Raw genomic sequence first — 576,716 nt, 5'->3', positions numbered from 1 at the left:
AAAACCCCTCTACTTGAAGGTGTGCCTCCCCACTCTTGAGTTGGGTTTTGGGTTGTTGTTGGTTTGGTAGGCTTCTACAATGAACTTCTGGTTTGTAGTTCTTGGCCCATTGGATCTTGTTTTATTTTGGGTTAATACATTTGTTTTGTTTCTTTTCTTTTGCCACCTATGAGCTATTGTACACCCTTGTTTTGCTGCTTTCCTTAATAAAAAACATGGTGCATGCCATTTACCACCGGGCTCCTACTCCATTAAAGTGCAATTAAAACTTCACTTCAATTTCAATTGTTTTTGCCTCTTTTTAGGTGCTGTGATGGAGAGAAGATAGTTCCTAAGGGTTGTTGCATTGACTTTTACGTAATACTAATTTATTGATTGAATAATATTTTACATTATGTATTTTAAATTCAATTATTATTATTATTATTATTTGTTTATATTATTTTAGTAATTAAAATCTAAATACTTATTTTTTCATAATTAAAAAATAATTTTATTAAAGAATGAACTCTTTAACCTTTGACCTACCTAATGATAACAATTATAAAGTTATTGAAAAATAACAATTACACAATTAATCACAACTGGACACAAACAAAACTTGACCTTTAGCCATCGATTTTGATTAAGCTACTTATAGAGAAAATAAATGATTAAAAAACATTACGCTAGATCAACACTTTAATAAAAACTATATCTTGTGTGTGTGTTTGTGTAAATAACTAATTCTTAATGGTATGTTATGATTACTAACAATATCAATCTACAACTCTCTCTTTGATGATGAACTCCCTTCTCTTATGAGAGGGGGGGAATTCTTCTTACATCCATCTTATCATCACAAAGTAGTTAGTTAGTCAGTCAAAATCAAATCATAATCTGATTAATAATAAATTATCAACATTAGTGATCAAACACAAATCATTTTCAATTCTCATGTTATTGAAAGAAACATCTATACTAACTTTGGGTTGTTTGTATTTGAGGGTCAACACCATTGTTTTGCTACTTAATATATTAAAAAAAAACATCTATACTAACTTGTAATTGAACATAATTTTACATTTGAATGATCAAAGCAACACAACTATATTATAGTCTAGATATTCACATTTTGAATCTATATAATGTAGACATAAAAAATAAATACCAAAAAAATCATGTAATTAAATTTTTTTTAAAAATGACGCTTGACGTCTCCCTCCTTAAAAAAGGTCATAATCCTTGATGAATTAATTCAAACATAATAAAAAAATAAGTTTTTAGTTCTACATAATCAAACAACTACGATTCGTAATGTGGAATTTTTTTTAGGGTTTCCACCCAAGAGAGAGAAAACCCCTAATTTTTCACTTAGGGACATTACATTCAAAAGAGGGAAGGGAATCCACTAGATTCAGTCACAAATCAGATAAGGACTAAAAATTGAATAGATTGAAATTAATTTTGATTTCCTCTTTTGTAAGTTGAAATGCTGAAATTAGGTAAAATGCTGAAAAGTGAAGGTAAAACTGAGAAAATAGTGAGCTACAGACACACGATTTTTGCATGCACCTAGATTTGAGTAGTATATGCAGATTTGGATTTGATCCTTGAAAAATCTCTAAAAATTTCACAACCATGGTGGTGGGCGCCCTGGTCCTCCTATGTTTTCACACGCTGAAAAGGGTTGATTCGTCTTTGCAAATAATGCTTATTTTGAATATTGCAGCTCTATACCTATTTCCTGCACATAGAAAGAGGGGAAAAAGGTTGGGAATAGGGGCTTGCCTTAGGTCAAACCTCGGTTTTGGAATTAACCATGAAATTGAAATAATTTTAATCGAAATGACTGTAATGAAAGATTTTCCTTTTGAGGGAGATGTTGAATTATGATTAAAAATTGAATGATGATACCTCCTTGTGATGTTTTGCTTGCCTCCACATGGATATAGGGTTTATGAAGTCTTCAACAAAGTAGGATGAATAATGCCCTCCTCAATGCTTGAATGTTGACTTTATTGTTGCTCCAAGGCTTGATGGAAGACTGAAAAATGCTCAATTGCTTAATGCTTGATCTCATGTGATTTCCCAATGCTTGATAGATGTCTTAGATTATTGATATATGTCAAAGGAGAGGGGAAATCCTCTTTATATAATTTCTCATTGGGAAAAAGGACTAATTTTCTGACATGAGTCGACATGAAGAGGGGAATCATGCTCATTTTTGAATTGCAAAAAAGGGTTTAAAGAGGGCCAAATTTAGGGAGGACCATGGTGTGGCGTTATGGTCCCAGTGAGGACTAGGGTGCCACACCCTGGTCCTACCCTATTTGGCCCTCTCACAAAGGGATTCTTAAGCAAGAATTAGAAAATTAATGGGTAATCACCCACTCTCCATTTTTGGAGACAAAAGAATTTTGAAAAGAAAAAGATAGATTTGGGATATAGAATTTGGCTAAGTGTAGAAAGAAAAGACTTGTGGAATTGGACTGCTCATCCTCAACAAAACTAGCATACCTTTGGGCAGTTTAAGTTTGGTTCTACCTTTCTTGTAACGTTTTCTTATTGCATGTTGTTTTGGAAGAAATGCTTGTGTAAAAGACTAGTTTTCTTGCATGTATTTCTTGGAAATTTATTTGGTGTTTGGTGCTTATGCAATGTATGTGTTTTGGGAGTAATCAAGACCTCTTGCTCTTGGGAGAGAGGATGGTCTTGTGGGTGGTAGAAGTGACAACCCTCAAGTGAGAGGCTCTCGTTAGGAGAGTGATCACGAGGGATTTTATGTGACCCTTGCTGCATGGCTTGTTTATGCAATGGGGGTCATAAGGAGGGAAATAAGGCATGAATGCCTTGGGGGGCATAAAGAATATGGGGTTGTTATACTTGATGTATTTGGTTTGCCATGAGGTGGCTATATGTTTTGGTTTTCCATAGGTGGCTATATGTTTTACCATACTTGCAGTCTCCTCAGGGTACTTGGTCCACTACCACTCTTGAAAAGACATCACAAATGTGTGGTGCAGTGTAGCCTGGGTTGGGATTGTGTTTGAGCTTGTGTTTTCCCTTGGCTTTTGTGTTTGCATGTGTGCAATCCTCTCTAGGGCTTGGTTCTCTAAGCTCGGGGGTGGCTACCAGTTAGCCTAGGCTGGGAGGTGAGCACTCCATGGTCACAACCTTTGATTTATTTGCAGGTTGTTAGAAGAAAATTATCAGGACATGAAGATATGGCTGGAATTATTTGTTGCAGAAAGATGTTGTAAATGTAATTAATATTCTTTGAAAGTCCTCATTTATTTGAAAGGAGAGACCTATTTGTAAAATGACAATAAAGACTTGGGGATATGTTTTAAAGATATGTAATATTTATTTATGTTATATTGCAGAAAGAAATGATTATTTCTGGTTTCTAGTTCCTAAAGTATTGAAATAAATAATTGTTGTGTATAGGATGCTTTGAAAAGAAAGAAATGTATTCATTCCTTTTATGCATTTTAAGCAAAACATTAGAAAAGAAATGGAATGGAATTGCATGCATGTAGTAGGCTGGTAATAAAACACCTTAGAACTATTCATGGGAATGCAAAACTTAGTTATCTAAATCTGTTATTTTAATTATTAGCAGAAAAAAAAAAAAAAAAATATTAGTGTCATCTCTAAGTTTTATTTAATAAAAATATAGGTTTAATTAGTTACTGTTAGATTTGTCAAATTCTGTCATTAGGTTTGCTTGCAGAAATAGAATCTTTTGTTAATCAGATTGATTGAAATAAATATTTTCTAAGGCTACCGTGTTAAGTATATTTAATTCTGATAATCAATTTAAACTTGCAGAAAGTAGATCCATAATTAAATAATCCATCTATTTTATTTTTGCAACTAGGAGTTTGATTAAAAGGAAATAAATACAATGATCCAAAACTGAAGTATTTATCTAATTTGTTAAAAGGTTTCAATGTAAATATATATCAGCATTTATTTTCTAAGAAAATGTCCTAGATCTGTTACTTAATAAAAAAAAAGGGGGATATATATATATATATATATATATATATATATATATATATGGGCAAATATATATACATATAGATATATTTATTTAAATATAAATATGTTTAAAAGAGTCTCCTTCAAACAAAACCTACTGTCTTAAATATATAAATGAATATATACAAATATATATATAAATAAATTTTTTTAAAAAATATAATAAATAATAAAAAACAAAAAAAAAACTAGGTTTTCGGTAAGCAAGGGCCGAACCCACTGTGTGTTTCCACAGTGGGCCGGCGGCGGCTCGACCACCACTGTGGCTCCACATAGCGGTCGGCATGGAGGTCGCCACTGTGGGAAGCCACAGTGGAGGTTGGGGCCTCCCACTGCGGGTAACCGCAGTGGAAAGGGTCCGACCCGCCACTGTGTATTCCAATAGTGGGTGACGCTCGACCACCATTGTGGGGATACACAGTGGCGCCCGGGCATGAGTCTCGCCGACGCCCCTCCTAACCGCCTCTACCCCGTCTGATGCCATGGCCGCCGCCCATCCCTGTTTGGCCCTGTGCAGGGGAAAGAAATAATAAAGAAACAAAAAAAGAAGAAATGAATTAGAACCCTAGCCCAGTTAGGGCTAGGGTAAAACGAGGTCAATAAAACTTAAATAAAATAAGATGAGGCTTATTGTAAAATATAAAGAAGGGTTAGGGTTTACATGGGTAAACCTTTATATATATATATATATATATATATTAAACAAGGTTATGAACATGAAGTTGGTAAAATATATATGTAATTATATTATATACATATATATGAATTTATATATATGTATAAATATATAGATAGATATTTACATAGGTTGAGACGTTTCAAATTTAATATTAATGAAGTTAATATTTAATTTTAAATTTAAAGAGTTTGAGATGTTTTGAATTAAATGTTTGTGAAGTAATTTTTAATTTTAATTTAATAAATTGAGATGTTTTAAATAAAACATTGAAGAAATTTAATTCTGATGTAAATTTTAGGACTATAGAGTTTAATTTTTAGCTCTCCTAGACGTAAGTGCATGAGATTAAACTTTATAGAAAAATATTCATTTACGAATATAATCGACCCTTAAGTTGTTATAGTTTAGTTTGCCATTTAATTATTGGTAAGTAAAATAAAGACACTTATAAAAATCTATGTGCTAGGACTAGTTTAATTAGATCCTAAGAACTATGAATGGATATGGGGAATTAATCTATTTCTACGTTAATTAAATTGATATAATTATTGATTCAGAGCGATGCGACAATAAAAGTATTCAATTAGAATTCAACATATCATCTTAATTAGTTTAATTACTTGAGCTAGTAGATAAAAAAAAAATTAACTCTAAACTTAGTTAAGACAACACATGTTATAGCATTTTATATTTGTCGATTTAATGTTTTAAAAGTTATGTTATATATATATATATATATATATATATATATCCCATTCTTGCCCTAAATTTTGGGCATGACATTTTGGTATCAGAGCCCTAGGTTCATACACTGGTGAACATGGGCTACATTCATAACTTAGTTGAAACCGAACTATGGCTTGAAGTATAACACCTAGGTGAAAATTTGCGAAATAACAAAGTGAAACATAAGAGAAAATTCTTGTAAATCAATAGATCAACATATATTAGTTCAAGGGGTTTCAAGGGTCACTAAAAGCCTTGAAATTTGAACTTATTAGTCATAAGGCTTATAGCATAATAAAATCCCAAGGGTTGTGAAATGTTCAATTATTTATTTATATAAAGTATTTCGGTGTTTAAAAACGAAAAGATAGTACTTTTGTGCTTATGAGGTTACCATTCAATTGGAACCTAAAATGAAATAATTGCCCTAATCAAACCAAGTAGGAGGAGATGAATCTTTCAATAAAATATCTCTGATGGTAACTAAAGGAGTGCCATCCATTGAGATATGTTCTTGACATGGCAAGTCAAGCAAGATAGTTAGACCTTAGATGAAGTCACCATAAACAAGATAAATAAGAATCGAGACAGATCTAATTAAAATTTTAAGCTATATGAAATTATGATGGTTAAAAAGATCAAGGCCGCTATAGAAGACATAAATGAAGAAGAGTTAAAAGGAACTCTTGCAAATCTCAGATAAAAGCATTAACCTATCCTAATGACTAGGTACCTTAAGAATGTGGTCATGATAAATTTCTTATTAAGAGCGTTTCTCAGACAATGTTTGTAGCAATATAGTGGAGCTAGAATTGGATAACCCTGCAGATAAGAACTCAAATGATGAATGGAAATTCCCTTGATCAGAAAACCTTAGTAATACTATAGGTGAGTTAAATAAGGAGAAGGGAGGCATGAACTTCTTGGGTAAAAAACCCGTATTTACAAAAAACCCTAAGTTCATCCATGGTTATATAATTGGGGAAACAAGCAAGTAAAACCTCAACTAGTTCCTTTATGGGAAGATAATCTTGGAGAAAGTAAATAATGGAGGAGAGAGTAGAGTTGATTTAGGAATCATACAAAAATCCCCATTGAAGTGCAAGGAGTGTAAAAGTATTAGGATCCTATAATCTAGAAATGTGTAACTAGATTTCATTCAGAAAATAAGAAGAAAAGTGCAACCCAATCATGGTTAGCTGCTAGGTACAAGACAATATGTAACACCATTTATCTACTAGGCACAATTGAAGAAGCTTTGCAAATTTTGGCACTCAAGTGTGAAAGTATGTGAAAAACATTAAGTAGAGATGAAGCAACATGTGGATGGGAATGGCATATGGAAAGATTGTATAACAATAATACTAAAGTTTTAATGAGAATTAGTTGGCAGTATAATATGATTTATGAGAACTTTGATAAGGAGCCGAATTATGTGGTTAGCTAATAATTTGGAGATTATGGGATCCTTAAGACATTGGTAATTGTTGGACATCCTTAGGTTATACCATAATTGGGTAACTGGATATTAGGACGATAAGATGGGTTGCTTAGATCAAAGAGATCGAAGGATGTGGTAGACCAGAAATGGGCTAGTAAGTAAATATAAATAAGAAATAAGGAACGAGATAACTTCCCTTTTACTAAATTTTAATTAAAAAGAGGGGTGTTGGTCATTTTTCGAGTGCACACCCCCTTGATTTCATAGTTGCATAAGTAAAGTAGGAGAGGATAAGTCCACTCTCCGAGTAGTCCGAAATATGTCATGAAATGTGTGGGTAGAAATTGTTGTCAACCGTTATCGATCTTACTTGACAATAATTCCACCCCAAATGGCTCTTATCCATAAGTATTAGTAATTTTGGTAACAAGTTCCTACCTAATGAAGGCAAGTGAATGTTAGAGGGAAAAATATAAAGGAGCTAACAGAAGGTGCTAATAAAACAAATGATGTCCCTAGTAAAATTATATGATTACATTATACAAACCCTAAGTGGTTCTAAGTAAACAAGTGTCAATTTTGTACCGAACTATTAACCATGTGTGTAAGACATGAAAATGTCGATACTTGAGCTACCACGTAACATTGAATCAAGGTTTAGCATATCAAGATAATTAATAGAAGCCATAATAAATTAAGTTATTAAGGAAGGATGTATTAACATGATGGAGGAAACTGGATATTTATAAATAATTGATATTGAACCAAGTAACTATATAAATGTCTATTTAGTAGAAGATGACCTAATTAAGTACTATTAAATGCAACTGTAATGAAAGAGACTTTTGAGTGAAATTATTATTGCCTTTATTAAATTTATTCGATCCACTTGATAATAGGAGTTATCGTATTTGATATGTTAGTAATTTTCTTAATCGTATCGCCTAGGAGTTTTATCGAGACCTAAGGTTTCGTTGGGTCAACTTGTTAAGCTTTAACCTCTAATTAAGCATAGATTGTGTATAATTAAGTGTTCAAAAAGATTAGTCGAAGAGGAATGGACGGAGAATGGTAGAGCTAGTGCAAGCACTTGTTAGAATATAATTAAGGATGTTAATAACCTTGAATAGATAGTGGATTATATCGGAAAGTGTTGCTTGAAATAGTAAGAATGTGAAGGTTAAAATGGAACATGATTTATAAAAATGAATGCGATTTCTTGTATATAAGAATTTATTTCATAAATCAATAAAGGATTATAAAGAATCTAAAATCTCAAGAGTCTATTAATCACTTCCTAACACACTCAGGACATGTGATCTTGGGTGATGTGTTGCGGTTACTCCCTATAGCATGGCTAGAATGGTCATCTTGTTTCGAGTTTGATTCAACATTAATTTGGATTTTCTTTGAAAAGTATATTGTGACACTGGGGCTAGAACTTTCCTTTTAGTTATTTTTTTTTTTATGAAGAGAGGACCACTAGATTTATGTTTCTTTTTATATGAACTATGGCACTTGCCATGTTTCTAGCTTTAATATTTTTCAATTGCCGGCATTTTTCTTCTTTTTATTGGACTTGGCAGAAGTAACTTGTATTTTGATCTTGTAAAGTGTCAAGTGGTCATTTTGATGGTTGATATAACTAGCCCTAGTGATGTGATTTGTGTAAATGTCTATCATGTTCGTTGAACGATTGATAGTGTGTCAGGGGAGAATACCGCAAGGAGTGAAATTAGGCACAAGAATTAACAAAGAATGTGTTTTATCAAATTAAGATAAAGGAAGGAATATCCTCCTAAGTAAAATTAATTGCGAGTAATCTGAAATGGAAAAATTTATAACAATAGTGTGACCTAGACCTAATGAATTGCGAAAGAAATGATTGTCGACTAGTAAATTTGGCATGTGTATGGAGATGATTGTGTGGATGATATCTAAAATAAGTATTAATAATTTCCATCACTCCCTTAGAATGGGATTGTTGTGTACCTTAATGTTTGGAAATGGCGAATAATGTTCCCTATAAAACTTAAACCTTGGAGCCTAGGAATATAAAAACATTTTAATCCCTGGTGGTAGAAAAGTACCCTATATAAGGGCGGAATTGAAGAACCTAAATTGAATTTTGCCTTGTCACCTAAGAAAGTTGGAAGAAAATTATGCACCTAGGACGGTTTAGCAAATAATGTATTAACACCGTAATGAGGTGCCTCGAATGTAGAATAAGTAGATTCGTTGTGGTTAAGTGTGATGTCAATTTTCTTAAGTAACATGCATGGACGAGAATACAGTAGGATAAACATATTTTTAAACAAATCCTAAACAAAGTAGAACTCCTAGAAAATTCAATATGTGTAACCTTGATTATGATTTAGAGGGTGCAATAATGTAAGTTGTTAAAAAATAGAACTTTGCAAACACCTACCTGAGATTTAAGGGAAATGTAATAAAAATACTAAGAATTTAACCTTGTGTAGATAGTAAGTTAATTACAAAAATAAGTTGATTTTGGTATTTCAACCTTCTAGTAGGCAAGATAAGATTTTGAGTGACTCTTTGAAATTGTGGGAAATGTTATGTCCCTACCTCATAATTATACTCATGCGACTTCCAGGAGTAAGTCGAACTCTAGGGGAGGAGGATGTAAGGCCTTCCCCAAACCAAGCTTTGATTAACTTAGTTGACCATGTTTGACCCTATTAATAAATGCTATATAATACAATAGAATGGACTGTGTTAGACCGATAGATTTGTGAGAAAAGAAGTTGAACCAAGTTATAGAGTTAATTCACCCGGTGGTGTATATTTTGAAGTGTTATGAATTTGAAATCCTAAAAGATCCATTGATTGGATAATCTTGATTTAACGTATGTCAGCTATGTCTGGATTTAGAATTTATATGATTCCATGATTTGGATAACATTGATGAATGTTGATGCTTCATTTATATTCTTTATGATATAGAACTCAGTATGATTCTAGAATAGGATAAATTTGAGATGATATATGGTACTATTGGACTTGCAGGACTTTACTATGATGATAGAAATAGGATGTATGTGTATGTATGGATCAAAATTATGAGATTGTGATAATTGGTTATGTGGATTTATTTGGATATAAGATATATTGATTTGTTCAAATGTAAATGGTATGTAGAGTGTTTGATGTGTATTCTAATTCATGTGTTTTAATATTATATGAGGTTATTTGAAATTACTAATGTGTAATTGAGTTGCGCAGGAAAGATTATCTATGTGACCATGGAAATATTATGGAGAGCCAAACCTAGACCTATGTATGTTCGTAAAACTAGGGTTTGTCTATTTGGAGAGACAACACCCCGTTTGTGTCGTATTTTATTCGTAATAGTAAATGATGTATGTGTGTTAAATGTTATTTAATTGATTTATTTAAATCCAACAAGAGACACGATTTTATGTATAATTTAGTAAAAGTATTTTCTTTGTGTCACTTGACATATGTGTGGATTTATGTTTGAGTTTTTAAATTTGTCTCTTGGAAGGAATTGTTTAACTATAGCTTTTTCAATTAATGTAATGTGATTCCATAAATGCCTTGGGTAAAGAATCTTTGGGATGGTCAACATAGGTTTGACCCGAAAATAAACTTTAGAGGGGTTAAAAAAGGGTTAAATGGACACCTAGGGGTAGTTTAATAGGGTTTCCCAAAGCCCATAAGGTATACCTAAGGGTTAGGGGTAATTTTAGGCAAGTTTCTACTTCCATGTGACCTTTTAGACACCCTAAAAAGTGACTTTTCTAAGTTGTGCGAAAATTGAAATTTGAAAACTTGAACTAAGTTGTGAACCTTCCTTTTCGAATGAGAGTTCCCTTTCCCATTTTACCTTACCTTCCTTTTTAGTTTTTAGAAACTTGTGAGAACTCTCACAAAGGGCTTCTTAAGCAAGAATTAGAAAATTAGTGGGTAATCACCCACTCTCCATTTTTGGAGACAAAAGAATTTTGAAAAGAAAAAGATAGATTTGGGATATAGAATTTGGCCAAGTGTAGAAAGAAAAGACTTGTGGAATTGGGCTGCTCATCCTCAACAAAACTAGCATACCTTTGGGCAGTTTAAGGTTGGTTCGACCTTGCTTGAAACATTTTCTTATTGCATGTTGTTTTGGAAGAAATGCTTGTGTAAAAGACTAGTTTTCTTGCATGTATTTCTTGGAAATTTATTTGGTGTTTGGTGTTTATGCAATGCATGTGTTTTGGGAGTAATCAAGACCTCCTGCTCTTGGGGGAGAGGATGGTCTTGTGGGTGGTAGAAGTGACAGCCCTCGAGTGAGAGTCTCTTGTTATGAGAGTGATCACGAGGGATTTTATGTGACCCTTGCTGCATGACTTGTTTATGCATTGGGGGTCATAAAAAGGGAAATAAGACATGAATGCCCTGGGGGGCATAAGGAATATGGAGTTGTTATACTTGATGTATTTGGTTTGCCATGAGGTGGCTATAAGTTTTGGTTTGCCATGAGGTGGCTATATGTTTTACCATACTTGCAGTCTCCTCAAGGTACTTGGTCCACTACCACCCTTGAAAAGACATCACAAATGTGTGGTGCAGTGTAGCCTGGGTTGGGATTGTGTTTGAGCTTGTGTTTTCCCTTGTCTTTTGTGTTTTCATGTGTGTAATCCTGTCTAGGGCTTGGTTCTCCGAGCTCGGGGGTGGCTACCAGTTAGCCTAGGCTGGGAGTTGAGCACTCCATGGTCACAGCCTTTGATTTATTTGCAGGTTGTTAGAAGAAAATTATCAGGACATGAAGATATGGCTGGAATTATTTGTTGCAGAAAGATGTTGTAAATGTAATTATATTTTCTTTGAAAGTCCTCATTTATTTGAAAGGAGAGACCTATTTGTAAAATGACAATAAAGACTTGGGGATATGTTTTAAAGATATGTAATATTTATTTATGTTATATTGCAGAAAGAAATGATTATTTCTGGTTTCTAGTTCCTAAAGTATTGAAATAAATAATTGTTGTGTATAGGATGCTTTGAAAAGAAAGAAATGTATTCATTCCTTTTATGCATTTTAAGCAAAACATTAGAAAAGAAATGGAATGGAATTGCATGCATGTAGTAGGCTGGTAATAAAACACCTTAGAACTATTCATGGGAATGCAAAACTTAGTTATCTAAATCTGTTATTTTAATTATTAGCAGAAAAAAAAAAAATAAAAATATTAGTGTCATCTCTAAGTTTTATTTAATAAAAATATAGGTTTAATTAGTTACCGTTAGATTTGTCAAATTCTTTCATTAGGTTTGCTTGCAGAAATAGAATCTTTTGTTAATCAAATTGATTGAAATAAATATTTTCTAAGGCTGCTGTGTTAAGTATATTTAATTCTGATAATCAATTTAAAGTTGCAGAAAGTAGATCCATAATTAAATAACCCATCTATTTTATTTTTGCAACTAGGAGTTTGATTAAAAGGAAATAAATACAATGATCCAAAACTGAAGTATTTATCTGATTTGTTAAAAGGTTTCAATGTAAATATATATCCGCATTTATTTTTTAAGAAAATGCCCTAGATTTGTTACTTAATAAAAAAAAAGGGGGGATATATATATATATATATATAAGTTTTATTTAATAAAAATATAGGTTTAATTAGTTACTGTTAGATTTGTCAAATTCTTTCATTAGGTTTGCTTGCAGAAATAGAATCTTTTGTTAATCAAATTGATTGAAATAAATATTTTCTAAGGCTGCTGTGTTAAGTATATTTAATTCTGATAATCAATTTAAAGTTGCAGAAAGTAGATCCATAATTAAATAATCCATCTATTTTATTTTTGCAACTAGGAGTTTGATTAAAAGGAAATAAATACAATGATCCAAAACTGAAGTATTTATCTGATTTGTTAAAAGGTTTCAATGTAAATATATATGAGCATTTATTTTTTAAGAAAATGCCCTAGATTTGTTACTTAATAAAAAAAAAGGGGATATATATATATATATATTTATTTAAATATAAATATGTTTAAAAGAGTCTCCTTCAAACAAAACCTACTATCTTAAATATATAAATGAACATATACAAATATCTATATATATATTTAAAAAAATATATATAATAAATTAAAAAAACAAAAAAAAAAACTAGGTTTTCGGTAAGCAAGGGCCGAACCCACTGTGTGTTTTCACAGTGGGCCGGTGGCAGCTCGACCGCCACTGTGGCTCCACACAGTGGTCGGCACGGAGGCCGCCACTGTGGGAAGCCAGAGTGGAGGTTGGGGCCTCCCACTGCGAGTAACCGCAGTGGAAAGGGCTCGACCTGCCATTGTGTATTCCCACATTGGGTGGCACTCGGCCACCACTGTGGGGATACATAGTGGCGCCTGGGGATGAGTCTCGCTGACGCCCCTCCTAACCGCCTTCGCCCCGTCTGATGCCATGGCCGCCGCCCATCCCTATTCAGCCCTATGCAGGGGAAAGAAAGAATAAAGAAACAAAAAAAAAAGAAATGAATTAGAACCCTAGCCTGGTTAGGGCTAGGGTAAAATGGGGTCAATAAAACTAAAATAAAATGAGAAGAGACTTATTGTAAAATATAAAGAAGGGTTAGGGTTTGCATGGGTAAACCCTTTTAGATTTTTTTATATTATTATATATATGATTGCATATATATATATATATATATATATATATATATATAATTTAAACAAGGTTATGAACATGAAGTTGGTAAAATATATATGTAATTATATTATATACATATATATGAATTTATATATATGTATAAATATATAGATATATATTTACATAGGTTGAGACATTTTAAATTTAATATTAATGAAGTTAATATTTAATTTTAAATTTAAAGATTTTGAGATGTTTTGAATTAAATGTTTGTGAAGTAATTTTTAATTTTAATTTAATAAATTGAGATGTTTTAAATTAAACATTTAGGAAATTTAATTCTGATGTAAATTTTAGGACTATAGAGTTTAATTTTTAGCTCTCCTAGATGTAAGTGCATGAGATTAAACTCTATAGAAAAATATTCATTTATGAATATAATCGACCCTTTAGTTGTTATAGTTTAGTCTGCTATTTAATTATTGGTAAGTAAAATAAAGACACTTATAAAAAAAAAGTGCTAGGACTAGTTTAATTAGATCCTAAGAACTATGAATGGATATGGGGAATTAATCTATTTCTACGTTAATTAAATTGATATAATTATTGATTAAGAGCGATGCGACAATAAAACTATTTGATTAGAATTCAACATATTATCTTAATTAGTTTGATTACTTGAGCTAGTAGATAAAAAAAAAAAATTAACTCTAAACTTAGTTAAGACAAAACATGTTATAGCATTTTATATTTGTCGATTTAATGTTTTAAAAGTTATGTTTAAAATATATATATATATATATATATATATATATATACATATATGTATATATATATATATATATATATGTATATATATATATATATATATATGTATATATATATATATATATATATGTATATATATATATATATACATATATGTATATATATATATATATATATATATATATATATCCCGTTCTTGCCGTAAATTTTGGGCATGACAATATGCAAGAGAGAGAATCATTGAGTGGAGTGTATCCCACCACATTAAAGCGATTGTGTATGCCTTATCAAGAGAAATTGGTTTAAGGTAGGATACACCCAAAAAGACAAGCACGTTATCACAATAATAAGCCCCGAGAGAGGACAAATCAAAGGGTAATGATCACAAAACACAAAACATGGGGTAGTTTCACCTAAATCTGGAGTCAGTATGCTTTTTATGATAACCAATGTATATCATGTGTATATATATGCATAGAATTGTCCTCATCCCCCAAAGAAAGGAAACCACTATGGAAGTGATAGTCCTAAAAGTGACTATGCCAAAATTTGATGTCTCTGACAATGATGTTACTTATTTTGACTCTCTGTTGCTCTATGTTTTTGCCCTCAGGGCTTAGGATTTTCAGGTTTATATGTTCCCGAATGAAATTTTGTTATAAACCACAGGCTTGTTATGTTTTCACATTACCTTTTTAATTTTAAAGCTTGAGGGTCTTTACCATTGTCAAAAGGGGACTTCTTTCTTTCCTTAGGTGTTATTTCCTACCAACCTTTTAAGAAAATTATGTCTTTTCCATTATGGTCCCCCCCCCTTTTTTATATTTTTGTGGGTTCTCAATTCCCTAAGTTTGACTTTGATATTTCGGGTTTTATTTCCTTGATTAAATGCCGAGTAACTAACAATCCCATGAATTTGAACGAGTTTTGAAAAGGACAGAGATGTTTTCACTTAAGCAAAAAAGATGCTTGTGAGATAACGGTGAATATTGAATGGACTCTGTAAGCGACACATAATGAGCAAGCAGATCAGACAGTTCTCGCAAAACCACGATGAAAGATGCAGGGAAGTTAAGGACTGCAACATCGCCAGATGATGCCACGTGTCCTAGGCGGGTCGAACAAGTCCAATAGAAGGGTAGCTGACAAAGAAGAGTTTCCAGGGTGATTTGGCAATGCTTTGTCAAGTTTTAAAGGGCCCACTTGTTACGTAGGATGGTCAATATCAATATTGATCGATGGTGCTCATGCGATTTGTGGTGTTGAACAAATCAATGGCGGAAACAAAAGAGGTTTTCAAAAGGAGTGATTTAGATTGTCTCAATGTTGTTCACGTGGGAAAGAAAAGGCAAAAGGAAGTAGGTATGCTGACATGGAAAATAGAGACAAATCAAGACAAGTGGATGCTGATTGATCTTCAAAACGCTGTTTTAATGGGTGTTTTGTTAAGTCGAGTTGTATTTGCAGGACAAAGCTGACAACACTTGAGGTGGCAATTTTTGTATGTTTTCATTACATCCAGGGAGAGAAAATCAAGTTTTCTTAGAGAGATGAAAGGGATAAGGATGATTTTTTGAGATGGAAGTGAGATGATCAAGGACCTGTCAACAAAATCATAAGATGCGTATTGTTAGAGATTCTCATAGTTAGACATAAAATAAAGAAACTATTGTTGAGAAACTTTCAAAAGATAAAAAATCAATATCCAAGAAGAGATTTTGGAGCAGAGGACCTGTAGTGAAGAAATCAGAAACAAGATTGTTCACATAAGGTGAACTTGGTCAGAAAAGCAATGAATTGGCTGTTTAAGTCTGACGATTTCTTGATTTGATGGATATAGTTTCTTGGGTCCATTTGCTGGTAGGATGAATAGAAAATTATTGAAAATATGATTTTTCCATGCATAAACACTACTAAGGGAAGTATTTTCATTATAAATATGGCCTTATGGTGTCTTCAATTGGTAGAAAGAACAAAGAGTTCATTATTTTATCTCAAGATTTTAAGATGATAAAGACAATTTTGAGCCATATCGTGCCAGGAGTTACACTGAGCTTTGTGATACTGGATGGATTTACTTTGGGAATAAGTATGTTTATAGTCGATGGAGTCTTGGAAGTGGGGAGGATAGTCGATGGAGGTTTGGAATCTATTTCTTTCCAGAACTAGCCCTGCATGGCACATCCTCTTCCTCCTCTCTATCATTCGTTGGAAGAGATCTAAAGAAGAAGCTTCATGAAGGAATGGGAGCAGAATATGGTTGGGATAGAGTTGACAACCAATCATTTCTGCAATGACATGCAAGTTGCAACCCCTTCTCCTTCTTCTATGTTCCCCCACAAGCTTCTCTTTCCACTTTCTCTGATTCTGGGCATAAAGGCTTGAACTCCTCTTTTTGTGGAGGGTCGATTTTACTTCTTGCCAGGATCTAAACCCTCTTTGAGAAAGGGAAAGTACTCTATGAAACATCAAGGAGCATCTCATGGTCCATTAGGGGTGATAGTGGCATGACTCAAAGATTTTGTTTATACCAAAATGCAGTTGGGAAATTTTGGTTCTATTTCATCATAACCACCAACAAGGAAAGTCTTTTGGGAGACTGTGAGGAATGTTTTGTAACAAATAACAAGCGATCTTATAAGGTTGTGATAGGTGTCTCCTCTTGCCTGAAGCCTGTTGCTCCCTTGTTTCTATAAAAGGGAAATTAGGGCCATGACACAAAGGTCAAGAAATGTGGTCCATAAATCTTGGATTCAAATCCTTGGTCGTGTATAGTAGGTTTAGGTGAAATGAGTAGGCTGTAACAGGAATTTGCAGAGCAAATAAAATGGGTTTTGTGTTGTAGTTTGTTGCAGGTTCTTGAAGGAGTTATGTGTAATTTAATTTGTAACATAAAATAGCTTATGAAATGAATGGAAATATTATCTAAATTCATTTTATCCAATGTATGACTCTATTATGTTTCTAAATGAGTAAGATCAAGGCTTTTCTCATTTGGTGCATTGTTGTGATGCATGTTTCTTCTATCTAATGCTTTGACCTAAGGGGTCGGTTAAATTGCTTAGATAGGATTTGCAGACTAATAGGGCTTATAAAGAGATTCTAATAAGTATTGTGGGTTGGGATAAAAAAATGAGACACATTGTAAGGTAGTGTTGTCTCAAGATCTTTGGCTATTAGATTAAGGTTTATGTTGCATATTTATCTTTGCGTTCTACAATTTTAACTACCCAATGGATAAGACACTGATCGTTGCTTCCAACCATTTTTCTATGACATTTCTTTACTCATCACTCATCGAAAACTTGCTATAACTATGATAAATATTAGAATATGTTTTTATTTTCTATGCATGATTTTATTTGTCAAAAAGTTTTCTCACACTCCAAAGCAAGTCGAGGATCACTGAGAGCTAGCCACTCTGTAGCATTGTCCCTCTTTGTCTGAGTCCTCTTTTAGGAGTGAGACCATCTAATTTGTTTTAATGCTGCCTATAAGTGTGGTGCAGAGATTGCATAAGCATTAAGGGAACAACCTCCCAGGTTTTGCAGAGCCTAAAGTGTAAAATGTTGGCCTTTTGGAAGAATTGATTATGTGTTGCATTGATGTTTTGTCATTGATGTCAACACTAGCTATTTTGGCTGCTTTACTAGTATCCTTCTGGTCCCGGTAGGTTTTTTGGTTTCTAGTTGGATTAGATCATGATGATCCGGTATGATTTGGTATATTTGGGTTATGGAATTGGCTTATTCATGCTACTCAAATTCATGTTCAGTCAGTTGGTTTTGATTTGGTGATCAGATACTATCCTATATGCTGGCAAGCTTGGTTTGTTGTTTTAGTGAGGGTTTAACCGATAGAGCTTTGTTGAAGATCTTTGATGTTACGCATAAGTGGTGTTGGTGCAACTTCTAGTGGAGATTCAGGATGCTAATGGTGATCGTGTTTGAGACTTGGTTGATTGGGATCATTGCTTTAGTTTGTGTGGACCTAAATTGAATCCCGATTTATCTAGGTTATGGACCGACTTAATGTAACGTGTTGATTGGACTTATCGATGTGTTTTTGGGATGTCTTATGGGTTGGATATTATTTATTTGGTCTCAGGCTGACATGTTTTATAATTATGCAATTTCTTTATTGTCTGGTAGCCGACCTTATTGTTTTTGGTCGAGGGTTTATATATATATGATATAAGATCTCATTGTAGATCATATAGGAAAAGGATATGGATATGTAAGGAGCGAATAATGTAATAATGATTTAGGGCAGAGGATTTGGTTGATCATTGGTGATCGAGTTGGGTTTATGTAAGAGGATTTAGTCCTCTAGTATTGAGCTTAACCAGAACTGTACTCAGGCATAGGAGATGCTATCTTTGCAGTTCTTCTTCTAGATTGTAGTCTGGAAATTTATGTAGTCAGTGAGACTCCTTTTGTGATGAGCAATGTGCTCTAGGCTATTGGCCCTCCTCCAAGTGTAGGCCCCTCAATTGTAATCACATACTTACTGCAGAAGTATTATCTGACTGTCGGTAGGCTTCCCACCATGGTTTTTCCCTTTACCGTGTTTTCCATGTACAAATCTTGGTTTCATGTAGATGGTATTTATTCTCTAATTGTTGTATATGCTTAATTGGTTTATCTTCTATTTCGGTATTTGGTTTATGCATTATGGTATTGATCTTTTGGGTTCCGGTATTAAAGTTTTAATTTCTTAAGGTTCTAGTAATCTGGTGACAACTGATTCACCCCCCTCTCAGTTGTCTTCTGGTTATTTGAACTGTCTAACATAGAAGGATAATCAGAAAATCCTTGTTATATTGTTGGTCCAAGTCCCCGAGTATCATAAACAGTCTAGAGGCTGGCCCCTCCATGTATGATTCGAGGGCTTGACTTAGTTTCTGTCCCTAGGGGCAGTGCAAAAACCTCGCTAAGTGCATTTTGGGGAACCAACAAAAAATGATGACTCTATTGGGGAAAAATAGTCATCTAGAATCTTTGGTTGAAATACATTGAGTCATTATAATGGTGGAGACTACTCTGTTCAAACCACTAGTATCCCTTATCTGCTAGAGAAAATATGCACAAAAGTCATGAGCATGTAGCAGTCTAGATATTTGTCGGTTGAGTCAATTCTCATAAATGTTGCTTGGGTTTCTGTTGCAATTCACTTTTCAATGTAAGTTCTATTGAGATTTGTCTATATTACAATAAAATATCTCATAAATTGTGGGTGGCGACTTTGAGATCTTTGTATCAGTGTGCGATTTTTGAAGCAAAACTAAGAAGAACTAAGGAGCCTCCAGTAGAAATGAAGTAGAGTTGAGATTTTATGGTGAAGTACCCCAACAAGTGGAGGAAATAATTCACATGACAAAGAAGAAGGAATAGCAGTACTGGGTCAGATTTGACTTGAAAACCCAGAAGCATAAAAATGCAACGAACCAGCAAACTTGAGTCCCGACTGCTACACTACTTTGAGGTATTTTGGATTTTCATGAGTTAGATGTATTTTCATGAAAGTCAGTTGTATGAAATACTTCCCTATCAGCTGAGATAAGCACTAAGGAGGGAAATAAACATAATTTTGTTACATACTTCTGGATTTTATTTGGAAAGCCTATAATAAGGTGAGCGAAGTATGTTTTTGAGTCATACCTTATAATATTGTAAGACCATTAAATAGATGCACTGTTGCTTATATACCCCAATTTGTTTTTAAGTATAAACATGCAACTTATGCACTCATTGTCAAGCCATAACAAAATATTTTCTGTTAAAAGATATAGACTGTTAAACTTTAATGGTATTGAGGGTTTCCCAAACCTTGTTCCTACTTTTGTTAGGGAACATTTGTCAGTTTTTAACGGGAGAAGATTAGAATCAACACATCAACACCTGCAAAGGCTTTTTGATTTAATAGGAGATTTTGAGATTAGTCAGGAAGATGTTTGCATGAAGCTGTTTGTCCAATCTTTAAAAGAAAATGCTAGGGACTGGTTTTCATATTTACCAGCAAGTTCTATTTCTTCATGGGAGGAGTTGAATGCATCTTTTACGAAACAATTTGGTGAGAGGGTCAATCCAAGTTTGGCTATAAAAGGATTCATGGCTATTAAAAGAACAGAGGATGAATTGCTCCCTATTTTAAATCTCATATTTTTGAGAATATTGGATAATATTCCCGAAAGTTACAAGCCAAATGATGCAATATGTTTGGTTGTTTACTTAGCAGCATTTGACGAAGAAATGAGCTACTTAATAAGGTATAAATATCCTCAAACCCTATACCAGGCTTATAGGATAGTAATGGATATTAAGAACAATTTGAAATATGGAATCCCTAGGGGTTATTTCACTACAGGAGCTTGTTATCCAAAACTACCAGATATTGAAGAAAGGTGTGAGTCAAGAGTTTAAGATCAATGCCAAATCATTTACACTTTTGTTGATCATAGAAGACATGTTAAAACCTATGATTCAAATTAGAATATGAGTGAAGAGAACTTTTCTCAAACAATGGTAATTCCTCATATTAGTGAAGAAAAGGTTAATAAAATCTTGTATGATATAAATGGTACAGAGATGGAAGTAACTTCAGTGGCTATATCAGCTGATAGAATTATTGCTCCTTTCAGTAAAGATGCCACACAAAGGGTTTGTCTTAAATCTAATGGTTCAGGTGGATCTGATAGCCTATATCAAGAAGAATTAGAAGGGTGTACACCTAATAGTGATAATGATAGGGTACATGGTTTTGCTGAGGTAGATTTATCTTCTCAAAAATTGACTGTGTGTAATGGAAAAACCTCAAATATTATTGCACCATTCTTTACTAATAGGCCAGATAATTACATGGTGTGCTCCAATAAAGAAGACATGCTTCAACCTATCCCATGTCAATGTATTCATGGTAATGAGCGTGAAGATATGGTCTGGGTAGATATGATTGAAAAAAGTATTATGAATAATGACATACTACCCATCTTATTTCAAGAGAAGCCTTATGCAGCAAACCAAATTATTCCTGAATTCTCAAATCATGAAAGCACATATGAACCAACAGGCGTGGTTGAAAAGGATAAAGAAAAAGGCTAGGGTAGTCATGATGATTTTTTTGAAGCCTATGAGAGTTACAACAATGAATATTACGATGCTAAAAGTTGTTATAGCTCAGATTATGATTACCTTATGCCTAATAAGGGTGAGTGTGAATTTGAGATGGGCAGTAGTTTCAGTAAAGTTTATAATGTACTATTTGATGAGGATCCAGATATAGATCAACTTGTGCTCCGCCTAAATATTTATGAGAAAGGTTTTCATATGATTTAAAATCCTTTGTATGAGGAGGAGGTTGAAAACCTAGAAATGGTGAAGATTGACTCCAATGTGAATGCTGACTTAATTTCCTGAGATGAAGGTCAATTTCTTTCCATGACTGGTTATGATGACAATGTTGAAGACATATTTGATGCCTATGGGTATGATACTTATAATAAGGAAAGGGCCATCCAAGTTGATCAAGGAGTTTTATTTGTCCCTGACGATAGAAATGTGCAAGAATACAAGTCAAAATTCCTGATTACTTGTGTTCCCTCAATCAGAAGGGACTTGGATGACATCAAGCGCAGGATGGTTTTGCAATTTGCAAATGTTTTTGAAGCTGGTCAACATATATATGATAATATTTTCAGCTCATTGATTACACGTGTGGATGAAAATAAAATTTTTGATAAAGGAAAACTCTGGTGCTTCATTTTTTATGGCCTTGTGCCATCAATCAGAGTTTGATTTTCTCAAAATATAGTATAGGGTGCAGGGGAGGGAGGTTAACTCTGCAATCCAATGGACATGTACAAGTGTTTTCATACTTGTGCTAGTAACATGAAAACTAAATACAATTGATGGTTGAATCTTTGACGAGTTAGAATGGAGCTAGAAAAGAAGCTAATACCAAAATGATGAATTAAAGATGAAAGTCATGAAACTTGTACAAGGAGCAACTGTATTCAATTTCCGGATAAAGGATTTGATCAAGATGTGGAGTGATAGGAAGGAAGAAAAAGGAAGGCATGGTAAATTAATGCCATCTGCTCAGGCCCATACCTGATTCAAAGCAAGAGGGGAGAGGGTTTTCATTTCATATCTTCTCAAAGAAATGACAAATGTAGTCCTTGAATTGCATGTTCATGGACAATTCTTGGAATTTTACTTCTCTTGAAGTATTTCTTTTTCATGAGCAGTAGATTAGATCTTGTACATATTAGAATATGTTTCTTTTCTATTTTGGGATACCCTGTTCAGGTAGTTCCCTTTTTGGTCTACTCTATAGCTGGTCTGCTCCACCTGAGATTCTGCATCTTCGTACCATCCTGAAGTGATGGCCGTTCCTAACTAGAGCCCGATACTCCTAAAAGTGACTATGCAAAAATTTGGTGTCTCTGACAATGATGTTAGCTATTTTGACTGTGTTTTGCTCTCTATTTTTGCCTCACGGTTTAGGGTTTTCAGGTTTATATGTTCCTGAAATGAAATTTTGTTATAAACCACAAGCCGGTTATATTTTTGCATTACCTTTTTTATTTTAAATCTTGAGGGTGTTTACCATTGTCAAAAGGGGACTACTTTCTTTCCTTAGGTGTTATTTCCTACCGACCTTTTAATAAAATTATGTCTTTTGTGTTGTGGTCGCCCCCCCTCCTCTTTTATATTTTTGCGGGTTCTCAATTCTCTAAGTCTGACTTTGATATTTCAGGTTTTATTTCCTTTATTAAATGCTAAGAAACTAATGATCCCATGAATTTGCATGAGTTTCAAAAGGATGAAGATATTTTGACTTAAGCAAAAAGTATGCTTGTGAGATAAAGGTGAATATTGAGCAGACTATGTAAGCGACGCATAATGAGCGAGAAGATCGGACGGTTCTCACAAAACCGCAATGAAAGATGTAGGGAATTTAAGGATCGCAACATTGCAAGATGATGCCACATGTCCCAGGTGGGTCGAACAAGTCCGATAGCAGGGTAGCTGACGGAGCGAAGTTTCTAGGGTGATTTGGCAATGCTTCGTCAAGTTTTAAAGGGCCCACTTGTTATGTAGGAAGGTCAATATCAGTATTGACTGATGGTGATCATGCAATTTGTTGTGCTGGACAAATCAACAATGAAAACAAAAGAGGTTTTCAAAAGGAGCGATTCAGACTGACTTAGTATTGTTCATGCAAGAAAGCAAAGGTAGAAGGAAGTAGGTATGGCGACATGGAAAACAAAGACAAATCGAGACAAGTGGATGTCATCTGATCTTCAAAGCATCGTTTTAAAGGGTGTTTTGTTAAGTTGAGTTATATTTGTAGGACAAAGATGACAACACTTGAGGTGGCAATTTCTGCATGTTTTCATTGCTGCCACAGAGAGAAAATCAAGTTTTTTTAGAGAGATGAAAGGGATAAGGATGAGTTTTTGAGCTGGAAGTGAGATGATCAAGGACCTGTCCATAAAATCATAGGATGCATACTATCAGGGATTCTCATGGTTAGACTGAAAATCAAGAAACTATTGTTGAGAAATTTTCAAAAGATAAAAACTCAGTATCTGAGAAGAGGATTCTGGAGCAGAGAATCTGCAGTCAAGAAATCAGAAACAAGATCATTCACATAAGGTGAACTTGGTCAAAAAGTAGTGAATTGGCAGTTTAAGTATGGAGATTTCTTGATTTGATGGATATAGTTTCTTGAGTCCATTTGCTGGCAGGATGAGTAGAAAAGCATTGAAAAGATGATTTTTCCATGCATAAACACTGCTAAGGGAAGTATTTTCATTATAAATACGGCCTTGTGGTGTATTCAACTGGTAGAAAGAATAGAGAGTTCATTATTTTCTCTCAAGATTTTAAGATGATGAAGACAATTTTTGAGCCATATCATGCCAGGAGTTACATTGAGCTTTGTGAAACAAGATGGATTTCCTATGGGAATGAGTATGTTTATAGTTGATAGAGTCTTGGAAGTGGGGAGGATAGCCGATGGAGGTTTGGAATTTATTTCATTTCAGAACCAGCCTTGCATGGCACATCCTTTGCCTCCTCTTTGTCACTCTGTTGGTCCCCAAAAATGGATGGTGGGTTTACACTGCTACTATGCAGAGACCAAGCTGATTTCCTCCAAATATCTATGGAGAGCCACCTCCAACTATCAATATTTGTTAGGTTTGAACCAACAATAACAAGGACAGAAAGTCCTTCTGCACTTTAAGCTTTGCAAAACCAGGGAGGGTGATCCCTTCAGTAAGATCTCCTGCTCTCTGCAATGATACTAAGGAACTTACTAAAACAAAGCAGATTATGTCATGAAAAGATTCAAAAGAAAGGAAGAATGCTCAAGGATGGAAAATCCTTCAGTGATCCTCAACCTTAAGCTGGAGTATAAGAGAGGGTGGGACAACTTTCAGAAAATACATAAAACTTAACAAATGATATTCTGATATTTATAAGATTCGTTCTGAGAAATCGTAAAGAAGATAATCCGGAAGCTGAAAACCTAATGACATTTGCTAGCAAATACCAGTGCCTTATTCATTTGGGTTACAAAGTCTCTGAAAAGCGTTACTAAAATCTAATAAAATTCTAATAGCTGGTTTAGCCTAAAACAATACTGCCTTACAATATTGTTCTGCTTACAATCCTTCACCTGAACTACTTATCAAATCCTATGGCAAGACTTATTTCTCTGTAATCTCATTCAAGCATTTAATTAACTCCCTGGACTAAAGCATTGAATGGAAGAATACATACATCATAAAAATGCAACAAACAAATAAAACCCTTGATCCCATTTTCTTAAAAGAAGATAAAATCGCACATAGGAGAGTAAAGATTAGGAAAAAATATATTTGCATTAACATCATAAGCTATCTTTTATCAGATGATAGCCAAAAAATTCAAGTATATAATAACCCACTTGAAAAGGGAACTTGCAACTGTTCTATTACTTTTATGCTTTTCTAAATAATATTACAATCCTTATTATTTACCAGGACTCTCTAGAACTACCTGGAACCTAACCCTATAGAAAAGATCTATTTTATAGAGATCCTTCTCAGAAAATTTGGAACCCTAACTAATGGCCTTGAATTAGCTTTTATAGAAAGTAAGGGAGCAACAAGCTTCAGCCCAAAAGACACTTGTCATTAGAACCAAGCCTTAGAGGCTATACACAATTCTGTTACAAAATATTCTTGTCCACATGCTGATTCCTGTGATGAGGTGGAACCAAAATCCTCAACCGATTTTTGGTAGAAACAAAAACACTTGAGTTGCGCTGATATCACCCTGACACTTCCGGATCGACCCTTAGATGCTCAGTCTCCTCCATATAATTTCTCTTCCTGAAAAGGAAAACAAATCCCGATATGAAATAAAATTCTCCCACAAAAATTGAGAAAAATCTCCAGCCTTTATGCCTCGGATCAGAGAAAATGGAAAGAGGAACTCAAGGGTAAACATGATTTGTTGAGAAGGCATTGAAGCTTCCATGTTGTTGTAGAGATGACTAGCTACCAATCCTCCCTCAAACAAATCCTTCTTTTAGTCCCTCGTGAGCTCCCTCTTGGAACACTTTGCCAATGAAATATAGAGTAAGAGTGGGGAATATGCCCAAGGTGACTTTTCTTGAAAATAAAAGGATTTCCCACCCCCTCTGGCAATCCATTGATCTTTCACAACCCCTCTGGCAATGAACAACATCATACCAGAGATAGATCATCCATCCAGTGTCACAAAATATGCAATGACTCCATTCATAATTCTATTTGAACAACATCCTCTCATTGATGAAGAATTGCTCTTAGAAAATGAAAAAGCTTGTATTTGTTTCTACCCATTTTATCATCCAGCTAGTGAATTTATAATCATAATTCCTTTCAATATGGTGGTGCTAATCCATGTGAAGAATCATCATCCTGATATCTTCTACTCATCTTGTCAGCTATGGATTTCAGTAATCATGCCTACAACTCAATACACTGCCATCTTCTAGGCCATCACTCCATTGCCACCTGCATGTGTTCACCTTACGTGAATGATTTTATTCTGATCTTATTCCTTTCTCAGTGTACAGTCTCCTGCTTCAGAACCTCTTCCAATAGACAAATCTTTGAATTCATTAGAGAACTCATGATCCATCACACTTGAACTAGAAGCTTATCCAAATCCTTTCACATCTTTGGGCTATCATGTTTGACTGTCTAATCAATCCTAAATCGACAAGTCTGAATCCCATACATTCTACCTCTCCCGCACAAGCTACGACCGATGCCTTTAGAATCCCTCCTAATTTCTCATTTAAACATCAACTACAGATCTCATTCAGCTTGGCAAATCTAACTATCATTATTTGCCAACTTAGCACCTTAACTTTCCATATGTATCCGTGGACCCACAAAATCCTGACTAAACAATGCCAAGCTATTCTTTGATCAAACTTCATCACTGGTCCCACCATAGGTCTTCTTGATCAGCCTGGGACATGTGTTATCATCTCATGATGTCACGGTCCGTAATCTCCTTGCAACTTCCATCACAGAAACACGAGAGTTGTCTGATTTGTTCATACTTTACCGCTTTGCACAATGCTCATTAATTCCTCTAGAATTAAAGATCGAGCAACTTTTACCTCAAGACAAAAAATCCCCATTCATCCTGAGCACGTGCAAATTGATGGGACTGTTAGTAAATTGACCTTTACCACCTAAGAACTGGTAACACAATGCTTTGACTGGTTACACTGCTAACCCTGCCGGTTTCCACCGATAACACGCGACACAATCTCATGGAGCCGCGGTCTTTAAAACCATTGCATATTTGATCATGGGGAAGCGTGGAACATTTGATCCATCCTATCTTTAGAAAACCGTTGGAGTATTTAGGACTCTTTGAACTTAGGAAATAGAAGCGTGGATACAAATATTTAAAAGGAGACCGGTCATAAGGAAATTTTTTGGGACTTAGAAAAAATCATTTTCATAAACCGGTTGATCATTACTTAACATTTAGGAAATAGGATGGCCCCATGAATGAAAGTGGAACCCTCAACCTTAAGTGGGAAAAAGTAACAATAAAATATATCATTGCTATGGTTTTCTTCATAAAATGTAAGGAAACTTGATAAACCTTAAACCCTAGACCTTGGATCATTTGTAGAGGATAAAAAATAAAACCAGGAAAATCAATATTTGAGCTCAAAAAATAAAAATTTCATGCAATCAATTTTCAAAGCTATCACACTCATTGGCAGAGATCTAAAGAAGAAGGTTCATGAAGGAATGGGATCAGAATATGATTGGGAAGGAGTTGGCAGCTAGTCATTTCTGCAACGACATGCAAGTTGCAACCCCTTCTCCTCCTTCTATATTCCCCCACAAGCATCTCTTTCCCCTTTGTCTGATCCTGGGCATAAAGGCCTGAACTCCTCTTTTTGTGGAGGGGCAGTTTTACTTCTTTCCGAGATCTAAACCCTCTTTGAGAAAGAGAAAATAATCTATGAAACATCAAGGAGCATCTCACGATCCATTAAGGGTGATAGTGGCACGGCTCAAAGATTTTGTTACTACCAAAATACAGTTGGGAAATTTTGGTTCTACTTCATCATGACTGCCAGCAAGGACAGTTTTTTGGGAGACTGTGAGGAATGTTTTGTAACAAATAACAAGTAATCTTATAAGCTTGTGATAGGTGTCTCCTCTATCCTGAAGCTTGTTGCTCCCTTGTTTCTATAAAAGGGAAATCAGGGCCATGAGACAAAGGTCAAGCAATTTGGTCCATAAATCTTGGATTCAAATCCTTGGTCATGTATAGTAGGTTTAGGTGAAATGAGTAGGCTGTAACGAGAATTTCTAGAGTAAATAAAATGGGTTTTGTGTCTTAGTTTGTTGCAGGTTCTTAAAGGAGTTATGTGTAATGTAATTTATAACAGAAAATAGCTTATGAAATGACTGAAAATATTATCCTAATTCATTTTCTCCAATGTGTGACTCTATTATGTTTCTGAATGAGAAAGATCAAGGGTTTTCTTGTTTGTTGCATTGTTGTGATGCATGTTACTTCTATCTCACGCTCTGACCTAAGGGGTTGGTTAAACTCTTAGATAGGATTTATAGACTAACAGGGCTTATGATAATTATTGTGGATTGGGATAAACATATGAGACACATTGTAAGGCAGTGTTGTCTTGAGATCTTTGGCTATTAGATTAAGGTTTATGTTGCATATTTATCTTTTCATTCTGCAATTTTAGCTGCCCAATGGATAAGACATTGATCGTTGTTTCTAGCCATTTTTCTATGACATTTATTTACTCATCACTCATCGACAACTTTCTATAGCTATGATAAATATTAGAATATCTTTTCATTTTTTATGCATGATGGTGTTTGTCAAAAATTTATCTCACACTCCAAAGAAGGTTGAGGATCACTGAGAGCTAGCCACTCTGTAGCGTTCTCCCTCTTTGTTTGAGTCCCCTTTTAGGAGTGAGACCGTCTACTTTGTTTTAATGTTGCCTATAAGTGTGGCGCGAAGATTGCAAAAGCATTAAGGGAACACCCTCGTGGGTTTTGCAGAGCCCAGAGTGTAGAAGGATAATTAGAAAAACCTTGTTATATTGTTGTTCTAAGTCCCTAAGTATCCTAAACGGTCTGGAGGATAGCCCCTCAATGCATGATTCAAGGGCTCGAATTGGTTTTTGTCCCTAGGGGTAGGACAAAAAACCTGCCAAGTGTATTTTGGGAACCAACAGGAAGAAGGGCACATTTGTCTTTTGAGTCAACATAGGAGAGACCCAAAAGAGATCTGTACACTTTGCATTGTCCTCAAGTAGACAACACTAGGAACAACAAATAGAAAAATTGAGAGAGAAATAGAAGGTCACAAACAAGAATGAGAGGAGAGAGAAATAATCTACGATGCTAATGAAGCTAATCAAGCACATCGCCTGCCCCCCAATATTTCTGATCATTATTTTGGGAAGGTAGAAAACACACAAAAGGAGCATCATCGAGCATAATAGATGGAGCTATCATGAGTTCTAAACAAGGACCATGCTCTAATGATGAGTCACTTTGTTTCTTACTTGGAGATAGGATCAATGCTTTTGAAAATTTCCCAGATAAATCATTGTCAACATCAACATATTCATACTCATCATAAAAAATATTAGGATCTATATTTTCATCATTAACAACACTCTCACCTATTTCTTCATCTAGATTAATAAAAATAGGAGCTCTAATACGAATAGAACTTGGACCATTATTTGTCTTAATCATTTTATGTCTTGGTGAATTTGTTTGAACATCTTGGTTAGGAGAAGGTTTAGAAAACAATATTATATCAAGAGTTGGTGTTTTGGGGGAAGAAATGGTTTGAGAAGCAATTTCACAATCTCTAGCATGACGTCTCCATTGGTGTTCTCTTGCACAATAGTTTCATTTAGTTTTAGCTGAAGGTTGTGAAGGTTTAGGTTCATTAGGTACATATTTCTTTTCTTGTTTGAAGGAAGGATGCACAGGGGAAGGTATTTTAGGTTGAACAATAGGAGAGGCTGATCGCTTCCCTTTGTAAGATGTAGTAGGTGGTACTGTACCATTCAAGGGAGGAATGGGAGGTTTAGGAAGGAGACTAGGTCCATCATGAGGAGGAGTAATAGGTATGATATTAGGAGGAATAATATGTTTAGCCTTAGGAGAAGGAATAAATTTAACCTTAGGAGGAAGAGATTTTCTATCCTTGGGAGGAAAAATAGACTCATCCTTAGGAGAAGGAATAGGTTCTTCCTTAGGAGAAAGAATATCGCTTTCCTTAGGAGGAAGGATAGACTTATCCTTAAGAAGAGGCACATGATCATCAGTTAGAGGAAGATTAAGTGTTGGATTTATAGGCTTACTCAAGGACAAAATCATCTCATTTTTCCATTTTTGATACAATGTAAAGAGAGCATCACTTCTAGGTTGAAGAGGTTGGAATTGTTTGGACAAAAAATAATCAAGACAAACATCTCCATGCCTCACCATAGGTTGATATGTGCTATGATTAATAGTTATGATTTTATCATCATGAGGAAATTTCAAACACTTATGAACAATAGAAGTGATTGCTTTCATGGAAGATAGCCAAGGATGTCCCAAATTCACACGAAATTGATTGGATGTAGGAATGATAACAAAGACAACATCTAAGCATTTAGTATGAACATCAATAGGAAGTGTGATAAAACCAATAGTAGGAAAAGAGAAGCTATCAAAAACTCTAACTATCACATTATTTTCATCATATGTCACTTGATGAAATTGCAAAGTATAAAGAAATTCTTTAGTTTTCACATTAACCATGCAAGCTGGATCAATGAGAACCCCTCAAGAGGGTATACCTTTAATTTTAACAATTATGTAAAGTGGGCCATCAGGTGCTTCAATAGTCTCACTAGGATCAAATGTAATGCACAAGTTCTTAGGAGCTTTGTTTTTATCAATATGGTTTACCACATTATTAGACTCAAGGCCAACATAATTAGGAGCGAAGGCAAAACAATCAGTCTCAATCACATTAGTGGAATGGGAAGGTAAAAAATTAATGAAAATTTGAAGGTTTTGATTGGGAGGAGCTACTGATTTGTTTCCTTTATCATTCACACTAGCCACAGATATGGTATTGTTATCAATCAAGTCTTGAATCTTACTCCTTAAAGAATAACACTTTTCAGTATCATGATCAGGTTGACAATGATATTGGCAAAAGACTTTGGCATCATAAGAAGGTGGCAAAGGCTTAGTTGTATGAATTGGTTTAATTGGGGGAAGTTTCAACATATTCCTTTGTAACAATTATGACATAATACTATGCAAAGATTCATCAAGAGGAGTGAATACTTTTCTAAAATATTTGGACAAAGGAGGCACACCTGCTATTGCGACTGCTACTTGAGTGTTGTTGTTGTCATTGAGTTTGATGAATCCCTTATTCAGTTTGAACTCCACAAAATTTTGTTGAGAACTTTAAATTTTATCATTCAGAGCCACTCAAGAGGATTGTTCCAATTGACTCAAGGTAAGCTGATAATTGTGAAGTACTATGCACAACTGCGTAAAGGAAGTAAACTTAGAAAAGAGAAGTTTATCCCTGATATCTTTTTGCAAATTAGAAATGAAAATTCTTTGAATATCTTGATTAGGCATAGGAAAAGAAATTTGAGAATACAAATGCTTATATCTACCAATAAAATTAGTCACTTTTTCTTTAACACCTTGCTTACAATGCATCAAATCAGTCAAAGTAATTTTAGGATCAATATTATTGTGAAATTGTTGAATGAAAGCATTAGCCAATTGTTGAAATGAAGTAATAGAATAAGGAGGCAAATAACAATACCATCACAAAGCTTTATCCCTTAATGTTCTGGTAAACAATTTAGCCAACAATCTTTGGTCATGAGAAAAGTCACTACACAAAGTTTAAAATATTTTCACATGAGTTAAGGGATCACCTTTTCCATTATAAAGTTCCAATTGAGGGACTTCCACATGTTTAGGAGGGACAACTTAGACAATGTCATTGGATATGGGCTCACTACATCAAATGTGGGCACATTATACTTAGATAGATTCATGGAAGCTATTTGTTCATTGTAAAGAAGACACTGTTTGGGATAGACTATTCATGGTAGCTTTGGTAGAAGGATTGAAATTGGACATGTTGGATTGAGAAGGAGTAACATTGTTGAATGAAGGAGGAGTAACATTATTGAAGGAAGGAGAAGTAACATTGTTTAAGGATGGAGGAGGTTGAGAATAAGGAGGGATATTGTTATAAGGAGGTGACACACTATGATAGGTAGGTATGGGGGATTATTGGGTAACAAGTGGAAGACTCACAATAGGAAGAATGATAGAAATATGATAAGAGGAGTTTCCCCCTTGACTAACACTTGTAGGTATGACATTTTGTCTAGAGGTAGCCATGATGTTTGATGTAAGGTGGGAACACTAGCCATAGGGGTAGTCAAAGGAATTTAATGATTAACTTGGCTAGGAGGTTGTGTATAACCAAGGAATTCAACACAACTCTTCATAGGCATGATATTAGTATCAACAATATGAGAAATACCACACAAGACATCAACACCAAGTCTATCACTTTGAACCATTCTTTTCAGTCCTTCAATCAATGGGAGAGCTTCACTTTCCAGGTATTCTTGATTCATCCATTGTTGAAGATTCAAATTGATTGTCAATCTTGTCCAATTGGTCAATGGAAACCCTAGTTAGAGATTCATCCACATCATGAGAATCATGAAAATAATGAGGATAAATGGGGACATTTGTAGGATTGGAAGAACCTCCAACATCCTCATGAAATAAGTTATCCAAATTAGGCTCCATTTCCTTGATAATTAAACCTTGGGAAGCCTTAATTCTACAACTTCTTCTCAAAGGGATATTATAGGTTGGACTAATAGTAGTAAAACTCATGCACTAAGGGAGACAAATTTGAAATTTGAAATTTGCAAAGTTTTTGAATAATGCAAAATTTTAGAAAAATGATTACTCAATTAAATAAGCACATTGACTGAAAAGATAAAGAATAATTGTGAAAAATTATGCAATCCCCTATGAAATTAAAATTTAAAATTAGGGCTTTGCTAGAATAACCTCTTAATTTAAATTCAAGATTAATCACTAGGAGATATAAATTTAAAATTAGGGCTAAAAATAACCTCTTAATTGTAAAATTTAAAATGATCTAAAGGAAACTTAAATTTTAAATTAGGGTCTTGTAAAAAGAACCTCTTAATTTTGAATTTAAAAATAAATCCAATTTTGAAATTGAAATGATGAATCCAAAATTGGGAAATGCACAAGGTTAATTTAAATTTAAAAATTCGGATTCTTTTAACCACTTAATTTTAAAATTTGACCCAAGATTGCAATGAGAAAATAAAAATTTAACAACCCACAAGCTCAAATTTTTTTAAAAAAATTCTAGGCTTTTTGCAATTAACCACTTAGTTTTAGAATTTAAATGTGAAATTCGACTTGCAAGTGAAAATCTAAATTTTACAATTGAAAAACACTCGACATTGAAACAATTAATTCAAATTATGCAATTCACAAGCTCAATTTTGAAATTATAAATTAGGGTTTTAGTGAAATTAACCTCTATTTTTAAAAAAATTGCAAGGAAACCAAACTTGTAATTGAAAAATTGAATTTTAAATTGCATAAACAATTAGATCTAAGAACATAAATCAGAAATAAGGGTGTAAGGAGTCGGGTTCACTAAAATGTTATGTGGAATTTTTTTTAGGGTTTCTTCCCAAGAGAGAGAAAACCCTAATTTTTCACTTAGGGACATTACATTCAAGAGAGGGAAGGGAATCCACTATATTTAGTCACAAATTATATAAGGACTAAATACTGAATAGATTGAAATTAATTTTGATTTCCTCTTTTGTAAGTTGAAATGCTGAAATTAGGTAAAATGTTGAAAAGTGCAGGTAAAACTGAGAAACCAGTGAGCTATAGACGGAAGACTTTCTCATGCACCTAGATTTGTGTAGTATATTAAGATTTGGATCCGATCCTCAAAAAATCTCCAAAAATGTCGGGACCATGGTGGGGGGTGCCCTGGTCCTCCTACTTTTTTGCAAGCCAAAAAGGGTTGAATTGTCTATGCAAATAATGCTGATTTTGAAGACCACAACTCTGTACTTGTTTCCTGCACACAGAAAGAGGGGAAAAAGGTTGGGAATAGGGGCTTTCCTTAGGTCAAACCCTGGTTTTGGAATTAACCATGAAATTAAAATAAATGTAATAGAAATGATTGTAATGAAAGATTCTCCTTTTGAGGGAGATGCTGAATTATGACTAAAAATTGAATGATGATACCCCCTTCTGAAGTTTTGCTTGCCTCCACATGAAAATAGGGTTTATGAAGTCTTCAAAAAACTTGTATGAATAATGTCCTCCTTAATGCTTGAATCTTGACTTTATTGCTGCTCCAAGGCTTGAAGGAATATTTAAAATGCTCAATTGCTTGAATGTTTGATCTCATGTGATTACCAAATGCTGGATAGATGTCTTAAATTATTGAAAAATGTCAAATGAGATGGGAAATCATATATATATATTTTCCCATTGAGAAAATTGACTAATTTTTTGACATGAGATGACATGGAGGGGAATCCCATTCATTTTTGAATTGCAAAATTGGGTTTGAAGAGGGCCCAATTTAGGGAGGACCATCGCGTGGTGCTATGGTCCTAGTGATGACCAAGGTGCCACACCCTGTTCCTGCCATAATTTGGGTTAGGATCAAGGTGCCCAAGGGGGAGGGATTCAAGGTTTGTGACATTTATGATGGGTGCGAGCATAATTAGGTCTTCAAATAGGCCAAGGGGCGCAAACACTAAGGTTAAGACCCAAATGCAATCAAAATTACAAAGGGGTGTAATTTTAGGATGCTACACAATTAAACTTTGTGAAAGTCTTCATAGTCTTTCTAGATGGTATTGTTATCCAAATATTGGTCCCACTAGACCTTGTGCTGAGTAACTCTCTATTACACATTTAGTTTACAAACCTCGAGCACTCTAAGAGGATCAATTGCAACCTATTCCTAGAAATAGTTTGTTAAGAGTATTCTAATCAAGCACATGACCAAAACTAGGCACCTCCTTATATAAATAAGTGTAATGTATAAAATATAATTTTGTCAAAAGGAAAACTATGCTCATTTGAGAGTCAATTTCACTCCATACACTAGTATAAATTCAACTAGTTAAAATAATTAAATGAAAGTAAACTAGTAAACATATCTACTATAGAAGAATAAATAAGATGTAATATATACAAAAAAAAAAGATAAAGATGACAAAGAGACTTTGATTCAAATTTGAGCATCTTAGCCAAAGACAATAGTGTGATGCATGGACATTCACACATAACATTGTTGTCTTGTACAAAAAGAGAACAATCTTTCCAACAATAAGGAAGACTCGACTCTATGCTAACCTACGAAATCCAAATTTACAAACAATAACCTATATAATAAATATATAAAAATAATAAATTAGAAGTAAATGTTGGCAATTGACACTCATTCGGTGATTTCTGATGCTTGATTCATGATTTAGGATTGTCATTGATGGCAAATATTATTGGAGATTCAATCCGGTGGTCATGATTCCTCTTATCCAGAAGCAAGAGTTAACTGGTAGCCAGTTAATCTGTAAATCGGGATTATTCCAGTGCAGTTTTGGTCCGGAAAGATTTTTGGTGATTTTGGTGACTAAGTTTGAGGTGTAATTGATGAGGCCAACATTGGTGAAGCATTTTGGAATTTTTTTTTGGTCCGGTGCTATGTCTTGTTAGAGATTGAAGCCGACTTGAAGCTACATGTTACACCTTTGATAACTGACTTGGAGGAGATTATTTTTGATATGATCGGATATATAAGATTGAATTGGTGATTGTTTTTTGATGTATTACTATTTTGGAGATCCGTTTTGGTGCAATTGAGTGGAGTTTCACGTGCGCATTTGATTCCCAGGTGATCTAGTAGCTGACTAAGATAGAAACAAAGCATATTACAGAGCGAGTACAGTCAAAGATCTTGTGCTTAACTAGAAATCACTCTTGCATTGTTAGATGCTATTTAAGAGTTCTTTAACTATATTTCCTCATTGTAATTAAATTGTAAGTCAGTGAGACTTCCCTAAAGGTTGTATCCTTCCAGGTCATTGTAATTGAGCAATGAGCTTGAATGCAAGTGCATTCCCCATCTATATAATATTTATGTACTTTTGGCCATACTATATGAATATTGTGGGTACCAGCCCCACCGTGGATTTTCCCCTTTCAGGTTTGCACGTAAATTTTTTGGTTTTGTGGATCCGTGGATTATTTATTTCTTGCTTATGTTATTTATTGTTATACATTGCTAACCGATGTATAAAGAATAAGTTTGTGAATTTGATTACCGATAGATCACTGATTCAGCCCCCCTCTCAGTGATCCCCGATTCTAACAATTGGTATTAGAGCATAGTTCCTTTGAGGAAGCTTAACCACTTGCGGGAGATTGATTCAATAGATTCCAATTTTCAGAGACAATTCAATGTGGTACTTGAGAATCTTGATGTAGCTAGAAATGAGATTTGTACCTTGAAGAAGAACTTGAATGCTACTGATAATTTCATTAATGACTTGAAGGATCAAGCTAACATCTCTAGAGAGAAGAGGAAGGAATTGATGGACAAGCTAAAAGAGAAAGAAGATCTAATCATGGAGTACCGGGATAAAGATGATGAAGTTAACAAGCTTGAGAGAGAGAATGCTACTTTGAAGACTGAGATGCAATCCATTGTGATGAGATTGAATAAGGAGATTGAGGACCGAAAAAAGAATGAAGAGAATCTAGCACAATCATTGAAGGAAAGAGTTGATAAATGCTTCAGGCTTACCTAAGAATGATCAGTTGAAGCTTGAGTTGACATAGTCAAGCAATAATGGTCAAGAACTTGAGAGACAGATTGCTACCTTAAGGGATGAACTTGCTACTACCAATGAATACAAAGACAAATTAAAAGCTAGCTCAACAAGGCTTAATGAGATGCTGGATAGTCAGTGACATGGAAAGGACATGCGAGGTCTAGGATTTGAGAAAGGTGAATCCTCCGGATTTGGACAAGGCAATGCAAAAATTGATCAAAAGAAGAGAAGAATCCTCTAGTAAGACAACCTAATACTCACAAATTAAATGGTAGATGCTTCACTTGCAATAAATTTGGTCATATTGGAAATCAATGTAGTAGGATGAATAATGGAATGAACAACATGAATAATGTTCCTACCTTTACCGGTCAGTGTTTCATATGCAATAATTTTGGACACAAGTCAATTATGTGTAGAGCAATAATGAATAAATTCCAAAATAAAAGATGCTATGCTTGTGGAATGGTCAGACATATCTCCGATCAGTGAAAGACAAGACCAAATCAGATGAACTTCAGACCTATGCAAAATAATTATGTTTGCCATGCATGTAACAAAATCGGTCACATTGCAAAGTATTCCAGAAGCAAGAACAATACTTTGGTAGACAAGAAAAAATCAGATGAGAAGGGAAAAGCGAAAGTAGAAGAGATCAGAGACAAGCATGAGAAGATGTGGGTGAGAAAAGATGAATCTAAGGCAGATGGTGGATCTTTAGTTGAATTTAGTGCAGAACCCTCATCCGGTAACTAGGGCTTTTGGCCTTAGGGTGAGGCAAATTAATGCAAATATTGTAGTACCCCTTGATGAGATCTATAGTCAATGGATTATAGAAGGTAAGAATTGAATTTTAGTTGATATCTAGAATTTCGATGGCTGATTTCGGCATCTGGTAGCTAAACAGGGCATCCAGTTGCATATTTGATGTACATATATTTCAAAATGAAATTAGGGTTTACAAAGTTAAAAGGGAAAATACAAGAATCATTTTTTACTTTGAGATTAGTGTTTTCGAGCTACAGAACAAGGCGATCAAGATTTTCAGGTGATTAGAGAGCTAGAAGTGTTTCTGCAAGAAGGTTAGGGCATTCGATAGAAAGTTAAGGTATTTTTTGAGTGCATATTTGAGCTTAAACTTCTGAAAATTTGAAATGGCATTGTCTTCTTCTATTTCTAGGCCATTGGTTGTTGAAGTTAAGGATAGAACTACTCCCATATTTAAAAAAGCATCCATACAAATCCATGGAGGATGATCCCACTGGTGCATTTTATTCCATTCCATATGGATTTCTACATGTTGATGATGTATGAGCATACATTCATTGTGAAATCAAGGAAACTGACTCAAAAGACATCTTGGATTTATATATCAACAACATTATGGATGAAATCGGTAACCTGAAGTCAGAATTGATGCAATTGTAGAGAAAGGGTTTCACCCAATTCATGAATTTTGCATCATTTGATGAAAAGGAATGGGTGAGATATGTACTGAGAAAAATTCATCATGAGTTTATTTGGTTGGATCAACCATACAATATCACACCTGTGGGAATTAGGGCAGTGACATGCTTCATTCAAACCGGTGAGAAGCTAGGATTGTGGAAGGTTACAAACCCTACAGTTACCAAGTTAACCGGTGCATAATTTGATGGGAGATTGATGAAGATTAACACAATTAAATATGATGATGTGAAGTTTTCTGCAATGATCATTGGGTATAAGGTGTATCAATCTATTCGACTAAATCTAGTGTCAGGGACAAACATTTGTGCAACCTATAAAATGGTTAAGGAAGATGCACACTATGATCTATGCAGTGTTCTTTTTGAGGAGCTCATGATTAATCTGAAGAAAATCAAGCAAGACAATAAGCATGTATTCAAATTTGGTTCGTTGGTTAGATGTTTAGCACTTTTCAATTTGAACTAGATTCCCAGAACCAGTAGAGTGCAATGGGCATTTGATAGACCGGTGACCCAACAGATCAAACAAGGTCTTGACAGGTTTGGAAACAAGGATAATCAAAATGCTTCTCTATGGGCATTTTTCAAAACATTCCAGGAGAAGATAAAGTAGAGGTAAGAATCCCTAATGAGATTGTCAACAAATATGAAGGGACAATCTATTTTATGGTAAACAAGGATGAATGCCTTATGGAGGCACTTGAACCTTGGACGTTGTGAATTTTGTCGATGGGTTATGAGGTTGATGCAAGAACACTTGATGCATATGCACAACACCTGCTAAATGGTCTAGTAGACACAAATGAAGAAAGGTTCAACACATGCAAAGAAAAATCTATGGGACTTCATTCCAAATTCACCGAATCAGAGAAAAAAAGGAAAGTTGCTAAGATGGTGGAGGAGATCCTCATGGAGGAAGGTCACTTGAGAGAGAGGATCAAGGCTGCAAGGGTTGCGAGAGATGTTGTAGAAAAAGACAAGAAACCTAAGACTGCTCTAGCTCCAGCCAAACCTAGAGTGATAGGGTCTTCTCCCGCTCTGACTCAGACACGTCTGACTCAGACTGAACCCTCTAGCTCATCAGCTAAGGGCAAGGGTGTTTTGAGGAAGAAGTAGAAACCACAAAGAGAGTATGTAGTAGTATCTTTGGTGGCATCCGAGACAAATTCATATGCAGAGATCCAAAAGGACCCCAAGAAAGAAGAATTTGGAAGGGTAATTTGAAAGCCTCAATCCAGTGAAGAGAAGAAAGGGTGGAAAGAGAAGAAAGTAAAATCTGAACATGTTCCATCCAGCCGGCCAAAGAGAGGATGAAGAGTCAAATCTGACTTGGATGAATAATCTAGTAAGATAGAAACTACTCGGATTCCTTCTTTATCTGCTCAAGAATTAATTGATGAAATTATCAAGGATAGGAAATTGAAGAATATTTTGTATATTATGAGAATTTAGATGATAATGATAAAATATAGATTGAGGAAGCTATAGTATTACATTTGGATGTATTTAGAAAAACTTTAATTGAGTTAGACTGCTACCTTCCAAAAGATATTGTATAGTATTATTGATGCTAGAAGAAAATCTGCAAGTCAAATAGATAAGAAAATAAAGGAAAGTGAACCAGTCAATCAGTGCACTAGTATTACTATTGAAGAAATTGATAGGTTGATTTTGCTAGCAAACAAAAAGGAATTTAGAATCAAACACAGAGTAAACAACCTTATGGTTGGAAGAGTGGAGGAGATCAGAAAAGAAACTATTGAGATATGGAAGAAATTTTTCACTGAGAACTGGATACAAATGACTTCCCCTCTAGAAGTAGACTCACAAGCCACTCAGCCAGAGATCCCTCTGGTGACAGATGAAGAAAAGATGGAGGACACACAAGATGCTGCAGAGCAACAAGTTTTGGATTCAACAGAGTTTGATCCTAATAAGGCAAATGATAAATCTGTTGGGACAGAGGTTGGTGCACCAAGTGGTGACACCGATGCACATAAGGCACCCATAGAGGATAAAGACAAAACCAGACAAGATGAGGCAAAGAAAAAGGAAGAGGAGAAGCAAGATATTCAGTAAAAGGGGAAAATAAAAGTGACTAAAACTCCAATCCTTATGGTAATTGACACTTCCAAAATTTGAAGCCAAGGGACTTTTCCTCAATTTAACATCAATTTTGACAAACCATTTAATCAAATGTCTCCGACTGAGAGAATAATTGATGTTGCTTCTCTTCTAGCTCAAGCTAGTCAGGAGTTAGCACAATCTGAGTCCGAAGAGAAGAAGCTTATTGATAAAACAATTGGAGTTTTAGAACAGGTGGTACTAGAATTGCAACTTGATACTGATACTAGCTCATCCGATAAGCTTCAGTACTTGGTAGATCATACATCTACTTAGTTCGATTCTTTGACCAAGGCATCAACTTGACAGGCAATGGATAAATTCAAAGTTGCCAAAATACAAACACTTTTGCAAATGATTGGAAATAGTAAGGCCGAACTTGACAAAGAACTAAAATTAATTGATAAGGCCTTAATGGAAGGCGGTAAGATTTATAAGTCTTGTCTAATTTTGATAAATTTTAGTATTGAAATAGACAAGTAGATAGATAATTGCAGAGGTTAGTTAGCCCAAATTTCTCATGCATATGATCCCATAGTAAACTTGGCTAGAAATGTTGAAGGTCAAATTTTGACTCTTATGGGACATATCAGTAATCTGGAGAAGGAGAAGGATAAGATGCAGAGAAGGGAAGGTGAAATCCAAAACCTAATTGGTCCCCGATTAGACACCTTGGTGTGCCATAAGATGGGCTGTATTAAGAATATGACTCAAGAGACACCAACTAAGTTGCATGCAATAGAATTCCATGCTTATGATTTGAACGGTTTTGTCTCAATTTTGGAGAAAGTGCGGGCAAGTTGTAATACCTATTTTGGATTTCTTAAGTCTACATATGCAAATTTACTTAAGTATGTATAGATCTAATAATCTAGTGTGTATATATATTTTGCTTCACACCCTATCCTTGGCATTGCTGTCAAAGGGGGAGAGATAAGGTTAAAAATGTACAGGCTAATTATGTATGGAGTGTATAGTTTTGGTTGTTGATCCAAGGGGGAGCCTTAGAATTATTTGATTCTTGATCTGGTGTATAGGTTTCACAAGTTTCAACACTTAGCCATTTTTCACAGGTGTTTCCATCAATGCCAAAGGGGAGATTGTTGGCAATTGACACTCATCCAGTGATTTTTGATGCTTGATTCATGATGCCAAAGGGGGAGATTGTTGGCAATTGACACTCATCCAGTGATTTTTGATGCTTGATTCATGATTTAGGGTTGTCATTGATGGAAAATATTCTTGGAGATTCAATCTGGTGGTCGTGATTCCTCTTATCCGAAAGTAGGAGTTAATCGATAGCCAGTTAACTGGTAAATCAGGATTATTCCAGTGTAGTTTTGGTTCGGAAAGATTTTCGGTGATTGCAGTGATTTTGGTGACTAAGTTCAAGGTGTAATTGATGAGGCCAACATTGGTGAAGCATTGTAGAAAATGGTTTTGTTCTGGTGCTATGTCTTGTTAGAGATTGAAGTTGACTTGAAGCTATACGTTACACCTTTGATAGCCGACTTGGAGGAGATTATTTTTGATATGATCGGATATATAAGATTGAATTGGTGATTGGTTTTCAGTGTATTACTATTGTGGAGATCCATTTTGGTGCAATTGAGCACAGTTTCACATGTGCATTTGATTCCCAGGTAATCTGGTAGCTGACTGAGACAGAAACAAAGCATATTGCAGAGAAAGTACAATCAAAGATCTGGTGCTTAACCGGAACTCACTCTTGCATTGTTAGATGCTATTTCAGAGTTCTTAATTGTATTTCCTCATTGTAATTAAATTATAAGTCAGTGAGACTTCCCTGAAGGTTGTAGCTTTCTAGGTCATTGTATTTGAGTAGTGAGCTCTAGGTAGTGAGCCTGAATGCAAGTGCATTCCCCATCTATGTAATATTTATGTACTCCTAGCCATAGTATGTGAATATTGTGGGTACCAACCCCACCGTGGTTTTTCCATTTTTGGGTTTCCACGTAAAAATTTCAATGTTGTGGATCTGTGGTTTATTTATTGCTTGCTTATGTTCTTTACTATTATACATTGCTAACTGGTGGATAAAGAATAAGTTTGTAAATTTGATTACCCACAGATCACTGATTCACCCCCCCTCTTAGTGATCCCTAATTCTAATAGTAAACTATGAGTGATTTATAAGAAAAAAAAGAATAATGAACAAATCATTACAAACCTTCATTTTTATATTAGAGATGAAGGCAACCACTACAATATAAAAAAATTGATATAACTTGTAAATATGAAATATAAACTTGTAAAAAATAATGGAGAAATTATTAAAATGCAGGGAAATCACACTACTCAAAAGCCATACATATAAAACATAGATATTTAGAGCCAAACGAAGATGGATGGAGGTTTGTGGGACAAAATGCATTCACACGTTCCTTGTAGTTCACTACTTCTAACTCTTAGCAGTTTCACTTAAAAAAAGGTCTTGGGAATCAAAGGAGTCGATTGGGAAAGTTTGAAAAGGTTAACTCTCAAAAAATTTCATCTAGAAATGTATTTTGTTCTTTTCGAAATAACATCTTGATTTTCCCTATTGAGTTCTTAGGGAGGCTGATTAATGCTCCTCTAGCAAAGAAGGCCTTGAATCAAGAGCATGTGTACTGTGTTATCCAGAAATAATATTCTAAAGTCCCAAAGTTGTCCTGGAAAGAGGTACCCTTCATACCCTATAAAGACCTTTTCATATTCTAACATGCGAATGTTGAACAGGAATTACCAACCCTCTTATTTTATTCCAACTTTCCCAAATAACATCCCTCTTTCCTAGTTGAGATTCAATGGTGACCCTCTATTCGGGGGGTATTCAAGTTTGTAAGAGACTTCCCAATTATGAAAGAAATTCCGAGGAGGAAATAAGATCAGGAACTCCGGTAGCAACCAAAATCAGTTGTATTATTATCATCAGAAGCTAGAAGAATAGTAAAATAGGAAATAAAAAATATTCACTCCTATCAAAAAAGGGAAAGCTAAAGAGTATCAGATTGATTAGGAGTTGTGCTCAAATCTAGCTAAGGAGAGGAGTCTAAAATCAACAGTTCAAGAAGAAGGAGAGATAAAAAATGAAGAAATAGGAATAAGTATGGAAGGAAAAGATTGGGAAGGTTCTTATTTTGAAACTCAAATAGAAAGTGAGGACAAGGATAAAGATCTAGAACTAAGGCAGCAGAGAAAAGACAGCCCTTGCAGTGAATGTCACCTTCTTAGAGATTTCACTTTCTCCCCAGATTGTAGAATTTCGCCAAAAGGCAATAATTTGTCATTTTTTGTAAGGACCCGCTAGTCCTAACCTTAAATAAACCATCACAATTGAATCATAATTGAATCTAAACATTCATTTAGTAATGTATTGATGAATACAAATTACTATTAATACAAGTGCATAAGAAAAATATGAAGTAAAGATAAACTGGTTGTTATGTGCATATAGAAACTAAGAAATAATCATGATAATTGGAAGATTATTGCAAACCCACAGTTAGTGTGGATTTGATTAAAGAAAAATTAAATAAGCATCAACATAATCAATCACCCTAAGAATTGATGAAATGAAATGAAAAGATAGAAAACTAAATGACAAAAACACATAGGCAATGATTCATGCACATGTTAGTAGGTTAGTGGGTTAGTGTTTCCTTACTTTTTCTGTTAGTACATTTACATGGAAAATTCTTTTCACATTTATGATAGTAGACCTCGTAGGTCAGTTACATAGCTTACTTAGCCTATAATCATGAGACCATATTGGTCCATTACAATGAAACAATAATACAATATACATTAGTCCATAGGAATTTAAAATGCAATATGTCTGAATCTCTATCTTCAGATGTAATGTCTCCATTTTCATTGGACTCACCTCCATCTACAAACTGGAAAAACAACATATGAACCAAGCATTTTATCTGCCAAACCAAATGAAGCTGTTGCTTCTTGATGCTCATGATAAGATCCTGTCCCTCACGATGGAGTTTCCTAGCAAGTCGGAATCAACTGTCGGAATGGAACCTGTGCGTGCATGTAGTATCTAACAACCAGACTATTGAGCTTATCTATATGTGTTATGATAGGGAGAAATTTATTATGTTATTGGCCATTTTAACCCTTTTAGGGTAGGTGTAAAGAAAATCAACCTTCCCTGGTTTATCTTATAACCAAGCACATCTTTCCAATATACATCCTTCATAGACAGAAAAATAAAACCACCCTGCCTGATTAGATACATTTGTTTATTATTTATTAGTTCTTGATCACTTCCATTTTATATAATTTCATTATCATTAAGTTCCATTATAAATAGAGAAAGATTCATTCGGTAAATGCATGCATGAGAATTTAATTATATTTTGAGAATCGTAAGATTTCAAGAAATTATGTCAATCTAGACTGGATCTGGACATCGATGACAAAGGATATTAATCAAAATTGACAAATCATCAACAATGGACAGGTCATTTTAGTGGTTAGTATAGATAGTCTAAATCATGAAATTAATTAAGGAAACCTATAGGTGAAAAGTACCTCATGGTGTCAACTAGTCTAATTGATTCCAAAATGAAGTTAATTACCCGATTCTACAATTTGAAAGGGGCAGTAATGGTCACTGCTGGAGTTTAATAAGGGATTATCTGCATGCGATATATATGCTTCTTGGAATCGACTGAGCTTAAATCTACATAAAAACATATCAAAAGCCAACCATATCGATTTGGTGAAAGGAGATATAGAGGGTTATTTTAGCAAGATGGTATCGATCCTGCCAACAAAACTGTAAACACACCAAAATCAATCCACAAGAAGGTCATTTGGTAGGTTCAGTGTTTAGTATAGGAGGTCAAATTCATGGAAGAAGTTAAGGGAAATCTATAGGGGGCAATTTTGCTACATAAAATTGACAAGGAACATTTAAAAACTTCAACAAGTAGGGTAATCCAAAATTGATGCCAAACACAAAAGCGACGCTTCAAAAAGTCTGCAGGAAAATGTAGTGAAAGTAAATAATACTAGAATAAGATTTTCAAATTCGATTGGTGAGGAGAGGATAGGATATTTGTGGTAGCCCTCCTACTAGAAACTTGATCTCCTTTAGTCACTATGCAGATCTGTTCAAATCATGCAGGAAGAAAATAGAGAGGGGCTACGATGAGAGAGAGAGAGAGAGAGAGATCCAAATTTGACTTCCAAAACTATTGTCTACTCAAGTTCGATATCTCTCGTGTTTTAAACCCTTTTTGGCTGAGAGTTCTATCCAAAATGTATGGATATAGATTGGAAAATTTCAGGAGTGAATGGGGAGTTGGAGTGGAGAAAATTGAATTGGATTAGCTAGTTATGAATTGCAAATTGAGAGTTGGACTGGATTCAGGGAGTTCATCTCTAGTTTTTAATTCATGTGTTAAATTTAAAAACATGTTTAAATTCAAATTTTAATAGTTTTAACTTTTGAATATTATAATTTTATTTATTATGAATTTCTAATTTATTTTTAATATTTAATGTAATTAATCTTAATGTTACATTCCATGAGTTGATGTTGACGAGCTAGGAGACCCCTCCTCGGTCATATGTCCACCTTCGACGGTCGACCTTGCATCCACCTCACACTTAACAAAAATGTCAGGTCATCATATAAAAAATTATTAACATCATCAAATAATTAACATTATATTAAAAATGTCATCAATAATATCAAATATCATGATAATTAACATCACATTAAAATAACGTCGCTAATGGCATTAAATAACATAATGTTAAGCACATTTATTAGCATCATAACATCAAGAATCATCAATAATATTAGTGTCTAGTAAAATAAATAAATCTAAAACTTATTTTCCTAATACCAGTTCGTGACATCCTTCCCCACTAGGAAGAGACATCGTCCCGATGTCTTATTACATAAACATGCATAAATGAAAATAATAATTGATTCCATGAAAATAGATGCAGGAAAGAACACTCAATATCCTCAGTGTTTTCCCATGTAGCACTGGTCTTTGAATATTACTCCCACTGGATCTTATACTTCAAGATCTCTCTCTTGCACAACTAAATAGTGCACCTATCAATAATTCGAGTCGGCTCACCAACACCACCCCGAGGTCCTGTACATGTAGTGCACACCAATCAAGAATATGAGAAATATTTGGATGATAGGGCTTAAGCAATAAAATATGAAAACATTATGGATATAGGCAAGAGCAGGTGGTAGGGCAAGTTAGTAAGCAACTTGATTAACCACTTCTAGGATGTCAGAAGGTGCAACTGATAGTTCTGATACTTAATGTTAAGTAAAGATGCCAAATTAATAAGATGAGAGGGGGGGGGTGAATCATGCAAACTTAATCTTCCATAAAACATCAGATTCAACCTCGGTAACCTATACTTTAGTAATATAACCAAAACTGCTAAACATGCAAACTCAAAAGCATATAAACATCATAACACTCATAACACTAGATTTAACGTGGAAACCCAAATAGGGAAAAACCACTGTGGGATTTCGGACCCACTAAGAAATATACTCTTCTAGAGTATGCTCGGTTAAAAGCAAATCCTATTAAAGATTACAAACACATTGCTAGATGTGACCCGGTTAAGGGATTTCCCTCAGATTTGTTAGGATCTTCACCTTGTTAGAAGTGACCTTGTTAAAGGATTTCAAACACTCACTCAGAATGTCACCTTGCTAGAGGGTTTTACAAATAAGACTGTTAAGTCCACTCGGTTAAGAGATTTTCTATCACTTTACAAAATAACAGTAACAAAAATCTATCTGCAACTTCACATCTAAAAATGCTAAAGCATATTCTTATTTTCTCAATACAATATAGACATAGAACTAATCTTGTCCATCTGTTGGGCTCTATACTCTGTTATTCAAACAGGTCTTCAAGCTTCTGTGCTCAGTAATCACTATGTAGCACCCCTGTGCATACACTTGCCCACATACATTGTTTATCAATCAGTTCCTTATTTATAAACAATTCGCCAACCGCTTAATCTCCTCGATCACATTTCCCATGATCAATCATAGCCATCAGATCTTCAAACTTTGACCAGGTTCAATGTATCCTTTGATCTGAAAACATTTTACCCCACCTTGGAACTTGCATACATTTATTGGAACTTGTGTTAGGGTATTGAGGTTCAATCTGAGCTGTAGATCTTCCTGCCGATTTTCCTTTGCCATAGATTTTTTAACAAACTTCATTCATGGCATACCAATCATTTAATCATAGCCATCTCATCAGCTTCCTTCATTAAATAATTCTTTTATTCATTCAATGCATTCTGTTATTGCTCGGTTGCAACTCAGTAAATACTAAACTTCACTCGGTAGACATACCACCTTCATTAACCGATAGCGATAACCTTAGGCTTTACCGACTAGGTTCCTTAGGGTTTACCGACTAGGTTCTTTGGTCGGTAACATAGTATAGTATTAACCTTACAATCAATAACCTACGTATGATATCAAAACAATCTAAACATCATGATCTCATCATTGTCTAACTCGGTAATAGTTGCCCATTGAATAACTTATTTCTCCCCTTATTCATCATATTCTTTATGTGTCTTTTACCGACATCTTTATACTCATTAAATCATACTTCTCAAGAAATGGCAACATCATACTGAATTAGAAAATCAATTTCTTGACATCAATGACAAAATAATAATATTAAGACAATAAAACATCCTTAATCAGTTATATCCATAATCATCAACAACCTTCTTAATATCCTTATTGAAATGCCAACAATATATCCAGGTGCCAATTTTGAGGACTTCCCAAAGGAAATGGAGCTCTTCTGAGGTCTCACCCTCAGAAAGAACTTATCCCCTTCTGAAAACTGTTGAAATGTCTTGTTCTTATCTGCATAGCTCTTCTATCTATCATTTGCCTCCTTTTAAGACTAGCCTTTATTAACACCATCTATTCTTCTATTTCCTTAAGTAGTTCAAGACCAACTAAAACTCTGTCTTCTACTCTGTCCCAACTGATAGGTGTTTTGCACTTACACCATAAAGAGCCTCAAATGGTGCCATGCCTATAGAGGAGTGATAGGAGTTGTTGTATGCAAACTCAACCAAGGCAAGAAAATCCTCCCACTTGTATTGTTGATCAATACAATACATCCTTAATAAATCTTCTACTACTTGATTTACCCTCTCGGTTTGTTCGTCTGTTTGTGGATGGTAGGTTGTGCTAAAGTTCAACCTTGTTCCTAAAGTTGAATTCAAAGTGGTCCAAAACCATGAAGTCATTCTCACATCCCTATCTGAAATTATTGTCTTAGGTACCCCATGTAATCAGAAGACTTCCTTAATAAATTACCGAGTATAAAATGAGCTACCTTAATATTTTTTTCTACTACAACCAATATCATGTCATGCTTGTGCTTGGACATAGGTAATCATCCCTAAATAAAGTCCATACTGATCACTTTCCATTTATAATTTGGCACATTGTACGATAATAATAACCCTGTTGGGTGCATATACTCAGCCTTGACTCACTCACATTTAAAACATTGCCTCACATAGGCTATCACATCCTTCTTAAGTCCCGACCAAAATATAAGGGTTTCATATCCGCAACCATCTTATTCACACCAGGGTGTCCAGAATAAGGAACATTATCCATTTCCTCTATGATTAAGTCCCTTAACCCTCCTTTGTTAGGAACATACATCCTCCTCATATATCTAAGAAGTCCATTTGGATCAAAAGTGTATCCATCAAAATGGTGGTCAAAATGATTTTTCTCTAAGGAGCTCTTGACTTAGTCATAATGTTCGTCCCCTTGGAGATTATCCAATACCTGTTGTCTCAAGGTAGTTCTTATGGTTGCTATCACTACTAGGTGCTTTCTTCTGCTTAAAGCATCAACCACTTTTCTTTCCTTTCCCTTGAGATAGTCTATCCCAAAATCATACTCACACAAGAACCATCTTCTTTGCCTTGCATTCAGATTATTTTGTTTAAAGATGTACTTCAACCCATGATGATTAGTTTTTAACTCAAATGGAATACCCAAGAGATAGTATCTCCACATTTGGAGAGCATGAACAATGACAACCAATTCTAAGTCATTTGGTGCATAGTTAAATTCATGTTGCTTCAATTTCCTAGATTCATAGGCTACCACCTATTCATTCTACATTAACACTCCTATTCCTTCTCCCGACGCATCAATGATAACTATGAATGGTTCATTTGGATCAGGTATGGTAAGTATAGGTGTTGAGGTCAACTTCCATTTTAGTACGTTGAAAGCTTGCTCACATTCCTTGGTCCAGTCAAACTTGTTTCCCTTCATTTGGAGTGAAGTTATAAGAGCTGCAATCTTAGAGAACCCCTCTACAAATTTCTTATAATATCCAGCTAACCCCATAAAACTACAGACCTCAAAAATATTTCACGAAGCTGGCCATTTTGTGACTGCCTTGATCTTTTCTGGATCAACAAAAACTCCATCTTTGGAAATAATATGCCCTAGGTAATGGATTTTTCTTTGGAAGAAGGTACATTTGGACAATTTACCATACAACTTATGTTCCCTTAATTGCTGCAAGACTAGCCTCAAGTGCTTTTCATGCTCCTCTATGGATTTTGAGTAGATAAGGATATTATCTATGAAAATCAGGATGAAGTCATGTATACAATCCTTGAAAACACTGTTTATAAGATTCATAAAATCTACTGGAGCATTAGTCGATCCAAAAGGTAACACCACAAACTCATAATGTCCATAGCGAGTTCAAAAGGCTATTTTGTGTATATATTCATCCTTTATTCTAAGTTGGTGGTATCTGGACCTGAGATCAATCTTTGGGAACACTGTTGCACCCTTCACCCGGTCAAACAACTCATCGATTCTAGGGAGTGGGTACCTATTCTTGATGGTGACTTTGTTTAACATCTTGTAATCAATGCATAAGTGGAGTGTGCTATCCTTATTCTTGACAAAGATCACTAATGCTCCCCATGGTGATACACTTGGTTTGTTTAGGTCCTTATCCATTAACTCTTGCAGTTGTACCTTTAGCTCATACAATTCTGTGGTTTCATTCTATAGGGTGCCTTCGATTGAGGTTTAGTTCCTGGATGCAGATCAATAGTAAAGTCAAATTCCCTCTTAGGAGGAAATCCTAGAAATTCCTTGAGAAAGACATCTTGGTACTCTCGAAGGATAGGGTGTGCATCAAGTCCAGTTTTATTATCTTCTAAGTCTTTGATGTGGACTGCATAGATTTCACAACCCTTCCTTTGGGCCCTCTTTAATTTGATTGCTGAAATTTGTCTAAGTTGTAAAGGCTTCTTAGCTCCTTGTATCTCCACTTGATTGCCTAGATCATCAAGGCACGTTACAAGTTTGTCTTCACAATTCACTATAGCCTTATGCTCAATTAACCAATTAATCCCTAGAATGACATCATAACTTCCTAGTGAAGCCACATAAAAATTCACTTATGTTAGGAAGCTGGTGTTGTACACCTTGCATAATAATGTTTCATTGTTGTATTATTTTATTATTGTGTGAGGTGGACATGAAAATATATTGTAATATCATATTTCATTGTTGCACCTAGGAGCACCTATATGGATGTGCAACATGTCGAGATTCCCTTGGAATATTCTTGTAACCACTTGATGAGTTGTAGTGACACATTGGTATTATTATATTATATTTATTTAATATTAGGGAACGTAATTGTGATGAAGTACCCAATATTAAATGTGGGTCAAGGGTAGGTAGGAAAAATATTATATTTTATTGGCATATGGTTTTGGGCACATGGTTTTGATGTAATACCACTTGGTGGTTTTGTGGTTGCTGGTCTCTTTAAAAGAACCACAAGGGTATTTTTTTGGGTTCGTCATTTAGCCAATTTAGCATTTGTGAAGGAGGAAGCATGGCATGGGATGTGTGGATTCATGCTCAGTGACATGGAGTGCTTGGTTATGGCTGGGTTTTTGAAGGCTTTCCATAGTTGTATTGTAATGGACACATTGCTGATAATACATGGTGTATGATGCTTTTGGAGGTTAGGTTTTTCTCTCATGAGGGTTTTCCTAGGGCATATCTTATGTCACATTTTCATGGGTATGTTGTCTATTCTTTGTATGTGGATTCTATGTGTTGATTTGATTAAAACATAAATTGGGTTATGTGGAAATTGTCATAAATTTGGCTACAAGTTTCCTTACAGTTGGGAAGTTGTAATTCACTACATGCCAAAATTTTGTCTACCCTCTTCTCTACCTGGCTCCCATATTGAATATTCAAAGGTTTTGACATATAACCAGGCTTAATATTCAATCTAGATACAATTCTAGGACCCACGAAACATTCAGTAGCACCTATGTCTATAAGAATAAAAACTGCATGAGCAAAAAGTTTACCATTAAGTTGGTTTTGTGAAGCTTGAATACTGATTGACGGTTGTCAATTACAGCATGAATATGATGTTGCGGCTGCCTCTTCCCTTATTTCTTAGTTGTGCATTGATCACACTGATTAGCATAGTGGTTTCCTCCACATATGAAACATACATATCGAGTGCCTTTCTTATATTCTGACTTATCCTTCTCATTATTGTTCTTGTTGTATTATTTGTTATTGCCATAGTTATTGGTGTTCCCTCTATTGTTATTCCTATTGAAATTCTACCCCTTGTTGTCCCCAATGTTTCTCTTTTTCATGTTCCTAATATGCAAAGTTCCACCCTTCTGATTGTTGTTTTAGAATTTCCTCTTCTTGAATTCTGAGTTTTTATTCCTAGCTTCATATATCTATTTCAATTTATGTTCTTGCTTAGTGGCCTTCTCAAATGCTTATGCCATGGTTTTAGGACTATGCATATCAAATTGTGCTCCTATTTGGGGTTTCAATCCTAATATGAACTTACAAACCCTGAAGTTCTCATCCATTTGATATTGTGGTACATACTTTAGTAGGTGAGAAATTTTTTCCCAATATTGAGTTATTGTCATGTCTCCTTGAGTCAAATTTTGAAATTAATTTATCTTACTATCAAAGAAGTTATATGGGAGCCACCTTCTCTGGAAAAGTTGGAGGAAATTGTCCCAAGTGAGTTCCCCAAGTTGAAAGTTGTTATGTGCTTTTTCATTGTCTCACCATGTAGTTGCTTCTCCTGATATTTGGTAGGCAACCCAAACAATTCTAGTCTCATTAGATAGATTCCTAAGTTCAAAATACTTTTCCATTTCAATAATCCATGCTTTTTCTCTGTCACCTATGGTCTTTCCATCAAATTTTGGTGGAGTAACTTTCTTGAAGTCCTTTCCTAGTTCTTCTGAAATCTTCCCTTTGTTGGATTCCTCAAAGTTGTTCTATGCTTTTTCATTGTCCCACCATGTAGCTGCTTCTCCTAAAATTTGGTAGGCAACCCAAACAACTCTAGTCTCATTAGATAGATTCCTAAGTTCAAAATACTTTTCCATTTCAATAATCCACGCTTTTGCTCTGTCACCTATGGTCTTTCCATCAAATTTTGGTGGAGTAACTTTCTTGAAGTCCTTTCCTAATTCTTCTGAAATCTTCCCTTTGTTGGATTCCTCAAAGTTGTTCTATGCTTTTCCATTGTCCCACCATGTAGCTGCTTCTCCTGAAATTTGGTAGGCAACCCAAACAACTCTAGTCTCATTAGATAGATTCCTAAGTTCAAAATACTTTTTCATTTCAATAATCCATTCTTCTACTCTGTCACCTATGGTCTTTCCATCAAATTTTGGTGGATTAACTTTCTTGAAGTCCTTTCCTAATTCTTCTGAAATCTTCCCTTTGTTGGATTCCTCAAATTTGTTATGTACTTTTTCATTGTCCCACCATGTAGTTACTTCTCCTGAAATTTGGTAGGCAACCCAAACAACTCTAGTCTCATTAGATAGATTCCTAAGTTCAAAATACTTTTCCATTTCAATAATCCATTCTTCTGCTCTGTCACCTATGGTCTTTCCATCAAATTTTGGTGGGATAAAATTCTTGAAGTCCTTTCCTAATTCTTCTGAAATCTTCCCTTTTTTGGATTCCTCTTCCACCCTAGGTTGCCTTATTTCTTCTGTCCTAGCTCCCTCATTAGTAGGTTGGTCATGGGCAACTGGTTCATTCCTAGGATCCCCACTAAGAACCATTTGCATTTCATGTTCCATGTTGTTCATTCGAGTCTCTTGACAGTTGAGGAGCTCACATATCTTATCCAATCTTTCACTAGGGTTATTTCTAGTTCCAACTTTGTTCCTTGTTTACACCATGGTGTCTTATTTAAGTATCCTAAAAATTTAAGAAACTAAGTCTTAGCGTAGAAGACACAAGGTCCTAGAGTTAAAACCTATGGCTCTGATACCAAAATGTGAGGACCCACTAGTCCTAACCTTAAATAAACTATCACAATTGAATCCTAATTAAATCTAAACATTCATTTAGTAAGGTATTGATGAATATAAATTACTAATAATACAAGTGCATAAGATAATTAACATGCATAATAAAAATATGAAGCAAAGATAAACTAGTTGTCATGTGCATATAGAAACTAAGAAATAATTGTTGGAATCAAGGAACACTGAGAGGGGGGGTGAATCAGTGTTCTACCGGTAAATAAATTTTCAAACTTATTATCAGACCACCAGAAGCAAATGCAAGAAATTAAAATGCAGGAACACAAGATAATCAACCACAAAATCATAACACAAAGATTTTTACGTGGAAACACAGAAAGGGAAAAACATGCTTCGGTAGATACCTTTTTCTTCTATCAGATGCACAAGAACTTCTTGTCAGATCACCTCAATCCTTCTGAATGCATTGAAACTTGGTTCACCTCACTCTACAACTTCAACTCTTCGCTCACAATGTGAGAAATGATTCATACTTGCCCTTTTTAACTTTGAAAACCCTAACTTTAAGTTGAAATAAATGCAATTGTAAAGTTCAACTAGATGTCTTGTTCAACACGATCCAATCCACCAGATTCCAAGATCTGTATGATGAATTCCGGATAATCATCTCCAAGCATCTGCAATCAACCTTGATCAATCACAAATCTCTTTAAGGGGGTTCTACAATATTTTGCATGAAAATTCCAGACCCTAAGGCCAAATGCCTTAAATACTGGATGAGATCCTGCACCGTATTCAGGTGTAAATCCACTGGCTGCCTTGGATTCATCTTTCCTGATCCACATCTTCTCATGCTTATTGCTGATCTTTTCTACCTTTTCCTTACCTTTTTCACCAACTTTGTTTTTGTTTACTGGAGCATTTTTATTCATATTATTGCTTCTATAGTACTTTGCAATGTGACTGGTTTTGTTGCAAGCATGACAAACAACATTTATCTGCATAGGTTTGAAATTCATCTGATTTGGTCTCATCCTACATTGGTTAGAGATATGTCCAAACATCCCACAAGCATAGCATCTCTTGTTCTGAAAATTATTCATTATTGCCCTGCACATGTTTGACTTGTGAGCAAAATTATTGCATATGAAACACTGACTGGTAAAGGTAGGACCATTGTTCACATTATTAATTCCATTATTCACCCTACTTCTGTATTGATTTTCCATATGACCAAATTTAATGCAAGCAAAACATCTACCATTGGATTTGTAGGCATTAGGATGTCTTACTAGAGTATTCTTGTTTTTCTGATGATTAGGCTTTGCATTGTTTTGTCCAGAGCCGGAGGATTCTCCTTTCTCATATCCAAGTCCTCTCATGTCTTTTCCATGTCTCTGACTATCTAGCATCTCATCAAGGCTTGCTAAGATAGCATTAAATTTGTCTTTGTATTCATTTGCAGTAGAAAGTTCATCTCTTAGGGCAACAATCTATCTTTCAAATTCTTGACCATCATTCCTTGATTTGTCAACTCAAGCTTCAATTGATCATTTTCATAGGTAAGCCTAAAGCATTCATTCGATCCATCTTTCAATGATTGAGTCAAACTTTCTTCATTATTCTTCTGGTCTTCAATCTCTTTGGTCAACTTCATCACAATGGATTGCGTCTCATTCTTCAATGCAACATTCTCTGTAGCAAGCTTTTCACATTCCTTTGTTTTTCTTTGATCTTCAATGATTTGCTCATGTTTCTACTTCAGTTTGTCCATCATCTCTTTTCTCTTGTCTCTTGAAGTGTTGAATTTATCTTTCAAATAATTAATGAAGTCTTAAGCTGCACTCAAGTTTCTCTTTAAGGAATTTATTTCATTTCTTGCTGCATCAAGATCCTCAAGTGCCACTCAAAACTGTCTCTACAAACCAAAGTCCATTGATTCAATCTTTCGGACCTTCCTGAAGAGATTAGGCTTCCTTGGAGGAACTAGGGTTTGATACCAATTGTTGGAATCAAGTAACACTGAGAGGGGGGGGGGGGGGTGAATCAGTGTCCTACCAATAAATAAATTTTTAAACTTATTCTCAGACCACCGGAAGAAAATGCAGGAATACAAGATAATCAACCACAAAATCATAACACCAAAATATTTACGTGGAAACATGGAAAGGGAAAAACCAAGGTGGGATTGGAACCCACAATATTTATATACTATGATTAGGAGTACATAAATATTACATAAGGGGAATGCACTTGCATTTAGGCACACTGCCTTGAACCAAAGGTTCAATTACAATATGGAAGTCTTACTGACTTATAGATCATTTACAATGATTACTACAATTATTGAACTCCAACATAGCATCAAACAATTCCTGGATGAGTTCCGATTAAGTGCAAAGAGTTTGACTGTAACACCTTTGCTCTTTTCTTCTTCTCAGTCAGCTACTGGATCAAGAGTGTGCACATGAAACTGCACCAAATAGGTTTCTTGATCACCACTTGCTCATATCACACCTCAAAAAGATCTCTACATCAGTCATATATATCTGCAATCATGAAATGAAACATTCATCAAGTCGGCCACCCATAATATACAATGTAATGTGTAACCGGGTGTTGGCTTAGACCGTATCTCTAAAACATATGTGGATCAACCAAATGATGTCAAAATAATTTCTACATGTCTTCCTTATCATCCCATGCACGAATCTGACCACCACAATGACCACAAAGTTTTCAGACCAAAAGTGCTTTGCTTATCCTGAAATACCGGTGACAAATTACTGGACCACTCGCTCTACCAATTACCAAAATCTATAACTATCGGATATGATTTCCATGAATATTTGCCATCAATGGCAACCCTAATCCAATATCCATGCATTAGTATCCACCAGATGAGTGTCAATTGCCAACAATAATCATGATAATTGGAAGATTATTGCAAACCCATAGTTAGTGTGCATGTGATTAAAGAAAACTTAGAAAACTTAAATAAGCATCAACATAACCAATCATTCTAAGCAGTCATGAAATGAAATGAAAAGATAGAAAACTAAATGGAAAAAACACATAGGCACTGAGTCATGCACATGTTAGTAGGTTAGTGTTTCCTTACTTTTTCTATTAGTACATTTACATGGTGACTTCCTATCACATTTATGACAATAGACCTTGTAGGTCATTTACATAGCTTACTTAGCCTAAAATCATGAGACCTCATTGGCCCATTACAATGAAACAATAAAACAATATACATTAGTCCATAGGACTTTACAATAGAATATGTTTGAATCTCTGTCTCCGGATGTAATGTCTCCATTACCATCGAACTCACCTCCATCTGCAAAATGGAAAATGGAAATATGACCCACACATTTTATCCGCCCAACCAAATGAAGATTTCACTTCCTGATGCTCATGATAAGCTCTTGTCCCTCACGATGAGTTTCCTAGCAAATCGGAATCAACTGTCAAGAATGGAACTTGTGCATGCATGTAGTATCTAACAACCAAACTGTTGAACTTAGCTACATGTTTTATGGTAGGGAGATTTTTTTATGTTATTTACCAATTTTAATGCTTTTGAGGTGGGTGAAAAGAAAATCACCCTTCCCTGGTTTATCCCATAATCAAGCACATCTTTCCAATATACATACTTCATAGACAAAAAAATAAAACCACCCTACCCAGTTAGATACTTTTGTTTATTATTTCTTAGTTCTTGATCACTTCCATTCTATAAAATTTCATTATCATTAAGTTCCATTATAAATGGAGCAAGATTCATTTGGTCAAAGCATGCAAGATAATTGTAAGATTTCAAGAAACTGTCAACTTAGACTGAATTTGGACAATGATGACAAAGGATATTAATTAAAATAGACAAATCATCAACAATGGATATGCAGTTTCAGAGGTTAGTATAGATAGTCTAAATCATGAAACGAATTAAGGAAACCTGCAGGTGAGAAATGCCTCATGGAGTCGACTGGTCTAATTTGAAAGGGGCAATAATGGTCATTGCTGGAGTGTAATAAGGGATTATTCATAGGAGATATGCTTCTTCGAATCGATTGAGCTTAAATCTGCACAAAAACATATCAAAAGCCAACCACATTGATTTGGGGAAAGGAAATATAGAGGGCGATTTTAGCTAGATGGTATCGATCCTGCCAACAGAATTGTAAACACACCAAAGTCAATCCACAAGAAGGTCATTTGGTAGCTTCAATGCTTAGTATAGGAGGTCAAAGTCATGAAAGGAGTTAAGGGAAATCTGTAGGGGGTGATTTTGCTACATAAAATTGACAAAAAACATTTAAAAACTTCAGTAAGTAAGGTAATCCAAATTTGATGCCAAACACACAAGCTACGCTTCAAAAAGTTTGTAGGAAAATGCAATAGAAAGTAAATAGTACTAGAATAAGATCTGCAAAGTTGATTGGTAAGGATAGGAGAGTAGATTTGTGGCGGCCCTCCTACTAGTAACCCGATCTCCCTTAGCCACTATGCAGACCAGTTCAAATCGCCCAGGAAGAAAATAAAGAAGGGGTACGATTAAAAAGAAAGCCCCAAGTTTTAATTTTAAATCTCTTTCCTCCCCCAAGTCGTTGGTTGCAAGTCGATGAGAATGTGGAGAGAGAGAGATGAAGAGGGGGGGTGCAATATGAAGAAAAACCTCCAAATTTGATTTCCAAAACTAGTGCCTGCTCAAGTTCGATATCTCTCTTGTTTTAAACCTTTTTTGGCTAAGAGTTATATCCAAAATGTCTGGATCTAGATTGGAAAAATTTAAAAGTGAATTGGGAGTTGGAGTGGAGAAAACTAAATTGGATTAGCTAGTTATGAATTGCAAATTGAGAGTTGGATTGGAGTCAGGGAGTTCATCTCCAGTTTTTAACTCATGTTAACAAGTTTAATTTCAATTTTAATAATTTTAACTTTTTAATATTATAATTTTATTTATTATGACTTTCTAATTTGATTTTAATATTTAATGTAATTAATCTTAATTATTATTAATTTATGTGTGTGCACATGTTACATTCTGTGAGTTACTGTCGACGAGCTAAGAGACCCCTCCTCGATCATATATCCGCCTTTAACGGTTGACCCTGCATCCACCTCATACTCGACAAAAACGTTAGATCATCATATAAAAATTCATTAACATCATGACATAATTAACATTATATTAAAAATGTCATCAATAATATTAAATATCATGATAATTAACATCACATTAAAATAATATCACTAATGGCATTAAATAACATAATGCCAAGCACATTTATTAGCATCATAACATCAAGCATCATCAATAATACCAGTGTCTAGCAAAATAAATAAATCTAAAACTTATTTTCCTAATACTGGTTCGTGATAGTTTTGTAACAGATCTATTGAGAAAAAACATTTATTTTAATGGGTTTCTAAAAATTGGGTGGGAGTAAATGAGGTTTTTTTGATAGACAATGGAAATGGATTTTGTAGTGTCATAAAATTGCGATCCCTGCAATTTTGATCATGTTTTAGGCCCTCACTTATGTGTGTGCATCTCTCTCTCAACTGAGACCCCTCTCTGCACCTTCATCCTAAGTCTCCTCTTTTTTCAACCCTTATGCTGCCTCATGACCCTGTCTGGGCCCCAAAATAGGGCAAGATAGGGGCGTGGCGCCCCTGTCCCCCCTCTTAAGGTGGCCCTAAGATGGGTCCATCCGACCCCTTTTGCTTAATCTTATCTTTGGGGATTTAAAGCTCTCTTTTTCGGCCTTCTATGGATGAAAACTAATTCTATTGGATATGTATAAATGAAGATTCAATTCCCTCATTCGACATGGACAAAAAAGAGGAAATATGAAAGATAAGGATAATAAGGGAAATTCAAGTGAAAGGTCTTCATCAAGCATTCAAGTTTTCTTCTTCATGTGTCTTATTCATTAATCCATTGGAGAAAAATTACAACATTCATTTGCAAGCATGTGTGTGTGTTAGGGTTTTGTCATGTTACATGCCATTTCATACAACATTTGTGATTACATTCAAGAAGCAAAGCAATCATCATCATCAATTACAAATCTACAAGGTATATATTTCCATTATTTACATTTAAGCATTTGCAATTACTTTCTTTCAAGGTTGATTCCTCAACCGGGGTTTGACTGAGAAAAACCCCTATCCACAACCCTTCTTCCCTTCTTTTATGTGTGTAGGTTGTAGGTGCATATTTTTAATTGTGGCATTGGACTCCATTTACAGAGACAAAAAAACCTTTTTCGGTGCACGGATTTTTCGGAGGATCGTGTGCACTTTCAACATGGTCCTGACGACTTTTCTTCAAATTTGCAGGGTAGATTCATATCAGTCTGAATATCTCATATCTGAATTTATAACATGATCCCGAACTGGTAGCTCCTTATTTCATCCATTTTGTCTCCCTTTTCTACATAGTCAACAAGTCAACATATCTATTTACAAAAGAGGGCAAATCACTTTCCAACCCTTGCAATCCACTTGGTATTCACATCCTTATTCCCCTTGGATTTGGATCTAATGGATTCAACCCCTCTTTTGAATGTAAAGTATCTCCCAAGTGAAAATCATCCTAGTGACTTCCTTTCTCTCTCCTAGGTGGGGAGTCACTAGGGTTCAATTTTCCCCTTTACAGATTCTTTATTACTTTATTTGATTCTAAGGAGCATAAAGATAAAGTTTTCAAGATCAGATCGTGGTGTTATAAATCCTCTGGTCTTTATATGAAAATTTGGTCTCCTAATTTTAATCCCCAGTTTGCTCTTATTAAGTTTGTTCCTTTCTAGATTCATCTTCAACATATTCCTCTAGAATACAAAGAACTAGAGATTATAGAGATTTTAGGAAACTTGCTAGGAATCTTTCTGAAGGTATATTTAAACTTCTTTGAAAATCCTAATCTTCATGTCAGGATGTGTTTTCTCACGTACACAACTAAGAGCCTTCTTTCCTTCCTTAACATCATCTCTAAAAATGGTTGCTAGACCCAAAAGGTTTTTTTTGAAAAACTTGATTTGGTCTGTGAGAATTGTCACCTTTCAGACCATTGTTCTTTAGAGTGTCTAGACTCAGGTCCTTTACCCTCTTCTATATCCTCTCTTTTCATTTTTAAGGATAGTTGCTTTTCCCTTCCAGACCCCTTTTTAGATCATAGAGCTTTGTGTTCATACCTCTTCCTAGAGATCCCTTGTTTTGGTTAGCCTCACTCGGATAATATGGATATTGTGGAAAGCTACAACTCTTCTAATTGGCAAGATCCTCCTCAGGAGCTAGAAGGTTTGCTTCGTGACTGGATTGAAAAGATTCAAGAAAATGTCATTGAGGAAATAACAGATCATGTCCTAGGCGAGGCTCTAGAGATTAATATGATTGGTAGCAAGGAGGCTCAAAGACCTTTGTCTCAGTTGGAGATGAAGGAATTATTTATAAATCATAATGGGTCTCTTATTCAAATGCAGTGGAAGGGCAAGTCCTCTTACTTCCCTTGTCTATCAATTAACCTTTCTCTTCTAGAATCCTTTATTCCCCTCTCTTTATCAGCTTCAGAGATGTGGTGTCTAAAAATGGTAAAGAAGATGATTGGTTTCTTCAAGGATCTAAGTATAAATCAGAAAAGGGATTCAATTCAAAAATACTTTCTTCACAAACAAAGAATATTGGAAGCCCTAGATTCTAAGTATACTGATAAGAAAAAGGAAAACAATTTTTCAGCATTGCAAGTGATACCTCAAAATTTAAGCTTACAACTGCCTTAGAATGGAGGAGATCCCTCAAACAATTTCTATAAGGATGAGGTTGGTAGGCAAATCTTCTTCTTTTTTTCTAGCACCTTTTGTCACTGTATAAGTTCTTCCCTTTGCTAAGGATAGAACCAAAAAAAATTAGTCCTAAGGATCTAGCATTCCCCCCTTTCATTTCCCAAGAACTTGAGATTGATGCTCTTTACAGGGACTTTGAGCTCCTCACTCCTCCTAAACCACAAAGGGGTAAACCTATGGGTATCTCCAAGCGGTTAAGAGAAAAATATAAAAAGGGAGCATATTCAATCTTACTCACATATCTCAAGATTAAAAATGGAGAAAAGAAGGTCCTAGAGACTTATGGGGAAACAAAATTTGAAAGGCTCCCAATCTATGCCTATAAATAAATGTTAATATATGCTCTCTATTCCTTTTAAGGATCTTGTATGTTTGCTTACTTCCTTTCCTGATTTTTTAGAAATCCAAGTAGATCAATCCCACTTGCAGTGCTCCCTTCCTGTCATTAATTTTGATTATGAGGATTGTGCATCTCCTTCTCCTCTAATTGGAGAATTAACAATAATCTATGATTTCCTAGATATCTCTTCACCTCAGATTGGGGAATCAGATGATTCTTGGTTGCAAAAACAAGAATTAATTAAGAAACTATTGAATATGGATAATTTCGTAGAGGCAGAGGATGGCTCAAATGAATTTGATTCTGAATTAGGGGAGCCAGATACAGTTCTCAAGGACAAAGAATCACTTGGAATCTTGGAGAAACAATATATTAAACAAAAAATAGACTGCAGATAATCTCCAGAGGGCAGAAAAAGGCATAAAATCATCTGCAATATTAAGATCCTTAGAGGGGGAAGACATGAATCAGCTAAAAATAATACATCTTTGGAGAAAAGGCAAGGAGAAATCCCCTTCTTTTGAGTTATGAAAATTATTTCATTGAATTTTAGGGGAATGAATTCCCCTACAAAGCAATGTCTGGTTAGGCGTTGCACACAAATCTTTGATTTAGAGGTAGTCATGCTCCAAGAAACTAAATTGAATAAGGATAAGATTTTCTCTTTCACAAAAAAATTGGGCTATTGGAAAGTAGAATTGGCAGATGCAGTAGGAGCTGCAGGTGGGTTGGATCTTTTGTGGAACCCAAGTAAAATATCTTATTTGCATCTTTCCTTAGATAAATATTTGATTAGAGAAATACTCTCTAACTTTCAGGAAGATATTAAGAATTTAATCTTCAACATTTATGGACCAATTCAAAACAACATGAAATTGGCATTATGAAAATATTTAGAAAGGTTAATGCAAAATATTCCCCCTAAAAATGTGGTGTTAGGTGGGTATTTTAATGTGGTTCTTCATCTTTCAGAGAAGTACGGAGGATTTTAGAAGGAGTTTCAGTCTAAATTGACTTTGGAGACTAGGTAGTCAAGAACAACCTAATAGATATAGTCACTAAAAATGGGGTTTTTAAATGGAACAATAGAAGAATAGGCTTTAGTTATGTCATCACTGTTTAAAATTCAGGGTGATTTCTCTTTTCAATCGTTTGAATTTTGGGCTTTCATGGCTTCGTTCTGCCTCTGAGGGTTATTTGTCTAAGGGTTTAAGGTTTTTGCAAATTCACCCTTTTTCTAGCTTGTAAGTCCTGTGTTCTATTTTCTTGTTACCTTTTTCCACTTAAGTGGAAGGGTTTGTCCCTCGTGTGAAGAGGGGCCCTTTTTAGGTTTTATCCTAGGCGGGTAATGATTTTTCTTAATTTTCCGCCTTTTCCTAACTCTTTTATGTTCCTTGTCGGGTCTCTTAATCACCGTGCAAGTTCCTGTTGATCCTGTGGATATCACTGACCCACTGGGTGAAGGTGTGCAAAGTTTAAAGCCCGCGACCCAGCGACTGACGGTGGGACCTACCTTTTGGGGATGTTTCTATAGGTGTTAAAGTGACCGCAAGTTCGAAGGAGATCTATGGAGGTCATTGACTTGCTGGTTGAAGCTATGAAATGTTTAAAGCCTATGACCTAGTGACTGATGATGTGGCGGTCCAACAGGCAGATATTGATGAGGTGGTAAACACGTGGCATAACAGGTGGAAATGCTTACAAGGCAGTTCTGCCAAAAAGGAAAGTGATCTAGTTACCTAAAATACACATGGTTGTCAGAAGGTTGAAACTGGTGTACTTGTGAGCAAATCAATGGATGATAGGTGGATACACTTGGCAAGAGCACGTGGGCTAAATGATCGAAAGTAAAGGGCCCACTTTGATAGTAAAAGGAATTAAAGGCTGGACAAGTTCAGAAGGGATCTGCGGTTGTTGCTGACCCGCTGGTTGAAATTGTGCGATGTTTAACGTCCGCGACCCAATGACAAACCATTTGCAATCATGATGAGATAAAAGTTCAAGGGTAGGCAGTTACAACAAATGATAAAGATCGAGCGGTTAAGAGAAGATCCAATGGTATTCGCTGACCTGCTAGGTGAAGTTGTGCAAAGTTTATAGCCTGTGACCCAGCGACTAATGGTGGGACCTACCTCTTGAGGATGTTTCTATGGGTGTTAAAGTGACCGCAAGTTTGGAGGAGATCTATGGTGGTCGCTGACCTGCTGGTTGAAGTTGTGCAATGTTTAAAGCCCATGATCCAGCGACAAACCGCCAGCAGCTGACCCATTAAATATTTAGCAGACGACGGTTAGTGCTTAGTGGTTAAGGTAAAGTTGCCCAGGGCAGGTAAAGGTCAGACAATTTCAGAAGAGATCTATGGTTGTTGCTGAGTCGCAGGGTGAAGTGGTATGAAGTTTAACGTCTGCGAGCCAGCGACAAAGGCAAAACAATTTTTTAAAAGCAACTGATTATCCATTGGTGCCAAAATTTGAATTTATGAAGTTGATTGCTGAAGCGCGCCTCTTAATTAGCCCCAGTCAAGCCCTCAGTTACTACAATAAATCTCTTGTAAGGCCAAGTTTTTCCTATTTGCATTCAAAATTCTCAAACAGGAACCATAGTGCAAGGCGAATTTTCTCAAACCACGGGTAAGTTTCTTCAAAATCCTGCTTTGAAATTGTCAATTGCTTGGCGTGATAGGTTTTTTGAGTTTCCAAAGGGGGTAAAGGGTTGATTAATTAAAGAAAGTAATATTCATTGAAATGGCTCCAAAGAGAGAATTTAGAGGGAAGGGTGATTACCAGGAAAGAGCAATTTGCGATGACTTCCTGGAGCAATTGACTCAGTCAACCAATAGTGCAACTAAGAGCAAATAACTTGCTCCCCAATCTCCCCACCTAAAGGTTAGTGATGGTTTGTATGACAAAGAAAATTGGTTAAGGGATGCACAGATAGGAATCACAGGGTTAGGACTCTTCAAGGTTGCTTTTGGTCAAAGGCATTCTCTCGCACCAAACAACAGTTTGTGGGAGCTAGATGTAGGAAAATTGATAGTGCTTGGGGTTATTATGGATGTGGATCTTTTGATCCAGATTGCAGCTAATTATGACTTTGTGGCCAAAGTAATTAGGAATATGAATGGAGGGGTTGTGATTGAAATAAATGATGATGAGTTTAGAAAGGTTTTCAGACTCAGTGAAGTCTCTAATTAGCTAGAGCCTATAAATTTTGAGACATTGGCTAAGGTTTATGAGACTCAGAGGGATCATCTCCGAAGTGGTCCATTGAAGGAGTTCTTTGTAAAGATAGGAGGTTCAACAATGGTAGGACCAAGCACCATGGAGCTCTTCTCCCTAAACCTTTTCACCTTGAGGGCTAAGGGAATGTACTGGTCTCTTTGCCATATTTTTGGAGAAGATGTAGAAACAACCATGGCCACACATTACATGCTTATGTTGGCACAAATCCTTAACCCATCCTTGGCCATAACATTTGACTTTTCCCCTTACCTCACTGATTCTATTCATGAGGGTTTGATAGGAATTAAAAAATGCCAAAGTAGTCAGGCCTTTTGGATGGTATTCCCTCCTTATGCACATGTTCTTCTTCAAGGGTACATACTTCTTTGCTAAGGAGATGGATTTATTAAAAGAGAAGGATGGAGAAGAGACACCAATTCAATTAAGGAGCACTATCCTATCTTGGGACAGAGAGGATGCTAGCTACCTGAAATTTGACAGATGTTTTGCATCCAGGATTAGGATTCTGATATGTTCTGAAAAACCTTAGGATTCCCAAAGCCCTTCTTGAGTTCCTCAGGCCAAAAGAATTTGCTGAGGACATCAAAATTGTGCATAACTCGGGTGATATTTACTTATACCCAGTTTCTACTATTTTTAGAGTTTATGGGTTTAGAGGAGCTCCATATATGGTCCCTTACCAGGTCTCCTTGAAGATTGGAATTGCATAGGTGTTAAGATAATTAGGAAGTCTGCAGGAAGCAGAGTTGACAAACAAGGGCAGGGGATCCATTTTCCCAACTGTAACCCTGGCTAACCAATTTGTGATTACTAAGGGAGGGTGGGTGCATTTTGCCAAGTTCTTTCAACCATTTAGGTTGTCTACTATGGTAGTAATATTTGCTAACCCAGAAGGGTTTTTCAATGATATGTTCAAAAAAAGAGTCAGATGTGGAGGGAGGGCTCACCAATTCCACTTTCCTGAAGATTTGATCAGGAATGAATTCAACTTAGATGAACAGGAACTGAGAAAAAAAAAATGGTTTGCATTCAAGAAGGCCATTGACTTCATCCACCAATTTGACAGTAGTTATGATCCTTTGGCCAGTTTTACCCCTTTTGAGGAGAAGGTGAAATTTTTAATAATCCATTTTGAGGACCTAATGTAGGTTTTAAAGGAAAAGAGGGAAATTATTTTGAAAAATGACCCTAAGAAGGTTAAACTTGTTTTAGCTAAGCCTGCATTTGCAAAGGCAGTGCCTCTAGGAGAGTATGTAATACACAAGAGATCAACATACAATGTGTTGATGCCAGCAAGAGATGAGCCCTCCTCATCCAAAGGAAAAAGGCTTGTAATTGATGTGGTAGAAATCCAAGATTTTCCCAAGAGGCAAAGACTACGAAAGGAGATACAAATAGGTGAAGTGTTATATTCTCCATCCCAATCCCCAATTCATGTTGGAGATGAACATTTAGCAGCAAAGCAACTGTTGCAATTAGGAAGTTTTGGGGAAATTGCCCTCACTTCTAAGGAGTGGCAAGAAGGAATGTCTGAGGAGCTGACAAGTGCCCAAATGGACTTAACTATAGGGGAGTTTACAGGCAAAGAACTGGACCCTACCATCAAGCAGACTAGTGAGGAGTTTTTGGTTGATAATAGTTTTATCAAAACAAGATCTTTCATGCAGTTTGTTTGGAGAACGAACATGGAAAACTTCAAGAAAATATGTGAGAAGAGGAAAATGGAGTATCTAGATAAGGATACATCTGTAGTTGAAGAAGAATTTAAGAAATAAATGATGACTATATTTGAAGCCTTTACCCCTGAGCAAAGGAGATAAATGATAGCAAAGGTTGGAGTGTTAATTCTCCCTGAGTGGGATATAGCTAACGCATTAATCCTTGATGCTGTCAGAAAGGAGACAAAGCCCTTAGAAGGGGTGACCTTCAACAAGGATCATGCTGCATTGGTCACGTGGTCGTTAAAAAGGGAAGAAAATAGGAAAAGAGAAGGCCCCTCAGAGTCCAGCTACTTAGGGGGAATGATTGTAAAAAGAGTGAAGGACACAGGGCTAGTGGAAGCAACCAGTACAACTTTGGAGTCTGCAAAGTTCAATGTGGCAGTAGCTGAGAGAGAAGACAAAGAGAAGGTGACATCCTTGTGAAGATGGAAGTGATCTTAAAAGCATACAATGAGGCTAAGGAGGAATTAGCCTACAAGGATAAAATAATTGCAAAGTTAAAAGGTCAGATTGAAGGGCCACGACAAAAAGGTAAGTCATCTACTTTGATGATTGCTTCCACTCCAGCAACATCTCCACCCACTATCCCAATCATTGAGTTTCCCCCTTCTCCCAGGACATCAAGTTTTCAATCATCTGAGACTCTTCGGGATGAAATAGGAAAATTGAAGCAAGCTCAAGCTGTCTTTGCAAGAAAATATGAAGAGAAGGTTAGAGGTACAATTTTGAAGTTTGATGACACAATAGGGGCTTCTATTGTATATATATATATATATGAAAAGATTTTTAATCATGTTAAATGGATGGCAAGGGAAGAAAATTTTGAACTTATGTGCTCATCCAATGAAGAGGAAGAGGTTGATGCCAATATTAAATCCACATGTGACTTGGTTAAAGGTATCTCTAGGTTAGCAGAAGGAAGAGATGGTTTAGAGAGAAAGGCCAACGTGTATAGAAAAGAATATGCTAACCAGAAGTTTGAGATATTTCCTGGAGGTTTTGTTAGTTCAAGTTAGTTGAAAGATGAAAAAGTATGGCTTGATGAGCTAGGACATAAATTGTCTCAATGGATAAATGAAGTCATCAATTCAGATGACACATCTTTATTTATTCGAACAATTGAAGAAATTGAAAAGATGAAGTCACACTATGGTTTTTTTGAGGCTAAAGTCAAGCACCTGGAAAAGATTAAATAAATTGAAGAAGAAAATTACTAGCTACTCTTGGCCCAATGATGACGTGTTTCAGGGATGGAAAGATAAATATATGGTGCAAGAAGCAGAGGATCAAGAATAATCATCTGATGTTGCAGTGTTGTAACAACCTTCAAGAAGTTAGGGATGAAGGTTATTTGTAACCTGTTTCAAGAGGGAATTATGGTTATAATAAACTATTCCTAGGAAAGTCTGAAGCTTGTTTGCATCCATATCATTATAAATGGTTACTAGGACTATTGAAAAAATTATCACAAGAATTTGTAAAGAAACTCTGCCGAAATATATCTAAGGTTTTCTGGTTCTTTCAAAAATCACCTTGAGTTATGTAATATTTTCAAAAAATGAATAGTAATATACAGATCAAAGCATTCTGAGCCTAGATCTCTGTTGTCTTCTTGTGTGCATTCATTGATTTACTGGTTTCTTTTAAATAATCTAGGGTTATTTGATTGAATAGGGTTTGCAAGGCAATCTTACATACATGTTTTAGGTTTTTCTCTCAAGGAGGGGAATTAAATATACGTGAAACCTTTCTGTTACTAAATCAATTGTTTTCTGCTTGAATTTGATGACTGGGTTTAGCATAAAGAAAAGACTTATATATATGTCAGGCATATATTAGGTTGATAAATCCGAAGTGATGAAATGTATGTGAATAATTAAGAGAGTATTTCTGGATTCGATTGTGTGAAAGATTTTTGCATCAACGTTTCGGATCACACTCCGTGATCCATCATCAGGATGGGAGGGAATTGAACTTTATTATATGATGGATTGTGGAAATCTCTTAGAACTGATGTATGTGCATGTTCAAATTTGGAATTCTTGTTTAGTTTGGGTGACTCTGTAGCTTGGAATAGGCATTGTTATCATTTATGGAGTTATTCTATCTTCCTTGCGGTCAAGACTGAAAATGAATACATGTTTTCTCTTTAGTTTCAGTATTGTTGAGGTGATGAGGTTCACAGGTTTCTAACAATAGTTTACTGTGGATCTTATATTATAGTTGTGAAAGTATTCACAGGAGGTATACCCACCTAAGCCTAGGATAGGTTTAAAGTGTAGAAGGTTTCGTATAAACCTTGTTATATGTTATTCTAGATTTTGATTTTCTTATCATTCTCTCCACATGCAACAGAGGCTTTAAATTTTCTTATAGAGGGGATAGGGGAATCAGAATTTGAGAACAACAAAAGTGGCAACTCTGCTGGGGAGAGTTATAGTGTGAATCTATGCTATAGATTGGTGCTTATATTAACTAAAAATCATTTCGAGATTGTGTGTATTTGGTCCTTGTAACTGGCCTTCTTATTTCTAATCTTTGTTATTTTCTCTTTGTAGACTTTCTTGTTCTACTATTTTCTGTCAGTGATTTGCCAAGCTTAATTCCTTATTTTCCCATAGTTTTGGGTGGCGACTCTAACATATACTAACCAGTGCTCTTGAATAAGAATAATTCATCTTAAGGAAAACAAGTATAATGCAGAGAGGAAAGAACACTAGATCATACATGAGGAGAAATCCCCAAGAGACATTGCAAGGGGGATTGCTTGATCCGACCCAAAAAGGCCAGAAAAGATCAGTTGCACATGAGCCATCTAATGTTGTCTGGATATAAAAAAGAAGTCATACGGGAAAGTCATTTGAAAGACCCATATAATTCAAATTCTTCTTCCCATGAATTTGAGCAAGACATTTTGGGTTTTCATTCTGGTTTGTTTGGTAATAATGAAGATGTCCAAGTTTTGAATTAGAGGATTTCTCATGTTGGTTTGTCTGGGAAGGATAGAAATAGTTCTAATGTTAAGATGGATTCTGTACCAAAAAACTGTAGATGGGAATATTAGTCTGATTTATATTGATCAAGTCAATATGTCAGATTCTGAAGAGATTTTCCCTGATGAAGATGAAGTATCCCAAGAAATTGAGGCTCTTAATAGAAGAGTTCATTAATTGATCTCTCTAAGGACACAAAAAGAAACAAATAAGGAGAAGGAAGTTAAGGCTAAATTGATTGAGAGAGACAGGCTTTTAAGGCAGATTGCTGATCTTGAATTGTTCACCCAAGAGAAATCCAGGAGTGAGGAGGAAGGTCCAGTTATCAGAGAAAATCTAACTGTCAAGATCAACCCTGCACACAAATTTGTTGTGCAACCTAGTAGGGAGGTTCTTAGTGATCCACCACCTACTAGAGCTAATATTGGCAAAGGAAAACAAAAGTGCATGGAAAATGGGTTTGGATCCAAGAATACAGAAGAAATCTCTCATCGATTGTTGACACATGAGATAGAGATAGAAAGGATGAGGAAAGAAAAGGAAGATCTGCAAAAGGAATTAGAGAGAGCTAAGTTAGAAGCAACCAATCAAGAGGTTAAAAGAAAAATTAATTATCTAAAGGCTCCTCCCATAATCTTTCCTTCAACTGACCCAAATAAGCTTTTACCTCAGCATGCCTCACACCCTCCAGTCAAAATTCAGTCAACCCTACCTGTGAGTATTGGTCCAGTTAGCCAAGTCCCTGCCACCAATCAAAGTAACCAACTCCCTCTAACTCATGGTCTTAATATGAGAATGAACATGAGTAGTAATCCTACTAGCAACCAGTTCCAGAGAAGACCCATTAATTTGGAGTTGTACAGACAAATTTTCTTTGAGGGAGTCCCAGGATACCCAAACCATGTTCCTATTGAATTGAGGGATAGGCTTCACAAATTTGCTAGCAATAATGCTATAAGTGTAGAAGAGCACTTAAAATCTTTTGGTGATTTGGTAAATGATTATGAGATTGTAGATGAAGATGTCATCATGAAATTATTTGTACAATCTTTGGTGGATGATGCAAGGGATTGGTACAAAGGTCTGCCCATAAATAGCATTGGTTCTTGGGAGGAGTTTAAGAATTTCTTCCAAGAGCAATATGGTGATAAAACCAATGTGAGATTTATGCTCAACGAGTTCAACAATATCAGGAAGTCTGATAATGAGATTGTCATAGACTTCAATGTGAGGTTTCAGAAAGCAATGCATAGGCTCTACCAAGTGATGAGATTAGATGATAATATGTGTCTGAACACTTACTATAATGCTTTTGATTCTAAAATGGCTTACATCCTGAGGGATAAAAACCCACATAGCCTAAGAGATGCTTTCAGAATTGCCATAAATGTAGAAAGTAATAGGAAAGAATCTGGAAAGGTGGGAAGGAGGACCGATGGTAGGCTATGGAAAGAATCAAAATAACAGCCTAATAAAGTTGCCAAGGAAGAAGACAAAATAGAAAAATTAATGACTGTTGTGAAAGATCTTACTACTAAGGTAAGTAAGAATGACAAACCATATTACAATTGGCAAGATAGACCTCCTAGACTACATGATATGCCATACAACACCACTTGGAAGGATGGTAAACCTGTCCAAGATAAGCCCAAGAACACACATAACCAAGATACACCTGATCCCTTGAAAGGAGGAAATGTACACAACATGGAAAATACTCCTTGGTGCATGGCATGTGATGGGCCTCATTCTCCCCATTAGTGTGTTGTGGCTCAAGCTCTGGATGAATCCATGAGAAACGAGAGTGAGCCTCATATTAACATCTTTGACACTATTGTTGAAAGTGATAATGAGTCTTCACAAAGTGAATCCAGTGGGTATGATGCACTAAGTTATAATGAATGTTACCAAGGGCAGCTTTAAATTGATTGGCATCCTACTTTGAATGTGGTAACCATCGAAGATGAAGAAGTTCATCTCAGAAGACCTAGTGATGAAGAGGTAAAAAATCTTACTAAGGCTGCCATAGCCAGAGCCAAGCACAATTACAATCTGAGAAGTAGTAAAAGGGATGGAGATCAGGGTGAACTTGGCTCCATGTTCATGAAAGAAGTATCTCATGAAAGGACATCAAGCAATAGTACTCTGCCTCAAGATGGTCATGCAAAAGATGATCAATCTAAAGATTTGACAAGGAGTGTAGATAAAAAAACTATTGGCAATTTACAAGGGACCACTACAGCTAAAAGGGTAAGCCAACCAAAAATAGAAAAGGCTAAAATTAATATTGAGTCAAGTATTAGTTCCACTTTTGATATGACTTAGGCTTTGACCCAAATGAAGGTTACCGTCCCATTGGTAGAACTGTTGAAAATAAAGGAACATAGAGAAGTTGCTCTCTCTTTATTTTCTAATATATCAGATAATAGTGCAGCTTTACCTATAGACACCATGTAGGATGAAAAGGATCATGAACTTCAGACTCTAGAAATATATGTCAGAACAACAATTACTCAAGAACCTTCCCAGGTGGATCCATTTTACGTGACCTTATTAGTCAATAATAAGATAATCAAGAATTGTATGATAGACTCTGGTGCTGCTGCAAATGTGATGCCATATGGTGTCATGAAAGAATTGGGACTATCATTAAGTACTGTGTATGGGAAATGTTATGCTATGGAAAATAGAGAAGTACCTGTGATAGGTACAATGAAGGATGTGGAGGTAAAGATAGCAGCATTTCTTGAAGCAACCTATAAAATGGATGTCATAGTAACTGACAAAAAACCCCATTATGGCATGCTATTATCCATACATTGGGCTGCAGTAGTTGGAGGAAATGTGCAATTAGATATTTCATATGCAAAAATCCCAGTAAATGGAAGCCAAGTTAAGTTATATAGAGAACCACATGCTCCTGAGGTAATTGAGAAGATAGACCCTGATATGTTGAATTGTATGATTGATGTGGAACTTGACAATTTCAGAGTGCAACCAATTCAACCTCAATTGAGAAATACTGATCCCATTGTCAATGAATTGGAATATCAACAAGAAGGCTTGTGGCATATGTACTTTGACGGAGCTTGCTCGAAGGAAGGGTCTGGATAAGGAGTTCCTTTTTTGTCTCCATCAGGTATAACTTTCAATTACTCTTTCCTATTGGCTTTCAAATGTACAAACAACACAGCTGAATATGAGGCCTTGTTATTGGGACTGGAGATTGCTAAGAAACATGGCATTCAATTGTTGAAAGTATTTGGGGATTCAGAGTTGGTGGTCTCTCAGATAAGGTCAAAATATGCATCCAAAAATGATCATTTGAAAAGATATAAACATGTTGTTTGGGATGTAATTGAGCATTTTTCTGTGTTTTCTATTTACTGGATAGAAAGATCAAAGAACATCATGGCTGATTTATTAGCTAATGTTGCATTAAAGAATGATGATGTAACATTAACCGGTGTGTCTACAATTGAGGTAAAAGATAGGCCTGCCATTCCTGATAATGTATATAATTGGCAAGTGTTTGCAGATGATGAAGATATTCTTAGATTCATATAGTGCATTGATGATTATGATGGATAGAAAATCGATTGCAATGCATTAGTAGAAGTAGTGGAAGATAGAGAAACGGTGTTTGGAAATGACATGGTCTAGTTAGAAACCAATGAAATACCTAAAGGATTGGTAGAATTGGAAGTTATGTTCAGTCACAGTGATAGTCATTTGCATCAACAATCAACCACCAAATTAGAAGAATTGGAGGAAGTGAACTTAGGGACAGAATCATCCCCTAAGTTGGTGTATATTGGGAAGAACTTGGATCCTCACATTAAGGAGAACCTCATTAAATTATTGAGAAAGTATAAACATGTTTTTGCTTGGTCTTATGAGGACCTGAAGGTGTACAGACAAGATCTATTTCAACATGAAGTCCCTTTGCATCTAGATGCTAAGCTTTTTTGACAGAAACAAAGACCTATCAACCCCCTTTTGGAGACCAAACTGCAACAAGAGTTAACCAAGTTGAGGGAAGGGGGAATCATTAAGCCTATAAGACATTCATCATGGGTGTCTAATTTAGTCCCAGTTAGAAAGAAGAATGGGGACATAAGGCTTTGTGTTGATTTTAGAAATTTGAATGTTGCTTCTTTGAAAGATAACTTCTCTTCCCCCAATATGGAGGCAATGTTGCAAAGAGTAACTGGGTGTGATCTATTGTCCATGATGGATGGGTTCTCAGGATATAATCAAGTATTAGTGAAAGAGTCCGAACAGTTCAAGATTGCTTTTACTACCCCTTGGGGGACATATGTATATGTGAGAATGCCATTTGGTCTAAAAAATGTCGGAGCTACTTTTCAGAGAGCAATGGATGTAGCTTTCAAGGAATTGATCAACATCATTATGGTTATGTACCAGGATGATTTAACATGTTTCTCTAAAAGGGCAGATGACCACTATGGGCACTTGGAAAATTATTTTAACAAAGCTCCGAAGTTTGATGTTTCCTTAAATCCAAACAAGTGTCATTTTGCAGTCACTGAAGGGAATTTTCTTGGGCATATTGTCTCCAAGGAAGGGGTTAGAATAGACCCTGAAAGGATCAAAGCCATAAAAAATATACCTGAGCCAAAGAATGTCAAAGGTATTCAATCTTTCTTGGGCAAGGTAAATTTTGTTAGATGATTCATTGCTAACTTTGCTGAAATAGTCAAATCTATTGTTAAGTTACTTAAGAAAGATGCAAAGTTTTCTTGGGATAAAGAAGTTGCAAGGGATTTTGGTAAAATTAAAAAGGCTATTCAGGAGGCACCAATGTTGAAGTCCCCTGATTATAGTAAGCCCTTTTCATTGTTCTCTTTTGCTTCCTATCATACAGTGGCAACAATCCTTCTTCAAAAGGATGCTGAGGGATATGAACACCTTATTGCTTTCTATAGCAAATCTCTACAAGCTACAAAGCTGAAATATGAAATCATGGAGAAGCAAGCATATGCCTTAGTTAAAGCTGTAAAAGAATTTAGGCCATATCTTGTAAATTCACAAGTAGTTTCTTATGTCCCACATGTGGCTATTAAGGACATCTTATCTTAGTCCGAGGTCATTGGCAAAAGGTGCAGATGGATAACTCGGATTCAAGAGTTTGATCTAGAAATCAAGATTACCAAATTGGTAAGAGGGTTAGGTCTTGCCAAGTTGATGGTTGAATCAAATTTCCTTGATGTTGAAGTTAACAATGTTGAAATTGAGAATATCCTGGTCACAAGTATTTAGACACAGCCCTGGTACTCAGAAGTAGTACATTTTTTGAGGGATGCAACATACTTGGAGGTAATGACTCCTAATCAGAGAAGGACATTGAAACTAAAGTCTGAGAAGTATGTCCTTATTCAGGGTGATCTATATTGGTGAAATAGAGATGGGGCATTGCTGATGTGCCTAGATAAATCCTAAGCTAGAAGGATGCTAACCAAAATGCATAATGGAGTATGTGGAGGCCATTACTCACCCAAGACCACAACTGGCAAAATAGTCTGGGCTGGTTACTATTGGCCTACTTTGTTCAAAGATGCCCATGAGCATGTTCGGAGGTGTGACCCATGCCAAAAATTATCTTCTAAGTTAAAGTATGAAGGAGCTTTTCCCCTTAACCCAGTTACAATGGAAGTCCTTTTTGTTCAACGGGGCATTGATTTTATTGGGGAAATAGCTAAGAAATTAGGAAGAGGTCACAAATGGATTATAGTGGCTACTGATTACTTTACTAAGTGGATTGAGGCCACACCTACTAAAAGAGCTACTAGTAAAGTTGTCATTGAATTTCTGATGGATAATGTCATAACACAATTTGGTGTTCCTGTGAAACTGATAATGGATAATGCCATGAGTTTTAGATAAGAGGAATTCACTGAATTTTGTACTAGTCATGGAATAATCATGTCTTACTCTTCACCATACCATCCACAAGGCAATGACCAAGCAGAATCCAGCAATAAAAGCCTTTTGAATATTATCAAAAAAATTCTTGAGGAGAACAAAACGTCTTGGGATCAGAAACTAAAATTGGCCATGGGCAAACATGATTACTGTTAAGAAAGAAATCGGTGTATCACCATTTGAATTGGTTTATAACACACAAACTAGGGTGCCTGTCAATAACCTTCTCCTTGTATATAAGTTCCTACAAGCTGAGGAGTTGGAGTTGTCAGAACCCATGGAAGACAGAATGGTTCAGATGGTGGAAGTGGAAGAAATCAAGACTCTGGCTCATAAAAGAAATTTGAAGATTCAGTTGCAGTCCAAGTATCTTTTTGACAAAAGAACCACATCAAGGAAGTTTCAAATTGGTGACATGGTTCTTCAATGGAATGCAAGAGGACAAGATAAGGGCAAGCATAAAAAATTTGAGTCACTATGGAGAGGCCCTTCTATTGTCTATGATTTTAATGGAAAAGAATCATATTTCTTGTAGAAAATGAATGGTGAAGTACAGGAATTCCCAGTGCATGGACAATTCTTGAAGTATTACTTCTCTTAAGTTTTAAAAGTCCATGCATAGTAGGTTGTAGTTTGTACATAATTAGGATTGCTTCTGTTGGCTTTTTTGGGCTTGTTTTTGGTCTGTTCTCCAAAGTTTTCTGTGTTCTTTTGTTGGTCTCGCATCCAACCATCCCCAATTAGAGCCGTTGTTATCATTATTTAAAATTCAGGGTAATTTCTCTTTTCAATCCATTGAATTTTGGGCTTTCATGGCTTCGCTCTGCCTCTGAGGGTTATTTGTCTAAGGGTTTAGGGTTTTTGCAAATTCACCCTTTTTCCAGCTTGTAAGTCCTGCATTCTATTTTCTTGTTACCTTTTTCCACTTAAGTGGAAGGGTTTGTCCATCATGCAAAGAGGGGCCCTTTTTAGGTTTTATCCTAGGCAGGTAATGATTTTTCTTAATTTTACGCCTTTTCCTAGGTATTTTATGTTCCTTGTCAGGTCTCTTAATCACCGTGCAAGTTCTTGTTGATCCTGTGGATATCGCTGACCCCTTGGGTGAAGGTGTACGAAGTTTAAAGCCCACGACCTAGTGACTGACGGTGGGATCTACCTTTTGGGGATGTTTCTATGGGTGTTAAAGTGACCGCAAGTTCAGAGGAGATCTACGGAGGTCGCTGACCTTCTGGTTGAAGTTGTGCAATGTTTAAAGCCCGTGACCCAGTGACTGATGATATGGTGTTCCAGCAGGCGGATATTGATGAGGTGGTAAACACGTGGCATAACAGGTGGAAATGCTTACAAGGCAGTTCTGCCAAAAAGGAAAGTGATCCAGTTACCCAAAATACATGCGACTATCAGAAAGTTGAAACTAGTGTACTTGTGAGCAAATCAATGGATGACAGGTGGATACACATGGCAGGAGCTCATGGGATAAATGATCGAAAGTAAAGGGCCCACTTTGATAGTAAAAGGAATTAAAGGCCGAACAAGTTTGGAAGGGATCTGCGGTTGTCATTGACCTGTTGGGTGAAATTGTGCGACGTTTAACATCCGCGACCCAGAGACAAACCAATTGTAGTCACAGTGAGATAAAAGTTCAAGGGCAAGCGGTTACAACAAATGATAAAGATCGAGCAGTTAAGAGAAGATCCAATGGTTGTCGCTGACCCACTAGGTGAAGTTGTGCGAAGTTTAAAGCCCGCGACCCAATGACTTACGGTGGGACCTACCTTTTGAGGGTGTTTCTACGGGTGTTAAAGTGACCGCAAGTTTGGAGGAGATCTACGGTGATCGCTAACCCGCTAGTTGAAGTTGTGCAATGTTTAAAGCCTACAACCTAGCGACAAACTGTCAGCGGCCGACCTGAAAAATAGTTAGCGGACGGTGGTTAGTGCTTAGCGATTAAGGTAAAGTTGTTGGGGGAAGGTAAAGGTCAGACAAGTTCATAAGAGATCTATGGTTGTTGCTGAGTCACAAGGTGAAGTTGTATGAAGTTTAACATCCACGACCCAGTGACAAAGGAAAAACAATTTTTTAAAAGCAATTGATTATCCGTTGGTGCCAAAATTTGAATTTATGAAGTTGATTGCTGAAGCGTGCCTCTTAATGAGCCCCAGTCAAGTCCTCAGTTACTGCAATAAATCTCTCGTAAGGCCAAGTTTTTCCTATTTGCATTCAAAATTCTCGAACAAGAACCAGAGCGCAAGGCAAATTTTCTCAAACTTCGGGTAAGTTTCTTAAAAATCCTGCTCTAAAATTGTCAATTGCTTGGCGTGATAGGTTTTCTGAGTTTCCAAAGGGGGTAAAGGGTTGATTAATTAAAGAAAGTAATATTCATTAAAATGGCTCCAAAGAGAGAATTTAAAGGGAAGGTCCATTACCAGGAAAGAGCCATCTGCGATGACTTCCTAGAGCAATTGACTCAGTCAACCAATAGTGCAGCTAAGATCAAAGAAATTGTTCCCCAATCTCCCCGCCTAAGGGTTAGTGATGGTCTACACAACAAAGGAAATTGGTTAAGGGATGCACAGATAGGAATCACAGGGTTAGAACTCTTCAAGGTCACTTTTGGTCAAAGGCATTCTCTCGCACCAAACAATAGTTTGTGGGAGCTAGATGTAGGAAAATTGATAGTGCCTGGGGTTTTTATGGTTGTGGATCTTTTCACCCAGATTGCAGCTAATTATGACCCTGTGGCCAAAGTAATTAGGAATGTGAATGGAGGGGTTCTGATTGAAATAAATGATGACAAGTTTAGAAAGGTTTTCACACTCAGTGAAGTCTCCAATAATCTAGAGCCTATAAATTTTGAGACACTGGCTAAGGTTTATGAGACTCAGAGGGATTATATCCGAAGTGGTCTGTTGAAGGAGTTCTTTGTAAATATAGGAGGTTTAACAGTGGTAGGCCCAAGCACCATGGAGCCCTTCTCCCTAAACCTTTTCACCTTGAGGGCTAAGGGAATGTACTGGTCTCTTTGCTAGATTTTTGCTGGATAATAAGAAAGATTGGACGGCTATGTATGGTGGACGTAACCCATTCTCGGTGAACCACGTTAAATCTTTGTGTTATCTGTGTCTTGTTTTATTTCTTTATCTTTTGTATTTAAATTTGCATATAATTGTTAGTTCATATTTGCTTCGGATATGCTTGAAACCCTAACAATTGGTATCAGAGCGAGGTTTTCTTCAAATTGGTAGGACTTTCAAATTTGAGTGGGAGCAATGGAGGATTCCAAATTCAAGGTCGAAAATCTTAACGGCCAGAATTATCAGTTATGGAAAATGCAGATGGAGGATTACCTGTATCAAAAGGATTTGTGGCGGCCATTGGAAGGAAAGGCAAAGAAACCGACCACAATATCAGATGAAGAATGAGACATTTTAGATAGAAAGGCACTGGGATCCATTCGATTGTGCCTTGCATCATCTATAGCATTCAATATAATAGAAGCTAAAATGATTGTAGATTTGATGGCAACATTGGCTAAGTTGTATGAGAAACCCTCGGCTTCGAATAAGGTATTTCTTATGAAGCATTTGTTTAATTTGAAAATGAGTGAGGGAGGATCTGTAGCAGAGCACTTAAATGAATTTAATACAATTACCAGTCAATTATCTTCGGTAAAAATTACCTTTGCAAAAGAGGTTAGGGCTCTCTTGATTTTATGTTCTTTGCTAGAAAGCTGGAATAGCTTGGTTATGGCTGTAAGTAACTTTGTCTCTGGTAAAAATACTTTGGTATTTGATGATATTGTTGCTGTTATCCTAAGCGAGGAAATGCGAAGGAAAAACACAGGTGAGACTTCAACATCATTGGGTAGTGTTTTGAATGTGGAGAACAGAGGAAGATCAAAGGAAAGAGGAAAAGGCCCTAGGAATGAGAAGTCACGAGGGAAGTCAAAGAAAGGACGCTCTCAATCTAGAGGAAAGAAAGATTGCTGGTACTGTGGAAAGCCTGGTCATCTAAAGAAAGACTGTTGGTCTCAGAAAAACAAAGAAGGAGACAAAAATGAAAATGACAGTAAGGAAGCTAATATTGCAAGTAATACTTTACAAGATGTTTTAATCTTATGTTTGAATAATGTTAATGAGTCTTGGGTAATAGATTTTGGGGCTTCATTTCATGCTACACCCCATAGAAAATATTTTCTAGATTATGTTCAAGGTGATTTTGGATAGGTATATTTGGGTGATGATGAGCCCTGTCAAATTGTTGGAAAAGGAAAGATAAAGATCAAGTTGCAGAATGGTAATGACTGGTTTCTGCAGGAGGTAAGACATGTTCCTAATTTAAGAAGAAATTTAATTTCTGTAGGGCAACTAGGTAGTGAAGGTTGCATAGTTACCTTCTCAGACAGTATGTGGAAGGTCACTAAAGGATCATTAGTAGTAGCTAAAGGTGCGAAGGTAGGCACATTATATCTGTGTACTGGTAACACTTACTCTACCTTAGCTGCTACAGATAAAGTTACTGCAGGGATAACAACAATAAATGTTGCAAGAACAGATTCGATAATGTGGCACCATAGGCTCATGAGTGAGAAAGGGATGAAAATCCTTCACTCCAAAAATCTATTGCTAGGACTAAAGAAGATTGATTTAGAGTTATGTGAAAACTATGTTTATGGTAAACAGAAAAGAGTCAGATTTCTCAAGGTTGGGAAAGAGAAGAAGAGTGAGAAGTTAGAGCTTGTACATTCAGATGTATGGGGACCGGCTCAGGTATCATCTCTTGGTGGCTCTTGTTATTATGTTATTTTTATTGATGACTCAACCATAAAAATATGGGTATATTTCCTAAAACAAAAATCAGATGTTTTTGAAACTTTTAAGAAATGGAAAGCTTTGGTTGAGAATGAGATAGGAAAAAAGTTGAAGTGTCTCAGATCAGATAATGGAGGTGAGTATTGCAGCAAAGCATTTGAAGATTACTGTTCCTTAAATGGGATTCGAAAGCAGAAGACAGTTCCAAGAACTCCATAGGAAAATGGTGTGTCAGAGAGAATGAATAGGACTATTATGGAACGTGCGAGGAGCATGAGATTGCATGTTGGATTGCCCTTACATTTTTGGGCAGATGTTGTACATACTGCTATTTATTTGATAAATAGAGGACCTTCAACCCCTTTGGATGGTGGTATTCCAGAGGAGGCATAGACTGGTAAAAAGGTAAATTATTCTTTTCTAAAAACTTTTGGTTGCGAAGCTTTTGTCCATGTTGATAAAGAAAACAGAACCAAGCTTGATGCTAAATCTCAGAAATGTACCTTCATTGGATATGGGATAGATGAATATGGCTATCGGTTATGGGATTTTGAAAATAAGAAAATAATTAGAAGTAGAGATGTTATGTTCAATGAAAAGGTTATATATAAAGAACAGATGCAGGAAAAGAAGCATGAACAGGACAAACAAGAATATGTGGTGTTGGATGAGATTCCTGAAAATGAAATGCCATAGGTACTTGATGCTCAGCAACAATAGATTGTCCCACAAACTCCTGCAAGTGTTAGACGTTCTACGAGGACAAGTAGACCCCCTGAAAGATTTTCTCCTTCTTTGTATTCTATTTTTTTAACGGATTCTGGTGAACTAGAAGAATATGAAGAAGCAATGCAGGTACATGCCAAACAATAGTGGGAGCTAGGCATGAAAGAGGAGATGGACTCCTTGATGAAAAATAAGACTTGGGACTTAGTCCCTTTACCTGTAGAAAAAAGAGCCTTGCCTAACAAATGGGTTTATCGGTTGAAGGAGGAGGAAGGAGGTCAGAAAAGATACAAGGCCAGACTTGTGGTAAAAGGTTTTGCACATAAAAGGGTATAGATTATGATGAAATATTTTCTCCAGTTGTAAAAATGACTTCAATTAGAACTGTACTTAGTCTTGTGGCTATAGATGATTTACATCTTGAACAATTAGATGTCAAAACAACTTTTCTCCATGGAGATTTGGAGGAGGAAATTTACATGTTGCAACCACAAGGATATGAGGTCAAAGGTAAGGAGAACTTGGTGTGCAGGTTGAAGAAAAGTCTGTATGGCCTAAAGCAAGCACCTCGACAATGGTATTTAAAATTTGATAGTTTCATGGCTGAACACGGTTATCATAGATGTCATTCTGATCATTGTGTATATTTTAAGAGATTTGATAATGGCAGTTATATTATCCTGTTGCTTTATGTTGATGACATGCTTGTTGCTAGGTCTAACATGCAACATATAAATGATCTTAAACAAAAATTAGCTAGGTCATTTGCTATGAAGGATTTGGGTGCAGCTAAGCAAATTCTCAGTATGAGGATTACACAGGATAGGAAAAATAGAACCTTGAATTTGTCCCAAAGTGAGTATATAAAGAAGGTGTTGAAAAGATTTAACATGCAGGATGCAAAAGCAGTTAGTACACCTTTGGCTAGTCATTTCAAATTGACTAAGGAGATTAGCCCGAAGGCATAGGAAGAGGTTAATAAAATGTCTAACATCCCGTATTCATCAGCTATTGGCAGTCTGATGTATGCAATGGTATGCACAAGGCCAGATATTGCACATGCAGTGGGAGTTGTGAGCAGGTTTATGAGTAATCCGGGTATGGAACATTGGAATGCTGTGAAATGGATTCTTCGGTATTTGAAAGGAACTACTACAAAGACATTATGTTTCAAAGGATCTAATGCTACTCTAAGTGGATTTGTTGACTTTGATCTAGCAGGTGATATTGATTCACGGAGGAGTACTACAGGGTATGTTTTTACTATAGGGGGAACTGCAGTCAGTTGGGTTTCTAGGCTGCAAAAGGTTGTTGCACTTTCAACCACTGAAGCTGAGTATGTTGCTGCTACAGAAGCCAGTAAAGAGATGATTTGGTTACAATGTTTTCTGGAGGAATTGGGTCAGACACAGGAGGATCGTCCATTGTATAATGATAGCCAGAGTGCCATTCATCTTGTGAAGAACTCTGCTTTTCATTCAAGGACAAAGCACATTCAACTCAGGTACCACTTCATCCGGATTGTTTTGGAGGAGGGTCAGTTATGGCTTGAGAAGATTCACACAAGTGAGAATCCTACCGATATGTTCACGAAGGCAGTTCCACAGGAGAAGCTGATTTCTTCATCAGTTTATGTTGGTCTTCTTGATTGATAATTGTGGAATTTATACCAGTCAAGTCCTAGTGTTTTATCCAGCGGATGTTGCATGTACAGTGGTGTCATGTAGTATCAGTCTCCAACTGGGAGATTGTTCGGTGTGGAGCCTGATCAGTCTCTAAGTGGGAGATTGTTGAAATGTGGTGACTGATCAACAAAGTACTGTACACTTAGCACGTATCTTCACCAGGGTCTGGGGCCGGGCTGGGCCCCGGGCAGGGGTTTGGGGGCGGCAGCCCCTGAGAAAAGCAGGGGTTTGGGGGCGGCAGCCCTTGAGAAATTTTTTTTTACCATTTTTCATTGATGAAAACCGACATTGTTATAAAACCCTAAAAAAACTGACTTTTTTTGTTGCCCTAAAAATGCATGTTATAAGCAGCTGGGATGCTTAAGGCATTGTAAGGTTGATGTACGGTTTTTGCTGGATAATAAGAAAGATTGGACGGCTGTGTATGGTGGACGTAACCCATTCTGGGTGAACCACATCAAATCTTTGTGTTATCTGTGTCCTGTTTTATTTCTTTATCTTTTGTATTTAAATCTGCATATAATTGTTAGTTCATATTTGCTTCGGATCTACTTGAAACCCTAACAATTCCCTCCTTATGCACATGTTCTTATTCAAGGGTGCAGACTTCTTTGCTAAGGAGATGGATTTATTAAAAGAGAAGGATGGAGAAGAGATGCCAGTTCAATTATGGAGCACTATCCTATCTTAGGATAGAGAGGATCCTAGCTACTTGAAATTTGATAGATGTTTTGCATCCAGGATTAGGATCTTGATATGTTTTGAAAACCCTAGGATTCCCAAAGCCCTTCTCGAGTTCCTCAGGCCAAAAAATTTGCTGAGGACATCAAAATTGTGCATAACTAGGGTGATATTTACTTATACCCAATTTCTACTATTTTCAAAGTTTATGGGTTCAGAGGAGCTCCATATCTGCTTGCTTACTAGGTCCCCTTGAAGATTGGAATTGTAGAGGTGTTAAGACAATTAGGAAGTCTGCAAGAAGTAGAGTTGACAAACAAAGGTAGGGGATCCATTTTCCCAACTGTAACCCTGGCTCACCAATTTGTGATTACTAAGGGAGGGTGGGTGCATTTTGACAATTTCTTTCAACCATTTAGGTTGTCTCTTGCGGTAGTAAGATTTGCTGACCCAGAAGGGTTTTTCAATGATATGTTCATAAAAATAGTGAGATGTGGAGGGAGGGCTCACCAATTCCACTTTCCTGAAGATTTGATCAGGAATGAATTCAACTTAGATGAACAAGAACCGAGAAAAGAAAAATGGGCTGCATTCAAGAAGGCCATTGACTTCATCCACCAATTTGACAGTAGTTATGATCCTTTGGCCAGTTTTACCCCTTTTGAGGAGAAGGTGAAATTTTTAATAATCCATTTTGAGGACCTAATGCAGGTTTTAAAGGAAAAGAGAGAAATTATTTTGAAAAATGACCCTGAGAAGGTTAAACTTGTTTTAGCTAAGCCTGCATTTGCAAAGACAGTGCCTCTAAGAGAGTATGTAATACACAAGAGATCAACATACAATGTATTGATGTCGGCAAGAGATGAGCCCTCCTCATCCAAAGAAAAAAGGCCTGTAATTGATGTGGTAGAAATACAAGATTCACCCAAGAGGCAAAGAGTAGGAAAGGAAATACAAACATGTAAAGCTTAATATTCTCCATCCCAATCCCTAATTCATGTGGGAGATGAACATGTAGTAGTAGAGCAACTGTTGCAATTAGGAAGTCTTGGGGAAATTGCCCTCACTTATGAGGAGTTTCAAGAAGCAATGCCTTAGGATCTGACAAGTGCCCAAATGGACTTAACTGCAGGGGAGTTTACAGGCAAAGAACTGGACCCTGCCATCAAGCAGGCCAGTGAGGATTTTTTGGCCGATAATAGTTTTATCAAAACATGATCTTTCATACAGTTTGTTTGGAGAACAAACATGGAAAACTTCAAGAAAATATGTGAGAGGAGGAAAATGGAGTATCTAGATAAGGATACATCTGTAGTTGAAGAAGAAGTTAAGAAAGAAATGATGACTGAATTTGTATCCATTACCTCTGAGTAGGGGAGAGAAATGATAGCAAAGGTTGGAGTGTTAATTCTCCCTGAGTGGGATATAGCTGACGCATTAATCCTTGATGTTGTCAGAAAGGAGACAAAGCCCTTAGAAGGGGTGAACTTCAGCAAGGATCATGCTGCATTGGTCATGTGGTCGTTAAAAAGGGAAGAAAACAAGAAAAGAAAAGGTCCCTTAGAGTCCAGCTACTAAGGGGGAATGATTGTAAAAAGAGTGAAGGATACAGGGCTAGTGGAAGTAGCCACTACAACTTTGGAGTCTGCAAAGTTCAATGTGGCAGTAGCTGAGAGAGAAGAAAAAGAGAAGGCTGAAATCCTTGTGAAGATGGAAGTGATCTTAAAAGCATACAATGAGGCTAAGGAGGAATTAGCCTATAAGGATAAAATAATTGCAAAGTTAAAAGGTCAGATTGAATGGCCGCGACAGAAAGGTGAGTCATCCACTTTGATGATTGCAGCCACTCCAACAACATCTCCACCCACTATCCCAATCATTGAGTTTCCCCCTTCTCTCAGGACATCTTTTTTTCAATCATCTGACAATCTACAGTATGAAATAGGAAAATTGAAGCAAGCTCAAGCTGTCTTTGCAAGCAAATACAAAGAGAAGGTTAGAGGTACAATTTTGAAGTTTGCTGACACAATAGGGGCTTCTATTGTATATGTATATATATATGAAAAGAGTTTTAAGCATGTTAACTAATTTGAAGGAGGACATGGCTACTCTGGAGCCAATTTTAAATAAATGGATGGGAAGGGAAGCAAATTTGGAACTTATGTGCTCATCCAATGAAGAGGAAGAGGCTAATGCCGGTATTAAATCCACGTGTGAGTTGGTTAAAGGTATGTCTAGGTTAGAAAAAGGAAGAGCTGGTTTAGAGAGAAAGGCCAACCTGTATAGAAAATAATATGCTAACCAGAAGTTTGAGATATTTCCTGGAGGTTTTGTTAGTTCAAGTCAGTTGAAAGATGAAAAAGTATGGCTTGATGAGCTAGGACATAACCTGTCTCAATATATAAATGAAGTCATCAATTCAGATGACACATCTTTATTTATTCGAACAATTAAAGAATTGAAAAGATGAAGTCACACTATGGTTTTTTGGAGGCTGAAGTCAAGCAGTTAAGAAGCACTTGGAAAAGATTAAATAAATTGAAGAGGAAAATTATTAGCTACTCTTGGCCCAATGATGATGTGTTTCAGGGATGGAAAGATAAATATATGGTGCAAGAAGCAGAGGATCAAGAATAATCAACTGATGTTGCAACGTTGTAACAACCTTCATGAAGTTAGGGATGAAGGTTATTTGTAACCTCTTTCAAGAGGGAATTATGGTTGTAACAAACTATTCCTAGGAAAGTCCGAAGCTTGTTTGCATCCATATCATTATAAATGGATACCAGGACTATTGAAAAAATCATCACAAGAATTTGTAAAGAAACTCTGTCGAAATATATCTAAGGTTTTCTGGTTCTTTCAGAAATCACCTTGAGTTATGTAATATTTTCAAAAAATGAATATTAATATACTGATCAAAGCATTCTGAGCCTAGATCTCTGTTGTCTTCTCATGTGCATTCATTGATATACTAGTTTCTTTTAAATAATCTAGGGTTATTTGATTGAATAGGGTTTGCAAGGCAATCTTACAGACATGTTTTAGGTTTTTCTCTCAAGGAGGTGAATTAAATATATGTGAAACCTTTCTGTTAGTAAATCAATTGTTTTCTGCTTGAATTTCATGACTGGGTTTAGCATAAAGAAAAGACTTATATATATGTTAGGCATATATTAGGTTGATAAAGGTTAAGTAATGAAATGTATGTGAATTTTCAGATTTGGAATTCTTGTTTAGTTTGGGTGATTCTGTAGCCCAGAATAGGCACTAATATCATTTGTGGAGTTTTTTTTATCTTCCTTGGGGTCAAGACTGAATATGAATACATGTTTTCTCTTTAGTTTCAGTATTGTTGAGGTGATGAGGTTCATAGGTTTCTAACACTGGTTTACTGTGGATCTTATATTATAGTTGTGAAAGTATTCACAAGAGGATCTTTCCAAAGTATCTTTTACCCTCAAATCAGCAATAATGTCCGTCTCTGGTTCAGATCACTATCCAATTCAGTTATATATTTCTTGAGATAAAAGCCCAGAAATTAGCCTTTTAAATTTGAAAAAATATGGATGAGGGATCAAGACTTTATTACTCTAATAGAAAAATGGTGGAATAGAGAGATTTTTGAAGGTTCCAAGATTTTTTGTTTCGCGGCAAAATTGGAAAATATCAAACAAAAACTTCTAATTTGGAATAGAGAAAAAATTCTAAATATCTATTATCAAAAGCTCAAAGTTGAAAAAGAAATATAGAAATTAAATTTAGAAGTTTTGGATCTTGGAATGGACCAAAATAGGTTTTTAAAGGAGAAGGAATTGCTCCAACTTCATGAAGAAATCCTAGCTAAAGAGGAAATATTTTGGAGGCAAAGATGAAGAGATGTATGGCTCTCAGAAGGTGACACAAATTCCATATTCTTTCATAATAGTACTAAACAAAGAAGAGATTTTAATAAATTGAGGATCTTGAGGAAATTTAAAAAAAATCATTGTCTTTTTTTTAAGATATCCTAAATAATTGGGAGGGACCGAAATTGGATACACAAAAGGATTGTCTAAGTAATATTCCAAAAATATTATTAGAAGAAGATAAATCAAAGCTAAATAAAAAAAATTCCTTTCAAGAAGTAGAAAAAGCTCTTAAACAACTCCACCCAGATAAATCCCTTGGGCCAGATGGTTTTCCAATTTTTTTTTTGCCAAAAATGCTGGTCTATTCTAGGTAAAGAGTTAACAGAAGCCTTAGAGGCAACAAGAAATTTAGGTAGGTTTTAGAAGGAGATCAATAACACTTTCATTGTGCTACTCCCAAAGAGGGATAAATCCTTAAAGTTTTGGGGATTTTAGACCTATCTCCTTTTGCAATACTTTATATAAGACTTATTCAAAAGTTCTAGCAAATAGATTGAAAATTGTCCTACCCCTTATTATCTCAGAAGAACAAACATGATTTGTCCTAGGGTGATCCATCTTAGATGGAGTTATCATTTCCCAAGAAGAAATTCACTTCCTAAAAATCAACAAGCATCTAAGTATGCTGATCAAACTAGACATCAATAAGACATATGATAAAGTAGATTGGAGGTTCTTATGTAAATGTCTAGAGGCCTTTGGATTTTCCAAAAATTGGATCAGCTTAATTTTTTATTGCATCTCTTCCCCACGCTTCTTAGTCCTAGTGAATGTATCTCCTCAAGGCTTCTTTGAATCTTCTAGAGGGATTCAATAGGGTGATTTTATCTATCCATTCCTTTTTATCATATTAGCTGAATCTTTGGGCAGAGGCTTTCACAAATATCAACAAGATTAAATGATTATAGGCATCAAGATCACAAATACAGTAGAGGTAGTTACTCATCAGCAATTTGTAGATGATACAATGTTATTTGGTAGAGATGAAAGAAGAGAAGCTATCATTTTCAAGAAACTTCTGGGGATGTATGCTTCAACATCAAATCAATTGGTAAATAAAGAGAAATCAAAGTTTTTCTTCTTTAATGTAAAAAAGAACACTGAGTCCTAGATTCTTTCTCTTCTTGATTTTAAATAAGGGAAACTTCCTTTTATTTACCTAGGCTTACCCTTAGACAAAGGTATTAGAACCTCTAAGGTCTGGGATCTGATGGAGAAAGGATGGACAAGAAAATAGAGTCTTGGAAATCAAAATGGCTCTCATGGGCATGAAGAATCATCATGTTAAAGACAATCCTTTTAGCTATACCTATATATATTATGTCTTGTTTCTCTCTTTCAATTGGAGCTAATACTAAAATAGTTAAGAAAATGAGATCCTTTTTTTTGGCAAGAAATGGCATAAAAAAGAAAAATGGCTTTGATAGCACGGGAAAAAGTTTGTAAACCCAAATGTTTTTTTTGGCGGGGGGGGGGTAGGTTTTAGGAATCAATTATGACAAAATAAAGATTTAGGAGAAAGCTAACTTGGAAAATTAGTAGTGATCCTAATTGGAAATGGGTAAGAATTCTCAAAGGAAAATACTTGGATAACATGATCTTATAAGGAATTTTCAGAACTCATAACTCGCCAAAAGGATCAAGGGTATGGAACTTTATTTTGAGTTACAGAAATCTGATTTTAGACAATATCTCATGGAATGTGAAAGATGGGAGAAAGTATAGGTTTTGATCAGATTCATTGGGTGGCTACTCAGCATTAGATTCAAAGTTGGGATAGATCAACCTTAAGGTTGTTGTAGAAAATGGACGGGGTTTCTTTGTCAAATACTATATTGAAAAGGATGAGGAGAACCAATCACTAGGCCATAAACAAATATTTTTTGAAGAATTACTAGTAGATAGGGAAAAAATTAAAGGACTTAAGGATATCCTACATCATAGGTCTCTAGTAATTAAAGATGACCCAGATTCAATCATTTGGCTAGGGGAAAATTTAGGTAGCTACAAATCAAAGGATGGATATAAGGTTATAGTCCAAAATCAGAATTTTAAAAAAATTGAGATTCATGTTTCCTTATGTTGGGATAAAAGATGTCTTCTCAAAGTTGGGTATTTTGCATGGGCTGCACTATAGGAAAGAATCCTAAAATCAAAATGGTTTAGAAATATTGGGTTTTCAAGGCCTTCAAAATGTATTCTATGTGAGTTGGAGGAAGAATCAATTAACTATATTCTCCTCTCTTTTCCTTTTGCCTCTAAGTGTTGGCAATGGCTTTGTGCCAAATTAGGATGGTTTACTGTCCTGCCTAATGACATATTGAATTTTTCAAAAGTTGGCCCAATCTTTACTCATGTTTATTTTCATTATGGATTTCTCCCCCTCAATAACTATTTGGGAAATTTGGAAGGATAGTAACAAATAAAACTTTAGAGGGGAAAAATTACCATGGGTAAGCTTAATTAACAAATTGGAAGTAGCTATAGTGGATGTAGTAAACAATGGAATCTCAGTTCAAGTACAAAAAGAAACTCAATTTTCCGGTTGGGATAGTAAGATGTGAGAAAATTAGTATTTCCTAAAGATTCCTCCCTTTGTTGGAAAGGGGAGTGAGGAGACAATAAATCAAAGAAAGAAGGCAAAATGGTCTCCACCAAAAGCTGGTTGGTATAAATTGAATTTTGATGGGGCCTCAAGAGGAAACCCAAGGGTCTCAAGGGTAGGATGCATCATTCACTCTTTACATGGTTAGACCCAAGCCAAGGTAGCCAAACCTTTAGCAAATGACTCCAATAATGTGGCAGAATTCAAGCTACAATAGAAGGTCTATTAATTTGTAGGGAACTTGGTTTTAAGAAGATTCAAATTGAAGGGGATTCAACAATTATTATCAATGCTCTCAGATTAGGCCACACTCCAAGTTGGAGACTTAACTCTTTCCTAAGTAGAGAAACTAATTTACTTAAAGACTTTGAAGCCTTTACTATTAATCACACTTATAGAGAAGCCAATGGGATGACAGATTCTTTAGCAAATAGAGGTGTTTCTGGAAATTTTAAGAAATTTATCAAATCATAAAGTTCCCAAAAGTATTTAAGCTCTCTAAAAGAGTTACCCTTCCTCCTCTTCTCATTTTTTTTTGAATTTTGCTTCACTAGGAAGGAATTTCAATAATTGACATTTTGTGATGTTTGTGATCACAATGGATGTTTTAGTAGGACAGGAGTTCATTTTAAAATTTAAAATCTAAATAGATTCTAATTCTAGAGCCAATAGACATATTGAAAAGATCTTATAGCTTTTACTCAAGGAAGAAATAAAAGGACCATTCTCTAGGCAACATGACAACATTTTTATATTAGATTGAGGAGGGTGGATATTTTAATTACTTTCATGCCTCCATTGGCTAGCGAAAACAGGGCATGAAAAGACTTCAACTATTATCCTCTCCAGTTTCTCATCCATAGTAGTTGAAAGTATTTAATTCTCAGAGGAATGATTTTCTAAAACTCATGGTTATTGTCAAATCATGATGTCTTTTCTTTTCTCCGTTAGTAGTTGATCCTTTTTTATTGATTCTTTTTTAGTAGAGGTGTTTGATTTTAGTAGTATTCCATTTTTAGTTATCCACTTAGATTGTGAGCCATTGTGTCAAAGGAATTGCTTAAAAAGAGGGTGAAAATCTTTCTACTTTCTTAAGCATTATTAGACAAGACATGATTCAAACATTCTGGCTTCTTCCTTGATCATAGTGCCTTTAGTCTCTGCCAAGATATCAGAGTGATTTTACCTTCCCCATCCTTTTTTCCATCCCATATAGCTTCTTCTCCCAAGGGTTTTCTTGTCTTTATAGATGGTTTCTTGGTAAGAATGAACAACAAATACAAGGTTAATATAGAGATTCCAACAATATTCCTCACCACCCTCCTCCACTTTGTGCTGGCAAAAATAATGGGGAAAACTGAGAGGGGGGTTTGAATCAGTTTTCACCAGATCTACAAACGTAACCACAAGTTCAGATCTGATAAATTGCAACAACAACAAAGATAATCAAATTGATAACATAACACACAACACCAAGATTTTGAAGTGGAAACCCTAGTTAAGGGAAAAACCATGGTGGGAATCTACCCACGATAAGATGATACTCTGGAGTAGTATGTGAAAATATTACAATGGGGAATGCACATGCATTCAGGCACACTTCCTATATCTCACTGCTCAAAAGATAATGACCCGGAAGGCTACAACCCTCAAGGATGTCTCACTGACTTACACCAAGATTTAGACTACAATCTAGAAGAAATGAACTGATAGAATAGCATCTCCAAATGCCTGATTACAGTTTCAGTTAAGTACATTAATCTGCTTTGGAACACTAATCTCTTCTCAATACACCACACTAAAAGATGAATCCTTATTCACACATACACTACTCTCTAATAATGAAGGCACAACCTAGACACCTAAATTACATGACAATATCACCTATTTATACAATTCATCAACCTTGACAACAAGGTCGACTAAACCATCAATTCACAGCTATAGAATTACATCACATGATACAAAGATCAACCATCAGACCAATATAATGATATAGATGACATAAAATGGACCTAAATCAAATTTTGAAATGCACATCACCACTAGGAATCATGCCAAGATCAATCGCAACACGCTCCACCACCAAGAAAACTGCATAACACGAAGAACATCACCGGTTCAGAAAAATCACCAACAACTCACACAATGATCAATGCGGATAATCAGGACAAATATGACACAATTAGGAAACACCAACAAGTACATTAGAATCATTAGTAACAGCTACACCAACGCCACTTATCAAATCTTCATCGATCAAAATCTAAACCTCAAGAAAACTCAGCCAATCAACAACTGTCATGATGAAATATAACTTGCGGAGAACCAAATCATGAACCATCAAAAATGAAGATACACAATACCATCCCAAACAATATTCCAAAAACCTGGATCAAGATCTAATCGCACCAGAATATACCAGAGGAAATACTAAACTCTGCAAAGCACTGAGATCCACCAGATTGATGCAACTCAATGCATCTAGTTCTCATTAGGAGGGGTGGATACCCCTAAATTGTCTCTCAAATAAACAAATGTATCTACAGGAAAAGGCTTAGTGAAAATATCAAGAATCTATTCCTTTGTAGATACATACTCCAACTTCACTTCCTCTTCGTTGACTTTTTCTCTCAAGTAATGATATTTGATTGACACATGTTTAGTTTTTGAATGTTGCACCAAATTCTTTGACATGTTAATAGCACTGAAAATATCATAGTATATGATAGTAGGCTTACCATAAATAATTCTGATATCTTTCAACATTTGCTTCATCCAAACCATCTGAGTGTAGCTACCAGCAACAACAATGTACTTAGCTTCAACAGTAGATAAGGACACTGAATCTTGTTTCTTACTAGCCCATGAAACCAATTTCTTACCTAGAAAGAAATCACCACCAGAGGTACTCTTTCGGTCATCGACATCACCAGCCCAATTAGCATCAATGTAAGCACATAAGATCATCATTCCTTGGATACCACAAACCATAATCCACTGTCCCCTTCAAGTATCTGAATGTTCTCTCTACAACACTGACATGACTCTCTTTCAGATTATCTTGATATCTAGCAACCATGCACACAACATGCATAATGTCCAGCCTAGTCCGAGTAAGATATAGCCATCCACCAACCATAGATTCGTACAAATTCTGATTAGCTTTCAAAGATTCATCATTTTTAGACAATTTGCAGCCAGTCGCCATAGGAGTTCCAACTGGTTTGGACTCATCTAACCGAAACTTCTTCAACAATTTCTTCACATATTTAGCTTGACATATAAAAATACCTTTTCCAGTCTGTGAAATCTGCAAACCTAAGAAAAATTTCATCTCACCTATCATAGACATCTTAAATTATTTATGCATATCACCAACAAACTTCATGCTCAAGTCATCATCACCTCCAAAGATAATATCATCAACAAAAAATTCAACAATCAAAATGTTTTTATTTTCAATCTTAAAATACAAATTACTATCAACAATCCCTTTATTAAATCCCAATTTCGATAAATACTTATCCAATCTAGCATACCAGGTTCTAGGGGCTTGTTTAAATCCATAAAGAGATTTCTTCAGTTTACATACCATGTCTCCATCATCTAATAATGAAAATCCATCAGGTTGCTCAATGTAGACTTCTTCCTCAAGATCACCATTCAAAAAGGTAGTTTTGACATCCATATGATATACCTTGAAATATTTATAGGCAACATATGGAAAGCATGGTGACTAGAGGTATCTTTAAAGGTCTTCAACCCTCTTCTACTGATCACACTTGCTCCCACCAACAATTTGTGGATGACACCATCATTATGGGGGATTCAAGTATTTCGGAAGACAGAATCCTAAAGGACACCCTGTGCAAGTTTGCATCTACTTCTGGCCGGCTTATCAATTGGGTTAAAAGTGAAGTATTTTTCATCAACACTCCTGATAGAAGACATCATAGAATTAGCACAATTTTGGAATGTCGAATTGCTGATCTCCCTACTACCTACCTTGGCCTCCCCCTGGGCATCTCTCCCCCTTATTCCTTTTGGAGTTCTTTGGTGGATAAATTTCAAAGAAAGCTTGCTAGTTGGAAAGGTGCTCTCTTAAGTCAGGCTGGAAAGTTACAACTTCTTAAAGCATCCATTCAAAGCATTCCTATTTATTCTCTTAGTCTCTTCATAATCCAAGTTAAGTTTGCTGATGCTATTGAAAAAATCCAAAAAAAATTCTTTTGTCTGGGGTTGAGGAAAAGAAGAGAATGGCTTTAGTGGCTTGGGACAAGGTTTGTAGATCAAAAAGCAAGGGTGGTCTGGGTATGAGGAGAATCAAGACTCTCAATGAAACTCTTTTGTCTAAACAGATATGGAGATTGTTCCACTCTGATAGTGAGTGGTGTGAAATTTGGAGAAGTAAGTATCCTCTCTTGTCTTCATCTCTTTTCTCTTTCATCGGTTTTGATTTCAGTATCAATGGATCTCACATTTGGAACCATGCTTCTAAGTGTAAAGACAACATTGCCAAAGGGGTTAAATGGAGAGTTGGTAATGGTAGGAAAGTCAGATTTTGGGAAGATCCCTGGTTGCTTGATAAGCATTTTCTAGAAATCCCTGATTGGGCCCCTTTTGCTGCCCCTTGTAAAACATTTTTTGGTTCCTTGGTTTAGGGGTACTGGATAGGTGACAAATGTAAAAATATTGAAGGTATACATCCTGGCCTCATCAATCTCAAGAAACACTTGTTTTTTGCTTGGCTGAATAATGAAGAAGATATTCTTATTTGGAAATTTGAGCCCAAAGGCAACCTTACTGTTTCTTCCATGTATGGAGTGCTGACTCTAGCCCCCTCAGAGAACCCCTTATGGTCTAAAGCTTGGATTAAGGGTCTTATTCTGAAGATCAATATCTTCTACTGGACTATTCTCCAAAACAAAATTTTGACACTAGACAACTTGGAGATTAGAGGTTTTAATCTCCCCAATAGGTGTGTTTTGTGTCATGAGGAGGAAGAGTCTGTGGACCACTTGGCTATTCACTGTTCTTTCATTGTCTCTATTTGGGAAATCTTTCTTAAGAAATTTTTGTATGGAATGGGTGTTTCCTAACTCTATTCAAGATTTGTTCCATTCTTGGAGTTACCATTGGTCTAATCCCTCTTTGAGAACTTCGTGGCAGCTCTCTCTTCCTCACATCTTGTGGGGGATTTGGAAATAAAGGAATAACCGCATCTTTAGGGATACTTCTCTCCCATAGGTTGTTGTTTTTTAGAAAATTAAAAGGGAAATAGTGGAGAACATCAAGATCATTGAAGAGCCTTGCAATCCCGTCAATTGCCTGGAAGCTCACATCCTCAACTCCTGGAACTTGAAGAGTGTTGTTAGGATTGATTCTAAACAAAGTAAGAGACTTGAAGCTAAATGGTACTCTCCCCCTCATGGATGGTTCAAAATCAACTTTGACGGTGCTGCTAAAGGCAATCCTGGACGAGTGGGATGTGGTGCAATTCTCAGAGATGAAAATAGCATTTGTAAGGAAATTGTTGTTGTTCCTATAGGTTGCTAAACTAACCACATGGTGGAAGCTATGGCTACTCTCCAAGGCATCCTTCTGGCTAAAAGGGGAACTTTCCTTACCTTTGGATCAAGGGGGACTCTAATAATATCATTAACTGCCTTAAAGGAATTACTAAGCCCTCATGGACTATCAACAATATCATTAAGGCTGCTAGGGATCTTATTAAAACCTTTGATAAATGTTTTATCTCTCACATTTATTGTGAAGCAAATGGCCCTGCTGACTGGGGAGCTAACGTGTCGGTCACTCATGACAACATGATTACCTAGAAGGGTGAAGAGGATCTCCTTAATGATGCCAGATCGATCATTTTCATGGATCGATATAAATGCACCTCAAAGATTTTAAATGGATTATATAATGATTAATAACATGACTTGGAGGGCTAATATTAATTATTATTGTGTTAGTACCAATAAGGATAAGACGAATGCCACCTTCTCCCACGCTTTTTGGAGTTCTGGGGTCACTTCTAGAGATTTCTTTCCTATAGCTATCTGCAACTAAATTTTCTGGTTTGAGCTATGGAATCATGGGAGGTAACAGGCGTCACTATGAGCCTAGTAATTGTAAGGAATGGAAACAAAAGGAGGAAATCTGGAGTATCTTGCACAAGGGCGGGCTAACGAAGTATATGGAAAGACTCCATGGGGGGGATGCTAAAATCACTAAGTTTTTCAGCAAAAATTAGAGGAAGGGCACCCTGAAGATGGGAGATTAAACTATCTCCATTGACGAAGACCTCATTGCTTAGGTGATGGGTCTCCGGAGGGAGGGAAGTAATTTCTACAGGGACAGAAAGCTTAGCAAGGAGGCCATTGAGCAATACCCTAAAACTACTAAGGAGAAGAAGCACCTGGTTAATCTTAGCAAGACCTACTACCCTCCTAGGGATTTTTCTAAGCCTTGGAGGGAGGTTCTATTTGCAATAATGCACTACATCACTCTGGATGGTAGATTTACCAAAGTTTATGGCTACCATTTCATGCTGCTCAACCATTTTAGGTATGAAGACAAAGTTAACATACCCTATTTCCTGATTTGCTTGATGAATGCCACTATCAAAGCCCATAGAGAGAACCCTAAGGGAGACACTGCCATGCACCAAGGTCTTATGGTTCTTATCTATGATCATATTAAAGCTAATCAAATCACCCACCCCCAAATTTCTATCTCTAATTTTGAGGAGGAAGGGTTGGACTCTAATTTTTCTATGGGTGAGGATTCTGATGGTGATTTGAAAAGTGAGACTGAGGAGAGTCTAGAGGACTCTAAGGTTGAATTTGTTTAGAAAAGAAAATAGGTGAGAATTAAGTCGTCCTCTTCTAAGGGCAAGAAAAAAAGCATAGAGAAGGTCTTCCAGATTCACTCTTCCTCCTCCTCAGAGGTCTCTGAGGACTTTGAAAAGGATGTCTCTCTGTCCCCTCGGAAGAAGAAACATAACTCTTCCTTTCAAAAAAGGAAAAAATAGAAAAGGTAGGGCAATTCTGAGCTAGAGTCGGAGGACAAAAAGCAGAGCAAGGATTCTAATGCAGACCAAAAAGTTGAGGAGGAGATTACGGGGGATGGTTTCAACCAGAGTGTTAGTGGTGATGCCGAATAGATTACTGGTGGAGAAGTCCCCAAAATTTGATCAGGCCAAGGCTAGTGAAAAAAGTCCCCCTTCAAACCCTTCTATTGAGGGTTTGAAGGGGTTTGTGGATACCCTCGACTGGATCATAAACAGTCGCACGAAAGTTGTGGAGGAAAACAAGAAACTAAGTCATAGGATTCAAATTCTGGAGACAATAAGCATCGATGAAGGTAAATCCATGGCTGAGTATGTTGATGATTTGGGAAAGACTATTGCTAGAGCTGAAGAGATTAGGGATGCCTTCAACCCAAGGTTTGAGAAAGTGGAGAAAGCCCTGGAGGAAATAAAAAACAATGACACTGCTAGGGACCAGAGAATGGTGGATGCTGAAAATAGACTCAACAAAATCGATACCTGTCTCAAAAGCATTGCTGAACAAAGTTATAACATTCTGAAGGCCTTGACTGACAACATCAAAATCTTGATCAGTAAGTTGGAGAATGGGAAGGGATCCCTCGAGTAGGAACCTGGCATGGAAGGCATGGGAGATGTGCAAGGACCAAGAACGAGGACCAGAGGCAAGAAGAGGGAGAAAAAGCCAAACAAGGAAATTGAAGAGCTCAATTTCGCTTTGGAAAATTATGACTTGTTGGTCATCAAGGCTGTTGTTCTTCTTAAGTCTTTGTAGGTGTTGTTAGCTGACTAGGTCTTTTTTCTGGTTTTGTATGCTTTGTTGTTCCTAGTCTTTTGCTATTCGTTCGGATTACTAGCCTTCTTGCCAGTCTTTTGTATGTTGTGATTATGTTGGTCTAGTTGTTCTTTGTTGAACTATCTTTTGTTATTTTTGTTAAAGGTTTCAGGTCCTTAAAACATATTTTTCTAATTAAGCAGAACATAAACAAGCAATAGTCTAACAACTTCAAGTCTGTCTACCGGAGCAAAAGTCTCCTCATAATCAATCCCTTCTTTCTGTGAATATCCTTTGCATACCAATCTTGCTTTATTTCTGACAACTTCACCAACTTCATTCAATTTATTCCTGAATACCCATTTAGTACCAATAACATTCTTATCTTTAGGTCTAGGCACAAGCTACTATGTGTTATTCTTTTCAATTTGATCTAATTCTTCTTTCATAGCTCTCATCCAACTTTCATCTTTGCAAGCTTCAACAACATCTTTAGGTTCAACTTTAGGAATCAAACATACCTCTTCAACAACTAGCCTTCTTCTAGTCATCACACCTTCATTTTTATCACCATTAATCTGATTTTCTAAATGATTCAATCATACATACCTTAGAGTCTTCTGATTGTTCTGGTTTTCAGGTTCTTGCACCTCTCCACTGGTAGCAGCAACATCTGAATTAATTGTCTCTACCGGATCAGTCTACTTCAATTCCTCATTTTAGATAGGATTTAGAACAACATGATGACCATCATCATATCCACAAGCTCTAATCTTTTTTCTATAATCCTCATTAACCTTCACATTTGCACTTTCCACTATCTTTCTCAGTCTCTTATTGTAGCACTGGCATAATTTTCTCTTTGTTGAATATCCCAAGAAAATTCCTTCATCACTTCTTGCATCAAACTTTCCTATGTCATCATCTCTCTTGATATAACATTTGCTACCAATTTTTTTGAAATAACTCACTATAGGAACATGACCAAACCATATCTCATAAGGAGTCTTACCTGTATCACCTTTAATATTAACTGGGTTGAATGTGTAAACAATAGTGCTAACAACTTCTATCCAATATATCTTCAGAATGTTCCCTTCAATCAACATAGTCCTTGCAACATCCAAGACAATCTTGTTCTTTCCTTCAACAACTCCATTCTGCTGTGGGGTTCTAGGAGCAGATGATTGTCTTCTAATCCCATGCTTCTCATAGAATGAATCAAACTCATCGGAACAAAATTATCCACCTCTTTCAGATCTTAGACATTTCACCTTCAATCCTGACTCAGTTTCAACCTTTGCTTTGAATATCTAGAACTTGTCCAATGCTTCAGATTTCTCCTTCAAAAAGACAACCCACATCATCTTGGAATAATCATCAATTATCAACATAAAATATCTATCTCACTACACACTTCTAACATTTATAATTCCACATAGGTCAGTATGCATAAGATCTAGCAATCCATCAGATGTATACTGCTTGCTCTTGAAAGAAATTCTTGTTTTCTTACCCAATTGATATTCCTTAAATATCAGATTAGTAGGCTTAACAATCTTAGGCAGATCTCTAATAGCTTGACTATAACTAATCTTAATCATTGAATCAAAATCAACATGACACATTCTCCTATGCCACAACCAACTTTCATCAATTTGAGAAATCAAACAACTTTTCTCACCAACATTTAAATTAAAAATGTTACCTTCAGCCTTAGTTCTAGATGTAATCTCTATACCGAATGCATTTAGGATCTTGCATTTACCATTCTTGAATTGAAAATCATAACCTTTATCAACCATCTGTCCAACACTCAAAATATTATGCTTCAAACCTTCAACATACAAGACATCATCAGTGTTATGCTTACCATCAAAGGAAATAGAACCTCTACCATGGATCACACAGGCTTTGTCATCTCCAAATCTCACTATTCTACCATCATACCTTTCCATACTCACAAATTTTCTTTTATCACTAGTCATACGATTTGAACAACTGTTGTCAATCACCCATTCATCTTTTTCTTCAACTTTAGCAACTAAAGCTTTCTCCTCAATAGTGCAGCTTGTGGAATCAATAGGTACCGGTCTATCTTCTTTAATGGAAATAAATTTAACTTCATCTCCTAATTATTCATCTATAACACCTTCATCAGCAACATAATAAAATTTCTTCTGATTCTTATACTTCCGGTTAGACTTGTAAGGCCTATCATACTTCTCATGCTCCTCATATCTATCATTCCTATCATGCTTATCAAATTTATCATGTCTATCATATTTAGCCATTCTCTCTAGGCATCTAGAAGAAAAATGTCCTATCTTATTGCAAGAGAAACATTTCAAAGGAAATTTTCCATCATACTTACCATCTCCTTTAGGCAATCTTCAGGAAATCAATGCTTCAAGCTCATCTATAGTTCTCTTTCTTTCTCTTCCATCTCTCTCCTTTCTCTTTCATATCTAGATATTCAACATTCATCAGGGTCATACTTCTTCTTTCTGGATACAAATGCTCTAAATGTTGTCTCATATTTTCCATGTGATTCACCAAATTTTCTCAATTCAAAAGCAGTAATCTTTCCAACCAACATATCTCTTATCACTGTATTCACACTTTGGATATCATCAATAGAAGCTACCTTACGTTTATAAGCAGGAGGCAAAGATCTCAGCACCCTGGAAAAAATTTCATCTTCTTCAAGGGTTCCACCGACACATCTGATACCTAGGACAAGGTCATTCACCTTAGCCATAAAGGTATTTATGTTCTCATCTTCTCCCATCTTCATCATCTCATACTTTCCTTTCAAACTCTGTAGCTTAGCAACTTTGACTTGTTTACCTCCTTCATACATGGTCTCAAGCTTCTCCCAGATGTGCGGTCCGAAGTCCCATTACATTTGTCATCTTTGAATTAGTGAGGGCACTCAACAATACTTCCTTCGCTCTAATATTATTTTCAACTTCCTTGATCTCATCAACAATAATTGGTCCATTTGGAGGAGCAGAATAGGCACTCTTTGTAATCTTCTAGTAATCTTCTCCAGGAAATCTCAAGTGCACTTCCATCCGGTTCTTCTATATATCATAGTTACTCCCATCAAATCTTGGACTCTCCTTCTTAAAGATAACACCTCCAATTCTAGTTGCCATCCCGGATCTCCTCAAGCAGTTAGGGTTCTTCCAGAGGATCTAGCTCTGATACCAATTGTTGGCAACAATGGGGAAAACTGAGAGGGGGGGTGAATCAATTTTCATTGGATCTACAAACTTAACCACAAGTTCAGATCTGATAAAACTTTAGCAACAACAAAGATACAAAAATTGATAACACAACATACAACACCAAGATTTTTGACGTGGAAAACCCAGTTAAGGGAAAAACCACGGTGGAAACCTACCCACAATAAGATGATACTCTATAGTAATATGTGAAAATATTATAATGGGGAATGCACATGCATTCAGGCACATTGCCTAGATCACACTGCTCAAAAGATAATGACCCAGAAGGCTACAACCCTCAAGGAAGTCTCACTGACTTACAACAAGATTCAGACTACAATCTAGAAGAAATAAACTGATAGAATAACATCTCCAAATGCCTGATTATAGTTTCAATTAAACAAATTTGTTTGATATGCAATACCAATATCTGCTTAATACACCACACTGAAATATGAATCCTTATCTACACATACACCACTCTCTAATAATGTAGACACAACCTTGACACCTAAATTGCATGACAATATCACCCATTTATACAATTCATCAACCTTGACAACAAGGTCAGCTAAACCCTCAACTCACAATTATAGAATTAGATCACACGATACAAAGATCATCCACTGGACCAATATAATGATATACATGATGTAACATGGACATAAATCAAATTCCAAACACACATCACCACCAAAAAATCACACCAAGATCAACCACAACACGCTACATCACTAGGAAAACTGCATAACACGAAGAACATCAACGTTTTAGCAAAATCACCAACAACTCGCACAACAATTAATGCAGATCATCAGAAAAAATAGGACACAATTAGGAAACACTATAAATCATGTTAGAATCATCAGTAATAGCTACACCAACACCACTTATCAAATCTCATCGATCAACATCTGAACCTCAAGAACACTCAGCCAATCAACAATTGTCATGAAGAAAGATAACTTGTGGAGCACAAAATAATGAACCATCAGAAATAAAGATACACAAGACCATCCCAAATAATATCCCAAAAAATCGGATCAAGATTTGATCACATCTAAATATACTAGAGGAAATACTAAACTCTGCAAAGCATTGATCAGAAAAATAAACTGCAAAACCGGATCATATGATATGATCATTTAATCTTCTCAGATCACCAACAGTAGTACATAAGAATATAGTGATACTATAAATATTCCATACACCAAACCATAATCCCAATAAGCCAGTCTGCAATCACCAGAGCTGGAATATGTTGGCATCAATGACAACAACATATCCTAGCAGTAGCAATGTCCAACACTTTGGTCTATCAAAGGAGAAAACATAAATTATTTACAAGAAAGTGTTTTAGGCTTATTTTCTAGGGGTTTTGTATCATGTCCACAAGAATATAGACAAAAACTTGACCATCCCTCTACCAATTGACTTCAATGTGACAATTAGGAACGCGAAATAGCCTCCAAGGTTCCCTACTCTATATTTCAAAAATGAGAAAAGCTTTAAAGTCGAAATCTTTACCATTGAACAGAATGCCAACTTTCTCTGGGCACTATTTAGGCAGACAAAGATTCAAAATGAAGATTGGATCAAAAAATTCCTAGACTTTCATGGATATTCAAAATTTGCCTCAGAAGATCGTCTATTGATCTGGTAGGAAGAATTAAAGGAAATTATGGTTTGTGGTGGACAAGAACCTAAGGAAGTGATCGATTAATTTCTTGAGCTAAAGGAAATTAATTGGGGGAAGCGTGTTCCTATCATTATTGAGTGGGTTGATCCTCCTCTCCTACCAAGCTCTTCCTCCTCTATTGGGTGACTTCCTCTTCTGTCAAAATTCTCATTTTTTTTTACCAGGTCAAGAGGGCTTATTTTCATCGTTATTTCTGGTCTAGCTTACATATTTCTTACCTGCTCCAACTCTAAACTCTGGTTTCACCCTCTATAATCTTAGGGCAATTTTGTAATCTTAATTAGTCCAGGGTTTATCTTTTCAGACTGGTTATCCTTTTTTCAGACTGCTTTACTCTTTATGTATCTTATGCTTATATTAATATCAAATATATTCATCTTGGCCCTTTACTGATAAAAAAAATCACATAGATTTACATGGAGAAAACCCTTTCAAGTAAAAAAATCTACAAAAAAGAGAGAATATAAATGTAGTCACATAAATCTGTCCATTTAATTAAATGAATATTTACTATTTATTTGATTAATAAACCCACTAGCCAATAGTTAATTAAATTAACATTTAATTAATTCATCTTCAATCATTCTCCTATTAATTAAATAAATTATTGAATTTATTTCAATTAATTCATTAAACCAAATTCACAATCAATTAAATGAATAAATCCTATTTATTTAATTAAATCTTCTTTTAAATAAATAAATAAAACATTTATTTAAATCATTAAACCCCCCCCACTTGCATTCTCCTACAAATGCAAGTTGCAACCACAAGTTGAAATAAATTAAATTTATTTTAATATAAATCCTATTTTACCTCACCCACCAAATCCACTTGCAAATCCTAAATCCCCTTCTAGACCCTTCTAACCACTTTCTAATCTTTCCTAATTAGCCTAATCCATCCCCTAAATATTGTCACATTCCTAAGCAACTTGAAGTCACTTCTCAAAGACTCCAAAGTCTTTGAAAAACATTTAATGCTTTATGTGTTCAACAAGCTAACCCCTAAAGTCTTCCAAAACACTAATGGCTCTTACATGACCATTAATGGCTCTTGCATAACCATTTATGGTTAAATCCACTTGTTCCCATGGTTAGATACTTTACCTCTAACTGAACCCTCATTTAACCCATGTGTCTCTTCAAGCATTTATTGCTTTGACCATGGTTATCCTCACTAACTCTTGCACAAGAGTTTATCCATTGGATAAAGACATTATTTATTGTATAATGGCTTTATTCATTCAACTCAAGCATTTAATGCTTATTCCCTCTCCTCTCAACCCATGTCTTGTTGACATTTGTCATTCTGGGATTGGATTGAAAGTCCTCACATGGATCTTAAACCCATGAATCCTGACCCTTGTTGAGATTACTCAATCTCAACCATCCATTGCTCCATTTTACCTATAAATAGAGCTCACATTCCTCATTTTGAAATCCTCAAGCATTCTCAAGCACATCTATAATCCTGAAAAACTTGTATGCATCTAACTTATAGTGAATTTTAGAGAGCATTTAGCATAATCATTTACATTTACTCTTTTGGATTAAAATCAACACTAGATTAGATAATATCTCATTTTTAGCTTGTTCATGTTTGCATTTTCATGAGCTTTTATTTTATAATCTTGAATCTCCATAAGACATCCAAAAATACTGCAAAAATCTAGTGAGAGCTACACTCATTTGGGAACTTGGAGAGGAGAGGAACAAGGGAGGAGAAGCTACAAACATGGTGGAAGACATTTGGAGATGTCTTGTTACATTTCTTAGATTCATTAAGCTTTCTATCTTATGTGTTGTGTCTCTCTTGATATGCTTGATTAGGCTATTGTTTAAATTGTGATTTCTAACACTAACAATTGGTTTCTCGCTTGTTGATTGTGTTTGTCATCCTAACAATCTCCTTTTTGCAGAGCATCAATGTATATTATTCTTTAAAGAGATTAAAAGACATAAAATTTTCTCAATCTTGCATTGAATCCAACAACATTTGTGTGCTTGTAAACATCCCATAATGTATCAACATCAATCCCTTAATATATAAAATCATAGGGGCTCAAATTACCACCATAAAACATTACCACAAGTCAAAACGAAGTTCCAAAATATCATGTTACAAATCCATACATCTTTTACATGCCAAACACAATCTCTTTCATGACATTACACCCTCTTATAGGTTTTCATAAGAATCTTAAAAATGGGAGATACTATTATATGTGTCATAGACAATCAATAAATTAAAAAAGGATTCTCTTATGTGTGTCATAATTGATTTTAATACTCTACAATATTTTTAGCCCTTATGGTGTTATATAGTTTGTCATAACATCCTTAAAAATAGGCTTTCCATGTTAGACCACTAAATGGGCATCTTTTGACAACTAGTGACATTTTTCAAGGCATCACAATGCGACAAAAGTGCTAGCTGAAAGTCCCATTCCCCTTTTGATGGAGCACAAAAATCTAATAGGATAAATACCAAATAACCATGGAAAAGTATAAAATATTAATAAATAACTCTGCAATTGCTAAGGTTGAGATACCTTAATTCTCAACATTCTCCCACTTGTTGAATACCTTGCAAGAGATAGGGGAATCACACTATCATGGAATCAGCTAGGTACAAGAAAAAGGGCATGCAACCTTTGTGCGCCAAATAAACTTTTTTGTGCTCACAAGTTTGGTAAGATAATTTGCAACATTCACTTGAGTGTCGATTTTATTCAACTCAATATATCCATTAGAAATTATTTCATTAAAAAAATAATATTGAACACCAACTTGCTTAGTCTAAGCATGATACATAGGATTCTTAACTAAATGGATTGCAATATAGCTATCACAAACAATTTGAACCATCTAATTTAAATCAAAATCAATACCTACACACAATTTAGTTAATCAATAATAGCCATATACTCTAGTTTAATAGTGGATAAAGAAGCCATTGGTCGCCTCTTACTCATCTAGCTTACAAATCCTCCAAACAAAGTAAACACATACCCTCTTGTAGAAGTTTGACTATCCAAGTCACTTGCTCAATGTGCATCAACAAAACCTTGTATTTCTAATGTATTATCGACATTGTTAGTACCACAATAAACCAAACAATATTCAAAACCCCATCTTTGCACAATTCTAATGCTCTCTACTGAGGTTAGACATAAACTGGCTCAAAACTCCCATTACTAGGGCAATATTGTCAAATCCTGTCAGCTGCCTCCATAATGAATGTGGTAAAATATTAAATAAAGTAATAAAAAAAAAATGATGTGGAGGAAGTAAAAAAAAACATTAATAGAGGTGATTTCCTCCTTTTCATGCAAGAGACAACCTGTAGTAAATGAGGAGAGGGCGTTGGGAGAAAAGAGGGTGGTGCCATTACTAGAGCATGGCATTCATGTTTTTGGGATAGTCAAAGTTACAGGTTAAGAGTCATTTTGGGGTACAGTGAGCCCAATCTTTCTCCCATGACTTCATTAGAGAGGTGTTTGTTGTAGAAAATAGAGAAGAGGACATGAAGGATGAAGGAAAACCTACAACATAAGGATGAACAATTCTTCTCATGCTATTAATGTGTATTGCATTCAAGTTGCATAGGTTTTTCAAATGACACTGTGTTGGTAATCTTTAAAAGCTATGACCCCCTTATTTTGGGGATTCAAGATTTTTCCTTGGGGGTTTAAGAAAAAGAGAAAAAGAAAAAGAAAAAGATGGGAAAATTATACAAGAGTAGATTGGAAGAAAAGGCAACTCACAGGTAAAAGCACATACTCCACAACCTGTCTGAGCATCCTCCCTATTACTGCCAAAATGAGAGCCTTGAATAGGCTACATAGGTCCATCAAAGCATTAAGAGTAAGGTATTTTGTTGAATGCTGAAGAGGCAACTACTCTAATAGACATCTATGCAAAATGTGAAAGCATAGACAAAGCACATGAATTGTTGGACAAAATACTTGAAAGAAATATGGTCTCATGGAATGCAATAATCATAGGATATGCAAAATTGTATTTGTTGAAAAGGCTTTAGAGACTTTCAAATGAACACAATTAACATTGTAAAGCCAAATTTCATAGCCATTGAAAACATCCTCCAAATCTGCGATGAAATGGTAGCTAGCTCTACATGTGCTCTTGATAAGTATAAGTATATACTCAATAGAGAGAAAGGTAGGGACATTTATTATAATAGAATGTAGAGGGATTTTAATGACACATAAGAGCATATTTTAAGTAGAACTTACAAGGACATGGGAAAGAGGAAATCTTGGAAGTATGAAGTGGCATTAGAGGAAGAAACATAGCGATAGAGGCACAAGAATAAAGGACTATAGATTTCAACATTTGAATCGAGAATAACTTCAACTCTGCCCCTAAAGCTAAGTATAAATATTTTTCAAATATTAGTTGGTTTGGGATATCTACTCTTCCTGCTATCATGTAAGGAATTTTTAGGGAATAACATGGTACAAAAAATATATCATAACTAAGTTAATTTTTAAGCCATCTTGCCATGTTACCCAAGACTTGTCAATTGCTAAGATTTATTTGGTATTTTATTTTATTAGTAATTATTGGAAGTTATATTTAAGTTCTCATATGAAATGTAGGATGTTGAATAATAAAACTATTTTCTATGGTCTCCTCTTAGTTGTAAAATATGTAGATTGCTAAGTGTTTGAGATTCTCTTTCTTATGAGTATTCTTTACTAATGTTACTTATTAGACAATGAAAAACCAACTTGAATGCAACACTATTGAGCATATTAATTGACAAGAGAAGTGTACTTTGTGACTTTCCCTCACTTAAGCAATTATGAAATGCAATCACTTGCATATGAACTAATGAGTATACACTAATATTACTTGATTCCATTTAGGATAAATGGAAACCAATAATAGGACTTTAATCTCCTATATGTTTCCCTTAAAGTTTAAATACTTATAGTTTGTAATAATTACTTTCAAGTTCTTGGACTTGATGAATATGCATCCACAACCATACTCATGCATGGCATTAATTCTTTGTTGATAGCCATCTTTCATAATATGGGGTACTAAGCATATTGGGTCATAGTCAACTCAAAATATTATAGCCAATAGTGGCTTAAGATATTTTTGTAAAATAATTATGTTAATACTCTATGGCTAAGAAGTGTCTTAGACCTTAACCTCTATCATTAAATTAGACCATCATGTGGCGAAGAGGTTCTAGTGGGCTTTGCCTTAACTGAAATGTTATTTAGGATTATGATACCCTTATCTTATAAATAATATTGACCTAAAAATCTATTATTCATCTTTCCTAAATTTGATATCAATGTGTCCTTAATTTGGTAAATCTATGATACATGGAAAATTGAACATAGTGTTTATTATTAGTAACTTTACAACTATTGTTCATTAAACCTTATCTAGTAGAACCTAATCATGAGATATGGTGATTATTGATCTCCACTATTAGTAATTATTTAATCAATAAGTATAGAGTTTTTATTATCATGGGTATATCTTTATATGAAGACTTAACAAATATAGTTTCTTCACATATCTTGAGCATGGCATTGACAATAATTAAACAATTTATAAAAGTTTATCATTCTTGGTGTATGCTTCTATATAGTTGGATGACACACTATAATATACATGACATACTAATCTTGAAGACACTAGTTACAAATACTATTCAATGGTATATGATCTAAAGTTTTTTTTAATAAATCAAATCATAAGATTAGAGGTTGAGCTTTAAACCTTATCCCTCTATAGTAGGCAAATATATCAAAAAAATATATTATGATATGGTGGGTATCCTACCATGTTGGTATCCACAATTACTATAATTTATTTATAAATGCCAAGTGCAAAATTATCTAGTCCTGGAACCAAGCTATTATAGAATCAATGGGTTACACAATCAAGAAAATAAAACTAGAACGTTAATAATATTATTACCACTAATTTTAGAAAGTGAATATCTTATATGATATTACATGAAGCATAGTGTTATAATTACCTCGAGTGTAACTTAAACACTAATCATGCTTGATGAAAGTTTGTAAACATTGGACACATCTTTAGGAATCAAGAAGAAATTTGTGTGGCTTTAATAGGATGATGTCCTATATTTTTATGTTCCTTGATATCATTGAACCATATTGAAGTGAAATACCACTCAAAGTCTTATTGAGGCTTTTATGACATTCTTGTACCATATTGATATTATGACTACACGATGAATATTGATCTCTTAAGTACAATAGATTAGTAGAGGACTATCTTGGAAACCAAGAGTAATATAGTTGTGTTGGAAGATTATATTTTTGTGTAGAAATCATGGCTTAGGAATAGATACACCTATGTTGTAAGTCCCATGAGGCTTCAAATACTTGTGATATTGAAAATATTAGATATAGAGTTATATTGGGAGTATAAGATATATACAGTGACCCCTTGGGTAGAAGAACCTCAATGCTAAACCTATTAGGTGAATCTTGAATGGAAGTTCTTTCCTACGTGTTTATGTAAACCAATGCAATTTTATGTTAAGTAATTAGCGAAGCATGTGTGTTGTTAAGACAAAACCTTGGTCACAGGAAACTATATGTAGGTGTCCTTGAGAGGCATTGTAAGGAGAACTATGTATTTTTGATCCATTTGGAAGTGGGAACATAGGTGATCCTTTGGTGAAGGATTCCCTTGTGACCTCAAGTCTGTAGGGGGAGGGTCTAGGGGAGATAAATCCTAAGTTGTCAAGTTGTTCTTGATTGGTCCGACCTTCTCTCTTCACTAGGCTTCAAATGAGGCCCAAATGGGCTTTAGATGGTTATGGATGTGGCAAACAAACTTGATAACTTATATATAGACATAATAAGTTTTTGAAATAGTGATTTGAATGAAATGAATGGTTTGACAACCTTCTAGTTAGTTTGCTTATCTATTGTGTAGAGGTCATCTTATGTTGGATTCAAAAGATTTTATGTCTTGGCATGATTTAATCCCAAACCTATAGGACTTTGTGTATATGCTCCTAGATAAGTCAATTATGATCTAGTTGTTCTGAATTAGGAACCTTTCTTCTAGTTATTGTGCTAAGCTAAGTACAAGGGCTAACTTTTATGGCAATGAATGAAATCAAGACCCTACAAGGGCATAGGTAGAGGATTGTATTTCTCTAGCACATAGAGTAGTCCTCTCTATCTAAGGTGATCACCGAAGAATCAATCCTATGACTCACATAAGATAAAATTATTCGCTCGATATTGATAGTAGTCAATTAGCGTACTATGCGGATATGCTATCAGTCATACCGCCTAGTCAGCAGATGGGTACCGCTAGTTGCATGAAGAGATACCCTACATTGTTCTAGGGTATTAGATTAATTTTGCTAGGAGCATGTAGGCTTGGGGGCCACTTGCATGCCAATGATGGATGTCCTTGTTGCTTAGCCATCCAATGGAATATAGGGAAGATAATTTCTAATGAAGAATAGGTAGGTAATAACTAGACTAAACCTTGTATAATTTGGGCATATATTTAGGTGGAAGTCTTATACTTGACTTTGTTAGGATGAGGATGTGCACTTGGTATAGTATGGGATACATCGAATCCTAATCTCACTTCCTTGTTGGTGTAGAAGAGAGGAAAAATAATGTGTCCCATTGTGCAGTGCACAGTGAACAAATATTTATTTTATCTAGTATGCACAATTGGTAGGTGGTAGTTAGCTATTAGTGATATGTTAGTCCCTCATGTGTAAATGATAGTCACTATGTATATGTGACATAAGATAGAGATAGTCTTTGTATGTGTGATATGTACGAGCTCGTCATTGAGTCAATCTCTATGGAATTGGGAATATTGCAAGGATATGAACCCTATGTGATTGTGTATTTTTGTACACTACCTAATGGCCAATGGTTATATTCTATTGAAGTGGACCAAGTTAATTGATTTCATGAAATTAATTGTTAGGGTTTAAAGAGATATCAAGGATCTCATACAAGAGGAGAGAATGATCTCCCTCTAACCCTCTAGGTGAACTACAAAGCCTTTGAATTATCTCAAAGGAATATATAGGAAAGTTCATTAGGAATAAACCCTCAAGGCATACATCTAGGTCTAAGGACGACATTGTCCTTGAGAGATTACCGCCTTTGAGTGCAAGCATAAGTGGTGGCATAGAGTTGTCACCACTATGGTGATTGAATAAATTACGAGAAGTCAACACTTCTAAGATAGATCAAGAACATTTCTCAATTAAGTTGGTAGTTGTGAAATTAAAAAAAACTTGTAGTAACTATGGGCTGTTGTTACAAATATCTAGTTTAGTGCACACATTTGCATACATCAATTTTTTCATAAAACTAGTATATAAATCATTATACATATCCTCAAAATTATTTTTATATTTAGGATACATATCTAAAGTAATCTTAGGGATGATTCCTAAAGAAATTATAACCATTTTGTAATCCTACATATGAAATATGTGCAAAATAGTGTTCACATAGTCACTTTTTGATAACCAAATCTTTATATTACCTTCATCTCTTTTAATTTCCATACCAAGAATATACCTTGTAGCTCCTAGATCTTTCATGTCAAATTTTCTTGAAAGTTTAGATTTTGGCTCACTAATCATTTCCTTAGTGTTAATAAAAAATAACATATCATCCACATAGAATACAACAATTAGAGTATGATCATCAACACATCTAATGTACACATAGTGATCTTCACTTCTAACAACACCCAATTTAAAAATAAATGAGTCAAATTCATGATTCCTCATCTAGGGTTATTGTTTCAAACCATGAAGAGATTTTATCAACATATAAACCAAGTTTCCTTTTCTTTTTACCTCAAATCCTTTAGGTTGTTTCTTTTCTTCTAGATCTCCATTCAATAACATATTTAACATCCATTTTCTCAATTTTAAAATTATAAACAACAAATATAGATAAAATAAATCTAATAGAAGATAATTTAGTAACAAGAGAGAAAATTTCATCAAAATCAACTCCCTCTCTCTGTTAGAAAATAAGAGGTGGACAACAATATAAGGATCTTCAAATCTATTGTAAATAAACACCTAACAATGTTTACCAAATGGAAATAAAGTTAACTATAGCAAATAAAACAGAATGCCATAGATAACCAAACATATCGCACCATGATTATTTGAAGAAATTGTTGGCAATTTGGAGGAATTGATTATGTGTTTCATTGATGTTTGCCATTTATGTCAACACTAATTGTTTTGTTGTCTACCGGATTCTGGTAGAGTGGTTGGATTATAATGTTGATCTGGAGATTTGTCTCTAGGTTTGGTCCGGCTGTTGGAAGTGGTTTGGATTGGTTATTCCTGTGTTCATGATGTGTATCACATTCAGTTGGTTTGGGATTTGATGATCTGGATGCTATCATATGTTCTAGTAAGCCTTTTGGTTACCAATAAAGGTTCTATCGACAACGCTTTGATGAAGATCTTTTCGTGAATCCGATAAGTGGTGTTGGTGCGGCTTCTAGAAGATTATCGGGATGTTGATGGTTATCATGTTCATGTTCCAGTTGTTCGTGGTGTTTTGTTTAGATTATGGAGACCTATTTTGGGTCCGGTGTTATTTTGTTAGGATATGGACTGGTTTATGTAACGTGCTGGTTGATGCTCCCGATGCGTCACCGGTTGGATTTATTGTTTGGTTTATGTTGTATAGGTCTTAGGCCGACTTGGTTTATCATTGGTTTGTGGGATTATGTGACAGATCTATTGTATTATCTTTTAGGTGGCTGACCTAATTGTTTAGGTCCCAGGTTGGTATAAATATGATGTAAGATCTCTTTGTAGATCATGGTGTGTGGGATTAAGGTTATGAGATTATCTGCATGCGAATAAAGTTGTAATCATATGCAAAGGTTTTGGTCGATCATAGCTGATCAAATTGGGTTTGTGAAAGAGGTTTAAGACCTCTGGTATTGAGCTTAATTGGAACTATACTCAGGCATAGGAGATGCTACTCTTGCAGTTCATTTATCTTTCCAGATTGTAGTCTAGATTTCTTTGTAGTCAGTGAGGCTCCTTTTGTGATGAGAAGTGCGCTCTAGGCTGTTGGCCTTCCTACATGTATGGGACCCTCTTATTGTAATCACATACTTGCTGTAGAAGTATTATCTGACTGTGGGTAGGCTTCCCACCATGGTTTTTCCCTTTATCAGGTTTTCCACGTACAAATCATGGTGTTATGTGTTATGGATGGTTGGTAATTGTTCTGTGATTTATGTTTATGTTTAATTGTTATATCTGCTATTCCGGTATTTGGTTTATGCATTCCGATAAAAGGTTTTGTGTGCTTAAACTTTTATGATCTGTTGACAACTAATTCACCCTCCCTCTTAGTTGTCCACTGGTTATCCTAACAATTGGTATCAAAGCTTCATCCTCTCTACAAAAGCTTAACCGCTTGAAGAAGATCCTATGGTAACTAATAATTCAACTGCATTTGTTTTCCAAAGAGAAACCCCTAAGCTTGATTCGATAAATTATAGAGTATGGAAGATTCAGAAGGAAAATTTTTTGAGATGTATTGGGAAAGAGATTTGGGAGGTCACAGAGAAAGGCTATACTCCTCATAATCTGACATCTGGAAATCCTCCTCCAACAACCTTGAATAAGGACATTGAGAATGATTGTAGAGCTATGGAAGCACTCTTAAGTGCACTTTCTGATCAATAAATTATTGGATTAACTGACCAATCATCTGTGAAAGTTATATGGGATAAGTTGGAGGCTCTTAAAATTGCTAAACTTGATGGTTACTGGGTAAGGTATGAGAATTTGAAGATGGAAGAAGATGAAAGGATTATTGCTTTTATGGAAAGAGTTAATAAAATTGTTATGAGAATTCAATGTTGTGGTGGATCTCTGAGCGAAGATGAGATTGTTTCTAAAGTATTGAGAGATTTGCCACCATCTTACAAGATGAAGGATACTACAATTAATGAGTTGAGAAAAATGGCCAACACTTTTGTTAACATGATACTTTGGTTGGAAAATTATTTGCTTTTGAGCTTGAAGAATTTGGTCCTCAAGGAGCTACAAAGACTGAATCTTCTTTTCACACATCTGCATCATCAACCGACAAGAGTGATTGGAAACCTTTATATGAAAAGGAATTGGAGGAAATGAAGAAAGAAGATGATGAGTTTGAGGAACTTGAAGCCCTATTTGCTAGAAGAGTACCTAAAGGTCTGACAGGAAGTAAGTATGAAGGAAAATTACCTTTTAAATGTTTTGCATGTAATAAGATAAATCATTTTGTGTCTATATGTCCTGAAAGGAATTCAAGATTTGAAGAGAAATCTAGAAGATATTTTAGGCCTAACCATGATTATCAGAGCAAGCAAAAGTATAGGAGAAATAAAGACAAATCATGTTACTATCTAGATGAGGAAGGTGTGACTAATTCTGATGATGAACCAACACAAGATTCAACTAGTGGATCCGACAGTGGAAAGGAATGGGTATTTTTGGCTATCAAAGAAGATGCTCCGACACCTATTGTTTAAAATGAGGGAAAAGGCCCTTGCTGGTAAAATTGAAGACAAGGATGAATGGGTGATAGACAGTGGATGTTCACTTCATATGATTGGAGATAAAAAGGAAGTTTTTATCTTTGCAAGAATTTGATGGTGGACTGGTTAGATTTGGAAATGACAAAGCATGCATGATTAGAGGAAGAGAAACTATATCATTGGATGGTAAGCATAACACTGATAATTTTTATTATGTTGAAGGTTTAAGGCATAATATTTTGAGTGTAGGACATTTGGTGGATAAGAGATTTTAATTACAGTTCAAGGATGGAAAATGCAAAATTATTAACAGATCTGGTTTGGAGATTGCAACCGGTACACGGACTAAAGGTAACATATTTCATTTGAACTTTGATGAGAAGACCTATTTGATTGCACAAGTTGATGAGATTTGGTTATGACATAAGAGGTTGTGTCATGTGAATTTTGATTTCATTGTAAAGATCAATTCAACTAAGACTATTAGAGATATACCTAAGATTGCGAAGCCCTATAATCTGGTATGTAAGGAATGTCAAATGGGAAAGCAAGTTGGAACTTCTTTTAAGAGTATACAAGACAAATCTAATGATGTTCTTGATCTTATTCATACTTATTTGTGTGGTCCTGCTAGAATAAAGAGTTTTTAGGGTGATAGATATTTCATGCTAATCATTGATGACTATTGTAGAATGATGTGGGTTACTTTTCTAAGGGAGAAATTTGAAGCTTTTGAAAAGTTTAAGATCTTTAAAGCTAAAGTTGAGATAGAGACAAGGTTGCAGATTAAATGATTAAGATTCGATCAGGGTGGTGAATTCACATCCGGTGAATTTAATAGTTATTGTGAGAAGCATGGGATAAGGAGATAGTTGTCGGCTCCTTAGACACCTCAGGAAAGCGGTGTTGTGGAAAGAAAGAACATAACTATCTTGGATGCGGCAAGAACTACGATGATGGAAGCTAATTTGCCTCATATATATTGGAGAGAAGCTATGAGCATGGCGGTATATAGATTTAACATAATTCATATCAAAGGAGACACCAGTAAGACACCTTATGAGTTATGCTTTGGTCATACACCTACAGTTAAGTATTTCAGAATCTTTGGTAGTAAATGCTATATTAAAAGAGATGATTCCATTGGAAAGTTTGATCCTAGATGTAATGAAGGGATATTTCTTGGTTATTCTAATGAAAGCAAAGAATATAGATGTTATAACAAAATATTGCAGAGTGTAATGGACACCCTAGAATGCCCAAAAACTAAACCAACTGCTGATAGGAATTTAGTCAAACTATTTGCATCCAACTCCTTATTTCTACGTTTAATGTTTAAACCCCCTTATGGCTTCAGAAATGAAATGTTTGTTTGTTTTCAAGTCTTTGCATCGATTTGAATCACATAACATGAACTAGAAGGAAATTACAATAACATGCAGCATGAAGATTGAACTACTGCTGATATGATATTATTTCCAAAATTAATAAAATCAAATACATAGCAGATTTTTCAACTCACTAAATACTCCAACATTTTTGACATAATGTTCCAACAATGACTTCCCATCTTGCTGCTACAGTAACATGAATAGTGTCATGCTACAGTAACGTGAATAGTGTCGTGCTACAGTGGTGTGAATAGTTTCGTGCTACAGTAATGTGAATAGTGATGCACTACAGTGCTGCTACAGTATTAATTAGTCTTCAATCAGTTCAATATCTTCATAAAATCATCCCTTTAGAATGGCATAAGCATTGGACAAGAAGTGAAGAAGGTATGAGCAAAAACACCAAATCTGCCTGCTAATGAAGCTGATAGAAATGGATTCCAAAGGCCAAACCCCAAAGGAATGACGTCTAGAATGTCACAAGAGAGGATAGATGTCCCCTAATGCCAAGAACGAATCTGCAACTCACACATCAATTTCTTCTCATATTCAACCCCCGAATGAAGTCACAAAAGCTTCCTTTTATTCTTTCTCCAAGGGTCGACCCAACTCACTTGAGAAATGTGGGATAAAAGATGTGCAATATAAAACATATTAAAATATTCACTTATGTCTCCCTTGGGTGCCCCTTTGATTTGCACACATCTCCATAAAATAAATATTAAAGTAACACTTTAATATTTTACAATTAAATTAAATGTTACTTTAATAACACTTCAGGTATTAAAATATATTAGCAATCAAACTCTGAATAGCATGAGTGATAGCTCATCAGAAAGCTCTCACCGAGGAGTATCAAATCCAATCACCAAAGCTAGCCTCCGTTGTGTCCTGCTGACTTACTAAAAATAGTAAGTATGCCGGAAACTAAGTAAATCAACTCCGTTTTAGCCCAAACTGGAAATGACTAGGCCAAAACACTCCGGGATCCCCTTACACCCTTCGTTAGCCCTCAGGACCATGTAGAGCTAGGGTAACACACATACACTTGGTCAACTGCTAAAGTGGAGACATTACACAGAGAATTGTGGGAAGTACTAATGTCAAGGTGGATGAGTTGTACAAAGGTCAAATCAAAACTTATGAGAGAGAACCGGAAGTGGAGATGATCATAACTGAACCAGTAGCACTTGTACCAGAATATAATGTTGAACCAGTTACCCCGATAGTATCAGAAAATTAAATAGTAACTGAAGATCAGAGCAGAGGAATAGAAAGTCAGAAGACTCCTAGATATGTAAGGTTAAATCATTTAGAAGATCAGATCATTGGAGACAAGAACAAATGAGTAATGACAAGAAGAAGGTTAGCAACTGATGAGGTATTTTTAATTTCTCAAGTTGAACTGACATTAGTTATTGAAGCTTGTCAAGATGAATGTTGGATGAAAACTATGGAAGAGGAATTAGATCAGATTGAGAAGAACAACACATGGACTTTAGCTCCCTGACCTAAAAATAATAATTTTATTGGAGCTAAATGGGTTTTTAGGAATAAAATGAATGAGGATGGACAAGTTGTGAGGAATAAGGCTAGATTGGTATGTAAAGGATATTATCAGAAGGAAGGAATTAATTATGATGAGACTTTTACTTCGGTAGCTAGATTGAAGCTGTGAGATTATTTATTGCTTATGCTGCCCATAAGAAAGACAAGGTTTATCGTATGGATGTTAAGTGTGCATTTTTGAATGGAGATATTGAAGAGGAAGTTTACATTGAGAAACCTGATGGATTTTCACTTTTAGATGACAAAAACATGGTTTGCAGGTTAAGGAAAGCTTTATATGGATTGAAACAAGCCCCTAGAGCTTGGTATGCTAGATTGGACAAATATCTTTTGAAGCTTGGTTTCATTAAAGGTTATGCTTGCAGTAACTTATATTCTAAGATTACTGATGATGACATATTGATTATTAAAGTCTTTGTTGATGATATCATATTTGGAGATGAGGATCAGTTATGTATGGAATTCTCTAAAAATATGAAGAATGAATTTGAGATGTCTATGATTGGTCTGATGAAAATTTTCTTATGTTTGCAAATTACTAAGAATGATAAAGGTAATTTCATCTGTCAAACTAAGTATGCTAGAGAGTTGTTGAATAAATTTGGTATGGAAAATTTGAAACCAGTTGGTACACCTATGGTTACAAGTGATAAATTGACAAAGAATGATGCATCAGCTCTGATAAATCCCACAAGATATAAATATATGATTGGAGGTCTGTTATATCTGACTCAGACTAGACCGGATATAATGAATGCAGTTTGTATTGGATCAAGATATCAGAGTGATCCTAGAGAGAATCATGAGAGTATGGTGAAAAGGATTTTTAGGCTTTTGCAAGGAACAACTAAGTATGGTTTGTGGTATCCTAAAAAATGATGACTTTAAACTATGTGCATATACAGATTCTGACTGGGCTAGAGATGTTGATGACTAGAAGAGCACATCTGGTGGAGCTTTCTTTCTTGGAAAAAACTTGTTTCATGGATCATTAAGAAACAATCATGTACTTCTTTATCTATTGTTGAAGCTAAGTATGTTGTTGGTACTACTAATTGTACACAAGTTCTATGGATGAAGAAAATGTTGAAGGATATAAGGGTGGATTGTAATGAACTGGTAGTTATTCACTATGATAACTCTGCTACTATTGAAATATCAAAGAATCCAGTATTTCATTCTAAGACTAAGCACATTTCTATCAAGTATAATTTTTTGAAGGAGAAGGTGGAAGCAAATGAAGCCAGACTTGTTTATGTGAACACTAAAGAATAGATTGCATATATTTTCACTAAACCTTTGCCTAAGGAATCATTTGAGTACTTTAGAGACAGATTGGGAGTTTCTTTCCCTCCGATAGAGACTTGAGTGATGTTGACTAGCATCAGTTCGGCATGCATTATCAAAACTATCATTCATTCCAGATTGATGTGGTGGTGCTACTACTAAGGGGGAGTAGTCAATTGTGTGGTTAAGAGGTTTTATAACTTTTCTTTGATGTTTATTTTAGATTTCTAGCATTGATGTCAAAGGGGGAGAGATATTTATGTGAAAAACAAAGCTTAACAGGGATATCATTCACAAAGGGAGTTTGGTCTATTGGTTTTGAACAAGTCATTGCCATATCATTTTGGGGAGATTGTCTTCCATTGGGGGAGACTTTTTTGGCACTTCTTGACACTTGGATGTTATTCACATCTAGTGTTGCCATCAATGCCAAAGGGGAAGATTGTTGGAAATTTGGAGGAATTGATTATGTGTTGCATTCATGTTTGTCATTGATGTCAACACTAGTTGTTTTGTTGTCTATCGACTTCTGGTAGAGTGATTGGATTATAATGTTGATTTGGAGATTTGTCTCCGGGTTTGGTCCGACTGTTGGAAGTGGTTTGGATTGGTTATTCATGTGTTCTTGATGTGTATCACATTCATTTGGTTCAAGATTTGATGATATGGGTGCTATCATATGTTCTAGTAAGCCTTTTGGTTACCGGTAAGGGTTCCATCAACAGTGCTTTGATGAAGATATTTTGGTGAATCTGATAAGTGGTGTTGGTACAGCTTCTAGAAGGTTATCGGGATGCTGATGGTTATCATGTTCATGTTCTAGTTATTCATGGTGTTTCATTTGGTTTATGGCGACCTATTTTGGGTCTAGTGTTATTCTGTTAGGTTATTGACCAGTTTATGTAACATGTTGGTTGATTCTCTTGATGCGTCATCGGTTGAAGTTATTGTTTGGTTTATGTTGTTTTGGTCTTAGGATGCCTTGGTTTATCATTGGTTTGCATGACTATGTAACAGATCTATTGTATTATCTTTTAGGTGGCCGACCTAATTGTTTAGGTCCCGGGTTGGTATAAATATGATGTAAGATCTCTTTGTAGATAATGGTGTGTGGGATTAAGGTTATGGGATTATCTTTGTGCAAATAAAGTTGTAATCATATGCAAAGGTATTGGTTGATCATAGGTGATCCAATTGGGTTTGTGAAAGAGATTTAAGACCTCTGGTATTGAGCTTAACTGCAACTGTACTCAGACATAGGAGATGCTACTCTTGTAGTTCATTTATCTTTCTGGATTGTAGTCTGGATTTCTTTGTAGTCAGTGAGGCTCCTTTTGTGATGAGAAGTGTGCTCTAGGTTGTTGGCCTTCCTACATGTGCAATCCCCTATTATTGTAATCACATACTTGTTGTAGAAGTATTATTAGACTATGGGTAGGATTCCCACTATGGTTTTTCTCTTTACCGGGTATTCCACGTACAAATCATGGTGTTATGTGTTATGGATGGTTGGTAATTGTTTTGTGATTTATGTTTATGCTTAATTGTTATATTTTCTATTCTGGTATTTGGTTTATGCATTCTGATAAAAGGTTTTATGTGCTTAAAGTTTTATAATCTATTGAGAATTGATTCACCCCCCCCCCCTCTCAGTTGTCCACCAGTTATCCTAACAGAAACACTTTTGGGAAAAAAATCCACCAAAAAGAGATGAATGAATTGTATTACAATAATAAAAGAGAACTCCTCTCAAGTCTTCAATTTGGCAGCATAACCCCTACAAAGTAAAACTTCAACAAACTCAATAACACTTCCAACACAAGTCCCTAATTTATAGCAACTCTTGGGAGTGTAAAACCACTATGGTATTGTGGAGGGGGAAAAGCGAGACCGGGTGACTAGGACCTAATCCCACTTTTGCCAACACATTGGGAATATGAAAGAGCCTACAGAGATAGCTCACTTTGGCTACTTCTTGTGAGAAAGAGAGAGCCAAGGATTATCTCTTAGGGTTTCTATTCCTCTTGTTGTAAATGAAGATAAGATGTGAAATATTGATCAGCTAGACCAGAAGATAAACAATGAAGCATATATGACTTAAAATTGCAAAAAATCACAGATATGAAATTGAGATACTAAAAGTAGAGAAGGGGGAGGAATGTATATGTATACCCGGTGTTAAAAAATGAGCCAAACTATCCAGGACTAGGGCACCACACCCTTGTCCCTGATGATTTGACAGAGAGCTGCAACTGAAAGGTTGCAAACCTGAGACCCTGAGCCTTCACCTTATCAAAAATCACTGAAATTGAGGGGGATCAGGGTTCCATGACCCTATCTTGGGTAGGACCAGGGCACCACACCCCTGTCCATGATAGATTTGGGGCAGTCTGAAGCCATGGGACTATCCTTGTGCCTTTTGCTGATTCGGGAAGCCTTCCGGGTACCTGTTTATGCACCTGCAACTAAAAAAGAAGGGGGTTTGGGTGGCTATAGGGATTTTCCTTGGTCAAAACCTTGTGTTGGTGATTTCCACCTCCACAAATATCTGATTTGTATAGTAAAATAGTGTGTGTAGGAATCTTGTGTGTGTGCAAGACCCTAGGATGAATGCAAAATAATCTAGAGCAACCCTAAAGAGTAAACCCTAAATGCTTGTAATTGATAAAGTAAATTCTCTAAATCAATGATGCAAAGTGATCTAAATCATGAATGTAAATATGTAAATTGATGTAATGAGGCTCACATAAAGACATGAAAACAACATGAAAGCATACCCAACCCCTAAGGGAGGGGTACAAGCCAATCGTCAGTCAGTGATCTCCTATTATTCTTGAATGCCTTCAAGGCTCCTAATTGATGATGAATACTTGATGAATGTTGTTGAAGACTCCACATAGGCTTCTCTTTCACTACATAGAAGGCCCCTTGTGCTCGCTTCGCCAAAACTTCCTTGTTCTTAGATCTTCATTCTTAGATTTCATTCCTTCAAATGAAGAAAGAGAGCTCTTATGTATGAAACCCTAGATCTTAATTCCATCTTTAGGTTGGTCTAGGATTTGAATTTCCCGCTAATTTCTTGGGGTTAAGCATTATAATATCATAGAATTGTGCTCCCAAAATTTCGGGAAAAATGTCAAGGACCGTGTTGCACTTGCACATGGTCCGACCAACTTTTTACCAAATTTTTGGGGCCATTAGATATGATGGTATTAGAGAAAATCCCAAAGTTACAACTGATTTCAAGATGTTTTGATATGCAAAATCGGGCCTTAAAGGTCAAAATAAGACATAGTTAGGGTTTATGATTTAATGACTTATTGGAGGAATAAAATAAAAAGGGGCACACTTAGGGTAAAGGGCCCAATTTTATGATATATGAAGTGATGAAATATGACTTTAGATTTAATTAAATTAATTAATTAAATGCATAAAGGGAAATTACAATGAAAGATGCAAACACACTAAGGTGGGTGCTAAGCCAAGCGTGGAATTGTACTACCCTAGAAAGGGTGTACAATTTACAATGCTATAGGTATCACAAAACAATAGACAATAAAACTAATTGATAAATCTCACACCAAATTCCTTAGAATAATCAATTCCACCCAAAATAGCCACTTACACATGCTCTTACAGTTGTCATAAGGCATCTCTCTAGCATGAGTGCCTAAGGAAGAAATGTATTATATATGTTGTCATAGTATCTTATGAAAATTGTCATAAACACAACTTATGATAGATGCCGTAAACCCAAAAAATAGCCAATTCTCAAGGTTTGTGCCTAAAGTTATTAACTTCACCATTTTACTATTAGTGTGATGCCTATCCAATAAAAATTAACTCAATAACTCCCTACTAGTAAATAGATAATTATCGAGGTCAGTAAAAAATGTATTTATTGTACTAGTAAAATATTAATTACCAATGTTAGGGAAACCATCCTTTCATTATGGGTGAATTACAAACAATACTAGGAACAATTAATTACATGGATTTACAAGGTTGATGGAACTGAAAATACCCAACACTCTCTAAGATTAACCCTCGTTACCAATATATCTTTGTATATCTCCAATGAATTGTCTTGTCCAAATATCTTTATAGAGACCCACTTACAACTGAAGGCTTTCCTTTCTTTGGGAAAAAGAATAATATCTCAAATATCGCAAGATTCTAAGGCCATCATCTCCTCATGCATGTCTAGTTACCAAGTCTCAATGTCATTTACAAGAATAGATTTCCTGTAGGATATAATATCATCATCAATACTTAATAAAGAAGAAACAATGAAAATCTAGTGAGCTATACCTATCAATTGTATTTTGTTTCCTTGTGGATCTTCCCAGAGTTGGAGTAAGAGATTCTTCTTGATGTTCTTTAGTATGCTCAACTTCTTCTATTATAATAGAGTATCCCTTTTTCAAACATTCACTTGAACTCTCTTCTTCTTTCTCATCCTTTAATCCATAATAATGTTCTTCGTAATGTACATCTTCTTATTGTAATTCAAAATGCACTATCTTTATCCTTTCTTTCTCTTCTAGTTATAAATGCTCAAAAATAGATCCAATTTCTCTAAAAATAACTTTTCTAGAATAATCAATTATCCAGGTTAGATGATTCCATAGCTTATAATATTTGACATTCTAACCATATCTAATGAAGATGTATTTATCTACTTTTAGATCCAACTTAGAACACTTTTCTTTGGGCACATGAACAAAAGCCTCACAACCAAAAACCCTTAAATATGAAATAGAAGGTTTCTTACCTATCCGCACTTCATAGGGTGTTGAATCAAGTCATGCAAGAAGATTTGTTAATAAACTAACAAGTACTATACATAGATTCTTCCCAAAAGCATTTATCTAGTTGTGCATCACTCAACATACTTATAGACCTTTAAATAATAGTTTGATTCATCCCTTCTACAACACCATTTTTTTGTGGTGTATAAGGAGTTGTATTTTGTCTTATGATACCTAAATGGTGACAAAAAACTTCAATTCTATAGAACATTATTCCCCTCCATTATATGATCTTAATAATTTTATTTTTAGTCTTGATTGGTCTCATAGTAAGACTTTAAATTTCTTAAACTTAGTGAAAAGTTTAGATTTTCTCTTAATAAAGTAAATCTATATATATCTAGATATACATCATAAATGAAGATAGAAAAATAATGAGATTTTGCAATAGAATAATTATCCATAGGACCAAACACATATGCATGAATAATTTCTAATTTGTATTTTGCTTTGTTACTTACTAAAGTTAAAGATTCTTTGTTCTATTTTTCAACCACAAAATTCTTATAGAAATCAAAGTTCCTATCAGAATAAGATAAACCATCTAACAAATATTTAATTATAATAGTTTTTTTTTTTACTTATGTGGCCCAATCTATAGTGGCACATCGAGCATGCATTTTAATAATTTTCAGCCACATCAGCGGACTTCCAGAGAGTAGTGGCATTAAGATTAAACATAGTTCCCATATGATTTTCCCTTAGTACCACCAAGGTTCTCATCAATCTACATGTTGGCAACAATGCAAAAAACTGAGAGGGGGGGTGTGAATTAGTTTGTACAAAAACTTACTACAACTTAAACCACAAAACAAATCTGATAATTAACAGTTAAAGCATTAAACAACACCACATCAATAACACACATAACACCAAGATTTTTGATGTGGAAAACCCGATTAAGGGAAAAACCACAGTGGGAACCTGCCCACAATGAGATAATAGCATGTTAGAAGTAAATGATGTTGAAATCAATGAACAATGAGAGGTGGGCGGGGGCGAGGGGGGGGTGTGTGAATTAGTATTTTATAATTTGCAAACTTATCAAACTGATTCTTAAGCCACTAGATGCATGAGAAAGTAATCAAAGTGCAAAAACATAAACTAAACAACTGCACAACCATAACACCAATATTTTTATGTGGAAACCCGGAAAAGGGAAATACCACGACACTGGGATTGAGTACCCACAATATTACTATAATATGGCTAGTAGTAGAACAATATTAAAAAAAGTGGAGTGCACTTGCATTCAGGCACACTGCCTAGAGTTCACTGCTCAGTTACAAAAGGACTACAACCCTAAAGGAAGGCTCACTGCCTTACAGGATATTGCTAAATGATTACAATGTGTAGTGTCATAAAATTGTGACCCTAGCAATTTTTGACTGCATTAGGGTCCTCATGCATGTGAGTTTGAATCCTCTATCCTGATCAGAGACCAGAGATTTCTTAGCTTGTGGAAACAACTTCTTCCTTGGTGTTTGCATCACCCCGTCCACACACTGCCCTAGAGAAAGGGGTAGGATAGGGGCATGGCACTACTATCCCCCTTTGGACAGGGGCATGGCACACTTTTCCTCCCAAAATAGGGGTGTGGCACCCTTATCCCTACCCCATTTTGGGGCAGGACCCTTCCTAGGGTTGCTTTGTTGGTTGTACCTCGGGTGGGAAACTCGCCCAATGTCGGCCCGTGATGAAAATCAAATCCACTAACATGTATTTAAGGGGCATTCATCCTCTCAACTACATAAGTGGAATTTTGATAAGGTCATGTTGCATAAGAGATCAAGCATTCAATAGCATTCAAGCTATTCAAGCATTCTTTTCCAGCATTGAACATTCTCAAGTCTCCCTTGAAGGCTAGGTGTTGCATTCAAATCAAGGATTCAACCATTGAAGAGAAGATTGATTTCAATATTCGATTCCACACAAGCATTTCTATCAACATTGCTACTACAACCTCCCTTAAGGTGATTTACAATTCAGTCTTTCATTTACAGCTACTTGCAAATACTTTCTTTCATTACTTGGTTAATTCCAAAACTAGGGTTTGACCTAAAGGTAAACCCCCAATCCCAACCCATTTTCCTCTATTTTCTATGTGTAGGTTGTAGGTGCGTGGCTATACTTTCGGATTCAGGCTTCATTTGCAAAGGCGGAAAAACCCTTTTCATTTCATGGATTTTTTCTGAGGACCGTGTACATTCCCGCCATGGTCTGGGCAACTTTTCCTTAAATTTGCAGGGTAACTTTGTCTTAACATTTTACTGCCAGATTCAGGTGCATAGCTTCATCCCATATTCTGATCTCAAGTTATAATCAGTTCTTTGTCACTTTTGCACTACACAATTCAATCAATTCCTTTCCATTTCAAACAAGGAAGAGGGGATCAAATTAACATTCCCAATTCATTTAGAATTCAATCTACCATCTTCATGTGGAGAGATTGAATCTAGTGAATTATCCTCTCCTCTTCCTACTGTAACATGGTGAAATTTTTTGAAGGATAATCAATAGTGAAACCCTCATCTCTCTTTGAGGGAAAGGGTAGTTTTCCCCTTGATCTATCATTCACCATTTTTTCACCATTACATTTTGGTGAACTCGACGTGAAGCATGCTTTCCTCTAAACAACATTGCATATTTTTTCATTTACAAGTTTCAAATTTCTGCAAACTTGGTGGTTAATTCATTCTAAACCCTAGTTTAAAAATTTAAAATTGAACTTGTGATTTGTAAAAATTGCATGCAGTTATCTTAGATCTGAAAAATTGTTTTTATTGTCAAATTCAATTTCCTCATTGTCTTGATCAATTTGCAATTAAAACTTACAAAATTAAGAGGTTACTTTTTAAAACCCTAATTTTCAAAAATCATCTTGAACTTGTGCAAGAATTGGATTTCCATTTAATTTTCAGATTTCTGATTGTTCTTAGATTTGTCTTCATTCCTACAATTCAAATTTTCAATTTCCCCCCTTTTCCCCAAAATTCAAATTTCAAAATTAAGTGGTTAGGTCATCAAACCCTAATTTTTAAAATTAATTGGATTTTGTGTGAATTTCACATCAATTTCATTTACATTCAGATTTCTAAATATTTTCCAAGGTGTCCCTATCCATTAGGTTTGACCCTTTTCAAAATTGCAATTCAATTCCTCTTTTTTTTCAAAACCCTAATAGGGTCCCATTTTCACATTTGCGCCTTCATTTCGCCCATCTAGAGATCGTAAAATTCTCCAATTTTTGGGGGTTAGCTTTAAAATAATCGTAATATCCATCCCTGAAATTTTTTGAGAAAAGTTGGTTGGACCATGTGCGTTCCCGCCACGGTCCTCGACTTTTTTTCCAAAATTTCAAGAGACTATTATGACTGTATTTAATAGCCTAAATCCGAAAGATTGGTTGATTTTATCGATTTTTGATCCCTCTAGAATCAGAAATACCTTCAAAATTCAACATTTCAAATTTCAAGAAATTTTTTAAAATTAAGTGGTTAATTATAGTCTGCCCTGATTTTAAAAAAATTGATTTTAAAATTAAGTGGTATTCCCTTGGCCCTAATTTTAAAATTTCAATTGTGTCATCCTCCTCCTGCAACAAAGTTCAAATTTTGTAATCATTATTTTCTTAAATTTTACATTAACCAATTTTGTAAGCTTTGTTCACAATTTAAAATTCAAATTTTCCCTCTAGTGCATGAGTTTTACCACTATTAGTCCTACCTATCCTATCCCTGTTAGACGAAGCATTAGAATTAAGGCATCCCAAGGTTTAATTACCAAGGAGATGGAGCCTAATTTGGGTGACTTCTTTAATGAGGATCATGCTAATTCTTCCCATCCTAATCATGTGCCTATTCACCCCATTGATGGATCCCATGATGAAGAAGAAGCTTTAACTAGGGTTTCTTTAGATCAACTTTCTACATTGGACAATAAATTTGGTAGATTTCAACAATGGATGTCCCAAGAATACCCTAATAGTGAAGCTCTTCCATTAATTGAAGGTCTTAAGTGCATGCTTCAAAGTGATAAGAATGGAATTGATATATTGTGTAGCATTGCACATATTGTTGATTCTAATGTCATGCCTATCAAGAGTTGTGCTGAAACCCCTCACAACCTTCAACACAAGTCAATTCCTCTATTCCTTTGACTAATCCTATGACTAGTATTCCTACTTTCACATCTAACATCATGGCTACTTCAACTCAAAATGTCATCCCTACAACCATAGGTCATGGGGGAAATCCTTCTTCTTCATTTAATCCTCCATCTTTACCTATGTCTTCCATGAGTGTTCCTATTATTCCTCAACCAATCAGTATGACACAAGGGGGCAATTCCTTCAACAACTCTTTTCCTTCTTTAAGTGTCCCTTTTCCTACCCAATCATCACCAATGCCTACTTATCATAATGTCCCACCACCTTATTCTCAGTCCATTCCTTCTTTCCACAACATCACACCACCTTCTCAATCACCTATGTCTAACATCAATTCTTCCACCGAAATGACAATCAACAATCTTGCTCAAACCGTGTCTTCCTTGCAACAACAAATTGCTTCTATGAGTCAATCCAAGTTTAGTGTGCCCACCTTTGATGTTGCGAGCCCACTTTCTCTTGATATTGTTAAAGTTGTGCCACCTAAACATGTGAAGATCCCTCAATTGGAGCTCTATAATAGAAAAGGTGATCCTCTTACGCATGTCAAAACATTTCAAACCTTGTGTACTAATTTTGCTTATGATCAACGATTGCTTGCAAAACTGTTTACAAGAAAACTAAGAGATACGGCTTTACAATGGTATTGCTCTTTGACTTCTTATTCTATCACTTCTTTTCAACAACTAGCAAATGCTTTCATCCAACAATTTCAAAGCAACATTGGTCCTAAAATCACTTTGACTGATTTAATGCATTGTAAACAAGGTGTTAAAGAAAAAGTGTATGATTTCATTGGTAGATATAAGCATTTGTGTGCTCAAATTTATTTTCATGTACCTGATAATTATATTCAAAGAATTTTCATTTCTAATTTACAAAAAGATATCATGGGAAAACTTCTTTTGTCTAAGTTTACTTCCTTTCCGCAGTTGTATGCAACACTCCATAATTATCAACTAGTTGTGAGTCAAATGGAACAATCCACTCCTATGGCTCCAACTGATAAGGGGGAGAGTGTTCAACAACCGTTTGTGAAGTTAAAACCAACAAAAAGCTTCATCAAGTTCAATGATCCAATCAACAAAAACCATGTGAATGCTACAACAGGTGTGCCTTCTATTTGAAAATTCTTCCAAAGAGAAAGACAGTTTACTCCTTTGAATGAATCTTTACATAGTATTATGTCTCAGTTGTTGCACAAAAATGTTATCAAACATCCTCCTATAAAACAAATTGATCCTTCCAAACTTGCATCCCCTTATTTTGATAACAATTCCTTTTGCCAATTTCATCGTCAACCTGGCCATGATATTGAGAAATGTTTTGCATTGAAAAATAAGGTTCAATACTTGATTGATAATAATACTATATCTGTGGTAGGTGTGAATGATAAAGGGAATAAATCAGTAGCTCCTCCTCATCAAAATCTTAAGATTTTCACTGATCCCTTTCCATCTTATACCTCTAACGTTATTGAGATTGTGCCTGATTCTCTCACTTCTGAAGAATTCACCTCTTTGGCTCTAAACTTGGTTAATATGGTAGAAACACAAGGTTTGCCTAAGGATCCTTGTATTACATTTGACCCTAGCGATACCATTAGAGCACCTGATGGCCCTTTATACATAGTTGTGAAGGTCAAGGATATCCCTTGCCGTGGTGCCCTGATTGATCCCTCTTGCATGGTTAATGTCATAACGAAAGAGCATCTTTTCACTTTATGATTGCATAAACCAATATATGATGGTTCTAATGTGGTTGTGAAATTATTTGATGGCTTCTCTTGTCCTACCATTGGATCTATTACCCTTCATGTTGAAGTTCATACTAAATCAATGGATGTTGACTTTGTTATCATACCTTCTTTTGAGAAATTCCGTGTGAAGTTGGGCTATCCTTAGCTATCTTCCATGAAGGCTATTGCTTCTCCAATCCATAAGTGTCTTAAATTTCCTCACACTAGAGAATACATTACTGTGAACCATATCTTATTTCATGCATCTGAAAGAAGCCTCGGTGTTCATTTTGATCTCTTTTGGCCTAAACAATTTCAATCTCTTCTATCAAGGAGCGATGCTCTTTTTCAATCTTATAAAAAATGGAAGAACGATATGATCTTATCTTTAAGTCAACCTAGATCGCCAACACTTGACATTCCTATTATTCTTCAAGATGAGGTTCCTCCCCTCTCGGATAGAACTAATCTCCCTCCTAAGGAAAATTGTCCACCTACTTATATGGATGTGACTTTATATTCTCTTAAGGAGAACAAAAATATTCCTCTTAAGGTTAGATCTATACCTTCTCCTCATGATGGACCTGGTCTCCTTCCTACACCTAATATTCCTCCTTTCTATGGCGCAGTTCCACCTCCTTCCTCTTATCAAGAAAAGAGGCCTACTTATCCTATTATTCAACCAAAAATACCTCAACCTAAAGCTTCCACTATCAAGGAGAGAAAAATTCCTACTTTTCCAAGTGTTCCTCCTTTTTCTCATCCTTCCACTAAGACAATGAAATCGTTGTGTGAGAGAACACTGATGAAGACACCATGTTTGAGCTCATGAAGTTATCCCTCAAAATACTCAATCTTCTCAGATTCCAACAATTGACATGATTCCCTTTTCTCCTAAGCAAGATGTTCAACCAACATCTCCAAATCATAAGTTGCATAAAACATGTGATGGTTTTACTCCTATTCGTGGTCTTTCTCCTCTTTCTCTAAACTTTGATGAAGAAATGGGTGAAAATGTTATTCATAATGGCAATACAACTCCTAATGCTTCTGATAGTGAGTATGAATATGTTGATGTGGACAAACATTTATCAAATGAGTTTTCACAAACCCTAATCCTAGCTCCTCGAATCGAACAAAGTGACTTACAACATGAGTGTAGTCCTTTTTTGGATCTTGTGATATCTCCATCTAATGTGCTCAATGTCTCTCCTCTGGCATGTTTCTCGGCTTCCCAAAATAGTGATAAGCAAGATTGGGAGGTGGATGTCGTGCTAGATTACCAATATTAGCACTGTAGATCTCTCTCTCTCTCTCTCTCTCTCTCTCTCTCTCTCTCTCTCTCTCTCTCCTTTCTTTCTCTTTGTGAACATTCTTCTATGTGTATCCATGTTCTTCTGTTGTTCCCTTAATGTCTACTTGGGGATGATGCAAAGCATTGAGATATTTTCTTGGTCTCTTTCATGTTGACTCAAAAGACATCCTCTCTTCCCTTTCTTCTAAGGTAGTTTCCTTCTTTGGGGAATGAAGATTATTATATGCATATACATACATGATATACATGAGTTATCATACAACATACTAACCCTGAGGAAAGTGACACTACCTCATGTTTTGTATTCATTATCCTTGGGTTTATACCATGATTGGGGGCTAAATCCTTGCAATAACATGCTCCCTTTCTTCTCTCTCTCTTGGGTGTATCCTACCTTAAAGCAAGCACTCCTGATAAGGAAAACTCGATTGCTTTAATGTGGGGGCATACACTCCACTCATATTTTCCTTCTTTGATACTTATAATTACTTAGTGAACCTTGTTTTTCTTTGTAATCTTAGGTATCCTTGCTTTCATGACTCATAGTGAAGGGAAATTTGCTACTTGCAGTCTTGGTTCTCTCCTCCTTGATCTTCCCTTTTACTTTGTCAATCAAAGTCATAAGATCCTAAGTCCACTGGGGGCTTGGCGCATCTTGCCTCCTTGACATGGTAAAAGTATTTCAATCTTGTTTCCTTGTACGTCACTGAAAGTATTGGTGTATGCTTATACTCCTGCTAAAGTGGGGTCTAAATGTAGTATCATAAAATTGTGACCCTAGCAATTTTTGACTGCATTAGGGTCCTCATGCATGTGAGTTCGAATCCTCTAGCCTAATTGGAGACTAGAGATTTCTCAGCTTGTGGAAACAACTTCTTCCTTGGTCTCTACATCACCTTGTCCACACTCTACCCTGGAGAAAGGGGTAGGAAATGGGAATGGTGCCACTGTTGTTGGCATTTTGATTATTATGTTGTGATTGTCATTGATGGACACATACTTGCTATGAGATCACTTTGTGAATGTATGAATTATGCTCAACTAGTAATTGTTCCAAACCGGTATCATGTTGTAGTCTTTAGACTATTGATGTTATGCAGAAATTGTTTACCAATCTCAAGTGGTATAAAGACCCAAGCGGTATAGAGAGATCAAGCGCTCCAAGGATCTCAAGTGGAGTGGAGCAAAGGAGCTAGAAGTGGCAGTTATCTTTTTCCCAGTCTTCAATTTTTGTCAACTAGAAATCTGTTTGAACCGGTATTACTCTGAGTTACCAATTGGTAACCGGAAAAGTTGTATAAACCGGTAATACTCTATGATGAGTTACCAACCGGTATATTTTTGTTATGAATTACCATCCACTGACACTTTGACGGTGATTTTGTGTCGTGTTACCAAATGTGTCTAGATACCTAGGAACTTGCAATGTAATCCTATTGGACCGATATGAAATTAGATTCCTTTTAAGGACATCAAGTCTAGGGTTTTGTATGTGGATGTATGAGTGTAGCTGTTAGGTTTTGGTGGTCGTTGAAGCTCTTGTATGTGCGATCTTAACTAAGAAGATCAAGTCTATGTACTGCAACAGAGTGTGGATTTACTGAAGACTGAAGTAATGCTGAAGAGCATTAGCTATGAGCTACAATGGATCTAATCAAGCAGACTGTGCCATTTGCTAGATCATTCACTTGTTGATTACTCACATCTTTGACAAGTCAGAAACCCTTAACCGGGTAGGCCCAGAAAAGCCTTTGTAAATCCTCTTACAAGGTGGTTCACATCTGTGGATCTAAAATCCTCTCACAAGGTAGTCTTTAATCGGACTTATCTCCTAACAGAGATTGAGATTCCTAACAGGATTTGTTCTGGTAAAGAACATTGTATGACCTTAACCGGTCTAACCTTAACCAGTCTGGTTACTATTTTGGAGATAGTTACTTGTGAGTTTTATCTCACTGTGGTTTTTCCCATTTGGGTTTCCACATCAAAATCTCTTGTGTTATGGTGATTGTGCTTCTATGGGTGAATGCCTTATTTGCTATTTGGTTTGCATGTGTGTTAACCGGTTTGTTTGTTAAACTGTTTTACTGGTTTACTGCTAGACTATTAAAGTGTTTAAGTACAATATTTTCTGGTATACTAATTCACCCCCCCTCTTAGTATTCATCAATTGGTATCAGAGCTAACCTTTCTATAAGTCTAACCACTTGGAAAGAGATATGGTGGAATACAATGTGAGGGAACTTACTCATTGGCTCACTCAGACTGAGCAAGCCTATGATGAACTTAAGGTCAAATATAAGGCCTCTCAGGCAAAAAGAAGAGAGCATGCTGAAAAACTGATGGAGCTAACTGAAAACAGTTCTTTTGATGAAGTGGACATGGAAGCCCTAATTCAAGAAGTAGAAAAGTTGAATGAGTCCAATGCCAACCTAAGAAGGGAACTTGAAGGACTAACTATCAGAATGTGTCAAGAGCTTGAGAACTGGAGGAAAGATGAAGATCTGGTAAAAGACAAAGATAATGAGATCTCCAAGCTGAAGCAAGAGATCAGTGCACTTACCACTCATCTTCTTGAAAATAAAATGGAAAAGGAAGGAATCCAAAGTGAACTACACATGGTTGTTTATGAGAATGCAACCTTGGAGGAATCCAATGCTGCTATTACCGAAGAAATTACTGAGTCAAAGGAAATACTTGCCAAATTCAATAAGAGCATTGTCAAGCTAGAGCAGAAGCTTGAGTCAGCTAAACCGGGAAAAAATACCAATGGACTTGGTTTCTCTAAATATGAGGAAGGTGAGACCTCTGAAACAAAAGATGAAGCATCAAAGAAACAACTGACATCAAAGGATAAAGGTAAGCAAAAGTTCAAACCTATTTGCTTTAATTGTCTCAAGGAAGGACACACTGCTAATGTATGTAGAAGTAAGGCTTACAATAATTTTCCTCATTTTCTAAACGATAAGCCTAGACCCAATAGATTCAATGGTAATTGTTATTTATGCAACAAGTTTGGGCATAGAACATTTGAATGCAAGTCTATCATGCACAATACCGGAAGGTATCCTCAAAGGAGTCAAGGAGTTTTTCCTGAATCCTCTGAGAACCGGAACCCAAACCGGTTTAATACCTATAGTCATCAGCTAGGTAGCGGTAGCTATCAAGCGACAACCAGATGGAGAGCAATCTGTGTGATTTGTCATGGTCATGGTCACACTACTACAACATGCAGAAGGAAGAATGAAAACATGAATAATGGACCTTGGAAAGCACCTAGAATGGTTTTCTATCATTGCAACAAATCAGGTCATATAGAAAGATTCTGCAAAACAAGAAAGAGTATATTAGATGATATACTAGTCACTCTGGAAGGAAAGATTGATGTTGAAATTGTTCAAGCAGATATGAAGAAAACTTGGAAGAAGAAGCTAGAAGAAGTGATTCAAGTAGAACCGGTTTCTGCACCTAGTGTGGAAGCCGTTGAACGGGCAAGCTAAGCATCAGAAAAAGCTTAGGGGGAGAAAATGGTGAAATATCTCAAACCATCAGTTTACATCGGTAAAATACCTCAACCGGTATGTGATACCTATTAGTTGGCAGGATATCAGAAATGGTAAAAGGCAAATTAGGGTTTACGCCCTAATAGTGGAGCATTTATTATGGTAGGTGAAGAACTTGTTTAAAAGAATTTTTCAAAGTCATTTTTCACTTATCAGTTCATGAGTGAAGAAGTTTTCAAGCACAGAGTGAAGAAAAGCGATTTGGATTGCGATTCAAAGAATTTATCAAAATCCTGAAGAAGAATCAGAAGCAAACATCTGTTGGTGAAGTATAGAACACAAAGCGGTATTTTAGCAACCAAAGGAGTGTGTAGCGAAGTTTAAATTGTGAGCCCTAAATTTTGACTTACAAAGGTATTTTTCAAAATTCTCTGTTTATCATGGCTTCAACATCACATGCTAGTTCTAGTGCACTTGATGATTCTGTAGACTTCATTCAACGAAAGGCAAAATACAATGCCCTATCTTAAATACCCGCTGGTGTTATAGTGGAGGAAGGCATTTCTGATTACATTGACTATAAGATTGAAGATCTAGGATCTCTGATGATCCACTGTCAGTTGAGTTTTTTCTGTGGGAAGGACAAAAAGATTAAACCAGAATTCAGCATTCTGGAAAAGAAGAAACTTCACAATGCTGTCTATTTCCTTAAAGAATTTTTAGATGATCACATCCGTATTATTCTAAGAAGAGTATACAATGATAAAATGTACTTAGAGTGGATGCATGATATTACACTGGAAGCAATTCATGCCTTCACCAGTTTCTGCAACGTTGGTGAAGTGTCAGCCCTAAGAAAGATTAGCAAGACAGAAATGACTAAGCTCACCTGTTCAGTGAGTGATTCACGGGGAATGACTATCAATTCCATCAAAGATGATCTGGTCAAATATGCGTGTATGGTGATAGGATACTGATGTTCCATGCCAGCAGAATCAACTCTGTCTCTGCTGCAGCGGTAAATGCTGCCTACAGGATGATCAAGGAAGATGCATCATTTGATCTGTGCACTTGTATGCAAAGACAACTTTTGTTGAACCTCAAGTTGATCAAACAGGACAATTCCTTGAGATTTAAGTTTGGACAACTATTGGTTAGGTTGTTCTTCTACTTCCAAGGCTATTTTCTAAGAGTAGGTGATATTCAGTGGTCTGTTGACCAACCTATGACAAAGAAAATCAAGGAAAGCCTACAAGCGGTAGGAACCGGTTATCCGGAAGTGCTGAACAAATACTTTGATGAGTTCAAATGCAAAAAGAACCAAAGGGTAAGAATATATGGTGATATTGTCAAGAAGTATGAGGAGGACATCTGCTTCACCATCGGAGTTGATAAGTGCATAATGGAGGTGGTTGAGCCTAGACAGGAAGAAGTCGAACCGATGGGATATGAGGTAATGTATGACATGCTAGATGGGTATGCCTCTACCCTAATCACCTCACCCCTTGATCCAAAGGCAAAGAGAACCGGCACCTATTTCGAAAGGGTTACTCCGGTTGAAGAACCCTCAATAAAGAAGGGAAAGGCAGTGCCTTCATCATTGGCACCGGTTACCACATCAAGTCCCAAAGTGACCAAGCAGTCACCAACAAAGAAGAAACCGGAAGCGGCACCCACCAAAGTCTTTGAGAGGAAGCACAAGACAAAAAGTAATACACCAGACTCAGAGGACACTATCTCTGAAGAACAGCCTAAGAAGACTAGGCAAATGAGGAAAAAGACAAAGAGTGAACCAACAACATCTACACCGGTAAATATTGATATTTCCTCTTACAAACCTTTGACACATTGTCAAAGAACAATTAAGAATATTAGAAGAAAAGTGCTTGGTGATTTGAAAGAGTGCTTTGATGATTTTAATGATGGTGAAAAGGAAGAAGTTGAATAGGAAGTCATTAATTATTTATGTATTAATGACCAGTGGCCTTCAGAAATTAAGTCTGAGACACCTGATTCTTTATATAATTCTTTAGATAACAAATGGCACATTGCCATAGAGAAAGAATAGGAAATAAGAGAGGAAGTATTCGCACAATACTTCACTGATGTGCCTAAAATAGAACTGTATGAAGCGGTGGAGCGATATAAGGGCCTCTTCTTCATGAGAAGAAGAAGACTCCTGTTGTTGGAAGGAAAAGTTTTGGAAGTGGTGAAAGATACCCACTCCCTTGCTCAATCAGCTTTAAGATTGCATCAAGTGGCTGGAGACAACAAAAAGGCTGAGCAAGAACCGAAAATCACTCAACCAGATGAAGTATATGACAGTGAAGGAGAACCGGTCACTACTCAATTGGACCCGATTGATGTTGATGCCTTGAACAGTGAAAATGTTACTCTTGATGCACCAACAGAAATAGAAGGTTAGGAGAAATAGGAGGAAGACAAGAGAAAATAGGCAGAAATGGAAAAGAAGCAAAAGGAAGAAGAGAAGAAAAAAGTGGAAGAGGAGAGAAAAGAGGAAGAAAAGAGAAAAGAAGAGGAGAATAAGAAATGCGAAGAAGAGAAGAAGAAGAAGGAAGTGGAATAGGAAAAAGAGAAGAAAAAGGAAGAGGAGAAGAAAAAGGGAGAGGAGAATAGAAAGGAAGAGGAGAAGAAAAAGGAAGAGGAGAAGAGAAAGGAGAAAGAGAAAAAGAAGCAAGAAGAGGAGAAGAAGAAGAAGGATGAAGAAGAAGAGAAGTGGAAAGAAGAGGAGAAAAAGAAGGCAGAAGAGGACAAGAAAAGAGCTAAAGAGAAAGAGGGAGTGACACAGAGCACTCAGATGGAGACCCCAAAGACAACCGGTAGTCAAGCCAAACCGGCTGACATTACCAGTCCCATTGACCTTTAGTCTACAAATGAATCAGAGTTGTTGCAGAGCATTAAGGTTGCCCAAGAACGCCTGGAAGTTATAAGGAGGAAGAAAGAGCAAGATGTGATCCAAGCTGCGGTGGACACTCTTGCCAGTTTGATACCAAGTACCAACCTCGCTAGTACCGATTCCTCTCTTGCACAGTTAAAGCTCCTATGCACAGTTGTAGAAGACCAAGTGCAAAGCTTGGAAGAGGTTGCAGAAGCAAATGCCAAGAAGGAGCATCAAAAGGCTCTGGACACTTCCTTGGTGAAAAAGTTAACAGAGCTCTGGTCTAATCTACAGAAGGCATAGAAGGACATTAGAGATGCAATGGATGAGGGAAAATTATTGCTAAGTAAGATATGTCAACCTCATTTATTCTATGATGATGTGCTTGCTTAGAAAGCCAAACTGCAATCTGATATGCAGTCATTTATAAACACCTTCAAGATACCATATGATTCCTTCTCCATATATGGACAAACCGCTCATTGGTTTCAACTCTAGTCTGCAAAGATAGAGGCAGAGATAAGGAACCAGACACATAATTTGCAGGAACTTCAACTAGTCCTACTGCCAAGACTGCAAATTCTTCAGAAATGCTATCTAAATTTGGATGCCCTAACAGTCACTCAAGAGATGATTACCTTGGATGCCATGGAAGAGCAGGTCTATTAGATGCAAATAGAGGATGAGGTTGCTACCTCATTGCTTGAATCATGGTCTTTATCCATGAAGACATTTATGCAGGACTTTAAATCAGTTTTTGACTAGTTTCACTCTTTATTGTTATAAACTCTTTAAATCAGTTTTTAATGGTAATGGAACAGGGGTTTTTCAGTTGTACTTTGTCATTGTTGGCAAAGGGGGAGTAGTATTCTATTTTTAAAATTTTGATGGGGAGTAGTATTCTATATTTTGATGCATGTTATGTATAGTTATGCATACTTTCATGTTTATCTCTGTAAGGAAGTAGTATACATTGCATTTTCTGCAAAAGGGATAGTGTATATGCTTAGGGGGAGTAATTTTGATTATGACATAATTTTGTTGTAAAACACTTAGATGTCAATTTTTTTTTTCCTAAGTGTTGCCATCAATGCCAAAGGGGGAGATTGTTGGAATTTTGATGGTTATGTTGTGATTGTCATTGATGGACACACACTTGCTATGAGATCACTTTGTGAATGTATGAATTATGCTCAACCAGTAATTGTTCCAAATTGGTATCATGTTGTAGTCTTTAGACTATTGATGTTATGCAGAAAGTGTTTACCGATCTCAAGCGGTATAAAGACCCAAGCGACATAGAGAGATCAAGCGGTTCAAGGATCTCAAGCGGAGTAGAGAAAAGGAGCCAGAAGCAGCAGTTATCTTTTTCCCAGTCTTCAATTTTTGTCAACCGGAAATCTGTTTGAACCGGTATTACTCTGAGTTACCAGCCGGTAACTGGAAAAGTTGTATTAACCGGTAATACTCTGTGATGAGTTACCAACTGGTATATTTTTGTGATGAGTTACCATCCATCGACACTTTGACGGTGATTTTGTGTTGTGTTACCAAATGTGTCTAGATACAATGAACCTAGGAACTTGCAATGTAATCCTATTGGACCAACATGAAATCAGATTCCTTTTAAGGACATCATGTCTAGGGTTTTGTATGTAGATGTATGAGTGTAGCAGTTAGGTTTTGGTGGTCGTTGAAGCTCTTGTATGTGCAATCTTAACTAAGAAGATCAAGTCTATGTACTACAACAGAGTGTGGATTTATAGAAGACTGAAGTAATGCTGAAGAGCATTAGCTATGAGCTACAATGGATCTAATCAAGCAGACTGTGCCATTTGCTAGATCATTCACTTGTTGATTACTCACATCTTTGACAAGTCAGAAACCCTTAACTAGATAGGCCCAGAAAAGCCTTTGTAAATCCTCTAACAAGGTCTTTCACATCTATGGATCTGAAATCCTCTCACAAGGTAGTCTTTAATCGAACTTATCTCCTAACAGAGATTGAGATTCCTAATAGGATCTGTTTTGGTAAAGAACCAGTTTGACCTTAACCGGTCTGGTTACTATTCTGCAGATAGTTACTTGTGAGTTTCATCTCATCATGGTTTTTCCCATTTGGGTTTCCATGTCAAAATCTCTTGTGTTATGGTGATTGTGCTTCTATGGGTGAATGCCTTATTTTCTATTTGGTTTGCATGTGTTTTAACCGGTTTGTTTGTTAAACTGTTTTACCGATTTACTGCTAGACTGTTAAAGTGTTTAAGTACAACATTTTTTGGTATAACAATTCACCCCCCCCCCCCTCTTAGTATTCATCAACTATCCCCCTTGGATAGGGGCATGGTGCCCCTATCCCTACCCTATTTTGGGGCAAGACCCTTCGTAGGTTTGTATTGTTGTTTGTACCTTGGGCGAGAAACTCCCCTAATGTCAGCCTGTGACGAAAATCAAATCCACTAACATCTATTTAAGGGGAATTCATCCTCTCATTTGCATAAGTGGAATTTCGATAAGGTCATGTTGCATAAGAGATCAAGAATTGTTCTCCAGCATTGAGCATTCTCAAGTCTCCCTTCAAGGCTTGGTGTTGCATTTAAGTCAAGGATTCAACCATTGAAGAGGAGATTGATTTCAACATTCAATTCCACACAAGCATTTCTATCAACATTTCTACTACAACCTCCCTTGAGGTGATTTACAATTTAGTCTTTCATTTACAACTACTTGCAAATACTTTCTTTCACTACTTAGTTATTTCCAAAAATGGGGTTTGACCTAAAGGCAAATCCCCAATCCCAACCCATTTTCCTCTCTTTTCTGTGTGTAGGTTGCAGGTGCACGACTATACTTTTGGATTCGGGATTCATTTTTAGAGGTGGAAAAACCCTTTTCATTTCATGGATTTTTCGAAGGACCGTGTACATTCCTGCGACGGTCTCGGCAACTTTTCCTCAAATTCAAAGGGTGACTTTATCTCGACATCTTACTACTAGATCTAGGTGCATAGCTTCATCCTATTGGAATTATGGATGAATTTATTATGTGTTGCATTGATGTTGTGTCATTGATATCAACACTAGCTATTATGGTTGGTTACCGACAGACAGGTTTTGGTTACCGCTAGAAGATCTAGTGTTACCGACATAAGAGACTATATGTTGGACACTTCCGACATGTTTCGATCTATGGAATGTGATTGGTTACATGTGGTACATGATTCTGGAGCATGTCTTGTTCATATGATATTGACTTGGTAATCGGATGTTATCATACACTCTGGTAATCCCTTACTAGCACTAGTTTAAGGCTTTACTGACAAAGCTTTCACTGAGGAATCTTGACAGGATGCATAATTGGTGTTGGTACAACTTCTAGATGGATTTTAGGATGTTGAAGATGTTCTTTGATCATGCTTTAACTACTTGAAGACATTGCTTGGGCGTGGTGGACCAAGAATAGGTCTAGGACCTATCTAGGTTATGGACTAGTACCATGATAACGTGTTCTCTACACATTACCGGGATGTTTCAAGATGATTTATGGATTTTTTATTGTTGTGTTGGTCTTAAGCCAACATGGCATATCATTGTAATATGGATTTATGTAATGATCTTATTGTAATATCTTTTAGGTGGCCGACCTAATTGGTTTAGGCCTTAGGGTTTATATAAAATGATGTAAGATCTCATTGTAATAAGTGTTCATGGTCATGGAATGTAATATCATATGTGAAGGAGATTTGGTCGATCATAGGTGATCGAATAGGGATTAAGGAAGAGGTGAAAGGGCTCTGGTATTAAGCTTAACCAGGACTATAATCAGGCATGGTAAATGCTATCTTTGGAAGTTCACTCTATTGGATTGTTGTCCATTTATCTTGAGATGGTTTTTGCCTCTTTGTAGTCAGTGAGACTCTTTTTTAATGAGCAATATGCTCTAGGCAGTGTGCATTCCTGCATGTGCAGGCCCCTCATTATATCACATACTTTCTTTAGAAGTAGCATCTGACCGTGTGTAGACTTCCCACCATGGTTTTTCCCTTTCTAGCTTTTCCATGTACAAATCATGGTGTTATGTGGTATGGTTGCTTTGCATTGATTATCTGTTTAAATGTTGAGTTGCATTGTTTACCGATATCTGTTTCTTCTTTACCGATACTTAATCTGGTTAAAGGTTATTAAGTGGATTAAATGTTATAATCTGTTAATAATTGATTCACCCCCCCCTCTTAGTTGTTCACCGGTTATCCTAACAATTGGTATCAAAGCTTTGGTCCTCTTTTGTAGAAGCTTAACCTCTTGAGGTAGATCCTATGGCAGCTAACACTTCAAATCCAACGATAACTATTTTTAGAAGAGAAATCCCTAAGCTTGATGGAAAAAATTATGGGATATGGAAAATTTAAATGGAGACTCATATTAGATGTCTTGGCAAGGATATTTGGGAGATCACTGAGAAATGATATACACCTTATGATTCGACATCTAGCAATCCTTCTCTTGCAGACTTGGATAAGAATATTGAAAATGATTGCAGAGCTAGAGAAGCCCTCTTGTGTGCACTTATTGATCAATAGATCATGGGATTGACTGATAAATCATCGACAAAGGTTATGTGGGATAAATTACAAACTCTGAATGAAGGTGATCCTACTATCAAAATTGCTAAACCTGATGGTTACCGGGTAAGATATGAAAACTTGAAGATGGAAGATAATGAAAGAATTGTTGTGTTTATGGAAAGAGTAAATGAGATTGTTATGGGAATTCAATGTTGTGGAGGATTTGTGAGTGAAGATGAAATAGTTTCCAAAGTCTTGAGATCCCTTCAACCGACTTATAAGATTAAGGCAACTGCAATTAATGAGTTGAGAACAATGGCAAAATCTTTAGTTAACATAGACATTCTGATTGGGAAATTATCTTCTTTTGAGCTTGAAGAATTTGGATCCTTTGGAGCTGTAAAGTCTAAACCAACTTTTCATGCATCATCATCATCATCTACCGACAAAAGTGATTGGAAAGTATTATATGAAAAAGAAATGGAAGACATGAGGAAAGAAGATGAAGAATTTGAGCAACTTGAAGCCTTATTTGCTAGAAGAGTACCTAAAGATCTGACAGGAAGTAAGTATGAAGGAAAATCACCTTTTAAATGTTTTGCATGTAATAAGATTGGTCATTTTGCATCTAGATGTCTTGAAAGTATTGCAAAATTTGAGGAAAGAGTTAACAAATCATTTAAGCCTAACCAAAACAAATATAGATTCAAGAAAAGTAAACAATTCTACATAGCTGATGAGGAAGGAGTAACTGGTGACTCTGGAGATGAACCGATAGAACACTTTGCTAGTGGATCCGGTAATGGAAAGGAATGGGTGTTCTATGTTGTAAAGGAAGATGAACCAGAACCGGCTATCAAAAATGAAGAAAAGGCCTTGGTAGCAAAAGTTGAAGATAAGGATGAGTGGGTAATTGATAGTGGATGCTCACATCATATGACTAGAGATAAAGGAAAAAAAATTTCCCTACAAGAATACAATGGCGGTCAAGTCAGATTTGGAGATGGCAAAGCATGTATGAGAAAAGGTAGAGTTATTATTTCTCTAGATGACAAGAATAACACTAATAATGTCTATTATGTAGAAGGTTTAAAGAATAATCTTTTGAGTGTTGGTCAATTGGTGGACAAGGGTTTCCAACTTTAGTTTAAAGATAGAAAATGCAAAATCATTAACAAGACTGGTTTGGAGATTGCAATTGGCATTCAGATTGGAGGTAATATCTTTCACTTGAACACTAGTAATAAGACATGTTTGATTGCTCATATTGATAAGAGTTGGTTATGGCATAAGAGGTTGTGTCATGTTAATTTTGATTGTATTGTTAAGATCAGTTAAACTAAGGCAGTTAGAGATATACCTAAGATTATGAAGCCTCATAATCTGGTGTGTAAGGAATGTCAACTCGGAAAGCAAGTTAGAAGTTATTTTAAGAGCATACATGATAAATCTAATGATGTACTTGATTTGATTCACACTGACTTATGTGGTCCAACAAGGACTAGAAGCTTTCAAGGTGATAGGTATTTCATGTTGATTATTGATGACTATTCTAGGATGATGTGGGTGAATTTTATTAAGGAGAAGTCTGAAGCCTTTGACAAATTCAAGATCTTTCAAGCAAAGGTTGAAACAAAAACTGGATTGAAAATCAAATGTCTAAGATCAGATCTTGGTGGTGAGTTCACTTCTCATGAATTTATCAGTTACTGTGAGACAAATGGTATTAGGAGACAATTATCTGCACCTCAAACTCCTCAACAGAATGGAGTGGTGGAAAGAAAGAATAAAACCATTTTGGATGTAGCAAGATCTATGATGATGGAAGCCTAATTTCCTCATATCTACTGGAGAGAAGCAGTGAGTACAATAGTCTACACATTCAATAGAGTTTACATCAAAGGTGAAACTGGTAAGACTCCTTATGAATAATGGTTTGGACATACACCTACTGTTAAATATTCTAGAATTTTTGGAAGTAAATGATATATCAAAAGAGATGATTCAATTGGAAAGTTTAATCCTAGATGTGATGAAGGGATATTTTTTGGTTATTCAATTCAAAGAAAAGCATATAGATGTTATAACAAAAGATTGCAGAAAATTGTGGAGAGTGCTAATGTGAAAGTGGATGAGAAATACAGAAATCAATCTATATCATATGATAGGGAACCAACAATGGAAATGATCATAATTGAACCGACAATGCCTCAACTGGTACAGGAAACTGAGACAGTTACATTGGCATAATTAGAAAATTCAATTGTGACTGATGATCAGAGTAGTGAACCTAAAGTTTAGAAGACACCAAGGTATGTAGGATTAAATAATTTTGAAGATCAAATCATTGGAGATAGGAACAAGGGAGTTATGACAAGAAGAAGACTGGCAAAGGAAGAGGTATGTCTTATTTCTCAAGTTGAACCGACAACTGTTATTGAAGCTTGTAAGGATAAACATTGGTTAAAAGCTATGGAAGATGAATTAGATCAGATAGAGAAGAATGAAACTTGGACTTTAGTTCCCCATCCTAAAAATAAGAATGTTATTGGAACTAAATGGGTTTTTAGGAATAAACTAAATGAGGATGGTCAAGTTGTAAGAAACAAGGCTAGATTGGTTTGTAAAGGATATTCTCAAATGGAAGGAATTGATTATGGTGAGACATTTGCACCCGTAGCTAGAATTGAAGCTGTTAGACTATTTATTGCCTATGTAGCTTATAAGAACTAAAAGGTTTATCAAATGGATGTTAAATGTGCATTTTTGAATGGTGAACTTGAAGAAGAAGTATACATTGAGCAACCTGATGGATTTTCACCAATAGATGATAAAGATATGGTTTTCAGGTTGAAGAAAGCTTTATATGGATTGAAACAAGCTCCTAGAGCTTGGTATGCAAGGTTGGATAAATATCTTTTGAAGCTTGGTTTTGCTAAAGGCAGTGTTGATAGTAATTTATATTATAAGATCACTGATAATGATATTCTGATTATTGAAGTATTTTTTGATGATATCATTTTTGGAGGAGAAGATAAATTGTGCATGTAATTTTCTAACAATATGAAGAATGAATTTGAAATGTCCATGATTGGTGAGATGAAATTTTTCTTAGGTTTGCAGATTGCTCAAACTGACAAAGGCATTTTTATCTCTCAAACTAAGTATCTGAGGGAATTGTTGAAGAAGTTTGGTGTGGATAATTCCAAACTGGTAACTACTCCTATGGTGACAAGTGAGAAATTATCTATCAAAGATACTTCTACACTGGTAAATCCGACAAGGTATAAGTCTATGATTGGTGGTTTGTTATATTTGACTCAGACTAGATCGGATATTATGAATGTAGTAAGTATTGTTTCAAGATATGAAAGTAATCCTAAAGAAAATCATGAATGTGCAGTAAATAGGATATTTTGGTATTTGCAAGGAACAATAGAATATGGTTTATGGTATTCTAAAAATGATGATTTCACTTTATGTGCATATAATGACTCAGATTGGGCAGGAGACACTGATGACAGGAAGAGCACTTCTAGTGGAGCTTTCTTTCTTGGATCAACAAAAAATAGTCATGCATTTCTTTATCTTCTGCAAAAGCTAAATATGTTGTAGCACCAACTAATTGCACTCCAGTCTTGTGGATGAAGCAAATGTTGAAGGATATCAGGGTAAATTGTAGTGAATTGGTAGTAATCTACTGTGATAACTCTGCAGCTATTGACATGTCTAAAAATTTGGTATTTCACTCTAAGACTAAGAATATATCAATAAAGTATAACTTTTTGAAGGACAAGGTAGTAGCAAAGGAAGTCAAATTGGTTTATGTGAACACTAAAGAACAGACTGCAGACATATTCACTAAACCGCTGTCTAAGGAATCATTTGAGTATTTGAGAGATAGGTTAGGGGTTTCTACCCCTCCAGTAGAGACTTGATTGATGCATTTTGTCATCAGTGAGACATGCATTATCAGAGATATTATTCATTCTGACACTGATGAGTGGTGCTACTACTTAGGGGGAGTAGTCAGCTTTGAAATTCAGAGGTTTATATTATTGCTTTGATATTTTTGTCATATTTTTGGCATTGATGTCAAAGGAGGAGTGATAGTGACGTGAAAAAAAAATTCAGAGATATCATTCAAAGGGGGATAGTTATTGATATTTAGGAGATTTTTGGTTGTCTTCCACAAGGGGAGACTATTTTGGCATTTCTTGGTACTTAGATGTTTTTCACATCTAGTGTTGCCATCAATGCCAAATGGGGACATTTTTGGCATTATGGATGAATTGATTATGTGTTGTATTGATGTTTTGTCATTGATATCAACACTATCTATTATGGTTGGTTACCGACAGACAGGTTTTGGTTACCGATAGAAGATCTAGTGTTACCGATAGAAGAGACTATCCGTTGGACACTTCCGACATGTTTGGATCTATGGAATGTGATTGGTTACATGTGGTATGTGCTTCTAGAGAATGTCTTGGTCAGATGATATTGGCTTGGTAATCAAATTCTATCATATACTCTGGTAAACCCTTACTAACACTAGTTTAAGACTTTACCGACAGAGCTTTCACTAAGGAATCTTGACAGGATGCATAATTGGTGTTAGTAGAGCTTCTAAATGGATTTCAAGATGCTGAAGATGTTCTTTGAACATGCTTCAACTACTTGAAGACATTGATTTGGCGTGGTGGACCCATAATGGGTCTAGGAACTATCTAGGTTATGGACTAGTATCATGATAACGTGTTCTCCACACATTACCAGGATGTTTCGGGATGATTTATGGATTTGTTATTGTTGTTTTGGTCTTAAGCCAACATGGAATATCATTGTAATATGGATTTATATAATGATCTTATTGTAATATCTTTTAGGTGGCCGACCTAATTGGTTTAGGCCTTAGGGTTGATATAAAATTATGTAAGATCTCATTGTAATAAGTGTTCGTGGTCGTGGAATGTAATATAATATGCGAAGGAGATTTGTTCAATCATAGGTGATCGAATTGGGATTAAGGAAGAGGTCAAAGGCCTCTGGTATTGAGCTTATCCAGGACTTTAATCAAGCATGGTAGATGTTATCTCTAGCATTTCACTCTATTGGATTGTTGTCCATTTATCTTGAGATGGTTGTTGCCTCTCTGTACTCGGTGAGACTCTTTTGTAATGAGCAGTATGCTCTAGGTAGTGTGCCTTCTTGCATGTGCAGGCCCCTCATTATATCACATACTTTCTACAGAAGTATCATCTGACTGTGGGTAGGCTTCCCACCATGTTTTTTCCCTTTTTGGGTTTTCCATGTACAAATTATGGTGTTATGTGGTATGGTTGTTTTGCATTGATTTTGCATTGTTTACCGATATCTATTTTTGCTTTACCGGTACTTAATCTGGTTAAAGGTTATTAAGTGGATTAAATGTTATAATCTGTTAACTGATTCACCCCCCCCTCTCAGTTGTTCACCGATTATCCAAACACATCCCATATTCTGATCTTGAGTTATAATCAGTTCTGTGTCACTTTTGCACTACATAATTCAATCAATTTCTTTCCATTTCAAACAAGGAAGAGGGGATCAACTTAACTCTCCCAATTCATTCAAAATTCAATCTACCATCTTCATGTAGAGAGATTGAATCTAGTGAATTATCCTCTCCTCTTCCTAATGTAACATGGTGAAAAGTGTTTGAAGGATAATCAATAGTGAAACTCTCATCTCTCTTTGAGGGAAAGGGTAGTTTTCCCCTTGATCTATCATTCACCATTTTTCCACCATTACACAATGATAAATGAACTAAAGTGTAGCATCTAAATATGCCAAAATACAGTAGTGGTTAGGCTCTGATTGACTCCAACAATTGATTAGATACTCTGGTCTATTATTCTTCTTTGTCACACACCGGAGCAACAAAATCTTCACTAAACTTGCAGATTCACTCACATAGACTTCCTTCACATATATCATACATCAAAATGATCAATGAAATCAATCTTATATATCTGCACCATCAAAAAGAATCATTTACTAAGTTAGCTTCCAAAAACTGCATAACATGCAACATGAAACGTGTATCACCAAGTCAGCTCAATCCAATCACAAATCTAAATTGGGACCAAAACAAGATGATAAAATGCTTCCCATAAGTCGGCCTAATCACCTAAAACATAAAACTGATCACCGAAATCATCCCAAAAAATCCGCAACACACGTTACACTAAAATATCTCAACCCAAACTGAATTACCGGAGCTCTAAACTTGCACACAATTCAACACCAGATATTAGGATCATGAAGTAGTCTATCTCAAACCTCAAACCAACTTCCTTGATCATCACAAACAAAAATACATCACCGAAATCAAGATGTGCACCATGGTCTCATGCTCTACTGCTTACTGTGTTTCACCTTTTAAACTTATGCCTTGTGAACAAAATGACTTCCAGTAAACCAATTCTATGTACACCGAATGTGATCTACAAATTGAGTTTCCATCAATGACAACCCCTAAACATCTTTCATGCACCAATATTCACCAAAATCACATGAATAGTGTCTCTTTCCAATAAATAAAATATTACAATGGGGAATGCACATGCATTCAAGCACACTGCCTAGAGGTCATTGCTCAAATAAGAAACCCAGAAAGGCTACAACCTTAAGGGAAGACTCACTACCTTACAAGAATTCTCACTGACTTAAAAAAAAATTCGAAGAATAATCCAGATTATATGGACTATGAAAATAACATCTCCATATGCCTGAGTATAGTTCTAGTTAAGCACATAGTTTTCTCTACACCACTACTTCTCCTTCACACTTCTGAAAGATCAAATCACTTGTTCGCACATCTAACTTGATCACACACTCACAGATACAACATAGACACTCACAGACATACTTCTTACATGATTATTACATTTATTTATACAAACCCTTAAACTCAATTTCAAGGTCGGCTAAACCCTCAATACAAGTTACAAAAATAATATCCTCACATGCTATAACAATACATGCAGCCCAAAACAATGTTGACTAAGACATAGTTTGGACCCAAATCAATACCATAAACACACAACACCTCCAACAATTATGCCTCGATCATCCGCAACACGCTACAACCACCAAGAATGTCGCATAACATGAAGAACATCACCGGATCAGGAAAATCTTCAATAATATGCACAACAATCAATGGAGACCACCAATACACATAGCACAGATCTAGAAACATCCATACACCCCATGAATCACAACCACAACAACTGCAATAATTTGCATTACTATAATCATCATCATCTCTACCGAAGCTCAAGAACACCAACATAACAGACTGTCAAACTAAAAGATTAGCTTATGGATATCCAAATAGAAAACCACTCAAATTGAGCACACATATCAACTTCCATAACACATCCCACACATCCACAACCAAGGGTGAACCCACAATAGTGGGTTACACTTTTTTGCCAACTTTGACACTTCAATTTTCATTTAAAAAAAAACCTCACATTTGGACACTTATTACTCCTAAACCATAAGGAATTTGCAGATGATGTGAACTAGTGACTAGTGACATTTTGTGTGTAGATTCTAGATAAAAAATTTTGAATCAATTTATTTTCATTTTTCTCTCCCTCAAAAACTAGTTTTTTACAAACAACTACATTTTTAAAGAGTGATACTCATTTGGTATGGCATAATTTTTTTTTCTAAAATAGATATGAATGTGATTCTTTCGAATTTAGTTTTGTGACATCCATATCTAATGTTTCCAATTGGTTTCATGACATTATCTTCAATATTTCATATTTTATTAAGTTTTGAAGTCGAGTTTACTGTAATTTTGACATATGTTCATTTGGTTGATCATAACTTGTTGTGTATGTATCCAAATTAAATTTATGTTTTTGTTGGAAAGAGGACTTCAATACCTAGTGCACAAATATTTTTCAGAATTTTTTTTTCACTTGTTTACTATTTTTCCATAACTGTTGAACTCGAAAGTTGATGTTCGGTATGAAACCTATGTTTAGTTAATCTAAAAAAAAATCATAATAAACTCTTTCTATATTAAAATAATAGTCATTAGAAAGCTTGCTTCGAGTACTACTATCATGCATTTGGGTTTGTCAAAATTTGTCCATTTGAACCCCCAATTTGAGCTTTGAAGGCAAAAAATATGCAGAAACCATGAGAGGTTTGGGGGGAGTCCAAAATCAAGCACGTTCGATAGAATATATGTTCTATCGAAGGGGGTTTGATCAAACCCCCCTTCTATGGAACCCCCTAATGCAAATTTTGTGTTTTATGCCTTTTTGGGTTCAATCGGAAGTGAGTTTTGATCGAATGTGTTTTTAACATTCGATCGAAAGGGGGTTTCGATAGAACATGGCTAAAATAAATTTTTGGACAAAAGAGTCAATTTTTTTTGTTTGAAAAAGTGTAACCCACTATTTTGGGTTCACCCCCAAAGATATTACGATTTCAGAGCACACCATACAAATTCACCAAAACTGCCAATACTAAACAACTGAATAACCAACCACAATACCGGATCTCCTAACTCAATCAAATCATCATGCAGACCACTGAAAATGAGAACGAACCATCTATAGACTACATACCAGAAACAATACCAGCCACAATACCAGATCTCCTAACTACATCATCTCATTTGTAACATATAGGCTAAACCAACTCAACCATTCTGACTACAATATAGAAACACATTTTGACTTCACATATGTTGACATCAATGACAAGATATCAACCAATATCCAACAATCTCCCAAAAATCTCCTCCTTTAGCATTGATGGCAACATATGAATATGAAAAAAAAACAATGCAAGGATCAACTCCCGCTAAGATAAATAACTAAAATCAAAGACATTTTATACACTGCTTCTCTCCCCTAAAATTGCTACAAGGTTTTTCACATGCTTTACTCCCCCTTTTACATCAATGACAGAGGCTTAGGAATCACAATTTTCTCCCTCTGAATTATCTTTCGACTACTCCCCCTGAGTAGCAGTTGCACTCATCAATCTGGAGCATAAAATATCTCTGTGAAGTTCACTGGACTGATGCAAATCCATGCATCTTAGTTCTCATCAAGAGGGGAGATCGGCCCTAACTTTTCTTTGAGATACTCAAAAGTATCTTTAGGAAAAGGCTTCATAAAGATATATGCTATATGTTCTTTTATAGAAACATACTACAATCTGAATCCTTTCCCATTCACCTTCTCTCTCAAGAAATGAAACTTGATTGATATATACTTTGTTTTGGAATGCAACACCAGATTCTTTGAAATATTGATAGAACTTGAATTATCATAGTTTATAGAAATAGGATCATCATAAATAACTCCTATATCCTTCAACATTTGCTTCATCCAAATTACCTGAGTACAATTTCTAGTAGCAACAATGCATTCAACCTCTATAGTAGATAAGGAAATAGCATTCTACTTCTTAATTGCCAAAGAGACCAAATTATTTCCCAAAAAGAGTGCACCACCTGTAGTACTCTTCTAGTCATCAACATCACCTGCCCAATCAACATTTATAAAAGTACTTAAAGTAAAGTCATCATTCTTAGAATACCACAAACCAAAATCAACTGTCCCTTTCAAATATCTTAATATCCTTTTTATAGCAGTAACATGCGATTCCTTAGGATCAACTTGAAATCTAGAAAAATGACACACAACATTCACTATATCAAGTCTGGTCTAAGTCAAATACAACAAACCACTAATCATAGATCTATATCTGCCCTAATTAGCTTTCAGAGAATCATCATCTTTTGTTAGCTTACATCCGGTCACCATAGGTGTACCAACAAGTTTAGAGTCTTCAAGACCAAATTTCTTCAAGAATTCCTTCACATACTTAGACTAAGATATGAAAATACCTTTGTCTAATTGAGTAATTTGCAATCCCAGAAAGAATATCATTTCACCAATCATAGACATCTCAAATTCATTATGCATCTCTTCAGCAAATTTCTTACGTATGCAATCATTTCCTCCAAAGATAATGTCATCAACAATAACTTCAACAATCAAGATATTATTCTGATCAATTTTGAAATAAAAATTATTGTCAATAGTACCTTTATTGAATCCAAGCTTCATCAAATACTTATCCAATCTATCATACCAAGCTCTAGGGACTTGCTTCAACCCATACAATACTTTCTTCAATCAGAAAACCATGTCTTTTTCATCCATTAGCTGAAATCCATCTAGTTGCTCAATGTAAACTTCTTCTTCCAATTCACCATTAAGAAAGGTTGATTTGACATCCATCTGATAAACATTGAAATCTTTGTGAGCAGCATAGACAAGAAATAATCTAACAACTTCAACTCTAGCCACCAGAGCAAAAGTCTCCTCATAGTTATTTCCTTCCATCTGTGATTAACCTTTACATGCAAGTCTAGCTTTATTTCAGAAAACTTCACCTTGTTCATTCAACTTATTTTGGAATATCCATTTAGTTCCAATTACATTTTCATCCTTAGGTATAGGAACAAGAATCCATGCATTATTTTTCTCAGTCTGATTCAATACTTCTTGCATAGCTTTAATCCCATTTTCATCTTTGCATGCTTCATCAACATTCTTAGGTTCAATCTTAGAAATCAAACAAATTTCTTCTGCAAGTCTTCTTCTAGTCATCACACCTTTATTCTTATCACCAATAATATGATTTTGTGAATGTTTCAACCTCACATACCTAGGGGTTTTAGGAATTTCTTGAATTTCAGGTTCTTGAATTCTTCCTTCTGCACTGGCATTTGCACCTTCATTCTCAAATTTTTTGGAGCAATCCGTACTTGACTTTGGGTCTATACTGGATTTTCTTTAACTGAATCGACATCCTGATCATCAGAATCATATCCGCAAGATCTAATCTATCTCACATTACCTTCATCAACCTCCACATTAGCACTTTCAACCATCTTTCTCAATCTTTTATTATAACACCGACAAGCCTTAATTTTAGCAGAATAACCAAGAAAGATTCCTTCATCACATCTATCATCAAAATTTTCAAGATCTTCATCTCTTTTGATATAGAATTTACTACCAAAAATTCTAAAGTATCTAATAGTAGGAGCATGAACAAACCATAACTCACAAGGAGTCTTACTAGTATCACCTTTGACATTTACCTGATTAAGAGTGTATACAATAGTATTCATAGCTTCTTTTCAAAATACATGCAGAACATTTTCTTCAATCATCATCATTCTGGAATATTCTTAAACTGATCTATTCTTCCTTTCCACAACACCATTCTATTGTGGTGTCTTAGGAGAAGATAACTGTCTCTTAACTCTATGCTCTTCACAATATGCATTAAACTCATTGGAAGTGAATTCTCCACCTCTATCAGATCTCAGACACTTCAACTTCAATCCAGTCTCAGTTTCAACTCTATCTTTGAAAATCTTGAACTTCTCCAATGCTTCAAATTTCTTCCTTAAGAAGGTAACCCACATTATTCTTGAATAATCATCAATCAACAACATGAAATACCTGTCACCCTGCAAGCTTCTCACTCTAAAAGGACCATCCAGATTAGTATGCACAAGATCCAACAATCCATTAAAATTATAATTTTTTCTCTTGTAAGTAACTCTCGTCTACTTCCCTAATTGACATTCCTTACATACTGGATTAGAAGGCTTTATTAACTTTGGTAGATCTCTCACTGCCTGAGTAGATCTTATCTTAACCAAGCAATCAAAATTTACATGACACATCCTTTTCTACCATAACCAAGTTTCATCAATCTGAGCAATTAGACAACTTTTACCACTAGCATTCAAGTGAAAGATATTACCTTTAGTCTTTGTACCTGATGCAATCTCTATTCCGGAGCTACTCAAGATCTTACATTTTCCATTCTTGTATTGAAAGTTATATCCCTTATGAACCATTTGATAAACACTCAAAATATTATGCTTTAAACCTTCAACATATAACACATCATCAATATTATGCTTACCATCAAGAGAAATAGAACCTCTACCACATATTATACAAGCTTTGTTATCACCAAATCTTTCTATACCACCATCATACCTTACAAAGTTTACAAATTCACTCTTGTCACCTATCATATGATGAGAGAAACCACTGTCAATTACCCATTCATCTTTATCCTCAACTTTAGTAGCTAAAGCTTTCTCCTCATTAATGTAGCTTGTAGACTTTGTAGTTACAGGATCATCTTCATTGAAAGCATTTAACACAAATTCATCTTCTGAATTAACCTTATTCGACTCATCATTTTGATGAATAATGATGAATAATAAATACCTAATAAATACTGAGAGGGGGGGATGAATCAGTATAGACAAAAACTTCTTTAACAACTTAAACTGCAAAGACTGCACTAACTAGTAAACAACATCACCGATCTAAATCAAGGCAATACCAGTAAAACACAGTGACTGTAAAAGTCATAAACTGGTAACACTTATATCTTCACAAAACCTAATATCTCATTTCCACTTCACCCATATGCTTAAACAAGTAATACATCAAAAATATAATGACCACTGGATCAGCTTGCATTACTGCTTAACAGGAAACAATAAAACATCACATGAAAAAGCATCACACATGACACACTTATTTTTCATGTGGAAAACCAATTGGGAAAAACCATGGTGGGGATGAATACCCACAAGTTGTTCTTGAACTCTTCTGAAGTTCACTCTGTTAGGAGCCTAGTCTAGTTAAAGACTTTACAACAGGTTCTGCTAGGAACCGATCCTGCTAGGGATCACCCGGTTAAGGGATGGCTAGATACCTGGTTAGAGGTTAAAACCCTGTTAAAGGTTACCTTGTCAGAGGATTTGAAGAACTTAATGATTTTGAGTCACCCTGTTAAAGGATTTACAAAAAGCCTATTAAAGCTACCCGGTAAAGGGATTTTCCAACTGCTGAAATGGTTAGAAGTCAACATATAGTACACTGATCTGATAACAACACTTAATGCCAAGGTAGATCCACTTTAGTTCCTTTACATCTACAATTACACTCTGTAGGTATCTACTCTCTTCTTTGGTCTAGCAAGAATCAACTCACATACAATCATTTGCCAACAACCTCAAATGAGAATCATCATCGACCTTATAGACAATGATTAGGTCGGTAGCCAAAACCTAAAACCCTAAGCATCTAGGTTAACAATACAATCAATCCAACCTTGGCCATTTAAACACATTACATAGGGTAGAACAATCTTGAACAAATCTCAAGACGTTCGCCATCATCCATTCTTCACCGCTTCTAGAAGCTAATAACCCATCACGCGCTCTCCACCGTTTACTAGGATTTTTCTCATTCCTGAGGTAGATAGAATCAATCTTCTTCATGCAAGATCCTCAAGGAGATTCTTCATGCACACAAGGCTAACATGGGAATGCGATCTAATCTTCATTTCAATGCTAACTCATCACAGGATGTCGTTGGTCGAATCACACAGACTTGGAATGCATCAACCAGAAACCCTGAAGCTGAGACTACCAACCGGTAATCATATCAAATGAAACCCTGATACAAACTTTCCATATACCAGTTCACACTCCAACATACTGGTTCACTTTTTGCATATACCGGTTCATACCATCATATCGGTTCACTTCATACCATCATACCGATTCACTTGCCAGTTTGCTTACTTCAATATACCGGTTCATACTTTAGCATATTGACATCAATGACAACATACACCATCATGTCATCACACTCTGCACATATGCTAACACATTTGTCACACCTTCATCAGCAGGATAATAACACTTCTTCTGATATTTAGGCTTATATGGCTTAAATGGCTTCTTAGAATTTCTATCTCTTTCTGGACACCATGATGCAAAACATTTAGAGGTAACTTTCCTTCATACTTATTGGAACCTTTAGGGAATATCCTAGTAATAAGTGCTTCAAGCTCCTCAAGCTCTCTTTCTTCATCTTCCATCTCTTTCATCTCTTTTTCATACCTAGATACTCTTGTAGAACTTTCTCTTGGATCATATCTTTGCTTCCTAAAAATAGTAGCTTTGAATGCAGATTCAATCTTAGGAAGAGAGTCTCCAAACTCACTTAGCTCAAAAGCATCAAGCTTTCCAATCAACATGTCTCTTGTCACAGTCTGGATCTCATCAATAGTAGCAACTTTATGTTTGTAAGCAGGAAGCAAGGATCTCAACACTTTAGCAACAATATCAGATTCTTCCAAAACTCCATAGGCACATCTTATTCCACTCACAAGCTCATTCACTTTCTACATAAAATAAGTAATGTTCTCATCTTCACTCATCTTCAGGTCCTCATCTTCACAATCGGTTACCAACGCAAGGAGCACCAACCCCTTCACCAAGCTCCAACTTGGTGATTACAAAATCATATATCATATACTAAAGTAATCTCCTCATTACAAAAGAACTTTGTAACTCTCATGCAAGTCTCTCCACTGGTTCACCTAATTCTCTATCGGTTCTTTGCTTACCTCTCTACTGCAACCTTATCTCCTACTACAACTCACTCTTTGCTGCAACCATACCAGTTCAACTTCTGCTTCCTCTTTGCCCGTCCTTTTCTCTTTGTCAATTCTCTTCTATCACACTGTTGCTAACCACCACCGGTCTTCTTCACTCTACCAGTCCTTTTCTATCTGATCATTGCTACTTCTTAGCTTACCGGTTCTTCAAAATTTTTGACTGTACTCTTCTCTTCTTTGCAATCTTCTCTGCCGGTTCAATCACTACCAGTGCACTTCACTATCTGACTCAATGATAGTTTACCAATTACCTTACCCTCATCGGTTGAACTCTTCTAACCAGTTCTCTCTCACACATAGTCTCTTCTATGATTGTCATTGAGAACTTGACTGGTTAACTCTCTAGTTTTTACTCACTTTACTGGCTTTTCTTTCTCATGCAACAACAACATTTACATCTTTGGTTCATACTCTTATAGCCAAACTTTCCCACCTAGATGTGAGTTTGAACTTTGGCGCACTAGGGTTTCCACCATGAACTGAATCTGCATCAAATCTCTTCTCTGATCATCATGACATATCATATCCAATCAGATATCATATCCTTGATTGATGATCAATACCCCATCAATGAGCATCACCATTTTGTTTACCTTGCGATTCACGTCTTCTATATTTAGTCTACTGTGACATGATTTTTGGCTTTGTGTTTTGTTAATCATGTGCATGATGTAGTTTCATTCATCCACTTTGTTCTGCTAGATCAGTCTATCCTAGATCCCTTATGTTTCCTTGTTCTCAAGCCGCAAACCTCTGCCTCCATTCCTTGATCTTTACAGTTGCCATTAAATGTTGGACCATTCATAAACAACCTCACCGACACACAACACTGATCTGTGCATGCATGCCATTTCAACTCCATGTGGCACCTTTGTCGACATCCACCTTGGCTCACTATGTTGGTTTGACTTGGTCACCGACCAATAGCACACATCCAATGTATGCTTCATACAACCGATTCATCTTTGTCTACCAACACATTAACCCTACCAGTATACCTTGCATTACCGGTTAGACCTAACTGGTCTGCCTTCAAACTTGCACTTTGCTACTCTTCTGGTGGAGCACTTAAACTAGCTAGCACACTTGCCAACCTATCTCATGCACATCTTCAACAGATGGGAGCCTTTCACTTCTGCACCTTGTTAGCTTTACCAGTGGACATACTTACCGGTAACCACCTTGATGACACCATGTCATCAACCTTCAACAAACTCCATGTTCAATCCAATTGCACTCTCTGTCTGCAACTTCTTAACCTTGCCTTCTTCATCATTTGGCCGGCTCTCCTATCAACTAGTTTGTCAAAGTGACAAACATATCCTTCCTTCTTTGTATTGGCAACACATCATGTCTACCTAGCTGATCCAATGCATATCTCTGATCTCATGCACCTAAGGAAACTTAGTGTTTCACCAGTTGAGCTGGTGTGAGCCTTCAATCACCTATCTTTAACTCTTTTGTCTTATCTCAGAGGACTATGATGGATTCCATGCATAATAGGAGATAAGCAACACTTACCGGTGGGAGTGGATCCTTGACATCTACATTTTGCAATGCACCAATATGGCTTCCCTGTTTGAGAAAGAACATCTTCAAGAAGCCACATATAATCCTGTTGGGCACACTCTCTATCAGTCTTCTCTTCTTCTTGTGATATCTTCTTCATCCAGTGACTGCAACTTTAGCCAGTGTGAGTCTTGTTGTTTCTCATCCACACATCCAACAACATATCGGTTGTCACATCTACAATAGCTTATCTTGCTTTCTCATAGGACAGTTGGCAACAATGCACTCCCAACATATCGCTTACCAGTTGTTATACCATACTGGTCTCTTGTCCATGTCTTCAACACAAGTCAACACTAACTTGTGTACCGGTGACTCCAATGATCATTATGCTGGATGACACTCTCTTCCTTACTGGTGACTTGCCATGCTAGTTGATATCAATGACACCATTTGTGGTATGTATCAATGACAACATTGCTCATCAATCTCCCATATCGGTTGCCATCCTTTCCTGTCAAGTCCTCATTGCCTATCACATTCTAAACCGGAGCTCCAATCTGCACCATATACCGGTTGAGTTGTGCATATGTGATCAACTGATGATTTTTCAGCTCCATTATATCCATTACAGTTCATGACATGATCCTAGATGTACACAATACCATAGAACATCACATATCAAACCGGTTATCCCACAAAGGATGCATGCATACAAGATCAACTAATGGGCCAACATATGTCATTCAGGATGTTTTCAGTACCACCTAAGACATAAACACCTCAATCCATGCTACTGGAGTTAATGCGATGATCTTGGACCTTATTGTATTACATAACCTAGAAATACCGGTTAGTATACATACTGGTAACATACTTCACATATCGGTTTCCTTCCTTTTCTACACACACACTTGTCATCTCATTTTATTCCTTTATGTCAGCAGCAACATGTTCTTCCATTTGTCCTTTTCACTAAGGGAGTGAATAATATTGTCAATGTGTTACTCCCCCTGAGGTCCTGCATCTCCTTTAAGCCTTAGAAGATATCACCTGTGCATTGAATGCATAATACCGATCCATGGTCCTACTCTCTTCCTTCTTCTTCCATACTTGTTTGGTCTCATTCTTCTTCCCATTTTCAGTCTTGGGAGAAGGTCTTACTTTCTTTTGCTGATTGGTCGTTGCTCTACCAGATTCTACATTACTACTAGAAGCATTGCTAAAGAAGAAAATAGTGTTCATGCCATACACATGAATGGAGGACCTTCTGTCATACTGGTTTGACCATCTCCTTCTGGTCATGCTTTTGTAACTGACTACCAAAATCGATGGACTACTTGATCTTGCAGGGGCATTTCTCCTTTTGTTCCATGCTGGTATTTGTCCTCCATATGCTCTATATCCTTTTCTATGTTGAGCATAGCTGCTATATCAGCTATCATATGATTGCAATCCCATCTTTCTGCAATCAAGGCTTCTATGACCAAAACTATTATATCTTTGGTAGATAACATTATTATTTATAAGAAGAACATTATGTCTATTCCTAGACCTCTTTTTGCATTCAACTACCCTATGGCCATAATCCTTGCATGAGAAGTAGTAACCAGTAAAGGATGGCATATGATGCACAGGATGGAGGATTTAGTTGCAATCTTGCAAACTAAAGTATAATATGGACCCAAACCCCAACACTCCTATGGTGTTTCAAATGCTCAAAGTGCCTCAATAGGCTCAAAAATTGTCTTCACCTTAATCAGGTGTTTCCTCCACATCCACATACATAAAATAACTTCAACTAACATGTCTCTAAGGTTTTCAAACCCTCAATTCATCAACTGATACAAAAACCCAAATCTAGCCCTTCACTAGGCCTAGTCTCCTAGTAGCCTGCTGGACTGTTTTTGGCTCTTTTCACACACATTTCCCAAAACATGGACCAATGTTATGAATTATTTAGATACCCAATATCAACCTCTATCAACACCCAAAATATTGCCTATGGTTGTTTTAGAACAAATCATTCAAAAAACTGCTGTCCCTAGTCACCGTGAGGGCTAATTAGGTCACTTTTGTGAAGGAAGTACCCTCCAAACTCACTTCCAAACTTAACCCTTTTGTAAAGTATATTATTATGGTCTCAATACAAGGATATTTTAGGTTTTAAGTTCTGGTTTCACTCCTAGATACCCAAACTCCAAAAACCTCACTAAATCCACCTTACAACTAGGGCTTTCTCAAAATCCCACCTCCAGTCACTTCTAAGGCTCAAAAAAAGTTCAAACACCTTCAAAATGGTGTGTCTAGATAATTCAATTCATAAAATACCCCCCTTGTTCAATTAGATTCTCTGCTGCTACACTCTAGCCTTCATTTTCACTCATTTTCAGTCAACTTTCATGTATTTTCAATCACTTTCCATGGTGTACACCTGCAACCTCCATTCATTCCTGTCAAACATGGGTTAGGAAACTATTTTACATGTTATTAGGCATCCATCCTATGAGAATCAGACCTGTACATTCATAGGATGGATCCACACATGCTTGGAGTCTCACAAATTAGTGAGAAATCCTTGGTTTTCCTGGGACAGTCAGCAATAAATGTAAATATGCAACTTTCAAGAATTCAAAATGCACTCAAAAACATGAAAGGAATAATATATAAACCCCCTATGTACAGCAATGGTGACCCCTTAACCGATCAATGCAAAGAAAGCATGAATAACACAATATTTGATAGGAAATAAAGAGATTTTTATTGCTTTTCTGGAATAGTCCGTACAAATCCATACCAGCATCATCCAACCACACAAAAATGATGTTAGGGACTTTATAAAACCTTCCCCAACCAACTCCAACTGATCTCCAATTGATTAGAGTGATTAAAATGTTTAAACAACTCCAAAACTTAATTCCCACCAAAACTGGAACTAGCTGTTGGAAGTCCAATTTTTGAATTTAAACTTCATTTTTAATGTTTTCCATCAACTAAACCTATCAAATCAATGGGTTTTAATCATGATATAATCATTTAAAACATATTAGACCCTTATTCAACCTATCTAGACTCCTAGGCATCATTAACCCAATTACATAGCATTTTGGTCCTCAAGCCTTTATCAAGACCTTTAGGACTTTTACATAATTTATTAAATTCATCATTACCATAGGCCATTATAAGCTTCAATACATTCCAATTGACTTGATTTTCTTCATGAAACCTTCCTTGTATCTTCATTGTCTTCTCAGTTTTGTAGGCTTGCCAGGGTGCTCCTGCACCAGCATATGTCTTACAAATTTATTCTGCCATACATGAGGAGATCTTACTGGTTTAGTATCTCCATTTCTGCTTCTTCAGGGATGGATCTTGGATTATCTACGCTTTGCAGCTCTTCCATCCAATCTCTTCTTTTCTCACGCTTGCTTTGTTTTGTGGGTGGCCAAATTTCTTTGCCTTCTAAGTTGTCTGCTTCTATTCTTGCTTCTAGTGAAGCTACCTTCTCCCATCTTCCCTTTTCCTTTGGGATCTACATTTTTCCTCCTTCTTGCAATACTGGTCTTCGTTCTTAGTTTCATGTTTTCACCGGTTGTGGTTATATCAATCTTCTTCCTGGGAGTATTTCAGACTATGAAGATTTGTCCCTTGTTATCTCCATTAGAGGAGATAAACTGAATGTCATTATGGGGGACATTCTTGCTGGTGGAGCATTCAACGGAACCACTTCCTAATCCTTTGGTGTCCTTGGAGTGATTTTGCTTCTTCAACGTTTTGTCCAAGACATCATTGCTGCCATCAAACTAGATTCTCACCTTGAGCTCATCCTGACATTTCTCAAGGTCATTTAAGAGATTCTCCATTTCTCCTTCTAGTTGCTGATACTTTTTATCATTGGCCTCTAGCTCGGACTCTAGATATTTACACCGGCACTCATTGGTGTCTTCTTGTTGAGTCTTTAACTCTGAGATACATTTCTCAGATTCTTCAAGGCATCTGATCAACCGGTTTTGTTCCACAACTGCAACATTCTTGAACAACTTGTATTCATTCCTCACTCTACTGAGTTCTTCGAGTGCACTTACAAGTTCTCTTTCAATATCTACTTCTCTATCACTACCAAACACATCTTGCCAGTAGGAATGATCTGCATGATCATTCTCAGATGTATGCCTCTCATCTTTTGATTCTTGATCCATGAAGAGGTGAGTTTCCTCTTCATCATTTCTGTTGCTGCATAATGATCTACCTTCATCTGTAGACTCATGTGTTACATTTTCCTTCTTGCTTCCACAAACCGGTTCTGCAATGCTAGGCTCATTTCCATAGATCTTCTTTAATCTGTCCCACAAGCTCTTTGCTGATTTTGATTTGTCTACCTATGAGGAAACATCATCTGATAAGCCACAAAGTATAGCCTTTATTGCTACATAATTACACTTGTATCTTATTTTTGCTTCTAAAACAGTGGGAGGATTGACTTGACTAGGGCAGCCATTAACAATCATCATCCACACATCAAACCCTAAAGAGGATAGGTAGACTTCCATCCTATAACTCCAAATAGAATAATTTGACCCATCAAAAACTAGAGTACGGGTTGACACTAAAATAACCATTGTGTTCAAATACAAGAATCTACCCAACCTAGAGAAAGCTTATCAACCAAGAACCTAGTCTCTCATACCAATTGTTGAATACAAGATGCCACTGAGAGGGGGGGTGAATCAATGATTTCCAAACTTAACCCTTTTCTATCCTATGTGTGTATACTGGTAAACAGATCTAACATAAAGAAGAGATATTGTTTAGATGGGAGGATGATACAATTGTAACTACACATAAAAGGAATATTACATAATATCAAATGTATGAGGAAAACCCAAGATGGTAAAAACCTCGGTGATAAATGCTACTAGAGACTACTGCTCCAATCTAGCCTCACAATGAAACACTCGGTTACAACATTTAGGGCACCAACCCAAGGAGTACCACTCCTTTAGGGAACCAACCCAAGGAGAACCAACCCCTAATTTTAGGGCACCAACCCAAGGAGCACCAACTCTTGCATCAAGCTCCAACTCGGTGATCACAAAATCATATATGAAATACAAAAGTAATCTCCTTGTTACAAAAGAACTTTGTAACTCTCATGCAAGTCTCTCCAACAGTTTACCTCTATCCAATTCTCTATCAGTTCTCTGCTTACATCTCTACTACAACCTTATCTCTTGCTGCAACTCACTCTCTATTGCAACCATACCGGTTCAACTTCTGCTTCTTCTTTGCCCGTCCTTTTCTCTTTGCCAATTTTCTTCACTCTGCCAATCCTTTGCTATCTGATCACTGTTGCTTCTTATCTTACCAGTTCTTCACAAATTCTGACTCTACTCTTCTCTTCTCTGCAATCTTCTCTGTCGGTTGAATCACTACCGGTGTACTTCACTGTCTGACTCAATGACAGTTTATTGGTTACCTCACCCTCATCGGTTGAACTCTTCTAACCAGTTCTCTCTCACACACTCAGTTTCTTCTGTGATTTTCATTGAGCACTTGATTGGTTAACTCTCTATTTTTTACTCTCTTCACTAGCTTTTCTTTCTCATGTAGCAACAACATTTACATCTTTGGTTCGCACTCTTATAGCCATATTTTCCCACCTAGATGTGAGTTTGAACTTTGGTAGGCTAGGGTTTCCGCCATGCACTGAATCTACATCAAATATCTTCTTTGAACATCATGACATATCATATCCAATTAGATATCATGTCCTTGATTGATGATCAACACCCCATCAATGAGCATCGCCATTCTATTTACCTTGTGATTCACATCTTCTATATTTAGCCTTCTGTAGCATGATTTTTGACTTTGTGTTTTTTCAATCACGTGCATGATGTAGTTTACTTCATCCACTTCATTCTGCTAGATCAATCTGTCCTAGATCCCTGTTGTTTCCTTTTTCTCAAGTTGCAAACCTTTGCCTCCACTCCTCGAGCTTTGTAGTCGCTATTAAATGTTGGACCAGTCACCAACAACCTCATCGACACACAACACTGACATGTGCATGCATGCCACTTTAACTCCACATGGTACCTTTGTTGGCATCCACCTTGGCTCACTATGTTGGTCTGACTTGGTCACCGACCAATAGCACACATCTGATGTATGCTTCATACAACCGGTTCATCTTTGTCTACCGACACATTAACCCTACCAGTATACCTTTCCTTACTAGTTAGACCTAACCGGTTTGCCTTCAAACTTGCACTTTTTTTCTCTTCTGGTGGAACACTTAAACCGGCCAGCACACTTGCCAACCTACCTCATGCACATGTTCAACAGATGGGAGCCTTTCACTTCTGCACCTTGTCATCTTTACCGGTCGACATACTTGTCGATAACTACCTTGATGACACCATGTCATCAACCTTCAACAAACTCCATCTTCAATCCGATTGCACTCTCTGTCTGCAACTGCTCAACATTTCCTTCTTCATCATTTGGACGGTTCTCCTATCAAGTGATTTGTCAAAGTGACAAACATATCCTTCCTTCTCTGTACCGACAACACATCATGTCTACCCAAATGATCTAGTGCATATCTCTGATCTCATGCACCTAAGGTAACTTAGTGTTTCACTGGTTGATACAGTGTGAGCCTTCAATCACCTATCTTTAACTCTTTTGTCTTATCTCAGAGGACTATGATGAATTCCATGCATAATAGGAGATAAGTACCACTTACCCATGGGAGTGGATCCTTGACATTTGTATTTTGCAATCCACCAATATGGCTTCCCTATTTGAGTAGGCACATCTTCAAGAAGTCACATATAATCCTGTTGGGCACACTCTTTGTCAGTCTTCTCTTTTTCCTGTGATATCTTCTTCATCCAGTGTCTGCAACTTTATCGGGTGGGAGTCCTGTTGTTTCTCATCCACACATCAAACAACATATCAGTTGGCACATCTGCAATAGCTTACCTTGCTTGCTCATAGGACAGTTGGCAACAATGCACTACCAACATATTGCTTATTGGTTGTTATACCATACAGGTCTCCTGTCCATGTCTTCAACGCAAGTCAACACTAAATTGTGTACCGGTGACTCCAATGATCATTATGCTGGATGACACTCTCTTCCTTACTGGTGACCTGCCATGCTAGTTGACATCAATGACAACATTTCTCATCAATCTCCCATACCGGTTGGCATCCTATACCAATTGACATCAATGACAACACAATGCCAACACTTATATGATTATTACATTTATTTTTACAAACCCTCAACCTCAATTTCAAGGTCGGCTAAACCCTCAATACAAGTTACAAAATATTATCCTCACATGCTATAATAATACATGTAGACCAAAACAATGTTGGCTAAGACATAGTATGGACCCAAATCAATACCACAAACATGCAACACCTCCAACAATTATGCCTCAATCATTCGCAATAGGCTACAACCACCAACAATTTCACATAACACAAAGAACATCACGGGATCAAGAAAATATTCAATAATACACATAACAATCAATGTGGACCAGCAATACGCATAGCATATGACCTAGAAACATCCATACACCACATGAATCACAACCACAACAACTACAATAACTCGCATTACTAGAATCATGATCATCTCTTTATTGGAGCTCAAGAACACCAACATAACAGACTGTCCAAATGAAAGATTAGCTTATGGATCTCCGAATCATGAACCACTTGAATTGAGCATACATATCAATGTCCAGAACACATCCCACACATCCGCAACCAAACATATTATGATTCTGGAGCACAACATACAAATTCACCAAAAGTGTCAATACTAAACAACTAAATAACTAGCCACAATACTAGATCTCCTAACTTGATCAAATCGTCATGCAAGCCTCTACAAATGGGAATGAACCATCTACAAATAACATACCAAAAACCCTTTAAACCACATCATCTCATCTGTAACATACAGCCTAAACCAACTCTACCAATCTGACTGCAATACATAAACACATATTGACTTCACATATGTTGACATCAATGACAACATATCAACCAATATCCAACAATTTCATCAAATAAGACAAACAATCTAATAAATATATATTTATAATATATATTTTTTAACTTATGTGGCCCAATCTATAGTGGCACATCAAGCATGCATTTTTAGAATTTTCAGCCACATCAATGGACTTCCAAAGAGTAGTGACATTAAGCTTAAACATAGTTCCCATATGAGTTCCCCTTAGTACCACCAAGATTCTCACCAATCTACAATCATGCTTGTTAAAAATTCCATGCATTTCTAAATCATTCAACTTCAAAACTAAAATCATATCGTACTAATCCATGACTATGTAAAACACAAAGGAGAGTTTTAATGCTTCCATCGCTAAACACAACAATACCCTATCCAACAATTGAATATGTAGTATTTTTCCCAAGATAGAAATTACCTCTATCATATTTCTTATATGTGGAAAACTACTTCTTATGAGGATTTATGTGATATGAGCATCCTGAGTCAACCAAACAATATTTATTAGCATTGACATTACAAGTAGAAAGTAAAACAACATCACTTTCATTGGAGTATTTTTTTATGGAGGAATCATATTGTTTCTTTTATTTTTGCACACCTTCACATGTCCTCTTTTCTCATGATTCCCACACACAAATATGTTTTTTTTTATAGGATCCTTAGAAAGACCTTTAGACTTATCCTTAGGGCATTGCTCTCATTTTGGCCCTCTTTCTTTAGACCTACCCTTAACATTGAGAGCATCATCTGAGATACCAATAACTTTTCTCATAATTTTGTGTTCCAACTCAAAATCTCACACCCCTTTTGATGGAACCCAAATATATAATATCATACATATGAAATAACCATGGGAAAATATAAAGTAATAATAAATAAATAAATCTATAATCACTAAGGTTGAGACACCTTAATTGCCAACATTCTCTCACTTGTTGAATACCTTGAGAGAGCCAAGAGAATTACACTATCATGGAATCAATTAAGCATAATAAACAAGTCTTGTGGCCTCTCTACACCAAATAATTTTTTTGTGCACACGGGTTTGGTGAGTTAATCTAAAACATTCACCTGAGTGTCAATTTTCTTCAACTCAATTTGTCTAATAGAAATCATTTCATATTGAAAATCCACATGCTTAGTCCAAGCATGATACATAAGATTCTTGACTAAATGAATTACACTCTAGCAATTACAACCAATCTAAACTATCTTGAAATCAAAAGCAATACCCACACACAATCTCTATAACCATAGCGCTTCCTTAGAATCATGGGTAGTAGTTATATACTCTGCTTTAGTAGTGGATAATTCAATTGTGGTCTACCTCTTACTCATCCAAGTTACATATCCTTCTATAAATATAGTGGATCTATATATGATAATAGCTTGGTGACTTTAGGGTTGTTGAATATGGTACACAATGTGCTTCCTTCAATACTAGAGTTCACAAATCTCCTTGATTTCAAATGTCAATCAAATTGAAAGTTAACATATCTAGAGTGTTGAGGTTTTTTAGTAACCGCGTCCTTTGACTATACTATTTGTTTTCTTTTGAGCATTTAAGGATCTATTCTTGAAAATTTATTTTGATAGTCATCATGGCTGCAAGATGTTACAAATGACTAAGGGCATCCAACACCTTTATTTTTTTCTTACCTTCATATAGTTAATATTGAAATCAAATCAGATAAGAGTTCTAATAAACATCTCTAACATGCATTTATGTTGGGTTGGGTGAATATATACTTGAGTCCTTGATTATTAGTCCTTAACTCAAATATTTTTTCCAAGTAAATAGTTCCACTAAATTAAAAGATCATACAATATCATTGATAATCATAAGTCACATGGGGCATGATTTACCTCATACAAATAGACCTTTCTAAAATTGGAGGCTACTACTTGACCTTCTTGTATAAATACTCTTCCTAATCCTTGTCTTGATGCATTTCTTATGACAAAAAATAATGATCTTTAGCTTGAAATTTGTAGAACTAGAGATAAGATCAATATTTATTCTATAAGTTTGAATAATTATTTATACTTTTAGTTCACTTAAATATTTTCCCTTTCCTTTGGAGTGATGTAATGGGGTTAGAAATTTTTTAAAAGTTGAATACAAACTTCCTATAAAGTAACTTGTTAGTCCCTTAAAAATTCTTACATCGTGGATATTCTTTAGAGTCAGATAATATAAAATAGATTTTATTTTAGTAGGGGATAAATGAAATTTATTTTTCTAAGGTAATATGACATACATTGTACTTCCCTCTAAAAAAAGTACACTTAGATAGTTTACCAAAAACTTTATGCTTTCTTAGTCAGTGTAGTACAAAAGTCAATGATGTGTATGTTCCTCTTCATTCTTGGAATATATTAGGATGTCATCTAGAAAGATAAGAAAACATTTTGATAAAGATAGGGCAAACAACTAAGAGGGGGGGGGGGGGGCGATGAATAAGTTGTCACCAAATTTTACAACAACTTACAAAATATCAAATCTGATAATTAACAGTGAAAGCATAAATCAACAACTCAACATGAACACACATAACACCAAGATTTTTGACGTGGCAGACCCAGTCAAGGGAAAAACCATGGTGGGAACCTACCCAAAATATGATGATACCCTATTAGAAGTATATGAAATATTACAATGGGGAATGCACATGCATTCAGGAACAGTGCCTAGAGCTCAGTACTCAAAAACAAAGAAGTGCTACAACCCTGGGAAGGCTCACTACCTTACAAACAGATTCAAATCACTTGCAAAAAATCATAAACTGAGAAATAGCATCCTCAATGCCTAGTTAAAGTTCCGGTTAAGCACATAACTGTAAGGAAGTCAAGTAGCGGAACAACTTCCTACACTAACCTTGAGAGGAGGGTAATGCAAATTTTTTTACAGATCATTAAAATAGTTACATAAACTTAACATAAATAGACATAATAACATTCAAACCATAACACAATGATTTACGTGGGGAAAACCCTTTTGGGAGAAAAACCCCACACTCGAAAAGCCGCTCAATATATTATTCAACAATAAAAAAAGATTACAATATACTTGTAGAGAAAGATCTTCATAAGAGTACCACTAATCAAAGATTCAGAGGTAACTCAATAGCCATAAGACCTTACACACAACCTCTATCTTACTCACCTCATATAAAGGAGATACAATACAAGAAACCGTCAAACAGTATTACAAAACCATGGGCTTAAACCACCCAATAAGGTGTAGCTAACCTTATCTCCCTTCTAGATTCCCTATGACGTGTTAAAACATGCATAAACATGTGTCGCTCCCTTTTACAACTTATTTATTTATCTGATACAAATTATTTTCAGGAGTACAAACTTTCGGAGGCCATAACTTGTGAGTTGTGTGTCTGATTGATGAACCGTTTGAAGCGTCAGAAAGCTCACAAAGTTCTCTATTGCCTTGTAAATTGATACACCATTTATGCCCACTTTTTAGGGATTTTGGGGGCCTATAAAGTCCTTAAAATCAAATTTAAACCTTTCATTGGACCTCTCCAAAATGAAAAATTTAATATCTTCAAAACTAGTTGTGATCTCGCGACTTAACTTTACCGGAATGCTTATCTAGCCAACCAAAAGCTTTGGGGATAATTTAACACCATTTCATGCTCAAATGAAAAATTAATATAAATAGTAACCTTATGTAAATGCAAGGTTGAGACACCATTTTCCCAACAAATCTCCCACTTGTCAAACACTTTGCAAGAGCAAAGGGAGTATCAACATAATAAATCAATTGCTAGAGGCCATCAAGCCCGTAGACTCCGAACACCATCTGAACTTCTCTGTGCTCACAACCTTAGTTAAAGCATCTGCAACATTCATCAAATTTTCTACCTTAACCAGCTTCACCCTACCATCTTTGACCATATCTCTGACAAAATGATACTTAACATCAATGTTCTTGGTCCGGGCATGAAATGTCAGGTTCTTAGCTAGGTAGATCACACTCTAACTATCACAATAAACTATCATGACTCCTTGTTTTATTCCAATGTCTGAATACAGTCTCTTAAGCCAAATGGATTCTTTACAAGCATGAGTATCTTCCATATACTCTGCTTCAATAGTGGACAATGCAACCACAGCCTGTCGCTTACTCAACCAACTAATTGCACCACCAAATAAAGTAAACACATAAGCACTGGTGGACCTTCTGCTATCAATATCACCCTCCCATTTTGAATCCACATAACCATGAATATCAAGGGAAATCACGTTTCCAACTAAATTACCATGATAACACAAAGAATACTCTGAGGTACCCTTCAAATATCTGAAGACTCTTTTGACTGCATCCCAATGAATTCCACTAGGATTAGACATATATCTAGACAAAACTCCCACTGCTTGGGCAATGTCTGGTGTAGTACATACCATAGCATACATCAAACTTCTAATTTCACTTTGGTAAGGCACTCTTCTCATGTCTTTCATCTCCAATGGGGATGTAGGACAATCTGCAACAGATAATTTTGTTCCAACTATAAAAAGAACACTCAATGGTCTACAATTCTGCATGTTGAACCTCTGTAACACTGAATTCACATACATACTCTAGCCTAACCATAGCTTTATGTTCACTCTATCTCTTCTAATTTCCATCCCAATAATGTGTTTTCTGCACCAAGATCTTTCATTTCAAATTTAGCAGCGAGCTAAGATATTAGTTCTGAAATCATACCTTTCCCTTTACCAATGAATAACATATCATCAACATACAATGCAATGTATAGGAAATGATCACCATTAGATTTATAATAAACACAATGATCTAATTTAGACTACTAAAATCACAAACTCAACACATATGTATCAAATTTATGGTACCACATCCTAGGATTGTGTTTGAGGCCATACATGGATTTCTTTAATTTACTTACCAAATTACTTTTACCTTTCACCCCATTGTGCTTCGACTGTGTCATATAAATATTCTTCTCCAAATCACCATGAAGGAAAGCATTTTTCACATCCATTTCTCAACCTCTAAATCATAAGCAGTAGAAATAGAAAGAAAAATCTAATGGATGTCATTTTGGCAACAGGGGAAAATATCTCACCTTAATCAACACCCTCAACCTGAGAGTGGCCTTTTCCAATGAACCTTGTGTTAGGATTCCCAAAGATACTGAGAGGGGGGGATGAATCAGTATCTAACTGGTATATAAATTTATTTGACTTAAAACATGAAAAGCATATTAAAATTGTGTACCGGTAAACTAGAAATAATGCAGTAACTAAGAACAATAACAAAAACATGAGAAGCACACCATAACACAGTGTTTTAACAAGGAAACATGGTGTGGGAAAAACCTCGGTGGGATTTGTGACCCACAATATTTGCTTACTAGCCAATAAGGGAATATTACTCTTACAATAGGGGCCTGCACATGCAGGAAGGCCAAGTGCCTAAAGCTCACTACTCAATTACAAAAGAAGTCACACTAACTTACAATAATGGATTATACTAATCTAATGTCTTGTACTGCTTCAGATCAGAATCTGCTATGCTAGATTCAGTACCAGTTTAAGCTCTGCTACAACATAACCCCTTAAACAATATTTTGCATATTAGGTTTGCTTATTTCGCATCCTATTTTACACATTTCCTATTACAAACTGATCTCATACATATATGAGTCATATTACAACTCGCCATGTCGGCTTACAATGATTTTACAAAATACATTTTAAACAAAATTGAAGTCGGCCAAGGTGTCAGTATCCTTCCTTTCACTGTCGGTGTTCTGTATACTCGTGCTGGTGCCAGTATCTTTGTCTTGTCAGGGTCATATGATTGCAAGGTTTCCATCAATGACAAAACCTTCAATCACCTACAATTTCTCATTGGAGTGTGCATTTGCCAACAATCTCCCCCTTTAGTATTGATGGCAACACTCATGAGAAAAATCAAAAGTGTCCAAAATGATATCCAAAGATAGTCTGCCAAAATTGTCTTACCAAAACTGTGTGCCAAAAAATGTATGCTCCCCCTGAGTAGATGATGTCTTTCTTCTAACCATTTTTCTCATCCCACTACTCCCCCTTTGACATCAATGCCAAAGGTTGTCATTAGGTGTCAGTGGAGTCCTGCCTGGATTCTTCTAATCGGTGGGTTACAATCTAAAAGATATCTGTCAAAATTAAATTTATACCATTACTGAATGTTTTGTTGTCATTTATTGCCTCTTGAGTTCTCTGTACTGTACCGGTGAGTATGTGCATTTGTTCTTCCAGTGTCTTCAGTCCGAGAACCAGAGCCTCAGATATTTCTTTTCTCAAAGAAATAAGGTATTCAAGTCTTGGACTAAGTCTGCATTTCAAGTCCTTTGCTTTATCCTTTATTCCATGTTTGTCATTTTCTAACTTCTTGATTTTCTCTTCTTTCTCTACAATCTTTTTCTCTAAATACAAAAATGAATCCGATGCACCTATCAGATTGTCAACAATATTGTTTATCATATCTTGTGCTTTGTTGATCTCCTTGTCAAGATCCTATGTCAAAATATTTGTTTTACAGGTGTCCCTATATAGTTTCTTGGAGTCAAGAATTATTTCTCCAAGTTCTGGTAATAGAGTATCCATTTTCTCCTTGTTCTTATTTACAATATCCTCAAAGAATTTCTCTTTTTCCTTTATCATCCTTTCCTTAAATGCATCCTCATTTATTTGATCAATAGTCAATAAGTTACCTGTGATGAACTTAGGCAATGTGTCTAGTTGTCCTAAAGAATCCTTAGTATCAACTGTGCACTTTGGTGCAATCAATTTAAGAATTGGAATCGTATCATCAATTTGCATAAAAAATTTCTTGTATATATCTAAGTGTAGAATTACACTGTTCTCTATGCTTTCCTTATCATCAGCTGATAGTGTATTATATATTTTGTTTATGTTCTTCAACTTACCATCCTCTATAATTTCGCTAAGAAGTTTGTCTATTGGAGCAATATCTTGTTTTACCTTCTTATTCTTAGTAGTCATTTTCTTAGCTGGAGGCCTTACTCCCTGTTGTTTTTGTCTGATTCTTTTTGGTGTAGGAGAGGGTACCGGTAAGGGTTTTCTTTTCCTTTCAACCCTTTTAAATACTGTCGGTATATCACTCTCAAAAGAAGTTCCAACCTATGAAAGATGATTTTTCAGTTGAGGTGCTTCCAACTCACTTTCACTTATACCAATTTGTCTCAAAACATCTTCCTTGATTGCCTTTGCCTGTCGGGTTCCTTTTCTTACAGTTGCTTCAACTTTCTTAATCCTTTTCCTAGATTGAATAGTACTTTCTATTGTTTTAGCACTACCAAACACTTTCTCTTCCAGTTTCTTTGGAGCTTCAAGGAGGGCTTTTGCATAAGTTTCTATGATGTTGTCATCTATTTAATAGCCCATTTCAGTTACCCAAATAGTTCTAGGGATAACTGCCTCCATCCAGATTTCATCTTTCTTGATCACAAAACAAATTTCTTTCTGATACTTATCCACAATAGCTTGTGACAATCTTACTCTAGTTTTCATTCGAGCCTTCAATGCTTGAAAATACTCATTTAGATTTTTCTCCCTATTCTCTCCCATATTGCTTAGTAAATCTAACAGTTGTTTTCCTACCGGTATGTCAAAGCCAAACTCTTTAGCACCAATATCGGGTACTTGTTTGGTTATGTACAACATAAAACAAACAAGAAAGTTTCCAAATCTGAATGTTCCTTTCTTATCTCCTTTAATCTTTCCCAAATTGTCTATCAGCTCATCTTTAAGCCATTCACATATATCTATTCTTGCATTATCATTGACCATATCATAGGCACTTTTGATACATAGGCTAGAAACTAAATTTAACCTATTTGCATGTGTAGCCTTATAACCTAAGATCATACTGATAAATCTGATATTAATGTCTTTTACATCGCTTACCCTTAAAGATCTTTTATCAAATGTTGCACCAGTTAGGTTTGTCACTATTTCATTTAAGACCTTCTTTGTTTTGTCAGGTTTTTTACCGGTGGAAGGTAACCCTGTTACAACTTTTATGGCTTCTTTTTTGATTTTATGAATTGATTCCAACCAAAAAAATTCACCATGTACTCTTCTTAACACAATCCTTATGATATCCTTGGGAAAATCTGGGATACTAAGAATTTCAGTAAAACCTAGGGTTTCCACTATTTTGTGTTCCGGCTTGACATTTCCAGATTCATCACAAATCATAGACTTATACATATTCTTAATCTCATCATCACCTAATTCCTCAATATGATAATGTATATACATCCTAGGGTCTTTAGCATATACTAATCCTTTAGGAATTTGAGAAAATGCACCTATGCTATCATCTTTCTTTGCAATTTTGGGAACCAGTTTGAAAATGGGTCTAGGGTGATTAATAACCTCAACAACAGTAGGGTTTGCAATAAATTCAGGAGTGGATGAAGATGCCATAGCTATAAATACCTCAATCTACCTTAGGGGTGAATTCTTTGATGGATTGCTTCACTTCTTTTCTTAGAATTCCTTCACTTGGGAATTTTCGCGCTCTCAAAGATTTGAATGCTCGGTGAATGGAAAAGGAGCCAAAATATTTGCTTTATAATGTTATTTTATCCAACTACCATATTTAATGCTCGTTGGTTAAGTCACAACTTAACCCATCTACCAGTATAGAAGTAGTTTCAACTTCTCACCATCAACCAAGGGAATAATAGCAAGTTTTTCATTTCATTTCTAAACCCCCAAAGGATTTTTCTTCAGTTAGATGAAGAGTCTCCTATCCATGGAGTGTTACTCTGTTCTACCGATGGAGGAGTATTCCCATCAACATTCAGATTTGACTTTTTGATCCATTGTTTTGACAATTCTTGCTTTACCTCTTCAATCTTTTCTTTACCTTTCAAACTAGGACCTTTGTTATTTTCCGGTGATGCCTTACTTCTACAAAATTTTGCAATATGTCCAATTTTGTCACAGGCATAACAAGCCACATTGTTCTTTTGAATAGCTTTCCCATAGCCTATGCCGGTATGTGTTCTGCATTGATTAGATAAGTGTCCAAATCTTCTACAAATATAACATCTTTCATTCATTCTGCAATTCTCTAAATTATGACCAACTTTGTTGCATTTAGAACATTGATCGGTGGGTGTATTAGTATTCTGATAATTTCTAGATCTACACTAATTTTCTCTATGACCATACTTGTTATAGTTAAAGCATTTGCCATTAAATTTGTAAGCAGTAGGTTGTCTTACCGGTTCGATATGATCATGATTGTTTGTAGTACCGAAGCTTTCACCAACTTCAAAGCCAAGGCCATTTGTATCACCATTAAGTTTCTGATTCATCAACATGTCACCAAGTTCTTTTGAACTTTTCTTGAATTTCTCCTTGTGTTGATTTGCAGCAGTCAGTTCATTCTCCAGGATTCCTTTCTGTCTCATGAGTTTAGTTCTGTCATTTTGTGTGTGCATAAGATCTGTCTTCAACATATTATTTTCATGACTGAGTCTTGTGTTTTCATTTCCAACATCATTTAGTCTTCTAACCAAGTCTTCTTCATTCTTCTTGTTGTCTTCAATTTATTTACAGAATCTCATAGTCATATCTTGCATCTCATTCTTTATTGTACTGATTTCTTGTCTTAGCTTGTTTACCAAATCATTAAGAGTTTCCTTTTCATTTTCCTCATTCTGCATATTTTCACAAAGTTCTCTCCTCTTGTTCCTTGCAATAGTAAAATTCTCTTGAAGTGCTTGAATAATATCCTAAGCAGCTTTCAGATCATCCTCAAGTTTGATATTCTTCACTTTTTCTACATCATAGTCTGTAAGAGCTGTTTCCAATTGCTTTCTCAAGTTTTCCATCTCTATCGGTGACAAGATCTTCCTCAAGCTGTTAGGCTTTTGAAAGTTGCTCAGGATATTATTTAAGCACTTCAAGAGAATTTTACTATTGCAAGGAACAAGACGAGAGAACTTTGTGAAAAGATGTAGAATGAGGAAAATGAAAAGAAAACTCTTAATGATTTGGTAAACAAGCTAAGACAAGAAATCGGTACAACAAAGAATGAGATGCAAGATATGAATATGAGATTCTGTAAAGAAATTGAAGATAGAAAGAAGAATGAAGAAGACTTGGTTAGAAGACTAAATGATGCTGGAAATGAAAACACAAGACTCAGTCATCATCCTTTCCTTAAATGTATCCTCATTTATTTTATCAATAGTCAATAAGTTACTGGTGATGAACTTAGACAATGTGTGTAGTTGTCCTAAAGAATCCTTATTATCAACTGTGCACTTTGGTGCAATCAATTTAAGAATTGGAATTGTATCATCAATTTGCATCAAAAATTTCTTGTATATATCTAAGTGTAGAATTACATTGTTCTCTATGCTTTCCTTATCATCAGCTGATAATGTATTATATATTTTGTTTATGCTTCTGAAAATAGAGGACCAAGTTCTGATACCAATTGTTAGGATTCCCAAAGATACTTAGAGGGGGAGTGAATCAGTATCTAACCGATATATAAATTTACTTGACTTAAAAAATGAAAAGCATATTAAAACTGTGTACTGGTAAACCAGAAATAATGTAGTAACTAAGAACAATAACAAAAACATGAGAAGCACACCATAACACAGTGTTTTAACGAGGAAACCTAGTGTGGGAAAAACCTCAGTGGGATTTGTGACCCCCAATATTCGCTTACTGGCCAATAAGGGAATATTACTCTTACAATAGGGGCCTGCACATGCCGGAAGGCCAAGTGCCTAGAGCTCACTACTCAATTACAAAAGAAGTCACACTGACTTACAAAAATGGATTATACTAATCCAACGTCTTGTACTACTTCAGATCAACATCTGCTATGCCAGATTCAGTACTGGTTTAAGCTCTGCTATAACATAAACCCTTAACCAATATTTCGCATATTAGGTCTTCTTATTTCGCATCCTATTTTACACATTTCCTATTACAAAATGATCTCATACATATATGAGTCATATTACAACTCGCCATGTCATCTTACAATGATTTTATAAAATACATTTTAAACAAAATTGAAGTCGGTCAAGGTGTCAGTATCCTTCCTTTCACTGTCAGTGTTCTGTATGTCAGTGTCGGTGCCAGTATCTTTGTCTTGCTAGGGTCATATGATTGCAAGGTTGAAATCAATGACAAAACCTTCAATCACCTACAATTTCTCATTGGAGTGTACATTTGCCAACACCTTGCTTTATACTTCTCAATGCTTCCATCTGAACCAATCTTTTTCTTGAAGACCTATTTACAACCAACAGGTTTCCATCCTTCCATCAATGGTACAAGATCCTAGGTGTCATTCTTTTTTAAAGCTACCATTTCTTCTTCCATAGCAATCTTCAAAGATTCTGCATCATTCATACCTAATACCTCTTCTACAGATTTGGGTTCATCCATATTAGTATTCAAAGAAAAAATACATCTCAAATCATCAGGTGAATACCTTTGAGGTGGTTGTCTATGTTTTGTAGACCTCCAAACAAGCTAAGTTGGAGGTTCTTCCTCCTCTTTTGAAGATTCAGAGATAGATGAGCTCTCCTCAACTTCCTGCCTATCTAGGGGTCTCGATTCAACTCTTTCAAGTGTAGAAGGGAATTGAATCACATTTTCCTTTTTAGTCTATTCTAGCTGCAATGTAACAAAAGGAGACTTAATTTATATAAAAATAGCACTTCTACTATGAATTACCTTTTGTGCAATAGGGTCCCAAAGCTTGTATCCTTGCACACCATACCTGACGAAGATACTTTTCATAGCCTTGTTCTCCAACTTTGTTTGCTTCTCCTTTGGCATATGTGCATATGCCTCATAACCAAAAAATCTAAGATGTCTCAATGAAGGCTTGTGACCCGACCATGCTTCCATAGGCGTTTTATCAACAAGGGCTGATGTAGGAGACCTGTTAATCAGGTAGCAAGTAGTGGCAACAACTTCATCCCAAAAATTTTGTTCTAGACTAGGACCACTCAACATACTCCTAGCCTTCTCCATCAGTGTCTTGTTCATTCTTTCTACAACTCCATTTAGTTGTGGAGAATACAGAGTTGTGTTCTATTTGTTAATGCCACAGTCTTTACAGAATCTGTCAAAATCATTAGAACAAAATTCATGCTACCATTATCATTCCTCAAACATTTAATTTTATTTCTAGTCTACAACTCAATTATTGCTTTAAATTCTTTAAATCGACTAAAAAATTCAGATTTACTCTTTAGAAAATATACCCATGTCCTACTAAAATCATCAATAAATGAAACATAATATGTGAATTTTCCAATTGAAGGAACATCTACAAGACAAAACACATCAAAATGAGTACTATCCAAAACACCACAAGTTTTATGAGAACTCGAGTAAAATTGAACGCGGTTTTGTTTTCCATAAACACAATGCTTAGAGAAATCAACGTCAAGATTACAATCATTCAAACCTTCAACAAGGTTTTTATTTTTCAAGGTCCTTAGACCCTTTTCTCCAATGTGGCCAAGCCTCTGGTGCCATAACATAGTCTTCTTTGCAAGTAAATTTGCTTCAGAAGATAGAGCACCCTTAGGTACCCAAAAGTCATTTCCATTTACTGAAGGTGAAACCCTCAAACCTTCCACAGATTTAATTTTTACATAAGTGCTATTACACTCAAGAGTGTATGCATCTAGCTTATACAAAGTACCAAACCTGACACCTCTAGCAATTGCCATAGCACCCTTAATCATCTTACATCCTACTTCAAAAAAGACTACCTGCACACCCGCATCTATCTATTTTCTCATAGATAATAGATTTTGTTTTAATCCAAGCATATACAACACACCATGAATACTTTTTATTCTACCATCAAAAAACCTAATTCTAACTTTACCTCGACCAACAATGTCTAAATGTGAATCATCACCCAAGTACACCTTACCTCCATTAAATTCTTCATATTTAGAAAACCATTCTCTATTGGAAGTCATATGAAAAGATGCACTTGAGTCAATTAACCAGGCATCATTACCCGCATGAGTCACCAAAGATGTAATAAATGCATCACCATATTCCTTCTCAGACTCAAAATTAGAATCAATCTTCTTCTTTTTCTTCTTCTTTTCTTCTTTACAGTCCTTACGGATATGACCTAATTTACCGTAATTATAGCAAATGACTTTGGACTTTCTAGGAGATTTCGACCTCCCTCTCGATTTGGACTTACTGCGCTTCTCATTCTTCTTTCCTTTCTCCTTAGGTCTTCCATGGATAGTTAGGGCTTCCTTCGAACTGAGGGATACCTTCCTCCACATCTCTTCACCAAGTAGGGCACCCACCACATCTTCAAACTTCAAAACAATAGATGTACTACCAATAGCCATAAAAAAAAGAATCCCATGAATCAGTCAAAGAACAAAGCAAGATCTGACATTTTTCCTCTTCATTCATCTTAACACCAACATATACCAATTGATCCACCAACATATAGAATTCTTACAAGTGGTCTCCAATTCATCCACCCTCTTCCATCTTCAAGGAATACAATTTCTTCCTCAAGAAAATTTGATTTAATAAAGATTTCGCTTGATAAATTTCACCAAGCTTAGTTCATAGGTTCTTTGTAGAGTTTTCTTCATGGACATTGATCAGACAGAGTTTACTAGGCACGGTCTAATAAGACCCTTGGTTTTTCATTCCATAATATCATACAGAGCTGCCATAGTAGGATATGAGGGCCTTTGAACATTCACATCAATAGCATCCCACAGATCTCGATCTATTAGCAGATCTTCCATCTTCAGCTTCCACATCTCAAAATTTGTTCCCTTAAATTTCTCCACCTCTATTTTCCCTGACGAACTTGCCATCTGAAAATTCCTGCAACAAGATCAAAAAGTGTCTTCTTCACAAGCTCCCACTCAAATCTAGATTAGTTCAAAAAACCCAACAACCCACAACTGAAACCATAGGTGATCAAGCTCTAATACCACTTGTAAGGAAATCAAGTAGCAGAACAACTTCCTACACTAACCCTAAGAGGAGGGTAATGTAAAAACTTTTACTAATTGTTACAACAGTTACATAAACTTAACATAAATAGACATACTAACATTCAAACCATAACACCATGATTTACATGGGGAAAACCCTTCCAGGAGAAAAACTCCACACTCCAAAAGCCGCCCAATATATTATTCAGCAATAAAAAAAGATTAAAATATACTTACAAAGAAAGCTCTTCACATAAGTACTAGTAATCAGAGATTCAGAGGTAACTCAATAGCCATAAGAATCTTACAAACAACCTCTATCTCACTCACCTCATATAAAAGAGATACAATACAAGAAACCATCAAACGGTATTACAAAACCATGGGCTAAAACCACCCAATAAGGTGTAGTTGACCTTATCTCCCTTCTAGATGCCCTAAGATGTGTTAAAACATACATCAACATGTGTCCCTCCCTTTTACATCTCATTTATGTGTCCAATACAAATTATATTTCCTATTTCAGGAGTATAAACTTCCAGAGGCCATAACTTGTGAACCGTGTTTGATTGATGAACCGTTTGAAGTGTTGAGAAGCTCGCAAAGTGCTATATTGCATCCTAAACTGATATGCCATTTATTCCTACTTTTTAGGGCATTTAGGGGCATCTTAAGTCCTCAAAATCAAATTTAAACCTTTCATTAGACCCCTCCAAAATGGAAAATTTAATATCTTCAAAACTAGTTCTGATGTTGCGATGTAACTTTATTGAAATGCTTATCTAGCCAACCAAAAGCTTCAGGGAGACTTTCACACCATTTTGTGCCCAAATGAAAACTTACTATAAATAGTAACCTTATGTAAATGCAAGGTTGACAAACCATTTTCCCAACAATAACATCTCTCACACTTCTTCACACTTATGCTCTGCTACCGAATGATTAATACATTATTTGCACACTTAATTACAAAGATATTACATTTATTTATACATGACATCAACCTTGGACCAATATCATCAAGGTCGGTTGAACACATATCACCTAATTACAAAATATAACCATACACGCTACAATATCTCATGTGGACCAAAACAATGTCAGCTAAGACATAGCATGGACCTAAATCACAATCTCAAATATGAAATACCTCCAAGAAATATGCCCAAAACCTTTCGCAACATGATACAAGCATCATGTCGGCCAAGAACATTAAGAATACCACCAGATCAAGGAAAATCATCAATAATGTGCTCACCAACCAATACAGATCACAAATACGAATAACACATGTTCTAGAAACATCCACAAGCATCATGAATTATCACAACAACATCCGCACCAACTCAAATTACTAGAATCATCATTATCACCATATCGAACTTCAAGGACACTAACTGAATTGACTGTCAACCTAGAAAAATCACTTGCGAAGACCCAAACCATGAACCATTTGAATTGAGGACACACATCAACATCCCAAACATAATCCCAAATCCACAAACCAAGATATTACAATGTGGAGCAATGCAGATTAAAATACTGAACACTGGCAACAATGAACAATTGAAGAACTGGCCACAACATCGATACTCACAACTCACTCAAATCTTCATGTGGACCATTGACACTCACACTGAATCAACTAGAGATATCACTCTACAAATCCTTTAATCCACAAACACTGATCATCAACATAAAACATAAACCAACTAATTGAACTTCACTGCAACAATACACTAGATAGAGAAAATATGTTGACAACAATTACAATACATCTCTTAGATACCATTAAGGCAATCACCCAAAAATAAAACAATATCACAACACATTTATCTAGAAGTTCCTTGAATACACTAGTCATTAGATTCATGAAAATAGTTAGAAATTTATTGAATCAGAAGGCAACATTATAAATTCATAGCGATCATACCTTATTCAAAAGTCTAGGTTTGTAATATCCTCTTTTTTTATTATTATTTGATGATGTTTTGTTGGAAACAACAATGAAGGAAAACTGAGAGGGGGGAAACCCAATCTCAAATCTAATCAACTGCAACAAGAACAAATATAAACCCAATAAAAACAACACACATAACACCAAGATTTTGACGTGGAAAACCTAGTTAAGGCAAAAACCACGATGGGAACCTACCCACAATAAGATGATACTCTGTAGTAGTATGTGTAAATATTACAATGGGGAATGCACATGCATTCAGGCATGCTTCCTAGAGCTCACTACTCAAAATATGATAACCCAGAAGGCTACAACCCTCAAGGAAGGTTCACTACCTTACAATAATATTTAGACTACAATCCGGTTAAGATGAACTAAAATAATATCATCTCCTAATGCCTGAGGACAATTCTGATTAAGATCATTTTTCTTCCTTGCAACACTCTTTGCTCAATACACCTCACCAAAAGATGAATTCTCTTATGCGCACATACACCACTCTCTGATAAAGAAGACATAATGGCCATCTCCCAATTACATTAATATAACACCTATTTATACAAATCATCAACCTTGACTACAAGGTCGGCTCAACCCTTAACACCTAATTACAAAATTACATCACACAATACATAAATCAACCACCAGACCAATACAATGTTATAGATAACATATCATGGACCTAAATCAACTCCTCAAACATGCAACACCACCAAGAATCCCACCAAGCTCAACCGCAACATGTTACACCACCGAAAATACTGCATAACATGAAGAATATCACCAGACCCATAAGATCTTCAATAAAACGTACAATGATTAATGAAGACCACCAAAACAAAGAGGACACAATTAGTAAACACCAACAAGAATGCTATAACCATCTGCAATAGCTACACCAACACCACTTAATCAAATCTTCATTGATCAACATGCTAACACTCAAGAATACTCAACAACAACAACTAGAACAAGAAAGATAACTTGTGAAGCACCAAATTAGGAACCATCTGAATTGAAGATATACATGAACATTCAAAACACTTTCCCAAATCTGCAACTCAAGATCAGATCACACCAAAGCACAATGGATCAAATACCAGACTTTGCCAACCATTGGACAGAAAATCCAAACCTCAATCTGGACCAAATGATATGATAAAGTACACTTTTGGATCACTTAAACAATTAAAGAATGAAGTATCTCTAGTTGATTCAACATCCCAAATAGATAAAGCAACATGATCAACTCTTTGTAATCATCGAAGCACCAAAACACAAGAATATATTGACATCAATGACAACAACATATCCTAGCAGCAACAATATCCAACATATTTTACTCTCAAATCAATCTTTAAAATATTGTTGCTTCACACATTTTACCAAAAATATCATTTATGTCAGGTAAGGGATACTTATTCATAATATTGGGCTTATTTAACATTCTATAATCAATGTAGAGATGTAATGTACCATCATTCTAAACATAGATCATAGGTTCTCCCTAAGGTGATTTTATTGGCTTGATTAACCCTTTAGAGAGGAGATCCTATAATTGAGCTTTTGATCCATCAATTCTATTGTAGGAATTAAATATGGAGCTTTAAACTAAATTTTTGATCTTAAAATTATATTTGTGGAGAATTCTAATTCCTTCCTCGATGATAATCCTTGTAGATCCTTCAAAATTACATCCTTGAACTCATGTAAAAAAGGGTAATTTTAAAAATTAGTTTTTTCTTAATCACCTAATTCATCTACCCTAATTACATATAACTCATTTTTAATCTTTTCTTCCTTAACTTGCATGATAAAAATTTATCTTATTTAATTATCACATTTTACTCCTGAAATGTAGGCTTTATTCCCCATGTCATCTAAACATATAACTGACATTGAGAAGAAATCTAAGTTTTTTCTATGTTTCCATAACAAACTCATTCCAATTATTAGTGGTTTGGATACATGTTCAATTAGTGCGGTAATAGAGGATTGATTTAATGATCATGTAGATGTGTGGATGTTGATTATGGATGATTCATATGGTAGATCGAGTTGTATTATGTCTTTTCTATAGCTTTAGAGATGAAATTAGATATTATTAGTTGGTATTGCTAAGTCTATCAGAGTGAGAGTTTGTAAGAATGCATTGCATTCCTCTACCTTTAGTAGTTTTGGTGGTGTGGTTTGATGATTTGGCTATGTTAGTGTCTGATGACTCTATGTGGTGCATCCACAAGTGTTTTTGGTGGTTCACATCATGTGCTAATTCTAGTCAATGGGCATTAATAGTTTTATCTCTCAGAACTGACCTATGATGTTTTGGTCCGTGCGATAGCATGTGAAACTACATGCATTGATTTGGGATGGATAGGAAGATGTGACAACATGGTGTTATGTTTCACATGCCTCATTTTTCCTTCCATATTGCCTTGAAGAGTGTGTTTGGGCCATCTAACTATATCTACATGTTTTTGATCAAGTGAAAAGCAGGTTTTGAAGGGGCCCCGAAACCCTTTTACAGAGATAATCAAAAGATAAAACATTAAAGTCCAACTAGATAGAGAAAAACACAAAAAAGAGATAGCTAGCTAAGACACAAAGGCAACAAGAAGCCGAAAGAAGAAAAGGGACATCACATAAATAGCTAAGGGATAGCCACAAGCAACAAACCTAAGAAAGGTTTATGATAAGCTTCGCTGCTTCTTGCTCCAGCTAGACCATAGAGGCAACAACACTCTTCAGTTCCTCCATCTCCTCAGCTTGCTGGGTCATCTTCCTAGTACCTTCTCGAGTTCTTTTACCATGACCAGTAGTCCCCCCTTCAAGAGTCGGAACCTTATCCTTGGTGGTATCAATTATGTTTTTTTCCTGATGGATCTGTTCCAGTTTGCTGATCATCACACTGAAGCTATCGATAGAGGCTTTCAAAATTTTTTAGCTTTGTTCTCCAATTTTCTTCAAGATATTCTCATGATTGAGTACCCACTTCTCTAGATCATTTAATCTAGCCTCCACAGTCTTAAATTGAGAGCCATACGCACCAGTGATAGCCTCCACATCGGTGATGGCTTTTGTCAATTCATTCAGGTAGTTAGGTAGGGTACTGAGCTTGCCTGTTCCAACAACTTCTAAGGTATCTACTTTCCTAGATGAATCCTCCCGCTTGTTCTTCAAACTATCCATCTCTGAATAGACCCAATCAATAACCTTGTAGAACTCCATCATCCCACTCTTCATGGTATTCAACATGGTGATAGGAGAGTTTCTACTATCTATGTTGAACTCGGGAGCAGTATTATTGAGGTTCTCCATGTTAGCACAAGCAGTTTTATCATTGGGAGGCAGAGTATCACCTTCCTTCACCATCTTCCCATCTTCTTCAACATCATCAGTCCTTTTATTATGGTCCAAAGGATTGGGTTGGACATTTAGAGAATCATTCCCTTTCTTTGGGATGATATTAGTGATGACAGGGCTCCACTTATTTTTCTTCTTAGGCAGTGGGGTAACATAATCACTATCAGTCTCCATCCCCTCATCATCCTCTTCATCTTCTTCAAGCCAACTGTCCTCCTCCTAAACCTTACTCCTTTTTCCTTTAACCCCTTTTCTAGCTTTCTTTTTTCCGGACCCAAAAGACATATCTTTGTCCTTCCCCTTGCTAGAACCTTTAGCAGAGGTAATCTTGTCACTGTCATCTTCCCACTCAATATCAAACCCCTCATCTTCACTATCCTCTAAGTTCTCAGACTCATCATCTGAATTTGAAAGCTCAGTGATAGAATGCTACACAAAGGAGGCCTTGACATGGTTTTATAAAAGCAACATTAACCCTTCATGCATGGGAGGGTTACTATCCGGATTTGCCCTAAAATCCTTAATGCTAGTGTTAAGGGAGCTAAATAGATAGAAGGGTATAGACACCAAATCTTTATGGTGAAAATGATTCAGAAGCACAAAGTGATAACCATAGACATGAGAGTATCTACCATCAAGAGTAGCATATTGCATGACAATAAATAGAACCCATCTCTATACCTTCTTAATCACCTTCGACAAGTAGTAGGTCTTGTTGGATTTCATCAACTTGGTTTTCTTAGACTCCTCTTTTGAGAATCACTTGATAGCAGCCTCTGTGAGCTTTCTATCTCTGTAAAACTTTCTACCTCCCATAGGCATGCTAGTGACTTCTGTGATCATCCCTTCATCAATTTCAACCTTTATTCCTCCTATGGTAATTTTTCCTTCTTTCCAATTCTTCTTGAAAAATTCTAGTAACGGTAGGGTTTTTCCCAATGATTCTCTCCATATACCTTGTCATCTTGGTTGTTTCTAGAATAGCCCATTTCTTTGGCTTATCTTTCCATTCATCATAGGAGAGGAACTCAATTCTTTTCCTGTTACCTCCCATGGTGTCAGCTGCCAGATTTTTCCTTTCCTTCACAATGTAGAATAGAGCAAAAACAAGAGATCAAAGTGCAAAGGGAAGGTCTTCAAAATAGAAATGGGCACCCACAAAGCGTGTAGAATCTTGTCCACATTAAACACCAAATCAATCTTTGAGCACCACTCTTTTCAATTCATATGGACATTTTCATTGATAAGTACATTGTCATTATTCCTTATCACTCCCTCATATACATGCACTCTATCATAAATGAGGAAGGCATGAGCCTCATGAGGAATATCTAGCTCACCTCTCCAGCTCATCATGTGATCAGTACGGACAACCATGTTGGCAGCCCAATCAGACATAGTGTTGGTTTCTCTATAATTATGAGGTATAACACACTACTCAAAAGACTTAATTATCTCCTTGGCTTGAGATATGATATTTTTAATGGTCCATGATGGGGAGGATAGACCCTTTAGGCAGTTAACAATGTTATTAGAATCTCCCTTGAGCCAAAATTAACTAAATCAAAATGATTTAACAAGAGTAAGGGTTTGGTAAGAAGTCATGGCCTCGACTAAGTGGTTAGTCTATGATCCCATGGGGAGTGCCACCACCACAATATAATAGCCAGCCTCATTTCTTATCACTCCCCCACACCTAGCCGACCCCGGGTTTCCCTTGGCCACCCCATCAAAATTAGCTTTGATCCAACTAGTCAGAGGAAAAGACCACTTACTACTTTATCTCTTATTTTTCTTGTCATCTCTATCTATGGAAGTAGAAACATTCCAGTTTTTGAAAAGGTCTGAATTATCCTTGCTCCTGAAAAGAAGAGGCTTTGCATCAGCTTTCAAATTTTCCACAATGGCCCACTTAATTTTAGTAAACACTACTTCAAGATAGGAGAAGGAGTCTCTAAAAATCTTGTTTTTCCTTTCTTTCTAGATTTCCCAAATCACATGAGGTAGGGTGAGGTCCCATAGATATTTGATGGAGTTTTTCAAGGAAAGGCATCTCCAACTAGTGAAACATTCTTGACTAGAAGCAGGAAAGACCCAATTCAGGTTTCAAAGCTACAAAATTTGTGACCAAATAGCATGAGAGAAGGGACATTGGATAGCTATATGTTTAAAATTCTCTTCCTCATCATGGAAAAGGTAGCACCTATTGGGCAGATGGAAGCCTCTTTTGCAAATATTATCAATGGTGAGGATTTTATTCTGCAGAAGGATCCAAAAAAATATATTGATCTTGGGAGTAAGACCATGAATCCAGGCTTTAGACCAGCAAGGGGGAGGTTCAAGAGAGTGTGACAACAATAGAACAACATAGGTAACCAAATAACTACCAAAGGAAGTTCCCGCCCAAATGATTTTATCTTCAAGCAAAGGGTCCATCAAAACAAAATTAAGAAGAACCATAACAGGATTGAGGGCAAGGTCTATGGAACTCAAATTCACCCAGTGGTTATCCCTCTAGTAATCAACCACCTTAGTACCAAATCTAGCCTTGCACCCAGAGATAAACGGAGAAAAACAAACCTTATTGGAGAGGGGGGTCTCCAATAACCAAGAATCCTCCCAAAAATTGACTTTTCTGCCATTACCAATAGTCCATCTTTTACCTAGTCCAGCGACCATTTTAGATTGGACAACATTGTTCCAAATTGCAAATCCAAAAGGGGATTCATAGAAATTAAAAAAATCTATAAGAGATGTCCGAGGTTGCATATATTTGGCTTGCCAGATTGAATTCCATTCACTAGTTTTTCCAAACAATCTCCAGATTTTTTTGGTGAGAAGGGCTTTAGCAATGGTTTTAATGTTTCTCAAACCAAGGCCACCCAATTTTTTAGGTCTACAAATATTTTCCTAGGATATCAGAGAAATCCTTTTCCTCTCCTCAACCCTTGACCAGAGGAAGGAATTTTGAATCTTTTCAATAGAATCAACAAACTTGCTCAAAATTCTAAACAGACTTAAAGCATACACAGGAAGACTCTAGAGGGAGGATTTTAATAATTGGATTTTCCCCGCTTGGCTGAGAAGGGCCCCTTTCTAGCCAGCTAATTTTTTGTGGAATCTATCCACCAAGATAATCCAAAACATCTCAGGGGGCTTTTTGCACAGAGCGAGACTTGAGTAGATAGAGGGGAGCAAGCTAATCTGACAATCCAAAATTCTAGCAATTCTTCCTTTCTTGTCTTCAGGAGTGTTGAGGAAGAAGAGGGAGATTTTCATCTAGTTAATCAACTAACCCGTGGCTTGGAAATAGTTGACCGTAGCTAATTTTAGGGTTATGGCTTCCTTGATAGTAGATGCACCCATCAACACTGTGTCATCAACAGACTGTTGATTGGAGCAGATCCTGTCAACCGACGATGGTCTGGCACCTTTTAGTTTACCTTTAGAAACAAGTTTGTTGATATATTTGCCCAAACTTTCAGCCAAGATAACAAATAAAATAGGAGATATAGGATCCCCTTGTCTGAGAGCCCTTGAAGACCTGAAGAAGGGAGTAGGAGAGCCATTTGCAATAACCGAAAGTGAGGGAGTAGAGATCAGTTGGGAGATCAGCTAAATCACTCTCTCACCAAATCCAAAAGATTTAAGGATTTTGAGAAGGAAGTACCAATCCACCCGATCCTAAGCCTTCGACAGGTCAAGTTTCATCAGGAAAACTTGGTTTTTGGAGACTTCCAAGGAGTGAATAACCTCATGGACCAATATGATGGAATCCATAATCTGCCTTCCAGGAATGAATCTGGTCTGTTGTGGAGAAATGTATTCAAAAGAATAGAAATCAATATAAGGATGAGAACCTTAGATATAATCTTGTAAAAGGAATTGCACAGACTAATCGGTCTGAAAAGCTCCATAGAGTTAGCACCTGAGGTCTTAGGGATAAGGACCAAAAATGTGGCATTGATTTCTTTCAAAATCAGCTTAGATCCAAAGAATTATTTGACACCCTTAACAATGTCTTGGCTAATAATGTGCCAAAGTGACTGAAGGAAGAACATCGGGAAGCCATCTGGGCCAGGGGCTTTATTACCTTCAAAGGAAAAGACATCTTACTTGATCTCAGCATCAGAAGGGATAGCAGAGAGAAATTTATTTTGGTATCTCCCAATCATCTTTGGGATAACAACAAGGAATACGTCTTCGACAATTTTATCCAGATTGCAATCTACCAAAAAGAAAGATGAGAAGTAGGATCTAGATTCCTTTTTTATTTCATCTTCGTCAAAGGACAGAGTCCCCCCTATGGACATTTTTGATATTCTATTGGTCGCCTTGTGTTTCATGGTAGTCATATAAAAGAATCTTGTATTCTTATCACCTTCCTTAAGCCATAAAGAATGTGAGCGTTGCTTCCATAATATCTCTTCTTTTTTAATGATATCACGATACTTAGATAATATCTCATTCTCAAAAGTGATAGAAACCTCACTATATCCATTAGATTGGATTTTGGCCTGAAAATCCTTAAGATCAACCTGGATCACAGATTTAGAGGAAAAAATGACACCAAAAACTTCCTTATTCCATCTCTTAACCTTTTCCTTCACATGCCTTAACTTTTTGGCCACCCAGAACATGGGAGATCCCTCCACCAAAATGTTCCACCAATATTTAATAGCTTCCTCAAGCTTGGGGTGGCTCATCCACATCTTTTCAAATCTAAAGGGGAAATTTATCCTCCCAGAGATGGGGTTCGCCACAAAAGAAATTGGATAATGATAAGAGACAATACGAGGAAGTGCATTTAAATAGAAAATGTAATTATTGAACCAATCATTAGAGATAAGGGCCGTATCAAGTCTCACCTAGATAAGATTGGAGCTATTTCTTCTATTAGTCCAAGTATACTTAGCACCCTGCAGATCCACATCATGGAGTGCCTGATTATCAATGAAGTTCATCAAATCGCCCAAAATTTCTCATTCTCCTGGAGGGGAGTGTTAAAGTCTCCCATCACCATCCAACCTTCAGAATTGAATTGAGCTTTGATAGATTCTAACTTATTCCAAAATCTACTTCTTCCAAGTTTAGAATTCGGAGCATAGATATTAGATAAAAGCCAAGTAGTCCCATATTTAATGTGATGAAATCTAACAAACATCATATTATTGTCAAGCCAAACAAGCTTCCCCTAGACATGCGGAAGGTTCCAAAAGAGAGAAATACCTCTAGAGGCACCATTCGAGCTACCCCCAAAAACCCCACAATTCTTAAACACTTTGATTTTTTCCACTTTATCCTTAGGCATTTTAGTTTCTTGAATCAAAACAATATTAGGTTTGTGATCCCTAACTAAGTTCTTGAGAATCTCCTATTTATGCAAACCATTAAGTCCACGGATGTTCCATGAAATAATCTTCAAATTCATTTAAAAGAGAATACCTCATGGACGGTCAATTGGGTACCATCTGCTATATTCTTGTTGGCTTCTAGCTCCATCATTTGAGTAGCTAATCTCCTTCCTGGCATTACTGAATTTGAACCCACATCAGCTTTGGTCCTCCCCCTGGTTTTCATAGGAGTAGTCTGGGGTGTAGATTTGGGACCCTTTTTTCCTACCCACTTTTTCTCGATAACATCATTGATTTGGATTTCATCATCCATAGGGTTCTGGGCAGGTGCTTTTTGCAAAGCATCAGATTTTCCTTCTTCATCTGCCCATTTAGAGATACTACATGTAGGGTTTTATTTAGTAACTTAATTATGCACACATTATGCAAGGTACATGCCAACACAAGACCTTTCTAATATATGCATGATATACCAAATGCTAATGACCAATTTCACTTCTTTCCTTAATCTTTTAAACAATGTAGTTGACCACATAGATTTTCTCATAAATCTTAAGGAACAATGTAGTTTGGGGACATAATTCAATAACCCAAATGATCTATCAATACAATTTATACTTCTTTAATACATTGAAATTACCATTTCACACAAGCAACAATGAAATCACATAGAAACCAATGTGTAATGCATTTTAAGCAAGCATAGCAACATCAATATATTTTCAACATATTGAGAACATTAACTATTTTAACTCATTTCATTTAAATTCATTACTCACATAATGCACACCAAAATTATCAAACAAGAAATAACTCATTGAAATTCAAATCAAAAGATTTCTCAATCACACCACCCAAGGAAACACACTAGAGAAAGCAAGACTACTCAAGGGTTACTAAGAACTCAAATTAAGAAATAATTGAACATCAAGGAGAAAATCATACCAAAAATAACCCCTCAAAATACTTGAGGGTCTAGATAAACCCTTTACCAACAATAATTTCTTAAATATTTCATACTAAGGCAAACTAGGCAACAATGCTTGCTACCAATGACATACACACAACCCAAATGTATGAAGGCTCAACATGAGCTCATACACAAAGATTAATTCACCAAATAATGATTGTTATCCACCTAAATATTCTCTTAAATAGGGGTATCTATCCCTCCCTAATAGGTTTGATAGGGTTTAGGAGGCCCTCTTTGTCCATGACACACTACTTGGGTTGGCTCACATTGAACTCACTAAAATACCATATAAGGACCCAAGCAACAACTATAACAATTGACTCATAACACAGGCACTTGTGTACCCATGCACTAAGTAATAAAAAACACATGGGAAAAAATGAACTAGAGATCTGAATACTGTAACATGAGATCTGATACTAGATGTAACCCCTCATCTAAAGGACCAAGGTAAAACCTAATGGAACAATATTTTTGAAACAATAACAAAAACATGGTTATGACAACAAGAAGTTGCACTTGGACTACAATGTACATACAAGTGTCATATGGAACATTATGACACAAAAAGAAATGACAAATAGAATAACCTAACCATTGCATATGTAAGGCGATACCAACTGAAGATTGAACAACCATAGGACAAAACCACCATGATGAACCTATAAAAGATAAATAACACCATCTGAAAGATGAAGAGGTGAAAAATCACAGTTGCATTCTCTCATGACACCACACAATGATAGGATTGGGATATTATCAATATCCAATCCATTTCAATGACACTTAAAAAAACACTAATGACATACTCAAAAAATAACACCAACAATCATTGTCTAGGAGCCAACATAGCTTAGCTAGATGAAGACACTATCAATTTATGAGATAAGGAGTAGGAAAAGGGCATTGACACCTCTAGTACACTCAACTAGATCAAGATGATATTCAACAAAAAGGTCAACCTCCGCAATAGGTTGCTAACCAGAAGGCCTTACTCTGTTTAGACCCTTTTTAGGATTTTAAGGTTGGGGGTTCAATGTTCACCTTATCTCATGCATGAAAAAGAGAAAATTGACAAAAGAAGAAGGTTTGAGGCCTAAGGAACAATCCTCTAGAATGATAAAAGAAGACTTTAGGGTCAATTATCAATTTCATCACTTACCCGCTACTCATGATGATATACGTAGAATGATGAAAGTTTGAAGTATGGAGACCAATCAACTAGATCAGGCTTTGGGGTTCAAGGTTTTGATTTACCTCTTTCACAAATAAAAATAAATTTAAAGAGAGTAATCTAAAATATTAATTCCCAATGAATTAGGAATTTCAAAGTCCGAGGAAGGACTAATCAATCAGGGATTGAGTGTTGAGGTTTCAACTTATGTCATTGACAAATTTGACTAAGTTTGTAAGGTGAAAACCTAATGTCTAAGGCCTGATAAAATCAATTATAAAAGGCCTTTAAGGTACACTTTGGGGATTGGGATCAAGGTTACAACTTACTCATTTCACTAGTTTGATTGAATATGAAAGAGTGTAAGCCCAATGTTCGATGCTTGACAACATTAGAGAAATTAGAAGATAAGAAGAGGTTTTCGGTGATCGGGGTTCAAGGTTAGTTTTTTTTTCACAAACTTAATGAAGACCAAAAAGTGAAATCCCAATAAAAGTAGCCCAAAACACTTATAATTTTTCTACAACTTTGACTATGTTTACAAGGTTAAGGAAATATTTACTATGACATCAAAGAGGCCAATTAAACTCAAAATACAAGTTCCTATATTCATTTTATACCCACATTAAAATGTACCTACATTCATTTTACCAATTTTGCCACAAAGCATAAAAGCAACTTGATCATTTAGCATTATACAATCATACTTATTTTCCAACACCAAGTCACATAACCCAATTCACATGCACTAACATAATCTACCAAATTACATCCATATTGAGAGAGAGGTCCGATGAATGAATATTAAAGACTACATTGCATGATGTATTAATGTCCCTCGATATACAACTTGCATTAAATAATAAAATGAAACATACAAACATTATTACCACTTGAAGTAACATATTTAGTATTCATCCATGATCCTCCATCCCCAAGAATTATTTCCACATCACCCAACTTCATGGAATCAAAAGATCCCCTCCCACCATGCTAGGATATGGTCACATTGGCCACAAGTATTCTCACACCAAACACATATGGAGAGGGCTTACACATAATATACACAAAGTATACACACTCATACACATTATGCAAAGAAAGTACCAATAATAGAAAGGGTAAAGTACAATTCCTCATTGGGCATGAGAAAAAATAGCCCAAAATCAAACACTCAGATTGGGCACATTCACCAATGAAGAAAAGCAATACATCATTATTGAGAAGCATCACCAATGGCACAAAACCAAAAAATCATGCATTAAAAATACAAGGTGGGAAGGAATAAGAACATCCAAGAATGAAGAATAAATGTAATTCAAGAATGCAAGAATGAAGTCAACAAAATTAGGAAATGAACAATATATCATTTGGGTTCTACTCAAATTATACTAGGACTAGATGATAGAGAGCTAGTTAGGGAGTGTCATCATAGAGTACAAAGTATAGCTACCACATGGAACTAGATACCCTCTCATATGGATGAGGATGATTGATTAGACAAGTACCATTCTACTAAAGTGGGATTGTCTTTCCAAGTCATTGTTAGCCTTTAAAAACAGTCAAGGAATGCAAAAAGAAACCATTACCTTGGATAATTAGTTATCCATGTTTCATTAGTTTTCACTTGAAAACAATTAAAACAATGAAAATGCGAATAATTTTCTTTTTATAAAAGAAATATAACCATATAGATGCAAGGATTAATATGATGATACAATGTAATGATAAGATGAACATACAATATCTAATAAGAGTCCTCAACGCCTCACAATGATGTTACTCAAGGATAACAATAACCATACGACTAACACAAATGGAACTTCTAAAACAAGATAAAATTGTCTGATACATGGATCATGATACATAATCCATTGCCATGAGAATATGCATAAGATCATTAGTTACATTATAAGGTATGCATAAGGATATAATCTCCAAGAGTACAAACAATGGAGTGAATACATAAATATGGTACATAATGAAGGTCTTCAATCTCCTCACGAGCCATCATGATCAGGATGCAAGACAAACCAAAACCCAATGGGTGTGAATATCACTCCACCCAACCATGTGGTACCATAAGGTCCACCCCCTGTGCTAGGAGCTATCAGTCAGACCCACAAGACGAAGACAAGCAAACAAGAGTACCATCATGACTCACAAAAGAACCAACAAGAATGCACTCATAAGATGATCACAAGACTACTGACACATGAGAGAATCATAAACAAATTCAGCACATTCTAGAGGCCCAAGAAACCCACAAGAGGATAAAATACAAAATTTACAACTAGGTATTCAATAGGGAAGAGTGTCATCACTAGGTTGTCACGAGTTACCTTGGTAGGTCTTCACTAGGTCCCAGCCCCCATCCTGGGTTACCTTGGTGACCTCTCCTGACCCCCTCCCACCATACAAACACTATTGGACCACACCAGCATTTTGAAGGGACAAGATTGGTGGATGCCATTTTGGGCCTTCTCTACTTACCCCAAACCTAAACAAGCATTTGTGGGTAAAAGAGACAATAATTAATCTTAATTAATGTGAACTAACTACCCACCCAAGATTCATTAATTAGGTTTTCACTTGATTACAAAACTCTCATTGAGTTACCCTAGTGACCACTTTGGGTCCCGACCCCCAATGAAAGTAACTCCCCCTTGAATTGCACCTAGAAATCCAAAATACATCACAAGGTACGAGACACCCAAAAAAGCACCAAGAGTCTAGAACCCTCTACCATAGAAAGTTTGGCTAGTTTGCTAGAACAAGATAACATACATGAAGTATCCAAAGTAGGCTAGGGAAAACACCATCCAACATCATAAACATACAAGACTTGAACAATTATCATCAAAAGAGAAGCATGAATATACAATAAAGAATCTATAAAATCCCTTCCTAAGCCTTTGGAAATCAAATACATAAAACTACACATCTAAGTATCCCCACAATGTGGTGTAGTCATCGGTTAGGAGGGACCTCAAAGAGATTCATTCGAAACAATAAACAAGAGTAAACACAATGGAAACACAAGGATATGATGGAGGCAGTGTAGAACTGAATGAATTATATAATGAAAATTGATTACAATCAACCGGTAACATCCGGGTTACAGAAACCGATGCACTAGCCTACTAAAATATGCTCAATTACAGAACAGGCCAAAACTAGGACCTCAAATATTAATATCTGGCTTCTCTATTCTATATTTTCTTTGATCTACATTCTAATGCTCAATTACAATTATTTATATGATCCAATGGGATCTGGTTGGCCCAAAAGGATCAACTGTCGAAGAACAAGACCAAACGTGTAAAACCAACAAGGTTGGCCTCAGCCAAAGAGATTCCTCCAAAAAATCCAAAGGATGAAGTGCAGATCAAAGGGAAGGTCAGCCACACACCAAGGAACATCGAAATCAACACTCAGGGCTTTGTAAGCTACAAAAGAGATCTGATAGATTCACCAAAGAAAATAGGTCCAATCGGTTCCGGTGCCATAAAACTGTCTCAAAAATCAAAATTGATAACTTGCCAGAAAATGATCCAAATGCTCCATGGTTTAGGAATAAGGAAGATGATTGAGTCCGCAACCAAAATCCAACTCCTTAAGATCTGGTGAGCCAATGCCAGAAAATGCAGAATGAAATATTGAAACTGCTAAATAGAAAGCAAAATAGAAAGGAAATATTTTTGGTTGATGCAAGATTGCCAAGAATTGGGAATGCTCCTGCATCAGACATCCGGGGTTGTTGAAAAAATTGAGTCTCTCACTTTGTTGGGGTTAGAGGAAAAAAAGGCGGTCTACCTCTGCTTGAGAAATCCAAGATGAGTCTTCAACTAGTTTGTCATTCCACTTTACTAGATACTCCTTATACTGACTGCTTTGGGTACTATGCCCAATCCTACTATCCAAAATGTCTTCAATTTGATCTGGTTCCTTCTGGGGCAAATATTTTTCCAAGTCTGCAATAATGTCTTCACTGAATTTTGGTTCATGATACTGATGTAGATCTGCAGTGTTAAATATAGGTGAAATACTCAGGCTCTCCGGTAACTCCACTTCGTATGCATTTCTGGAACTGAACTTTCTCAAAATCTTGCAAGGTCCAAACTTCCTCATTTGTAACTTGTTATAAGTTCCAACTGGGAATCTTTCTTTTCTTAGATACACCATCACTTCATTGCCAACTTCAAATTCCTTATGTCTTCTCTTCTCACCTTCTTTCTCCTTATACTTGTTGTTCATGTCCTCCAAATGTTGCTTAACTTGAATATGCAAGGCTGTCATGTGGTCTACAAAGTCTTCTGCTTCTGCACTTCTCTTATCTTCACTGCTGATATCTCTTAATTCTAATATACCTCTAGGGTGTGCTCCTATAAAAATCTCAAAAGGCATCCTTCTGATACTACTGTTTACTGAATTATTGTAGGAAAACTCTTCTTGTGCAAGAATCAAATCCCAGCTTCCAGTTTTGTCTCCAACTAAGCATCTTAACAAATTTCCCAAGCTCCAGTTAACTACTTTTATCTATCCATCAGTCTATGGGTGAAAATTAGAACTAAACTTTAAATTTGTCTTCATCTTCTTTGAAAGTGTTCTCCAAAAATAACAAATAAACCTGGCATCTCTATCTAAAACTATGCTCTTAGACAATCCATGCAATCTCACCACTTCCTTGAAAAATAGGTTAGCTATATGCATTGCATCTGATGTTTTTTTACAAGGTATGAAATGAGCCATCTTTGAGAATCTATCCACAGCCACAAATATAGAATTATTCCCTCTCTGTGTTTTAGGAAATCCAAGTATGAAATACATGTTTATATCCTCCCAAGGTCTCTCTGGCACTATCAAAGGCTTATACAATCCCACATTCTGACTACTACCTTTTGCAACTTGAAAAACTCTACAACTTTGCACATATTTCCTAACATCCTTATGAATCTAAGGCCAAAAGTAACACTCACTCACCAATGCTACTGTTTTGTCAACACCAAAGTGTCCGGCTAATCCTCCACTATGCTTCTCCTTTATTGGATTCTCCCTCATATAACTCTTAGGTATGCACAACTGAATTCCTCTGAATAACATCTCATCTTGAATGAAGTAATCTAACCACTTTCTTTTATCTACCATAACTGATTCTCTACATGATCTCCAAGGTTCTGCAAAATCTGGGTCATCATCATACAAGGTCTTCAACTCCTCAAATCCTAATATTGTCATTCTCATCTTTGTCAGCAAATTCCTCCTACTCAATGCATCAACAACTTTGTTAGATTTCCCACTTCTATGCTTCAACACAAAGGTGTAACTCTACAAAAATTCTATCCATCTCATATGTCTCTGATTCAACTTCCTCTAACTATTCAAATACTGCAAGGATTGATGATCAGTATACAACACAAACTCCTTAGACAATAGGTAATGTCTCCACTTCTTCAAGGCTTGAACTATGGCATAAAATTCTTGATCATGCACTGCATATCTCCTCCGGGCATCATTCAAATTATCACTGAAATAAGCTACTGATCTCCCTTCCTGACTCAATACGGATCCAATTGTAGTTCCACTTGCATCACAATCTACTTGAAATACTTTATTGAAATTCGATAAAGATAGCATAGGCTTCTCAATCACTTTCTGCTTTAGCAATTCAAAACTTTTGTTTGCTCCGGTGGTCCACTTGAATTCCTTCCTATCTCCCCTCATTGTCTCAATCATAGGGTTACAAACTAAACTAAATTTTTTGATGAACTTCCGGTAGAAACTAGCCAATCCATGAAATGATCTTACCTCTCCAATGCTTTCCGGTGTAGGCCATTCAACAATTGCTTTTACTTTCTCAGGGTTCATCTTCAAACCATCCTCAGATATCACAAATCCCAAATAGACTAACTCTTCCTTCATGAAAGTACACTTCTTAAGATTTATCATCAACTTTTCTTCTCTTAACCTCTGCAAAACTTGTCTCAAATGCAACAAATGCTCCTATTTTTTCTTACTGAAAATCAGAATGTCATCCAAATATACAATAATGAACTTACCCAGGAATTTCTTCAATACCTCATTTATCAACCTCATGAAAGTACTTGGTGCATTAGTTAACCTAAAAGGAATCACCAACCATTCATATAGTCCTTCATTTGTCTTGAACATTGTCTTCCACTCGTCTCCTTCTCTAATTCTGATATGATGATATCCACTCTTCAATTCTATCTTTGTGAAGTATTTGGCTCCACTCAAACAGTCCATTATGTCATCCATCACAAGCAAAGGAAACCGATATTTCACGATGATCTTGTTTATTGCTCTGCAATCAGTACACATCCTCCATTCTCTGTTCTTCTTAGGTGCTAATACCACTAGTACTGCATAAGGACTCAGAATTTTTCTCTGATCAAACCTTTCTTCAACAATTCCTGACTTGTCTATTCAGCTCTTCATTCTCTGTTGGTGTCATCCAGTGTGCAGCTTTGTTAAGCAAACTAGCTCTGGGAACCAGGTCTATGTAATGATCGATACTTCTCACAGGTGGTAATCCATTAGGCACATTATCTAAAATGATGTCTTCATACTCTAGTAGTGACTTCATTATCTCTTTTGGTTCTTCTTCTTCATGCCTTGGATTCTCAGTCTTCTTAGGAACTAAGGAAAAACACACATTCTAATAGTTCTGATACTTAATATAAGTATAGATCCAATAGCCAACAAGATGAGAGGGGGGGGGGTGAATCATACAAACTTAATCATCCATAAAAACATCAGATTCAACCTTGGTAACATATATATCAGTCTTATAACCAAAAACTGTCAAACATGCAAACTCAAAAGCATATAAACAATATAAACCTCATAACACCAGATTTAACGTGGAAACCCAAATAGGGAAAAACCACTGTGGGATTTCGGACCCACTAAGAAATATACTCTTCTAGAGTATGCTTGGTTAAAAGCAAATCCTGTTAAAGATTACAAACACATTGCTAGATGTGACCCAGTTAAGGGATTTCCCTCAGATCTGTTAGGATCTTCAATTTGTTAGAAGTGACCTTGTCAAAGGATTTCAAACACTCAATCAGAATGTCACCTTGTTAGAAGATTTACATACAAGACTGTTAAGTCCACTCAGTTAAGAGATTTCCTGTCACTTTCACAAAATAACAGTAATACAATCTATCTGCAACTTCACATCTAAAATTCTAAAGCAGATTCCTATTTGTTCAATACAATCTAGACATAGAACTAATCTTGTCTATTTGCTGGGCATCAATACTCTGTTATTCTAACAGGTCTTCAAGCTTCTATGCTCGGTAATCACTATGTAGCATCCCTGTGCATACACTTGCCCGCATGCATTGTTTATCAACAGTTTCCTATTTATAAACAATCTTCTAGCCGCTTAATCTCCTTGATCACATTTCCCATGATCAATCATAGCCATTAGATCTTCAATCTTGTCTAGGTTCATTGTATCTTTCGATCTGAAAACATTTTACCCCACCTTGGAACTTGCACATTCACCTTGTAACTTGTGTTAGGGTAATGCGGTTCAATCTAAGCTGTAGATCTTCTTACCAACTTTCCATTGCCTTAGATTCATTAACAAACTTCTTCTATGGCTTACCAATCATTGATCCGCTCCAGCTCATTAGCATCTTTCATTAAATATCACATGTAAACATTTAATGCATTCTGTTATAGCTCGGTTACAACTCAGTGAATACTAAACTTCACTCGGTAGACATTCTATCTTCATTAACCGACTGCGATAACCTTAGGGTTTACCGACTAGGTTCTTTGCTTGATAACATAGTATAGTATTAACCTTTACATTTTACACCATATGTATGATGTTTAAAAAAATCTAAAACATCAAGATCTCATCATTGTTTGACTTGGTAGAGTTGCCCATTGAATAACTTATCCCCTTATTCATCATATTCTTTCATGTGTCTTTACCGACTTCTTTATAATCTTCATATCATATTTCTCAAGATATGGCAACATCATACTGAATTAGAAAATCAATTTCTTGACATCAATGAAAAAATAATAATATCAAGATAGTAAAACATCTTTAATTAGTTATGTCCATAATCATCAACAACCTTCTCAATATCTTTATAATGTAATATTGCCAACAATCTCCCCCTTTGGCATTGATGGCAAAACCAATTGATTTGACCTTTAAAAGATTCGGATTGCTGTGATTCTGAAATGCTCTCCCCCATACATTAGACTTCTCTTCTGTTTTCAGTCTTTGTTTCAATTTGTAGTCTTCTCTCAGTCTTCTCAGGTCTTCTCCCCTTTTGGTAGATCTTCTCCTTCTCAGGTCTTCTCCCTCTGGGTAGGTCTTTTCCTTCTTGGTAGGTCTTCTCCCCCTTTGACAACAATGCCAAAAATAATACAACTAAAACATAATTTCTTTCTGTAAGAAGTTATTTCCTGTTGTTGTGTATCGACTAAGTCTCAGTCAGAGCATTTGTTTACAATTCCTGTTCCTTGTATCATTCTCTATATTATTCTAGTATAATTCTAGTAGTAATTCTAGTACACTTTCAAAAAAGCATTCTAAAGTGTATCAATCCAGCATCAACTCCCAAAAAGATATTCAATAGAGTCATCGAAGTGATGCTTTCACTGAACTCAGTCAGTGAATAAAAGATAGGGGTAGGACCCCTAACTTACTTCTAAGATATTCAAAAGTGTCCTTTGGTAGTGGCTTGGTGAAGATATTAGCTATCTACTCCTTTGTGTTAACATATTCCAACACCACTTTCTTCTCTTGAGCTTCTTCTCTAAGATAATGATATTTGACAGAGATGTGCTTTGTCTTAGAGTGCATAACAGGGTTCTTTGAAATATTAATGGCACTAGTATTGTCACAGAATACAGTTACTGGCTCAGTAACTTTCCCATTTATACCTTCCAACCATTGTTTGATCCATGCAATGTTGGTACAATTCAGTGCTACTGCAACATATTCAGCTTCGACTGTTGACTGAGAAACACATCCTTGTTTCTTGCTAAGCCAACTCACTAGTCTTTCTCCTAAGAAGAAAGCTCCTCCACTTGTGCTTTTTCTGTCATCATTATTGTCTGCCCAATCAGCATCAGTATAAACTTTTAAATCAAAATCATTTCCTTTCTGATATACTAAGCCATAATCTTCAGTGCCTTATCTAAAAATTCTTTTGATTGTTGTCATGTGTATTTCCTTAGGATCTGCAGAGAATCTTGCAACAATACCTACTGCATGTGCTATATCTGGCCTACTATGAACAACATATTGTAATTTTCCAATCATGGATCGGTAGAGTGTCTCATCAACAGATGCAAGTTCATCATTCTTTGATAGTTTATAGTTGGTAGTCATAGGAGTACTTACTGGTTTTGAATCCTCCATTCCAAATTTCTTCAAGATTTCCTTTATGTACTTGGATTGAGTAATGAAAATCTCATTTTTCATTTGCAGTATCTGTAGGCCTATAAAATACTTTATCTCGCTGATTAATGACATCTCAAATTCTTTGCTCATTTCATTTCCAAAGTTCTTGCATAAAGAGGCATTTCCACAAAGTATAATATCATCAACAAATATGGCTGAGATTAGTATTCCATTTTCATCATTCTTCATGTACATGTTGCTGTTCTCACTTGTCCTTATAAAACCAATCTTAATCAAATAAGAGTGCAATCTTTCATACCATGCTCTAGGTGCTTGTTTCAGACCATATAAAGCTTTGTTTAATTTACATACCTGATCTTTATTATTGTCTTCAACAAATCCTTCAGGTTGTTCAATGAAAACTTCTTCTTCTAATATTCCATTCAGAAATGTAGATTTGACGTCCATTTGATATACCTTGAAGTTCTTGAAAGTAGCATATGCCAACAATGTTCTAACTCCTTCAAGTCTAGCAACAGGTGCAAAAGTCTCACCATAATCAATTCCTTCTTCTTGGGCATAACCTTTGCAGACTAATCTTGCTTTGTTCCGAATGATCTCACCTTTTTCATTTAGCTTGTTTCTGAAGATCCACTTTGTACTGATTACATTTTTGTCCTTCGGTCTTGGGACCAGTGTCCATGTGTCATTCTTCTTGATTTGATCAATCTCTTCAGTCATAGCATTTATCCATTCTTCACTATTAAATGCCTCTTTCACTATTCTTGGTTCAAATTCAGATATCAAACATGTGTTCTGTCTCAGTTTGTTCCTTGTCATCACTAGATCATCCTTATCTCCGATAATCTGACTTGGTGCATGGTGTCTTCTAACATACTTGGCTAATACAGGCTTGATAGGCTCTGTATGATCTTGTTCATCACTCGGTAACTAGATATTTTCTTCATTTCCTTCAACGGTTATCTCGGTAGGACTTCTCGGTTGTACATAGACAAATTCATCATAGTCTTCTGGTTCTTTGGAATTCCTTTCATCAGTTCTTTCTACAAATTCATCAATTTTCACATTTGCACTTTCTACTATTTTGTTAGATGATTTGATCAGACATTTAAATGCTTTGCTTCTAGAAGAATATCCTAGAAATGTTCCTTCTTCACTTTTCTGATCAAACTTGCCATTTCTATCATCTTTATGAACATAGCATTTACTTCCAAAGATCTTAAAATAACTTACGTTAGGTTTCTTGCCATACCATAATTCATAAGGTGTCTTCAAAGTACCTTTCTTCAATTGAACTCGGTTCAAGGTGTAAATAGTTGTTCTTATTCCTTCTCTCCAAAATGTTTGTGGAACCTTCTTCTCAATCATCAGTGTTCTAGCACAATCCACAATAGATCTATTTCTTCTTTCAGCTATTCCATTTTGCTGTGGAGTTCTCGATGCAGAGACTTGTCTTTTAATACCCTGATCATTGCAAAATAGATTGAACTCATCAGATGTGAACTCTCCTCCTCTATCTGATCTAAGACATTTCAGTTGTCTTCTTGTTTCATTTTCAACTCTAGCCTTGTACCACTTAAACATTTGAAAAGCTTCTGATTTTTCTTTTAAAAACATTATTGACATCATCCTTGAATAGTCATCCACAAATAATATGAAATACTTATCACCAAAATAACTTTGAACTTTCATAGGACCACAAAGATCAGTGTGCACAAGATCTAAAATTCCCTTATAAGTGTAGGACTTACTTGTAAAGCTTGATCTTGTCATTTTACCCATCTGGCATCCTCGACACATAGCATTCTCAGGTTTTTCAAGACTTGGTAGACCTCTTACTCTGTGCTTCTTACTTATCTTGATCAGATTATCAAAATTAACATGATAAAACCTTTTATGCCATAACCAGGTATTATCAATCTTTGCATGCAAACACTTATTGTGAGTTGAGTCAAGGTGAAATGTATTACCTTTTGTTTGTGTCGCGGTAGCAGCTAACTTTCCATTTTTGTCATGAACTTTGACAATTTCTTTCTGAAATTCTATTTGGTAACCTGTGTTGTTTAGCTGTGCTACACTCAACAAATTATATTTCAAACCTGCAACCCAATAAACATCATTGCATCTTGCTTTATCAAGAAGTGTTATGGATCCTTTACCTCTCACCGGACATGGTGCATCATTACCAAATCTAACATGGCCTCCATCATAATCTTCTAACATAACAAACTTGTGTTTATCTCCTGTCATATGATGTGAGCATCCACTATCTATAATCCAAGAATCATTAGTGTTTATGTGAGATATTAGGGCTTTTTCTTCATACCTTTCTTCATCTGATCCTTCAAAGGTAGTTTTCCTTTATACTTACCTTTGCCTCTCGGTAACCTTTTGGCCAATAGTGCTTCAAACTCTTCTTGCTTTCTGATTTCTTCATATAGTTTGTGTACCTCCTCCATGTTCTTTTGAAATCTTTCACTAGCTCCACTGTGATCTCCTTCAGAGTACTTATACTTTCTTTCATTGTAATCATTAGATTCATTCAGATGAAAAGAACTAAATGGAGATTTAACTTTATTTACTGATGACCCACTGTTATCAAAATTACTTAACTCAAATGCATGTAGCTTACCAATAGTAGCATCCAAGGAAACTGGCATATTAGGTACAAACCTCAATTCATTGATTGCAGATACTCAGATTGCATAGGTAGGTAGAAGGGTTCTTAGCAACTTACTTTTCACATCCTTTTCTTCAATAGTTCCTCCTGCTCCTTTGATTTGATTTACAATCTCCTTTAGTCTTGTACTGTACTGGGTTATGTTCTCACCTTCATTCATCCTCATAGATTCAAGTTGTCCTCTTAGACTATCAACTTTTTCTCTTTGAACATGTTCATCTCCTCCATATACAGATATGAGCTTAGTCCACATTGCCTTTGCATCACTGTAGCCTTCTAGATCATTAAACTCAGAATCGGTCAATGCCAATGTTATTTCAATCATTGCTTGAATATGTTCTTGCTTCACCTTTATCTCTTCCATAGTCAATGGATAGGTGCTCGGTGCAACAAAATCATTCTCCAGATAGTATAGAGCATATTCTCCAACTCCTGATAGATGTAGCTTCATACTTTTCTACCATGTAGAGAAACTTGACTTATTCAGCTTAGGTGCATCCCTCTTATACATCTTTGGATCTTTAACTCAAGTGCCTTTAAACTTTCCTTTCGGAGTCCAAAGCTCTGATACCAATTGATAGTTCTGATACTTAATATAAGTATAGATCCAATAGCCAACAAGATGAGAGGGGGGGGGGTGAATCATACAAACTTAATCATCCATAAAAACATCAGATTCAACCTCGGTAACATATATATCAGTCATATAACCAAAAACTGTCAAACATGCAAATTCAAAAGCATATAAACAATATAAACCTCATAACACCAAATTTAATGTGGAAACCCAAATAGGGAAAAACCACTATGGGATTTCGGACCCACTAAGAAATATACTCTTCTAGAGTATGCTCGGTTAAAAGAAAATCCTGTTAAAGATTACAAACACATTGCTAGATGTGACCCGGTTAAGGGATTTCCCTCAGATCTGTTAGGATCTTCACTTTGTTAGAAGTGACCTTGTCAAAGGATTTCAAACACTCAATCAGAATGTCACCTTGTTAGAGGATTTACATACAAGACTGTTAAGTCCACTCGGTTAAGAGATTTCCTGTCACTTTCACAAAATAACAGTAATACAATCTATCTGCAACTTCACATCTAAAATTCTAAAGCAGATTCCTATTTGTTCAATACAATCTATACATAGAACTAATCTTGTCTATCTGCTGGGCATCAATACTCTGTTATTCTAACAGGTCTTCAAGCTTTTGTGCTTGGTAATCACTATGTAGCATCCCTGTGCATACACTTGCCCGTATGCATTGTTTATCAACAGTTTCCTATTTATAAACAATCTTCTAACCGCTTAATCTCCTTGATCACATTTCCCATGATCAATCATAGCCATCAGATCTTCAATCTTGTCCAAGTTCATTGTATCTTTCGATCTGAAAATGTTTTACCCCACCTTGAAACTTGTACATTCACCTTGGAACTTGTGTTAGGGTAATGCGGTTCAATCTGAGCTATAGATCTTCTTGCCAACTTTCCATTGCCTTAGATTCATTAACAAACTTCTTCTACAGCTTACCAATCATTGATCCGCTCCAGCTCATCAGCATCTTTAATTAAATATCACATGTAAACATTTAATGCATTCTGTTATAGCTCGGTTACAACTCGGTGAATACTAAACTTCACTCTATAGACATTCTGTCTTCATTAACCAACTGCGATAACCTTAGGGTTTATCGACTAGGTTCTTTGCTTGATAACATAGTATAGTATTAACCTTTACATTTTACACCATATGTATGATGTTTAAAAAAATCTAAAACATCAAGATCTCATCATTGTTTGACTCGGTAGAGTTGCCCATTGAATAACTTATCCCCTTATTCATCATATTCTTTTCTATGTCTTTACTGAATTCTTTATAATCTTCATATCATATTTCTCAAGATATGGCAACATCATACTGAATTAGAAAATCAATTTCTTGACATCAATGACAAAATAATAATATCAAGATAGTAAAACATCTTTAATTAGTTATGTCCATAATCATCAACAACCTTCTCAATATCCTTATAATGTAATATTGCCAACACATTCTCATGTCTCATTCCATCCAAGAATTTCCTTCCATCCACCAAACAAATTCTAGAATTCGTGCAAACTTCACTCTTAAAAGGCTCCTCCAAGGGCAACAAGGTTTTCTTCATCCCATTGGCCACAATAGTGTATATATTCTTTCTCGCATCATGTATTGCATATCTATCAAACTGCCAAGGTCTACCCAAGAAAAGGTGACAAATATCCATAGGCATGATATCACACAAGACTTCATCATGATAATTCCCAATTTTCAATTTCACCAAACATTGCTCACTTACTAACAACTTATAATCATCGTGAATCCATTCTATCTGATAATGCTTAGGGTGTTTCAATCTTTCCAAATTCAACTTATTCACCACTTCTTCTGAAACAAGATTATCCAAACTACCACTATCAATAACAACTTTACAACACTTACCGGATACCTTATATCTGGTCTTGAACAAATTCCTCTGCAAGGGCTCCTCATCTTCTCCAGTATGACACAAATCTCTCCTCATCATCAACTGTTCTACATCTTCTGGTTTGTTAGCTGATCCAATGGGGCCTTCTTCCACCAATGTTTCTCTCTCAGTGTTCTTTGTCTTCTTACATTCTAAAGAATGATGTCCTTCTCCTCCACACTTATAGCAAGTTCCTCTAAACACTCTCTTATCTTGTCTTTTATAATCTTTTCCAAAATTTTCACTCTAGTAGCCAACTGGTTCTCTCCTTCAATAGAAATTTCTATCATCCTTCTAGTATGAATTACCTTCTTTGCTTACTTCCTTGTCCTTGTTCTGATCCGTATAGGTTCCTCTTCCTTCGGTATATCCTCTTCTTCCTTGAAATCTTCCTCCAAAAAACCTTCCACCTCTACCTCTCTGTCTCTTCTCATGTCTTTTGTTTAGCTTCTCTTCTACTTTCAAGGCACACTGGTAAGCTTCTTCAACACTTTTCAATTTGATCAAACTAAGTTCATATTGTATAGACATCCATGATCCATTCAAATATCTTGCAACTTGTTCAACCTCATCATCAACATTTATGGATCTAATATTCAACTTGTAGAATGTTTCAGTATACTCCTTTACACTAGATTCCTCCTGCTTTAGATTTTGCAACTTCTGGAACAAATCCACTTGATAATCAACTAGCATAAATTTTGGTTTTAAGTTAGCAACCATTAAATCCTATGTATTGATCTTCTCTTTACCTCTTCTATGTCTATCAACCTACAAATGCTCCCACCAAAGAGATGCATGACCTTTCAACCTGGTACAAGCATACTTCACCTTTCTTTCTTCTGCGGTGTTCTCAAAATCAAAATATTTTTCCATCTTCAAGATCCAATCCATCAATTCATTTGAATCCAACTTTACATCATATTTTGGTGGGGTAAAATGTGGTTTAGTATTCACCCTACTCAAAACCCTTAAGAACCTTTCTTCATCCAGATCAATCGCTGGTGGGTTTACTTGTTATGTTGGGGCTTCTCCTCCTTCATCTTCACTCACATCTTCAATATGTCAGCCCCTTATCTAGGTTGTCTCAATGACTTCCAACCAGGCTGCAATTCCTTGCAATATTTCCATCACAACAGGGTCTTCATTCCCACACACTCCACCATTCCTATTTCCTCTGTGTGCCATCTTCACACTAGTCCTTTGTAGCTGCAGGTTGAATCCACAGTCTACCACCCTACAACAAATTTCTCAAGACAACGCAATCTCTAGAATGAAAGATCGCTCTGATACCACTTGGTGCAGTCACCGGTTAGGAGGGACCTCAAAGAGATCAGTCTGGACCAGCCAACAAGAGTAAACACGATGGAAACATAATGATATGATGTAGGCAGTGCAGAACTAAATAAATTAAATCATGAAAACTAATTACAATCAACCAGTAACATCCAAGTTACAGAAACCAATTCACTGGCCTACTAAAACATGCTCAATTACAAAACAGGCCACAACCGGAACCTCAAATCTTAAGATCTAGCTTCTATGTTCTATATTTTCTTTGATCTATATTCTAATTCTTAATTAAAATGATTTATACGATCCAAGGGGATCTGGTCGGCCCAAAAGGATCAAATGCCGAAGAACAAGACCAAACGTGTAAAACCAACAAGGTCAACCTCCCCCAAAGAGATTCCTTTGGAAAATCCAAAGGATGAAGTGAGAATCAATGCTCAAGGCTCTGTAGGCTATGGAAGGGATTTGATAGATTCACCAAAGCAAATAGGTCCAACCGGCTCCGATGCTAGAAAACTGTCTCGGAAACCGGAATCAATAACTTGCCGAAAAATGATCCAAATGCTCCATGGTTTAGTAATAAGGATGATGATCAAGTCCTCAAGAAAAATCCAACTCCTCAAGATCTGGTGAGCCAATGCCAAAAAATGTAGAATGAAATGTTGAAACTGCTAAACAAAAAGCAAAATAGAAAGGAAATATTTTTGGTTGATGCAAGATTGCCAAGAACCAAGGATGCTCCTGCATCACAATGAAAGACAAGATCCAAAAGCAAAAGAAAGGTCTTGTTATGCCAAATACAAAAGAGTTCATTCAAATCTACCAAAGATACCATAGTGACACTTATACATCAAATAGTTCCAAATCAACCTTGATTCCATTAATCCATTAGCTCAATTTACTAACATTATATTATTTAATAAACATTGTAATCCATTCCTACAAATTTGCTTTCATCATATTTGTTCAATGGAAAACTAAAAGAAGATTACCCAAGTTCATAAGAAAACATATACATATAACTAATCCTGAACAAATCCTAACCGTATGATTAATTGACTATAGGAAATAACATTTATATAAATTTAAATACATCCAGACTTTTCTCAAAAATATAACTAATTTCCCAATTTAACCATACTTAACAAAAGAACATATACAAATATAACTCTATACTATCTTTATCAATGCTTAACTATATTTATCCAAAATATAACTATAGTAACCAATTATACTATCTTGCCAAAATAACTACATCTTCCAAATTATGATTATGTATATATTTATCCAATCATTGACCAACATCAATGAATATAAATATTTACATTTATTAAATACTGAAGTGATTTGAAAATACATACATACACATATATATAACATATATATAGATATATATATGTAGGTGTATGTATATGTATATGTATATGTATATGTATGTATATGTGTGTGTGTGTGTGCACATACATACATACATACATACATACATATAATACATACATACATACATACATACATACATACATACATACATACATACATACATATATATATATATATATATATAAAATCAAACATGAAATATTTATACTAACCAAATTTTTAAATAATAAACAAATTGTTTAATTTTTGCAGTCTGAAGACATTGTCGTGAGGGCGGGAAGGATGTTGCCACCGTGGACCTCCACAGTGGTGGTGGAGATCCCATCATTGTGGGTGGGCTCCCCACCACCATGGGTAAGCCACAACACCCTACAAAGCACAAAAAAATAACAACGCAGAAAATAATAATACGCAGAACAAGGATTAACGATAATTAATATTATAATAAAATATTTATATATATGTGTATATATATAAATATTAACAAAAATAGACATGATTACATAAAAAGTTACTTAGGAAGAAATAACAGTAAGCCCATGGTGGGTGGGGAAAGTCCCCACCATCGTGGGTAAGCCACGACACCCTACAAAGAACAAAAATAAAACAACACAAAAAATAATAATACGCAGAACAAGGATTAACAGTAATTAATATTATAATAAAATATTTATATATATATTAACACAAACAAACATGATTACATAGAAAGATTACTTCAGGAAGAAATAACATAAACTATTCAACCCATAAATTCAAATGCCGAGATTCACCAAAATATGATCTAACCCTCAAATTTGAATTTTCCTTTTAAAACAAAGATCAACCATGAATTTGCAAAACAAGATCATAGATATAAAACTTTTCCCCAATAACAATTTTAAACCCGAAAATAGTAATCAAAATCAATAAACCCAAATAATTTTAGAATAAAATTCCATATCATTATAATTATATTTTCCAGAGACAAAGCATACAATGTCTATTGAAAAATAAATTTTGATCAAAGCCAAAATCTAGATTTCTTTCGAAACTATCAATGAAATTCTCAATGAAAGAGAGATCAAATTTTCCTACCTCCAAACGCTATTCGGAACCCATGCAGAGATGGAATAAAATCAAAATAAATTCCATGGCTTTGCCAAATCTAGCCAACAAAGATCCAGAAAACTCCCAAAAAATTTACCAAACTCTTACCCCTATATTCTATTATGAATCTTTTTCCCAATTTCTTCTTTTCAAAGCCATATATCCCAAATTCCTTTCAAAAAACCCCATTTCTAGAACATCCATGCACAAAGATATTTCATTCCCAGCAAGAGCCTCTCCATAATCTCCCCCAAAAAATAGAATATAATAATTTCCCCAAAATGTAACTCCCTGATGCATGCGAGAACTTTTAATTAATTTTGCTCATTAATTACTTTTGTAACTCACCTTCATGCAAGTATAATTTGAAAGTAATCAAACAGAATTACTTTTTAATAGATTATTTTATGAGCACAAATAAAATACCAAATAAATATTTAACTCCCTTAAAATAATCATTTTCGAAATTGTTAAATAATTTAAACCTTTTAGTTCCACAAACAAAATTAATATATCGATGCAACAATTTTCAATTTTATTAATTAATTAATCTTTAATATTTAATCACCTTTAAAATATTAATATTAATACTTCCTTGCTAAAAAAATATTTCACTAACACAAGGGTAAGGGACTAAGACTAACAACTCAAAATACCAACAGGGCCAACGCTAACATGACCAACAACAATGAATAAGGGTACCTAACAAGGATCTTGTTCCTGTAGGAATGATGGGACAACAAGGGTCTGACTAATAAGTCCAATTTCTACTTTACCATAGGGTTGTAGAGCACACTCAGACCTGAAGATTCAGGTGGACCCGATGCTTAGTACCTGCAGCTGCATCACTGAGAAAACACACATATATTTCTCCAACATATACAGAAACACCGGTGGAGGAGAGTCATGACATTTTGTGTCCCATGCAGTGGGTGACAGAAGATCATCCCCTCACACCCCATACAAACTCAAACCCATACAAGAAAACAAACATGAGATATATACATAAAGTCGATATATACATTTAAACATCCATAGAGATAAAATGCATAGCCAACATCATATCCTAGAATCATGATAAAAGTCATTACATTAAAGAGTATCACCCAGACACATAAACAACGGGAGAAATCAACCAGAGTCAACTAGGTTAAGAAGAGTCTAATCGAGGGAGGGGCATTACATTGTCTTCCCAAGTCATTGTTAGCCTTTAAAAACCATCAAAGAATGCAAAGGGAAACTATTGCCATGGATAATTAATTACCCAATTTGATTTTTTTCACTTGATTAATCGACTCCCACATGTGATTCATTTCCCATTGCCTTTATTCTATATCCATGCACATGTTATAGATCTTGATATTTCCCTATGCTATGTTATTCACGATGCTTCCATCCTTGATACTATTATATTATTTTATCTTATGGATGAAGTCGTTTCTTATATGGATATTTTATTTCATCAAGCATGTGTCTTTCAACATTTATAGCATTGATTTTTTTTAATCCTTCTATACTATGTGTACTCTTATTCCTTGTCCATTTTTTCTATGGCTAATGATGTGATTGTGCCTAAGCATTACGTCATATTAATTTTGAACACCTCTAATTCCTATGTTGATCATTCTTTCAACTTGACTTTTCATGATGCATCTGGTGAAATCCCTTCATGCAATACTAACACAAGTAGTAATCTTATTCCTTCACCTATTTTGTCCCCGACTTATGCCTCTCATGTGTAATGCCCTACTTATTTGCAACTTTGAGATGTGTGATCACTAGTTCAAATTCATCATTTTCTTTGTGAGTTTGGGTTGTAGCCTCTATTCTTATTGAGTGTTGTGTTTAGACCACCTGCATGGTCAATATGTCATTGTTGACATGTTAGCTGTTGGTTTTGTGTATTTTTATATGCATGGTTTATTTCATAGATGTACAAAATTTTATTCATATTTGATTAAAAGCTATGTTATTCTAAGCCATTTAGATTTACTGATTTATATATTGTATATGATTTTTAACCCCATTGGCTGATTTTATGTGCTTCAATTATATATGTATTGAGTAGGTACAATTGGCAAGTATGTTGAGTGGTTATAGCTATAGGGTCATTTCTCCACCTAGCTACATAGATATGAGTAATTCCCAAATTGTAGTTATTTCACAGATGTCACATTGGGCTTCCTCTTTAGATACCCCAATCATACTCAAAGTGAGTATGGTATGTGTCATGTTTAACCCCAAGTTAACCTAGATCCAAATTAGAGGCGATTTTAGAGTCTATCTATGTTGTGATTTACCCATAATGTGTAATTTACATTAATGGTTTAGTTTCCTCATTTTCCATAAAAGAACTCTTAAGAATGAAATAAGTGCAAACATTATCCTAGTAGTATATTTTCATATTTCAAAAAAAAAAAGAAAAATGAAAATAAAGTTAAATAATTTTTTCAAATTTCATAAAATTCCTTTGGTTGGTTCATGTGTATATATTTGATTTAGTAATTCATTCAAAATATTAAAAGATTATTAGATGTTAATTGTTTTATTTTCTTAAATGTCAAAATGAGAAAAAATAAAGAAAAGAAAATACGAAATCAAAAAAATAGGAAAAAAATGTAGTTCCCCTCCCTGATTCATCCTTATGAGAGGATGTGATAAACACTTTTAGCTTAGTTCATGTTTATTTCCTATGATGATTTATCTTAGATGTTTCATATTGATAGATGATGCATCCTAGATTATTATGATGGATGGACTTATATTTGGTGATTTATAAATCACTTACTATACACGTGTGTTTTACATTGCTTATGATGATGATGGTATCTTGTTAGTACTAACACCACTTCATGATTATTTTGGATGAGGATGATGTGATTGTCGTGATTATCTTACTACTGTATTCGTGATAGAGAGGATGTTATATCAAACATTGCTTGCATGGTATGATGTTGTGATTCCCTTCACTTGTCTGATTATTTATGATATATGCAATGTATATGTTGTCTCGTGGATATTGGTGGATACAAGTTTGCAAGTACTAGACATCGACTCCACCTGGTCTCACAGGTTTGAGCGTGTCTTTATCCCAATGGCAAGTTGATTGGAGGTGACATGAGTTCCTTCTACACACTCTAGTCTTAAGTTGATACCTTGTTAGTTTAGTGTCTTGGCTTGAGTCGTCTTGCAGGCGTCGTATGGGATGTTGCTCAACCCTATGACAGGTTGCCATGAGGAAGTTGTGATTATTTATTAATTAATAATTAATTGATTCATATAGTTTATTAAATATTAAATTAAATTAATGGATGACATTAATATTTTATATTTATGCGTGATTATTATTATTTGAGAATTATTATTCATTAATGTTTATTTTATGGATTTATACTTTATTGGTGCCTTTTATTATTATTCGATGGTTTAATGTTTATTTGAATATTTATTATTTGAACCTTTGACTTATTGGATTTATTATTTATTACTTATTTATTTATTGTTGGGTTTTTTATTGCTTATTTAATTATTTATAGTTTTGATTATTTATTTATTGATAGTTTATTTATTTGATTTTTTTTTATCGGTAATGTAAGTATTTTATTAATATTTAATCAAAAAGATTACATTGCTTGAGCACATACTATTGTCAGACTCTGTAAGAAAAATAATAGATTCAATTCTAAGAAATCAAAGCCTAACCACCATACTTGCAACCAAAAAATTGCTACAAACCGATTCCAACCAGGGCAATTTCCAACACTAACTACCACCATACCATCCAACATCTTCATACCGTATTGACAACAAAAATGAGATTTTCACATGAGGGACATCCATAGACACATTGACAAACTTTCCACTTATGAGGACAACTGAAATTACACCATTAACCCTAACCACCATTAACAATGTACAAACCCAACCCGACTATAATATCATTGAGAAATACACAAAATTTTGTACCCCTACACATATAATGCAAATTTTCCAATCGTAAACAATGAGAAACCATTAACCAAAGCATTATACAAAAAAAAATTTGTCACATTTATAGGGAGCCAATAACTAGAACCACCATCCATGCATCATACCAATTTAGAAACCCCAAGCTCGCCTGCCATGATGCCTACCCCTTCGTCTATTCGCATTCCCACCACCTGCATTGGCCACCAAAACCACCACTTTTCCACCCACAACCATCCTCTGTCGCAAGAGGTTTTTCAATGAGTCCCATGCAATAACCGCCTTCGCACGCCACTCATCTCGATTATACCTGGTTGGCCATCTCATAAAGGGAACAAGTTCATGCAGGTCTGCCATCCTCTGGTCTGCAAAGAACTCACTCACATCAAAACTCATGAATAGAATAGCCCATTCCCGATTCGAGTCCAGACCCACCAACCACTCATCATCCAAAATTGATCTCCCCACCCATAAGACATTCTCTATTGAGTCCCCTAATTCAAGACCCCAAGCCACCACCATGGTCACCACATCCACATTCAACCGAAAGTTGTGCCTCGTGTATAGGAAAAACTTGCCAAACAGAAACTCCATTAGATGGATGAATTCATCATCCTTCACCTTGAAAAGTAGCTTCATTCTCAATGGGATAATGAGCCCTAAAAAGGTAGCTTGCGGTCTATCAGTGTATAGAGGGAAATTCACCTCCATAACCACCTATGACCTTAGATTGTTGCAAGAAGAAATGAAATTGATAGTGAAATGATAATTGTTGACCGCCAATTTTGTTGGCATTTGGCATAAATGATATAGATAAAGGTGATGCAGTTGAAGTTGGATGACTGCACCAATAAAGGATAGAAGTCTATTTGTGATGAAGAGATTGAGATTCTATGAATAGATGACATGATTAGTTATTTATTCCTGATGTTTTGTTTTGTCATCTTAGTGATTTGGTTTACTGGAAGATAGGGTTTACCGATAGTGAACTAAAGTCTGTGAATTAGGACTTTAACTGGTAAATAAGAGTTATTTTGATTGGATCGGTCGATCAGCGATGATTGGTGATTTGCGGTATGGATGCTGAGCTTGTATCTGGAAAGGTGTATATGACAGGAACCAAAACTTGTGAAGATTATCGGAAGGCGTGTTTCAAATTTCTCATGAAGTTTGGCTAAGGTTTTAGTAGGGTTTAAGACCGGTGAATAAATCATCAAACCGGTAATGATTTTTGTTATGATGGTGATCGACGATGAGTCTACATGAAGTTGGTAACATGGCACAACCCGCGTAAAAGACTTAATTGTTTTTTTGGCACGATTCAAGGAAGAATTTCTTGGGAATCAGTGAAACGCTTAGTAGAGTATTTTGAGGGTTTGACTTTGGTACAGATCGGATTTTCATGATGAGTTACGATCAACCAACGATTGATATTGCATTGCAATTTGTTGTAATGATCTGTATAACGATATGTGATGATCTCTTATGATTTGAATTGTAAATTCAAGATGTAATTAGGGTTTTGTGGTCGACCTAGTTAAGATGGCTATTTAGGATGACATAGTTGATGTTTATTGTGTCGGTGGTCTTAGAGAATGTGTTAAGTCATCCAAGTGAAGTGTGAGATATGCCTGAGAGTTGCAGAGTGTTATGTATAACTGGATCTGATCAAGCAAGAAGAGAAGTGCAAGTAAACAGATCATTTTCTTACTGTTGTTCCCTAACAGTTGCAGCAGGTTAAATCCCTTAAACGGGTAGGTCCTAACAAGCCTTAAACATTTAAGTCCCCTAATAGGGAAGCTCTCAAAAGAGTGTTAAATCCTCTCACGAGGTTGATCCTAACAGATCATCAAGCTCCTAACTAGACGTATTGTAAGCTCCTAACAGGGCATACTTCAAAAGAGTACAAATATTTGTGGGTGCCAACTCCTACTGTGGTTTTTCCCTATTTGGGTTTCCACGTCAAAAAATTATGGTGTTCATGTGATGTTCTTGTTTATGTTTCATTTCATGCATTATTTCTGAGACACTGGTTATGATGTTTTATCACAAGTTTATCAAAGGTTACCAGTACTGATAAGAAGTTGTTAGAGAAATTTTTTGATCTGATTGATAAGGTTAATGAGTTGGTAAATGATCAAGTTTATATGATTGCTTTGGTGGTGAAATTATTGATAGTTGTGGTAAATGATTTGATTAATGTGTTAAAAAAATCTGATAAAGAGGTCGTTAGATCTGATTAAAGAAGTTGAGATATTTGTTACAAGGTTTCAAATCTGAGATAAGTTTTTTTTTGAGTTAAAATTTCAATTGGTCTTAATACTGATTTACACCCCCCCCCTCTCAGTATTAATCGGATCCTTATAGGATTAACAACTGGTATCAGATCTTTGGTCCTCTATGTGCAGAAAGCCTAACCGCTTGAGGAAACGATTCTAAGGAATTCAAGATGATGAAGAAAGAGGGTCCTAAGTTCAACAAGGATAACTACAAGATCTCGAAAGATAGAATGAAGATCTACATCAAAGGTCTTGGTGTACAATATTGGAAGCAAGTTGAAACAACATATGTTTCTCCTACCACTACTCCATTGACACTGGATGAACTCAGAGAGCAGAAAGATAACATCAAAGCCCTAGAAGCTATTGTAAGTACTTTATCTGATTCAGAATATATTGATGTTCACGGATGGAAACTACAGGTGAGGTTTGGGGAAAGTTAGAGACAATCTATGGAGGAGATGAGCATGTTCAAAGAGAGAAAGAGGAAAGCTTGAGAGGAAATTTTGATGACATGAGAATGCTTGAAGGAGAGAATATTGCACAGTATGGTCAGAGAATCAAAGATGTTGTCGGTGGCATAAAGAGTGTTGGAGGTAAAATAGAAGATGATGCAATAGTAAGTAAAATGCTCAAAACTCTTCAACCTCAGTATGCTATAAGAGTATCAGCAATCCAATAACTTAGACCTATTTCAAAGGATAAGGTAATTGTTGATTAATTGATTGGCAAGCTTACAACTTTTGAGTTAAATAGTTTTGACAATAGTGTGACAAAATCTACTAAATCTACCTTTAAATATTTCATTACCGGTTCATCAGCTAGAAAAGGAAAAGATATATGTCAAAATCATGAGTGCGGAACAAGTCATGGAAGTAACTGGGCAAATGAAGACAATGAAGATCAAGTGATGGAACTTGAGGCACTGGTAAGTATAAAGGAAATCTACCTTTGAAGTGTTTCTGTTGTAGTAAAATTGGTCATATTGCTGCTAATTGCCCTAACAGTGATAAGAAATAAAATTTTAGAAGATTCAAAGGAAAGGGAAAGAAACATTGTTATGTTGTAGTAGATGAAGGTGTGACTGATGAGGAGTCGGAAGAAGAAGATGACAATGAAGAAATTATGTTTGTAGCCATGAAGGAGGAATTGTCTCATGAAAAGGAAATAGTATCTCATATGGAGAATAGTGATGAATGGATTATAGATAGTGGTTTCTCACACCATATGACTAGAGATAAAAGTAAGTTCATAACCCTTAATGAATTTGATGGAGGTGTTATTAGATTTGGAAATAACTCTCCTTGCATGGTGAAAGGTAAAGGTGCAATTTCTCTAATTGGGAAGAGTAATGTTGATGATGTATTTTGGGTAGATGGTCTTAAGCATAATCTTTTAAGTGTTGGTCAGCTCAGTGATAAAGGTTATTTTCTTGAGTTTAAGAATGGAGTCTACAGAATTCTTGGAGGTAATGGTGAACTGATTGCTACTAGGAAGAAAACTGGAGGTAACTTATTCCATTTGAATGGTAATATTAATTTTTGTCTGGTTGCAAGAATGGAAGACAGTTGGTGACATAAAAGATGTTGTCATGTTAATTTTGATAGTTTGGTTAAGATAAGTAAGTCAAGTGTTGTAAGAGGATTACCCCAACTTGTCAAGCCAGATAGTGTGATATGAAAAGATTGTCAAATCGGTATGATGACCTCTTTTTCTTTCAAGAGAAAGAATTGTATTTTTGAGAATGTTTTAGATTTGGTACATATTGATCTCTGTGGCCCTATCAAAACAAAGAGTTATTATGGTGATAGGTATTTCATGATCTTCACTGATGACTATTCTAAAATGATGTGGGTGACATTTTTGAGAGAAAAATTAGAAGCATTTAATAAATTTAAATCATTTAAAGCTCTGGTTGAGAAGGAAACCGGTAAGAACTTGAAGTGTTTAAGATTAGATCGAGGAGGTGAATTCACATCCGATGAATTTGTTAAGTATTGTGATGAACAGGGTATAAAGAGACAGATGTTTGCTCCGAGGACACCACAATAGAATGGCATAGCAAAAAGGATGAACAAAACAATAGTTGAAGCTACAAGAACCATGCTATTGCAGGGTAATGTATCCAAAATGTTTTGCAGAGAAACGATCAGTACTGTTGTATACACTCTAAACCGAGTACTGGTAAAGAGAGGTAGCAATAAGACACCCTATGAGCTATGGTATGGAAAAAATACTTGTGTAAGTTATTTTAAAAATTTTGGAAGTCAATGTTTTATTAAGAGAGATAACTACATTGAGAAATTTGATGCAAAATCCGACGAGGGAATTATTCTTGGTTACTCTTCTAAGAGTAAGGCATATAAATGTTACAATAAAAGAACTAAGAAAATTGTTGAAAGTGCTAATGTAAAAGTTAATGATCTATCTGATAAGTCTAAAGGTACAAGAAGATCGAAACCTGAAAAGATGATGATGAGGAAAAGTTTATGATCATTGAACCAGACGAAAAAAATAATGAAGAACTGGCAAATATAGAATTGGATGCTCAACTGGTAAGCGATGATAGTGAGGAAGAAGATGAAGAACTTGATGAAGAAGATACAGAACCTATTGGCATATGCACACTCCAATGAGACATTGTATGTGATTGAAGGTTTTGTCATTGATGGCAACCTTACAATCCTATGGTACTAGCAAGGCATTATACCAGCAAGGCATTACACCGACAAGTTAGTGCACTGGCATCAGCAGATCACACTCTACACTGACACTCAGGACACCGGCACCGACATAGAAGAAAGGAAGTATACCAGTATAAAGGCCGATAGGATTTTGTTATATTATATTTTGTTTATTATTGTAAAACTTTGTAAGTCAACTTGGCATATTGTAAAATGACTCTTATATATAAAAGAGATCATTGTAGACATTTTGTAATGAAGTAAGGAAGTGAAGAAAGTAATGTATGCAAAATATTAAGGCAGACCTATTATGCGAAATATAGGGTAAAGGGTTTATGTAAGAAGCAGAGCAGTAATCGGTACTGGATCAGGCATTATAGATGCTATTGTAAAGCAGTACAAGACATTGGATTTGTATAATCCACATTGTAAGTCAGTGAGACTTCCTATTTGAGCAGTTGGCCTTCCTGCATGTGCAGGCCCCTATTGTAAGTAATATTCTCTTATTGGCCAGTAAGTGGATATTGTGGGTCACAAATCCCACTGAGGTTTTTCCCACACCGGGTTTCCTCGTTAAATCCTTATGTTATGGTGTGCTTTTCATGTGGATGTTCTTACTGTTTATTGCATTATTTCTTGCATACCGGTACATTATTATAATATGTTCTGCATGTTTTAAGTTAAGAAATTCTATACATCAGTTAGATATTGATTCACCCCCCCCCCTCTTAGTATCTATGGGAATCCTAACAATTGGTATGAAAGCCTAGTCCTCTATTTTCAGAAGCCTAACAACTTGAGGAAGATCTTGACACCGATAAAGATGGAAAATCTAATGAAGCAACTGGAAGGAGCTCTTTCAGACTATGATGCAGAGAAATTGAAAAATATCAAACTAGAAGATGATTTAAGGGCAGCTCAGGATATCATTCAGGCATTTCAAGAGAATCTTATTGTTGCAAGAAATAAGAGAAGAGAACTTTGTGAAAAGTTGCAAAATGAGAATGATGAAAAGGAATCACTTAATGATCAAATAAGCAAGTTGAAACAAGAGAACATGACAACAAAGAATGAGATGCAGGATATGACTATGAGATTTTGTAAAGAGATTGAGGATAAGAAAAAGAATGAAGAAGAATTGACCATAAGACTAAGTGATGCAGCAAATGAGAACACAAGACTTAGCTATGAAAATGACATGTTGAAGACAGATCTGATGCACACTCAGAATGACTCAAATGAACTGATGAGATAGAAAGAGGTCTTAGAAAGAGAACTAGAAACTGCAAATCAACATAAGGAGAAATTCAAGAAAAGCTCAGAGGAACTTGGCACCTTGTTGAAGAATCAAAAACCTAAAAGTGACACTTATGGAATTGGCTTTGAAGTTGGTGAAAGCTCCAGTACTACAAATACTCAAGATCACAACAAACCAGTAAGACAACCTAATGCTTATAAATTCAATGGAAAATGATTTAAATGTAATAAGTATGGTCATAGAGCAAATGAATGTAGATCTAGAAATTATTAGAATATCAACACACCCACCGGTCAATGTTCAAAATGCAACAAAGTTGGTCACAACTCAGAAAATTGCAGAATGAATGTGAGATGTTATGTTTGTGGAAGATTTGGACATTTATCTAATCAATGCAGAACACAAACCGGCATAGGTTATGGGAAAGATATTCAGAAGAATAATGTAACTTGTTATGCATGTAACAAGATTGGACTATCTAGATCATTGCAGAAGGAAGTATCTGAGGCACTAATACAGGGACAGAAAACACTGGCAAAGCATTTGCAGCATCTCACTGGTACAACTAAGAGAACAGAGACAACAATAAGAGATAGTAAAAAGTTTATGGAGAGTATAAACTTGATTTTGGTGGATCTATTTCAAATTGTAACTACCCAGTTACAAGGTTGAACCTACAAACTCTACTGACATCTTGACAACCTTTGTCATTGATGCCAAAGGGGGAGTAGTGGGATGAGAAAATTCAATATCAAATGAATCATATTCTCAGGGGGAGCACACACATTTTTGGTAACATTTTTTTGACTTCACATTTTTGGATACACTTTTTGAAATTTCTCACGAGTGTTGCCATCAATGCCAAAGGGGGAGATTGTTGGCATATGCACACTCCAATGAGACATTGTATGTGATTGAAGGTTTTGTCGTTGATGGCAACCTTACAATCCTATGGCACCGACAAGACATTACACCGACAAGTTAGTGCACCGGCATCAGCAGATCACACTCTACACTGGCACTCTGGACATCGGCACCGACACAAAAGAAAGGAAGTATACAAGCACAGAGGCTAACAGGATTTCATTATATTATATTTTTTTTATTATTGTAAAACTTTGTAAGTCGACTTGGCATATTGTAAAATGACTCTTATATATAAAAGAGATCATTGTAGACATTTTGTAATGAAGTAAGGAAGTGAAGAAAGTGATGTATGCGAAATATTAAGGCAGACCTATTATGCAAAATATAGGGTAAAGGGTTTATGTAAGAAGCAGAGCAGCAACCGATATTGGATCAGGCATTATAGATTCTATTGTAAAGTAGTACAAGACATTGGATTTGTATAATCCACATTGTAAGTCAGTGAGACTTCCTATTTGAGCAGTGAGCTCTAGGCAGTTGGCCTTCCTGCATGTGCAGGCCCCTATTGTAAGTAATATTCTCTTATTGGCCAGTAAGTGGATATTGTGGGTCACAAATCCCACCGAGGTTTTTCCCACACTGGGTTTCCTCGTTAAATCCTTGTGTTATGGTGTGCTTTTCATGTGGATGTTCTTACTATTTATTGCATTATTTCTTGCATACCGGTACACTGTTATAATATGTTTTGCATGTTTTAAGTTAAGAAATTTTGTAGATCGGTTATATATTGATTCACCTCCCCCCTCTTAGTATCTGTGGGAATCCTAACAGAACCGGCATAGACAATACCTAGATATGTCAGACTAAACCATTCACAAGAGAAGATAATTAGTGATAAGAATGTAGGTGTGCAAACTAGAAGAAAGATCTGAGAGAACTCATGTTTGATATCTACGATTGAACCCAAGACAGTTAAGGAAGAACTAATGGATGATGATTGGGTGAATGCAATGAATGAAGAATTAGATAAAATTGAGAAAAATTAGACATGGTTACTTGTTCCTAGAACGGAGGATAAGGATGTAATTGGAACAAAATGGGTCTTTAGGAATAAATTGGATGAAGAAGGAAAGATTGTAAGAAACAAGGTAAGGTTAGTCTACAAATGGTATGCTAAAGAGGAAGGTGAGGATTATGGTGAAACATTTGCACTTGTTTCTAGATTAGAAGGAGTAAGGATGTTGTTGGCATTTGTTGCATATAAGGGATTCAAAGTTTACCTAATGGATGTCAAGTCAGACTTTCTAAATGGGATTCTAGAAGAGGAAGTATACATTGGACAACCAGATGGATTTTCCTTGACTGATGACAAGGACATGGTGTATAAATTGCACAAAGCCCTATATGGTCTAAAGTAGGCACAAAGGGCATGGTATGAGAGATTACATGCACATTTGATAAAAATTGGATTCCAACGTACTAGTGAGGACATCAACATTTATTTGAAGACTGGTGGAGACAAAATGTTGATAGCAGAAGTGTTTGTTGATGACATGTTTTTTGGTAGAAATGATGATATGTATATGGACTTTGCTGATATAATGAAAAAGGAATTTGAAATGTCTCTAATCAGTGAAATAAAGTTCTTTATTGGCTTATAGGTCCTACAACTGGATGATGGTATCTTTATTTATCAGACCGAGTATATCAAAGAGGTGCTGAAGAATTTCGGCATGGAAGACTACAAACTAGTAGGAACACTGATGGTGACAGGTTGCAAGTTGTCAAAAGAAGATGATTCCCTTGCTATTAGTGAAAAAGAGTATAGATCTATGAGTGGCAAGCTACACTATGCTGTCCATAGTAGACCGGACATTGCTCATGTTGTTGGATTAGTGGCTAGATTTCAAAAAGAGCCTAAGGAGAGTCACATGGTGGCTGTGAAGAAAATTTTTTGGTATCTCAAAGACACAGTAGACTATGGTTTATGGTATCCCTATAAAGGAGATTTTACTTTAGATGTTTTTACTGATGTTGATTGGGCAGGTAATGTGGATGATCAAAAAAGCACAATTGATGGATATTTTATACTTGGAGGAAGATTAGTGGCATGGACAAGCAAGAAACAAACTTGTGTTTCTCAATCTACAGATGAATCAGAGTATGTAGCTACATCCATGAATTGCACGTAAGCAATATGGATGAGACATGTACTAGATAGATTCAAGATAGATATCTCAAAACCGGTGACTATCTATTGTAATAATACAAGTGCAATAAACATTTCTAAGAATCTTGTACTTCATTCCAGAACCAAGCACATTGAATTGAAGTATCACTTCCTAAGGGAAAGAGTTCAAGAAAAGGTGGTGAAGATGGAATATGTGAAGAGCAAAAATCAGTTAGCTAATATCTTTACTAAGCCCTTACCAAAGGCTATCTTTGAGTTTATTAGAGGTAAACTAGGGGTTAGAACCCTACACCGAAATAATTGGAATGATGGAGATCCATCAATCCTGTGGATTTCATGTTTATTTTTCACTAAGGATTGATGAATGTGCAGGCTACTCCTTTGGGGGAGCAAGTATGATGTGAAGTTATGATTTAATGCTCTGTTATAATTTTTCTTATTTAAGTAGCAGAGATGTTGGAAGAGGCAACAACAGAATTGAAGACAACTGATGTATTTACATCTTTGGCATTGTTGTCAAAGGGAGAGAATAATAGAAATAAGATATGGCAGATATGGGAGAAGTTTAAGATCAGAAGATCAAATTGAGAGAATCATTGGTTAAGGGGGAGATGACAAAAGGAAGAGAACTAAAAGATGATGTGATATCGGCAAGCAAGTTACAGATGATGATGTTACTCTGATTGTATATCTGATTGGTGTTTCCATCAATGCCAAAGGGGGAGATTGTTGGCATTTGGCATAACTGATACAGATATAGGTGATGTAGTTGAAGTTGGATGACTCATCGATAAAGGATAGAAGTCTATTTGTGATGAGATTTCTAGATTCTATGAATAGATGACATGATCACTTATTTATGTTGTCATTAATGGAAACTGATGTCAACTAATGTTCTTGATGTTTTATTTTGTCATCTTAGTGATTTCATTTACTGGAAGGCAAGGTTTACTGACAGTGAACTAAAGTCTATGGATTAGGACTTTAACCAGTAAAGCAGAGTTGTTTTGATTGGATTGGTCGATTGACGATGATTGGTGATTTGCGGTTTGGATGGTGAACTTGTATCATGGAAAGGTGTATATGACTGGAACCGGAACTTGTGAAGATTACCAAAAGTTGTGTTTCAAATTTCTAATGAAGTTTTGCTAAGGTTTTAGTAGGGTTTAAGACTGGTGAATAAATCATCAAACCAGTAATGATTTTTGTTGTGACGGTGATTGACGATGAGTCTGCATGAAGTTGGTAACATGACACAATCCACGTGAAAGATTTAATTGTTGTTTTGGCATGATTCAAGGAAGAATTTCTTGGGAATCAATGAAATGCTTAATAGAGTGTTTTGAGGGTTTGACTTTGGTTCAGATCGGATTTTTATGATGAGCTATGATAAACTAATAGTTGATATTGCATTGTAATTTGTTGTAATAATCTGTATAATGATTTGTGATGATTTCTTATGATTTGAATTGTAAATTCAAGATGTAATTAGGGTTTTGTGGCCGACCTAGTTGAGATGGCTATTTAGGATGACACAGTTGATGTTTATTGTGTCGATGGTCTTAGAGAATGTGTTAAGCCATCCAAGTGAAGTGTGAGATCTTCTTGAGAGTTGCAAAGTGTTGTGTATAACTGGATTTGATCAAGAAAGAAGAGAAGTGCAAGTAAACAAATCATTTTCTTACTGTTGTTTCCTAACAGTTGCAGCAGGTTAAATCCCTTAACCGGGTAGGTCCTAACAGGCCTTAAATATTTAAGTCCCCACAAAGGGCAGCTCTCAAAAGAGTGTTAAATCCTCTCATGAGGTTGATCCTAATAGATCATCAAGCTCCTAACTATGCATATTGTAAGCTCCTAACATGGCGTACTTCAAAAGAGTACAAATATTTGTGGGTGCTAACTCCCACCTTGGTTTTTCCCTATTTGGGTTTTCACATCAAAAACTTATGATGTTCATGTGTGGAATGTTTTTCATGTGATGTTCTTGTTTATGTTTCATTTCATGCATTATTTCTGACACACCGGTTATGATGTTTTATTAGAAGTTTATCAGAGGTTACCGACACTGATAAGAAGTTAGAGAAATTTTTTGATCTGATTGATAAGGTTAATGAGTTGGTAAATGATCGAGTTTATATGATTGATTTGGTGGTAAAATTATTGATAGTTATGGTAAATGATTTGATTAATGTGCTAAGAAAATCTGATAAAGAGATCGTTAGATCTTATTAAAGAAGTTGAGACATTTGTTACATGGTTTTAGATCTGAGATAAGTTTGTTTTTTAGTTAAAGTTTCAATTGGTCTTAATACTGATTTACCCCCCCTTCTCAGTATCAACCTGATCCTCATAGGATTAACAAATTTATTGTCCCACAAACATGCGATGTCCCATCACACATTACCTGCCCTTACCACTTCATCAATATTTCATCATGAAATCAAACACCAACTTACAAATCATCAAAAACCAAGGTACACAAATCTTCAAAACGTACATCTCCAATCTCATCAAAACCAACTGCCCACTTCGACACGGTGTCAGCTACATCATTCTTTGACCTTCGAACATGACCTACCCAGAAGCTTTGAAATTTTTCTAAATCATTTCTAATTATTGATATAATATTTCTCAGATGTCATGTTTGACATTCTCCTGCTATTATCGCATTTATGATGATTATTGAGTCACCTTCCACATGAAGCTTGGAAAAGCCCAAATGCTTCACAAAATGAATTGCCATTAATGCTGCCATTGGCTCCGCTATATTATTAGTCCCATTATCAAATATACATTTCATGTTACTACTTATCAAGTTGCCATTAGTTTTATGTTCAAAGTTATTTTATATACTCTAGTCGCTTATCTCTACCGAAATATTCAATCAGTATGCACAGTCCAGTCGGTTATAGAAGAAAGTAGTCACAGAGCCCAGTATGCACCAAGCTGTCTACCGAGTATCATTCCATGTCTACCGAGCAGAAAAGATGACACACCAAGTTGATATACACCGAGTGAAACGTGTTACCAAATTCATTGAACCTGGACATACATATGAAAACGTGTTACAAGATCAAGGAACATCTAACCGTTATCACATTGGAAATTGCACTTAAAGATTGTGTATGATTTTGAGGTCATCTAACCAATGAAATATTTTGCATGGTTATTCATTTGATAACACATGTTTGTAAGATCGAAGCAATGAATGGATCACCGTCATAAGAGATCTATTTATACAACATGGATTAAGATCAGAAATATACATGTAGCATGACAGAAAGGAAGATATAGAAATATATGAAGCAAGACATGTGAAAGCACTAAGTGTTATGACTGTTATAGAGACATAGAGGTCACCGAGAAGGATTTCAGAGAACAGTCAAAAAATAGAGTAAACAGAAGGGTTTACCGAGTTACTATATGGGTTATCGAGGTATGCTATAAGCAAGGTAATCTTATTCTAAGCACATAGAATCTACTATAACATTCCAGATGTAAATTTGTAGATATTTGTAATGATTCATTGTAATATTTTGAAGTTGTAAGAGAAACCTTTAAAAGGGTAAAAGACTCTAGTCAAGTCTATAAATTCTAAAGCCTTTAACCAGGTGCAACATTTAGATTAAGTGTTGTAAAATCCTTTAGCAAGGTAGATCTAATAGATCTTGATACTCCTAACAAGGTAAGCTATCAGAAATAGCTAAACATGTAGCTCTAACCAAGCAACCTTTATTATTGCAGTAGTGAAGTTGTGGGTGCCATCCCCACCGCAGTTTTTCTCTCTAACCAAGAGTTTCTGCGTAACCAAAATATATGTGTTATGGAGTGAATCATGTATGATTGTTATCTATTTGTTTTAGCTTTATATTATGTTACTGCACTATTCAGTTTATGCATAATAGTAAAGTTATTGTTGAAGAAAAGTTTTGAAGTACTGATTCACCCCTCCCCTCTCAGTACATTAGCTTTCCATATTGGGCCTAACAATTGGTATTAGAGCTTCAATCTTGGAAAAGGGTTTGACTGCCTAAATAGAAAGATCTTTTCAATGGAAGGCTATAAACAATCTCGAAGGATTGTGTATCTGCAAGAAGAGATGGATCATGCTTATCAAGTGATTGCAGACATGCAAAGGCAAATGCAAAAATCTCTGAAAGTGAGAAGAAGATTATTTGATGATTTGCAGGACTCTCAAGAGTTAGTGGAACAAATTGAGACATCATCTGATAATAGTATATCTGAAGAGACTGAAGAAATGATTGGAGTATTGAAAGAAAAGAACAAAGCACTGGCTGATCAACTAAAAGCAATAAAAAGAGAACATGAACATTTCAGCACACAGATGACTGAAAATCTTGATGCATTGAGGACAACCAAGGATAAAGAGATCTAGAAAGAGAGAAACAACAACTTGAAGTCTTAGTATCTGATAAGGATGATGAAATCAAAAGGATGACTGGAATTCAACAAAACCTGTCAGATCAACTAGGTTATGCACATCATGAAGAAAATTTAAAAGATGGTGAGAATTAAGCATTGAGACTTGAAGTATCAAGTTTGACCGATGAACTTGAAATAGAGAAGAAATCAAAAGAAACACTGAAGAAGAGTTATGAAGCATCAAAGATGTTGGATGAGCAACTAAACACAAGAAGACCCAACAAAGATGCAAGACTCAGTTACAAAGAAAAAAACTCTATCGAGAAGGGAATTCATACTACCGAGAGAGGAGAATCATCAAAGCAAGCTAGAATCAAGAAGAACATCAAAAGAAAGAAGCCTATTTGCAACTATTGTGGAAATCAAGGTCACACTACCAACATGTGCCAAATTAGAAAAGGTAAGCAACCGAATGTCACTAAGTCCAATGGTTATTGTTACAATTGCAATAAATATGGTCACACATCTAATCAATGTAGGACAAAGTCTGCTAACAATTATCAGAAGGCAAAATTCAAAGGGTTTTGTAAAAACTACAATAGATATGGACATAGTACCGAGAAGTGTTGGCTTAAGAAAAAGAACTATATGTGGTCTGCACACCGAACAAATGCTAGAGGTTATTGAGCTCACATAGATCCTTACCGATAGTATTTTGCAGTACCATGGGATTACAATACAAGACAATATGGTGTGAATGTTGTGGAAGATATGGACATATAAGTGCCAACTGCTTTATAAGGTTTGGAATGAACAACCAAAGATCATGGAGAAATCCTGGTATGGCATGTTTTCATTGTCACAAAGTTGGACACTTGGCTGGAGATTGTAGAGATCAACCTAGAAAAGACACTGAAGAAATAAAAGACAAATTACAAATGATTTGGAAAAAGAAGGAAATTGTGTCAAATGAAGAAAGCACCTTACCTACCGAGTTAGGTGCACCTATTCCAAATTAATTGATAAAGGTATGAAGGGACTGCATTCTCTCAAGGTTAAATCTTAACAGTTCCTATTTTATTATGTACTTAATTCAAAATCTGCATAGTTAAATATGTATTAGTAAGTTTGAAATTCTATCAAAGTCTTTTGGAGCACTATACAGGAAACCTATCAATTCGATGAATACAGGAAACCTATCTAGTCGGTAAATGAAGGAAGTTTGGTTACTCTGTTAAAGCGAAAAAAAAGGAAAGAAAGTTTGGTGGAACAGAGTGCATTTAATGTTTTTAACCTAACCTGCACAGAGCCCGATAAGGTATATTGTGTACTTAAAACATTTATGCGGTCATTTTTACTTACCAAGTTTTTGAGAGAGAAGAGAAAAGTGAATCTAAGGTGATCAAACCTCCTACAAAGAAAAATTCAAGGTATTTACATCAATCTCAACGCATTGTTAAGCTAGTTTATCGATCTTATCGAGTTATTATTATCTGCTAAGTGTGAAGCATCTGCCTTTTGAAAATCTTAAAACCCTAAGGATCTTTTGTTAGTTTTTATCTGAAATCTACAAATGGCACCTAAGATCCAAGATCCCATCATTGTTAAGAATGTTGAAAAGCCCTCACTAAAATACTCTTTAACTCCCAAAGTTGTATCTGAATCGGATGATAAAACCGCATTTTCACTCATCCCAAATAGAGTGTTATTAGTCGAGGATGTGAGATTCTTCACCAAATGTCATGTTGAAGAACTCGGTCATGTTGAAATCAAAGACACCTATGATGAATTGTGCATAGATGGTAAATTGAATAGCAAGTATGAGCACATTAAGATCAAGGGATAAACTAAAGCCCTAACCTATCCCCGTGTGTTCAAACCCTAGTGGGTCAAGTTTGTTCTGAGCAGAGTTCACGATGATTTCATGTGGTTAGAGGAGCAACCATTTAAGATTACCAAGGAAATCATTCATTTGATTACCAGTTACCCTAGTTATGATCATGCCTGAGCTCAAAAGATGATATCACAGAAGGAATTGATCAGTTTAACTGGAGTGGAATCAAATTGTAGAGGACTGAAATTGAACAATGTCACTGATGCAGAACTAAAATTTGCCATTAGAGTAATAGGTTACTGTTTCTTCCAATTGGCAAGGGAAAACAGTGTACCCTATGCAGTAGTAGACTTAGCATACAAAATTGTGAAAAAGGGAATGAAAATTGATCTTGTGAGGTGTTGCTGAAAAACATGTTTGAGAATCTGAACACCATTAGGAAGCTGAAGAAGAACAACTCGGCTAATACACTAAAGTTTGGATCACTACTTGTGTGCATGTTTTTCTATTTTGAAAAATTATTTCCATCAATCGGTAAAGTCGTTTGGGAACTACACCGACCAATCACCCATCAGATCAATGACTTCATTAAGAAGCTAGGAGATAATTTTAATGATATTATGGATGATTACTTCAATAAGTTTCAAGAGAAAATGCATAACAGGTACCGGATTCCACCCAAGCTAGTGGAGAAATACAAAACTGACATATGTTTTGAAGTAGACAATGATTACTGTTATGTGAATGTTGTGGAACCGAGAACTCAATCTTTGTCACCTATGGTTTACGAGATTGATTTTGACATCACACAACAACAAATTGATGCATTTCTCACATTACCAAGACATGCTACCAAGTTGAGGTATGGAACCTATGAAGAAGTGAAGGAAAAGGTAAAGATGAGCATTGTAGTACCCAAAGCTACAAGAAAAGCAACAAAGATGATAAAGGCATTATCGGAGAAATTCAGAGAAGATTCTTCCTCCACACCTGTCAAAGGCACTATAGCCATTACCAAAGAGGAATCTGAAGCCCAAGAGGCAGCTATAACACTGAGCACCGAATTGCCTAAGGGAAAAGTGTTGAAAAGAAAGAAACAGGATTCATCAAAGGCCTCACCGACTCCTCCAGTAAAGCGACCTAACACACGAGCATCTACAGCTTCACCGAGTAAGAAAACAAAGAGTGTTACTATTCCCAAGGTAACAAAGACCTACAAGAAATCTACTCAGAGACTCATTTTGGCAAAAGAGTCTAGTGACACCAAATCTGAGGATGCAAGCAAATTTTAGATTGTCAAGAGCAAGAAGGTAAATGTACATAGTCTTGAAAATTTATGTGCTAATCTAAAAGAATATGGTGGATTTGGAGATTCAGATATGTTAAGTATGAATCTAGAAATGAAGATGAAAAGAGACAAATTGAAGAAGTTGTCATCTGCACACTTCTAAAAATTTGATTGGCTCCATTGGAACTATCTAAGTCACTTCCAAATGAATTATATTTACATATTGACAATAGGTGGAAGTATGCAAAGGACTCGAAGAAACAGATTAGAGAAAGATGTCAGTAGCTGAAATAAAAGAACATCTGACAACCTACAACACAGTTTCTCATCAAACAAAGAGCCTTAAAACTGATGAATGGTCTGTATATTGAAGTGGAAAATGAGACAAAAGAAAAGTGGCAGGAAATCTTTAGAATCAAGGATGTCGGTGAGCAAGCTGAAGTTGAAATAGTTGATGTCACCGAGCAAGATCCTGATGTTACCGAGAAAGACCCTACTGACACCATTCAAATAGATGAAGATATCATGGATACAGAGGCACTAGAACAGGAAATGATAGAAGGCAATGCATATGCAAAACTTGTATCCAGTGAATCAGTCTTGGAACAAGTTCAGCCTTATCCACTGGTCAATCAACCTGTCTCAACCGAAGCCCCTCAGGATACGGATAAAGGCACCGAAGATCACAAGTCTACAACAAGAGAAGGTACTACTTAAGAACAAACATCTTAGGCACCTTCTAGCACTGAACATGTTGCAACTGAGACACCGAGTACCGAGACACCAAAGGACACTACAGAGGCTAAAGAAACCGACCAAAGTGTTGCCTCTACCGAGCAACCTACCGAGGGTCATCAAGCCTCACAAGCCATTGTCTTAGTTCAATCGGTGAAAGGTAAAGAAAAAAATATGAAAAAGCATAGTTTCAAAGTAGATTTGTCAAAACCAATAGTGTTTCCCAATGTTGATATATCCAAATTAAAGGGGCAAGCACTCATTGATTTCGGTGAACTATGCAAAGCAAAGGCCGAACAAGAGAAGAAAATGGCTATTCAAAAGAAAAATAAAGTACTTCAGAAGGTAAAAGCACTCTTAACAGATATGCTACCTAAAGCTACAATAACCATGTTGGCATTATGTGAATAGACATGAGCCTTATGTAAACTGGCATGAAGACATAATGATATTGTATGTTGTCATTGATGTCAATATGAGACATGGTGAGAACCGGCACATGTGATAGGTGAAGAGAGAGGAACTGGCATATGTATGAACCAGTTTATATGCCAAAGTGAAGCGGCACATTTTTTCAAAGTGAACCGGCATGTAGTTATGTGAACCGGCACATGGAAGCATTGTATGGTTACCGGTTGGTAGGTAGCTTCCACTTCAGGGTTTCTGGTTGGAGCAACTCAAGTGACTCAATCGGTAATCTTTGTGTGATGAGTTAGCAGTATGATGGAGGATAGATCGTGTTGCCACATAAGCTCTATGCGCATGAAGGATCTTGCATGAAGAAGACTATTCCTATCCACCTCAGGAAAGTGTGAAGTCTGTCAAATGGTGATAATGCATGATGGGTTATCAGCCGCCATGAAAATGGTGGATAATGGATGATGGAGAATGTCTTGAGATCGATTCAAGATTGTTGCATTTAATGCAGTATGATTCAATGGTCAGGATTGAACCATTTGAATTGCTTAACCTAGCAGGTTTAGGGTTTAGGTTTTTTGCTACCGACCTGTATGCTTCCTATAAGGTCGATGTTGGGTTTCTATCTAAGGTTGTTGGAAAAACTTGTGAGTGTGTATCCAAGGAAAGTGATACGTGATTCTTGCCAGACCATAGGAGAGAAGAGATACATGCAAAGTGAATGTGCAGAAGGAAAAGAGGAGCCTAAACGGATCTGCATTAGCATTAAGTGTTGTTAACAAATCATTGTAATACCTGTTGATCTCTAACCACTTCAACAGTTGTAAAATCCCCTAACAGCGTAGCCTTAACTGGCTTGATTCAAAATCCCTTAAATCGGGTGGTCTTAACCGGCTTGTTTCAAATCCCTTAACTGGGTAACTCGAGGCTAATGAGTTTTGAGAAGCTTGAGAAGCTTAGGAGATCCTTTCAGCTATTGAGTTCTTGAAATCCTCTAACAAGGTGACCCTACTGGGTTTAACCCTTAACCAGGTGATCCCTAACAGGATCGGTTCCTACCATAACCTATTGTAATGTCCTTAACTGGACAAGGCTCCTAACAGAGTGGACTTCTAATGAGTTCAAAAAGTAGCTTGTGGGTATTCATCCCCATCATGGTTTTTCCCAGTTGGGTTTCCACGTGAAAAATATGTGTGTCATGTGAAATGCTTTTGTCTTGTGATGCTTTGTCTTACCTGTTAAGCATATGAAGGTTCTATGTTTTACGCTTGTCTATAAAACACATTGAACTCACTATTGTGAAGATCTAATGGTTAAGTTTACTTATTTATGCATGAGAATATAATGATACTGTGGTATTAAGCCAAGAGGAAAGCTTATTGAGTGACCGATTCATGACTGGTTGAGCTATATTGGATGTTGCTGGTTGCACTCTATTTTACCGGTATCCCTATTTGTTAGTCTTTTGGAGTATTTGCTGTCAAACTGGTTTTGGATGATATTGGTGTTTGTACTGATTCACCCCCCCCTCTTAGTACCAGTTTGGTACTAGTGGTTCATCATTGAGTTATCAAACCAAAGATGCAGCCATCCACATTCAACTGGATGAACTCCTAACAAAGATAGAGACATCTGGAGTAGATGTTGTTGTCTTCAGAATCTGATTCTCTTTAACATCCTTAATATAATATGATTGAACTTGGTGTAGAAGAGATATCAAAGATAAGGAAATTCTCAAGACAACATATGACAAGGTTTGATTAAACCTTCTACACTTTGGACTTGCTCAGAGTCTAGGTGGGTATACCTTTGTGAACTAAATTCACACTTTCAAACATAAACCCATAGCAAACCAGTCCAAAAAACTAGTGGATTTAATCACCTTGAAACCAACTAAAACAAAAGAATGCAAATTATACTCATATTTAGTATTGTGACCAGCAAAACATGTAATAGACAACTTCAATCAATACCAGTGCCTTATCCAAGGTCACAGAGTCATCTAAAATTTAGACAATACTCCCCAAACAAAATATCTTCACACATCCCATTGGCTTGACTTTTGTTAATCCTTATATGTGCCTAACACTTATAAGAATTTATGCATATCAAATTAAACTATGATCATCAAGATTCAAAGTTCCCTACAAGGAATTCACCGATAGGAATGATCCCCGCATCTTTAATTTCCCTCCTAAAGAGAAAAGCTAGCGAACACATCTACTAAAAATTGCCTTGCAACACCATTCAAACAAAATAACCCTGGATTATTCAGAATGAAAGCAGTAAACAAATTGCAGACACACTTGAAGACGACACAAAGTTTACTCAAAAGCCAATGGTCTATATATTGATATTATTCTTCAAAGAAGTATTACAAAAACTTAATTTTCTCCATTATACTCAGAAAAGCTCAGCTATGAATTTCAGCAGCGTTTTCTTACAATTCTTTGCAATCTTTTTCTCTCTAGTCCTGGTATCCATTTATAACAACATGGATGCACAAAGCTTCGGACTTTCCGAGGAGAGTTTGTTACAATCATTTCTTTCAAACAAAAAGAAGTTACAAAGTCCTTCACAAAAACAGTTACAAGTTCTTTTCGGCCTTTGCATCTTCTTCAACAGGCTGTTCGGTTGCAACCTCTTCTACCTTTTCAGGGGCTCTCTCTAACTGTTCCAGATCATGGGTGGCATATTTTGTTGTCCACTCATCATACACATCATCGATCGGCCATGAGAAATTAATCACTTTAGCCTTGGCCTTGGTCAACCTTTTCCAGGAATTTCTCATCTTGTTGACTTTTGAATTGAGAAAACCATAATGTGACTTAATTTTCTCTATCTCCTGTATTGTCACAACAAAGAAGGAAGCATCATCTAGATCAATAATTCCTTTAATTCTTGCTAACAGTTTGGCTTCTACCTCCTTAAGCCACATTTGTTTGTCCTTCAGTTGATCTGGGCTAACAAAAACTCTTGGGAGCAATTCAAAAACCTGATTAGCATATTCCTTTTTGCACAAGTTAACTTTCCTATCAACATTATCCACCTCTGCTGCTAATTGTACTAAATCTTTAGTGATGTCACAAGTGGATTTAATGATAGGATTGGCCCCTGCTTCATCATAAGATGCACACATAAACTCTAAATCTTGCTCTCTAGGCCTCCACTTACCAAGAATAGGTGTCAAAATGGCCTTATCTCCCCTGAGCTCATTCCATATATCCAAAATTTTACCTACATTATTGTATAGCAATGAGGCATTCATTGTATCTACAAAACTAGAAATTTCAGCCCTTACTCTCTCCTCATACTTCTTTGCATATAAGGCCTGAGCCTGTTTTAAATTTTCTAGTTCTTGAGGAGTAATATCAACCATTTGAGAGCTGGAGGGTGCTGGAGATGGTGGAAACTCAATGATAGGGCTAGTAGGTGGAGGTCTTGCAGGAGAAGAGGAGATCATCAGTGTTGAAGACTCACCTTGATGGTATTATCCAATCAACTGGCTCTATAGCTTAGCAATGATGCTATCCTTACCTCTTACCTCCTCCTTAGCACTCTTATAGGCCTTCAAAATTGTCTCCAACTTGACTTGGAGGATCTCTTTTTCCTTGGCTTCCTTTTCTGCTACTGCAACACTAAATTTTGCGGTCTCTAGCACAATGCTAGTAGCTTCCACTACCCTTGTATTCTACACTCTCTTCACCATCATCCCACCAAGGTAACTTGACCCTGGGGTATCTTTTCTTTTCTTACTCTCATTTCTCTTGAGAGACCACATGACAAGTGCAACATAGTCCTTATTGAAAGTAATTCCCTCCATGGGTTTAGTCTCCTTCCTCACTGCTTCTAGTACTAGAGCATCTGCTATATCCCACTCGGGTAAAATAAGCACTCCAGCTTGTGCCACCATATCTCTCCCTTGCTCAGGGGTGATGGTCTTGAATTCTTCCATCATCTCTTGCTTTATTTCCTCCTCTACCAGGGCTGGATCTTTATTAGGCTACTCACCTTTTCTATTTTCACATCTAGCATTGTACTTATCTATGTTTTGTTTCCATATAAACTGCATAAATGCTTTTGATGTGACAAAATTGCTGTCAGCCAAGAAGGCATTAATTGCCTGCTTTATCTTAGGATCCCACTCCTGGCCTTTGAGTTCAGTGGTGGTAATGTCCATTTCAGCAGCAAGGGGTTCTTCTGGCATTCCTTCTTCCACTTCATCATAAGTGTAGGCAATTTCCCCTAGACTACCTAACTGTAGGAGTTGCTCAGCTGCTGCTTGCTCATCTCCTATGTGGATAGGGGATTGGGATGGAGAATACAAAGGTGCATCCAATTTTACTTCTTTCCCTACCCTCTACTTCTTTGGGCTCTCTTGGATGTCAATGACATCTTGGATGTCAATGACATCTTGTATCTTCCTCTTTCTTTTAGAGGTAGAGGGCTCCCCTGTTGTAGGCATCAGCACACTATAACTAGATTTCTTGTGCAGTGTATAATCACCAGGAGGGATTTATTTGTTGGAGGCTAACCTACTTAGGACCACTCTTGCCTTTTTAGGGTTGCCTTTAATTACAACTTCCCTCTTCTCCTTCAGGGTCTGCATCACATCCTCAAAGCAAACAATTAAAAACTTTATTTTCTCCTCCAGAGGGAAAAAACTAGACAATGGGTCATAGCTGGCATGAAATTGATGCACAAAATCCAAGGCTTTCTTATAAGCCACCCATTTCTCCTTCCGTAGCTCCTGCTCATCTAGATCAAACTCATTTCTGATGAGGTCTTTAAGAAACTAAAATTGATGGGGCCTACCTCTACATGTTGCTCTCTTTCTAAACATGTCATTGAAGAAGCCTTTTGGATAAGCACACCTGGATATTGTAGTAGACAAATGATAAGGCTTGAGAAAATCCTCAAAGCAATTCCAACCTCCTTTTTTTATTACAAATTGGTGGGCTATGGTAACTGTAGGGAAAATAGTCCCTTTACCCCTGCCTGTCAGTTCTGCCTCTTGTACACCACCAATTTGTCTAAGGATCTCTGCAATTCCCACTTTGAGAGGGACCTGATAGGGTAACAAGAATGGGGTGCCTCTAAAACCAAACACTCTGAAAACTGTTGAGACTGGATACAAATAAATGTCACCCCAATTGTGAACAATTTTTATGTTCTCTGCAAATTCTTTTGGTCTTATGAATTCCAAAAGAACCTTGGGGATTCTTGGGTTTTCCGAGTAGACGAGGGTCCTGATCTTGGATGCAAAGTATTTGTCAAACTTCAAGAAATTGGCATCCTCTCTATCCCATGACAACACAGTACTCCATAGTTGTACTGGCATCTTTTCTCCTTCTTTCTCCTTGACAAGGTCCAATCCACTGGCAAAGTAATCACCACCCTTGAAAAGAAATAGATGCATCAGGAGTGAGTACCATCTGAAAGGCCTATCCACCTTTCCATTCTTTATTCTTGTCAACCCTCCATGGATAGCATCAGTAATGAAAGAAGCATAATCAAATGTAATTGCAAGAGAAGGATTCAAAATCTGAGCAATCATTAACAAGTAGTGATTGGGCATATTCGCTTCAGCATCTTCTCCCAAAACTTGGCAAAGTGCCCAATACATTCCCTTAGCCGTAAGGGTGAACATACTCAATGAAAAGGGCTCTTCTGTGTTGGGTCCTACAACTGTCAACCCACCTATCTTCACAAAAAATTCCTTGAGAGGCCCATTCCTGAGATGATTCCTTTGTGCACTATAAATTTGAGCTAATGATTTGAAATTTATGGGTTCTAGAAAATTGGTGAACTCATTAAGCCCAAAAGCATTTCTGAATTCTTTAGTATTAATCTCAATAAGGTTTTTTCCATTTATGTCCCAGATGCTTCTTGTGACTAGATCGTAGTTGAGTGCAATTTAGGTCAACAAATCTATGTCCATAAATACCCCTGGGACTACCAACTTCCCAACATCTAATTCCCAAATACTGTTTTGTGGGGCCAGAGAATTTCTCATTCCAAATCCAACCTTAAATGACCGCAACCCAGACAATCCAACTTGTGGGTCTCTCAACCAGTTACCCTTGACATATAGTCCTTCTCCTATTTTCAAACGGGGAGCTCTAGGCACTAATAATTTTGCCTCTGATGCCTGATTAGTTGACAATGTCAATTGTTCAAGAAAATCATCACAGATGGCTCTTTCTGAATAATTGACTTTCCCAGAAAATTCTCTTTTAGGTGCCATTTTGAAAACATAAGAAATGAATACCACCCCTAAATAATTCTGTGACAAATCAATATCTTATCTAAAACACACCACATAGAAATTGCTACACGAGAGTACGAGAAAACCTGTTCTTAACTCGAAGGAATTTGCTCTGCAACTTAATTGACTTGCTTTGTATCTGAAGAAGATAGCTCTGTATCTACTCCTCTGCAATAATTCTTTAAAAAGATATATTCATCCAGTTGATAGGAAATCATATATTGTACCCAGGGTCTTAATTGCAACATTGATTCTGCATGCTTCGGCTGTCCCTTCAAAATTGAATTCATAGAAGAATTCGTATTTTTCACTCCAACGGGTCACAACGTTCCTGCAATTCTTTCTTTTCACTCTTTCACAACTTCGTGAAGCATAACCATTGGGCAGCTTGGTCCTGCGAAATAGCACGAACCGTCCGATTAAAGAAACCTGATCAGCCATTACACTAACTAGCAGCCTTGGCTCCACACTGGGTTCCACTTCTTTCTTGGCTACATGTTACCACGTGGCACTCAACCACTAGCTTTGAAATAACTTTCGCATTCAACTCAATTTCGTCCACGTGTCTTTCTTTTATACCATTGGTTCCACCTTAGCAGGCCCAGGACTTCTTCTAAGACCACATGTCCATGGACATGTTACCATCTATCATGACACATGGACAGTCCTTGTTTACTTTCGCTATTTCGCAGGGTATAAAGCACAAGCATCTTACCCTTGCAAAATAGCATGGGCCATCAAATCATTTTCTAGTTGCTTAGTGCTTAACCATCTGAATAGACTCTAGGAGGGGTGGGCCCTCTAACTCAACTTTGAACACCTGCATCCAGTCACCTTCAGAGCTGACATGTCACTTTTTCATTTGCCGAGAGAAAGAACTGGGCTCCAATTAATTCTTGACACCTGTATCTGCCAGGATATCTCCTAACCTACGACCCGACTCACCTCTGGGACCCACCTTTTAACCTTTAATCCCAACTTGCTGACTGTTGTAGCTTATGCCGCACGCCGCCATTCTACTTGCCCTCATTGACTAGCTAGACTACCTAGTTGGCATGCCATGTCATTTTTGCAACTTCACTGGTTTTAAACCACGTGCAACTTTGCCTAGTGAAATAGCGAAAGCCATAGATCCATCTGCGAGATGCACACTACTTACTGGGCCTGACAACTTTAGGAGGGATACACATAAGGCATAATTTTTTGTGATTAATTCACATGACCGCCTAGGCAAAAGACAAGGGGGGACACTTCCTACGATCCCAGGACCCATTACTTAAGTGGATAAAGTAACGAAAGAATAGAAACCAGAGGGTTTTTAACAGACATTAGGTGATTTAGAATCAAAAAACCCTAAACCCTTAAGACCTAACATAGAGCTGAAGCAATTGAAAATGTGCCTTACTTAAGATTTCAAAAAAAACATAGCCAGTTATGGGAAAAGAAGAGCCCATTTTAATTGGTGATAACAGATGCATCTGAATATTTGAGCAAGCTAAAAGACAAGGAGCTCACTGCAAAAATGATAGAAGAGGTACAGAAAGCTATAACTATTGGCAAAGTTAAACTTGTCAAATTTATTGCTGAGTTGTCCCCTCAACTCAAGCACATTCTTTATTTATTTCAGAAACTCTATACATTTTCTTTATTCATTAAAGACATCAAAAATAAAATAGAAGCAATTGAGAAAGAGATCACCAATCTCTCAATAAGTTGACCATAGAGCCCAATTTTGTTCAGAATTTCTATACAAAGTTACAACAGCTCATGGCTCAACAATTGGACCTAAGAAATGAAGAACACAAGATCAGGATGGACATAATGACACTTCAGACATTATTCCTTCCTCATCTTTCATCCGTCCAAGAACAGATCAATCGAGCCACATCATTATCTACTACACAAGAGGGAAGCACTTTAGATGGCTTAATATCATTATTAGCTGATATTCAAGTGCATAATTCTTTAATGGACAGTGTAAAGGATGCCCTCTCTGTCACTCTCACTGAAACAAGGACAAAGTATAAATCCATTTTTGACCAGTTGCCTCCACCAAATGGTAACTAAGTCTTGATGTTTGTCAAAAAACGGGGAGTGATATAGTATTCAAAGCATCAAAGTATAATATCAAACAAAAGGAGTGTAGTATATAGGGGGAGTATACCGAGCCGAGTGAGCAGAGTATCCAAGAGCAGTGAACTGAGCAGTGAACAGAACAGTAAGAAAAGAACAAGTGCACACAGAACATTGATCACCAAGCATGCAAAATTAGAGTTTTGTACAGTATATTGATAAGGGGAGTATATCTGGATATATTATTTCATTGACTATTGTATATACTATCAATATAGTCAAATTTTGCAAGTATATAGATTATTGAGTTATAACTTTGAAAGTAGTTTTTTTGTCAAACATCTCAACTAATGTCAAAAGGGGAGATTGTTACTACTTATCAAGTTGCCATTAGTTTTATGTTCAAAGTTATTCTATATACTCTAGTCAGTTATCTCTACCGAAATATTCAGTCGGTATGCACAGTCCAGTCGGTTATAGAAGAAAGTAGTCACAAAGCCCAATATGCACCGAGCTATCTACCAAGTATCATTCCATGTGTACCGAGCAACAATGATGACACACTGAGTTGATATACACCGAGTGAAACGTGTTACCAGATTCATTGAACCTGGACATACATATGAAAACATGTTACAAGATCGAGGAACATCTAACCGTTATCACATTGGAAATTGCACTTAAAGATTGTGTATGATTTTGAGGTTATCTAACCAATGAAATATTTTGCATGGTTATTCATTTGATAAAACATGTTTGTAAGATCGAAGCAATGAATGGATCACCGTCATAAGTGATCTATTTATACAACATGGATTAAGATTAGAAATATACATGTAGCATGATAGAAAGGAAGATATAGAATTATATGAAGCAAGACATGTGAAAGCACTAAGTGTTATGAATGTTACAGAGACACAGAGGTCGCCGAGAAGGATTTCAGAGAACAGTCAAAGAACAGAGTAAATAGAAGGGTTTACCAAGTTACTATATGGGTTACCGAGGTATGCTATAAGCAAGGTAATCTTATTCTAAGCACATAGAATCTGCTATAACATTCCAGATGTAAAGTTGTAGATATTTGTAATGATTTATTGTAATATTTTGAAGTTGTAAGAGAAACCTTTAATAGGGTAAAAGACTCTAATCAAGTCTATAAATTGTAAAGCCTTTAACTAGGTGCAGCATTTAGATTAAGTGTTGTAAAATCCTTTAGCAAGGTAGATCTAACAAATCTTGATACTCTTAATAGGGTAAGCTATCAGAAATAGCTAAACATGTAGCTCTAACTGAGCAACCTTTATTATTTCAGTAGTGAAGTTGTGGGTGCCATCCCTACCGCAGTTTTTCTCTCTAACCAAGAGTTTCTACGTAACCAAAATATATGTGTTATGGAGTGAATCATGTATGATTGTTATCTATTTGTTTTACCTTTATATTATGTTATTGCACTATTCGGTTTATGCATAACAGTAAAGTTATTGTTGAAGAAAAGTTTTGAAGTACTGATTCACCCCTCTCCTCTCAGTACATTAGCTTTCCATATTGGGCCTAACATTTCATACCAAATGCCAATATATTACCTTGCCAATCCCGAGCCACAAACCCAATCCCCGACGGTCCCAGATTGCCCCTTGAAGCTTCATCAAAGTTTATTTTGATCCATCCCTCCTCTGGTTAACACCACTCTTCCTTTTTTTATTATCAATACTTGGATTCTCCCGACAAAGCCCATTCATGGGCCTATAATTTTTTTTATGGTTTGAACCAAGGATGTAGGCTCTATGGGCAAGAGCCCCACCATTTCTCCAAGGTTCTCCCCATGGTAAACCATGCTCCATTGTTAACACGATAGAGACAAACTCACAAGGTTTGAACCTAGGTTATTACTGGCCCTCTTGGGAGTTTTGTTTGTGAGGATATTCTTATTTAATTGTTGTTTATTTATTTATATTATTTTGTGGTTCAACATTTATTGGGCATTTGATTTATTTATTTAATTTATTAGCCCTTTCTATTTTATTTATTGATTAATGAGCTTATTTATTATTTATTATTATTTATTCATTTTACCCATTTGTTTATTTATTATTTACCTTAGCTACCCTCTTTTACTATTGGATTGTTTTTATTATTTAACCTCTTTCTACCCATTTGGATTATTAAATTATTATTTATCCTACCTACCCTATTTTATTATTGGTTGAGAGATATGGGTAGGTTAAATAATATTATTTTATATTTTCTTACCTTGATTTTTTGCATGGTTAGTAAGAAATATTATATTATCGATTATTTTGATTGGTGGAGAATTTTGTATAGTTTTTAATGAGATTTTATTTATTGGCTTTTTGAGCACTTGCCATGGTGGGCTTTCTGGAGAATTTTTTCCATTATTGGAGATTTCAATTTGCTTGGATCATGTCATGGTTCAATTGTAGAATTGGATTCCTATAATTCAAATTTCATTGCCATAACTTCAATATTACAGGTTGGAGGTTTTTGTCCTTTCTTGTATTTTTGTTTCCAGAAAAGATTGTCTAAGAAAGATTGACTGTCAGGAGAAATTTGGAGAAAATTGGTATTTCTGAAGGATTAATTATATAGATTTATAATCATAATAATATTTTAGGAAAACCATTGTATTCTATGGATTTTATTTACTATGAATTGTCATGTAAGGATTTTGATATCATATTATGAGTCTGTTGTGTATGGTTGTGTTCTCTATCGATTTATTTACTTGATTTGTTGGGAGGTGTTGCCATGAACGTCAAGAAATATCTTCATTATGTTTTGTATTTGGAACCTTTGGCTATTATATAGTCCCTTGGTTTACATTTGATTTTGTGTCTCTATTTGATTTGTTTCGACATCATTATTGGACTTATTGCTTTTTGAACTTGATCATGATTTTTATCTCCGTTTATGAGTTAGATCTATGAATGCGCTAAATCTTTGTATGAAAGCGCTAAAACAATGGGTGCACTAATATTTACTATATATGTGCCATTATTATATGTGTATGCATTGTTCTGTATTTTGTTTGCACTACCAAATTAGGCATAAGCATTGTAGAACTAGTCATAGGCACTGTAGGATCCAATAGAAGCACTAAACTGGTGATTGTGTTGTAGTATTGTGTAAAAGCACTATTCTGAGTGTCAGATGCACCACATTGGTTAACAAAGGCACTAGTATATGTTCTATATGCACTGTTCTATCTATCATATGTGTTGAGGTATTTGTTGAATGTGCTAGATTGTTTACCAGATGTGCTAACCTGCCCAGTCTTTGTGTTTTGGTCATTTGGGCTTTCTGTGTTGAGTTTTCTTGATCTATTCTTGTATCAGAGGCTATTTTAGTATACTTGTGATTTCTAGAGTTGTATATTATTTAGATTTGGATATTTGTTTATATTTATAGCTTCGACAAGAGATTTGTTCCTTGCTATTGAGGATTTGTATTGATATGGCTCTAGCAAGATGATTTATTCCTTGCTATAGAGGATTGCTTATGATGGCTCTAATGAGATGATGTGTGCCTCATTATAGAGGAATGTTTTGACCTGGTTGAGCAAGAGGAGTATGTCTTGCTCTTGTTTATTGATTTGATTTAGTTTATTGTTGAGGTTCTTGATTTATCTTGATTGGCATTGTGGCGTTGGCCGTGTTCTTGGTGCATATGTGTATATGGATATTTTATGATGATTATGATATAAGCCTCTTTGTTGATATTATTATTGTGTTTACTCTAAGGTCTTGGAACATGGTTAGGGGGAGTGGGCTTCCATGTGATGGTCGGGGTCACGAGAGAATAGGCTATCAAGAGGTTCCTTGTAAGGATGCTTGAAGTCTAGACCACCAGGAACACATTCAAGGTTTTCTTGTTATAAATAAGTGATAAAATTAATAATTAATCAATAGATTGGGTAATTAGGACTCACCTAATAAGATAATAATTGGTTTTGGTGCCCCCCTCATGTCCCTTGAGTGGAGACTCGGGATGAGCATGAGAATATCTGGTAATTGAATAAGCCAAACTCCCTTGATTCTCTCATAGGTTGAGATGGCTCCACATGTCTATTAGGGTGTGTTATTGTCCCCTTCTATTTGAGAATAGCATGTGATGACACTCTTTCCCTACATGTGTCCATTTCCTTATGCCTTGATTGCTGGTACACCTCTAGGATTTTTATTGCTTTTGGTTTAGCCATGTGATATGATTTGGTTTATTAGTTCATCTGGTTGTTTTCAGTTGTAGCTATTGTCTTATTGAGGTCTCTTTAGTTGTTAGGCATCAGCCTAGGTATAGAGTGTGTGGGACCTTGTGTCATCTCCTAGCATGAGGGGTGGTTCCTTTGGTTCCACATGGTCGAGTGGTTTAATGCCTTCTTCTATTGGGATGTTTTTTGTTGGATGCTCTTGTGCATGGATGTGGATTCTTACCTCTTTAGCTTTGGATGGATTCTTGGAAGCAAATTGATGTATTATAATTCATGTGGCATTCATGAGATAGATGTATTTTTGTATTGAGTATCATGCATTTGATGTAAAAGTGATGTAATCTTATGTAATAGAAATGTCATAATAGGTTCAGATCATGGTATTTGTAGTTGAATATGTTATGGTAACCCTTATGGATTGTATGTTGTATTTTGGATATGGTTCTTTAATAAAAATATGGATTAGGTTCATGATTGAATAACTATCATTAGATTTTTTTTTGGATAAAATAGTAATTATATGCTTAGATAAAAAGAAGTTATCTTCCTTATTCCACCCGTCTCTTGAGATAGAATGTGTAAGTAGGAATAAGATAATGTAAATGGGTTTATTCTTTAAGAAAGGAATTAGATATGTGACATATGATTTTTAGTAATGGAATAATGATGATGTGATAGTAATTGAGAAATGGGAATTAGGAACATTTGGACTTGGTGTTCTTAAAATCAATCTAAAAGGGATTTATGGCATTTATGTTGTGATTGAAAGTGTTCATGATGGTTTAAGATAATTGTACGATCCTTTGTGATATTGTTAGAGGTTAATGTTGAAAAAATTAGAATGTGATTGATATAGTAGAGGATATGAAGTTAATGTTAATTCAAGTAATGGCGTTGAGATACCCTAGGGACTGTTAATTGATGAGTTGATATTTATTCTACTTGTGTATTGTGTTCATATGATTATATTAAAGTTGAACATGTGTATGTTTAGTAGATGTTTGATCAATTGTGTATGTGTATTTGAGTTATAAGTGTGCATTAGTTAAGTATTTAAAAAAAAATATCTCTATTTGGTTACACATGTTAATTTCTCTAGGGTATTTTGACAGGCATTACAAAAAGGGTTAATTTGGAAAAAGAAAATTGATTTTGAGCATTATTATTTTGCGAAAGAAAAAATGCTCTAAAATACCTCTTTTAGTAAATTTTAGTTTTACGAGATTTGAGAAAATTAAATTGTGAAATATTGGATGATGGATTAGATTGGGATTGCTAGAATATTGCTTGGGTGTGTGTTTTCTCAAACTCTTCAAACAAGTAAAAATTTGTAAGTTCTCAATGATTTTGTGTGATTTTGAATTGGGGTAAATTCTATTCATCTCCTTGTTTTTTATTACAATTATTTCATTGGATGTTATTCTAAACTCTTAAGAGAGGATTAGACTTCCCTTCTAGTTTCAAAATTGAAAAAAAATATAGCGGTTTTGATTTAGTTTTATCAAAGCCTTTTGTAGTCTCCTTATCCCTTGGAAGTGATCTCATTTAGGGGTTAGTGTGAGGTGAGATTGAGTATGTAGTAATTTCTTGATTAATTGATCATTTTCTTCATTTTAGAGTCTATTTTTATTTTTGGTTCTATCTTAGTAGTTCCTTAGTGTTTGGTATGTCTTGGGAAGAAAAATCTAGATTAAATTTTATTATTGGCTAGGACTCAAGTGCTAGAAGAGGTCTATAGTGCCTTAGAATGACTACTACACTTGATAGGGACCTTAGCACTATTAATTAATCTAGTACTAGTTTGGAAATATAGCACCAGAATGGGACATAAGCACTCTAGGTGCTAGTTTCCTGTCTAGGTGCTATTGTGCCTAGTTTCATCATTTCATCATTTGGTTAAGTCTTCCAATCATTTCTTAGGGAAACCATGTATATGAAATTTGTTTCCATCAACCTCAAGACTCTCTCCATGTCCAACATTTCATCCATTAATTTATTAGATCAAGATTTATGGTACCTATTTACCTCAAAAAATGTGTCATTGGTTAAAAATGACTTATTGTCATTCTAGTTGTGGATGGTTTGTACCTCTTGGTTGGGAAACCTCTTCTAAAAGTTAATCCTTATGTTAGATGTTGTGTAAGGTTTTTTTTTCAGTGGATTGGATGTGAATGTATTCTAGTCCTACTTTAAAAAAAAAAATTTGAAAGTCTCATCATCTAGTTGAGTGGTGTTGGCTCCTAGGCATTCATTCCTTCTGTTGGTTTCCAAATGTTTTCAAGAGTTATAAAGTTGGTCTAGGTGTGAATTCAAAGTTGATGATTCACTCATTCTATCCTTGCAAGGTATTGAAAGAGAATCCTCTCATGGGTCAGTAATCAATTGTTATTCCCATGATTTTAAGTCTTCTATTGGTGTCTCCTTGCTTATGTAATGATAGGGTTGTTGTTATTGTCATTTTTACTTGTGTCATTGTGTGTCACATGACACTTTTGTGCATTTTATAGCACAAGTGTAACAAGTTGTCAAATATTCAATGTTGTTACTATTGTTTAAAAAAGTTGTTCCATCAGGGTTTTCCCTAGATATGTTAGGTGGGGCATTGCATCTAGTATTAGAGCCCATTTTTCAACATTGGGATCTTTGGTTCATGTTAATTGTTGAACATAGTATTGTCATTGAATGTAAAAGGTGTTGTCAGTGTTGTGTTGTTAAGGAGTTTGCTTCAAAGCATTGGATTATTGCTTTGTCATGTTAGATAGCTTAAGAATATTAAAGGACATGATCAAGTATGTTAGGTAAATCTCTTATTTTTATCATCGTGTACTAGTATTAGTTGTCCTTGATTATATAACATATTTGTGGAGGTCTAGAAGAGCATGTGGTAGGTTTTTGAGGTATGTGGTTCAGAGACAATATGTACATCCACTTGCACTATCATGGTTTTTGGTACCAAATTCTACCATAGTGAGATTTCATGGATTGTGGTATGGAAGTAAAGTATAGTAAAACATGAAGCTTGTTATTCCCAATTTAAGAGGTTCTGGTCAAGAAAATAGAAAGTTAGAGATAACAGATTGTTAAGAGTATTAACTTGTTGACTATGTATAAGGTTCTATTGGATGCATCGAAAGAATGTAACATGTATCAATTGGAGGAAGCACATGAAGGTTTTTGGGACCAGTTGATTTCATGTTGACTAACACATAGTGTGTTCTTACACTTATTATAATGTGTTGGCTTTAGAACCAAGATGACTACATATTTGGTTTAGGGATTCGCTCTAGGCCAACTTCGATATTGTAATTATGTTTTAGATTGACATTAAGGTGTAATCAACATTAGAATACATATATAATTTCTATAAGTTCCATTCTATTTGGGTGGTTATGGAAAAACCATGGAAAAAGTTGCGCAAGTTGTATACTCAATAGGAGGAGTTGATGTAACAAAGTGTGTGAACTATTTTACATATCTTATACACATTGTGAGAGTGTTTTGTTGTAGAGGAGATGTGATTGATAATGTAGTCTAAGTTTGGAAGGTCTACAGGGCTCCTATATTGTATTTCCTATATCTTATATTGAGATTGGTGCCTCACTATTTGAGTTGGTGCTTAGTTATTTGGATTAGGGGGCTAGTGTCTCCTATAAGTTGGTGCCTTCAAATCAGATTGAGGATTGGTGTCTTCATCTTAGGTTGTAATACCTGTGGGTTGGTTCCTACAAAGAATTATAAGTTCATTATTATTCTTATGAGGCTAGATTTGGGCAATAAATCCAACCAACTATTCCCACTATGGTTTTTCCCTTCTAGATTTCCATGTAAACTAGTGTTCTCTCGTGTTCATGTGTGTTTGTGCTTATCACTTGCATAGTTGACCTAATGATAATATGATTTATAGTAATGATTTGAATGATGCAATGGTATTGAAGATTAATTTTTTCATATATTGATTCATCCCCCATGTCAGTATATTTGTGTGCAAAACAATTGAAATTAGAGCATGTAGTATTGTAAATTGTATCCTTATATAATTTCATACTCACTTGGACCTCACTTTGGCATTTCTACCTTCTATGCCTCTATTTTTCCCAATTTCGCTCACACTAGTTTCCTGATCTCAATATTTGAGGTTTTCTTATCTCAGAAGCATTGCAAGTTCCCAATTCTACCTTCTTATGTTGATCTGGAGGTGCACAAATTTTTATCAGCTTTTGGAGCAAAATGGACATCTAATTTTTTTAAAATTTTCCATTTTCAAAAAAAGTTCTCTTTTTTAGAAAGTTTCTATTTTGGAATTTTTTTATTTTAAGCAACTTTTTTATTTTCAAAAAGTTTCTATTTTAGGAACCTTTCTATTTTGAAAACTTTTTATCTTTGAAATTTTTTTATTTTTGGAAATTTTCTATTTTTGGAAAGTTTCTAATTTTAGAAAACCTTTCAAACCTCCAAGCCCATTTTGACATGTAGTTGTTTTTTTTACCATAAATTACTCATACTATGTCTGTTTTTCAACTTCTGCATATCATCAAAAATCTCTCAAAGTCATTTATTTAGATTTGTAGTATTCTTTAATAAATTTGTCTTAGGTTCCTAGTATTTTTCAGATGAAGTGAATTCTTAATTCTAGGGTTTGTGCTTTTTGTTATGGGGGGCTCAAATTGTGTTTTTCAAATCTTCATCATACCTCAACCCTATGGTGGAATTTTTTGTTCGTCTCATGCCCCATAACTATCTCACATGGATGTATTAGATGACCATTTTTCTCATGTCAGAGGTTTGTGGTCTACTTTGAATGAGACCCAACCCATCTTTGAGCATCCATTTGAGGATTTTTAGTACACAAATAAGATGAATGAGGCTATGAGATTTATTACAATACATATTTTAGACAGTCTCTTATTTCACCTTTAGTCTTGTACTACTCCTCGAGCCATGTGGACTAAGCTCAAGGATCTTTTTGGGATAGTTAATGAGTTAATGAAAGTACAACTAGAGCTATATTTGACTATATTGGTACCCAATTATTTTGAGAGTCACTAGAAGGATACCAAATGTATATTGAGGTAGATTTAGGGCACAAAAAAATTGACATTCATTACACATGAGGAGAATCTAGGATCGTTGGCTTCACTAACTCAGATTGGGTTATTGATGTTAACTATCGGAAGTCTACTTCCAGCCCCATTGCATGGTCTTTCAAGAAGCAGTAGATACTATTGCACTATCATCTACTAAGGTTGAGTATCAAGTAGCAGTTAGTGCTAGCTAGGAGGTTATATGGCTTTGTTAGTTGTTGATAGAGTTTGGTTTTCCTCTTGATGGTCCCACTATTCTTTGATGTAACAATCAAGGTGCCATTCACATTTCTCGCAACTCTATGGAGCATCAACAAACTAAGCGCATTGAGATCCACATGCACTTCATTCGGTAATTGATTAAGGTTGGTCTTCTTAGCTTGTATTACATACCTTCAGATGAGCGGGTTGAAGACATCTTCACTAAGCCCTTGGTGTCCCCACTTTACCTTTAGTTGCAGTTGGTGCTTGGGGTGAAGAAAGTTGTCCTTGGGGGGTCTATCTGAGGCCTTCCTTTCTTAGAAATTCATGTTTTTTCATGTATTGCATCTCTTGCTTTTAGAGAGGGGCTTTTTCCCATGTGTTTTTTCTCCTTTTATTTGCTTAGAGAGACTTCATTGGTGTGTACATGGGTATCTAATTCAGCCTTTTGTTGTTGGGACCCATTTTTGCATTCATGCATTTTAGAGTTTTTTACTCACCATAAGTTTCACTTAGGGGGTGTTAGAGAATTTTTAGCTTTTAGTTGCTTTTTTACAACTAGGTATTCTTTTTTAAATTTTTTGCTTGAGTTCATTTATGAGTGATAGCTTCTAGTTGCTTTAGTTGTGCATCTAGTTTAGCTAGAGTTGAGATTTTTTTATATCCTCATTCTTACACTTTAGTTCTCCTAAATTTAGCTTAGTGCTTTCTTTATAAGAAACTTATTGTACAATTGTAATTCATTTTGTATTCTTTATTTTTGTTAATATAGCATTTATTTGTGCAACTCTCATTTGTGGAAGGTGTTTTGTTTTTTGTTTGATCTTGTAGGTGATTGTGTTGTAAAATTCAACACTATACAAACCCCTATCAACCCAACAACATTTTTCCCTCTTGTGTGTGTAGGTTACCGGATATGGAGACAACAAATATATATCTAAAAAGAGTAGACTAAGACACACATGACCTAATTTTGAAGAAGTTAAAACATTGGGTCAAGTTTCAGTAACATCAGCGATCGACACTTTTCTAATTAAATTTTAGGGAGATACTCAAAGCAACATCCTGATTTTGAAACTATTTTTGTCATCTACATATATGGATATTTTGGGTCAAGAATGCCTAGCATCTCTATCCTTAATTTCTAAGCCTAGTTTTTAGCTACAAATTATTCTCTTCTTCCCCTTTTCAGATCTATACTCTGCATTTACATATCTATTCTAAAACTATATGTGCATGCTAATCATTGTCAATTTTACATCATCAACACTAGTTCTTGCATTCAATTCATATAATTTCAAGAACATTTTCAACTCAAACAAGGTAAGTGGATTATAATTTGTGTTCATCCTCTCTCCCAATAGGTTCTGAGGCTAAACTTATTGAATCTCATTGATCTTAGTATGATTATTGCTGAAAGTGGTTTTGTTTCTAGTTTGCAAGCCTGGACTAGTGAACTCCATTTTTCAATTAAGCATTTCTGGTGAATGTGACATATATTGCGCTTGCATTAAACTCTAATTTTCAATTTCAAATTTGATTTTTATACATCTCATTGACTCATATTTGCAATAATTTTTGAAATATATCATTTATACACTTATATCACATATATTTAGAGATCTAATTCACAAAAATCCTATTCATTTTAGTGATCCTGACTTGTGCATTGTATTATTTCTAATTCATATGCTGAGATCTAATTGTTATTATATACTATTTTCATATTTATGAGCATTAATTATTTGTTAATTAAGTGGTTAACTGACTGGGTCCAAATTGCACTGTTTAATCATTACCTTTTTGTATTATCAATTGTATGGGAGGCATTGTGAGTACAAATCTATTTAATTATGTTTTCCTTCTTTTTGTATGAGTTGCATGACCCTTTTCCCCAAATCCAATATCCTAGTGAGAGGAAGCTATAGACTTATGGCTTCCCAAAGTTTAATTACCAAGCAAATTGAGCTCGAGTTGACAAACATTGTTGAGAACCATTCCCCTTATGATTCTCATGATGAGGACAACTCTTAAAATCAAGTGACTATTGAATAATTGATGGAACTTGACAAGAAATTGAAAAGGTTTCAATAATATATGAGTCAAGAACACTTGGGTGGAGAGGTAGTCCCCTTAATTGAGTGTTTGAGGATATTGATTCAAAGTTATGAACATGGTGTGAATGTGTTGCGTGCCATTTCTCATATTGTAGACACTAATATTATGCTACTAAAAAGTTGTTCCAAAGTGCCTCAATTCTCAAATCCTACAAATCCAATTCAATATTACATTCTAACATCTTTTCCTAATGTGCCTACATATATATTTTCCATAATGGATACCTCTACATAAAATGTTAATGCTACACATGTTAGTCATGGGGGAATCCTATCAATCAATACTCCTACAAACCTCCCTCCATTATCCTTCCATTTGTTTTGCAACCATCTCCTTTACCTACCTATCATAATGTTCCACCTTCTTACTCTAATGCACTATCTACTTATCATAATGTTACACCTCTATCACAATCCAATATGTCTAACTACAATTCATCCACCAAAGCCTCTATAAACAATTTGGCCCAAAGTGTTTCATATTTGCAATAACAATTGGCTTCCATAACCCAATCCAAATTCAATATTCCTATATGTGATATAGCTATCCCTGATGAAACGATCTATAGCCTTGTCCTACAATACATGGATATTACCAATTTGGATACATACAATGGAAAAGGTGACACCCAAACTCATGTGAAAACATTTCAAGCTTTGTGTAGTGACTTATCAAATGATCATAGACTTATGGGAAAACTATTCACCTATCCATTAAGAGATAATTATTTGTAATGGTTTTGTTCCTTGCCTCCTCACTCAATTGATTTGTTTCATAAATTGTGTAATGCATCTATGCAACATTTTCAAAATAATTTTGGTCCTCAAATTACTTTAATTGATTTGATACATTGTAAGAAAGGAGTTAAAGAAAAAGGGATTAATTTAATTGGTAGATACAAACATTTGAATTAACAAATCTCTTACCTTATGCCCAATGGTGATGCTCAAAGGATTTTCAGTAATAATTTACAAAAGGATATTAGAGATAAGATTTTGTTTTTTGTTTCTTTCACACACTTTTATACAACGCTTCATAATTATTAGCTTCAAGTGAGTCAATTTAAACCCTCTTCATCAATGGCTCTGCTTGATAAGAATGAAGGAGCTCATTAATATTTTCAAAAAATTCCTAAAACAAACAATAATTTCATCAAGATCAATAATAAATCTTCCAATCATATTCATACACAAGTGGTCATTGCCACATCAAGTGTGGCCCCTTTATTATCAATATTTACACACCATAATTTTAATCTATCTAAATCATTGCATAGTATCATGTGTAGATTGATTTAAGCTAACATAATGAAACTTCCTCCCATCAAACCCATAGATACATCTAAGATTTTGTCAACTTCCTCGAATTTGGCATCATCATCAAATGGTTAGCAAGATTATCATTCAATATAAATCAACCATTTTGAAAGCAATATCAAGAAAGATTAGTAATAACACATAAATGAGAAACAATGAACAAACATAAAAGTATTCCTTCTCTTGTGACGCTCCCTATGTCATTGTTCTTCCTTTTCCTCCTCATCTTCATGAACCTCATTGTTCCAAGATTGACGAATGAAGGGTGAAATGTGGATTACTTACATTGTCATAACAAAATAAGGATGAGTGGATGTTGATATGGATTTGGATGCAAACTAAAAGCATAAGCTTGCTAATGGAGTGGATTTGGAATCAAAATGGCATTATAAGAGTGCAATGAAAAGTGGATTATTTGAGATGAATGCAGGCTTCAATTTATAGACTTTGGAGATATGAAATAGATAGTCAAGATTGGAAGGATGATGAAGGGCTTAGATTGAAGGAGAAGAGATAAATTGGACAAGGCACATAGCATTTTGACATGTGGACCAAGTGTCAATCCTTGGGAAGAAAACCTGGCATGGGGAAGAGGGAAAGGTGTACTCACACACATGTGAGAACATCTTGGGAAGAACACTTGCCATGGGGAAGAGGGCAAGGTGTGCTCATACATGTGTGAGAAAATCTTGGGAAGTCCATGAGGTTGAAAAATGGAAACACTTTTAGCTACTAAAAGGGGAAGGTGTAGCATGGCTCCATGGGGAAGAGCATACTCACACATGTGTGAGAACCCCTTGGTAAATGGTGAGGTGGATAGATGTAATGACTTGTGCATGCAAGTCATTTATGAGAGGATTCACATGTGGACTTGGGTAGGTGTGTAGTATTTAAAAATTGAATAAATACTAATAGGGATTAGGCTTTGGGTTAATTAGCTTAATGAGGGGGAGTAAGAGGTGGGTTTGTAGGAATAACCAAATTAAATTAATTAATTATAAATTAATTTAAGTAATTGGGATTCAGAGGAGGATTGGAATCTTCCCTATGGTTGAGTTTAATTTTTTAAAATAAATCAAAATTTAGAAGAAATGAGGTAAATATAGATAATTGATAAATTAATTATATTGATGGGAGGAGGTAATTAATTAAATGTGATTTAATTAATTTAGGGATACTAACAGGATAACATGATTAATTAAATTAATCATGTGACACAAGGTAATTAATTAAGATTTAATTTAATTCATTTTTAAGTGTCTACATTTTGCCCCTCTTTGATATAGCAACATGAAGTGATGTTATATCAAAGAAGAATAAAACATAGTGGATAGAAAAAGTTAGGGACCAGTAGAATGATGCCCCAATCATTGGTGGGTTGAGGAAGGATAATGAGGAGGCAATGGTATTCCCCCTTGAGATGACATGCGAGTTCCAAGAACATGGGTGTGCACTCAAAATGGATAGGACTATAGGATGAAAGGGAAAAGGTGAGGGATGAGGAAGGTGAATAAATTGGAGCCTTAAGGGAAAAGGGGAGATAGACTGAAAGGGGATATGATGGATTGAATGGAAGATTTATGAATGAATTAGATGGGATTGTTGTATGCATTATATGGAGAGGAATCCTAGGTTTTGATATTGCAAAATATTATTGACATTACTAATTATAGGAATCAAAATGTTATGAATATCCCATGCATGGACTAGACTCTCAGACAATAGTCTATCTCAATATATGTAAGCGTACATTGCAATATGATTGGATATATGAGATATATAAGTCAAATGGAATCTCCATGCACTCAAGTTCTTTATGGGGACTTGATTGGAATATGCAAAGGATGGGCCACACAACTATACCAACATACTCAAAGTGAATGTCATACTTGTTGGATAAAAAATAAAAAACCATCAAATACATCATACCACAAAAATTATGCCCCAAAGTAAACCAACCCAGACATACCAAGATATAGAATGATCAAGGCATCCATGAATAGGTATAGTCCTAGGACAAAAAATAAAATCAAAGTGAAAATATAATTCAAGCAAATGACTCGTTTGGCTAGCAAACATATCTTGCCAAGAGTAGGACATGGATTTGGATAAACTATCAGACATGGGAAGGATGCATCTCGATGGGCATGATGATAGGATAAATTGATGAAAGGCAATAGATTAAGCTAATTGGGAGAAACTCTACTCAAAAGGACCTCTGCTTGGATTTGGTTAAGACATTGTGGAGAGGTGTTTGGATTATGTGTGTAATACCCTAAAAATGGTCATCTAAACCATGGGCCCCTAATCTCAACTACATCACCAAGGTCCTAACCAAAGACAATTAAATTAATCTTGAGCACCTAATTAATTATTTCCTCAATCATCAATGTCACATGGAAAATAAATCATTCTATATTAATTAAATGTTTATTTAATTAATTAATAATTCCAAGTAAATCATTTTAATCATCCTATTTATTTAATTAAATATCCTAGCATATTTAGTTAATAAATCAATTTGCCATTAAATCATCAAAAATGAATTAATTTACAAAAAAAGGAATTAAATTGAGAAAAGAAATCAACTTGAGATATTTCTTTTTCTAAATATGAGACAACTTGAGAAATCTCAAAAAAGAAAGAAAAGCAATTAAATCAATTAAATCTCAAAATTGAGTAAAAATATGGAATAAATCAGTTTTTTTTATTTTATCTTAATTTTAGCTCAATTTCCTTTAAAATTGAGAAAAGCAGCCAATCACATCAATTCACCTGGATTTTGCTTCCTCTTGAGAAATCTAAACTGCTCATCATTAACTGATCTTGACCGTTGGTCTCTCTTTGGATTCTCTATAAATTTAGCCTTTCATCTCTCATTCAAGACACCTTGGAGATTTAATGTTATTATGTTGTTTTTGCTCTAGGTTCATTGAAAATATTGTTCTTTGAGATTATTGCATCTTATCTTTTTGCATATTAGTTTAATCATTCATAGCTTAATCTTGCATCCATCTAGCTCAATCTTGCATCCATTTAGCTTAATCTTGCATCTATTTAGCTTAATATTTGTTCTCATATAGATTAAATCCTTCATCTTGGTGTAGTCTAGTCACTAGTATTGCTTAGACAAATCTGAGAGCAAGTATATACTCGCATCTTTTAGAAGACAATAGGTCGATTTGTTATGGTTTTTATATTCATGATTATATCTGTCTAACCATGCATGCAATGATTTATTGAAGTGTTTGTGCCTTACAACTTACAAATTACCACTTTTCACACACATTTTTGTTACCCACCATGGGGCTCAAGAATTCAATTTTTCGGCCTTGTAATCATTTCTTTTTTATTTTCCAGATTTCCTCCATACAATCTCTGCAAACTATCGCATGAGTTTATGAAGCACAAAGTACAAGTTCTAAGTTTTGTCATCTGGTTCTTTGAGAATCCTCATACAATATTCTGATTCTGTCATTTCATTCTGAGTTTACTCGTCTGGTTCTATGAGAAAACTCATATGTATTAATGTTTTCTTGTATGGCTTTGTAAGGTTGCTCGTACGATTCTATGTTTTCTCGTTTGGATCTTTAATATTACTTGTATGGTCTATTAATAATCATCGTACGACTCAGTGAGGTTACTCGTATGATTTTTTGTTTTCACGTGTTAAAAACATAATGATTTTTAGGGTTTTCCTGACATGATTTTGCTGATACTAACACTAACCCTGATTTCTTTTATGTCCATTTGAGAGATTTTCATAGCCTAACAAATTTTTGCAGAATGCTTGTCAAAGAATCTATCAATCAAACTTATGCCTGTCAAAGAATCCATTGCTAAAAACAATATGACTACTAATTCGTTGTTTTTGCAGGTTACCTAAGGAGAATCAACTGAACATTGTGCATTATTTAATTCATTTCTAGGCACTTAAATTGCTATATGGTTAATGAACAAATATGTTTTACATGTTTGAGAAGAGTCTAAAAGGTAGGAGAGTATGCTCTTATCTGCATAGACAATCATAAATCTAGACCCTTGAAACTTTTCTAGTTTTGAGATTTGTGTTCCTTTAGCATGTCTATCACAGTGGGAAAAAGTAATCACCCTGTGAGAATGACCCAAGTGAGTAAAACTAGACCTAAGCATTCCGACTCACTATAATAAATAGGCCTTTTGGAATTAAAGTCTTGGAGGACGGGATTATTTGATTTTTCTCTTTGAGATCTCTCATATCGGGCATTTTGTAGGGCCTCGTGATCTCAATCACGCTTGTGTGACTACATCTTGTTTTGGCACCTTGTCAGGCTATAGGCCTCAATCGCGCTTGCATGACTTCAAGGGGTAATTTCAAATGGAAGTCCTTACTAAATACTTTAAGATGGCAGTTACCCAGTTCACCTCTGAAAGGGGGATAATCTTTGTGCAAGAGAGATAGTAACTCTCCCAAGATACTTTCCATATCGTGCCCCCATTAGCATTTGGAGTCAGCTAATATGACATTGAGAATCCATTACATGAGACTCAACGGTCATATTCTGATTATCTATTGGGTGTGTACCTGATTCTGCAAGCAAAGGTTTTCTCTCTCAGCCAACTTCCTTAGGACTAGCATGTTGTGCTTAAAGTCACTTTGCATCTTGTGTGTTTGTTGTGTTTTTGTCCTTGAAACTGAAACTGAAACCCTGAAACTAGAGAAACTACTCAAAACATGAAAACTCATTCATAAAAAGCTCCGCTTCTTGTTAAAAACTCATCCCTGTCCAATCCAATTGTCGTACGAATCTTCTAGTTTGTTGTACAGGTCTCTACTAATTGTCATCTAGTTAACCTCTAATTGTCGTACGAGTCTGAGGGGTTTGTCATACTGGTCAATGCAAATAGTCATCTGGTTAATATTAAATTGTCGTACAAGTTATCATTTGTGAAGTTCATCATTGTCAGTTTGTCGTCTAATAAGCAATAAACTATCATGCAATTATATGAAGCAACTCATACGAGATTCCCAGTTTGTCATCTAACAATACTTATATTGTTATTTGGGTTATCTTATTTCATCATACGATCCTCTAATTTTGTCAGTACAGAAGCCTCTCTTTTGTGTGCTTTTCCAGATCTGTCATACTTGCCTAATCAGTCTATAGTGAGTGTATATCTAGTATTTTTCATCTTGAGCATAAATAATCTGGGCAGTGTACCCCTGTCATTGTGTTACACGATTTTTTTGATTATATCTTGGCTAGTTCAATCAATCCTACATCAATCTGATCAACCTAATCTACTTAGACCACCTCTTATGCATGATAGATCATTCCTAAAACTAGACTTGGTCTCAATCACTTTACCCAATTATTACCTCAAATGAACAACTAGCTTTGACTTGATCTTGACTTCTGTATCACTTCTAGCTCTCAGTCACATTAATTGTAACTGCCTATTCGAACCAAAAGTTCTCATAAGAAAGCTGACAAAAGTAAGGACAGTCTTACTCATTACAAACTAATCCATTCTTGCAAATAAAAATTGTCATAAATCTCCATGGCTACCTTGGTCCAACAAATTCAAGATCTCAAGAAAGAAATATATGGCTTTCAAGCCCAACAAAAATATTCAATAACCCCTCTTGAGATAAAATTTCATGATATCAAGAACACCAGACTTCAAGAAATGCTAAAACAACTTTATAAGGTAGAACAGAAAGTAATTGAAAATCAAAAGTCAAATCTCATACAATATCACAAGACATATTTACAAGGACAAAAAGACATATATCCCCTAGATAGGCACGTTACACCTTTGGGGCAATCTAGATTGAGTTATCTTTGGAAGAGCTTCTTGAGCATAATATTATCATATTGCCTAACAAGACCACATGTGGATGTGAATTTTTGAGTAATTATTGTGCATATCATAGGAATAACAAACATAATACTTCAATTTGTATGGAATTAAAATATAAAATTCAAGACCTCCTTGACAATGGTGTTATTGAAATTGAAGATCCTAATAATTCACCTAAGGAGAAACCAGATGTCATTACCAAGCATGATCAAAATTATGAACCTATGTCTAGCAATGGCTCATATGTAGTCTCCATATCTTCCATGATGCCTCCATCTCCTAAGGTTTCTCAACAATAATCCATACCATATCCCTCAAATAATGAACCTAATGATGAAACTTTTGATGTCAACCCTCAAGGGCTATCTCAAGGGCCATCCCATCCAATGGTTGAAAAAGATCCTATCTCCCTAGAATCCCATGATGATCCCCTTATACCTTTCCATTTCTTCCAAGATGATCCCCTTCCATCTCAAGAGCAAATTATCCTTCCAAATCCCATTCCTAATCCACTTCCTAAGCAAGATCATGATGTCTCTTCCACCTTTTCAAATGATCCTATTCAAAATGAAGAGTCAAACACCCTTCCTACTCTATCCAATGGTCCTCTTCCATGTCAAGATCAAAGTATCTCTTCATCTCCTTGTCATAATCCTCCATGTTCACCTCAAGGATCCATCATGCCTACAAAGCCCTCTCATGATCCTATCATCTCCTACATTCCACCTCCACCTCATAATGAACTTGTGTCTCCCTTCCAAATCAAAGTGTATCCTACAAGTCAAAATATTTATAAAGGAAAAGAGGTAGACCTTCACAAGCAAGAACCCCTCCATATTAAAGAAAATATTAAGGGTCATGGCCTCAATGACATTCATTAAGATGTCGGTATCCCCACTAAACCAAAATCCAAATACACGCCTTTCTTCATCTCTTCCATCCATTTTGGGCCCCTATATCCCTCCATCCCTTATGCAGGATCAACAAAGGCATACATCTTCGAGCACCTTCCATCCATCCAAAATACTTCCATATCATTCCAATCCATCCAATCATTCTTTTCCTTCTCCATGCAATTTGGATGCCAAGTATAAAAGTCATAAGTCAAGTAATCCAAATGTATTCAAGGATCAACATGTCCCATCTAATCGACATGTCAAAACAAAGAAAAATATTATCCAAAAAGAAGAAGAAGAATTTAAAAGTACACAAAGGCCCGCTAAGAAAAAGAAAGAAAAATCAAAAGTTATATGGGTTCCTAAGGCACTTGTAGAAGAAATGCGTTCCAACGAACTACAAAAGCATAAAAAATCAAAAACCATGTGGATCTCTAAGCGGCTCCTTGAATAACAATAGTCTAAGGAAAAATCCAAATTGGCATCCAAAATTGTTGTTCCTCCATCCAAACTTTTCAAATCTATTTCTCCATCACCTCCTTCATCCATTTTGGATCCTTATGTCCCAAAATCCCTGGTTGTTCCTCCATCCAAATTTTAAAATATGAGATCCACTTTTCCTCCATCACACCACCCCTCAAGATTTGTACCAATGTTGATCCCACCAACATTTTCATTCACTCATGCACCAACCTTTCAATATCTGATCCATTATCCAACACCTCTTTTTCACTCTTCCATCCCCCTTATCCAATCCTTTGCATAAGACTTTACCCTATTTTCATCACAAAATCCAAAAACTAAGGAAATCAACATTGGAGATGTTGAACATGTACACTTAGTTGAGTCCTTATATCCTATTGGAAAAGACATCTTTATCCGACTCTTCAAACAAAGACTAATGAACTACCTACACAAAACTCCCTAACCCTATGAACAACATGCACCTTAAACAATATTATATCTAAAGGCTGGGTTACTTTAGGTTTTTCTTTTTGCATTGCATATCATTTTATTCAAAGAATTGCATCACATATAGTTTCTTTTTTAAATGCATCGCATTCGCAAAATTCATGCATTTGCATATAGAAGCATTAATAAAACAAGGTAACTGTCCAAGTTTATCATTTTTTTGCATTCAAGACAAACAAGGGTTGTCTCCTTTTTTAGATATTCATACATGAAGTCTTTGAGGTCCTAAGGTCATTCATTTTCAACATTACCTCGTGATGACGCTTTACTTATGGTTGGGTAGTGATTTCACTATTTGAGACTTGTTAACCCAAAATCTATCAATTGCTATATCTCAAACACATTAATAAAATCTCTAATTCATTCTAGACACCTAATTGATCATATGACTAGTGAAAAATCTAAAATTCTACTTCAACATTGTTGTAATCATCACACCCCAGTAGGTTTCATTACTTACAAGTCAAGACCAGAAAAAAAAAAGAAAAAAGAAAAAGTGTTATGCCAAATATTCATCTCAAGGAAAAAGAGCAATGATATATAACTGAAATATCACGCATACAAGTGACAAAAAGATTGACTATGGGAACAAACGATTAACTCAATTAGGGCTAAGAACACCTGCTAGAAATGGAGCAATATTTGAGAAATTACAATCTATAACCTCGTCGGAGCTCTAAAAGCTTGCTGGCAGCGAGGCTCTATTCGAGATGCTTTTGAAGTTAGAATAATCCACGTAGCTAGTCATATAGGATGCTAAGGATATTTAGTGAGCACAAGAGTGGGAATTAGTTCATTTGCACTCACATGGGCAAAAGAAGATCAAAGTTTCAAGAACAAATGGGGAAGTTTTTCGCGTCTCCATTTGTAAATCCTAGTCACTAAGTGTGTTAATTTGGATGTTCCAAGGGACCTTAAGGATCAATTGACCGCTTATCTATGAAATATTTTGTACCTCCAATTCAATTGGTGTATTACGAAATACTAAACAAACATAGTCATCCTTGTTCGAATAGGAAATGCATCTTCATCATGCATATTGTATTAACATAGGTCATATCAAAAAGTCATTGTCTCCACATGCATTATGTAGATCATCATGTCATATAGGTCTGCATACTGGGGGCATAGCTGAAAACATCCAAAAATCAAAAAAATCCAAATCTAAAAATAGCTAAAAACAATTCTAAAAATCATATAGGTCCTATAAAAAAACCCTAAAAATAAAAAACTGAAAAATCAAAGCAAGAAAACATAGACCATCCATCAAACCAAATCAACAACAAACAAACTCTCAAATTCTGCAATCAAACTTATCACATGTCTTGTCAATCAATCTATCAAACTCTATCACACATCAACATGTCTTATACAAGGAAGGGTACACTCGAAACCAGACAGATCGGTCTTATACGGGGTACTCACTCTTTGAAACTAGACATTCCTATCAATGATCACACAAATCAAAACAATTACATAGATCAGTATGGGTGCTGGATTTTGTCCAGGTTAGTCTTATCTCTTGTACTGAAGTGATCCAGCTATCAACACAAATTTGGCATTTCCTATTTTATTTCCCACTTTCTTGCATCTTTTCTTTACCTTGTGCATATCTTTTAGTCACTTTTGTGACACCTTGGTTCTTTCAGAAACCTCATGGCTTGAAACCAATCAACATCCTAGTCTTAGGGTAATCGACTGATCAATCTAAATGTCCTAAGAAATTTAACCAAGTTATTTTTTCTATCGGTAGTACCAGGCCACTCAATCTAAGTCAATCGCCTGTCTCCAAACCACTACAGGGTTTTACCACTGAGTAAACAAGCAAAACAAGAACAATGAAAACAATCGCTAAAAATGTTTGAGATTTTATTGAAATTTTCATTGTGTGTTGTCTTTTAAATTTATTTTCATTTATTATTCCCTCTGAGTAACTCAAGGAAGTCTATCTTGACTAAGAGGAGTGAGGACTTGGGGCATAATACTTTTCTTTGTTTTTTGCTTGTAGGAATAATTTTGATGATCTGAAAACATCTCATAAGATGGGTGTCTGTGATAAGTGCCTTCACATCAAGGTGAAATCACCACACATACCTTGAATCATTTATTTGTATGCTACAGGGAGGTTGGAATCATTTCCTTGTCTTTTTGAGTAAATTTCTTTATTATGCAATCCAGATGCATGCTTAATCTATCCTAGGATATGAATGATAAAAGGGTCATTGCAGACAAGATAATCAATATTGCATATGAAAAGGAAGGAACTCTGCTCTATCTGGTGTGTTTGCACACAAGTAACATTTAGGTCATCTTGGATCTTCATGCCTTGGTGCTTTTGTTCGCTTGCTAGATCAAAAGGATGTGACATTCAGGACATCCTGGCTCTTCATTCCTTGGTGCTTATGTCTATTTTCGACATTGTAAAATGCTCAGTGATGACAAATAACCATACCAAATCCAGTGACTAAGTTTTAGGTTGCATTCATTCTATGCTTTGTACATTTCAAGTGATTTTAGCATAATAACTTTACTTTTTTTTTTACTTTGAAGGGAGCTTGAATCTAAAACGATCATCATTTTTTCAAACTTGATCCAATTGACTGTCCTGAGTCCATTTTTGGGATCAAAATCAAAATATAATATCTATTTTCTAGTCAAATTTTCACAACATTGACCACTTGACACTTCCATCTTCAAGCCAATCTTTACATCATTTTGTGCTCAAATCTTTTTCAAATCAATTCTTATCTCAAATTAATTCTCAAATTAATCTTCATGCCTAAAATCAGTGCGATATCACTATCTTTCGATTTCATTCCCGAGGGGGCATACTCATTACATTAAAATTATCAGTGATTACATCATCGAAAAGTTGAGAAAATTTTCAAATATTCATCTAAAGTCGAGCAGAATATATTTTTCAATCAAAGATTAATCGAATATCAAATCAAATCAACTAAAACCTTGTTACTAGGGGTATCTTAACTACATCGCATCATGTCAAGTTAAGATTCTTCGATGTCAAATAAAAGCAATCTCTAGGGGCATATCAAGTTTGTCCTCATCTTAATCAATATTCATATCGGTGTTCAGTTTCATCGCATCAAATCAAGCTGGACATTTTGTTTCGCCAATCGGTTCTTTTTCAATCAATTTCAGAATCGGTTTTATCTCTTCGCTCAATCGATTCTAGTTCAATCAAGTTCAGATCAGTAATCATTTCTTGATCCATCAAGTTCAAGAGCAGTATCTCACTCTTCATCGGTCTTAGTTCAATCAAGTTCAGGATCAGTATCGCTTTAATCAATCTATTCAGTTTCATCGCTTCAAATCAAGTTGAACATCTTGCTCTTCATTGGTTTGTGATCCATCAAGTTCAGAATTGATATCTCTTCGACATCAACTATTCTTTGAATCAATGCGTTTATCGCACATGAATTCAAAGAGGGGAAAATGTAATACCCTAAAAATGGTCATCTAAACCATGGGCCCCTAATCTCGACTACATCACCAAGGTCTTTACCAAAGACAATTAAATTAATCTTGAGCACCTAATTAATTAATTCCTCAATCATCAATGTCACATGGCAAAAAAATCATTCTATATTAATAAATTGTTTGTTTAATTAATTAATCATTCCAAGTAAATCATTTTAATCAATTATCCTATTTATTTAATTAAATATCCTAGCATATTTAATTAATAAATCAGTTTTCCATAAAATCATCAAAAAATAATTAATTTACAAAAAAACAAATTAAATTGAGAAAACAAATCAACTTGAGATATTTATTTTTCTAAATTTGAGAAAACTTGAGAAATCTCAGAAAAGCAAGAAAACCAAATAAATCAATTAAATCTCAAAATAGAATAAAAATATGGATTAAATTAGTTTTTTCTGATTTTATCTTAATTTTAGCTCAATTTCCTTTAAAGCTGAGAAAAGCAGCCAATCACATCAATTCACCTGGATTGTTGTTTTGCTTGAGAAATCTCAACCGGTCATCATTAATTGATCTTGACCATTGGTCTCTCTTTGGACTCTCTATAAATTCAGCCTTTCATCTCTCATTCAAGACACCCTGGAGGTTTATTGTTATTATGTTGTTTTTGCTCTAGGTTCATTGAGAATATTGTACTTTGAGATTATTGCATCTTAGCTTTTTGCATATGTGTTTAATCATTCATAGCTTAATCTTGCATCCATATAGCTTAATCTTGCATCCATTTAGCTTAATCTTGCATTCATTTAGCTTAATTTTTGTGCTCATATAGATTAAATCCTTCGTCTTGGTGTAGTCTAGTCACTAGTATTGCTTAGACAAATCTGAGAGAAAGTCTATACTTGCATCTTTTAGAAGGCAATAGGTCTATTTGTTATGGTTTTTATATTCATGATTATATCTGTCTAACCATGCATGCAATGATTTATTTAAGTGTTTGTGCCTTACAACTTACAGATTACCACTTTTCACACACACAATGTGCACGTCTAGGTAAGCTCAGATGGATGGGAAGCTCAGTTGAATGGGTGGTAAGCTCAGTTTTGATAGTAACTAAGTTCAGTTTGATGAGGATATCCTTATTCACCATAGTGGATTAGCTCATCATCTCACGTGGAAGGAGGTGGTGATAGGATGAAAGTGGTGTGTGCTAAAAGTGTGTGATTAGGGTGAAGAGTGCTTCCACAAATGGGTAGGACTGGAACTATGATGGAAGATGGGGTGACTAGATAAAATGGAATATGCACGAATGGAATGAAGGGGTGAGTGGGAAATGTGATAAGTGTCCAAATAGATGGTGGATTCAATTTATTTATCTTGATGCCTGAAAACAAGTTTTCACCAAGGTACTTACCCATAACGCTACAAAGTGGTTTTCACCAATGGACAAAATGATTTTTCTTTACTTTTTTCATTTTTCAATTTCTTTTTTATTTTTATGCTTTTTACTTTTTTTTTAATTTTTAATTTGTTTTGTTGGATTTTACTAAACAGTTGTCTAACTAGGGTGCAGTTGTAGGACATCAAGGATGGTTTTTTTTTCTAATGACTTGTTTTTTTCAAGTTTTGAAGACTTCACATTTGCAATCTTTCTTTAAACAAAAACTTAATTGGGCAAATCGATCAATCCTAGGATAGTCAACTTTATTTTGTGCAACATGTGGTTTAAAAAGAATAATCACATTTTGCAATCTTGGTTAAAAACAAACACTCACATTGTCCTTTTGCAATCCGGTTTAAAAAGAACAAACACATTTTGCAATCTTCGTTTAAAAAGAACAAATCACCTTGACATTTTCAAGCTTTTAAAATGAACTCATATTTTGCAACAAGGGATTAAAATGAACAAGTGTTTTCAATGTTTAGTGGGTTGTACATCTGTAGAATGGACCTACCGCTACACCAAGTATCCTCTCCCCTCACCTCTGTGGACAATGGGTGTAGAGAAATATGATTAACAACACCCTATTTTTATTTTTTAGTAGAGAATAACCTCTTGGGGGCCTCATCACCCCATAGGAGTGTTTCAAAATTGAGGTACGTTGGGGATATCATCTCTCCTAGTGAGTCTTGAGTGGTGTTTTTTGAGCCACTATACAAATATGCTAGTCAAACGGCCAGAGTGTTGAGTGAATTTGGTTGTGTGAAGGCCTTCTTTGCACTAATAAGCTCAATTAGAGTCTTAAGTGGCTTGCTTCATGGATTTTTTGTTGGATTGGGATTCCTTGGAACATTACTAGACACCTTCTTATAGTGCCCCCCAAATCCCATTTTCTTGTTGGTGTAGGAGATTGAACCTCCAAAGCCACCCTAGATTATACTATTAATTGTAAAGATAGATGTCCCTTGGTTCATAAGATCTTAAGATCTTCAAATATTCAGGGTATGAGATTGTGGTATGCCTGATAAGTGTGTGTCATGCAAGGAGGAGCCAATGCTACCGAATCTCTTTCTACCCGCTTTGTCTAAGTATATGGAGAAATACAAGTGGGGACTCAACAAGTAGAATCCTCTTTCTGAACTAAGTTATATGTCTTCAAGTGCTTGCAATTGTTGAAACCTGTTATGTTTAAATCTAGGCTAATCTAGGCCCCCCTTTATCTCACTCTTGTTGAAACATCAAACTTGGCCAATGTGTTTTATTGTCTAATATCTATTGCCAAGAGAATAAATGTCTAGAGTTGACCCAAACATACACCCATGTTATCACAAATTTTCCAATACATAGTATCCTAAAGTCTCTCAAGCATATCAAGAATTCCATTTGCAATCGATTCAAAAAAAAGAAACCTAGCCAAAAAGAGATCTTAGAGAAGAGAAGATTTCTTTGTGAGCTCCTATTGGAACATCAGACATTCCTACACAAGTATCATGACTTTACCAATAGTTTTCCCAATGAGTTCAAACTAGAGCCTCTCAGAACAATAGCCCATAGCCAACTACTAGGTTTGTCTCAATCCATCAATGGAAATTGTCATATCTCACTGTCTCATCTCCCTCATCCACCAATCACCTATCCATAACCCATCACTTGTTATCTTTTGCTCTCAATTCCTTTTCCCACCATCTTCTTCCAAATCCAACCTTTCATGCTTCATGTGGGCTTAGTGCAACCATCCAAAATTGACCTTATAATCCCAATCTATCAAATCAAATAGAATCATCATCATCCCTAAACCAAGATTGAAAATTTGCAAAAGTTAATCTAGATATTTTTATCCTTTGAAAATCCTTAGTTAGCATAGTGCTTTAAGAAAACATCTATCTCAAGCATTGTTCCTAATTAGCTTTAATCACTTGGGATTGATAAAAACCCTTATCCGCATTTGACTTTTCTTAGGAACATAATTTTGTCCTGAGTTAGAAAAGACCCAATCAAATCCAATCTTAATCAAAGGATCTAGATTCAACCTAGCTAGTTTTTTACCTTGCTTTAAAGCCAAATTATTGATCCCTACATCTTATCCAATCTTTCTTGGAAAATTTGTTTGTCCCAAGTGAGAAAAGATTTTAATCCAACCTAATCCTGATCAAAGGATCAAGGTTCAATCCAATCCAACCCTAAGGTTCATTTTTACCCAATCAAAGCACTAAGTCCTAACTCCACATCTCATTATATATTCATCTACCCTTTTCATCTCTAACCATCATTCCACTCTTGCCATTTTGAAGTCACCATTGTATAGTCTTGATGCACGCCCAAAAGAAAAAGATGGATTTTCAAAGAGATGAACTCCTTGATCCCAATTCATATGTCAAACATGAAATTCAAGAGGAAGAAGTCTTTGTGGACCACACTAAACATTCACCTCATCTGCAAACTTTCATGCATGACCCATTTAACCAATAAATGGTAAAAAAGATGATCTAGACCAATCCTAGAACCTTCCTAGTGGATCTTATTATGTTTGAGGTAAGACTATCAGCTAACTTTAATATGACCATCCTTGATACACCCATGCTAGGTGACTTTTTTGATAAGCTTGTTCTTAACACCCTCATCAATCCACAATCAAGAACTTCCATATCTCCAAGCACTACTAATCCTACCATCCCACCATCCTTGATATATGTACCTTTGAGAAATGCAGTTCAATACATTAATACAAGCATTCCACCCATTACCATCGCACCCATTTCGTGACCTCAAACCAATTCACAAGAAAAACCATCTTCATAGCAATACATGAGTAGTGGCATTCCACTAGTGTCTTCTCATATTCCATTTATCCCCAATTCCAACAATGGCTATCACCACATTCCATATAAAAATATTGACACATCGTTGACACCCGACCTAGCAAAAGAGCTTCAAAACATGACGAATATGATCAAAACCATGAAGGAAGGGAATCACAAGAATACATATACCTTCAAAGAAATCTATCCTTTCCCCTTCAATCCATCACTCTTCTTGACCCCTTACCCACCAAGTTTTGAAATGCCCAAATTTTACAAGTATAAAGGTAAGCGAGATCTTAGAGATCACATTAGGGAATTTCAAGCAGCCTACTAGGAGGTATCATACAATGATGTTTATCTGAGGTGACTCTTCTCAACGAGTCTGAGTGGACTTTCTCTTACTTGGTTTGTTGGATTACCCCATGGCTCCATTACATCATTTCTTGTCTTATCAAATTGTTTTTGGCTCATTATGAGTACAATATCAAGAATGGTGCATCTGTGGTTGACCTATGTAACACTAAACAAAGGAATGGAGAGATCTTCGCTAAATTTTTGCAAAGGTGGTGACATCTTATTAGAAAAATCCCTTGGGATATCCCTGAATCTTATCAAGTGGAGTTGTTTCAATGCAACCTTATACCAGAAATGTCTCATCCTTTGAGTTGCTAATGTCTAGAGAGTTTCAAAGAGGTCACCAAAAAAGGTCTAGCCCTAGAAAAGGTTCTCCTTAAACAAGGTATCCTTAAATCATACCAAAAATACTCCCAGGGATCTTCATCCTATAACAAACCTAAATTTTGGTCCAAGAATAAAAATTTCATCAATGATGGTGTGACCAATGCCAAACGTGTCCAAGCCATTAATATTCAACCCAATCCATCAAACAACAACTCATCAAATCCACAAAATTAGAATAAACCCACAATACCATCTCCATTCCTAGTCGACCATCTCATCCTAACAATCAATCTTAGCGAGAGTACACCCTGCTTGCTGAGCCTGTTGAGGTGGTCTTTAAACAACTTGTTCAAGCCAATATAGTGGTCTTTCCTATGACCCATCCATTTGTTGAAAATCTACCAAAACCTTGATGATACAATTAAAATGAATATTGTGATTACCATCATATCCAGGGTCATGCCACTAGAAAATGCATGAGGCTAAAAAATTACATTCAGGACGTCATTGACAAAGGTGATATTGAAATTGGGACCAAAAACACTAACACCAATGACAAGCTAAAAATGTACCAACATCCTTTCCCTAAGCATGGAAAAGACAAAGGTTCATCATCTCATATAATTTCTTATGACTACACCAGCAACATCATCATATTTGAATCCCTCGTAGGTCATATCAAACCTTCAAAACACCATGTTAATACCATCACCTTTAAAGGAGCTGATTTCACACCTACACCCCATTGAGGAAGAATCATTGTTCATGGTGCACCTACCTCTTCATCATCCAGCAACCCACCTACCAGAAAGATAGTTATATTCAAGTAGCCTCTCCTTTGAATCCACCCCCTTTGAACAACTGCAATGCAACCACCAAAGGACCAAGGGTAACTATCCAAGGCACTTTTCCTCCATCTTAATCGTTCACACCATCCATGACCCGCTATAATGTTCTTGATCACCATGGTAATATGCCTACATAAATATTCATCTTACAACTCCTTGAAACTTCACCCATCCACAAGGAAGTCCTTGAACAAGCATTATTGGCCTTGCATGTACTGGATAATATCAATGTCGCCCAATTTTAAGTGTTAATTGGTAACCTCATAGCGTAACATCACCTCGTCTTTGCACCCAAATATGTTTTGTTGAATGACTGCTCGCACACCAAACCTCTCCATATTGAGGCTATTGTACAAAACACAAAATCAAGAGGGTCCTTATAGATGGTGGATCTGGTTTGAACCTCTATACATACAAGTTGATTAATAATTGGGATTCCCTGAAGAATATGTTGAGCCTGCAAGCAAAATTGCTATCAAGGCATATGATGATGTTGAAAGAGTTTCTAAAGGCACCATTAAGCTTCCACTTTAGGTTGGCCCAACAATAGTGGATACAATAGGTCAAGTATTGGACCTTGATCTCTCATACAACATCTTTCTCATCTGCCCATGGATCAATTCCATTCAATATATCCCCTCCACATACCACCAATGCTTAAAGTTTCCCTACAATGGCTGAGAAGTCACTATCCTTGCAGATTCTCAACCTTTCCAGTATTGCAAGCTATTAGAGGGGAAACACATCCACCATTTCCCACTTAATTCCTCCACTTCCACATCATCCACCACTACACCCACTCATCCTTCCACCTCAAATCCTAATCCACTTGAGACCAAGGACACAATAATTGACAAAGGTTGTGGAGAGTATAGTCTACAAAATGCACTTTATGTGGGGAACCTCCATGCATCTCCTAAACCATATGACCGACCAAACAAAATAGAATTTCTAAAGAAACCTACCATGTAGTGCAAAAAAACAACTTTGTAGCAGTGGGGTCTTTTAGATGAAGAGAATATGGAAACTGATGTAACCTCTTGGCTATATCGAGAAGATGGTGATCTGGTAGATATTCTTAGAGAGAAGTATCCTAAATCTTTTTCTATGGCAGACAATATGGGCTAAAAAGGACATGGTATAGGACATAAAGAGAAAGGAAGAAAATAACCCATTGCACCCATTTCATAAAAATACAAGAGAGGCTTGGGGTAATCTCCTGTACCTAAGATTACTATCACTAGTGCTTCGACTGCCCAGCCATCTGATGTTGATAGCTCCGACAAAGAGGAGTTCTACGAAGTTCTTTTCAAGTACCTTGATGACTTTTTCTTCTAAACCCATATCATGACCATAACCCCATCCATCCCCGATGACCTCCCTCTTGCTTACCCTAAACTAATTGATTGGGACCAACAAGGACCTCTAGTTATTGACATATGTGCAAATGATAACACCATCTTAGCACTTTTAGAGATCATGAAACCTGGAAGATCACACTAAATTTTATGACATACAGTTACATCCAAACATGTACTTAGGTAGTCAAGTCAGTTCCCTTAGTCATAAAAGTGAAAATAAAGAGAAAAATCATGACTCCCTTGGTGACAACCTCCATGAGGCACCTTTGGACCACAAAATATTAAAAAGAAAAAATGTATCCTCTAGTGAAAACCTGCAAAAGGTGCTAGAGGATCATGAGGGAATTGACTTACTGCTCATGGTACTTCCTCCTGATACATCATCCATGTTGATAAAGGAAATTGAAGAAGTCAACCTCAAGTGGCACTCCTGAAATCCCAAGAACACATTCATGGAAAAAACATTGAATGATCAAGAGCAAAAAAATACCATAGCCATTCTTCAAAATGGAAAGCATAACTTCACTTGGTCGTATGCATACATGCTAGGATTGGACCCAAAGTTGGTCATGCACCACCTTGTTGTGTGTCCTGATGCTAAACATGTTAATAAAAAATTATGAAAGATGCATCCTTAAATTGGTCTTTTGGTCAAATTAGAGCTGAAGAAAACGCTTGATGTAGGATTCATACGCCCTATTGATTATTGACAATGGGTCTCTAATATAGTACCACTTGGCAAGTTGACTAGGGGCATTTGCATATGCAAAAATTTTAGAGATATCAATAAGGCATGTCAAAAAGATGACTTTCCTCTACCAAACATTGACATGATAGTTGATCTCATAGTAGGACCTGAGATGCTCTCCTTAATGGATGGCTTTTTCAAGATATAGCCAAATCAAGATCATGATTAAAGACCAACAAAAAACTGCTTTCACTTCTTCGTGGGGTACCTTTTGTTACCAAGTGATGCCTTTTAGGCTAAAGAATGCTAGCACAACTTATTAGAGAGCTATGAAAACAATCTTTTGTGACCTCTTGTAAGACATTATGGAGGACTATGTACATGATCTCCTTGGAAAATCCAAAACAAGAGGACACATTGCAGTGTTGACACAAATATTGGAGTGCCTTGAAAAATACAAACTCATATTAAACCCTAAGAAATGGGTCTTTGAGGTCACTTCCAAAAAGATCCTTGGTTTCATTGTGTCCAGATGTGACTTAAAAGTAGATCCTGCAAAGGTGAAGGCCATCATGGAAATGCCTCCTCCCAAGACTCTCAAGCAACTGTGTAGTCTGCAAGGCAAACTTCAATCCATTTAGCAATTCAGAGTTCAACTTGCTGACAAATGCCACCCATTTTCTCACCTACTTCACAAAGATAGGAGATTTCAGTGGGATTTTTTATGCCAAAAAGGCTTTGATATACTCAAAGAATATCTCACTTCTCCACCAGTCCTCATGCCTCCCATTCTTAATAGACCACTCCTCCTATACATATCAACAACAAAAATCACACAAGGGCACTTTTAGCACAGGCAAATAATCAAGGTAAATAACATATTGTCTATTACATAAGCCGCACCCTAGTGGGTTATGAGATGAACTATACATCAATTGAACAAGATTTCCTCACTGTATTCTTTAGCATATAGAATCTTTGACACTATATGCTCAATTAGAAAACTAAGCTCATTTGCAAAATTACCCCTTGAAGTACCTCCTATAAAAGGTAGATCTTATAGGAAGAATGGAAAAATGGGTTATGATACTTAGTGAGTTTGACATTGAGTATGTAGATAGAAAATCATGTTGGCATTGACAAAACCGGTTAATCCAAAGAACTGATATATTAGCTGAGATTTGTCATTGATGTCTAACACTGACCAGTGGAGTGGTGTATCTCAGTAGCAAATTTGATGACTTGTAAACAACATGGAATCAACATAAGAGATAGATGATCAAGATTCAATTAGCTCAAGAGAAGACAGACTAAGCTAACTAGTCTATCACTTAAGAAGATCGGTGTTGAGGTCAGATCTTCAGGTTGGTCATTGTGATGATGATGAAATCACAGAAGATGACTTAGGCAACAAGGCTTGAGGTTGTATGCAAACTGGAACCTCATTCAAAAATAGGAGAAGAGGCTTGATCGAAGTACTACAAACCAACATCAAAGGATGAACTGGTAATGAAGAAACCAGTGGTATACCGATAGACCAGTGAAGCAAAAGGAAGATAGGTTGTCATCGTAAATCTTGGAGCAGTGATTGGTTACATAATTATGATGGAAAAAGGTGAGTTAGTGAGCTTGTGTCTACGCAAAACTAAAGGTTGGTGAAGTCCAATTTAGTCATCATGTAGTTAAGCCATGATTACTTGTGGATTTTTTGATTCGCATTTAAAAGACTAAACTCGCCCCAGAAGTCGCTATCTTGGGGGGATGCAGTGGTAGATTTGAATGAGTAGTTGGTGGAATTGTTGTAGGGTGCATAGAGAAAGAGCAGAAAGATTTGAATTTGAAATCTACCAAAATATGTGAATGCATTGATTAAGGAAACACCTGAAGGTGACAACAAAGAGAGTATAAAGTGTTTTGAGTTCATACAAAAAATTCTTGATCAAAAATTTTGCAAAGTGTAAATCCTATGAGAGGCAATCCATAGTGCAGAGTGAAGAGTGAGGAAGTGCTAAATGATTTAGCAGAGAAGAGTGTGTGTGAAGTAGACTGGCAGAGTGAAGAGCCAAGGGTATGAGCAGAGAACCAGTGTAGTGCAAAGCAAACAAAACCGATGGAGACAGAGCATGATTTTCCTTGTGATCTGATAAAGCTATCTGTAGCTATTCTAGCAAATCAACTTCCTATTGCTTTCTAACCATTGCAACTCAAAATACCTTAACTAGGTGGACTTTAACAAGTCCCTTTGTAAAATTGCCTAACCGGGTGACATCTTAATTGATGATCCTAACACCTTTAAAAAGGCTACCTCTAACAGGGTAAAGGCACTAACAGGCCTTAAATAAAATCCCTTAACTAGGTGACACCTAACAGTGTTTTTGTAAATTCTTAACAGGGATGACTCCTCATCAGGCATACTACAAAAGAGTACAAACTTTGTGAGTTTCTACTCACACCGTGGTTTTCTCCCATTTGGGTTTCCATGAGATAAATCTTGGTGTTACTGTGTATCTTTTCATGCATGCATGTTCTTCTACAATAACTGATTATATTGATGAATATTAAGTTAGTGAAGTCTTGAGTTAAAAGGTTCTAATTTTGTAAAACTGGTAAAGTGTTGATTCACCCCTCCCCTCTCAGCACCGGTTGGGACTAAGAATTTGTATCAAATCATTGGTCCTTAGATTTAGAAGAGCTTAACAGCTTAAGGAAAGATCCAAGATGATGCAAAAGGAGGGCCCTAAGTTCTATAAGGAGAATTGCACCTTATGGTGTGGTAGAATGAAGCTCTACCTAAGAACCATAGGAAAACAATACTAGAATCATGTGATCATAGAGTACAATGAACCTATAGGGGTTCTCACTGCAGATGAGATCAGATAAAAGCAAGACAAAATTACAACTATGGATATGATTGCTAGCACTCTATCTGATAATGAGTATGCTGAGGTCCAAGATCTAAAAACAACCTATGAAATGTGGAATAAGTTGAAGACTATTTATAGAGGAGATCCTCATATTCAAAAGGCTAAGGTGGACAAATTAAGAGGCAAATTTGATGAGATGAGGATGCAAGAAGGAGAAAATATACAACAGTATAGCAAAAGAATAAAGGATGTGGTAAATTCCATCAGAAGTGCTGGAGGAAAGCTTGAAGAAGATGATGTGGTCAAAAAAATCCTGAGAACCTTGCTATCACAATATGCCATAAGAGTTTCTGCAATTCAAGAACTCAGATCCTTGGGAACAGTTAGTGTTTCGCTTGACTCACTGATCGGTAAATTGACTGCCTTTGAACTGAGCAACTATGCTAATAGTGTACCAAAGATTGATGCTGCCTTCAAAGCTTCCATGATATCTGCACCAACAAGAAGAAGGAAAGAAACTGGAAATAGTTCTACTACAAGAATTGGTCATTCTCATGAATGTAACAACTTGTTATCTGAAGAACATGAATAAGATGAGATTGAAGCTCTATTGCCAAGAAGACTGCCAAGAGGAAAAGGAAAGTATGAAGGTAAAATTCCCTTGAAGTGCTTCTCTTGTAATAGAATAGGTCATATTGCATCCATATTTCCTGACAATGATAGGAAGGATAATTTTAGAAGCTACAAGGACAAGAGAAAGAAGGAGTTCTACCTTGTAGAAGGAGTTGCCGATGAAGAATCAAAAGGATCTGATGGAGATGGAATTGCATTTGTAGAGGTAAAGGAAGATAACACAAAGGAAAGTGATATGGCACTAATATCTAGTTCAAACTGGTGTGGAGACTGGGTAATTGATAGTGGTTTCACTCACCACATGATCGGTGATAGAAACAAATTCCTCAGCATGAAGGACTGCAATGGAGGAACGGTGAGATTCGGAAATGATGCTCCTTGTGCAGTAAAAGGTAAGGGATCTATAGTCCTAAATGATAAAACAAATTGTGAAGATGTTTATTGGGTACAAGGGCTAAAAAATAGTCTGTTAAGTGTTGCACAACTTAACAATAAGGGTTACCGATTAGAATTCAATGAAAGAATATGCAAAATAAATTGCAAGTCTGGAAGTCTGATTGCTATCGGTAAACAATCTAGAGGTAATTTGTTTCACCTAGACACCACCGTAGGTAGTTGTCTAATGGAAAAGGTAGAAGATAGTTGGTTGTGGTACAAAATACTATGTTATGTTAACTTTGATAACATAGAAAAAGTCAGTAAAATGAAGTTTATTAAAGGTATGGTATTATGAAACCTGAAAAAATGCTGTGTAAAGAATGCCAACTAGGAAGATTAAATGGGTCTAGTTTCAGCACCAAATCTTATTCATCTGAGAAAGTGCTGGACTTAGTTCATACAGACTTGTGTGGTCCTATGAGGACCAAGAGTTTCTATGGAGACCAATATTTCATGTTGTTTGTAGATGACTTCTCAATAATGATGTGGGTTGTATTCTTGAAAGAAAAATTTGAAGCCTTTCACATGTTTAATGTCTTCAAGGCTCAAGTAGAAAGAGGAACTGGTAAGAATCTGAAATGTCTAAGATCAGATAGAGGAGGAGAGTTCACCTCTGAAGAGTTCATGAATTATTGTGAAGAATGAGTGATTATGAGATAGATGTCTCCACCCAGAACACCTGAACAAAATGGGGTTGCTGAAAGAAGGAATAGAACTCTGATTAATTGTATGAGGACTCTAATGATACAAAAGGATATTCCACATATCTTCTAGAGAGAAGCAGTAAGCATTGTTGTGTATACCTTGAACTAGATATAGGTGAAGAAAGGGGAAAATAAAATTACCTATGAATTATGGTGTGGATACTCACCCAATCTGAGCTATTTCAAAGTATTTGGAAGCAGGTGCTATATCAAGAGGGATGAGTACTCTGGAAAGTTCAATCCCAAGAGTGATGAAGGAACCTTCTTAGGTTACTCCACAAATAGTAAAGCATATTGGTGTTTGAACAAAAGGAACGATAAGATTGTGGAGAGTGCCAATGTCAGAGTAGATGAGTTCTCTGAGAAAAATGAACATGATAGAAAGAGTGAACCAGAGGATTATAAAGGATTCGAGTATATTGTACCAATCGAACCTGCTAAACAGAATCCCGTTGTAGCAGCAAATGAGGAAGCATATTAAGTAGAACCTGCACAACTGGTAGAAGAAGCTCCAAGATATGAAACTGCACTAGCAAGGTATGTCAAAAACAATCACTTCACTAAAAATATCATTGGTGACAAAGATGCGGGAGTATTGAATAGAAGAAGAGAAAGAGAGAATGCATGTCTGCTCTCCAAAATTGAGCCCAAAACAACAAAGGAGGCTCTAAAAGATGAAGACTGGATCAAAGCCATGGAGGAGGAATTGGAACAGATTGAGAAAAATGAAACTTGGACTCTAGTGTCCAGACTGGAAAACAAAAATGTGATAGGCACCAAATGGGTGTTTACAAACAAAATGGATGAAACTGGTCAAGTAGTAAGAAACAAAGCAAGGTTAGTCTGCAAAGGCTATGCTCAGGAAGAAGGTTTGGATTATGGACAAACCTTTGCACTGGTGGCCAAGATGGAATGGGTCAGAATCTTGCTTGCCTATGCTGCTTACAAGAAGTTCAAAGTGTTGGCTTCATGATAATTGTAATGTATTCATCACTTATTGTCATTGATGAAACACTCTCACACACACATATGATTACATTTACTACCGGTGTAACTTCAATTGGTTTACACTACCAACCGGTATGTTTACGGTCTATCTCTAACCGATTCTTTGTGTCAACTAGTATGTGCCTAAGAGATAACCTATGGTTACACTAAGTCAGCATCGGAATGAAGATAAAGATGAAGATGAAGATCAAGTGGAAGATTCTAAGACAATGGTTCACTAGTTTTATTCCAACTAGTATTGACTGCTCTAACCAGTATCTGATTTTGTGATGAGTTACCAACACCGTTTGTTTGGCGGTCATTTTTGTGATGAGTTATGTTTAAATGTCTAGATACACTGTACCTAGGAAATTGTGTTCCTATGGCCGACATAAGGTCTAAATGTTTATTTAAAGACATCTTAGTGAAGTATTTTTTAAAGAGATGAAAAAGAGAAAATAGATATAGAAGAGGTGATCTATGCGAATACTTTTGCTAAAGAGAGACAAGTTTTTAGATAGAGAGCAATGTTGAATGCACTTAGAATGATTTGATCAAGCAATTTTTGTGCTACTCAGAACATATCAAATCTGTCTTGTTGTTTTCTAATCATTACAATAGAATAAAATCCCCTAACCGGGTAAGCTCTAACAAGCTTCATTGTACAAATCCTCTAACAAGGTGATCCATTAGTTTGGATTCTAAAATCCTCCAGCAAGGTTACTCTTAATAGGGTAGTACTCTTAACAGAGTATAAGCTTCTAATCAAGCTTGGTATCTCTAACAAGATTTGCTCCTACCAGAGCTCTTTGTAAGACCTTAACTGGTTAGTTTTCTATTACTACAGATAGTTAACTTGTGATTTCCATCTCACCGTGGTTTTTACCTATTTGGGTTTTCCATGTATAAACACTTGTGTTATGGTCGATGTTCTACTTTATGTGGATGTTGTTATTTCATTTTGGATAGCATGTATTTTGTTCAAATTCTTAGCTAAGTTCATCTACCGGTTAGTGTTTAAAGTTGTGCTTGTTTTGGTGTCACTGATTCACCCCCCCCCCCCTCTCAGTACTTTTCAAGACCATCAATTGGTATCAGAGCCTAACTTCTTTGAAGCCTAACTGCTTGGAAGGAAATCTTGAAACTACCATGGGGGACATAAGTTACTTCGAGATGGTTAGAGAGCTAGATGCTAGAAGAAACAAGATTGAATCCCTTAGGGGCAAACTAAAAGTTTCTCAAACCAAAAGGAGAGAGTTATCTGAAAAACTATTAGAAATATCTTATAACAGTTCTTCAAATGAAGCAAATATTGATGCTTTAGCAGAAGAAGTTGAAAAGTTGCAAGGTGAGAAACTGAATCTCAGAAGAGAGCTAGAAGGTCTCACTATCCGCATGAGTTAGGAACTGGAAGCCAGAAGAGCTGTTGAAGATCTTATCAAGGTAAGAGATCAGGAATTCATAAAGATCAAATGGGAAAAAGATAACTATACATGATGACTTGATTGTTGAAATAGAAGAAAAGGAAAACCTAAAGCTAGATCTTGAGTTGGCATCACCTCTGCAAGAAAACCTATCTAAGCATAATGAAGATCTTGTCAAAAATCTTACTAAAGCCAATGAGAAATTGGAGAAGTTCGTCAAAAGTTCTACCATGCTGGAAGAACAAATTCAATCATAGAGAGTGAAGGGTGATATCTCTCGACTTGGTTTTCATACAACTAAAAAAGGTGAATCCTCTGGTACAAAGAGCAACAATCCAAAGAACAAAACTGCTTCAAAAGTCAATAAGACTACCGATAAGAAGGATTTTAAACCCGTCTTCTTTGTTTGCCATAAGCCTAGTCATACTGCAAATGTTTGTAGGAACAAACCTAACAGAAATGCAAGTTACAATACTAATGCTAGGTATGTGTCTAGAAAGTTTGAAGGACATTGTTACACTTGTGGAATGTATGGGCATAAACATATTGAGTGAAGATATGGATCAAACTATCCTATACCACACATCCATCCTAGACCATATGGTGACCGAATGAAGAATTTTGATAACCGGGTAAATAGGAACTGGAAAAGATCCTATGACAACCGGTTTAGTCCATTCGTACTGGAAAAGGTAACAAATGTTGGTTGTACCTTTTGTAGTAACTTCAGTCATGTGGCTATGAACTGCAGAAAAAGAACATGAAGAGGAAATGCAAGACCCTAGAGATCATCTGGTATGGTCTATTACCACTGCAACAAACTGGGGCACCTGGAAAAGTTTTGCAGAACAAGAAATAGCAAACCGGTCAACTCTTTCAAGGATTAGAAAGGCAAGCAGAAAATTGATGTTGAGGAAACAAGAGAAGATATGAACCAGACTTGGAAGAAGAAAAGCGAATAATTTCCTATAGAAGAAACCATTCCTTCACCAAGTGAAGAGAATCCAACACTGGTGACTTAAGCCTGTCTATCACGGCTAAGGGGAGCGTAACGGTAAAACATTTCCGGACCCCTTTTGTAAAATGAGCGGGAAAGAATTTTTTTTTGAATTTTGAATTTTGGTGAATTTTTGTTGACGTTTTATTAACTGGTATTTCACTTAAGTGGTGAAATTAGTGTTTGTAACCTAAAAGTGTGAGAATTTATTGCGGTTGGTAAAAAGGATAAAAACAAGTTTTACCTTATCATTTTTACCCTAACTCTTTTGAAAAAGGAAAATTGAAGCGATTGCAAAGCAGAGAAAGATTGTCTTGGTGCAAATTGACAAATTGCTTTGTGATTAGAGAAATCAAGTTGAATTGGAAGCTGCAGAGAAGCGAATGGGTGTGCATTTGAACAATTCAATCGGGAAACGGAGCGACGTGCAAGATTCTAGGTATTTCTTTGTATACCGCTTCGAAACTTGTTTATCTAGAATGGCATCTACTTCTAAGTCTATAGAGAGGTTGATGATCACTGCTAAGCCTGAGAAAGCTCTAAAGGCAGATGAAATTATGTCTTATAATGCATTGTCGCAAGTCCCGAGTGGTGTCATGGTCAAAGGTGATTTGTCCAACTATATAGATTGCAAAATTGAAGATTTGGGAACTCTTCACATCTATACTCAGCTGAAATCACTGTTTAATAAGGACAGAGAGATTGAAACTAAATATGATAGGGTTTTTGAAAAAGGGTTTCATAATGTCGCCTACTTTCTTGAAGATTTTGAGGATGAACACATAAGAATAATTTTGAGTCGAGTCCACGGAGAGAATATGTATCTGGAGAGGACTCACACAATAACCAAGGAGGCTATTAGGGTTGTAACGGGTTATTGCTCAACCGATGAAGTTCCTATGTTGAGGAGAATTTCAAAAGATACTGTCTTCAAGTTAACTAGTTCTACATCTGATAGGCATGCTTTTTCTATCAAAAATATTAGAGACCCTGCGGTGAAACTTGCAGCAATGGTGATAGGCTACCGAGTATTTTACTCCAGTAGACTTAACAGTGTTCCATCCATGGCAATTCATACAACACATAGAATGATAATTGATAATGTAGACTATGATATTTGTGAAGCTATCAGACTCCAGTTATTTCAAAATTTGAAATCCATTAAGATGGATAATTCCCTGAAGTTCAAATATAGTCAGCTGTTAGCTGGGTTATTTTTCTACTTTTAGAACTTTCTACCGGGTATAGGTGACACTGAATGGTCCAAAGAACAACTGATCAATGCACAGATCAAGAACAACATTGAGGCTATGAAGAATACTTTTTCAGCTGCCGCGAATAGGTACTTTAATGAATTCTAGAAGAAGATGAACTTGAGAATGAGGTTACCTAAAGATGTGGTAAGACACTTTGAAAAAGACATAGTCTTCATGGTTACCACTGGCTTTTGCTTGATGCAAGCAATTTAACCAAGGGAGGAAGAGATGGAAGATATGAGCTATGAGGTCAATCATGACTTACTGGTTGGCTATGCTAATACTCTGTTAGCATCACCCAAAGACAAAAACAAGGCAAAATTGGACATCTTAGCAGTCCAAGTTGCACCAACTGAAACCGGTACTGCACCTATAGCAAAAGAAAAAGGAAAGGAAAAGAAATGTGATGAAAAATCTCCTGTGAAGAAGACTACAAGGGTGACTCGGAGTGTCCTAACCAAGAAGGAACCATTACCTAAAATATCTAAGAAGAAGGAGAGTGCACCAAAGAAGAGGAATAGGAAACTGATTTTGCAACCAGAGTCCGAGGGTATAGATTCTGAAGAAGAACCTAAGAAGGAAAAGGCAACTAGTAGAACACCTAAGGTAAAGGTAGTGCCAAAGGCAACTACACCTATAGACATTGCCACCTACAAACCTAACACAACATTTGGGAGAATAATGAAGTCATTGGGAAGAAACAGGTTTGACAATGTCAAAGAACATTATGATTCTTTTACTGAAGATGAGCAGAAGCAAATACTCCAACTAGTAATAACCTATTTGGGTCATTACAGTAGATTTCCACATGATTTGGAGAAAGACATTTTAGTCTCTTTGTATAATACTTTGTTAGATAAATGGGAAGAAGCCATTCAATTAGAAAATAAGATTATTGATGAAGTATTTGTACAGTATTTTCCCAATCTACCATCAAAAGGAATTAGTGCTTTAATTGAGGAATACAGAGCATATTTTGATTTTAAAGTAAGAAGACTAAAGCTTCTTAATGCAAAAAGATCAGTTGTTGAGTCTGAGACACATCAGCTAGCCTGTATAATCAAAAAGAGGGAAGATGTCATCCACTCAAGTAGTAAGGATGACACTACAAAAGATGTTCCTCGACTAGAAATGGATGAAGAGGAAATTGTTCAAGCTGACATAGTCTATCCAACCAAGAAGAAGGATGATTCCATTATTCTTGTTGATGAAGATATTCAGGACATAGTAGACCTATCTAGAGACATTACTGCACCAGATATGGATCCTCTTACAATCATAGAAGTACATGTTATAGCAGGTTATCAACCAGGTAATCAACTAAAAGAGGATAGTGAACCAACAACTGAACAACTCAAGAAACCCCAATCTCCACCGATCATTGAGATTGCTCAAAAGGAGTCTACTGAGGAAGCTATTACTCAGAAAATAGAAGATACAATAGAGAAGAACACAGAAAGAGCCATCATTAAGAGTATACCCCCTGAACCGGCAAAGCAAGAACTACTTGATGATGATGATGATGAAGACTCTTTAAGTATTTCAGGACCTATTAACATGAATACCTTGAGTGCATAAAAAATGATGAAGATTTCTAATGTTATGCAATCTCATGCACACAAGAAGAGATTGAAAGAGCAAAGAATTGAGGCAGAGACAATCCAGAATGCAGTAGAAATTTTGTCTGGATTACTACTGGAAACCTTTGTCGCACATCTTCCTACTCCTATCAGCAAAATTGGTCAGTTAGTTGTGTTAGGATTCCCAAAGATACTAAGAGGGGGGGGCAAATCAGTATCTGACCGGTAATAATATTTTCTTAACTTATAACATGAAAAGTATATTAAAACTATGTACCGGTAAACCAGAAATAATGTAGCGAATAATAATAACAACCACAACATGAAAAGCACACTATAACACAATATTTTAACGAGGAAACCCGGTGTGGGAAAAAACTCAGTGGGATTTGTGACCCACAATATTCACTTACTCACCAATAAGAGAATATTATTGCTACAACAGGGGCCTGCACATGCAGGAAGGCCAAGTGCCTAGAGCTCACTAATCAATTACAAAAGAAGTCACACTGACTTATAAAAATGGATTATAATAATCCAATGTCTTGTACTGCTTTAGATTAGCATATGCTATGCCAGATTCAGTACCGGTTTAAGCTCTGCTACATACATAAACCCTTATCCAATAATTTGCATAATAGGTTTGCTACCTTCTATCTTTTGCATCATACCTTAACATATATAAAGTGATCTATAATGATCTCATACATATATGAGTCATATTACAATCCACCATGTTGGCTTACAAAATATTTTACAATTAATTACAAAATACATTAATACAAAATTATTGTCGGCCAGGGTGCCGGTAATCTTCCATTTCAGTGCCGATGTTCTATATGCCGATGTAGAGTTTGTCGGTGCCAGTGTCGGCGTCTTCTTGCTGGTATCACATGATTGTAAGGTTTCCATCAATGACAATACCTTCAATCAACTAAAATATCTCATTGAAGTGTGCATTTGCCAACAATCTCCCCCTTTGGCATTGATGGCAACACTCATGAGAAAAATTCAAGAATGTATCAAAAATTGAAGTCCAAAAATCTTGCCAAAAACTGTACCAGATGCGTGCTCTCCCTGAGTATGTGATCTCTATTTATGGATTTTTCTCATCTCTACTACTCCCCATTTGACATCAATGACAAAGGTTGTCATTCATTATCAGTGGAGTCCTGCTTGGATTCTTGTAACCGGTGGGTTACAATCTGAAATATATCTTTCGATATCAAATTTAAACCATTACTGAATGATTTGTTGTCTTTTAGTGCCTCTTGAGTTCTTTGCACTGTACTGGTGAGTATATGCATTTTCTCTTCCGGTGTCTTAAGTCTAGGAACCAGAGCCTCAGAAATTTCTTTTCTCAAAGAAATGAGGTAATCTAGTTTGGGACTAAGTCTACATTTTAAGTCCTTTGCTTTATCTTTTATTATTTATTTGTCCTTCTCTAACTGCTTGATTTTCTCTTCTTTCTCTGCAATCTTCTTCTCTATCTCCAAAAATGAATCTGATGTACCTATTAGATTGCAGCAATATTGTTAATCTTATCTTATGCTTTGCTGATTTCCTTGTCTAGATCTTCTGTTAAAATATTTGTTTTACAAGAATCTCTATATAGTTTCTTGAAGTCGAGAATTATCTCTCCAAGTTACGGTAATAATGTTTCCATTTTCTCCTTATTCTTCTTCACAATTTGTGAGGCCCTACACCGACCCATCCTATCTCTTTAGTTATTTTCATATTGGAACTATTTTGGATGCTAGTTTTCACACACTATGGATATAGAACTTTATATGGTCCCACGATTTTGGTAATATTGATATATATTGATGCTTCATTTCTATGCCTTGTGGTTATAGAATATTATATGATTCTAGATTAGGGTAACATTGTGATGATGTATGTTATTATCTAAATTTCAGGATTTGTTATAGTGCTAGAAATATGTTTGCATATCTTATAGATGGATCAATTTTGAGGATTATGATGAATTGCTTTGATTTGTGACAAATCGTATTTTATAATGACAAGTCTTTGCAGAATGAATGTATTGTATTCTAATTATGTGTTTTATATTATATGAGGCTATTGGGAAGTACTAATGTTTAAATTGAGATGTGCAGAAAATTATCCATGTGACCATGGAAATATTATGGAGAATCAAGCCTAGGCCTATGTGCGTTCGTAAAACCAGGGGTTGTCTATTTGGAGAGACAACACCCCGTATGTATTGTTTTTTATTCGTAAATGTAAAATGTTGCATGAGTGTAAATTGTAATTATCGAATAGTTTAAATCATTTAAGGGACAATTGTCACGTGTGTATTGTGATGTGGAATTATTTTGTAGTGTCACTTGACACCTATGTAGTATGTTGTGTTGGCAATTTGTCATGTCACCTTTTTGGAGAGTTTTATTTTTGTTAATTGTTATATCTCCTAATTATCCTTGAAGGAACCAAGAAATCTAGGTTAGTGAGCCACAAGGAGGGTCAACTCAGAGTTAACCCGTAGGTTAACTTTAGGTGGACTTTCTGAGGGTCAAATCAACTCCTAGAGTCAATTTTAGAGCATTTCTATTAGGCCTCATGGGGTACCTATGGGTGAAGGCCAAAATTGGCCATGTGTCTTTCCCTTAGGACTTGTTTAACCACCCCAAAAAGTGGTTTTCCCAAGATGGACGAATTCCATCTATAGGAGTTCCATCCTTGGTAGGATAACCTTCTTGAAGGGAGTAATCCCTCTTCCCCATTCCATTTCCCTTCTCTAGGTACCTAGGTTAGGGAGTGTGTAAGACCTAGGGAAGACCAACCCAATGGGGGATCCCTCACTCTATCCAAGAGGTTGGAAGGAGTGAGAGAGGCCTTCTTAGGCTAAGAATGGAAGCTTAGTGAGCTAATCACCCACTCTCCATCCTTGGAGATTTTTGGAGAAATTTTGGAGGAAAACCAATTTTAGGAATAGTAAATTTGGGGCTAAGGAATTGCAGAAAAAGATTTGAGGATTGGGCAGCTCTTCATCAAGCTTTCCCCTAGTTTTCCTTGGTAGGTCAAGGTTGGTGTTACTTTTCCCTCTTATGTAAATGTAAAAATGTTCTAGAATGCTTGAATGGAAATTGTTTTATTTCTTTATTTGTGTTGTAGTTGTAAAAATCTATGTGATTTCTTGCTTATTTCTGTTTTATGCATTGTTGTGTTTGGGGAGTGTTCAAGACCATCCTTTCCTTGGGAGGAAACATTGGTCTTGGGGGTGGAAGGAGCTTGACAACCCTTAGGGTGAGAGGCTCTCATTATGAGAGTGATCTCAAGGGTCTGTCCATGAGACCCTTGCTGCTTTTTCAGTGTTATTTCACTTGGGGGTCATAAGGGGGTGCAAATATGGCATGTCTGCCTTTTTGGGGGTCATAAGGGTGTAGGGATTAAGGATGATTTTTGGTTATGCTTTCATGGATGCCATGAGTTGGCTGTAAGTTCTATCTAGCAGATTTCTGCCCTAGGGTACTTGGTCCACTTCCACCCTAGAAAGACATCACATTTTGTGATGGAGTTTCAGCCTAGGAAGGGATGTGTCTATTGTGTTGATTTTTCCCCTTTGCTTGTTGTGTTGCTTGGTTGTAACCCCATCTAGGTCTTGATTCTCCAAGCTCGGGGGTGGCTTCTGGTAAGCCTAGGCTGGGAGGTGAGCATCCCATGGTCACAGCCCTAAAAATTTTGTATGCAGGTTGCTGAGAAAAAAATCTAGAAGTTGCAGATTTTTATTCAGATTCAGATTTCTATTTAGATGCAGAAAAGCAAAGATGTAATTTTATGAATTGTTGCAAAAAGAAAAAAATGTAAATAAAGGGCTTTAAGTTGTTTCTTTCATTTCTGTTTAAAGAAATGTTTTCTTTTATTCAAGTCCTCATCATTAAGAATGAGAGACTAGTTGGGTTATTTCACCCATTGTAAATGTGTACCCTACTATTCAAATATTCTGTATGCAAAGTACCTTTTATTTAAGTTTTGTACATTTATTAGGTTGTTGTAAATTGTATCAAATTCTGTCTCAGAAAAAAAAAAAAATTCTGTTGCCATGTTTATTTCTGCAAATTTAAGTTAAGGAAGGAAATAAGAAAAAAAAAAAAATGAATGCATTATGTTTAAGTATTTACTTGCAAAGTTTATTTACTGGTGTTTTGTTACTTTTAACTCTATTTAGGCCTAGCTGATAAAGAACTAGTATTTAAACATTGTTGTAGAAAACATGTTGCATAGCTGTTTTATATATATATATATATATATATATTAATAACTCCTAAATGCTGTATAATTAGATAAATCACACCTAGGAAATGAGATTTAAAATCAGAGAATGTACTAGTATTTAACCCACTCCTGCAAGTTGTAAAACAACAAAAAACATATTTATATCATGGACCTGTGTATTTCTATTACAAAAAAAATATAGGGGATTGCATGCTTCTGTGTTAAAATTAATCAAAATAAGCTTCCTAACCCTATTAGGTTGATATATATATATATATATATATATATATATATATATATATATATATATATATATATATATCCCTGCATCTGAAAACACACTCAATGGATACCTTAAAAAAAAGATATATGTATGTATTCTGGTCATGGCAGTGAATATATATATATATATATTTAGATATATATATATATATATATCTAAATATTCATATATATATATTTAGATATATATATATATATATATTTAGATATATATATATATATAAATATTCATATATATATATATATATACTTTTATATTGAAAAGAAAAACCATTATAAAAACAAAACTACAAAAAAAAAATAATAGAGAGGAAATCGGGGTACCGACCGAGCCACTATGTGTAAACACAGTGGATGGCACGAGAAATGCCGCCACTGTGTGTAAGCACAGTGGACGGCTCTCAGGCCGCGCCACTATGTTTACCCATAGTGGACGGCACGGGAGGTTCCGCCACTGTGTGTAAGCACAGTGGACGGTCCACGGCCGCCACTGTGCGTATACATAGTGGACGGCTCCACCGTCACTCTGCATAAACACAGTGGTGTCCGGGAGACCCCCGCACCACCTCCTCTGCTCTTCCCCCTCTTCAAAACCCTTCGCCATGTCCATGGCCGTCGTGCCCTAATCCGACCCCGTACTTGCACCCACACACACACTCTAAACAAAAAAATGTGGAATAATAAACCCTAACCCATTTCGGGTTAGGGTATAAATTAATAAGAAATAAAACAAAAGTGAGCAATAAATAGAAATGCAACCCTAACCCAATTTCGGGTTAGGGTTAGCATAATATGAATAAGAAATTTCTTTTTAAAAAAAAAAAGAATATTGAAAATTGATTTTAAGTTTTAATATTTTAATTAATAATTAGGGTTAGCATATTATGAATTAAGGGTTTTCTTATTTAAAAGAATTTTGAAATTAGATATGGGAAATTTGAATTTGAGTTTTAATATCATAACTAATAACTAGGGTTATTTAAATAATTGAATTATTTTATGCTTATTATCCTTAGAGAACTAAAATTTAAATATAGTTATTTCGAGGGGGTTTAAAAATGAAGAGTTAATATAGTTGGATACACTATACACTAAATCAAATTAATTGGTCAATAGATTACCCTCAATTTAATTTTAGGGGAATTAGAATTGGCTTTAGCTTAATATCGGTTTTAGTGGGCAAATGGCATTATAGGAATTCGAACCCTTATCAGTTGGATTTAAATAATAAATTTGCGTGAGCATCAATTAATTCATATTATTATCATTTTATGGTCGGAAATGATTTAATACATTAAGATAACCAATTAACCCTCGTTTTTAATTAGCGATAACTTAGTTAAGGTAATTGAGATAGCTAATTAATCCGTGACACTGATTAATCTCCACCAAATAAAGTCGCTCGTTCGAGTTGCTTAATTAACCCAACCTTAGTAAACAATTTTATTTACATCCTAGATAAGACAAAACGCTATTGATCCCCTTTGATGTAGACTATGTTATGAGTTATGTTATTTAAAAAAAAATAAATTTTGTTCCGTTTTTGTGCCCAAAAAGTTGGGCATGACATTTTGGTATCAGAGCAAGGTTTCCAACACTAGGAACCTTTCTCCATTATGTTTCGCTTTAATTATCTAAATTAATCAAATATTCTCCCAAAGAAAAAAATAAATAAATAGATAAATATATATATATATGAAAATTAAATTATTTAATTATTTATTTTGTTTTTATTTTCTCATTAGGATGCCTCCGACTACGTGACAAGCTCGCAAGCACGGAAGGGGTCCTAAGCGTACACGTATGGCACGCGAGGATGTTGATAGGGAGGAACCGGTTCCAGAAGGGAACCCGGAAGCACCTCCCGAACCGCCGGTTGACCCTAACCGAGACATCTTGCTAGCTCTTCAGAACTTGATTGGGATTGTGCAGGATAGGCTTCCAGCAGTGGACCATCATGCAGACAATCAGAACTCAGGGAGTCATAGGTCAGTAGATAGGGAACGGAGTAGGAGTCCACCTCCTAATCCCATAGAGGGCGAGGCAGAGCATGAGCTAGAGTCCGTTCACCTGCCCAGACCACCTCCAGTAGTAGCACCTGTGTACTTTGAGAGAGCACGTCAGGAACCAGGAGATCTGATTAGAGAGGTTTTGCACCTCTAGCCACCATCTTTTGGAGGAACTACTGATGGAGTAGAGGCTGAGGCATGGCTTTTGAGCCTAGATCGGTGCTTCGTATTGTGATCTTATGAAAGCAATCTAAAGGAACGAGTTGCAGTCCACCTTCTAAGATCGATAGCCTCCACATGGTGGAAGCAGGAGGAATTCAAGTGTGGACTCACTGCAGATACCATCACATGGGAAATCTTCACAGAGTGGTTCAGGGAGAGGTATCTGTCAGAGCACTTCAGGCAGCGTAGGATCGATGAGTTTCACGACCTCCAGCAGAAGGGTCTCTCAGTGACCCAGTACAAGAGTAAGTTTATTGAGCTCCTACCTTATGTAGATTACCTAAAGGACGAGAAGTTGCTCGTCAACCGATTTGTCAAGGGACTTAATGCTGGGATAGCAGGACCAGTGAGGATGGCTGCTCCAGGAAGCCTTCAGGTTGCTATAGAGAAGGCCCTTATAGCTAAGGAGATTCAGATCAGGCTTATAGCTAAGGAGATTCAGATCAGGCCACAGGACACGAGGGATCGGTTCCAGAACTGAAACCTAACTCCCCAGTCTTTCGGGTTTCAGGAACCCCATTGAAAAGGCAACCACAGAAATGTTTCAAGGTCCTATAAACCCCCTCCTCCATAGCAATCACAATAGAGTCAGAGACAGAGGCCCCCTTAGGGACAGCAGGGCTCTAGGCTCAAGCAGTGGTAGTCACTGGGTCCTAGGCGTGACCAGAGAGCACAAGGTACATACACACCCTCAGCACAGGCTCAACAGTCCTCCAGGGGTGGGTACAGTGGTTCTAGCCGGACAGGTGGGCATCCTTTTTCCAGGCCTCAGGGCGCACAGTTCCAAGCACGCGGTGCTTGCTTCACGTGTGGAGCCATGGGGCACATGGCGAGAGAGTGTCCACAGGGTCAGATGACAGGAAATCCGAGGATGGCAACATCAGAGCCTACAGTTGGGGATATGGGCAAGTCCCATAGAGTCTTCGCAGCGGTTGACAACCGCCAGGCAGAGCATTAGGCCACAGTCATCGAGGCTGCAGGTAAGATCAGAGGTAGCATTATTTCTATATTATTTGACTTAAGAGTGACTGACTCCTTTATATCTCCATTGGTTGTGGAGCGTTGCGGGCTAGTGGCAGTAAGGCAAAGTGTCAGCTGGGAAGTGGAGTTAGCTTCAGGGGCTAGAGTGTCAGTGGATTAAGAGGTTAGGGGATGTCTGCTCTAGATTTGTAATACCACCACCTTAGTAGACCTTAGAGTTACGCCACTCAGATCTTATGGCGTCATACTTGGCATGGATTGGTTTTATGCCCACAGAGCCAAGATGGATTGTTGCTTGAAAAAGATCGAGTGTGAGGATGATCATGGTGCTCCCATAGTAATCACTAGGATATAGAGACCCATGTCTCTTTGTATGATATCCGCTATGCAGCTTAAGTGGAGCATGTGGAAGGGATGCCAGTTGTTTGCTATCATGATCAGTAACAGAGAGGAAGAAAATGAGAAGGAGCCTTCTATAGATGATCATCCCATCCTTGAGGCATTTGCAGATGTGTTTCCAGCTGAGCTACCTAGTATGCCACCTAGTAGAGAGATTGACTTCCACATAGATTTGGTACCGGGAGCCGAGCCAGTTCGAGAGAACCTTATAGGATGACCACTCATGAGCTTAATCAGCTCAAGATGCAGCTAGAGGAACTCAGAGAGAAGGGTCACATTCATCCTAGCATCTCCCCTTGGGGCGCACCAGTCATCTTCGTGAAGAAGAAGGATGGATCCCTTCAGTTGTGCATGGATTACAGGCAACTGAATAAAGTAACCATCAAGAACCGCTATCCCTTGCCGAGGATCGATGACTTGTTTGATCAGCTTCAGGGTGCTAAAGTGTTTTCCAAAATAGACCCGAAGTCAGGATATCATCAGTTGAGGATTGTGGAAAGTGATATCCACAAGACCGCGTTTCGCACCAGATATGGCCACTATGAGTTCACTGTGGTCCCATTCGGTCTTATGAATGCTCCCGTTGTATTCATGAGTCTCATGAATGGGGTATTCCGCACCTTCCTCAACCGATTTGTGATAGTGTTCCTCGACGACATATTGATCTATTCCCAGAATGAGAAGGAGCATGAGGAGCATTTGAGACAGGTTTTGCAGTGTTTGAGGGACAACCAGTTGTTCGACAGTTTGTTGAAGTGTGCTTTCTTTAGATCAGAGGTCAAGTACCTAGGGCATGTTATATCCAGTGATGGGATCTCAGTTGACCCATCAAAGATTAGAGCCATTATGGATTGGTCGATGCCTACCAGTGTGACAGAGGTCAGGAGCTTCATGGGTTTAGTAGGATACTACAGACGCTTTGTTGAGGGATTTTCCAGAGTTGCACATCCCATCACATCCCTCCAGCAAAAAAAGAAGAAATTCAAGTGGATAGAGAAGTGTGAGAGGGCTTTTCAGGATCTGAAAAGGGCATTTACTAGTGCACCTATTCTTATTGTGCCAAACCCCACGGCTGACTTCATGGTATGCACGGATGCTTCCTTATATGGATTGGGAGCAGTTCTTATGCAGGAGAGTAGGGTTATAGCATACGAGTCTAGGAAACTTAAGACTCATGAGCTTAACTACCCTACACATGACCTAGAGCTTGCAGCACTTGTACATGCACTTGTGAGGTGGAGACACTTCCTTTTAGGTCATCACTTTGAGCTTCATTCAGACCATCAGAGTTAGCAGTACATCTTCACCTAGCCTAACCTTAATGCATGTCAGAGGAGATGGATAGAGTTCCTTTGTGAGTATGATTTTGATGTCCACTACATCAAAGGGAAGGAGAACGTGGTCGCAGATGCCCTAAGTAGGAGACAACATGAGGTTTACACCATATCCTTGAGCACAAATTTGAGAGACCATATTTTGCAGCGATTGTCAGAGGATGGATGGTATCTAGAGGTTTGTCAGAGGATCCAAACTCACGAGGCCCTGGAGGGGAAGTTTGTGGATCACTCCTTAGAGTCCGATGGTTTATTACGCCATAAAGGGTGCATCTATGTACCCTCTCCTGGGGGTTTGCGAGATTTCATTGTCATGGAGGCTCATAGAGCTCCTTATGCAGCGCATCCCGGGGTTAAGAAGATGCATGCTGACTTGAGGAAGTTATATCATTGGCCAGGAATGCGGCAGCTTATTGCCGAGATAGTAGCCCGATGCCTTGAGTGTCAGAGAGTCAAGGCGGAGCACCGCCATCCAGGTGGGTTACTCCAGTCCCATGCTATACCAGAGTGGAAGTGGGATACTATATCCATGGACTTCATCATTGGTCTTCCCATGTCATCTCATCGCCATGATGCTATCTTGGTAACAGTTGACAAATTGACCAACGTGGCCCACTTCTCACCAGTTCGGACTACCTTCACAGCTCCAGCAGTGGCACAAGTGTTCTTGCGAGACATTGTTAGGCTTCATGGTGTTCCACGCAAGATTATTTCTGATAGGGATTCCCTCTTTACTTCTTCCTTTTGGAAGGCATTACAAGCGGTGTTGGGCACCAAGCTCAATTTCAGCACAACCTATCATCTAGAGACGGATGGACAGACAGAGTGGGTTAACCAGGTGTTAGAGGATATGCTCCGCATGTACATCATGGATCATTAGACCCGATGGGAGGAGTACCTACATTTAGTAGAATTTGCCTATAATAATGGGCATCACACTTCTTTGGGGATGCCACCTTTTCAGGCTTTGTACGACAGACCATGCAGGACACCTTTGAGTTGGGACCGTATTGAGGATAGAGTGGCCATAGGCCCTGAGATGGTCCGTGATATGGAGCAGCAGGTAATTTTGATTAGACAACACCTTAGAGAGGCACAGGATAGGCAGAAGAAATATGCAGATGCAAAGAGGATAGACCGGAGTTACATGGTTGGGGACAGAGTTTTTCTGAGAGTGCGACCGCATAAGAGTCTGATCTGCTATGGAAAGGGTTCTAAGCTCGCACCTCACTTTGTTGGACCTTTTGAGATCCTTGAGAGGATAGGACCAGCTGCTTATCGCCTAGTTTTGCCACCTAGCCTGTCATGCATCCACGATGTGTTTCATGTGTCAGTTTTGAGAAAGTATATCTATGGTGAGTCTCATATTTTAGATTGGGATGCCTTGTAGGTGGATTCGGATGGGCAACTAGCCTTGGAGCCCATTTGCATTTTGGCTCGCCAGACGTTGGCCCTTTGAGGTCGAGAGCTGGACCAGGTTAGGGTCTAGTGGGATTGCTATGATGAGGTTACAGCTTCATGGGAGGATGCAGCACGTATGAGATCATAGTACCCTCATCTTTTTTATGATCTCCAGGAGGACGTTCATGCCTAGAGGGGGAGGGTGTGAGGCCCTACCCTGACCCATCCTATCTCTTTAGTTATTTTCATATTGGAACTATTTTGGATGCTAGTTTTGACACACTATGGATATAGAACTTTATATGGTCCCACGATTTTGGTAATATTGATATATATTGATGCTTCATTTCTATGCCTTGTCGTTATAGAATATTATATGATTCTAGATTAGGGTAACATTGTGATGATGTATGTTATTATCTGAATTTTAGGATTTGTTATAGTGCTAGAAATTTGTTTGCATATCTTATAGATGGATCAATTTTGAGGATTATGATGAATTGCTTTGATTTGTGACAAATCGTATTTTATAATGACAAGTCTTTGTAGAATGAATGTATTGTATTCTAATTATGTTTTTTATATTATATGAGGCTATTGGGAAGTACTAATGTTTAAATTGAGATGTGCAGGAAATTATCCATGTGACCATGGAAATATTATGGAGAATCAAGCCTAGGCCTATGTGCTTTCGTAAAACCAGGGGTTGTCTATTTGGAGAGACAACACCCCGTATGTATTGTTTTTTATTCGTAAATGTAAAATGTTGCATGAGTGTAAATTGTAATTATTGAATTGTTTAAATCGTTTAAGGGATAATTGCCATGTGTGTATTGTGATGTGGAATTATTTTGTAGTGTCACTTGACACCTATGTAGTATGTTGTGTTGGCAATTTGTCATGTCACCTTTTTGGAGAGTTTTATTTTTGTTAATTGTTATATCTCCTAATTATCCTTGAAGGAACCAAGAAATCTAGGTTAGTGAGCCACAAGGAGGGTCAACTCAGAGTTGACCCGTAGGTTAACTTTGGGTGGACTTTCTGAGTGTCAAATCAACTCCTAGAGTCAATTTTAGAGCATTTCTATTAGGCCTCATGGGGTACCTATGGGTGAAGGCCAAAATTGGCCATGTGTCTTTCCCTTAGGACTTGTTTAACCACCCCAAAAAGTGGTTTTCCCAAGATGGACAAATTCCATCTATAGGAGTGCCATCCTTGGTAGGATAACCTTCTTGAAGGGAGTAATCCCTCTTCCCCATTCCATTTCCCTTCTCTAGGTACCTAGGTTAGGGAGTGTGTAGGACCTAGGGAAGACCAACCCAATGGGGGATCCCTCACTCTATCCAAGAGGTTGGAAGGAGTGAGAGAGGCCTTCTTAGGCTAAGAATGGAAGCTTAGTGAGCTAATCACCCACTCTCCATCCTTGGAGATTTTTGGAGAAATTTTGGAGGAAAACCAGTTTTAGGAATAGTAAATTTGGGGCTAAGGAATTGTAGAAAAAGATTTGAGGATTGGGCAGCTCTTCATCAAGCTTTCCCCTAGTTTTCCTTGGCAGGTCAAGGTTGGTGTTACTTTTCCCTCTTATTTAAATGTAAAAATGTTCTAGAATGATTGAATGGAAATTGTTTTATTTCTTTATTTGTGTTGTACTTGTAAAAATCTATGTGATTTCTTGCTTATTTCTGTTTTATGCATTGTTGTGTTTGGGGAGTGTTCAAGACCATCCTTTTCCTTGGGAGGAAAGATTGGTCTTGGGGGGTGGCAGGAGCTTGACAGCCCTTAGGGTGAGAGGCTCTCATTATGAGAGTGATCTCAAGGGTCTGTCCATGAGACCCTTGCTGCTTTTTCAGTGTTATTGCACTTGGGGGTCATAAGGGGGTGCAAATATGGCATGTTTGCCTTTTTGGGGGTCATAAGGGTGTAGGGATTAAGGATGATTTTTGGTTATGCTTTCATGGATGCCATGAGTTGTTTGTAAGTTCTATCTAGCAAATTTCTCCCCTAGGGTACTTGGTCCACTTCCACCCTAGAAAGACATCACATTTTGTGATGGAGTTTCAGCCTGGGAAGGGATGTGTCTGTTGTGTTGATTTTTCCCCTTTGCTTGTTGTGTTTCTTGGTTGTAACCCCGTCTAGGTCTTGATTCTCCAAGCTCGGGGGTGGCTTCTAGTAAGCCTAGGCTGGGAGGTGAGCATCCCATGGTCACAACCCTAAAAATTTTGTATGCAGGTTGCTGAGAAAAGAATCTAGGAGTTGCAGATTTTTATTCAGATTCAGATTTCTATTTAGATGCAGAAAAGCAAAGATGTAATTTTATGAATTGTTGCAAAAAGAAAAAAATGTAAAAAAGGGCTTTAAGTTGTTTCTTTCATTTCTGTTTAAAGAAATGTTTTCTTTTATTCAAGTCCTCATCATTAAGAATGAGAGACTAGTTGGGTTATTTCACCCATTGTAAATGTGTACCCTAGTATTCAAATATTCTGTATGCAAAGTACCTTTTATTTAAGTTCTGTACATTTATTAGGTTGTTGTAAATTGTATCAAATTCTGTCTCAGAAAAAAATAAAAATTCTGTTGCCATGTTTATTTCTGCAAATTTAAGTTAAGGAAGGAAATAAGAAAAAAAAAGAAAGGAATGCATTATGTTTAAGTATTTACTTGCAAAGTTTATTTACTGTTGTTTTGTTACTTTTAACTCTGTTTAGGCCTAGCTGATAAAGAACTAGTATTTAAACATTGTTGTAGAAAACATGTTGCATTGCTGTTTTAATATATATATATATATATATATATATATATATATATATATATATATATATATATATATATATATATATATATATATATATATATATATATATATATATATATATATTAATAACTCCTGAATGTTGTATAATTAGAGAAATCACACCTAGGAAATGAGATTTAAAATCAGAGAATGTACTAGTATTTAACCCACTCCTGCAAGTTGTAAAACAACAAAAAACATATTTATATCATGGACCTGTGTATTTTTGTTACAAAAAAAATATAGGGGATTGCATGCTTCTGTGTTAAAATTAATCAAAATAAGCTTCCTAACCCTATTAGGTTGATATATATATATATATCCCTGCATCTGAAAACACACTCAATGGATACCTTAAAAAAAAGATATATGTATGTATTCTAGTCATGGCAGTGAATATATATATATATATATATATATATATATATATATATATATATATGTATATATATAAATATATACATATAAAAATATATTTATATATATATATATAAATATACATATATATATATATACTTTTATATTGAAAAAAAAACCATTATAAAAAAAAAAACTACAAAAAAAAAATAATAGAGAGGAAATCGGGGTACCGGCCGAGCCACTGTGTGTAAGCACAGTGGACGGCTCTCGGGCCGTGCCACTGTGTTTACCCATAGTGGACAACATGGGAGGTGCCGCCACTGTGTGTAAGCACAGTGGATGGCTCTCGGTCCATGCCACTGTGTTTACCCACAGTGGACGGCATGGCAAGTGCCGCCACTGTGTGTAAGCACAGTGGATGGTCCGCGGTCGCCACTGTGTGTATACATAGTGGACGGCTCCGCCGTCACTGTGTATAAACATAGTGGCATCCGGGAGACCCCCGTGCCACCTCCTCCGCTCTTCCCCCTCTTTGAAACCCTTCGCCATGTCCATGGCCGTCGTGCCCTAATCCGACCCCGTACCTGCACCCACACACACACTCTAAACAAAAAAATGTGGAATAATAAACCCTAACCCATTTCGGGTTAGGGTATAAATTAATAAGAAATAAAACAAAAGTGATCAATAAATAGAAATGCAACCCTAACCCAATTTCGGGTTAGGGTTAGCATAATATGAATAAGGAATTTCTTTTAAAAAAAAAAAAGAATATTGAAAATTGATTTTAAGTTTTAATATTTTAATTAATAATTAGGGTTAGCATATTATGAATTAAGGGTTTTCTTATTTAAAAGAATTTTGAAATTAGATATGGGAAATTTGAATTTGAGTTTTAATATCATAACTAATAACTAGGGTTATTTAAATAATTGAATTATTTTATGCTTATTATCCTTAGAGAACTAAAATTTAAATATAGTTATTTCAAGGGGGTTTAAAAATGAAGAGTTAATATAGTTGGATACACTATACACTAAATCAAATTAATTGGTCAATAGATTACCCTCAATTTAATTTTAGGGGAATTAGAATTGGCTTTAGCTTAATATCAGTTTTAGTGGGCAAATGGCATTATAGGAATTCGAACCCTTATCGGTTGGATTTAAATAATAAATTTGCGTGAGCATCAATTAATTCATATTATTATCATTTTATGGTCGGAAATGATTTAATACATTAAGATAACCAATTAACCCTCATTTTTAATTAGCGATAACTTAGTTAAGGTAATTGAGCTAGCTAACTAATCCGTGACATTGATTAATCTCCACCAAATAAAGTCGCTCGTTCGAGTTGGTTAATTAACCCAACCTTAGTAAACAATTTTATTTACATCCTAGATAAGACAAAACTCTATTGATCCCCTTTGATGTAGACTATGTTATGAGTTATGTTGTTTTTAAAAAAAAAAAAAATTGTTCCGTTTTTGTGCCCAAAAAGTTGGGCATGACACAATTTCCTCAAAGAATTTCCCTTTTTCTTTAATACTTCTTTCCTTGAATGTGTCCTCATTTATTTGATCAATAGTCAATATGTTGTCAGTGATGAACTTAGACAATGTGTCTAGTTGACCTAAAGAATCTTTGTTATCTACAATACACTTTGGTGCTATCAGTTTAAGAATGGGAATTGTGTCATCAATAGCCTTATAGGCTTGTGCATTGCACTCTGTGATCTTCTTTATTGAATCCAATAAGACCTCTGTTACATTTGTAGGTCAGAATTCTGCCATAGAAGTACCAGATATTTGTCCAACTGTCTTCACAATAGTCATACTACCAGTTGTAGTAAACACCTTGCTTGGTTCGACCTCTGGTAGGTTAGTCTGTGTTTGCATTTCTACAAACAAAGGTTTAGGCTTTTCAATTTTGGTCGGTGGCACTGTCTCTGTCTGAACTTGTGTCTCAACCTATACCTATTCTAGTTTTTCCATCTGTATCTCAGAAGGTTTCTCTGAGCTCTCAACAACCGGTTTCTCAATTTGTGTCTCTATATGCACTTCCGGTTTCTTTGATTGTACCTCTGTACTGTCCTTTTCCGGTTCTCCTGACTGTTTATCAGTTGTATCTACTGGTTTCTATAATGGTTTACTAGTGGTATCCTCTGTCGATTGCTCTATTTGAATAGGTTTTTCTATGTTTATATTTATAGTTTCATTTACCTCAACCTCAACATCTGCAGCCGGTGACTCAGTAGTCACATCTGTCTTCTTATCCTCAGTGGTTTCTCTGTCAACCACAACATTTACTTGTTGAGTATCTATATTTACAGTGTACAAAACTTCAGACTCTGGATTTGTATCCTCTAATGGAGTCTCCATACTCTCAGTAGGTGATTGACTGTCTATAGTATCTACCGGTGGAGTATCCGAAGGAGGTGGGGTTAAGTTATCAGTTATTTTCAGGCTTGGAGGTCCACCTACCTTACCTTTCCCCTTATCCCTATCCTTTTGGTATACTTTAATAGTCTTTGGTCTAAGTAATTCTTCCTGTTTTTCTTTTTCCACAAAGAATATATGCCATGCATCTACTGTTTCCTCAAAGACTTCATTTACTCTACTTGCCATTAGTGCTACGTGTCGGTGAGTAGTGGAGAATACTATCCGGTTTGCTTCACTGATTAGTTTATCTATTTCATCAGTTGAGTTGACTAGATGTACTACAAATAATTTTTCAATTTTAATTTTATTGTCCAGCTCAACGATGGCTAACCTTCTAGCTTCTAATCTCCTATAAAGATCATTTGGTATTTCATCAACAACTTCCATCAAAAATTTCTTATATATATCTAAGTGTAAGATTACACCGTTCTCTGTGCTTTCCTTGTCATCTACCAATAGTGTGTTGTATATTTTGCTGATGTTTTTCAATTTTCCATCTTCAGTTATTTCGCTCAAGAGTTTATCTAGTGGAGCAATATCTGTTTTACCTTTATTTTCTTCTTAGGTGTCAACTTATTTTTCACTGAAGGCCTCACTGCCTATTGTTTTTGCCTTGTTTTCTTGGGTGTAGGTGAGGGTACCGGTGAAGGTTTTCTTTTCCTTTCTGCCCTTTTAAATACTACTGGCATATCACTCTCAGAGGAGGTTCCAATCGGTGAAAGATGAGCTTCCAAGTGAAGTCCTTCCAACTCACTTTCCTTTATACCAGTTTGCTTCAAAACATCTTCCTTAATTGCTTTGGCATGCCTGGTTCCCTTTCTTACTGTTTCTTCGACCTTCTTAACCCTTTTTCTAGACTGAATTCCACTCTCAATTATTTTAGTATTTCCAAAAACTTTCTCAGTGGGTTCCTTTGGTGCTTCAAGGAGGGCTTTTGCATAAGTTTTAATAATATTGTCATCTGTTTCATAGCCCATTTTAGTTACCCAGATAGTTCTAGGGACAACTGCCTCCATCCAGATTTCATCATTTTTTATTACAAAACAAATTTCTTTCTGATACTTGTCCACAATAGCTTGTGACAATCTTATTCTGGTTTTCATTCGAGCCTTTAATGCTTGAAAGTATTCATTTAAGTTTTTCTCCCAATTTTCTCCCATGTTGTTTAGTAGATCCAATAGTTGCTTTCCTACTAGAATGTCAAAGCCAAAATCTCTTGCACCAATACCGGGTACTTGTTTAGTGATGTACAACATTAGACAAACAAGCAAATTTCCAAATCTGAATGTTCCTTTCTTATCTCCTTTAATCTTCCCCAGATTTTCTATCAATTCATCTTTGAGCCATTCACATACATCTATTCTTGCATTATCATTAACCATGTCATAATCACTTTTAATACATAGGCTAGAAACTAAGTTCAACCTATTTGCATGTGTAGCTTTGTAGCCTAAGATCATACTGATAAATCTCACATTTATGTCCTTTACATCATTTACCCTTAGAGACCTTTTGTCGAATGTTGCACCGGTTAGGTTTATCACTGTGTCATTTGAGACCTTCTTTGTTCTGTCAGGTCTGCTACCGGTGCAAGGTAACCCTGTTACTGCCTTAATGGCTTCCTTTGTGATTTTATGAATTGTATCCAACTAGAAGAATTCACCATGAACTCTGCTTAGCACAATCCTTATAATATCCTTGGGAAAATCTGGGACACTAAGGATTTCAGTAAAACCTAGGGTTTCCACTATCTTATGTTCTGGCTTGATATTTCCATATTCATCACAAATCACAATGCTATACATGTTTTTGATCTCATCATCACCTAATTCCTCTATATAAAAATGTATATACATCCTAGGGTCTTCATCATATACTACTCCCTTAGGAATTTGAGAAAATACACCTATGCTATCATCTTTCTTCGCTATTTCAGGAACCTGTTTGAATACGGTTCTATGGTGCTTAATTAATTCAATCATAGTAGGGTTTTCAATAAATTTAGGAGTGGATGAAGAAGCCATAGTTATAAATACCTCAATCTGCCTTTAGAATGAATGCTTTGATGAACTGATTCACTTTTTCGTAAGGATGCCTTCGCTCGGGAATTTTCGCGCTCTCGAAGGTTTGAATGATTGGTGAATGAAAAAGGAGCCAAAACACTTTCTTTATAATGTTATTTTCTCCAACTACCACATTTAATGCTCATCGGATAAGTCACAACTTAACTCATCTTCCAGTATAGAAGTAATTTCAACTTCTCACCATCAGCCGAGGGAATAATAGCATGTTTTTCATTTTGTTTCTAAACCCCCAAAGGATTTTCCTTTAGTTGGATGAAGAGTCTCCTACCGGTGGAGTGATACTCTATTCTACTGGTGGAGGGGTATTCCCATCAACATTTTGATCTGACTTTCGGATCCATTGTTTTGAGAATTCTTGCTTTACCTCTTCAACCTTTTCTTTACCTTTCAAACTAGGACCTTTGTTATTTGTCGATGGGGACTTGCTTCTACAAAATTTTGCAATATGCCCAATTTTGTTACAAGCATAACAAGTCACATTGTTTTTCTAAATAGCTTTCCCATATCTTATGCTGGTATGTGTTTTTCATTGATTAGATAAGTGTCCAAATCTTCCACAAACATAACATCTTACATTCATTATGCAATATTCTGAGTTATGACCAACTTTGTTGCATTTAGAACATTGACCGGTGTGTGTATTAGTGTTTTGATAATTTCTAGATCTACACTGATTTTCTCTATGACCATACTTGTTACAGTTAAAGAATTTCCCATTGAATTTGTAAGCATTAGGTTGTCTTACCGGTTTGCTATGATCATGATTGTTTGTAGTACCGGAGCTTTCACCAGTTTCAAAGCCAAGGCCATTTGTATCACCATTAGGTTTCTAATTTTTCAGCATGTCAACAAGTTCTTTTGAACTTTTCTTGAATTTCTCCTTGTGTTGATTTGCAGCAATCAGTTCATTCTCCAAGATTCCTTTTTGTCTTATGAGTTCAGTTCTGTCATTTGTGCATCAAATCTATCTTCAACATATCATTTTCATGACCGAGTCTTGTGTTTTCATTTCCAACATCATTTAGTCTTCTAACCAAGTCTTCTTCATTCTTCTTTCTGTCTTCAATTTCTTTACAAAATCTCATAGTCATATCTTGCATCTCATTCTTTGTTGTACTGATTTCTTGTCTTAGCTTATTTACCAAATCATTAAGAGTTTCCTTTTCATCTTCCTCTTTCTGCATCTTCTCACAAAGTTCTCTTCTTTTATTCCTTGCTATAGTGTAATTTTCTTGAAGTACTTGAATGATATCTTGAGCAGCCTTCAGATCATCCTCAAGTTTGATATTCTTCACGTTTTCTGCATCATAGTCTGAAAGAGCTGTTTCTAATTGCTTTCTCAAGTTTTCCATCTCTACCGGTGTCAAGATCTTCCTCAAGCTGTTAGGCTTCTGAAAATAGAGGACCAGGCTCTTATACCAATTGTTAGGATTCCCAAAGATACTGAGAGGGGGGGTTGAATCAGTATCTGACCGGTAATAATATTTTCTTAACTTATAACATGAAAAGCATATTAAAACTGTGTACTGGTAAACCATAAATAATGCAGCAAATAAGAATAACAACCACAACATGAAAAGCACACCATAACACAATATTTTAATGAGGAAACCCGGTCTGGGAAAAACCTCGGTTGGATTTGTGACCCACAATATTCACTTACTGGCCAATAAGAGGATATTATTGCTACAACAAGGGCCTGCACATGCAGGAAGGCCAAGTGCCTAGAGCTCACTGCTCAATTACAAAAGAAGTCACACTGACTTACAAAAATGGATTATACTAATCCAATATCTTGTACTGCTTTAGATTAGCATCTGCTATGCCAGATTCAGTACCGGTTTAAGCTCTGCTACATACATAAACCCTTATCCAATAATTTGCATAATAGGTCTTCTACCTTCTATCTTTCGCATCATACCTTAACATATATAAAGTGATCTATAATGATCTTATACATATATGAGTCATATTACAATCCGTCGTGTCAACTTACAAAATATTTTACAATTAATTACAAAATACATTAATACAAAATTGTTGTCGGCCAGGGTGTCGGTAACCTTCCTTTTCGGTGTCGATGTTTTGTATGTCGGTGTAGAGTCTGTTGGTGCTAGTGCTGGTGTTTGCCTACCAGTATCACATGATTGTAAGGTTGCCATCAATGACAATACCTTCAATCAACTACAATATCTCATTGGAGTATGCATTTGCCAACAAGTTGCAGATGCATCTGATCAAATCAAATCTCTTGAAGATGTTGCTCAAATATCTATTGAGCAGAGGCACAAAAAGGCATATGGAGATAAACTGGCTAAGCACATTGAAAATAGAAAAATGGCTTTATATCATAATGGCAATCTGTTAAAGAAAGCTATTGAATCTGGAGGAAATTATCTTGCCTTTACCTCCAATATTACTTTCTTTTATTCTGATATTTCTAAGAATCAAGTTGAAACTGAGCAGGAAATAGAAATGTTATGCAAGGCATATGTCCCACTCCAGGACTCCATTCATGCCTTTAACCAGTCTATAGATGAATTGCATGATAGACTAAATAGGAATGATAATGAGAGAGCTAAGAGATTCCAATCTCTAAGAGAGCTAACGAGTCAGCTCACCTCACAGGTTGACATTCTTCAGAGAGCCTACTCTAGTGCATAAGCTATTCTTGCTACTCCTGAAACCTGCATGCTAGATTCAATGGAAGAATTCTATTAACAGCTGCTGTCTACCTCTGAGTATACATAAAACATACTAAAATCATGGAAGAATGCTCTATCCCAGATGAAGCAGAATTTCAATAATATTTTCATGAGAATAGCCAATGCATGAACTTGTTTAAAATTGTAATATATCATGAACACTTTGATACAGATTTTCTATATATATGTATATATTTCACTTTATCATTTTGGCATTGTTGTCAAAGGGGGAGTAATAATATGTATGTGTTTTTGAAAATTTTGTATTTATGCATGCATTAAGGGGGATTATTGCATTATAAGGGGAATATGAATAAATATGTAAATATATTGTGTATGCACACTTAGCAGTTTTGTATTACTCTAAACTTTTCTAAGTGTTGCCATCAATGCCAAGGGGGAGATTGTTGGATTGATGATAATTGTAATGTATTGATCTTATTGTCATTGATGAAACACTCTCACACACATATATGATTACATTGACTACCGATGTAACTTCAATTGGTTTACACTACCAACCAGTATGTTTAAGGTCTATCTCTAACCGGTACTTTGTGTCAATCGGTATGTGCCTAAGAGACAACTTATGGTTACACTAAGTCAGCATCAGAATGAAGATAAAGATGAAGATCAAGATCAAGTGGAAGATTCTAGGACAATGATTCACTAGTTTTATTCCAACTGGTATTGACTGCTCTAACCGGTATCTGATTTTGTGATGAGTTACCAACACTGTTTGTTTGGTGGTCATTTTTGTGATGAGTTATGTTTAAATGTCTAGATACACTGCACCTAGGAAATTATGTTCCTATGACCGACATAAGGTCTGAATGTCTATTTAAAGACATCTTAGTGAAGCATTTTTTAAACAGATGAAAAAGAGAAAACAGATATAGAAGAGGTGATCTATGCGAATACTTTTGCTGAAGAGCGATAAGTGTTTAGATGGAGAGTAGTGTTGAATGTACTTAGAATGAACTGATCAAGCAATTTTTGTGCTACTCAGAATAGATCAAATCTTTCTTGTTGTTTTATAATCATTACAACGAAATAAAATACCCTAACTGGGTAAGCTCTAACAAGCTTCATTGTACAAATCCTCTAACAAGGTGATCCATTAGTTTGGATTCTAAAATCCTCCAGCAAGGTTACTCTTAACAGGGTATAAGCATCTAATCAAGCTTGGATCTCTAACAAGATTTGCTCCTAGCAGAGCTCTTTGTAAGACCTTAACTGGTCAGTTTTTGGTTACTCCAGATAGTTAACTTGTGAGTTCCATCTCACCATGGTTTTTACCTATTTGGGTTTTCCACGTATAAACACTTGTGTTATGGTGGATGTTCTACTTTATGTGGATGTTGTTATTTCATTTTGGATAGCATGTATTTTGTTCAAATTCTTAATTAAGTTCATCTGCAGGTTAGTGTGTAAAGTTGTGCTTGTTTTGGTGTCACTGATTCACCCCCCCCCCCCTCTCAGTGCTTTTCAAGACCATCATAAATTTTACCAAATGGATGTCAAATCGACATTCTTGAACGGTGTTTTAGAAAAAGAAGTGTACATAGAGAAACCAGAAGGGTTTATATTTGAAGATGGAAGAGATATGGTATTCAGGCTAAAGAAGGCTCTATATGGGCTAAAACAAGCACCAAGAGCTTGTTATGAGAGGTTGCACTCATATCTATTAAGCATAGGGTTCATGAGAACTAGTGATAACAGTAACTTGTATCTGAAAACCGAAGAAAAAGGAAAACATAAGATTGCATAAATTTTTGTTGATGACATTATCTTTGGAGGAGATGATGAGATGAGCAGAGATTTTCTAGAACAAATGAAGCAAGAGTTTGAAATGTCCATGATCGGTGAACTAAAATTCTTCATTGGCCTGCAAGTATCCTAGCTAAAGAATGGCATATTCATTAGCCAAACCAAGTATATAAGGGAAATTTTGAAGACTTTTGGAATGGAAGATTGCAAACCTATTGGAACTCCAATGGTTATAGGTTCCAAGATCTCCAAAAATGATGAGGCTCATGAAGTGAATGAGACACTTTACCGATCCATCATCGGTAAGTTGCAGTATGCAGTAAATAGTAGACCGGATATAGAACAAGTTGTTGCCTTGGTTGCTAAATTTGTTGCAAATCTAAAAGAGACTCATATGGTGGCGGTTAAGAGAATATTTAGATACCTTAAGGGGACTGATGAGTATGGTCTCTAGTATCCACATAAGGGAGATTTCAATTTAATTATCTTCACCGAAGCATATTAGGGAGGGAGAATTGATGACAAAAAGAGCACTAGTGGCGGTGCATTCTTTCTTGGAGACAGGATTGTGTCACGGACAAGCAAGAAATAGAACTGCATCTCTCAATCCACTGCTGAGGCTGAGTATGTGGCTGTTGCAATCAACTGTACACAGATAGTATGGATCAAGAAATTATTGGAAGGTATCCAAGAAAAGGTGACTGAACCTATGGTGATTCACTATGACAACACTAGTGCTATCGACGTATCCAAGAAGTCGGTGATGTATTCCAAGACAAAGCACATAGTTATCAAATACCACTACCTCAGAGAATAGGTTCAAGACAAGGAAGTGACATTGGAGTATATACCAACAAAAGAATAGGTGGCTGATATCTTCACCAAGCCACTACAGAAGGACACCTTTGAATACCTCAGAGGTAAGATAGGGGTGATACCCCTACCTACATTAAAGTAAGTTAAAATGGGCTCTACATCAATCTGGTATGATTTATTTATGAAAAATTTCTAAGACTAGATTGATAAGTGTGGATTACTCCGATTAGGGGGAGAAGTCTTGTAAGTGTACTGAAATACATCTTTGGCATTGTTGTCAAAGGGGGAGATATGATTATAGTGTTTGAGTATTGGTAAGTAGTGTTGAGCTGAAGTTGCTAAAATAGAGTATTGCTAGTGTTAGGGGGAGATATTCATTACTAAGAGAAGAAGTAATGACCGGTACAAAAATGAAGAAAGTACATGCAGGAGCAATTGATAAGACATATTCTAAAGTGTTGCCATCAATGCCAAAGGGGGAGATTGTTGGCATTGACAAAATCAGTTAATCTAGAGAACCGGTATATTAGCTGAGATTTGTCATTGATGACTAACACTGACCGGTGGAGTGATGTATCTCAGTAGAAAAGGTGATGACTTGTAAACAACATGGAAGTAGCATTAGAGACAGATGATCAAGGTTCAATCAGCTCAAGGGAAGATAGACTAAGCTAACTGGTCTGTCACTCAAGAAGATCGGTGTTGAGGTCAGATCTTTAGGTTGGTCATTCTGATGATGATGAAGTCACAAAAGGTGACTTAGGCAAGAAGGATTGAGGTTGTATGCAAACCAGAACCTCATTGGAAAATAGGAGAAGAGGCTTGATGGAAGTACTACAAACTAGCATCAAATGATGAACCGGTAATGAAGAGCGCAGTGGTATACCAGTGAAGCAGAAGGAAGATAGGTTGTCACCGTAAATATCGGAGTGGTGATTGGTTGCACAATTGTGATGGCATAAGGTGAGTTGGTGAGCTTGTGTCTATGCCAAACTAAAGGTTGGTGAAGAAAACTTTAGTCATCATGCAGTTAATTACTTATGGATTTTTTGGTTCGCATTTAAAAGACCGAACTCGACCCAGAAGTCACTATTTTTGGGGGATGCAGTGATAGATTTGAATGAGTAGTTGGTGGAATTGTTGCAGGGTGCGTAGAGAAAGAGCGGAAAGATTTGAATTTCAAATCTACTGAAATCTATGATTGCATTGATTAAGGAAACACCTGAAGGTGACAACAGAGAGAGTATAAAGTGTTTTGAGTTCATACAAAACATTCTTGATCGAAAAATTTGCAAAGTGAAAATCCTGTGAGAGGCGATCCATAGTGCAGAGTGAAGAGTCAGGAAGTGCTAAATGATTTAGCAGAGTAGAGTGTCTGTGAAGTAGACCAGCAGAGTGCAGAGTCAAGGGTATGAGCAGAGAACCGATGTAGTGTAAAACAGACATAATCGGTGGAGACAGAGTATGATTTTCATTGTGATCTAATCAAGCTATTCCATCATATCAAATTCTTGTTTCTTTCTAACCATTGTAACTCAAAATCCCTTAACCGGGTGGACTTTAACAAGTCCCTTTGTAAAATCCCTTAACCGGGTGACATCTTAATTGATGATCCTAAGACCTTTAAAAAGGCTACCTCTAACAGGGTAAAGACACTAATAGGCCTTAAATAAAATCCCTTAAACGGGTGGCACCTAACAGTGTCTTTATAATCTCCTAACAGGGATGGCTCCTCATCGGGCGTACTATAGAAGAGTGCAAACTTTGTGAGTTTCTACTCACACCATGGTTTTCTCCTCCCATTTGGGTTTCCACGAGATAAATCTTGATGTTACTATGTATCTTTTCATGCATGCATCTTCTTCTGCAATAACTATTTATATTGATGAATATTAAGTTAGTGTAGTCTTGAGTTAAAAGGTTTTAATTTTGTAAAACTGGTAAAGTGTTGATTCATACCTCCCCTATCAGCGTCTTTTGGGACTAACAAAGCAATAGAAGGACAAGTCATCACAAATCAGCTAGCAAAATCACCCATTGAATCAAACCATCCTCTAATTGCAAACTTCCCTAATGTTGCCATAATGACAGTTGCATAGACCACTCCCTGGAAGCTATATTTTGATGGTTCCTACACACAACAAGGATCAAGTGCAAGCATCTTGTTTGTCACCCCATTGTAGCATCATAAAATTGTGACCTAGCAATTTTTGACCACATTTGGATCTTTGCATTGGCAGATGAATCCCTAAGCATGACTGGAGACCCAAGACATGCTCATACCACCCAAAATTTGCATTTTCTTGCACCCCACACTGACTGCTCTCACTTTCAGTCTTGAATTAGGGTAGGATATGGGTGTGGTGCCCCTATCCCTACCCTATTTTGGGCTCCCTTCATTCAAATTGTGCATTGGGCTTGTCAATCATGAGTGGGAAATTTTTTTCCTATATCTGCCTAAGACAAAAAATTAGTTAAGAACCCCTAATTAGCAAGTATATAAGGATCATTTTCCCTCCTATTTGCATAAGTCCAATAAGTGAAATTGAGGTGAATAAGCATTATAATCAATGAACATTCAAGCATCTAAGCATCCTTTCAAGCATTGAGCATTTTGAGTCTCCTTTCAAGGCTAGGTGTTGCATTCAAGTCAAGGATTCATCTATTGAAGACGAGATCCCTATCAACATTCAACACATTCAATTCCATATTTCCTTTCAAATAACTCTATCTATTTTTTAATTACAACCTCTCTTGAGGTTAATCCTACTTCAGACATTTCCTTTCATTTACTTGCAAGTATTTTTCATCATATGGTTAATTCCAAACTAGGGTTTGACCTAAAGGCAAACCCCCAATCCCAACAACATTTCCTCTCTTTTATGTGTGTAGGTTGCAAGTGAACAACTGTAATTGTAGGTTTAGACTCCATTTTCAAATATGGAAAAACCCTTTTCGACGCATGGATTTTTTGGAGGACCAAGTACACTTTCAACTCGGTCCTGACAAATTTTGCTCAAATTTATAGGGGAGCTTCATCTCAACATCTTACTTCTAATTCCAGGTGCACAACTTCATCCTGCATCTCTATCTCAAGATATAATCATTTCTTTGTCATCTTTTCACTTAGTATCAATTCACTTGATTCAACTTGTGTATTTTAAAAGAGGGTCACTTTACTTTCCAAATTCCCTACAATTCACTTAGTATTCAATCTTTTTTCATTGAGATTGGATCTAGTAAATTCAACCCCCTCTTTTAAATGTAATGTGTGTGAGAAGTTGAAGAGAATCCTTTGTGAAACTTTCACTCCTTTCTTGAGGAGGGTAAAGATTTCTTCTTGATCTCCTCTCGTCACTTTTCACCACAATTTTGGTGAACCAGACGTCTTTCATGCTTTATATTAAAAATTATTGCATATTCTTCATTTACAAGTTTAATTTCCTTACAAAACTTAGTGGTTAATTCATTCAAAGCCCTAGTTGTCAAAATTGAACTTGTGTTTTGCGAAAATTGCCATCTATTGTCTTGGATCTGAAAAATAAATTGCTTATCAAATTCAATTATTTCGTTGTCTTCTTCAATTTGAAAATCAAATTTACAAAATTAAGTGGTTAATTGTCAAAACCCTAATTTTCAAAAATCAACTTGAATTTGTGCAAACATTGGATTCACATTTAATTTTTAGATTTAGGACTATTTTCAAACTTGTCTTCTTGCCTAAAATTCAAATTTTCAGTTTCCCTCCTTTTTTCCAAATTTCAAAATTTCAAAATTCAGTGGTTAGGCTCTAAAACCCTAATTTTCAAATTTACTTGGATTTTGTGCAAATTTCAATCAATTTCAATTTTCTAAATATTATTCAAGGTGACCCTATCCATTAGGTTTGACCTTTTTCAAATTTACAATTCAATTTCTTATCTTTTTCAAAACCCTAATAGGGTCCTATTTTGACATTCAAACCTTAATTTCGTCTATCTAAACTTCATAAAATTAACCAATTTTTTGGGGTCAGCTCTCAAATCATCATAGCTTTCATCCCTAAAAATTTCTGAAAAATTTGGGTGGACCAGGTACACTTTCAACCTGGTCCTTGACTTTTTTCTCAAAATTTCGGGAGACTGTTATGACTCTATTTAAGTGCTTAAATCCAAAAAATTGGTTGATTTTGTCGAATTTTGATCCCCCTAAAATAAAAAATATTTCCCAATTTCAACATTACAAATTTCAAGAAAACATTTAAAATTAAGTGGTTAATTATAATCTACCCCGATTTTCAAAATTCTAATTTTGTCAAAATTAAGTGGTATCCCAATGGCCCTATTTTAAATTTCAATCTCTTTTTATCATAAATTTTCTTGAAAAGTGTGTCATTTCTTCTTTCCACAAAGTTCAAATTGTCTAACCATCATTTTCTTGAATATTGCATTATTCAATTTTGCAAACTTTGTTCCCAACATTAAAAATTCAAATTTTCCCTCTAGTGCATGAGTGTTATAACTATTAGTCATACCTATACTATCCCCGTTAGATGAAGCATTATAATTAAGGCTTCCCAAGGTTTAATTCCTGGAGAGATGGAGCCTAATTTGGGTGACTTCTTCAATGAGGATAATGCTAATTCTTCCCATCCTAGTAACATCCCGATATACCCAATTGATGATTCTAATGACGAAGAAGAAGGTTTGAATAGAGTTTCCATAGATCAACTTTCAAAATTGGACAATCAATTTGACAATTTGCAACAATGGATGTCCCAAGAATATCCCAATAGTTAAGTTCTTCCATTAATTGAAGGTCTAAAATGCAATGTTCAAAGTGATAAGAATGGAATTGATATATTGCTTGGTATTGCTCATATTGTTGATTCTAATGTCATACCTATAAAGAGTTGTACTGAGACCTTAGGTTATTCATAATCTCCTACACAAAATAATCAATCTATTCCTTTGACCACTTCAATGACTAGCATTCCTACTTTCACTTCAAACATAATGGCTACATCAACTCAAAATGTCATACCTAAAACCATTAGTCATGGGGGAAATCCCTCTTCCTCAATCAATCCTCCATCTTCGTCTATGCCTTCAATGAGTGTTTGTATTGTCTCTCAACCAATCATTTTATCCCTCCTTTTAGTGTCCCATTTCCTACTCAATCATCACCTATGCCTACTTACCATAGTGTTCCACCACCCTATTCTCAATCAATGCCTTCTTTCAATAACATCACACCACCTTCTCAATCAAACATGTCTAACATAAATTCTTCAACTGAAGCAACCATTAATAACCTTTCCCAAATTGTATCATCATTGCAACAACAAATCGCTTCTATGAGTCAATCCAAGTTTAATGTACCTACATTTGATGTTGTGAGCCCAGTTTCTCTTGATATTGTTAGAGTTGTCCCTCCTAAACATGTTGAATTCCCTCAATTGGAACTCTATAATGGAAAAGGTGATCCTTTAATACATGTCAAAACATTCCAAACTTTGTGTACTGACTTTGCTTATGATCAAAGATTGCTTGCCAAATTGTTTACTAGAACATTAAGGGATAAGGCTTTACAATGGTATTGCTCTTTGCCTTCCTATTCCATTACTTATTTTCAACAATTAGAGAATTCTTTTATTCAACAATTTCAAAACAACATAGGTCCTAAAATCACTTTGACTTATTTAATGCATTGTAAACAAGGTGTTAAAGAAAAAGTGACTGATTTCATTGGTAGATATAAGCATTTGAGTTCTCAAATTTCTTTTCTAGTGCCTGATAATGATATTCAAATAATTTTCATATCTAATTTGCAAAAAGACATTAGGGACAAACTTCTCCTTTCTGAGTTTACTTCCTTTCCGCAGTTCTACGCAAAAATTCACAATTATCAACTGATTGTGAGTCAACTGGAGCAATCTACTCCTATGGCTTCAAGTGATAAGGGTGAAAGTGATCAACAACTATTTGTGAAGTTCAAACTGAATAAAGGCTTCATCAAATTCAATGACACCAACAATGTGAATGCTACAATGGGTGTGCCTCCTATTTCTAAATTTTTCAAAAGAGAGACAATTTACTCCTTTGAATGAATCTTTGCATAGCATCATGTCTCAGTTGTTATAAAGAAATGTTATCAACATCCCTCCAATAAAACCAGTAGACCCTTCTAAGGTAGCCTCTCATTACTTTGATATTAATTCTTTTTGTCAATTTCATCGTCAACCTGGTCATGATACTGAGAAATGTTTTGCATTAAAAGGTAAGATTCAAGACTTGATCGATAATAATACTATATCTACATGACAGGTGTGAATGATAAGGGAAACAAATTAGTAGCTCCTCCTAATCAAAATCTTAGATTTTTACTTATCCTTTACCCTCTCATACCTCTAACTTAATTAAAACTGAACATACCTCTCTCTTGTTAGGCAACTCAGATAACCGGAGGACAATTGAGAGGGGGATTGAATCAGTTGTCATCGGATTATAGAACTTTAAGCATTAAAACCTTATTACTGGAATACATAAACCAAATACCAAAATAGCAGATATAACAGTTAAGCACAAATATAAACCATAGAACATTTACCAACCATCCACAAAAGATAACACCAAGATTTGTATGTAGAAAACCGGGTAAAGGGAAAAACCACAGTGGGAAGCCTACCCATAGTCAGATAATACTTTTGTAGTAAGTGTGTGATTACAATAAGAGGGGCATACACATGGAGGAAGGCCAACAACCTAGAGCACACTTCTCATCACAAAAGGAGCCTCAGTAACTACAAAATAAATCCAGACTACAATCTAGAAGAAGAATGAGCTGCAAGAATAGCATCTCCTATGCTTGAGTACAGTTCTGGTTAAGCTAAGTACTAGAGGTCTTAAACCTCTTTCACCAAACCATTTCAATCACCTATGATCGACCAAATACCTCTGTATATATTTACAACTTTATTTGCATACAAATAATCCTATAACCATAATCCCATAATCCCATGCTCTACAAAGAGATCTTACATCATATTTATACCAACTCAGGACCTAAACAATTAGGTCAGCCACCTAAAAGATAATACAATAAATTCATAACTTAAATCCATAATCTAATGATCAACCAATTCGGCCTGAGACTGAAACAACATAATCCAATCAATAAACCCAACTGGAAATGCATCGGGATCATCCGCCAACACATTACATAAACCGGTCCATAACCTAGCCAAATAAGATAACATTAGGTCTGGACCCAAATCCAACACCATCGATCAATAGGAACACAAACAATATAACCAACAACATCTTGAAAGCCATCTAGAAGCCACACCAACACCACTTATCACATGCATCAAAAGATCTTCAACAAATATCTATTAATAGTACCCTTACCGGTGACCAAAAGACTTACTAGAACAAATGATAGCTCCTGAGTCATCAAATCCTGAACCAATTGATCGTGATACCTATTTGAATAGAATGAATGATAGATCCAAACCAAATCCACAAGCCAAAACATATCAGAGCATACCGAACCAATATCATAAACCAACCACTCTACCGGAACCTACTGGAAGCCGATAAACAACCAAAACAGTCGGTGTTGCCATCAATGACAAAACATCAATGCAACACATAATCAATTCCTTCAATTGCCAACATTTCTCTCCTTCTGATCTCACTACAATGGCTCCAAATTTAGTGAATATGGTATAGAAACAAGAAACACCTAAGGATCAATGCATCACATTTAACCCTAGTGAGACCATTAGAGCACTCAATGGCCCTTTATACATAGTTGTGAAAAACTAAGACAAACCTTGTCATCGTGTGCTTATTGATCCCTCTTGCATGGTTAATGTCATCACTGAAGAATATCTTTATACTTTACATTTGCATAAAGCAATCTATGATGATACTAATGTGGTCATTAAATTATTTGGTGGATTTTCTTGTCCTACTATTGGTTCTATCACACTCCCTATTGAGGTTCACACTAAATCTATATATTTTAACTTTGTTATCATTCCTTCATCTAAACAATTTCGTGTGAAGTTAGGTTACCCTTGGCTATGTTCCATGAAGGCTATTGCCTCTCCAATCCATAAGTGTTTGAAATTTTCCCACAATGGAGAAATCATAATTGTTAACCATAGCCTATTTCGACCAATTGAAAGAAGCCCAAGTGTTCCTATTGATTACTTTTGGCCTCAACAATTTCAATCTCTTCCAACAAGAAGTGATGATCTCTTTCAATCTTATCAGAAATGGAAGAAATATATGATCTTATCCTTAAGCCAACCTAGAACTCCAACATTTGATATCCCCACTATTCTTGAAGATGAAGTTCTTTCTCTAACAGATAGAACTAATCTTCCTCGTAAGGAAGATTCCCAACCTATTCCTATGGATGAAACTATGCCTTCTCCTAAGAAGAACAATAATATTCTTCCTAAGGTTAGACTTGTACCTCCTCCTCATGATGGACCTAGTCTCCTTCCTACACCGAACATTCCTCCTTTATATGGTGCAGTTCCACCTCCTTTCTCTTATGGAGAGAAGAGACTTGCCTCTCCTCTTTTTCAACCTAAGAAACCTCAACCTAACCATCCAACTACCAAAGATGAGAACATTCCTCTTTCAACAAATATTTCTCCTTCAACAAACATTCCTCCTTGAATAAATATTCCTCTTTCTTCTTAGCCTTCCACTAAGACTCGACAGAATCGTTGTGCAAGAGATCACCAATGAAAACATCATGCTAGATCTTGAGAATTCATTTCTCAAACTATTCAATCTCCTTAAACACCAACAGTTGACATGATTCTCTTTTCTCCTAAGCAAGATCTTGAACCTAAATCTCCAAATCATAAGTTGTGAAAAACATGTGATGGTTTTACTTCTTTCATGTTAGAGCTCCTCTTTCTATAAATCTTGACGAAGAAATAGGTGAAAACATTATTCATGATGGCAATACAACTCCTAATGCTTGTGATAGTGACTATAAATATGTTGATGTTGACAAACATTTATCCATGAAATTTTCAAAAGCCTTAATCCTAGCTCCTTGAAACGAACAAAGTGACTTAGCACATGAGCATAGTCCTTGTTTGGATCTTGTGATAGCTCCATCTGATGTGCTTGATGTCCCTCCTCTGGTGTGTTTCCCACCTTCCCAAAATAGTGATAAGTATATTGGGAGGTGGATGTCGTGCTAGACTAGCTGCATTAGCACAACAGACCCTGTACCCCTCTCTTTTCTCGCTCTTTTGCGCACATTCTTCTATGTGTATCCCTATTCTTCTATTTTTTGTCCCTAGTGATGTCTACTTGAGGACGATGCAAAGAATTAAGATCTCTTTTGGTCTCCTTCATGTTGACTCAAAAGACACATGTGTTCCCTTTCTTCCAAGGTGGTTTCCTTTCTTTCGGAAATGAGGACTATTCTATGCATATATACATTATATACATGAGTTATCATATAACATACTGCCCCTGAGGAAAGTGAAGCCACCTTGTGCTTTATGTTTTGTGTTCATTATCCTTGGGTTTATTCCTCGATTGGGTGCTAAATCCTTGCAATAACATGATCCCTCTCTTTCTCTCCCTTTGGTGTATCCTACCTTAAAGAAATCTCTCCCGATAAGGTGTGTGCGATCACTTTAATGTAGGGGCATACACTCCGCTCATATTTTCCTTCTTGATACTTTGAGTTGCATAGTGAGCTTGGCTTTTCTTTGTAATTTTTGGTATCCTTACTTTTCATGACTCATAGTGAGGGGAACCTTACTACTTGCAGTCATGGTTCTCTCCCTCTTGATCCTCCCTTTTACTTTGTCAATCAAATTTGTAAGATCCTTAGTCCACTGGGGGCGTGGTATATCTTACCTCCTTGACGTGTTGAAAGTATTTCAATCTTGTTTCCTTGTACTTTACCGATAGTATTAGCGTACACTTATACTCCCGCTAAAGTCAAGGCTAAATGTAGCATTATAAAATTGTGACTTGTTAATTTTCGACCACATTTGGGTCTTTGCATTGGTGGATGAATCCCTAAGCCTAACTAGAGACCCTAGACATGCTCATACCACCTGAAACTTGCATTTTATTGCACCCCACACTACCTGCTCTCACTTCCTATCCTGAATTAGTGCAGGACAGGGGCGTGGCACCCTTGTCCCTACCCTATTTTGGGCTCCCTTCATTTAAATTGTGCATTAGGCTTGTCAATCATGAGCAAGAAATTTTTTTCCTATGTCAGCCTAAGATAGAAATCAGTTAAAAACCCCTAATTGGCAAGTATATAAGGAGCATTTTCCCTCCTATTTTCATAAGTCCACTATGCAAAAGTTAGGTGAACAATAATTATCATCATCAAACATTCAATCATTCAAGCATCTAAGCATCCTTTCAAGCATTGGGCATTTCGAGTCTCCTTTCAAGGCTAGGTGTTGCATTCAAGTCAAGGATTTAACCATTGAAGAGGAGATCCCTACCAACATTCAAGACATTCAATTCCATATATCCTTTCAAACAACTCTATCTACATTTTAATTGCATCCTCTCTTGAGGTTAATCCCACTTCAGACATTTCCTTTCATTTACTTGCAAGTATTTTTCATCATTTGGTTAATTCCAAACTAGTGTTTGACCTTAAGGAAAACCCCCAATCCTGACAACATTTCCTCTCTTTTATGTGTGTAGGTTGCAAGCGTGCAACTGTAATTGCAGGTTTAGACTCCATTTTCAGAGACGGAAAAACCCTTCTCAGCGTGTGGATTTTTTGGAGGATCAAGTACACTTTCAACCTGGTCCTGACAACTTTTGCTCAAATTTGTAGGGGAGCTTCGTCTTGACATATTACTGCTAACTCCAGGTGAACAACTTCATCTCGCATCTCTATCTCAAGATATAATCATTTCTTTGTCATCTTTACACTTAGTCTCAATTCGCTTGATTCAACTTGTCTATTTTAAAAGAGGGTTACGTTACTTTCCAAATTTATTCCAAATTCCCTACAATTCACTTAGCATTTAATCTCTTTCCATTGAGATTGGATCTAGTGAATTCAACCCCCTCTTTTAAATGTAATGTGTGTGAGAAGTTGAAGGGAATCCTTTGTGAAACTTTCACTCCTTTCTTGAGGAGGGTAAAGCTTTCCACTTCATCTCCTCTCATCACTTTTCACCACATTACACCTACATGAAGACTACATTCTTAAGTCCTATAAATTAGCTTTTCCATGCACCAACAATATCTCTAAGTATGAGATCATCATCATAGGACTGTGTATGGCCATCAAATGGAAAATCACCAATTTTTGTGTCTATGGAGACTCCCGACTTGTGGTTAGACAAGTCAATGATGGGTATCAGACGAAGGATGACAAGTTGCTCCTGTATCATCACTTGGTTGAAGACCTTAAATAACATTTCACTTAAATTCATTTTATGTAGATTCCCCAAGCAACAAACAAACCTTCAGATATTATGGCTACCATTGGATCCTTCTTGCAAATTCTAGAGAATAGTTCCAAATATGAATTCTTGGTCGAACATCTCTTGGTAGCTGCATACGATATGTTAGAATCTGAAATGTTTTGTGAACTTGTTGGCCTCAACTCTCCCTGATATCAAGACGCATACTCCTACCTGAGCGACCAATTCATCCCTTCCCCCCCATCTCACTAAAACCCAACAACAAACATTCATTTGTCGATCCTCTCACTACACTATCCTTGGAGAAATCCTATTTCAAAGGCACTTGGATGGAACCCTCTTAAGGTGTTTAGAAAATAAAGAAGTTGAATGAGCACTATGAGAAGTACACAGAGGTATTTATGGAGCACACTCAAGTGGCCTCATGTTGGCTAAAAAGCTCCTGCGAATGGGTTTCTATTGGACTACTATGGAACAAGAGGCCTATCATTATGTCAAGAAATGCATACCTTGTTAGAGGCATGGACACAAGACACATGCACCATCTCAAGCATTACCATTTTTTGTCACACCTTGGCCTTTTTACAATGGGGGCTCGATCTTATTAAGAAAATCTAGCCCACTTCTACTAACAACCACAAATTCATCATCGTCGCAGCCAAATATTTCAATAAGTGGGTGGAAGTCATTCCACTTACTTATACTAGTGGCACCCAAATAGAAAAGTTTATCCTGAACTACCTCATCTGTCGATATGCCATCCCAAACGCCATTATCACACACAATGTAAGACCTTTCAAAAACCAGGATGTCAAATAATTGTGTCACAAATTTGGTATCCAACATCGCTTCTCCACCCTATACTACCCTCAAGGCAACCGTCAAGCTAAGGCTTCAAATAAAACCCTTATCAAAATACTCAAAAAGACAATCAATGAAGCTAGCCATGATTGGCACTTCTAGATTCACCCCACCCTTTGAGCCTATCGCACCAGTATCCACACACCCATCGACTCCACTCCATATTCTCTCATCTTTGGTTTCAAAGTTGTCCTACCACTTGAGACCGAGCTTCCCTCGCTAAGGATATCACTATAGAACATTCTTCCTAATGAAGAATATAGAGTAGCAAGACTTCAACAATTGGATTTATTCGATGAACAACACCTTAATCAAATATATCACCATCGAATGGTTAGCAAGATTAGCATTCAATATAAATCAACCATTTCAAAGCAATGTCAAGGAAGATTAGTAATAATGCATAAATGAGAAACAACGAACAAATATAAAAGCTTTACATCCCTTATGGCGGTCCCTACATTATTGTTCTTCATTTCCCTCCTCATCTTCATGAACCTCATTTCTCCAAGATTGACGAATGAAGAGTGGGAGATTGGATGAAGGGTGAAATGGGGATTGCTCACATTTGCCTAACAGAATAAGGATGAGTGGATGTTGATATGGATTTGGATACAAACTAAAAGCATAAGATTTCTAATGGAGTGGATTTGGAATCAAAAGGGCATTATAAGGGTGAAATCAAAAGTGGATGATTTGAGATGAATGAAGGCTTCAATTTATAGACTTTGGAGATACGAAATGGATGGTCAAGATTGAAAGGATGATGAAAGGCTTAGATTGAAGGAGAAGAGATGAAGTGGACAAGGCAAATAGCCTTTTGATATGTGGATCAAGTGTCAATCCTTGGGAAGAACACTTAGCATGGGGAAAGGAGTGCTCACACATGTGTGAGAATATCTTGGTAAGAACACTTGTCACGGGGAAGATGGAAAGGTGTGCTCACTCATTAGTGAGTAAATATTGGGAAGTCCATGAGGTTGACAAGTGGAAACACTTTCAACAAAGTGATAGGGCTATGGAAAGGGGGGTTATGACATACAAACTAAAAGGGAAAGGTGTAGGCTGGCTCCATGGGGAAGAGCATTCTCACACATGTGTGAGCACCCCTTGGTCAAAGGTGAGGTGGATAGATGTAATGACTTGTGTATGCACGTCATTTATGAGGGGAGTCACATGTAGACTTGGTTAGGTGTGTAGTATTTAAAAATTGAATAAATAATAACATGGATTAAGCTTTGGGTTAATTATCTTAATGAGGGGGAATTAAGAGGTGGGTTTGTAGGAATCACCAAATTAACTTAATTAATTAGGATTAGGAGGAGGATCGAAATTTTCCCTAAGGTTGAATTTGATTTATTGAAATAAATCAAACTTTAGAAGAAATGAAGTAAATATAATTAATTGATAAGTTAATTATATTGATGGGAGGAGGTAATTAATTAAATATGATTTAATTAATTTAGGGATACTAACATGATAACATGATTAATTAAATTAATCATGCCACATAGGGTAATTAAATAAATATTAATTTAATTCATTTTTAAGTGTATACAAATCCTAAAACCTTTTGTCAATACCAACATGAAACCGACCATGATACTAACAAGTGCTATAAATTAAAACGTGTGATTCAAGACCTTATTAATTCTAACAGTATAATTGTGGAGGGTGTGAATAATAAAGGAAATACATTTTTTGCACCTTCTAATCAGAACCTGTAAATCTTTGGTGATCCTTTGCATTCCCATTCTACCAATGTTGTTGAACCTAAGGACCCAATATATATAACTCCTAATGATATGTGTATTGAAACCAACAACCATGTTGTGAACCTTATTGAGCAACCTAAGCCTAAACTTGGCCCTCACATCATATTTGACTCAAGAGAGATTATCGATGCACTTGATGGACCATTATTCACTACAACAAAATTAAAGGAAAGCTCTTGTGAGTAATTCTCATTGTTCCAATATGTATGGAGAATTCTATATCTAAAGAACATCTACTTACACAAAAACTTCATCAAAATACATATGATAAATCTAATGTTTTGATTAAGGTGCATGATGGTTTCACTTGTCTCTTTATAGGTTTTATTACCCTTCCCATAGAGGTTGGTACTAATTGATTAGATGTTACATTTGTTATTATTCCTACCTCTAACCAATTTATTGTGAAGTTGGGACACCCTTGGCTCAATTCCATGAAAGCTATCCCTTTTACAATCCATAAATGTTTGAAGTTCCCTCACAATGGGTGTATTATAACAATTAATCATAGCCTTTATTTGCCCTTAGCAAGACATGGAAACTTCACCCTTGATTGCTTTTGGCCTCAGAAACCTAAACCTTTGCAACCTCATCAAGATATCCTTTTCTTATCTTGTCAAAAATTCAAACATGAAAGGATATCAGCCTCAAATAAACCTAAGGATTCTTCATCTATTGATATTCCTCCACATCTTGGACCAAGACTTCTTCCTACCCCTCCTATTCCTCCCATATATGTTGTGGTCTCACTTTCTACATCTTATAAATGTCAAAGAGAAAAGTGCCCAACATCCTATAACTCTCAACCTAGTGAGGTTTCTTTAGTTCCTCCTTCTGCAAAGGAAGAAAATAATCCTGTGTTGATTGATCCCCAACCTCTGCAAGTTTTGAGTCAAACAAAGAGAAATCATAGTGCGAGAGACCACCAACAACAATGTAATACCAAAGATCATGATCTTTCTTCCCAAATTGTTTCCTCCCCTAAGCCATCAAGTGTTGACTTGGTCCTATTTTTCCAACCTTCACTTGACCATAGGGAGGAGCTTTATCTTAATCAACCATTTAAAAAGTCAAAATTGTCTATGCAAAATTATTGTTCTTCTTCATCTCATTTTCACATTAAAGATCCTATTGTGCTTACTTTGGATGATGATTTTGATGCTAATAATGTGGATACTAACAATTTTGATGATATGTATGAGGTTATTAAGATTAATCATGAGATGTCTTTGATATTTTTAAAAGCTTTAATCCTATCTCCTAGTGAAAAACAAAGTGACTCGTCATTAGAGCATGGTCCTTGTTTGGAACTAGTAGTAGCTCCATCTACTATTATTATTGTGGATCCTCTTGCATATTGTCCACCAATATTAAAAAAGATTGGGAAGCAGATGATTTTCTAGACTAGCTTCATGTGTGCAACTGTTTATTTTGTGTGTTTGATTGCAAGTAATGTGTTTCCCCTATGATGTGATCCTTGATGTTCCTTTGTGTTATGATAAGCTCTCTTTGGATGACAATTGTTGTTTCATTGGCATAAGGCAACAAAGGCACAAAACCTATTGTTACATTCTTATATTTGTATCTCATTTCTTCTATATATTATTTTCATATTATGTCATAGATGTGCTATTATTGTAAATGTGCCTTTGTGCCATCTAATTGGGGTTGATGCAAAGCTTTGAGATCTCTATTTTTGGTCTCTTCCATGTTGACCCAAAAAGACTTTTGTTGTTCATCGTATGTACTCTTCTTCCATTGTTCTCATAGTTCCACTACCTTTGGGGGATGAGGTAAATTCATTACAATCAAACTTGATATACATGATTTATCTGAGGTGCATACTAACCCCAGTTAGTGGATCACTTATGTGCTCTCTCTTTGTGTCATGTTCTCCATCATCTATGACCATCCCTTTCCAATTGAGTGTGATCCAAACTTCTAGAATCGCTATGTGTGGGGATGGGTGGTTTGCCTATACTTGGGGTCATTTCACTATTGCAACATGCTTGTCTTTTGGATGAGTGTATACTACCTTAAAGAAATTTCTCTTGGTAAGGTGTACACAATCTCTTTAATGTGGGGGCATACACTCCACTCTTTGTTACACTTTGTGCACACACCATGATGTTTGATTGTACACTTTGATCACACACTATGAAATGTTTGGTGTATGTTGCAACACCCATTTTGCAAACAATTATTTATAGATTATTGAGCAAAGTGATGTTTTTCTTTGTAATATTCCTTTGTGCCTGTATATGGTAAAAAGTGATAATAAACTATTGTAAACCATAAAGATCCAACCACAAAAAATCTAGGTCCTACAATGAAACATTCACCAATACCAATAGAGATACCTAAGATCATGCAAATCAACAAAATAAAGCAATATTACCATTCACATGTCAAGTAGGGTTTCAATCTCCATTGTCTCCTATCTCCATTGATCTTGTTTGATATATTTTCTCTCTGATTTTATGTGTGCACAAGAGTTCAAAAAATAATGGAAATGTGGTTGACAACTTGGTTGCAAGAAGGCTTGATTGCATCGTTAGGTGATTAGATGATTAGGGTTGATAATGAAAGAAGAATCCTCTTATATAGAAGACACTTTAGGAAATGGAGGGATAAGATTAAAAGGTGAAGAGGATAAATGGTCGGCTAGGATTAAAGGGTAGGTAGAGGAAATAATTAAATAAAAAAGGGGGTAGGTAAGAGAAGAATTAAGAAATGAATGACATGTGTCATGGGTAGAAAAGGCTAATGAATTAATTAAATAAATAAAGATTTATTTAATTAATAGATTAAGTGGGATCAATTAAATAAATAAAATATTTATTTAATTTAGGAAAAGAATAATTTAAATAAATAAAAATATTTATTTAAAGGAGGAAAGGCTTAGAAGAAAATTAATGAAAATTAAATAAATAAGAATTTATTTAATAAATAGAAGAATTAGGATAAAATAATTAAATAAATAAAAATATTTACTTAATTAGACAAGACAATTTTAGGTGTCTACATTTTGCCCCTCTTTGAGACAATGCAGCTTGTCGCATTGGCTCAGAGAAGTTAATATAAACATACAAAATTGCCCCATGATGGGAATGATATGCCCCCTCGAGAGATTGGATGAAAATGTTTGAAAAGACCGCAGACAATCTCTCAATAAGATAGAAAGGCTAGAAAGGATTGACAAGATAGGGTGACAAGGTCACACAGGAAAAAGACTGACTCAAGAGGAATTGACATAACCATGTCTATGTCTTAAAAGACCAAAATTGATAGTTCTATGATCAACATATGCTATCAATTGGATAAGCTGCTGAGAGGATTCACTCAAACAGGTGCCCTACAAAAGACAACTGGAAAGAAGGCTAAAATTAACAATTTTGTGATAAACATGTGTTGCCAATTGGATAAGCTGCTGAGAGGATTCACTCAAACAGGTGCCCTAAACATGTAGGTTTGCTAAGCTGAATATAGGATAAGTCATCAAATTGATAAAATCCAGCGATTGCTCTAGCAAGATAGGATATAGTGCAATCTAACAAACATATACACTAGGATGCAATGCCATGTCATAGACATAAGCACTAGGATAGAGCCTGATGATCAGCACCATGTGATGGACATAGGTACCACTAGGCTAGGATAGGATAAGCTAAGTAGCACTATGTGATGAACATGAGTAACACTAGGATTGACATGATTGATTTGATTGGATGTAGGAGTACTTACACTAGATTGGGTCTAGAGAGAGATTATCTGTGAAACAACAATTACGAACAAATTTGACTGTTGAGGACCACGACCTTATTAAGGCAATGAAATTGAGACACATTATGTATGTTTGAGATTCGGGAAAACACTGTAAGCATTGACAAAACTGGTTAATCCACAGAACTGGTATATTAGCTAAAGATTTGTCATTGATGACTAACACTAACCGGTGGAGCGGTGTATCTTAGTAGCAAATGTGATGACTTGTAAACAACATGGAAGCAACATCAAAGAAAGATGATCAAGGTTCAATCGGCTCAAGGGAAGATAGACTAAGCTAACCGGTATGTCATTCAAGAAGATCAATGTTGAGGTCAGATCTTCAGGTTGGTCATTCTGATGATGATGAAGTCACAGAAGGTGAATTAGGCAAGAAGACTTGAGGTTTTATGCAAATTGGAACCTCATTGGCAAATAGGAGAAGAAGCTTGATGGAAGTACTGCAAATCAACATCAAAGGATGAACTGGTAATGAAGAGCGCAGTGGTATACCGATAGACTGGTGAAGCAGAAGGAAGATAGGTGGTCACTGTAAATCTCGAAGCAGTGATCGGTTACACAGTTGCAATAGAAAAAGGTGAGCTGGTGAGTTTGAGTCAACACCAAACTAAAGGTTGGTGAAGTCAACCTCAGTCATCATGTAGTTAAGCCATGATTACTTGCAGATTTTCTGGTTCACATTTAAAAGATTGAACTTGACCCAGAAGTCACTATTTTTGGGGATGTAGTGGTAGATTTGGATGAGTAATTGGAGGAATTCTTGCAAGGCGCATAGAGAAAGAGAAGGAGGATTTGAATTTGAAATCTATTAAAATCTATGATTGCATTGATTAAGGAAACACTTGAAGGTGACGACAGAGTGTGTACAAAATGTTTTGAGTTCATACAAAACTTTTTTTATCAAAAAAATTGCAAAGAGCAGATCCTGTGAGAGGCGATCCAAAGTGCAGAGTGAAAGAGTGAGGAAGTGCTAAATGATTTAGCAGAGCAAAGTGTGTGTGAAGTAGACTGGCAGATTGCAAAGCCAAGGGTATTAGCAGAGAACCGGTGTAGTGCAGAGCATACACAACTGGTGTAGACAAAGTATGATTTTCATTATGATCTAATCAAGCTATCAGTAGCTATTCCAATAGATCAACTTCATGTTGCTTTCTAACCATTGTAACTCAAAATCCCTTAATCGGGTGGACTTTAACAGGTCCTTTTGTAAAATCCCTTAACCGGGTGACATCTTAATTGATTATCCTAAGTCCTTTAACCAGACTACCTTTAATAGGGTAAAGGCACTAACAGGCCTTAAATAAAATCCCTTAACTGGGTGGAACCTAACAATGTCTTTGTAATCTCCTAACAAGGATGGCTCTTCAACAGGCGTACTCTAGAAGAGTGCAAATTTTGTGAGTTTCTACTCACATTGTGGTTTTCTCCCATTTGGGTTTCCACGAGATAAATCTTGGTGTTACTGTTTATCTTTTCATGCATGCGCGTTCTTCTACAATAACTGTTTGTATTGATGAATATTAAGTTAGTGCAGACTTGAGTTAAAAGGTTTTAATTTTGTAAAATTGGTAAAGTGTTGATTCACCCCTCCCCTCTCAGCATCGGTTGGGACTAACAATTGGTATCAGAGCCTTGGTTCTTAGATTTTGAAGAGCTTAACAACTTAAGAAAATATCCAAGATGATATGAAAGGAGGGTCCTAAGTTCTCTAAGGATAATTACACCTTATTGTGTGGTAGAATGAAGCTCTACCTAAGAACCCTAGGAGATCAATAGTGGAATCATGTAATCATAGAGTACAATGAACCTACAAGGGTTCTCACTATAGACCAGATCAAAGAAAGGCAAGGCAACATTGCAACTATGGATCTGATTGCTAACACTTTATCTGATAATGAGTAAGTTGAGGTTCAAGATTTGAAAAACAACCTATGAGATGTGGAATAAGTTGAAGAATATTTATGGAGGAGATTCTCATGTTCAAAAGGCTAAGGTCGACAAGTTGAGAGGCAAATTTGATGAGATGAGAATTCAAGAAGGAGAAAATATAGAACAATATAGAAAAAGGATAAAGGATGTAGTAAATTCCATCAGAAGTGCTGGAGGAAAGCTTGAAGAAGATGACGTGGTCAGCAAAATATTGAGAACCTTGCTACCACAATATGCCATAAGGGTTTCTGCAATTCAGGAACTCAAATCCTTGGGAAAAGTTAGTGTTTCACTTGACTCATTGATCAATAAGTTAACTGCCTTTGAACTGAGCAACTATGATAACATTGTACCAAAGATTGATGTTGCCTTCAAAGCTTCCATGATACATGCATCAACAAGGAGAAGAAAAGAAACTAGAAACATTTCTACTACAACCACTAGTCATTGTCATGAATGTGACAAACTATTATCTGAAAAATAGGAACAAGATGAGATTGAAGCTCTATTAGCAAGAAGGTTTCTGATGTAGAGGTATGGTCTACACAACTTGGAAAAGCCCAAATTGCTCACTTGCTCAATAGGCAACACTACCCCTTTGGAAAAGAGGTTCTCCCAACCAGACCTCACACCTTAAAAGAACAAATCTAACATCTCAACACATATTTTTCCTTCCCCATAACCCCTCATTGAGACATTTCCCAAAAGTCACCAATTATGGATTAACAACCCCACTGGCAAAATGCTCAAAAAGTGCTCAAATGGCTCACACCCCTCCAAATCAAGTTTATATGCTTCCCAAGGCCTTGTATAGGTTTGATAGGTCTAATGGATCATAAAATACCCAAATCCACCCTCTGGTTTTCTCCTTCAAGTCCCCAAGGTATCCAAGCCCAATTTGGCTCTCTAGGCCCACTAGTCTCCAAAAACAAATTTTTGGTTTACAACACAAAATCTCCAAAGGACACCTAGATTTTATTGCACACCTCAATTACACTCCCCTGGATAGCACCTTTTCCAAAAGGAAAGGTCTTGAAGGCTTCAACAAACCACATTTCTACCAAACCCTCAATGATGACAACAAGGACAATTTCAAGCACTTAATGAAGGAAGTACTATTTTTACACACCATGTCAGAAAAGTATGACTTTGAGAATTTATGGGAATCCAAAATAATACCAATTCCAAGGTTTTATTCACTGGTTTACAATTCACCAAGAGTTATGGGGTTTGTAGTGTCTTTTTACCACTTTTGATTGCCAGCCACATAAAGATGTTTGGCTTCTTTTAATTCATGCTCTTTCCAAACACTTCCTCAAGGTATGAAACAAAGAAAATCTTCAAGTACAGTCCCAAATATTCCATCCAACCAAGTTTTAGATTTTTTCCATGGTTAAAATGGAAGAAAAGGGAAAAGAAAAGTGAAACCCTAGGTTTATGCCCTTTCATGGGCTGTCTTCACTAAAACTTCAATATCTTTCTTATTTCTCCACTTCCAATGCTCTAGTTGGACTCAAAATGAAAGGTATTTCACCCCTCTAACTCACAATGGAAGAATTTTCTATATTTTAGATCATACAAGCCTGTACCAACCGAAATAACAGCAAATGTGCAGGAAAATACAGAATTTTTATTGCTTCAAATTATCAACTTTCACAATATCCCCCCAACCACCTTCCAAATTGGTTTTTTGAGGAATTATATAGCCATCCCAACATGTTCCAACTTAAATCAGGTGGTTGTGAATGTTAGGAACTGATTTTAACAACTTTTCAAAAAGTTGTTCACCAATATTGACAACATTTTGTCAATTTTTGACAATTTTGTATTTTGCCAACAAACTATCTTCAAACACAGACCTAGGAGCCTAAACATATTATTTTGGACCTAATTAGACCAAAATACACTTGAATCACTAAATCCACACATCCTAAGTCCTTTTGACCATAGTTGACCATAGGGTTTATAAAGCACCCTAGGCCACTAGGCCTTACAAAAATGGACTATGAGGACTTTATTATCAAAACTAAACATGAACATGGGATTCTAAGATCCCTTACAACACCTTGAAACAAAAACATGAAATAAATTGAAGAGAAAATGATTAATTTTAGTCTTGTGCCCCTGCACCAGTTGCCAAGAGGAAAATGAAAGTATAAAGATAAACTTCCCTTGAAGTATTTATCTTGCAATAGAATAGGTCATATTGCATCTAGATGTCCTAAAAATGATAGGAATGATAATTTTAGAAGCTACAAAGAGAAGAGAAAGAAGGAATTCTATCTTGCAAAAGAAGGAGGTACTGATGAAGAATCAGAAGGATCTGATGGAGATGGAATTGCATTTGTAGTGGTAAAGGAAGACAACACAGAGGAAAGTGATATGGAAATGATATCTAGTTCAAACCGGTGTGGAGACTAGGTAATTGACAGTGGATACACTCACAACATGACTGGTGATAGAAACAAATTCCTCAGCATGGAGGATTGCAATGGAGGAACGGTGAGATTAGAAAATGATGCTCCTTGTGCAGTTAAAGGTAAGGGATCTATAGCCCTAAATGTTAAAACAAATTGTGAAGATTTTTATTGGGTAGGAGGGTTAAAATATAGTCTGTTAAGTTTTGCACAACTTAACAATAAGGGTTACTGGTTAGAATTCAATGAAGGAATATGCAAAATAAATGACAAATCAGCAAGTGTGATTGCTACCGGTAAACAATCTAGAGGTAATTTGTTTCACCTATACACCACTGTAGGTAGTTGTCTAATGGCAAAGGTAGAAGACATTTGGTTGTGGCACAAAAGACTGTATCATGTTAACTTTGATAGCATAGCAAAAGTCAATAAAATGAAGTCTGTCAGAGGTATGCCTAATGTTATGAAACCTGAAAAATGCTATGTGTAAAGAATGCCAACTAGGAAAGTTGACCGGGTCTAGTTTCAACAACAAATCTTATTCATCTGAAAATGTGTCAGACCTAGTTCATACAGACTTGTGTGGTCCTATGAGGGCCAAGAGTTTCTATGGGGATCGGTATTTCATGTTGTTTGTAGATGACTTCTTAAGAATGATGTGGGTTGTATTCTTGAAAGAAAAAATTGAAGCCTTTCACATGTTTAAGGTCTTCAAGGCTCGAGTAGAGAGAGGAACTGGTAAGAATCTGAAATGTCTCAAATCAGATAGAGGAGGAGAGTTCACCTCTCAAGAGTTCATGAATTACTGTGAAGAATAGGGGATTATGAGATAGATGTCTGCACCCATAATACCTCAACAGAACGGGGTTGCTGAAAGAAGGAACAAAACTTGGATTGATTGTGTGAGGAATCTGATAATACAGAAGGATATTCCACGTATCTTCTAGAGAGAAGAAGTAAGCAATGTTGTGTATACCTTGAACCAGATATAGGTGAAGAAAGGGATAAATAAAACTCCCTATGAATTATGGTGTGGATACTCACCCAATGTGAGTTGTTTCAAAGTATTTGGAAGCAGGTGCTATATCAAGAGGGATGAGTACTCTGGAAAGTTCAATCCTAAGAGTGATGAAGCAACCTTCTTAGGTTACTCCACAAAGAGTAAAGCATATCGGTGTTTGATCAAAAGGACCGATAAGACTGTGGAGAGCCAATGTTAGAGTGGATGAGTTCTCTGAGAAAAATGAACAGGATAGCAAGAGTGAACCAAAGCATTAACAAGGATTTGAGTACACTGTACTGTTCGACCCTGCTAAAGAGAATCCTGTTGTAGCAGCAAATGAGGAAGAATGTGAAGTAGAACCTGCATAACCGATGGAAGAAGCTCCAAGAAATGAACCAGTACTAGCAAGGTATGTCAGAAAAAATCACTCCGCTGAAAATATCATTGGTGACAAAGATGCAGGAGTATCAACTAGAAGAAGAGAAAGAGAGAATGCATGTCTTCTCTCCAAAATTGAGCCCAAAACAACATAGGAGGCTCTAAAAGATGAAGACTGGATCAAAGCTATGGAGGAGGAACTAGAACAGATTGAGAAAAATGAAACTTGGACTCTAGTGCCCAGATCGGGGAACAAAAATGTGATAGGCACCAAATGGGTGTTTAGAAACAAAATGGATGAAACTGGTCAAGTAGTAAGAAATAAAGCAAGGTTAGTTTGCAAAGGGTATGCTCAGGAAGAAGGTTTGGATTATGGAGAAACCTTTGCACCAGTGGTCAGGCTGGAAGGGGTCAGAATCTTTCTTGCTTATGTTGCTTACAAGAAGTTCAAAGTTTACCAAATGGATGTCAAATCGACATTCTTGAATGGTGTTTTAGAGGAAGAAGTGTACATAGAGCAATCAAAAGGGTTTGTATCAGAAGATGGAAGAGATATGGCATGTAGGCTAAAGAAGGCTCTATATGGGCTAAAACAAGCACCAAGAGCTTAGTATGAGAGGTTGCACTCATATCTATTAAGCATAGGGTTCATGAGAACCAGTGACAATAGTAACTTGTATTTGAAGACCGAAGAAGAAGGAAAACATCTGATTGTAGAATTTTTTGTAGATGACACCATCTTTGGAGGAGATGATGAGATGAGTAGAGGTTTTCCAGAACAAATGAAGAAAGAGTTTGAAATGTCCATGATTGGTGAAATAAAACTATTCATTGGCCTACAAGTATCTCTGCTAAAGAATGGTATATTCATTAGCCAAACCAAGTACATAAGGCAAATATTGAAGACTTTTTGAATGGAAGATTACAAACTTGTTGGAACTCCAATGGTTATAGGTTGTAATCTCTCTAAAAATGATGAGGCTCATGAATTGAATGAGACAATTTACTGATTCATGATCGGTAGGTTACAGTATGCAGTACACAGTAGACCGAATATAGCACAAGTTGTTGGCTTGGTTGCCAGATTTTCCACAAATCTGAAAAAGACTCATATGGTGGTAGTCAAGAGAATATTGAGATACCTTAAGGGGACTAATGAGTATGGTCTCTGGTATCCACATAAGGGATATTTCAAATTAAGTGTCTTCACCGATGCAGATTGGGCAGGGAACATTGATGACAGAAAGAGCACTAGGGGAGGTGCATTCTTTCTTGGAGGTAGGATTGTGTCATGGACAAGCAAGAAATAGAATTGCATCTCTCAATCCACAGCTAAGGCAGAGTATGTGGTTGTTGCAATCAACTATACACAGATAGTATGGATCAAGCAATTATTGGAAGGTATCCAAGAAAAGGTGACTAAACCTATGGCGATTCACTGTGACAACACCAATTCTATCAACATATCCAAGACTCTGGTGATGCATACCAAGACAAAGCATATAGCTATCAAATACCACTACCTCGAGGAACATGTTCAAGACAAGGAAGTGAGATTGAAGTATATATAAACAAAAGAATAGGTGGCTGATATTATAATACCCTAAAAATGGTCATCTAAACCATGAGCCCCTAATCTCGACAACGTCACCAAGGTCCTAACCAAAGGCAATTAAATAAATCTTGAGCACACAATTAATTCTTTAATCATCAAATGTCACATGGCAAATTAATCACTCAATATTAATTAAATATTTATTTAATTAATTAAATCATTCCAAGTAAATCATTTTAAATTAATTATCTTATTTATTTTAATTGAATATCCTAGCATATTTAATTAAATAAATCAATTTGCCATAAAATCTTCAAAAAAGGAAATAAATCAAAAAAAGGAATTAATTGACAAAAAGAAAGAATTAAAAATTGAGAAAAGAAATCAATTGGAGATAATCTTGAAAAACAAATTAAAAATTGAAAAATAATCTCAAAGAAAGAAATTAAAACAATTAAATATTAAAATTGAATGAAATAGAGAATAAATCAGTTTTTTCCTAATTTTATCTTAATTTTAGTTCAATTTCCCTTAAAACTGAGAAAAGCATCCAATCACATCAATTCACCTGGATTGTGCTTCCTCTTGGAAAATCTTGACTGTTCGTCATCATTTGATCTCAGTCTTTGGTTTCTTTCTGAATTTTCTATAAATTCAGGCTCTCATCTCTCATTCAAAGATCCTGGAGAATATATTGTTATTATGCTATTTTTGCTCTAGGTTCATTAAGAAATTGCATTGAGATATTGCATATTAGTTATTTCATATTGGTTAAATCATGCTAGATTAATCTTGCATATCTACCTTAAATCTTGCATCCATTTAGCTCATATGCATGCTCATATAGATTTAACAATCCTTCGTTTAGGTGTTGTGTTGTGTATTCCAGATATAGATACATGTCCACTTTTCACACACACATTTTTGGTGCCCACTGTGGGGCAGAAAACCAATTTTTCGGCCTCAAAATCATTTTTTTATCCTGCAGGTTTCGTCTGTACAATCTCTGCAAAATATTGTACGAGTAGTATCACTGCATCGTACAACATTATATTGAAGCCCGTTATTTGTTGTACGACATTATATTGAAGCTAGTTATTTGTCGTACGAATCAAAAAATGGTATCGTACGACATACTGTTCTGATTATCTGATTTTTATGCTCAATTCTAACTCGTACGATAAAAGCCTTTTGTCATTTCATTCTATGATAATTGTCATACGATTCTGTATTCTGTTGGGTTAAAGCAAGTTTCACTTTTCAAGTCTTCTGTCAAATTTTGATGATATTGACGCTAACCCTGAATCGTCTTCTATCTACTTGATATTTTCACAACTGAACCAGTTTCTTGTAGGACACTTGTCAAAGAATTTATCAATCAAACATACGCCTGTCAAAGAATGAAAACAACATGACTACTGATACGTTGTTTTTGCAGGTTGCCTAAAGAGAATCAACCAAACATTGTGTATTCTTTAAATTAATTTTTAGGCACCTAACTTGCTATCTGGTTAAAGAACAAATCTGTATTTCGTGTTTTAAGTAAATTATGAGAGGTAGGAGAGTATGCTCTTGTCTTTTTAGACAATCAGAAATCCAGACCCTTGAGGCATTTTTTTTGTTTGAGATTTGTACATCTTTAGAAGGCCTGCCCTCTCGAGGAGCTTAAAAACTCTTTAAGTCGTTACAGCCGGTGTGAGGGGAATGACCTAAGTGGGAACGGCTAAACGCCAAGTACTCCAACCCACTATAAAATAAATGTGATTTGATGAAAATCAAGTCAACGACAGTGCTCAGGAATAGCTCTCCTCAATACCTTCGGGTATATTGAACCTTGGTTTTCAAGGATGGGAGACCTCTTAGTTGAGTTTATACCTCGACACGCCGAACAAAACCCTTACTAGATCCAATTAAAATTAGAATCTACCTGATTCACCTTCAAAAGGTTGATAATCTTTGTGCAAGAGAGATAGTAACTCTCCCAAGACACTTTCCATATCGTGCCCCCATTAGCGTTTGGAGTCGGCTAATATGACGTTGAGAATCCATTGCGTAAGTCTCAATGGCCATATTCTGATTAGCTATTGGGTGTGTACCTAAGTCAGCAAGCAAAGGTTTTCTTCTCTAAGCCAACTTCCATATGGTTTGCATGTTGTGATTGGAGTTACTATTCATACTGCATGTTTTCTATGTTTTCATCCCTCAAACTAAAACTGGAATACTAAAACTAGAGAAAACAAATCAAACAACTCAGTGATAAACTTTGTCCGTGTCAGAACTAGTCTACCCTAAGTCAAAATTCAGTCCAAAACCAGTCTATCTTGGTCAAAAATCAGTCCATCTTAGAATTGATCATACTCATTTGTCATACTCAGCTATTGAAAAACTCATAATTTTTGTCTCTGTCCTATTAACAGTCATACGAATCTGATCATTTATCGTCCTGCACCATATCATGTATCATACAAGTTTGCTAATTTGTCATTTGAGCTCAATCCTCTGTCGTATGAATCTAGAAGTCTGTCAACCTCAATTAAATCCTATGTCGTACAAAACAAAACTGCACTGAATCCTTTGTCATTTGGGACATACCCATTTGTCATATGGTACTAGGCAGCAACTCGTACGAAATAGAACTATTATTTTCCTGAAGCTGTTATATTGTCATATGGTCTTAGAAATCATGTCGTACAATTCTCTGATTTTGCCAGTCCAGAATAGTCAAACCTGCCTAAATTAGTCTACAGCGAGTCTAAAACTAGTCATCATTCCTCTGAGCATAAACAACCTTGATAGTGTACCCTTGTTGTTGCGTTGCACAATTTTGTCGATCATCTCTTTGCTAGTTCAAACAAGATCTTGTCAAACCTAAGTTAACTTAGATAACATCTTACACAAGATAGATCATTCCTGAAACCAAACCAGATCTTAGTAACTTCTCTCAATCATTATGTTAAACGAACTACTAGCTACAATTTGATCTTGACTTCTGCAACACATCTAGCTCTCGATCTCGTCGGTTGCAAATGCCTGTTCAAACCAGAAACTCTCACAGGAAAACAGACAAAGAAAAAGAAACACCCTTTTCATCAAATGACAATCCATTCTTTGTAGAAAACCTCTTTCCAAATAAACCATCATCATCACAAATACCAGTTTACGATCTACCAATCTTTGGTCAGCCCCTATCTCCCACCATGTCTGGAGAAAGGAAAGAAAGACAAGCTAGTAAATGAGACACTCACGACAACTTCAAAAATCATGCCACTGATAGTGAGTCCTCATCAACGAAATCTGAACTCCTTGAGCCTCCCGAGGTCAAATTACATAGATGTCAGAATGATAAAGAGTTCCATAAAATGATGAAGGTCATCATGGCTAGGGAAAAAGAAGACTATTTCCTAGAATTAGCAAAGCAGAGCGTCAAACTTCCTACTAGTTATAATGTGGAGGCCCTCATCACTAAAGAGGAAGAGACACCATTGAGAAGGATAAACAAACAAATGCAAGCATTACAAACTGAGGTCACAAACTAAAAAACAAAGATAAAACACCAAAATAATATTCTCTAGACACAATATGCCCATTCCCATTTGACAAAAACCTTTACATGCCTCCATTTCCCTCAAGAGTAGAAATGCCTAAGTTTGACATATACGATGGGAATACAGACCCCCAAGATCATATTAGAGAATTTTGTGCTTTATGTATGGAGTTCATGCACGACCAAACGTATCTCATGCACCTTTTCCCAAGAAGTTTAGGGGGGCAAGCTATGGAATGGTTCTCAAGTCTACCCATGGGAATAAATTTTTTTGAATAATTAATCCAACTATTCCTACAACAATACTCCTACAACATTCATCACCCAGTCACTATGATAGAGCTTTGCAATACCAAACAAAAAATAGGAGAACCCTTTCTGACTTTTCTCCAACGATGGAGAAATATGTTCTCTAGATGTTCACGGACTATCCCAGATCTTGAGAAAATGGATATCTTTGTCAACAACCTAATCCCTGAATTAAAGTATAGTGTCCAGATGCAAGTACACCCTTCATTCAACAAAATGGTAGATAACGCCCTCAGAATGGAAGATGTGCTTATAAAAAAGGGAGATATATCACTTTGGAAAGAAACATCGCAAGGTTCTAGTTCTAAGGAAAAGAGCAAATATTGGAAATATAGCAAAGATAACAACATAAACATTGTTAGTGATGGAGTGGTAGATACTGTCCAAGCAAAAACAAAATCCACAATATTTAACTTGGCCAGTGGCACGCAAGCACTCAAGGCAGCTGAAACTGCGGCAGAAAATCCTCCGAAGAAAGCATGAGAATGGTTTAAAGAAAAGCTTTGGCTTTCAAAACATAAGCATAATTTTACTCCTCTAGATGAATCATATGAATCAGCTTTTAAAAATTTATTGGCAAATCATCTGATAACATTGCCAAACAATTCTAGACCATATGACCCAGAAATTAGACCCAAATGGTGGAGAGAAAACGAATATTGTGACTACCATCGGAACAAGGGACATAACATAAACAACTGCATGAAACCTCGACATGAAATACAAGATCTCATTGACGTGGGAAAGATCGTTGTTGGAAATCATGCGACTAATGCTAATCATAAGGCCTTTAAAGATCCCTTACCGACTTATGATCAAGGAGATTCCTCAAAATCCAAGGGAGGAGCTAGAGTCAATTATACCTACACTAACAACGATAATGTGATGAACATGATTGAATCCTCCCAACCTAAATATTGCAATGTGATCATAATCCAGGATCACCAAAGTCAAGCACAAACTGCTAATGCTGTGACTCACGCTCAAAGGAAGATTACTCTCCCAGGAGCTAGTTCCTCAACTTTCGATCAGACAACATCAAATCTACCAAATAGACAAACAGACACAATCACGGCCAAATCAAAACAACTGGCTTTATCATCTTCTCCTGTTTATAGTATTGTTGAACAATTGAAGAGAACCAATGCTCAAATATCCATTTTGGAATTGCTTAAGATCTCGTCTGCTCATAGAGAGGTCCTGGACAAGGCTTTACTTACCACCAATGTCCCTAAAGATTTAGAGTGGATTGGTTTCAATCTATGGTGGGTCACCTAACTTCACCTCATTACCTCACCTTCTCTGAAGAAGATGATAACTCACTGAGTCACCCACATAACTAACCATTACACATTGAAGCCATGATCCATAAACACTGAGTTAAACATGTTTTGATAGATGGAGGCACTGGGTTGAATATCTGTACCTACAATCTACTGACAGGGCTAGGATTTTCTGCAAACTTTATTGATCCAACAAAGAAAATAACAATTAAGGCTTATGATGAAGAAGAAATAACCTCTAAGGGTTTGGTACGATTACTAATCAGAGTAGGACCTGTAGAAAGAGATGTCATTTTTCAGGTCCTGGATCTTCATCTTTCATACAACATCTTACTGGGTAGGCCATGGATTCATGAAATGAAAGCAGTACCATCTAAGTACCATCAATGCTTGAAATTCCCCTATAATGGAGTTGAAGTTAGTATTCTTATTGATACAAGCTATACTTGCAATGCATTAACGTAGAGTGATGATGCTTTTATTCCTCATAATAGAGCATCCTCTACAACTGAAAGTTCAGAATCTTTGCTGAAATATTTAGAAAAGAAATTGAAAATCACAAACAATGGCATAAATGGCTACAAAATAGAGCCTATACTCTCACTAATGTCTCTTCCTCCATCACCAAGACAGTTGGGAAAACCATCAGAGGTTATGAAGCCACAAACTTCAACTTCAAAAGTCATTTATGATGGTCTCTTTATACAGTCTTCTACTTCTCTTGCAGGTAAAATAGAAGAGGATGATGTTCTCAAATCACTTTTCAAAGAAGATAGTGCAAAAAAAAAAATATGACATTGTGAGATTTCCATGACACAATATGGTCTAGGCTATAAGATGCTTCAATGCATGGGATATTCAGGTACCGGTCCTCTAGGCAAGCGTCAAGAAGGTATTGTTGAACCTATTCAGTTACAAACTAAGTCTGCTAATGATAAAGCTAGACTGGGATATGATCCAAGAAAGTCATCAGATTAGAAGCACACATCCGACCATCAACTTAAGTGGAAGAAAAAGGTACTACCTTTAACAACACAAGAAATTAATACTCAAGAAACTCAGGAAGAGTGTGACGATGAATAAAAAGAATTTCCCACCCAGAGAGAGGAAACAAATGGTAATCAAGTCCCAATTATATCAGCTATAGTACCATAGGAATTAGAAGTCCCAGAGGATATGAGAGACGAAGTATACAGAATCAGAGAATTGTTTGCATCGCTGAACATTCTGATCACATATACTGGCAGACAACAAGTAGATGATTCAGAAATTGATTCAAATGAGTATGAATGGGGTCCTGACCATCTCTCAGATACGTCTACTACAGAAACCCCTAAAGAATCCAATGATATCACAGATGATGCACAAGAACTGATACACCTAAAAATGCAAAAGAAAATGGAACAAATCAGACTAAAAAGACAAGAAGACTATGAACAACAGCTGGAGGAAGAACGGACACAAACAATTTCTTCACCTACCAACTCTCCCTCTAATGAGATAAGACAAATCAGGTACAAAACTACAAAAGAAGAATTAGAAGCTATAGAAACAAAACTTGTCATCAGTCCAGAGGAAGTTGAATGGAACAGACGACAAGGATTGACAGAACCATCAAGGTTATGTCCACAAGTGTGTCAAATACAAGTAATCAATGAACCAAATCATGAAGGAACTTGCAGCATCAAAGATGTGGGTATTGATACTATATATACTTTTACTAAGCCACTTGAAGATGAGTCAAAAACTTCATCCTATGACTCTAATACCTCAAACAGGAGCTCTATTTATAACAACAACTATTCAACAACGCATTATGACTACTCTGTCATGAATGTTGAGATGTTGTCTATTGACCTTGTTATTGTCACACCATGGTATGTAGTCGTCTGAAGTAGGTGACAACCCTAGAAGTAGGTCAGTTGGGTTAGGTCTAATAAATACTAATGTGAATTTCAATAATCATGTCGTAACTCTTACTGGTCTCGAGACACATACGCAAGGTAGTCTTCTGGAACTCGACTAATCAGCCCAAAGCCATGATGATAGTAACGTGAAATCCCTTGAGCCTATTCCAACCTTATCCCTAATACATCCTAAATTGATTGATTGTACTCTTTATAACCAACCCTTGAATGTACCTACTTTTGCCAATGACTATATGTTAGCCTATTACCTCAATGCAGTTGAACCCATGAACTCTTCCACCAGTGAATAGATTGAAAATAGGATTGAAACAAATATCAAGTATCTTAGTCGCAAAAATAAGAAAAATAAAAATAAAAGACCTGATGGTGAAAACCACATTGTGGTGGTGTCAGAATCTAAAAAACAGAAAATAAAGGACGAACCTAAAGGTGAAAACCTCTCTGAGGTGCCTAAAGGTGAGATACCTAATATACTGCCAAGTCACTTCTAGGAGAGATCTTCCATATTGATCGAGCCAACTCAGCCAGTGAACATTGAGAGTCAAGAGACACCACACAACATTCATTTACCTCAATCACTGTCAGCAAAAGAGTTAAAAGATTTCAGCAACCTTTTTTTAGAAATGAAGATCAACTTTGCATGGACATACTCAGATATGCCAAGACTAGATCCTGATCTCATCATGCATCATCTCTCTATTACACCAAGAGTTAAACTAGTCAAGCAAAAACTATGTAAGATGCATCCTCATGTGGCACTGCTAGTCAAAGCTGAACTAGAGAAATTACTAAAAGCAGGATTTATTAGAGCTATAGACTACACAGAATGGATATCAAACATAGTACGTGTGTCAAAGGTAGACAAATCTATTAGAGTTTGCACAGACTTCAGGGATCTCAACAAAGCATGTCCGAAAGATGATTTTCCATTTCCCAACATTGACATGATAGTATATATGACTGTTGGATATGAGATGTATGCATTAATGGATGGATTCTCTGGTTACAATCAGATCAAGATAGTGCCTGAAGATCAAGAAAAGACATCTTTCACATGTGCATGGGGAACCTTCTGCTGGAATGTTATGTCGTTTGGGCTAAAGAACATAGGAGCAACTTACAAAAGAGCAATAACCACTATCTTCCACAATATGATGCATAAAAACATGGAAGATTATGTTGATGACACCCTAATAAAAACCATGAAGAGATCTATGCATATTCAAGAACTAAGCCTCATACTAGATAGAATGGAAAGATTCAAGCTCCAGTTAAATCCTAAAAAGTGTGCATTTGGAGTAACATCAGGAAAATTGCTTGGTTACATAATTTCAAAAAAAGGAATTGAGGTTGACCCTGAAAAGGTCCAAGATATAATGGAAATGTCTCCGCTCAAGAATATCAGTCAAATAAGAAGTTTACAGGGCCATCTTCAGTCAATAAGGCATTTTATATCTCAGCTAGCAGACAAAGCTCAACCCTTCACAAAGGTATTAAGTAAAGCAATTCAATACAACTGGGATAAAGATTGTGAACAACATTTACAACAAATCAAAGAATATCTTTCTAATCCACCCATATTAATGCCATCGATTCAAGGTAATCCATTGATTATATACATATTTGCCACAGATACTTCATTGGGGGCACTTCTGGCACAACAGGATCACAATAAAAAGGAATGAGTTATCTATTACATCAGCAGAACATTGGTGTCATATGAAATGAACTACACTATAATAGAGAAAGCATGCTTGGCATTGGTATTTGCATCACAAAAATTAAGGCACTATATGTTAGCACACTCTATTAAGCTGGTAGCCAAGATTGATCCACTCAAATATCTTCTCAGCAAAGCAACGCTTATAGGAAGACTAGCCAAATGGGTCATGGTTCTTACATAATTTGATATTGAATATGTGGAACATAAAGCCATCAAAGGATAGGTTATTGTAGACCAACTTGTTGATGCTCCACTTGAAGATAGTCAACCTCTGCATATAGAATTCCTAGATGAATCAATCATGCACCTTACTGAATAGTCATGGAAGATGTTCTTTGATGGGTCTTTCACTCAAAATGGTTCTGGTGCCAGAATAATTTTTATTACTCCTCAAAAATATTCAATTCCAAAATCTCACAAGATTCTCTTCCCTCGCATAAACAACATTGTAGAATATGAAGCTTTGGTAAACAGGATCAAGCTAGCCATCAAGTGGAAGATTGTTGAATTACACATCTATGGCGATTCTCAACTCATTATCAACTAAATAAATGACCTATATCAGACAAGAGATGAGAAATTGATGCCTTATAAGAGAATGGTGGATGATCTCAAGAAATACTTTACCTTCGTATCATTTCAGCAGATCCCCAGAACAACAAATAGAGCAGCAGATGCAATGGCCACTTTGGCATCTATATCACAGCTATAGGAATCTAATTTTCACTTTCAATTCCTGGTGGAAGAGTTACATTATCCTGCCTATGATTCTCTTGAGTCCCAGATGGTCTGTTCTATTATTGGACATGACTCATCTCGTTATAGCCACATTTAATCTTACCTGAGTGACCAATTTGTCCCTGCTAATCTTTCCTGAAATGAAAAAAGGAACCTAATCTAAAATGCATCACAGTATGTCATCATTGCTAACGACCTATTCAAGTGAGGTTTAGATAATACTTTTCTTAGATGTCTAGAAACTAATGAGTCCCAATGCGCATTATCCGAGGTTCATGAAGGTGTTTGTGGATCTCATTCGAACGGTCTAACTTTAGCATGAAAACTACTAAGGGCTGGCTACTACTGGCCAAACATGGAGAAAGAAGCTATAAAATTTGCTAAAACCTGTGAAAAGTACCAAGTGCCAACTGCATGGGCACCTTATCTATGCTCCAGCAAGGGATCTCATACCCTTTGTGACACACTGGCCCTTTCAATAGTGAGCATTTGATCTAATTGGCCAAATATATCCTGCATCATCTAACGAACACAAATTTATTATCACTGCCATAGAGTACTTCACTAAGTGGGTAGAAGTGGTTATGCTCATCAAAGCAACCAGCAAACAAGTAGCTCTATTTTTTCTTAATTATATCATCTATAGGTATGGTATACCTTCATCCATTATAGATGACAATAGAGGACAATTCAAGAACAAAGATCTAACGAACTCTGTGCCAAATTCAAAATAAAACAACACTGGTCATCTGCATACTACCCTCAAGGTAACGGACAAGCCAAAGCATCTAACAACAATCTGTTGACTATCTTACACAGGACAGTCAATAAATCTGGAAAGGATTGGCATTTGCAACTCAATCTTGCCTTGTGGTCTTATAGAACAAGTATCAAAACACCTACTAGGGCTACACCTTTTTTCTTTGGTGTATGGGTCTGAAGCAGTATTACCTATTGAGGTGGAAATACCATCTCTAAGAGTTTCTTTGCAAGGTCTTATTACTGATGAAGACTATAAAATATCTAGATTGCAAGAGCTCGAATTGTTCGATGAGCGTCGGCAAGTGGTGTTTGATCATCTTAGAGTGTATCAAAAGAGAATGTCTGGAGGATATAACAAGAAGGTTCGACAAAGAGAATTTTAGGTTGGTGACCTAGTTCTAAGAGAAAATCCTAAAAATCAACAGTTTCGAAACAACAAAGGGAAGTTCAAACCCAATTGGCTGGGTCCCTATATCGTTATTGCAGTTTTTGGCTCTGGTGCTTATCAACTCTCAACTTTAGAAGGAGATCATCTCCGCGAACCGATCAACACCGTCCATCTAAAAGAAATTCTTCACCTAAATATTCTCTACTCCAGCAGCCTATACAGCTAAAAAGTCCTTAAGAAATCCTAAAAAATCAGAAAAAGTCCTGAAGAAATCCTAAAAATCAAAAAGTCCTAAAAAAATCCTAAAAATCGAAAAAAGTCCTGAAGAAATTCAAAAAAAAAAAAAAGAAGAAGAAAAAAAAAATGAAAGAGAGGAATTGCCTTGGTGAAAACCTGGTAAATAGGCACTTTGGTAAAAAAATAAAAAAAATGAATCTCCGCCAAGTAGGTGAAAACCTGGCAAACATGCACCTCCTTTACTCAAGTACTCCATCTATCAATGCAACGTTGGCATTCCTGCTTTCATGCATCTTTGCTTTCACCTGTACATATCTTTTAGTCACTTTCATGGCATCTTGGTTCATTGGAACCCTTATGGCTTGAAACCAATCATTGTCCTAGTCTTAGGTTAATCGACAGAGAACTTTACATGTCCTAAGCAGTATCAACCAAGTCAACTTTACGTCAGTAAAACTTGGTCATCCACTCCGAGTCAGTCACCTGTCTCCTGACTACTGAAGAGTTTTATCACTGAGTACACAAGCAAAACAAAACTGAAAACAATTACCGAATAGTTTGAGCTATGCATGAAAATTTTATTTGTGTGTTGTCTTTTATTGGCTTTCGCTTATTATTCCCTTTGAGTAACTCGAGGAAGTCTATCTTGACCAAGAGGAGAAAGGATTGGGGGCATAATATCTTTGTTGTTTTCTACTTGTAGGAATGATTCCAATGATTTGAAAACATCTAATCAACTAGGTGTCTGTGATAAGTGCCTTCACATTAAGGAGAAATCACCACACATACCTCGACTCCGCTTATTTGAATGCTACAGGGAGGTTCCCATCATTTCTTTGTCTATTTTGAGAGAATTTCTTTATTGTGCAATCTAGGTCCATGCGTAATCTGTCCAAGGATATGAACAAAAAAAGGGTTATTGCGGACAAGATAATTAATATTGCACAAGAAAATCAAAGAACTCTAATCTGCCTGTTGTGGTTGTAAAACACTCAATGATGAAAATTAAGCTTTTTAAAATCCAATGACTAGGTTTAGGTTGCATTCATTCTAAATTTTCTGCATTTCGAGTGATTTCGACATGATAACAATGATCTCTTTATCTTTTGAATGGGGGTTTGAAGTATCATAATTTCTTAGCTAAGTGGTCTCTTTTTCATCATCGTTTCTCTGAACGAGTACTTGTGTATTGAGATGTTAGCTACATACATAAGCATCTTATATAGATTCATACATTTCATTATTCCTTATTTGCATTCATCTTATTGCATAGAAAAATGAAAATTTTGCATTACTCAGTTACTCATTTACATTCATTTATTTGCATATAAAAGAAAGAAAAATAGACACCCATGATCATTTGCATTACATACATCCCTACTGGAAACAAATGCATACATGTAGAATAAAGCATATAGAAAGCATTTCATAATCAATCAGCACAAGTACAATGAAGTCAAATTGATCTTGTATATATATATTGTATAAAGTCTTAGAGTACAAAATGATGTCAAATGACATATACAAACTCCAATCGAAGCAAGAATCGTATAGGCTACAAAAAATGGGTATGTCTACCAAAAATATCATAGCTACAAAAAAGACTATCTAGCTCTCAGCCTCTCCCTCATTTCCTGGTGGAGAAGGTGGAGCTTGCTGACCGAGATCCTAACGAGGTGCCCGAGCTCCCTCCAACCGTGCCATATACAGTGAGTAGGGGACAACCTACTGCGCAACTGGAACTACTACGCTGCAACATAGTATGTTGCCCTACTCGTCTGGTGAAGGACCTCCTACCGCAAAGCCTTTGTCTCTACTCTTGTCTCTGCTCTCATCTCTGTGATCTGACAGATGAGCTTAGCCCTAAACTCTGCTAGCTGTCGGTCATGCTCTGCCAACTGCGTCTAAGCCACTGTCAACTGTGACTGCAACTCCGCAAGACATGCTCTCATCGACCATCCTATGGCAGTCCCCTGTTCTCTCACAAAATCTCCACCCCCATCTCCACCTCCAGCTCCACCCTGCTCCTCCCTCTGTTGTCGGACCTATCTTAGCACTTCTCGCTCTTCCTCTGCTCTTCCCAATCTCACGCCTATACTCCCTAGGGATTTGCCCTCACCCCTCTATTGTCCAACCCCAGCTGGAACCCTGCTACTACTAGCACTAGGATCGCCAACTGCTTGCCTCGGAGCCTTGAATCTCTATCCCTGTCCTGGTGCGGGGGCATCATCCTCAACCTCCTCTATATGAGGAGCCTGCTCAGTTGGATCTATCAACCTAGGGAATGGATGCTGTTGGAACCAATCCCTCTGCTGAGGCAATACCCCCGCATCCGCAACATCATCCAGGTATTCCCATCTTAGTTGTTTTAGACCAGTCAGCTCCTGCATACTCAAGGCGTAGGATAACCTCAGTGACCAACCCTGCCTCTCCTCGTCAGCATATCGAGCATATGCTCTCAACTCTTGTGACACCCCCTGAGGCCTACCATATTGCCTCATCACCCGTGATACTATAAATCGCTCGACTATAGTCTGTGATCTACCGATAAGTGGATGCGTAACAAAAATATTCCGACGTACTAGCCGCCAGTCATCCCATGGCTCTAGGCCCCTGTAAGGTCTCCATATCATGGCTATAAGGTCATCTAGCTGCCATTGCCAAAAATGGGTCTTGCCCAGATGGGTTTGTGTAACATAACCGACATACCTATATATAATCGGTTGCCGAGGCTCTCTACTGTCATCTACAATCGACCGACAAACTGGGAGGTGCTCCCAAGCCCAAACTTGTAAAATCAACACACCTGCAACCATGCTCTTGCCCTCCCTATACACAATCTCATGCATCTCATGATACATGTGGGCTAATATGCAAGAACCCCAGCCAAGCCTCTGAGGGGTCTCCATCAATCTCTCTAGCATCCTGCCCCATCCGCACTGGAATCCCTGTTGTCCTCTATCTGACATCAGAAAACAACCGATAAACCCTGCGAGAACACAAGCTAGAGGAAACTCCTCACTGTATCTGCTCATCATGATGTCCCAACTGATGGAACATGTCAAAATATCAGGATCCCTGAAGACATGCTTGACCGCCTGTAATCTAGGTAGTTGTGTTGCATCGTAATCCACCTTATCCCCAACAAAAGGGATATAGAGGATCCTATATACATCCTCGGGAGTGTTAGTCATCTCCCCAACTAGCAAATGGAAGGTATTATGCTCTGAATGGAATCGCTCAACCAATGCTGTGAGCATTTCATGATTCACACGGATGTCTGGTAACCCAAGAAGATGTGTCAAGCCGCACAAATCAATATGAGCTTGATCAACCTCTGATAATCGTCGCACTAATGTCATGGTAGGAGGATAAACACATCTGAAGAGCACATGAGGCAATCGAACCTGCAAAAATCAAAACAACGACACATCAGAAAACATTCTGAATAAGCCTACAAGAGAAGCAAAACATCACGCAAATCCAACTACGCCAATTGCAAAATCAGAATTTCAAGTTTAGACATTAAAAAATGCTCGTTGTTTCCCAAATGACAAAACACAAAAGGGCAGGAACTCGTACGAGTCGGGATTAGGCCTCATATTACAAAAGACTCCCATATGACAAAAGATTAGACTTAGGATGACAAAATGGTCTTTTATGAAGGTTGTCGTATGACATAACGGTGGGGTCCAAATGACAAAACTAATGGCCTCAAACGATAAAACAAAATTTAGCAGTTTGTCATACAAGACAGAATCCTTTCTTGCACGACAAAATGAGATTGGCCGACTTCAAACATGCTAAAACTTGAAAAATGAACAAAAAAATTCAAAATTGGGAACATAAAGAGGCTTAAGATTGATCACTTGCCGCTGGCTCATAGTGTTGAGGTCGATTATGTCATCTCTAGCACTCGAATCGATGCTCATGAGTAGGGACCACCATTTTCTTCATAGAAGGCTTTTTTACTTTTCAAACTTGGAGGGTTAAAATGAATTGAAAATGACACTTTTACCCCTTATATAGCCAAAACCCTAATTTTTCAACTTGCTCCGATGGAAATGAAAATTGTACCCTTAGCTAATTCGCCCTTTCTGATTCCATTTTCAGGATCGAAATCAAAATTCGAGATCATTTTCCTAGTCAATTTCACAATTTGGACCACTTAGTGCCTTTTTCATCAAAAGCTCATTCTCTCTTCTAATTGCACCCAATTTCTCATGAATCAATGTTGAATCTCAATTTAATTTCTGCAAATCAACTTTGCGCTCAATTTCTTATCAATCAACACAAAATTTTCAAAAATTCCTCAAAATCAATTTGTGTTCAAACAACTTATCATCGCTAAAAATTGCCTATAATCATTATGTACCCTCGCTATCTTTCGATTTCACTCCTGAGGGGGCACACACATGACCTTATGACCTCACATCTTCAAATGTCGAGAAAATTTTCAAATCTTCATCGAAAGTCGAGCAAAAATCTTTTTCAACTAAAGAAAATCAATCAAATTCTTATCGCTAGGGGCATGTCAACTTCATCGCTTTATATCAAGTTGAGATTTCTTGATCATCTAAATCAAATCAATCTCTAGGGGCATATCAGTTTCATCGCTTCATATCAAGTTGATATTTGTCTTCGTCTGAATCAATCTCTTAACGTTAATCAGTTTCATCGCTTTTCATCAAGCTAATTATTCATTTAAACTCAATCAAGGGTTTAAAGAGTTTCTTTGATCACACTCAATCTAAGCAGGTGTTCAGTTTCATCGCATCGAATCAAGCTGGACAGTTTTTTTTTCGCTCATCATATCTTGATCAATCAAGTTTTCAAGATCAATTTTTATCTTCACTCACTGTGTCTAGAACAATCAAGTTCTAGATCGGTAAGATCCGCTTCTTGATCAATCAAGTTCAAGTTCGGTATCTTCGATCACTGTGTCTAGATCAATTAAGTCCTAGATCAGTAAGATCTGCTTCTTGATCAATCAAGTTCAAGTTCGATATCTTTGCTCTCTATCATTCCTAGTTCAATCAATTTCGAGATCAGTTTCTCTTTAATCAACTCTGTTCAGCTTCATCGCTTCAAATCAAGCTAAACACCTCGCTCTTCATCTAGTTCGTGATCAATCAAGTTCAGAACTAGTATCTCCTAGACATCAAATATTCTTTGAACCAACGTGCTGCTCGCACATTAATTCAAAGAGGGGCAAATGTAATACCCTAAAAATGGTCATCTAAACCATGAGCCCCTAATCTCAACAACGTCACCAAGGTCCTAACCAAAGGCAATTAAATAAATCTTGAGCACACAATTAATTCTTTAATCATCAAATGTCACATGGCAAATTAATCACTCAATATTAATTAAATATTTATTTAATTAATTAAATCATTCCAAGTAAATCATTTTAAAACAATTATCTTATTTATTTTAATTAAATAAATCAATTTGCCATCAAATCTTCAAAAAAGGAAATAAATCAAAAAAAGGAATTAATTGACAAAAAGAAAGAATTAAAAATTAAGAAAAGAAATCAATTGGAGATAATCTTGAAAAATAAATTGAAAATTGAAAAATAATCTCAAAGAAAGCAATTAAAATAATAAAATATTAAAATTGAATGAAATAGAGAATAAATCAGTTTTTTCCTGATTTTATCTTAATTTTAGTTCAATTTCCTTTAAAACTGAGAAAAGCATCCAATCACATCAATTCACCTGATTGTGCTTCCTCTTGGAAAATCTTGACTGCTCATCATCATTTGATCTCAGCCTTTGGTTTATTTCTGAATTTTCTATAAATTCAGGCTCTCATCTCTCATTCAAAGATCCTGGAGAGTATATTATTATTATGTTGTTTTTTCTCTAGGTTCATTAAGAAATTGCATTGAGATATTGCATATTAGTTATTTCATATTGCTTAAATCATGTTAGATTAATCTTGCATATCTAGCTTAAATCTTGCATCCATTTAGCTCATATTCATGCTCATATAGATTTAAAAATCCTTCATTTAGGTGTTGTCTAGTCACTGGATAGCTTAGCAATCTAAACTCACATCTACTAGAAGGCAATGGGTTGCTTTGTAATGGTTTATTATTCATTGATTATCGATTTACTAACCATGCATCTAATGACTTAATTGAAGTGTCGTGTATTCTAGATACAGATACAGGTCCACTTTTCACACACACAGATATCTTCACCAAGCCACTACAAAAGGACACCTTTGAATACCTCAGAAGTAAGCTAGGGGTGATACCCCTACCCGCATTAAAGTAAGTAAAAAAGGGCTCTACATCAATTTAGTATGATTTTTTATGAAAACTTTCTAAGACTAGATTGATAAGTGTGGACTACTCCGGTTAGGGGGAGCAGTCTTGTAAGTGTACTGGAATACATCTTTGGCATTGTTGTCAAAGGGGGAGATATGATTACAGTGTTTGAGTATTGGTAAGTAGTGTTGAGCAGAAGTTGCTGAAGCGGAGGGTTGCCAGAAGTGGTTAGAGTGGTTTGTTGGAAACAGAGTATTGCAAGTGTTAGGGGGAGCTATTCATTACTCAGAGCAGAAATAATGACCAGTACAGAAATAAATAAATAAATGAAGAAAGTACATGCAGGAGCAACTGATAAGACAGATTCTAAAGTGTTGCCATCAATGCCAAAGTGGGAGATTGTTGGCATTGACAAAACCGGTTAATCCAGAGAACCGGTATATTAGCTGAGATTTTTCATTGATGACTAACACTGACCGGTGGAGTGGTACTGGTGGAGTGGTGTATCTTAGTAGCAAAGGTGATGACTTGTAAACAACATGGAAGCAGCATTAGAGATAGATGATCAAGGTTCAATTGGCTCAAGGGAAGATAGACTAAGCTAACCAGTCTATCATTCAAGAAGATCGGTGTTGAGGTCAGATCTTCAGGTTGGTCAATCTGATGATGATGAAGTCATAGAAGGTGACTTAGGCAAGAAGGCTTGAGGTTTTATGCAAAATGGAACCTCATTGGCAAATAGGAGAAGAGGCTTGATGGAAGTAATGCAAACTGACATCAAAGGATGAATAGGTAATAAAGAGCACAGTGGTATATCGGTAGATCGGTGAAGCAGAAGGAAGATAGGTGGTCACCATAAATCTCAGAGCAGTGATCGGTTACATAGTTGCGATGGAAAAAGGTGAGTTGGTGAGTTTGTGTCAACACCAAACTAAAGGTTGGTGAAGTCAACCTCAGTCATCATGCAGTTAAGCCATGGTTACTTATGAATTTTCTAGTTCGCATTTAAAAGACTGAACTCGACCCAGAAGTCGCTATTTTTGGGGATGTAGTGGTAGATTTGGATGAGTAGTTGGTGGAATTGTTGCAAGGCGCGCAAAGAAAGAGCGGGAGGATTTGAATTTGAAATCTACCAAAATATATGATTGCATTGATTAAGGAAACAGTTGAAGGTAACGACAGAGTGTGTATAAAATGTTTTGAGTTCATACAAAACTTTTTTGATCAAAAAATTTGCAAAGATAAGATCTTGTGAGAGGCGATCCAAATTACAGAGTCAAAAAGTGAGAAAGTGCTAAATGATTTAGCAGATCAAAGTGTGTGTGAAGTAGACTGGTAGAGTGCAGAGCCGAGGGTATTAGCAGAGAATCGGTGTAATGCAGAGTAGACACAACCGGTGCAGACAGAGTATGATTTTCATTGTGATCTGATCAAGCTATCAGTAGCTATTCTAGTAGATCAACTTCTTGTTTCTTTCTAACCATTGCAACTCAAAATACTTAACTGGGTGGACTTTAATAGGTCCTTTTGTAAAATCCCTTAACCGAGTGACATCTTAATTGATGATCCTAAGTCCTTTAACCAGACTACCTTTAACAGGATAAAGGCACTAACATGCCTTAAATAAAATCCCTTAACCGGGTGGCACCTAACATTGTCTTTGTAATCTCCTAACTGGGATGGCTCCTCACTAGGTGTACTCCAAAAGAGTGCAAATTTTGTGAGTTTCTACTCACACTATGGTTTTCTCCCATTTGGGTTTCGATGAGATAAATCTTTGTGTTACTGTGTATCTTTTCATGCATGCATGTTCTTCTGCAATAATTGTTTGTATTGATGAATATTAAGTTAGTGCAGACTTGAATTAAAAGGTTTTAATTTTGTAAAACTGCTAAAGTGTTGATTCACCCCTCCCCTCTCAGCATCGGTTGGGACTAACAAACACAAGATTATTAACTACTTTGGTGAAAAGATGGTCCCGCAGGGCCTGCGAGAGGGGGAAAATGAGATGATCTAGGGGTTAGTCCTTTGGGAGCTCAGATTACTTCGAGGTCAGATGGCTCTAAGGGAGGGTCTTCATCATAGTTCTCTTGGATCCCATTTTTTATCAGTTTTTGTATGATGATGTAGACACCTTTGGATGATTTTGTAGCCATATGAAATTTTGACATCATTGTATCATGACACTTATGATTTTTTGATATATATATGAGATGATCCATCCTTATGGAAACTATATGCATGTGTTCCTATGTGTTTCTTCTATATACTGATGATGATATAGTTTATGTATGCATGTTCCTATAATGATTCTATGATGCTTATGATGATGTTATATACTTATGATGATGATCTTATGTTATGAATGCAAATATGTATATGATGATATGCAATATGTTTTTGATCTTTTATATTTTTATGAGAATGCAAATGTGGATGTACTATATGTAGATGGATGTTATGATTATTTAAAAGATGAGATGCATGATGTGTTATTATTTTGGCATTTTATGTTTTATAAATGAGAATGCAGATACTAACCAATGATATATACAAGATGTGATGTGATTGTGATATCTATATGTATGTATGAAATGAGATATGCTAACATGTGATTATGTAGGTACAAACTACATGAAATGCAGATATTTTTGGCGTGTCATTATACTCAGTCATATGATAGCGGGATAAATGGACTTAGGGAAGGACAATGAAGGTCAAGCAAAAAAGGGGGATGGAAGGTAGAAGATATGGAAGTGAAAGATATTCTTGTTCTTTATCATCATTGAGCTTTATTATGGCAAATAGGTTATGACAATTGACCTGTATAGGTTTGACCCAGAAAGTCATTGTACCTGTTTGCATGGAGATTAGATAGTCACAAACAAGGAATGCCCCAGTTCACACTAGACTCACAACGTCCTCATATCCTTGGACAAGCCATAGCATTAATAAGAGACAATCCACAAACAACAAAACAATAGGTGAACATATCCCATCCTCGCCTTTGTAGTCAAAGACATCTTGGAGATATAATCTCTAGTCAGAGACATCCCAGAAAAACTAAAAGACATGTCACCAAAAGATAAAATCAAAAGAAAACCAAGACTTGATGCCAACACACAATGAAATCTTCAAGTTATTTGTGTTTCTTCCCACATATGTTAACATGTTTGATTTTGTCACAATGTTGTCATCCTGATAAAGGATAGATCATGCTAAAAACCATGTTGATGTCAAAGTATGTTGAAAGATTTGATTTGTTGAAAGCCTATTGCTACTTGTGTCTCAACTAAAACTGACTGAATCCATGAAACTAATACTTTATTGCGAACAATAACATAACTTTATTGTAGATTGGTGATGCAAAGGACTTTTTATTGCGGGATTGTGCATGAAAAGAAGGAGGATTGAAAAGACGATGCTCCTCAAAAAATGTGATGCTCAGGGTACCACTTCCATCACTAGATTTAGGATTTTGCCCCAATTGCAGATTGGACTTGATTTATTATGGAAGGAAAGGGTGAGAAAAGAGATTTATTATGAACATTTAACCAATCTTAGGTGGATCAATAGCAAGCCATGATGGGAATAGGTAAATTTATTATAGATGGATAGACTATGAGTGTGTGCAAAGTGAAAGGATAAGATTGAATCTTGAAGGAGGGAGGACCAATGTCTCTACACATGGCATCGGTAACTCGGTTTTCACCATGGTACTTGTCCAGGGTACCACCGAAGTGGTTTTCACCATTTGACGAATTTATTTCTCTTTACTTTTTTTTTATTTTTCATTTTTTTGTGTCACAAGGCACCTGTTTGCCAGGTTTTCACCAAGTAACGATTTTTTTATTTTTATGATTTTTTTGTACTTTTTATATTTTTTTGTATTTTTGAATTAGGGATATTCTGAAAAACTATGTAAAACCTGTGAGGGTGGATGCTATTGATAGGATCCTCCAAAGGTTCTCCATCTAGTTTTGAGAGATGATATGCACCTAATCTATAGACTGTTGTGATGACATAAGGACCAAGCCAATTGGGCTCGAATTTTCCTTTCTTTTATTTGTCTTGCTGATTTTTAGGATTTTCTCTAAGCACTAAGTCACCCACCTCAAATGTGTGAGGCTTTACCTTATGATTGTAGCTTCGATGTTCCTTGATTGAATGATGTGTTTCTCCCTTGATTGTCTTCCTTCATGAAGGAACTAAGGTAGAATTACTAATGTGTGAACTACGTAGGCCCATATGCATGTCACCTAAAGAATTTTGGGCATCTCTGACAACAAAGTCCTTCGAGGAAGTTCCAGTAAAGGTCCATTGATGTGATATATTGCCAAAAGGGAATGGATGTGTGAAACACGTGGATGAGGAATGAAGGCTTATGATTGCGAAAAGAAGTGAACGTGGGATAACATGATGGAGACTTAGGATCAACAAGTATTCTTTTTTACATGAAATTTTAGAACTTTTGCCCCCAATTATTTTGGTCTTAGGGGAGATCAACTCTTGTTCTTTTTCCTTTATAGGATTTTTATCCTTGACTTTGATTTTTGTAGAGTCCAATAGCTTTTGATTTTGATTTTAATTTTGATCCCCAATAAGTAAGGGCCTTTGTAATTCTTGTTGATCCAAGTCTAGGAGAGGAGTGGATAAAATGGTAAGGCTATAGGAGTTCTCAAGAGGGATGATGATATATTCAATAGATTCTTTGTTGGAACCACTCTTAGGACTATTGATATCAAGAGATGCTTGCACCACTAGAACAGATTTGCATTCAGACTTAGTAGCCACGACACTAGGTGGTTCACACCCAATTCCTTGATATTGCAAATTGTTTGTAGGTTGTTCTTGTCGACTAAATATCTTAGGAGATAGTGGGAGTTGATCAACATGAAAGATATACTCACCACATCCCATGTCTTTAACTTTGAATTTTTCTTTAAGCTTACCTTGTTTTGATGTAGAAGGTTTTAATGATTTTGGATCCACTTATGATGATGATGGAGTTGCTTCTCTATTAATTGGAATTATTATCTCTGATCTTGGTCGTAGGTTATTGCAATATATGAATAGATTTTGATCACCTTTTATTGCTACTTCAACTCCATTGTAAGGAAATTTGATACATTGATGATATGTTGATGGTATTGCTCTCATTTCATGAATCCATGGACGTCCCAAGAGTATATTATATGCGAGCTCTAAATCAAGGACTTGACAAACCACATCCTTCATAACTGGCCCAACTCTGAGAGGTAAGGTGACTGTGCCCTTGGATGAGCACTCTTCATCATCATATGCTTTTATGGTGATTGCATGTGTAGAATTCATAGCCTTTTTAGAATATCCCAATTGTTTAATAGTGTTCAATGTACAAATGTTCAAACCTTCTCCTCCATCTATCAAGACTCATTTTATTTAGTTTTTATAGATAAAGGCTTCAATATGTAGAGGTGCATTATGAGGCTGGGTTATGGTGCATCATTGGCTTTTGTGAATGTAAGGCTATGCAGAACAGATTGGTTTCCCACCATGGCTTGAAATTGGTCCACGTTTAGATCAATGGGTACAAAGGTCTCTCTCAAAGTTTTATCGAGGATGGCCTTATGTGCAGGAGATATGCATAAAAGATCAAGGATGGAAATGAGGGCGGTTGTTTTGACTAATTGGTCTACAAGGTCATACTCATTCTTTGTGGATGAAGAGGCTATGGTCTTAGGTGGAACACCTTACAAGGTGACTTTACCTCGATGAGTTGTGACATTACATTCAGAGGTTTCATTTTTGGAAGATGAAGAAGATGGTCCCATGCCTTTCAAAACAACTTTGCTCCTTTGGGTAGAACTCTCAAGAGCTTTGTCCTTTATGATGATGGTCAAAACATGATTATCCAATGAGATGTGATTAATAGTAGAATCATAATCATAGGGTGTCTTGGTATAATTAGCTTGATTATCTATAGTTTTTTCTTTTCCCTTGTCATGTTTAGGAAATGGCTCCTTAAAAAGCATATGTTCTTCATTGGAGGTGTGACCGTCAACTTCTATGTCACCTCTATCAATGAGATCTTGTATGATATTCTTCAATCTGTGACAATCGCTAGTTAGATGTCCTGTGCTCTTGTGATATTCGCAATATTCATCATCATAATATTGGTAATTGACACTCATTGGATTCATATGTTGTCATTGATGGCAACATGGCAACAAGATTCATAAGGAAGCTTACACCGACAGATACCAGCATTGGAGAATCCAGGGTTACACCAGCACCAGCATCCCACACTTCAGTGAAGTTGACATCAACCTTGGACCCGAAGGAAGTTTTATTTGTAAAATCATTTTGTAATTATTGTATAAAGCCGACATTGTACATCTTTTGTAATACATTGCAAGATGACATAAGGCTTATTGTTTGTAAGGGTATATAGGTCAGTCTACTAGGTCATTTTGTAGAGAGTGATATAAGATAATAATAGCAGAACTGTATGATGTGAATAATATGTATGTAGATCATTTGTATACGAATGTTCTGATTAATTGAGAAAAATAGGTTTTAAGGACCCGAAATCTTTAACAAAAGAGAGTAATATAAAACAATAAGAGTCCAGAGCATAAGAACCACTAACAAAACAACTAGCAAAAAGGCCAGCAAACCAAAAAGACAGCTAAGAAAAAAATAGCAAGGAAACAAAGAAAGCGCTACACAGCTATTGTCTTCAACAGATCCTCCGCCTTCTTCACCAGCTGGTCATAAGTGGCCCCAATAGCTTTGAGGTCATCCAGGTCCTTGTTGGGTTTCTTTTCTTTCTTTTTTCCTCTGGTCCAGCATTTGGGTCCTTGAGCTTCCCCTGTACCTTCCGTGTCCGGTTCAATATCCAGGATCTCCTTCTCTTTGTCTAGTTTACTGATGAGGGTGTTTGTATTGTTAGCAGAAATCTTCAGGATACTTAAGCTCTATTTGGAAATACTCTTCAGGCACTCCTAAATTTTACTGACTTTACTAGCAGTGTCTGAGACAGTTTGCTCATTAGCGTCACCAAGGTTTTTCCTTTCCAGCATATCTTTCTCAATTTTTTCAAACCTGGGGTTGAAGGAGTCTCTTATGTTTTCAGCCTTTGCAATGGTATTTTTTAGGTCCTCTATGTAATCTGCCATGGTCTTCCCTTCCTCAATGTTGATGGTTTCCAATATCTAAATTCTGTTACTGAGTTTTTTGTTGTCATCCACAGCTTTCTTGTAACCAGTTATAAGCCATTCCATAGTGTCCATGAAACCTTGCATACCCTCTGGAGGAGGGATATGGGGAGGATCAACCTTACCAGGGGTTTCCTATTCCTTTTTAGGGGTCTCCTGAATAGTAGTTGTGTCTTCAACCCTAAGAGCCTCGCCCATGGTGACCTTCTTTGGGTTTTGTTCAGCTTCTAAGGTCCTTTCCTACTTATAAACCTCCAGCTCCTTGACATTCTCCTCCTTCCTCTTTTGCTTGTTTCTAGTCTGGGTGTGTAATTTGGATTTCTTTTTTAGCGACCCTTGAAGATTCTCCTTCTCTGAGTCTTTAGAGACCTCCTCCTCTGAGGAAAGGCTAATCTGGATTCTGCCTTTAGGTCTTTTTCCTTTGGAGGAAGAAGGTCTTGTTTTAATGTGTTTCCTCTTCTTACCAGTTTCATAATCCAAAACATCCATACTCTCCTCAGAATCGATCGACGAGCCACTATCAGTTTCCTCATCCACTGAAAAGGCAGAATCAGACCTATCCTCCTCAGACTCTACAGAGGGCTGCATGCGGCCAATTTGATTGGCTTTTAAATGGTCATAAATGAGGACCATCAATCCTTGGTGCATGGCAGTATCCCCCATAGGGTTTTCTTTATAGGCCTTTATGGTTGTATTCATCGAACATAGTAGAAAATAAGGAAAATTAACCTTCTCGTCATGCCTAAAGTGATTCAGCAAGACGAAATGGTACCCATAAACTTTTGTAAACCTACCATCTAAAGTAATGTAGCACATTAAAACAAAGAGGACATCTCGCCAAGGTTTAACAAAAGCTCTGGGTGGGTAGTAAGTTTTACTTAACTTAACCAGTCATTTTTTCTCCTTCTTGGTTTCCGGGTATCTTTCGATGGCCTCCTTACTGACTTTCCTGTCTCTGTAGAAGTTACACCCTTCCCTTCTAAGGCCCTTGGCTTGGGCAATGAGGTCTTCGTCAATTTCTACAGTCTGGTCTCCCATTTTTAGCATACCCTTTCTCCAATTTTTGCAGAAAGAACTAGTAATTGTGCCATACCGTCCATGGAGTTTTTCCATGAATTTTGAAAAACCACCCTTCTGTAGAATACTCTAGACCTCCTCCTTCTATTTCCATTCTTTGCAGCTGCTTGGCTCATATCGCCTCCTGTTACCACCCATTTTCTCTTTGTTAAGGGCCGGATTTTGAAACTTGCAGAATGGATTAGCCAGAAAGCTTTTCGGAACTATCAAATTAACCCAGAAAGTGTGGGAATTGATGGACAGGTTATTATGATAAATGAGGCTCTCATTATTATAATAACTCGAAGTACTCCGATTAGACCTTTTAATTATTATTCGGTACATCAAAAATCTTAGGAGTGCTTGTGTATCGGTCCTTGAAGATGATTTATCTAACATTTTCAGGGAGTGCTTGTTCTCCCGTCCACGTAATCATTTCATCCTTGTTAACCGCCGCATTAGCTGCCCAGTCAGCAGAGCCATTGGCCTCTCGATAGATGTGGGATATGTGGCATTTTTTGAAAGTGCTGATGAGGTCTTTAGTAGATTCAATAATATTGTTGATTGAACATGAGGGCTTTGAGGTCCCCTTTAGACATTTAATAATATTGTTTGAGTCCCCTTCAAGCCATAAGTAAGGGCAGTTCCATTTTTTTGCTAGGATTAAGCCTTGGAGAGCTGCCATGGCTTCAGCTTTATGATTTGTTTGGCTTCTAATAGGGACAGCAACCATTTCCTTACAATTTCCTTTATCATCTCTAAGAATAGCTCCACAACCAGCTGGGTCCGGGTTTCCTTTTGCAGCACCATCAAAGTTAACTTTGGACCAGCCATGAGGAGGGGTTTGCCATCTAGCTTCAAGTCTTTTATTGTGGTTGGGGTCATGGCTGTTAGCAACCTTCAAGTTCCATGGGCTTAGGATGATAGATTCCAAAGGGTTGTTCAAGAAATAGGGGCCCTCCATGATCCCAATATTTTCCACAATTGCCCATTAAATTTTCTAGAACACAATGTCTTGATTGAGGGATAGGTTTATGAAGATACGATTGTTTCTTTCTTTTCATAATCCCCACAGGATGTGAGGGAGAGATAGTTTCCATAGAGATCTCAAGAAGGAGTTAGTCCAATGAAAATTCCAGGAGGAAAACAAGTCACTGATTGTTTTAGGAAACACCCAGTCAATGCGAATACTCTTTAGAAATCTTTCCCAGACAAAGGCAGAATAGGAACAGTGAATGGCTAGGTGGTCCACAGACTCTTCCTCCTGGAGACACAAAGCACATCTATTAGGGAAGGCGAAGCCTCTACTCTTAAGGTTGTCTAGGGTCAAGATATTATTTTGAAGGATGGTCTAGTAAAAGAAATTGATTTTGGGGGTAAGACCCTTAATCCAGGCTTTAGACCAATAAGGATTACCATGAGGGATGGAGGAAAGGACACAATACATAGAAGAAACAGTTAGAGAACCTTTGGGTTCATATTTCCAAATAAGAGAGTCTTCCTCTTTATTCAGCCAGACCGAAGACAGATGAATCTTGAGCTTAGAAAGGCTAGAATGAATTCTTTCAATGTTTTGCCATTTGTTACCAGTCCAGTAATCAGCAACTAAGGAACCAAAAGTTTTAATACAGAAGGGAGCAATGGGGGCCCATTCATTGAATTTAGTCAAGGGTTTATCAAAAAGCCAAGGATCCTCCCAGAATTTGACTTTCCTGTCGTTTCCTACTTTCCAGATCACTCCTTTAGCAATTCTTTCTTTACACTTTGAGGCATGGTTCCATATATGGGATCCATTAATACTGAGATCCAACTTTATAAAAGAAGAAAGAGAAGAGGATAGAAGAGAGTACTTACTTTGCCATATTTTGCACCATTCAGTATCTGCATGGAACATTCTCCAAACCTGTTTTGACAGAAGAGCTTCATTTAAGGTTAGGATTTTCCTCAAGCCCAGACCACCTCTGCTTTTTGGTCTACAAACCTGGTCCCAAGCCACCAGAGACATTCTTTTTTTGTCCTCAACCCTAGACCATAGGAATTTTCTTTGAATTTTCTCGATAGCGTTAGCATACTTTACTGGATTTCTGAAGAGGCTTAGTGCATAGATCAGAATACTTTGAAGAGAGGCTTTAAGAAGTTGGAGCTTTCCAGCCTGACTTAAAAGGGTTCCTTTCCAACCAGCTAGTTTTTTATAAAACTTATCCACTAGAGAGCTCCAAAAAAGATCAAGAGGTGTGATGCCTATGGGGAGGCCAAGATAGGTCACTGGAAGATCAACAATCCTACAATCCAGGATTCTACTGATTCTCTGTTGTCTTCTCTCAGGAGTACTAATGAAGAAAACTTCGCTTTTGACCCAATTAATAAGCTGACCAGAAGCTGAGGCAAAGTTACAAAGAGTACTCTTCAAGATTTTAGCTTCAAAGATGTTTGAATCCCCCATGATGATAGTATCATCGACAAACTGTTGGTGGGAGCAAATGAGGTCAGCAGAGGAAGGTTGGAGTCCCTTAAAGGAGCCTTGTAGAACCATATTTTCCATTAACCTTCCAAAACATTCTTCCATGATGATGAAGAGGATGGGGGATATGGGATCCCCTTGCCTTAATCCTCTAGAAGCTTGGAAAAAGGGGGAAGGTGAACCATTGACAAGAACAACAAAAGAGGTAGAGGTGATAAGGTGGCTGAGGAGGGCAATAACTCTAGTGGAGAAACCAAAAGCCGTAAGAACCTTTACTAAAAAAGGCCAGTCAACCCTATCATAAGCTTTGGAGAGATCAAGCTTGAGGATGAGACCCTGCTTCTTTTCTCTAACAAGAGAGTGGATATTCTCATGGATAGTTATAATAGAGTCAAGAATTTGTCTTCCGGGGACAAAACCATTTTGTTGGTGATTAATCAAAGCAGGAAGGACAGATAGAAGCCTAGTAGTAATAACCTTGGAGATGATCTTATAAAAAGGATTGCATAAACTAATGGGTCTAAATTTGTCCATAGAGTCAACACCTTGGGTTTTGGGGATGAGAGAAATGAAAGTGCCATTGATTTCTTTCAAAAAAAAATTGGCCCCAAAGAATTCCTTGACTTCGTTGGAGACATCTTTCCAGACAATATCCCAGAAATCTTGAAAGAAGAATATGGGGAAACCATCTGAGCCAGGCGCTTTATTACCATCAAAAGAGAAAATGACATTTTTTACTTCCAAGGTCGAGGGGATGGAAGAGAGGGAGACATTCATTTGATCATCAAGGAGACAAGGGATGTTATGAAGAAAAAAGGATTGAGCTTCAACATCCAGACTGTGATCCCTTTTGAGTAGTTCCGAGAAATACCTTTTAGCTTCGATCCTAATTCCTTCCTCCTCAACCAGCTCCTCGTTGTTCACCTTAAGTTTGGTTATCCTATTAGCTACTTTGTGCTTGATCGTCAACATGTGAAAGAATCTAGTGTTCCTATCTCCTTCCTTAAGCCAAATGCATCTTGATCTCTGCTTCTAGAAAGTTTACTCTTTAGTGATGATATCATGGTATTTTTTGAGAGTTTTATTTTCATTAGCAATGGACACTGTACTGAAACCATCCTTCTGAATTTGGTCATGTATTGTCTTAAGGTCTTCCTGGATTTTGCCTTTGGTCTCCAAGATATTCCCAAAGCTAGATTTGTTCCAGGGTTTTATGTTATCCTTTACACTTTTGAGCTTCTTAACAATTTTATACATAGTTGTTTCCTCAACTTGGATACTCCACCATTTCTGAATATTACTTTTGATATCTAGGTGTAGGGTCCACATTTTTTCAAATCTGAAAGGGGAGTGTCTTCTTCTATTAATTGAATCAACAATAAAGGTAATAGGAAAGTGATCTGACCCAACCCTAATATGGGCTGTTAGAGAACATAAATAGTGATTGTACCAATCATCAGAGATGAGAGTCCTGTCAAGATGAACTTGGATGAGATCATTACCAGTTCTCCTATTGGTCCAAGTGTAATTGAATCCTTATATTTCCACATCATTGAGAGCCTGAGAATTAATGAAATCCATAAGGGCCAGCCTTCTTTCCAGCTGGGAGGGGCTTCCTCCAAATTTTTCCTCCTCTCTCAAAGGAGTATTGAAATCTCCCATAACCATCCAACTAAGATTTCTGAAGCTATCCCTAGCTTGTATGAGTTTTTTCCAGAAGGAATTTCTAGCCTTCAAAGTGTTGGGAGCATAAATTTTAGTGAGGACCCAAGAAGTGGCATCTTTTAAATGCTCAAATTTTATATAAGAGAAATTGTTTTCCTGGATAAGAACATGTCCTTTTACAATTTTAAGGTTCCAGATGGTAGTTATGCCTCCTGAAGCACCTTCCCAACTACCACCAATAACATTACCATTTTTGAAAAACTTTAAAGATTCAACTTTTTCTTTACTCATTTTGGTTTCTTGGATTAGAAAAACATCAGGTTTATTGTCCCTTATCATATTCCTAATGATGTCATGTTTGTGGGGATTATTGAGTCCCCTAATATTCCAAGAGATAATCTTCATAGTTACTTACCAATTCCTAACTCCTTAAGAGTCTTCTGGGTCCCATCTACAATGTTCTTGCTAGCCTCCTTGTCTCTGACTTTGTGGTTAGAGGGTCACCTTGGGGAAGAGGAAATATACCCAACATCAACTTGAGTTATATAACATTTGTATACAAATGTTATATCATGCAATGATTTGTAGATATTTTGGAAAGCATTCTTGGAGGAGAAGAGATACCAGTAGAAGTATTTAGGGTTTATGAACTGGTACAGAGAAAAACTATAACCGGAACTCTTTTTGGCATAGCAAATGCATTTTGTGAGTTCATTATTATTGTTTTATTTCAGCAGAAGCTTGTAGTTAGCGAGACTTTTTTTGTGATGAGCAGTGTGCTCTAGGCAGTGTGCCTTCTTGCATGTGTAGACCCCCATTTTATGTAATATCCTTTCATATGGCTAGTGAACTAATATTGTGGTTCACAAATCCCACCGTGGTTTTTCCTCTTTGAGGTTTTCCATGTATAAATTTTGTGTGTAATGGTGATCATTTATGTGGATGGTTTATTTGCTTCAAGTTATATTTTTCTTCATTTACCGGTTTATATGTGTATGTTATAAAAGGGTAAAATCATATCTTACCGGCAGAACACTGATTCACCACCCCCCCCCCCCTCCCCCTCTCAGTGTTCTTGGACACCAACAATTGGTATCATAGCCTAGTTCCTCGGAACAAGTTTAACAGCTTGAGGAAGATCCTGAAACCGAAATTATTGAACATGGCTATGGAGAAGCACCTTGAGATGGCTCTTGAGGTTTATGAAGCTGAAAGGATAAAGAATTTTAAATTGCAAGATGAATTGAATTCTGCTAATGAATTCATTCTTGTCCTGCAAAAAAGGTTATCATTAGCTCAAGCCAAGAGAAAGGAACTTTTGCAAAACCGGGATGATGAAGAGAAAAATGCACTTAAGAAATAATATCAAAAACTGAGTCAAGAAAACATGCTCATGAAGAATGAAATGCAAGACCTAAATATGAGGTTATCAAAAGATATTGAGGATAGAAAGAAGAAGGAATATAATCTTGTTATATCTTTGAAGAACAAATTTGATGAATGTGGCAGATTAACTCATGAGAATAATCTATTGAGAACTGATTTGGCACACTCCCGAAACAATGAACAAGAACTTGAAAGACAAATAACAACTCTGAGAGATGATCTGACTACTGCAAGTGAGTATAAAGAAAAATTCAGGATTAGTGCTACACAATTGGATGACTTATTGAAAAGACAAAGGCAGAATGATGATTCTAGAGGACTTGAATTTGTACAAGGTGAAAGCTCTGGTACTAAATGAAGATCAAACAACTGGTATGCAAAACTCATCAGACTAGAGGAAACCGGTAAGGCAATCTAATGCTTATAAATTCAATGGTAAATGCGTTGTTTGTAATAAATTTGGCCATATGGCTAAACAATGTAGAAATAAAGAAAATCAAAACTACAATTATGTTTTGGGTCAATGCACAAATTGCAAGAAATATGGTCATAGATTAGAAGATTGTAAAATGAATGTCAAATGTCATGCATGTGGAAAGTTTGGTCATCTGGCAAATCAATGTAGGACAAGGAATGACACTGGATATGTTAAAGCAATTCAAAAGAACAATGTTACATGTTATGCATGCAACAAAATAGGTCATATTGCTAAGTACTACAGAAGAAAGACTCAACCGATTAGCAATGATAAAGCAAATGAGAAAGGAAAGAAGAAGGTAGATGAAATACAACAAGATCACACCAAGAGATGGGTTAGAAATTCTGAAGAACCAAGTGGAGATGGATCTACACTGATAACTCCATCGGTAGAACAGAGCATTCTTGCACCGACAGGAAATTCCACCGGTAACTGAACCATGCGCCTTAGGGGTTGGAAAATCTATTGCAAATCTTGCATATTCCCCAGAGGAGATCTGAAAGAGATCTGGAGAGTTGTCTTAATCATTGATGAATGATTACCCGACATAAGACTATGAAACTGACATCCAGTAGGGTACATCGCGAAGCATTTATGACAGTGAAGGATTAGGGTTTGCTTGCTAATAAAAGGAGAAAGTGAACTTATTTTCACTCACCCAACATTCATGCAATCTAGAGTGAAGCAAAGGTGAATTTTAGGTGATTAAGAGAAAGCAAAAGCATTCTGAAAGGATTTCCAGCAATCATCGGAGCAGTAATCAAAATCTTAACACCGACAATCATTTTTCAAGTATTTCTTCAAAATGGCATCCGGATCATCTGCTCCTACTTTCATTGCAAATCTCACCATTGTTGAAGTTAAGGATAGGCTGAGACCCATTTTTAAGGAATTTCCCCAGATAGATAAGAAGAAGACTCCGTGAGCGCATTCTCTAGGGTTCCCGATGGCGTGATGTATGTTGAAGATGTAAGGGCATATATTCACTGCACCTTGGAGGATCTAGGCACAAAAGAGATTAAGGGAATGTATCAATCTGTGATATTGGGAGACTCCAAAACAACCAAGCTGGAATATAAGATCATCGAGGATCTAGGGTTAACCGATATTCTATACATACCAGAATTCAAAGATGAGGTGATCAGATATGTTTTGAGCAGGGTTCACAATGAGTTCAAATGGCTGGATAGGCCCTACATGATCACAAAGGAATAAATTCAAGCAGTCATCGGCTTACCCAAATTCGAACAAGAACCTAGCAAGAAGATTTCCACCACTGCGGTTGAGAAGCTCACCGACACAACCCATGATGAAAGATCTATGAGAGTCAACACCATCAAGGACTTAGATGTGAAATTTGTCAGCATGATAATCGGCTATAAGGTAACTCAATCTAGTCGACTGAACTCTATTGGTAGTTCTTGCATCCAAGTTGCTAATCAGATGTTAAAGAATAATGAGAAGTATGATTTATGTGAATGGCTGAGAAGTGAGTTAATGATAAATCTTGGAAAGATTGAGAGTGTTAAGAAAGGAACTTTTAGGTTCGGAAATCTCATTGTTTGTTTAATCCTTTACTTCATGAATGAGCTACCCGGTCCAGGGAAGAAGAGTTGGGCTTATGACATACCGGTAGGTATGCAAATCAAGGAAGCAATCACCAGTCTTGGTATCGACAGGGATGAAAATCTTTGGGGCTATTTCAAAACGTTCTAGGAAAATATGAAGCAGAGGGAAAGAATATTAAAGCACATTGTGGGGAAGTACTCCACCGATATCTATATTATGGTGAAAACTGATGAAACTCTTATGGAGGCAGTAGAACCTAGGATCATATGGGTCACTGATCTTGGATATGAAGTGGATGATAGCATTTTTGAAATTTATGCAAAAATGCTACTTGAAGCTCCATTGGATGATAAGACAGAACACTTTGGTACTGCTAAAGAAAAGGCTCTTGAAGTCAAGATTGGCTTCGACAAGAAAAGAAGAGAGAAGAAAATAGATAAGATGTCTACATATATACATGATGTAATCCATAAGATAGACACTCAACTAGGTTCTGCATCCAAACCGGCAAAGGAACCGAAAACGGTTAGTGCTCCTGAGGCAAAGAGGCCTGAAACTTTCATTTCTTTTGTCACTTTTGACTCTGATCCAAAGGATAATGAACCTCTAGCATTCATAAGAGTACAAAGAAAGTTGACCAGCCTCCAGTATAGGAGAAGAAGGTGGAGCTGAGGAAGCTTGTGATAAAAGTGACAAAACCTACTGCACCCCCACCTCCGGCAAGGAAACCCATTCAGAAGAGGAAACCAGTCACATCCACTCTGACAACCCACAAGAAGAAGAAGAAGAATGATGATGATACTAAATCTGATAAGGATACAATGACCTATGCTGAATTGATTGATGAAGTAACCAAGGATGGGATGTTGAAAAATGTATCCATTTATTATAAAGGTTTAGAAGATAATGAGAAAAATGAGATTGAAGAGGCAATTTTGTTATACATGGATATATATAAGAAAGCTTTAGTATAAATTTTGAAGGAAATTCCTCTATCACTATATAATAAATTAGATGCTAGAAGACTTGATGCAATCAAGAGGGATAGAGAAATTAAGGAAGTAGAACCTTTGGGTATGTGTGGTTCAATAAACAATGAGGAAATGAAACGATGCAATGATGTTGCAAACGGAACAGTTTATAGTAGCAAACCCCGACAAATAAGCCTAATGATGGGCAGGGTAAATGAGGTAGTAAATGAGACCAAAGATGGTTGGACCAAATTCTTCCAAAAGAATCTTGACTTTCTCACCTCCCAAGAATAATTTGTAAAAGCAACAACTTCCACCATCTCGGACAGATCTAAAGGGAAAGGTATTTTGGATAGTTCAGTTCCAATTTTGAATAAACCGACAGTAACTATAAGTATACAGACACCACCGACAGTAAAGGAGAGTGTACAATCAATACCAGTAGAAACAAATTTTAAACAAGACACTGTATAGGTTACTGACAATATTGTGGATAATACTCCACCGACAGTAATAGATACTGCACCAAGTGGCAAAGCCACCGGTGCTAAGGAGGATAAGGAAAAGGGAACTGAGACTATACTGGCAGTTAATATTGATTCCTCGACAAAGGTTTTGGCAATTGACACTTCTCAAGTTGAGAAGAAATCAATCACTGAGATGAGTCCCACTGAGTTAATGATGATGGCTACTCAGAAACTAATAAAGGAGGGATTGGCGGATAAAGGAATAATAGATCACTCAATCACAGTTTTGCATAGACTAATTCCTGATTGTAAAATTGAAAATGAAGCAAGCCCTTCTGGAAAGCTTAAGGCATTAACTAAGCATATATCTAACAACTTTCAATCTTTGCAGCAAATTTCAGATCGGCGGGCACTTGAGAGATTTACTATGGCTAAGAGAGCCGCTTTTGATTAAATTATTGAAATGGAGAAAAAGAAATTGAAGGAAAATTGATACTTATTGAGAATTGTTTGAAACAGTGTACAAATATCTACAGGGTCTGTTGTAACATAGAAACTCTTACAGTAAATGTAGATAGCAAATTAAAGGAAGTACATGGTAAGGTTGCCAATATTGCAAATTCTTTTGATGGATTAACCTCACTAACAACATCTGTTGATGGACAAATTTTGTCCTTGGAGAACCAAATTTTTTCTTTTGGAAAGGAAAGAGACAAGATAATTCGAAGAGCAAGGAGTCTTAGAGGATTGGTGAGTCCTAGATTGGATTCACTCGGTGTACATAAGAGGGAATGTATGGATATGATTGCTAAGCCCACACCGATAGAAGTCAAAGAGAAGGAAACATTTGCACACTTACTGAGTGGACTTGTAACCATATCTGATACCTTCAGAACCGGTTGGGATACATATTTATAGTTGCTAGACAAGACTTACCCGGAAATTTTGAAATTGGTCAAGCTCCGGTAAAGTAATCTGTATTCATTAATTCTTTCAAATTCTTTAACCGGTCTTTGGCATTGATGCCAAAGGGGGAGTATATATAATGTGAAAAATATCAGACAGAAAATATGGGAAGGATATCAGGAAGGAGTGTATTGCTCAGGGGGAGCATACTTCAGGTTGAACCAACAGGAAATCCATTTTTCACATGAGTGTTGCCATCAATTCCAAAGGGGGAGATTGTTGGCAATTGACACTCATTGGATTCATATGTTGTCATTGATGGCAGCATGGCAACATGGTTACTTGGCAACAAGATTCATAAGGAAGCTTACACCGGCATACACCGAAACTACGAGGCATTCACCGACAAATACCAGCATTGGAGAATCCAAGGTTACACCGGCACCGGCACCAGCATCCTGCACTTCAGTGAAGTCGACATCAGCCTTGGACCCGAAGGAAATTTTATTTGTAAAATCATTTTGTAATTATTGTATAAAGCTGATATTGTATATCTTTTGTAATACATTGCAAGCCGACATAAGGCTTATTGTTTGTAAGGGTATATAGGTCAGTCTGCTAGGTCATTTTGTAGAGAGTGATATAAGATAATAATAGTAGAACTGTATGATGCAAAGAATATGTATGTAGATCATTTGTATACGAATGTTATATCATGTAATGATCTATAGATAGTTTGGAAAGCATTCTTGGAGGAGAAGAGATATCGATAGAAGTATTCAGGGTTTTTGAATCGGTACAGAGCAAAACTATAACCGGAACTCTTTTTGGCATAGCAAATACATTTTGTGAGTTCATTATTACTATTTTATTTTAGCAGAAGATTGTAGTCAGCGAGACTCTTTTTGTGATGAGGAGTGTGCTTTAGGCAGTGTGTCTTCCTGCATGTGAAGGCCCCCATTTTATGTAATATCCTTTCATATGGCCAGTGAACTGATATTGAGGGTCACAAATCCCACCATGGTTTTTCCTCTTTGAGGTTTTCCATGTATAAATTCTATGTGTTATGGTGTTCATTTATGTGGATGGATTATTTTCTTCAAGTTATATGTTTTTTCATTTACCGGTTTATATGTGTATGTTATAAAAGGGTAAAATCATCTTACTAACAGAACACTGATTCACCCCCCCTCTCAGTGTTCTTGGACCCCAACACATTCCACCAATTTGGTTTTACTTTTGGCTCATATGGTGGATTGTCTGGTAGTGTTATTAGCTTGTTTTCCACTAGCTTCTTGAATGTTGTTTCAATCGGTTCTCCCAATGGAGTATACTTTCTTCGGGGTTTTGATTTTCTTTTATTGTTCACTTGATCATTTGTATTGGATGAGCTTGCACCGGGGAAAGTTATTTTAGGTTTCACAACATTTGCATCTACTACCCTATCATTGAGTGTGTTCTTATTCTTGTTCCAAAAGCGGGGTTTGTCTTTCCCATTTGATTCCTCTTTGTTCTCTTTGAATATCTTAATGACACCTTGTTTGATAAGGAATTTTTTTGTTGCAATTCCTTTCTCAATGACCTCTTTGAAGGTAGACAAACATACTTTTCTTAGCTCATATCCAATATCCTTGTTGAAATTTGTGTGAGCATTTCTACCATTTTATTTTGCGATATATCACAAGAGCATTGACTAGAAAGACCTCTCCATCACTGTAAAAATGAAGAGAAAGAATCCCCGTTTTTCTGCCTAGTATTGCATAAGGTAGCCACTGACACATCTGTTTCAATGTTGTATGAGAAATGTTGTATAAAAGCCTGTGCTAGATCTCCCCATGAATTAATTCCAAGTGGAAGTTGGGAGAACCATTCCATTGCTTGTTTGCCTAAGCTTTGTGGAAAAAATCTCATCAAGATATGTTTCTTTTGCTACTACATCAATGCAAGCTATGAAAAATTGTCTTATATGTGCCTTAGGATCCCCTTTGCCTTTGTACTTATCAAATTTTGGTGTCACAAAATGTGGAGGGAATGGAGGCATTGGAATGCTTCTATCAAATGGGTAAGGACATATGTCCTTCATTGTATACTGTTGCTTTGGTGTATTCATGTCTACCATTTTCTTTTGCAAATCCTTGATCTATTGTTGCAATTCATTCTTGGGTGGTGTATTTTCTCTTTGAGCTAGTCCATGCCTGAGCCACCGGGTGGAGGAGGAGGGATATAATGCATATATGGATGGTATTGATCATAGATGTGTTCATATGGAGGAGGGCGATAGTTGTACCTTTCATATGGACCACTTGGTATGGTGTTGTAATGAGGAGTACTAGGTCTAGGTCGATACATGTCATGACCATAAGGATAGGAGGTGTCATAAGAATGGTCTTGAGTATTGCCCCCAAATCTGACACAAGGTCTCCTTGTGTCATGATTTTGAATATTTGCTTGAGTGTAATTGTATGCATTGGTATGATCTTGGGTATCATCATGAGCATGTGTGGTGGTAGTTCTTCTCCATTGGAAAGGACAACTGCGGGTTTTTTCATGAGAGGTTCTATCATAATTGGCATGAGAATGAGTGTATGCATTTGGAATTTTAGGTTTTTGAAATAGGGAGGAAGGTGAATCAAGCATGAGATGATCTATCCTATTACCACCATTATCGGGCCTCCTTTGTCGTGTATTAACTTGATTTATTTGACTTGTATCATCCTCCAAAATTTGTGACATATCAAAATCACGGGGTAGTCTTGCTCCACTTTGTGCCATGAATTGGAAGAAGTATTGTCTATCCCTTTTCATGATCTCTTGAACCAATTTGTTAAAATGGGGATCCATGATAGTTTCCTCAAATTTTGTAGAATCCACAGATGCATTGTCATTGTCATTATCATTTCCATTGTTGTTCTCATTGTTGTCATTGTCATGGACTGGTATATTACTGCGATTGCCAAATGGATTGTAAAATTCATCTCCATCAAACTCATAGGTACTCATGTTTAAAGACCTTAAAGCTTCTCCGGCTTCCCTTCTAGACCTTTGTGAATGGGTTTCAATCATGGACTAAAGTCTTGACCAGAATGAAAGGTAAGATGAAGATGCAAAGACTATGGAAGACCAAGAGGTGTATGAAGTGTAGATGAATATAGGGTAAAGTTGCAATGTCCAAGAGTGTAAGACCAAAGTATGTATGTGTGAGAGTAAGGTGTGTCTTCCAAAGACATGATGGATCTCTTGATGAGGTAAGTTGACCTTGACTCCAGAAGACCAAATGAGACCCTAAGATGATAGATCTTGACGCGAGAATCGCCTAGTGTTGTGTTGTAGTATGTTTGCAAAGTTTGATGAGGACAAGGAAAGTAACCTTTTGACTCAAATTTGGAAAATATGTACGAGGACAATGCAAGTGAAGGAAAATGATTGACTATGTGTGACCAAGACAGGTTGACTGAAGAATGATGCCCTATAGGAAGCAACCTTAGAAGCTCTTTGAATCTGAAAACTTAAGTCCTTTTTCTCTTGACAAATCTTTTGTAATTTCTTAGTTCTAAACACAGATGCAGTTTAAGTAAACCCAAACGTGATTTTGAAAATGTTTTGCAATTATGTCCAATTATGAAGTTGTTGAACGTGACCAAATCTCAATGTTTTGACTCTATTTGTGGCAAGAGGACACAATAACAGTGAAGACTCAATGTTTGAAAGTGTTTTGTCCAAAGGATAAAAAATGTTCCCAAATGTGAAGTGTGATGTAAAATGCTTTGCATACACTTGAAAACATGGCAGACACAATGTTTCTTTGTTTTGCTTGAAAATTTTTGAGTGTTTTCATCATGCAAGCACAAATCCTAGAGCTGGTCGGGACAATAGTTTCTGAATCTCACTTGGGGGATAACCCCGAGATACGCAATTCAGAGCGGATGCTTAGATGCTTGACCCCATTGGCTCCCCTCCACGACACTCACTTCTCTGGGGAAGCCAAGCACCAGTCCCCACGAAAACTCCTTGTGGCGAACTTTGTATCTCTACCAAGAACCATAAGAATGTGAGTCGTTGCAGAGGTCCAACCTCCTACACCAACAACTAGAAGGTCTTTGGCTTCTAACACAAAATGGTGTCTAGTAAGGGCATCCATTCAAGTGGCTATAATCAGCAGTGTGTTACACTTCGTTAAATGGAAGGCTTCCTAGCCTATAGAGGTTGCACTCTATAGGGTTTATGGGGACTCAAAATGTTGTTATAGCAGCATGTACAACTGCTTCTTGCAACTTTTGTCACAAACACTTTTATTTATAGTGGCTTGGAAGAGCTTGGCTTTAGCCCGTTACCACTTGGTTCATTCCCTCTCACTTGGCCTTATGGGCTACTCGGGAGGAAGACCCTCTAAAAGCTAAAACAAAAAGAGCCTATTGCTCAAGACACAAAAAACACTTGTTAATTTTAGAGCACCAATTGAAGTGTTTTGCTAGACTAAAGAAGACAAAGCAAGTAATTTTAAAATCGCATCTTTGCCAAAGGTCTTGCACCAAACTTGTTATTAGTTTTGAAATGATACCCCTCCTGTAAGCACACAAGTTAGGTAAATTTTTAGAAATCCCAAATGACTTTGTGAAATAGGGGCCTTCGACAATACGTTTTTTGACAAATCCAAAGATCTGATTTTCCACGAGTTCTTTTGCATCAAAATTAAATTCATAAATAATAGATCACCTGTATAATTTCAAGAAATTTCAAAAAATGTAAGAAAATCCAAAAAAAATGCTAATTTGCTCCCAAAATTGATTTTTTAATGTAAAATCATAAAAAAATCAAAATTGATTAAAAAAATCTGAAATTTTTACTAAAAACTCCTAATATGATTCCCCCCTTTTAAAAACGAATTCCTGCTAAACTTTTAAGCAATTTGTGAGATATGATCAAAACATTGCAAAACCCTAATTTTTAAAGATCTAATTTTTCACGAATTATTTTGTATCAAAATTAAAATCATAAAGAACACATCCCCTGTATAATTTTGAGAAATTTCCAGAAATGTAAGAAAATCCTAATGCTTCGCTACTTTTCTCCCAAAATTATTTTTTAAAGAAAAATCATTGAAAAATCATAGAAAATTCAAATATGCTCCAAAAAATCTGAGTTGTGGACAAAGCACTCCTAATACTGTTCTCAACCTGAAAAAACAATTTTATGCACAAATTCCAAGCCGTTTGTGAGATCTGATCAAAACATTGTAAAACCTAATTTTTAAAGATCAGATTTTCATGAAATATTTTGCATCCAAATTAAAATAACAAAAAATAGACCCCCTGTAGAATTCTGATAAATTTCCAGAAATGTAAGAAAATCCGACAAATTCGCTAATTTTCTCCCAAAATTATTATTTTATGAAAACTCATAAAAAATTCATAGAAAATTCAAATATGCTCCAAAAAATTTGAATTTTGGATTGAACACTCCTCATACTATCCCCAACCTATAAAAACAATTTGGCACAAAAATTACAAGCCATTTGTGAGATCTGATCAAATCTCTCCAAAATTTTAATCTTGTGTCCAAAACCCTAGCTGCACAAGGTTATTCTCCAAATTGTTTTACAAAACAGAAATTTAAAGTTAGAAAAACCTGCAAAAAAACATAGATCTAACAAAAATCCATGTCCCGCTGGGCGTGCAAAAATGTATATGGTGAGAAGTGATGATAAACTATTGTAAACCATAAAGATCCAACCACAAACAATCTAGCTCCTACAATGAAACATTCACCAATACCAATAGAGACACCTAAGATCATGCAAATCAACAAAATAAAGCAATATTACCATTCACATGTCAAGTAGGGTTTCAATCTCCATTGTCTCCTATCTCCATTGATCTTGTTTGATATATTTGTTCTCTGATTTTATGTGTGCACAAGAGCTCAACAAAGAACAGAAATGTGGTTGATAGCTTGGTTACAAGAAGGCTTGATTGCATCGTTAGGTGATTAGATGATTAGGGTTGATAATGAAATAATCATCCTCTTATATAGAAGACACTTTAGGAAATGGAAGGATAAGATTAAAAGGTGAAGAGAATAAATGGTCGGCTAGGAATAAAGGGTAGGTAGAGAAAATAATTAAATAAAAAAGGGGGTAGGTAAGAGAAGAATTAAGAAATGAATGAAATGTGTCATGGGTAGAAAAGGCTAATGAATTAATTAAATAAATAAAGATTTATTTAATTAATAGAGGAAGTGGGATCAATTAAATAAATAAAATATTTATTTAATTTAGGAAAATAATAATTTAAATAAATAAAAGTATTTATTTAAATGAGGAAAGGCTTAAAAAAGGATTAATCAATTAATTAAATAAATAAGCTTGGGATAAAATAATTAAATAAATATAAATATTTATTTAATTAGACAAGACAATTTTAGGTGTCTATAGTGCCAACATGACTCATAGTAAGCATATCCTTACTAGGCCAAGGAGTCATGTCATTTATTTTCTTTTCTCTTCTTGCATTGCTCCTTCTATCTCGATATTAGATTGATAAGATCCTAAGTCCCTGGGGGTTTGGTTGTTTTTGCCTCTTTAATATCTTGATGGAATTTTTTCAATGTTATTCTATACTTTACCGAGAGTATAAGCGTAGGTTCATAATCCCACTAAAGTGGGGGCTAAATGTAGCATTAGAAATTGTATCCTAATACAATTTTATACTCACTTGGTCCTCACTTTGGTGTTTATGCCTTCTATGCCTCGACTTTGCCAAATTCCACTCACACTAGTTCCAAATCTACAATCTGCGTCTTCTTATTTGATTTTTTACTTTTTATTTAGCCCAAATAAATTGGTAGGCACCCTTGACCTCCTAGTTAGGGGAGCCTAGTGCCCTTTGTCCAGGAAAAAAGGGCCCTATTTTTGAACCCTCTAATGGTTGAGAAATTTTGAGTAGGAACCTATTTCCCGTGTCGACCTATGTAATTTTCAATACATTTCATGAGGATAGGTATTAAAACAAGTCTTATCCCCTCATTTGAAATATCTCTCCACAAGTTTATTCCTCAATATCAAGTGAGCAAGAAATCAAGCATCATTAAAGTAGTGAAGGAGAGGTCAAGTATTCATATTTAAAATATTCAAGATGGCATCCATGATCAAGTTCTTATGAAGACATTCATGATATATCCTACATGGAAAATCAACCTTTTCATGAAGACTTCAAGGAAAAGAAGATTCATAAGGTATAACATTTCAATTCCAAATCTAGCCTTTTCCCTACCAAGGCACCCTTTCATTTTCATTTCAATTCATCATAGGGTTAATTCATTTCAATAGTAGAGGGATAGTCTCCTTGGGCCTCATAGGGGGGGCTTTGCTCCTTGCACTCACCATGATAATTGATTTGGGGGGAATACATGATTGACAAAGTCACTAAATTTTAAGCCCAACAACATGATCGGTTACTACATACCAACAATTAGTACACCTCCAAAAGTGAAAGAAAAGAGGAAGATTTTATATTCATGGCAATGGAAACCATAGATAGTGATGCAAAAAATGTGTTCTCCAGAAATGAAGGAGACGATATTGAAGTGGATTTTAAAGAAGAACTACATTGTGCTCACAAAAAGATCAAGAATCTTAAGAAAACAACTGCAAGAAAAGGATTACAAATTTTAGAAGACATTAAAACCAAAGAAATTTTTGAGAAGCTAATCATATTTGAAATTTCAGCTAAAAGTCAAGCCCCATTAAAGTTTTTTTAAAATTTAGAAGATATACTATAAAATAATGCAATATTGATGTGATTGGGACAAGTATGAGAGGAAGACTAATGCAACAAAGTTTGAAAGAATTTCAAAAACTAATTTGGGATAAAGACATTAAACCTTGGATCTTTTCTTTGTGTGTATGTGATGTTGATAGTTTATTATTTTAACAAGCTAGGAGATGTCCTTAAATACATGTTGCTCAACATTCAACTTGATACTCTTTGGTACATGGGCCTATATAATAATAACCATATTCTATAAGAGGCAATCCTACATATGAAAATTTAGAATTTGAAAGATGGGACTAAATTATGTCATACTATGCAACCTCTTGTAAACAATTATTCATTGAAGCCAATGCACTGGTTGTTTACATGTGGAATCCACTTCCACTATAAACAAAAAACTAGTGTAATAACTCTAACATACCAACTACCAAAGCTCTTTCTATACCACACAACCTAATCTCAAATAAAAAATATTAAAAAATAATAATTATTCTAGACAAATAACTAGAATAACAATTAATTCATGATTGACATAAACATGAGACGTAATTGATTGAGAGCTTTTTGTTCATCCCATATAGATCTCGAGGTTAATTCTCTCTGCCCAAACTTATCTGATGGTAGTGGCTTGCAGATAAAATAAAAGATTTTATCTCTTACAATTACAAAATCTTAATTTTTAGAAAAGACAAAATAGAGGAGGGGTTTCCCTGGCCTCATCAGCTTTTCATTATTTTAAAATGATTAAAAATGGTGAATAATTTTTGGATATTTTTATATTGATTAATGTTGATACAACAAAAATCATGTGCAATTAAGTTACATAAGTGCAATTTCAACTGCACCAAAACAATTAAACAGTAGAGTGCTAAAACAATGTTGCTTGTTCATTAGAACTAATTCTTTGTGATCAAGGTAAAATGAGTTGGTGAGCTTCAAAATATTTTAAAATGAATCTCACACAGGAACCAAAATGTATGCTCACACAGTATTTACATCGTGTGGCATGGAAAACTGAGGCCTACATTACTAAAGAAATCAACAGAGAAAGCAAAGTCAGCAGATCTTTTATACTTGAAGTTTGAACTGACTCTCTTTTGTTGGGGTGAGGGAGATTCTCAGTACTTCATCACACCCATGTCATCAACACTTAAGTCCAAGTCCAAGATATTTTGTGTGAGTTGCATTAATGCCAAACTATTCTTTTCTATAATTCTCATCATTCCAATGCACCACCAGTATCCATTTTCTCCCTTGGAGTTCACAACTTCCATTGATTGATATAGAAAATGGAATGGAATTGGGTATGGCAACATAAAACCAGAAGAAAAGTCTTATGGTGCAGATGGTCAATTGATATTTATTAGTATTGTGTTAATATCTCATAGAAATTGGTGTCAAATTGACTTTGGCATGCTATTGATGTTCAATGCATATTTTCGTTTCAGCATTTATAAAGATTGAATTGACACATTTTCAAAGAGAGGTGCACAATAAGGTTTTCTAACTTTTGTGTGCTTATACCAAGAGAATTGAGAAATTGAACAGTCAATAAGAAAACTTGTTTTTCATAAGAAATTCAAGAGGTTTGTTTTAAAAAGTATTATCTGAGAGGAAATGGGAATTGTATTATCACAACCAAACTGCATATAAGCATGGTTGTCAATATTTTTGTAAATGTTGGTTCAAATAAAGATTAGTTTACAGATTGATTAAACATGCAGTCTCAGTTTTTGAGGAAGGGATTGTAGGTCAGCAACTGATGAAAAATGCTTGCACTGGAGACTAAGACTGGTTCAAAGACTACTCCCAAGCAATTGATGAGGAGAGACTAAAGAGGTTTTGATCAATTTGAGCCTGGTTTTGGTGTATTAATTGGTTTATTGGTTGTAGGTTTGTTACGGTTGATTCTTGAAATATATAGTTTTAGTATTTTAAGAAGGTATTGTGAGGTCGCATTTTATTAATTCATTTTCTTTATTCATATTTAAAGAGTTTTTTTTTTTCTTGACGGAGGTTCAGACCTGAGAGCACGACAGCCCAGCAAGGGCATGAAGTCCACGAGCTGCCAGCCCAGCGAGAGCCTTCATTACATTGTCATCAATTTAGTTATTTTGGTGAAGGTCAAATTTATGAGTACGTCTCATAAATAGAACCATAAGAATGATCATGTGCTCCTCTTTCAAATTTTGAAATCCTAAATTACAAGACTAACAATCCCAAGATCTAACCATTAATTAATGATGTAGGTCCCAAAAAATGAATTATGTATCTAAATTTTGTAAATAAAAAGACACCATCCTAAGACACTTGCACATTATCAAAATATCCATTTTTAAAATACATTCTAAATATATTCTTTCACATAATTATTTATTAACTTATGTCAAACTTTAAAAATATTCATTGTTAACCATCAATCCAAATCCATATCACTTCATTTTTATTATTATTAATTTAATCTTTAAGATTGACTAAGACACTGGATGAAGTCCCAAACTTCATTCCTTCCCTGGCAAGTCCCATTGAGTTTCTCTGTACTTCTGTCGTTGACAATTTTATTTACCTGCATATAACACTTGCCAAATGTCCACTGTAAACATCTGCAAACAAGTATGTATATTAAAATTATCAATATGCTTTTGTCCTGCGCAAGCAATTTTTTAAATTTGTGCTGGGGGAGGCAATTTGATTGACACAGGACACTCAAGCTGCAGAAAATATCACTGTATTCTGACATATCCTGACTGAACGTGAAGACAATATCATATGATCACAACTGACAAAATATTGAGCAATAAAACATGTGGGATAAGGGAAACCTAGGAAATTAAATTCTTTTGAGATGGTAATTTGTTTTGGAGGAATATATAATTGATGGTAATTTTTGTTCTACTAATCTAAAGAGTTTCATCCTATTTTTTGTTATATTAATTTACTTGACTAGTTCATTACTATAACTAGTCTATTGGTATTTGATATTTGCTCTAATCTGTATTCTACTAGTCACTATTATTTTCCTCTTTCCTTCCTACATGTCCCTCCTATATTGATAGTGGACCCCTCCTTGCATCTATATTTCATCCCCTTAGAAAAGCTTTGGATTGAGAAGCTATAGACATATACAAAAATAAATAAAAAATTTAGTTTTGTCAATTCACTGGAAAATAATTCTAAAAAGGTTTCATATAAATCGTTATAAGCATCAGATGATTATGATCTTACTAGAAAATCAGATACTATCTTGCGTTTTATTAAAGGTTGTGAAAAAGGGTCAGCCTTAAACCAGACACACTAAGCAACATATTTAGCTTAGAGAATTTTAGTCAATTCTTGAGTGTTTAACAATTTTAAGTCTAGAAATGTATTCTTAGTGCACGACCAAACACCTTAAGCAACATATTAAACCTAGAAAATGTCAGTCAATTCTGAGTGTTTAACACTTTTAAGCCTAAAAGTCTAAGCTTAATGTGTATGATTTAAGCCGTTGAAGATCTACAGTAAAAACCATGTATACAATTTCAACTGCAGGAGAACAATTAAACATTAGAGTGCTAAAACTGTGTTGCTTATTCATTAGAACTAATTCTTTGTGATCAAGGTAAATTGAGTTGGAGAGATTCACAATATTTTAAAATGAATCTCACACAGGAATCAAAATGTAATAAATTTTATATTAATATGTGTTCTATGCTCACACAGTATTTACATCGTGTGGCATGGAAAACTGAGGCCTACATTACTAAAGAAATCAACAGAGAAAGCAAAGTCAGCAGATCTTTTATACTTGAAGTTTGAACTGACTCTCTTTTGTTGGGGTGAGGGAGATTCGCAGTACTTGATCACACCCATGTCATCAATAGTACTTGAAGTCCAAGTCCAAGATATTTTGTAGGAGTTGCATTAATGCCAAACTATTATTTTCTCTAATTCGCATCATTCCAATGCACCACCGGTCTCCATTTTCTCCCTTGGAGTTTACAACTTCCATTGAATGATATAGAAAAAAGAATGGGAATGGGAATGGCAACATAAAACCAGAAGAAAAGTCTTATGCTGCAGATGGGTCAATTGATATTTATTAGTATTTTGTTAATTTCTCATAGAAATTGGTGAGTCAAATTGACTTTGGCATGCTATTAATGTCCCATACATATTTTCGTCGCAGCATTTATTTTTGGATTGAACTGACACATTTTCAAAGGAAGGTACGCAATAAGATTTTCTAAGCTTATACCAAGAGAATTAAGAAATTGAACAATCAATAGCAAAACTTATTTATCATAAGAAATTCAAGAGATTTTTAAAAAGGATTATCTGAGAAAAAGGAGAATTGTATTATCACAACCAAACTGCATTCAAGCATGGTTGCCAATCTGTTTGTAAATGTCGGTCCAAATAAAGATTAGTTTAGAGATTGATTAAACATGCAGCCTCAGTTTTTGAGGAAGGGATTGTGAGGTATGTACTGGAAACTCAAGACTGGTTCAACGACTAACTCCCAAGCAATGAGCTTGGTTTGGTGCATCAATTGGTTTATTGATACAATGTTCTTCCATCTTCCTTTTTTCTTTTATCTCTTTTTTTTTTAACTTTTTCATCTTTTTTTTTTATGGAAGTTCAGACTTGCGAGCTGTTAGTCCAGCAAGGGCGTGAAGCCCACGAGCTGCCAGCCCAGCGAGGGCCTGTACGAAGTAGTTTTTGCCATCTGATACGGGGGCTCGAGCCAGGGGCACGATCCCTGCCTCATCCCTTATGATGTTGGAACCTTGCACTCAGCAAGATTTGATGGTGGGCTCATTTAGAGCCTTTCAACTTCACTAGTAGACCAAGGGCCCATTGACACTTTCTCATCTTATTAAATAAATACATAGTTTCAGTTTCTAAAGGGTATTGTGAGGTCGCATTTCATAATTTCATCTTGTTTATTCATATTTAAAGAGTACTTTAAAAAGTTTGGAGGAGAAAAGTAGCACATTTTAATTTTTTTTAATGTTATTTTAAAATTATGACTTTTTATGTATAATCTCGAGATGATCATTTTGGTATATTTACCGATTCAAGACTGAATCGAGTATTAAATTATATTACATCATTTTATTTTGAAGTTGTTTCATTACATTGTCATCAATTTACTTATATTTTGAGAAGATCATATTTATGATTATGTCACATAGACAAGACCATAGAAATAACTATGTGCTTTTCTTTCAAAATTTGAATTCTTACATTACAAGATTTACAATCTCAAGATCTAATCATTAACTAATGATGTGGATGCCAAAAAATTGAATTATGCATCTAGAGTTGTGCATATAAAAAGACATCATCTATGACACATGTACATTATGGGAAACATATTTTGACTAAGCATCAAAATCAGTTTTGTCTTGCATATAATCTTACATGATTTATCTTTGGTTAGCATTAGCAAAATCAATCCCTCAACAATTAACGTTCATTGTCAAAGCACAATTTGAGTACACTCTTCCACATAGTCACTTATTAACTTATGTCAAGCTTTAACAATATTCATTGTTAGGTCTCACATCAACAATAATTTCGAATCCTTATCATTTTTACTTTTATTAAAAACTTAATCTCGAGGATTGACTAAGACACTTGGTGAAGTCCCAAACTTCATTCTTTACATGACAAGTCCTATGATATTCCTAAAATAAAGTTGCTTCCCTAAATAGAATCCTTATTATGATTCTATCACAAACCCTCAGTGACTCTTATTCTAATTATTTGAATTGTCTAATCTAAATTTTAATATCAAATTCTAAATTATAAATCTCTATTATATAACATAATATCAATCAAAGTCCACTTCCATCTGTTCTAAGTATACAACCCTAGTTCTATCTCATTTATATTTTAATGCATATTGCTTTAATTAATTTAGTTTCATGTATGCAATTTGAATATTCATTTTATTTCCCTTAAGATCAAAATTAATGAGGGAGGAAATGATGTTAATGAAATGGTTATTGGAACATGATAAGAGTTTCACATAGTATTTTAAATCTATGTTGGAATGACTATGCAAAATGCTTCTTCGATTCTGGATGGTAACTTTGGCATCATCTCCCCACAGCTCATGATCACTATAGTCATCTACAATACAATTCACAAACATTTAAGATAGTTAAAGCCTAGCTTTCAAAATGTCTAAAAGAGAATTAGGAGGACTAGATGAATTCCAATTGAGTTTCTTATGTATTGCTGGCATTGACAATTTTGTTTACCTGCATATAACACTTGTCAAGGTTAGGTTAAGCCATAAAAAATGTCCATTGCAAACAAATATGCATTTAATAATTAAATCAATATGCTTTTGTCCTATGCAAACAATTCTTAAATTTGTGTGGGGGGAGGCACTTTGATTGACAGAGGACATTAACAATTATGTTGTAACATAATCAGGTTGTAGAAAATATCACTTTTATTGTGACATATCCTAACTAAACATGAAGGCAATATTGCTATTGAATAAAACATATTGTCATTGTAACTTATATTTTGTCAATAAAATGTAGGATAATGGAAACCTAGGAAATTAAAAACCTTTGAGGTATATATATATGGTTAAAGTTTTTGGTTTTTTATGTTTAATGAATAAAATAGGGGTTTTGTAAGGTTCACAAATCTTTTTACAAAATTAATATAAGATATAGTAATGTTTCATAATGAAGATTATCTTCCCAAGGTAAAATACTCGATATAACATAAGGCTAAAAGTAAATTATCAAAAGATGTGGCAAGATAATTCTTTAAATTGATGAGCATAACTATGTGCAAAATAAAAGATTTATAAATGATATTTCAATACAATTCTCTTCCTTAAAGTAAATTATCAAAAGATGTGGCAAGATAATTCTTTAAATTGATGAGCATAACTATGTGCAAAATAAAAGATTTATAAATGATATTTCAATACAATTCTCTTCCTTAAAAAATAAAATTAAACTCCTAATGAGGATCCAAGATAACTCACTTCCAAAATATCATTAGTAGTTCTTATATAGTGAGCCTTATTGTTAGGGATTCCCTTTGCCACCTACAAAGAGATATACTGCTTGATGACAGACATAATGTGTTGATGCAAGATGATATTCCTCTCTAGCCTCAAACAATCAAACTCAAAAACACAAACACTTTGCAGACTCTCTACTTCCAAACTAGTTGTTATCTTGTTATCTTGTTATCCTGTTGTGCTTATTAATATGTGTAGAGCGAAAATGTGTTTTTGCGGTTATTAAAATTTCCTAGAAATTGAAAGATGCATTATTGGATATTAGTAGATCATGTGTTTCTAATAGAAATGTGAAATGTGGAATTACACCAAAATTTGTAGTAAGAATACAATGCCTAGATGATGACTAAAATGTTATTCAAAAATTATAAATAAATAAAGTACAATAATAATTTATGGATGATGCAAGCTAGTTCTCTTACACCTTAGTATTCACTTGCATCATTCCTTCTCCTAGGAATGACATGCAAGTGCAGTTTATCTTTAGCTATAATTTTTAGTGAAGGATAAAGAATAACATGTTACAATTTTACTTATAATTTGACATACATAAATAAATTCCTCTTTGTGTTATCAAACTTATAGTTAGGTACTATTTTCCTTTGTAACTTGGAGCATTTTCCTTTTACTTTGATTCATTTGAGGATGTCAATAGGTTTGCTAGTATCGTAATCATGAAGGATGGAGATCAACACTCACTTGCATGCCTAATTATTAATGTTGGCTTAGATTTTGATGAATATGTATGTGTTGCCATGAAAATGCCCCAATGTATGATAATGTGGAGTGATCCAAATTATGTTCCTTGTGTTGTGGCGATTTAATTTGTATCCATTTAAGAGACACATTTTGTAGCAATTGACCAAGGTATGTATTTTCAATTTTAAAGGAAACTCATTCTTCCAACTTGTAATGAAATGACAAAGGAAAGTGGTGCTAGTCATTTTGTTTTTTCTATATTTGTGATATCGAGTATTTTTAAGCATTATCTTGCAATATCTTTTGATAATTTATTTTTAGCCTTATTTTTAGAACACGCCATTTAAGCATGCATTCCAATGTTTGCAAGATAATAGTCTTGGTTTTATGTTATCATATCTCTACATAAGCACATAATTTGTTTTGTTTGTCATGTTATTTCTTTTGTTGTCCTCTCGATCTTCATCCCCTTTGCTAGTTTAGTCTACACATTGAAGGTATTTTGAACTCCTTGCATTACCATGCAAGAGCATCATCCCCAACTAGGGCTAGTGTTCATACTCTTTCAAGTTTAATGAAAATTATTCTTCCTTGTATCCCTATGTCAATAACCAATCAAACATAGTTTTATTTAGGGTTCTCAGGTGCTAGTTTGGGCTTTTGGTCTAACAGATATTCATGGTTATTATGCCTAGTTATGCAAATCTATTTATTTTCATTGCCCTAGCTATAAATGACCAATAGGATCATTTGGGTTGATCATATCAATTTAGGGTTTTTGTTTTTACCTTGATGGGTTATCCTTGGTGTCTATATGGCTTTTGTGGTATGCCTAAGAAATTGTGGTGTTCGCATATTGCCTTTGTCATGTCCTTAATTTTTTGCTCCAAGCTCCTATTATTGTGGCCTCCATGTATTAAACCATATATCCAAATTACTAATAGCCTTGCATGCCTAATTTAATATTCCATGCATGCATTAATTCAAATTATTTATCTTGTATTGGTAGATCCACATGCACTTCTATTTTATTCTATGTTGACTTGGAATGGCTAGTCATTGGGATATATTGCAATCAATGTTAAATTCTCACTTCTATATATTTCTACTCCCATTTATTACCATTATACATAACATATTTAATGCATAAGGTTCACTTAGCCCATACCCTCTCTTTAGCTAGTAGCTTAATTTATCTATAAAGCCATTTGATTACTACCTTATTTCTATCTACCAATTATACTTAACCCTATGTTAGTCCCCTACTTTTCACCCTAGTCACTCATATGCTTATTGTTTGTTGCTATACCTAGTCCATTGGTATTTGATATTTGCCTTGATTACATGTGGCTAGATAGTCGCTATTATTTTCCTCTTTCCTTGTCACATGCCCCTCATTATATTTCTAGTGCATGGTGGGTAATCTCCCTCCTTGCATCTATGCTTCAACCACTAACTACTAATCATTTGATTGACCCCTCATCATCACTACTATCCAATTTATTTTCATGTTCTTCATCTAAGTTATATCGTATGTTCTTAGAACCTCCACTTGTCAATTAGATGGTATCTTTTAAATTCCTAAATAAATCTACCCATTGAACCATGTTTTCCCAAATCAAATGAATCCCCCACGAAGCCCCACCAACTAGTGCTTGTGGATTAGTCACATGATGCCATATGACACATTCATAATATAAAAAATTCACTACCTTTTTATTTGATGGTTTGTGTGGATATGGTAGACATAATGGTGTCAATATTTCTTATGATGATTTATTATATGGTGTCAATGTATAACGAGGCTTTGCACCATTTGTTCCTATGTGGTATCCTGATATTCCTTGAAGGTCTTTTATGTGTTGGACAATTATAATGAAGGAACATATTCAAGTTCTATTCTATTCTCATGATGCTATGAGATCCTAATTCAATTGTATAGGTATTTACTAGTGTTTGAACCACTCATCTACTCACCAAGGACTATTTATAAATATTGGTAAATGGCCCACCATTTATGTTTCTCAGCTTGTAGGAGATTATGGTGGTTAATATTATGATTGAATCCACAAGTTGGTGACCAATATTTTTACCTAGATGCATTCCTCTTGACCTCCTCTACATGATAATATCACTATTTTAGTTGACTGGGCCTCATACATGTTAATTTATCCATGCTTCAAGTCTTAGATTTTGGTGATTCCATGCCCTAATGTGGTCACCACTAATAAAAATAAATATCTCTATGTGCTCCCCCACCTTCAAAATAAATTTATGTCTTGATTAATGACCTTCAAATACATGGTGATGTATTGAATATAATCTTGAGTCATATCCAAGGTAGATACAAAAGATTTTTTTGTTCCAACAACCTTATTGGGTTATTACTACATTCTTTGTCTAATGTGAAATTAAGGTATGGGTTAGTATAAGCCTTATATTACTTTTTGTTGTATCCCATGCTACTATTAACTCGTGGATATGAATTGAACTTATCCATTACAGTAATGAGTTGGAATTTCTATGCTCTCATACAATTATAGGCGTATCCAATTATGGTTTTATCCCTATATAAATACATAACATTTCTCTATAGGTGTTTAATTGTTGTGTGTAGGTGTAAATGCTAGTGTAGCTCAATGTGCCACCAATGTATTCACCCAAAGGTTATTCATAAAGATTAATATTATAATGGATAAACTTATTTGATGTATTTTAGGCTGGTCTCTGAGCCAATTTCATATTTTTTGGCCTAATTTGTATTGTTTGGCATTAACTAAAGCATGTTGCAACACTATAAGATATTTATTTTTCGCATATGGGTTGGAGGAAGGTGTAGTCTTGCTAGGTTATTAGATGAATAAGAGGAGAGGTTCTCGTCCTATGACTTGGCCCAATTTTCTCCTCTCCTTGTTGATGTTTCATTCTTTGTACTTGAGATGCCTTGTTCCTCTAGTCTCATCTCAAGCAATGGTTCTAGAGGAAAAGGCCTACATTTTTTAGAGTCAACACCTTTGAAAAAGGAACAAATTGTTTCACATATTGTGTCAAATCATGAATCAGTGGTTTCTCATGTGCACTTATAGAGTAAAGCTTAAGTTAATAAGGTCACTCTTGAATTTTAACATTTACAAAATTCACTTAAAAATTAGGGAAGTGCTCCTTACACTATGAGCTAGGCCTCTACTAATGGTAATGTTTAGATCACTCTTCCTCCTTTCCTATATAGGTGAAGTCTCTCCTACAATCAAAGCCAATATTTTCCACCTCCTGTGCATGGATGGGGATGATCTGTCTTCGTATGACAAAGATGTTAGACATTTCTTGAGTGGCTCTTGTTGGGATAATTTGATATTTGATTATATCTAAATGTCTAATGTTGCATCTCCAACTTCCTTGGAATGGGTTCTTGGATGTCCATGTATTGAGAGATGTTGTTGTTTCATTATTATTCTCTCTAATGACTTGCAATATTAGTTGTCATGGCATTAAGAAGGGAAGTGGAGCATACCAATGGTAGTTAAACATTGATTTGAGGTCATTTATGTTAGTTTATCATTTTTAAGTACTAGGAGGGAGAGTGGTGTCTCTTTACATTAATCAAGTACATTCCATGTGAGATGATGGAGGCAAACTTGGATGACATCTTTTGGGAAGTGTTCCCACTAAATGATAGCGCAATCAAAGACATTATTATTGGCTCTATCCATTGTGCATTGATTGATTCCATCATGGGAACATTGGGTTTCTTCCCAAATCATGGATTGTGGTGGTTTTGGTTTTAGGAATCTACTTGTGGTTTCCTCTCAATTCTTCTTCATAAATTGTATGTATTAGATGGAAGTATGGTGCATTACTTTACAAGTACATAGTTGTTGCCAAAATGTTGTTAATCTAAGGAGCACATTATTGTATTATTGCAAAACATCATTTGGATTAATACATTATTAGTGTTTTCTTTGGTGGTGGATTTTTTCTTGAAAAGACTTCTCTATATACATCTACTATTATAGTTTGAATCTTATAATTTGGTGATTTGAACTTCCACACAACCAATTTATAGTAAATCAACTAATGTTTAACACCAAGATTTTAGATTTACCTACTAAGTGAGCAAGCTTTCATTAGTAGGAACTTCCCTATTTTTTAATAGCTCTAAGGCCGTGTATATAACTTGTCAATAGGATCCAAAGTGTTGTTGTCTCCTTGATTGTACTAGATCTACAAGGTGGGTTGGAGACGCCAAATCCCCTATCTAATGAACAATCCTAATAAGTGATTACACAACATGATAATCCTTCTCAACCATCTCTTATTATCAAAAATCTCCTATTTGAATTATAAGAAATATATACTTATAATTCTATATTTAGTAATTTAAATTATTACCAAACTATTCCTTAAGATCTTTTATTAATAAAAATATCACTAAATTTTTTTATAATTCAAAATTATCCTTCAATATATCTTTAGTGTGTCTGATGTGTTGTTAAAAAGATTTGAATCAATTTCCATTTAGAATGTTAATAATTTGATGCAAAATAATACAAGATAAAATAATAAAGAGAATATAATTATTAATAAAATTTAAACCTAATCTCTTTTTAATTGAATCAATTTATATCTAGAATGTGAATAATTTGCTGAAAAATAATACAAGATAATATAATGAAAAAAATATAATTATTCATAAAAAATTAAGTCCTATAATTAGCCTTGGAAATGGTCCATATCTTTCAGCCAACCCCTCTCACATCGAAACAGTATTAATATCTCATTACCACTGTTACAAATTGCAAGTACCGTATCATTTATATATATATATATATTTAGAAAAGGTTACAAGTTACAATTTCCAAATCAAAGGAATATACAAAGACCAAGATCAAATCACAGGCAGAAAATTTCAAACACCTAAAAACTCTTGGAGCACCCAAAACAGGATCTGTTACATGAATAACAAGAGAGTGCTCCGACTTATTTTTCCTGGATGAATTGCAACTAATCAGGTTATTGATGGGTGGATTGATTTGATGGAAGGAAAGGCTTTTGTATGGAGGTCTACACAAAGCAGTTAACAGTGTATCCAATATATCCAGCATATTGCTGTGTATGTTTGCTGTATATAATTGTATAACGTATGTATGTTATTGTGTAAGCTTAACCTTACCAGACAGTTACAATATCGCAGAGGTGGGAATGTCCCATTGATTAGTGCTCACACCCTTCAATACATCATACAGATTGGACTGGAATGGCAAGGAGTTGCAGAGGCTAATGTTCCCTGGCATGGGAATGCTGTTGAATATTTTGTTCTTCTTAAGAAAAGCCTCTGCTTCTTGTTGTTGTTGATGATCAGTACAGACATCAGGAGAGAGATTCTGAGTCTTCTGGGCATCATCTGCAGGAGGTGGCATCTGCAACATGTAACTCACAAAATTAAGGGTGCTTTTCTCTGCTGAATGCTCATTGTAATGAGATTGATCACTAGTGTTTGAGTATTCCAGATTTGGCAGAGATAGCGATCTTGCAGGAAGAAAGCATGGAATTGATTTGGCATGGCTGAATTTGCAAGAGCCAAAGGCCATGTTTGTGGGCTGTTGCTGGTTCAGGAACTGGAATTCCTCAGTGCCTGCCATTATTGAAGACGGTATGGCATTTGTAGAAGCGGGGTGTGTTTGTACATCTCCAGTGCCTGCCTTGGGTTGTGGGATGTCCATGATGTTGTTATAGCTGTAGTTATTGTTGCAGCTTGATTCAAATGATCTGTCCACCATTGGTGGTGTCCACATATGATGAGGAACTCTCTGTGCTACTGTGCTTTTCTTGAATATACGACATATAGCCCAAGAATCCTGAAAATATGCAGCATACACACAAGGTTCAAGTTAATAACACAAACATGTACTGAAACAGTTTTTAACAATTTGGGTTTTAATTTTTTAAAAAAATCATCAGTAGGAAAGCCTCAGTGTGCGTTATACAAATGAGTTTGAATCCAACAGGCTCATTGTTGTCCAAATATAACAGTCATGTGTGAATTGCTGTGCAATTAACTTTACTGGGTTTTAAGAAAACAATACAATTGTAAACTCTCCTGCTCTGAAGAAAATGTCTCACTAAAACAGTAGAAAAACACAGAGCAAAGTAATGAAGTAGAGAAATTGAGATTATGGTAATGCTCCCAAATGATCAATATGCAAATGGCACTGGTGTGAATGGAAGGATAGAGACCATATAACATATACTTAGAACGTCGATGGAGACTGAAACAACAGTTAATACACTTTCAGCATTCTCAAAAGATGTTGGGGAATGTAGACTTGAAAGAATTGCCCCCCAAAATAAACTATTCAACTAATGAAATTAGGGTGGCTGCAAACTTTTATCTGGGTAAAGGATGCCAGTGACCAGAGGGCATCCACAAAACCCAAACTTTCAATCAAATTGGTGACTATCTATTTTATGTTTCTGGATTTGATTGTGTATAAATTATTTAAACATTCAGATCATGCAGATTCTGAAAGATCTTTGAAATCTATTAGCTGGTGACTACTTTTTCTAAGTGCATTGGTTCTATATGGGCTACCAAGAAATCCTTCAAAGCTTTGATAATGGCTTGTACATGAAGAAATTCTGTAAACTTACATTGGGGGGCAGATCCTTGTCGAGAGGTCTTTTAGAAGGAGAGGAGACAGGCAACTGGGTAGGAAGACGGAACTCATGCATCATCCAATCTGTCTTAATCCCTTTGGCGGCCCGCCCTTTGTAAAAGACAAGAGACTTCTTAAGTCCAATGCAGTTGGTCCCATCAGAAGAATAAATAGGCCTATCAGTCCCTGTAGCCTTCCAGAACCCCGCAGTGGTAACCCTATTGGGTCTGTTGCTGTTGCGATATTTCCTGTCTCTTGGACAGTAAAAATACCATTCCTTCTCTCCTATGCTCGCCATCTCTTCTTGCACAAATCCAAACAACCCAATTCACCAAAAAAGTCAGATTCTTGGAAAAACCAACTAGCAAGATAATCAATCCCAAACAACCCAATTCACCAAAGAAGTCAGATTCTTGGAAAGACCAACCAGCAAAAAAATCAATCACTAGGGTTTTAAAAACAATGAAAGAAACTATCAACATACTTGGAAGGTCCCATGGATCAAACTTGTAGATATCAAGCTGTTTGATGAGCTCAATGGACAGAGGCCTCTTCTGCACCTTTCTACGCAGATAAAATGCAACAAGTTCTTCATCAGTAGGATGGAATCTGAACCCTGGTAGCATTATCTCATCTCCTTGATCTAACTCATTTTTCTGCTCCATGACTGAATTGAAATTCAACACAATACTCTAGAACCCACACTCTGATCAACCAAATGCAATCAAGTGAGTTGAATGAGTCTTTCCCTTACTGAATGAGCTGTGCCCCCATTTATGGAGAGGAGGAGGGGTTACAGGCGAGGCTTAGGGCGCCCTTCAGGGACTGTAAATTGGTAGAAAAAGGTTGAGCGTGTCTGCATGCGAATGTAAGGGAAGATCCATCTCTATTCAAAAATCGAATGACACGAACGTGGGGGACATATCCACCGCATATAATCCTCCCAAATTCCAAATCCTATACCCTCTGAAACTTCTCTCTGTCATACCTCTGTCCACTTCCTCCATTTCACCATTCCCAAAACTTCTTCTGGAATATATTTATCAATTCTTTATCTCTATCATTCTGCACTGTGATCGAGGAAGAAGCTGGGCATGTGGGGCTGAATTAAAAATTGGATAGACCCCGCAAAATTGGTATTTTTACATGCCCACACAACCCCTTCACGTAATATCATAACTGGATTGCATGAGCATAAGCCTGTGGATCCGCCTCGATCTAACACAACTTCTACGACCCGTTTGACCCTCGCTACCCTGCTTTTTGACTGAACAAAACCTAGCTGTACACGATTGGCAGCCATTAAGATTTCTCATACAATTTATACTTAGGTTTTCAGGACTCAGACCCTCTTTTGCTGCTCACAAACAATTTATACTCAATTTTAATGTGTCTTCAACATGGAGACCCTGTTTTACTGCTCACGACAAGAAGATAGAAAGGTAGATGGTCTGCTTCTCATCTTTTTATGTGTGACCAAAAAGGTTAAAGTGTAATTGCTCTCAAAAGCCAAATCTCTGTACCTCAAAACCAGGGGACATTTGGATTAAAAGAATTTCCAAAAAGTTGTCATTAGATCTAGTGTATGGCTGCTCTCTTGTCAATACGGGTCCTTACTCCTTACACAGATGTAGGAATGGATAAACTATAAAATAGAGAAAATGGCACTGAATATAGTATATGTAAAGTAAATCAAAAGTTTACTGATATCTGTAAAAAATTTGATTTTTCTTTTACTATTTATTGTTAAATTCTATTCCATGGCTTTACACAGGTTTTCACCACCATTGTAGACCAATTTAGTTGCAAATGTAAAATTAATTCTATATATATGAGAATTTTTTAATATAAAATTTATAATATTTTTAATATAAATTATAACTGTTAAGATAAAAAATTAATCAAGACGCGAGGTACTTAAATCTATGAGTAAAGACTGTATGTCAACAATGAAGATCTTGATATTAGACAAGAATATGCTTGGATAATATGATCATTTTGGCAAATAAATCTCTATGCAATTATTTGGTTATGTCGAAGGATTTCATTGTCATGAATTAGCCCCCAAATTATGGATTTGTCCCTACATGATATAGAATTAGGCCATTCTATTAATCTAATGTACATCTATGTTTTTTTATTGTTCTTGGTATTTGTACACTAGTAATATTTATAATTATCATGATAAGGTTATCACTATGTCATTAGGGGAAATGTTTTACAAGGTCAACTTGAAAAAATTGTCTATAAATGATAAAAAACACCACTCTTCAATCATGCATATGTTCTTAGGATGATCATATATGTATAAATTACTCTTAATGCACCAAATCCTTATATATATGATCTTTAGAACAAGAGAAGACTCAAGTTAATTCTTGAATTCTTATAATGAATGCATTGGATGCCTTGTATACAAGGATGGAGTGACAATATGTTGCACAAACTTGTGATTAGTTGGTCCTAGGTAGGAAGGGTATAAGTGGGAGTTTACTAATTTGAATATTAGAATTTGAATTTGAGAAGGACAATTGTATGAATTAAGGGCATCCCTACCATTACAAACTTGCCTTGGAATATAAAAGGAGGCAAATCAAAGTGAATAATTTTTGTGTCAAATATGTATGTGTATAGATATAATACATAAGCAAGATAAAATAAATATATAAAGATGCACAAACAAATGGATGTAATAAGGATTAAGTGTATAAGAATATGTGTAATAGATAGATAGAGACATAAGATGATGAACTCAACTTCAATTCAAATTGTGTCATTTGTCAATATGTCAATATATCAAGACATCCTCTTTAAAATAGACCTACAACTAAAAACATAATAATATAAAAACACAAATTTCACTATTAAATAAATCAATCAAGAGAAACAAAAATTTAATTATATAATGTTTTATGAACTAAACTTACACAAAATTTTAAAAGATTAAATATAATTTATACATTTCATACCATTGATTTTCAACCTTGGATATGTCTTATCCACTCAAAGATACAAGTGTGAAAAAGTTCAACTAAAAAGAGTGGAAAAATTGAGATATTTCTTTATCTATTTTTGAAGAAAAAAACTTTCTTAATTCTATGAAGACTTATATATCTAAATTACTTTCAAATTTCAAAATTCTTTAGTTTGATATATTTTAATTTGATTATGTAATTTTTTTTCTATATTAACATTACAAATCATCAAATTCATGAAGTTTCTACGGTCTATAATGATTTCAAGATTTTTCTTCTTCTAGATTAGATCATGTAGATTTTTTAATGCTAATATTTCGGTTCAAACTCTATGACCCATGTTGAATTCTCTTCTCTTGCTATCTTCTCTAATGATGGATGAGAGATTTTGATCCGAAACATTAACAACAAAAAATATCTGATCTAATCTAAAAGAAAAAGAAATCTTGATTTCAGATCATATTCCATCATCAAGATAAAATAAAATAAAAAATCTATTTATACATTTTGAAATGCTATTATGTAATTTCTTAATGAAATGATCATGTTACCAAATCAGCTCTTAAGTGTTTTGAAACCACCCAATCCACCGAGTTACAAGCTCTAATATGCCAGGTAATTGCCATCCCATTAAGTCGGCAGACACAATGAAAACTTTAAAGTTGTTTTACCTGTCTTCGGCAAATGTGTTGGAATATAAAATGAGCAGACGGTCAATTTGACTCATCAATCCAGATATAAGGAAACCCATGAGCTTTTGCAAACACAGAAATATTGGGTGATTGATGAAGTTTGTTGCATTGTCATGAGGTGCCCATTTCAATTAATAGTGTTTAGTGATATGGAAATACTAAATCTTTGAAAAAGAAATGTACAAAAGAATCAGGTATTGCATTGAGAGAAGCATTTGACATGGGGAGTCGAGCACTGGAGTGGAAAGAGTAGGGAGAAAAGACTGGTTAGCTATTAATGCAGCTCACGTGCATTGCTCAAAACTTATCTTGAACCCTCCATTGCATTAAAAACTAGAAGAGATATATTGAAGTCATGAGATGGTGATGGAGTGCTTACAGGGATAGAGAAGAATCTCCCTTGCCCCAAGCAACACAATGCCCTTCAAGCCTCGTTAACTGAGGACTTTGCTGACTTTTCTTTCCTCCTCCTTTCTTAACTAATTTTGGCCTCGAACTTTGTAGCCCAGGTGATGTAGATGTTGTGTAAGCAAAACGTGCATTCAAAGGTAGAGAGCACACACCATTTGCTTCAAACGCACTACATGGCTGTTGTCTTGGTTATAATGGAAGAAACACAGTTACAAGTTGCAGGGAGAGGAATTCCTCGGTACCATCACATGAATGGGAAGCTTAGGTGGGTGTATAGACCCCCAACAACCTCATTTATATGGATGATGCCACATTTGTGGGTGGGTGGGTTCTACTCTAGGGAAAAAATTGTTTTTATTGATAAATTATTGTGTAAGTAAAATGTGCATTTACATTTACATTTCTTTTAAATGGATTATAACACGAAGGGTAAGCATACATCTAAACTAGAAGTCATCTTTCAATTAAATTGTTATGAGTAGAGGAACCAATCTATCAAAGTCATTTAGAGATTGAATTTAGCCCAATCACAGCTTTAGAGGATACGAACCTTGATGGATTGTATAATCAAGGAACATACCATCATACTCAACAATTGAGCTCAACCAATTAAGCCATCCTTTAGTGAAATTGTATTGAGTAAGGGAATTGATCCATCAAAATCGTCCAGAAATTGAACTTAGCCTAATCACAACTTTAGAAGATTTGAACCTTGGTGAATTGTGTAATCAAGGAACATACCATCATCCTCAACAATTGAGCTCATTAAGAGTAATTAATAAAAGTTTACCTTTGACTATTGAACCATTATAATATTTAAGAAACTGTGATGGAGAATCCATACTATAATTTAGCAATAAGAAATTTAAACGAAAAATATGAATGACCAAATTTTCATAATTATGTTTTGATCTCAAAAACCATAAGGAAATGAGAGTAGGCAATCCCATAATTGAGAACAACAAAAGCTTGCCTTGGAGAATGTAAATTCTAGGGGAAAACTCCAACAAAATTTTTAACCAAAACACTCACATAGTCACTATCTTCAATGTCAACAGGCCCCTTGAGCACACAACCATCCTAACTCTAACTTATTAAAGACCTAATATTTCTTGCAAACTCCCTAAACATCTCCTATTCCTAAGATTTTCTAAAGCAAATTCTATTGAAACTACAAAACCACTAGAATTCACTTCTAATTCCAAGTGCATGTCCCTTTCCATGTCTTCTAGACATATGTAACAACATATTTTACTCTTATAATAAATAACAAAAGAGTGAAATTTGAAGGAAGTTATAGGATTGAGGAAATTAGAAGTTATAGGGTATTTTCTCTAACATAATAAAAGTAGTTTTTGTCATCAAGAGACAATTATTGATGACAACTTTTCTAGACTATACCCCTCGTCAATAATGAAACTATTGCTAACAAATTTTCTTTTCTTTTTTTCTCAAGGCTAAAACTATCACTTTTTTTTGGATGAATTACCTCGATGAATACATGCATAAAACCTCAACTTATATCAAAGATAGAAACACTACTTTTTCTCAAGTTTTGCATGTACTAAATATTTTTTTAAGATGTCCCATATCATCATGAAGATTTTTCAACTTCAAAATAATTAATGTTGTCCTAAAACCTCTTATTCCTTCACTTAAAGTGTTTCTCAATTTAAATAATCCTTGCTACTAAGGGAAAGGAGCCAATAGTGGACATAAGACCAATAATCGTCATCTTTTTGTCAACCTCATCCCCCGTTAGTAGACATAGTAGGAGCCACAAAATATGGTAATGGAAGGTCCATTAATAAATATCACATATACCAATAGTGGACAATATTTTAGCTTTTTTAACCATAATTAGCCCATTATTGGGACATTTGTGCACCACTACTGGGTCATTTGTGCTTAATTACTGGGGAATTTGTCCACTACTATTGGCTATTTTGAGTTATCTACTATTGGCACAAAGGTGATTATGTATTGGACCACACTTTAAAATTTGTACTTTTTGATGTTTGTGCACATAACGAATTCCACAGCGTGCATCATTACTACCCATAAGCCAAAACAATAGCTTTAAGCAGCTAAGTCACATACAAAGAGAACAAAAAAAAAATCGTCGAAATCAGATGAACTGTTTAGGAGCTTAAGATGGGCGAAGTTAGCTATGTCCACTACTAGCTCCTTTCCCCTATGAAATCTATTAAATACTTATATGTCCTTGTTGGTAATGACCACAAATAGTATCCATGGGATGCTTATCTTTTCATCACAACTGATAAGTGCATGAGCTAGAAAAGAAGACTTGTGTAGTACAAGATGTAGTAGCCTTCTACTTTTTGGTTGGTCACATTTATTCTCAAATGAGTCTGGATGACAATACAATACAATGTCTCATTTTTTAGCATAATTGAACACCAAAATTAATATATATTTTTATTTGTGTTAAATATATCAAATGAATGCTAAATAATTTAAGGATCATTTACATGAATGAGTTGTGGTATTTCCCTTGTAGATTCAAGTTATAAGTTTTTTTTTCTAAATTAAGACTAGTTATTCATTTTTTCAATCATATTATTTTATTAAGCAACATTTTACCATCTCATATAACTTTCTTAAAATATACAATATGTCCATAATTTATTGGAGTTGAATTAGTAACTTTAATACTTGATGCATAAATAATATTTGTTAATTTTGTATCAACCATTTTATATATTATTGCCACTTGTTGGAAGAATGCATATGGTGATCACCTAGCTATCCTAGTTTCTTATTCTTCCTCTAATGAATCTTCACAAGCTAATGATGTCTCCTCTCATAATGGCATTATGCCTCTTATTTTTGGTGTGGATTCTTTAGGCCCGGAGATTGTTCTTCCTCCTCTTCCCAAACTCTTCCTCGATTTGTGGGTGAAATTTCTCCCCACCCTTTATGTGGGTTACTAGTTATTGTGCTAGAGTGTTGTAAGTGGTCTATTATGGCCTTTTCTATCAGTGGTTTGTTCTTGACCAATTGTATGTGGTTTGTCCAACTTGTCTTTATATATTGCCAACACTCTTGTTTTATTAATTTTATAATCAAAAACAAATTTTTTGGCCCTGTATTTTACCATCTCGCATTTATCTTAGTGTATAAATTTAAAAAATCATTAAAACATGGATATTCATGCAAAGTGTGATCTAATTTTATTGTTAACATTTGTTATTTTTCCTATTAAATTGACTAAAGGCCATTATTTTTATAATGGACCTACATTTAATATAAAATTTAAATTATATATTAAAAAATAAAATACATGTTATACATTTTAGAAAGTTAACATTGAGAGATACACACATGCGAAATGATGATTTTAAATTACTTCATTTTATCTCCCAAAAGGTGAAGTGAATTTATTTATTTTTCAACATTTTAACATGCATGGAAGATACTACGGCGGGGGTAGGTCTAAGTCGAGGGATAATTTTATCCAAGGTGACCTAGTCTAAGGGGGTTTGATTTAATCACCTTCAATTGAGCATCCTTAAATGGAACCTCTGTAGACTTAAACAACGTATTTTTTATAAAAAAAATATATATGATCTCTAACAAAAATCAAGTCATCCTACAAGTAGAAAGGGTTTTATGCTTCATCCCAATGTGTTGTTTAACTAGGTATTAGGATTCTTTTTATGTAATTGGCTTCTCTTCTTATTACCAACTATTCATGTGAGTGTATATGGAATTTATAATGATCATGGTAAGGCTATGATATGAATCTAATTGTCCCCCATCATGTCTATTGGGACTTAGCCTTGAGAATCATTTCCCAATTGATCTATGGATTAGTTTAGATAGTGGGAAAGTGATATGTGTACTTACATGGTTGGGATCATTGTGTACCAATACAAGTTAGAAGTTAAAAGCCTATCACAAAAATATTGAGATTAACTTGTTTGATCTTAATGATTAAAATAATTAAATTGTATCGATAGTGTAACCTTGAACATACATGTAATGTGTGTGTGTGTGTACATATGCTTAGATAATTAGATGTTTCCATTGATAGATCATGTATATTCTAAAATATTTTTTGTATAAGATAATTAAAGATGTGGAGATTTGTTTCTTTGGACATTTTTATGAAGTCCTTATTTGTTGATGCAAATTTACTTGTGAGATATCTAATTTGGTGCTTGTACTAATCTATAATTATGATCATTGAATAATAAATTATACGAGATTTTAATTATTTGTATTGCACATGTTTGTAATACATTATCAATTTTCATAATATCCTATTGAACGAAAAATAGATTTGGTGATTTGCATCTTGAACTATTATGAGAAATCCTTGCATTTTTCAAAAATATATATGGATCTTTCTAGTTGAATTTATATTAATGAATGATGTACAAACAATTACTTTTTTTTGTTAACTCAGGGTATCCCCGCATCCCATCCCAACGCCCAAACCTAGAACCTTACCTTGGCCATTAACAACCAAGTTGGGGCTCAGGAGAGACGAGACTAATCCCTGGGGATGGACCAAGCAACCCGCTTGCCAGACCCATCGGGTGAGTACAAGGCCTCAGAGTTGAACCCAAAACCAATAGGGAGCAAACCCACAACCCAAGCCAACTACGCTATCTCGTCGGGCTATGTACAAAAAGTTACTTAAGTGTAGTAGTTGTACTGAAAAAAAATAGTAGTAACCCAAGTAGGGTTGTTACAAATTGGTATTTGGGTATGGATTTTATATTAAGTATTGTATATTGAAATTTATTTATTTATGTAGTTGTTGGTTCACGCATGATTCTAGGAACTCTCTCTTTTATTATGTTTTTGAGTGATTATTTCTAACATGACATGCTAATTTCATGTGGAAAAGTGAAAGGGAGTTAATGAGTTGTGATTGGTAGTAAAATACCTCCATGGTACTCATTTTCCAAATAATTAGAGAAAAATCTATTCAGAGAAACTTCCACATCATTTTTACACATGGTGAATATGTACTTAATAAAATATAAATGTATAAATATATATAAAAAAATATTCTTGGACAGTCCAGTTGTATTCCCATTATTTGTATTGAAGAAATGTTCACAAATTTGTAATATTTACTAATAAACATTATACATGTATTCTCATCAAAGTAATCTTATTGATACAATATTATATATGGAACTTTGTATAGCTTTAGTAATGAAAGAATATATTGGAGAATGAATGAGCTTATTTTTAACACAACTCTAGTTCATTTAATTTTAATAAATAAATGCAAAAGATCAATATTATTTTAAATATCATTGATGTAATCACATGTTTAATGTAGTATTTAATTCTCTATTACATGAAAAGATGTGTTAAACATTTTCATTGATGTATAAGTTGGTAAAATTAAAGGGTAATCTCAACCCTAGTTAGTTTCTATCATGCTATAATATCTAAAGAAAATAAATGTGTTTACTTGAATGAGAATAACACTAAGGGTATTGAATTTGGTATCACAACATGGCTTAAACATGACAACCTACGCTTAAAAAGCTATACTCAAATAAAAAACCATTGTGCAATCCATATTATAGAGGTTGGGTGATCAACAAAATTAAAACATTGATAAGCTTAGGAATAATAGCACTCCTAATAATCAAGAAAGAGGACTTGAACAAGGGGACCTCATGAATAATAATATTAAAACCATATTAAATATGAACTCGATGAGAAAAGTGCAAGATTGTTGAGCTTATAACAAGGTATAGAAGAACTTAAAGGTATGTACCTACAAAAAATATAAATGAAGAGCCCTTGAGTATCCACCTTAGAAAAATGAAAAAAATCAAGAACAAAACAATTAATCATTATTGTAGATGGGAAACAAGATAAACATAAAAATAAAAAAAATATATAGGGATTTAAGGAAGGTATCACATAAAAAAATTTGTGGCACACAATTTGGGCATGGGGTATAAATTTTCCTACTAAGATAGAAGAATACTTCAAGAGTTAAGGGAGTTGTTAGATTTAGCAAAGGCATATTGGAGCACTTACCAATTAATTAGCGATGCAATTGCTTTGTTGAAGAGTTAATATATTAAAATTTAATTCACCAAGGAAAACGCCATGACAAAGGGATTGTTTATTTTTCTATATTATAAATAGGTGGCTTACTCCACTCTTTTATATGATGAGAATGATACAAAGTTCCACAACCTAAAATAGAGTATTATTGTAGTTGTACAATATTAAGATTATAATAAAATCCTTATACATGTTTCTCTCTAGAAGATGGTTGAGGAATTAAAAATGAGGAACCTTATCTTGGGACTCGATCCATATATTAGGGAAAAAGTGGGTTTATTATGACCAAAATTGATCTAGGAGTTCATCCTTGAGTTAAAAAAATATGGAATCACCCTAAACTATTTCTTGTATTGCCTATTTTTTAATGCATAATATTAAAATTTGGACATGTTTGCACGTATTTTTTATTTTATTGTAGTGGAAAATTATAGTGAACCAATATAACTCTTGTTCAAGGTCCTAATTTATTTGTCTTGCATAGTCCATGTTGATCCTTTCACAAGCTCTCTTGGGGTGAATTTTTTCTCCATAGAAACATGCAACTATATATAGATACATTGCATAGCTTCTACAAACCCACACACCCACTTTGTTGCTCAACACTTAAATTAGCCAGATAAACCCTCTTTGTCCACATTATTCATGAAAATATTGCATAACCTTAGAAGAAACCCATTCAAACCTTGTGCATAATCTACCCATGCCATACAACTTAATGATGTGCCACTTATATGAATTTAGCATGCATATCAAATTTTTAAAATATGTAGCCAAATGTTTAATGAGACTTTTAATAGAGTTAAAATTTTGAAATTGCTTGTAGGAAGTTATAATCAACTTGTTAGTTTTAGAATTCAATATAATGCCAAATTTTAAATTTAGTGAGGAATGGATTTAAGGCTTGAATTAATAGTAGCTAGTTCACAATCACTTGGGTAGGGTTTCCTTTTGGGTGCACATTAATGACAATATGATCTATATAATTCTTGGGATCTAAATCAAATTAAAATTTCCTTTTATTTCTTACCCTAAATTTATAACATATTGATAATCATTCAAATGTGTCTAACTTTGGTTCATATTCTAATAATTAGGTTTTGGTTAAAGATTTGAGTGTGAATGATCAAGTTTAAAATCAAGTAGCTTGTAACTGTAGAAATTCTTTCCATAGGTTGCATATTCCTCATTAGGTTAGGTAGAGTAAAGTGATAGGTCTAATGCTTGAAGTGGCCCATACTATATTTATTCTATAATAAAAATTTATTGAAAAAAAAAAATGTTTTATTTCCTCTTCTTATTCATTAAATTTTATTTTCGCTTACTTAGCATCCAGTTACTAGATCAAGAATTAATGGACTGGATCTTGGTAAAAGAATCGAAACAAGAAAGGAAAACGCATGTGTTGAAAAAAGAGGGCCTAGAGAAAAGTTTAAACTATAATGACCATTTATTTCTTCCACACAATTAAATAAGAAGTTTGGGTTGTTCATAAATAAAAATGGGGTTTCTATTCAAAGTAGAAACAATAAAAAAAATAGAAAACATGTCATATGCATAAGATATGGCATCAATAGCAAATATTAGTGAAAATAGAAATAACAATTAATCACAAATCTATTATTGGGACAATATAGGCTATGTAATGCATAATATAAATATTAGCCTATAGGATAGCAAATATGATGCTAATTTACCATTTAAACATTCCCTTAGCTACCTTAATATATTGATTAGATAATAAATTCAAATTGTCTACATGCATGTGATGGTTCACTAAAAACCCAATTATCATTATAAATTTGATAATCTCAAATATACTTCTACTTTATATATGAATCTATAATAGGATTCATATTTTCTATGTAACCTTATTTTCATTCATAACATAAGCTAATATTTGGTAGATTGAATGTCAAAAAAAATGTTTTCATCTAAGGATGAATTCCTATGGTGACTTAATTTAATAAAATATTAGTATGTGAATGTAAATACATAACCAAAAATAATGGTATGGTATGATTGATGGGTATTGTTTATTAGTTATAACAAGTCAATAGTTTATCAATCATAATATAAATTTTTTTTTTCAATTTCATTTATGTGAAGGCTAGAAGTATACAATTTGCATGACATGTAAAGGCAAGAAGGACAAATAATTGTTATGCTAAAGAAGCCTAGAAAAGGATTTTTCCATTAATAGGTAACAACTAGATAGTATTGAGATCAATAAAAACTATTATTTGTATATAACAACAATAGTTTAAATGGATGAATGGGTATAGAAATTGGAGGATGGTTTGGAGTATTATACACTTGAACCATCACAAAAAGTTAGGCTTTGTGGATAGAACATGGAATATATTTTCTAATAGACCCCTCTTTAAAATAATAGATAAACACACACAAAATAAATTATACTTTAATACCAAAGAGGATTTCATAAACTACTCTATGTTGAAGGGAACCAAATCAAAAGACAAACACTTTCATAGTTGCCAATTCTTGAGCTTTGCACTCAAAACCTCAACCTTTCCAAACCTCACAATAACAAAATAAATATAATAGTAGAAAACTTCAACTCCAAATTCATATTGTTCTCATATTATAATATTGTTGTAATAACTCTATCTCATTACCTATGGGGTCAAGTATGGTGGTTTAACCACCACTACTAACCCATGACTACCTAGGCATGGTGGCCCAGTTGCCACTAGTACCTTATCATACCCCATAACATAGACATCTACCTAAATTTTTGGGCTTAAAAAAAATCATTTAGAAAGTTTACATCAATAGAAATTATTATTGTTTAATGTCTATAACTAGAATACCAAATGTAAGGCATGACACAATTTGAAATCAAATCACTAAAAATAGCCATTCTTCTATTGTGAACTTGAGATAGTAGAAAGTATATAATAACAAATAAATATTCATTTATCTTCTTTCTTGACATGTTACCAACTTAGATAATATGATCTTATTACCTAATTTCTTTAAAGTGGCATGCTAAAGAGTATTAATATATATTTTTTAGCATTGTTAATATAAATTTATGCACTCATATAATCAAGAATCATAATATTTTACAATAGATGGTGACCAACAATGCTAAGTTGAGATGACCCAGAAATTGACTAAAGATGTGAAGGTCATGAAAACAAAGCATGAAGCTAGAATTGCCAATTTGGAGAAGGGCATGGATGAAGTAAAGGGTAATCTCAAGGGTTAGGTGGTGATTAGTAAAGAGGCTATGAAAAATAGTGTTGAAGCCTCAAAAATTTGAATGAGAAAATTACAATTCATAAAGCCCATCCGCTCAGCAGTATTCTGCCATCAACTGCCAAGTCTAAAAAGAAAAATCTAGATATAGGGGTAGGAACAAGGAGAAAAGCGCCATGAGGACCATCATGGAGGAGCTCGAAGACATAAACATAAATATAATTGAGAAAAATTTTGAGCTTATGGAAGCTCTTGGTTAGCTTTTTGGTTATTTTGCCCAAGTTTTTCTGTTGTATTTTGTTGGGCTCTGTGGGGTTTCTCTCCTATTTCTGTCGTCGTTTGGTTGTTGGTTCTTCTCTAGTTTGATATTGTTTTGATTATTCTTCTTTTGGATTTGGGTTTCGTGTCCCTGTAAAACCAGTTTTATCTTAATAAAAAAAATGCTAAGTTGAGATGCACATTGGCATTATCAAACTAGCATTTGAATATAATACTTATCAATAGGGTATTGAGTCAACAACTATTTAAAACTTACAGAGATATTAATAATATCACCCATGGTTTTGATACTAGGAAACTAAGAAAAATACTAAACTTCTTTCATTCATGTTTATGACCTTGCTAAACTATGACAAAACCCTATCACATGATATTCTCCCTTTGATTAGAAAATATACCTTGCAAAACCTAGAAAAGATAAACAAACTAGTCATCATCATTAAAATCATAACCAATTACAAGAAAAATCATAGTTCATTCACTTATTGTATAAATAGTTAATCTCGATATACCTTAAAATGAACATGTATAGAATAAAAAAATATCAAACTAAACTAACACATCATGGAATAGTAGTTATAAGTAATTACAAACCAAATCATATTATCTAGAGATGTTGTACATATAGAAGATTAGTCTTAAAATACCTTAAAATTAATATGTATAGGATTAGAGAATGTATTAAATTAAACTAACACATTGTGGAATGCTAATTATAAAAGTGTGTTAACTAAATTGATTACATAAACACTTATTTAATAATAATTCAATAAGTTCATAGGGTGAACTACATATCTTAGATCTAAAAAGTATGTTAAAAAAAAAGGAAAAAGATATTATAGATCTAAAAATAAAAATGCAGAGAAAGCAAACCCTATAGCAAAGCACTAGGTGGTGTAAGATGAGTAGGGTTCACCAAAATTTAGTGAAAAGGGGATCTTTTTATTGTTAACCCTACTAATGTAATATAGGTCTGCTATAATAATTAAACAAAATTTCAATTTGGATATAAACCAATTGAGGCGAGTATGGGGACTAGAAGAGATTAAGATAAATATACCTAACATTTCAATTTGATGGTTTAATGTTCATTATTCTATTACAATCAATGATTAGAAACTAGGTTATGATAAATTAGACCTAAAATTTGTGATATATGCTACATCTATGTATGCCTCTAAAATGAAATAGGAGGGAGCTACACAATGTGACCTAGGCAAGGAATCAATGAACCTTCTTCAAAGTTTAGTCCTTCTACACAATTTTGTTGTCTTTTGTCGATGCATTATTTTGCATTGTTCTTTTACCTTCTATACATGTTACTAAACATGGGGGTTGTGATGAAAAACACAATGTGATTTTTGTTTGGTTAGAAGGAAGATGTGGACTTCCTTGATAATGGTGAAACCATTTAGAAGTACTATACAAGATCTATAGAAATTTCAAGTAGTTAATGTATTGTCTAATGATGTAATCCCTTAAACACGTTCTTTTTTGTATATTTCTTAGAAAACATTTTATTAAAGTTCCCAAATGTAAAATTCATGAGTTTAGAATGTCAATAAATGTACTATTTATCCCCTAACTCAAGATATTTTACATGTGAACCAATGAAATAACAAACAAATTATAAGATAATCAACTAAAAGAATAAAAGATTTGCATTGTAAATCTAGTGAACTTGATTATCTAACATAATCCAACCTTCATAAACAATACCACAATATATAGTTTAATCTACTTAATAAAAAAAAACCTTAAAAATGAAAAATAAAAGTCACCAAAATAAAGTGAAAAATAATTTAACTTATAATTTCAAAATTAAAATCAATTTATAAAAACACAAATTAACATGGTCAAAATGGTAAATGAAAATAAAAGTACATAAAATATACTTTTATCCCTTACAAATAGGCTGTCTCTATTCTTTCGTACAGCGTGTTAGCCAGAGGCTAGTCAATGGCAACTGTTAATTGCAAAATCAACGGTGTAAAACGCTCAATCACGCAACAATCCATACTGTCGTTTTGAAACCAGAATAGACACGTCCTTACAAATATCTTTCGGAAACCCTAAACCTCCACCACCCACCTCTACGTAAGAAATAAGATGAAGGGAGAAAGAATCCAAAATCATAAGGCCTTATCAGGAAGGAATTCACGTCTACCGTTAATCCCCATAAACTCGAATATGAATATTGTGAAAACCAGCATTCGAGAGAGCGATACCAAATCCATTCTTATATGATAAAAGTACGTATGATAGTATGAAATCATTGATTAGCAAGGTCATTAAAGTGCTCTTACAAACAATACGCTTGGACTGTTACAGTTATCTACTGAAATTCTTGTTGGCTGTACAAGTCTAGAATGTCAATACTAGTCATTTTCAGCAATCTAAGCCGCTTCATATCATAAAAATGGCAGCTGCTGTTTGTCAGTCTCCTATGAGAACCTCATACTTGTGCTTCAGTGAGTTCAATACATGGATTTAGAAAAATTCTGATAGCTAACTAGCATGGGTTCTGAACAAAATCTTTCAACAATGGATTCATTGAAGTAACTTTAACTGAAAAAGAAGCCCAAAAGTTTGTTGTGCCGGTTTAAAACTAAATAGCAACCTTTGAATGGCAGGTTAAAACTTTTTAGTTAGAGACATCAGATTAAAAAAAATATAAAATTTTATATCATCTACGAATTCATTTTGCCATTGCTATCTGATATAGAATCGTGAATCTATGGTGATACCTCTTCGGGACTGTTTAATGTCTTCCACTTGCTTGTCCATCATGTGTATGTTCTAAGAATTTCTTGATCTCATCTGTGATCAACTATGTGCTTTGGAGGCTTCTGAAATGGCTGGAGCTATTCAAAGCAATCACCAGACAATTAGATTAAGGCTGAAAGAGGAATGTCCCATGGACTAGGGTTCTTACTCATCACTGCATCATACAAATTGGACCCAAATGATAGGAAGCTTGTAGCATTTATATTCTCTGGTGGGGAAGTGCTGCCAAGTATACTGTTGTTGAAGAAACCCTCTGATTGCAGTTGTTGATAGTACATGTAAGCATCTGTATTATCATTGCTATTGCTATCTTCTGGCTGGCAATATGTCTGGAGAGCATCAATGGTGGGCATCTGCAGCATTGTGTGACCCATAAAACTAAGACTAGGCTTTACAACTGAAGTATCAGTATCACCGAAATGAAAATGATCACTGGTGTTTGATAATACCAGATTGGGGAGAGATGTTGAGCTTGTGGGCAGAGGGCATGAATTTGATTTGCATAAGTCATGGGTACAGTGATGATCTACTGCTGGTGTTATGTGATAGGGAGTAGAATTTGTAGTACTAGTTCCTTCCTCAGACTGAGGGATGTCCATGATGTTGGTATAGCTGTAATTATTGTTGCAGCTTGATTCAAATGGTCTGTCCACCATCGATGGCGTCCACAGATGATGAGGACCTCTCTGTGCTACTGTGCTTCTCTTGAATATGCGACATAGAGCCCAAGAATCCTGAATATGCACACAGACAAGGTTCAAGTCAATAACATGGATATGGAGTGGAATAATCCGTAGATGGCACACAAGTACATTTGCAAAGCATATTTAAATTTCTACAAGGATATAGGAAATGCAGAACAGAAGAGCTTATATGTCCAATAAGGCTATGGTTTTATAGAGAGGTTACTTTAAAAAATTGTCAATATTTTTTTTTCAATAGTTTTATGGATCAGTGAGTGATTCAAAATGTAATTTTATTGATTCAAAAATATATACAGTTGATTCAAAAATATATACAGTTGATTACAAAATATCTTTTAATTCTTATTTTATATTTTTACAATCAAATGATCTCATAAATTAACTTTTTTGAAAAGTTGATGGTTCTATCAATTTTTTTTTGTTATAGTTAATATTAAAAACATCTGGCACTATAAGATTCAAAAAGTTTATCCTTCATCCAGTAGTAATTTTAAGTGTTGATGGAATAAGACAGGAAGAAAGATATTCAAATTAAAATTTATACACAATCTGATGATGAAACAGCCCTTTCAAATTTCTGATAGCATTCAATCATCTTGACGATGGATGATGGAATGTGATCTCAAATATTGATAAAAAACTATCACACAATCCGATCCACAAACAAATCTTCCAAATCTCATAGATTGTAGAAACTTAACATCTCTAATTACATTAATGTTTTTCTATGGGTGGAAAATCCATTTGAACATACTGATAACAAAGCTGCCTAATAAAAATGCAGAAGTCTTGAAAGTTTTTCATTAACAATGAAAATAGAGTTAGTGGGTAGATCTGTATTTAAAGATTTTCTGTAGAAACTGGAGTTTAAACTTACATTAGGTGTGTTGCAGGAGGGAAGACGAAACTCATGCATCATCCACTCCGTTTTAATCCCTTTGGAAGCCCTCCCTTTGTAAAAGACAAGAGATTTCTTAAGCCCAATACAGTTAGTCCCATCAGAAGAATAAATAGGCCTATCAGTCCCTGTAGCCTTCCAGAACCCAGCAGTGGTGACCCTGTTGGGTCTGTTGCTGTTCCGATACTTCCTATCCCTTGGACAGTAAAAATACCATTCTTTCTCTCCTATTCTCCCCATCTCTGCACAATTTCAAACAATGACATGCTAAAATGTCAGATTCTCTGCAAACAAGCTAAACCCAGAGAGAAAAAAAAAGATACAGAGAGAGAGAGAAAATAACTATAACATACTTGGAAGGTCCCATGGATTGAATTTGTAGATATCCAGCTGCTTGATGAGATCAATAGACGGAGGGGTCTGCTGCACTTTTCTGCGTAGATAATATGCAACAAGTTCCTCATCAGTAGGATGAAATCTGAATCCTGGAAGCATTACATCCTCTCCACCATCTAGCTCATTTCTCTGGTCCATAACGGTAACCACCTCAGAAAAAAAAAAATTATAAAAACTTGAGTTTTACCCTATGCTCTGTACTCTCAGAGTCGGCAAACTGCAGCCATGGATGTTGAGTCTGTTGATGAGATTGTGTCCTTAAATATGGGAAATCAGAGAAATCAGAGGCGATGATTTGGGCGGGGCCTCAGGAAGTGTTGAACTGATAGAAAGGCAGGAACTTGGAAGATCCTATCTTTCAGATTCCAAATATACCCTCTGGAACTTCTCTGTCATTCCTCTGCCCATTTCACGATTCCCCATACATTTCTTCCGGCTTAGATAGATCTATACTTTATCATTCTACACTTTGATCGAGTGAGAAGAGAAGATTTGGAATTCTATTCAAAATGGGTATTCGTTTCTTGTGTCGGCCGCGGCCCTCGGGCTATTTTTTAATCAAAACGGGGCGCCATTGAATACACCTCGATCAAACAAAAGCTCTGCACAATCCGTTTGACCCGCACGCTTTTGCCTTAGTAAATCTGGTTTTACATAAATGGGGCATTGGAAGATGTAAAATGGCAGAAGAATTTATTACACAGTTTTACACTCACTATTACTTCGATTTCACACTGTTAGCTGTAATAGATTTTTTGTTTTTCTCTCTGTTTTTATATCCAGTTATGAAGTAGGTGCTCATTGATGCTGTCTCTCAGAACCAGGAGGCATTTGATAAAAATTGACAGGTCTCTTAAAAGCACCCATAAATCTAGGGTGATGTTTAATATATTCAGTTTTGAATGCTAGGCTAGTCATAATCACCCCTAGATTTTGGATCTGTTCAGCATCACCCTAGATTTATGGGTGCTTTAAAGAGAGATGTCAACTTTCATTTTATAATTATGTATACACACAGCGGAAATTTAAAATAGGAAAAGAGGTTTTTTTTAATGAAGAATATGTACTGTATAATTTCAAATCTTAAAAATAATAATCTAAATTTTATAAGTTTTCAATGGAGTTATAAGGATAATAAATGTATTTTTAATGCAATCTATTTAATATGAATAATTAAATAATATTAGGACTTTAGAGTTAGAGATTGATTATGTAATTATATTTTGTTTAATGTGAAAATTAAATAAAATGATTAAAAGATATTTAATTTTAGATTTGAGAAAATAATAGTTGTGGTTAATGTTTGAAAATGGTTTTTCATTATATTAACAAATCTAAATTTGTTATAAGACATTGTTGAGTTGATGAAATTCTTTGTCTAGTGAATTCCATGCATGCAAAAGTGAACCTACTTCAAATTTATTTGAATTCCATTTATAGAAATGACTTATACCAAATGTGCTAATTGAAAACTTATGTTTGAAGTAGGGTGCTACCAAGGAATTCCTTTTGAGAACTTGGTAAATAAGAATTTGTTCTCCTTTGGTGAAGCCCCTAGGCAAATTAATTTACTAATAATAAAATTGAAGACAATAGGAAAACATGCAATACATCTAGGATGATGTAAGCGAATTAGGCAATGTATATGATCTACTTATAACTTGGTAAGAGCAAAAAGTTGGGAGTTAATTGAAGGGAAAATACATGGGATAATTTATCTTGTGTTTTTGTATATATCCTTCCATATGATGTAGGTATCATCCCTACCATCATATATTATAAGGAAAATTACCAAGTTAATAAAACCATATTCTACATAGTCGCATGAGATAAAAGCATGCATTCAAGCTTATTAAATAACCATGATACAAATATCAAATACATACCACAAGATTACGCAAGATATACAATAGGAAAGTATTCAAGAGGGAAAAACCTAGCCTCCAAAAACACCCACACTCAATGTATTATTTAGTATTGAAATATTGCAATACAAAGTCCCTATCAATACTTTTGAAACATCAAGGTCCTCTAATGCATTCTTTGCGTATCCAAGAATAATGGGTGACCATATAAACATACATTCCATATCATACTTCTTATATGCACTTAATAAGATATATCAACACAAATGACAACCAAACCAAACGACCAACTTGCCAAAAAGCCAACCAACCATAATCACTAAACATGTGTATGCTTTTAGAGAATCAATCTCATGCAAAATAACCTTGGAAGTGGCAAAGGTAGAACCTTGTGTTTCAAAACCATGAGTGCACAAAACCATTGACCCTGATATTTACTTATGGTACTAATTTTTTCAACAACTCCAATTGGTAATTGTCTAAAGTGAACTTGGCTTTCAACTTCACCATTTGTTTCCACTTTCTAATGCTTGGCTTTGCTTTTTTATTCTTCTCTACTAGAATTATTTCTATCATATCACAATATGACCTTTCATCTTGGTCTTCAAAAAATTACATTATCCAAGTGCACAATGTCTTTATACTCAAAATGATCCTCTAGATCAATGATCTAGTCTATCAACTCCCCAAGCCCTAAATTTTAAGAGTAGTTCAAAATGTCCATTTTGGTCCTCTCGTTAATGTTAGTTATGGTCTTCAACCTCCTCTCTTCATTTTCTCCTTTGATTCCACAATAATCTATAGGATCTATACCTCATATTCTTTATATCTCTTCTCAACCCTAAGGTTAGGGTTCCTCTAGTGACCTTTCTCAAATGTATCCATCAAGTTTTATAAATCCTTTAACATTTTGTGCATCTCCTCTATTATTCTAGTAACATAAATAATGTCAGACCACTCTTTGGTGACAACTCAAGACTTAGTTAAAACTACTTTAGGTTAGTAATCTATTCCCATAATCTTCATTACATACTACCTCATAGTTGGTACTCTATCTATAAGCCTCTTTATAAATACCATGACTAAGTGATCTACATACAAATAGTAAGATCCCGAGAATCATCTACCCAACACTCTTGCTCGAAGATACCTTATTTTATTCCTACCAAAAAAAAGGTACATTGTACCCCTTTCCTCAATAATCAACCATCTTGACTCGTGTACCAAACTCATTTAAAAGGTTTCTATTCATCCCTCCCTCCTCAATATTCAATTATTATACTAATTCCAACATATAAAGCCATGATTGGAGGCTACATAGGACTCTTTAACTATACATCATCATATCAAACACACATATAGCATGTAGAGATCTCATGAAAAATAGAACATTCTAATTTATTTAAGATTGTATGATTATTACCATGATGTTATCCCCAATTTTAATATTTAGTAAAATTGGAGTAACCCCACAAATTTTTGGCCTATTTGTGGTTTTCTAGCTCTATGCATGCTTTACGAGACGACTTCATCATCTCGTGTGTGATCATCACTTAGGTTTTTCTCTTATTTTTGCACTTTGTTTTCTAGGTGTTAATCGGGCCTATAAACCCAATTTGCACCAACCTTGAATTCAAAGTGCAAATCAAGTTTATAGGCTTGATATGCATCTCTTTATGTCCCATTTGCACCAGAGGGAAAATCGGGTTTGTAAACCTAAAATGCACCTTAACAAGTGCAAATCAGGTTCACAAACCTGATTTGCACTCATTTATGGCACTTTGAGTTTATTAATTGATCCTTGTTTGAAATTGTTTAGGAGTCTTTTTTGCTATTATTTCAAAGCCTTTTCCTCCGCATTTGATTTTGAGTTTACTTTTTGAGCTTAGCTAAGTGCGTGAGAGGGAGCTTAACCTTTGGGATTCATAGTTTTCTCTCATATCAAGTAAGTCTTCTTACCAATTTTTGTTTTGGTATTTTCGTATAGATATGTTGATTTTTTTTTCTAGGCTTTTTTGGGAACCCTATTTTCTTATCATTGTTGGCCTTTCTCATTTAAGATCTCCCCATTTTGGCATGTTCAGGTTGATCAACCTGAGCCACACCAAATGTGGTGGTGCTCGAGCTTTTCAACCCAAACTCCCACCTCTTCCGCACTTCTTTTCATAGTCTTTGGCATCACCAACCATAGTGATGTTCGAGTTCAAAGGCCCGAACAACATCACATTTGTGGTGTTGCTCGAGTCTACGAACCTAAGCATCACTTTTTTCCTTTAGTGCATTGTTTTTTTCTTTACCTTCCTTTTGGTGGAGTTTGGGTTCATGAATCCAAACTACACTAGTCTTTGGTGGGAGTTCGGGTCCATGAACTCGTGCTTCACCCATTTATCCTTGCTTTGAGTATGAGCGGTGTGTGGCGGGACTATAGGCTTGCCATGCACCATAAGCCTTTTCTCGGTGCATAGTGGGTCTATGGACCTGACCTACACCTTGTACCCTTTGTGTATTACCATAGTTTATGACAGGTTTGTAAACCCTCCTTTCACCAATAAGCTTGCCATGGTGTATGGTGGGTTTATAAACCCACCTTACACCAAGTTTTAAGTTTTTCCTTTTTTAAGTGTATGGTGGGTTTGTAAACCCGCCTTACACTTTGATCCTCCCATTCTGGTGTATGGCAGACCTATAGGTTTGACCTACACCTAGTTTTGATATGCACTTAATAAGTGTAGTTCAGACCTATAGGTCCAAACTACACCTATTCTTAGCTTTTCCTAAGGTGCGGTTTGGGTCTACGAACCCGAACTACACCTTTGAACCACACTTTGCCAAAAGTATAATTCGGGCCTATGGACCCAAACTACACCAATTGCACACACATAAATAGGGTTCATAGGCCCGATTTACTCTAGAATTTCCATGATAAAATGAGGGTTTTTGAAACCCTAATGGTGTCAAATGCATCTCATTCAGGAGCCTGTTCAATTGAAAATGAGCAAAATGATTGGTGTTTGCACTTCTCCAATACTGGTGATTTATCAATGTTACAGTGTTTCTATTGTACAAATGATAGAGGCATCCCTAAGCAAGAAGGTCATAAAGTTCAAGAAGCAAGATCCACATCTGGTCTTCCTGCTTTTGTCAGTTTCATCAAACATAGATCAAAAAAGGGACACTGAGATAGGTCATGTTGACCTAGCTAAGTTTTTCAAAAGGATTGAGAAGCCACCTTCATACTATAGGATGGATTCCATCATCAACAATGGCATTCATCTAGTTTTGGCTTTCCCCATTTTTGTTGATCAAGTTCCTAAAGTTGTCATGGCAGTTGCGAGTCATTTTGATTCTATTAGTAGTAGTGTCAAGGACATAAGTGGCAAAACGTTGGTCAGACTAGATGAAGATTTCTTTGAAACTATCTTCAAGTTTCCTAATATTGAAAAGTATTCAGACATCACTATGCAATCAACTCAAGCCTACTATGACAGGAATTCTAACAAATGTAGGGGGAACATGAATCATAACTAGTTGAAGACCCCAAGGCCTACAATTGCTAGATGGCCGAAGACTTTTTCGAGAAGTGATTTCATTGAAGAGGTGAATGATTTGGTAACTCTCTTAAGTAGGTTAAAAGGGCTTCCTACCTCTAACACATATTATGAATGGATGTATCAGTACATTCATGTCATCAGACAGAATAAAGAGAAGATCTTCTAGGGTAAGCAAATCAATGATGCAATATGTGAGTAGCTTACCAAAGTTCCCACTACTCTTAAGTTCTACATGAATTACTACTTAGTATATGTAGCAACTTCAATGAGGTATTTACCAAGACTATCTACAATAGGAGAAAGGAGACGGGTTGTTGTATATGAGTACTACTCCCAATCAGTGTTGAAGAATAGCTTCAATCATTTTTGAAGGGTGAATGATTTGTTCTTCAGATATCACATGTGCATGTTGAATAGGGAATTGTACAATAGAAGAGTATTAGATCATGCTTGGGAAGTCGTGACTGAATATGGGTGCATGTTCTTGCAATTTCCCACTTTTACATATCTCGGGGTAGGATGTTTCAATGGTGAACCCTTCATGCTCCCGAGATGCCCATCAGATAAAATTATTTTGATGGAGTTGACTTATCAAATGGTGGCAGTTCATGAAGCACAATCAGGTTCTCACAAAACGGGCTTAAAATTCTCTCTAACTATTGGTAGATATTCTATCAACTCAATCATCAAAGCTAGAGCTATGGAGGAAGAGATGAGGAGAGTAACTATGAAGTTTTTCAAAGCATGAAGAGACTTTGACTACAAGAGTATGAAGAAGAAATTCAGAAGGCATATGTTCATGTTCATCACATTGAAGACATTTAGATTGATTGTCGAACTGAACATGATGTTAGAAAACTTGATTACTGTTGACTCACAGTAGATCAAATTCAGGAATTTTACCTTGTTGTTATCTCAAATGACCTTGAAGAAGATGGTAATGTTCTTGATCTTACATATGTTGAAAATAAATTTACATCAACCCCCTTTCCTCTCATTCAATGGTCACAAAAGGAGTCAACTTCAATCAAAGACAAATTTCAAAGTATTCTTGCAAATACTAATGTCTAGCTTTCAAACAAGAGAATTCAGTTGAAGCCTTTCTCTTATGTCTCCAATGATGATACAATTGGACCTATGGGAAGGAGATCAAAGATCAGAATAAAGAACAAATAGGACTACTACTCCTTCGAAGGCTCCAAATTTGAAATTCACAATTGGGGCAAACAAAGGAAAAGCCCAAGGAGAATCATCCACTACAAATGTTCAAGAGATAAAAGAGTCTGAAATACAAGATGAACAATTAGATGATGAATATCTTGTCCAGGATCCCATTGATGTTGATCAACTTCAAAATGAGCAGGAGGATAATGAAGAGCATGATGGGTATCATGAAGAAGGGTTACCACAATCAAACAAGTCCCATGAATCCCTACCCCAAGTATCTCTCTCTTCTTCTACTATGGTGAATGCTCATGTTTCTACCACTAAGTCAGAACCCCTTGGCTCTATTGTCACATATATCACTCCTAGCATAATTGTACATGTTTCTTCCACTAGTGCTAGTGAGTTTGGCTTAGATACCCCAAATGAAAATATTGAAAATCTTTTCTCCACTTTTCCAGGTTTGTCTGACGTTTCAGCCTCCATGTTGGATGATTTTGATAACTTCATGACAGAGACAAGTCCTAGACCCAATAAGTTATTATTAGAAAATCCTCCTAGTGTTGTTACCATAATGTCACCTATTGTGACTACTACCCCTCAGGAGAGAATGAATCCCTCTCAAGCTCTAATCACGGGTGATGATGATGATTCCTCCTTGCCATCATGGCTATTCTCCAATGCTCCCAAGAGGAAGAAATAAGATGTTTCTCATAATGACTTTTATTTCAATCAACTTATTCCCACAAAGCTTAAGACCGCCAAGAAAGTTAAGACTATATCAAGGGTGAAGGTGGACAAAGAGAGAAATAAACATGCAGAGCTTGCCATTCCTCCTCCTGATATTGATAAGATTCAAGAATCAGATTACATCATTAACTGAATTGAATTGGGAAAACAAACTCATGATTATGCTTTAGAGGATGTTCAATTGGCTTTGGAGGCTCTTGTTGCTAGGTATGGTGAAGACAAGGTAAAAAAGGATAAGCTCAAAGAACAAGTTGAACAGCTCACCACTTTGTAATTAAGGTGACCAAGTCTTCAGAGGCCATTGAACCAGTGACTTCATCACTGGATGAACAAGTTATGAAAAGGGTCAAGCAAGTAGCATCACATAGTAGATTTGTGGGAGAATGGATGGATAGGATGCTTAGTCAAGATACACAACTCCTGAGATCATATTTCACTATTCTCAGTAACCTTGATGTTGTAAAGACGGGATTGGAAAACACCATAGAAATCTTCTCTCAAGAATTAGAGGTGCGGGAAAAGGAATTTGATGCATGGTTGAAACAAGAAGATTATGTTTCAGATGATTATATGCAATATGGATTCATTCCTTCTTGGAACATGTATGTGGAGTAGTGAGAAGCTTTAGAACATCAAATGAATATTCAAGAGAGGTTTATCAAGGATATGAGGAAAGCTCAAAAGGAATGTGCAGATAAAAAGAAGGAAATTGTTGACAAGATTTCAGAGATTCCATGTTCTTTCCTTGATGAGAATTAGAAGGTTCTTGATCTAGACATGGTCATCAAGCAATTCAATCTATTGTTAACTGTTGAGATTGAGAGAGAGGGCTTCTCTTTGTCCTCTATTAACAAATTTCTTGATCTACAATTCATTCTAGATTTTTTGGAATCACTTCTAAAGAAACATAAGAGATGTTATGTTGATTTACGAGATTCTATCACATGGGTCAAATTCATCACCAATCATACCCAAGGACCCGATGAAGCTTAAATGAAGATTATTCTACAGAATTTTGAAGACTTCCAAAAACGAGATCAACCTGAAGAAAATGATACAGTCCTTTTTGTGACTTTCCAGTGGCTTTTTATAATAGAAATCGACACCTTAAGTGTCATTTTGTATTTTCTCTAGTGCACATGTAGGACTACACGTGTACTAAGTCAAATAGTTCTCTACTATTGACTTAGTCACAATTAGTTGTGGCATTTCCCAATTTTATGCATCACCCCTCTTCTATATATAGGGGAGTTTTTATCGTAATAAAGATCTTTTTCCACTATTATTTTATGCAACAAAACTATGCCAAAGTGAAATGCAAAGTGAGACTTAGTGTTCATATTGTGAATTTGCAAATTTAATCAAAGAGAAGAAAATTTTGGCTTTCAGACTTTGTGTTTGAATCAATCTTGTGCATGATATAGATGTTCTTATGTCATTTATGTTGTATGTTATTAAAAATATCTAAGTTGAGCATTGTTGTTGATGCAAAATATTGAAGAGTAATTTGAATTTTTACAAGTAGACTTTGTGTTACTTTGAGAATTCAAGAAAAGGAAATTGGTGTGGATAATATTGGAGTCTTTGAACTTTTATTTATTATCTCCAGAGTTTATATTAAGTGGATAAGAAGGTAAAGTCTTTGTGCTATATATACTAAGCTATCTTATTAGAGTAGAGAATAGATTACGATATATTTGACAGTCTTTGAGATAGCAATATATCGATATTTGGGCTACAGTGGTTGATAGGACTTAGGTATTTAAAAGAATCTTTGAGTTCTTTGTATACATAAGCCTCATCCCTAAGTCATTTTCAGAAAAGGGAAGTAACTAAAGACTTTGTTCTTTCATGGACACTTTACTTCCTAATTAATGCAGTTTTAGTATTACTGCATATTTGAGTTGTTTCATTAAAGAAAGAATAAATATGTTCTAAATAGAGAATTGGATAAATCTTGTTCTGAAAAAAGAGAACGAAGTTGTTGTGTCATCCTAAATTAGTGTATGGTTAGCAAGTAGTATAGGAAAGATAGAAAATGCAATAGAAAGGGGGAGTCTTCCCTTATAATTGGGAGAGATTATATCTTGCCTTCTGAGAGGTATTATCTCATGTACTATTATGAAACTCACATTTTGTAAGCCTTCAACAATTTACAAAATTTTCACCCAACACATGATTACAATATCACCTTTCCATAATGGGCCCTCTTACAATGCCAAGCCATAAATGTTTCACTGTACTTTATGATGATAACTCAAACATAAATTAGACTACAAGATAACCTCAAAGTTACATATTACTCTAATGACCCCCTCTATTTTATATATTATCTCTCCTAAGATTGTACTTCATGTCATACCCCTTATTATTTTCTCACAATCTCCATCTTGGACCTCTCAATCTATCTCTACTTCATTCTACCTCTTCAAATACCATAAAAAAATAATTACTCATATATAAATAGTGCTTTCAAGCCTCATCTATGACTTATGTTGGCTACAAGGTGGTGCAAGCCTCAACAAAACATGGAAAATATCATTAGCTAGAAATAATAAAAAATTAAACACAAATGGTGGAGAATCTCCATATAGTACACAAAACACATCCTCAACAATTAATTAAATAATTTCAATATTTTTCTATAGGTGAAAGCCAAAATAACTTGTTGCAAATGGAAACATTTACAACCATAGACAATTATCAACATGTAGATTCTCTAAAACTAATTTATAGATTTATTTCATTTATCCACGTATCTTCAATTGTTAACGTGACATACATTAATAGCTAAATTATAATTACTCTTTCAAGTGCATAATCCATTTTTTAATTGTGGTGAAATGTACTAACATTATTTGTTGCATAATAGTAACCTAAAACTTGATAAATTAACAAATAACTAAAATGAACCTTAAATTTCACTTCTCAATAATGATACAAGATTTCTACATTGCCTAAGGATGTTCCTACATCAAAAGTATATGATTAATAAGGGAGAAAATTAGATTACGTCATGAGAAAGGTTTCATATTCTTTCTTACCTAGTATTTCCAATGCAAGCACATCTAAGTCCATAAGTAATCTAACATCACAAAAATCAAAATTAAGAAAGGTTGAGAACATTTTACTAAAATTGTGTGTAAGTTTTCAAAGAAATGGAATGAAGAGATGAGTTGTTATATTCAAATGAACATTCCAACTAACTTTAGTAATACCAAAAATATATATAATGTAGCTTTGGAAGCAACATATTTCACTTTGGCAACAATTTATAGCATCTTTGGAAACAATGCAACTTAAATAGTAAGTTGTTTCATTTTAATAGAACTATAACTTTAGTAACTATTGAGATGACTTCACCAACAAGGTGTGAATGGTTGTTAATAGAGATGATTCATTGTGATGTGCATCTCAAAGGATACATGGCATTATGAGAAAATACAAGAAATTGAGTCCCAATTAAGGGGAAGTTTTGGGGATAGGATTGGTACCTGTTATTTAGAAAATAGATACATGTTATGCTTCGAGAGTCTGAGTCCAAAATTTAATAATGAGTACTCATTTTTTGAAAATCGGGTACCTGTTATTTAGAAAATGGATACCCGTTATTTTACAGGATTTATTTTTTCAACGGGTATCCATTAATTAGAAAATTGGTACCTTTTTAAAAAAATATTCTTTAAAAAAAATCCTACAAACTCATTTTCACACCTTAAATTAACGAGTACCCATTACTTTAATTTTGAAATCCCAACTTGATCTTTGCTTCAAGTTTTGACTCAGGAAAGGCATTGAGAGCCCAACCCTTAGCCTTGGACTTGCAAGTACAAGGCTATGTCAATGTTAATAGAAAATAATGACTTTGGACATATGTCTAATTCCTTTTTTAACACAATTTTTTTATGAAATTAAAACCCATTATAGATTAGTGTGCAGATTTCAAATATGTGATTTTTTAAGGATTTGATTAATTAATTTTTAATCGAACTAGTCCATAAACTTGAAATATCATGTTTTTTTCTAATAACCTTTTATTTATATTTTTTGAAAAAATATATGACATCAATCTACAAAATTCTTTTCAAAATGCAAAAAAAAAATCAAAAATCAAAAAATGATAATTTTAGGTCTAATTTTGGTGGTTATACACGAGGGGTTTTCAAAACAACAATTAGGGCCAATAAAAATTAATAAAAAATATTCAAAAAAATTACAAAAAAAATGTCCTCATCAATCTTTTGTGTCTTACACATCTTCTCCCAAAAGGATTTAGAAATAAAAACTTTTGTTTAGGTCAAATTATGGTTGTCATAAACGTGCATGGTATGGTCCTAAAATAGACACTTCTAAATAGTGGTTTTTAGACATGCCTATTGTAAATCAAATTCTATCATCCGAGTAATATAGTAAATTACATATTTGAAAATTAGACTCAGATTACTGCATTTCATATTTCTAGACTTTTTTCAGATTCAATCTCTAAGTGCTTCAAATTTATCTATCAATTGTGACAAAATTTGAAAATAAAGAAAAACACTTCCACTTTAACACTTTTTAGGGACTCAACTTTTGCAAGTGCCCTTTTCTATTATCCTTATTGAATTCTTGAAGCTTCCAACTATCATTAAGTGTCTCAAAATTTTCTTATTTTTATCATTTTCATATGTTTCATGAAACATTTGGAAAACATTGATTATTTTTCAAGTTTCATCTAGAACCAAGTAAAGTAGATGGATAATACATTAAGAAATAAAATGATTATGGTAGGCAAACAAGTTGAGTTTGATGTTGATTTTTTCTTCTAATAAGTTGTGATATTTATGACCAGTGTAATGAATCCAAAACTTGCAAACTCGAGGTTGTACTTAGAGAAATGAAGTCATTCTACTCTTTAACAAAAATGTGCCCTAAATCATATGTAGGAGAATATTCATTTAAGGAAGAGGAAAAATGGCAAGAGAATGAATAAAAAGAATGGTCAATCATTTGAAGTAAGAGATAATTTGAGAAAAATAGAGGAGAACCAAAAGAATAAGAATAACCAAATTTTCATCCATCCTAGTAAGGATTCTTGAGCAACATGGTTATAAGTCATTTGAAGGAATATTTCCATATTCTATTATTAAGATAAGTTGGGTTTTTGACAAGGCCCAAACTCTATTACAAATCAAGGAGGTTACCAAAGGGTAATCAACAACAACAAAAAGGACCCAAAAAGAAGAGCCAAGTAAGTGATAGGACAACACTTTTGAAATAGAACAAAATCAAACTACAAAAATAGAATAACTAACTTACCAATAGGACCACTTCTTTAAAGAGACAAAATTGAATAGAAAAAATAAGAAAATCAATTACAATAAAATTTGGGGCCTAACTCCAAACCCAATGGAATGATCTATGATGTTTACTTTTTTTCATTTTCTTTCAAATTAGATTAATTATTTTATTTTCAACATTAGGGATAGTAGACTTTTAAAGATTTGTTTCAAACAATTCACTAACAAGTGTAGGAAGGAAGCTCACAATATCTATATTTTCATTTCATATGGTGGTAGAGGGATGCTTCTAAAAATGTTTCTTCTCACTATACAAAGCTCAGAGGACAACATGGCTTCAATAAGGGGCCAAATGACTCATCGGATGAAATAAAAATGTCAAAAAGGTCCATTTATTGTACCAAGAGCTTGAACATATTTTGATGAGAAACAAACACAAGAACAACCTATTGAGGAACCAACACAAGAAACACCTACAACAGTGACTAATGCAAAAGTGGAAAACCCTATATAATAAGTTAATTTTAAGTTTTCCATCTTTGATCAAGAGAGAGCAACAACCCTCAAGAATATACCCCCATTAGATCTCCCTAATTTCTATGGCTTGATCATAGAAAACCTTGATACTTTTTTATTTTAATTTAGTGTATTTTGTCATATCTTTGATTATACTACTAATGCCTATAGACTGAAACTCTTCTTAACAACTCTTAAGGATGGTACGTTGAGATGATTTATGGAATAAGGCATAAATGACATCACCTATTGGGACACAATAAAGAATTTTTTTATAGAAATACTAGGATTATTGTAGAGGTTTAGACATGAAGAGGGAGGAAATATTTAGGATGTCCTAAAGAGAAGATGAATCTCTTGAGGATTATATAGACAATTTTCAATTTTGTCTAAAGAAATCTAGACAAAACAAATTCCCTCAAGTTGGTCTTTCTAAGGGGAATTAATGAGGACCACATAGATGCATTGAACTTGATGCGGGGGGGGGAGGTGACATCTCTCAAGCATCATTTGAAGAAATATACAAGCTTTCTAGGAACTAATCCATCTCTACTTTGAGGAAGAAAAAATCTCTAACCTCCTAACTACTTCCAAGACATCTAACAGTGGCTCCAAAAAAGAACTAAGCAATATTATTTCCAACATGGAGAGCATCATTAGCCATATTTCTACTTAATGGTACACTCTTCATATTAAAAAAAAACAAGAAGAGTTTGAATTTTCTCTCATGGAATAATGCCCCCACTATAGGTAGAAGATGTCCAATTGTAAATGTAGAAAGATTGATGCCATTTCTAATGAGAAGTTGATCCGACCTAGGTTTCGAACCTTGAAGGATGAAGAATGTCATTTCTTCTACATTTCCTAGCTAAAGACATGGCAAAAAAATTAAGGTATGCCTATAGACCCAATATCTTATAACATTTTATTTATTAGGGCCAATCCAAATCTTGCAACCTATAATTGCCAGACTTGGAATTCAACATCAAATCGATAATGACAAGGTAATACAACATCAAATTGGATACCATGGAAAGGGACATGAATACAACAATCTCAATTTTAATTTTAAAGCTATAATTAGTGGAAAAACCATCAGAATCAATGGTCCCAACCATGGAGAGGAAACCAATAGTGGTAACAGTCTAATATGTCCTACTCGCAACAACAGAAAAATCTAACCTAGCAATCTGCACTTATGCCTAATGCACTACCTTAGTAGCAAGTCATTATTACCAACCAAAACCTGCCTACCCCTACACAACCAAGATCACCATAATTTTTTGCTTAAGTCGCACCCATTTATAACAACAAGTTTATTTGATAGGCTTACTCTAATGAGGTCACACACTATTCATCTTATATAGTTAAAATTAGTGATGTCCACCTCACTTAGGAAAGACTCTTATTGGCCCTACATTTCCACAAATCATAGAATTATCTAATGAAGAACTAGTAGTAGATGTCATTAACAATGAACCACCTAAACAGACCCAAGTACATGTTGAAGTTTCAAATAAGGAACCCCACTTTCTAGAAGTATTGACCACTCAAAAATATCATTCAAAGTTTCAATTTGACATTATAGGATAATATAAAAAAGTTGGTGTCAAGATCCCTCTTATTCAATCTATAAAAGATGTGCCAATCTATAACAATACCATTAGGGATCTTTGTCTCAAACAACCAAGAAGAGAGAGGAAAGACCCACAAATTGTTTATGTCATAGGACAATTGTTGACATCATGGTAGGTATCCTAGTAGTACCCAAGTACTCAAACCCCGGTAGTCTTATTGTAGAAGTAAATATCAATGGGATTCTTATCAATATACCCTAATCAATCTTGGTGCAACAATTAGTGTCATGACTAAGGAGACAATGAATGACCTACAACTAGTTAACATAAGGCCAACACCAACTATCTTGCAACTAGAAGATAGATCCAATGTAAAACTAGGAGTAATTGAAGACTTGGTAATTACTCTGAATTCATGGAAGTACCTTGTTGATTTTTTGGTGTGACTGACCAAAGCCAATTTAGGGGGATATCCATAATCCTTGGATGACCATGGTTGGCCATTGTTGATGCTTTTATTGGTTGTAGGTTTGATAATATGTTATCTCCAACAAGAATGTATCCAAGATATTGGTCCTCTATCCTCCAGCTCGGTCCCATTACTGATATAGATCATTACCCATGGTGAACTAATTCTTAATAATTTACAAGCTCTATATAAAGGCATGTTTATCAGTTTAGGAATATGATTGAAATTAATTATACATAATTTATGGCCTACTATAGTAGATGAAGATCACTAGTCCGTTCAAACTCTTATAAAAATAGATAGAAGTCCTATTATGGGCATCTAAGATGAATATACAATTCTTGCTCATATCATTTAAAATTCTTATGGTTTGGACCTGTAGCAAGAGGAGTTCTTATCTTGTCTAGCTTGTCCACTTCATAGCCTCTTCTTAGTGAAGATCCATTTGGATCACATATATTTTATAATATCTTACCACATAAATATAGCTTTGCCTCAGTCGTGACAACAACTAGCCCTATAAAAGTGTCTTCGAGTAAGACACTCAACATAAGCAAAGAACTAACTACATCTTAAAGCATGTTGATCTAATTGTAGATGCTTCAAGCCACACTTTAGCATTTGCATGGGACTATCATGATATAAAGGTAACTAATCCCAACCTATGTATGAATTGGATATATATCAATAAGGGTTGTAGATTAATGAGACATCCACAGAGAAGGATGAACCTAGGACTCATGGACATAATAAAAGCTAAACTACAAAAGCTTCTAGATGTAGGGTTTATATACCCTATTTAAGACTATGAATGGGTTCCATCCCTTTTAATTATTCTTAAAAAGGAAGGCAAATGGAGAATGTGTGTAGATTATAAAGAGATGAATACAACTACCAAAGAATACTTCTCTCCCTTGCCTTTTATTGATCAAGTTTTGGATTCACTATCTAGTAAAACATATCTCTCCTTCCTACATGGGTTTAGTGGCTACAATAAGATGTAGATAGGATTTGAGGATCAAGACAAGACCACCTTTACATTCTCATGTGGGAGCTATGCCTATTCAGTACTACCTTTTGGATTATGCAATGCACTTACTACCTTTCAGAGAGTTATTTTGAGAATTTTTTTAGACTTCCCACGATACAATGGAGATTTACATGGATGACTCTACAACTTATAGTATCACTTATGAGGAGGCATTAAAAAATTTGGAGAAGGTACTTTAGAGGTGTCAAGACAATAAGCTCTCCATTATTAATGAACAATGCTTAATGATGATGGAAGAGGGAGTTGTGCTTAGTCATTTTGTCTCAACTAATGGAATCCAAGTTGACCCTACCAAATTGATATTATCTAAGAGCTCCCAATACCACATAAATAGAGAGATCTTAAAAAAATTCTTGTCCATGTTGGTTATTATAGGCACTTCATAGATGACTTTAGCAAGATTGGTGTGCCTCAATCTACTTTGTCTGGCTCTTGTTTTCCTCCAAAGGATGATAAAACTACTCTAATATTTTTCTCAAGTGAAGGATGACCTTATGACAACAATTATAGATAGAGAGGATTTCTCATTCATGGGGTCATATCTATAGTAGAGGAGATGGGATAGGCATTGGTAGTATCACACCCCTCACTCTCACCCTCAGTGGTGTAGAGGCACCTAAAGTACAAGAGATAAATGAGTTTAAGAGTCCTTATATCATGTATTAAAATATATTTGATTCATTTGTGATGTATTTGAGTCTAAATGTAAGGCTATGTGAAGCCATTTATATGACATTGTTAATATTGTTATGTTAAGGTCCTAGTTTGATCAAGAAGACAAAAATATGAAAGAATGTCTAATAAAGGCTAAAAATCATGTAAAAGGTCTTAAATAGGTTATTTGGACATGTCTAGGGTGATTTTACAAAGTGTGGAGTCATTTTTATTAAGTGTCATAAAAGTTGTCAAAATGCATAAAAATTGTAAAGCATGAAACAATGCAAAAAGGCATTAAAAGTTGTCAAAAGGAAGATGAAAGGTCATAAGGGTGGTTAAGTGGTTTCTAACCACCTAAATATGTATAAACATGATGTATTGGTCGAACCAAATCATATGGGAGAGAATAGAGAAAGAGGAGAACATTTTGGAGCAATTGAGTGAATTTGAATCTCTTATTTTGATTGGTTTTTTTGTTAAGTTGTTGTTTCCAGGCCTTGTACGGCCATGTACGGCCTAGAAACCCTGTAATATAGTAATGGTTAGATAGTATATTGAATCCTCTTTCCTATACTTTTGGTTTGATCAATTTTTATTAACTATGGAGGAAGTTATGAGATTTTTCGTGAAAGTTAGTATTTGCAGATTCAGGATTTCTGAGAACAGTCATAGTGAAATGCGTGGTAAGAATGCATATGGAAGATTCAAGAACTCTAATTATATTCATTGGAAATATATTTGAGTAATATTTCATTTCCTTTTTGTTTGGTTCAATTTCATGATGATTTGTGGAATCTATGACATTTTTAATGAAGACTGGTTTTAAACCCTCTTCAATGGAGTTGCAGGAAAAGAGTTGTGATGGTATAATTATTTATGATTGGTAAAAATAAATAGTTTACATATTCAAAAACTAGATTCATATATTCTTCAGATGGAATTAGTTTGGTATCATTTGAAATTGTTTTGAGAAAGATATATGATGCCCTAGGCAGGGGTTGGAGTTTTAAATCTGGATTATGACAGAGACATGGATCAGAATTTATAGTCTGAAAAATAATTGTTTGGGGAATCAAATGACATTATCAGACCTTAAGATTTTATAAGATGATAGATAATGTAGTTATCTACAAATGTTGTATTTTCCAGAAATTTTGGTTTGGAGTTTTGGTTGGTCAAATAATTCAATCTTTAAAGACTGTCTTGAAGACAGCAATGTTGTGGTTTTCTTTATAAGTTGCCTTTGTTCAAAGATATTATTGAATGAATGTTGAAGGGATCATAAAGGATCCTTTGGTTTGTAAGATGCTTTGCATCAAATTGGTTTGTAGTTATCTACAAACCAAGGGATCATAAAGGATCCTTTGGTTTGTAGTTATCTACAAACCAAGGGATCATCTTATAAAATCTTAAGGTCTGATAATGTCATTTGATTCCCCAAACAATTATTTTTCAGACTATAAATTCTGATCAATGTCTCTATCATAATCCAGATTTAAAACTCCAACCCCTGCCTAGGGCATCATATATCTTTCTCAAAACAATTTCAAATGATACCAAACCAATTCCATCTGAAGAATATATGAATCTAGTTTTTGAATATGTAAACTATTTATTTTTACCAATCATAAATAATTATACCATCACAACTCTTTTCTTGCAACTCCATTGAAGAGGGTTTAAAACCAGTCTTCATTAAAAATGTCATAGATTCCACAAATCATCATGAAATTGAACCAAACCAAAAGGAAATGAAATATTACTCAAATATATTTCCAATGAATATAATTAGAGTTCTTGAATCTTCCATATGCGTTCTTACCACGCATTTCACTATGACTGTTCTCAGAAATCCTGAATCTGCAAATACTAACTTTCACGAAAAATCTCATAACTTCCTCCATAGTTAATAAAAATTGATCAAACCAAAAGTATAGGAAAGAGGATTCAATATACTATCTAACCATTACTATATTACAGGGTTTCTAGGCCGTACATGGCCGTACAAGTCCTGGAAACAACAACTTAACAAAAAAACCAATCAAAATAAGAGATTCAAATTCACTCAATTGCTCCAAAATGTTCTCCTCTTTCTCTATTCTCTCCCATATGATTTGGTTCGACCAATACATCATATTTATACATATTTAGGTGGTTAGAAACCACTTAACCGCCCTTATGACCTTTCATCTTCCTTTTGACAACTTTTAATGCCTTTTTGCATTGTTTCATGCTTTACAATTTTTATGCATTTTGACAACTTTTATGACACTTAATAAAAATGAATCCACACTTTGTAAAATCACCCTAGACATGTCCAAATAACCTATTTAAGACCTTTTACATGATTTTTAGCCTTTATTAGACATTCTTTCATATTTTTGTCTTCTTGATCAAACTAGGACCTTAACATAACAATATTAACAATGTCATATAAATGGCTTCACATAGCCTTACATTTAGACTCAAATACATAACAAATGAATCAAATATATTTTAATACATGATATAAGGACTCTTAAACTCATTTATCTCTTGTACTTTAGGTGCCTCTGCACCACTCAGTCATATCTATAGTAGAGGAGATGGGATAGGCATTGGTAGTATCACACCCCTCACTCTCACCCTCAGTCATATCTGAGTCAAAGAAGAAGAAGTTGGCTCATCCCATGGTTCTCAAAAAAGAAGTCAACTCATCCCATCTATTGTCGACTATGGTAATCTCCACTTGTGAATGGCCTATTGTTCTATATTGGGTTGACTTTTTCAAGGACTAGGCCCCACCCATTATAGGAAGGATAGGGCACTCACAAGCTTCTATCTACTAAAACTAGTTAATGATTTGATAAGCTTAGATTGATTCCCCTATCCACCTATCCTACTATAGAAGGAGGGGGGAAGAGAGGACACCTGGTATTTGTAGATTGTTGACTTAGGAAGTTGAATTTGAGTGGTTTGCAAGTTTTCAACAATCACTTGAAGCACTGAAGTCGGCCCTCACTCAAACACTAGTACTTAGAGGACCAAACTAGGATCTTCCTTTCCATATACACACAGATGCATTTTACTTTGTAGTTAGAGTTATGCTAGGTCAAAAGGAAGCTAATTTAGAGTATGCAATTTATTACATTAGTAAGAACTTGTAAGTTGTTAAGATTAACTATACAGTTACAAAGAAATAAATGTTTGTTGTCATTTATACCATAAACAAATTTAGGCATTATATCACAAGATAATTTGTTTTCATTCATATTGACCATGCAACAATACACTACCTAATGATCAAATCAATGGTAAGTGGTTGGCTTGTCAGATGGTTTCTCTTATTAAAAGAGTTTTACATTACAATAGTAGACAAGCCTAAGAAGGCTAATGTAGTAGCAAAAAATTTCTCAAGATTATCAACCTCAACAAAAGATCTAGTAGTTGATAATTCATTTAATAATGAACATCTCTTTGCATTAATGAACATCTCTTTGCATTATTAGTTTACACCCCATGGTATGTAGATATTGCTAATTCCTTGGTTGCAAGGTATACACCTCCACATTTGTCATCTAGAGAAAAGTAGATGGTTCATTGTAGCTCTTCCTACTCATGGATAATTGGTTACCTATTTTATACATGGCTTGACAATTTCATGTGCAAATGCCTTAGGGAATATAAAATATTTGACATACTCAAGGCATGCCATGATGATTTATGTGGAGGACACTTTGTAACTAAGGTGAAAACAATGAAAACCCTTAATGTGGGTTATTATTGGCTTGTCATATATAGAGATGATGTTCACTATACAAGGAGATGCAATAGATGTCAAAGAATGGGTAGGCCTAGAAGGAGTGACAAGATGCCTCTACAAACCCAACTAGAAAACACACCATTTAAGAAATGGGGTATTGATTTTATTGGATCAATACTACCAACACAACAAATCCCATATGTTGCTATATATTGACTATATCACTAAATGGGTAGAAATAAAATCCTTGAGGATTGCAAGGGACACTAAGGTTACTCAATCATTGTACGATAAAATATTTACAAGGTATGGTGTTCCAAAGGAGATATTAACACACTAGGGTCCATAATTTACTTCTAATTTGATTGCACAACTGGTGAAAGATATTAAGATCAAACATAAGAGGTCAAAACCTTACCATCCACAATTTAATGGACAAGTTAAGGTGATTAATAGGGATCTTGAAGCTATATTTACTGTAGTGTCATAAAATCATGACCCATGCAATTTTAACCATATTTTGGGTCCTCACCTTGGCAATGACATCTCCTTCCCTAACCAAGACCTATTTTTGCATTTCCAACCCTTCACTCTATCTCCTTCATGACCTGTGTCTGCTCTAGACCTTTTTCAAGCCCCAAAATGGGCAGGATAGGGGTGTGGTGCCCTGTCCCCCCTAGGACAATGATGTGGCACCCCTGTCCCCACCTCCTAGGGTGGTCCTATGTGTGGGTTGTCCGATCTCCTATGCATTATTTGTCTTTGGGGTTTGTAATTCCTCTTTGTCGGCCTTCAGTGGTTGGAAATTAATCCTTGAGGCATGGATAAAAGGGAATTAAATACCATTCATGGACAGATGATAGACATATGGATAGTGCATAGACAGATAGAGAGCATAAGGAGAAGATACAGGATTTCAAGGTCATCATCAAGCATTCATCCATTGGAGCAAAATTACAACATTCATTTGCAAGCATGTGTGTGTGTTAGGGTTTTGTCATGTTACATGCCATTTCATACAACATCTGTGGTTACATTAAAGAAGCAAAGCAATTATCATCAACAAGTTGTAGATATACAAGGTATGCATCTCCATTATTTACATTCAAGCATTTGCAATTACTTTCTTTCTAGGTTGATTCCTCAACTGGGGTTTGACTGAGGAAAACCCCTATCCACAACCCCCCTTTCTTCTCTTTTCTATGTGTAGGTTGCAGGTGCACGGCTATAATTGTAGTTTGGGATTCATTTGTAGAGACAAAATAACCCTTTTCATTTCACAGATTTTGTGGTGGACCATGTTCATTCCCGCCATGGTCCCGATGACTTTTCTCCAAATTTGTAAGGTAGATCCACATTAGTTTAATTAGCTCAGATCCAAAGCTACAATGCGATCCCGAATTGGTAGCACCTCATTTCACTCATTTCCTCTCTCTTTTCCACATAGTCAACAAGTCAACTTTCTCATTTACAAAAGAGGGTAAATCATACTTCAACCACTTGCAATCCACTTAGTATTAAAATCCTTGTCTCTCTTGGATTTTGATCTAGTGGATTCAACCCCTCTTTTGAATGTAAAGTTATTCCCAAGTGAAAATCATCCTAGTGGCTTCCTTTCTCTCTCCTAGGTGGGGAGTCACTAGGATCCAATTTTCCACTTTACATTTACTAAAATAGTTTAGTTGCATCAAAGAGATTGGGTAGTTAGGTTTCCTGAAGTAGTTTAGGCATATAGGACAACATGGAAGACAAAAATAGGGTCTATACCCTATGATCTTATCTATAGAAAAAAGGTAGTCTTGTCTATTAATTTTGAATATAAAACATTGAGAACAATAGTTGAATGAGACATTGATTTCAGTCAAGTATAAAAGAACCCTTACTTTAGCTAAATGCACTTGATGAAATGCATATGGAAACAATTCAATATACTATAATTATTTAGAAATATAGGAGTAAATGGCATGATCAATACATTAAGACAAAGGAATTCAATGAAGGAGATTGGGAACTACTATATAATTCAAGGTACAAGGACTGTAAGGGAAAACTACAAACATCTTTGTTAGGGTCCCATGAAGTTCAACAAGTGTTTCCAAATGGAGATGTTCAACTCACCCACCGTAGATCCAATATGCTTCTCATGAATAATAAGCAAACTATTGTCATTTTATGCCCCCATCAGTGATTTTCAATGAAAACCAATCTAAGAAACCAAAAATGGGCCTTTTCCTTAGCCATATACAAAAAACCCAACTTAGAAAGGTCAAAAAGCCACCAAGCTATAGAAAGTCAGAGTTTGGGTTGGGTTTCAAACCTATTACAGTACCAAACTAGTTCTCAAAACCTCTCCCAACTCTACCTTTAGTTTTGTCATCAATATTTTTCTAAATTTGGCTAAGCCTTTAGGATTGTCAAAATTTTAACCTAGTTTCAAAATCTTTTCAAGTTTAGAATTAGTTATCAAAACCAGTTAGAATTTTGACAAGCCTTCCCTTCCCTTTGAAGTCACATTCATTTCTTCATTCTTTAAATTCTTTACTTCATTTTGAACCTCTTATTATGTCTCGAACTAAGTCTCACAACCAATTCAAGGTCCAACAAGGTTCTAAAAACTAATTAAGCCACACCCTTCAAAGTTTCTAAGTTTTGTAGCATAATAATTGTAACCTTGTACAATTCACACCTCATATTTGTGCTCCTACTTTAATGTGTCTTATCTCCATTCCCCTGGGCCCATTTTGGCCCCTTTTTACTCAAAATCCGATGTGGCTTGATTGTACAACTTAATGGACCCCATCCAAGGGCTATGCCTTCTTATTTGCTAGTCCATTTGTCCTAGTTTTGGAGGGCAAAGGCATTTTGGCACCCCTATCTAGATCAGGGTACCCCCATCGCCCTGGTCCTCCTTAAATAGGACTCATTTCAAATATGGATGGGCATTTTCCCTCACTGATGAATTTTGGTCCCTATGGCTCCACTTGACTATTGGAGGTCAGCCTAAAAACTAATTTACCTAGGGAACCCTATATAAAGACATTTTATCAATTCATTTTGACATTTACAATATACCCCACCATTTGTTTATATGTCAAGTAATCATCATCAGGCATTCTCATGCATTCAAGATAGCATTTAGTCCCACCACATCCTTCAAGCATCATGAAGAAAAGTCACATCAATCTTCATGAAAGAATGTATGTTTAATTATGTCATTCATGTTCATGTGTTTGTCATGTTTTTGCATTCAACATTTATGATCACATGTAAAGAGCATTGCACCATCAATCTTTTATCAACCATTATAGATCTAAGGTATATCTCTTGAAACATTTACTCTGATATTTAAATTTCCTATCTCAATTCAATTCAAGGTTAATTCCTAAATCAGGGTTTCGACAACCCTTTTCTCTCTTTCTATGTGCAAGAAATTGATTTAGGTGTTGCGATAGAAGATTTTGATAGAATAGACAATGACAAATAGGTTCAGCTTTTGTAGGCACTAAAAGTGAAAGACCAAGTAGCTCCCACCACCCTAGTCCCAAAAATTCATCCAAATCTTCTGATAGTGAATCTTATGTGCCTTCCTGATCCAAAAAAATCCCACTGGCCTATTTAGAAGTTACAAAACCAGGTCACCCTACCATCCTGATCCCAACAATTCATCTTGGGTTTTTAGCTATAGGTTTTGATCCACTTTCTCTTCCTAACTCTTTGTCTATGTCTTTGTGTGAAGTCTAGAACATTCTATTATTACTGTTTTGGTTCAATTCTCTATTTTTTTGAACTAGAATTTGTAAAACTTCAAATCCAATTTCAACTCTCTAAAGGGAGAAACAACAAATAGGCAAATCCAATTAACATCTCAGCCCTCTTCTCTAATTGAATTAAGGTCAGATCTATTAGGTTTACAACCCCTTTTAAATGTAAGGTCGATCTTGTGAAATTGGTGTTTTTACTATCCTAATTGGTAAAACCCTAATTTCACCACTTTACAAGTTCAAATCCTTCATTTCGGCAAATAAATGTGGTTTTTAAACCACCATCGACTTTTGAACTAGTTCTTAAAACTAGTTCAAAGTCCAAAAAAGCACTCATAATTGCTTCAAACAGTGCAAACTTCATGGAGGTAGGATTTTTTAAGTGTTGCAAGGTTATTTGCAAAAAAGGGAAGAGGTTTTGAAACCCATGCCAGGTTCTAATAGAGGTTGTCAAAACCAGTACAAATGTTGACCAATATTTTTTCAAGCCATTTTATTCAAAGGAAAGTTCCATGTGGCACCCCCACACAATTTCACAGATACAGATGATGGGGCCCACCATTCAAGCATCATTGTGCACTTTGATTACGTGTTCCCTGACATGTGGCAGCTTCTTATTGATCATTGAATTTTCAAATTGGGCTTTTGTTTTCTCAGAGCTAATATTCAAAATTTGAGTGGTATTCATAGAAGAAATTTTTTTAATGCCCAACAACCTAGTTTTGGGACCCAATGATTGCAAATTATGTCATTAATTCTCTACCCATGCACTATAGGTATGATTATTTCATGCCTCGATTCTTCTTAAATGATCTACATGAGTCCTTCACCTAACTAGACATGTCAAAGGGTTTTAGATTTGATCTTTATGGGTGGTTTTTCCACTCTCAATGACCAAAATTAAATGTTTGGTCCCTCACTCTTTGCAAAGAGATAAGATTCACATGCCAAATCAGATTGTAATTTTCTTTCGTCAAATCATCCTAGTTGATTAACTTGTCAGGATTGGGATTCAAACTTCATTGTAAAATTTAATTTATGTGTGATCTATAAAGACGACCTTGTAATCTTTTCAAAGGATTTCCCCTTTTTTTCTCTTGCAGAGACTCATGTTCCAAAACTTTTTTTAAAAAATGATCTTTATTAGTGAAAGTTAACATTTTTTACCTCTTCTCTTGATCAAATATCTTTTGCAAATTTAATCTTTCCTTTATGTTTGAATATATATTTATGTTCTTATTCTATGCAGATATGTTGTGTTAATTATGTTTATAGTTGTTGATTGTGAATATCTCTTTCTTTCAAGATCTTATCATACCCTAACCCTCATGTGTGCCTCTAAGAGTCAATAGAATAGAGATCTATGTATAATTTCTTTGGTTCTTTTCATTAATATTTTCTATTGTTATTGGCAGGGAGAAACAAGTTCTATTTAGGTGTACCTTTTGCTTTCGACATTTTCCTTCTCCCTTTTCCTCTGTAAAATGTTAGGATAGTTTAGAGGTAGTATTTGAAGTGTTGGATTTATTCAACATTCTACACCTAAATAAAAAAGGAAGTCAACCTTCTTTGGAGATTCAACCCTATTGCACAAGGTATGACACTTCAGGGTTTTTGTCATGTTTCACAAGGTTGCTGAGTTGATAGGTCAACAAGGGTGTGAACTTTTTTTAAAACAGTTTCTAGCATGCCCAATGGGATTGTTTGGACTGTATCAATCTAAAACTCTTCTATTTATGGATGATATTTGATGTGTATATTATTGACTTCTACCTTTGTAAGTAACTTTTTGACACACCTGGTGACTCTACAAGAATATCTACTTGTTTCAAGAAGACAAGTGTTGGTACAATCAAGCCTAATTTTTCTCTTCTTTAACAAATGTCTATGAAATTCTACCTTGTTTATATGCTTTATCATGTCTTATTTTTCATGGAAACATGTCTTATCATCCTTTATTTCATGAAACTCTTATCTATACACCTTCTCATAAACCATATTAAACTAAGTACACTACCGGTTTTTCTCTCATTAATAACAAGCTATCAACATACTCAATATGTTTACCACCCACCCACCCCTGCTCAAGCCTCCTATCATCCCACATATGAGTTTAAACAAACCCAAGAAGGATAATTTATTTCCAACTAGCATAACTACCCTTGTAGCCAACCTCAAAATGTTGACAACATGAACTTCAAGGATATAATTTTGGACGTTCAAGAGAATATGAGAGTTGTTGAGAGGGGGAAAGATAGCCACCAACAACAAGATCAACTTACTTATAAAGCTCAAATTCAATGGCAGTAGGTGGAGGCTCAAAGATCGTAACATGATAAATTCCTTCCAACATAGATCATTGTTGTTACGGAAGAGAAAATCAAAGAACTAGCATCTATAGAGATGCAGCTCATGGAAAAATAAAATTTTGACCCTAAAGTGCCCAAGTTTAAAATTCCAAGTTCTAGGAAAGGAGTGCCCTCTAAGCCTTCAATTGAAACTCCAAAATTCAACATCCCAAAACTTAGAGGATCCTAATACAATATTTCATCGATCCACCCTCCTCAAAGACCTATTTCTATGCAAAAATTTCAAACCCTTTACCTCCCTTACAATTTTTTTTACCCACTCAATCTGCTCTCCCTGAAACCATTTTACTATTTGAGGGAAAACTTTTTGTGTGGAGATGTAATGGTGAAAATTAAGGTTTCACCATAAAATATAATAAAACCACTATTTTTTATTAAAATACCATCACATTGAAAGAGGGAGGGACCTAATAGATCTAGGCTTAATCCCTTTTAGGAAGAAAGATCTAAAATATTAATTAAGTTCCACTTGGGGTTAGGGTTATATTCCCCCTTTCTAAGTTGAATTGTGAAAATGTTGAATTAGAGTAAATGAGTGAATATTGAAGAGATCAAGCATAAATAGTGAGCTATAGTCATCGTATGGAGACACCGACCTGGATATGGTCAAAAGATGAAAATTTAGATCCACTCCCCAAAATTCAGCTTGATTTTTTGGGACCATGGTGGTCTTCACCCTATTTGTTCAAATTTCGCATCGCCAAAAGGGGGACCTATTCATCTTAGTGAATCTTGTTGATCCTCCCAAATGTATATTTCTACCTATTTTTGTGCACATAGAAAAAAAGGGGGGAATTGCTGTGAATAGGGGTTTGCCTAAGTTAAACCCTACTTTAGAAATTAACCTTGAATGAAATAGTGCAAATATTGAAATAAATACTAGATAGATATACCTCAAATATGCAATTGTTGATGACGATACTTTGTTCTTTGAATGTAATCACATATGTTGCATGAAATGGTATGAACATGACAAATCCATATTCACACACACATGCTTGCATAGGAATGATGTAATTTTACTCCATAATGGTTAAATGAAGAATATGTAGCCTTGAAGATCTTTGAAAATGCTTTATGATGAAATTTTTATAGATGTAAGAGTGATAGGAAATGTCCACTTATAATGCTTAGATTGTTAACTTGTTTAGGTGAAATTAGGTTGATCAAATATCTTTATATAGGGGTATCTAGGTAAATTACGAATTAGGTTGACCTCCAATGGTCATATGGAGCCACAAGGGTCAATTCCCACCAAGGAAATACAACACTTGACCCAATTCAAATTTCCTTCTACATAATGGACCAAGATAAGGCTTAGGGAGGACGAGTATTTCACCAGGGGACCCACCAATGCAAGTTCATGGCTTCAAAGTTGGAGAATAAGCACAAAATGTACCTAGAAAGGTGATGAGGAGAGGACACACTAAAGTAGGGGCACAAACATGAGGTGTAAATTGGCTCGATGATAATTTACGATGCTACATTTAGCCCCTACTTTAACGAGAGTATGAGCCTATTCAAATACTTGAAGTAAAGTAGATGAAAGAGATGAAAGAGAGGAGAAATTAGGAGCACAATCACAAGGATTATAAGACATCACTAATTTCAAGGGAACCAAGCCCTCAATCTTAGGATCTTAACTTTCTCAATCACATGCAAGGGCACACAAAACAAGACAAAAAGGAAAAAAGACAAACAAAGACAAAAAGACCAAAGACACGCAACACACAAAATATAAAAACCAAAAACAAGACCTCAAGTCAACTAGCTAAAGAGACCTCAATATCAAAATGTCTCAACCACTAGTATCAATCTTGAAAATGCCATCTGAAGAACACAAACAATCACATAAAAAGTGAAAGAGCGCGCATCATCCATGAACTACAAATAGCAAAGCTATGATCTCATGAGAAGAAAGAGAGAAAACATGGATACACATTTTAGATGTGTTTTTCTAGGTGATCTATGAATAGATGAATGAGAGAGGACATGGATACACATTTTAGTTGTATTTTTCTAGGTGATCAATGTTGGGGAGGAGAGTAGGAATATTCTAGTTGTGTTTTGCTAGTTCTACCCATCATGTTGTGTGTACAAGTGAGGCTTGGTTTCAACTGTTAAGAATACCATGTAAGAGTTTTTTTTCTTTGGTTTTGAGCATGCAACAACTTGTGTAAGACATGAAATAAAAATTCAAAAGTGTGTCTAGTATCAGGAACATCTCATGTAAGAGTTTGTTTGCTCTGGTTTCGAGAATCTGTAACTTTGTATAAGACAAATATATGCTTGGTTTTGAGGATATCTTGTGTAAGAGTTGTTTTTCTCTAGTTTCAAGAATGTTCACCTTTTATAATACATATAAATGCTATGTCTAGTTTTGGGCATGTAGCATCTCATGTAAGGGTTTGTTTTCTCTAGTTTTGAGAATGAACACCTCGTTTAAGTCATGCAGAAATATAGTACGAAGAGGGTGATATGTATGCCCCCCCTTAATATGTCAGCCTATCCCTATGTTGATGTCTTAAGGAAGCTAGAAACAAGGATACCCACCTTCAACACAAAGGAGATATCCTTTAGGCAACAATGTTCATAGATCCAAGATAAAGAGGCAATATTCTTACAAGCATGGATAAGATAGTTTAAAAAGAGATATATTGCAATAAGTGTAAAGAGGATCCTTGGAGGAGAAGAGATCTTTTCTCAATATACATCTACCTCCAAGAGGATTTCGTTGAACAAACATAACATCTTCTACCAAAAGAAGAGAAGGAGAATAAGAATGCCTATCTTTCTGCTATTGCTAGGTAAAGGGGATTCTTGATGAAGGATGACACGCTTTTGACCCAAAGTGAAGGGTTCGTTTATAATAGATATACATTTCAGATTGTAAAAGAGGTTGTAGTCAAGGATACACGCCTCTTTCATAAGAGAGAATCCTTGAGCAAACAATAACTTCACAAAAGGAATGACATCAAATCATAAGCAAACACCACTCAATAAAGGAAACATGTATCCTTAAAAAGGATAAGAGATATCAATTCCCCCCAGGTGTAGAGGAAATTATAAGGATTACACAACCTCTAAGAAGAGATTAGACATAAGAAATTCACAATATACTTACATGAAGGAATATTCAATGCAAGAAAAGACATTAAGATATGTAGAATGAAACTCTAAAGAAGAGGTAATATTCAAACAAAGAAGGAAAGAATTAGATGAAGGATCACAAACTCCCGTAAGGAAAAAATAATAATAAGATACATACCATTCTATGAAATAAAGGACATCATAGTATGAAAAATGCAACCCCTAAAGAGAATAGTGAAACCATAGATAAAGAGAAGAAATAGGATAATATTATTTCCTCCCAAGCATAAAGGAAAGAATGAACTATGTTGCTGCTCCAAGATAATTCAAATTAAAAAAGCATCACCTTTTATGATAGAGAGCCCCCAATTAAGTTAACTACTGGTGTCATAGGGTGAGGAGCAACATGGAGAGTGAATGGAGTGTTAAGGCACTACCTCTTCACCAAGAAAGAGTGCAAGATTAGTTGTAATAAGAGCTATGCAAGCTCTCTCATATTGGTCTTGAACAAATGTTTTAAATGCTTTACATTTTCCAAGAGAATGAGAATAATTAAAATTAAAAATACAATGTGCATCACCATCCTTATGCTTAGAATTGTGAGTAATTTTAATGAAATGAAAGACAATATTCTTATCATACTTCAATCTCCAAAAGATTCTAGTAGCTAATTTCTCTTGGTCATCAACTGGGTTAGGTCTTGTCTCTTGAGATATAAGACAAGGATTGTTAGAAGAAAATGGATTGTCATCTATGATCTTAATAGTTTCATTATCACTAGTTCTTACGTACTTTTTTGAAAATATGGACAATCATTAGCATGATGGTCATGAGTTTGATGATATGAACAAAAAGGGGTGTTTGATGAAGAAGAACCTTTAGATGGATGATAAGTTCTATGTCTTGCAAGATACTCCTTAAAGTTTTGAATTCCAAGGAGATCATCCATAGGTGAATGATGAGAATGCCCTAGACCTTTGGTACTAGTTTGTGTAGGAGGGTTTATAGGGACTTTGATTCCCTGTTCAAAATTTCCAATTAATTGCCCTCTAAAACCTTGTTTTGATATTATGTTATACCCACTCCTATAATAATAATGTTTTAGTTGAGAAGAAGAGGGAGTATTATAATGAATTTCCTTAAAATTTGTAGTGTAATTGTATCTATAAGGAACAAAGGGAGAAGCAGATGAAGAGGGAATGTTCTTTGTAGGTAGATTCTCCTTTCTAGAATCATGCATATCCTCTTTGATAGGTTGGGAAGGAAGATCCTTATCATATAAGTTCTCATCTTTACTTAATATTATGTGGGGAGATAGATCATGAATGAAATACATAACACCATCTTCTCTACAAATTTTTTGATGGTTAAGATAGGCTCTAGGAGAATAAGGAGGATATAGAGAGATTGAAACACCAATACTTTGACCTTGCCCTCCTTGCGCTAGGGTATGTGTATGAGAAGAAAACAATGTCATTTTTCTCTTCAATGCTTGCTTTCTATTAAAGAGATCAATGATAGGAGTATTCATTATTTCTTTATTCACATGAGATACCCTAAGAGAGGTACAAGTGTCAATTTTTTAATTAGCATCTCTAGGATTATGATCTACAAAAGATTTTATGAGATCTACATATGTAATGCTTTTTCCAAAAATATTACTATAAAATAACATGCATCATGGATAAAAGCTTTGATATTTAATGGATTATATGAAGCAATTTGGAAATTCTAAAAATGCAATATGTCAAAGTGCTATGAATGAAAAGAATCAAAGTGAAGTGAAAGAAACCATTATCCAACACATGATTATGATAAATATAAGTGAAAAGCAATGTAATCATGCAAAGATCAGATATGAAAATAAAAGTTGCAAAATATGCAACCCACAAATTGAATTAACCAAAATAAATTAGGGTTTTTATGAATTTAACCTCTAAATTTATGTAATTTGATTAAAAATGTAATCTATGAGTGAAAATTTGAAAAGTAAAATGCTCAAAAATCATATTTGAGGACACAAATCAGAAATAAGGGTGTAAGGATTTGTTGGGTTAACCAAAATGTAATGGTGAAAATTAGGGTTTCACCCTAAAATGTAATAAACCACTCATTTTTCTTAAAAGATCATAAAATTAAAATGGAGAGGAACTAATAGATCTAAGCTTAATCCCTCTTAGGAAGAAATATCTAAAATACTGATTAGGTTCCACTTGGGGTTAGGAATCTATTCTCTCTTTTTAAGTTGAATTGTGAAAATGTTGAAATTAGGGTAAATGAGTGAATATTAAAGAGATAAAACATAAATAGTGAGCTACAATAGTCATATGGAAACACCTATCTCAATCTGGTCAAAAGATGAATCCTTGTTAAAAGGGGAACCTATTCATCTCTATGAATCCTTTCGATCCTCTCGAATGCATCTTTGTACCTATTTTCATGCACATAAAAGAAATGGGAAATTATTGGGAATAGGGATTTTCCTAAGTCAAACCTTGGTTTAGGAATTAACCTTGAATGAACTAATATAAATATTGAAGTAAATGCTAAATAGAGATACCTTAGATCTACAATTGTTGATGATGATGTTTTGTTCTTTGAATGTAATAACATATGTTGCATGAAATGTCATGAATATGATAAAACCCTAAAAACACACACATGCCTATATAGGAATTATTTAATTTTACTCCACAATGGTTGAATGAATAATATGTAGCCTTGAAGATCTCTAAAAATGCTCAATGATGAATGCTTCATGGATGCAAGAGTGCTAGGAAATGTCCACTTATGATGCTTATATTGTTAGATTTATTAGGTGAAATTAGGCTGATCAAATATCGTTATATAGGGGTATCTAGGTAAATTACTGATTAGGCTAACCTTCAACAGTCATATAGAGCCATGGGGGTAAATTCCCACTAGGGAAATAAAACACCTGCCCCAATTCAAATTTGGGCCCCATTGAGAGGGACTATGTTGTTGGGTGTCATGGTCTTTCTGCATAAGGGACCAAGATAAGGCTTAGGGGGGAGGGGTATTTCACCAAGGAACCCACCAATGGGTTTTCATGGCCTCAAACCTAGATAATAGGTGTAAAACAGACCTAGAAATGTGATGAGGAGAGCACACACTAAAGTAGGGTCACAAACATGAGGTGTAAATTGGTCTGGTGATAATTTACAACGCTATAGGATAGTCGATTGTTCTAATAAAAAAATGGAGGAAGTGTGACCTAATGGTTGTAAGGCCTCACATTCTCTAAGGGATAAAGAATTAGACATGTTGCCTAAGGATATCAAGAATAATTATGTTGAGAATTGGTGTCTCAAACTCACTGGTTTGAATCTTAGTCAAATGGAATTTTGTTCCCATGGTGAGAATTTTAGAGTGACCTATTCAGTATCTTGGCGAAGTCGAGAAAAGTTATGGATTTCAATGTCATCTGAGTTCGACGGGACTCTCTAAGCAGTTAGCAAAAGTCACATTTTTCTCTAATGAGTTACCATTTTGGTGAGACTTTGGAGTGATCTTGGTGAAGAACTGATTTTGGTGTAACTTTAGTGTTTGGTAAGATAGTTCAAGCCTATAGCTGAAGCCATGTCACTTCATCGACAAGTCATATTTTTGTATAGCTTTGTTCAGTCTTGTTGATGTCAACAATTTTGGCGTGACATGAGAATTTGATAAGATGCTTCAAGACAATAGATGGAGTCACATTTTTGGGTGTTAAGCTAGGTGTCGATATGACTTTCAAGTGGCCTTGGTGAAAGAGCAAATTTTGATGTGACTTCGGGTTCTGGTAAGATGCTTCAACTAGTTAACCAAAGTCACATATCTTACCGTTGATCCTTTTTTGATGTGACTTATGTTGGGTCTGGGTGATGAGATGATTTCATTATGAATTCGATGTTCAGTGAAACATTTCAAGAAGGTAGTCAAGGTCATGATTCTCTCTGATGGGTCAATGTCAATAAGCTTTTGTTGAGTCTTGGCAATGAGCTATGGTCTTCTGTGTGACATTGGTGTTCAGAGAGACCTGTCAAGGATCCTACAATAGTCTTTATTGTCACCGATGAAGAAGATTTTGGTAAGACATTGGAGTTCAATAAGATGATTCTAAGGAATTTCCAAAGTTCTAGCTCTTACTGATAAGCCATGACATGAACTTGGGTCCATGGTTAAGTTGTTCTCGATCTATCAAGTTGTTTATTGATGATAGGCCCAAGTTGGAATCAACTCAGAGGATTCAGTGAAGAATACTCAGTGTTTATTCAATAGTTTGATGTGTTCAATGGTTGGAGCCATGAAGAAATTGAAATGAACCATTTACTATGCATAGATATAATCATCTAAAGAAATGGTTGCAATGTTGGTTGGAAGTGATAACTCAATGATGAATAATGAGTACCAAACCGGTACTGAGAGGGGGGGGGGGGTGAATCAGTACAGACACAAAAACTTTTCCTGAACCGGTTTGATTGCAGATTGTAAACCATTGGTAGTCCCTAACACTGGTCCAAACCATATTACTACCGGTTAAACACAGTGCAACTATAAAAGACATGAACCGGTCAATCTTCTTCGCTTTGCATATAGCCTACTCCCTCATTTCCACTTTGTCCTTATACATAAACAGATAATCTATCATTAGAAATATAATAACTTGCTAGATCAACATGATTCATCGCTTGACAAAAAACAACAAAGCATCACATGAAAAATAATATCACACATGACACACACATTTTTCACGTGGAAACCCAACTGGGAAAAACCATGGTGGGGATGAATACCCACAAGCTGTTTTGAACTCTTTCGAAGTCCGCTCTGTTAGAAGCCTAGTCCGGTTAAAGACTATTACAACAAGTTTTGTTAGGAACTGATCCTGTTAGGGATCACCTAGTTAAGGGATGGCTAGAACACCTAGTTAAGGGTTAAACCCTATTAGAGGTTATCTTGTTAAAGGATTTTATGAACTCAATGGCTTTGAGTCACCCTGTTAAAGGATTTATAGCAAGTTGGTTAAAGCTACCCTATTAAGGGATTTTCCAACTATTGAAGTGATTAGAGATCAACAGGTATTACAATGATTTGGTAATAGCACTCAATGCTAATGTAGATCCGCTTTAGGTCCTTCCTTCTGCACACACACTATGCAGGTATCAATCCTCTCAACTAGTTTGACAAGTATCACGTATCTCTGCACATAGATACACACACAACATTTGCCAACAATCTCAGGATGAGACACCACATCGACCTTATAGGAAACAGATAGGTCGGTAGCATAAACCCTAAAACTCTAAACACTTAGGTTGAGAAATTTAGTCAATTCAATCCTGACCATTGAACACTTTGCATTTGAATACAATGGTCTTGAACAGATCTCAAGACATTCTCCATTGTTCATTCTTCACCGTTTCTTGGAGGTGATAACCCATCACGTGTTCTCCACCATTTGCAGAGACTTCACACATTCCCAAGGTAGATAGGATCAATCTCCTTCATGCAAGATCCTTCACGTGCATGAGGTTGATGTGGAAACATGATCTGATCTCCATTACAATGCTAACTCATCACACAATACCATTGGTTGAAACACACAGGCTTGAAACACTTCAACCAGAAACCCTAAAGCTGAGACTACCAACCAGTAGTTATGCCATATAAACCCTAGAGACAAAACATTCCTTATACCGGTTCTCATTCTGACATACCGATTCCGGTTCACAACATCATACTAGTTCACTTGGACAAGCATACCACTTCACTTTTTCACATATGTCAGTTCACAACATCATACCGGTTCTCTTTGTCAGTTGCTTACCTTCAATAATCCAATTCACTCTTCATCATGTTACCGGTTCACTCTTCAGCATATTACCGGTTCTCTATCAGGATATTGACATCAATGACAACACAATATCATCATGTCAACATATTCTGCACATATGCCAACAATCTCCCCCTTTGGCATTGATGGCAATATACAAAGATATCTCTCTTTCTGCATCACATCTTCTCCTTAATACTGTAGATATCTTTTCCACTTCACATCTTCTCCCCCTTTGACAACAATGCCAAAGTGGAGGCACAAGCTTCCCTGTTCCACTATGCTGCTCCCCCTGAGGTGTAGCATCCTTCAACACATCAATCTTGAAAAGATATAGCAAAGTAATATCTGACTGATGTGGATCAAAAACCTTTAGATTATCTCTTGAAGGGGCAACACCCCTAACTCACCTCTTAGATAGGCAAAAGTAGCCTTCGGTAGAGGCTTGGTGAATATGTCTGCTAACTGCTCCTTACTGGAAACATGTTCTAATACCACCTCTTTGTTCTATACCTTTTCCCTCAAGAAATGATACTTGAGTTCAAAGTGCTTTGTTCTAGCATGTAAAACTGGATTCTTGGAAATGTTAATTGCACTTGTATTGTCACAGAATATACTTACCGATTCAGATATAGGAACTTTGAAGCCATTCAATACATGCTTCATCCAAATAGTCTGGGTGCAGTTCATAAAAGCTACAACGTACTCCACTTCTGTTGTAGACTGAGAGATACAACTCTTCTTTTTACTCATCCATGAGACCAGTCTACCACCAAGAAAGAAAGCACCACCAGTTGTGCTCTTCCGGTCATCTACATTACTAGCCCAATCAACATCTATGAACACTTTCAGGTTGAAATCATTATTGTATGGATACCATAACCCATAGTCAATAGTTCCCTTCAGATGTCTAAGAATCCGCTTGACTGCTACCAAGTGGGATTCTCTTGGGCTTTGTTAAAACCGAGCGGTAATACCCACTGCATGTGCAATGTCCGGTCTGCTATGCACTACATAATGCAACTTACCAATCATTGATCAATATTCCTTCTCATTTACCAATGTTGAGTCATCCTCTTTTGATAGTTTACAACTGGTCACCATTAGTGTACCAACCGGTTTACTTTCTTCCATGCCAAAGGTCTTCAACACCTCTTTGACATACTTGGGCTGAGTAATAAAGATTCCATTTTTCATTTGTTGAATCTACAGTCGAATGAAGAACTTAATTTCCCCTATGAGTGACATTTCAAACTCCTTTTTCATCTCATCTGCAAAGTCATGACTCATCTTGTCATCTCCACCAAAGATTATGTCATCAACAAATACTTCATAGATCAGAATCTAACCTCCTTCTAATTTCAAGTAGATATTGCTATCTTCACTTGTTCTTTCAAAATCAATCTTCACAAGATGGGAGTGCAAGCATTCATACCATGCTCTCGATGCCTTATTTAGTCCATATAAGGCTTTATTTAGCCTACACACCATGTCACTATCTTCTAATAGGGCAAACCCATCTGGTTGCTCTATATACACCTCCTCTTCAAGTATTCCATCTAAAAATGCAGATTTTACATCCATTTGGTATACCTTGAATCCTTTAAAAGTTGCATATGCAAGAATCATACGGACTCCTTCCAATCTTGCTACTAGAGAAAAGGTTTCACCATAGTTTTCTCCTTCTTCTTGGGCATATCCTTTACATACTAGTCTGGCTTTATTACTTACCACTATGCCATCCTCATTTAGCTTATTTCTGAAAACCCATTTGGTTCCAATGACATTTTTATGCTCTGGTCTGGGTACCAAAGACCATGTACCATTCTTCTCTATCTGGTCAAGTTCCTCCTCCATTGCCTTGATCCAGTCTTCATTTTTATGTGCCTCTTTGAATGATTTAGGCTGAAATTCAGAGATCATACACGAGCTTTCTCTGACCTTTCTTCTTGTAAGAATTCCTGCATCTTTGTCTCCTATGATCTTCTTTGGATCATGATTGAGTTTGACATACCTAGGTATGTTCTTAACAACTTCATCTTGCTTTTCTTCATCATCCTCATCTTCATCAGCATCTACCAGTGTAGGAGCACAATTGCTGGTACTGGGCTAATTTGTAACCGGTTCCCAGAAGGTTACTACCGGTTCATCTCCTACATTCTCTCTGTCGGTTTCCTTTGATTTCTTAGAGTTTTCATCAACCCTAACATTGATGCTTTCAACAATTCTCTAAGTCCTATTGTTGAAACATTTGAGAGCTTTGCTCTTAGTGGAATACCCTAGGAATATTCCCTCATCACATTTAGCATCAAACTTGCTCTGATGTTCACTCCTCTTGATATAACATTTACTACCAAACACTCTGAAGTAGCTTACCACCGGTGTCTTATCGGTCCAATACCCATAAGGAGCCTTATCCTTTCCTTTCTTGATGAGTACCCGGTTCAATGTGTAGGCTGCAGTGCTCACTACTTCTCTCCAAAAGGTGTGAGCGACCTTTCCTTGGATCAACATAGTTCTAGCCGCTTCAACCACAGTCTGGTTGTTTCTCTCTGCTAGGCCATTTTGTTGTGGAGTCTGGGGGGCAGACAATTGCCTCTTGATGCCATTCTCTTCACAATATTTGTTGAATTCACCGGAAGTGAATTCCCCTCCTTGATCAGTTCTAAGGCATTTGATTCTTCTACCACTTTCCTTTTCTACCAGTGCTCTAAAAGCTTTGAACTTTCCAAAGGCTTCAGACTTGTCCTTCAAGAATGTGACCCACATCATTCTTGAGCAATCATCTGTAAGAATCATAAAATACCTATCTCCCTGCACACTCCTAGTTTTCATAGGACCACACAAATCAGTATGCACAAGATCAAGCAAGTTGTGAGCAGTGAAAGATTTACCTTTGAAGGTTGAGGAAGACATTTTCCCCAGTTGACATTCTCTACACAAAGGATTTTTCGGTTTTCTCAGCATCGACAGTCCTCTAACTACCTTGATCTTACTGGTCTTTACTATGTTATCAAAGTTTACATGGTAGAGTCTCCTATGCCATATCCAACTATCATCAAACTTAGCCATAAGACATGTACTTATATTTACATTCAGCTGAAATAAGTTACCTTTGGTCTGCATATCGGTGGCCATCAGTTCACCATTCTTTCCTTTGATTTTGCAAACTCCATTTTTGAATTCCAGAGTGAGTCTACTATCATTCAGCTGGGCAACACTTAATAGATTGTGTTTGAGACCTTCCACTCAATACACATTGTCAGCACTGCTCTTTCCATTTAGAGATATGGACCCTCTTCCTTTGACCATACATGGTGCATCATTACCAAAATGAACCACCCCACCATCATACTCTTCTAGAGATATAAACTTGCTCCGGTCACCAATCATATGGTGAGAACAACCACTGCCAATAATCCACTCATTGGAATTATCAAAGCGGGAGACAAGAGCCTTTTTGTTTGACACATCCTCTTTGACTGCAACAAACATAATATCTTCATTTTCTTCATCTTCTAATTCCTCATCTGTGACACCTTCGTCAACTGCTACAAAACAGTTTCTCTAGTTTCCTCCTTTGAATTTATTGAACTTTTCTGGCTTGTCCTTGTTGTCACCATTAGGACAGTTTATAGCGATGTGTCCTATCTAGTTACAAGAGGAGAATTTCAAAGGAAGCTTACCTCTGTATTTGTTGGTTCCCTTAGGAAGTCTCTTGGAAAGAAGAGCTTCAAATTCCATCAGAATCTCCTCATCATCCATTTCTCTACTCTTTCTTGGTTCACCATTGGTGCTTGCTTCTTTTCCTTTTCTGGATGGTGCAGCAGATGCTCTAAAAGCTTATTCAGTCTTCTGAACACTGCCATCAAAACTATTTAGCTCATAGGATATTAATTTTTCAATGATAGAGTCTAGGGATACCTTAGTCTTGTCTATTGATCTCAACTCCTAAATAGCAGCAACCCTTATTGCATAGACCGATAATAAGGATCTCAAAACTTTGCTAACAACAGTGGAATCTTCCATTTTACCACCTGCACTCTTGATATCTCCAACAATAGTTTTGATTCTTATTCCATATTGTTGAATGGTCTCACCTTCAACCATCTGCATGTCTTCAAACTTCCCTCTAAGGATTTCTTCCTTAGCTTGTTTTACATGTTCATCACCTCCATAGATATTCTCAAGAGTATCCCATACTTCTTTGGGATTTTCTTTATCCTAGACATCAATAAACTCAATGTCAGATAAACTACTAATTAGGGCTTCCATGACTTGCCCATTCTCCTGAATCTCTCTCTTTTGGTCATCGATGAGAGTACCGGTAGGGATAACATAAACATTCTCAACATAGCTCCAATGTTGAGAACCCATGCTTCTGATGTATATCTTCATTCTATCCTTCCATATTTTAAAGTTATCTCTGTTGAACTTTGGACCTTCTCTCTTCATCATTACAATGGGATCTTTCCCTCAAGCAGTTAAGCTTACAACACAAAGGACCTGGAGGACGCTCTGATACCAATTGATAACTCAATGATGAATAATGAGTACCAAACCGGTACTGAGAGGGGAGGGGGGGAGTGAATCAGTACAGGCACAAAAACTTTTCCTGAACCGGTTTGATTGCAAACTATAAACCACTAGCAGTCCCTAACACTGGTCCAAACCAGATTACTACCGGTTAAACATAGTGCAACTATGAAAGAGATGAACCAGTCAATCTTCTTAGCTTTCCATACAACCTACTCCCTCATTTCCACTTTGTCCTTATGCATAAACAAATAATCTATCATCAGAAATATAATTGTAAGATTTGAGAAATACAAATCCACAGAACCCAAAAGAAACCTGCATGCAAGAAACCTGTCACAGAGAAAGAGAGAAAACGAATACAAGGGTTTTGGCTCTGACAAAGAGAAAAGATGTATTATCAGAGAAAAAATGAATCAAGAATCTGAATAATACAAGAGATCAATCCTTATAAAGGAGATCAACACCAAAAGGAAAACCTAACCCTAAGGTGTGAGCATTTAATAATTAAATATTAATTATTAAATGACTAATGTATGCATAAAGAGAAATCTTAAGAGGAGAGCAAAGTTAATTAATTACTTTACTCTAACAATAATAACTTGCTAGATCAACATGATTCATTACTTGACATAAAACAACAATGCATCACATGAAAAAGAACATCACACATGACACACATATTTTTCATGTGGAAACCCAACTGGGAAAAACCACGGTGGGGATGAATACCCACAAGCTATTTTGAACTCTTTAGAAGTCCACTCTATTAGAAGCCTAGTCTGGTTAAACACTATTACAACAGGTTCTGTTAAGAACCGATCCTATTAGGGATCACCTGGTTAAGGGATGGCTAGAACACCCGGTTAAGGGTTAAACCCTGTTAGAGGCTACCTTGTTAAAGGATTTTATGAACTCAATGGCTTTGAGTCACCATGTTAAAGGATTTACAGCAAGCTTGTTAAAGCTACCCTGTTAAGGGATTTCCGACTATTGAAGTGATTAGAGATCAACAGCTGTTACAATGATCTAGTAATAGCACTCAATGCCAATGTAGATCCAATTTAGTTCCTTCCTTCTGCACACACACTATGCAGGTATCAATCCTCTCAACTGGTCTGGCAAGAATCAGGTATCTCTGCACATAGATACACACACAACATTTGCCAACAATCTCAGCATGAGACACCACATCGACCTTATAGGAAATAGATAGGTCGGTAGCATAAACCCTAAAACCCTAAACACTTAGGTTGAGAAATTTAGTCGGTTCAATCCTGACCATTGAACACTTTGCATTTGAATACAATGGTCTTGAACAGATCTCAAAACATTCTCCATCATTCGTTCTTCACCACATCTTGGAGGTGATAACCCATCATGCGTTCTCCACTATTTGTAGAGACTTCGCACATTCCTGAGGTAGATAGGATCAATCTCCTTCATGCAAGATCCTTCACGTGCACGAGGCTGATGTGGTAACACAATCTGATCTCCATTACAATGATAACTCATCACACAATGCCATCGGTTGAAACACACAGGCTCGAAACACTTCAACCGAAAACCCTGAAGCTGAGACTACCAATCAGTAGTTATGCCATATGAACCCTAGATACAAAACATTCCTTATACCGGTTCTCATTCTGACATACCGGTTCTAGTTCACAACATCATACCAGTTCAATTGGACAAGCATACCGCTTCACTTTTTCACATATGCTGGTTCACAACATCATACCGATTCTCTTTGTCAGTTGCTTACCTTCAATAATCCTGTTCACTCTTCATCATGTTACCGGTTCACTCTTCAACATATTACCAGTTCTCTTTCAGCATATTGACATCAATGACAACACAATATCATCATGTCAACATATTCTGGATATATGCCAACAAGAAGGTGGTTGAATGGTGGGTCTATGCCAAATTGTTGAATGTTGTTCATGTTTCCTATGTGATCTGTTTGGATGTAATTCAATTTGGAATGTGTATGTTGCCTGAACAGAGACTGTGAATTTACACCTGAGAGAGAATAATCTGTAACTCGTATTTAATAGACATTTTATTGTAATACAAGTGATTCTTCTTTGGTGATTGGTTTTTCACCCAGAAGGGTTTTCTCGAGTAATTTTTTTTATATTCTTTGAGCTCATGTGTATCTTTTGTTTACTCTATCATTCTAGAAATGTGAATCTTAATGACTGCAATTGAAATTGAAAGTCATCTCAGCTTCTCTTCTCTTTGAATGTAACATTGTGGAAGCCCTTTCCGTGTTGTTCTTTCCTTACAAATTAGTCATAGTAGACATCTATGTAGATAAGGTATAAAAATAAAGAAGATGATTCATTCTAGTTATTTGATGAGCTCCTTTTTTATTTATCATGAGGAAGAGAGGACTGTAACTACATCAATGACAGGTTTTGGATAGCAAGATGATGAAAGTCACTTTGACAAGGTGATGGTCCATCAAGAAGCAAATGAAGATAGCCTTATTCTAAAGAATGAAAAAGTCAATATGGATGAGAAAGTTGAGAACAAATAGCCTATTTTCTAAGGTATAGACCTGGATATCTTTTCAAATTTTCAAGGAAAGATTCATAAAATGGAGGTAGCAGATATTATGCCTAAGGAGGTTAATGTCCAACTAGAAGAAGACATGTTCTCAAGTATAATAGAGGATTTTTGTTTAGGACTTGATGAAAAGCCACCAATTTATAAATCTAAAAACCATGAGCAACATAATGAAATAGATGGATTAGCCATGTTTTCTTTTGAGTCACGTGATCTAGATCATTGAAATTAGCATTAAGTTGTAATTGACAAAGCAACTCATAGACATGAAACCAACAAGAAGAGGACTAAAAATGTCCTTTCAAGGGGATTTTTTATCAAACATCTAGCTAAGAGGGAGGCTAGCAAGGAAATACCAATAACACTTGCTCCTAAGCATGAGGTTGCTACCAAAGAAGAGAAAAATAGCTCACATATCCATGTCAAAATAGTAGTGTGGATGTCCAACATGAAGAGAGAAATGAACTTGTTTATTTCCTTCATGAAGAGTTTTATCTATTCATTGCATGTCTATCAACACTCCATCTCTTGCCAGCTAGTTCCCAGCATGAAAAGAGCTATAAGTTAATGAGGAAAGGTAGCTACTTTAGTCAGCCTATCAATGGTTTTGTTAAAGTGATTTTGTCTTTTGGTTAGTGTATGATAGGTTATATTTCTAGTCCAATAAGTTCTATAGCTCATTGTTTGAGTCTATCTTTCCTCTATATGTAGGCTTGCACATTTTTTGTGTCCCCTTTTTTGTGTATCGAGGTAGTCCATGATTTGTTGAATTCCCCTTGACTTTGTCCACAATGAACTATTTAAGCTTCTAGATTCCTCATGTTTAGAAGGAAAACATCCCATAGAAGTCACCAAAATATTGTCATTTTATGCCCCCATCAGTGCCCATCAATGAAAACCAATATGAGAAACCAAAAAATGGGCCTTTCCCTTAGCCATGTGCAAAAAACCTAGCTTAGAAAGGTTAAAAAACCACCAAGTTATAGTAAGTTACAATTTGGGTCAAGTATTGAACCTATTTCAGCTCCTAAAGAAGTTCTCAAAACCTTTCCCAACTTTGCCTTTGATTTTTTCCTCAACCTTTTTCTAAATTTGGCTAATGCTTAAGCCTTGTTGGAATTGTAACTTGTTTTTGAAACCTTTTCAGGTTTCAAACTAGTATTCCCTTCTCTTTGAAGTCAAGTTCATTTCTTCATCCTTCAGCTTCTTTACTTCATTATGAATCTCTTGTTGGGTCCCTAACTATTTTTCACAACCAGTTCGACGTCTAACAAGGTTCTCAAAACTGATTAAGCCCCACCCTTCAAATTTCCTAAGTTCAAATCCTTCATTTCGACAAATAGGCATGATTTCAAAACCATCATCGGCTTCTAAACTAGTTCTCAAAACCAATTCAAAGTCCTAAAATCTGCTCATAACTACTTCAAATGTTGCCAACTTCATGGAGGAAGGCTTTTTTAAGTGTTGCAAGGTTATTTGTAGAGAAGGGGGGAGGTTTTGAAACCCATTTCAAGTTTCGGTATAGGTTATTGAAACCAATAAAAATATCAACCAAGCCTTTTCCTACCCATTTTCTTTAAAGTTAGGTTAAATGTGGCACCCTCACATGATTTTAGGGATACAGAGGATGAGGCCCACCATTCAATTATGATTGCATGCTTTGATGACGTGTGTAATTCCTAACATGTTGTGACTTATCATTGGTCATTGACTTTCAATCAAGGATTTTGTTTTCTCTAAGCCAATATTCAAAATTTTAATAGTATGCATAAACGATAATTTTTAATGAACAACTATATCTAATTTTGGGGCCCAATGATTGAAGACTGTACCATTAATTCTCTTTCCATGCCCTTCAGTTGTGATTGTCTCACACCTCCATGCTTCTTAAAATATTTGTAGGGTTCCTTTGCTCAACCAAATGCATTAGAGAGACTTAGAGTCAATCTTCATGGGTAGTTTTGCCACTCCCGATGACCAAAATTAAATGGTTCATCCATCATTCTTTGTAAAAAGATCAAATTCACACACCAAATCAAATCTTTGATCTAGTTTATTTAATCAGATCTCAATTAGTTAACCTATCAGGGTTGGTATTTGAACTTCATGGTAGAATATAAGTTATGTCTAAATTTCTAATCTATAAAGGAAATCTTGTAATCTTTTCAAAGGGCTCCCCATTTTTTTCACTTGCAGAGACTCATGTTCTACAACTGTAAAAAAATCATCTTTACCTCTTTATTAAGCAAAGTTAACATTTTTTACCTCTTCTCTTGTTCAAATATATTGTGCAAATTTAATCTTTCCTTTATGTATGAATATATTTATATTCCTATTCTAAGAAGGTATGTTGTGTTAATTATGTTTTCAATTATTGATTGCGAATTTCTCTTTCCTTTAACATCTTCTTAGGCCCTAATTTATTCATGCCTCTAGGAGTCAACATAATAGAGATCTGTGTATGTTTCCTTCATTTTTTGCATTGGTGTTTTGTGTAGTTACGAGAAGGGAGAAACACGTTCTATTTAAGTACATCACCTCCTTTTTATTTCTACATTTTCCTTCTCCCTTTTCCTTTGCAAGTTGTTAGGATAAGTTTAGAAGTAGGATTTTTAACTTTTTACCTGGATCAAAAAATCCTTCTCCAAAGATTCAACCCTATTGCACAATATCTCACACTTCAAGGTCATTTTCATGTTTCACAAGGTTGATGAGTTGATAGCTCAACAAGGGTGCCAACTTGTGTGACAACACACACAAACTCAAATTATATTAGAAACCACACAATAATTATGATTTTTTATTCCACATGTAGCAATAGTTCATCTCACCACCCGAATTACTATTATCATCCCCTCCTACTAATGATATCATTCTCACACCACCACCATCTTTTGTACTTTCACATCATATTCCATCTACAAATGAACCATTAGGTTCACTCATAGCCACTCCATCCCAATAAATTTTCTAAAAACCTCACATGCACACACTGCACAATTTATCATTCAATTTTTATTTTCCTCTTTATAGTATCATTAAGGAGCATGTAACCATCTACATCATTCAAGACCTACAAAAAACACCAGAACTAGGACCTGACTTTATGCACACACAACCACTATAGCTCCACATATAGCTTTTAGTTTTTGTCATGTTGCATGCAACCAAAGGAAACACAACTTTACATGCAACCATTCACATTTTCATGCACATAATGGAACACCCTTCCAATCTTGTGAATGAAGAAGTCTTTGCTGCCAATTTCAATTTTTTCCATGTGGTGTAATCATCAACTAAGCACACCATTCCATTCCATGACTTTTGTCACATCAATTGCAAAAACTTCACTCTAAGTACCATCTACTCTGATTTTTGCCAAGTATCAATGTGCCAAATATCAACTTGCAAACCTTGAGCAAGTAGCTTTTGTATTAACTCATTTATTACATAATTGCTATTATATCTATTGTCAACAACAATGCAAGAAACTAAGAGGGGGGTGAATCAATTTTTACCAAACTTAAACAATTTAATCTCAACCTTAGATCTGATTATGAACAGTAATAACAAATGTAAACAACACACATGACACACAAATTTTTGACGTGGAAAACCCAGTTAAGGGAAAAGCCATGGTGGGAACCTACCCACAATATGATGATACTCTGTAGTAGTATGTGTAAATATTATAATGGGGAATGCACATGCATTCAGGGATCATGGCTCAAAAAAAACAAAGGGATACAACCCTTGGAAGGCTCACTACCTTACAAAAATTGGACAACAATCCGTATTACATGAACTGAAAGAATATCATCTTCAAATGTCTGATCATAGTTTCAGTTAAGCACATTGTCTACATTGCAACACTTCTCTTTTCTCTTCCTCACTACCAAAAGATCAATTCACTTGTTCGCACATACAGTATTTCTCAAAGAACGTAGACACAACCGCAGACATACATCTTACATGATTACAACACTTATTCATACAAATCATCAACCTTAACCCCAAGGTCAGCTCAACACCTAAAACCTAATTACCAAATTACATCACATGATACATAAATCAATATGCAGGCTAATACAATGTCGACAAGGACATATAATGTGCCCAAATCAAAACTTTGAACATGCAACACCAACGACTATCTCACCAAGATCATCTGAAACACGCAACAACCATCGGGTCGGCCAAAAAGTCGTATAACACAAAGAATACGACTGGAGCAATAAAATGTTCAATAACATGCACCATGATCAATGTGGACCACAAAAATTCATAGAACATGATTGAATAACATCAACAAGCAACGTGAATTCCTTCACAACAACTCAGATAACTAGAATCATCATCATTTCCCTTCTGGAGCTCAAGAACACCAACAAAAAACTGAACGATACGCTTGTGAAGTTCCAAATCATGAACCACCCAAATTGGGGACACACACGAATATCCCAAACACTCCAAAATTTGCACAATATAAAGAATCAATTCTGAAGAAATACAAGCCAAAAATCACAACTCTGCAATACAGAACCAATAGAAAAACCAATCATCCACCGGATCACATAACTCGATCAAATCACCTTCTAGAACACTAAAACTCATACTGAATCAACTAGACATAAGTATCTCAAAACCCATTAATCTACATCAACATATCTACAACCAAACCAACTCTCTACAAACATTGAAGCACAAACAGGAATATGTTGACATCAATGACAACAACACATTCCAACAACTCTAATATCCAACAATCTCCCCCTTTAGCATTGATGGCAACATATGAATGTGAAAAACAACCAATGTAAAGAAAGAAATCGACTCCAACAATCTCCCCCTAAGATCATGCACACATAGCTCTCTACCTTAGATAGATAAGGCAGTTTTTCACATGCATCTCTCCCCCTTTGACATCAATGCTAAAGGAAAATACAAATAATTATTCTCTCCCTCTTACAACAAACTCACAAATCTGAACAACTGAATCACATAGTGACTACTCACCCTAAGTATCAACACCCACTCATCAATCTAGATAATAGGATAAGACTATGAAGTCCAGCGAATTGATGCAACTCAATGCATCTAGTTCACACCAAGAGGGGTAATCACCCCTAACTTCTCTTGGATATACAAATGTATTTGCAAGCAAAGGCTTCATAAAGATATTTGCAATTTGTTCCTTTGTAGACACATACTCCAATCTGACTTGTTTCTCATTCACCTTCTCTCTTAAGAAATGAAATTTGATTGATACATATTTTGTCTTAGAATGCAACACCGGATTCTTAGAGATATTGATAGTCCTTGAATTTTCACAATATGTAACAATAGGCTCATTATAAACTATTGGACATTGTTGCTGCTAGGATATGTTTTTGTCATTGATGTCAACATATTCTTGTTCCAATGATTGCAGAATGGTTTATTGGGATCATGGTTTGTTGCATGGAGTATTTTTAGTATCATTATATTCTTCTATATTGGTTTTTATGATCCAATAGAAAATTGATTCACGCCTCCTCCCCCCTTCTTAGTTTTCTCTCATTATTGTTACCAACAATTGGTATCAGAGCTAGATCCTCCGAAAGAAGCTTAACCGCTTGAGGAGATCTGGGATGACAACTAGAGGTGTTATCTTTAAGAAAGAGAGTTTGAGATTTGATGGAAGTAACTATTCTATATGGAAGAATTGGATGGAGGTGAACTTGAGATGTCTTGGAGAAGATTACTAGAAGATTACAAAGAATGCCTATTTTGTTCCTTTGAATGGACTGGTTATCATAGATGAGATTAAGGAAGCTGAAAATAACATTAGAGCAGATGAAGCATTGTTGAGTGCCCTAATTGATTCAGAGATGACAAATGTAATGGGACTTCAGACTGCACATGAGATCTGGGAGAAACTTGAAACCTTGTATGAAGGAGATAAACAAGTCAAAGTTGCTAAGCTACAAAGTTTGAAAGGAAAGTATGAGATGATGAAGATGGGAGATGATGAGAACATAAATTATTTCATGGCTAAGGTGAATGAACTTGTCCTATGTATCAGATGTACCAGTGGAACCCTTGAAGAAGATGAAATTGTTGCTAAGGTACTAAGATCATTGCCTTCTTCTTACAAACATAAGGTGGCTTCTATTGATGAGATCTGGAGTGTGACTACTATGACAATAGACATGTTGGTTGGAAAGATTGCTACATTTGAACTGAGAAAAATTGTTGAATCACATGGAAAGTCTCAAAAAAAATTTAGAGCATTTGTATTCGGAAAGAAGTATGATCCTGAAGAACACAGAATATCCAGATATGAAAGAGAGAGAAGAGAGATGGAAGAGAAAGAAAGAGAATTGGAGGAGCTTGAAGAATTGATTGTTTAGTGATTGCCTAAAGGAGCTGGTAAGTATGATGGAAAATTTCCCTTGAAATGTTTCTCTTGCAATAAGGTAGGACATTTTGCTTCTAGATGCCCAAAGAGAATGTCTTAGTATGATAGGAATGACAAATTTGATAAGCATGATAAGAATGATAGATATGAGAAGCATGAGAAGTATAACAAACCTTAGAAGCCTAGCCAAAAGTATATGCATCGAAAGAACTGTTATTATGTTGTTGATGAGGGTGTTACAGATGAAGAATCAAAAGGAGATGAAGTTGTGTTTATTGCTATCAAAGAAGATGGATCGGTTCCTATTAATTCCACAAGTTGCACTATTGAGGAGAAAGATTTAATTGCTAAAGTTGAAGAGAAATATGAATGGGTGATTGACAGTGGTTGTTCACACCATATGACTAGTCATAAAAGAAAATTTATGAATATGGAAAGGTATGATGTTGGAATAGTAAGATCGGGAGATGACAAAGCTTGTGTGGTCCATGGTAGAGGTTCTATTTCCTTTGATGGTAAGCATAACACTGATGATGTCTTGTATTTTGAAGGTTTGAATCATAATCTTTTAAGTGTTGGACAGATGGTTGACAAAGGTTATGATTTATAATTCAAGAATGGAAAATGAAAGATCCTAAATGCCTCTAGTGTAGAAATTGCATCTGGAACTAAGACTGAAGGTAATATTTTTCATTTGAATGCTAGTGAGAAAAGTTGCTTGATTGCTCAGATTGATGAAAGTTGGTTGTGGCATAGGAGAATGTGTCATGTTAATTTTGATTCAATGATCAAGATCAGTTCTACACAAGCTGTCAGAGATTTGCATAAAACTATTAAGCCTGCTAATCCGGTATGTAAAGAATCTCAAATGGGTAAGCAAACAAAAGTTTCTTTCAAGATCAAGTAGTATACATCTGGTCAATTGCTAGATCTTGTGCATACTAACCTATGTGGACCTACAAATGTTAGAAGTGTGTAGGGTGACAGATATTTTATACTACTAATTGATGATTATTCTAGGATGATGTGGGTTGTCCTTTTGATAGAGAAATCAGAAGCATTGGACAAATTCAAGATATTCAAAGAAAAGGTTGAGATTGAGACAGGATTATCTGGCAAAGGAGGAGAATTTTGTTCTGGTGAGTTTGATTCATTATGTGAGAAGCATGGGATTAGAAGACAATTATCTACTCCTAGAGCCCCACAATAGAATGGAGTTGTTGAAAGGAAGAATGAGACTATTTTAGATGCTACAAGGACTATGTTGATTGAAGGGAATGTTCCGAAGATCTACTGGAGAGAAGTTATTATCACTATTATTTACACATTCAACCAAGTTCATATAAAAGGTGATACCGATAAGACTCCTTATGAGCTATGGTTTGGTCATGTTCCTACTGTGAGATATTTCATATTTTTTGGTAGAAAATGTTATATCAAGAGAGATGAGGATATTGGAAAGTTTGATGCAAGAAGTGATGAAGGAATTTTCTTGGGATATTCAACAAAGAGAAAAGCCTACCAATGCTACAATAAGAGACTGAGGAAGATAACAGAAAGCGCAAATATGAAGGTTGATGAGAACTATGGAAAAGAAATCAAAGCATGTGGATATGATGATGGTCAACATATTTCTCTAACACCTATTCAGACCAAAGAATTGAAGTAGAGTGATCTGGTAGAGATTGTTCACCCGGATATTGTTGATGTTGGTGGAGAGATGCAGGAACTTGAAAATCAAAATAATTAGAAGACTCTAAGGTATGTAAGATTGAATCACTCTGAAAAACAAATTATTGGTGATAAAAATAAAGGTGTGATGACTAGAAGAAGGCTAGCTACTGAAGAGGTCTATTTGATTTCTAAAATTAAACCTAAGGATGTTGTTGAAGCTTGCAAAGATGAAAATTGGATAAGAGCTATGGAAGAAGAATTTAATTAGATTTACAAGAACAACACATGAGAACTTGTGCCTAGACCTAAAGATAAGAATATGATTGGTACTAAATGGGTATGTAGGAAAAAATTGAATGAAGTTGGTGAAGTTGTTAAAAATAAAGCAATATTGGTATGCAAAGGTTATTCATAGAAAGAAGGAATTGGTTATGAGGAGACTTTTTCTCTGGCAACTAAACTTGAAGTTGTTAGATTGTTGCTTGCATATATTGCCTATATGGATTTCAAGGTATATTAGATGGATGTCAAGTCATCTTTTTTGAATGGTGATCTTGAGGAAGAAGTCTATATTGAGCAACCTAATGGATTTTCATTATCAGATGATGGTGACATGGTATGCAAACTGAAGAAATCTCTTTATGGATTAAAATAGGCCCTTGGAGGTTGGTATGATAGATTGGATAAGTATTTGTTTAAATTGGGATTTAATAAAGTTATTGTTGATAGTAATCTGTATTTTATGATGGAAAATGATAACATCATGGTTGTTGAAGTTTTTGTTGATGATATTATCTTTATAGGAGATGATAACTTGAGCATGAAGTTTGCCGATGATATGCAGAAAGAATTTGAGATGTCTATGATAGGAGAGATGGAATTTTTCTTAGGATTGCAGATTTCACAGATTGGAAAAGGTATTTTTATATCTCAAACTAAATAAGTGAAGGAATTGTTGAAGAAGTTTGGGTTGGATGACTCCAAACTGGTTGGAACTCCTATGGTGACTGGTTGCAAATTATCTAAAAATGATGATTCTTCGAAAGCTAATCAGTCTTTGTACAGATCTATGGTTGGTGGACTGCTATATTTGACTTAGACTAGACCAAATATTATGCATGTTGTGTGCATGGCTACTAGATATCAAGCTGATCCAAAAGAGAGTCATGTCACTGCGGTAAAGAGAATATTCAGATACTTTAAAGGAACTGTGGATTATGGTTTGTGGTAGCCAAGGAATGATGATTTCATGATGTGTTCCTACACTGATGTTGATTGGGCTAGTGATGTTGATGACCAAAAGAGTACCTCTGGTGGTGCTTTATTTTTGGGGAATAAATTGGTTTCATGGGCTAGTAAGAAACAAGATTCAGTGTCCTTATCTACTATTGAAGATGAGTACATTGCTATTGCTAGTAACTACACTCGGGTAGTTTGGATGAAGCACACATTGAAGGATATCAGAGTTATCTATGATGAGCCTATTGTCATTTATTGTGATAATTCCAGTGCTATTAATATGTCAAAGAATCTAGTGCAATACTCAAAGACTAAACATGTATGAATCAAGTATCATTTCTTGAGAGAAAAAAGTCAGTGGAGAAGAAGTAAAGTTGGAATATGTATCTACAAAGGAATAGATTGCTAATATTTTCACTAAGCCTTTTCCTGCAGATACATGTATCTATTTGAGAGACAATTTAGGGGTATCTATCCCTCCTAATGTGAACTAGATGCATTGAGTTACGTCAATCTGGTGGACTCCACATTCTTATCTTTTTGTCTGGATTGATGAGTTGGTGTTGCTCCTCTGATGGAGTAGTCTATTGGTTTGTTTTTCTATTTTGAGAATCTTTAGCTTTATTGTCAAAGGGGGAGGAAAGGCATATGAAAAAATGTTTTATCTACCTAATCTTAGGGGGTTGTTGGAGATTTTTTTTTTCTTTACATTGATTATTTTTCACATTCATATGTTTCCATCAATACCAAAGGGGGAGATTGTTGGATGTTTCTATTGCTAGGATATATTATTGTCATTGATGTTAAGGTATTCTTGTTCCAATGATTGCAGATTGGTTTATTGGGATCATGGTTTGTTGTATGGATTATTTCTAGTATCATTATATTCTTCAATATTGGTTTTGGTGATTTGGTAGAAAACTGATTCACCCCCCTCTCAATTTTATCTCATTGTTGTTGCCAACATAAACAACTCTAATTTTCTTTAGCATCTACTTCATCCAAATTACCCAAGTATAATTGCTAGCAATAACAATGCATTCAACTTCTACAATGGATAAAGAAATAACATGTTGCTTCTTACTTGCCCAAGAAATAAACTTCTTTCCCAAAAAGAATGCTCCACCGGTAGTGCTCATTCGATCATCAACATCACTTGCCCAATCAACATCTGTATAAGCACTCAAAACAAAATAATCGTTCTTCGAATACCACAAACCATAATCAACTTTTCCCTTCAAATATTTGAATATCCTCTTCATAGAAGTAACATGGCTTTCCTTAGGATCGACCTAGAATCTTGCAACAAGACATATAGCATTCATAATGTCAGTTTTAGTCTGAGTCAAATATAATAGTCCACCAATCAGAGATTTATATAGGGTCTAGTTAGCCTTTGGAGATTCATAATCTTTTGTCATCTTACATTCAGTTACCATAGGAGTTCCAACAAATTTTGAATCATTTAACCCAAACTTCTTAAGTAATTCCTTCACATACTTTGATTGAGATATGAAAATGCCTCTATCAGTCTATGTAATTTGCAATCCCAAAAAGAATTTCATCTCTCCTATCATAGACATCTCAAACTCTTTTTGCATATCATCAACAAACTTATTACTCAAATCATCATCTCCTCCAAAAATAATGTCATCAACAAAGACTTTAACAATCAAAATACTATCATTATCAATATTGAAGTATAAATTAGTATCAGTAGTACCTTTATAGAATCCCAACTTCATCAAATAAATGTCCAATATGGTGTACTAAGCTCTAGGGGATTTCTTAATTCCATACAATGCTTTCTTCAATCTACATACCACGTCTCCTTCATCTGTCAATGAAAATCAATCTGGTTTCTTAATGTAGACTTCCTCTTCCTATTCGCCATTCAAAAAGGTTGACTTCACATCCATATGATATACCTTGAATTTCTTATGAGCTGCATATTTAAGACATAATCTAACAGCTTCAATTCTAGCTACCAGAGCAAAATTCTCCTCAAAATCAACACCTTCCATTTGTGAATATCCCTTACATACCAATCTTTCTTTGCTTCTAACAACTTCTCCATCTTCATTCAGTTTATTCCAGAACACCCATTTAGTACCAATTACATTCTTGTCTTTAGGTCTCAAAACAAGTTCCCATGTATTGTTTTTCTCAATCTAATTTAACTCTTCTTCCGTGGCTTTTACCCAATTTTCATCTTTGCAATTTTAAGAAACATCTTTAGGCTCAATTTTGGAAATCAAACATGTCTCTTCAGCAACAATTATTCTCCTAGTCATCACACCTTTATTTTTATCACCAATAATCTGATTGTCTGAATGATTTAATCTTACATACCTGGGGGTCTTTTGATTGTTCTGATTTTTAGTCTCTTGAACTTATTCACCACCAGTAGCATATGGATTTAGTGACTCCTCTGGATCACTCTGTTTCATGCTCGGAGTCTGCACTTTCTTTGAAGTAATATCTTGATCATCAGATTCATATTTGCATGCTCTAATTTGCTTCTCATGACTCTCATCAACCTTCACATTCGCACTTTCCATTATTTTTCTCAGTCTTTTGTTGTAACATTGATAGGTCTTTCTCTTATTAGAATATCCCCAAAAAGATTCCTTCATCACATCTTGCATTAAATTTTCCTATTTTCTCATCTATTTTGATATAAAATTTGCTTCCAAAGATTCAGAAATATCTAACTATAGGAACATGACCAAACCATAATATATAAGGGGTCTTACCAAAATCACCTTTTATATGCACCTGGTTGAATGTGTACATAGCAGTGCTAATAGCTTCTCTCCAATATATATGCAGAACATTTCCTTCAATCGTCATGCTTCTAGCAACATCCAAAATAGTTATGTTCTTCCTTTCAACAACTCCATTCTATTGAGGGGTTCGCGGAGCAGATAACTATCTATGGATTCCATGCTCTTCACAAAAGGAATTAAACTCATTGGAAGTGAATTCTCCTCCTCTGTTAGATCTTAAACACTTCAGCTTCAATCTTGTCTTTGTCTCCACTCTAGCTTTTAATATTTTTAATTTCTCCAGTGCTTCAAATTTCTCCCTTAGAAAAGTGACCCACATCATCTTGGAATAGTTATCAATCAACAACATAAGTATCTATCACCCTGCAAGCTTCTCACCTTAGAAGGTACACATAAATTAGTATGCACAAGATCTATTAACCCATTAGATGTATACAATTTTCTCTTGAATGAAATTCTTGTTTGCTTTCCCAATTGACATTCCTTACACACCTGATTAGTAGGCTTCACTATCTTAGGCAGATCTCTAACAACTTGGATAGAACTTATCTTAATCATGCAATCAAAGTTAACATGACACATCCTCCTATGCCACAATCAACCCTCATCAATCTAAGCAATTAAACAACTTTTCTCACCATCATTTAGATGAAAGATATTACCTTTAGTTTTAGTTCCTGATGCAATTCCTATACCAGAGCTATACAAGATCTTACATTTCCCATTCTTGAATTGTAAATCATATCCCGTATCAACCATCTATCCAACACTCAAAAGATTATGCTTCAAAGCTTCAACATATAAAACATCATCAGTATTATGCTTACCATTAAGAGAAATAGAAGCTCTACCACAAATTACACAAGCTTTGTTGTCTCCAAATCTCACTACACCTCCATCATACTTCTCCATATTCACAAATTTAACTTTATCACCTTCCATGTGATGTAAACAACCTCTATCAATCACCCATTCATCTTTCTCTTTAATCTTAGCAGCCAAGGCTTTCTCTTCAATATTGTAGCTTGTATAATTAATAAGTACCATATCATCTTCCTTGATAGGAATGAACACAAATTCATCTTCTGAATTCACTTTCTCAGACTCGTCATTTGTCACACCTTCATCAGTAGCATAATAACATTTCTCCTCATATCCATACTTGTGATTAGGCTTGTAAGTCTTATCATACTTTGACACTCTTTCTTCTCTTTTAGGACACCTAGAAGCAAAATGTCCTATCTTATTGCATGAAAAAAAATTCAAAGGTAACTTCCCTTCATACTTCCCAACTCCCTTAGGCAAACTTCTTGCAATAAGTGCTTCAAGCTTTTCCATCTCTCTCATTTCACTTTCATATCTGGAAACCCTAGTTGAACTCTCTCCCGAATCATACTTCTACTTCTCGAATACAGTATCATCAAATGCAATCTTAGCTTTGCCATTTGATTCACCAAGTTTTCTCAATTCAAAACTAGCAAGCTTACCAACTAGAATATCTCTTGTCACAATTGTCACAGTCTGGATCTCATCACTAGCAGCAAGTTTATGTTTATAAGAAGGAGGCAAGGATCTCAATACTTTAGCTACAATCTCATTTTCTTCAAGGACTCCACCGGCACATCTGATGTTCAGTACAAGATCATTCACTTTAGCCATAAATGATGAAATATTATCATCTTCTCCCACTCTCAGAAACTCATACTTTCCTTCCAAGCTCTACAATTTAGCAGCTTTCACATCTTTACCTCCTTCATACAAGGTTTCTAGCTTCTCCCAAATCTCATAAGTAGTCTACAATCCCATCTTATTAGTCATTTCTGCATCAGTCAAGGCACTCAACAATGATTCTTTAGCTCTTATATTATGTTCATCATCCTCGATCTCAGTTGCAGTAACAAGACCATTTTGAGGAACATTGTAGGCACTCTTTATGATCTTCCAATAATCTTCTCCAAGATATTTCAAGTGACACTCCATCCAGTCCTTCCATATAGTATAATTAGTTCCATTAAATCTCAGACTCTCCTTCTTTAAAACAATAGTTATCATCCTGGATCTCTTCAAGTGGTCAAGCTTCTTCCAGAGATCTAGCTCTAATACCAATTGTTGGCAACAACAATGCAGGAAAACTGAGAGGAGGGGGGTGAATCAATTTTCACCAAACTTAAACAATTTAATCTCAACTTCATATCTGATCAAGAACAGTAATAACAAAGATAAACACCACATCAACAACACACATGACACACAATTTTTTGACATGGAAAAACCGATTAAGGGAAAAACCACAGTGGGAACCTACCCACAATATGATGATACTCTGTAGTAGTATATGTAAATATTACAATGGGGAATGCACATGCATTCAAGAATACTTCCTAGAGCTCACTAATAATAAAAAAACAAAGGGCTACAACCCTAGGAAGGTTCACTGCCTTACAAAGATCAAACAACAATCTGTATTACATGAACTGAAATAATAGCATCTCTGAATGCCTGATCACAGTTCTGGTTAAGCACACGGTCTACACTGCAACACTTCTTTGCTCTCCTCCTCACTACAAAAAATCAATTCGCTTTTTCACACATACAATACTCTCAAAGAACGCATACACAACTACAGACATACATCTTACATGATTACAACACTTATTTATACAAATCATCAACCTTAACCCCAAGCTTGGCTTAACACATAAAACCTAATTACAAAATTACATCACATGATACATAAATCAATATACGGACCAATAAAATGTCAGCAAGGACATAGAATGGACCCAAATCAAAACCTCAAACATGCAATACTACCGAATATCTCACCAAGATCATTTGCAACATGCAACAACCATTGGATCGGCTAGAAAGTTGTATAACACAAAGAATACCACTGGAGCAATAAAATCTTCAATAACATGCACCACGATCAATGTAGACCACCAAAATACATAGAACATGGTGAAGAACATCAACAAGCAACGTGAATTCCTCCACAACAACCGCAACAACTCAAATTACTAGAATAATCATCATTTACCTTCCAGAGCTCAAGAACACCAACAACCACTAGTACATTCAGGACTAAATTCCGACGATCGATTGTCAGAATTGAGACTAATTTTCGTCAAAATGCCAACAAAAGTAACCGTCAAAAACTCATCGTCGGACTTGTCAACGATGCCTCTGACCGTCGGAAATACGACAATCCCATTGACTCTACTGATGGTGGGTATGATCGCTCTTCCTATCAAAAAAGTCATCGGACATGCAGCATCCCCATCGGATGCTTGTGTAGAATTCATCGGAAAGTCGACAGAAGTTTGGAACTTTGCACCGACGGTGATGTTCTTTGTCCTATAGTTGTGTCGTCGGTCCGTTAATATTCATCAATGACCGTCTGACTACAACATTGACTCATTATTATATATTTAACATATATTCAAAGATGGTAATCATGCATTCTGGACTACATGAATATCCTCTTTAATAAAATAAATCACATGTGCAAGGTTATTGGGTTGATCGAGTCCAATAGAAAAGTACAATAGGTAACAATAGTACTCAAAATAATGTTACTAGCATCTTAAAAGAAAACATAAATGCATTATGACCACCCACAAAACACGTTATAAAATATTTCCAACCTTTATTTTGTTTAAGTCCACCCGACCACGTGGAACCCTTAGGTCCACCCCATCGTGCTTGTGGAGATAGTTCCAAATAGTCAATCAAAGTATACAAGGGGGATGATAGGCTCATACATGCCATACACGATGCATACATGACACAATTAATGGAACAATATATGCGACATCAATAGAGAAGGATGATACCAAGTCATGAATCCACATAGGGTCACTACTTTAAAACTACACAAGGCATTAGATTCTAGAGTGCAGTTGAGGAAGTGTCATCGTATGTCTCTTTGCACAAATCCCAATGCTCCATGTGCGGGCTTTCCTTTCATTGTATGTGATCATGGGGATGCACCATATGGAACTAAGCATTCTCTCATATGGACAAGAAGGACAATCACACAATCCCTATGCTACATGAGCGGGTATGTCTCTTTGCAGAAGTCCCAACGCTCCATGTGCAGGCATGCTTTTCATCGTATGTGCTACATGGGGATGTACCATATGGAACCAAACATTCTCTCATGTGAATGAGAACAATGATCACATAATTCTTGTGTGAGTGGGCATGCCTCTTTGCACAAGTCCCAATGCTCAATGTGCGAGCATGCCTTCCCAAAACACCCTTGGTGTTATGATAGCCCTCAAGGCATGCTCAAGGAACCAATTTTCTTGTTATTTGTTTTAATTCCCAAGTCTATTGTTATGTTATCACTTTATTACAAAACTCCCCAAACATGAATGCTAAGCATACCAGGTATGCTGATGGACGAGGGACAGGAGTGGGAGCCACTCCCTAGTCTCACTCTAGGACTAAGCTCATGCCATATCTAAATGAAAGACATCTCAAATACATCGTTGATGGAAAGCTGCAAAATGCCATTTTCATACATAAGCAAAACATACTCAATTGGGCACAACCACCAAGAGAACGGTAAAAAGTGTGTTTGAGATCATTGTTCTAATTATGGTGTGGTCACCAAGAGACCACCGTAAATTTGTCAACCTTTCCTTCATTTAAACCAAGTAAACCTTTATGTATATGTATATGTATATGTATATGTATATGTATATGTATATGTATATGTATATGTATATGTATATGTATATGTATATGTATATGCATATGTATATAGTTTTATGTATTAAAGATTTTCATTTAATTTTGAGCATTTTGTGGATGGTATAATCAAGAAACATATCATCACCCTCACCAATTATGCTCAACTGATTTAAGTACAACCATTTGATTGTTAATAATTTTTAAATTAAGGGAGTACTTTTCAAAATAGAATTGTTGAATTATTGATTTTTTATATATATAATAGTATAAGCCTTTTATGGATGGTATAATTAAGAAACATGCCATCACCTACACCAATTATGCTTGATTGATTGAACTACAACCCTTTGGTTGTTAATAATATTTAAAGGAATGAATTACTTCTCAAAATAAAATTGTTGGATTATTGAATTAGTATATATAATAGTAAGCTTTGTATATTCATAAAAGATTTTCATTTAATTTTGAGTCTTTTGTGGATGGTATAATCAAGAAACGTACCATCATCCTCACCAATTGTGCTCAACCAATTGAGCTACAACCCTTTGGTTGTAAGTATTTTTCAAAATAAAGAAGTACTTGTCGAAATAGAATTGTTGAACTAACATGAATTAGTATACATGGCAATACGTTTTGTATATTTATAATAAAATTTCTTTTTGTTTTTAGATTTGTATATTCGAAAAAGATTAATACATAAGAAAGACATACTCAAATGGGTACAATCACCAAGAGAATGGTAAAAAGTGTGTTTGAGATCATTTTCCTAATTGTGGTGTGGTCACCAAGAGATCACCGTAAATTTGTCAATGCAACTTTTGTTGCAAAGTTGTAAAAAGTGTGTTAGTTTTGTTTCAATGTTAGTTGATACTCAATTATCGGTTATGGAAATTGGAGGGTTGATGAGACACATAAATAGCCTTGTTTCATTGACCATAGGATCGGTTTTTGGAGGTATCAAAGGAAAAGTCAATAAAATTTGGAGATTTTCTACAATTTCACTGTTTTTCAGAACGTTACAGTCTATTTTCCATCATTTTTTTGTTGTGAAATTCTTTTTTTTGGTATTCTAAACCTATTTGGAATGAGAGAACATTTAATCCATGAACTTTTTTTGTTTGTTTGATTGAATTTCATTTTGATTTGAGCAAGTTATCATAGTTTTTCTAAAAAATTGTCATAAACCCTTGTTAGGGTATCCAGTCATAAAAATAAATGTATAAATCATATCCCCAGTAGTGAAAAGTCACCCCAATGGGTGGGAACATGTATATTGGTATTATATTTCATGTTTTCATTCTTTTTTAGGTCTCCAAGATTCATTGGCACGTGCAAATGGTGACCGTTGGTATGATATTGGTCATGTATCAGACCTAGTGCAGCATCAAGGGCAGATTTGAAGTTGTAAGTGCAAGATAGACCCCCTTGGTGTTTGGAGGAAGGTAGTGAGGGGTACAGAGGGTTAGTGCAGACCCTTTACAAGCTATTATGGCCCTTGGGTAGGGAAAATCATCAAGAAATTTATGACTGTCCCTAGATAGTGTGTGGTTGTCCTAGTGAACAAACGAAGACTGAGATTTGGGGAGTATGATGAAATGAATAATCTTATTATGTGGTGGACATCTAAGATAGGGTTGTAGTGATCCTTGGCAACTTTTAAAGGGGTTTGAAGGACATAATAAGTGGAAACAAATCATATCTTGTCGATTGTCCTAAGTGACTTGGTTGTCACAGTCATTATTGTCAATCATTTGTATGTTGCAAATGGGGTTCACATAAAAGTCTTGTATTATTCAGAGACCAGTATAAAGGGTGTGTCAACCTTGTGAAATTTTCTCCTAACAAAGCCTAAGGATTTTAGGGCTTTAGGAAATATTTTGTGGTGTCTTTTGTCCATCAAATGGGCAGTATAGTTTGCTAGGGATTGATTTGTGTCAAGTAAGAGCAAGTGAGAACTTTGGGATTACAAAGTTGATTTTGTGGCATTGTCTCATGTTCTCAAAACAATGTAATCAACATGTACAAGGTGATATCCAAGGTCCAAGGGATTTCCAAACCTATGTGCGAGGGCTCAAACTTGTAGCAGTTTAGGATGGAGACTAGTAAGTATGCCCTAGTGAGTTCTTGTGTATGTTGAGTTTGCCATTGTGACTTACCCCCTACCTCTGCATCATGCTATCAGGGTTATGATAGTTTGAAGAGAAACCCACATTTCAAGCATTCAAGAAAACATCAAGAAACAATTGAGAAATCTACGGTCTTTGCTATGGTATTAATTTTTATAATTTGATTTTATGCATAGGTCTTAGGCTTTATTGGACGAGTGTGAATGTGAATTTGGATCTTGCATTGCATTTTTTCCACTTTATTTAGATTCACATCTTCATCCTTCACAAGTATGAAGACAAGTATGATTAACTGTACCTAGCTTTGAAATCAGTTTTCAATGGTAGAATTTTAACACTAACAACCATGAGCTTATTTGTCCCCCTTTTACATGCACTTAGGGACCCTCATTGTTCCTTTATGGGTATGTCATATTTTATGACTGTCACGGGTCTAGGATTTCAAGAAATGAAAGAAAACCCTTTCTAAACTTTGTAATACACTAATACCCAAAAATTCTACCCCAAGAATGTTTGATATCTTTGTAACCTTATTAGAGGTTTCATGCTTTGTAGGTCTCCAAGATTCATTGGCATGTGCAAATGGTGACCGTTGGTATGATATTGGTCATGTATCAGACCTAGTACAACATTGAGGGCAGATTTGAAGTTGTAAGTGCAAGATAGACCCCCTTGATGTTTGGAGGAAGGTAGTGAGGGGTGCAAAGGGTTAGTGCAGACCCTTTACAAGCTATTGTGGCCCTTGGGTAGGGAAAATCATCAAGAACTTTATGATTGTCCCTAGATAGTGTGTGGTTGTCCTAGTGAACAAATAAAGACTGATTTTTTGGGAGTATGATGAAATGAATAATCTTATTATGTGGTGGACATCTAAGATAGGGTTGTAGTGATCCTTGGTAAATTTTAAAGGGGTTTGGAGGATCTAATAAGTGGAAACAAATCATATCTTGTCGATTGTCCTAAGTGACTTGGCTGTCACAGTCATTGTTGTCAATCATCTGTCAATTCTCCCAACACTATTATACAGCCTTCATGCACTACCATACATTCTCAAAATAATGTTACACAACCTTCACTAGAATTTTTCAATTGAGAAGGTCTCTCACCAATAAATTTAGAGATTCTTGGACTATTTAAGGTTTAGCAATTTTTTTATAGTTTCTAAAATCACTTCTTACAATCCTTTGTGTAGAAACAACAACATTCTATATGTCCATGCATCAATGAGAGAGATTTGGGATTTTCATTTAGCAACATGATTGATAGAGATACCAAGAATGAAATTGCAAGGAAGATCTAATATTTATGAATGAAATTGCAAATCAATCTAACTTACATGTTTGATATCTTACTTATATCATGGCAACATAAAATGTATATATGCACTCAACATTCCTCTTTGCTTGTTTATTTGAGAATGTTGCTAGGAATTAATAGGTGAATGATACATTGATCTACACATGAATCACTTGTGTTTTCCTGATACTTTCATCCCTTGGTCAAGGCCGCATACCCCCTTACACTTGAATATTGTTTCCACCCTCATGATGACTTGAAGTCCATTCTCAAATCACACTAAATGACAATAGTTAGTATAAAATAGTGACCATAGCCAAGGAAGCCCAAATTTACTCATATTCAACATAATAAGAAATAACTAAATCATCTGGGCCATTATTCATAACATAACCTCTTTTTCACATCATGGAAGGCCAAAATTACAAGGATCGCACTTCTTCAAAGGAGCCATTGTTTAGAGCCACCAAACTATCAACAAGAGTAGAAGCTATTAAGCTCATACAATTTTAGGACATATAAAGAGTTGAATCAGAAGTGAGATCATGAAGCATACAATAGAGAGGTATTCATGGAATAGACATCTGAAAACATCTCATTCACGAAGTAACAAAATGCTAAAGAAAATGACAAGTAATAAAAAAACTTACAAGGATGAGGCATATTCATAACTTTTACATTCCCGCCTTAGATATCAACACTAGAAGCAACTCATATTGTTTGTGTACATACAAGACAGTATGAGAGTTCAATATACCTAACAACGTGTGGTGTTGTTGTTCTTGTTGGCTCTGTTGGACCCTGCAATTAAGATTCAATATACATTATTCAATAAGATTAACTGTGCAACATAATGAAATATTGAAAAGTTTGTTATCTTGTTTAGCTTTGCTTGGTTTCGAGAATAGTTTAATATTCTCTACTTAACAGGGCCAACCACGTGAAGGTGGAAGCTCATTTGGCCCCTCCCCCCTCTAACATCACTCTCAATTCCCCATTAACATCTTATAACATTCATTCATTCTTTCTTTCTACCATTAATAAAATATAGCATTCATTCATTAATATCACATAACGTTCATTAACACATAACATTGATTAACATTAATTAACATGCAACAGTCATCAGTATTAATTAACACATCATCCATAACCATTAATTAGCACATAATTACATTCACTAACACATAAAAATCAGTCATTATCAAATGTTAGATTACAATCATTTTTTTTTTGTTTTTTCTTTGAAGCTATGAAAAGACTAAGTAGAACATCGGTTTCTTCATCATTTCCCCCCTCTGTATATGTTCTACCAACTGCTCGTGATCTCGATGTATGCCTAGTCCTATACTGAGGATGAGGACACTGAAGCGAAAGGGGGTCCTCTGCAATAACAAAAAAATGGGTTAAATTCAAAAAAAAATTATTATTGTTACAAGTATTTGATTAATTTAGAGAACATAATTGTTGTGCTCTTTACCTGATGGGGCCACATCATTTTGTCTAGCCTCAACCTCAACATGTTGAACACCCTCTAGATCATCTGGAGTTGAAATACTAAAGGTTACATTAATGTTGAACACCAATTGCAATTATATTTGTTTAAAGGAATAACAGTGGTCCTCTTTACCTGAGTGGGGAACATCACGTTCCTGATGTTGTGTACCCAGATCATGCTCCACTTGGTCACCACCAACTACATGCTCTAAAATATTAACAAAAAAGGTTACATTTATTACTACTCTAATTATAAATTAAGATGTTTAATTGTATTAATAGCTAAATAAATAAATTTGAATAGTAAATGAATACCTCCACTACTGGGATGCACATCTGGACCTTCATGTGCAGGTGGTGTTTCACGATTAGTAGGTTGCATTCCAATGTCATGCACATTGTTATCATTGCTTGCTTATTTAAAACAAATATTGTCACTTTATGTTGGAACTCAACATCAATTAGATTATTGGTAAAGTATTCAATTTGAAACAATTTCCATTTAGCATATTTACCTATGTGACAGATGCACTCGAATATTGTGTATGCCCACTCAATTCTCATAGCCAATCAGCCACGGCTGAATAGCCTTGCTGGTAGGCAATTCTCTTGTCATCTTCTGTGGGTTCTCTATTGAATTCAGAGCCCTACATTTTTGCTTGGTACCGTGAATTTTGCTTGCATTGTTTGATAAAAAAAATCCATTTGCAATTTATTAATATTTTGATGCAATATTTCGTTTACATGAGATACTTACAATTCATGCAACAAGTTTCATATAACCACCAAAGCCGAGTTTGTGTTTCCTGTGCTTTTCTTGTCTTTCCTTGGTTTCCTTTGACGTGTCACTCAGTCTATAAAAAGTTTGAAATATGCTAGATTATATAAATATAAAGAGTAATTAATTAGTACATAATTACATTCTTAATAGTATCATGTACCTTGTTCTGGTGTCTGGTGTTGTATTTCCTTTTTTCCTTTCAATTCTCTCCTTGGCATCCAAAATCAGGTCCTTCCACTCCCTCTCTGGAATCATGGGGGGATGCTCGTACTTTAGGTTCCTCTCTAAATGGGTCCTGTAGTGGTCCCTCACATACTTTAGATATGTGCCAGCCTTTTCAAGGAGCTTGGTTTTGTCAAAGGTGTCATTTCCAAACCACTCAACCATTTGGTTTGTCAATTCATCTTTTAACCTTTTTTCTTGGTCATTCCACCTTTTAAAGCAAAAACAAACCTATTAGATTCATAAATGAACTCAACCTACATTTATTATAGTTCAAGAAATGGATCAAAGGAAAACTATTCTAGCAATGATATGAAATCAAAATAGTGGATTAGGGTTAGTTCACATATGATGGACCACCTTTTATGTATGGTGGGCCCAAATATCTGCAATGCAATGTCACTAAGATGTTTATAGAAAATATCATTGCCTGCAAAAAATTCATGGGATCATTAGTCCAAAACAAGTGATCATAAAGTAAATTACAATTAGATTATGTATAATAATAATTTTAAAGTACCTAGAACCTTTTGTATCTGTAAGGGAATCATTTCTTCATCGCTCACCACCAAAGTGGCCTGCAACGTTCCCGTGCTAGAAATACGAGAAGATCCAGGAAATGATGGTATGTTATCAGTAGTAGTCACCTCTAGCACATCCTCATGTGCATCTCCTCCTGCAAAAAATGAATCCACTATGAAATGCCCCCAAGAAAGAATGCTTGAAGGGAAATAAACACATAACATAAGATAGAGAAAAAGAGGGATCTACCAATAGTGGGCAGGCCAATATGACATGCAGTAGAGGATGTTTGCATTCTACATGTTGCCAACATTGCATTTGGCAATACAGGTGAGGCTAACCTCTGAGGAGGAGGCGGCGGTATTTGCATAGGAACATTGACAACACCTAAAGAATAATACATTAAATATATCAAACATTAAATATATGAAAAGTGAAAGAATTTTAAACAAGGATGAAACTTTATTTTGAAGATTGACAGTATCAAGTATGATGTGTTTTGGGTACTCAAAGTGATAAGCCAAGCAAGTGATAATACAAGAAAATCGTCATCACCTGAAGAACCCGCAACACCCTGATCATGGCAACGACTTTCATGAGGGTGAATAAATTGATGTAAAAACAATACATACATATTTTAGTTAATGACATAAAAGAGAATAAAATATAAACCATTATTGAACTTTTGTTACAATTAAATCTTTCATTACTGCTTACTTACAAGTTTTCTACTGTTTGAATCAATAATTCCACCCTCTCTCATATCTCATCAGTCATAGGATGCATGTCTACCAAAGCAACAATCTCTTTAGTAATTTTTATAAGAGGTTTTTTTATGAATTCCAAAGGGTGTGTGGAATCTTCAGGGTCATCATCGCTTAACCCTATTGATTCCACATCCCTAGAGAGGTGCTCAGGTACTGCAACTCCCTTTCCCTTTCCCCGAACATCCATCTGTGTCAAGATCAATATCATTAACAATTACAAAATTAGTATAAATAACTAAAAAAAAGAACATAATAATGTAACAATTTGCTTCTATCTAATTTGTACAATTACAATGAGGTTTACCTACTCGGTAGAAGTGTTGCAACCTACATCCCTATCTACGATATGTGATGGATCCATGTTGCCCTATGACAAAGAAAAAAATATAAAAAACATTAGCGAAATTAAACCAATAGACTTAGCAAAAAAAATTCATAATAAAATGGTCTATTGGATTCATTAATTAGAGGTTGGTTAATTTAAATGGTATATAGTACATACCACCCCCATGATATTAACTTTGTTTGTATCTATACGATTTAAACTGTAATCAATTAGAAGCTCTCGCCTGCACTTATTGATTTTATCGCACATACAAATACATGATTTCCCTCGTGTGCCTCAAATATGCATTTGGGTTGTTTATTAGTTGACCCAGGTCATGTACTATTTATAAAACCTGCAATATTCCCTGTTGCTTTTGGTTGACCATCAATGTATACAGCCACTCCTTTAATTTGATCATTATCTTTCTATTGTATATAATTTGCTGACAATGCATACCTACGCATACTTGTTTATATTTAACAATCTGCATCCAATTATAGTAATTGTAACAAGGTCCAACAAACTCCATCAATTTAGCAACTTTGTTGTAATAGACCTTTATGCTGTCCATGGAAAATAAGCCTAAACCATGTAACGATGAAGGTGCTATGTGATATATCCTATCTTTAACACAAAAATTGGTGTTTATTGGAGGAAGTTCCTTGGGCACCCATTGTTTCTGTAGATGTTTGTACCTCAATGGCACCTCAATGTCGCCTTTGGTCTCATCATCATAAGAACATGACCCCCCTTGAGCAAGGAAAAAATTCATGCGTTTATTGAATTTTCTTCTAATCTTTTGACCTCTTGTTGATCTCCCTATTGTAGACCTACTACATGTGTCACTTTCATTTTCTATTCCTGCATTTTCTTCACTCGATGAAGACAGATCTAACAAATACCTATTTGGGGGTACCTGCACTCCATGAAATGAGAGAGTTAATTGGTAATGAGAGAAATTTTGCAAATGAGGGTAATGTTGATGAAGAAGTCATCCCTAAAGTTGATTTTGGGATTAAAATTGGAATAAGTCCAACTGGGGCCTCAAGTGTTGATAACTGTATTAGATTTGTTGCTAATGTCGAGGTTTGAAAAACTAAGGAAGTTTGTTTTCCAAGTAATTTTTAAAAAATAAACTGTTTCTATAGGGTGTATTGACTAGTTATACCTATCCACCCATGAGACTGTGCAAGATCCTTGTCAAAGGGGTTCAGGGTCCTGCACATGTAATTCAATTATCTTATGTTAGCTAAAAATTACATAGTACACAACATGAACTTTGTAGACAAAAAGAGTATTAAATAATAAAAAGATGTCATCAAAATCATTGTAAATTTTTTAATTCCTTACCTTTACTTTATGTAGACTATGCAGGATCCTCAACTAAATGGTTGACGATGTCTGTAGTCAACGAACTCTTCCCACCGAGGGTGACAACATCACATAGGGACTATACATGAAATCAACACCATCAATTGAGCATCATAAGCATTACTACATTTGTAAGTTGATAAACAATAAATACATACGTATCATAAGCATCACATGATGTATCATCATATATATAATTGAACATCACAATTAGCATCACATATGTGTCATCATAAACATGTAATCCATCAAATATGTATCATAAATCACCATCCATCACATAGGTAATAAACAATCCACATTCTATAAATAAACACAAAGTTCAAAAAATGTCACATGCATCACCATAAACATGTAATCCATCACATATGTATTTTAAATCAACATCCATCACATAGCTAATAAACAGTCCAAAATCTATAAATAAACACAATTTTAAAAATGTCACATAAATAGTCACTCTCCCTATCTCCATCTCCATATTAAAAGGTGCATCATGAATTAACTATGTAATGGCATTAGAATTCAAAACATAATGAATTAATTACGTAAAAAAAATTCTATCAAGAAGTCAATATTGAATAGATAATATACTAATCACATACCTCATACATGTTGATCGTGATCATCATCCACTTCATCTTCTACTTCTTTGGCATCTTGTTCTTCCATCACATTATACTTTATCGGCCTTCCTCTTGGATCATGTCTAACAACAAATGACCAACCCAGTTTATGTGGAATCTCTAAGTAAAATACTTGCTCACATTGGCTTGGAAGAACATAGGGCTCATCCCCAACTGGTTCAAATGAACTTGTATTTAACATTGCAAAACTATTATCATGTTCAATAATAGTTCTCTCAGGATCATTTTTATTCAATCGTATCCTGTACCATTTGACGACGAACAAAACTAATTTGAAGGAATTAAAGTCACACTCAAGTATATCATCCAAAATGCCATAGTATCGACTTTGAGACTGTTGAGGATGTATGTCATTTCTCGATGAAATATTGGTCACCTCAAAGACTGCAGTGATGCTAGAATCACAAGTTTTCTTCGTGTCATCCAACTTTTTTATGCAAAATTTATGACCATTGTAGCACATGGCGTTGTGGTGTTTGACCTGCGATATGTCAAACATGTAAAATTTATTGCATTGTGAGTTGATAAACATATGGGTGATTAATAAATTTATACGTACCTATTTATCTTTTAAACCATATGCTAAATCAATTTCCATTTGCGTAACATTGGAATCTCCATTACAATGAGCTTCTTTAACCAATGAAGCCACACCTTCCCATGTTAACGTGCATCCATAATGTTGACAATGTTCAATCCATACCATCATCCAATCAATATTGTTTGCAATATACAAATGTAGTGCATCCCACTCTCGACCAACTATACAAAAAATAAATAGATGTCTTACAACTGATTTATTTTGAAGATTAAGAATTAATTAACTACAATAGCATCTTATAATTACCTCTCACTTTCCTCAATCTACCTTTCCCCGCCAAGTACTCCCCTTTGAATTTGTTAATGAGGTTGGGATCCCAAATGCGATCCACATGGATCTTTGCTACAAACTTAGGAAGATATTCAAAAATGTACACCATAGTCCGGTATACCATATATCCCTCCACCATAGAACCCTCAGGATGTGCTCGTTGTGGAACCAAATCCTTCAAAAATTTCAAGTGCCTCTCAACCATCCACATTGACCTAGTGTGTACAGGTCCACACAATTCAATCTCCTCAACTTGGTGTATGAGGTAGTGTTCTTGTGCATTGAAAAAAGCTGGAGGTAGACACTTTTGCATTTCACACATTAAATGAGGAATTTTTCTCTTCCAATATTTTATATCATCTTTATAGATTTCTTTACATGACAACCACCTACAAGATATTCAAGACGCAAAAAAATATATTACATAACAAGTAAAACAAATAGAAAATATAATATCTATACAACGAACAAATATCACTACTTACGTCATGTATTTTCCAAGATCATATATGACTTGCTTGACATTATTGTCAAAGTCGTCTGGGAGAGATAGAGGTAGAACGTACTGCAACAATTATAGAATTATCTTTTCATTTTTTCTAACATAATACAATGAAAAATACACATACGCGTAGTACTTAAACACATAGTAAAAACACAAGAACATGAATTACCTTAATGAAGGTATGCCAATCATGCGTTTTCATCCCTGGCACAAATTCACTTTTCTTTGATATGAGATTGTTTATGTTCACAACAAATCCTGTGGGAAATTGAATTTTTTGTATGACTTCTTTTATAGCATTGCTTTGCTGGTCCGTTAATAACCAAGGAAGCTCACTTATATTAATCTGGTCTCCATGGCTATGTGATTGAATGACATTTATCATTTCTTGATAGGGATCCTGAATGTCACTATATATTTTGACAATTTTTTCTTTGTCACGCCTTCCATCCAATATTTTCCATAATGTCTCTGTTATATTCTTTCCAATATGCATAGTATCAAACAAATGAACAATTTGTAACTGCTCGTAGTAGGGCAACCTACTAAATTGTCAGGGATAACTTTTTAGTCCCTTAGGAAGGTGGTCATTTATGCCTTCACGACCTTCATGATCATTAATCACATCATCAGTAAACAAAATAAAATAGAAAAAATGTTTTATGACAAACCAATAGATGGAATGTCATTACCTTGATGATTAATTCTATTATATTCCAACTTCCATAGGTGAGGTGTCATTCTTTGTGGCTTTGATGTATTCTCTTCTTTCCCATTGAACAGATACTGAGTATGGACAAAAACTTCTTCAATAACTTAAACTACAAAGACTGCACTTAACTGGTAGACAATATCAACAATCCAAATCAAGGTACTACCGGTAAAACACAATATGACTGTAAAAGACGTAAACCGGTAACATCTAGATCTAATCAGTACCTAATATCTTATCTCAACTTCACCCATATGCTTAAGAAAGTAGTACATCAAAAATACAATGACCATTGGATCAGCTTGCATTACCACTTAACAAAAAACACTAAAACATCACATGAAAAAGCATCACATAACACACTAATTTTTCATGTGGAAACCCAACTGGGAAAAACCACGGTGGGGATGAATACCCACAATTTGTTCTTGACCTCTTATGAAGTTCGCTCTGTTAGGAGCCTAGTTCGGTTAAAGACTTTACAACTGGTTCTACTAGGAACCGATCCTGCTAGGGATCGCCTAGTTAAGGGATGGCTAAATACCCTGTTAAAGGTTAAAACCTTGTTAAAGGTTAAAACCTTGTTAAAGGTTACCTTGTAAGAGGATTTGAAGAACTCAATGATTTTGAGTCACCCTGTTAAAGGATTTACAAAAAACTTGTTAAAGCTACCCGGTAAAGGGATTTTCCATTAGGTAATACACTAATCTGATAACAACACTTAATCCCAAGGCAGATCCACTTCAGTTCCTTTACATCTGCAATCACACTCTACATATCTTTGCTTATTCCTTAGGTCTGGCAAGAATCACCTCACATACATTCATTTTCCAACAACTTCAAATAAAAATCATCATCGACCTTATAGACAACAATTAGGTCGGTGGTCGAAACCTAAAACCCTAAGCATGTAGGTTAACAATACAATCGGTCCAATCCTAGCTATTTAAGCACATTACATAGGGTAGAACAATCTTAAACAAATCTCAACACGTTCTCCATCGTCCATTCTTCACCACTTCTGGAAGTTGATAACCCACCACGCGCTCTCCATCATTTACTAAGATTTTGCACATTCCCAAGGTAGATAGAATCGATCTTCTTCATGCAAGATCCTCAAGGAGATTCTTCACGCACACAAGACTGATGTGGTAACATGATCTAATGTTTATTTCAATGCTAACCCATCATAAGATTTCATCGATCGAATCACACAGACTTGGAATGCATCAACCGGTAACCCTGAAGCTGAGACTACCAACCGGTAGTCATATCAAATGAAACCCCAATACAAACTTTGCATATACTGGTTCACACTCCAACATATCAGTTCACTTTTTGCATATACCAGTTCATACCATCATACCAGTTCACTTGCTAGTTTGCTTACTTCACTATACCAGTTCATACTTTAGCATATTGACATCAATGACAACATACAATCCCATCATGTCATCAAACATTGTACATATGCCAACAATCTCCCCCTTTGGCATTGATGGTAATACACAAAGATATCTCTACATCTTCTTCCATATTATATGTCTTCAATACTACAGATATCTTCTCTGCTTCACATCTTCTCCCCCTTTGACAGCAATGTCAAAGTGGAGGCACAAGCATCCATGATCTACTATGTTGCTCCCCCTGAGGAGTAGCATCCTTCAACACATCAATCCTAAAAATATTTGACAATGCAATACCTGACTGATGTGGTGCACATACCTTTAGTTCATCTCTTGAAGAGGCAACACCCCTAATTCACCTCTTAAATAGGTAAATGTAGCCTTCAGTAGAGGCTTGGTGAATATATCTGCTAACTGCTCTTTATTGGAAACATGTTCCAATACAACCTCTTTGTTCTGAACTTTCTCCCTCAAGAAATGATACTTGAGCTTGAAGTGCTTGGTTCTAGCATGCAATACCGAATTCTTGGAAATATTAATTGCACTTGTGTTATCACAAAATATACTCACTAGTTCAGATACAGGGACTTTGAAACCACTTAATACATGCTTCATCCAAATTGTCTGAGTGCAGTTCATAAATGTTGCTACATATTCTACTTCTACTGTGGACTGAGAGATACAACTCTGCTTCTTTCTCATCCATGAGACTAATCTACCACCGAGAAAGAATGCACCACTAGTTGTGCTCTTTCAGTCATCCACATTACCAGCCCAATTGACATCAGTAAATACTTTGAGATTGAAATCATTATTGTATGGATACCACAATCCATAATCTATAGTTCCCTTTAGATATCTAAGAATCCGCTTGACTGCTACCAAGTGGGATTCTTTTGGACTTTTCTAGAAACGTGCAGCAATGCCCACTGCATGTGCAATGTCTGGTCTACTATGTACTACATAGTGAAACTTACCAATCATTTATCAGTATTCCTTCTCATTCACCAATGTTGAGTCATCTTTTTTTGACAATTTACAACTAGTCATCATCAGTGTACCAACCGGTTTGCTATCTTCCATGCCAAAGGTCTTCAACACCTCTTTGACATACTTGGACTAAGTGATAAATATACCATCTTTCATTTGTTGAATCTGTAGTCCAATGAAGAATTTAATCTCTTTGATTAGTGACATCTCGAATTCCTTCTTCATTTTATTTGCAAATGCATGGCTCATCTTGTCATCTCCACCAAAAATTATGTCATCAACAAACACTTCACATATCAGAATCTGATCTCCTTCTATCTTCAGATAGATATTGTTATCTTCACTTGTCCTTTCAAATCCAATCTTCACAAGATGGGAGTGTAAACATTCATACCATGCTCAGGGTGCTTGCTTCAATCCATACAAGGCTTTATGTAGCCTACACACCATATCACTATCTTCTGATAGGGCAAACCCATCTGGTTGCTCTATATACACTTCCTCTTCAAGTATTCTATTCAGGAATGCAGATTTCACATCAATCTGATACACTTTGAATCCCATGAAGGCTGCATATGCAAGTAGCATTCGAACTCCTTCCAATCTAGCTACTGCAGCAAAGGTTTCTCCATAGTCTTCTCCTTCTTCTTGAGAATATCCCTTACATACCAATCTGCTTTGTTTCTTACCACTGTGCCATCTTCATTCAGCTTATTTCTAAAAACCCATTTGGTGCCAATAACATTTTTGTGCTTAGGTCTAGGTACCAAAGACCATGTACCATTCTTTTCTATCTGGTCAAGTTCCTCTTCCATTGCCTTAATCTAGTCTTCATCTTTGTGTGCCTCTTTAAATGTTTTGGGCTCAAATTTAGAAATCATGCAAGAATTCTCTCTGACCTTTCTTCTTGTAAGTATTCCTGCATCCTTATCCCCTATGATCTGCTTTGGATCATGATGTAGCTTTACATACCTAGGAATGATCTTAACTGATTCCTCTTTCTTTTCCTCTTCATCCTCATCTTCATCAGCATCTACTGGTGTAGGAGCACAGTTACTTGTACTTGGTTGTTTTGCAACCGGTTCCCAGAAGGTTACATCCAGTTCATCTACCACTTGCTCGCTACTGGTTTCCTCAGGTTTCTCAGAGGTTTCATCAACTCTAACATTTATACTTTCAACAATTATCTGAGTCCTATTATTAAAACACTTGAGAGCTTTTCTCTTGGTGGAAAACCCTAGGAATATTCCCTCATCACATTTTGCATCAAACTTGCTCTGGTATTCACTTCTCTTGATATAACACTTGCTACCAAACACTCTAAAGTAGCTTACTACTGGAGTCTTACCTATCCAATACTCATAAGGATTTTTATCCTTACCTTTCTTGATGAGTACCCAGTTCATAGTGTAGACTGCAGTGCTCACCGCTTCTCTCCAAAATGTGTGAGCAACCTTCCCTTGAATCAACATCATTCTGGCAGCTTCAACTATAGTCTGGTTTTTCCTTTCTACTAGGCCATTCTATTGTGGAGTCCAAGGGGTAGACAGTTGCCTCTTGATGTCATTCTCTCCATAGTACTTATTGAATTCACCAGAAGTGAACTCACCTCCTTAGTTGGTTCTAAGGCATTTAATCCTCTTACCACTTTCCTTTTCAACTAGTGCTTTGAAGGCTTTAAATTTTCCAAAAGCTTCAGACTTGTCTTTCAAGAATGTGACCCACATCATTCTTGAGAAATCATTAGTAAGAATCATAAAGTACCTATCTCCCTGAACACTCCTAGTTTTCATAGGACCACACAAATCAGTGTGCACAAGATCAAGTAAATTATCTGTTGTGAAAGATTTACCTTTGAAGGTTGAGGAAGAAATTTTCCCCAGTTGACATTCTCTGCACAAAGGATTCTCCGGTTTGTTCAACATAGGCAATCCTCTAACGGCCTTGATCTTACTAGCCTTCACAATATTATCAAAATTCACATGGCAGAGTCTCCTATGCCATATCCAACTATCATCAAACTTAGCCATTAGACATTGACTGATATTTGTATTTAACTGAAATAAGTTACCTTTGGTCTGCATACCAGTGGCCATCAGTTCACCACTCTTTCCTTTTATTTTGCACACTCCATCTTTGAATTCCAGAGTGAGTCCTTTATCATTCAGCTGGGCAACACTCAAAAGGTAATGCCTGAGACCTTCTACCCAATACACATTATCAGCACTGCTTTTTCCATTTAGAGAGATGGACCCTTTTCCTTTTACCATACATGGTGCATAATTACCAAATCAGACTACACCTCCATTGTACTCTTCCAGAGACAAGAAACTTCCTTTGGTCACCAATCATGTGGTGAGAACATCCACTATCAATAATCCACATTAGAATTATCAAAGCGAGAGACAAGAGACTTCTTATCTGACACATCTTCCTTAATGGCTACAAACACTATGTCTTTGCTTTCTTTAGCTTCTGATTCATCATTAGTGACACCTTCATCGACTACAACAAGACAGTTTCTCCTATTTCCTCCTTTGAACTTTTTAAACTTCTCCGGTTTTTCCTTATTATCACTGTTGGGATAGTTGACAACAATGTGTCCTATCCTAATGCAAGAAAAACATTTCAAAGGGAGCTTACCTCTATATTTTCTAGTTCCCTTAGGAAGTCTCTAGGCAAGAAGAGCTTAAAACTCCATCAGGATCTCCTCATCATCTATATCCCTTCTTTGTCTGGGTTCACAACTGGTTCCAACTTCTTTTCCCTTTCTAGATAGTGCACCAGATGCTCTAAAGGTTGATTTGGTCTTCTGAACACTGCCATCATAACTGTTTAGCTCATATACGGTCAACTTAGCAATGATGAAGTCAAGAGATACCTTTGTCTTGTCAATAGATCTCAACTCCTGAACAGCGGCAACCCTTATTGCATAGACCGGTAACAAAGATCTCAAGACCTTGCTGACAATAGTGGAATCATACATTATACCTCATGCAATCTTGATGTCTCCAACAATAGTTTTAATTCTTATCCCATATTTTTGAATGGTCTCTCCTTCAACCATCCGCATGTCTTCAAATTTTCCCCTAAGGCTCTCTTCCTTATCTTGCTTCACATGCTCATCACTGCCATAGATAGACTCCAGAGTATCTCATACATCTTTGGGATTGCCTTTATCCTAAACATCTATAAACTCAATATCAGATAGACTACTGATAAGAGCTTCCATGACTTGCCCATTCTCCTAAATTTCTCTTCTTTGATCATCGATGGGAGTACCAGTAGGGACAATATAAGTATTCTCAACATAGTTCTAGTGTTGAGCACCCATGCTTTTAATGTAGATCTTCATTTTTTCCTTCCATATCTTAAAGTTATCTATGTTGAACTTAGGACCTTCCCTCTTCATCATTAGAATAGGATCTTTTCCTCAAGTGGTTAAGCTTATAACACAGAGGACCTAGAGGATGCTCTGATACCAATTGATGAATAATGATGAATAGTGAATACCCAATAGATACTAAGAGGGGGGGGGGGGGTGAATCAGTATGGACAAAAACTTCTTCAATAACTTAAACTGCAAAGACTGCACTTAACTGGTAGACAATATCAACAATCCAAATCAAGGCACTACCGGTAAAACACAATATGACTGTAAAAGACATAAATTGGTAACATCTAGATCTACTCAAAACCTAGTATCCCATCTCAACTTCACCCATATGCTTAACAAAGTAATACATCAGAAATACAATGACCATTAGATCAACTTGCATTACCGCTTAACAGAAAACACTAAAACATCACATGAAAAAGCATCACATAGCACACTGCTTTTTCACATGGAAACCCAATTGGGAAAAACCACGATGGAGATGAATACCCACAATTTGTTCTTGAACTCTTCTGAAGTTTTCTCTGTTAGGAGCCTAGTTCGGTTAAAGACTTTACAACTGGTTCTGCTAGGAACCGATCCTGCTAGGGATCACCTGGTTAAGGGATGGCTAAATACACGGTTAAAGGTTAAAACCCTGTTAAAGGTTACCTTGTAAGAGGATTTGAAGAACTCAATGATTTTGAGTCACCCTATTAAAGGATTTACAAAAAGTCTATTAAAGCTACCCGGTAAAGGGATTTTCCATCTGCTAAAATGGTTAGAAGTCAACAGGTAATACAGTGATCTGATAACAACACTTAATGCCAAGGCAGATCCACTTCGGTTCCTTTACATCTGCAATCACACTCTGCAAATCTTTTCTTACTCCTTAGGTCTGGCAAGAATCACCTCACATACATTCATTTGCCAACAACTTCAAATAAAAATCATCATCAACCTTATAGACAACAATAAGGTCGGTGGCCAAAACCTAAAACCCTAAGCATCTAGGTTAACAATACAGTCGGTCCAATCCTGGCTATTTAAACACATTGCATCGGGTAGAACAATCTTGAACAAATCTCAACATGTTCTCCATCGTCTGTTCTTCACCGCTTCTGGAAGGTTGATGTGGTAATGCGATCTAATCTTCATTTCAATGCTAACTCATCACAGGATGTCATCGATCAAATCACACAGACTTGGAATGCATCAACTAGAAACCCTGAAGCTGAGACTACCAACCGGTAGTCATATCAAATGAAACCCTGATACAAACTTTTCATATACCGGTTCACACTCCAACATACCGGTTCACTTTTTGCATATAGTGGTTCATACCATCATACCGGTTCACTTGCCATTTTGCTTACTTCACTATACCGGTTCATACTTCAGTATATTGACATCAATGACAACAGACAATCCCATCATGTCATCAAATGTTGTACATATGCCAACAGAAAGTACATATACTCATCAAAGACCTGCTTTCCTAAACTTTTTGAATGACGAGATTTCATCTTTGGACCACAAACAGGACATGCCAATTTTCCCTTTGTTTGAAGACCTACAAGACAATGTATAATTGGAATAAATATGATAATTTTTTGAATTATAATGTTCATGCACAACTTAAACACTATAACATACCACAAAAATGTGTTATCGCTGCTGCATCGTGTATTGTCCATAGAAGCATCACACGGAATTGAAATTGTCTTTGTCCTATTGGTCTAGAGACATCATACATAGTGACACCATTCCATAACTCCAGTAACTCATTAATAAGAGGCTCGATATATACATTCATATCTTTAAATTGGTACTTACCTAATCGAATGAACAAAAACATTACATAATTATTATGACCATTTTACTACAATATTTATAATTAAATGTAGACGACTATATTTAAATGATAAAATACCTGGAACAATCATGGCCAACATTATGTGCTCCCTCTTTATTGGCATCCATGGAGGAATGTTATTGTTGATAACAAAAACAGGCCACATTGAGTAAACAGATCTCATCTCTCCAAATGGATTGACACAGTCCCCTGCCAATGAAAGCCTGAGATTATGAGGTTCTTCTTTAAAGTGTGGCCACTTTTCCTTTATATCCATAAATGTTGAACCATCCACAAACATTCGAATAATGTCATCTTGACTTCTATTGCATGTATGGTAATCCATAAATTGTGCCAAGCTAGTGCACTTGAATAATTGTTGCATACGTGGAATAATGGGAATATAGCGAAGAACCTTGCGAGGAACCCTTTTTGTTATTTGATCTATTTGATATCTACTGATATGACATTCAGGGCATTCAATTTGAAATTCATGTTGTTTGTGATATATAATATGATCATTGGGACAAGCATATATTGCTTGATACTCCATTCCAATATCTTTCACAATGGCAGATAATTCTCGGTATGAGCGAGGTAGAATATTTGATGGTGGTAACAAAAAATCACCTATCAATCTACAACAAAAAAATATAATTTGTTAATATAAAGAATATTAATGGTACAACATGATTCACAGTTTATTGTGACATATATGACATACCTTAACATATGTGAGATTGTTATGTTGGATAAACCATTCATAACCTTCAAGTTCACCAACAACAATACAACAGAGAAAAGAGTTGTCTGCGAACCTTTGTAAAGGGCCTCATATGCCTTCTCAAGTAGAGGGACATCATGAACAACATCAAGGTCATTTTCATCATCATGATCAGCTGCGTGAGTACTAAATGTGTCATGGATCAATGTATTTGTACCATCATCTTCAATTGTGTTTTGTGGCTCATGATCATCATCTTCCATGGGATCATTATCTTCAGCTTTGATATTCACACCTCCATGTTTGTCCACTTAGAAAACCATATTCTTCGGGTTGTGTTGATCCATACCATGTGCTCTGGGGTGCTCGACCTACATAAAATTGATAAACATAAATAAACCATGATCATGATCTCATCATCAAGTGATTTATTATGTATATAAATTGTTAAAACAATATAATGAAAAACCTACCAATGGATGATAATAATGTCCACCTTCAATGTGACCATGCAACCTACAATGTTTCTTAGCTGTTCTAATTAGAAGTCTTCTAGTCTTTAACCCCTTACAAATTTTGCAGGGACAATAACATTTTCCATCACCTTTTATTTTCATGTTAGACCACAATCTAACAATTGTCTCCTTATTTTGTTGTTCGTTGATATTGTCTGACATGGTCTTTCTTCACAGGCAAGAAAATTGGGCTATAGAACTAGTTATATAGAAGTTGAAATATTAGTTATGAAATCACGTTTCAGTATAATATACCAAATTGAATTACTTGAAAATAGAAATTATCATCATTGAACCAAAACCATTTAACTCTTCTTTTTCATCTCAAAACATATCTAATGGCTTTGTGGTATGCAATCCTTGTATCATATCTTAAGTTGACTAATGTCTACTTGGGGTAATCCATGAGTGCCTAATGTGAATTCAGTGTCCTAAACATTGGGGAGACCTTATCTGACTTACCTAATCAATGTGGTTTCTGTCCTAATATGAAATGTTGAGTTCTACCCTTGCCTCTGCATCAAACTTCTCACATCATGTTTCTTCAACACAACACACTAATATGAATTAAGCCAACACCACGAGGATAGGGTCAAGTATCATGGCAACTAATCATAATACGTGAAGACAGGGTTCACACATAAGTGTTGGCTCTCAACAATTCCACACTTCTAAAATTGTCAGTCTCAAGACTTCTCCTATTGGGTAAGCACTCATTGATGGCCACAAGGCCAAATCAATGTATGTAGGCTTCGAACTTCTTACTCTAGGCTAAGAGGACCCTACACAAGGTCTATGAACACTCATTTGGTATTACAATAGAAAGAGCCTTCCTCTAGAACTTTTTTTGCAACGCACACATCAATATTGGTAATAATTGTTATGATGGATGGTCTATTAGGATGGTAAATAAAATTCTTATTCTTTTTCCACCCTTTGAAACTACAAGGTGTTTGACTTGGCAGGGTCCCCACACATCACTTCAACAACAAACATTAGGCAATTCAACCTTTTGTCTTCTCAATGCATTTTTTTTTGTCTTTCAATGGTTTTCTCAGTCCGATACATAGGGATATCAGACCTTTCATGGCATCATCACACGCGCCTTCCAATATGTAGTCCTTTCATATTTTAGGTGCCTACACACTATGTGTTGGCAAATGCACACTCCAATGAGATATTGTAGGTGATTAAAGGTATTGTCATTGATGGCAACCTTATAATCATGCAATACCAGTAGGTGCACACTGACATTGGCACCAACAGACTCTACATCGGCATACAGAACACCGACATCGAAAAGGAAGATTACCGGTACCCTGGCCGACAACAATTTTGTATTAATGTATTTTGTAATTAATTGTAAAATCTTTTGTAAGTCGACATGGCAGATTGTAATATGACTCATATATGTATGATATCATTGTAGATCATTTTAGCATATAATAGGATATGACATGATGCGAAATATGAATAGAAGGCAGCAGACCTAATATGCGAATTAGTGGTTAAGAGTTTATGTATGTAGCAAAGCTTAAACCGGTACTGAATCTAGCATAGCAGATGCTAATCTAAAGTAGTACAAGACATTGGATTTGTATAATCCATTTTTGTAAGTCAGTGTGACTTCTTTTGTAATTGAGCAGTGAGCTCTAGGCACTTGGCCTTCCTGCATGTGCATGCCCCTATTGTAGCAGTAATATTCTCTTATTGGCTAGTAAGTGAATATTGTGGATCACAAATCCCACTGAGGTTTTTCCCACACTGGGTTTTCTCGTTAAAATATTGTGTTATGGTGTGCTTTCATGTTGTGGTTGTTATTCTTATTTGCTGCATTATTTTTGGTTTACCGCTACACAGTTTTAATATGCTTTTCATGTTATAAGTTAAGAAAATATTATTACCGGTCAGATACTAATTCACCCCCACCCCCCCTCCCCCCCCCCTCTCAGTATCTTTGGGAATACTAGCACTATGTTGTTGTTAAGTATTGATGTAGTCTTAAGACATCTCATGACTCCATTACATTTCCACACTTGGGTTTACAAACACAACTTTGTCAAAACAAAAACAATATCACTAGTAAAACTATGACTATGACAATCAATACCCTTAGGGCAGTCATAGAAATTTAATCTATTTCATTTGGTTTTGATCGAAAAACCCTTCCAAAGGTTGCATAGGTTCCCCTCACCCCTCTCTCTATCAACAACCACTTCAAAATACCAATCACTTGGTCTTCCCACGAAATTCTTCACTCTTACTGCCTTTTACTGACTGATATATAGAGATATAAGACTGTCCTCATGCCCAAACGTACCAAATCTAATTTGGAGCCCTGCACACAATATAATATGATACATATCATGAAAAAATTTATTCCCACACATTTGGGTGAATTTATATGCATGGGAGACCAAACTATACATTATTTACTCCTCTCGGTAAACACTTTGCAGGGTTTTGACATTGTTTGGAAAAACTATGATATCTAATTTAAAACACAATGAGATTCAATGCCACAAAAATAAAAAATTAATTTAACTCACTACTCTACCACATCCAATTGACTTCCCATCAAATTATGATGATTTTTACAATGAAAAATGAAGAGAATCAGACCAAAATGTCAAAAAATGCACATAAAACCCCAATTTTATTAAGCAAAACTCTTGGATGGCATGCCAAAGGCCTATTTATTCCCATCCAAGTGGGTTACAACCTCAAACCATCATAAACTAACTTTCCAACCATATTTTTAAGAAGTTTCTACAAGAAATGCAAAAGTTGTCATGGCAATATGACAACTTTTTTCCCAATGGACCTCAAACTTTCACAATTAGGTCTCTATTTGTTGTTAGAATGCAATCTATGACTAAGTATTAGAAGATCTTACTAACTTGGGTATCATGCTTTTATGTGTCTCTGACATGACTCCTAGTAACTATATAAGGATCTTACTAGTCCCAAATCTATGCCTTGTCTTTTTGATATGGTTCCTAGTGAGAATATATGAATCTTACTAGTTCTAAATGTCATAACTTTGTGTTTTGCATGCTCCATGTGTGTTACCAATGTTACTCATATTAATCACTTTGTACTTCCCTTTTATCTCAATATTGTAGATTGACCATATCATAAGTCTTGGGAGCTACCACCTTTCCAAACTTGTAGTCATATTGACTCTTCCATATCTTGGTGAAAGAATATTTGGTTTCTCCATATTTTCCCAAGAGTACATGAGCATAATTTCATACTCTTACTAAGAGGGGGATAAATATTGCATCATAAGTTGTATCTCTTTAAAAATATACACTAGGTTTGGACTCACTTTAGTGGTTGTGCCTTATTTATGCCTAATTGTACTTAGGTTTGACAATGTTTCCATATATTTGGTTCATTCTCTTATTCATGATGTTCCTCATGGCTCATTTTTATAGGACTAGGGTCTTGGGAACCCTTATTCAAGGAAATTTGGACTTTTGCAAAATTTCAATTTGAAAAGGTGCAAGGACCATCCATATAAGGTCCATCTTGAAAATTAAATGATAATACCATCCATGCATATTAAATGATATAGTCAAGTAATAAAGAAGGAAAACCATTTCATGAAGTTGTCAAATGATTTTAAAGATGCACAACAGTCCACTAAATGCAATTCACTAAAAAAGAAAATAAAGTATGCTACAAGATAGTGGGTAAGATGCAAGGAATGAAGGTAAATAGACAAAGAAAAACCATGAATATTACCAAGTCAAAAGGAGTAGCTATGACCTCTTAGGTGTTTTTTCACTTGCATAAATTAGACTTCTTAAGGATAGAAACACATGTAGATAGTAGTATGAAGTCTTTTTGACGATTTTTTAATTAGTTGAAGGAATGACTTATTTTAGTTATATCTAACCCAAGACAATTTCAACTCAAAGTAAGGAATAAACCATATGTCCTATAAGTTTGGGAAGATAATTGAGTAGTTGCATAAGGTAGAGAATGACTATAGGGTAGTCTTTGTTTGCATTATGTGAACCGGTATGAGGACATAATGATATTGTATGTTGTCATTGATGTCAATATGTGATATGAGGAGAGAACCGACATATGTGAGAACCGTTATATATGCCAAAGTAAAGCGGAATATTTGTTCAAGGTGAACCGGCATGTAGTCATGGGAACCGGCACATGGAAGCATTAGATGACTACCGGTTGGTAGGTAGTTTCCACTTCAGGATTTCCGATTGGAGTATCTTAAGCCTATGTGACTCAATTGGTGATCTTTATGTGATGAAGTTAGCATGATAACAAAGAACATATAGTGTTGCCACGTAAGCCTTGTGCACGTGAAGGATCTTGCATAAAGAAGAGTGTTCCTATCTAGCTCGGGAATGTGTGAAGTCTGTAAATGGTGATAACGTGTGATGGGTTATTAGCCGCCATGAAATCGGTGGAAAATGAATGATGGAGAATGTCTTGAGATTGGATCAAGACTGTTGCATTCAATACATTATGATCAATGGTCAGGATTGAACCGTTTGAATTCCTTAACCTATTAGGTTTAGGGTTTAGGGTTTATGCTTCTGACCTAACTATTTTCTATAAGGTTGATGTTGTGATTCTTTCAGATTTTGGTTGGAAAAAGTTGTGTGTGTGTATCTAAGAGAAGAGATATGTGATTCTTGCCAGACCAGAGGAGAGAAGTCATATTTGCAGAGTGTAAGTGCAGAAGGTGAAGAGGAGCTTAAGTGGATCTGCATTGGCATTGAGTGATATTATCAGGTCATTGATATACCTGTTGATCTTTAACTACTTCAACAATTATGAAATCCCCTAACAGGGTAGCCTTAACTGGCTTGTTGAAAATCCTCTAACAAGGTAACTCGAAGCTACTAAGTCATTGATATCCTTTAGCTATTGAGTTCTTGAAATCCTCTAACAAGGTACCCTTAACTAGGTATTGTAGCCATCCCTTAACCGGGTGATCCCTAACAGGATTGGTTCCTAACAGAACCTATTGTATCTATCTTTAACCGGAAAAGGCTCCTAACAGAGCGGACTTCCAAAGAGTTCAAAAACAAGCTTGTGGGTATTCATCCCCACCATGGTTTTTCCCAGTTGGGTTTCCACGTGAAAAATATGTGTGTCATGTGTGATGTTATGATTGTTTTCTAATTAAGTGGTGATGCATATTGATCTTGCTGTAATATGTACATCTTTGATGGTAGATTGCATGTTCATGCAATAGAGTGAAATGGGAATGAAGAGTTAGATTATATGAGAAGATAAGTGTCAACCGGTCTTTGCTCATCTTATTGACACTGGGTTCTGTCGGTTGAACTCTGTTGAAGGACCGGTGCTGCTGTTTGTCTGTCAGTGCATAAGTGTTAGTTGACAAACCAGTTTAAGGTTGAGATTTTGCCTGTATTGATTCACCCCCCCCCCTCTCAGTACCGGTTTGGTACTATTCGTTCATCATTAAGTTATCAGTCTTGTGACTCTTTTAGCTCAATTAGAAAATGTACCAAGTATCTAGGAGCTTACAAAGCCAATTCAACCATATTTCAAGTGAAAATGCAACAAAAAGAGTAAAAGCTTTGAATACACCTCAAAAATCACTCCTAGGTGGCCAAGTAGGTGGAAATAGTCTTTTCCAGCTTTTTTTTTCTTCATATATGCAGCCCTATATTCTCTTTATTATTTGAGATGAGATATAGGACTCCTAGGGCTTAGTTCATCTTAGTTCTTTAAATTCTATGCCAAGTGTTTTAACTAAAAAAATTCTTACAGCAAGAGATATTATTTAATATCATTTAAGGTTGCAGTAGTGCAAGGAACATCAATATGAAAAGAGAAGGGATGAAGAAGTCAGGGACCTTGAAATTATACATCAGAACTATGATACAACTAGCTAGGATAGAATTTCCCCCTCATTGGGAAAGCCATTTGACTCCTATCAAGATAGCTGAACAAAGCCAAAGAAGGTGGATAAAGAAAAGGGAGAGAAGAAGGTTAATGAAGAGGGAGATGTTGAAGAGGAAGAAAAGAACCAGAAAGATCAACAAAAAGAAAATGAAGAAGATTAAGATGTGTAACCTAGTTTGATGTTTTATCTAGTTTTGGACTTGAAAATTATTTATGCCTTGACAATATTTTATGTTTAATGGCTCATGGAAACTCACGATCTAGTCACTACAGTATATGAAACTCACAAGAATATGAAACTCTCTCATGACAAATGAGAAGAACTAAGGAAGAAAGGCCTATCTTTTTATTGCAGGAAGAAATGGGAAAGAGGACACACTTGTAAACAAGATGAAACATAAGAGGGAAAGATGTGTTTTTATGTGCAAATATCCATGGGCACCCAGGCATAAATGTAATGCAAGGAATCTTTAAAGAAAGAACATGTGTTATAAATGCAAAGAAAAATGGGAACTAGGACATATATGTGGATGCCAACTACGAAAAATAGAGGCAATATCTGATGAAAAAGAAAAAGGAAAAAAGAAAGATATGGTGAAGGAGACCATAAGAGAATCCCATCAAAAGAAGAGGGGACAATTGAAGAATGGAGTTTTGTGGAGAAACCAATCCAATAATCACAACACCCTCAAAAATATGATAGATGAAACCTCTTCATAGAACCTCAAGGTTCCATCATTAAGTAAAGAGTGAATGCATTCTACTAAATAAGAAGGATCTAATAATAGTACATATATTGGCATGTGTATACTTCGTACTTGGTTCATGTTTAATGTATTTTCAAGAATGGTGCTTAACAACTAAGAGAATAAAAAGAAACAAGAATTTATTCAAAACAGAACATTATGTTTAAGGTCATAGATGTGCGGCATGCTTCTAGACAATATATGGAAAGTTTGCCCTTATTTTGTCTCATGATTACAATTGATGAGAGAAAACTTGTCTTAATATTAAAAACCTTGGGAGGGGGCTGATATATTTGATCATCTAAACCTAAAGTTGCTTGAGGACAAGCAAATTTGGGAGGGGAGGACTGTGATGCCCCCGATTTGAACAACTAACATTTCTTCACGGAAGGTCCAAATGATGAAATTGTCTTACACGATAAGACTTCACAATTTCATGGAGGAAATCACTAATTTACTATAGTCAAGCTTATATGGATTAAAGACAATAAATATCAACCCTCACCATTAATCTCTAGAGATGGTGAATATTTAAGAGTGATAACATATTAAGGGTGTGTAATAATTTGAAGAGGCATGCTAGTTGTTAGGATGAGACATCATGGTTTAGGAGGGGACACCACCACTCCAACAATCACACCTTATTGAGTGGTCACCACTTTTGTACCCAATGAAGAGATATAAGTAGTGCACTCCCAATAGTTAGAAGATCATTAAACCAAACACTTAATACTTGATAAGGCACTGAATATAAAATAGATTGATTAATTAATACTATTTGTTATGAATTCCTTTGTATATAATAGAATGGATGTTGGATTAATGAATATACTTCTACACACTAATCATTGAGAAATACATTGTTGGCGGTTCTATTATTACCCAGTCTAGTATCGATCTGATCTTGTTGGGGAAGCATCTCGCGATCAAACCACAAGGTCTCACTGCCGATTAGTCTACTGTAACCAGGGTTCACCCTCTAATTTGTGAAATTTTGCAACTTATTTATTTTATGCTAAGTATATGTCTGATACTAGAATCTTTCATACGATTGAGTACTTCCAACCATGGTAGAAGGGAAGGAGGCTTGCAAGAGTGGTACGGTGATGGTTCTGTGTGGGAAAAGGGTTACAAAGCATACTTCCCTTGGGCGTACAAGAGATGGCTTCTATGGAAACCTATTGTAACCTCTTTCCCCTGTCATGGTAAAGATTCAAATCCGAAATTCTAAAATTCCTCATCCAAATATTATGCAAATCCAAAATTCCTCATGAAAATATTATGCAAATATGAAATTCCTCATGCAATTATTATGCGAATGCAAAGATTCAATGAATGAAGGTGAAGATTAAACAATTCCTCATATTATGCAAATCCGAAATGAAGGTAAAGTTCAACAATTCCTCATATTATCCAAATCCAAAATGAAGGTGAAGATCCTACCTCGAATGGTGAGTGAGTCATTTGATCTTGCCAAGGGTTGAGCTCGATGCGGAAGCCTGCACGAGATTGAATGCACAAATGAATTGCCCTCTTTTTTCTTCTTTTTTTAAGTAATGCCCGTTGCTGTCAAAATTTTGATGAACGTGGGCACTTTTTCAGAAAAAAATCAAATTTGGTCATAATATACCTTCTCTGTCGGAAACCTCCATTGGAATTCTAGACCAAATGTATTAGTGAACAAACTGAAAGATACGCTTGTGAAGTTCCAAACCATGAACCACCTGAACAAGGGACACACATTAACGTCCCAAACACTCTCCAAAATCCGCACAACATAAAGAATCAATTCCAAAGCAATACAAAGTGGAAATCACAAATCTGCAATACAAATCCAACAAAAAAACTAATCATCCACCAGATCACATAACTCAATCAAATCACCTTCTGAAACACTAAAACTCATATTGAATCAACTAGAGATAAGTATCTCAAAACCCATTAATCCACATCACCATATTGGCAACCAAACCAACTCTCTACAACACCAAAGCACAAGAAACACAGGAATATGTTGACATCAATGACAACAACCCATTCCAAGAACTCTAATATCCAACAATCTCCCCCTTTGTCATTGATGGCAACATATGAATTTGAAAAAAAATCAAAGAAAAGAAAGAAATAAACTCTAGCAATCTCCCACTGAGATCATGCATACATAGCTCTCTACTTGATATGGATAAGGTAGTTTTAAACATGCATCTCTCCCCCTTTGACATCAATGCTAAAGGCATATACAAATCATTATTATCTCCCTCTTAGAGAAAACTCACAAATTTGAACAACTGAATCACACACTGACTATTCCCCCTGAGTAGCAGCACCCACTCATCAATCAGGATAACAAGATAAGACTAAAGTCCACCAAATTGATGCAACTCAATGCATCTAGTTCACACCAGGAGGGGAAATTACCCCTAAATTCTCTCTTAGATATACAAATGTATCTACAGGCAAAGACTTCGTGAAGATATCTGCAATCTATTCCTTTATACATACATACTCCAATCTGACTTTTTTCTCATTCACCTTCTCTTTGAAGAAATGAAATTTGATTGATATATGTTTTATCTTAGAATGCAACACTAGATCTTAGAGATATTGATAGAACTTAAATTTTCATTATATATAAAAGTAGGCTTATTATAAACAACTCTAATATCCTTCAACATCTGCTTCATTGAAATTACTCGAGTACAATTGCTAGCAGCAGAAAAGTATTCAACTTCTATAGTAGATAGAGAAATAGCATCTTGCTTCTTACTTGCCCAACAAATCAACTTCTTTCCCAAAAATAATGCTCCATTGGTAGTGCTACTTCGGTCATCAACATCACCTCCCCAATCAATATCTGTATAAGCACTCAAAATGAAATCATCATTCTTCGAATACCACAAATCATATTCAATTTTTCCCTTCAAATATTTCAATATCATGTTCACAGCAGTAACACGACTTTCCTTAGGATCATCCAGGAATCTTGCAACAAGACATACAACATTCATAATGTCAGGCCTATTCTAAGTCAAATATAGTAGTCCACCAATCATAGATCTATACAAGGTCTAGCTAGCCTTTAGAGATTCATCATCTTTTGTCATATTCCATCCAGTTACCATAGGAGTTCCAACAGGTTTGGAATCATCTAACCCATACTTCTTCAGTAATTCCTTCACATACTTTGATTGAGATATGAAAATGCCTCTGTCAGTCTGTGTAATTTGCAATCCAAGAAAGAATTTAATATCTCCTATCATAGACATCTCAAACTCTTTTTGCATATCATGAGAAAACTTCTTACTCAAATCATCATCTCCTTCAAAAATAATGTCATCAACAAAAACTTCAATGATTAAAATATAATCATTATCAATCTAAAAGTATAAATTACTATTAGCAGTACCTTTACATAATCCCAACTTCATCAAATACCTATCCAAACTGGCATACCAATCTCTAGAGGCTTTTTTAAGTCCATACAATGCTTTCTTCAATCTGCATACCATGTCTCCTTCATCTATCAATGAAAATCCATTTGGTTTCTTTATGTAGACTTCCTCTTCCAATTCGCCATTCAAAAAGGCTGAATTCACATCCATCTGATATACCTTGGATTTCTTATGAGCAGTATATGCAAGAAATAATCTAACATCTTCAATTCTAGCTACTAGAGCAAAAGACTCCTCAAAATCAATACCTTCCATTTGTGAATATCCCTTAGATACCAGTCTTGCTTTGTTTCTAACAACTTCTTTATCTTCATTTAGCTTATTTCGGAACACCCATTTAGTACCAATTAAATTATTGTCTTTATGTCTCAGAACAAGTTCCCATGTATTATTTTTCTCAATTTGATTTAACTCTTCTTCCATGGCTTTTATCTAATTTCCATTTTTACAAGTTTTAGCAACATCTTTAGGATCAATTTTGGAAATCAAACATCTGAATGATTTAATCTTACATACATGGGGGTCTTCTGATTGTTCTGATTTTCACTCTCTTGAACTTCTTCTTTGCTAGTAGCATCTGGATTTACTGACTCTTCTGGATCACTTTGTTTCATGCTCTGAGTTTGCATTTTCTTTGAAGTAACATCTTGATCATCAGATTCATGTCTACATGCTCTGATTTGCTTCTCAGTCTTTTGGTGTAACACTGGCAAGCCTTTCTCTTAGTAGAATATCCCAAAAATATTTCTTCATCACATCTTGCATCAAAATTTATTGTTTCCTCATCTCTTTTGATATAACATTTGCTTCCAAAGATTCTGAAATATCTAACTGTAGGAACATGACCAAACCTAACTCATAAGGGGTCTTACCAAAATCACCTTTTATATGCACTTGATTGAATGTGTACACAACAATGCTAACAACCTCTCTCCAATACGTATGCAAAACATTTCCTTCAATCATCATAGTTCTAGTAGTATCCAAAATAGTTTTGTTCTTCCTTTCAACAAATCCATTCTATTGAGGGGTTCACGAAGCAGATAATTGTCTCTGGATTCCATGTTCTTCACAAAAGGAATTAAACTCACTAAAAGTGAATTCTCCTGCTTTGTCAAATCTTAAACACTTCAACTTCAATCCTATCTCTGTCTCCACTCTAGCTTTGAATATTTTGAATTACTCTGGTGCTTCATATTTCTCCCTTAGAAAAGTGACCCACATCATCCTGGAATAGGCATCAATCAACAACATAAAGTATCTGTCACCCTACAAGCTTCTCACCCTAGAAGGTCCACATAAATCAGTATGCACAAAATCTAATAACTCATTAGATGTATACAGTTTTCTCTTGAATGAAATTCTTGTTTGCTTTCCCAATTAACAATCTTTACACATCAGATTAGGAGGCTTCACTATCTTAGGAAGATCTCACCAGCATTCAAATGAAACATATTACCTTTAGTTTTAGTTCCTAATGCAATTTTTGTATCGGAACTATTCAAGATATTATATTTCCCATTCTTGAATTGTAAATCATATCCCTTATCAACCATCTATCCAACACTCAAAAGATTATGCTTCAAACCTTCAACATATAAAACATCGTCGGTATTATGCTTACCATTAAGATAAATAGAACCTCTCCCATAGATTACACCAGATTTATTGTCTCAAAATCTCACTAAACCGCCATCATACTTCTCCATATTCACAAATTTACCTTTATCACCTGCCATGTGATGTGAACAACCACTGTCAATCACCCAATCATCTTTCTCTTCAATCTTAGAAGCCAAGGCTTTCTCTTCAATAATGCAGCTTGTAGAATCAGTAGGTACTAGATCATCTTCCTTGACAAAAATGAACACAAATTCATCTTCTGAATTCCCTTTCTTAGACTCCATCTGTCACACCTTCATCAACAGCATAATAACATTTCTTCTTATATCTATACTTTTGATTAGTCTTGTAAGGCTTATCATACTTTGGCACTCTTTCTGATCTTTCAAGACAACTAGAAGAAAAATATCCTATCTTATTGCATGAAAAACATTTCAAAGGTAACTTCCCATCATACTTATCAGCTCCCTTAGGCAATCTTCTTGCAATAAGTGCTTCAAGCTCTTCCAATTTTCTTTCATGTTCTTCCATCTCTCTCATTTCACTTTCATATTTGGAAACCCTAGTTGAACTCTCTCCCAGATCATACTTTTGCTTCCTAGATAAAGTATCTTTAGATCCAATCTTAGCTTTTCCATGTGATTGACCAAGTTCGCTTAATTCAAAAGCAGCAAGCTTACCAACCAACATATCTCTTTTCATAGTTGTCACAGTCCGGATCTCATCAATAGTAGCAACTTTGTGTTTATAAGCAGGAGGCAAGGATCTCAATACTTTAGCTACAATCTCATCTTCTTCAAGGACTCCACCAGCACATCTAATGTTCAATACAAGATCATTCACTTTAGCCATAAAGGATGAATTATTCTCATCTTCTCCCAATCTCAGCAACACATACTTTCTTTTCAAGCTCTATAATTTAGCAACTTTCACATGTTTATCTACTTCATACAAGGTTTATAGCTTCTCCCAAATCTCATGAGCAGTCTGCAATCCCATCACATTAGTCATCTTTGCATCAGTCAGGACACTCAACAATTCTTCTTTAGCTCTTATATTATGTTTAGCATCCTTTATCTCAATTGCAGTAACAGGACCATTCTGAGGAACATTGCAGGCATTCTTTGTGATCTTCTAATAATATTCTCCAAGATATTTCAAGTGACACTCCATCCGGTCCTTTCATATAGTGTAATTACTTCCATTAAATCCTTGACTTTCCTTTTTTGAAAACAACAGTTGACATTCTAGATCTCCTCAAGTGGTCAAACTTCTTCCAAAGGGTCTAGCTCTGATACCAATTGTTGGCAACAACAATACAGGAAAATTGAGAGGGGGGTGAATCAATTTTCACCAAACTAAACAATTTAATCTCAACTTTAGATCTAATCAAGGAAAATAATAACAAAGATAAACACCACATCAACAACATACTTGACACACAAATTTTTGACATGGAAAACCCAGTTAAGGGAAAAACCATGGTGGGAACCTACCCACAATATGATGATACTCTATAGTAGTATATGTAGATATTATAATGGGGAATGCACATGCATTCAAGCACACTGCCTAGAGCTCATTGCTCAAAAACATCAAAGGGCTACAACCCTAGGAAGACTCACTGCCTTGCAAAGTTCAAACAACAATCCCTATTACATGAACTGAAAGAATAGCATCTCCAAATGCTTGATCATAGTTCTAGTTAAGCACAATGTCTACACTACAACACTTCTCTACTCTCCTCCTCACTACCGAGAGATCAATTTGCTTGTTTGCACATGCAGTACTCTCAAAGAATGCATACACAACTATAGACATGCATCTTACATGATTAAAACACCTATTTATACAAATCAACAACCTTAACCCCAAGGTCATCTCAACACATAAAACCTAATTACAAAATTAAATCACACGATACATAAATCAATATACGGACCAATACAATGTCGGTAAGGACATAGCATGGACCCAAATCAAAACCTCAAACACACAATACCATCGAATATCTCACCAAGATCATCTACAACACACAACAACCATCGGGTTGGCTAGAAAGTCGTATAACATGAAGAATACCACCGAACCAATAAAATCTTCAATAACATGCACCATGATCAATTCAAACCACCAAAATACATAGAACATGATTGAAGAACATCATCAAACAACATGAATTCCTCTGCAACAACTCAGATAACTAGAATCATCATCATTTCCCTTCCAGATCTCAAGAACACCAACAACAAACTAAAAGATACACTTGTGAAGTTCCAAATCATGAACCACCCAAATTGGGGACACACATGAACATCCCAAACACTCTCCAAAATCCACACAACATAAAGAATCAATTCTGGAGTAATACAAACCAGAAATCATAACTCTACAATACATAACCAATAGAAAAACCAATCATCCACTAGATCACATAACTCTATCAAATCACCTTCCAAAACACTAAAACTCATACTGAATCAACTAGAGATAAGTATCTCAAAACCCATTAATCTACATCAGCATATCTGCAACCAAACCAACTCTCTACAACACCAAAGCACAAGAAACACAGGAATATGTTGATATCAATGACAACAACACATTCCAACAACTCTAATATCCAACAATATCAAGTTTGTAATTTGCACATGTATTTATTTAATCACTTGTTAGATATCATTATGAGATCCTAGTTTCAAATATTTCATACCCCTTATCATCTACCTCAAATTAATTTAGTGACAAGTTAAAGCTTTGAATTGGGGAGTTATCATTATTATTATTTGTGTCTCTCATATCATCGAACTTATTTTCATAATTACTCAATATGTTTGGTAAGTATAGAACCTTGGCTAAGTTGTATCATCACACAAAAAACTAGTAGTAGTAGACATTATAACCATTTGATTATCTTATGGTATATGAGTACATAAGAACTAGGAATGGTAAGGAAGTTGATGATTATTTAGTCACAAAAATTGGAAATTGATAAATTGAGCTAAGAGAATACTAGAGTGGAGAACTAGTAGAGTAAAATTTGAGGAAGCGTAGTAGAAAGAAGAGTAAAATTTGTAGAAATTAGTTCAAATACAATCATAAGGAGAATAGAGAAAATGGGTGATGACCCTATTAGATGAAAGCCTATATACTACACCTTAATACTCTCAGGTGAATAATTCCTACCTATATTTGAAAGGTTCGGGTAGATAGATTATTATACGATTAGCAAAGTTCAATGATGTAAAGATAAATCAATTTGCAAATACTTTTCAAACAATGAAGCAATCTTGAAGGGGTAAGAGTAGAGGGATTAGAAGTAACTATTTAAGATGTTATTTTATTATACTTATTGGAGAAGAATACCCAACATCCCTAGATGTAGTCTCTCCAAGAATAGAATTCCCCAAGCCTTGAGAAAGATTTGACTTTTCAACTTAGGGTACTAGGTGTATGTCTTTATCATTTTTAGGGAGGGAGGTATCAACCCACGTAATAAGGTATTTCACTTGTAATAAATTCCATTATTTTCTCTATGTTATACATTTCAAATTGTTAAGCCATCTTCACTATAATAGGGTATTGAATGTTATATATTATTTTCATCATATGCTTACAAGAATGGTTGTGGAGTTTAATAGAAAGAGAAAACAATTATCTATCACATCATTTAATAGTGGTTTTGTTCATTGCAAGAAATCTATTTTCCCAATTTGCTAATATCATATGGAAATAATTTAAGAATTGGGACTATTTAAAATAGGTTCCTAAGGAATATTCTAAAAAATATTTTTGATTAATTGTAAAGTAGGTTTTGAAGGGACCTAAAACCCCATTTACAAAATGTTTCCATAAGGATACTCATAGACAACCAATAACCAATGGCCAACAAAATTGCTAAAACACACAAGAAATAGAGACACCAACATAGAACAACAAGAAAATAGGGAGCAAACCAAAAAATACTAATGGAGGTTTTTGAGAGCCTTGGCAACCTTGGCCTCCATCTCAATTTTATCCTACTCAGTAGAATTCTTTAATTTTCTCTGATTTAGAGAACACAAACCCTTCTCATCAAGATCCCTGATTAACCTTATCAATGCTATCCAGAAAAAAATAAGCCTTGTTAGAAGACTTAGAATAATGAAGCTTTTGTCACTTATCAATGAGACACTTTATTCTCTCAACATTATTGTGAATAGTTTTATAGCTCATATTGACCAAATTAATCCAATAGTCATTTAACTTTTTTATCTTGGCCTTGAGCCCAACAATACGCCCTTCATAATTTATTTTCATGATGTTTACAACCTTATCAACATTTTCTAGAATTGCTAACATTTTCTTATCATCGTCCTCAAACTTGGAAATTCCTTCTCTATTTTGAAGGGTTGCAATATTTCTTTGCAAGGACTGAGTTCTTATATTGACATGATTAATCTCTAAAAATAACCACTTCGACATTCTAAATTGATCTACAATTGCATCCCTAGTCACCTCAAGCAAGTCCTCTAGATCCTCTCTTTCAAAATTTAGGAAAGGAGAATCCTTATGCAAATGTCTAGGAAAAGGAGGGTGGGCTTCTCTATCCTCACCAACTCTAAGGGAAGAGGGAGGAGAAGAGGAAAGCCCTATAATACCTTTGCTAGTGGTATCACAAATTTTATGGTTAGGATTATTTTCTACTTCATCCCCAAAATTATGCATCATTATCGAATCATCACCTAGACAACCCAGACCCTTAGACCTCAACGTAGCCACATTAGCCTTCTTCATTTTTTTATGTTACCCTTCAGATCTTGAGGGGGAAGGCTTCCATCTTCTAGGAATTAGACTCACTCTCTTTTATTATCCACTCCTCATCCCCAAACTTGGCATCCCCTATTTTAATATCCATTTCATCCCCTATTTCAAACCCTAACCCTTCATTATTAGCTAGAGGAAGGGAACCATCCTTTCGGCTTCTAGATTTAGGGGGAGAGGGAAGGAACTTGACATGCCCAAGGATAAAGAGGATTAAACCCTCATGCAAAATATGGTTCCTCTCATTTTTTCTATGCTCTTTAATTCCTAACTCCAAAGAAGCTAATACGTAATAGGGAAAAGATACCTTCTACTTATGTCTAAAAAAATTCAACAAAGTCAAATGAAAGTTGAAAACAGTCATGTAAATGCCATCCAAGGTGAAGTATTGCATAATCACCTTAAATTGAGACACCCAAATAGATTTGGGGGATTTGATGTGGTATCAACCAGCATTAACCTTCTTCACCAATTTATTTCCCTCCTTTCCTTTTAGAAATTTCTACATGGGCATCTCTGAGGATTTCATGTCTCTAAAAAAATTCCTTCCCTCTATTGGGAGCCCAGTTATCTCTACAATAAGCTCCCTGGTGATCTCAACACTCTTATCATAGACTAAAAGAGTCTAGTCCTTCCAACTATTCAAGAATAATTTGAAGTTTTTAGATCTGATCCATGGACACACTTAAAGTAGGGAGTCACACCACCCTTCATCAGGATTCTCCAAACCTTTGAATTTGTTTTAACATCATCACATGTAGTAGGATAAAGATTGTTCCTCTGACCATCCATTGTGAGTAAAGGCCAAAATATCACAACCAATAACATGCCCCACACATTCACTTTCAACAAAATCACCCTAAAAACTACCTTTTAACTCCCCCAAAAGGAAAACTAGGCAAGAATAACACCCACAATCCATGTGGTGATCATGAAATGTCAAGGATTATCTTTACAATCATTAATTAAACTCACCACCTAATCTCCAATAAGGACCTTAGAAAATTCAATGAAAATAAATGACATAACCTCACCAACCATGAAGCAAAACATATTTAATCATTTCTTCAACATTAGGTAAAAGGGGATCATTCCTTTTCCATATAAACTCATTTCTCCTTTATGCACTAGTACTAGGGAAGGAATTTGTGAAGACATTCCCTTCCCTAAAGATATGGGACATAAAAAATTCTTTAAAAGAGCTAAACAAAAGAAGTGAATCATTTATCAAGGTCTGAATAGACCAACTAGGATTCTAAGTCCCCTTCAAACACTGGATTATGTTGAGAGAAACACTTTATATCTAGACTTTCTTATACCCCTAAGAATGAGAAATTTTAAGGCCTTGATAAGCAACAACCACCTCAGCATGGTAATTGGTCTGGATTACCAAAGGGATTCCCACTACTGACAAAAGCCTACTAAATTTATCTCTTGACACTCCCCCACAACTAGCGAGCCCCAGATTTCCCCTGGCCTCCCCATCAAAATTAATTTTGATCCAACCTAGAGGGGGAAGACACCAAGCTATGTTATCTATAGAATATTTAGATTTCTTAATAGGACAAAAGATATCATAGTCTAATCCTAAATTTTTAGCAACCTATAAATCATAATCAACCACCATCACATGGAGAAGTTAGAGTTAGACTCAAAATTCCCAACTTGGAAATTTTTCTTAATAGCTTGACTAATTTTAAAGGACACAGTTGAATAAAATAACACGGAATCTCTAAAGTTATAGCTATACATTTCCTTCCACACTCCCCAATCTACATGAGGGATAATTAAAGACCAAAGGAAGGAGAGACAAAAGTTATACAAAGGGGCATCCCATTGGACCCACAAGTCACTCAAAGAAAAGGCAGAGACCTAATGCAAGTTCAAAAACCAAAAATATGAGTCCAAACATCCCAAACAAAGGAATGGAGCAAAAGGAGATAATGAGATTTTTCTAACTCCAGATAAAAAAGGGAACATCTATTTGCCAAGGAAATACTTCTTTTATATAGGTTGTCGAATGTAAGAGCTTTGTTTTGAATAAGTAGCTAAAAAAATGTTTAACCTTAGGAATCAACTTAGGATTCCACACCAAATATCAAAAGGGGGAACGCGAGATGGGTTGAACAAGAAGAGAAAAATTAGAAGTAGTTGCAAACTTCCTTGAAGGGGTGGGACACCAAACAACCCAATCAAGGATAGGCAAAACAAGAATAGGCATGAGATACAACATATATTGAAGGTCAAGGAGACCTTGCTCCATAGAGGATGGATCCTTCCATTTTCCATTGTTAATATAGATAGAAACCATTCCTCCAAATATCTTGATGTACATATCCTTAAAGGGACAAATATTAGGCAACTCAATGATCAGGCACTGACCTACCCACCAATCAACCTAGAACCAAATAAGCCCTCTATTCTCAAGGGCCCATCTGAGACCTTTAGAAATCAAAAATTTGGACTTGAGAATATAATTCCACAAAGATGATTCAGAAGTATGATTCTAGGATTCCACAAAATGAGTAAAAATTGGAGGGCCCCAAACACATTTGCTAATCATAAACTTATTCTATTCCTAATTTTTGAAAAAGTGCCTCCACAATTATTTAGACAATAGATAAATTAAACTCTCTTAATCTTTTGATACCTAGACCACTAAATTTTTTAGGCTTGCATACCTGATCCCAAGAAAGGAGATGGATTATCTTTTTCTCTTTATCTCTTGAATATAAAAAATTCCTTTCGAATATTTTTAATTTTCTCCATAAAATTTGAGGGGATATTGAATAAACTCATTGCATAAACTAGTAGATTTTGGAGGCTAGCCCTGATGAGTCAAACTTTTCTAGCTTGGTTGAGAAGGGTCCCTTTCCACACCACAAGATTTGAATGGAATTTATCAATAATCCCTACCTAGAAAGAATTAGGGACCGAAATACCACAAAGGGGAGGCTAAGATAAGTTGTAGGAAGATCCTTAATTTTACATCCCAAAATATGCAAAATTCTCCTCTACTTAGGATCTAGGGTGTTTAGAAAAAGAGAGAACTTTTGGGATATCTTATCTTCTAACCAGAATCTGCTTCATATTAAGAGAGAATCAATTTAAAAGATTTAGATTTCATGATCGAAGATTCCCTCATAATTAATGTACCATCAACAAATTGTTAATTTGAACATATCAAAATACTAGATGAGGGAGAGAGTCCCTTCAGCAAACCGCCATCCACCATCTTTTGAAGATATCTACCCAGAACTTCAGCCATAATAATAAAGAGAAACGGGGATATTAGATTGCCCTTTTTGATTCCATGAGAGTTATTGAATTTGTCTGAGGGAGAACCATTAATGATCACAAATAATTTAGGCATGGAGAAGAACTACCAAAAAATCTCGAGAACATTAGAAACAAAACCAAAGGTCTTAAGAACCTTAAAGAAGAATTGCCAACTAACTCATTCATAATATTTTAACAAATCTGATTTGAGAAATAAATATCTTTCTAATTACTTCCAAGAGAGTGGATATTCTCATGGACAATAGCAATAGAGTCCAAAATTTTGTGACTAGGAACAAAATCTATTTTATGAGCTAAGATAATCACCGAAAGGATAGTTTGAAGCCTAAGAGCCATGACTTTCAAAAAGATCTTATAAACTAAGTTACATAAGCTAATTGGTCCAAACTTGTCAAAGGAGTTATCCCTAGGGATCTTTGGCATAAGCACAATAAAATTAGAATTTAGTTATTTAAGAAGAAGCCTACTTTCGAAGAACTAATTAGTAGCATCAAAGATATCCTTAGCTACAATATCCCAAAAGGTTTTTTAAAAAAAGGGGCAAACCATCATGGCTAGGGGATTTATTATCTTCAAAAGAGAAAAATGCTTTATTTATCTCAGCATCAGAGGGGATGAGCCCCAACATCCTATTACAATTCTCCCCAATAAGATTGGGAATAACATTTAGGAAGCTCTCCTCACAACTAGCATCAAGATTACCTTCAATTGATAATAAATTAGAGAAGAAATCAGAGGCCACCTCCATGATACTCTATTCCTTATCAAATAAATGACCATCCTTAAAATTTTGGGTAATCTGAATAGAGACTATGTATTTCATAGTAGAGAGATGGAAAAATTAGTTTTTGAATTCTCACTTAGTAGCTAAATAGATCATGACCTTTGCTTCCATAATTCCTCCTCCTTCGATATGATATTGTGGATCTGAGCAAGAAGATCATTTTTTTGAGATTAAATATGATCTATATATCCATTTGATTGAATAGAACTTTGGATAACCTTTAACTCCCTTTTGATACATTCTTTTTCAGAGAAAATGTGACCAAAGGAGGACTTATTCCATTTTTTCATATTATATTTAATAAATAAAAGTTATTTAACTACTCTATACATATCAGTATCATCAGTGCTAATGCTCCATGATTCTATAATCATACTTTTAATATTATGATGCTTTAGCCACATCTTTTCAAAATGAAAGCGAAATCACTTCCATCCCAAAAGATCCACCAAGAGAACAATAGGGAAGTGATCAAAACCAAAATTAGAAAGCATCAAAAGAGAGCAAGAATATAACTTAAGCTAGTCCAAAGTTACAAAAACATGATCTAATTTTTCCTAAATTAGATGAGCACCAACTTGTCTATTTCACCAAGTGTAAGTAGCTCCTTTAAGATCTAACACCAAAAGATATGTATCCTAAATGAAATACATAATATCAAGATGACTATCTAGAATAATTTGAGATACTCCCATCTTTTCATCTTCTTTAAGAAAGGTGTTGAAATCTCTAATCACCATCTAGCTAGAATAACATATGAAGATTTAAAATCAGATAGCTTAGACCAAAGTCTTCTTCTAACTGACTTATTATTTGGGGCATAAATATTAGAGGTGATCCAAGAGGAACCATCATGCAAATGACTAAACAAATTTTCAACACAGTCATAATCCTCAAGGAGAGGAGAACCTTTAACAATTCTAAGATTCCAAAAACTAGCAATCACACCTAAAGCACAACCAACATTAGAGCTATAGAAACCACAATCTTTGAAGAACAAATTCTTGAGTCTTTTTGTCTTGTCTTTCTGCATTTTAGTTTCCTAGATCAACGAGATATCTATTTTATGATCTCTAATCATATTCAACAATATGTCATGCTTATGAGGGTGTTTTAACCCTTGCATATTCCAAGATATCATTTTAATATTATTCCTTAAGATGTGCTCTTCAAACACATGTCTGGAAGAGTCTTTTGTAATCCTTTAGCTATCTCCATCTTACTCTCTTTTTCCCTACTTTATTGTGGAGAGGATTTACATTGTTTCCCAGATTCACCATAATTATCTTTTTGTCTATTTTTTTGTTGTCACCCCTTGAGATGATAAAGTAGATGTAAGCTTTCTTTTATTACTATATTTGACTATAATAAAAGGAGTTCCCTTAGATTCATCAATGGGTGCACCATTAACCATTTTAGGTCATAGCCCTAAGATTGACTTGATTAACCCCTTGAAATCAAAAGAAGCTAGGGACACCTACTCTCCATCCTCATGTTTAGGGAGACAATTCACCATGGGTACTTCCTAATTGGTATCAACTGATAGTATCCCATTACACTCAAAAACAACACTCTTCAAGGTCTGACCAATAACATCATCCAAGAGAACATAATTAGGAGGGGGGAGACCCTCCTTCCATAACAAATCTATAGAAGACAACTCCTTATGAGGAGACAAATCAAACACCTCCTAACACACATTATCACAACCCAATGAGATCTAACCAACAGAAGGATGAGGGACCACCACTCCAAAAGAAGAGATGTCAAAGGCCAAAATATCAACTTCCCTATGAGAAAAAACCTCATTAGGAAGAGATGATGTATGGGGCACAAAATCACTGTTAGGTAGAATCACTTTAGGGTCCTTATTACTTTTCTCACCACCCTTAGGCGGAGCCACCTTAAAGTTTCCATTACCTTTCTCCTTCCATACTTTCTTTGTAGGTTGGGATTCAAAAGGGAAATTCTTAGCCCAGTGTCCCACATGTTTGCACAAAAAACATGAAAAGGGTACAGATTCAAACTCAACCTTTTGGACCCAAACACCCAGCTTGGAGTTAATCTTAATAGTGGAAATAAAATTAGCAAACTACTCCATGCTTTCACAAATGCGAGCAAATACCAACCTCTTGTGAGAAGAGTTCATTTCATCAATAGTTCAAAGTTGACCAAACGAAATTGCTATACCCTTAAAAATCTCTTCATCCCATTATTCTAGAGGGAGGCCAAGCAATCTGACCCTAACCAAAATAACATTTTAACATTTACCAAATAAGTTAAAACCAATCTCCTATTTTTTAAGAGATAAGGTCGACTTGAAAATAAGCCAAGGGCTTCCACATAATATGTACCATACCTCCTCATAGGAAAAAGAGAAGGAGAAGAAGCCCATAGCCATAACTGAAACATCAACTTGGTCCTTAGTTTTCCATTCATTCTTTGTAAATGATCAAACCCGTTCAATATTAGAGTGAAGGACCAAAAAATTTCCCCTAAGAGAAATTTTCATTAAGGAAACACTCTTATCAATTAAACTATCTAGAATAGAGATAGAAAACTCACTAGCCACAAGGTTAGAAATCTTTTAAAGAAAAGAGAAAGAGCTCTTATTCTTAGGTTTTATAAAAAACAAGGTAGACTAGTTGGAAGCTACACCCATGCATCTACAAAAGTCCTTATGAGAAGATACCCCACTGGGAAGAGGAGCTTTGAGGTGAGAATCTCTTAAAGCACCATCCAATGAAGATGGGGTTGAGAAAAACCTTTATAACCACAACCTATCTCATCATATGTATTATTTGGGCCCAAAGAAATAAAGTCCTTGAGAATTGACAGTCCATTCCCCTTTGACAATAACTCAATATAAATAACACTACCTTGCCAAATGCCAATAGCAAGGCCTTTGCTACCCCCAAAATTTGCACTGACACCACCATTTAAACCACACAACTTCAAAGTTGAGTTTTTTTCTCCTTCCTAATTCAAACGTGCCACTCTAGCTGAAGAGACCTCCATTCTAGTGTAATTAATGATAATATGTTTATATTATTTAAATGACAGCCCCAGTTTATTCCTAAAAATGTTGATTAAAGGTTGAGGAAAATTTGAAAAAAAGAGGGGTGTCGAGGAAGTTGAAACCTTGCAAATAATGTGCCAAAAATTAACGAGGATAACTTTCTACCACTTGCATTACCTTCCCTATCCCTAGAAAGCATCAAAATGAAAGACTAGAATAAGAACATAACAATAAAAATTTGCCCAATGTCACCCACAGCATCGGATAAATCACCTGTAGCGTTTGGCAAAACCCTTGCACATTATCCACCTGAAAGCCATATTCCTCCATCTCCACCAAAAAAAAAGAAAGAGAAGGGATTCTACTTCCTCCTCTTCAATGGCAGAGAAATAGAAGAAATGGAAAATTAGAGAGAAGACTAAGCAAATGTAGTTATGAAACAATTAAAGAAGCAAATATATATAGAGTAGTCTAGGAAAATAGCTAGACAAGGGTTGAGAAAGTGAAAACTTAGAGAAAAATTTGAGACACTTAGGTCTAGAGTAAAATCCCAAATGAAGAAGCATAAGTAATGAAATCTTCAAAATAACCAAAATCCATAAACATGTTCTCATCATCGGGATTGGGGGTAAACAAAAGTCTCCTAAAAAGGATAATGTTTTTGTCTTGATATTGACTCTCAGATAAAATATTTCTTTGGGAGGCATAAAAGGGCAACTAAGGGTGAAATGTCACTAGATGAATAAACCACTAGGGAGAACACATAGAAGGGCCAATAATAGTACAACTCAAAGCATGACTTGGACATTGATGACCCATTCACAGAAGGGTCTATAATAGTACAACTCAAAGCATGACTTGGACATTGATGACCCATTCACAACTAAGAAAAGTGCTAATGAAATACTAAGCCCTGAATAGAAAGAGATAATCCCTCCAAAGAGAACTTATAGTGATGATGTTGAGGGGTATGTGCACCAAGATGGTGAACAAAAAAGTGGGCCACTCACCTAAAAAAAATTCTAGTTAATATGTTTAGGTTTTTTGAAAATTAAAAAATTCTAAAGGTGTTACAGATCAAAATATTCAAGCCTTAATGTGTACAAGGTTTTTTGAATTAAAACCCTATATGCATTAAACTGATAAAAAAAACTAATAAAGTTTTTTTTTATTATGTTTTTTAAAAAGAGGGTCGGCTAGATCATTTTCACCTGCAACCCTCACAACAGTGCTAAAAACCCTCATCAATAGTTGTAGCATCCTAAATTGTACTCGCCTACAATTTTGTCCTCACTTAGACATCACTTTGGTGCTTTGGCTTATGAGGCCTGATTGAAGTGATGATTCTGCTCACACAATCTATCAAATCTGATTTTTCACCATCTCTATAGTCTCTCTCCAATCCTAGAGCCCAATTTCCATGACCATGGTGTTGGGTGCCTCGGTCCTAAATCAAGACCATAGTGCCCAACACTATGGTCCTCTCAATTAGGGGCCATCTTGGGGCCTCATAATGGTCACATAATTTGAGTGGGAACTTAGATCCCATGCTAGCCTACTCTAGAGAATTAATTAGATTTTTTGGGTAGACAAGTATAAAAGGAGGTCTACCCTCTCATTTTAAAACTAATCGATCAATTTATCATCCTACACTCTAGAAAATTCAAATGAGCAAGAAATTAGTCATTCATCAAGCGGACCAAAAGTGAAGTCAAGTTCAAGCATTGAAGATGGCAGTCATGATCAATGTTTTCTGAAGACATCCTACATAAAACCCTAATTGACTTGTGTGAAGACAAACAAAACTTCATCAAGGTAAACATTGTGTTTTTCAACATTACATTTCAAATTCAGTCTTTCCCTCAGAATGAAATTACTTTACTTCAGTCTTTCATTGCATTTATCAATTCAATTTCATGGTTAATTCCAAAGTTGTGATTTGACCTAAGGCAAACCCCTATTCCCAACATATTTCCCTTTCTTTCTGAGTGCAAGAAATAGGTGTGTAACTATACTCGAGAAATCCAGCAGAGTCAGCAATGACGAACATGTGGACTTTCCACGACAAAAAATTGAAAGGACCAGGGCAAATTTATGCTACCTATTCTCAAAAAATCAGGCCAAACTTTTGGGAACAAGTCCAACACATCTTATTTTGCCCAGATCCAAGTTTGTGGCTTAGTGGGATATCTGTAGCTTACTGTTTATGTCAGATTGCTTCAATACTTCATTGTTTTGCCCCACTTTCACAATTAATACAATTCAACTTAAGAAAGAGGTGAAATCATAACTAACCAATTGAATCCAATCAAAATCTCAATCTCTTTCGCATAAGGGCTGAGCCTAGATATATTGGGTTCAAATCTCTTTCAATGTAATTGGATTAATTAGGCTAGTTAGTGGTTTTATCTTAAACTCTACTTCTTAATTTCCATACATTATAATAGCATTAAAAACTTCATCAGGTTTCAGTGATTTGCAACCTAAAACACCATGTCATGACGTCAAAGAGGTAGTTCTTCATTTTTTGTGCATTTTAATTATTTTTATTAAAATTTGACTATTTTATTATTGTTTCTTATTATCAAATGCTCAAAAGCCTATGCTTGAACAAAATTTTCCTCAGAAAAACCCTAGGATGGCCAACCCTTTGACTCCTCCAAGAAACCTCCCACGACACAATGGAGATGATTTATTACATTGTTTACAATAAAAAAAAAGCCACTATTTTTTAGTTAGTTTCTAGATTAAAGACTTTAGAACATCCCATTTCGATAGCCTTTGAATCAATGATCACAATGTTAGAACAATTACCAATCAAATTACTAATTGGAAAACTTATAGGGATTCATGTCATTAGTATTATGAAAATGAATTGTCATATGATGCATTGAAAGATAAAGAAGTAAGAAAAGAACAAATATGTTATGTTTTCACTTAACTTAGAACCAATGAGCATCTTGCTCTTAATTCAAAGAGGTTTCTAATACATTGGTGTGATCATGATGCAGGGGCATCAGGAGTATCATAAAATACCATTTTGTTATTTTTTGGTTTTTAGGTTGTTCTATTTGTGTTTGGGTTAAATAAGGTCATTTAAGACCATTTGGGATCAATTTGATCCATTTTGAAACGATTCTATGTCAATTTGTCAATGTTCTCAAGACAAAAACTTGTAAAAGTTGCATTTTTGGTTATGGGAAGTTGGTGGTCAGTTGTAATAGTTGTAAATGATTTTAAATGCATAAATATGTACGTAAAACTCAAATGAAAATGTGGGAGATGGATTAAATGAGAAGAAACATTGTCCTCATCATCAAGTTTAAACGTTATCAAGTGGGTATTAGTAAGATTACCACCATTTTCGCACATTTTCTAATCTTTCTAACCATATAATTTTCTTAGATTTGAGTAACATTAACATATTGATTTCTTTTACCAATGTTTCCATACTTACCAGAGACCTATGTGTACCATTTTTTTTATAAATTTTGACCTACTTGTCCAAATTTGAAATAAATTATATATTTTTGTTCTACACTTCATTCTCTACACTTTCAAAAAAAATGCATTTTTGCTTATTTTGGTGCAAGTTGTGTGACCCACATGAACAAGTATCTAATTTTTCAGGATGCATCCACTTTGAAATATACTTTTAAAAAAATTACAAAAAAATACAAAACTTTTAGTAATCACTCTTAACTATCTACCAAAGGTTTTTTCATAATGCTAAATGCAACGATAACTTTTTTGACCCGCACACCAAATGTTATGTTATGTTTTGCTAAAAAAAAACAAGAACACTTTTGTGTGCAAGAAGGATTTGACCATCTTGATCTTATCCATTTTGTAAAACTCTAGTATTTTAGAAACTAGATTCAGAGTACTACAATTCTTGTTGTTTTGGTCTCTTCAAATTCTGAGTGAACGAGTCTCAAATTGATCCTCTAAGTTTAGGTTTAGCTGATTTCAGGAAAAAAAAAGGTGGCCACTTTTGACCCACTTTTCATTCACCATCTTGGTGCACATAACCAGGGGTCAACATTTTCATTCGGCAATAACATGTCCTTGAAGGGAAAGAAAAATACGATGGGTTATAGGCAACTCTGAATAAAATCAAGGACTTGGAAGAACAACTAGTACGCTACAAAGAAAGAGAAGTTGGGTTACAAGAGTAAAGGGGTTGGAAATAAAGTTAACACTCCACCAATAGGAAGGGGAAGGGTTAGAAAAGCTAGGTATCCTAGCTATAGTGGAATTACAAAGGAAAAAAACCCTAGCTACTAAAGAAAGGGACATCCTGACATCACTGACCACGCTCACTCTTACACTTACTTTGTGGCATACACATTTTAAGTTTGAATAGTATAAGAGACAATTGGAGTAAGAGAAGAAAACAATCAAGGCTAAAAATGAGGCAAAGATGTAAGAAAAGTATATATAATTCAAGAAGTTAACAATCTATCCTGAGAAGATGGGACATTTGGAAAACTAGCCTAGAAGTTGTAGGCCTCTTTCCAAAATTTATGCTTTATATTTGTAAGAAAATTTTCTATGTTTTTAGATAATTCAACTTCTTAGAAATGCACCAATTTCCATTATCACACCTAGATCATTCCTAATTACCTATTTAAGGGAAACACCTAAGACACAAGATCAGAAATGTGAATTTTATGTCCATAACCTAGTTGTACCCTACAGTATGAATTGGAACCCTTTAATTTATGTGGGAGATGTTCAATTGAAAGCACTAACATCTTAAGTAAGGAAGAAAAGAAAGACTTAGGAGCTATTCCAAGCATGTACCAAAAGAGAGAGAAGACACATCATTTTGCAAATTAGAGTTGATTCAGCTGAGGCAGACAAAATTATCGATGAATGGGTTGATCTTATAAAAAGATCAGAGGCCACTAGAAAGGTTAATTGATACAAAGAAAGGGACTATAACAGGTTCAAATCTTTGATGGCAAAATCAGGAAAGGGAACAAAAATGGTGCATTGTCAAAATATATGGGGAGAGTTGACTCCAGAACTTAAAAGAAAGGAACCCCACTCCCTTTACAACTACATCACCCTAGAGTTAAGGGCAAGTAGGTACATCAAGGCTTTAGAAGACACCAATGAGTCATGGATTTCACTCATGTATCATCCTCCACTCTTATATCTACTTTTGCATTGGTCGAGAAGGAAGGTGGTGGACTTGGTTAAAGAAAGAGAACATTGGGAGTAAATCATAGAAGATAAAGGTCGATGTGTTGGTACTACTAAATCCATAGATTATAGGCTTGATGTGTTGGGGTATAATCTTAGGCCCTAGTTTGCTTGAGGTCAAGCAAAGGTATATTTGGAGGGGTGGTGAATCCTATAATTGCCACTATTTCACCTACTTTATTTCTACTTTTATCAAACTTTCACATGTTTAAACTATTTCTTGAACCATACTTTTGACTAGTTAATGATCTATATGGCATGTGATTATATGAATATGTTATCTATATTTCTATGGTTGATATGATTTTAATATGTTGTAAATAATTTTAATGTGGATAAATTATTTCTTTTGAGAAACTAACCCATAGCTTAACAATTAGCAATCAACCCACAACTAAAGAAAAAATTTCCCTACTACTTGTGTGGAATGAGTTAGAAGGATATCAACTAGAACATGACTATAATGAAGATGTGTTGACCTTTTCTTGTAGAATAAATACACAAAGCAATTGTAGGATTTTGTGGGATAATGGATTTACTTTTCACTAATTCACATGCATGAATTATTGCATGTTCTTGTCTTGTTGATTATCATTTTGAATAAGCATTCAACTTGGATTGGGACTCTTGCTTAGTTAGTTGTTATAATTTCATTTTCTTGTTGGAATAAGTCATCCTCAATGTTATTGAGGACTAACACATGTTCTCAGTGGGCTAGCAAAGTAATTATCCCACTCCCACAAACTATTTATTAGAGTCTAGTTGTGCCTAAGTTGGAAGATCTTCTACATGCATATGTAATTCAAATTAATTTTGCCTAGATTTCAAAGTAATTAGGGAAGTGTTCTTATTGTTATTATACATTAATAACTATGAATAAATTACATGATTAATGTTGTTCTAAGTTGAGAATCATCTTGTGATTCGAGGTTACACCCCCCTCAAGCAAGGGCCACTTGAGGTAGCATAATCCTCTCATAGTTAGTTTTAATTGCAAAGCAATAGATATATTGTCATTAAATTCATAGATTAATTATGATTTAATTATTTCATGCAATCTATTAATGAGATTGATAGTTATTTTGTAGGTTAGGTCTGAAACCAAGTCAAAACATTGTTCACCCATAGATACTATTAAGTCAACTTGCTAGTTACCCGCAACAACTATTGACCATGATGATATGATGAGTCAATAAGGATTTGATCAAGTACTGAGGGGGGGGGTGAATCAGTACATATAAAATAAACTAAACATTCACCAAACTTAATCCCAATGCATAAACAAATTGAAAAACTAACTGGTTTAGATAATGTACCAAAAATACAACTAATCTGTCAAGTTTATCGGTTGACCAAAATATCAATATAACAGTGTTACAAATCTGAAACTCACATACCATTTACCCAAAACATCAAACCACTTTACTAACATTAGTAATAGCTCATTTCAAATCACTTTCGATCATCTAATCATATCTAAGTCGCTTTACTAGTTAATCATATCAACCATATCAAAACATAACCACAAAATAATTCACCACTGGACACAATGATTTTTGACGTGGAAACCCAAATGGAAAAAACTATGGCAGGGATGAATACCCACAATTATTCTGACCTCATCTGAAGTTCGCCCTGTTAGAAGCCAAGCCTTATTAGAATCTTTACAAAAATTTCCTATTAGGAATAGATCTAGTTAAGGACCACTCGGTTAAGAGATTGACTCCAATACCCAGTTAGGAGTATCCTCGATAGAGGATTTAAAATCCAAGCTAATGGGTCACCTGGTTAGAGGATTTAGAAAGCACCAAGCCTGTTAAAGTTTACCCAGTTAAGGGATTTAACTGTTGTAATGGTTAGAGAACAACAAGGTCTTTGTTGATCTGGTAAGAGCACTACTCTTCTTAATCAGATCCTTTTATGCTCTTATCTTCAAAACATTCTGCAGATACTCCTTCTAGTTTAGCAATCAATAACACTACCACACTTAACCAAATTGCCAACACAATTACAAACAACTCATCGACCTTAAAAAGAAATACAATAGGTCGGTATCACAACACAAAGCCTAAGATCTCATAGAGATTACAAACATGTCGGTTCAAACATGACCGTAGGATTACATAGCAATCAGCTACACATTATTCAAGACAACTTCGACTGCTCCTAGATCACCGCACATTGGATCCTGTAACTCATCACACGTTATTCACTTCATGTTATGCATTTGTTCATTCCCAAGATAAAATAGTTATCTCTACATGTCAAAACCACTTTGAAACTCATCATGTGCATCATGCATACATCGCATCTCCATCTCCGATCACCATTTGATCATAGAAAAATACAATCGATTCACCATATCAATAGGTTAGGGGTACCGGTTGATCACTCTACTTCAAATACCAATACCAGTTTCCATCACTGCTCAACTATCGGTTTCATTACTACATCACTACTGGTTGCAATACAACTCCATTACCGGATACTATTGACATCAATGACAACACTATACTTCATTAATGCAATCTTCATGCAATGCCAACAAACTCCCCCTTTGATATTATTGGAAATACAAATATCAATACCCTTTTGATTGTGATGATTGAGAGTAATGCACATACATAGGTATAGGAATCCTGGTTTACATTTTTCATGTACTCTCGTTCAACTATGTCTCCATGTCTTCAGCTGGTAACTAGCTCTCAATCATTTACAGTTCTTCTCCCTATCAATTATATAGTTCTCCCCCTTTGACAACAATGCCAAAGTGAACATCAATATTAGTTGGCTAACCATTCCATGCTTCACCAATCTGCAACAACGATCTACAACTTGTTGCTCCCCTTGTGGAATAGCTCCTCTCTACACCAATCTTGCTTCAATATTTTCAGTAAGCTTCAGGACTGATGTCTTCCACATCTGCTTAATTGACCTCATGTAGGGGTACAACCCCTAGCTGACCTCTAAGACACTCAAAAGTAGTCTTAGGTAGAGGTATAGTAAAGATATCCGCTAATGGTATGATGAAAGAATAAATATCAGATCAACTACTAAGAGGGGGGTGTTGGAAATGTGCCTAGAATTAACTTGACTTGTGTTCAGACTGATCGACGTAACCTACCCCAATGGAAAAACTAGAGAACATATAGGCTTTTTCTATCGATGTGACTCTTGCCGATGTATCCTTCTTCATTGGGTTTTTAGAGAAGCAATGTTCATGTTAAACTGATGGGCTGATGGAAACTCCTTCTTGTTGATTTGCTATCGAGTGAGCTTGGTTAGCGTTACATCGATGACCTGATGAAGCCGCCTTCGGTGATCGGGATGTCATTGGCTATCAAAGGAGCTTGCTGAATACTATGTCAATTACCTGATGGATCCGCTTTGGTCGATTTCGATGTTATCAGAGATCGGGGTAGCCAGTTTGGTTGTCTTGTCGATGAGGTCACCTTCAGCGATCAGGTTGATATCGGCGATCAAGTTGACAAGATGGAAGCTACGCCGATGACCGATGGACTTGCCTTCGGGGATCAAAGTATCATCAGAGATTGGGATGACATTGTTGGGTTATTTTGATGGCCTGATAGAGTCATTGTGGTGTCATTGGGAGATTAGGTCTACCTATTGAAGGCTATCCCGATGAGCCAATGGAGCCAACCTGTCTGGAGTCGCATTAGTGGAGTCACTTGCTAGTTCATTGGGAGATCAGAGCAATGCATTTGTGGTCTTTCCAATGGCCGATGGAGTAGAGACCGACTACAGGTGTGCGCTCGAACCAAAGTCCAAAAGGTGAACATTTGGACACTAAAGATGGTCTTGTTGATGTATATGAATATGAACTAACCTGACTTCCTGGTGCATGTGGGATATTGTGTTTCTCATGAATGTAGACCGACACAGACGGTTAGACTTCAAACCATTGGTACAATTGCTCAGATGAACTATCGACAATCTTATATGTGAAGCCATTGGATAAAACTATGGTGAAAGTAACTGATTATCATATGTCGATTGTAGTGTCCAGTTTGTGAGAATCTGAGAACGAATACCAATAGTTGCAAACTAAAACTTTATTGTAAATTCATTTACTAGAAATAAAGTGTTCAACTGTTGGTGGTGGGTTTTTTCCCGAAAGGGTTTTCCCAAATAATTATTGGTCTTCTATCTCTGTGTTGATTCTATTTGTTTGGTCTATGTTATTCTTAACATTTTGTAAAAGTTTTAAACTGCATTCTTGCATTATCTTCCCTGTTAATTGACATTAGGAAGGCATTTCCGCACTGTGCTTTCCTTACAAGTGGTATTAGAGCTTGGACCATTTTGTTATCTTTGTTGGGTAGGGTTAGTTTTTTGTGGCATTTATGTTTCAGTGGGAGTCTTGCAGAGTGTCTACTTGTTTGTTTTACAGGTTAAGATGGCAAGCACCTTAGGGCGCATAGACATGGAGAAATTTAACAGTTTCAGTTTTGAACTATGGAAACTTAAGATGAAAGACTTGTTGGTCAACCAAGACCTTTGGATTACTATGTCTGGGCAAAAACCTACAGGCATGAAGCAAGAGGATTGGGAATTAACCGACCGGAAGGCAAGGGGTCTAATCAGGCTATGTCTTGTTGATTTTGTTATGTTAAACGTCCATGAGGAGAAAACTGCACATCTTCTCTGGAATAAGTTAGAAGATATTTATCAAGGTAAATACTTGGTGAATAAACTTTTATTGAGGGAGAAGTTGTACTCTTTGAAGATGGATGCAGGAATACCATTGGCAGACCACTTGAATGCATTAAACATGGTTCTTGCATAGTTAACTTATGTTGGTGTATCCATTTAGGAAGAAGAACCTTGCATGTTGTTGTTGTGTTCATTGCCTGACTCTTGGGATCACTTAGTGATGGCTATCAGTAGTACTTTGACCCAGTTAAAGATGGTTATTGTGGTTAATACTCTTTTGTAAGAAGAAATGAGAAAGAAGTCTTCTAAGATGACAAATGATGCACTCTTTGTTCAAGGCAGACCGAAGGACAAAGACAAGAAGAAAGGAAAGAAGTCCAAGTCCAAGTCTCAAGAGAGATCAAAATCTCCAGGCAAGAAGTCAAAGGTGAAATGCTAGAACTATGGGCAGAAAGGGCATATCCGAAAGGATTGCAAGGAGGAGAAGAAGAAGAAGAAGAAGAAGAAGTACTCTGACACTGAATCTTCTCAGAGTAATGCATATGCATTTGTAGCAGCCCTGGCAGCGCCTACCTCATATGACACCTGGTTAGTAGACTCTGGTGCATCTTTTCACATGACCTCCCACAAGGAGTGATTCTTGAAGTATGAAGCATATGCTGGTGGAAAGGTATACTTGGCTAGTGATTCTACGTTGGAGATTGTAGGGAGAGGCAGAATTAAAATTCAATTCCCAGATGGTAGAGTGAAGGGGATCAATGGAGTTCTTCATATACCAGGTCTGGCAAGAAACCTTCTCTCTGTAAGTAAACTTAATGATGCTAGAGTACAAGTTACATTTGTATCTGGTGGTTGCAAGATGACTAGGGGTTCCATTGTTTTGGAAAAGGGTGATCGCATTGGTACACTATATGAGTTAAATGTTGAACCTATATGTTGTAATGTAACCTTTGAAAAGTCTATTAAGACAACTGTAATGATGCATAATGCTAATTCTTTGGAAGCTAAACTTCCTACTGAGAAAATAATGCTCTGGCATAATATGTTAGGCCACATAGGTGAAAAAGGTTTAAAAACCTTGAAGATTAAGAATCTGGTTGAAGGTCTGGATGATTGTAGTTTTGAGTTTGATTTCTGCGAACACTGCATATATGGAAAACATAACCGTGTTCAGTTTTATTCCAGTTCTCATAAGTCTTTTGACATTATGGATTATGTTCACTCTGATGTGTTTGGTCCAGTGGATGTTCCTTCTCTGTCTAATTCTAAGTACTATGTATCTTTTGTAGATGATGTTGGAATAGTGCCTCGAATTCACTTGGCATGTTCAGGTTGATCAGAGTAGCCTACACTGATGGAGTAGCAGAGTGATACCTTCTTGGTTGTTGATCATTTTCTGATTGATGTGATTTAGGTTGATGTCTTCCTCTCCATCGAGTATTAGAGAAGTTGTTTCCTTGTTATACTGATGTCCAATGGATCCTCCTTCGAAGCCATCAGGGGATCGGAAGTTTATGTTATTCCTTATGCCGAAACCTGATGAGGTTGCCTTCGGCGATTGGGTCGCAGATCGGAAATCGGGTTGACATTCTGGATGTCATGCTGATGTTTGATGAGTTCTCTCCTCTATCTTGGAAAGTGCTTCAGGTATCGGGATTGGATGTTTGGATCTATGCCAATCTCCGATGGAACCTCCTTCTCGTTGATCGGCTATCGGGTGAGCTTGGCTAGTGTTACACCAATGACCCGATGAAGTCGCCCTTGGCAATCGGGATGTCATCGGGTATTGGAGAAGTTTGTTGAATGCTATGCCGATTACCCAATGGATCTGCTTTGGTTGACTTCGGTGTTATCGGGGGTCGGGGTAGCCAGTTCGGGTATTTTTCTAATGACTCGATGAAACCGACTAAGTGCTATCGATGATTGGGATGACATTTTTTGGGTTATTCTGATGGGCCAATGAGATCGTCTACTAGTGATCAGAGATCAGGGTAACATTTTAGTGTTGGTTCCAATGAGCTGATGGGGAAGCATCCGACTGCGGATGGTCAACCGGACCGAAGTCCAAAAGGCAAGTAGGCAGACACTAAGGATGAGATTGTTAGAGTACTTGTATATGCACTGATCCAACTTTTGGATGCATGTGGGATAAATGGTTTTCCATGAATTCAAACTGACAGTGATAGTTAGACTTCCCAACTGGCTCACAGAGGTGTAATGGTCGACCTATTTGGTATTTGAAGCAAAATACAAACCAATGTAAGGTTGACAAACTGTAATAGCCATTGAGCATTTTGTGACTGTAATTGACCCGAGTTTTGCTTTATCTAGAATGATTATTTTGACAGAGTGAAGGAAGTCTGCAGACTGGACTTTATTGTATTTGGTATATTGTTAATAAAGTTATTTTCTGTTGGTGGTGGGTTTTTCTCCCAAAAGGGTTTTCCCACGTTAACTCTGTGTGTTCTGTCTTTGTGTTGTTTAATTGTTTATGCTCATGCTTGTGTCGTATCCTAAAAAAAGTTGAAAATTTGTAAACACTATCCTATTTTCCCTTGCAAATTGACATTAGGGAAGCGTATTTCTGCACTTGCTTTTCTTTACAAGTGGTATCAGAGCCTGGCCAAGTTGTGTTATCCTAGTTGGGTAGGGTTGGTTTTTTGTGTCATTTTTGTTTCAATGGGAGATCTTGCAGAGTGTCTACTTGTTTGTTTTACAAGTTGAGATTGTGAGCACTTCTAGACGCATAGACATGGAGAAGTTCAATGGGTCAAGTTATGAGTTATGGAAAATCAAGATGGAGGATGTACTAGTTGATCGAGATCTCTGGATTGCTATGTCTGGGCAGAAACCTATAGGCATGAGGCAAGAGGATTGGGATTTAGCCAACCAAAAGGAAAGGGGACTAATCAAATTATGTCTTTCTGATTTTGTTATGCTGAATGTTCATGAGGAGAAGACTACGAGTGACTTGTGGAAGAAGTTGGGTGACATTTATCGGGGAAATTCCCTGGTGAATAAACTTTTCTTAAGGAAGAAGTTGTACTCTCTGAAGATGGATGCAGGAACATCTTTGGCAGACCATTTGAATGAATTCAACATGGTTCTTGCATAATTAACTTATGTTGGTGTGACCATTCAAGAAGAAGAACATTGCATGTCGTTGTTGTATTCATTGCCTGACTCATGGGATCACTTATTGATGGCTATTGGTAGTACTACGACCCAGTTTAAGATGGATATTGTGGTCAATATTCTTTTGTCAGAAGAAATGCGAAAGAAGTCTTTTGAGTTGACAAAAGATGCACTCTATGTTCGAGGCAGATCAAAGGACAAAGACAAGAAGAAAGGGAAGAAGTCCAAGTCCAAGTCTCAAGAGAGGACTAAATCTCCTAGAAAGAAATCCAAGGTGAAGTGCTACAACTATGGATAGAAAGGGCATATCTGAAAGGATTGCAAGGAGGAGAAGAAGAAGAAGTATTCTGACACTGAATCTTCTCAGAGTGATGCAGATGCATTTGTTGCAGCCCTGGCAGTGCCTACCTCAAATGATACCCAGTTAGTAGATTTTGGTGCATCTTTTAACATGACCTCCCACAAGGAATGGTTCTCAAAGTATGAGCCATATGCTGGTGGAAAGGTGTATCTGGCTAGTGATTCTACATTAGAGATTGTAGGGAGAGGCAGAATTAAGATTCAATTCCCAGATGGTAGAGTGAAGGGGATCAATGGAGTTCTTCATATACCAAGTCTGGAAAGAAATTTACTCTCTATAAGTAAACTTAATGATGCTAGAGTACAAGTTACATTTGTATCTGGTGGTTGTAAGATGACTAAGGGGTCCATTTTATTGGCAAAGGGTGTTTGCATTGGTACCTTGTATAAGTTAAATGTTGAAACTATATATTGTAATGTAACCTCTAAAAAGTTTGATAAGACAACTGTAATGATGCATAGTGCTAATTCCATGGAAGATAAACTTCCTATTGAGAAAACAATGCTCTGGCATAATAGGTTAGGCCACATAGGTGAAAAGGGTTTAAAGACTCTGAAAAATAAAAATCTTGTTGAAGGTATTGTTGACTGTAACTTTGAGTTTGATTTCTGCGAACACTGCATATATGGAAAGCAAAACCGCATTTAGTTTTATTCCATTTCTCATAAATCTTCTGGTATTCTAGATTATGTTCACTCTGATGTGTTTGGTCCAGTGGATGTTCCTTCTATGTCTAAGTCAAGATACTATGTATCATTTGTAAATGATTATTCTAGAAGGGCTTATGTATACTTTCTTAAAAGTAAATCAGAAGTATTCAGTCGGTTTAAGGAGTTTAAGAACCTTGTTGAAATCAGACTGGGAGAAGGATTAAATGTTTAAGAACAAATAATGGTGGTGAATACTGTAATGTAGATTTCAACAAGTATTGCATTGATCATGGGATCAAGAGACATAAGACTGTACCTTACACTCCACAATAGAATGGAGTTACAGAAAGGTTGAATCATTCTTTAATGGAGAAGGAAAGAAGCATGTTGAGTGGAGTTGGACTGGAACAGAAGTTCTGGGCTGAAGTAGTTGCTACAGCATGTTACCTGCTGAATCATTCTCCTACTTCAGCATTGGTTGACAAAACACCTATGGAAGCATGGTCTGGTAAGAAACCTTCTTTGAGACACCTTCGTGTGTTTGGTTCAGAGGCATATGCTTATGTGCCTGATTTAAATAGATCAAATTTGGATAACAAAGCCATGAAATGTATTTTCATTGGCTATGGGGTTGGAGTGAAAGGATATAAGCTTTGGAATCTAGTGACTGGTAAGGTTGTGTACAACAGAAGTGTTATCTTTCATGAGTTGAAGCCTATGTCACTTGATCACAACAAAGGAAAGAAAGGAGAAGTTGGGGTTGAAATCCCTCGAGCTAAAGAAGAATCTCTAGAGGTACCTGAAGATGAGGAGAGTTCAAGCAGTTCAAGTAGTTCTAAAGAAGAACATGATGATGAGCCTCCTGTTGAACCTCAAGAAGCCTCACCACAAGTGTTAAGAAGATCTACTCAAGAGAGGTGGCAACCTGATAGGTTTACACCTAATAAGTATAGTCACTCTATGTTGAATGTTAATTGTGCTTATGCTCTACTTGTAGATACTGATGAGCTTAGGACTGTCAAAGAAGCTATTAAGATGCCTGATTCAGATTCCTAGTTGGAAGCCATGAGTGATGAAATGTCATCATTAGATAAAAATAAAGCTTGGGACTTGGTGCCACTGCCTAAAGGCAGAAATCTTGTGAGTTGTAAATGGGTATTCAAGAAGAAGTTTTGTCCAAATGGCAGCATTGACAAGTACAAGGCAAGATTGGTTGCAAAGGGGTATTCACAAAAAGAAGGTATAGACTATGGAGCGATCTTCTCTCCTGTTGCTAAGTTGTCATCTATTAGATTCCTCCTATCACTTGCAGCTGCATATGATTGGGAGGTCGAACAAGTGGATGTGAAGACAACGTTTCTTCATGGTGACCTTGAAGAAGAAATCTATATGTCCCAACCAGAGCACTTTGTGAAAAAGGGTAAAGAACATTTGGTATGCAAGCTTAAGAAGTCTCTTTATGGATTAAAACAGTCTCCTAGAATGTGGTATCAAAAGTATGATACATTTGTTTTGTCCTTGGGTTTTGTGAGATCAAAAGCTGACCATTGTGTGTATTACAAGACTGAAGGTGATAGTATTCTTATCATAGTTTTATATGTAGATGACATGTTGTTCATAGGAAATGCAAAAGGCATGATCTCTGATTTGAAAGCTCAATTATCTTTAAATTTTAAAATGAAGGATTTAGGGGTAGCAAAGTATGTTCTAGGAATGGAGATCAAAAGGGACAGGTCCAAAAGGAAACTCTGTCTTAGCCAAAAAAAGTATATTACCAATGTTCTTGGTAGATTTCATATGTCTGATTGTAAATCATAGGCTATTCCTATCTTGCAAGGAACTAAACGTTTTGTGCTTGACAGTCTGAAATCTGTAGAGGAGATTGCTGACATGAAAAGCATACCTCATGCTAGTGTAATTAGCAGCTTGATTTATGTAATGGTCTATACTAGACGAGACATTACCCAACCAGTGGGAGTACTTAGCAGGTTTATGTCAAATCTAGGAAGGCCGCATTGGGATGCTGTAAAGATGGTGTTTAGATACCTGAAGGGAACTTTAGATTTCTCTTTACGTTATCATGGTCATTCTGATGATTCAAAGAGAACCCTTAGTGTATGTGGTTTTGTGGATTCTGATTGGGCAGGGGACATTGATAGTAGAAGATCCACCAGTGGGTATGTTTTTGTCATGAATGGTGGAGCAGTCAGTTGGATGAGCAAGCGGAAACCTATGGTCTCCTTGTCCACTACAGATGCAAAGTACATGGTAGCTACACATGCATGCAAAGAACCTATATGGCTCAGGCGGTTGAGTTCAGATGTTGGTTTTGATGCAGGATAGATTGAAATATGGTGTGATAATCAGGGTGCTATATGTCTTACAAAAAATCCTACTTTCCATGCTAGAACGAAGCATATTGATGTGCAATACCACTTTGTTCATGACATGTTGGAAGATAGAAAAGTTTATCTTAACAAGGTAGACACTCTAGAGAATGTTGCAGATGCCTTGAAAAAGCCAATAAGCACTCACAAGTTCAAGTGGTGTTCAAATTCTATGGGTCTTTGTACCCATGGGTCTCAATGATAACCTGAAAGTGTTGGCTCAATGAATTCCTTATCAAGTGGGCGTTTCTTGGAATAGTGCCTCAAATTCACTTGACATGTTCGGGTTGATCGGAGTAGCCTACATCGATGTAGCAGCAAAGTGATACCTTCTTGGTTGTTGATCGTTTTCTGATTGGTGTGATTTAGGTCGATGTCTTCCTCTCCATCGGGTATCAGAGAAGTTGTTTCCTTGTTATACCGATGTCCAATGGATCTACCTTCGGAGCCATCAGGGGATCGGAAGTTCATGTTATTCCTTACGTTGAAACCTGATGAGGTTGCCTTCGGTGATTGGGTCGCATATCGACAATCAGGTTGACATTCTAGATGTCATGTCGATGTCTGATGAGTTCGCTCCTCTATCTTGGAAAGTGCTTTGGGTATCGAGATCGGATTTTTGGAGCTATGTTGATCTCCAATGAAACGTCCTTCTAGTTGATCGACTATCAGGTGAGCTTGGCTAGTGTTACACCGACAACCCAATGAAGTCGCCCTCAGCGGTCGGGATGTCATCGGGTATCGGAGAAGATTTCTGAATGCTATGTCAATTACCCGATGGATCCACTTTGGTTGACTTCGGTGTTATTGGGGGTTGAGGTAGCTAATTCGGGTATGTTTCTAATGACCCAATGAAACCAACTAAGTGCTATCGGTAATCAGGATGACATTTTTTGGGTTATTCCGATAGGCCGATGAGGTTGTCTATTAGTGATCGAAGATTAGGGTAACATTTTAGTGTTGGTTCCAATGAGCTGATGGGGAAGCATCCGACTGCAGATGGTCACTCGGACCGAAGTCCAAAAGGCAAGTAATTGGACACTAAGGATGAGACTGTTAGAGTACTTGTATATGCACTATTTCGACTTTCGGATGCATGTGGGATAAATGGTTTTCCATGAATTCAAACTAATAGGAACAGCTAGACTTCCCAACCGACTCGCACAGGTGTAACGGTTGACCTATTTGGTATTTGAAGCAAAATGAAAACCAATGTAAGGTTGATAGACTATAATAGCCATTGAGAATTTTGTGACTGTAATCGACCCAAGTTTTACTTTATTTGGAATGATTGTTTTGACAGAGTGAAGGAAGTCTACAGAACTGGACTTTATTATATTTGACATATTGTTAATAAAGTTATTTTCTGTTGGTGGTGGTTTTTTCTCCCGAAAGGGTTTTCCCATGTTAACTTTGTGTGTTATGTCTCTGTGTTGTTTAATTGTTTATGCTCATGCTTGTGTTGTATCCTGTAAAAGTTGAAAATTTGTAAACACTATCATGTTTTCCCTTGCAAATTTCCATTAGGGAAGCGTATTTCCACACTTGCTTTCCTTTACAGATGATTATTCAAGAAGGGCATTTGTGTACTTTCTTAAAAGTAAATTAGAAGTGTTCAGTCAGTTTAAGGAGTTTAAGAACCTTGTTGAAAATTAGAATAGGAGAAGGATTAAATGTTTAAGAACAGATAATGGTGGTGAATACTATAGTGCAGATTTTGACAAGTATTGCATTGATCATGGGATCTAGAGACATAAGACTGTACCTTACACTCCACAATAAAATAGAGTTGCTAAAAGGTTGAATCAGTCTCTAATGGAGAAAGCAAGAAGTTAGCAGAGCTGGGCTGGAACAAAAATTCTAGACTAAAGCAGTTGCTACAACATGTTACCTATTGAATCTCTCTCCTACTTCAACATTGGTTGAAAAAACACCTATGGAAGCATGGTCTGGTAAGAAACCTTCTTTAAGGCACCTTCGTGTTTTTGGTGCAGAGGCATATGCTCATGTGCCTGATGTTAATAGATCCAAGTTGGATAATAAAACTGTGAAATGTATCCTCATTGGCTATGGAGTTGGTGTGAAAGGATACAAACTTTGGAATCCAGTGACTGGCAAGGTTATGTACAACAGAAGTGTGATTTTTCATGAGCTGAAACCTATATCACTAGATCGCAACATAGGAAAGAAAGGAGAAGCTAAGGTTGAAATTCCTCCAGCTAAGGAAGAATCTCCAGAGATACCTGAAGATGAGGAGAGTTCAAGCAGTTCAAGTAGTTCTGAAGAAGAACATGATGATGAGCCTCATGTTGAACCTCAAGAAGCCTCAAGACCAGAGTTGAGAAGATCTACTCGAGAGAGGGGGCAACCTGATAGGTATACACCTAATAATTACATTCACTCTATGTTGAATGTTAATTGTTCTTATGATTTACTTGCAGATACTAATGAGCCTAGGACTATCAAAGAAGCTATTAAGATGCTTGATTCAGATTCTTGGTTGGAAGCCATGAATGATGAAATATCATAATTGGATAAAAATGGAACTTGGGATTTGGTGCCATTTCCTAAAGGCAGAAAGCCTATAGGCTGCAAGTGGGTATTCAAAAAGAAGTATGGTCCAGATGGAAGCATTGACAAGTAGAAAGCAAGATTGGTTGCAAAGGGGTATTCTCAAAAGGAAGGTATTGACTATGGAGAGATCTTTTCTCCTATAGCTAAGCTGACATCTATCAAATTTCTCTTGTCACTTGCAGCAGCATATGATTGGGAGATTGAGCATATGGATGTGAAGACAACATTTCTTCATGGTGATCTTGAAGAAGAGATTTATATGTCTCTGCCTGAGCACTTTGTGGAAAAAGGTAAAGAACACTTGGTTTGCAGACTCAAAGAAGTTTTTGTATGGTTTGAAATAGTCTCCCAAAATGTGGTATCAAAAGTATGATACATTTGTTTTGTCCTTGGGATTTGTGAAATCAAAAGTTGATCATTGTGTTTACTACTAAACTAAAGGTGATAGGATTCTTATCATAGCTTTGTATGTAGACGACATGTTGTTCATAGGAAATACAAAAGGTATGATCTCAGATTTAAAATCTTGGTTATCTATGAAATTTGAAATGAAGTACTTAGGAGCAGCGAAGTACATTCTGGGAATGGAGATCAAAAGGGATATATTTAAGAGGAAACTTTGGCTCATCTAGAGAAATTATATAACCAATGTTCTTGCCAGGTTTCATATGTCTGATTGTAAATTACAGGTTGTTCCCATCTTGCAGGGAACTAAGTTGTTTGTGCTTGACAGTCCAAAATCTCTTGAAGAGATTGTTAACATGAAGAACATCCCTTATGCAAGTGCTATTGGCAGCTTGATGTATGCTATGGTTTGTACTAGACCAGACATTGCCCAACAATGGGAGTACTTAGCAAGTTTATGTCGAATCCAAGAAAGCCGCATTGGGATGTTGTAAAGAGGGTGTTTAGATATCTGAAGGGAACTTCAGATTTTTCTTTGTGCTATCATGGTAATCTGAATGATTCAAAGAAAACTCTTAGCATTTTTGGTTATGTGGATTCTAATTGGGTAGGGGACATTGACAACAGAAGATCCACCAGTGGAAATTTTTTTGTTCTGAACGGTGGAGCAATAAGTTGGATGAGAAAGTGACAGTCTGTAGTCACTTTGTCCACTATAGAGGTAGAATACATGGCAACCACGAGTGCTTGTAAAGAAGTTGTTTGGCTCGGGCGTTTGAGTACAAATATTGGTTTTGATGCAGGGTAGATTGAAATTTGGAGTGACAGTTAGAGTGCTATATGTCTAGCGAAAACCCTACTTTCCATGCCAGAATGAAGCATATTGATGTTTAGTATCACTTTGTTTGTGACATGGTGGAAGATGGAAAAATTTATCTTAACAAGGTAGGCACTCTGGAAAATGTTGCAAATGCCTTGACGAAACCGGTGAGCACTCACAAGTTCAGGTGGTGTTCTAATTCTATGGGTCTTGATGCCCATGATTCTCAGTAATGTCTGGAATTGTAATCGGTCCTGTAAATTCCTCATCAAGTGGGAGTTTTTTGGAAATGCGCCTTGAATTAACTTGACTTGTGTTCAGACTGATCAACATAACCTACCCCGATGGAACAGTTAGAGAACATATAGGCTTTTTCTATCGATGTGACTCTTGTCGATGTATCCTTCTTCATCAAGTTTTTGTAGAAGCAATGTTCATCTTAAACCAATGGGCCGATGGAACCTCCTTCTTATTGATTGATTATCAAGTGAGCTTGGTTAGCGTTACATCGATGACCTGATGAAGTCACCTTCGATGATCGAGATGTCATTGTCTATCAGAGGAGCTTGTTGAATTCTATGCCAATTACCTGATGGATCCGCTTTGGTCATTTCGGTCTTATCAGAGATTGAGGTAGCCAGTTTGATTGTCTTGTCGATGACCTGATGAGGTCGCCTTTGGCAACTGGGTTGATATCGGCGATTGGGTTCACAAGATGGAAGCTACGCCAATGACCGATGGAGTCACCTTCGGCGATTAGAGTATCATCAAAGATCAAGATGACATTGTTGGTTTATGTTGATGGCCCGATAGAGTCATTATGGTATCATTGGGAGATCAGGTCTACCTGTTAAAGGCTATCCTGATGAGCTGATGGAGCTGACCTGTCTAGAGTTGCATTAGTGGAGTCATCTACTAGTTCATCGGGAGATCGGAGCAATGCATTTGTGGTCTTTCTGATGGTTGATGGAGTAGAGACCGACTACGGGTGTGCGCTCGAACCAAATTCTAAAAGGTGAACACTTGGACGCTAAAGATGGTCTTGTCGATGTATCTGAATACAAACTGACCCGACTTCCTAGTGCATGTGGGATATTGTGTTTCTCATGAATGTAGACCGATGCAGATGGTTAGACTTCAAACCATTGGTGCAGTTGCTCAGATGAACTGTCAACAATCTTATAAATGAAGCCATTGGATAACTATGGTGAAAGTAATTGATTATCATATGCCGATTGTAGTGTCCAGTTCATGAGAATCTGAGAATGAATACCAATAGTTGTAGACTGAAACTTTATTGTAAATTCATTTACTAAAAATAAAGTGTTCAACTGTTGGTGGTGGGTTTTTTCCCGAAAGGGTTTTCCCACGTAATTCTTGGTGTTCTGTCTCTATGTTGATTCTATTTGTTTGGTCTATGTTATTCTTAATGTTCTATAAAAGTTTTAAATTTCACTCTTGCATTATCTTCCCTATTAATTGACATTAGGAAGGCGTTTCCACATTGTGCTTTCCTTACAGGGGGTTGAATCAATAGATAGAAAATTGATATAAACTTTCACCAATCTCAAAATCAACCTCTCAAAGAAAACTCAGAACTAACAAAATGCAATATCACTGTCAAGTTAAACCGGTTGACTGTTATAACAGATTAATAGTAAAATAACTTGAAACTCACAAACATCCAAATACTTTACTGACATAAGTAAAACCTCATTTTATATTGTTGTCGATTAACCTAACATATCAAAGTAGATTTAGCAGTTACGCAATTCAACCATAATAAACATAACCACAAAAAAATTCACCACTTGATGTAACATTTTTAAAGTGGAAACCCAAATGGGAAAAATCATGGTGGGGATGAATACCCACAATTATTCTAAACTCTTATGAAGTTTGCCCTAATAGGAGCCAAGCCTGTTAAAGCTTTACAATAAGTCATGTTAAGAACGGATCCTATTAGGGATTACCCAATTAAGGGATTGACTATAATGCCCTATTAGAAGAAATACCATGTGAGGAGTAACCTCAGTAGAGGATTTGAAATCCAAGTTAATGGGCCACCTGGTTAGAAAATTTAAATAACACTAAGCTTGTTAGCGCTTACCCGGTTAGGGTATTTGACTGTTGTAATTGTTAGAAAACAATAGGGGTTTGTTGATCTGTTTGAATAGCACTACACTTGCTTGTTTGGATCCTATTCTTGCTCCTATCTGCCTTTACACATACTACAGATACATCATCTAGTTTGGCAACCACACTCTCACTCTCAACTACAAATTGCCAACTCTACAACAAAACAACTCATCAACCTTATAAACAAATCAATAGGTCGGTAACACAACACAAACCTAATTCTCTCATAGAGATTACAAACAAATCGGTTCAAGTATGACCATTGGATTACATAATAATCTCTACACATCATTCAAGATAGCCTCGACTACTCCTTGATCACCACTTCATCGAACATTGTATCTCATCACACGGTTTGCATTACATACAATATACTTGTTCATTCCCAAGATAAAAACCGTTAGCTCAACAATGCCAAAAATCATTTGAAACTCTTCTCATACAACATGCATACATGTCATAATCATTACTACTCATCATCAGATCATAAACCAATACAACCAACTCACCAAACTTCATCGGTTAGGGTTTATCATATCAATAGGTAGGGTTTACCAATTGATCTTACTTCTTCTCTAGTAATATCGATTTCCTCCACAAATTCACTTACCAATTGAAGTTCCCTTCACTAGCTCTTCCTACTAGTTACAAAACAATATTATAACAACATCATTATTGGTTAATTGACATCAATGACAACATAACATTTCATTAATGCAATCTTCATGCAAATGCCAACAATCCACTAGTTGTTCCTTAGTAGATACATGCTCCAGTGACACATCTTTACTCTGCACTTTCTCTCTCAAGAAATGATACTTCAACTCAATATGCTTGGTTCTTGCATGCAACACTAGGTTCTTTGAAATGTTTATTGCATTGGTGTTATCACAGAAAATCCTTACCGGTTCAAAAATTTTCAACTTGAAACCTTCTAGAATGTGTTTCATCTAGATTGCCTGGGTAGAATTCATATATGCTGCAACATATTCAACTTCAGCAGTTGATTGTCATATACAACTTTGTTTCTTGTTGCTCCAAGACACAAGCCTTCCTCCAAGAAATAATGCTCCTCCAGTTGTAATCTTCATGTCATCAACATTTCCTGCCCATTCTGCATCTGTATGGACTTTCAAATCAAAGTTACCTGCATATGGATACCATAATCCATAATCAATTGTGCCTTTCAGATACCTAAAAATTCTTTTAGTTTCTACCATGTGTGTCTCCTTAGGACTTCTGAAATTTGGCAACTAATCCAACTACATGAGCAATATTCGATCTGTTGTGGACAACATAATGTAGTTTGCCTATCATTGACTTGTACTCCTTTTCATCCACTAATGTAGAATCATCCTCCTTTGACAGTTTACAACCTATAACCATTTGTGTTCCAACTAGTTTACAGTCTCCCATTCTAAATGTCTTCAATACTTCTTTCATATATTTTGACTATGTGATAAAAATACCTTCCTTCATCTTTTGGATTTGCAGGCCTATGAATAATTTTATCTCTCCTACCAGAGACATCTCAAATTCACTTTTCATCTCATTAGAAAATTCATCACATGTGTCATCATTGCCTCCAAAAATGATATCATCCACAAATACCTCACTAACCAGTATCTTATCTCCTTTAGTCTTGAGATATATATTATTGTCTTCGTTGGTTCTCTAAAAAACCTATCTTCACCAAGTGAGAATGTAGTCTTTCATACCATGCCCTAGGTGCTTGCTTCAAACCACATAGTGCCTTGTGTAGTTTGCACACCATATCATTTGTTTTATTCAAAGCATAAACATCTGGTTGTTCAATATAGACTTCCTCTTCAAATATTACATTTAGAAATGTTGACTTCACATCCATCTAATATACTTTGAATCCTTTGTATGCTCCAAATGCGAGTAGAGTCCTAACACCTTCCAATATTGCAATTGGTGTAAATGTCTCACTATAGTCTTCACCTTCTTCTTGTGCATATCCTTTGCATACCAGTCTGGCTTTATTTCTGACCACTACTCCATCTTCATTTAGTTTATTCCTAAATACCCATTTAGTACCTATTATATTCTTGTTCTCCAGTCTTAGTATCAATGACCAAGTATTGTTCTTCTTAATCTAGTCAAGTTATTCTTCCATGGCCTTGATCTTGTGATCATCTCCAAAAGATTCCTTTGTTGTTCTAGGCTCAATAGTGGAGATCATACAAGAATTCTCTCATATTCTTCTTCTAGTTAACACACCAGCATCTTTAGCTCCAATAATCCAATTAGGATTATGATTGAGTCTAACATACCTTGGAATAACATGATCATGGTCTTCAGATTCTTCTTCTTCACTTTCTTTATCTTCTGTAGAATCTACCTGTTCAGGTTGAACTGGTGCTGCAGTATTCATTTCACCAACTTCTGGCTTCATCAGTTATGGTTCCAAAACCAAAATTTAAGGTTCATCTTCCTTCTTCTCCTTACTGATTTCTCTTGAATTTTCAGGAAACTTGTCCACTCGGACATTAGCACTTTCAATGATCTTCTTTTTTTAGTTGTTGTAACACTTGTAGGCTTTGCTCTTGGTGGAGTAACCAAGAGCCTTCATCACTCTTAGCATCAAACTTACCAACATAATCACCTCTTTTGATAAAACATTTTCTACCAAAAATCTTAAAGTAATTGACATTAGGTGATCTACCATACCAATATTCATGAGGAGTTTTATCCTTACCTCTTTTAACCAATATCTGGTTCATTGTGTAGACAATTGTGCTGATAGCTTCTCTCCAGAATGTCTTAGCTACACCTCCTTGTATTAGCATAGTCCTTGAAGCTTCAACAACTGACCTATTGTTCCTTTTTACAATACCATTATGTTGTGGTGTCCTAGGTGCAGAAAGTTGCCTCTTAATTCCATTGTCTTCACAGTATCTAGTGAATTCCTCTGAAGTAAATTTGCCACCTTGATCAGTTCTTAAGCACTTTAGCTTTCTTCCACTTTATTTTTCAACTAAGGCTCTAAATGCCTTAAAATTGCTAAAGTCTTATGTTTTTTCCTTCAAGAATGTGGCCCACATCACTCTTGATCAATCATCAGTAAAAATCATAAAATACCGATCATCTTGAATACTTCTAGTTCTTATTGGTCCACAAAGGTCGGTATGAACCAAATCTAGCAAATTTTCTACTGAGAAAGATTTTCTTTTAAAGATTGAGGATGTCATCTTCCCTAACTAAAATTCCTTACATAAAGCATTCACCGGTTTGTCCAACTAAGGCAAACCTCTTACTGATTTGGAATTACTAACTTTTACAATGTTATCAAAATTTACATGATAGAATCTCTGATGACAAAGCCAACTGTCTTCTACCTTCGCAATTAAACAACAGTTGACTTTAGAACTTAAATGAAAAAAATTACCTTTTGTCTGCTTGTCGGTTGCAATTAGTTCACCTTTTCTTCCATAGATTTTGCACATCTCATTCTTGAATTCCAGTGGATAACCTCTATCATTCAGTTGAGCAACACTCAAAAGATTGTGTTTCAATCCTTCAACCCAGTAGACATCATTTACACTGCTCTTTCCATTCAAAAAGATGGTTCCCTTTCCTTTTACCATGCAGGGTGAGTCATTCCCAAATCTCACAACACCTCCATCAAATTCTCTCAAAGTAAGAAACTTACTCTGGTCACCGGTCATGTGGTGTGAACAACCACTGTCTATAATCCAATCATCAAAACTATCAATGCAAGAGACTAATGCCTTCGGATCTGATGTCTCTTCTTTAATGGCAACAAAGACAATGTCCTCTTTAGAATCTTCTTCAGATTCCTCATCTGTAATTGTCCATCCACTGCAATGAGACAATCTCTTTTAACTTTGCCTTTGTACTTCTTATACTTCTCCCATTTTTGCTTATTATCTCCATTTGGACAGTTAGCAGCAATATGTCCAATCCGGTTACATGAAAAACACTTCAAAGGTAATTTACCTTTGTATTTACCAGTACCTTTGGGTAATCGCTTGGCCAACAATGCTTCAAGCTCAATCAGACTGTCTTCATCATCAACCTCTATGTTGGATCTAGACTCATGACTATAACTAGCTTCTCTGATTTTCCTTACCGGTGGATTTGAAACTAAAGCTCTAAATGTAGATTTCGATCTCTAAACACTTCCATCAAAACCATTTAATTCAAATGCGGTTAATTTACCAATTATGGAGTCAAGAGTTACCTTTGATTTATCAATAGACTTGATTTCCTAAATGGTTGCAACTCGGATGGCGGAGACCGGTAGAAGGGTTCTCAACACCTTGCTAACCACTGTGGTATCCTCCACTATACCACCAACAATTTTGATCTCACTGACTATCTCCTTGATCCTCTGACCATACTATTGAATGTTCTCTCCTTCAGCCATCTGCATATCATCGAATTTACCTCTCAAACTCTCTTATTTGGCAATCTTAACATGCTCATCACTGCTATAGATATCCTCAAGTTTCTTTCACACTTCAAAAGAAGTCTCCAATCCATGGACATCAACATACTCTAAATCGGACAAGGAACTAATAATGGCCTCCAATGCTTGATTATTCTCTTGTTGCTCCTTCTTTTGATCATCTGACAAAATCCCACTAGGAAAGTTATATTTAGTAACATGTTCCCAATATTGACATCCTAAGCTTTTGATATAGATCTGCATCCTATCACTCTAGATTCTATATTTTTCCCTATTGAACTTTGGACCTTTTTTCTTCATCATGTTCTCCTATATCTTTACCTCAAGTTGTTAGGCTTAAACACAAGAGGATCTAAAATGCTCTAATACCAATTGATGATATGATGAATCAATAAGGATCCGATCAACTACTGAGAGAGGGGTGAATCAATAGATATAAAACAAACTAAAATTTCACCAAACCTAATCCCAACTCATAAACAACTTGCAAAACTAACTCATTTAGATACTCTGTCAAGTTTACCAATTGACCAAAATATCAATATAGCAGTGTAATAGATCTGAAACTCACATACCATTTAACCAAAACATCAACCACTTTACTAACATTAGTAATAGCTCATTTTAGATCACTTCCAATCATCTAATCATATCTAAGTGGCTTTACTAGTTAATCATATCAACCATATCAAAGCATAACCACAAAATCATTCACCACTTGACAAAATGATTTTTGACGTGGAAACCCAAATGGGAAAAACCACAGTGGGGATGAATACCCACAAGTATTTTGAACTCTTCTAAAGTTTGCCCTGTTAGGAGCCAAGCCTTGTTAGTGTGTGTGTGAAAAAGTGAAAAGAGTCTGATAGCTGCAGGCACAACACTTCAATTAAGTCATTACATGTATGGTTAGTAAATCAATAATCAATAAATAATAAACCATAACAAAGCGACTAATTGCCTTCTAAAAGATGCGAGTATAAGATTGCTCTCAAATTTTTATAAGCAATACCAGTGACTAGACTACACCAAGATGAAGGATTTAATCTATATGAGCATGATATTAAACTATATGGATGCAATATGGATGAATAATTCAAGCAATGATGGATTCAAGCAATAATGGAATAAACTAAATATGGAAAAAGCTAAACTAAGATGCAATAATCTCAAAAGGCAAGCATGAGATATTCAATGACTCCAAAGCAAAATAAGCATAATAATAATCTCTAAGCATGTTCTCAAAAATCTTTGGGGTGTTTTGAATGAGAGGTGAAGGCTGAATTTATAGAGAATTCACAAGAGAGATAATGAAAAAGCTCAATTTAGGATTAATTGAAAATAATTGAGAAATCAGGTTCAGATAACCTTGAGATAGATTCCAATTATAGTTTAATTAAAATACATTTAGATAGGAAGTTCAAGTTGCATTAGAAACATATTCAATCAATTCCATGCATTTGTGATAAAAATAGATAATTCTTTGATTTATTCAAGAAAAGAGTCTTTTCAATGCAAATGAACTTTTTTTGAAAAGCTTTGAGTTCTAATTTTAGAGAATAATCAATAATTCAATTAATTGCTTTTCTAATTTCAAGTTCTTAATTTAGAAAAAGAAATAATATCTCAAGTTTGATTTCTCTCTCAATTTGATTCTTTTATTTTATTTTCAATTCAACTCTTGCTTTGTAATTAATTCCTCTTTTGTAATAAATTAATTCCTTTTTTGCATGATTAAATGGCAATTTTATTAATTAATTAAATATGCTAGGATATTTAATAAATTAAAATAGGATAATTGATCAAAATGATATTATTGGAATGACTCAATTAATTAAATAAATATTGAGTAATTGATTTGCCATGTGACATTTGATGATTAAAGAATTAATAATGTGCTCAAAGTTGATTTAATTGTCTTTGGTTAGTGTTGGCATAAGTGCAGAGTTTGATGGCATGATGGGATTGTATGTTGTCATTGATGTCAATATGTTGAAGTATGAACCAGTATATTGAAGTAAGCAAACTGTCAAGTGAACCAGTATGATGGCATGAACCGATATATGCAAAAAGTGAACTGGTATGTTGGAGTGTCAACTAGTATATGCAAATTTTGTATCAGGGTTTCATTTGATATGACTACAGGTTGGTAGTCTCAGCTTTAGGGTTTTCGATTGATGCATTCCAAGTCTGTGTGATTTGACCGACAACATCCTGTGATGAGTTAGCATTGAAATGAAGATTAGATCGCGTTTCCACGTCAGCCTTGTGCGCGTGAAGGATCTTCTTGAGGATCTTACATTAAGAAGATTGATTCTATCTACCTCGACAATATGTAAAATCTCAAAAAATGGTGGAGAGCGCATGATGGTTATTAGCTTCCAGAAGTGGTGAAGAACAGATGATGGAGAACGTCTTAAGATTTGTTCAAGATTGTTTTACCCTATGTAATGTGTTTAAACAGCCAAGATTGGACCAACTGTACTGTTAACCTAGATGCTTAGGGTTTTAGATTTTAGCCACTGACCTATTTGTTGTCTATAAGGTCGACGATGATTTTTATTTGAAGTTGTTGGCAAATGAATGTATGTGAAGTGATTCTTGCCAAACCAAAGGAGTAAGCAGAGATTTGCAGAGTGTGATTGCAGATGTAAAGGAACTAAAGCAGATCTGCCTTGGCATTAAGTGTTGTTATCATATCAATATATTACCTGTTGACTTCTAACCATTTCAGCAGATGGAAAATCCCTTTACTGGGTAGCTTTAACAGGATTTTTGTGAATCCATTAACAAGGTGACTCAAAATCATTGAGTTCTTCAAATCCTCTTACAAGGTAACCTTTAACAGGGTTTTAACCTCTAACTAGGTATTTAGCCATCCCTTAACTGGGTGATCCCTAGCAAGATCGGTTCCTAGCAGAACCTGTTGTAAAGTCTTTAACCAAACTAGGATCCTAGCAGAGTGAACTTTAGAAGAGTTCCAAAACAACTTGTGGGTACTCATCCCCACCGTGGTTTTTCCCAGTTGAGTTTCCACATGAAAAAATAGTGTGTTATGTGTGATGCTTTTTCATGTGATGTTTTAGTGTTTTATGTTAAGTAGTAGTGCAAGTTGATCCAATGGTCATTGTATTTTTGATGTATTGCTTTCTTAAGCATATGGGTGAATTTGAGATGAGATATTAGGTTTTGAGAAGATCTAGATGTTAATGGTTTATGTCTTTTACAGCCACACTGTGTTTTATCGATAGTGCCTTGATTTAGATTAGTGATATTGTTTACCAATTAGTGCAGTGCAGTCTTTGTAGTTTAATTTGTTGAAGAAGTTTGTGTACATACTGATTAACCCCCCCCCCCTTAGTATCTGTTGGGTATTTAATATTCATCATTATTCATCAATTGGTATCAGAGTGTCCTCCAGGTCCTTTGTGTTATAAGCTTAACCACTTGAGAAAAATATCCTATTCTAATGATGAAGAGGGAAGGTCCTAAGTTCAACAGAGATAACTTTAAGATATGGAAGGACATAATGAAGATCTACATTAAAAGCATGAGTGCTCAACACTGGAACTATATTGAGAATACTTATGTTGTCCCTATTAGTACTCTCACCAATGATCAAAGAAGAGAAATTCAGGAGAATGGGTAAGTCATGGAAGCTCTTATCAGTAGTCTATCTGATATTGAGTTTATAGATGTTCAAGAAAAAGACAATCCCAAAGATGTATGGCATACCCTAGAAACTATCTATGGTGGTGATGAGCATGTGAAGCAAGCTAAGGAAGAGAGCCTTAGGGGAAATTTGAAGACATGCGGATGGTTGAAGGAGAGACCATTCAACAATATGGGATAAGAAATAAAACTGTTGTAGGAGACATCAAGAGTGCAAGAGGCAAAATAGACGATCCCACTGTTGTTAGCAAAGTTTTGAGATCCTTATTACCGGTCTATGCAATAAGGGTTGTCGCTATTCAGTAGTTGAGATCTATTGACAAGACAAAGATATCCCTTGACTCCATCATTGCTAAGTTGACCACATATGAGCTAAACAGTTATGATGGCAGTGTTCAGAAGACTAAATCAGCCTTTAGAGCATTTGTTGCACTATCTAGAAAGGGAAAAGAGGTTGGTACTAGCTATGAATCCAGACAAAGTAGGGATATGGATGATGAGGAGATCCTGATGGAGTTTGAAGCTCTTCTTGCCAAGAGACTTCTTAAGGGAACTAGAAAATACAGAGGTAAGCTCCATTTGAAATGTTTTTCTTGCAATAGGATAGGACACATTGTTGTCAACTATCCCAACAATGATAATAATGACAAACCAAAGAAGTTTAAAAGGTTCAAAGGAGGAAATAGGAGAAACTCTCTTGTTGTAGTCAATGAAGGTGTCACTGATGATGAATCAGAAGATGAAGAAAGCGAAGACATAGTGTTTGTAGCCATTAAGGAAGATGTGTCAGACAAGAAGGCTCTTGTCTCCCGCTTTGATAATTCTAATGAGGGGATTATTGATAGTGGATGTTCTCACCACATGATTGGTGACCGGAAAAAGTTTCTATCTCTGGAAGAGTACGATGGAGGTGTAGTCTGATTTGGTAATGATGCACCATCTATGGTAAAAGGCAAAGGGTCCATCTCTCTAAATGGAAAAAGCAGTGCTGATAATGTGTATTGGGTAGAAGATCTCAGGCATTACCTTTTGAGTGTTGCCCAGCTGAATGATAAAGGACTCACTCTAGAATTCAAAGATGGAGTGTTAGAAATAAAAGGAAAGAGTGGTGAACTGATGGCCACCGGTATGCAAACCAAAGGTAACTTATTTTAGTTAAATACAAATATCAGTCAATGTTTAATAGCTAAGTTTGATGACAGTTGGATATGGCATAGGAGACTCTGCCATGTAAATTTTGATAATATTGTGAAGGCCAGTAAGATCAAGGCAGTTAGAGGATTTCCTATGCTGAACAAACTAGAGAATCCTTTGTGCAGAGAATGTCAACTGGGGAAAATGTCTTCCTCAACCTTCAAAGGTAAATCTTTCATAACAGATGATTTACTTGATCTTGTGCACACTGATTTGTCTGGTCCTATGAAAACTAGGAGTGTTCAGGGAGATAGGTACTTTATGATTCTTACTGATGATTGCTCAAGAATGATGTGGGTCACATTCTTGAAAGACAAGTCTGAAGCTTTTGGAAAGTTTAAAGCCTTTAGAGCATTAGTTGAAAAGGAAAGCGGTAAGAGGATTAAATGCCTTAGAACTGACCAAGGAGGTGAGTTTACTTCTAGTGAATTCAATAAGTACTGTGAAGAGAATGGCATCAAGAGGCAACCGTCTGCCCCTCGGACTCCACAATGGAATGGCCTAGCAGAAAGGAACAATCGAACTGTAGTTGAAGCTGCCAGAACGATGTTGATTCAAGGGAAGGTTGCTCACACTTTTTGGAGAGAAGCGGTGAGCACTACAGTCTACACTATGAACCAAGTACTCATCAAGAAAGGTAAGGATAAAACTCCTTATGAGTATTGGACTAGTAAGACTCCAGTAGTAAGCTACTTTAGAGTGTTTGGTAGCAAGTGTTATATCAAGAGAAATGAATACCAGAGAAAGTTTGATGTAAAATGTGATGAGGGAATATTCCTAGGGTATTCCACCAAGAGCAAATCTCTCAAGTGTTTTAACAATAGGACTTGGAGAATTGTTGAAAGTATCAATGTTAGAGTTGATGAAACATCTGAGAAACCTGAGGAAACCAGCAACGAGCGAGCAGTAGATGAATCGGATGTAACCTTCTAGGAACCAGTTGCAAAACAACCAAGTACAAGTAAAAGTGCTCCTACACCAATAGATGCTGATGAAGATGAGGATGAAGAGGAAAATCAAGAGGAATCAGTTAAGATCATTCCTAGGTATGTAAAGTTGCATCATGATCCAAAGAAGATCGTAGGGGATAAGGATGCAGGAATACTTACAAGAAGAAAGGTCAGAGAGAATTCTTGCATGATTTCTGAATTTGAGCCCAAAACATTTAAAGAGGCACACAAAAATGAAGACTGGGTTAAGGCTATGGAAGAGGAACTTGACCAGATAGAAAAGAATGGTACATGGTCTTTGGTACCCAGACCTGAGCACAAAAATGTTATTGGCACTAAATGGGTTTTTGGAAACAAGCTGAATGAAGATGGCACAGTGGTAAGAAACAAAGCAAGATTGGTATGTAAGGGATATTCTCAAGAAGAAGGAGAAGACTATGGAGAAAACTTTGCTCCAGTAGCTAGATTGGAAGGAGTTCGAATGCTACTTGCATATGCAACCTTCAAGGGATTCAAAGTGTATCAGATGGATGTGAAATCTGCATTCCTGAATGGAATATTTGAAGAGGAAGTGTATATAGAGAAACCATATGGGTTTTCCTTATCAAAAGACAGTGATATGGTGTGTAGGTTGTATGGATTGAAGCAAGCACCTAGAGCATGGTATGAACATTTACACTCCCATCTTATGAAGTTTGGATTTGAAAGAATAGGTGAAGATAGCAATATCTCTCTAAAGACAGAAGGAGATCAGATTCTGATCTGTGAAGTGTTTGTTGATGACATAATTTTTTGTGGAGATGACAAGATGAGCCATGCGTTTGCAGATGAAATGAAGAAGGAATTTGAGATGTCACTAATTAGAGAGATTAAGTTCTTCATTGGACTACAGATTCAACAAATGAAAGATGGCATCTTTATCACTTAGTCCAAGTATGTCAAAGAGCTGTTGAAGACCTTTGGCATGGAAGACAGCAAACCGGTTGGTACACCGATGATGACCGGTTGTAAATTGTCAAAAGAAGATGACTCGGCGTTGGTGAATGAGAAGGAATACCGGTCAATGATTAGTAAGTTGCACTGTGTAGTACACAATAGACCATACATTGCACATGCAGTGGGCATTGTTGCACATTTCTAGAAAATTCCAAGAGAATCCCAATTGGTAGCAGTCAAGCGAATTCTTAGATATCTGAAGGGAACTATAGATTATGGATTGTGGTATCCATATAATAATGATTTCAATCTCAAAGTGTTTACTGATGCCAATTGGGCTGGTAATGTGGATGACTGGAAGAGCACAACTGATGGTGCATTCTTTCTCAGTGGTAGACTAGTCTCATGGATGAGCAAGAAGCAGAGTTGTATCTCTCAGTCCACAGCAGAAGCAGAATATGTAGCAGCATTTATGAACTACACTCAGACAATTTGGAGGAAGCATGTATTAAGTGGTTTCAAAGTCCCTGTATCTGAACTGGTGAGTATATTTTGTGATAACACAAGTGCAATTAATATTTCCAAGAATCCAGTATTGCATGCTAGAACCAAGCACTTTGAGCTCAAGTATCATTTCTTGAGGGAGAAAGTTCAGAACAAAGAGGTTGTATTGAAACATGTTTCCAGTAAAGAGCAATTAGCAGATATATTCACCAAGCCTCTACCGAAGGCTACATTTACCTATTTAAGAGGTGAATTAGGGGTGCTTCCCCCTCAAGAGGTGACCTAAAGGTATGTGCTCCACATCAGTCAGGTATTGCATTGTCAAATCTTTTCAGGATTGATGTGTTCAAGGATGCTACTCCTCAGGGGGAGCAACATAGTAGATCATGGATGCTTGTGCCTCCACTTTAGCATTGTTGTCAAGGGGGGGAAGATGTGAAGCAGAGAAGATATTTGCAATATTGAAGACATATAATATGGAAGAAGATGTAGAGATATCTTTGTGTATTTCCATCAATGCCAAAGGGGGAGATTGTTGGCATATGTGCAGAGTTTGATGACATGATGGGATTGTATGTTGTCATTGATGTCAATATGCTGAAGTATGAACCGGTATATTGAAGTAAGCAAACTGGCAAGAGAATCGGTATGATGGTATGAACCGGTATATGCAAAAAGTGAACTGTTATGTCAGAGTGTGAACCAGTATATGCAAAGTTTGTATCGGGGTTTCATTTGATATGACTAACGGTTGGTAGTCTCAGCTTCAGGGTTTTTGGTTGATGCATTCCAAGTTTGTGTGATTCGACCGATGACATCCTGTGATGAGTTCGCATTGAAATGAAGATTAGATCATGTTTCCACATCAGCCTTGTGCACGTGAAGGATCTTCTTGAGGATCTTGCATGAACAAGATTGATTCTATCTATCTCGGGAATATGCAAAATCTCAGTAAACAGTGGAGAGCGTGTGATGGGTTATCATCTTCAAAAAGCGGTGAAGAATGGATGATGGAGAACGTCATGAGATTTGTTCAAGATTGTTTTACCCTATGTAATGTGTTTAAATGGCAAGGATTGGACTGATTGTATTGTTAACCTAGATGCTTAGGGTTTTAGGTTTTGGCCACCGACCTAATTGTTATCTATAAGGTCGATGATGATTTTTATTTGAAGTTGTTGGCAAATGAACGTATGTGAGGTGATTCTTGCTAGACCAAAGGAGTAAGTAGAGATTTGCAGAGTGTGATTGTAGATGTAAAGGAACTGAAGCGGATCTACCTGGGCATTAAGTATTGTTATCAGATCAGTGTATTACCTGCTGACTTCTAACCATTTCAACAGATGGAAAATCCCTTTACCGGGTAGCTTTAACAGGCTTTTTGTAAATCCTTTAACAGGGTGACTCAAAATCATTGAGTTCTTCAAATCCTCTTACAAGGTAACCTTTAACAAGGTTTTAACCTCTAACTGAGTATTTAGCCATCCCTTAACCGGGTGATCCCTAGCAGGATTGGTTCCTAGCAGAACCTTTTGTAAAGTCTTTAACCGGACTAGGCTCCTAACAGAGCGAACTTCAGAAGAGTTCCAAAACAACTTGTGGGTATTCATCCCCACCGTGGTTTTTCCCAGTTGGGTTTCCACATGAAAAAATATTGTGTTATGTGTGATGCTTTTTCATGTGATGTTTTAGTGTTTTATGTTAAGCGATAATGCAAGCTGATCCAATGGTCATTGTATTTCTGATGTATTACTTGCTTAAGCATATGGGTGAAGTTGAGATGAGATATTAGGTTTTGAGAAGAACTAGATGTTACTGGTTTATGTCTTTTACAGTCATACTATGTTTCACCGGTAGTGCCTTGATTTAGATTGGTGATATTGTTTACCAGTTAGTGCAGTCTTTGCAGTTTAAGTTGTTGAAGAAGTTTTTGTCCATACTGATTCACCCCCCCTCCCAGTATTTGTTGGGTATTTACTGTTCATCATTATTCATCAGTTAGGACCTTGGTGATGTTGCCTAGATTAGGGGCCCATGGTTTAGATGACCAATTTTAGGGTATTCCATTTTCCCCTTTTTGAATTAATGTGCGAGCAATGTGTTGGTTCAAAGAATAGTTGATGTCTAGGAGATGCCATTTCTGAACTTGATTGATCACGAACTAGATAAAGAGAAAGGTGTTTAGCTTCATTTGAAGCGATGAAGCTTAACAAAGTTGATTAAAGTGATACCGATGCCGAACTTGAATGAACTAGGAATGATAGAGAGAAAAGATATCGAACTTGAACTTGATTGATCACGAAGTGGATCTTACAGGTCTAGAACTTGATTGAAGTAAACATAGTGAGCGAAGATAAAATTGATCTTGAACTTGATGGATCAAGATACGATGAGCGAAGATAAACTGTCCGGCTTGATTTGATGCGATGAAACTGAACACCTACTTAGATTGAGCATGTGATCAAAGATACTCTTTAAACCCTTGATTGAGTTTAAATGAATAATCAGCTTGATGTAAAGCGATGAAACTGATTAACGTTAAGAGATTGATTCAGATAAAAACAATATCAGCTTGATTTTGAAGCGATGAAACTGATATGCCCCTAGAAATTGATTCAATTCAGATGATCGAGAGATCTCAACTTGATGTGAAGCAATGAAGCTAAGATGCCCCTTAGCAATAAGAATTTGATTTTCTTTAGTTGAAAAAGATTTTTTTTTTTTTGCCCGACTTTTGGTGAAGATTTGAAAATTTTCTCGACTTTGAAGATGTGAGGTCATGAGGTCATCAGTATGCCCCCTCGGGAGTGAAATTGAAAGATAGAGAGGGTACATGATTATAGGCAATTTTTGGCAATGATAATAATTTGAGCACAAATTGATTAGGAGCAATTTTTGAAAATTTGGCGTTGATTGATGAGAAATTGAGATTCAGCATTGATTAAAGAGAAATTGGGCATAATTTGAAGAAAGAATAAGCTTTTTGATGAAAAAGCGCTAAGTGGTCCAAATTGTGAAATTGACTAGGAAAATGATCTCGTATTTCGATTTCAATCCCAAAAATGGAATCAGAATGGGCAAATTAGCTAAGGGTACAATTTTCATGTCCATCGAAGCAAGTTGAAAAATTAGGGTTTTCGCTATATATGGGGTAATAGTGTCATTTTCAATTCATTTTAACCCTCCAAGTTTGAAAAATTCAAAAAGCCTTATGTGAAAAAAAATGGTGGTTCCCACTCATGAGCATCAATTCAAGTGCTAGAAACAACATAATCGACCGCGAAACTACGAGCCAGCGATAAGTGATCTATCATAAGCTAGTTATTCATTTCAATTTTGAATTTTTTTGTTGATTTTTTCAATTTTTAGCACGTTTAAAGTCGGCCATTCTCGTTTTGTCATACGAGATAGGATCCTGTCTTGTACGACAAACTGATGAAGATTGTTTTGTCATTTAAGCCTACTAGTTTTGTCATTCGAGGGCTACCCTTGTATCGCACTACAACATTCAAAAGAGCCCCTTTTGTCATCCTAAGTGTAGTCCCGTATCCTATGGGAGTCTTTTGTCGTATGAGGCATATTCCTGACTCGTATGAGTTTTTTCCCTTTTGTGTTTTATCATTTGGAAAATAGTGAACATTTTTTATGGTGCAAACTTGAAGTTTTGATTTTGCAATTGACGTAGTTGAATTTGCGTGATGTTTTACTTCTCTTATAAGCTCATTTGAAATGTTTTATGATGCTTTGTTGTTTGATTTTTGCAAGTTCAATTGCCTCATGTTCTTTTCAGATGCGTCTATCCACCGATGATGACTTTAGTGCGGCAGTTGTTAGAGATTGACCAGGCACATGTTGATTTGTGTGGATTGACCCACCTTCTTGATTTACCTAATATCTGTGTGAATCACAGAATGTTGAATATGCTTGTAGAGAGATTTCATTCTGAGCATAACACATTTCATTTGCTAGTTGGGGAGATGACCATCACTCCCGAGGATTTTTACAGGATTCTTCATATCCCTTTTGTTGGGGGTAAGGTAGATTATGATGCAGCACAGCTTCCCAGATTATAGGTTGTCAGACATGTTTTCAGGGATCCAGATATTTTAACGCATTCTATCTGTTGGGACATGATGATGAGCAGGTACAGTGAGGATTTTCCACTTGCTTGCATCTTGGCAGGGTTTATCGGTTGCTTTCTTATGTCGGATAGGGGACAATAGGGATTTTTGTGTGGATGGGGCAGGATGCTAGAGAGGCTTGTTGAGACCCCTCAAAGGTTAGGCTAGGGTTCATGTATATTAGCGCACATGTATCGCGAGATGCATGAGATTGTTTATAGGGAGGGGAAGAGCATGGCTGCCAAAGTTTTGATCTTACAAGTATGAGCTTGGGAGCACCTCCCAGTATGCAGGCCGATTGTAGATGACGGTAGGGATCCTGGTCAGCCCTTTGTATATAGATATTCAAGTTATATTACTCAGCCCCATCGGGGAAAGATAGATTTTTGGAAATGGCAGTTGGATGATTTGATTATCATGATATGGAGACCTTACAAGGGTTTAGAGCCGTGGGATGATTGGAGGATTATTCAGAGAGATCTGTTTGTTACTCGCCCACTCATTGGCAGATCGCGGACTGTGGTTGAGCGATTTGTGGTTTCTCGAGTGATGAGGCGATATGGTAGACCTCAGGGGATCTCACAAGAGTTCACTACATATGCGTGATATGCTGTTGAGGAGTGACGGGGATGGGCACTGAGGTTATCTTATGCCTTTGGTATGTAGGAGTTGACTGGATTACAGTGACTCCGGTGGGATTACATGGATGACATTGCAGATGCGGGGGTATTGCCCCAGTACAGGGATTGGTTCCAACAACACCATTTCCCTAGATTCACTGATCCAGTAGAGCAGGCACCTCATATTGAGGAGATAGAGGATGATGCCCCCGCATAGGGACATAGGCAGAGGCAGGGACAAAGAGTGGATGCTCCAAGGCAGACATGATCCTAGTGCTAGTAGCCGCAGGGTTCCAGCTGGAGGTAGATAGCAAAGGGGTGAGGGTGGATCCCTAGGGAGTGTTGGTGTTAGGTTGGGTGGAGGTGAGGAGGAGCAAGTAGCTCCTAGATAGGTTAGGCGGAGATGGGAGGAGCAGGGTGGAGCCAGAGGTGGAGATTGTGGTGGAGAGCCTGTGAGAGAGCAGGGGGTCGACGCAGCATGGTCTATGAGAGTACATCTAGCGGATCTGTAGTCACAGTTAATAGTGGCATAGACTCAGCTGGCCAAGCGAGACTGATAGCTAGCGGATCTTAGAGTGGAGAGAGATAGTCAGGTTGCAGTGATGAGGGTAGAGAGAGACACTCTTCAATAGGAGGTTTTGTACCAAACCAGTCGGGTGGCTTATTACATTGCAGCTCACAGTGTACCTGTTTGTGTAGCACAGTAGGCTTTACCCTACTCGTAGTACATGGAATGATCAGAGGGAGCACGAGCACCTCGTCAGGATCCTAGTTAGTAGGCTCCTCCTCCTCCACCACCTAGCGATGAGGGAGAGACTGAGAGCTAGATATTCTTTTTGTAGCTCTGAGATTTTTTGTAGACACACCCATTTTTTCTAGCCCTTACGATTCTTGCTCCGATGGGAGTTTGTATATGTCATTTGACATCATTTTGTACTCTGAGACTTGATGATTATATGTATATATATACGAGATCTGATTGGACTTCATAGTACTTGTGTTGATCGATTATGAGATGTCTTCTATATGCTTTATTCTATATGTATGCATATCTATTTAGCATAGATGTATGTAATACAGATGAATATGAATGTTTGTTTTTGTTTCTTTTCATATGCAAATAAATGATGAAAATGAGTAATGAGTAATGCAAATTTTATTTTTCTCTATGCAATAAGATGAATGTGAATGAGTGATAATGAAATGTATCAATCTATGTAAGATGCTTATGTATGTAGCTAACATCTCAATACACAAGTACTCGATCGGAGAAATGATGAAAAAGAGACCGCTTAGCTAAGAAATGATGATGCATCCAACTCTCATTCAGAATATAAAGAGATTATTACCATACTGAAATCACTCTAAATTCACAAAATACTAGTTTTAATTTATAAATGCAAAATGAGATGCAAAATGAAATGCAACCTAAACCTAATCACTGGATTTAAAATGCTTAAGTTTCATCACTGAGCATAACAAACATAACAGGCAGATTAGAGTTCCTTTCTTTTCATGTGCAATATTAATTATCTTGTCTGCAATGACCCTTATTTCATTCATATCCTTGGACAGATTTCGCAAGGACCCAGATTGCATGATAAAGAAATTCCCTCAAAACAGACAAAGAAAAGATGGGAACCTCCCTATGGCATACAAATAAGCAGAGTCGAGGTATGTGTGGTGATTTCACCTTGATGTGAAGGCTCTTATCACAGACAAATGAGATGCAAAATGAAATGCAACCTAAACCTAGTCACTGGATTTAAAATGCTTAAGTTTCATCACTGAGCATAACAAACATAACAGGCAGATTAGAGTTCCTTTCTTTTCATGTGCAATATTAATTATCTTGTCTGCAATGACCCTTATTTCATTCATATCCTTGGACAGATTTCGCAAGGACCCAGATTGCATGATAAAGAAATTCCCTCAAAACAGAGAAAGAAAAGATGGGAACCTCCCTATGGCATACAAATAAGCAGAGTCGAGGTATGTGTGGTGATTTCACCTTGATGTGAAGGCTCTTATCACAGACACCCAGCTTATTAGATGTTTCCAGATCATCGGAATCACTTCTACAAGAAGAAAACAAAGAAAATATTATTCCCCCAATCCTTGCTTCTCTTAGTCAACATAGACTTCCTCGAGTTACTCTAAGGGATAATAATCAAAAATCAATATAAAAGACAGCATACAAAGAAAATTTTCATGCATAGCTCAAACTGTTTAATGATTGTTTTCTGTTATGTTGTTTTGCTTGTTTGCTCAATGATAAAACTCTTCAGTAGTCGGGAGACAAGTGATTGACTCGGAGTGGATGACCAGGTTTCACTAAAGGAAAGATGACTTGGTTGATATTGCTTAGGACATGTAAATTGCTCTATCGATTAACCTAAGACTAGGACATTGATCAGTTTCAAGCCATGAGGGTTCTAACAAACCAGGATGTCACAAAAGTGACTAAAATGTATGTACAAGTGAAAGTGAAGATGCATGAAAATGGGAATGCTAACGTTGTGTTGACAGATGGAGCGTTGAGTACAAGAGGCACCTATTTGCCAGGTTTTCACCTGCTTGGCAGAGATTCTTTTTTTTTTTACCAAGGTGCATGTTTACCAAGTTTTCACCAGGGCATTTTTAATTTTTTTTCAAGACTTTTTATGATTTTTATGATTTTTTCTAGGACATTTTTAGCTGTACAGGTTGCTTGGAGCAGAGAATGCTAAGTGAATAATTTCTTCAAATGGATGGTGTTAATCGATACACAAAGCTGTCCTCCTTCTGATGTTGAGAGTTGATAGGCACCAGAGCCAAATACTGTAGTGATGATGTAGGGACCCAGCCAGTTGGGTTCAAACTTCCCTTTATTGTCTCGAAACTATTGATTTTTAGGATTTTCTCTTAGCACTAGGTCACCAACCTATAATTCTCTTTGTCGAACCTTCTTTTTATATCCTCTGGACATTCTCTTTTGATACACTCTGAGATGATCAAACGCCACTTGTCGACATTCATCCAGCAATTCCAGTTCTTGCAAAGAAACTCTTAGAGATGGTATTTCTACTTCAATAGGTAATACTGCTTCAAACCCATACACCAAAGAGAAAGGTGTAGCCCCGGTACGTGTTCTGATACTTGTTCCGTAAGCCCATAATGCAGGATTGAGTTGTAGATGCCAATCCTTCCCAGATTTGTTTACTATTCTATGTAAGATAGTCAACAGGTTTTTGTTAGATGCTTCAGCTTGTCCATTACCTTGAGGGTAATATACAGATGACCAGTGTTGTCTAATTTTGAATTTCTCATGGAGCTCATCCAGATCTTTATTCTTGAATTGTCCTCTATTGTCAGTCATGATGGATGAAGGTATCCCATACGTGCAAATGATATGGTTTAGAATGAATAGAGCTACTTGTTTACCGGTTGCTTTGATGAGTGGAACTGCTTCTACCCACTTAGTGAAGTACTCAATGGCAGTTATGATAAACTTGTGTCTGTTGGATGATGCAAGATAGATCTGACCAATGAGATCAAAGACCCATTGTTGGAAAGGCCAATGGGTGATGAAGGGTATGAGATCCCTTGCTGGAGCATGTATGAGATTTCCATGTAGCTGACACTTCTCACAAGTTTTAGAAAACTTTATAGCATCCTTCTCCATGTCTGGCCAGTAGTAGTCATCCCTTAGTAGTTTCCGAGCTAAAGTAAGACCATTCGAATGAGATCCACAAATACCTTCATGGACTTCCAATAATGCACATTTAGACTCTTCAATTTCTAGACACCTAAGCAATGTACCATCCAAACCTTGTCTAAATAGATCGTTAGCAATGATAATATACCGCGAAGCATTTCAGGTTAGGTTTCTTTTCTCATTATGGGTATGATTTTCAGGGATAATTTGGTCTCGTAGATAAGAGTAAATGTGCTTGTATCGGGATGAGTCGTGTCTAATAATAGAATAGACTATTTGGGTCTCAGGAGAATCATACGCAGGGTAATGTAACTCTTCCACCAGGAATTCAAAGCAAAAATTGGATTCTTGTAACTCAGGTATAGATGCCAAGGTGGCCATAGCATCTACTGCTCTGTTTGTGGATCTGGGAATCTGTTGGAATGATACAAAAGTAAAATACTTCTTGAGGTCATCCACCATCCTCTTATAAGGCATTAGTTTCTCATCTCAAGTCTGATATGCATCATTGAGTTGATTGATAATTAGTTGAGAATCTCCATAGATATGTAATTCTGCAACCTTCCATTCAATAGCTAGCTTTATCCCATTTACCAAAGCTTCATATTCTGCAATGTTGTTTGTGCAAGGGAATAGAATCTTATAAGACTTTGGGATTGAATACTTCTAAGGAGTAATAAATAGTATTCCAGCACCAGAACCATTTTGGGTGAAAGATCCATCAAAGGACATCTTCCATGATTGTTGAGTAAGGTGCATTATTGATTCATCTAGAAACTCTATATGCAATAGTTGAGTGTCTTCAAGTGGAGCTTCGGTGAGTTGATATGCAATTACCTTTCCTTTGATGGCTTTGTGTTCCACATAGTCAATATCAAACTTTGTAAGTACCATGACCCATTTTACCAATCTTCCGGTGAGTGTTGCTTTGTTGAGAAGATACTTGAGTGCATCAATCTTAGCTACTAGCTTGATGGAATGTGCCAACATGTAGTGTCTCAATTTTTGTGATGAAAAGACTAATGCCAAGCATGCTTTTTTATTATAGTGTAGTTCATTTCATAACACCGATGTTCTGCTGATTTAATAAATAGCTCTCTCTCTTTTATTTTCATCATGTTGTGCCAGAAGTGCCCCCAATGATGAATTAGTGGCTGATATGTATAAGATCAATGGTTTTCCTTGAATTGGTGGCATCAGTATTGGTGGATTGGATAGGTACTCTTTGATCTACTGAAGGTGTTGTTCACATTCTCGATCCCATTTGTATATTACTCCTTTCCTCAATACTTTTGTGAAACGTTGAGCTTTGTCTTCCAGCTGAGAAATGAAGCATCTAATTGATTGGAGACGTCCCTGTAAACTTCTCATTTGACTGATGTTCTTCGGAGGTGGCATTTCCATTATAGCTTGGACCTTCTCAGGATCAACCTTGATTCCCTTCTTTGAAATGATGTAGCCAAGTAGTTTACCAGATGTCACTCTGAATGCACACTTTTTTGGATTTAGTCAGAGTTTGAATTTTTCCATTCTATCTAATATAGGGCCTAGCTCTTGAATATGTGTGGATCTCTTCATAGTCTTTACTAAAGTTTCATCAACATAGTCTTCCATATTCTTGCATCATATCATGAAATATAGTTGTTACTGCTCTTTGATAAGTTTCTCTTGCGTTCTTCAGCCTAAATGGCATGACATTCCAGCAAAAGGTTCCCCATGCACAAGTGAAAGTTGTCTTTTCTTGATCCCCAAGGGCTATTTTGATCTAATTATAGCCAGACACTCCGTCCATTAGTGAGTACATCTCATACCCATCAGTCATATTGACTATCATATCAATGTTTGGTAATGGAAAGTCATCCTTCAGACAAGCTTTGTTGAGATCTCTGAAGTCTGTGCAAACCCTAATAGATTTGTTTTCCTTTGACACAGGTACTATGTTCAAAATCCATTTTGCATAGTCTATAGCTCTGATAAATCCATCTTTTAGCAGTTTTTCTAGCTCAGCTTTGACTAGTAGTGCCATGTGAGGGTGCATCTTACGGAGTTTTTGCTTGACTAGTTTAACTCCTAGTATGATAAAAAGATGATCCATGATAAGATCAGGATCTAGACTTGGCATATCAGAGTATGTCCATGCAAAATTGATCTTCTTTTCTGAAAAGAGATGAGTGAAATCTTTCAATTCTTCTGTTGATAATGATTGAGCTACATGAATGATGTGTGGTGTCTCTTGACTCCTAATGTTCATTGGCGGAGTTGGCTCGATCAATATAGAAGACCTTTCCTAAAAGTGACTTGGCAGTATATCAAGTATCTCACCTTCAGGTGCCTCAGAGAGGTTTTCACCCTTAGGTGCGTCCTTTATTTTCTCTTTTTTAGATTCTAACACTGCCACAATGTGGTTTCGCCATCAGATCTTTTATTTTTATTTTTCTATTTTTTGTGACTAAGATACGTGATATATGTTTCAGTCATGTTTTCACTTTGTTCACTGGTGGAAGAGTCCATAGGTTCAACTGCATTGAGATAATAGGCTAACATATAGTCATTGGCAAAAATAGGTATATTCATGGGTTGGTCTTGTAAAGTACAGTCAATTAGTTCTAGATGTACTAAGGATAGAGCGTGGATAGGTTCAAGGGAGTTCACGATATTGTCATCACAATTGCAGATCGAAAAGTCGAGTTCCAGAAGGATACCTTGTGTAAATGTCTCGAGACCAGGAAAAGTCAGAATATGATTATTAAAGTGCATGTTAATATTTAGTTGACCTAATCCAATAGACATACTTGTAGCGTCGTTCTCTATGCTAGACTAGACTTTGTACCGTGGTTCAACGGCAATAAGATCAGTAAATAGATTTTCATCATTTACATCAGATGATTCAGAGATGGATGTTGAGTAGGTATTGTCAAGAAGAAAGACTGTTGTTAGAGTCTTTAGAGTCATTGGATGAAGTTTTCGAGTCTTCTTCAAGTGGTTGAGTGAATGTATGTATGGTATCAACACCAATATCTTTAATGCTACAAGTTCTTTCAAGATTTGGCTCATGTAGCATTTGTATCTAACACACCTGTTGACATGATCTTGATGGTTCTATGACTCCCTGTCGTCTACTCCATTCAGCTTCCTCTGGACTGATGACTGGGTATGCTTTTGTAGCTTCCAATTCTTCTTGTGTAGTGTTATACCTGATTTGTTCCATCTTAGTAGAGGGGTACATAATAGATAAGAAACTTTATGGTATTCTTCCTTCTTTCAATCCTTGTTCATAGTTTTCTTGTCTTTTTAGTCTAATTTCCTGTATCTCCTTTTCTAGTTTTATGCGCATCAACTCTTGAGTATCATCTGTGATACTGCTAGTCTCTTCTGGAGTTTTTGTACTAGATGTATCTGAGAGGTGGTCTGGACCCCATTCATACTTGTTTGAGTTAGTCTTTGAATCATCTACTTGCTGCCTACCAGTGTATGTGACTGGAACCTTCAGTGGTGCAAACAATTCTCTGATTCTTTCTACTTCATCTCTTATATCCTCTGGGACATCAACTCCTTGTATTGTTGTAGCTCACACCATCGGAACGTGAGTGTTGACTATTTTTTCTTTCTTGATTATCGGTTCCTCTTTTTCTTTTACACACTCTGCTTGAGTTTGTTGAGTGTTTGTTTCCTATAATGTTGAAAGCGATATCCTTTTCTGCCACTTAGACTTAGAAGCATGTTTTTGGTCTGATGTCTTTTTTGGATTATACCCCAGTCCAGCCTTATCATTTGTTGATTTTGTTTGCAGCTGAATCGGTTCAATAATACCCTCTTGATGTTTTCCCAGGGGAACAATACCTGAATATCCCATACGTTGAATCATCTTGTAGCCAGAACCATATTGGGTTGGAGAAATCTCACAATGTTGTACTTCCTCATTTTGACTATCTTCTTTGAAAAGCTATTTAAGAACTGCATCCTCTTCTATTTCATCTACCGGGGAAATAGAAGACTGTACAAAAATACCATCATATATGATATTCAAAGTTGAATTTTGTGTTCTCATAGCCTTTGATGGTTTGCCCAACTGTTTCGGCAATGGAGGAAGAGAGACTAATGAAAGTACCAATTCTATCTTGTATCCATCCATGCTAGTATTGGTAATTTTCAATTTCTTTTCCAAGTCTTTCATCAGGGCTTCTGAACTTTCATTTGTAGAGATTGCTCTATTATGAGGCACAAAGGTATCAGCACCTTTTGTCAATGCATTATAGAGCACATTTGTATCAGCAGGAATACTGACCTCAACTCCATTATAAGGAAAATTTAAGCATTGATAGTATGTAGATGGAACTGCCTTCATTTCATGAATCCATGGCCTGCCCAGTAATATATTGTATGACAGAGAAAGATCAAGTACCTGGAAAATGATATCTCTTTCTACAGGTCCCACCCTGATTGGTAATGATACCAAACCTTTAGAGGTCCATTCCTCTTCATCATAGGCTTTAATTGTTATTTTCTTGACCGGATCAATGACATTTTCAGAAAATCCTAGTTGTGTAAGTAGATTGTAAGTACAGATATTCAACCCCACACCCCCATCTATCAAAACACGTTTGACTCTGTGTTTATGGATCATGGCTTCAATGTGCAATGTCTGGTTATGTGGATGATTTAGCGAGTTGTCATCTTCTTCAGAGAAGGTCAGATAGTGAGGTGAAGTCAGATAACCCACCATGGATTGAAACCGATCAATGTCTAAATCTTTTGGAACATTAGTGGTGAGCATGGCGTTGTCCAAGATCTCTTTGTGAGTAGAAGAGATTTTTAGTAATTCAAAGATGGAAATTTGAGCATTTGTCCTTTTCAACTATTCAACAATGCTATATCCAGAGGATGATGATGAAGTTAACCTTTTAAATTTATCAAATGTTGATTCTTTTTGTTTGTTTGATGAGGCTAGAAGGTTTGATGTTGCTTGAATTGGAGTTGAAGAACTAGCTCCTTGGAGAGTGACTTTCTTTTGAGAACGGGTCATAGCTCTTGCATATTGTGATTCATTTTGTTTATCTTGTACTATAATCACATTACAATATTTAGATTGGGAAGGCTCAATCATGTTGATGGCGTTGTCATTGTTGGTATAAGTATAATTTACTTTGGCACCTCCTTTGGCCTTTGAGGATTCACCTTGTTCGTAAATAAGTAAAGGGTCCTTAAATGCTTTGTGATCAGCATTGGTTGGGTGATTCCCAACAACAATTTTACCAGCGTCTATGAGATCTTGAATCTCATGCTTGAGCTTCATGCAGTTGTTTGTGTTATGACCTTTATTCCGATGGTAGTCGCAGTATTCATTTTCTCTCCACCATTTTGGTTTGACTTCCGGATCATATGGCCTAGAATTATCTGGTAACATTATTAGATTGTTTGCCAATAGAGCTTTGAAAGGGGATTCATATGATTCTTCGAGAGGAGTAAAGTCACGTTTAGGTTTGGAAAGCCAAGGTTTCTCTTTGAACCATTATTTTGTTTTCTTTGGAGGATTTTCTGTTGCAGCTTCAACTGCTTTGAGTGCTTGTGTGCCACTAGCCAAGTTGAATATCATGGGCTTCGAGTTGGTTTTAATAGTGTCTACTACTCCGTCATTAACAACATTCTTATTGTTGTCTTTGCCATACTTCCAATACTTGTTCTTCTCTTTAGAGATAGATCCTAGTTGTGTTTCTTTCCAACGCGAGATATCTCCTTTCTTTATAAGCACATCTTCCATTCAGATAGCATTATCCACCATTTTGTTAAATGATAGGTGTACTTGCATTTGGATACTATATTTCAATTCAGGGACCAGATTATTGACGAATATATCCATTTTCTCAGCATCTGGGATAGGTCGTGAATACCTAGAGAATATCTTTCTCCAACATTGGAGGAAAGTGAGAAAAGGCTCCCCTGTTTTCTATTTGGTATTGCAAAGTTCGATCATAGTAATAGGATGTCGAATGTTGTAGGAGTATTATTGTAAAAACAGTTGGATTAGTTCTTCAAAAGTTTTTATCCCCTTAGGTAGACTTGAGAACCATTCCATAGCTTGTCCTCCCAAACTCCTTGGAAAAGGTGCATGAGATACATTTAATCATGCATGAACTCCATGCAGGCAGCACAAAATTCTCTGACATGATCTCGAGGATCTGAGGTACCATCATATTTGTCAAATTTTGGGATCTCAACTCTTGAAGGGAATGGAGGCATGTATAGGTTTTTGTCAAATGGAAATGGGCGTATTGTCTCCAGAGAATATTGTTTTGGGGATTTAACTTTGTTTTTCAGTTCTATGATCTCAATCTGTAAGGCTAGTAATTGTTTGTGTACCATTATTATGGGTGATTCTTCCTTTTTAGTAATGAGAGTCTGAACATCATATCCAGTAGGAAGTTTGGCACCTTGTTTTGCTAGCTCTAGAAAATAGTCTTCTTTTTCTCTAGCCATGATAGACTTCATCATTTTTTGGAAATCCTTATCTTTTTGACATTTATGAATATCTTTTTCAGGAGGTTCAGAATCTTCAGCTTCACTTGATGAGGAATCATTATTGGTTTCATGAATACTCAAGTTTTCCTTGTCATTCTATTTTGTTCTAGGTATAGTGGGAGATACAGGCTCATCATAAATTGGCACCTCTAATGATGAAGGTTTGTCAGTCAGGCAATCCTCTTCAAAAAATGGATTATCTTTATATGAAAAGGGTTGGCCTTTTCCTTTGGCATCTTTCTTACGAGAACTCCTGGTTTGAGTAGGAATTTTTATTGATTGGTGTGACCTAAAGTTGTTTGTGATGCAGAAATCAAGATCAAATTTAGAGCTAGTTGTTCAGTTAACATATTGTTTGAGAGGAGCAACTAAGATTTAGTCTGGTTTTAGGAATGATCTATCCTATATAAAATGTTTATCTAAGTTGGTCCAAGAGAAGTGACTAAGACTCAGTCTGGTTTTAGGAAAGATTTATCCTATATAAGACGTTTATCTAAGTGACTTAGATTTGATATGTAGTTGATTGAACTAGCTGAAAGATGATCAACAAAATCATGCAACACAAGTGGCAGAGGTACACTGTTTTGATCTACTTATGCTCAAGATGATGATAACTAGTTTTATTCTCACTGTAGACTATTTTAGGCAAGTTTGACTATTCTGGACTGACAAAATCAGAGATTCGTACGACAAGTTTCTTAGGACCAGACGACAATTCAAAATCTTCAGGATGACAACAAACAGTGTTTCATACTAGTTGCTGCCTTATACCGTACGACAAATGGGTATGTCTAGAATGACAGACTGATCAATGCAATGTTTTATCGTACGATACAGGATTCAGGATGAAACAACAATTCTCAGAACCGGACGACGGACAATTAGGACTCGTACAACACAGGATGCAGGCTCAAATGACAGACTGTTAGGACTGATGGAATTTCGTATGACACAGAATATGAAACCAGATGATAAATCAGACGAATCATATGACTGTTTGCTAGACAGAGGCAAAAATTATGAGTTTTCAATGACTGAGTATAACCAGATTTGAGATGGACTGGGTTTTGATCGCTGACAGATGATGAGCCGTTTAGAGGTGGACTAGGTTTTTGATTGCTGAGGTACACTAGTTTGTGACACAGATAGAGTTTTGACTAGGATAGACTGTTTTGGACATAGTTTCGATTTATGATAGACTAGTTCTGACACAAACAAAGTTTTTGATCACTAAGTTTGTTTCTTGTTTTCTCCAGTTTTAGTTTGAGGGATGAAAAACATAGAAAACACGTAGTATGAATAATAACTCCAATCACAACATGCAAACCCTATGGAATTTGGTGAGAGAAGAAAACCTTTGCTTGTAGACTCGGGTACACACCCAATAGCTAATCAGAATACGGCCGCTAATTCTCATGCAATGGATTCTCAACGCTATATTATCTGACTCCAAATGCTAATGGGGGCTTGAAATGATAAGTATCTTGGGAGAGTTACTATCTCTCTTGCACAAAGATTATCCCCCTTTCAGAGGTGAACTAGGTAGCTTCTAATTTTTAATTGGATCTAGTAAGGGGTTTGTTCAGCACATCAAGGTATAAACTCAATTAAGAGGTCTCCCAGCCTTGAAAACCAAGGTTTAATATACCCGAAGGTACTGAGGAGAGCTATTCCTGAGCACTGTCGTTGACTTGATTTTCATCAAATCATGTTTATTTTATAGTGGGTTGGAGTACTTGGCGTTTAGTCATTCCCACTTAGGTCGTTCCCCTCACACCAGCCATAATGGCTTTAAGATTTTTTAAGCTCCTCAGGAGGGTAGGCTTGCTAAAGATGTACAAATATCAAACAAAGAAAATGCCTGAAGGGTCTGGATTTCTGATTGTCTAAAAAGACAAGAGCATACTCTCCTACCTCTCAGAATTTACTTAAAACATGAAATACAGATTTGTTCTTTAACCAGATAGCAATTTAGGTGCCTAAAAATTAATTAAAAGAATACTTAATGTTTGGTTGATTCTTCTCAGGCAACTTGCAAAGACAACGAATCAGTAGTCATATTGTCTTTGTGTGACAAGCATATTCTTTGACAAGCGTTCTGCAAAAAATGATTAGGCTGTGAAAAAATTCTAAGATAGACAGATAAACAACCAAGGTCAGTCATCAGTATAATCAATTTGAACAGAAAACCAGAGTCATAAAATTTGCTTTTTTTTCTCTTTTTAACTAAGAAAAATACAGAATAGTATGACAGTATTTACCAGATCGTACGATATAGGATTCCAGTTCATATGACACCCGTTGATTGTCATTTTGGGCTTTGAGAAATGTTGTATGATATTATGTAGAGACTGTATGAACAAAAATCCGAAAAGTCAAAAATCTGAAAAATAACAAAAATAAAAAGTCAGTTTTGGAGGCCGAAAAAATGTAATCTTCTACCCCACGGTGGGCGACAGAAATGTGTGTGTGAAAAAGTGAAAAGAGTTTGATAGCTTTAGGCACAACACTTCAATTAATTCATTACATGTATGGTTAGTAAATCAATAATCAATAAATAATAAACCATAACAAAGCGATTAATTGCCTTCTAAAAGATGCGAGTATAAGATTGCTCTCAGATTTTTATAAGCAATACCAGTGACTAGACTACACCAAGATGAAGGATTTAATCTATATGAGCATGATATTAAACTATATGGATGCAAGATGGATGAAAAATTCAAGCAATGATGGATTCAAACAATATGGATTCAAGCAATAATGAAATAAACTAAATATGGAAAAAGAAAAACTAAGATGAAATAATCTCAAAAAGCAAGCACAGGATCTTCAATGACTCCAGAGCAAAATCAGCATAATAATAATCTCTAAGCATGTACTCAAAAATCACTGGGGTATTTTGAATGAGAGGTGAAGGCTGAATTTAAGAGAATTAACAAGAGAGATAATGAGAAAGCTCAATTTAGGATTAATTGAAAATAATTGAGAAATCAGGTTCAATTAACCTTGAGATAGATTCCAATTATAGTTTAATTGAAATGCATTTAGATAGGAAGTTCAAGTTGCATTAGAAATATATTCAATCAATTCCATGCATTTGTGATAAAAATAGATAATGCTTTGATTTATTCAAGAAAAGAGTCTTTTCAATGCAACTGAACTTCTTTTTTTGAAAAGCTTTGAGTTCTAATTTTAGAAAATAATCATTAATTCAATTAATTGCTTTTCTAATTTCAAGTTCTTAATTTAGAAAAAGAAATAATATCTCAAGTTTGATTTCTCTCTCAATTCAATTCTTTTATTTTATTTTCAATTCAACTCTTGATTTGTAATTAATTCCTCTTTTGTAATAAATTAATTCCTTTTTTGCATGATTAAATGGAAAATTTATTAATTAATAAATATGCTAGGATATTTAATAAATTAAAATAGGATAATTGATCAAAATGATATTCTTGGAATGACTCAATTAATTAAATAAATATTTAATTAATATTAAGTAATTGATTTTCCATGTGACATTTGATGATTAAAGAATTAATAATGTGCTCAAAGTTGATTTAATTGCCTTTGGTTAGGACCTTGGTGATGTTGTCGAGATTAGGGTCCCATGGTTTAGATGACCAATTTTAGGGTATTATAGTTAGAAGCTTTACAAAAATGTCCTATTAGGAACAGATCCGGTTAAGGACCACCTAGTTATGGGATTGAATACAATACCCTGTTAGAAGTAACCTCGATAGAGGATTTCAAATCCAAGCTAATGGATCACCTGGTTAGAGGATTTAGAAAGCACCAAGCCTGTTAAAGCTTACCCGGTTAAGGTATTTATCTGTTGTAATGGTTAGAGAAAAATGGGGTCTTTGTTGATCTAGTAATAGCACTACTCTTCTTAATCAGATCCTTTTATGCTCCTATCTTTCTTCAAAACATTCTGTAGATACTCCTTCTGGTTCAGAAATCAATCACACTACCACACTAAGCCAAATTGCTAACACAATTACAAACAACTCATCAACCTTAAAAAGAAATACAATGGGTCGGTAACACAACACAAAACCTAAGATCTCATAGAGATTACAAACATATCGATTCAAACATGACCGTAGGATTACATAGCAATCAGCTGCACATTGTTCAAGACAACTTCAACCACTCCTGGATCACCGCACATTGGATCTTGTATCTCATCACATGTTATTTACTTTATGCTATGCATTTGTTCATTCCCAAGATAAAACAGATATCTTTATGCGCCAAAACCACTTTGAAACTCATCACGTGCATCATGCATATGTGACATCTCCATCTCCGATCACCATTTGATCATAGAACAACACAACTAATTCACCAAGCTCCATCGGTTAGGGTTCGCCATATCAATAGGTTAGGGTTACCGGTTGATCACTCTACTTCAAATACCAGTACCAGTTTCCATCACTACTCAACTACTGGTTGCATTACTACATCACTATCGGTTGCAATACAACTCCATTATTGGTTGTTATTAACATCAATGATAACACTATACTTCATTAATGTAATCTTCATGCAATGCCAACAGAGAAGATAGATTTCTTGTTTTCCATATTTTTTATGTTTAAGTTCATTGCTATTTTGTAATGCCCCGCCAGGAAACCCCGAAGGGATTAAACTAAAAAAACTATAAAATAGTGTAAATAATTTTTTTTTTAACTTTAATAAGTTTAATGATACAGTGAGTTAACATAATGTTTATATTACACAATGGAAGACTTAACTTAACACCTAAAGGGTTTCCCAACTTGGTTAACATGGTTTAAACTAACATTGCTTAGCATTAGTTAATCCAATTAAGTTGACCAAACATAAAAACATAATTGCATTTAACCAAAGGTTAATTGATCCAATAGTATAAAAATATTAATAACATTTTTAATTTTAATTCATTAGGATTCCATCCATTACATTGCATCTAATATTCAAATAAAACATATGCATTAAACATTTATATTCCATTCATACTTTGTTTGCATCATAGATAAAAATACATTACATTTTACTAAACCACTAAGTCTCAAAAGATCAAATAAAATCTACATTACAATTTGTATCTTGCCATGAAGGCATACATATCAAATAATTACAACTAGCCATATAAGATCCATGATATACAAAGAATGATCCAAATAGAAAATAGGATCCAACTGAATAACAAGACGCTCGAATCCAAGCGCAACTGGAACACCTATGAAGCCAACTCCCGCAAGAAGGAACAAACACACCCAATGGAAAGTGGCAGTACCACCTAACCATGTGGCTAAAATATCTGAGAGGATCCAGTTAATACTAAGAGGGGGGGTGAATTAGTATTAACAATAATTTCAAACTGATTAAAATTCACCAAATTAATCACAAACCGGTAATAAACTATTTACCATTACTGGTAATCACTGATAACCAATTGTTAAACAGATTTATCATAACTGCTCATTAAGTGTTCATCAACATGCATAAACTAAAAGTAAATCAAATCAATGCATCAAAAACATTCACCACATGAACACCAGAATTTTCACGTGGAAACCTAAATAGGGAAAACCACGGTGGGAATTGGTACCCACAAAAATTGTGCACTCTTTCAGAATGCACCCTGTTAGGAGCCTAGCCCGGTTAGGAGAAGACCCTGTTAGGAGTCACCCGGTTAAGGGAGTGCTATGATGAGCCCTGTTAGGAGCTTTGTCCTATTAGAAGCAACCTCGCAAGAGAATTTAAGACTCAGATGTTGAGCTACCCGGTTAAGGGATTTACAATTTAAGGCATGTTAGAACCTACCCTGTTAAGGGATTTTGTCCACTGCAACTATTAAGGAAAAATAGATGAATGATCTAGAAATAGCACTAACTACTTGCTTGTTCAAATCCAATTTATCTCCACTCTGCTACACTCTTATAGATACACCACACTGGTTCGACTTTACACTCTTTTCTAAATTAACTAACACAACAAACATCAACTATACTAACCTAAATAACCTTTACATCTTAGTTGGTTACAAAACCCTAGATACATCAAAATTCAAATGAATTTACAACATAGATCATCACAGACATTTACATCTCATTATAGATCATCAAATGAATCATTACAATCAATTACAAATCAATTATAGTTGTTGAATGATCACCGCACCTCGATCTAATACACTTTCAAACCCTTATCTCATTCTATTAAGCACTTCGCACATTCCCAAGAAATTCACTCTTTGATTGCACCAAAACATAAATCAAACACTTCACGCGCTTTCATCCACATCATCACCAACTTATAAACATAATGTAATACATTGTTGAAATCAAAATCATTACTTGTTATAAGAATTGAATACCAGTTCTTAAACCCTACAGAAAATACAATAGAAATCATAAACATGATTTCTGGTAATCAAATCATGAGGTGGTTCCGGTCAAAGATACGTTATAATCATACAAATACATGTTCCAAACCTCAACACTTGACTCATCACCAATCTCCATAACCAATCAAAACATTTCCATGTTTACCAGTTAAGGTCCTAATTCCCAGTTCACTGTCTTCATTACTAGTAAGGCATTCCTGGTAGACCAAAAAGACTTAGATGACAAAATAAACATGAAAAACATAGTTTTCCATCAATGACAACACAAAGGCATTTCTGGTAGACCAAAAAGACTTAGATGACAAAACAAACATGAAAAATATAGTTTGCCATCAATGACAACATAAATAATTGCTCAAATTCATTAAGACAATAATCTCAATCTCTTCATCACTATATCATTACCAATAGTCCTTTACCGGTTCATCAACATTCTCCATCAACATCAATTATGCCAATCATGCCAAAAATCTCCCCCTTTGACATTGATGGCAACACCAGCATATTCAATTGTCAACTATAATTTTCTATTTTTCCTTCACTCGCTCTTCCTCGTAATCTTCTTTGTTGCACTTCATTTGTCGATTGCACTACTTCACCTACTCTAATTCTTCTTCTCCCCCTTTCTCTTACAGTTCTTCTCCCCCTTTGATAGCAATGCCAAAGGTGCAAATGCATCTCCAGTCTCCATTCCTACTATTGTTATCTCCAACATCTTTGCAAATCTCATCTACGTTGCTCCCTCTATGGAGTAGCCAACATTTCATCAATCCATAGTGAAAAATATTCATTAAGCCCACTGGATTGATGCATCTCCTACATCTTAGTTGAACTTATGTAGGGGTTTGACCCCTAGTTTACCTCTGAGGTACTCAAAGGTTTTCTTCGGCAAAGCTTTAGTGAAGATGTCTGCTAACTGCTCTTTGCTTGTCACATATTCCATTCTAACTTTCTTCTCCTATACTATCTCCCTTAGAAAGTGATATTTCAAAACTATATGCTTTGTCCTTGCATGTAACATGAGATTTTTTGAAATATTAATAGCACTATTATTGTCACAATAAATAATCATCGGTTTAGACATATCTTTCTTAAAACCTTCCAAAACATGTCTCATCCAGATTGCATGTGTATAATTCATAGATGATGCAACATATTCTGCTTCATTTGTTGACTGTGATACACATGTTTGATTTTTACTTGTCCAAGCAACCTATCTACCTCCAAGAAGAAAATATCCATCGGTAGTGCTTTTTCGGTCATCAACAATGCCTGCCCAATCTGCATCAATAAACACTTTCAAAGAAAAGTCATCTTTATAAGCATGCCATAATCCATAATCCATTGTGCCTTTCAAATATCAAAATATCCTTTTCACCACTACCAAGTGACTCTCCTTGGGATCTTTCTGAAATCTAGCAACCAATCCAACAACATGTGCAATATTCGGTCTACTGTGAACAACATAGTGCAACTTACCAATCATGGACTTGTATTCCTTTTCATCTACAAAGGGTGAATCGTCCTGTTTAGACAATTTACAAGTTGTCACCATCGAAGTACCAATTGGCTTACAATCTTTCATGCCAAATGTTTTCAATACTTCTTTTTTATATTTAAATATTCCACCATCCAGTTGTTGAACCTGCAACCTAATGAAAAATTTAATCTCACCAATAAAAGACATTTCAAATTCTTTTTCCTCAGCAAAATCCATACATAGATCATCATCACCACAAAAAATTATATCATCAACAAAAACTTCTGCTATCAACATTATGTCTCCATCAATCTTTAAATATATGTTACTGCCCTTACTGGTATGTTGGAATCCTATCTTGATCAAATGTGCATGCAATCTTTCAAACCATGCTCTCGGTGCTTGATTTAAACCATATAGTGCCTTGTGTAATTTGCAAACCATATTTTCATCTTCACTTAATGCAAATCCATTCGGTTGCTCTATGTATACTTCTTCTTCCAGGATACCATTCAAAAAAGTTTATTTAACGTCCATCTGATATACCTTAAATCCTTTAAAAGCAGCAAAGGCAAGAAACATTCTTACACTTTCCAGTCTTGTCATGGGTGCAAAGGTTTCACCGTAGTCTTCTCCTTTTTCTTGTGTATAGCCTTTGCAAATAAGTCTTGCTTTATTCCTTACAACCTTGCCATCTTCATTTAACTTGTTTCTAAAAACCCACTTTGTACCTATAACATTCTTGTATTCTGGTCTAGGAACAAGTGTCCAGGTCTTGTTTTTCTCTATATGATCCAATTCCTCATTCATAGCATTAATCCAGTCATCATCCTTCAATGCTTCTCGTAATGTTTTAGGTGCAATAGTAGAAATCAGGCAAGAGTTTTCTCTGATTTTCCTTCTAGTCTGTACACCAGCATTCTTATCTTTTATAATTTGGTCTTCTGAATGATTCAATCTGATATACCTTGGTATAACCAGTTCTAGTGATGTGCCTTCTGCTTCATGTTCATCATCTTCTTCATCGCTTTCTTCATTTACCAGTTGAGCACCTATTTCTGCATTTTTTTATTCATCATTCTTTTGCACTTCTGGTTCTATAAACACAAGGTTTTCTTCTTCTTTTTTCAGGCTCAGATCTGCTGGTCTCATCAGGTTTCTCAAAGAATTCATCAACCTTAACATTTACACTTTCAACTATCTTCTTAGTTCTCTTGTTATAACACTTGAATTCTTTACTCTTGGTAGAGTATCCAAGAAATATCCCTTCATCACACTTGCATCAAATTTTTCAGTAACATCATCTCTCTTAATAAAATATTTACTCCCAAAATAATTTAAGTAGCTGACATTAGGAGTCTTACCATTCCAAAGTTCATAAGGTTGTTTATTATTGCCTTTCTTAACAAGTACTTGGTTCATAGTATAAATAGTTATACTAATTGTTCCCTCCAAAATGTCTTAGGTATTGCACCTTGTATCAACATTGTTCTAGCAGATTCCACAATTGTCTTGTTCCTTCTCTCAACAATTCCATTTTGTTGTAGAGTTTTGGGTGCTGACATTTGCCTCTTAATTCCTTGTTCATCACAAAACTACACAAACTCATCAAAAGTGAACTCACCTCCCTGGTCAGATCTCAGACATTTCAAACTCCTCCTGGTTTCATTTTCAACTAAAGCTTTAAATGCCTTGAATTTACTGAAAGCCTCAAACTTTTCTCTTAGAAAAGTTACCCATGTCATCTTTGAAAAATCGTTAGTAAAAATCATTAAGTACTTATCACCATAATAGCTTCTAGTCCTCATAGGACCACATAGATCAATGTGAACTAAATCAAGGATATGGTCTGAAGAAAAAAAAATTCTCTTAAAAGATTTAAAAGTTATCTTATCCATCTAACAGCCCTTACACAACACATTGTCTAGTTTCACAAGCTGGGGCATACCTCTCACAATACTTGATTTTCTAACCTTTATCAATTTGTCAAAGTTCACATGACAAAACCTCTTGTTCTATAACCAACTGCCTTCAATCTTAGCCACCAAACAATTATTCACATTAGTATTTAGATGAAAAATATTACCTCTAGTCTGCTTTCCAGTTTACTTCCAAGGATCCTGCATACTCCACTCTTAAATTCAAGGAGATATCCTTTATCATTTAATTGACCAACACTCAATAAGTTATATTTTAATCCATCTACCCAAAAGACATCATCTGCATTACTTTTTCAATTCAATAAAATAGATCCTTTACCTTTAACCTTGCAGGGTGAGCTGTTACCAAACTTTACCACACCGCCATCAAATTCTTCAAGACATAAGAACTTGTTTCTATCACCGGTCATGTGGTGTGAGCAACCACTATCTATTATCCATTCATCACTGCTATCCATGTGTGATACCAAAGCTTTTTCATTAGTCAAATCTTCCTTCACAGCAACAAAGACAATTTCCTCATTGTCCTCTTCCTCGGATTCCTCGTCTGTAACACCTTCATCCACTGCAAAATAGCAATGTTTCTTTCCTTTTCCTTTAAATTTTCTGAGCTTTTCCTTTTTTATCACCATTAGGAAAGTTTGCAGCAATGTGTCCAATCTTATTGCAGGAAAAACACTTCAGAGGAAGTTTACCTTTGTACTTATCAGTGCCTCTAGGAAATATTTTAGCCAATAGTGCGTCAAGTTCCATTAGATGATCTTCATCATCATCATCTCCTCTGCTACCATCATGACTAGACCTGCAATCATGATTATGACAAATATCATTTTCTTTTTTCACGCATTTACTAGTTACTGGAGCCTTAAAAACATATTCGGATGGCTTAGAAACACTATTATCAAAGTTGTTTAATTCAAATGCAGTCAATTTACCAATAAGGGAATCAATAGTAACTTTATCTTTAGGAATAGATCTCAACTCTTGTATTGCAGATACCCTAATAGCATATTGTGGTAATAGAGTTCTAAGAATCTTACTAACAACAGTATCTTCTTCAACTTTACCTCCAGCACTCTTAATACCCCCTAAAACTCCCTTAATCCTTTGTCCATATTGTGCTATATTCTTACCATCAACCATTCTCATATCATCAAATTCACCTCTAATACTTTCTTCCTTAGCTCTTTGTACATGTTCATCGCCTCCATAAACCAAACCTAATTTCTCCCATACTTCGAATGCAATCTCTAATCCATGAATATATATATATATATACTCAGACTCAGACAAAGTACTTACAATTGCTTCAAGTGCCTGGATCTTTTCTTGTTGCTCCTTAAGCTCATCAGGTGTTAGGGGACTAGTAGTAGGAGACACATACTTGTTTGTCACATGATTCCAAAACTGAGAACCCATTCCTTTGATATATATCTTCATCCGATCACTCCATATTTGGTAGTTGTCCTTGGTAAACTTGGGACCCTCCTTCTCCATTATCCTTCTTAGGATCTTTTCCTCAAGATATTAAGCTTCTGCACACAGAGGACCTAATTCTCTAATACCAATTGTTAATCTGAGAGGATCTGGTTAATATAGAGAGGGGGGTGAATTAGTATTAACAACAATTTCAAACTTGAACTTAAATTGATAAAACTTCACCAAATCAATCACAAACCAGTAATAAACTATTTACCATTACCGGTAATCACTGATAACCAACTATTAAATAGATTTATCTAAACTTCTCGTTAAGTGTTAATCAACATGCACAAATGAAAAGTAAATCAAATCAACACATCAAAATCACTCACCACATGAACACCAGAATTTTCACGTGGAAACCCAAATAGGGAAAAACCACAGTGGGAATTGGTACCCACAAAAATTGTGAACTCTTTTGGAATGCGCCTTGTTAGGAGCCTAGCCCAATTAGGAGCTTACAATGATGCCCAGTTAGGAGCAGACACTGTTAGGAGTCACCCAGTTAAGGGATTGCTATGATGAGCCCTGTTAGGAGCTTTGCCCTGTTAGAAACAACCTCGCAAGAGGATTTAAGACTCAGATGTTTAGCTACTCGGTTAAGGGATTTACAATTTAAGGCCTATTAGAAACTACCCGGTTAAGGGATTTATAGTTTAAGGCTTGTTAGAACCTACCCAGTTAAGGGATTTTGTCTGTTGCAACTATTATGGAACAATAGATGAATGATCTGGAAATAACACTAACTACTTGCTTGTTCAGATCTAATTGAGCTCCACTCTGCTACACTCTTGTAGATACACCACATTGGTTCAGCTTCACACTCTTTTCTCAATTCACCAGCACAACGAACATCAACTATACCGACCTAAATAACCTTTACATCTTAGTCGGTTACAAAACCCTAGATACATCAAAATTCAAATGAATTTACAACATAGATCATCATAAATATTTACATCTCATTATAGATCATCAAATTGATCATTACAATCAATTATAGTCATTGAATTATCATTGCACCTTGATCTAATACACTTTCAAACCCTTAGCTCATTTTGGTAAGCACTTCGCACATTCCCCAAAAATTCGCTCTTTGATCGCGCCAAAACATCATTCAAACACTTCACGCAGTTTCAACCACATCATCACCAACTTATAAACATAATTTAATACACCGCTGAACTCAAAATCATTATTGATTATAAGAATTGAATACTGGTTCTTAAACCCTATAGAAAATACGACAGAAATTATAAACATGATTTCTGGTAATTAAAGCATGAGGTGGTTTCGGTCAAAGATACATTACAATGATACAAATACATGTTCCAAACCTCAACACTTGACTCATCACCAATCTTCAGAACCAATCAAAACATTTCCACATTCACCTCTTCTGAACCCTCAGCGCCATCCAAGTCTCATGTGGACCCAAACAATCCTTCCGTGAGGATAAGGTTGTTGGTTTGCCATTCCAAGCCTTCTCACTGCATCTTGAGTCTGTACTAGCACTCAACCATGAGCGAGGTATAATTATCTTACTTAGTGTTTCATCTACCCAACCCCCTAAAGTATTATTATGTTATGTGTTTCATCTACCCAACCCCCTAAAGTATTATTACGTTATCACTTACTTATACAACTTTTGAGGGGTTATCCTGCTAACCTCTTTGGGCGTGGCCCCCACTCGAAAGCCACTATCCCTTATGACACTAAACAAAAATGTCCAAACAAATGAAATTGCACACGGAGTTCAAACAATAAAAAACCACTTGGCCAAACAAGCCCTTGCACAATGTTAAACTAATTGACAAATCTCAGTCACGTAACATGACCGACCAACGAGAAAGACCACATGAAAACATCTAATACATTTAACCAAGGACTTGTAGTTTCAAATTAAATGCGTGAACAGTCAGATTAAATCAAGCATCTTCACTAATCTAGAATAACATTACTTTTACATTTCATTTAAAACACAAATTGACCAAGGTTCTCTAATTCTTCTAAGTTTCAAAATACACCATTTAAAAAAAATCACCTTTTCACTGAAAACAAAAACCACACATACATTTATATAATTATACATATATACGTATATATGTGTGTGTGTGTGTGTGTGTGTGTGTGTGTTTATATGTATGTATGCATGTATGTATACATATATATACATATATATATGTATGTATATACATATACATATATATGTGTGTGTGTGTGTGTGTGTATACATATATATTTATATATAAATTAATTAATTAATTTACTACGCTAACATTTTTTTTTTCAAAAATAAACTATATAGTTTTCATAATACTCGCTTTTTTTAAAATAAAATAATTCTTTTTCCCAAAACTTTTTTTTTAAATCACTTATAAAAAAATAAAAAAATTAATATAATATATATATATATATATTAAAATTTATTAAAATAATTTTTTTTTAAATTAAACTTTATTTAAAACCTCATGCACCCCCTTTGGTGTTGCCATGCAACCCCCATGAGGGAGGCGGTGGTTGGGGACCACGACGTGGTCCCCCACCAACAACCAAGGTTGTGGTGGGTGGCCACGCCGTGGCTGGCAGCCATGGCGCCCCCTCCCCATGGATTGGGGAAGCCACAACTCCCAACCCATGGGATTCATGGTCGACTGGCCCACCACGATACCACCAGTTAAAAATATATATATTTTAAAAATAAAATTAAAATTGAAAGAAAAACCCAGTTCAATTAAAAATAGAACTGGTAAAATATATATTTTTAAAACAAAAACCCATTCATTCCAAAAATGAACTGGTAAAACTAATTTTAACAGCAAGTATAATAAAACCCAGAAAACCCTTTTTTCCAGCAAATTAAGAAAACTAATACATTTTTTTAACTAGAAATTTCAAAGAAAACAAACCCCAACCATATATTTTAATCAAATTTTAAAAACCAAAGGGGTTAACAGGGTAAATAATTGTTTTTGTTTTTCCAATTTTCATTCACAACCAGTAATTTAAACTACTTGCCAATTCAACTCAACAAAAAAAAAAAACAAGATTTGACACCCAATTTTCACCCAAACAAAACAACTCATTTCACCAACCTGTTTAGCTATCCAGGAAGACAGGGTTGAAGGAGAGAAAACCACAAACTCCAGGCAAATTCCTCCACCAACAAGTCCAGCTCAAAAATCAAACACAAAAGTTTTTCTCCAAGCAAAAAAAAAATTCTCGAGAATGCATCATAATATGTTTTTGGTCAATAATTCATATATATAATTTTTCCTTTTCAAAATATCTTTTTTTAGGTCAAGGTTAAAAAACATTTTAATTTCTTTTTTTTTAATCAATTAAAACACATACTATATCATTTC

General features: G+C 35.8%; 2 protein-coding genes across 3 annotated transcripts; both read right to left on the bottom strand.

Moving 5' to 3' along the window:
- Positions 1-389,013: 389,013 nt before the first annotated feature.
- Positions 389,014-392,383, bottom strand: LOC131069854 (putative NAC domain-containing protein 94). Its single transcript, XM_058005434.2, has 3 exons — positions 391,332-392,383; positions 390,843-391,147; positions 389,014-390,049 (listed from the first exon to the last, which is right to left on the bottom strand). Exons 1-3 carry the CDS (start codon positions 391,510-391,512, stop codon positions 389,372-389,374), a joined length of 1,164 nt encoding a protein of 387 aa, XP_057861417.2. The 5' UTR covers positions 391,513-392,383; the 3' UTR covers positions 389,014-389,371.
- A 14,063-nt stretch (positions 392,384-406,446) lies between these two features.
- Positions 406,447-410,008, bottom strand: LOC131069799 (protein FEZ). Of its 2 annotated transcripts, XM_058005365.2 has the most exons (4): positions 409,241-410,008; positions 408,867-409,129; positions 407,735-408,019; positions 406,447-407,638 (listed from the first exon to the last, which is right to left on the bottom strand). In XM_058005365.2, exons 1-4 carry the CDS (start codon positions 409,419-409,421, stop codon positions 407,387-407,389), a joined length of 981 nt encoding a protein of 326 aa, XP_057861348.2. In that variant the 5' UTR covers positions 409,422-410,008; the 3' UTR covers positions 406,447-407,386. The 2 variants fall into 2 exon arrangements, with proteins under 2 accessions (XP_057861348.2, XP_057861347.2); XM_058005364.2 differs by having other exon boundaries at positions 406,450-408,019; positions 409,241-410,006.
- Between the last annotated feature and the right edge of the window lie 166,708 nt (positions 410,009-576,716).

Source organism: Cryptomeria japonica, chromosome 6 (assembly GCF_030272615.1).
Source record: "Cryptomeria japonica chromosome 6, Sugi_1.0, whole genome shotgun sequence".
Classification (NCBI taxonomy): Eukaryota; Viridiplantae; Streptophyta; class Pinopsida; order Cupressales; family Cupressaceae; genus Cryptomeria; species Cryptomeria japonica.
The sequence above is the reverse complement of the archived record's forward strand: the minus strand, read 5'-3'. Positions and strand labels throughout refer to the sequence as shown.

What these genes read in the sequence shown, in the direction of transcription:
- LOC131069854 (XM_058005434.2), bottom strand. Translation starts at nt 391,512, where the DNA reads ATGGAGCAGAAAAATGAGTTAGATCAAGGAGATGAGATAATGCTACCA. An exon ending in TGATCCATGGGACCTTCCAA is followed by an intron (nt 391,148 to 391,331) that starts GTATGTTGATAG and finishes TTGTGCAAGAAG; the next exon opens with AGATGGCGAGCATAGGAGAG. An exon ending in ACAAGGATCTGCCCCCCAAT is followed by an intron (nt 390,050 to 390,842) that starts GTAAGTTTACAG and finishes GCATATTTTCAG; the next exon opens with GATTCTTGGGCTATATGTCG.
- LOC131069799 (XM_058005364.2), bottom strand. Translation starts at nt 409,421, where the DNA reads ATGGACCAGAGAAATGAGCTAGATGGTGGAGAGGATGTAATGCTTCCA. An exon ending in CAATCCATGGGACCTTCCAA is followed by an intron (nt 409,130 to 409,240) that starts GTATGTTATAGT and finishes GAAATTGTGCAG; the next exon opens with AGATGGGGAGAATAGGAGAG. An exon ending in CCTCCTGCAACACACCTAAT is followed by an intron (nt 408,020 to 408,866) that starts GTAAGTTTAAAC and finishes GTGCATATTCAG; the next exon opens with GATTCTTGGGCTCTATGTCG.